At 45.9% G+C, this 576,716-nt stretch overlaps 1 long non-coding RNA gene across 1 annotated transcript; it reads right to left on the bottom strand.

Annotated features, from left to right (window-relative positions):
- Window positions 1-198,322: 198,322 nt before the first annotated feature.
- LOC138266579 (uncharacterized) lies at window positions 198,323-472,011 on the bottom strand. Its single transcript, XR_011199554.1, has 3 exons — window positions 471,477-472,011; window positions 470,757-470,858; window positions 198,323-198,444 (listed from the first exon to the last, which is right to left on the bottom strand). It is a non-coding gene; the product is annotated as an uncharacterized lncRNA (long non-coding RNA).
- Window positions 472,012-576,716: the final 104,705 nt, after the last annotated feature.

Genomic DNA, 576,716 nt, shown 5'->3' with positions numbered 1-576,716 from the left:
ATAATAGAACCTAGTGGTGGTCGCAGCAAGGTAGTAATAGTTGGGATTTTTTTTATATAGACCAAGCATTTTTAGTTTTGGCAATAACTTTGGCGCTGCTTGATGTGTCTTCATGTAATTTTCAAAACATATACATTGGTAAGTTCATCTGCTGTCTTGAAAGTTTCAGAGTGATCTGACAAGCAGGTGACTGACAAAAAGAGGGTACCAAAACACTTTTTCCCCATTTAACTTCAATGGGATTTTTCAAATTTGTGAACATGACTACAACCCGACCTGCTGAACAGAATTACACCAAATTTGGCAGAAAGCTAGATCTTGGTCCAGAAAGTGCATATTTTGAGGTTTGATGTAAATCCGTTTGTAGTTCAGGAGAAATTAGAGTTTAAAAAATGTAGATATTTAGGGATACGGTTCCTTCATGGATCCAACTGTCCCCGTGCTCATATCTGATTGGCTGCCAGCACTTCAACCAGGAAGTATTGGCAGCCATCTTGGGACTCGGCTTTAGCCAAGTCCCAGATAAAAAAGTAAAAAAATAGGAAAAGGGGCCAGTGTCACGCCCTCGCCATGCACTGCTAATTACCCCACAAATTACAGCAGTCATGACATCTTTAATAACATCATTGATAATATCAATGTTATATTTGCAGTAACGTTTTTGACTAAAAAAATGTGCATGGCAAGGGCGTGAGTGATTGTTACCTTAGGACATGACTTATAATTACAATGGAAAACTCTAACTATCACAGGTGAATTTCTATGGATTTGTACGTTTAAAATGTAAGCCTAATAATACCAACCTGTAACCTTTGTTTTTTTGTAAGTGAATACATATCCATCCCTATATATATATATATATATATATATATATATATATATATATATATATATATATGTGTGTATGGCCTCGTGCAGAGATCTGATTGGCTGTCAACACCTCAACTAAGTTTATCATAAGCCCCTAGTCTTGGTCCATGGGTCTCCCAGGGAACCCTCGGGGCTTAAAAGCATTTTGTTTTCACATTCACAGTGGAATTCTCGAATATTCACAAATGTTGCTGTGCAATTGAAAAAAAAGCAAGCACGTTCTCCAGCACTTGCTTTTAATTGTACCTCTAGGTGTCCCAGTTCCCCGGGCCACTGCCGGCAACATAGGCACTAGCACCTCCCAGCTTCCCCCTTGGTGCTCTTGTCTGAGGAACAGGCACAAATAGGCCTGCACACTCATCTGTGAGATTAGCCCACTGGGCACTGTCTGTTTGTCCTACAGGCAAGTCCAGAATCCAAAATTTACTCACACAAAACCATAGAAATTCGGCAGTTAGAGTTATTTCAAGTAACTATAACTCGTGCCCCAAGGTAACTATAACTTGCGCCTCTGCCATGCACTGCTAATTATCCTATATATTACAGTGCTCATAACATCATTTATGATATCATCAATAACATCCGTGCAATACTTGCAGTAAAATTATTGATGAGAAAACTGTGAATGGCGAGGGCGCAAGTTATAGTTAACTTAGGGCACAATTTATAGTTACTTGAATAACTGTAACTATAACTGTTGAATTTCCATTGGATTGTGCGTTTGAAATGTAAGTCTAACAATAATGTCCCTGTAACATCTGTCTTTTTAAGTGAAAATATAGTTTGTGCATGGAAAATGTTAGGGTGATCTGTCAAGCGGAGGCTGAGGTAAAAGGGGGGGGGTCTCAAAAATTAAAATCCTCATGCATTGTACATATACTTCTTTAGACAGGGCTACAGCAAAAACTGACTGACAAATTTTGGCAAGAAGCATAGATCAAAATATTGCTCCCGCCCAGAGGGAGCAGCAAGTGTAGCTGCTCCATGGAGGCAGGAGCAATGCTGACTCCTGCTGTATGCAGGGAGCCTCTTAGACCCTGGGGGCCTTTGGGCTCCTTCCATGGCACCTGAAAATAATTTTAACAGCATTTAAAACTATGGGCCCTGGGGATGGGGGTCCACAGGGATGATAATAACTTGAGGGGGTAGCCTCCTCCCCTTTATTTTACCTTGTGGCCCTGAAAATTAAGTCTCCAGTGCCTAATAAAGCTTAGGGATGGGGGCCACGGTGCCCCCCTCCCCTTTAATTAAAAAACAACCCTTGGGGATAGGGTCACCTGGCCTAATGTGGCTCAAGGAGGGGGGCCACAATGCTCCCTGAAAAAAGAGGCTGGAGGATGGGGCCTCAAGACCTAATTAGGATCAGGGAGGTGGGGTTAAATGGTCCCCTACCCTCTAATAAAAGAAGGCCATTCGGATGTGGGTCCCAGAGCCTAAAGAGACTCAAGGAGGAGTGCCATGGATGTGGCTTCCCTGGGCATATAATAGCCTCAGAGGGAGTGCCCAGTGACCCTATTTCTATCACATAAAAAAGTCTTGGGGGATGGGGTCCCCAGTGACTATTAATGCTAGTGGATGGAGACCGCTTCCCCTTCAAAATACATAGCGCCCTGTGGTATGGGGTACCTGGACCTAATGAGGCTTGGTGGGTAGCCATGCAGTCCCCTCCCCTTTAAAAGAGATATATCCTTGGGTGAAGGGGGTTAACAGGGCCCTTCAAAGGCTTGGGGAAAGGCTCTTGTGGCCCCATTTCACTTTACAAAAACACAAGCCAGAGGGACCCCATCACCCATGGATTTTAAAACTTTCATAGAGGGGGACTCAAGTCCCCCCTTAATAAAAGCCCTTTGGATTGGCTCCCCAGTCCTAATAAGGCTTGCGGAGGGGGGGGGGGGGGCACACAGTCTCCCTACTCTTTTATAAAAAAGGCCCTGGAAGGTGGGGTCCCCAGGACCTAGTAAGGCTCAGGGAGGGGGCTGTGTGGCCCCCTCACCTGTAATAATAAAGGTTATCATTCATGGATTCCCCAGGGCCTATAGAGACTCCAGGAGGGGGCAGTGCACCCCCCCCTTTTTTTAAGTTTTGGCCCCAGCAGTGGGCACCTGGGGGCCTATTATGGCTGCAGAGGGGGCCCTGTGGCACCCATCCCTGTAATAATAAAAAGGCCATTGAGATGGGGCCCCAGGGCCTAATAATGCTGTGGCTGCAGGGCCTCTTTCCTGCCCTTCTTTTAAAAATACATTAGGCCCTGAGGAATAGGATCCCCAGAACATAATGAGGCTCAGGGAAGGGGGTCACAGGCCCCCTCACTTTTGAAAGACATATGACCCTGGGGAAACGGCCCAGGCCGACCCTGGGGAAATGGCCCAAGACCCTTTAAAGGCTTAGGAAGAGGTTCAAGCAGTCCCCTTCTAGTTAAACAACACTGCCATGGGGGATTGGGGCCTCTGAGCCTTTTGAAAGCTCAGGGAGGGGACCTGCACAGCCTCCCTCCCCTTAAAAACACAGTCCATGTGTATGAGGTTCCTGGGGTTTAATGTGTGGGCCCTTTCACCATTAAAAAACATAAGGCTCTATCCCTAACCCCACATGTGCAAAGCAGCTTAGAATAATATGAACCATTGTCACTGCTATCATAAGACAACCACCCCATGGGACGGAAGGGCGTAAATGTGGCTTTTGAGACTTGGTTGATCTGCATATTTTGCCCTTTTATTGAATACTTGGAGGATATTGAAAGTCCATAGGAATCAGAAATTATACACTGTCCCAAGGGAGGGGAGGAAGAAGGTGTGGTTCACACTCGTCTTGACAGGCATAGACCTGCCTTCTTTTCTTTTTTTCTTTCTTTTCTTCCTTAACAAAAAAAACTAACGATATTATGGTGAGTATAGTGGATCGCTCTCTTAGTAATCCTTCCCATCACAAGATCACCTGAGGTGTGTAAAAAACTCTATATGTGTTCTTTTCATTGTAGGGTTGTCACTACTAAGTAGAGGAATTGCCCATAAAAATGATATAGTGAGGGTTGAGGTAAGTAAAGAAAAAGGAATATGATTTAAACCACAAGGAAACTGAAAATCAAGGTGGTATGTACTATCTGCTCCAACACTAGAAGGCAGAGAGTGTTCCCTGGGTGCCACTCGTAATGACACATTATTTACCACCACAAGGACCTCTAGTGCTTCTTCTTGTGTTTATAGGTATTTCCCTTAGTGACTTCTTAGTTCCTCAAGATATGCAACTTTAACATTTCCCTGTTTATTGCAGATACTCCTCCTTTTGTAGGAGACTACCCAACATGCCCCATTCACTCATTGCACTAGCCACAGCTCTCCTGAGCTGTGGGGGGCTGCAGCAGCATCTCTGGAGATGTTCACCCTTCAGAGTCAAACCACTCCTCAACTGCCTCCTCCTGCTCTGTGGTGTTGGCTTGTCCCTCTACTTCCTCCTTCCTACGCTGCAATGCCAGTGTCGGCATTCCTCTCCTCTTCCTTCTGCTCTGCAATGTTGGCATTGAGGTTCCTGTCCTCTTCTTTTTTCTCCTGCACAGAAATGTCAGCATTGGCATTCCTCTCCTCTGCTTCCTGCTCTGCAATGTGGGTGTTGGTGTTGATTTCACCTCCTTCTTCCTGCTCCATTTCACCTCCTGCTACTCTCTCTGTCCCATTGTCTGGCTTTTTAGGCCTGTTGGTCCCACCCCTTCTTTCCTGCTGAGAAAAGGCTGTTATTAGTATTTTCTCTTGACTGTTCACTTTCTTTTTTAAGTTCCTTTGCCTTTCCTGCTGAATGTATAGAGAAGATGGACGTTGCACGTCTGAACAAAGTTAGGAGATGGGTTTGGAGGGAGTCTTCTCACATATCTCCTCCCCTATGTTCTTCCTTGGAACAAATGAATCTACTGAGTATCAAGACAAAAGTTCAGCATTACCCTGTCCCTTATGGTGTTGTGTTTTGAAACAGAAAAAACTGAAGGGCTAGGAACCCTTTTAATGGGGGGGGTTTCTACCCTTGTTAATAGCCATCCATTCAAGAGGAGCGTGATCTGTGTAAAGAGTAAACTCCCGTCCTTCAAAATATTATCAAAGGGCCTCTATAGCCCATTTGATAGCTAAGGCTTCTGTTTCCACGATCCCAAAGTTTTTTTTGTGGGGAAATACTTTATGACTCATGTACAAGATGGGTTTCTCTTCTCCTCTCTCATCTTTTTGAGACAGAACTGCACCCAAACCAATTCCTGAGACATCTGTTTGAATAATGAAAGGTTTGGAAAAATCTGGGCTGTGAAGGATGGGCTCTGAAGTAAGAATGGTTTGTAATGTATGAAAAGCCTCAGGGATGGCATAGTCCTAATTCAGCTTCCTTACCCTTCTTTAAGAGATCTGTTAAGGGGGTAGCTAAATGAAAGAATCTGGATATGAATCTCCTGTAGTAACCCACCAGACCAAAGAAAGCCCTGAGGTCTTTTTTTGTTTTGGGAATGGGATTATTGAGAACGGCTGCACCTTTCTATTTCTGAGGTTGAATGTGACCTTCTCCTAACAAGTACCCTAGGTATTCCACTTTGCTGGCAGCTAAGCTTTTTAAATTATATATATACTTCTATTGCAATTTCTGATGGGACTTGCACTCTAGCATTTTTAAATTTCCGCCAGCTTTAAGGTAGAAATTTTTCCACGGTTATTGAATTTTCAACCTTTGGACCTCGGATAAGCATTTCTCTTAGACATATTTATGAGAGCCTTGTGTTACATTTGCACCAAGTAAAGTTGTACTTGCATGACAAAAGGCTCTAAGTCGAATTTATGAAGCCATACAAAGCCACTTTGCATGGTTTTGTATGGCCTCATAAACCTGGAGTAGCAAAACGCAGCACAATTCACTGCGTTGCACTACTCTGCCCGGGATAGGCATTTCATGTGCATTGTGGTGGGTGTGTACACACAAACTTCAATGTATATTGATGCATCGCCAGATTTACAAGACCTTGTAAACCTGGGGATGCGGCAACACTATACGTCTTTCCAGGTGAGGCACAACAAGGAGAAATATCATTATTTTTACTCTTTTTTCCTCTTTCAATGTGTGCTACACCTTCCTGCACACAAAGAATCCTGCATGCAAACCAGGCACCCTTTGATCATGGTGCAAAGGTGCCTGAATTGGCGCTAGGCAGCCCATTGTGCACCAGCACAGGGAGAAAGGACAGGACTGAGCCGTATGCCTTAAATGTAGTACAATCCTGCCCTTTCCCAGTGATGCAGGGCAGTGCAGCAAGCTGACTTGCTGCACTGCGCCTTTGTTCCATAAATATGGGCCATAGTTTCTAAGGGGCAAATTTACAGGGATTTGGCGTAGAGCAGTGAAGCATGTCACTGTGCTGCACTGCCCCACACTAAAGTCAAAAGGCAGAAATCCACCATATTTATGCAATACAGTGGATTCCTGGCTTTTCCCCCTGCACTACCGCTGTTTCAACAGCCTAGCACCAACGCAGGCACCCTTGCACCATGGTGCAAGGTTGACTTTGTTGTAAGCAGGATTGTTTTTGTGCAGGAAGAAGCACCTTCCTGCACAGAAACAATCCATGGAGGTGTTTTTCATTTTCTTTGCGTGATGCAGAATGCAGCACAGGTGGAAAGAGGAAAAAACAAGGAAAAATACAAATATTTCTCCTCATTGTGCCTGCACTGGGGAGGTGTAAGGTTTTGACACATCCCTAGGTCTGCAGACTTTCTTAAATCTGAGGGTGTGTAAAACAAAGCCATGAGTGATGCGTGAAAAAACCCAACGCCCATGGAACGCCTCCCTGGCACAGAGAAAGGCACCACAGTGACTTGCACTGCCTTGTCCTGCTCCTATCTATGAGGCCATTCAAAGCCATGCAAAGTGGATTTGAGTGGCCTCATAGATATGATTTTGCAGTCTGCCCCGCCGGAGCATCAGAAACAGAGATGCTCTGGTGGTGCACGAGTGTCATAAATATGCCCCTGAGGGCCTCATTTGTGAGGCCTGTGGCCCAGGGTCATGCAGCAAGTGCCTCTCTCTCCCTGAGCTGATGCACAAATTGCTGCCAAGCACCAACGCAGGCACCCTTGCTCCATGGTGTAAGGGTGTCTGCAGGGATGATTGCTTTTATGTGGGAACGGACACCTTTCTGCACAAGAGCAATCACAAGAGGTTTTTTCCTCTTTCTATGTGTATAGAAAGAGGAAAAAATAGATATTCTCCCCGTTGCGTCACTCTTACGCCACCCCTGAGATGACTTGTAAATCTGGGAATGTTTCTTCAGATTCAAAGGGCGTTGCCTGGAAACTCCCCAAGCAACACCCATAGAACGCCCCTTTCATGCAGTGTAATCCGAGAAAGGGGTCCATATTTACAAGGCCATGAGAAGCCACGCAAGGTGGCGTTGCATGGCCTTGTAAATATCGCCTGGCACACCACGCAGTGCGCCACTAGGACCTCGTACATATTGCCCATAGGCCCATATTTATAACAAAATGAAGCACAACTGCGCTAGCGCAGTTGTGCGTCATTTTTTTTGTGTAACGCAAGCTAACGCCATTCCCTTACGCCGTCTGTGCAGCATATTTAAAAAACGACGCACGCTGGTGCTAGAGAATGGTTAGCAACTCAAAAAAGGAAGCTAGCCAGTGATGGATGGTGTTAGGGGAAATGGCACTAGTGGGTAAAAAAAAATGACAGTAGGCTGATAAGCGTCAAAATATCTGCCACTAGTAAGCCTAGCATCATTTTTTGACGCACAATCAGCCAAAGAATTACTCCTGTCTAAGTATAGACAGGAGTCATTACCACAACCCCAATGCCCACCACAGGGGACCAGTGTCCCTAGGACATCCCCATCAGACCAATGTCAGCCAGGGGGCCCCATGTAAGGGGTCTCCAGTGGCACACAACACACATACATGTACACTTACCTGGGATGGGCTCCCTCCTCCAGTAGTGCCCCTGTGGTGAGGGTGGTGGTGATAGGGGTTGGGATGGGCATCTAGGTGCCCATTCTATAGTGTTTCCTCATGGAAATGAGCCTACCAACCCTTTAACGCCTGGTCTGACCAGGCATCGAATTTCGACCCAAATCGGCCTTAGGATTGCTGTGTAGGTCCCCCTCCTAGGTGTGTGTTGTTTTTGTGTCTGAAGGTAAATATGGCGCAAGAGGGCTAATGAAATGTTTAGGAAGTGAATGCCTCCCATGCATATCATTGTCGCAATGAGACGCAAGTTGTGTTGGAGCTTCTAAAAATGGCTCTAACTCATATATTTTGATGCTAGACAATTTTAGCATCAACATATAAACAGTGAGTTAAGTTAGCACCGCTTTAGCGTCAAATAAAATAACGCCAAGGAAGCGCAAATATTCCATAAATATGGGCCTTAGTTTGTTTGTTTCCAATCTGCATTTTCGTCATGAAACTGGAAAAGAGTATTTTACTCAGACACATCATATGCTTCTGCAGCAGAAACAGTGAAATAAGATGGGTATGTGTACAAAAGCAATCTGAATTCTGCAAGAGAATTAACTCAGACACCGACTTTGAAAACGATGCACCACCGGACGATTTTCGCTAACAGTTTGTATGCAGGAGATTTTATATACACTTGGCTATTTTAATGTATGCAATAAATTAGTTATATTGTAAACATTGAAAATGTTCCTGCTGTAGAGTACACCTGCATAAAACGCTGTCAGTGAGCTGTACACCATTTCACAGTATTTTTGGAATCCTACGCTCTAGGACAATTGAGTCAGAGGCAGAGTGGTTATTGCAGTTTCAGGCCCCAGGGGGAACTTATTCATTTCACTGATTCAGCTACTACTGTCAGCTGATATACACAGAACTGAAGTTAGCTCTTCGGGGACTAGTTTAGTCAGTCCCAGGTGATATAATATTAGTGTCTGCACTGCTATGGAGATGAAAATGAGAAATTCACAAAGGAAAAAACCCTGCTCTAAATTGTTTGTCTCATGTGAATATCGGTGAAGAAAAAAAAGCTGCATTGTGCACAACTTGCTAAATATGTGCTTCCCAATTAGTGATATGTAAACAATGACCAAGGAATGAATCATAAAATAGGCGTTTAGTGATGCATAAAACAAGTATTATCTAACCGGTTTAAAGAGCAGACCAGAATTTATCATTCATGCAAATTAACGAGTTACGTTGGAGCGTTTCAATGCCTGCGAAAAAATCTTGAATATTGATGAAAATAATAACAATTTATCAGTTTAGCATTAACAAATCATAACAGTCAAATTATAATTTACATTCTTATGATCAGATTATGTCCTCTCGTCTAATTTTAAACTGAGCCCCTGCTGTACATTCTGTGTACAAACCCCGAACTTGATTGTAAGTCTTTGCGCCTTGGGGTAATATCGCGTTTATACTACTTGCAATTAAAGAGATCTTTCTAAAAATGTATCTCAATAGACACTGCTAAACTTTTCGCCTTAAAATTCTATTCAATTTCTACAAGCGTACTCTCCTGCCTTTTGGCCTTAATCGAAGTACTCTTCTCTTCTGACGTATTATTTACCTCAGTTATACTTATAGGGTTTGGTTTTCCAAGAGCGGCACCTCAATTGCTCGTTTTTGGTAATCCTCCATTTTCGAACGGGTAGATGGGTCCTCAGTCGAATCAGATATGTTAACACAGCTACCTCAGCTTCTATTTCTAGGAAGCATAGGACAATTTCCCATTATGTTGCTTGAATTAATGATGACTGAAGTATGCACTAGAAAAGCTGCATCGGGTCTCGTGCAGCTCTGCTGATGTTTTCAGAACAGCAAGTGAGTAAATTCATCAGATACAAATATTTACAAAATATCAATTGTGTGTTTGCCATTTTCAAGTAGATATATGTTTTGTTTTCTTCTTCATATATCCTGCATTGTCTTACCTTGCCCCAGCTAGCTGGTTTGCATCAATGCATGGTGTAAAGGCATTAACACGCAATTTAACACCTTTTTAATTATAACAATTTTATGGGCCAGATTATGAGCTGGAAGGTTAATTACGTCCCGTGTAGAAACCTATGTTCACACATGGGTTGGAATTACTAGTTGTTAAGTATTTAACACATCTGATAATTATTGGTAGCTTACCCTAGAGAACAGACACAGTCAGGAGCAACACACAGAAAGACCTTAGGGCACCCCAAAGTCTACAAACAACTCCTTCCTCTGTGGGAATGTGCACACATTCATTTTGTGTGAAAAAAGCATATTGAAACATGGTAAACGGAATCCACTGACATCCTCTGATATCACTCAATCATTACAATAAGCCTGCCAAACTCTTCCATCATGGACCAAGTCAGAGAAAGGAAGTACAAGTTTACAGATCCTAAACTTGAGATTATGGCCTAAAATGTATTAGAACATTGAAATGTTGGCAGCTCCATTGAAAACAATGGAGTGCTCCGGGCTTTTACTGGCCGGTAAAAGCCCGGAGCGCCAACATTCCAATGTTCTCTTTGTCCACAGCAGCAGCTGTGAACAAAGCCTCACGGAGCCCGAGGGGATTTTAATCCCCTAGGCCTTCGTGAGGAATTTGTTTTAGTTAATAGAACATTCTGCCCCCAAGTGGCAGAATGTTCTAATAGCCTTAGAACCCACCGTAGCAGGCTCTACCGGCCATTAAAGGCATCTCCCTTGTTAAAGGCCCTCGCCTTCGGCTCGGGCCTTTAACGTGGGAGCGGGCCTTTAATGGCCGGTAGAGCCCGCTACGGCGGGTTCTAAGGCTGTAGTATGACACCATAGCTTCTCCTCCAGTGACAATAATACATTCCATATTTTCATTGCTTGGAATAGAAGTTGCCATTTTCCTTCAGGAGAGCCTTGTTACCTATTGCCTTAATTTTAGCACTCTTGGGTCCAGACCGCAATTTTACTCTATTCTGTTTCTCATCTGTTAAGTCTATAGTGCCTTTTACATCTACAAAATTGAGAGTATCTCTCGAAAATCATTTCTAATGTACAACAGTATTGGTTTCTGTTTCCTTATATGGTCCTTTTTGATTGTTTTTAGTTCACTCAGGCTCATTGAGCTGTGGGAGTCCTCATAATGATCCTTACATTGAGAGGGAATTGAAACGTTGTTAACTTTGTCACAGACCAGCAATATGTTTATAAATTGAATTGAATTGTTCTTGGTAATTTGTTATTCAAAATGATCTTGTTTATCACATGCGTGAATCACACATAAGAGAGAAGTGAGAAAATAGTTTTCCGCTGGTACACACTGTGTTGTTATTCTTATTGTTTGACTGAATACAATTGTTGTTTGGCTTTTCAACACTATTGAATTTTCAGAAATTTCTTCTCTAGGGACCATTGTTCCTTGCTCAATTGATTACCCCAGGTCACTAGTGACTCTCGGGTTCCCCATGTGCTAAACACCTACCGACAAAATCCAGAGTAGAACAGTTGCAGGTGCTGAAGCAGATATGTTAATTAGAATTATTAATGTGTGTTTATGAATTTTGAATAATATTAATACATTTGTAGAGAAAATTAATGTAGAAAAATAATGTGTATGTTAGAAAATGTGCCCACGGAGAGTGGCTACCAAAATTCCTTTTTTTATACTGTGTAATATGTGAAAATTTTGAAAATGTGTTATAATAATGCAGTAATATGTCATATTGAGAGATATAACGTATGTTTTGCATTATATTGTAGAGCTAACTTAGCCGAGCTTGTGGCATAGTTTGCCAGGCCTCATGCAGAAGCTGAACAATCATGCAATGTAGAGAAGCTGATGTCTTGAACTGACCTAGAACTACTTGTGTTAATAAAATCTGCTTTAGCTAGAATTTCCTGCAATTAAATGACATATACGGTGACAAATGATTGATGGACTGATTTTCTGAACTCTGCTACTCATGTTAACATGTTCATCATTATTAGTTTATGCTAAGGCATTAGAACGTATGATTTCTCAAGCTCTGATTAAATTAAGGCCCTCATTACAACCCTGGCGGTCGGTGTTAAAGCGGCGGTAATACCGCCAACAGGCCGGCGAAAAAAAAATGGGATTATGACGGTGACGGAAACCGCCAACATAGACAGCCACTTTAACACTCATACCGCCATGGCGGTAGAAACAAACAGCGCGGCGGACACCGCCAACAAACAGGCGGGAGACAAAGTACCTCCCACTGTATTACAAGAGGCCTATCTGCCACCTTTTCCGGGGCGGAACCAACGCTATCAAAAGCACAGCGGAAACAGTTCACAGAAGGGAAAACACTCACCTCTCGACACCCAACGAGGACCCAGGACGCCATGGAGCCCGAACTTCATGTGTTACCCATTTTGGTTTACCTCCTTTTCTACCAGGAGTACGAATGGTGGCGGCGGCGACCACGGTGAGTACTGCACCTACAACACAGAGGAGGAGGGGAGGAAAGAGAGTGACACACACACGCAACACGCAACACTCCCACCCTCACCCTCACACACAACAACATACACAGAAATACATGCAGCAACATTACATATACACCCCCCACCCCCTGGAAGAATGCAAGGACAAAAGGAAATGATTGTAACAAATGTAATCAAGAAATATCCATTAGCCAAAAGTCAAAATTCAGTATATACAAATATGTACACCAACTACACAAGTCCGGATAGTGTACTAATCATTGTCCGTGGACCACTGGGCCCAAAATGCATGGGCGAGGCCCACACATGATTCCTGACTGGAAAAGGAGAAGCTGCTGGGGCATCAAATCGAAAATAAACAGGGACCTCAGGAGGAGGTGGGGGGGCACCTCAGCCTCTCAAGTCTCTCCAGTGGGTGGGTTGCCGACTGCTTTATCCTGGGGAGTGCAAAGCCACAGTCTCTCAAGTCTCTCCAGTGGGTGGGTTGCCCACTGCTTTATCCTGGGGAGTGCAAAGCTACAGTCTCTCAAGTGGATAACAGTTTCCACTGGTTCGGAGGGAGCCTGGTGCCCAGAGTGCTTCATCCTGCCAAGGACTGAGGTAGTGGATGCCTTTCTCCACTGGTTCTGGAGGGGGCTTGGGGCCCAGAGTGCTTTGTCCTGCCCAGGGTGCTTCATCCTGCCAAGGACTGAGATAGTGGATGTGATACTCCACTGGTTCTGGAGGGGGCTCGGTGCCCAGAGTGCTCCACGTGCAGTGTGTCCGGTACAATTCCCTCACCTGGGTGTGCATGCCACGCGATTTGCGAGGTTCAGGTAGTATGATACGCCATGGAGGCAGCGACATACCCCACACTACTGCGTCTGCACCTTCCACCTGCAGGTGCAAACAGTGATGGATGAAATGCCTCATGGGAGCTGCCCAGGGTCCATGAACTCTCCTCCAATCTCAGACGACTGACCACTGGGGATGGTAGCCATGTCAGCGGTGGTGCCTGTGTCTGAGGATGCCGCGGGGCCGGTGGCGGTGCTTGCCACCGTGTCTGTTGCGGCGGTGCTGGCAGCGGCTGGCGGCGTTGCTGGCGGCAGTGGCTGAGGATGTAGTGCATGCAGGTGTGAGTGGAGAAGAGACAAGGAGGGAGGAGGAGGGCGTGGAGGAGGGGGACACAGTGGAGGCAGTGGATGTTGCTGTGTCTGCATGGGGATGGTGCTTGTGTGAGTGCCTGTGGAATGTGTGGTGCTTATGTTTGCCTGAGCCACTCTTGTGTGTTGATGAGTGTGCATGCTGGTCTGATGGTGTGCTTGGGATAGGCTGAGGTACAGGGGATTGGGTCTGGGTGGAGGAAGTTGGAGGGGGAGGCTGGACACAGGGACAATGGCTGCCATCGGTACTGAGGCAAGAGCCTGAAATGCTCTCCATTAGGCTGCCTGCCCAGAATGAATGCCCTCCAGGTGTGCATTTGTTTGTTGCAAATGCCTCTCAACACCCTGGATGGCATTCACAATGGTAGATTGCCCAACAGTGAGTGATCTCAGTAGGTCAATAGCCTCCTCACTGAGGGCAGGTGGGCTGACTGGGGCAGGGCCTGAGGTGCCTGGGGCAAAGGAGATGGCCACCCTCCTGGGTGAGCTGGCACGGGACACACGCTGAGGGACTGCTGGGAGGGCAGTGCTGGTAGGGGGGGTGGGGGCTGTACCTGTTGATGCGGTGGGCACAGAGGTGCCCGTCACCGCAAGGGAGCTCCCATCAGAGGAGGAGTCGCTGTCACTGCTGTCTGCTCCTGTCCCCGCCGTGGAGCTCCCTTCTCCCTCCGTCCCACTGGTGGCTTCAGACTCTGTTGTTTCGCCCTCCATGGCCAAGTGGGTTGTAGCTCCTTCCTGCTCCGGTGCCAATGCTCCTCCGCATGATGATGCTAATGCACACAAGAACAGGGAGACAACAAAAAGGGGGGACACAGAACAAAAACATGTTCAGTGCATGCAACACCACTACCATCGGTGGACACAACACACAGGGAGCAGCCCTCTGCACTACGCCATGCACTGACAGTTCCTTGAAATTTCAGCTGACCATGTGGTACGAGGCCTAAGACCAATTGCTGCACACCTGGAAGTCACAGGAGCCTGACTAGGTGTTGATGGCTATTACCACTGATGGGTTTCGGGTGCCACATGGCCTGCCTCACAAGGGACCTTGCCTACCAAGTTTGCCCTGGCCTAGGGGAACCCACTGCCCACCTCCCCCACCCAGACACCTTGTAATGCGCACAGAGTCAGCTGAATGAGAGTGTACTCACCCCCTTGTGGCTGCTGTGATGCCCTCAAGCGCCCATCCAACTCTGGATATGCCACTGCCAGGATCCGGAACATCAGGGGGGTCATGGTGCGACGGGCACCCCTCCCATGTTGGGCGGCCATCCCCAGCGGGGCCTCCGCCATCTTCTTGCTCCAGCGGCGCAGGTATTCCCATCTTTTCCGGTATTGGGTGCTCCGTCAGTGGTAGACCCCCAGCGTCCGAACGTCCTTGGTGATGGCACGCCAAATACCCTTCTTCTGGTGGGCGCTGACCTAGAGGAATAGTACAGGGGGAAAGGAACTTACTCACCCCTCTGGACCGTCATAGTCATTGCCCCCCATTTCCCACCCTTGCCCTGATGCACATACACCCCCATACGCACATGCAGGCCTCAGCCCCCCCATGTATCTTCCATCCACACCACTCCAAACAGGCATTGCCCATGCAGCATGCTCACAGTGTACTCACCTGTTTTTCTGGAGGACCGTACATTTGCGTGTACTGGGGGAGAACCCCATCCACCAGTTTCTCCAACTCCTCAGAAGTGAAGGCAGGGGCCCTTTCCCCAGACACATGAGCCATCGTCGCTTCCAGACACAGGTCACAGCAGCACTTGTAGTGTAGGTCCTCTCCTGTTGAAGGTCAGGTATCAAGTGAGTGAACAGACAGAAAATGGCGGTCACATCCGCAGCGGTGCGTACCGTCACCACAGGCGTACATCATCATTAGCTCCTGGGACCCATAGGGCACAATATTAACCAATGCAGAATTGCCCAGTTGGAGCCGGACCTGATGGCAGCTATCCGCCATCCCACAGGAATACCCCCTATAGTGCAGGTCCTGTCTGTACTCCATTTCCTGGCCAGTGGCTCTTTTCAAACAACAGTGGCCATGGCATCAGGGATGCCCCAGCCAATGTTCTCTAACATGTCCAGAGTGTTGTCTGCCCTGCTGAAACACATGCGCAGCTACATCCTGTTCCCTCAGGTGGAGGATTTGCCCACAGTGAAAGGTGACTTTTATGCCCTGGGACATATCTCCAACATCATTGATGGTACACATGTGGCATTTGTCCCCCCCCCCACCGCAGGAATGAAGAGGTGTACAGAAACCGGAAGAGCCACCATTATATAAATGTGCAGATGGTGTGTTTGGCAGACCAGTACATCTCCCATGTCAATGCCAAGTATCCTGGCTCAGTTAATGATGCTTTCATTTTGAGGAATAGCAGCATTACTTATGTGATGGGGCAACTCCAGAAGCACTGTGTGTGGCTAATAGGTGAGCCTAAAGTCTTCACACAGTTTCATTTGCTGTCTGGGTATGCGGCTGTCCATAAGGGTTAGTGTGTGTCTAACAGTTGTCCCTCGACATTTGCATCTGACTCTGGTTACCCCAACCTGTCATGGCTACTGACCCCAGTGAGGAATCCCAGGACAAGGGCAGAGGAACGCTACAATTAGGGACATGGGCGAACTAGGAGGGTGATCGAACGCACCTTCGGCCTCAGGAAGGTCAGATTCCGGTGCCTCCATCTGACAGGTGGCTCCCTATACTACTCACCGAAGAAGGTGTGCCAATAATCGTGGCCTGCTGTATGCTGCACAACCTGGCTTCGCGACGCCAGGTGCCTTTTCTGCATGAGGATGGGCCAGATGGTGGTCTTGTGGCAGCTGTGGAGCCTGTGGACAGTGAAGAAGAGGAGGCAGAAGAAGAGGATATCGACAACCGAAACAACATCATCATGCAATACTTCCAGTGAGACACAGGTAAGAAGATGCCACTGCTTCCCACATCTCATTCTATTGTTGGCACTAGCATAAGTCTGTCATTTTAATTTAGTGTATGGACCCTGACTTGTCACTTTGACTTTCCATTTCACATATCTAGCTCCCACTTTGTTCCCTGTGCTATGTTTACTGCTGGCCTACAGCTGTGTTACATTGGTATGTGAACAAGTAAATTGACATTGCTATATTCCATAGTTATTGCAATTACACATTTGTGAAAGCACAGACTGACTCCGGATTGTTTTGTGATTGAAGTGTGTTTATTCCTGTGCTAATAAGTGGAGGGGGTTGTAAAATGGGCTGGGGGGATGGTGGAGGTATGTCCATGGCAGAGCCCAGTCTATTTGTTTCACAGGTGCATTGTCCAAAGGGGCATATGAAGAGGAGCAATGGCAGTTTAAGGATGGATAGGGTGACATAGTGGGACAGAAGGGTGACATTCAGGGGGGTCTCATTTCCTGGCAGGGGTCTTGGCAATGTTCTCTGTCTTGTTCCTGGATCTCAGGGACCGTTTGCGGGGTGGTTCTCCATCTGCAGGGGATGGGGTGCTGGTGTCCTATTGTTCCTGTGGAGGTGCCTCCTGTCCACTAGCCCCGGCGGAGGCGGAGGGCTGTTCATCGTCCAGGCTATTGTCAGGGGCCCCTTGTTGTACCACTGTGTCCCTCCTGGTGTTGACAAGGTCTGTCAGCATCACTGCAATGGTGACCAGGGTGGTGTTAATGGACTTCAAGTCCTCCCTGATTCCAAGGTAGTGTTCCTCCTGCAGCCGCTGGGTCTCCTGAAACTTATCCAGTACCGTTGCCATCGTCTCCTGGGAATTATGGTAAGCTCCCATGATGTTGGAGAGTGCCTCCTGAACAATGGGTTCCCTGGGCCTGTCCTCCCCCTGTCGCACAGCAGTCCTCCCAGTTTCCCTGTTATCATGTGCCTCTGTCCCCTGAACCATGTGCCCACTGCCCCCAGGTCCCTGATTTTCTTTTGTTGGTGGGTTTGCCTGGGTTCCCTGTAGTGGTGCACACACTGCTGATTGACGTGTCCTGGGGACAGAGGGATGGGCCCTCTGGGTGTGTGCTGTGCTGGTGTTTGCTGAGGAGGGAGGCTCTGTGGTGGCTTGTGACAGTGTCAGGGGAACTAACTGTCCCAAGGTCCCTGGTGGGCCGGGCTGGTCATCTTGATCCACTTGTGCAGAGCTGCTGTCATCACTGTGGTCCTCTTCTGTGGGGGGACTGGATATGTGTGGCACCTCCTGTCCGGTGATGGTGGGTAGGGGTCCTGTTGGGGTGTAAATGCATATTTATTGTATCTGTGTGTGCCATCTTGTGCAATGGGTGGTTGACCCTCTACTCCAGTGCTTGCATTATTGGCTTGGTCCTTGTGTGATTGGTGATTTTGGGGCATGAGTGAGTCTCTGTTGTGGACATGCTTGGGTGATGGGTGTCCATGCATTGGTGTTACATGCAGGGCTTGGTTTTGGGATGTGTGGGTTGCGTTGGTGGGATATCTGTGGGTTGTTGAGGTGATGGGTGTGAGGGTAAGGGTAGGAGTATGTGATGGCATGCTGGTGGGGTGGGGGGATAAGGTAGTAAAGATTTGACTTACCAGAGTCCATTCCTCCTGCTACTCCTGCGAGGCCCTCAGGATGCAGTATTGCCAAGACTTGCTCCTCCCATGTTGTTAGTTGTGGGGGAGGTGGTGGGGGCCCACCGCCAGTCCTCTGTACAGCAATCTGGTGTCTGGAGATCACGGAACGTACCTTCCCCGTAGGTCGTTCCACCTCTTTCTGATGTCGGCCCGGGTTCTTGGATGCTGTCCCACTGCGTTGACCCTGACGATTCTGCGCCATAACTCCATCGTCCTAGCAATGGATGTCTGCTGCACCTGTGATCCGAATAGCTGTGGCTCTACCCGGACGATTTCCTCCACCATGACCCTGAGCTCCTCCTCAGAGAACTGTCGTTGAGGTGCCATGATAAGATGTGGGTGATGTGTGAGGAGGTGTCTGTTGTGATTTGTGAGGGTGTGTGTTGTTTGAGGTGCGTGGATGTTGTGTAAGTGATGGTGTTGTGTGTCTGTGGATGCTGGTGTTGTTTTAGGTACTATCTCTCTCTGGCCTGCTTTCAAATTTCTGGTAGTGAGGGTTTGTGGGTAATGTGGGTGTGTGCTTTATATTGGATTGGGTGTGTGGGTGTGGTGTATGTATGTGTATCCGGTGTGTGCATTTCGAATTGTCCAATGTATTTGTGTTTTGTAAGTTTGTGTGTATTTTGAGCACGGCGGTGTGTACCGCCAATGGATTAGAGCGGGTAAAAACCTGCTGCGTTGATTCATGGGTTGTGTTAGTGTGGGCGTATTCTTGTTGGCGTGACGGTGTCGGTTTTGTTATCACCAGTTTATCACTAACCTTTGGTGTGGCGGACTTCTGTGGGTGTCTGTATTGTGGCGGATTCCGGGATGTGGGTCGTAATACCTGTAGCGAAATTCCGCGGCTGCAGCAGTATATTGGTGGCCTTCTGCACGGCGGTAAGCGGGATTTATCGCCAGGCTAGTAATGAGTGCCTATGTTATTGGTGGACACTAATGAATTAATCTTGAGTGGATTGAATAAAGTTTAAATTAACTTTATGACTTAGAATTGTAACAAATAAGGAAATAAAATTGATAAAACGTATAATTGAGTTATGGTTATTCATGAATTGTCAACTAATCGTTTGCTTATGGTCTATTGGTTTGTATAATAATTATTGATTGCACATTGGTTACACCGCAGCTAGGATACTCCATGCAAATCAAGACGTTCATCGACCTATATGCGTCCCCTTGTAAGTTTACTTACTAAGGACCAGGCACGGTAGCAGTTTTTAGTAGCAGCTTGATGGTTAGTTTTCTTGGAGAACTAGTTATGTGGTAACCAGTGGTTATGGTGGTAGTTTAAATTAGGGTTAGTTATTCATTTTATGAGGTTTGAATTTTTCGGAAATGGCAATTGTAGCAAAGATGATGTCCCCTTAAGACCAGAAATTACTTTCCCAGATCATGGATCCCACTAGAAAAGTTGGGTATGTTCTCGGTGTCCTTGTGATAGTGTGAAAGTGGTAGGTTGCGCTTGCAAAGGCTTATGCAGACCGCAGGTGAATTGTGATGTATTTGAGGGAAGTAGGGAGTCTGCGTACTCCAGCTGAAGTTTAGTAGGAGTGTGCATACTCCGCAGTATGAGAGTAGGGAAGTCATCGAACTTCATATGTGTGTGGCGCTTTGTGCTAAAAAATTGTCTATGTGGTTGTTGGTGATGTACGGATGCTGCGTGGTCTAAGACTCAGGAGGATATTGACAAGTGTAAGAGACACTTGGGTTTATGTTGTAATCTGTCTGGTTTAGTAGGTTGATTGGGCATGGTCAACAAGTCGGTGTGTAAGTTAAGTGAGTAAGAGAAAATTTCGACTGAGATCCTATGTGCACCAGGACAGGCCCATTGATCAGTTGAGAGTGAAATTTGCAGGTTGAATTTTACTTGCGAAAGTGGGAGACTGAGAAAGAGGAATAGCTGCATGAGCGAAAAGGCCATCAGTGAAAATCTGTAAGGTCTCTGAAGCGATTGTGTACCTTCCTGTAGTAAACAAGCAGGTTTCTTTTTGGTTATTGGTTTTTGGTTAAGTGCTCGCAATATTTTTGCATTATTTCCATGTGAGTTGAAGATTAGGAGAGCAAGCCGCAAGAAATTGGTTAGTAAGAAAAGTCGCAAGCTGATTGTCAGCTGTCCGTGGGTGACAATTGGTTGAGAAAGCGGGTGAAGAATCCTGGGAGTAAAAAGTCATTTCCTTATTGAATCGAATAAATACAACAGAGAAGATGAAATATTTCAAAGCGTTCAAGAGTGCCATGAAGGGCGATACATAGATTAAGGCGACAGTGGGGGATGCGACCCCACAGGAAAATTCTCCGGCATTTATTGTGATGGAGGAGCGAGTTGTCGCGCCATGTCTTTGGTTAAAGCAGTGATGCAAATTGACAGAGAAACAGGGAGCTTTAGCATTTCCAGAGCATGGAACATTTAATTTGAGAATTTTGGATCAATTGCAAATGACATTATATGAGACAAAGCCACTTCCGAGACCAGCACAGTTTGAGGCATTAGCGGTTTGGGAGCTCATATCAAGACAGCAGCAAGAAATGAAATTTCAGAGGAAAATAAGGAAGGTAGAGAAGTCTTTAGCAGAAGCAAGATGAGACTGGGAACAGAAGAAGTGGAGAATGATGACATTGCAAGGTGTTAAGTTGTTTCCTGCTATTACAGAGGAAGATGAGTCAGAAGAGAAAGAGGATACTAGCAAGAGTGATAAGAGTTCGTCAGGGGGTAAGAAGAAGAAAAAAACGTATGTGTAAGAAGAAGATTCAGATGTTGAGGATCTCATTACTCAGGTGTTGAGGGACCGACCTCCACCATATGCGATACATGAAGGGGGTCCAGGTACTAGTTCTGCTCCAACTTCCCCAGCTCAAGTGTCGGGGACAATGGGACCAGCACAGACAGATAATGGACAGGTACAAGGGGTAGTGCAGAGTACTCCTAATGCAGTGACTACTTCGGTAGTCCAAGCGCAGATCCACCCACCACCGGTACAGAGAATTTATCCAGACGTACCAATTCTCAAGACAACCTCGAACTTATTGGTTCCTACGGAGCAAGTGGTTCCGAGGCCGATGCTAGTTCAGACTGAACCAACTCCAATGTTGTTATCTCAGGCACAGCAACAGGGTTTGCTGACGTTCACACAAATGAACAGACATGGAATTCCGATACATGTTTAATCCTACACCAAGTGCCCCTTGTATTTACATTGTATTTACATTCTACCTAAAATACACAAAGCAGGTTCTTTTCCACCTGGCAGAACCATCATTTCAGGTATAGGATCACCCACTGAGAGAATTTCGGAATACATAGACATTATTTTACAACCGTTTGTGACCAACCTTCCCTCATACATCAGGAATACCAAGGACCTACTCAGTTAAATCAGTGACTTTGGACTTTGAATGAACTGAGGGACATTATCTAGTTACTCTAGATGTCCCCTCTCTTTACACGAGCATACCGGGAGTGACCGGTCTGACTGCCATTCAACATTTTTGGGATACTCGTGAGGCCACCCTATTGGAACACTGGAATATGCTTATTGACTTAATCAAAATGGTTTTGGACAACAACATATTTGTCCACAATGGTACATGGTACAGACAAATCCAAGGGGTTGCCATGGGGGCCAAATTTTCCCCGTCCTTTACCAACCTGTACATGATTTTTTTTTAAATTGTTACACATACAGTATGGAAGAAACGCTCACCAGATCTGATACAATACATCCTGTACTGGGGCAGATATATAGATGATGTACTTTTATTTTGGTCATGTAGACTGGACTTACTTGGTCTCTTTCTGCATCATCTCAACACTAACACCTTCAACATTACTCTCTCTGGGGAACACAGCATGACTCAAGTTATCTTTCTAGAACTCACTCTCTATATCAAGGGGGACAAAATCTGCTTGAAACTTTATAGAAAACCAACTGCCTGCAACTCTGTCTTACATGCCCAGATCTTACCCGTATCAGAAGGAATTGCAGCAAAGATACTGTTTTCCTAGAAGAACTGAAACAAATGAACACCCGTTTTACCTTAAGGGGCTACCCCGCAACATTTTGATCCAAGCTAACAACAGGATTAGCCATGCCAAAAGGTCAGACCTACTGGTTCCACCCAAAAAGAAGAGGACACATAGGCCACTTTCTTTTATTACTCCCTTTAATGCACTGAGCTCCTAGATCTATAAAATCTTACAGAGACATTGGCCATTTCTGTTAGCGGATAGCTGCCTAAACAAGAATCTTACATCAAAACCCAACAACACCTACAGTAGGGGTCCCACTCTACGTAAGTACCTCTGTCATAGTTTTTTGCCACCAGACCCTAAGGATACCTGGCTACCCAAACCCCTGCTGGGATCAAATAAATGTGGACATTGTAACATCTGCTGCTATATTAGAGACAAATTGGTGAATTTCCAATACAACACTCCAATCACATACAAAATTAACAAGTTTATCAAGTGTAATATGAAACTTGTTGTATACTGTCTGATCTGCATCTGTAACCGCATCTACGTTGGTAGCACTATTCGACCACTGAAGGAGAGATTACAGGAACACGTTAGGGCTATTCGCAACAACAATGCCAACTACCCCTTTGCGGTACATTACAACACACATCACGGGCAACGTGAAATTCTAGGCATAACCGCACATGGGATAGATGTGGCCAACCCTTCACCCCGGGGTGGCAACAGGACTCTCATTCTAAGATTCTTGGAAAGTAGTTGGATCATTAGACTTAGAGCAGTGGAGGAGGGCATTAGCATTGAAAAAGACCTACATATTTTCCTGTAAGAATCTTTCTCATTGCCTATCATTTTGATTCACACTGTGTTACACTCAAGATATCTTCTTATGTTATTTTCCCAAATTTGGTATGAAATATATTGTGTTTACATTCCATAATGACTACATATTTATTACACTCTGTATATATTTCAGTTTTTGAATTTCCAACAAGCATTACTTTTGAGTTTATTGGGGGGCATTCATGCCCATGTGAATTTTGAGTATGTTACCGTACTGCGGACAATGTGTCTCCTTCATACCAATTGGGTTTTTCCTTCATTCCAACCTTATGGTTGTCCTTCAATCCATGCATTTATTTTCCACCATGCTAATCATAGGGTGGCTCACACTTCATAATGCATCCCACTTTGGTTTATGTGTTTCAATACACTGGTCACTCACATGCAACCTTCTTCAAAATGGCACCCACTCTTGCCTCTAAAACACCCTTTCCATACAATGTAGTCGTCTTTCTATCTCCGTGCCCACATGGGTTTTAAGGAGCAACTTTCACACTGCCTGTGGATAACTCCACTTACCGACGCCTATCAGCACGGCATAACTTCATGATAACTGGTAAGAACCAAGCTTATTTCTGTCATTTTGCTCCTCTTCATGACTTCATTCCGGGCTGCAAACTTTATTGTTTATTGTTCCACTCCCACACGCGTTACCGTCCCTTCGTGCATGACGTGTGCATAATGTTTGACACCCGCACACGTTGCCCCTTCGGCAGTGTTTTATTTATTTAAATGTTCCAAATCATGGTTAGAGGCACTACGCTGTAATTTCCAAATTTCATTCCCAATACCGCCCTCACATGATTCAGCACGCTTTATCACTTTGATTTCACTTTCTCAAGGGTCCCCATAACGGCACGCTTGGATACGGTTCCCCGCAATTTGTTATATATATTTTTTTAGCCCCAGCTACCTACGCTTATGATGGGACCGCTCTTCTCGCATTACCCGTCCTTTTCCCTATAGCACTGTATAGGTCACATGTATGCTCGCCTCGCATTATGACCGTACCAGCACTACTTGTGCTCCATACAGTTATTTTTATATCTGTATCATTTCACTCACCACCGTTTAGTCGATTAGCCTTAGACCTTGGACCTCCTTCAATCCTGTTTTTTCCTCAGGCTTATCAGGGCCAACCTTACTTTTACCATTTGGACGTCGTTGGCCTTTTCTGAGGCTGAAACTTCACTTGCTCTGGAAGGCACACCTTTCCCTTAGTGCCCACTTACATATTCATCGATACTTGCCCAAGGTATTTTATCTACCGTGTGGTTACATTATATGCACACCTTTTATAATTTATGACTCTCTTGGATATCTTATTTTATTACATGGGGACTATTTACTACACTCTCTGCACGAATCAGGTTACATGAGTGCTCGCACAATATACAGCACTGACTTTTTTTCACTCTTTGGTATGATTTCATTTATTCATAGATTTACACCATGCACGGGATACTTGTGTCCTTTTTTCACGCTCTATGCGCATTCCGTTTTTTACACACTTTTACATACTCTTTATATGTTTGTTATGCAATCTCACATGGGTCTCTATATGTATACTTTTTTCAGCATCCCCTTAAGTTTTTAGCTTCATTATGGATTTTGTTGTTACATTCCGTATAGGTCATTGTACTGTTATACCAAAATGTATACATTGTCTAACTACTGCCTTGATAAAGTCTAGGAGACAAAACATGTGTCGGCTGTTTGCTGTACATTGGGCTGATTGTGGTACATAGGGTCATTGGCCAGGAATTGGCAATACCCGTTCATGTTGTGAATAAATTCCTACATTCATCCACGTTTTGGGCTTCGACTCTGATTGAACTACCACTTGGATCAACTACACAGGACTGCTTGCGGTGTGCCTCTGCATATATACGTTCACACAAATGACAGGGAAACAGTCAGATGTGACACCAGTGATGAACGAAAGTATGGGAGTAGCCCTTCAACAAAATGCAGGTGTCAGAGCAGCACCAGATGCAATATTGCTACCGATTACTGTTGGTCCAGCGGTACCATTGTTTGCGCAGAAGAAGTAGATTGCAGGAGAACAGGGTGAAATGTCACGGAGCCTCGTGAGGAGGGGGGTGAGAGATCACATGCAGGTAATATCATCTATGGGTTAGACCTTTGATGGATCCAAGCCATTAAAGGACCTTAGCCCACTTGTTGCGCTTCCAGATGCCGTAAATTTCCCAAGTGTAAGTCAGAGCTTGAAGCTTTTGATAACGCAAACTCCAGGTGCAGTGGTACAACAGGTGGCAAGTAATGTTTCATTACAGGGATTAACAGCACAGCAGTTGAATGAGTGGTTAGATAGTCTGAATATCCCTCGAAACATATCCAAGGGTGAAGAGCAGATTAATCATGTAAGGGTGACTACCGAAATAACCAAACTAGTTGAAGGGTAAATGGGAGTGAATAGGTTAGGATCCTATACCGAAGAAGGGCTGAGATACTTGTGTCCGAGAATTATGAGAGAAGTGGGCAAGATACATCAGAAATGGGCAGATCTGGCAGATAAACATGACATAGAAATTGAGAAAACAGCACTTGAAGCGAAGCTAAAGGTTAGATTTTGAGACAAAGGATTTTGAGCGCATGAGGTCAGCAGGGATGAAAGTGTATCTTAAAGAATTATTGCAGAGTGCTCAGATTTGGGGACTATTAGAGAAGTGGGAAGGCAGATGGTCGAAGAAGAAGGATAAATGGAAATGAGATTCACAGGAAGAGTCTGAAAGTGTTCAGAAAGAAAAAGACCCAGTAAAAATATTACCAATGAGGGAAATTCTAGGAGGGCAATTCGTTCATGTTCCTTGACACAGGAGTGATATCCCGTCATTCACAAATGGTTATCCAAAACCGAGAGAGAGACCTGTTGAGTGGTACCAGCAGACAGACAGATTTGTGAAGCTTTTGAAGTGTCTGTGGGAAGACTTGAATACTCTGTTGGATATAATAGTGCCAGCTGATTTGTGGGTTGAGTGCAAGAGAGCAGTGGATTGGCCGACGAGTGAACCAGAAAGGGACAGAGTTACAGGTGCACCATCACCTGAAGTGATGAAACATTATTATAAGGTGGTTGAGTTCCTGAAGACGAGAATCTCACCTAAAAATATCAATTGGCAGATAATTGACAGGACAGTGCAGGAGGTAAGAGAGTTGATCCACACTTATTATGAGAGGTTGTTGAATACGTTCAAGGAGTACAGTGGTAAGGAAGCAACAGATGCGAAAGACAAGTTGCACTTTGTGTTCAGGTTCGTAGAAGGATTGAGACCTGAAATAGGACTTATGAGTAAGAGTCATTTGATTTGTTAGCAAGCGCAACCAATTGATGAGGTATTGCAATATGCGAAATACAGTAGTGATGAGATTGAGTTGAAGCAAAAGAAGCTGAAGGAGAAAGCAATGGTGATGCAAATTAAGGCACCTCAGGCAGGAGTGCAGGGAGCTTTAGTGCAGCAGATGCTGCAGCAGCAGGGAACTGTTATGTTCAAACCTCAGGTGAGAGGTAGGAGTCGTGGAATCAATATGAAAAGTGGACCGGATTTGAATACAGTAATGGTTCAGTTGATGCGCAAGGGATGAAAAATAAGTTACAGTGTCATCTTTGCGGAAACAATGAACACTGGAAGCGGGAATGTCCGATGATGGCGCAGGATGGTGTTGTTCAGCAAAGTGGTGTTAACAATACATTTCAAACAGTGAAAGTCCCTTGAATGAGAGTACTTAATCCGAATCTTCAGAATAATATGAATCAAGTGCAGAATTTTCAACCCATGCAGCAGGTGCAAATGCCACGTGCACAAATGACACAGTTGCAACGCAGGTTCCTATGGTACCTAGACAGCAAATGCAGATACCTCAAGCCCAGATGGAACAGCAACAGATGATGCTTACTCAGCAGGTCACAGGTCAGAGTCAAGACAGAATTAGTGACACAGTGCACCAATTCCCATTACATAGTTAGAATGAAATAAACAACGAATGGATGTGTGGAAGTTTGGATGAGGAGCCATGCATGCTTGCAGCATCCCCAGAGGTAGATCAGAGAGGACCTTCTGTGAAAGGAAAGGTGATGGGTCATAGAGTCTCATTTTTAGTGGATACAGTAGCTAAACGCTCTATAGTGAGAAGTGCAGAAGTGCCGAACTTACCTCTTTTAGGCAGAACAGTACAGGTTGTAGGGGTAGTGAATAGACAGTTGATAAATCCGATCAGAGATCCAGTACAGGTGGAGATTGGCAATTTCCAGGGACTGCATAAGTTTGTAGTTTGCGACTCAAGTCCAGTATCTTTACTGGGAAGGGACTTGTTGTGCAAGACCAGATGTTTGATTAGTTGTTCAACTACTGGAATAGAGGTTCAGACAAATAGTAATGACGAGGAAGAAGAAGCTCCTGAAACTGAGAATGAAACCATTAATAAAGAGTACCCGTTGATTGAGATTTTCCCGATGTTTACTGTGGAAGAATTGCATGCAGACTGGCAGGGACCAGTACAGGAAAATGTGTGGAACCTGACAGGTAAAGAAGTGGGTTTGATCAAGGGAGCGGAGCCGATTAAAATCACATTGAAGCCAAATGTAGTGTTTCCGCAGATTCCACAGTATAACATGGCACAAGATGTTCTGATGAAAGTGGCACAGATAATTGGAGATTTTCTGAAACAAGGGGTTTTGAAGGATGTGTTGAGCAGTCTATGTAATTCACCGATAATGGTCCTAAAGAAGCCTTGTGGGAAAGTACGAGTTGTGCAATACTTGCGAAAAGTGAATAACCTGGTGGTCAAGTGTTGTCCTGTAGTGCCGAACCCAGCAGTAATATTGTTTTAAATTCCATGCGATGCAGAGTGGTTCACAGTGGGTGATTTGTCACAAGCTTTCTTTTCTGTGCCCCTTCATGAGGAGAGTCAGTTTCTTTTTAGTTTCAAATTCCTAGAAAGAGTCTACAGCTGGTGCAGGCTTCCTCAAGGGTACACGGAGTCACCGTCTCTGTTCAACCAGATTTTGAAAAAGAATCTGGAGTCATTGGAACTACTGTGCCAATCAACTCTGGTGCAGTACATTGATGACTTACTGATTGCATCCAAAACAAGGGACGAGTGTAAGTACGACTCGATTGCCCTGTTGAATCATTTGGGAAAGTTCGTACATACAGTGTCACCATTGAAACTGCAGTACTGTCAAAAGTCAGCAAAATATCTGGGACACCAAATTGAGAAAGGTTCAAGGAGGATTTCCAGAGAAAGAATTACAATGATACTGCAGAGAAGTCACCCGACTTCACAGGGAGATGTTAGAATGTTTCTGGGGATTGTAGGTTATTGTCGTCAGAGGATTCCGAATTTTGCTGAAATTACCAAACCGTTGCAGCAGCTGACACATAAGGAGGTTACAGATCCCATTACTTTAGACCAGGATCAGATGAAAGCATTCACTAAGTTGAGAGAGAGTTTGTGCAGAGCTCCCGCATTGGGAATGCCTGATTACATGAAGCCATTCATATTGTTTTGTCATGAACGTGATGCTTGTTCTTTGTCTGTCTTGACACAGGTCCATAGAGGTGCTTATCGCCCAGTAGCCTATTTTTCAGCTACCTTGGACTCAGTCGCAGCAGCCTTACTAGGTTGTTTGCATGCAGTTGCCACAGTTGGTCAAAGCCTATCACAGTGTGAGGGAGTGGTGATGGGATACCCTTTGACGGTAACGGTACCTCACTCTGTTGAGATGTTACTGACAAGGACAGAAACACAGTATTTGACTGGTGCCAGACTGACAAGGTATGAGACGAATATTCTAGGTGCTCCAAATGTAACACTAAAAAAAGATGTACAGTGCTGAACCCGGCAACATTGCTTCCAAGTGATATTGTTGAAATTGAAAAAGAAGAAGACATTGAGCATGATTGTCTTGAGGTAACTGAATTATGTACAAAACCCCGACCAGATATCAGAGATACCGGATTGTAAGAAAACTACTAAATTGTCTTTGTCGATGGCTCATGTCTCAGAGATGGTGGTACAGGAACACTGAGAGCAGGATATGCTGTGTGCACGATTACAGGTACTTTAGAAGCTTCTTGGCTTCGAGGTGTATACTCTGCACAAGTAGCAGAATTGGTAGCTCTCACTAGAGCATGCCACGTATCTGCAAGACTGAGAGTTACCATATACACAGATAGCCAATATGGATTTGGAATTGCTCATGATTCTGGTCAAGTGTGGTTGCAAAGAGGTTTCCTGACTTCTACTGGTTCACCAGTAAGAAATGGCGACAGAATAAAGGAATTGCTGTATGCAATACAGTTACCTGGAGAAATTGCCGTGGTAAAATGCAGTGCAATGCAGTGCCCCGCGGCACCCCCTACTGCCATCCTGTTCCTGGCGGGAGACCCGCCAGGAACAGGATGGCGGTAGGGGGTGTCAGAATCCCCATGGCGGCGGAGCGCGCTCCGCCGCCATGGAGGATTCTCCCGAGCAGCGGAAAGTCGGCGGGAGACCGCCGACTTTCCGTTTCTGACCGCGGCTGAACCGCCGCGGTCAGAATGCTCGACGGAGCACCGCCAGCCTGTTGGCAGTGCTCCCGTGGTCGGTGACACCAGGGTCAGAATGACCCCCTATATCTTACTAGGAAATGGATATGCAGGTCAAGTCGCAAGGTTTTGCCCATTGAGCTGTATATCGTTCAAAGATAAGTGGGAACTGATGTCAGAAGAAGACAATACATGTACAAGTTTTGTATTGAAAGTGATCAATACTTTGGAAGAGTTAAAAACAGTGTAAAATAATGTTGACAAGGAAGAGAAATGACTTTGGTCTAAACTAAAATATGTCCAAAGACCAGATGAAATTTGGGTTTCTGAGGAGGGTCAAATGGTTCTGCCAAATAGTTTATTGTCACAAATGGCCAGATGTTATCACGGACAGGCGCACATTGGGAGGGATGCCATGGTTTGATTGTTCAAGATCGACTAGTTCAATCCTAATTTTAGGCAGGCAGCAGAGGCAGTATGCCATTGTTGTATAATTTGTCAGCAGATAAACGTGGGAAAAGGGAGAGTGGTTAATTTGAGCCACATTAGAAGAGCAGAAGGTCCTTTCAGCAGAATGTAATTGGATTTCATTGAGATGCCTGCGTGTGGAGGTTCGAAGTACGTGTTAGAGATTGTGTGAATTTTTAGTCACTGGATTGAAGCATACCCCAGAAGAAGGAATGACAGTCTCACAGTGGCAAAGTTGTTGGTCAGGGAGTTGATACCACAATTTGGGATTTTCGATCTCTTTAGAATCAGATAGGGGAACTCACTTCAACAACAAGGTGATTAAACTCTTATGTGCAGCACTAAACATTTAGCAAAAGTTGCATTGTAGCTACTGCCCTAAAGCATCAGGACTAGTGGAGCAAATGAATGGCACCTTGGAATTAAGAATTGCCAAGATGTGTGCAGCTACGAATCTGAAATGGCCAGATGCATTACCTTTGGTGTTGATGTCGATGAGAAATACACCTGACAGGAAGACAGAGCTGTCGTCTCATGAGATTCTCATGGGCAGAGCAATGAGATTACCAACAGTTCCAGCCAATGCACTTGTAAATATTACAGATGATATGGTGTTGGACTACTGCAACGGTCTGGCTGATGTGGTTTGCTCTTTCTCTCAGCAGGTGCAGGCCACCAACCTGCCACCCATCCACGATCCAGGGCACAATCTGAGAGTCGGTGACTGGGTCGGTGTTCGAAAACATGTTTGCAAGACGTGTTTAGAGCCAAGCTGGAGAGGACCTTACCAGGTGGTCCTAGCGACGACAGCTGTGAAGTGTGCAGGACTTCCGAACTGGATACACGCGAGTCATACGAAGAAGGTGGCATCTCCACAGGATCATGAAGAAGTGTTGTTGAGAGCACCAACAACAGCGAAACAGGTTGCTGCACCTGAACTAGAAAAAGAACCAAGAGAACCTGAAATTGAACAAGAGCTTGTGGAAGATGGTTCTATTACCCCTGTAAGAGACGAAGGTGAAGTATTACAGGAGGGTGCTGAAGAATCAACCTCAACGGATACAGCAGGAGAGGCTAGCGCAGCAGGGGTTCTCCCAGAAGCAGACGGTGTTGAAAAGCAACCAGAGCAAGTGCCACACCAAGTGGGGGAAAGAATTGAGATGGATCAAAGTCAAGGTGTTCTGAATCCTCCTGAGCCCACTGCAGGTCCATTAAGAGAAAACACCATAAAGAAAGAGAAGAGTCCAATCCTGAGAAGAATACTGACAGAAGGATCGAGAAAAGGAGACAATTGGCCTAAGTCGCAAGTGAGAAAAAGAAAGGAATTGGTCATAAATGAAACAATAGAGGAAGAGGTAGATACTACGAGAAAAGAAGAATTGAGTGAAGGAGAAGTGGGAAGCTCAGGTCCTGGAATGCAGCTGGCATCAACAGCTAACTAGTTGACTCCGAATGGGGGGTTTATGTGGAAGATTTTAGCATTTGTATGTTCCAGGAAACATGGGCCACGCATAGTGTGCATAGGCAGGGGTACTGTTCTTTTATTAAAAAAGCTTTGCAGTCTCATGTGGGCAGGGCAATAGGGGGATTATGTACCTGGGTTAAGACGACAGAGGTGGGCGAAGTAAAGGAGATACATGTAGATTCCCCTGATATTTTAGTTATAGCAATTTTGCCAAATTCAGGCATTCCTGTCCTATGTATAAACATCTATAATAGACCAGGCCCTCCCAATCAACGATCTGCCACCATAGATCTTCTGAATACCATAATCCAAGACCTCCGCCCCAAATATCGTATTATTATTGCGGGTGATCTGAATGCGCCAATTGAACTCAATTCCGCTTTTATTGAGGCCGCGCAGATCGAAGACGAAGCATGGAATATCCCTTCCCTTTTAACCCAGCCAGTTGTAACTACGGCTTGCAGCAGGGTGCTGCAGATAACAGATCTTACAATACTTCATGGCCTTCGTCTTGGTAATGGCCGTTTTCCAGCTGATACCCCTGCCAGACCAACTTTTTTTAGGGGATCATATATTAGCACCCTGGATTATATTCTTTTGTATCTAAGGCAATGGCATCATATAATAGATGTGAAAGTGGGCCAACCGTATACCAGCTACCATGCGCCTCTCTAAATTGCATATGACAGAATCCTTTTTTCAGAAGCTGTGTCTTTTCCCGTTCCCAAATTTCCTGGCGTCTTGAAGCTATCTAGCAATAGGCGCACAGTGAGATAGGATTCCTTTCAGAGATCCAACAAGTTACGGGACAAACTATGGGGGTCATTCTAACTCTGGCGGGCGGCGGAGGCCGCCCGCCAGAGTTCCCCCGCCAGAACACCGCTCCGCGGTCTGAAGACCGCTGCGGTGATTCTGTGTTTCCCGCTGGGCTGGCGGGCGACCGCCAGAAGGCCGCCCTCCAGCCCAGCGGGAAACCCCTTCCCACGAGGAAGCCGGCTCCGAATGGAGCCGGCGGAGTGGGAAGGTGCGACGGGTGCAGTTGTACCCGTCGCGAATTTCAGTGTCTGCTAAGCAGACACTGAAATTCTTTGTGGGGCCCTCTTACGGGGGCCCCTGCAGTGCCCATGCCATTGGCATGGGCACTGCAGGGGCCCCCAGGGGCCCCACGACACCCCATACCGCCATCCTGTTCCTGGCGGGCGAACCGCCAGGAACAGGATGGCGGTATGGGGTGTCGGAATCCCCATGGCGGCGCAGCAAGCTGCGCCGCCATGGAGGATTCCTGAGGGCAGCGGAAAACCGGCGGGAGACCGCCGGTTTTCCCTTTCTGACCGCGGCCAAACCGCCACGGTCAGAATGCCCTTGAGAGCACCGCCAGCCTGTTGGCGGTGCTCTCGTGGTCGTTGACCCTGGCGGTCAATGACCGCCAGGGTCAGAATGACCCCCTATGTTTACTTGTTTCTAGACATCATCTTTTTGATGACCATCTCTCACTAACTTCGCTGGAAGTTATGTCCTCTCATTCGGATCTCTTTGCTGCTCTTAAGGAGCTGTTTTCCAAATCTGTTAGTAATACAAGCAATTCCTCTTCTCAATTCAGTAGCAAGTGGTTTGACAAGAGGTGCCGAGAGGCTAAAAGTACCCTGATTAAAGTGTTAAGATCTAAAGATAGGGAAGACGTCGTGAGGGCAAGAAGAAACAATGCCTCCATATGTAGGATGTGCAAACTTAAGTATGAGGAGAGACTATGGGGTGAATTGGTCAAGGCTGCCAGGGCCCATGATTCCAAACACTTTTGGTTTTTGGTCGCACGCAGAGACCAAAACCAAACATCTAACCGAGAGTGCTATATTGCCCCTGATACTTGTCTCTCTCACTTTAAGGAGCTGTATGGTGTTACATTTGACCTCAATGCCATCAGCTCTGGAGAGATGCCGTCTTCACATTCATCTGCAATCTCCATGCCTCCTTTCACATTAAAAGAAACTGAGGTGGCAATTATTGCTAAAAAATCAGGGAAGGCTCCTGGTCCGGATAGAATCCCTTCAGATATGTACAAAGCTGATCTGAACAATTGGACCCCGTATGTAAACAGGATTTCGAATATTGCCTTGACTAATAGGTCCTATCCTGATTCTTGGAAGGAGGCAAATATTGTGCCAGTACATAAGAAAGGTGAGAAAGGCTTACCGGGGAACTACAGACCTATCAGCCTATTAGATAAGTTACAAAAAATATTTTGTTATCAGCTATTAAGTAGGTTGAAGAAATGGATAGCGTATAATCAGATATTAGGCCACCTCCTGGCAGGATTCAGAGATAGGGTCAGCACTATCAACCAGGTTTTCCGCTTCATTACTGTAAAGTGGAAAACTGTAGATGTGGACTCAGGCCATCATTTTGTGGCATTTGTAGACCTGAAATCCGCTTTTGACTTTGTCCCGCGTCACAAACTGTGGGAAGTTATGAGTAAAGCTGGACTTCCCCATCCTGTGCTTAACATAATTAGATACCTTTACACTGGAAACTAAGCCAGAATATGATGGGGACTGGCAGGTGAACTGACTGCAGAGTGCCCCACAGATCGTGGCATGAGACAGGGCTGTGTACTTGCACCCACATTGTTACTTTTATTTATTAATGCATGTATTCCCTATCTTTTGGATTGTTCTAGCGATGCCCCAAATATGGGAGGGCAGAAGATTCCTTGTCTTCTATTTGCTGACAATACTTTGCTAATATCCTGAATGGCCATGGGCCTTTCAAACTTGCTTGCGAGGTTTATGGAATTTTGCGAAGACCACGGTCTGGAAATTAACTCACTAAAAACGAAATACAGGGTGTTTGGAGATAAAAAGCACAAGATGAAAAGACCTGTTCGCCTAGAGGGCGCCATATTGGAAAGAGTGGGCACTTTTGATTACCTAGGTATTAAACTAGAAGACTCACATAAATGGCATGCCCCCCTCCAGAAATCAATAACGTGTTTGAAACAAAGGGCGGGTGGTATTGTGAGATTTGCTTTGACTCCTGCTCTTGAAATATATAAATCTCAAGCCAGGGGGGGCTTTGTATGGAGCTGAGTTATGGGGCCATTGCAATCTGGAGGACTTGGTAAGGGCAGAAAACCTGTTCTTAAAGATGTTGTTAAGAGTCCCTTCAAGTACCCCTTCTTTGCCTATCCAAATGGACCTAAACCTTTTTCCAATTAACCAAATTGCTGCCTTAAGGCCACTGTTGTTCTGGATTCGTTTATGGTCACCAGACGCTCTTATTCCATTTAGATGTGGGTTGACCAATCTGGTGGGACCCAATTTTAAAACCAGAATCAAGTGGTGTACTTATGTTGAACGGTCCTTATCTTATCTTGGTCTGGGGGCCTATTGGCGGGATCCTTCCTCTATTCCTAAAAATGCCGCCCAGATTTTGAAGGACACATTTTGGCTTAATGTCCAAACTGTGCAACTGGTTGAAGTTTCGCCCTCTTCTATGACTGATAGCTTTCTCCAATTAAAATGTCATTACGAGTTTGAGCTCCTCATGGATACAGTACTCTCTCCATTCATGCGCGCCCTTTATATTAGATTTAGAATAGGGTCTCTTCCTCTGCGTTCCCTAACCTATAAATGGCCTAATTCAATTAATAGGTCTGAGTTATGTCCGATAGGCTGTGAGAATGATGAGACTGTTTCCCATGTTCTTTTTCAATGTCCTGCATATCGTAAACAGAGGGCACTTTGGATCATCCCTCTATGCAAACAAATGGGTTTTAGAAACTGTTTACCTGCTCTGAGAGTACTCAAGTCAGATTCATCTCTACAAATTGTGTGCCTTGTGGCAAAATTTCTTGAATCAATTTGGCATTTTAGGAATGGAATTTTAAAGAAATAGATTCAGTAGGAGACATTAGCAGTAGGCACCATAGAGTACAGCTGTTATATACAAGTATATGGATATTAGCTTAATGTATTTTTTATCTAGCTGAGCTTGTATGCCCCTTTTAACTTTTATACTTGTGGAAATTATTTTAACTATTGTTTTATTTTGTTCTAAATTCCTTTGATTTTAGAGTTTGTATTCTAATTTTATCTGTTTTTTTTCTCATATTTTAACTTTTGGATCGATTTGTGTTGTACTTTTATGGTATGTTTTTACCGAAATAAAGTGTTGATGATGATGATGATGAGTGAAGGAGAAATAAGTGGTGAACAAAAGTTGAAAAGAAAGAGAATAGCAAGTCGGCGTTAGACAGGTCCTGAATGGGTGTACGCAACTACAAATGAATGACAACACAAGTTTATGTCCTTTTGTTTTGATAGAGAGGTTCCGAGTCAGTACTTTGATGTAACCTGAAGGTGAACAAGAAGCTGAATTGTAGAACCAATCTTAAAACCTTAAATAGACTGTTGAAAATAAACTGAAAGAGACATTGATTTCCTGATTGACATAAACTAGGATGTGACAAGCTGCTAATTGATTTTGACAAAGGAAAAGGTTTCCTGGATGTGAAACTGAACTGTGAGAGAAGAATCTTTTCCTTATTTTTGATTTTTACCGCACCTTATATGAGAATTACTTTTGCTTTCTGATTCTTTTGAGATCATGACTGAGTTAAATAATGAAGTTAGCAATGCTAGGCGCTGTAAATATATGAGCATTAGATTGGCGATTATGTGTAGAATTTTGTTTATAGTGGTGATTGTGGGAATGTCTGTTCTTGACGTGAAAGGAGCAAATCGTGCTTCTGCTCCTGAAACTACTATAGTAACAGCTTTAGAGAGGTTTAAGTTAGATGAGAAATATTTGCATGAAGATACTAATGCTCAAGAAGAGCTTTCTTCTAACATTTTCTATTGCTTGTTGAGTGAGTATGTTGAGATGATGGACGCAAGGGATTGTCCTTGCGTCCATCAAAATCCTTTGTCAGTAGAAGAAGGGGTTACGTACCATAGCTTACCGCTGGAATAAGCTGTAGTTTGCTACTAACAAGGTTCTATAATCAAGAGTGTGTATACAGTATTTTTACTCCAATTATGACATGGTGTTTTCGTTTGTTCCTATTATTAGGTATCTGAGTAGGGTAGCTAAGGATCATGATATAGTATTAGTTAGAGGATTCTTTGAGCCTACACTAACATTTGGAACCACATACGTGCACAGAAATAATCTTACATGCTTGCTTACACCTTTAGAAAAGAGCTTCATAGGGCATACTGATGGCAGGCGAAAGGCACGAAAAGAAAAAATTGAAAAAGGCTTAGAGAAAAGGTCTTATAAGAATGATTATGCTTACACTGCAATTAATATAATTGTATATATAGGCCAAAATCATGCACTGACACTTTATTTGTGGGAACGAGTGAATGTAGGAATGTGTTTTTGTTTCAGAGTAAATGGACTTTTATGTTGAATGGTCTGGACCCTGTGAATCCTGGTATCTATTATATTTGTGGACTTAATGCTTATTATCGTCTTCCAAGAGGGCGGTATGGGACATGTTATTTGGGGATAGTTTTCCCCAAGATCTATCAGATAGATGACTTAAAGAAGTTTCCGAAATTGACTGAATTATGTCATAAGCGACAGAGGAGGGACTATTTTTTCTGCTATTGTGGGAGATATATTTGGTGCAGTGATTCCTTCATTGGGAGTCATCCTGAACTCAATCAAGATAGTAAAGTTGTCTACTATCATGGACAACATGCTGACACATTTTACAGGGGCAACACTCCTGGTAGATAAAGGATTAGCTGTGGATAGAGCTATGACGCTTCAGAATTGCCTTGCTTCAGACATTCTTCTAGCGAAGGATGGCGGAGTCTGTAAAATGAATAACTCTAGGCATTGTTACGCATACATCCCTAACATTAGTAAAGAGATAAGAGACTTACTTACCAACCTGACTAACTCAAGTAAGGATTTGACAGAATTGAAGGAACCAGGTGCTTGGGAAAAGGTTGGAAAAGGATTTGCTTCAATGGGAAATTGGCTTAGTAACATTTGGAATGAGGTATTATTAAAAATCATACAGGGAATATTAATTGTGATTGCTTGCATATTAGGCTTATGGGGTTTATGTAAATTGTGTCGAAAGATTAAATTGAGAAAGTCTAAAAATATTCAGAGGAGGGAAGAACGAAACAGGGAAAGAATTTATAGGGAAGATTTGAGAAGGAGGCAAAACACTGAGGAGAGTGAATTATGAAAATAATGATGGTGAAAGTAATGTGATGACATATTTAGTCATCAGAGGAGGGATTGCTGAAGCAGATATGTCAATTAGAATTATCAATGAGTGTTTATGCATTTTGAATAATAATAATACATTTGTAGAAAAAAGTAATGTAGAAAAATAATGTGCACGTTTTAAAATGTGCCCACGAAGAGTGGCTACCAAAATTTATTTCTTATACTAAAAAGGACAAAAAATATGTGAAAATTTAAAAAAATGCACAATAATAATGTAGGAATATGTCATATTGAGAGATATAACATATGTTTGCATTATATTGTAGAGCTAACTTAGCCGAAGTTGTGGCCTAGTTTGCGAGGCCTCATGCAGAAGTTGAATAATCATGCAATGTGTTGAACTGACCCTGAACTATTTGTGTTAATAAAATCTGCTTAGCTAGAATTTTCTGCAATGAACTGATGGACAGGAGATGAGAGAATCAAAATTGTATCAAGGTCTGTGTAAAGCAGACAAGATGTCCTTTCCCAGGACTCAAACAATAGAGACACTGACTGGAGAAGAGGATGCAACATTTTCTATACCTGATGAGCCGGATGATGAGGATATCGTACAGTGAACCAATCGACACCCTGAGAATGGCGTAATATTAGAATTCAAAGATTTGTGAAATAAAAGTTATTGGGCAGCGTCATATATGGTGACTAATTGACCAATTAGGATTTGGGGGATAGGCTGGGTGACTTTAATATAATGTTGTGACAGAGGGAAAAATCTTCAAAACTTATTCCAAAATTGATGCAATATTGGGGGAGAAGAGATTTGAGATTCTGTCATTGGGTTCACGCTCTTGAGAGCCTGATGCGCTGCTGATCGATTGATGACCTGAAGATGAAGAGTGACTTTGTTGCTGATCCATACATTGGAGAGGTAGCTATGACAATGTGACAGATTGACTTTTGTGCCTTTCCTTTCTAGATACCAACTGCGCAATCTTATAGTTTTCTCCTAGTAAGATGTTTTCCAAATTCATGTTCCAAATTGTTTTTACATTAAGTCCCACATGCTAATCTGTGTTAGGTAGAGTTCTGAATCTGAGACGTTGACATATACGGTGACAAATGATTGATGGACTGATTTGCTGAACTCTGCTACTCATGTTAACACGTTCATCGTTATTAGTTTATGCTAAGGCATTAGAATGCATGATTTCTTAAATTCCGATTAGATTATGTTATTGATGGACACTAATGAATTAATCTTGAGTCAATTGAATAAAGTTTAAATTAACCTTATGACTTAGTATTGTAACAAATAGGAAAGTAAAATTGATATAACGTATAATTGAGTTGTGGTTATTCATGAATTGTTGACTAATGTTTTGCTTATTGGTTAATGGTTTGTATAATAATTATTGATTGCAGATTGGTTACACTGTAGCTAGGATACTCCATGCGAATCAAAAGGTTCATTGACCTATACGCGTCTCCTTGTAAGTTTACTTACTAAGGATCAGGAGCGCCAGCACAGGTTCATCATAGAAAACCTCACAGTGTATCTGAAGTCAATGATGTGCTACATAAACATTAGAACCTCTTCAGAGGTGATGTCTATCTGAAAGAAACTGTAGGAAAATATCTATGAATAACACATAAAAAACTGCATCATTAAGGGAGCAAATAACTAAGAGTGATTTTGAGCCCGAATGGGTCATAGCTGTTGTGATATGTGAGGTTGTGATAAGGTTATGGTGTGCGCAATTTAGTTAGCTCAGTAAACTATAACTGTTTAATTTTATAGGTTTTTTACTTTTAAAACTTATGACCAACATTTTCACATACCTATAACTTCACTTTAACCTTTGTTGTTTTGCCAGTGAATTACTAGGCTTTTAAAGTAAAGTTATATATAAATGTCATACCTAAATATTACATCATTTTATCCTTTGCTTTTTCAGTGAATCTCTTTATTTTTTAAAAAATATTAAGCAACATATTACCGTTTCTCACTATACCAGTGATTGGGCCTGTGTTTTTTTCACTGAATTTCTGGGATTTTTTTCGCATAAAGTAATATTTTATTACCACATCCAACCTCAACAGGAGCAAAACCCCGACTACGTTTAGATATTTTTTCTGTTTTGCTGATCAAAAATCTCTATGGAAATTGCATGGGAATATTGCATTTTGGGACCCTCACTTTTTCTCAGCCCATGTTAGACACACAAACACACACACACACACACACCCACACACACACATACATATTATTATATGGATAAACCCACTTAGTTAATGTTTGCTAGTAGTTTCAAAGCTTGTATTTCACAGAAAAGTGGACTAACTATGAATCCTTTCCCATAATTCCCCATGCAGAGTGTATTTATTTAGCTTCCCTAAACAAATAGAAAAGTTAAACACAGCGTTTCCTCTGTCTTTCACTGCTGTTTTTTCAGTGCTGCCTTCAGTCTCCCTGTTTATAATTGTCACCACCAGAGCACCTTGATGGCAATATAGGTCCAGACTACTACATTATCCATTATGCATTCTATTAGACTCTTTAGAGGCACATACTCCACAGGAAGAGCATTTCTTGTTTTACTAAAGACTTTAACGTCATTTGATGAATCTGCACTAAACTTTCTAATAAGTGTTCACCCATCTTGGTTTCTTAATGGAAAGTTTGGCGAGACTGCTGAGAATAATAATTCTTCACATGGATTCTAAGGGACTTCAAGTTTCAGCAGAAGGTGAAGGTGAACAAGCCAGCATGGCAGAATCTGTGTATCTGTACCCAGAAAGCATTTAGCAAGCTCTAAGGGCCACATTTATACTTTTTGATGCAAAACTGCGCTGACGCAGTTTTGCGTCAACATTTTTAACGCCTTCTAATGCAATTTCATTGCACCACCCGGGCGTCGAATTTATACTTTGACGCACAGCAGTGCAAACCACTGGTGAGAGTCTTTTTTTTTTTACTCAAACCAATGCGACGCGACACACCTCTAAATTGCCAATTGGGAGGAGATAGGCAATTTGGCAACAAATTGTCGATAAGATCAACAGTGTGGCAGAAGTACGGAGAACAGTCACCAAGTGCAAGCAACGCTGGCATGACTGCAAGCGCAGGACCAAGGAAAAGATGGCCAGGAACAGGAGGGCAGCACTGCAGACTGGAGGTGGGAGTCCAGCACCTCAGGAGGCCCTGGACCACATGGAGGAGATGGTGGCAGCCGTCATCCCTGAGGAAATCGTCACAGGGATTCAAGGACAGGACAGCGCAGACTACCAGGAAACCACACAGATGCAGGGTGAGTGGCATGGGGAACATAAATGCATAATTGTTAACTGCAAGCAGGGTGGGAGACATACCTACTACACAATGCATGTCAGCCATGATAATCGGGTAGTGGAAAGGGCAAAGGGGCACAGCCCGGGCCATGGGCTGTGCAAGGGAAACCTGGGGCACAGCACAACACTACACCAACAATCTTTGCATGGGGGTACTCTGCCATGCCAAGGCTGTTTGAAGAGCAAAGCCAGTTCAGGAGGGTAGGGTACAACATAAAACTGGCCTGTTGTCACACAACAGCTGGTATTGTCACAACATGAACTAGGGCTCAATTTCCTGTCTCAGGCCATATCGGCAAGTGTCATGTACCATTGACAAAGGTTGCCACCTGTGCTGTGTGTGCAGGTCAAGTAGCAAATGGCAGTTAGGTTCCCATGGATCAAACACACCCAAAATAGAGGGTTCAGCATGACGATGTTATCAATCTCCTGTAATTAATAAAAAATGTGCAAATCCTGTCAACTGCTCATGTCTATAGGCGCAAGAAACATCAAGTATTGTTATTAACATAATGAGGTACACAGCAGTAATGTCATACCCATGCTGCACATGTCAGGGTCTACCCTATGCCTGGGTCACAATATCTGCAATGCCACCATGCAACATCTCAAGTGTCATAGTGCTAAGACAACAGCATTGAGGGGGAGGACATAAGTGTGTAGGAAGGCGAACACACTTGCACAGTCATAAGAGGAAATGGAACACTGCTAGTACCATCAGTGCAATCCAATGTAGCACACATTTTCCAACATCAGCAGTACACACTACCAATGCTGACACCTGTACTGTGCCATGCCAATGCAATGCATAGTATATGCTAGGTCTCAGCAACATATAGGTGGGAAGTGCCATCAGAACACCCACAGCCAGTGCAAGACCACACCATGATAATGGAAGTAGACGGAGGGTTGAGTAGGACAATGAGGTGGCAACATACAATATGGGCAGAACCTACACCTAGAGGATGTGACGTTGACAATTCCCCAAACTGCACACACTACATGTGACATGCACGTGGGGCAAAGGCCTGGGAGAATGCTAATATTAATGACAGTAACAATGAACAGGAAATAAGATCACAATGTGCAACTAATAGGAAGTCAGGCACGTCACATTACAAATGCCACAACACAGACACACTAATTGTACAATATCTCATTGTAGAGGACGATGGCTCTCCTGGGGATATGCCTGTCCTGGATTTCCCTGATGACACAGATGATGAGCTGAGAAACATCAGCCAGCAGACCCTCCAAGATGTCCTTGGAACCCTCCAGACCCCACCTTCAGTCATAAGGAGGAGCACAGAAGTAGCAGCCATCACAGAGGAACCACCCATCAACCCGATTGTACGACCTGTCAGCTCCAACCCAGCTGAGGACTCTGACGACCCTGGCACCAGCTTTGAGAGGACTGTAGTTGGGGTACAGCGGGAGCTGGCCAAGGAGGTGCAGGTGGGGATGCAAAATATGGCAGCCAGCCTTGAGGGGTTGCGTTTGTGCATGATGTCATCTGCAGAACAGGCAGAAGCCATGTAAGGGCGAACATCTATCTTGCAAGAACTTCAACAAAGTGTGAAGGAAATCATCACAGCCGTAACGGAGTTGCCACAACACCTCGCACACCAAACCTTTCATTGAGTGCACAAATGCAATATTGACCCCCTCAGGGCCGACCTAGCTGCCTACCACAGTGATTTAGCTGCTATACTTAAGAACCAGCAGCTCCTCCTTGCTGCATTACTGCCCTTAATAGCCGCACAGTTGGCAGCTACCGGGATTTCTGACTTCACATCCTCAAACACTGAAGTGTGTGTTGCGCTTTCAAACCCACCACCACCAAGGGCAGAGGAGACAAAACACACATCAGATGATGAAGACGTGGAACAGATCACCTTCACCCGTAAGAGTACCCGGTAGCACAAGTCCATGCCACATGGCCACTTATATCCAAGGCCCTGTGCTTCATAACATGCCAGCCTTGCAACAGCTGCTCACATGCACTGTTCTCCAGCCCACTGTTTACCTTGACACTATGCTCTGTGATTGTCTCTCACTAACTTCTTGGCGATTCATGTTCCACTGCACTGTATGACACTTCACCCCAGCATGTCCAATGACATGTCCCTTTGCACTTGTGTAGAATCACAATAGAATGCGTCTACACTAATTGACTCACAATCCTGGACTATGTAAATATAGCACCACAGCATTGTAAAATAAATAGCACTTACACAACCACTTTGTCTCTGTGTAATGTGACACATCAACCGTGTAGGAGATTAATGATGTATGTCTCATGTCAATGGCCATAGAATGTCAATACAAATGCCTTGAAAGATTGAGGGCTGATAACTATGCACTAGGGTCTGGATTGTACCATCATTTGACCTTACTGAGGGTTATTTCTGATGTACATAGAAAAATTACAGTATAATGCTTTGTTGGACAGAATACGTCTGCTTCAAGGGATGCCTAAGCAGAAAATCAATGAGTTCAAATTTCTCTTCTAGACAATCTTTAGGTATGTGACATCTGACTCTAAAAGTTCATCACACAAACACCATACAGCCGGAATGGATGTGTACGAGTGTATGGACAAATATGTAACCTGGCAGTACAATGTAAGAAATGATAGGTGTGAGTTATGTATATTATACTACATAAGATTTTACCATCACTCACCTTATCAGGGTTCACATGAACATCAGGCTGCAGGCAGACGTACCACAGTGCCCAAGATTCCAAATCTGGTCTCACAGTATGACAGATTGAAAATATACATACAAACTCAACAACACATTGGTAACCATAGTAACCTTGAGTGGTGGGTGCAATGGATGGCAGATGCATAGAGAAGTAGCTTTGGTGTAGCTGCCAATGTGACAGCTCAATTGGGATTTGGATGCAGGATAGAACACAAATGCAAATACTAAACTGACACTGTTCACCCATGCCAAGGCCCTGATCCCAAGCATTTGACACATACTATAAGGGAGTACCTAAATATTTATTTAACAGTAAAAAAGGATACTAAAACTAGGGGAAACACCTTAACTAACCTAACCTATCCTAACTACTCATTACCCACAACTGGCCCTAACTACCCTAAATTAAACTTACTTATCACATTTAACTAAACACTCTAAACAACAACCCTCCACCCCCTCATATGACGGGACACCTGGAGTACAATATATACTAACCTAAACACATAGGGGTCATTACAATGCTGGCGGTCCAAGACCGCCAGGGCTGTTTTGACGGAAGCACCGTCAACAGGCTGGCGGTGCCTCCCAGGTTATTACGACCGTTTTTTATCCGCCAGGGCAGCGCTGCTTGCAGAGCTGCCCAGGGGATTACGAGCCCCCTACCGCCAGCCTTTTCCTGGCGGTTAGCCGGGGTCCCCCTGCCCATGCCAGTGGCATGGGCAGTGCAGGGACCCCTTGAAAGGGCCAGTGCAGCTTTTCACTGTCTGCATAGCAGACAGTGAAAAGCGCGACGGGTGCAACTGCACCCGTCGCACGTCCGCAACACCGCCGGCTCCATTTGGAGCTGGCTCCTGTGTTGCGGCCGAGATCCCCGCTGGGCTGGCGGGCGGAAACCAGGTTTCAGCCCGCCGGCCTAGCGGGGATCTCATAATGGCCGCGGCGGGAGTGCGGCTGCATTGGCAGCCGCCCGGCGAGGTCGTAATGAGGTCCATACTATCTTATCCTAAATAATTATATATTTATTGTATTTTTTAAATATTTTTTTGTATTTTTTTACACACAAAAACACCAACATCTTCCCCCACCCACCCACAAAAAAAACACATGTAAAAATATCATACATTCCACCCCCAACCCACTTATACTAACTAGACTAACAGCCTATTCTAACCTAACACTATGCCCCCTAAACCCACTAAATATAAGAACTAGGAAAGAAGAGGGAGGGGAAGGAATAATGGCTGAGTGTCCAACATTTACAAGTTTGCCCTCCGCAGGATCTTTTTTATCCCACACACTTTTCTGCTAATGTGGGACACCTCCTGCTGCAGCCTGTCCATTCTGCGCAGCATCCGTTGCATATCACGTTGCATGTTTCTAAATTCACCATTGTCAATGACTGCAGCAGGGGTGGTCTGCATGCCACTTCTGGAGGGTTGTGCTGGTGTTTGTGCCATGCTTGGAGGGGGAGATGCAGGGGCTGCTGTCAGTGGTCCAGGAGCAGATGATGTTGAGGGACCTGCAGTGGTGGCTGTCATCCTTGGTGCCACTTGGGTCGGAGTGGTGTGCTGGTGGTGGCGGCTGTTGTGGACAAGGATGGGCCCCCTTGGGCAAATTCCCTCCAGACCCCTGTGGCTATCTCATGGCGAGAACGCCGTGCCATGTGGCGGAACCCAGACTCAACATCCACAATGTGGCGCTAAAGCATCGCCCTCCTCTGGAAATTCTCAGATCTGATTGGCATCCATATTGGCTGCTGTAAAAAAATATAAAGCCAAACATTAGTTACATCATTGTTTGATACAGCTACAGATGATATTCCAAAAAATCCTAATAAATAGCTTAAATAGGCCAAATCACAGTACAGATCACAGATTGTCCCTGAGGAAGTACATGCCAATGCAGCCTACACATGTCCTATCTAACATCACAGCAATTCTCAAACAGATGTGTACCTACTTAAATGATCTATGCATCATTATTCTGCCATTAGTCACATAACAAATGCTGCAAGTACTCCACATGTGACAGGCCAACTAATGACTATCTTCTGAATGACCATCAAGAGCAACAAGATTTGTGATTTGTAAATGGAATTGGCAGGATGGTATTCAGTTGCTAATCATGAGGGGGTATCCTAGGTTGGAACAAATTATTTTTTTAATCACAAGTGTGTGTTCTACACTGGGATCCTCACACTTAGGTACACATATTTCATAACCCTAAGCCTGTGCCTCGGGGGGGATGGACATGCAACACATACTTTCAAACATCAAGGACAGCCAGGAAGCTTTGGACAGCTGTCCATGGGTTTAGTCAGTCCACCACAGATAAGGAGGGCTGCCAACTAGGATAGATACAAACATTGTACAATCACATCCACATTTATGTTCCTAATTGTGGACAATTGTCCACATCCTTTGATATCACTAATACCTTTCCTAAAACAAGCATATAGATGCAAGCACCCGTCTGTGCTGGAGCTGCATGCACACCTATGACATTGTACTCAAGTGCCACATAAACGTAGCAAAACATGTGGAGCTAGATGCTGCTAGGAAGTCAAACATACAGTCCTACATGTTCATTAGTTGACAGGAAGATTCAAGTATGTGAGTGATACTTTGGCATCCATACTCTGTGTGATTCAGGGTATGACTTGCTGAAAATGGCTACCTCCAAAATTTTCATTACAAAAAATGTAACAACAAATGTCACCCTGTTCACCTGCCCATGCCTACAGCGCTGCACTACAATTCCAAATTATGACTCTACGCAACTGATTGTCCAAATCAAATATGGAAAAACAAGTCAAACTCCAGTCAAGTCACATATCAGATCATGTTCCAGCACATCATACCTTGCTATGTGTCCGCCACACAGGAGTCAATCACACAACAGCTGCAAACACAACACAGAACTAACATATCAACACTTACTGGATATGTCTGGGCCCGCAAATCAATTGTGTAGGGGGCAGGTCCACCTGTAAGACGTGGAAAGGTGAAATGTGCTCAATGTCTGTGCACTGTACAACACTTAGAAGAACATTTTACTGTGTGTGACATTATATCTGATAGTCCAGCCCCTCAGGCATGATGACACTCCAACAGACATACCACTGCAAACATGTATTGACTCTGTCAGTCCAGTGAGTGGTACACAAACATATGCACACATGCAGTGGCCCTAACATTCATGTGGTGACAAACATGATTACTCAATTGTTTGCAGATTCATTTATAGAGTGTACTCTATTTATTCATTTGTTGTTATGAGAGACATGCAAAGCCACGTTCCTGGTGCACTGCAATACCATTCACTCAGGTATTGTGGCTTGTGCATCAAGGGACAACCAATTACTGTGTGATGCTCATGTGGGTTGAGTTTAGCTCATGAATTATTATGCTTTCTACGGTCCATTAAATGTGTGCCTGTGTTGTCTGTAGGTTACATATGCCACATTGCCAGTGAACCCAGAGCCAGATATGCCCCCTATGACACCATAATGGCAGGGATCCTGTGTCTTACTTGATGGCAATCCTACAATAAACATGGATTGGCCATTTATCTAAATTAATACAACAAAGACATTTATGCTGACAGTGTCTATTTTGGTCATCCGTGACAGAATGCATGGGCAGAGGTGGAGTCATTGCACCTGAAATGTGTCACTCATTGCCCTGTGTACCTATATCGGGTATTGGAATTCACAGTTAGCCACATTCATCATCTTACAATAGCCAAGTTGGGTGATCTGCGGGTATACAACTAACTGCAATGTCCCATAATTGAAACATGGTTTAGCAAATGTCCTGCTGTGGCAATCTTGATGAGGTAGGTCTCAATTTGTATGCACCTTGAGAATGTCAGAAGTCACAGGAATGCTGGTCTGCTGATATTAGCATACACCCATGTCTGTGATAGCCTTCATACTGGGAAGTTAGCTATTGTACATTTGCTGCACTAGATCAGCAGGGGTGTACCAAACATAAACTAGCAAAGTATTCTGGCACTTTATATGTATGATGGAATCTGTCAGGGGTCCCTTGCACAACTTCATGCAAGTAATAAATTGTGACCAGGCATTCACCAACTTCAGGTATCCCATGATGAACCAATAACTTATGAGAATTGCATGGCTATAAAGTGATACAAATGGCAAATGCATCAGCTCTGTTCCAGCTATTGTGCCCAAGGCAAATTAAAACACACAGGAACAATGAACAGAGGGGCAGATATATGTTTTTATCCTCAATTTGTAGCATTTGTTTCATATTTAACACTACAACTATGGGAAGAAGCCCCAAACATTTAGATATGAACCCATGTGCATTACTTTGGCATCTATTTCTAATTTAAATGCTGCACAAACCAAGTCAAAGTATCAGCCTAAGATATTACCAGAGGTTAGGAAGAACTTTGTACGTATAGCCAGGAATACAGTTCAGACATGTATTCCAAATAATTGGGGACTACATTAATTCCTTGCTTTAACTTGTGAAATACATCTCTTTCCTGGTACACTCACTGACCCTGAATGAAACATAAGTTAGAGCAGCATTACTATCATCTATTGAGGTCGAAGCAGCCATAATTGACACGATCAATTTGTGTTTTGTAAGTTTGTGCACCTGTTGCGTCAACAAATGACGATAGTGTGTAGCAAATATTGTATAAATCAGGGCCACTGTATATTTAACTTGCATTCCGCCGCCATCAACCTCCAACAGTGGATCCTCAACTGCGCATTCCGCCGCCATCAACCTCCAACAGTGGATCCTCAACTGCGCCAACACCCTTGCACCACTCAAGAGGCCCACCGTCAACCAAGAAAAGAAAAAAGCAGCCTGGTTCACAGACGAACTGATCACCTCCAAACGCACCTGCCAGAAACTCAAGAAAAAATGGCTTCTCGAGCGCACACCCGACAGCCTAGCAACCCACAAGGAAGCCACCCGCAAGCACCACCAACTTATCTGACTCACCAAACGCTCCCACTTCACAGAACGCCTAAACAACAACGCACACGACAGCAAGGAGCTCTTCTGCATCGTGAAAGAGCTCTCCAACCCCAGCGCCAACGTCAATGACGTCCCACCATCCCAGAAACTCTGCTACGCACTCTGCACCTTTTTCTACAGGAAAATCGCCGCCATCCATGACAGCCTCAACACCACACCTCCGCCAGACCCCACCCCCGACAACTCCTCCTACGCCGACCGCCTCACCACCTGGACCCACGTAGATGACTCAGAAACCCGAAAGACCATGAACTCCATCCACTCAGGATACCCCTCAGACCCCTGCCTACACCACGTCTACAACAAAGCCGACTCCACCATCGCCCCCCAACTTCGCAAGATCATCAACCTATCCTTCGACACCGCAACCTTTCCGGACAGCTGGAAGCACGCCGATTTCTAAGCCCTCCTCAAGAAACCCAAGGCTGACCTCAACGACCTCAAAAACTTCTGCCCGATCTCCCTCCTCCCCTTCCCAGCGAAGGTCATCGAGAAGATCGTCAACGCCCAGCTCACCCACTACCTCGAAGACAACTCCATCCTGGACCCCTCCCAATCCGGATTCAGACTCAATCACAGCACCGAGACTGTGCTCCTCGCCGCCACAGACGACATCAGACAGCAAATGGACAACGGCGATACTTCAGCCCTCATCCTCCTAGACCTATCCGCTGCCTTCGATACGGTCTGCCACCGCACCCTACTAACTCGCCTCCACAAAACCAGAATACAAGACAAAGCCCTCATCTGGATCTCCTCTTTTCTCTCCAGCAGAACCCAGAGAGTCCGTCTCTCACCCTTCCGCTCCGAAGCCACCAACCTCATCTGCGGCGTCCCCCAAGGCTCCTCGCTAAGCCCAACGCTGTTCAACGTCTACATGGTACCCCTCGCACAACTGGCCCTTCAGCACAACCTCAGCATCCTCACCTACGCCGACGACACTCAGCTCATCCTCTCCCTTACTAAAGATCCACACACCGCCAAAGCCAACCTCCACGAGGGACTGAAATCCATCGCCGAATGGATGAGAAACAGCCGCCTGAAATTAAACTCCGATAAGACGGAAGTCCTCATCCTCAGACGCTCCCCATCGGCCTGGGACAACTCCTGGTGGCCCACCGCGCTGGCACCCCCACCTACTCCAGCCAACCACGCACGCATCCTCGGCTTCATCCTCGACTCCGCTCTCACCATGTCCAAACAGTTCAACTCAGTCTCATCCTCCTGCTTCAACACCCTCCGCATGCTCCGTAGAATCTACAAGTGGGTCCCGACGGAAACCAGAAAAACAGTGACCCAGGCTCTCGTCAGTAGACTACGGCAACGCACTCTACACAGGCATCCCAGCAAAAGACATCCAACGACTCCAACGCATCCGCCCGTTTGATCCTCGACATACCCCGCCGATGCCACATCTCCCACCACCTGAAGGACCTCCACTGGCTCCCCGTGGACAAGAGGATCACCTTTAAACTTCTCACCCACGCACACAAAGCACTACACAAGGCCGGACCCGCCTACCTGAACAACAGACTCAACTTCTACGTCCCCTCCCGCCAATTCCGCTCTGCCAACCTCGCCATCGTTCCCCAAATTCAACGCAAGACCGCCGGCGGCAGATCCTTCTCTTACCTCGCCGCCAAGACCTGGAACTCACTCCCGACCTCCCTGCGCCAGACCCAGGACCTCCCCACCTTCAGGAGACTCCTCAAGACATGGCTCTTCGATCGATAGCAGCTGCCCCCCTCTCCCCCTCAACGCCTCGAAACCCTAACGGGTACATAGCGCGCTTTATAAATTTAATGATTGAAATTTAATGATTGATTCCACATGTCCACAAACAGTGCATGCAGTATGTCAAAAAATCTGCTACTGTCACTACAGAGCATTTAAATGTGCACATTAGTCTGAATTGTACTCACCAACAGGGCCACCAATCACCACACCCAAGTGGTCCAGCAGGTCTTGCTCTCTGGCAACAAGGTCAGCCCAGCGATGCTGGAGTTGGTGGTCGTTACACGCTGTGTTGAAAATTCTCCTCAGATGGTACAGCACCTTGGACCACCTGAGCCTCCTCGTCTCCGTGTGATACCCCTGTATCATCCTGCCACCAGCCTCTAACATCAGGGGGAGGAAGTGGCACACCAGCCAAAGAATGCCCCCAGCTCCTCCTCACCCATTCTCCCCAGACGTGGCCTACCCAACATAACAGAAATAATAGGTATAAGAAAGGGTACAGAGGGAAATACAGGGAAAGGAAGGTGGAAAATGAAAGTTAAGTAACCCACAAACAGCCCAACAATCCCAAACTAACAATACCCAATACACACTCCCAACAGTACAAAGAGAAAATTTGAGACAAAAACACACGTACACTGAATAACTGAGACAATTACATAAACAACAGATGACAAATAGGATGGCACACAGAAGACAAAAGTCTAGAAGAATCACAGACTGCAAAGTGAAAGTACACCCACTGTACCATTTATGTAAACAGGATATCCTATTACATAACCTCCTGGCTCAAATGCGGTGCATTTTTATTATGATGCTTGAAAAATTATGACGCTTATGGGCTGTGCGTCACATTTTTTTTACGCAAATGCTTCAAAATTGCCCCGCATTCATGGTTCCATATATTTTTAATTGATAACCAATTTCATGGGGTACAGTGTAGGAATTACCACTAGGCCCCAATGGATGTATAATGGCTGTGAGCGTCATTTTTCAACGCATATGCAGCAAAATTTGATGCATATGCGTCTTTTTTTACGTGTTTGCGTCAAAATATCTGTCTTTAACTGTGCTTGTGTCATTTCTCTCATTTTTACGTACATGAAACCTGTAACTGTACAGAGATAGGCTGTTTGCGCCTACATTGTGTGTTCCAGTGTTTGGGCACAGGTGGCAGACCAGACTACTGCGGACAATAACATTCATGTTGTTGTACCGGATGAGCACTCTTAACTGATGCAACAGCAACCCAAACATTTGGAATATAAATTGGTATTCCCAAATTTGAGCAGGTGGTGCGTCAATAGAGGGTAGCAAGGCTACGCAACTTAATATGTTCACTCATGGCCTTTGTGTTTATGTCTGCGGATTGGCTATTTCAATTGTTGTTGTGCCTCTGTGTGAACGTCACAAGATGTGCTTTCATTAATGTGCTTGTTGGCACGTGTTGTAAATGTGGATAACCATAAGATGCCATTCAATGTGGTACATCAGTCAGGATATGTGTTTGTCATACCCATAGCATCTAATGCTGTGTGAACTTCCCTGACTTTTGGGACCAAACATCTCCCATGACAAACTATGCACAGGATAGATAGAGGACGGTTAATAATGTCAATGTTACAAGGGTAAGCCATCACATGTACTGGAAAGTTGGATACCAGTTCTTGGTCACTTGTTTGTATACTACCCATGAGTCAGGCATTTGAACATGCTAGATAGGTATAGTGTTTGAGACACAGAGCCCCAAAACCAATCCACAAATGTAATGTTACACCACAGTTTCAGTCATATAAATTACCAATGTTTTTCCTGTGGCAGTGCAGGACCAGCAGACCATGCTGCATATGTTCACATATTTACAGTGGTTCATTGCACAAAGGTGGCCAGGTCAAGTGTGTGGCCATGTGTACCTAGTGTCACTATTGGCCTCCATGTTGTCACAGTTACATGCAGGTCTAGTCATGAGTCTGTCTAGCTCTTCCCTGAATCAACAGAGTATCCTTCAAAGCAGATTTTACCGAAAGCCAAAGAGAATTTGACGACACACACAGGCACTGCTGAACTTTTATGAGGCTGACAACAGGGCAACCTTGGTGTGCTCACAAACCTTATGGATCAGTAATGTGAAACAGGAAGGTTTAATCCCAACATTTGCACACAGGGTGGCCTCTAAAATTCCCACTGCAACAGGGAACATCAGTGCCTCTGTGCTGATTAATCTCACAGCCAGTCACCACGCAAGCACCATCACTAGGTTGCAGCCAATATGAATCTGCGTGTGGACCATCAGGGCACAAACATGTTTTGGCCTTTCATACACATTAGTAACCCTTGTTTGTTGTGCTGGAGGCACCCTACAAAACCCATGCATACAGTCATAGTACACTGTCACTGTTAGTCACTCATGAATACATGACACCCAGACAAGGGATGGGGACTGGATTAGGCTATTTGAATACATGTCCCAGACCATGATACAATAAGTAAACTGATTACACTATGCAATCTATTTGCGGATTCATCGTAGAACTACCAGACACAATACCCCATGAGGAAAGAGATGGCATAGAAAGCTACTATGAGACAAATGTAGTCACAGAGAACCTCTATGGTAATGCAAAGACATGAACCAGTCAGGCTAGCAGGATGCAGGCTTTGTCAGGAACAAACATGAACAAGGCAAATACACAGTGAGCAGACTCTGACTGGGAAAATCTGGGACAACACTGTGTAAACTAAAAACTGTATTTGTGCTGTGGGCTGCAGCGTTACACAATCCCCCAATGCCTCTGTTACACAAGTGATTTATACGGTAACGCACAACAAGGATATTCATAAAATAGCAGCTTCTAAGCAGTTCCAGGCAGCAGCAATGGCAGTGCAGGTTCAAATGGCTGGTCTGCATGGTAGTGCTCACGGGTGTGTGCAACTTCAGTCTCTCACAACTCCTGTAGGTGTGAATCAAGTTCAAAGGGCCAATAGTACTTTTCACATGGGAAGCAATGGACAGGTGATTACAGGTCCTACCGACTACCAGGCAGTGCATTATCGGACCTGAAGTCAATGCAGACAGATGAACTATGACTATGGCATGCCATTCTAAAGAGGGAAGCACACAGAAGTCAGAATGGAAGTCTGGGTGTGGGTAGATGAAGGTTATCTGGGTACAAATAGTCCATTTACAGGGTCCCTTAGAGAAGGGTGGGGAGAGACTGAAAACTTGGCAGTGGCAGGACTCGTTACCTGGGGTGGCATGCGCAGGCCATGTCTTGTAAGCAGTGCTTGTCATACCTGGGGCACTTGTGCTAACCATTTTCAGCTTGGATGGACTTCTTGTCACACATGCTCCTTGCAGAGATAGCTGATGTTACCCTTACTGCTGTCAAGGGTGTGGTCATACATTCCTGTTACCTATGCAATAGCACATCCACTGCCTCATGTTGGAAATACTATTTAACCTTATGATTGATGGTGTCTTAGTTGTGTGTCATGTGCTGCAATGGCCCATGGTGGCAACATGGATGTGCTTCAGAGATGTAGTCCTCTGAGTTTGACCTTCACATGTGAAATATACTGGACATATGTCATTTCCACTGTGTGTGATGTTGGTTGTACATTCATACCCATCAAATGTGATGTGGCTTTTTCAGTATCCTAATCTGTATTTCTGCAATGCTCTATGAGGCTAAACTCTGATTATGATTCCTAGGGATCATGTGATGCATAATTAATTACCCAGAGCATGATTGAGTGATGAAGTGAGGTGTTTAATGACATATGGTAAGAAAGTGGTGATGGTGACTATAGTTAAAAGAAGTTTTGTACAATGTGTTGTCTCTGACGCATTCCTGCTCCAGTGTTTGGATGGTCCCCCTCATGTTGATGAACAGCATCCTCCTCTTCAGGCATTTGTGGGTCTGGTTCATAGAGGGGAATGTCCCTCCTTACACAAATGTTGTGCAGGATGGCACAGGTCAAAATGATCTTGCACACCATTTCAGGGGACTATAGGAGGCTGCCTGAATCTTGACTTCAGGATGTCAAAAGTCCTCTTTACTATGGTGCGTGTCCTCTGATGTGCCTTATTATAGGCACGCTCTGCTGCAGTGCTTGTGCTTGCAAATGGGGTCATGATCCATGGCTGGATCCCATACCCCTGATCAGCTGAAAGAGAAAATGGGTGTAAATATTTGGATGTTGCTTGCACCTTAATTATCACTTTGCACGGCAGTTGTTATCTTGTGTTGTCTGTGACTCAACTGTGTTTGTTTTATTGTGTGGGATCCTCGGCTTCTAGGATGTTCTGTCATCATTGGGTCGTTGCTTTATCTAAACTGGTGTTTGGCTGATTGACCAGATATCAGTGGTATATTTGTAAACTTGCAGTACATTGCGTATCTCCCATGCACCATGTCATGTGAAAGAAGTGTCCATGTGTATTTGACATGATACTTCCACACAAAGAATCGATTCCACTGTGGTGGTAACACGGTTGCACTATGTGGCCTGAATATCCCATCCAATTCAACATATGTAATAGCATATGAAAAACAACAGTGAAGCCCTTTGATTTGGATAGGTGACAATGTACAACACATGTACATAAGTTTGCAGCACTGAAGTGTGGACAATTGACAATGCACAAATATCCCCTGCGTGACAAATTCTATGCAGACCTATTTTTGTGCCCTCACCGAGTTGGCTCATGTGCAAACGTGTACCTACCCTTCTGAACCTGGTCCAGGTGAGCTGGCTAACTTGGTTGTGGGGGTGAAGGTTTAAGTGTCAGAAGGTCCATATGGCTGTACATCTTTTTTGTATATGAGTAATTGTCTCAATCTGTATGTGCTACAATGTGCACTTTGAAATAATGTCACATCAATATGTGTTCATAGCACAGCCCACTTTCCTAATGGTAGCGGGCAATGTCACCACAGGAGTGATGTGAGATGATGGTACTGCCTCAATGATTCCATGTCACCTTCATTAGAGTCATCATCATCATCATGCTATGTGTCTTATGGTGGTTTCCATGCAGCAAACCACATCACACACCCCTTACACAGTACATATTGGTTGGAAGAGTGTGTGATTGAGTGTTATTGATGTGGTATAGTAAGATTCATCTTCCAAGTTGTACTGCCAGTTAAGGCCATGTCATTGTCACTGTGTGGTTTTCAATTGGTCCCTTGTGTCTCTGGAATGGCACCTGTTGTTATTTGCATCTGTCATTTGCCCATAGATGGGTATCCCATTGGGCAGGATATCAAACATGACTAGCAGTGTCACAACCTCAGTGTCTTTCTGACCACGAGTCCATGTAGTGGTGTATGTGTTGTATGTCCGACAGGGTTGCTATGCTGTGTGTAAATTACTGGGTTTCTGTACTTACCAACACGTAGGCCATTTCCATATTGTCCATCCTGGAAGTGTTGATTGATGGTGCAGTGGCGAAAGATGAATGAATCGTGTACACTCCCAGGATACTTTGCCAGAATGTTGGTGATCAATCCCCAGTGATCCACAATGGCCTGCACATTGATGGTGTGTGTGTGCTTCCTGATGCGGTATAGATGCTCGGTTGCAGCAGGTGGCACAATCCGTACATGTATGCAGTCAATGGCACCAAGCACGTGTGGGCAGCCGTTGATTTGGTAGAAACCCTGTTTGGTTGAATGCTGCTTCAGCTGTGTGTTGGGGAAGCTGATGTGGTGGGGTGTGAGGGAGATGATGGCGTCCAGTACCCTGGGTAGGAAGGCAGAGAATGAGGACTGTGAGATCCCGACAACCAGGGCACCTATGGTTTGAAAAGATCCACTTGCCAACATGTGGAGGACAGCTAGCAGCTTGGTCTCTGGTGGAATGATGTGGGGTGTCTGCAAGCTGGGTGCCAACTGTGGCTTAATATTGCGCAGCAGCTCCTGTATGGCTTGCCAGTTTAGTTTGTACCTCTGGATGATGTCATGTTCCCTGAGGCCCTGAAGGGTTGTCCTGGTCCTGAATATCCTCTACTGTCTTCTGCGTTGCTTTTGGGGTCCCTGTTGGTGTTGTGGAAGCTGCTGGTGTTGGTCCTGTGCTCTGCGTCTTCGTGCATGCTGGATGAATAGCACTTCCATGTCTTCCTTTTGGAGCTCTGATGCTACTTCTGTGTGTTTTCCTTTGTATTGGTGTGTTTGCCCCATTTGAATGCTTGCCCTGACCCAGACGTTAATTTTTCATGCAAATTGGGCTGTGTGACATTATCCGACTCCGGCTCCCAGCCGTGCTTCATTTTTGCGCGGTTGGATAAATATGGGGCACAGGTGTTTAAGTCATTTTTTGGACGGGAACGCCTACCTTGCATGTCATTAATGCAAGGCGGTTTCACGCATCCAGAAAATGACGCACACAGCGAAATTTTGACGTTCGCAGGGTCTGGCATCAAAGTATAGATATGGTGCAAGGTTTGCGCCGAATTTGCGTAAAAAAAATGACACAAATACGGCGCAAGCAGAGTATAAATATGCCCCTAAGTGTCTGCATGCAGCTTGAACCAGAGGCTAGAGTTTTTTCCAGATGAAAAGGCAGTCAAAAAGACTGGTGTGCATTGTAGTGTATGAGCACTGCGATAATACCCGTTGGAATATTTGTCACATGGAAACAACAGCACAGAAGTACTAGTATGTTATTCATGTATTGTGTTTATCTAGTACTCTGCATGCAGGGAAATGAACACTCACATATCCAGATACAATAATCCCAGTTCTTGTAGTCCTTATTCTGTATATTTGGGTGAAGCGATAATCATTTAGGATTTGAAAAACTACATGGTTATTCAAGAAAGCCATTTCTTGATGTAAAGTTTGAAAAAGCCCTTGCTCTGACATTGATTGATTCTTTGCCTAAATGTAGACCATTGGATCTCTAATATAGGTACCATGAAAATTTTAATTTATGTTTGATTTCCTATATATTTAATTACTGAATAAAAACTTGGTTTCTACGCCCAAATGCATCTTGCTCGTGAGAGTAGACAGTCAGATATGTTAAAGAACTAGGCTTGTGGAACGAATTTATGCTAGACCAAATATCCACCTATGAAATGTTGAGAATGTTTGTGCAGAACATTGGTAAAAATAGTGTATTTTAATTTAGTGTGTGTCATGTACCTGTGTAGTTTCTTTACTGTCTACCTGTAGGACAGAGAGAAAATCAGTTAATACCCAAAGGTACCATAATACATCAATAGGAATTCATGGCTCAGTAACACATTCATTAACCCAGTCATTAATTTGGTAATTCACTAAGGGGCAGATTTATGAAAAGTGGCGCTGCACCTAGTGCAGAGCCACTTTTCTTGCGCCTCTTAGCACCCCCCTAACACCACCATGTGTGCGCTGTATTTAAAATATGGTGCACCATAGTGGTAGTCAGGGGTACTAGCATAATCATTTTTGATGCTAGTCCAGCGCTTTGCAGGATTAGCATAAAAAATGTTGATGCTAATCCTGCAAAGCACCCAGAATCCCATCGAAAATAATGGGAGCCTCCCATTAAAGCCTGTTTTTAGCAGCCGTTAAATATGCTGAAAAAAATGAAGCAAAGAAATCTCTTAGATTTCTTTGCACCATTTTTGCAGCCCCCTCCTAGCGCCGGAATGTCCACCCCTTGCATACATTATGCCTGGGGCAGGCATAATGTGGCGCAAGGGGTGACAAAGTGGCGCAATGCAAGCATTGTGCCACTTTGTAAATATGATGCAGGATTTTTGGCTTTTAACGCCACATCAAAGTAAAAAAAATGATGCTAATGTGGCATTGGAATAGCACCAGACCCTCTTAAATCTGGCCCTAAAAACTTTAAGATGTGCTTGCTCATGAGGTGGCAAGTTTTCTGTCATTTCACTGAGCCTTATAATTGTTGCTCTTTTTAGATTCAGGCAGTATATTTCCATGTGCTTCATAATTTTCCTCCCTGTTTTCTATTTAATGATTTGGGTATTTCTGTAAAGATGTTGATCTCTTAAAGTTGGGAAGGTAATTCTCTAGTTTTCCCAGATTCGGACTAACCTCTAATTCTCTTTGCTCCTTCATACAAGGGCAGCAACCTGCTGATTCACTGGCTTGATTTCATTAATCCTCGGAGCTTGCCCAAGGCAACTGCTGTGCTTCCATCTGCTTGCTTCACAGGGGTGCCAACTGAAAATGCCTTATGGAGCAGTGGGGAGCCATTCTCAACAACATGCAGTTTGATATTTTGATGATGTCTCTTGTCTTCTGCAACTTGTCACTGATGATTTTCCCTGCATGATTTTAGAGCAAGGTGTATCTTAGGTCGAAAAAGGCATGTTTATATGCTGTGTGCAGTGTTTTTCTAGAATCTATTTATTTCTATTAATATCTGTTCTTTTATGAATTCATCTAATCACACTGTTATTCTTTTGTAATGTTTGATAGTATTGTTTTGTGTCACCTGTGGCTCTAAGGTGCAAATATATTCAAATGTTTCTAAAGTTCTCAAAATCTTGAAAACCTCCCAGTTAGTTTCTGTTCAACCAAAAGATTTAAATAAGGACCGAATCATGAATAGAGGTGGGCAAAACATGAGGAATTCCCTATAGTGAATCATTCCTCGAGATTCGGAGGAATTACGCAAAAAGAGTAATTCGGAATTTAGCTCTATTTTCTTAGCACAACCATCCATCCTGGTGACTAAATGGATGAGGGGGGTGCATTTCGCACTAAGAAAATAATGCTTAATGCAACAGATCATGAATTGCAGCACAAGCAGCAACACACACTCTCTAAACGTGCCCTTGTGGTAGGAATTTCCCCCAAAATGACTCTTAATTTAGCATTCAGGTTTAATCTAGTTTTTATCAGTAATTCTGCATCAAGGAATAATGCAGAATTATCAAAATTACTTCAATTACTCCAGTGTAATTGAAAATCTGCCAGGTCTAATCATGAACAATTACTTTGGCTCAGTGCCGAGCCGAGTTCCCTTTAGGATGTGTTTGCACTGTCTAAACTGCATTAAATTGACTGTATTTCGCAGATTTAACGCATTATTTTCAGACAGCATAGCTTGGAAAGAGAAAGGCAAACGCTGTCCCCCAACCTGTGGTGTCTGAAGATCATGCTCTAACACGCAGAAATATTGGGGTAAGTGAATGCATTTTAGGCACTGCAAGCGCATAAACGGCGGTGCTCAGTGTTCTACTGATTCAGCGCAGCTCTTCATGATAGCAGAAGCCAAAATATGGAAACTGCCCTTTGTTGATTCTTTGCATTAAAGTGATATTTAGCACCATATTTAATTTCTCGTGTATCTCTTTGTGTGAAGAAGATCAGTGCTATATGCTGCAGCATAAACCTGTTTTTTGTTTTGCATAGGTATATGTTGTAAAAAAGCACTGGCACTGAAGCACCTTTAATGCAGGCCCACGAATATGGAGGGGTGGTTATTTTATTTTAATGCTATATATTTCTCATTTAGATTATTTGCCCTGTATAATGCTCCTATATACGTTGTGTCATCGAAAACAGCTCTTAAATACACTGTTCATATAGACTTACTTAGTAGTACTTACATTTTGGTCACGACTCTGAATCCTATCCGCCCGAGAGCGTTAAAACGCTGCCTTGAATTAACTAAATATTTATATTTCCTTTGTTATATAAAATATGGAATGACATTCACAGTTTTATTAGTACCTTCGTGTAAAGTGAATCTTTGATAAAGCTCACTTGGGGGTTCATGGCGCTAAATGCTATAGGATTCTTATTAAATAAATCTCAGTTATTGTACCTGAGCCCTAGTCAAACGACCTAAATCCTGAGGACTGTCCTGCAGGACAAAATCCCTTTTACCGAAAAGTTTTCCATGCGTTGAATGCCATTGACTGCATTTGTGTCAGTTCACTACTCAGTAATTCATCTCTTTTTGCGTAAATTTAATGTATGTAAGGTCAAGAGCAGATACCTGTGTTCTAAAGGTTATTTTATGCCTACGGATGAATAGTATTGTAACAATAAAGTAAGGTAGTGGCAACCCATTTTTCATACGCACAATTTCTAAGGTCTATGACACATCTCGCACTTTTCCACAGTAAAGTTGTTTGATTGGCCATTTAGAAATGATGGATGCATGCACATTCCTTTTGTATTTTATGCTTAGAATACAATGTACCCAAAGGAGCTGTTTCATGTAATAGAGAACAAACCTTGCAGAAAACAGGCACGGAAAGAAAGTTTTAGTAGCAAGAGTTTGTATGCCTTTATCAATCACTCTGCAGGGAGGCACAAGGAAGCTAGTAGTTTTAAATGACCCCGAGGAATGATCTTTAAGACTGGAAAGGGCACCGGTGGCATTCCTTGCAGGAGCACATGCATTAATCACAATAGCCACCACAAAGTGCAAATCGTCTCTTTCGGTCATCCATACAACCTATCAAACCAAGCAAACCTGGAAAATTACATACAAATCAAAGACTTTTTACGGGCTCATGATGAAGCAATACAATTTGGGCAGCAGAATATCCAGGATGTTGGAGCGCAACACTGGAATGGATGTAATTAGTCAACTCTTTCACCCACGTTATATGAAAGTGAAAGTAAGGAAGCCCAATCAGAGGGGAAAGAGGCATCTAGAGTTACTCTAGATATTATAGGTAATTATTGCTTAGAAAAGCATATGGAGGGAAATTAATAAGTCGCCAATGCACCTTTTAAGTGCATGGCTGATGTATTCGTGTTTATATAGAGAAGTCTACATGCCCTTTTCTAAATATTTTTTGGGGGAAAAAATACACGCACATTCAAATCTTCCTGTTGATAGTAGGTAGCTGTATGACATTTGAAAAATATTAGTTTTTTCAATGAAAATCGCACGATTATAGTTATGTTGATTAAATGTAGTTGCTAAATTACAGTTTTGATGAGGGCGGGGTGCTGGGGGTAGTGCCTACAGACTAGGCATGGACTTTCAACTGAGATCCACCAACAAACCTAATGAGGAAGCTCTAACAGGAATATAACAAACAAATCAATTCCTCTAGCTCACCATTTGCAAGCATGGCCCAGCGCAAGCACAAATTGTTAGAAATGTGGCTTGGTGTGTGACTGTTACAAATGGGGTCTTTGGTTGGCAGTCAGTTTGCACTCTGTGGAAGCTGGGACCCTCACTCTATTCAGGACAACGGAGATATACACTTAAGATAATCCTGCTCTCCTCCTTGGTAGCTTGGCACAAACAGTCAGGCTTATCTCAAAGGCAATGTGTAAAGTATTTGTACCAACACACACAGTAATACAGTGAAATCACCACAAAATGGACACAACAAAGATTTAGAAAAATAGCCAATATTTATCTAAATCAAACAAGACCAAAACAACAAAAATCCAACATTCACAAGTAAAGTTATGAATTGTTAAATAAAAGCCAATGGATGCGTGTGTTGTTGTGGTTTGTGCCAAAAATAAAGCCGCACGGGCGAGTGTGCGTCAGAATAGTCAGCGATGCATCAATTCCTGACTTGCAAGTGAGGCCGTGGGTCACTTCTTCTCTGGTCTGATAGGCAATGCGTCATTTTTCTCTCCTGCAAGAGAACGATGCATTAATTTCCGGACAAGCACCTCGGATATGGGCACACACAGACACTGTAATGGTAGGTCTGAGCCATGTTTACAGAACTACTCATGTGGGTGGCACAATCAGTGCTGCAGGCCCACTAGTAGCATTTGATTCACAGGCCCTGGGAACCTCTAGTGCACTTTACTATGGTCTTACTAGTAAATCAAATATGCCAATCATGGGAAAGCCAATTACACATGCAGTTTACACAGAGAGCACTTGCTCTTGAGCACTTGCACTTGAGCACTGGTCAGCAGTGGTAAAGTGCCCAGTGTACCACAAACCAGAAAAAACAAAGTCCAGCACACAGTCAAGAGACAGGAAGCAGAGGCAAAAAGAAACTACGCCAAGGATGTCAGGTCTAACAGAAATCATCAGCAACAAATTAGGGGTACTTCTATTATTTTTGCAGTGCATCAGATCCTGAAATGTGAGAATCTCCAGCTTCTTCACTTTTGGACTTCTCGTTTTCGGATCTCTGGTGGTAGTAAGTCCCCCTAATGACAACTCACTCTGTAAGTTTCTCTTTAAAATGATCGTGAGTGGTCACCACCCATGCTCATTTTTTAAAATAATCCCTCATATTGCAGAACCTTAGAATGAGGCCCTACATAGGTTACACATCAACATGGGTGCAAACTAAGTGAGCAACTTTGTTGACTGATAAGGCCCGGCCACAGTGCGCAGGTAGTGCTGTGGCAGCTGGAGCAGACTGTAAATTGACTATAGCCCGCTACGGCCTTGTAATCCATTTGGTAGTCAAAAAAGATGTTTCCTTTTGTTTTTGAAGAAGATTGTAATATGTACATTTTCACCTACATTAATTGGCATGAGTATGTACAGTTAGTGAAGTGTCTTTCCACACCGAAATATGAGCACTGAGTAAATTTTACTCTATATGCATCTATTATGACTTTTTTAAATTTGACATATTTCTCAGACCCAGCCTTAATAAGATGCTGGCTTTGAAGTACCCTGCTGAGCCATGGTAATTACTCTACTGGCCTGCTAACCCCAAAAGGAGCCTCATTCTGACAGATTAAGCTTCTTTTATAAAAGGAAAAAGGTCTTATTAAGATAGTTAGCTGCTTCTTTCTGACAAGCATCGTTATGATGCGTGGGCAGGAGAAAAAGGCATATCAGACAACCACTCACTCCTGTTACTTGCAATGTTCTTCACATTTTGACACTTCCACAATTGCTGTGTGGGGGAGTGGGATTGGGCAGCCAATTGGCTTCTCCCAGAAAATGCCCATTGGCTTGATTGAAAGTGTTGTTGGATTCCTGGACTGAGCAGGGACACACTCCCTGGAACTCTCCACTTCCATTTTTAATTGATTACACAGGTTAGAACCTTTGGAAAGCAGAGGAGAAATGAAAGAAGAATGATGAACCCATACCTTAGATGAATCCTTCTTTGGAGTGGACTGCTACTGCATGAATTCTGCATGGATACTTCAGGTCAGGAGACTACCAAGGGATGGACAGGTTGCTGGGTCAACATTCAGTCAGTCCACAGCTTTTAGGAGGAGGAAGCAGTAGTGCACATGGGCTGTAGAAAGCATGAAAAAGCGGACCCTGAAATCCTAGAGTCGAGGAGACCCCTTCATAGCACTCCTGGTAACTAAACTCTGCCTCCTGGATTGAAAACAACACAAATCCCATCAGAATAGGGTATGCAATAGCTGCTGCCCGGTGGAGGTGCTGCATGGGGATCACAATACTTGCAAAATCCACCTTGGCCCTGAAATTCCATCTGAGGTTAACTTTCAACCCCTGGGGAGCCTGTTAAGTTGAAAGTCTCATTGGGCCCCAGTAGAATCTGAAGAGCTGTTGTCCAATCCTTACCTGTTTCCTCATTAGGGGATTGGGAAAAGACTGAATTCCAGTAAGGCTGGCTCCGGACAATATGTTGAGTTTTAAAAATGCATTGCCAATCCACACAGTAAAAAGCTAACTTTGGATATGGGCTCAGCAGAGAAAAGCTGATGACTCCTTTTTGCAGATCACACTCCCCTAGGTAGTATCAGAAATGGTATTCACCCATAGAACCTTGACTTACATGCCTTTTATGAGAACAGGGTGCATACCACTCACCAAGGGACTGTCTGACCCATTTTGATAAACTGGGAGTGCCTCCAGGCGTTTTGCGGGCCTCACCTGACACCACAACCTATGTCAACTATCCTGTTCCCAATCCCAAGTTGTCCCTACAGTACCCTCTATAAAACGTGACAGGGCACACCTTCTACCTGACTCAATTCAAAGACTAACCTCATCAGCTGGCCCTGTGTGCACCAAACAAGGAATTCTGATGGGACATCAAGGCTCTCCACCGAAAAGACTGGCACACCCAAAATGTACCAGAAAAAAGTCTCTCAACGTAGAGTCCTGTGCAGCTTGTCCTTCTGATACCAGCACTAGCTCAATGGAGCAGGGACTACCTGACCATTTTGCTATCTGACCATGGACTCCACACATTTCCGACAGCTCATCCTTCTCATGGACGTCACCCCTTTTCCTTATTATCTCTTCCTTAGCACCTACCTAATTGATCAGCTACCTGGGCATCACCAACTCAGGTTGTAGGAAATCAGGGCTTGGGGTAATATCCTTTGCTTCCCCAGAGCAGTCACCTACCCCACACCTAAGTCTCACTGTTCACCACCAACCAATACCATGTATCTAGGGTGGCCACCAACCCCTCTCTGATCTCTATAGGTTTGTCACAAAACCACTCAGTGAAGCTCTGGAGCTTACTCTCCTTTGTAGTGTCTCTTTGTGGCTCCATCTACCTCCTCAAATGTCTCAGTGGCCATTCCCTCACTGGGCCTCACACTGACATTGGACGATAACACCTGATTCCAGCAGCTATCTTTTAGAGCCCTCAATCAGGGAAACTTGCAAAGCACCTATGCCACGCTTCTGGTGAGAACCCCTAGGGCTATCTCTGGACCTCCTGGCACTACTTATCAATACTTCAAACAACACAGAAGGTAAGACATAAAACGTGTAGATCTCAAAAAACTTTTTATTAAAAATAGCAAACGTAGTAAGTAGGACTAACTATGCACCTATCATCGGTATTGGGCCCACTTAATTTCTTTCACTAGAAATGACAATCAGTGATTAGATCACCCAAGAAGGGAGAGGAATTGAGATATTAAAGACACGCAAGTCTCTGGGAGAAGGACATGACTGTGACAATGCCTGTGATTGAGCAGAATTTCCTACTAATGTCTAGTGTTATGTATTTCTGCCATTGCAGGCCATCTACCTGCCCCTCTCAATTACAATATCTGCAATTGTATCACTAAGAAACTGTGAAAGTCACAGACAGTGAAGAAAAGAAACCCACTGATGGAGAGAAGCTCAGAATTTCAGGAAATGTCCTTCACTGGGCGAAGGGACACGGTATGCCAGTGCCTGAGTGGTGAATACATTGGTCCTAATTTAAGAAAAGTGGTGCTGCATCCAATGCAGTGTCACTTTTCTTGCACCCCTTAGTGTCAACATGGCACAGGGTAGGGGCAATAGCATCAACATTTTTGACACTATTGATGTACTGTGCCAGATTAGCAAAATGTTGGCGCTAATCCTACATAGTACAAAGGACCCCATTGAGAACAAAGTTATTCCTCATTTTATCATCTGCTCTGTGCAAGAATTAAAAGTAGCTGTCAAAAATTGCACAGTGGAATCTCTTAGAATCCACTGCACCATTTTTGCAGTCCACCCAATGGGGGAATGTCCCCCTTGCATACATTATACCTGGTGAAGGCTTAATGTGGCGCAAGGGGTTACAAAGTGGCCCAATGCATGCATTACGCCACTTTGTAAATATGGCAGGACGAATTTGGCCTTGTTGGGCCATATTAGCATCATTTTAAAAAAATCGGCTAATGTGGTACAAGGAGGCGCTAGGCCCCCCTAAATCTGGGCCATTGTGTTATTCCCCCTACAGTAATGGACACCTGCCTGCCACTCTAATACAAAAACATTTCTCAATTACACAGCCTACTAGTGACACATCAGCAATGAATCACCATGCAAACATGCTCAGCATATCATTAACGTGCTAACCTGGTGACTGAATTGTAAACAGCAACCAGAAATTCTGCACAGAAAGCCCTAAAGTCGGTACTGGCTCTGAGAAGAAAAAACAGCTCTCAATATATGTTAGGACAAGTCTTAAAATACACAAGGCTGTAACTTTCAGTTACATGGAATCCCCACAAAAAGTTTTTGGAAACTCTAATTTCAGGGTATTCTTACAGAAAGTCAACAGTTTTGTCTGTAGGACCTCCATATTCATGAGTGTAGTTCAAAGGGGCCGGGAGAGGGTAGCAGATGTGACTGGCAGGTCTATGGTGCTCTTTAAACTATTTTTCAGCACATTTGCAACTCCGTTCCTGGAAGACGAGAACACAAGATGAATGTCTTCAGTCATCAGTGGCAGAGACAAGACATATCCACTGCAAAGGCTAGAAAAGCCGTCTCTTCGAATTCAGGCAGTTTATATAGGCCCTCCTTATGACATTGGCGTTAAAGCCTGCTTACCGCTGCGGTGATGGCCGCCAACACATGGCCGCTGTGGCGCATATCCGTTCGTCATATTCTGAAACACACACCAATCCTACACAATACTGCCACATACACAAATACGCCAGCCCAAAGGTCAATGGTAAAGTGTCTAGCAACATCCAAACCATTACGCCAACAAAACAACACCCACCACATTATGACCCATGAATCACCACGGTGGACATTCAATGGCACTAAACCATTGGTGGTACACAGTGGCGCGCACAGAGTGGAAACCCAAATACAAAACAACACAACATTAGACAAAACAAAAATCACACAACTGACACTGATACACACACCACACACACCCACAGCACTATAAAACATACACCCACATTACCCACAACCCATTGCGAACACCAGTTTTGCCACTAGACTGAAACCAAGACCACTGAGACAACTACACACACACACCACAAACACCCAACCATTCGTCACACACCCCACATCCCACACCCCACCACATTACTCAACACCCTCTCACCAACACGCACCACACAACACCCATGTCCCTACTGAGGCACCCCCGTTTCACTGATGAGGAGTTCCGGGTCATGGTGGAGGAAATAGTCAGGGTTGAGCCATAGCTATTGGAGCACAGGTTTAGTAAATATCCATTGCCAGGAAGATGGAGGTAGGGTGGAGAATCGTGGACAGGGTGAATGCAGTGGGACAGCGTCTAAGAACAAGGGACGACATGAGGAAGAGATCGAACGACCTATGGGGAAGCTACGTTCCGTTGGCAGCAAGGCACCAGCTCACCATAAAGAGGACTTGTGGTGGACCCTCACCTCCTCCCCCACAGCTCACAGCATGGGAGGAGTAAGTCTTGGCAATACTGCAACCTGAGGAACTCACTGGAGTTGCTGGAGGACTGGACACTGGTGAGCCAATATCTACTACTTATCACTCCACATACCTGTATGCCATCACATCCCCTCACTTTCACTCCAATCACTCCACTCCATCCCACACACTGCACCTACACATATGACTAACCCCAATGCCTAGCCCTGCATGCTATACCAATGCATGGACAGCCCTCCTAGCCCTGCTTGGACACACATCACAAAAGCATGCACAGCACGGAGAAATAACAATACCACAATGCATCACCATACACAAACAAAGGTGGCAGGGCAACAGCAACGATAGATTGGAAGCCAGGGATGTACAATTTGTCACGGACATGAGGCATAATACATCACTTACATCCCCACAGGTGCCCCAGCGAATCTCAGTGGAGAGGAGGTGCCACGTCTAACCAGTCCCCCAACCGAAGATGTCCCCAGTGATGACAGTAACTCTGGACTTCAGAATCTGGATGAACTACCTGGCCCATTGGGGGCCACTGGTCAGTCTGACATCCCAGCACACTCAAAGTCCACCACAGAACCTCCCCAATTTGGGGTCAGTGCCAGTGGGCACACGGCTCAGGGGACAGAGGCACAGGGTTACAGGGACACTGGAAGGACTGCTGCTTGCCAGGGGAGGACAGGCCCAGGGAGCCGACTCTCCAGGAGGCATTCACTAATGTCCTGGGGGCTTACCAACAATCCCAGGACAAGATGGGCCAGATCCTTACTAACATGCAGGAGAACAAGCGGCTGCAGGAAGAACACCATCAGGAGATCAGGGAGGATTTGCAGGCCCTCAACACCACCATGATCTCCATAGCAGGGATGTTTTCAGACATGGCCAACATCATGAGGGAATGGACTGCACACCAGCGAGCTCCTACCACTAGCCAGCCAACTGACCAGCCCTCCACTTCCACTGAAGATAGTGGGCAGGAGGCCCTGCCACAAGACCAACAGGCCACCAGCACCCCTCCCCCTGCAGAAGGTGAACTAGCCCGCAACCGTTCCCTGCGACCAGACAGATGCCAGAGACACTTGCCAAGACCAAGACCACTGCCAGGAAATAAGACCCTCCTTAATGTCCCCCTTGTGTCCCACCCTGTCACCTTGTCCACTTTGAACTGCCTTTGCTCCCCTTCCCATGGCCCCTTGGACACTGGACCTGTGCTACATACAGAATGGAACCATACCCTGGACTTTGCTCTGCCATCACCCCATTCCATTGCACTTTCCCATCAATTATTTGCACTACAATAAACACACTTGAACACAACTTGACTGATAGTGTTTTATGTGATGAAAAGGTGCACTTATGGAAACAGTCACATCATGTGGAAAAGATCTGAAAACTGTGATAGCATACCATTAATGACCTGTAGCTGTCTGTAGTCAACACATCAGTACACTGTTGTAATATCACAAACATCTGCAAAATGAGAAGCCATAGGGGACAGAAAGTTGAGATGCAAACGAAGTGAATGCCATCCTGCTACAGCCACACAGAAAAAACAATGGACAGAGGAGTGGGCAGTGTCACTGCCTCACCTGTGTGTCATTGGAAGTATTGACGTATAACTGATGTTCTGTTGTCCACATCCTCATCCTCTGCCTCCTCATCTTCACTGTCCTCAGGGCCCACTGCTGCCAAAGGGGCATTTTCTAGTCTCCACTTCTTGCAGAAAAAGTACATGCCGTCTGAGGGCCAGGTTGTGCAACATGGGACATGCTGCTATTATCTGGTAGACCTTCATGGGTGAGTAGCACAGGGATCCACCTGTCAGATGCAGGCATCTGAAACTGGCCTTCAGGAGATTAAAGGTCCTTTCGATAATTCTCCAGGTTCACCCATGTGCATCATTGTAATGATTCTCAGCCTCTTTTCTGCATTCCTCACAGGGGTCAGGAGCCAGGATAGGTTTGGATAGCCTTAGTCACCTGCAAGTATTGAGGGACAAACAATAGCCTTACACAATGGTATGGGGTTAACACCACAAGGCATGCACTAAAACATTGGGTTAACACTCAGGATCACCTATTAGCCATACTCTGTGCATCTGTAGTTGTGCGATCAGCTGTGGGATGCTGCTATTCATTAGAACAAAGGCGTCATGCAATGACCCAGGATACTTGGCAGTGACGTGGGAGATGTACTGATCCACCAGGCACACCATTTGCACATTGAGTGAGTGGAAACTCCTCCGATTCCTCAACACCTGTTCATTCTGGCACGGGGGGACAAACACAATACGTGTCCCATCAATCGCCTCAATAATTTTAGGTATATGTCCCATTTCATAGAATCCTGCCTTCACAGTGGCCAAATCATCCAAATGGGGGAAGCAATCTAGTTGCACATGTGTTTGACCAAGGCAGACAGAACTCTTGCCAGCACGATTGAGAACATTGGCTGTGACATTCCTGCTGTCCAACCCACTGTCACTTGGAAAGAACCGGTTGCCAGGAAATGGAGCACTGATAGGACTTGCACAAGCGGGGGGATCCCAGTGGGATGATATCAGATCAGGCTCCAATTGGGTACACCTCTCTGTGATTGTGTCCCTGTCCAGTCTATACGTGAATATTATGTGCCAAGTCCACAAGGGGTCTGTACACGGGGGCTTGTCTCCTCCTCCTATTCGTTTGCAGTGGTAGATATCTAAGGGACACAAAACTGAGTAGGCTGTCACAATTTGAACAATGGAACCACCACCTAAGGTTACATTGAGCATTAATGTAATGGGACAGTGGGAATGGCAATCTACGTGCAATAATGAGCAATGACACATTTAATGGATTATCTGAATGGTGTTCACCATCATTAAATGGCGACCGCCTGTTCTACATCTAGAGACAGATGGAAGTGAGGTAACTCAGCTGGCGTTGGGCGTCGTGGCGGAAGGCGGTCTCGCACCGCCGTGCAATACCTCTTTGGCTAATATGGGGCTCTATGGAGGACAGTGGCCAATGGGCATCAGCTGTGGCGTCCACACTCTACACCACTGTGGGCGTGACCGCCATTTTCTATCTAAATCCTCACTTGAATCTTGACTTTCCACAGGACAACACCTATGGCCTATGTGGCCGAGTAAAGGGCCCCTGCCCTCACTTCAGAGGAGATGGAGCATTTGGTGGAAGGGGTCCTATCCCAGTATGGACTGCTGTATGGGCCTCCAGACCAACAGGTCAGTACGCCTTGGGCACGATGCATGTGGCAAGGTTGCTTGGAGATGTGTGTGCAAGCATCGTGTCAGTTGGGGGGGTGGTGTATCTGTTTGTAGTGTACATCGTGAGCATCGGGTGATGTGTGTGCCAAGGGAGATGGAAATGAGATTTGTGGGCCATATGTGTGACAGGCTTGATTGTATGTGTAATGGTGTCCTCCTCTCTGTATTACCTCTGCAGGTCAGCGCCCATCAGAAGTGGGGATTGTGATGTGCCATTGCCAAGGACGTGAAGACCCTCAGGGCCTACAGCAGGTGGAGCACCCACTGTAGGAAAAGGTGGGAGGACCTGAGATGCTGGGTATGGAAGACCGCGGAGCCCAGCTGGGGATGGCCTCCCAACGAGGAAGGGGTACCTGTCAGAACCTGACCCCCCTGATGACCCACATACTGGTGGTGGCCTACCTAGAACTGGATGTGTGCTTGAGGGCATCGCAGCAGTCACAAGGGGTTGAGTACAGTGGGCGTAACTACAATAATTGGTAGGTGGTATGGGATCCGGATGGTGGTTGTGAGTCAGTGGGTTCCCCTTAATGCCAGTTCAGGCATTGCAGCATGACCCAGCTTAGGGGGAATGGGTGTATAGCTAAATTCAGGAAACCTAGATAGGTTGTATTCCATGTGAGACAGGGCTTAGTGGGTCACAGGAGGGCTGCAGCTGACGTTGTTTGGCCTTCATCTTGCTGTGGCACCGAGCAATTGATTGCCAGTGTGGTGCATAGTGCTCAATCCTGAATCCTGTGTGTGATGGTAATGTGTATGCCTACTGTGGTGTTGGTGCTGGAAGTGACCCAGTGTTCCCTTTCTCTCTCTTTCTCCCTTTTTCTTCTGTCATCCTGTCCATGTGTACATTAGGATCATCTGGCAGAGGAGCAGGGGCACTGGTGACTGAGGGATCTCCATCCCACAGGACCCAGGAGGCACAGTCCACTGATGCCAAGGGAACCAGTGGGACGGAGGGTGAGGGGAGTACCACGGCGGAGACAAGAGGTGACAACACTGACTCTGATTCCTCCTCTGATGGGAGCCCCCTGGTGGTGGAGGACACCTCTGGGACCACCCCAGCTCCAGGTGCAGCCACCACCACGTACCAGCATCACCCTCCCAGTAGTCCCTGCCAGTGCCCGCTCACCCAGGAGGGTGGGCATCTCCTTCACCCCAGGCACCTCAGGCCCGGCCCAGTCAGCCCTGCTGCCCTGAGTGAGGAGGCTATTGACCTCCTGAGAACCATCTCTGCAGGGCAGTCAACCATAGTGAATGCCATCCAGAGGCTGGCATCCCAGATGCAGCAATGCATTCCTGGAAGGCATCCACGGTGGACTGGCGCACCCACAGAGATCATTCCAGGCTCTGGGCTCCTCTCTGATGGCAGCCATTGTCCCTGTTCCTACTGTCCCCACTCTAACTACCACTTCCAAGTCTAAATCTCTTCAACCCCAACCCATCTCATGCACACATACAGACAAGCATGCATAGAAAACATCAGAAAAGAGTAGCATAGACAAACAAAGGCAGCATTCTTCAGGCCACAAGCACTGACACAAACAACAGACAGTTGCACACACAACAACATTCACTGCCTCCACTGTCTCCCCCTCCTCCCTCACAGTCACAGCCGCACTCACACCTGCATGCACTGCTTCAACACCCAGCACCGCCATAACCAAACCAAGCAGCACAGACACCTCACTAGCAAACACCTCCACAACATCCATACACGCATCCCCTGTGTCCTCTCCCAGTCTGTCTGTTCCCCCTCCTAAGGGACACAAACACAGGCACTCAGACACCCAACAGCCATCCACCTCACATCAGCACATGGCCCATGCACCTGCTCCCAAAGTCAGAAGACGTACTACTCCAACAACTACTCCCTCAACCTCCATTTTTCATCCCTCCTCTACCCCAACGTCCCTAAGAAGCTTTTCCTTGCCCAACCTGACCTCTTCTCTTCCCCTCCACCCCGTCCTGTCAGTAAGAGCAGGGTCCCAACGACCCATCCCAGCACCTCAGCCAAACAGTCCACAAGGACAGTCAAGGCACCTCCTAGTTGTGGAGGCAAGAAAATGAAGGATCCAACTCCACCGGCCAGGAAAGTGAAGAATCACACTCCACCAGTCAGGAAAGTGAAGGATTTTACTTGACCATCCAGGAAAGTGAAGGATCCCACTCCACCAGCCAGGAAAGGAAAGGATCCCACTCCACCAGCCAGGAAAGGGAAGGATCCCACTCCACCAGCCAGGAAAGTGAAAGATCCCACTCCACCAGCCAAGAAATGGAAGGATCCCACTCCACCAGGAAGGGAAATGTTCCCACTCAACCAACAATGACAGCAGTGGTTCACACTCAACCACCAATGACAGCAGCAGTTCACACTCACTCAACCACCAATGACAGGAGAGGTTCCCACTCACCCAACAATGACAGGAATGGTTCCCACTCAATGACCAATGAAAGGGAAGGAGTCCTCACCTCCAGCTGAGACACACCAGTCCTCACCTCCAGCTGAGACACAGCAGCCCTCACCTCCAGCAGAGGCTGCCCAGGAGACACATCCCTCAGCAGAGACAATACAGCCCTCACCTCCAGCAGAGGCTGCCCAGGAGACACCTTCCCCAGCAGAGACAATGCAGCCCTCACCTCCAACAGAGCACATGTAGGCCACCCTCCAGGGACAGTTGTACAAGGAGCCCTTCCATCAGCAGTGGGCAAGTTCCCCCCCACAGAGACTGCGACCTTGCACTCCTCAGCATTGGCAAATGGGCTTGGAGCGCCCTCCAGAACCAGTGGACAAGTTCCCCACTCCAGCTGAGTTGCCCCCCAGCCCCCTTCACCCTGAGGTGCATGCTCTCTTCCAACATGTTGCCCCTCCACAGTTTGGTGTAGAGAATGTCAGGAGTTGGGCTGTGGACTGTGCCCTTTGACCATTTGGGCCTTTTGTACTTTGGACTGGGTATTGGCTCTTTCTGGACAATAGTTCATGTATGATATTTGTCACTTCAGTACTAAATGAAAAACCTTTTCAATTCTGCCTTACTGTTGTCCTTACATTATGATGAGTTGTGTCCTATGACATTATTTTTTGTCTGCAGCTGGTTGTGTGTGTGGTGTGTGTGTGAATGGTGTGTGTTGTGCGTGTGTGTGTAACTTTCCTTTTCCTCTCTCCCTCCCTTGTTTGTTAGGCGGTTGTACTCACCATTGTTGTCTTATTCGGCATTGGTGTCCTAGGTGGAGCATGGCGTATAAAAGCATTCTGAAGACCTGCAGTTCCGGTTCCATGGCAGCGTTGATCTTCTCTGTGTCACTGATGGCGAGTCTTTGGTCCCCTGTGTTGTGTTTCCATCAGGCTTTTGATGCCATTGGTACCGCCCCGGAAATCGTGGCGGTGTGCTGTGTCATAATTTGGTGGGCGGTACCTTGTCTTCTGCCTGGCTGTTGATGGCTACCGCCGTGGTGAGTGGATTTAACACCCTAGCAGATGGTGTGGTACATTGTCTGTCTATGGGAGGTATTACCGCCATGGTCATAATTTGGCAGTAATTACCGCCAGCCTGTCAGCAGTATTACCACCACTTTAACAGTCACTGCCAATGTCATATTGACTACCATAGTTTTGACTGATGACACATGGTATTTTACAGGGTATATTAGTCAATCATTGGGTGATCATCAATAGTCATGTATTTTCCATGCTTCATTCTTCCAGTTATGCAGCAAAGTGATGGTTTTAATGTCCTGGGTGAATGGGTTGTGCTATCAAAATTATCCCAGATTTCTATGAACAAGAATTTACAAAACAAAAATCATTGTCTTTGGATTGTGTTACCCTGCTTTCCAAAATCTATCCTGCCACTTCTAGTTCAGCCAGGTTCAGCACCTGCACTTTAAGAAAGCCTTATCCACTAAACCACTAGAAAATGAAGTCCAGAAGAGCACACCTACACGGGTTCTTTTTGTCCTTCGTTATGATTAGGAAAAGGTTCTACAGGTTCTACTCAAGCACCAGTGCCCCATCTTTGCAAGCCTGGGTGTTCCTTTCTCCCATTCTGTCAGTGAATAGCCTCTCATTTAGAATGTGGCTGGGGATTAGGGCCATCAGAAATCTGGAATTGGCGCAATCCCAGCAAACAGGAATACCTTTAAATTGGATTTAAGAGGAGCAGAAGACGATTGTGTTTCAACTCTTAGAAATAGAAAGCTTAAAGAGCCCTTTGTATTCATTTTATAAATTGATAAAACTGAAAAGAGTAATTTCGCTGGTAGGGAAAAGGGAAGTTGATGGATATACTCTGATAAAGCACAATATGACGAGTTCTGGTTAATAAATACTGCCACTAAATAGAGCTGACGTTTTTCACCTTAGTCTATTATTATGAATAGTCTAATACAGGCTTCACTATGTGATATAAAACTTAGGCCTGGGTGGAGTTCACAGAGTTCCACTCCTTGGAAATCTGCTGAGTTGTTCAAAAACTCAGTGGAATTCTACAGTGGTGGAGTGCTGTGAACCACGGAGTCCCGAATGTGCCCCATCTCAGAAGCACTAAGCAGGTCGACCCAGCTTAGCACTTCTGACATCAGGCACATTTAGGAGCGGGCCCTAAGCATTGAAAGCTGCTGTTTCAGTGTACACGAGCAGGTCAGTGCACAAGAGGCCTGAAAGGACAGCTTTCACTGCCTATGGCCCTGGCCTGGACTGTCTGCACTTGCCCTGTGTAGCCCATAACTGGGCTGCAGTGCGCACCAGGGGAGCTCTGTTCGGCTGACGAGGCTAGCAGAGATTTTGGCAAACTCCGCGCTCCAAGTGGAGTGCAGAGTGCCAAAAACTCATTTAGCTCCACCAGCGGTGCAGAGCACCCTGCCCGCCCTAATAAAAATATGAATACAGAGAACTAATACATTGTTCAAATATTTATACAATTAACATACTTTAAAACATAGCTGCACATCATGTCCACTATATCAAATTTTTGTTTTATCAGTTCCTTCCCTCATATTATATTTCAATAAAACTCTGTATTTGCACTTGCAGTTTGTCACATGTGAAAATAACAGCCTCTGTCGTTTGAATACTACATGGCCTACAAATATTCTCCTCAAAGCGTAGACCATTCTACCTGCCAAATTTCCCTCTTTGCTGGAGTTGTCCTAATTCAAAATTTGATTACTCACTTGATTTCCTCATAACCATTTCTGTTACATACAACTGGCTTTAAGCACATTACACAGCCCTGCACAGTCCTTCAAGACTAGGATTATTTTTAAGAATACTGGTTGTAAAGATAGCTCATTAATTTTTGCCTTTCTTTTAGCAGATTTCTCAGAGCATGTTTCAATGCGACATCTTCCATATCTTGCCTAGTAGGCTTTAACATTTGCAATGCAGCCTCAAGGTTCTTTTAATAACTGGAGCATTACACTTACATCCATCATAACATCATAGACAAGGCAAGTATGAGATAATTATATTATTCAGTGGTTAATCACACCAACCACTGATTAATTCACCTCCAGCCCTGAAATTCACAAGCTCCAGTCTTTTCAATTGTAAGAAAAGCTGCATGATTAGACTTATTTGATATTTCCAGATTTCATCTTCAAGCTTTTCATAGTTTATACATGTTCATGCTGAATTAGTTTCATGCATCATTTGTAAGGACTTTTCCATCGCATTACTCTCTAAAATTGAAATGTCTAGATCTAAAAACTACACAAACTGCTGTAAATCCTGTAGTAACAAAGCAAACCTCCGTCTGTTTGGAGTTTTAAAATGATGACAACACTTAGGTGGTCATTACAAACCTGGCGGTCGGTGTTAAAGCGGCAGTAAGACCTCGAACAGGCCGGCGGTAACATTTTTGCAATTACGACCGTGGCGGAAACCACCAACAAAGACAGCCACTTTAACACTCCGACCGCCACGGCGGTACAAACAAACAGCTTGGCGTTCACCGCCAACAGACAGGCGGAAGACAAAGTACCGCCCACAGTATCACAACAGGCCAATCCGCCACCTTTTCCGGGGTGGATTCACCACGGATACAAACACGGCGGAAACAGGACTCCGAAGGGAAAACGCTCACCTCTACACACCCCACGAGTAACTAGGACACCATGGAGCTGGAACTCCAAATTCTCCCTGCAATAGTCTTCCTGCTCCTCTACCAGGAGCATGAACGCCGGCGGCGAAGACCACGGTGAGTACTGCACCTACGACACAGGGGAGGGGGGGAGGGACACACACACGCAACACCCCCACCCCCACCCTCACCCACTACAACACACACACTAATACATATTAATACATGATAGTCACCCCCCCCAACCCCCCCGGAAGAATGCAAAGACAAAAGGAAGTTAGTGTAACCATTGTAATATATTAAAATCAAGTAGGCAAAAAAATATATATACACCATAAACAAAATATACACCAAGCATAGTAGTCCAGGTAGTGCTCCAATTAAGTCTGTGGAACACTGGGCCCACACGGTATGGGCGAGGCCCACACAAGATCCCCGACCATGACGGAGAGAACACTGCAGGGGCATCAGAGAGCAAGAAAACAGGCACCACATGGGGAGGTAAAGGGGGGGCACCTCAGCCGGTTGAGTGCACAACGCCAAATCCACGAGAGGGCCACATGCCCACTGTTCCATCCTGGGGAGTGCAAAGCCACAGTCTCTCAAGTCTCTACAGTGGGTGGCTTGCCTACTGTTCAATTCTGGAGAGTGCAAAGCCACAGTCTCTCAAGTCTATACAGTGGGTGGGTTGCCCACTGTTCCATCCTGGGGAGTGCAAAGCCACAGTCTCTCAAGTCTCTACAGTGGGTGGGTTGCCCACTGTTCAATCCTGGAGAGTGCAAAGCCACAGTCTCTCAAGTCTCTACAGTGGGTGGCTTGCCTACTGTTCAATTCTGGAGAGTGCAAAGCCACAGTCTCTCAAGTCTATACAGTGGGTGGGTTGCCCACTGTTCAATCCTGGGGAGTGCAAAGCCAAAGTCTCTCAAGTGTATAACAGTCTCCACTGGTTCTGGAGGAGGCATTGTGCCCACAGTGCTTCATACTGCTAAGGACAGAGGTAGTGGATGTATCTCTCCACTGGTTCTGGAGGGGGCTTTGTGCCCAGAGTTCTTCATCCTGCTAAGGACAGAGGTAGTGGATGTATCTCTCCACTGGTTCTGGAGGGGGCTTTTTGCCCAGAGTACTTCATCCTGCCCGTGACGGACTCAGTAGCGTCAGTACCCTTGGCGCTCATGGGCCAGGGGTGCTTGGAGCGGCGGTACCCTGTTCAGCACTGCTTGAGGCGGCGGTGCCCTGTTCAGCGGTGCTTGGAGCGGCGGTGCCCTGTTCAGCGGTGCTTGAGGTGGCGGTGCCCTGCTCAGCGGTGCTTGAGGCGGCTGTGCCCTGTTCAGCAGTGCTTGGAGCGGCGGTGCCTTGTTCAGTGGTGCTTGAGGTGGCGGTGCCCTGTTCAGCGGTGTTTGGAGCGGCGGTGCACTGTTCAGTGGTGCTTGGAGCGGCGGTGCCCTGTTCAGCGGTGCTTGGAGCGGCGGTGCCCTGTTCAGCGGTGCTTGAGGCGGCGGTGCCCTGTTCAGCGGTGCTTGGAGCGGCGATGCCCTGTTCAGCGGTGCTTGGAGCGGCTGGCTCCTTTGCAGTGACTCAGCTGCTGGCGGTCTTCTCTGTCCCAGCGGGGCTTGTGCTGGCGGTCCTCTCTAGCCCAGCGGGGCTTGTGCTGGTGGTCCTCTCTGTCCCAGCGGGGCTTGTGCTGGCGGTCCTCTCTGGCCCAGCGGGGATGATGACTGTGGCCTCCTGGGCAGCGGGGATGATGGTGGTGGCCTCCTGGGCAACGGGGATGATGGCTGTGGGCTCCTGGGCAGCGGGGATGATGGCTGTGTCCTCCTGGCCAGCGGGGATGACGGCTGTGGCCTCCTGGGCAAGGGGGATGATGGCGGTCTCCTCCGCCGTGCTGCTCTTCCCAGACTTTCCTGGTTTCTTGGGTTCCTTCCCCACCTTGGAAGGTGTCGCAGCTGACTCCACACTCCCACTGGGCCCCCATGGGAGCGGCTTTGGTGGCTGGAGTCTTCCCCCTCTCCCGCTGGTCACTGGCCAACCTTTGATGCTTCACAGGTGGGGGACTGTATGTGCTGTGGCTCCGTGCCACACTGGCTGCCTTGGTGGCCGGTGCACTCCAGATTCCGGTGACTACAGGCACCACTGGTCCCGGAGATGTTGTGGCTGAGGTACTAGTTTGGGACCTAGGAGACGAACGGGGTGGGGGAGGTGTGGGAAAGAGGTCAAGGTTGGACAGGAAAAGTTTTTTGGAGACACTGGGACTGGTAGCTGGAGGGGGTTTGGGAGTGGAGGAAGAGGTTGTGGTTGTAGGAGGTGTTCGTTTGGTGACTTTGGGTGAAGGTGCATGCGCTGGAGGCTGTCGTGAGGTGGATGGCTGTTGGCTGGGTGTGTGCCTGCGTTTGTGTATCTTGGGGGGGGCGTCACAGACACACTGGGAGAGGACACAGGGGGCGTGTGAATGGTAGTGGGGGTGGTGACTGCATGTGAGCGGGGTGTGGTGGTGTGTGTGCTGGTGATGGCAGTAGTGGCTGTTGATGTAGTGCATGCAGGTGTGAGTGGAGACGAGACTGGGAGGGAGGAGGGAGACGAGGAGGAGGGGGACACAGTGGAGGCAGTGGATTTTGGTGTGTCTGCATGTGTGTGATGCTTGCATGAGTGCCTGTGGGATGTGTGGTGCTTATGTCTGCCTGAGCTTCCCTTGTGTGTTGACGTGTGTGCATGCTGGTCTGAAGGTGTGCTTGGGATACGCTGGGGTACAGGAGAGTGGGTCTGGGTGGAGGAAGTTGGAGGGGGGAGGCTAGACATAGGGACAATGGCTGCCATCAGTGCTGAGGCCAGGGTCTGAAAAGCTCACTGAAGGGCCGCCTGACCAGAATGAATACCCTCCAGGAATGCATTTGTTTGTTGCAACTGCCTTTCTACACCCTGGATGGCATTCAAAATGGTAGACTGCCCAACAGTGAGGGACATGAGGAGGTCAATGGCCTCCTCACTGAGGGCAGCAGGGGTGACTGGGGCAGGGGCTGAGGTGCCTGGGTCGAAGGTGATGCCCACCCTCCTGGGTGAGCAGGCACGGGGCAAAGGCTGAGGGGCTGCTGGGAGGGCGGTGCTGGTAGGGGGGGTGGTGGCTGTATCTGTAGATGCGGGGGCACAGATGTTGCCGCCACCACAAGGGAGCTCCCATCAGTAGACGAGTCTGTGTCGCTGGTGTCAGCTCCTGTCCCTGCCGTGGAGCTCCCCTCGCCCTCCGTCCCACTGGTGAACTCCGAGTCTGTAGTTCCGCCCTCCAGGGCCATGTGGGATGCAGCTCCCTCGTGCTCCGATGCCACTGCACCTCCGCCTGATGATGCTAATGCACACAAGAACAGGGAGACCACAAAAAGGGGGGGACGACAGAAGAAAGACATGCTGAGTGCATGCATTACCGCTACCGTTGGCGGACACGACAGACACAGAAGCCCCCTGCACTACGCCGTGCTCTTGGGCTCCACTGTTCAATTCCAGGGAAATGGCCTACTAGGCTATGGACGACATCTGCACACATGGATGACACAGGGGCATGGCTAGGTGTACTTGGCACTCTACAGAGGTGGGGTTGGGTACCACATGGCCTGCCTTACGGAGGGACCTTGCCTACTAAACTCGCCCTGGCCTAGGGAAACCCACAGCCCACCTCCCCCACCCAGACACCTCCACTGCACGCAAAATCAGCAGGATGAGGGTGTACTCACCCCCTTGTGGCTGCTGTGATGCCCTCAAGCGCCCATCCAACTCCGGGTACGCCACCGCCAGGATCCTGAACATCAGGGGGGTCATGGTGCGACGGGCACCCCTCCCACGTTGAGAGGCCATCCCCAGCTGAGCCGCCGCCATCTTCTTGCTCCAGCGGTGAAGGTCCTCCCATCTTTTCCGGCAGTGGGTGCTCCATCTGTGGTAGACCCCCAGGGTCTGGACGTCCTTGGTGAGGGCATGGCAAATATCTTTTTTCTGGTGGGCGCTGACCTACATATTTTGTACAATGGTAAGAGAAACTTATTACCAACTGCACGTCACAGTTATTGGCCCCCATCCCCACCATTGGCATGTGGCACATGCACTCACTGTCGTTTCATGCATGACGCACTCTACCCCCTTCCTTTTTACATCCACCGCTCTGCACACAGGCATAGCCCATACAGCATGCTCCCAGAGTACTTACCTGTTTGTCTGGAGGACCGTAGAGTAGTGTGTACTGGGGGAGGACCCCATATAGGAGTTTCTCCAACTCCTCTGATGTGAAGGCTGGGGCCCTTTCCTCAGACACTCGAGCCATTGTCTCTTCCAGACCGAGGTCACAGCAGCACTTGCAGTGTAGGTCCTCTCCTGTCGAAGATCAGGTATCGAGTGATTGAACAGATAGAAAATGGCGGTCACGTCCGCGGTGGTGCGTACTGTCACCGCCGGGGTTGATCGTCATTGGCTCCTGGGACCCATAGGGTCCAATGTTAACCAATGCAGAATTGTGCCGCGGTCTTCGACCGCCTACCGCGACGGTGTACAACGCCAACGCAATTACCTCACATACCATTGTCCCACTTTAGAGGTCAGGCGTCCGTCATTTCAGGGGCCCACATGGCTTCATTTTTAACTGCGTCACACATACTTAGGCCTAGACTCAACACACATACAGGCCACTTTTTGGATTATGACTGGTGTTCTGTGTAAGCTGTGGGTACGTACCTCTGAGTTGTTTGACTCTGTGCTCGCTGTTGTCCTTCATAGACACCGTCCGCTGGGACATGTGAGGAGATGGCGGCATCCTCCGGTGTACCGACCGTTGGTGGACCTGTCGACAATGGAGGAAAGACATGTGATCATCTACAGGCTTGACCGTGCCACAATCCAGGAACTGTGTACCCAGCTGGAGCCAGACCTGATGTCAGCTATCCGCCATCCCACAGGAATCCCCCCTCAAGTGCAGGTGCTGTCAGTGCTCCATTTCCTTGCAAGTGGGTCATTTCAAACAACAGTGGCCATAGCATCAGGGATGTCCCAGCCTATGTTTTCCAACGTGTTGTCCAGAGTGTTGTCTGCCCGGCTGAAACACATGCAGAGCTACATCGTTTTCCCTCAGGTGGAGGATTTGCCTACAGTGAAAGGTGATTTCTATGCCCTGGGACATATCCCCAACATCATAGGTGCCATTGATGGGACCCATGTGGCTTTGGTCCCCCCCCACAGGAGTGAACAGGTGTACAGAAACCGGAAGAGTTATCATTCGATGAATGTACAGATGGTATGTTTGGCCGAGCAGTACATCTCCCATGTGAATGCCAAGTTCCCTGGCTCAGTGCATGATGCCTACATCCTGCGGAATAACAACATCTCTTATGTGATGGGTCAACTCCAGAGGCACCGTGTGTGGCTAATGGGTGAGCACCTGGAAGCAAGACAGTGGGAATGGTTGTCTGGGTCTGGGGATATCCCTACAGGTTAGTGTGTGTCTAACAGTTGTCCCTCGCCATTTGCAGGTGACTCTGGTTACCCCAACCTGTCATGGCTACTGACCCCAGTGAGGAATCCCAGGACAAGGGCAGAGGAACGCCACAATGAGGCCCATGGGCGAACTAGGAGGGTGATCGAGTGGACCTTTGGCCTCCTGAAGGCCAGGTTCAGGTGCCTCCATATGGCAGGTGGATCCCTATTCTACTCACCAAAGAAGGTGTGCCAGATCATCGTGGCCTGCTGTATGCTTCACAACTTGGCTTTGCGATGACAGGTGCCTTTTCTGCAGGAGGATGGTCCAGATGGCGGTGTTGTTGCAGCTGTGGAGCCTGTGGACAGTGAAGACGAGGCAGCAGAAGAAGAAGACATCCACAACAGGGACTCAGTGATCCAGCAATATTTCCAGTGAAACACAGGTAAGAATACAAACCTGCCTACTATATGTACTTTAACACTACTACCTCTCTACTGTCTGTCATTTTCACCCAGTGTATGGTCACTGAGTTGTCACTTTCCCTTACGATTTCACAGATGTGGGTCCGACAGTGTGACTTCTGCTATGATTCATCATGGACTATAGCTGTGTGACATAGGTATGTTGACATTACAAATGAAAGAGCTTATTGCCACAGTAATTGCTAATACACTATTTCGAAATCACAGATTATCTCCAGATTGTTTTGTGCTTTAAGGATGTTTATTTTAGTGCTCAATATTGGAGGGGGTAGCAAAATGGTGAGGGGTGATGGCGGAGGAATGTCCATGGCAAAGTCCAGTCTATTAGTCTCACAGGTGCATTGCCCAAATGGGCATAGGAAGTGGAGCTGGGGCAATTTAAGGATGGACAGGGTGACTAAGTGGGACAGAAGGATGACATTCAGGGTGGTCTCATTTCTTGGCGGGGGTCTTGGCATCGTTCTCGGTCTTTGCCCTTGATCTCAGGGACTGTTTGTGAGGTGGTTCTCCCTCTGCCAGGTTGGTGGGGTGCTGGTACAGTGGTCCTGTGGCAGTGCCTCCTGTCCACTAGCGCCGGCGGAGGTGGTGGGCAGTTCAACGTCCAGGCTAGTGTCAGGGGCCCCTTGTAGTGCCACAGTGTCCCTCCTGGTGTTGAGTACTTCCTTCAGCACCCCTACGATGGTGCCCAGGGTGGAATTGATGGCTCTGAGTTCCTCCCTGAACCCCAAATACTGTTCCTCCTGCAGGCGCTGGGTCTCCTGAAACTTGTCCAGTACTGTTGCCATCGTCTCCTGGGAGTGGTGGTAGGCTCCCATGATGTTGGAGAGGGCCTCTTGGAGAGTGGGTTCCCTTGGCCTGTCCTCCCCCTGTCGCACAGCAGCCCTCCCTGTTCCCCTCTGTTCCTGGGCCTCCGTCCCCTGGACTGTGTGCCCACTACCACTGCCCCCAGGTCCCTGTTGTTGTTGGGGTGGTGGGTTAGCCTGGGTTCCCTGTAGAGGTGGACACACTGCTGATTGACGTGTCCTGGGGACGGAGGTCTGGGACCGCTGGGTGAGTGCTGTACAGCTGTACAGGTGTTTCCAGAGGGAGGAAGCTCTGTGGTGGCCTGTGCCAGTGTGAGGGGAACCGACTGTCCCGAGGTCTCCGATGGGCCGGGCTGGTCATCTAGATCCAGTTGGACAGAGGTGCTGTCATCATTGTCATCTGTGTGTGCTATGGTGTGCAATGGGTGGGTGACCGTGTACCCCAGTGCTTGCATTCCTGTGTGGGACCTTATGTGATGATGGTTTGGGGGGTGTATGGGTATGTGCAGTGGCCATGCTTTAGTGATGGATGTCCATGCTTTGTTGTTGCATGCAGGGCTTGGTGTTAGGATGTGTGGTTTGTGATGTTGGGACATTTGTGAGGAGTTAGAGTGATGGGGGTGAGGGTGAGGGTGGGGGTATGGCTGGCATGCAGGTAGGGTGGGGGATGTAATAGTTAAGATTTGACTTACCAGAGTCCATTCCTCCACCTACTCCTGCGAGGCCCTCAGGATGCAGAATCCCCAAGACTTGCTCCTCCCATGTTGTTAGTTGTGGGGGAGGAGGTGGGGGTCCGCCGCCAGTCCGCTGAACCGCAAGGTGGTGTCTTGAGACCACGGAATGCACCTTCCCCCATAGGACGTTCCACCTCTTCCTGATGTCATCCCTATTTCTTGGATGCTGTCCCACTGCCTTGACCCTGTCCACTATTCTTCCCCATAGCTCCATCTTCCTTGCAATGGAGGTGTGCTGCACCAGTGCTCCGAATAGCTGTGGCTCTACCCGGACGATTTCCTCCACCATGACCCTGAGTTCTTCCTCCGAGAACCTGGGGTGTCTTTGCAGTGCCATGGGGTGGTGTAGGTGATGTGTGTGGTGGTGTGTGGGGTGATAAGTGTGCTGGTATGTAGTGGTGTGTAGTGTGAGATGCGTAGAAGTTATGTGGGTGACGGTGTTGTGTGCCTGTGGATGCTAGTATTGTTGATGGTGGTGTCTCTCTCTGGCCTTCTCTCAGTAATTGTGGTAGTATGGGTTTGTGGGTGATGTGGGTGTGTGTTTTATATTGTATTGGGTGTGTGGGAGTGGTGTGTGTATGTGTATCAGGTGTGTGTATTTGTAATTGTCCAATGTGGTAATGTTTTGTATGTGTGTGTGTGTATTTTGAGCTCTGCGGTGTGTACCGCCAATGGAATACCGTAGTTGAAAGACCAACGCGTGGATTCGTGGGTTGTGATAGTGTGGGCGTATTTCTGTTGGCGTGACGGTGGAGGTTTTGTTTTCGCCAGTTTATCACTGACCTTTGGTATGGCGGACTTGTGTGGGTGTTTGAATATTGGCGGATTCTGTGTTGTGGGTCATAATAGCTGTGGCGGATTTCCGCAGCCGCGGCAGTGTGTTGGCGCTCTTCTGCACGGCGGTAAGAGGCTTTTACCGCCAATGTTGCAATGACCGCCTTAATGTATACACCAAGCAAAGGTCTAAGTATTAAAATGCCTGCTTAAGTGTTAACTAACTGTCAATATAGGAAAACACTCATTTTGGAATATTACTGTCTCATCTCTAGAATAGATAGCTATTGGTTTTGGGAACTAGTCATGAAAAATGTAGTAAATGTGCACCTCTATGTGTCTGTGCAGATGTTGGAATTCAGAAATTCCTATGGAAATCAGCATGGAAAGCTGTGCCTTTGTAGGATTCCATTATTACTCAATTGGGAGTCAAGTGATTCAAAAGATGTACTTCAATATCCCCTGTACAGATTTCTCCACAGTGGAGAAACCCCTTTCCCTACATCACCATCAATTGTTTTGGTGATCCATTCTTTTTCTCACCATCATGGAAGATGAGCTACAGCAGCCTTGTGATGGAGTAAATCTCCTACCATTTCCAGGGATTGAATAGGGTGGAATATTGTTTGGCAAAAGCAATCCACTTCCATGTTTGTGGGCATTTATCAAGATTTCAAAGGCAAGCCACAGTTTGAAACACCAATTTTTCCATGTGCACGGGCAGTGCAAGGCCCCCACGTGTGGTCCCTTGTACTGCCTTTCTGCTAGCCTTTCCAAGGTGGGGACCCCACCATGGTATGGCTAGCGGAAAGAGAACTTGTGCTCAGCACGACAGTGCTGAACTCAGCGCCTCCATGGCTGAGCACGACTATGACTGCCGTTAGCCCATCTTTATGTGGCAGTCGGACCACCTGGAGCGCGGCGGTCCGACCACCACTGGGAGGCAGGCAGTCTCAAGACCGTCAGCCTCATAATGAGGCCCTTATCATAATTAAAATAATATAATATACCATAAACTGATAATAGGCCTCACTGAAATTTTAAGATCCCTGAAGATATATTGTAAGAAAGCATTACAACAAAATGTATGCTTCCTGTTAGGGACAGTGGACACAAATATGTAAGGAAACACAATCTAATTCAACAGAGGCCTTCTAAGTTTTGGAGGACTTGTTAAATATGAATTAACACATTACTGGATTCAATAGTGAGAGAACATACCTGGTCAGTCTATAGCTCAGATCTATACTTCACAAAATGAGCATTATAAATATAATGCAGAGAAAACTAAAATGTTGAATGACTGTTCCTAATGAGGTTTTATGGAGCAGGCGGGGAATAGTTGGAAATGTGTCTTGTAATACCAATGGTCTGTTTGATATTGAGATCACAATTACATGATAATATACAAGTTTCTTGCTCGAAGCTAAACTGAAACCTGGATATTAATGTTGAGTTCAACTAGAGAAAAAGGCTATTGCAAAATTCTCTAACACTTGGAAGGAGGGAAGTATAGCTCCAGTATGTAGAAAGTGAAATCAAGATGACCCGCTATTGAAAAGATGGGGCTCGGGCAGAAAAACAAATGATTTTTTTTCCTAAGGAATTTTGTGCAATGGATAAATATACAATTTTGGTGAAATTGCAGAAATGGGAGTTACCTTGGTGATTGGTATGTATTATGATTAACTTATAAGATATGGCATCGGACAGGGTACAACAAATCTCTTAAACAGAATTAACAATGGTTTGAAGCAAGCCTGCATGTTAGCACTTCTGCTTTTTGCCATATGCATCCCTGACCTACTGGCGGTCCTTCAGAAAGCAAAGTCCTAAAAGCTAATCATGTCCAAAGGAAATATTACACCATCTTGGTGATGGCACAAGCATGGATTTTAATGCACTCCAAGTGTCTGCGATTAATTCAAGCATTCCATTTACTAGTAAATATCTAAGAAACTTTACATTTTATAGAGACAGTAATGGATAGATGCTAAACAAATACATCAAGGTCCTTGGATTAGTTGGAATAATAGATTCAATCCTCATAATCATTCCCATGTGGTAAGATTAAAAAAAAAAGAGAATGCAATTGGAAGATTTTATTTATCTTATTTTATGTTTGTAATGTGAATGTCTTGGTCCAGTCATTGAAGGTATTATCCTATTTCCAGCCTTCAGTTGAATAGAATGGGATGCATAAAAATAATTAAATGGCATAGTCATGATTGAAAGGTAATGTGGGAAACAATTAAAACTGACAATAGTAACATCTATCAAGTCTTTGTGATCAGAAGTAGGCCTTAAACCATTGGTATTTTAATGTTATAGAATGATACTGAGATCATAGCATGCTCATAAGCGAGACAACAAGCATGTTGTTTTTTCTTCCTAATGTATAGGGGTTGTAAATGGGGACACAATAGTGACATATCAGAGCCTTTAATTCTGGTACATGATGCTGCTAATAAGCTACAATAAAAGAGCTGCAACTAGAATCACCGACTTCAGAAATAATTTCAAAATAATTTACCAGAAAAGGTACATTTAGTAAGAACTTCTATTTTGTTTTTACAATTTCAAATCAGGATTGCAAGCCACCTTTAAAGGGGAAAAACCCTCATGTGATATTGAGATATCTAAACAATTAGTGGCCATTTATACATTGTATTCCGGGGGCACACCAGGTGCGTTCAACCACTTTGTGTACTCCCAGGGTACAATGGTATTACAGAAGGAGCTGCAGACATTTGTGAAGCAATTCTGTAATACTGGCAGTGTTGATGCCCGTGTAGCACCAGCTCTATCAGGAAAAGGCATTCCCTCAGTTGAATGGGGGGTCCCACTAAAAAGAGAGAATCTCTACCTCTCGACCTTTGCCATATTATAGACGTGGGCATACCAAACTGTGTGCCACAAAATGGTAGTGCACTGTCAGAGCTTCTGCTGAGGGCAGACCTTTACAATGGAAAAGGTGGATGTCAAGGAAGTTTTCATGCTGTGATTGGGTCTGAGGTTTTGAGAAGTTGGTGGTCATTAAGGTATTCAGTGAGACAGACCTTAGCAAGGAGATGGATCTGCAGATGTGAGCGTTGAAGGGTGTGGGGAGGGTTGCAGTGTTGTTTCATCAGTCTGAGTCTCTCCGTGTACAAAATGGCCTGGGGTTTAGATCTTTAATAGTTAAGGATTCATGTTATACATTCCTATCACACATGATGACAGTTTTATTATGTTATCTGGTTAGTCGTTGTGCTGTCTACCATGTACGCTTCGAATCTATTCTCGCATTCAGTTCATGCTTGTATACTCATTATCCCCATTTACCTGTGACCACCTCATCGGTAAAATATCTGAACGTTAACTACTAAGAAACAAAAGATACAAAACCATGCGCAGGTGGGATAAATGATGGCATTTGAGATCCTTTTTTTCCAGTGCATTTAGATCGCTCTACCATTAGGGTCCACTGGGGTGTACTCCTGTCCTTTCTTCCTAGTTTAGTTTCCTCTCATTCTAGTAGGGATCCTTCCTGCCTCAATTAGTAGAACACTATCTATCCCGAGGGGTTTCTGGAGTCTTCCTTCCCTCATCCAAGTTTACCGCACACAACAAATTAGTGCCCCATCTCTCCTACCACCCTCACTCATGTCTGACCCCCCGCAGCCTCCTCTCTCCCTTCATCTCTCAACTCGGCCTCTTCTATTAGCATGCTGTCATGTCCGCCCTCCCGAGGTCTCTCACACCCTCGACTTTGATCCTCCCAGGCCTCCATTATTTCCTTCCAGAGCAGGGCTATGTGCTTAGTCCTAATCCCCTGTGCCTCCTCTCTCTGAAGTGCCTGAAACTCAGCTTGGGCCCATATCGAGACATCTGCTCTCCAGTCCTCAAATTTCAGCCCCATCTGGGACTTCCAGGTCAACTCTATCCGGCACCTGAACAAGACCATTGCAAGATCTATAAACCTGCTACCCACTCTCATGGATGCTGGTCTCCCATGCAACCCCAGCAGGCACAGGCGGGGACTCATGTGCAGTCGGGTGCTGAGGGTCTCCCCAGGTCCTCCAGTACTTTAGTCCATCCCTCCTGAATGCTGGTGCAGTCCCACACCATGTGGTGAAAGTCCAGGTCCGTCGCCTGACATCTGGGGCAGTCCCTGGGCTCTCCCCATATATCACTCTGAGCCTGTGTGGGGTGAGGTATGTTCTGTGGATATAATTGTATTGGATATATTGAAACCGTGTGTTTCTAGATACTTTCCAAGGATATCCTAACACACTCTGCCACTCCGTATCCATTAGTTTTCTACCCACTGTCTCCTCCCATTTCGCCCTCAGGGTCTGTAAGGGTTTAAGAGTAGCATCAATGGAAGCTTTGTAGACTTTAGTGAACAGATGGCTGTCTGCTCCCCCCATCAGTAGTAAGTGTAATAGGGTATGAGTCTCCGGTTCCGGGTTCACTGTAGGCCATAATCGTCGCACCGCTAGGACCAGCATTTGGTATGTCAAGCATTGGCCCGCTGGGATCCCCTCCTCTACCGCTAGTCTCACAAAGGGTCTCAGCACCCCATCCTTAAAGAGATCCCCTATCGTCAACCCCCCTGCCTGGGTCCAAGCCTTGACCTGGCCCCCATTTAGGGTCAAGCCAGATGCACTTAACGGTATCCTAGTCAGTGGTAGCCTGAGGAAGTAGGCCACCTTCACCCCTGTCTGCCTCAGGCACTTCTTCCAGCAGGAATGTGCCGCTGCCAGCAGGACCGACCTCCCAGACTTAAGGTTTCCAGTGCCTAGCAGGTCCGCCAGTAGATCCTCTGCTGCTATCTCACCACTGGCCACTCTCAGTCCCGTCCGATGCCCCCCGAGACCCATCTAGCCACCCATTGAAGCTGGCATGCCTGGTAGTACAGCTCAAAATCTAGGACCCCCTCCAGTGCAGGCTGGCGAAGAATAGAAAACTACGTTCGTTGGTGTCCCCCGTCCCATAAAAGTCCCCTAAGGAGCGCATTTAGGTGGTCATTACAACCTCAGTGGTAAAAGGTGCTTACCGCCGTACAGAAGACCGCCCTAACACCGCCGCGGCCGCGGTAAACCGCCACGGTCATTCTGACCCACAACAGGCAAACCGTCAAAATCCAGACATCCACAAAAGTCCGCCACACCAAAGGGCAGCGAGAAACTGGCGATGACCAAACCTCCACCGTCACGCCAACAGAAATACCCCCACACTATCACGACACACGAATCCAAGCGGCGGTCTTTCAACCGCGGTATTCCATTGGCGGTACACACCGCCGCGGTCAAAATACACACACTTCTACAAAATACAACCACATTGGACAATTCAAAATACACACACCTGAGACACATACACACACCACTCCCACACACCCAATTAAATATAAAATACACACCCACATCACCCACAAACCTCCACTCCTAGAGATTCGTGAACACGCACCGAGAAAAGACATCCGAGCACCCAGACGCCCAATTCACTGTCACCCAGCAATATTTGCACGCACTTCACACAACACAACAATACACATCACCACACTTAGCACCACACAATCCACCCTACACATCACCCACACCACCCCATGGCACCGCAAAGACACCCCAGGTTCTCTGATGATGAACTCAGGGTCATGGTGGAGGAAATTGTACGAGTAGAGCCACAGCTGTTCGGGGCACAGGTGCAGCACACCACCATTGCGAGGAAGATGGAGCTATGGAGCAGAATAGTGGACAGGGTCAACGCTGTGGGACAGCACCCAAGAAATCGGGACGACATCAGGAAGAGGTGGAACGACCTACGGGGGAAGGTGCGTTCCATGGTGTCCAGGCACAACATCGCGGTGCAGCGGACTGGCGGCGGACACCCACCTCCTCCCCCAGAATTTACAACATGGGAGGAGCAATTCTTGAACATCCTGCATCCTGAGGGCCTCGCAGGAGTAGGCGGAGGAATGGACTCTGGTAAGGCAAATCTTAACTACTTCTTCCCCCCACCCCACCTGCATGCCAACTCATACCCCCACCCTTACCCTCACCCCCATCACATCCTACTCCTTGCAACTGTCTCACCATCACAACCCACCCATCCCAACACCTAGCCCTGCATGCGTCCACAAAGCATGGACACCCATCACCTAAGCATGCCCACTGCACATACACATACAACCCCCCCCCAACCACTGTCACAACAGCCCCCACAAAGGAATGCCAGCACTGGGGTACACGTGCACCCACCCATTGCACGCTATGACACACACAGAAGCAATAACCATACTTTTATACCCCTGCAGGACCCGAACGCCACGTCACCGCGCAGGAGGGTCCACAAATGTACACTCCACCCCCAGAAGAGGCCCACAGTGAGGACAGCAGCTCTGTCTCCCTGGATCTAGATGACCAGCCCGGTCCATCGGAGACCTCGGGACAGTCGGTTCCCCTCACACAGGCACAGGCCACCACAGACCTTCCCCCCTCTGGGAACACCAGCACAGCACCCACCCAGCGGGCCCATCCCTCTGTCCCCAGGACACGTCAATCAGCGGTGTGTCCACCACTACAGGGAACCCAGGCTAACCCACCACCCCAACAACAACAGGGACCTGGGGGCAGTGGTAGTGGGCACACAGTCCAGGGGACATAGGCCCAGGGAAACAGGGGATCTGGGAGGGCTGCTGTGCGACAGGGGGGGGGACAGGCCCAGGGAACCCACTCTCCACGAGGCCCTCTCCTCCATCATGGGAGCATACCACCGCTCCCAGGAGACGATGGCGACGGTCCTGGCCAGGTTTCAGGAGATCCAGCTTCTGCAGGAGCAACAGTATATGGGGTTCAGGGAGGAACTAAGAAACATCAGTTCCGCCATGGGTACCATCGTAGTGGCCCTGAATGAGGTAGTCACGACATTGCGGGACACTCTGGCACCTCAAAGGGCCCCTGACACTAGCATGCACCAAGAACTGCCTACCACCACCGCCGGCGCTAGTGGACAGGAGATCCCGACACAAGACCAACAGGCCACCAGAACCCCACCCCCTGCAGAAGGAGAACCACCCCGCAAGCGGGCCCTGAGATCCAGGAAGAAGACAGAGTAAGATGTCAAGACCCCCGCCAGCAAGGGATACCGCCCTGATTGTCATGCCACTGTCCCACATTGTCACCCTGTCCAACCTTAAACTGCCCCTGCTCCACTTCCCACAGGCATTTGGACAATGCACCTGTGAAACTGATAGTCTGGACTCTGCCATGGACAATCCTCCACCATCACCCCTCACCGATTTGCAACCACCCATCCAATTTAGAGCACTTGAATAAAAACACTTATTGCACAAAACAATCTGGAGTCTGGCTGTGATTTAGAACAAATGTATTTGACATGACCATGCCAAAATGTTCATTCACATTGTGATGCTAACAAACCGCCGTCACACAGCTGTAGTCCATGGGGAAACAAAGCAGATGTCACGCAGTGGGGCCCACATCTCTGAAAACGGAAGGGAAAGTCACAACACAGTTACCATACACTGGGGGAAAAAGTCAGACAGTAGAGAGGTAGGAGTCATTAAGTAAATGTAATATGCCGGTGTCTACTCTTACCTGTGTGTCACTGAAAATACAGCTGTATTACTGTGTTCCTGTTCTCTATGTCGTCCTCTTCGGCTTCCTCCTCTTCACTCTCCACAGGCTCCACAGCTGCTACAACACCACCATCTGGACCATCCTCCTGCAGAAAAGGCACCTGGCGGCGCAAAGCCAGGTTGTAAAGCATACAGCAGGCCATGATGATCTGGCACACCTTCTTTGGTGAGTACATTAGGGATCCACCTGTCATATGGAGGCACCTGAACCTGGCCTTCAGGAGGCCAAAGGTTCGCTCGATCACCCTCCTAGTCCGCCCATGGGCCTCATTGTACCGTTCCTCTGCCCTTGTCCTGGGATTCCTCACTGGGGTCAGTAGCCAGGACAGGTTGGGGTAACCAGAGTCCCCTAATAGCCACACCCGGTGCCTCTGGAGTTGACCCATCACATACGGGATGCTGCTATTCCGCAGGATGTAGGCGTCATGCACTGACCCAGGGAATTTGGCATTAACATGGGAGATGTACTGGTCAGCCAAACACACCATCTGTACATTCATGGAATGATAACTCTTCCGGTTCCTGTACACCTGTTCACACCTGCTGGGGGGGACCAAAGCAACATGTGTCCCATAAATGGCACCTATGATGTTGGGGATATGTCCAAGGGCATAGAAATCACCCTTCACTGTAGGCAAATCCCCCACCTCAGGGAAAACGATGTAGGTCCGCATGTGTTTCAGCAGGGCAGACAACACTCTGGACAACACCTTGGAAAACATAGGCTGGGACATCCCTGATGATATGGCCACTGTTGTTTGAAATGACCCACTTGCTAAGAAATGGAGTACTGACAGCACCTGCACTAGAGGGGGGATCCCTGTGGGTTGGCGGATGGGTGACATCAGGTCTGGCTCCAGCTGGGCACACAGTTCCTGTATAGTGGCTCGGTCAAGCCTGTATGTCAGTATGACATGTCGTTCCTCCATTGTCGACAGGTCCACCAGCGGTCTGTACACGGGAAGATTCCTCCATCTCCTCGTATGTCCCAGCGGACGGTGCCTATGAAGGACAACAGTGAGCAGAGAGACAAGCAACCCACAGGTACATTCCCACAGCTTGCACATAACACGATTCCCAATGCATTGAATGGCTTGTATGAGTGTTGGTGCATGGCCTAGGTATGTGTGACGCAGTTGGTAATTAGGCCATGTGGGCCCTTGAAATGGCGGCTGCCTGACCTGTGAAGTGCGACAGTGGGATGTGAGGTCAATGCGCTGGCGTGGCACACCGCGGCGGTAGGCGGTCGAAGACAGCGGCGATAAGCCGCATTGGTTAACATTGAACCCTATGGGTGTCAGGAGCCAATGACGATGTGCGCCGGCGGTCGCGGTACGCACCGCCGCGGTACGCACGCGGCGGGCGTGACCGCCATTTTCTATCTGCTTAATCACTCAATACCTGATCTTCGACAGGAGAGGACCTACACTGCAAGTGCTGCTGTGACCTCGGTCTGGAAGAGACAATGGCTCATGCGACTGGGGAAAGGGCCCCTGCCTTCACTGTGGAGGAGTTGGAGAAACTTGTGGATGGGGTCCTCCCCCAGTATGCGCTACTCTACGGTCCTCCAGACCAACAGGTAAGTACACTGGGACCATGCTTAGTGGGCAATGCCTGGGTTGAGTGGGGTGGATGAAAGATGGTGGGGAGGGGAGCGATTGAGGCATGCATCAAACGACAGATGAGAGCATGTGCCACATGGCAAGGGTGGGGATGGGGGGCCACTCACATCGAGCATGCAGAAGGTGATGACAATTTTTCTCTCCCTGTACATGTCACATAGGTCAGCGCCCACCAGAAAGTCGCGATTTAGCGTGCCATCACCAAGGACGTCCGGACCCTGGGGGTCCACAACAGACGGGGCACCCACTGCCGGAAGAGGTGGGAGGACATCCGATGCTGGAGCAGGAAGACGGCGGAGGCTCAGCTGGGGATGGCCTCCCAACGTAGGAGGGGTGCCAGTCATCATTTGACCCCCCTCATGTCCCGGATCCTGGCGGTGGCCTACCCCGATTTGGATGGGTGCGTGAGGACATCACAGCAGACACAAGGGGGTGAGTACAAATACATTCTGCTGACTTTGCGCGCAGTGGAGGTGTCTGGGTGGGGGAGGAGGGCTGTGGGTATCCCTAGGCCAGGGCGATTTCTGTAGGCTAGGCCCCTCCGTAAGGCAAGGCCCTGTGCCCCCGCCCCCCAACCCTGGAGGGTGCCAAGCACAGGTATCCAAGGCCCTGTGTCATCAATGTGTGCAGTTATCGTCCATAGGCTTGTAGGCCGTGTCACACGGATTGCGTAGTGGACCACAAGTGCGAGGCGTAGTGCAGGGGGCTTCTGTGTCTGTCTTGTCCGCCAACGGTAGCGGTAATCCATGCACTCAACATTTCTTTATTTCTCCTCCCCCCCCTTTTTTGTGGTCTTCCTGTTCATGTGTGCATTAGCATCATCAGGTGGAGGAGAAGTGGCATTGGAGCACGAGGGAGCTGCATCTCACATGGCCATGGCGGGCCATGCAACAGAATCGGATTTCACCAGTGAGACGGAGGGCGAGGGGAGCTCCACAGCGGGGACTCGTGCTGATGTCAGTGACAGCGACTCGTCCTCTGAAGGTAGCTCCCTTGTGGTGGCGGCAACATCCGTGCCCCCCGCAACAACAGGTACTGCCGCCACCCAGCGCACCAGCACCGCCCTCCCAGCAGCCCCTCAGCGTTTGCCCACTGCCCGCTCACCCAGGAAGGTGGGCATTTCCTTCGCCCCAGGCACCTCAGGCCCTCCCCCTGTCACCCCTGCTGCCCTCAGTGAGGAGGTCATTGACCTCCTAAGGACCATCATTGTTGGGCAGTCTACCCTTTTGAATGCCATCCAGGGTGTACAAAGAGAGGTGCACCAGAGTAATGCATTCATACGGGTCAGGCTGCCCATCAGCGATCGTTCAACGCTCTGGCCTCAGCAGTGACGGCAGCAATTGTCCCTGTCTCTAGCCTCCCCCCTCCAACTTCCTCCACCCAGACCCAATCCCCTGTACCTCTGCCTATCCCAGACACACCTACAGACCAGCCTGCACACACCTCAACACCCAAGGGTAGCTCATCCAGACATAAGCACCACACATCACACAAGCATTCACTCAAGCAACATCCACATGCAGACATACCAACAGCCACTGCCTCCACTGTGTCCCCCTCCTCCTCGTCTCCCTCCTCCCTCCCTGTGACGTCTCCACTCACACTTGCATGCACAACATCTTCTGCCACTACGTCCATCACCAGCACACCCACCAGAACACTCCACACACGTGCAGTCACCAACACCACTACCATTTACACGTCCCCTGTGTCCTCTCCAAGTGTGTCTGTCACCCCCTCCTCCAAACTACACAAACGCAGGCAGCCACCCACCCAACAGCCATCTACCTCACGACAGCCTCCAGCCCAAGCACCTGCACCCAAAGACACCAGACTTCACACTCCTACAACCACATCCTCTACCTCCACTCCCATACCCACTACACCTACCCGTCCCTCTCTTTCCAAATTGCTTTTCCTTTCCAAACTTAACCTCTTTCCTACAACTCCCCCACCCCGTCCATCTCATAAGACTCCAATCAGCACCTCAGCCACCACAAAACCGGGACCAGTGAAGACTGTTGTCCATGGACTGTGGAGTGCCCCACCCTCAAGGGCATCCAGTTCAGCTGGGAGCCAAGGCACGGCCAGCCCACCACCGGAAGAGCATCCTAAGATTGCCAGTGCCCGGCGCGAGCGACCAAAGACCCCAGGGAAAAAAATCCCTACATTGGCTCCGGCAGGAAGTCAGGTGCCACCTGGCACACCGCCAAAGGTGGGAAAGGGCCACAAGCGTGCAGGGAAGGGTGGGAAGGGCAGCACGCCCGACAAGTCCGGCAGCAGGCCAGCTGGCCAGGAGGGCCCTACCAGCCCCATCCCAGGTGTGCAGGAGGACACACACAGGCCCGGTACTGCAGCCCAGGAGGGCCCCACAAGCCACCTAACAGATGGGCAGGAAGGCCCCGCCAGCCACATGTCAGTTGGCGAGTGACATCCATGCCTGGGCCGGATCCGCTGACCAGGACACTCATCTCAAGCACCGCTGAACAGGGCACCACCGTCTCAAGCACCGCTGAACAGGGCACCGCCGTCTCAAGCACCGCTCCGCTGGGCCCTTCATCTCAAGCACCGCTCCGTTGGGCACCACCGTCTCAAGTACCGCTGAACTGGGCCCTTCATCTCAAGCACCGCTGAACTGGGCCCTTCATCTCAAGCACCGCTCCGCTGGGCACCGCCGTCTCAAGCACCGCTGAACTGGGCCCTTCATCTCAAGCACTGCACCGCTGGGCACCGCCGTCTCAAGCACCGCTGAACTGGGCCCTTCATCTCAAGCACCGCTGAACTGGGCCCTTCATCTCAAGCACCGCTCCGCTGGGCACCGCCGTCTCAAGCACCGCTGAACTGGGCCCTTCATCTCAAGCACCGCTCCGCTGGGCCCTTCATCTCAAGCACCGCTCCGCTGGGCACCGCCGTCTCAGGAACCGCTGAACTGGGCCCTTCATCTCAAGCACCGCTGAACTGGGCCCTTAATCTCAAGCACCGCTCTGCTGGGCACCGCCGTCTCAGGAACCGCTGAACTGGGCCCTTCATCTCAAGCACCGCACCGCTGGGCACCGCCGTCTCAAGCACCGCTGAACTGGGCCCTTCATCTCAAGCACCGCTGAACTGGGCCCTTCATCTCAAGCACCGCTCCGCTGGGCACCGCCGTCTCAAGCACCGCTGAACTGGGCCCTTCATCTCAAGCACCGCTCCGCTGGGCACCGCCGTCTCAAGAACCGCTGAACTGGGCCCTTCATCTCAAGCACCGCACCGCTGGGCACCGCCGTCTCAAGCACCGCTGAACTGGGCCCTTCATCTCAAGCACCGCTGAACTGGGCCCTTCATCTCAAGCACCGCTCCGCTGGGCACCGCCGTCTCAGGAACCGCTGAACTGGGCCCTTCATCTCAAGCACCGCTGAACTGGGCCCTTCATCTCAAGCACCGCTCCGCTGGGCACCGCCGTCTCAGGAACCGCTGAACTGGGCCCTTCATCTCAAGCACCGCACCGCTGGGCACCGCCGTCTCAAGCACCGCTGAACTGGGCCCTTCATCTCAAGCACCACTGGCCCATTGGCGGAAGGGGCAGGCCCGCATCTGTGTCGGGCAGGGCTGCACGAAGCACTCTGGGCACTAGTACCCCTCCACTACCAGTGGAGACTGTTATCCACTTGAGAGACTGTGGCTTTGCACTCCCCAGGATGGCACAGTGGGCACCCCACCCACTGTAGAGACTTGAGAGACTGTGGCTTTGCACTCCCCAGGATGGCACAGTGGCCATGGAGGACCCTCGTGGATCTGGCGGCGTGGACTCATCTGGCTGAGGTGCCCCCCCTTCCCTTCCCCCTGAGGTGACTGTAGTTTTCCTATCTGATGCCCCTGCAGTGTTCTCTCCGTTGGAGGCAGGTATCCTGTGTGGGCTTTGTCCATGTCTTTTGGCCCAGTGGCCCACGAACAATGGCTGATGGACATATAGGACTGGACAATTTATGTATATTAAGTTATAGATGTGTGATATATTTTATACTCAGTCTTACAATATAATTCTATATTTATAATCATTTCCTTTTGCCTTTGCATTCTTCCGGGGGGTTTGGGGGTGTAACTGTGATGTGTTGCTATGCATTGATGTGTGTGTTGTAGTGGGTGAGGGTGAGGGTGGCTGTGTCGCATATGTGTGTCCCCGTAATTTTTTGCCTCCCCCCTCCCCTGTGTTGTAGGTGCAGTACTCACCGTTGTCTTCTGCGCCGGCGTTCGTGTGTAGTTCGGGTTCCATGCTGTCCAGATTCCTCGTGGGGTGTATGGAGGTGAGCGTTTTCTGTTAGAAATGTCTGTTTCTGCCGTGTTTTTATCGGCGGGGCTACCGCCCAGGAAAAGGTGGCGATTGGTGGGTTGTGATAGGGTGGGCGGTACATTGTCTCCCACCTGTCTGTTGGCGGTGACCGCCGCGCTGTTTGTTTGTCCCGCCGTGGCGGGCAGTGTGTTAAAGTGGCGGTCTCTGTTGGGCGGTTTCCACCAGGGTCGGAATTGCATTTTTTTTTACCGCCAGCCTGTTGGCGGTTTGGCCGCCGCTTTAACACCGACCGCCAGGGTTGGAATGACCCCCTTAGTTCCCTGAACCAGCTCCCCGGAACAGTCACAGGCAAGGTAATAAAATAATAGTGGAGGCATGGTAACATTATCATTTTGGTTAAGGCCACTCGGGCCAATATTGGGAGTCTCAGAGAGCACCAAAACTGAACAGCGGATCGTAAAGAATGGAGTGCTGCCCCCAGATTCCCATCCTGCAGATCACTCATATCATGTAAAATCTAGATGCCTAAACACTTAAAAGAGTGTGGTGACCAGGGGAGATCTGCAGGGCATACGGACGGGCATCTGGCACCCTCAGACAGTGGAAAAACGTGTGTCTTCTCCCTGTTGACCCTGAGGCCCGAACGCACACTGAATCCCTCCAGCTGCATCAATGGCCATGGGATCCCGGACTGGCCGTCTCACAGATATATCAAACGGTCATCTGCATAGAGCGAGATAATATGTTCCTCCCGACCCAGCGTCAGCCCCCTACCCCGCCCCTCCGCTCAAAACTGCACCGCTAAGGGCTCAATGGCAATCACAAACAGCAAGGGTGAAAGGGGACAGCCCTGTCTCGTGCCACGGCCTATGGGATAGGACTTGGACACCGTTCTCCCGACTCGCACCCTGGCCACTGGTTGGTGGTACAATAACTTCACCCAGCATATCCAGTCCTCCCCCATCCTCAATCTCATCATCTCTGCCCGCAGATAGTCCCACCTCTCTGAATCAAATGCTTTTTCTAAGTCTACTGATAGGAGCATGGCCTCAGGTCTTCACTCTGATAGGGGCCGGTGCAGGATCGTAAACAACCGTCTGAGGTTCAGAGATGTGCTACGTGTGGGCACAAAACGATTCTGATCCTCGTGTACAAGAGTGGGAATGTATTGTAACAACCTATTAGCCAGCGCCTTGCTGAGGATCTTGAAATCGCAATTCAGCATGGACAAGGGGCGAAAGTCGGTCACCGATCTCTCAGTAGATTTTGTCTTGGGTAGCGGTATCACCAGTGCCTCCATCAGGGTCCCCGGGAGAATACCACTCTCAAAGGCTTCCGCGTAGAGATCACCCATTACTGGGGCCAGGATATCTATATATGTCTTATAGAACCCCATCGGTAACCCATCCGTGCCTGGAGTTCTGCCCGCAGCCAGCTGTGTAATGGCCGTCTTCACCTACTCCAGAGAGATCGGCTCTCCCAGTCTACCCCTGTCATCTGACCCGAGGCCAACCAAGGGAAGAGACTCCAGCTGCTCCCCCACCATCCGCGGTAAGTCATCCCCTGGGTGTTTATACAGGGTCGTATAGTAGGATTTGAAAGCATCATTAATCTCAGGCGGCAAGTAAACCTGGACCCCGGACACCCCTCGCACACTTGTTATCGGGTCATTTCCTCCCACGGGTCATACCAACCAATCAAGTAGTCTGCCTGCTCTGCCCTCCGTGGCCTGTACGGACAACATATGCTTCCGAAGATCATGGCATCTCAATCTATCAAGTGTCTGATGAAATGTCTCTCTGGCCTTGGACAGTCTGCGGTTGGTTTCCAAATCTTTTCCCTGCTCAACCTCCCTATCATGCAGATCCTTTTCTAGCTGAATCAATTCGCTAACTAGAGCACGTCTGACCCCCACCGACTGTCCCAGGCAATGGCCGCTGGTCACTATCTTGAGTGTCTCCCATTCTGTACTGCGGGATCCCGTGGAACCTTAATTGATCCTAATATGTTCCCTGAGGTGTGTCCGTAGCTCCTCTCTGTACACAGGGTCTTCCAGCACCCGCGGCTGGAGTCTCCACATCGGTATTGGAGCCCTCGTCTCTGCTCTTTGCCAGGTGACCAGTAATGGGCTATGGTCTGATATCGTACGGCCCAAATACTCAGAAGAAACTATTTCGTGGGTATTGGAGCCCGAGCACACCACCCGATCTATTCTAGTATGAAGGTGATGTAATCCCGAGTAAAATTAGTAGTCTCTGGTCTCTGGGTGCTGTATTCTCCATACATCCTCCACTCCCCAATGCCTAATCCATTCTCTAAGGATCTCCACCATTTTGTGCGCCACCGCTCCAGGCATGGGAGGGAAGGAGTGGTCAATCCCCAGATCCAACGTGCAATTGAAATCCCCCCCAATTAAAAAGCGGTCTCCAGAGCACCTAGCCATTCGCCCTGATAATGTGTGCCAAAAGGAGTTCTGATCCTGATTAGGTGCATATATACAGCTCAGCACCACTAGTCTGCCTTGCAGTCTACCCTCCACTATTACATATCTACCTTCTGTGTCCAAGTCTATTGAAAGGGCTTCGAACGTAACTCCAGCCCTGATCCAAATCAGTACCCCTCTGGCATACGCCGAGTGTGCAGTGGCGAAAAGCTGTCCCCTCCATCTACCCCTCAGTTTACCCACCTCCTGTGTGGTAAGGTGTGTTTCCTGGAGCATCTCTATGTGCACACCCCTTCTCTTGAGGTAGGAGAGGATTTTATGATGCTTAACCGGTGACCCCATCCCCCGAATATTCAGCATGTAGGCCATAGATATGTGGGAACTAAGTCTAAAGGGATCATCACTCCCCTGTGGAGTCCACTGTTCCTCACCACACTGCCATGTTTCAATCGTGCCATATACCATGATTCTAAGATAGCTAATCCCCTGCGCATGTAGATGAACAAGAACATCAAGCCCCAACTCCCTCTTCCCAGGGCAATACCGCAACAGGCGGTTGTCCAGTTTACACTCATTGAGCCAAACAGTAACATTAAGTCATATAGAGTTCTCGCCATTTGATGATATTGGACGAGAATCTGAGTGGGGGGAGACCTTCATCGCACATAGGTCTTCAACCAAATTGCGTCCCCGGAGGACAACCCATCATTTTACCCATTGCACTCTCTACAGGTCATCTGCAGATCACGTGGTCACTATTGGGCCCCCCTCAGAATGGTGAGAGTCTGTGGATTAAGTTTGACGATCCGAGTCCCAAACTCGATCCAATTCCCCTACATGTGTCAAGAAATGTTCTGATGTATCTAGTCTGTCCTGGACGTAGACTCCTAGTTTGCAGGTCTATCTACAGGAATCACAGAACTCACAAACATAATGGGGGTCATTCTGATTGAGGCGGGCGGCGGTAGCCGCCCGCCTCGCGGGAACCGCCATATGGCCGCTCCGCGGTCGAAAGACCGCGGAGGCCATTCAGGTTTTCCCGCTGGGCTGGCGGGCGACCGCCAGAAGGCCGCCCGCCAGCCCAGCGGGAAACCCCTCCCCACGAGGAAGCCGGCTCCGAATGGAGCCGGCGGAGTGGGTATGTGCGACGGGTGCAGTGGCACCCGTCGCGTATTTCAGTGTCTGCATAGCAGACACTGAAATACAAAGTGGGGCCCTCTTACGGGGGCCCCTGCAGTGCCCATGCCATTGGCATGGGCACTGCAGGGGCCCCCAGGGGCCCCACGGCACCCCCTACCGCCATCCTGTTCCTGGCGCGAGACCCGACAGGAACAAGATGGCGGTAGGGGGTGTCAGAATCCCCATGGCGGTGGAGCACGCTCCGCCGCCATGGAGGATTCACAAGTGCAGCGGAAAACCACAGGAGACCGCCGGATTTCTGGATCTAACCGCGGCCGAACCGCCGCGGTCAGAATGCCCTGCGGGGCACCGCCGGCCTGTTGGCGGTGCTCCCGCCGACCCTGGCCCCGGCGGTCTCTGACCGCCGGGGTCAGAATGACCCCCAATGTTTCTACATGCTGGTAGTCCAACTGTCACTATCTTTTTCCAGAAATAGCTCCCACCATGGAGACAAGAGCCTTTTGGAGGAAACTCCCCATACAGCAGTGGTCAATTACAAATGTTGGCCAAGGTCATTTGCACAAGTCCAAGGGGCACTGGTCCCTAACTTGATATAAAAATGGGCACCCATGGCTTACTTTCACATTCACAGCAAGCAGGGCAGCAGGTAGTAGATTGGTACAGTGGTAGTGCAGCAGAGGATCACTCCTTCTGGCAGCAAAGCAGCACAGCAGTCCTTCTTCTGTAGTCTTCACAGGCCAAGGAGTATACTGAACAGTTGGTGCCTGAGGTCCAATATTTGCACCTGGTGTGTCCTTTGAAGTGGGAGACGTTCTAGAAGTTCCCTTCGAGGTATACGGATTTCTTGCATCCCCTGTCCTGGTTCCAGACTAACTATAATGGGTAAGCAAAATTATAGTAGGCATGTGATTCTATGTGTGAAGGCAAGACACAGCCAGTTCAGGTGTAAGGGGGCTGTCCTTAACCCCACCCTCCTATCCTGCCAGTGATGACCCATCCAGACACACCTAAGTTCTCTATTGTGTGGCTGTCTAGGAGGATTACACAAAGTCCGAATGGCATCTACACCTAGACATGTGACCCAGAAACAAGCTGCAAGCACCAAATGGTTAAGGGAGGAAAATGTCAACTTTCTAGAAGTGGCATTTCCAAATTGTAACACGAAAATCCAACTTCACCATAAAGAGGATTTTTCCTTACAATTCCAAAAACACAACACATTAAGGGGGTCATTCCGACCCCGGGGGGCGGCGGGCGCCGCCCGCCGGGTGGAAACTGCCCAAACACCGCCCCGCGGTCAAATGACCGCAGGGACCATTCTAACTTTCCCGCTGGGACGGCGGGCAATCTTCAAAAGATCGCCCGCCGGCCCAGCGGGAAAGCCCCAGCAAAGATGAAGCTGGCTCCGAATGGAGCCGGCGGATTTGCTGGGGTGCGACGGGTGCAGTTGCACCCGTCGCGATTTTCAGTGTCTGCCAAGCAGACACTGAAAATCTTAATGGAGCCCTGTTAGGGGGCCCCTGCACTGCCCATGCCAGTGGCATGGGCAGTGCAGGGGGCCCCAGGGGCCCCACGACACCCGTTCCCGCCAGCCTCTTCCTGGCGGTGTAAACCGCCAGGAACAGGCTGGCGGGAAGGGGGTCGGAATCCCCATGGCGGCGCTGCATTCAGCGCCGCCATGGAGGATTCCCCCAGCCGGGGGAAATCTGGCGGGAAACCGCCGGACCCGGCTGGGCGACCGCGGCTTCACAGCCGCGGTCGGAATACCTGATGTAGCACCGCCAGCCTGTTGGCGGTGCTACCTCCGGCCTCCACCCTGGCGGTCTATGACCGCCAGGGTTGTAATGAGGCCCTAAGTGTTTACATGTTCCCATTTGGATGTTACAGTTGATTATATGTAATCAGGTAACTCCAATGTTATCGTATGGTAGAAGTAGGACTTGAAGTAGTTAAAGGCTAATTTAGGAGCTTTGTACTACGAGGACATGTAAAACTTAAAATGACATGCCCTACCTTTTAAATACAATGCACCCTGCCCTGTGGGCTGTTTAGGTCCCACCCTAAGGATGACCTATTTTTTACTAAAAAGGCAGGTTTGAGCCTGGAAAAAGGTTTATTTTCCCAGCTCACCTGTCACTGAGGCACCTGATTTCCTGGAATCCAGTGGATGGGAATCTGGGGAGTAACTATGATCCACCTCTGGGTCACCTCCACACCCTACCACAGGGATAACAGGGCCATAGAGAAGGAAAAGTCCTGCCTGTGGGCCTGTATTACCCTGCACACCTGGATGGTGCACAGCTATGGAGAATAAATCCTTTCCACTATCATCGTCTGGCTAGCCCTGGTGTTCCTCATAGCTGTGACAAGGATTCCATTTACTTTCATCTAGCAGAAGTGATGACTCTCACCCTCAGGGATCACCTTCTTTGTCTATCTCCTAGCTGAGGGAGATCATGGCATCATCTAGTATCTGCCACAGGAGGCTACTTCCCACAAGGCTACATTTACCACCTCTGTAGAGGTCCCACTAGTCGGTGGATTCTTAAGACAGAGTTCCCCTACTTGTGTCCTAGCTGTGATCACTTAAACCAGCTGGGTTGGAAATAGGGCACCATTGGACACTGGCCCCCTGAACCACCCCCCTGATTCTTAAGCGGGGCTTGGTATCCTTTCCTCCACCTTACTCTGGGACTTGTCTGAGTCATCTTTAACCTCCTCCTCACTCTATTAGGCAGAACCTGAACCAGACATCCTAGGGTCACTCCCAGGTACCTTTCTAGGCACTCTGGTACTGGTCCAGACACCCACCTCTTCAGCAAGCTTCCTAGGATCATCCACCTTGCGGTCTACTAGGTGCCAGTGCAGCTCTGCAAAAAACATTGAGCATGTGCTCCTTGAGAATCAAGTTGTGCAGCCCATTGTAATTATTACCCTTGCGGCCCCCATGCATCCATTCAGTGCCTTGCTGAATCCACCCAAGACTGATTTTGGAGTTTGTGGCTGTACCTGAATCTCTGGCAGAACTTCTCAGGGGTCAGTCCAAGTTTAACGAAAAGTATGGCTTTCATAGGGGTCTACGTAATTTGTTGCTATACTTCAAGTATATGGCTCCCTACTGGGATATATTTTTCTACAAGCCCCCCCCCCCCATGCTCCCCTGGGATTTTGTGCACCCTCAGGCTATCCCCATTGGCAGAAATCCATTTATCAATGTTGTCCTACACCACAAAATTAGACACCTGGTGTAAACTCCTTCTCTCCTTCAGGCAGTGTGCACATGCTCCCACCAGTGATGCTGGACGCTGTTTATCTAGCTCTAAAGTTCAGATCTCCAAGGCTCCTCTTCTGAGCCAATCTTTCTCCTCCAGGGACAACGTTTCCTCCTTTTTAGGTTTGGCCATCTATAATCTGAACTTCCTCTCTGCCTTCTTGTTTGCTAGCTCCTCTGGGGACAGACTATGCAAGGAGACACTGCTTCCTTCTCTGGCAGGGAGTTCCAACTCAGGAGATGGGTCATGCTCCTTTCCTGAAGGCTGTGTTTCAGACTGATATCCCTGATCCTGCTCCCTCTTATCATTCTCCACATTTCCATCTACTGTTGCTATCATCAAATAGTTCACCTCTGTCCAAGCCCTTCTATGTGTGCAAATTTGGCAAAAGTAAAATGGAGAATAAAAGAAAACCCTCAAAATAGTCTCAAATCATTTATACACAATGGCTTTGTAACCCAGAATTGATGTAGAGGTTCCCTTTCAAGTGAACAGGTTTCCTGCCAGGGCGTCAGACTAAATACAGGGGGTATGCACTCCTTTTTATGAAGGCAGGACACAGCCTATTCAGTTGTAAGTGGGATTTGCCTTACTCCGCCCTCCCATCCCGCCAGTGATAGCCCATCCAAACACACTAATCTCTTGACTTTGTGGCTGACTAGGAGGAATACACAAGGCTCAACTGCCATCTACGCCCACTCATGTGACCCAGAGAAAGGCTGCTAGCACTAAATGGCATTTCAAAATTGTAATAGAAAAATCTGACTTCACCATAAAAGAGGACATTTTATTACAATTCCAAAGACACCAAACACAAACTATTTACCTGTTTCCTATTGGGAGTTAAAGCTTGTTAAATGTAGCAAGGTAGCTCCAATGTTATCCTATGGGAGAAGCAGGCCTTTCAAAAGTGAAAAACAACGTTAAGAATTTTTCACTACAAAAACATGTAAAACTTACAATTACACGTCCTACTTTTTAAATACATTGCTCACTGCCCTAGGGGTGATTTACATGTTTTAAAAGGGAGCTTTGAGACTGGCAAAAGGTTTATTTTGCCATATCAAAATTACATTTAAAACTGCACTCACAGGCTGCAATGGCAGACCTGAGACATATTTACAGTGCTAATAAGGTGGGTGGTTCAATAAGTACAGCAGGCCCACTGGTATCATCTAATTTACAGACCCTTGGTACATGTATTACCACTTTACTAGGGACTTACAATTAAAGTAAATATGTCAATTGTGTGTAAGCCAATTCCACTAAGTTTAGAGAAGTGGTAAAGTGGACAGAGTCCTAAAGGCCAACAACAACAATGAGTTCAGAAAACAAGTTCATGGCAAAAAGTTTGTTGATGGCCCTGCAGAAAAGGCCAAGTCCAACATTTTTTATATTCAGATTTGTTTGACCATATCATGTTCACCAACTGCCTCCCTGCTATTCTAGGTGGAAAAATATCACCTTTCAAATATGCAGACAATAATGTATTATTGTCTTTACATAAATTGGATTACATTATTGTATGTCAACTTCAAATACATGCAATGAGTTAATGTCTTTAATAAATAATTTTGAGAAAACCTCAATTATGGTCTTGGTATCAAGAGTGTTTGAATATATATTTTTGTTTTGCTCATGGTTGCAAATTGCATAAATGTAAACCATGTGACTATTTAGGGGTACCCATAAATTACACTGTAGGATAGGGGATCCATATTGATAAAGTAAATTGAGAGGAGTAGGGATGTGGGGGATTGACATTTTTATCCTGTTTTTCAATCAGGATGCAACATTATGTTACTGCTCTCACCCTTATGGAGGTGGGTGGGCCTCTATTTCACCAAGCATTATATACTTGGGATTGTGGTATGACATAGTGAGATTACGGCGGTCATTATAAGCATGGCGGGAACGACCACCAACCGCCGTGTTGGCGGTGAACAGAATCCTACTGTTGGCGGCGAATGGAAACCCGCCATATAATGAACAAAAAAACCAACCCCGCCAAAAATTCCCAGACCACCACTCCCTGCCATGGCTCTGTCGGCGGGAATCCCGGCCCACCCCACCCCTCCACCGCCAAGCACACCCACATCCCGCCCTCCAAATAATGATGCACAGATGACCTCGGTGGACAGTGGAGGTCGGACGACCTTTGGCAGCTGCGACCGCCACGGGTGGCAAGTGGACTCAACAGCAAGAAGTGCACACATTGGACAGGCGTATCACCCACACACCTGACACACATCCAGAACCCCATAAAACACCCCCAGAAACACCCCAGAATCCCTTGCAACGAAAGCAGGACAAGAAGACGGAGAGCATCAGAGCCAGACAGTGAACGCCAGCATACAGGACATGCACATCGACCCACAGAAGAGCACCCTTACCTCATCCCAGTCCCGACACCATCCACCACACTGACCATGTCGCCCCCAAAAATCCACGCTTCACCGAAAGGGAGTTAAGTACCATGGTGGATGAGATCCTGAAGGTGGAGCTACAAATCTTCGGGTCCGAGGTGCAGCACACACCCATCGCCCGGAAATTGGAGCTGTGGCTGACCATTGTGAACAGGTTGAATGCAGTGGGACACCATCCATGCACCAAGGACGACATCCGGAAGAGATGGAATGACCTGCAGGGGAAGGTCCATGGCATGGCATCCAGGCACCATATCGCAATGCAGAAGACTGGGGGAGGGCCGCCACCAACACCACCCGACCACACCGACTGGTAGAAAAAGCTACTTGCCATCCTGCACCCAGAGGGTCTCACAGTACTCACTGGAGGAATGGACTCGGGTAAGTCATCTACAATTGACCCATATACACCGCAGCTGCAATGCATGCACCACCCTACCCACACCCACCTGGACCTACACCCCACCCAGCCATTACCCACCACATCCACCCCCCTGCATGACCTCAAACCCACTAACAGGGCCACAGCACTCCCGCTGTGCACAGCCACCCACCCCTGCACGTACCCACAATGGAACAATAACCCCCACCACAATGCAACCCCACACTGGCACAAAATGCAATGGCAACCTCACAAAGGTACCCTGGAAGGCCACTGAAAGTAACACCAGCACAAAATAGCCCAGTCCCGTACACCACAAACCTACATGCATATGTAAGAGACATGTCTATGTCCCCCAACAGGCACCACCACCCAGGCAACCCTAACGGAGTAGACAAGGAGTGCAACTGCCCCCCTTGGAGACAGAGGCACCCCACAAGACACTGGCGAAGGATCCCTGGACACTGATGAGTAGTCAGGCCTCTCACACAGTTCTGGATTCTCACCATGCAGCAGCCCCACCCAGGAAACCACTGACACCCCTACCACCCAGTCAAGGCCAGCAGGCCAGGGCAGACGTACCCACACCAGTGTACCCAGGGCACAGACTGGTGGAACACAGCTACAGAGGCCACAGTCTCCTTCTCCCAACATGCATGAAGGCGAGGGCCCCTGTACAAGTGGCACTGCCAGACCTGTGCAGGGGACACAGGCACAGGGGGCTAGGGCAAGTTCAATGGTCTCAGTGGGCCAGGGGGAGGCCACAGGATGGATGCAGCAGCCCAGGACATTATTTAAGAGGTATTGGGGGCCTACCAACATACCTAAGACAGGTTGGCACAGATTGTGTCTACCCTGGAGCTAAGTCAGAGGATGCAGCAGGAACAACACCAACAGGCAATGGAGCAGTGGAAAGAGCACAATGCCACAATGGCCACCATAGCTGAAGCACTGCTGCAGTTGGTCAAAAACCAGTCTGACACCCAAACCGGACAAGAGACCCCCACTACAGCCCTGGACAACCAGCATCCGATGACCCAAGCAGCAGAAACATCCCAGGAAATACCCTCCCAGGAAACCTAAGAGACAACCATGTTACCCCAAGAAGCTCCACAGCAGGCGCCCAAAAGTACTCTTAGGCCAAGATATGGCACTGGAAACCCAGCTAAGAACAAGGCCCCCTCCAACAATTGACTCTGCTACTAATGCAAAGCAACCATCCCACCCATTCCCCAACAACACTTAGCTGATGGCAATTTGAAGTACTGTTCGACAAAATGGACCCATCAGTACCATCCAACAAGGCTGCCACCAAGTTGGTTTTGAGGACCCCAACCCTTATGACTCCCATCACTGTATATAGCACACTTCACTCACTTCTACCAATAAAACACATTTCACACCTGTAACACTGTCCCCTGTCTTAAATTGTGAACAAAGTGGAGTATGGATGCAACTGGCAGAGAACAACTTTACTGTCAATTTTGTGCATGATGGTAGTCCTGTGTGCCCAAACGGTGGCAAGGAGGGAATGCATATATTTTCAGTCAGTACCATGCAGAAGTGGGCCATGTATTGCCTATCATGACCAACCACCCCCTCCCCCATATGACAGAGCACACTGGCAGTATTAGTCACTAACCCCAATGACAGGGTTAAGTCCCACACAGTTATTGGAAGTAGAGTTGTATCAGCTGGTTCCTGGAATTGACATCTTCCCCTTCCTCATCCTCACCATCACTCTCCTCACCTCTCTGAGGTAGCTGATCAGGACCTATAGCACCCTCCACCTCCAAGAGGGGGATCGAATGTCTCACTGCCACATTGTGAAGCAGGCAGCAGGCCACCACTATTCTACACAGCATATCAGGCCCATAGGCCAGGGAACCCCCAGAGATATGTAGACACCAGAATCTAGCCTTCGGGAGACCTATAGTTCGCTCTAATACCCTCCTAGTACGTACGTGGGCCTCATTGTAATTCCTCTCTGCATCCGTCCTGGGATTCCTCACTGGTGTCAGGAGCCAACGCAAGTTTGGATAGCCAGAATCATCTACAAAATAATGCAATACAGACTCGTCATTCTTATGTCCCTTAGTCAGACAGGCTGGTTTTCTGCAATGTGTCAGTTAGTGACAGGCAAGCTTACCTATGATCAACCCTCTGTCCTCTTGTAGTTGTTCCATCTTCTGTGGCACACTACTGTTCCTCAACACAAAGGAATCATGGACTGAACCTGGAAACATGGCATTCACATGGGAAATGTACTGGTCTGCAGTACATACCAATTGGATGTTCGTGGAGTGGAAGTTCTTCCTGTTTCTGTACCCTTGTTCACTCACTCTTGGGGAGATTATGGCTATGTGTGTGCCATCAATGGCACCTATGACATGGGGAATATTGGCAAAGGCATAGAAGTCAGACTTGATGGCATGGAGGTTAGTACTTTGGAGAAACTTCACATAGGATTGCAGGTGTTGTACAAAGGCATTCAGAAATCTTGTCAGTACCTGGCTGAACATTGGCTGTGAGAAACCAGCACCCATGCCCACTGTCGCCTGAAATGAGCCCGTGGCCAGGAAATGGAGTGTGGAGAGCACCTGCACCTCAGTTGGAATGGCATGCTGATTTCGATTTCCCGGAGTTAGTGCAGGATCCAGTAATGCACAAGTGTCCTGAATAGTTGCATGTGTAAGTCTGTAAGTGATTATGATCTGACGCTCCACTATGGTCCCCATATCCACAAGTGGTCTGTACACCGATGGTGCCCTCCCTCGCCAAAAGGGTCGATACCAACGAGGGGATACAAAAAGGAGTGATGAAGACACATACATAGGCACACTTGTCATCATATGTGCACAGCATTGTTCATTGCGGTGTCTCTACAATCACTGCTATCTGACAGATATACATGTACATCACAAGAAGGGAACATAGTATTTCATGTGTGCTACGATATTGAATAGACAGAGGCCTAGGTGCATCATGTGGCTGGGAGGACCTGCATTGTGAGTATTAGTTAATTGTAGATGCATAGGTAAAGGCAAAATGTCTGCCCACTGTAAATCTGCCCTTTCGTTGTGGAAGTGACCTCATACCGCTAGCGGTTGATGTCACAGAGTAAGGCGGTTTTTACCGCTGTTCGCGCCCTCATTGGTTAACATGGGTGCCAATGGGGAATCCTGGCATATTATGATTGCCGCCGGCGGTGACTGTGCACACTGCAGCGCAACGTACGGGCGTTCGTCATCGTTTGTTTACTTGACTCCCTGATCTCGTGCGGACAGGTACTCCACTCTGTGTACTGCTGTGGACTGCCTCTGGCTATGGATGTGCCACGTGTTGCAGGGGAAAGAGCCCCGGCATTCACCCAGGAAGAACTGGAGAAGCTAGTGGACGGGGTCCTGCCCCTGTGCGCGAAACTGTTCGGACGGGCAGAGGTACAGGTGAGTCTGGGTTTGGAGGGCACTGTGTGTGTGTAATGGATGGTGTTGATTGCACATATGTGTGCACCTCTGAGCCTGCATAGACCATGGTGCATAGCATGCTGCGTGCGACTGTCCTGTATGTCTGAGAGTACTGTCCGTCCCATAGTGGACGATTAGCCAGCTGTTTCTATTGTGCAAGTGACTGACCTCTGTGTTCCATTTCCGTGTCGCCCTTCTAGGTCAGCCCCCAGCAGAAGAGGGCACATTGGCATGCCATCGCCAAGGAGGTGCGGACCCTGGGGATCTACAACCGGTGGAGCACCCACTGTCGAAAGAGGTGGGAGCTAGGCGCGAAAGATCACTGAAGCCCAGCTGGGGAAGTCCTTCCAACGTGGAAGGGCTGCCCTTCAGGCACTGACCCCCCTCTTGCGACGGATCCTGGCGGTGGCATACCCAGACCTGGATCGGCGCTTGAAGGCTGCACAGCAGTCACAAGGGGGTGAATACTCATTGACCATACTTCAGTCTGGAAGGATGTCTGGGTGTGCAATAGGGCTCATGCTGCTTAGAGGGAGGGAATTTGACTGGTGCCCATCTACTGTATGTTCCCCAAAGGGTGTAGGGGTGCCCCTGTCAGGTTTCACCTTCTTCTGCTCCTAAGGTATTTCAGGGGATGGGTGTAGAGCAGTATTCTGGTCAGTAGTCAGGGGCATGGCCATGGGCATAGTGAATGGTGCTGCCTGTTGGGTGTGTTTTCTGGTTGGGTGTATGTCCGACCATTATGTACCTGCATTTAGCTATTTACAAGTGTATCTCCTCGTTTTTCTCCCCATCCCTGTTCTCCTGTGTTGGTTTGGTACAGCATCAACATCAGGAGAGGGAGCTGAGGCACCAGCACGTGGGGAGGCAGCGGCCCACAAATCCTCAGAGTCAGAGACAACAGATGTCCAGGGGACCAGTGGGTGGGAGGGCGAGGGGACTTCCACGGGGCAGGCTACTACCACAGGAGGTAGTGACTCTGAGACCTCCTCCGATGGGTGTCCCCCGGCGGTGGCGGACCCTAGTGCACACACCACTACCGTTACGTCTTCCGCCACCCCCATTCCATCACCACCCTCCCTTCTGCTCCCCACCGAGTTGCCCGTGCCCGCCCAACCAGAAAGGTGGACGTCTCCTTCGCCCCAGGCACCTCCTCCACTGTCCCAGTCAGCACTGCTGCCCTCACAGAGGAGCCTATTGACCTCCTGAGAACCATTTCTGTAGGGCAGGCAACCATCGTCAATGCCATCCAGGGGCTAGCATCAGAGGTGCAACAGACAAATGCCTTTCAGGATGGCATTCACTGTGCCGTGTCTGCCCTACAGAGATCTGTTCAGTCACTGGCCTTCTCTTGGATGGCAGCCAGTTTCCCTGGCCATTCCGTCCCCCCTCCAACCTCCTCTACCCCTTCCAGCACCCCACTCCCTTCACCTGTCCAAAGCACACATTCAGACACGCTGACAGGCACATCAACACACAAGAAGCACACTTCAAAACACATGCACCACACCTCTCACCACAAGCATTCACACAGCCTACAGACACCTGCACACACAACAACGTCCACTTCCCTCAGTGTGCCCACCTCTTCCGCCTCCCTGTCTGTCCATTCTACATCCACACCCTCATGCACTGCACCTTCACTCACTGTTACTGCTCCTCTTCCTGCACTCACCACAATAGCAGACAGCCATACATGCACCCCATACACCACACCTGCACTCACCACCTCTACTGTAGTTGGCACATGCAGCACACTCACCAGACTTGCAGACACCCACACAACATACATCCACACTAGCTGTCTGTCTTCTCCCACTGTATCCATCCCCCCACCTCCCAAGACACACAAATGCACCAAGACACCCACCCATCAGACATCCACCACACCACTGCATACTGAACAGTCATCTGCACCCGCTACACGCACCCCTACACAACATGCATCCACTCCCTCTGCCTCCACTCCCACGCCCTCATCCACACCCACCCCAATTGTTCCCAAAAAGATTTTCCTCTCCTGTGCTGACCTCTTCCAACCCACTGGCCCACCCCATCTTGTCCCCAAATGTGCCCACCTCCTTGCCCTTTCCCCTCCTTCCACATCACAGCCCACCCAGGTCCGCCCTTCACATTTCCGTGCCCCTTCCCCAGATAAGAAGAAGGCCCGGACAGAGCCTAGGCCATCCAGCTCCACCGAAGCCAAACAGCCCCCACCCCCTTCAAAGGAGAAGCCAACCCCCCTCCACTTCCACAAGAAAGACAAAGGCCTACCCCATCGATAATACCCACCCCACCATCCCCTGCCCCTCTTTCCGTGAGGTGCCTAGATGCCCATATGTTGCCCCATTATGTGGAGTACCCAGCACTTGTGGGAGTCAGGTGGGGCCTGTTGTGGCTTTGACAATTGTGAATCTATGGACTGGCCATTTGGCCCTGTTTGCACTGTTTGGATCAGTGAGCTTCATATTAAAGTTTATGTGTGACCTGTGTTTGGGCTGCACGCCGTTAACCCTGGTCATTTGGTTCACTTTTTTATGGGTGTGGGGCTTTTGTATGTACTATGGTCAAGTTGCATTAGCCTTGTGTCGAGTAAGTATCTCTTGCTGTGGGGTGTATGACTTGTGCTGCTGGGAAGGGTTGGGGGGCGTTGCCGGATGGGTGGGATTAGTTGGTATGTAACTGTGCCCTTTCCTCCCTTGTTTCGTAGGTTGCGGTACTTACCGTCGTCATCTTCGTTGGCGGTCTCGGTTGTGTAGGTATATGGCAAGGAGCAGGGCTGGCATGATCTGCAGCTCTCTATCCATGGCTGCCGCATCGCGATCTGTGGGACTCCGGTGCATGGTTCCTTATATTTGGTTCATTTCCGCCTGGCTTTGTGTGGCGGTGGTTCCCCCCCCCGTAACTGGCGGCGGAATTGTGGTTCATAATTTGATGGGCGGGTTGGGTCTTTCCGACAGCCTATGGGCGGATTCTGCAGTCGGTGGTGGTACACCTCTCCTGGCAGTGGGTGGTTTGTGGGATGCCTGTGTTTCATTTGGATCATTATTTGGCAGTCTAGACCGCTCCTTTGTTGGCGGTTTCTACCGCCACCGCCAGAGGAACGGAATGGACCGCCATGTTCATAATGAGGGCCCACATCTTGTTTGTTCTTTAGAAGGAAATATAATTGAATAAACTTGGCAGATACAGGAATTACTTCTATAATTGTTTAAATATTTATAAGAGAGAAGCAACTTGTGAAAAGCTCTGTATGAATCTGTGTTGCTCATAAACTTTAACAAGAACAGAAGAGACCATCTGTTTCACACATGCAAAGACTGTACGTTCTACTCTGAGGAGGGCTCTACCAGACTCATCAATGCTACGGAATCTTGTCTTCAGGGGCCCAAAAGTCTGCCTTGTCTTTCCTTGGGCCTCATTAAAGCGGACTTTCCCTGGCGTGGTTGGTTACCTCACTGGTGTCATCAACCAGGAACAGTTTGGGTATCCTGAGTCCCCTGTAAAGAAGAGTTTAGAAAGGCAAACATAAGTAACCAACATCCACACATTTGTTAGCAGATAAAAGTTGCAGACACATATGACATATGTGATGTATCAACCAGCCAGGCCCTCTCTGTGTATTGTCTTGTCATCAGCAGTGGGATATTGCTGTTCCACATGAGGAAGGAATCATGGACTGACCCTGGGTACCTTACACAGACTTGTAAAATGTAGATGTCAGCCAATCAGACCACTTGGACATTAATGGAGTGGAAGTTGTTCCTGTTCCTATAAAGCTGTGTATTGGCATTTGGGGGAACCGAAGCTACATTGGAACCATCTGTGGGCCAATTCTTCACATTGTGGAAATGTGATGTAGCTGTCCAGGTGTTTCAACAATGCAGACAGTACAGCCTTCAAGACCTCCCTGCAGGCTGAGACATCCCTGCTGTATTTTGAAAGGAGCCTGTGGCCAGGAAGTGCAGCACTGACATGACTTGTACTATTGGTGGTATGCTATGGGATTACGAACAGCAGGCATCAGATCTTGCTTCAACTGATGGCATGCCTATCTGGGTGGTAGAATTGGATGATATGCCAATTCTACATGGTCTGCAGTTTTACCTCATGTGCATAAATAATGCACATCTCTACATGTTCTCTGAAAGCCAGCAGTGAACACAATGCCGTAGATGTGTTTCACTGCCTGTGACACACTGTTTAATTATTTGTTTCCATTCATATCAGAGCCTTAAAAGCAGCTGCCTGACGTACTGTACAGGACATTAGGAAGTGACCTAAGTCTGCTGGCAGAAGGAGGTCCTACCCCTGTATGAATGGCCCTAGGGTGCACCAGAGGAACAGGTAATTGCTACTTCAATGTTTTAATGCCTAAGTGTATGATGATGTCCAGGAAATGTGGTGAAAGGATGGATTGTGGTAATATGTGTGGGTAGATCGGCATGTGCATATGTGTACAGATAGATTTTGAGTCCTGAGACATAGTAGAGAGTGTGTGATATATGTACTCTGACCCAACTGCAGACTGTAATACATGATCATTGAAGGTCGTGTGAAATATATTGGGACAGATAAACCATGTGTAAAGATATGCTTCTAGTCTGGTCAAATGTTTCAAGTTGACACCTGGTGATGGATATGCATGCTGTATTCCTGTCTCAATCTCACACATGACCTGACTTCAAATGGTTATCCCTCATTGAAGGGGATGTTGTAGGCAGTCTGTGTATGGCTAGTTACACTAACCTGTAATTTCACCCTGCTTGTTATGGTATTGTGTATGTGGACATGACATTCTCTTCCTGCCTGTGTCATCCATGCAGACCAATGGTGTGCCATCACCAAGAAAGTACGGACCCTGGGGGTCCACAGCTTTTGGAGCCCCCACTGTTGAGAGTGGTGGGAGGACCTGAGATGCTGGGCCCGGAAGACCGCAGAGGCCCAGCTGGTGATGTCCTCCCAAAGAGGACGGGGTGCCCATTGGATCTTGAGCCCCCTAATGGCCCTCATATTGGTGTTGGCCTACCCAGAGTTGGATGACCATTTGAGGGCAGCACAGCGGCCACAAGGGGGTATGTACAGACTTGACACTTTTTCCTCCCTTTGGCAGGTCAGTGTATGATGTAAATTTCCTGAACATTGACAATGTGGTAAGTGCAAAGGGTCAAAGATCTCCAAGGAACACATTGATGTACAGTTCCCAACATTGGTACACAGGTGTGCACATTCTAATTTGTAAAGGTACATATAATTCTCCTGTGTAGTCCACTCTTTCCAGAAGCATATGATGATGCACATGTGACCTTTCATATGTGTGCCGCTATAGAGCTTTTCATACCCCGTTGGTTGGTCCTTCCCACCAACAGGTCAATACTCCCAATGTCATTATGGTAAGCTGTCCAGTCCTTTGCCATCTGCCCATTTCAAAGTCCCTTGACCCATGTATATGTGCAACAAAGAGACTGACAATTTGAAGTAATTCCTATTTTTCAAAAGGATACTGATGAGTGGCAGCATCATGTGAGGCTGTTATGTCCATCTGACATTTCACATTCAGAACTTGCAAAATATACTCAGACCTGCTACAAGGTGATTCCCCTTGGTAAGTGAGGAATGTACATAGGCCTCTGTAATGTGTCATCTCGGTGAATATTCTACATGTTGGTAACCATGGATGTATTGCTAGACTCCTATTGGATCACATACATTGGTGTCAGGGCTATGAATGTTAGTACCATGTTCATGTTCTGTTGGTGAGAAGTGGCTACACAGCTATTCTCTTAGCCATAGTGTTGTAGACGTGATAAATAGGCCAAGACATACTATTCAAAGTTACTATCCTAACTGTTTTGTGCCAACATCATGTTTACATTGAAAGGTTATGTAATTAATCCACATTGTAATGAGTTACATACTTTCTGTTGCTATTCTGGATTTGCTTAGAGTTCTTGTTGTATGGAAATCCATTGTTTGCACTGCCACCAATGTGGTTCAGATGTGGTAGTTCACATACACATGTGAGTGGTATGGTACGTGTATTCAGGCATTTGGCTTGCATCATGGTGGGTGTACTTGTCATGGTAGCCTCAGATGTGGTCTGTGTCTCATTGTTTCCATACAGATGACATCCTAGTCATGTCTGATGTGTGGATAGTGGTGTTTCCACTCAGTCATTGGGCTATTGATGGAATAATTGCATGATACATTGAACTGTATGTCATCTTCATGCACATAACCAGTGCCCATTGACTTGAAAGAGTAGTTATACTATTTATGGTTGTGTGTGAGTAAATGTTCTGAGCTTTTTAGGCCCCTATATGGATGCTACACTTTGTTGTCAGGAGGACAATAACTTAGAAGACTTGGTCCACAAATTATCTATAATTATTTTCTACATCACTATTGGTACATATGTAGGTGACGTGTTCTCACTCTTTTTTCATCTTTTAACATTTGGTTATGCAATTAGAACAGCTGAATGTTTGTAAATTTCCATTGTGAAGGTTGTTAACTCAGTGACATGAAGTTGATATGGCTTGTGTGCAACATGCTGTCTTGTGTTTACTATTCAATATGTTTCCTTGCCTGGTACATGGCATCACACCAATTTGTTAGTATGTGTTTAGTTTGTGCATGTGATCTGTTGAAATCTATTGTACATTGATTTCCCATAGCTTGGCTGTTCGTTGACTATGTTGCTGTGGATGTGGGCCCAATATCACGTGGCCAAGTCACCTTGTCATGGAATGGTTTGTGTGATAGCTGTACCAATATTATGGTATTGTAGGTGTGAGATAGGTAGCTTAGCTGGTGTGTGACTATGTTATGATGGAAGGATGTACATAGTAACTTGTTGTGACATGATGTTGGCACTAAACTGGTACTACCTGGGGGTGTTGTACAACTAGATGTGATGTTACTGATGTGTACAATGTGATATAAGTTTTATGTAAAGAATGTGGTCACCCTACCTCACTTTCTGTTTCCCAGCATCAGCATCTGCAGGCAAAGGAGACGGGCACATCTGAGTGGGAAACCTCTGGCCACGGGACCTCCAGTCATGAGAACACCGACCCAGAGGGATCCAGTGGCCCAGAGGGCAAGGGGAGTGCCACGTGGGAGACTAGATCCAGTTCATTATCTTCGGAATCCTCCTCCAGTGGACACTGCCATGTGGGGGCAGACCCATCTGGAAACACCCCAGCACCATCTCTGTCCACCACCCCTTTCTATCACTGCCCTCCCTGTAGCTCCCCATCCAGTCGGCCATGCCCACTCACCAAAGAGTTGGGTGTCTCCTTTGCCAGAGGCACCATTGCCCCAGCCCCTGTTAGCCCTGCAGCCCTCAGTGAGGAGGCTGTTGACCTACAGAGGACCTACACCACCCACAAGCAAGCCTCCCACAAACATGCACCCAAGATATCCACAACAACACCTCATACAACCACTCCCTCTCCCTCCACACCCAAACCCTTTTGTTATCACCGTGCTGTGTGTGCAAAAAGTATTTCCTCTCAAAATGTGACCTTTTCCCTACTCCTTCCCCCATGACACCCCAAAATGATCTGTTTCTCTCCCCAAGGCCACCCCTTCCACATCCAAGCCCTCCCCCACCCCCCTGCGGTACGCATGCCTCTCCACGTACCAAGAAGTCAATCTTCACGAGAAGAGCCAACCCTCCCCCACACCTAAACCAAAATCCCCCTTCCAAATCAAAGCCCAAAGCCCCCCCTCCCAAGCCTAACCCTACCCTCTCCCCCGGTCATCCCTGAGGTGCCTGCCTGCCCCCTTGATGCCTCTACCTGTGGAGGTTACATGGCAGTCAGGAGTCAAGTTGGGGTACCATACAGTGCCTATGGCACATCCAATTGTTTTTATATTGGACTGGCCAATGGCCTCGAACTATTCTATTTGCTTTGTAAGAAATATATCCAAACCAACCATTTGGTTGTTGGTTTTCTTGATTCATCTTTGCCCTGCTTTTCCTTTTCTAGGTTTGAGTTGTTCCTGCCCGACATTGGTTGTGGCAGAGTATTTGTGTGTGTGGTGCTTGTGCTTCCTGTATTGTTTGGGCAGTATGTGAGGGTGTGCGCAGTGCTTTTGTCCCCCATGGATACGGTATGTGTTGTTTGATGGGCATGTATATGTTGTAGACATGTTGTTGTGATGATGTTGTGTGCTGTTTGTGTTGACATGTGTTTGTTGTTGTGTGAGTGTGCGTGTATTGTGCATGGTATAATAGGTATGATGTGCTGTGTGTGTGTCGATTGCTAAGTTATATGATTGTGTAATTGTGTGTGTTAGTTCTCTGTTGGTTGTATACTGTGTTGTATGTGTGATGTGTCCCTGGCCAGTGTCGGTTGTGTTTGCTTGAAAATGTGGTGCGGTTGTGGTGTTGCTGTGAGGTGTCGGTATGTTGCATGGGATTGTGTGAGACTGGGCTTATGGTGTATTGCCATAGGTAAATGTGTTTTCTTGACATGTGGTGTGTGTGTGTGCTAGCTGCAGTGTGTGCGCTGTGTATGTGTGGGTGTCTTTGTTGTATGTGAGTGTGCATGTCAGTGTACTGTTGCGTGTGAGTGTTGCCCTTGCAGCCCCCTCCTTATGGTTTGTTATGTAACTGTACAAAATGTCACAATATACAATTGTGACAGGTGAGTGTGTGTACTTATGGTTGCTGTTGTCATCAGCGGTGAAGGTTCTTTCGTCTTTCGGCGAGCAGGAGCTGTGGTTTGACGCCTAGTTGTGGTTCGATGGCCGCTCCCGACGAGTAGGGCTTCGCGGAGTTGAGTGTCTCCTTCTATACAATTAATTTCCGCCTGGGTTTCTGTGGGGGTTCGACCGTGGTGAAAAGTTGGAGGTGTGCAACCTCGTAATAAATCCTAGCTGTTGCATGACATGCTTGGGAGACTCAGAATTTACTTGCCAGTCCACATTACTATCAGTCATCTTGATCATGTTTTAGTCATTGTGTGTGGCTTGGTGTGTGAATCTTACAAATGGGGTCTCTGGTTGGTTGTCAGTCTGCACTCTGTCCAAGCAGGGACCCTCACTCTAGTCAGGGTAAGGGAGATACACACCTTGGATAACCCATGCTTATCCCCTTGGTTTGGAACAAGCAGTCAGGCTTATCTAAGAGGTAATGTGTAAAGTATTTGTACCAAAACAGACAACCGTACAGTGAAAACACTACAAAATGGACACCACAGCAATTTAGAACAATAGCCAATATTAATTCAAATCAAATAAGACGAAAATTACAAAAATCCAACATAAACAAGTAAAGTTATGAATTTTTAAAGTAAAAAGAGTCTCACTCCATACAAAACAATGGATGCGTTGATGTACCAGGTTTGCATAAAAAATAAAGCTGCACGGACGAGTGAGCATCGGAAAAGTCAGTGATGTGTCAATTGCTTACTCGCAAGAGAAGCCATGTGTCGTGTCCAGAAGTAATCTAAAAATCTGGGTTTTTGGGTCCACTACTTATACGCTTTTCTGCCTTGGAAGATGGTAAACATCAAATAAAAGTCTCTGTTGTTCACAAGATCCTGCTTTGCTCAGGCCTGGCCCCAGACACACATCAGGGGGGTTGGAGACTGCATTGTGTGAGGGCAGGCACAGGCCATTCAGATGTAAGTGTCAGCTCGTCCCTCCACTCTAGCCCACATGACCCATCAGGTAATGCAGGCTACCAGCCAGCTCCCTTTGTGTGATTCAAAAACAGCCCAACTGGCAGGTTGACCCGGGCTGACCCAGACATGGAATGCACAAGCAGTCAGAGGCGCAGAATGGTTCAGCAAGAAAATGCCCACTTTCTAAAAGTGGCATTTACAAACTGACAATCTAAAAAGCAACTTTACCAAATGTATTTTTCAGAGACCCCAAACTCCACACCTCTATCTGCTCCCAATGGGAAAAAGGTCTTAAAAGATATTTAAAGGCAGCCTTCATGTTAACCTATGAGAGAGATCATCCTTGCAACAATCACCCTTGCTACGCAGGTCTCCTTGCAGCATTGGTGCAAGCATGCCTTCCTTTCAGGGCTGATTGTTGTTGTGCAGGGAGGGAGACCATCGTGTTTGAACAATACACAAGAGGTGGTTGATCCTTACAATGGGTGGTGTAGGATGCACAACACATGACTCAAGGTGAGGAAGAAGATGTATGTGGACAGCTCACCCCCTTCCATCACTCTTACAACACACGTAAGGGTGGCATGGGGACCTAATACATTTTCAGACTTGTTGAGTAACCGATGCATCAGCTTGCGACACCACCTCAGGGGTGTCATTGCAGTAGTTCTGCAAAGGATTCACATTGTTTTTGGCTGAGTTTTTGCAACTTCCAATGTGTTGCCACCATCAACAGTCATTGAAAGTGGCAGGCAGCATTCCTGTAATTTGATGATGGAGTGTGTTTCCCATCCTGCACAGGTGAACTTGAACCTGCAACAGGGCCACCCCTCCACCATGCTGATTGTGTGTCTGTGTTGGTGTTAGCCATGATATATTTAGCCCATCACCGAGGGTAGTTCAGGGATGCATTTCATGTCAGGGACTACTACACATTCCTACTCATTTGAAATGTTACCTTCTGCTCGAGTGGTCCTGTGTAGTAGCTCAAGTTAACTATGGCAGGGAAAGGCACCTTGCATGCCTTATCATGGCCTGGTAATTATGTGTCCCTCTCACACCTGACACTGCATGTAGTTGGCATTTCATGTACATTTCTGGAGGTATTCCCATGCAACGCTTGTGTCACCCATCCATCTCTGGAAGCTTCCAGAATTGTCAAATTTGTATTTGCTCCAGTTTTGTACAATCATTTAAGGGTGGTGTAGGAGTGACAAGGGGATGTCTGAAATCTTTGAATGTCCCATGAACTTTGTTGTTCAATATATGTTGGGGTACAATTTGCACAACAGTGGTGGTTTGCTCCCAATGCAACACTTTTCTTGCATCTCCCTTGCCCTAACTGATGACACCATGGTAGCACCATATTTCCAATACAGGGCACCATGGTGCACATATCCACAGTGGCCTCATGTGCTATGGCAATACTGTTGTGCTTTACTGCATTCATCCCATAATTTGTGGCACTAATAAGCAAAGCACAGGGAGAACCATAGATTCCCTTGGATGCGTCTCTTGAATGTCTGCCTTTGGCAGGCCTTATATATGAGCTAAAATATTGCACAGGTAAATACTTTAGATTTAATTGTGCCATTTATTTCATCCACCCTGCTTAGGTACATCCCCCTTGCATACCTCATATGTGGCACAGGCATACTGTGGGTCAAATATTTAAAAAGTGAGGGTATACATGCATGGTGCAACTTTGTTGATATGTCAAAAGGGGAATAAGGACCTTAAGGCCACATTAGTATCATTCAAACTAATGATAGGGTTGCGCTGAGGCCTTTGCAATATGGCCCCTAGTGAGGTGGTAAGATCACTTGTAGCTGGTGTTCTGTAGGAAGGTGTCCGTAAGTGCAGAACACCAACCATCCCCAGTAAGCAGGCACCCTTGCAGCAAGGTGGCATGGTAGCTACTTGTACAGCTGCGCAGATGATAATCACAGACATGGCCCATATGTGTCCATACTGACATTTGTGGGCATTCCCAGTGGTGCTGGGTGGCATATGCGAGTTGTTGCTGGACCACCCAGCGCAACAAACCTTGTACATGTTGGGCCATAAGGATTACACATGGGCCAATGTTACATTTGCCAAAGTTGGCCAAGTGATGTGAGCGTTTGAAAAAAGGTCTGTGCATATGGGTGGGATGTGTGTGCCCATTACAAGTGTTTGGGCATTACTGTGGACCCATGCAGACCTTTCGTATGCACACAGTGGGTCCTATGTGCCTCCCCCTTCTGCCATTTGTTGGTCACCAGATTGCCCCCACTGCAACTTACCCTGCAGTTGTGGCAGGTCTTGAAATGATGCACTGTCCTTTCCCTGGACTCCAGTGACCAGCTCCTCCGGGAAGACTACTGCCACTATCTCCTGTGTCTCATCCAGCTGTTCCTGGGGTGACAGACTACCATCCACAGTCTGCAGTGCTGCCTTTCAGTTGCTGGTCAGTTTCTCCCTAGTTCCGCGCTTGCAGTCATGCCAGAGATTCTTACAATCGATGACAGTCCTCTTCACCTCTTCGACGCTGTTGACTTTAATGACTACTGACTGCCATATGGCCTTCTTCCTACCTATTGGTGATTTACAGATGACAAAGAGCTGGTGTTGATGCTCTGTCACCTCTCTGGCCAAGATGTTATTCTCCTACTGAATGAAGAAACGTTTCCTCTTCCTTTTCCCCTTCTCCTGTGCACCTGTCTGTCCATCCAGACTTGTACTGGGCTGATTGGTGTCTCTCTGGGGTCTGGTCTCTCCTAAATTCTGCATCTTGGATCCATGTTGTTTGCGTTTAGCACTTTCATGTTTTTTTTTTTAATGCTTATGATACAAAAATGATGCTAGCAGGATTAGCGTCAAAAACTGTGCTGCAAATCATGCTAACGCCACCTTTGCAGCATTAGCGCCATTTTTCTTTATGACTTGTTGCAAAGGTTAAAGTAATTTTTTATGCTAGCCTTTTCTTAACGCCATTGTGCACCATTCTACAGATATGGCGCATGCATGGCACTAAGGAAAATCATTATGCAGCGTTAAAAAATATGACACACAACTGCATTAGCACAGTTGTGCATCATTTTTCATAAATATGCCCCTATGTATGGAATGAAAGCCAGTGCCTGACCTGCACGTGTGTATGGATGATACATACTGTACTCCCATAGGCCCTCATTACAACCCTGGCGGTCGGTGTTAAAGCGGCGGTAATACCGGCAACAGGCTGGTGAAAAAAAAATGGAATCACAACCATGGCAGAAACCGCCAACGCAGACAGCCACTTTAACACACCGACCGCCACAGCGGTAGAAACAAACACCGCGGCTGTAACCGCCAACAGATAGACGGAAGACAATGTACTGCCCACTGTATTGCAAGGCACCAATCCGCCAGCTTTTCCAGGGCGGAACCAACACCATCAGAAGCACGGCGGAAACAGTGTTTGGAACCGAAACCACTCACCTCTCGACACCAAGCGAGGAACCAGGACGCCATGGAGCCCGAACTTCAGGTGTTACCAATGTTGGTTTACCTCCTCTTCTACCAGGAACAACAAAGACGGTGGCGACGACCTTTGTGAGTACTGCACCTAGCTCACAGGGGGGGAGGAAAAAGAGAGTGACACACACACGCAACACCCCCACCCTCACCCTCACCCACAACACCATACACACAAATACATGCAACAACATTACATATACATCCCGTAACCCTCTGGAAGAACGCAAGGACCAAATGAAATGATTGTAACGAGTGTAATCATCGAAAAACCAGATAGGGCAACATATCTGTAAGAGATCAATATATACAAATATGTACAGCAACTACACAAGTCCGGAAAGTGTTCCATTCCATTCAGTGGTCCCTAAATGCATGGGCGTAGCCCACACATGACACCTGCCTCAAAACTGAGAGAAAACTGCTGGGGCATCAGGTAAAAAAAAAACAGGCACCTCAGGGGGGACGGGGGGGCTCCTCAGCTGGATGATGTGATGACGCCACTGCTCCACGAGGGGGCTCCATGCCCACTGCTTGGTCCTGGGAAGTGCAATGCCACAGTCTCTCAAGTGGGTGGTTTGCCCACTGCTTGGTCCTGGGGAGTGCAAAACCACAGTCTCTCAAGTCTCTCAAGTGGGTGGTTTGCCCACTGCTTGGTCCTGGGGAGTACAAAGCCACAGTCTCTTAAGTGGGTGGTTTGCCCACTGCTTGGTCCTGGGTAGTGCAAAGCCACAGTCTCTCAAGTGGGTGGTTTGCCCACTGCCTGGTCCTGGGGAGTACAAACCCACAGTCTCTCAAATGGGTGGTTTGCCCACTGCTTGCTCCTGGGGAGTGCAAGGACATAGTCTCTCAAGTGGGTGGTTTGCCGACTGCTTAGTCCTGGGGAGTGCAAAGCCACAGTCTCTCAAGTGGGTGGTTTGCCCACTGCTTGCTCCTGGGGAGTGCAAGGCCACAGTCCCTCAAGAGGGTGACATGTTCCACTGGTTCTGGAGGGGGCTTAGTGCCCAGAATGCTTCATCCTGCCAAGGACTGGGATAGTGGATGTCTGTCTCCACTGGTTCTGGAGGGGGCTTAATGCCCAGAGTGCTTCATCCTGCCAAGGACTGGGATAGTGGATGCTTCTCTCCACAGGTTCTGGAGGGGGCTTAGTGCCCAGAGTGCTTCATCCTGCCAAGAACTGGGGTACTGGATGTTTCTCTCCACTGGTTCTAGAGGGGGTTTAGTGCCCAGAGTGCTTCATCCTGCCAAGGACTGGGGTAGTGGATGCATCTCTCCACTGGTTGTGGAGGGGCCATGGTGGCCAGAGTGCTGCACATGGTGTGTGGCAGTTCCCATTCCCTCACCTGGGTGTCAGAGCCACGAGATTTACTGGGAACAGGTAGCATGATACTCCATGGGGGCAGAGAAACACTCCACCCTGCGCCAACTTTGCCTGACAACTGCTGGTACTGCCAGTGCTGGTTGTGGTGCCTCATGTAGTGTGTGCAGGGTCCAGGATGTCTCCAGGATGATGTTGATCTCAGCTGTGGTGGCACTGTCTGAGCACGTCGCGGGGCAGGTGGCAGTGGGTGCGGCGGTGTCTGCGGCAGATATGCTGCCGGTGGTGCATGTGTCAGCACCTGTGGAGGGAGACAGCAGGACGTCTCCTGCAGCCTCGGACAGCTGCCCACTGGGGATTTTGCTGGGGACTGTGGCAGAGGCAGCAGACGTGCAAATGCGATGCAGGTGGCGGTGCAGGTGGCAGTGCAGGTGGTGGTGGTTGCGGCAGTGTCCACTGCCGTACAGGTTGCTGTTCTGTCTTGCAGAAGGGGTGACACCAGTCCCTCACCCGGAGGCTCCGTGCCCTGAGCTGACTTCCCTTTAGCCTTGTGTCCCTTCCCCACCCGGGAAGTCGCTGCTGGGACCTTGCCACTGTCCTCTTTTGTCTTGGAGGAGGACTTGCTGGGTGGTTGGTGCGGCTTTTCCCAATGGCATGTGGGCCTCTTCTTCACCTTGGCAGGTGGCGGAATAGGGTGATTCTTGGCCTCACTAGGTGGCACACTGGCAGCCCTGATGTGTGCTGCCCACAATGTTACTGTACTTGCAGGGACCGCAGTGCTCGATGATTTTGTGGCTGAGGTGCTGGGCTGGGATCCAGACATCCTGGCCCTAGGGCAAGGATAGATGGGGGAGGTGTAGGGAAGAGGTCAATGTTAGCGAGGAATAGTTTTTTAGACACACTGGGACGGGAAGATAGAGGGGGTTTGGAAGTGGAGGAAGAGGTAGTGGTTGTAGGAGGTGTACATCTGCTGAATTTGGGTGAAGGTGCATGGGCTGGAGGCTGTTGTGAGGTAGATGGCCGTTGAATGGGTGTGTGCCTGTGTTTGTGTAATTTGGGAGGAGGGCTCACAGACACACTGGGAGAGGACACAGGGGACGTGTGCATGGTAGTGGGGGTGGTGATTGCACGTGAGCGGTGTGTAGTGATGGGCGTGCTGGTGATGGAGGTAGTGGCCGGGGATGTAGTGCATGGAAGTGTGAGTGGAGACAGGACTGGGAGAGAGGAGGATGATGTGGAGGAGGAGGACACAGTGGAGGCAGTGGATGTTGGTGTGTCTGCATGGGTATGGTGCTTGTGTAAGTGCCTGTGGGATGTGTGGTGCTTATGTTTCCCATGTCCACTCTTGTGTGTTGATGAGTGTGCATGCTGGTCTGATGGTGTGCTTGGGTAGGCTGAGGTAGAGGGGATTGGGTCTGGGTAATGGAAGTTGGAGGGGGGAGGCTAGACACAGGGACAATGGCTGCCATCAGTGCTGAGGCCAGAGCCTGAAATGCTCCCTGTTGGGCTGCCACGCCAGAATTCTCTAGGTATGCATTTGTTTGCTGCAAATGCCTCTCGACATCCTGGATGGCATTCAAAATGGTTGATTGCCCAACAGTGAGGGATCTCAGGAGGTCAATAGCATCCTCACTGAGGGCAGCAGGGCGGACTGGGGCAGGGCCTGAGGTGCTTGGTGCAAAGGAGATGCCCACCCTCCTGGGTGAGCGGGCACGGGAAACACGCTGAGGGGCTGTTGGGAGGGTGGTGCTGGTAGGGGGGGTGGCGGCTGTACCTGTCAGTGGAGAAGTGTGGCTCAATGGTTAGAGCGGCAGACCCTGATGCAGAAATCTGGCCCGGCAGGTCTTGGGCTCAATTTCCTCGGACCTGATAATTCTTGCATCGGTGCCTAATCTAATTCATTGGTCCCACTCTGTAACTCTGGGCAATAGCTTGCTTAATCTCCGCAACGGCCCCAACAGCGCTGGGATGCCTGGCTTCACCTTGGAGGTTGCCCAGGAGTGGGCACCTCACAGGGAAAAGCCAGGAGGGGTTCCACAGCGGTATGCGTACAGCGCCTTGAGACCCTAACAGGTGAGTAGTGCGCTATACAAGTAAGAAGTTTACAGTTTGTTATTGGGGTGGGCACAGAGGTGCCCGCCAAAGCAAGGGAGCTCCCATCAGAGTCGGTGTCGCTGTCGCTGGTGTCTCCTCCTGTCCCCGTCCTGGAGCTCCCCTCACCCTCCGTCCCACTGGTGCCTTCAGACTCCATAAATTCATCCTCCTGGGCTATGTGGGTTGCAGCTCCCTCCTGCTCCGGTGTCAATGCTCCTCTGCCAGATGATGCTAATGCACACAAGGACATGGCGACAAAACGAAAAGGGGAGGAAAGCCAGAAGAGACACATGGTCAATACCTGCAACAACACCACTGTTGGCAGACACAACACACAGGGAGCAGCCCTATACACTAGGCCATGCACTAACAGTTCAGGGGAAGATCACATGCCCATGGGGGACTGTGCATAGACCCATTTGATGCATGCCTGGAACCCACAGGAGCCTGATTAGGTGTAGATGGCCACTATCACTTTTGGGGTTGGAGTGCCACAGAGCCTGCCTAACAATGGACCTACCCTGGCATGTTTGCCCTGGCCTAGGGGAACCCACAGCCCACTTCCCCCACCCAGACACCCCATTAAGCGTGCAGAGTCAACTGAATGAGACTGTACTCACCCCCTTGTGGCTGCTGTGATGCCCTCAAGCGCCCATCCAACTCAGGATATGCCACTGCCAGGATCCGGTACATAAGGGGTGTCATGGTGCGACGGGCACCCCTTCCACGTTGGGAGGCCATCCCCAGCTGGGCCTCTGCCGTCTTCTTGGTCCAGTGGCGCAGGTCCTCCCATCTTTTGCGGCAGTGGGTGCTCCGTCTATGGTTGATCCCCAGGGTCCGCACTTCCTTGGTGATGGTACGCCAAATACCCTTCTTCTGGTGGGCGCTGACCTAGAGGAAAAGTGAAGTAAGGATGGATTTTACTCCCCCGTCCAGTTCTTCTTAATCATTGGCCACACCTTCCCACCCTGGTCCAGAAACACATACACTGACCATCCGCACATGCTGGCCTCTACCCACCCCCCTGTATCTTCCATCCATGCCACTCCATACATTCATGTCCCATCCATCATGCTCACAGTGTACTCACCTGTTTGTCTGGAGGACCGTAGAGTAGTGTGTACTGGGGGAGGACCTCAGCCACCAGGTTATCCAACTCCTCCGCGGTGAAGGCAGAGACCCTTTCCCCAGACACTGTAGCCATTGTTGGTTCCAGACTCAGGCCACAGCAGCACTTGCAATGTAGGTCCTCTCCTGTTGAAGGTCAGGTATCGAGTGAGTGAACAGATAGGAAATGGCGGTCACGTCTGCAGTGGTGCGTACCGTCACTACCGGCGTACATCGTCATTGGCTTCTGGAACCCATAGGGGCCAGTGATAACTAATGCTGAATTGCACCGCAGTCTTCGTCCGCCTACCACGACGCTGCACTACGCCAGCGCAGTTACCTTATTTATCCTTGTCCCTCCTTACAGGTCAGGCAGCCGCCATTTCAGGGGCCACATGGCAGGCCAACTAACTGCGTCACATTTTTTTTGTGCAGAAATACGGACCGACTGTGCTGCACACCGATTACATCACAATTGTTCTAAACACCCTTGTGAAACCTATGTGGTGTATGACCCTCTGCTCACCCTTCTCCTCCATAGGGCACGTCTGCTGGGGCAGCTGATGATTTTACGTCATCCTCCAGTGTAAAGACCCCTAGTGGACCTATTGACAATTGAAGACAGACACATCATTATCACCTACAGACTTGATCGTGCCACAATCCATGAACTGTGTGCCCAGTTGGAGTCAGACCTGATGTCAGCTATCCGCCGTCCCACAGGAATCCCCCCTCTAGTGCAGGTCCTGTCAGTACTCCATTTCCTGGCCAGTGGGCCCTTTCAAAAAACAATGGCCATGGCATCAGGGATCTCACAGCCAATGTTCTCTAACGTGTTGTCCAGAGTGTTGTCTGCCCTGCTTAAACACATGCGCAGCTACATCATTTTCCCCCAGGTGGAGGATTTGCCCACAGTGAAAAGTGACTTCTATGCCCTGGGACATATCCCCAACATCATTGGTGCCATTGATGGTACATATGTGGCATTTGTCCCACCCCGCAGGATTGAACAGGTGTACAGAAACCGCTAAAGCTACCATTCCATGAATGTGCAGATGGTGTGTTTGGCAGACCAGTACATCTCCCATGTGAATGCCAAGTATCCTGGCTCAGTGCATGACGCTTACATTTTGAGGAATAGCATCATCCCTTATGTGATGGGGCAACTCCAGAGGCACCGTGTGTGGCTAATAGGTGAGCCTAAAGTCCCCACACAGTTTCATTTGCTGTCTGGGTATGGGAGATTCCCTAATGTTTGGAGGATGTCTATCAGTTGTCCCTCAATATTTGCAGGGGACTCTGGTTACCCAAACCTGTCATGGCTACTGACCCAGTAAGGAATCCCAGGACAAGGGCAGAGGAACGCTACAATGAGGCACATGGGTGAACTAGGAGGATAATAGAGTGCACTTTCGGCCTCCTGAAGGCCAGGTTCCGGTACCTCCATCTGACAGGTGGTTCTATATACTACTCACCGGGAAGGTGTGCCAGATTATCATGGCATGCTGTATGTTGCACAACCTGGCTTTGCGACGCCAGGTGCCTTTTCTGCAGAAGGATGGGCCTGGTGTTGGTCTTGTGGCAGCTGTGGAACCTGTGGACAGTGAGGAAGAGGAGGCAGAAGAAGAAGACGATATAGACAACTGAAACAACATCATCATGCAATACTTCCAGTGAGACACAGGTAAGAGACTGGCACTGCTCCTCTCATATCAGACTACAGTAGGACATTGCATGATTATCCCTTTTTACCTCTGTGTAGGGACCCTGACAGTTCACTTTGGCTTTCCATTTTACAGATCTGGGTACCACTTTCTGCCTTCTGCTTTGTTTACTGCTGCCCAACAACTGTCGAACATTGGTATGTCAAAATGATCATTGACATTGCAATTTTTCAGAGAGGTTGCAATAACACATTTGTGAAAGTACAGACTGACTCCAGATTTATTTGTGATTCAATGGTGTTTATTTCAGTGCTAATAAGTGGAGGGGGCTGTGCAATGGGCTGGGGTGATGGTGGAAGTATGTCCATGGTGGAGTCCAGTCTATTGGTATGACAGGTGCATTGTCCAAGGGGGCATAGGAAGTGGAGTAATGGCAGTTCAAGGTTGTCAGGGTGACATAGTGGGACAGAAGGGTGGCAATCAGGAGAGTCTTATTTCATGGCGGGGGTCTTGGCAATATTCTCTGTCTTGTGCCTGGATCGCAGTGACCGTTTGCGGGGTGGTTCTCCTTCTGCAGGGGGTGGGGTGTTGGTGGCCTGTTGGTCCTGGGGCGGGACTTCCTGTCCACTAGCGCTGGCGGACGTGGAGGGCTGTTCATCGTTCAGGCTACTGTGCCACTGTGTCCCTCATGGTGTTGGCCATGTCTGCCAGCACCCCTGCAATGGTGACCAGGGTGGAGTTAATGGACTTCAAGTCCTCCCTGATCCCCAGGTACTGTTCCTCCTGTAGCCGCTGGGTCTCCTGAAACTTGGCCAGTACCGTGCCCATGGTCTTCTGGGAATGGTGGTATGCTCCCATGATGTTGGAAAGTGCCTCGTGTAGAGTGGGTTCCCTGGGCCTGTCCTCTCCCTGTTGCACAGCAGTCCTCCCAGCTTCCCTGGTATCCTGTGCCTCTGTCCCCTGAACTGTGTGCCCACTGCCACTGACCCCAGGTCCCTGATTGTCTTGGGTTAGTGGGTTTGCCTGGGGTCCCTGCAGTGGTGGACACACTGCTGATTGACTTGTCCTGGGGACAGTGGCATGGGCCCGCTGGGTGGGTGCTGTGGTGGTGTTTCCTGAGGAGGGAGGTTCAGTGATGGTTTGTGACTGTGGCTGGGGAACCAACTGTCCAGAAGTCCCTGATGGGACGGGCTGGTTATCTTGATCCAGGCGTGCAGAGCTGCTGTCATCACTGTGGGCCTCGTCTGTGAGGGAACTGGATATGTCTGGAACCTCCTGTCTGGTGACGTTGGGTAGGGGTCCTTTTGGGGTGTAAATTAATTGTTATTTTATCTGTGTGTGCTATCTTGTGCAATGGGTGAGTTACCCGCTACTCCTGTGCTTGCATTATTGTCTTTGACCTTAAGTGATTGGTGATTTTGTGGCCTGGGTGATTCTCTCTACTGGACATGCTTTGGTGATGAGTGTCCATGCAGGTCTGTAATGGGTGTCCATGCATTGGTGTTACATGCAGGTCTTGGTATTGGGAGGTTTGGGTTGTGATAGTTGGTCATCTGTGAGGTGTTGGAGTGATGGGTGTGAGGGTAGGGGTAGGAGTTTGTGATGGCATACAGGTAGGGTGGGGGGGATATAATAGTAAAGATATGACTTACCAGAGTCCAGTCCTCCTGCTACTCCAGCAAGGCCCTCAGGATGCATGATCGCCAAGACTTGCTCCTCCCATGTTGTTAGTTGTGGGGGAGGGGGTGGGGGTCCACCGCCAGTCCACTGTACGGCTACCTGGTGTCTTGATACCACGGAACGTACCTTCCCCCGTAGGTCGTTCCACCTCTTCCTGATGTCATCCCGTGTTCTTGGATGCTGTCCCACTCCATTGACCCTGTCGACAATTCTCCACCATAGCTCCATCTTCCTAGCAATGGATGTCTGCTGCACCTGTGATCCGAATAGCTGTGGCTCTACCCGGATGATTTCCTCCACCATGACTCTGAGCTCTTCCTCAGGAAACCTGGGGTGTCTTTGAGGTGCCATAATGTGGTGTGGGTAATGTGTGAGGTGATGTTTGTTGTGCTGTGTGATGTGTTGTGTTGGTGTGTGTTCTTTGAGGAGCGTGGAGGTTGTAAAAGTGATGGTGTTGTGTGCCTGTGGATTCTGGTGTTCTGTTTGCTATTCTCTCTCTCTCTCTGCTTCTTCCAAAAACATTTGTTGTAAGGGGTTGTGGGTAATGTGGGTGTGTGTTTTTTAGTGCTGTGAGTGTGTCACTGTGGTGTCTGTATGTGTATCAGGTGTGTGTATTTCGAATTGGCCAATGTGGTTGTGTTTTGTGAATGTGTGTGTATTTTGAGCGCGGCGGTGTGTACTGCCAATGGATTACTGTGGTTGAATGACCCCTGCGTTGATTCGTGGGTCATGATAGTGTGGGCGTATTCCTGTTGGCATGACGGTGTAGGTTTTTCTATCGCCAGTTTATCACTGACCTTTGGTGTGGCAGACTTGTGTGGGTGTCTGTATTATGGTGGATTAGGAGATGTGGGTTGTAATACCTGTAGCTGATTTTTGCCACGGCCATGGTATCTTGACGGCCGTCAGCACGGCAGTAAGTGGGATTTACTGCCTAGGTTGTAATGTGGGCCATAATGTTTTTATTTGTCTCTTGTATATTTGTGTATATCATTATATAGTATTATGTATATATGTGTCTTGCTATGTGTGAAACAGATGATCTCTTCTGTTCTTGTTATGTCAAGGTAGATAATGATGATATATGTTCAGTTGTGGATTGGGATATTAGATGTGTTATATTTTATGTGTTTGTACTGCAGCTGTGATGAAGTTCATGGGAAGTGAACAAAGCACGTTGGCTGTGTTTTAGGTACTCTTGGAAAAAAGAATAAGAATAAATAAAGGATTTATGAATATACACTTTTGGACTTGGGGTTGAAATTAAAATAGTTACACTACATTGATGCACCATCAATCACAAGGATTTCACGTTGATTGATTTTTTATGAAATTGTATGCAGTATGCTTGACATGTTCATTGTGAAAAGAATAGCGTGCAGCCAACCAACCTTTTAGGGTAGATTAGTATTAGACTGTGCAAAAGCCTGTAAGCAGATATTTTGTCACATGGAAGTGCTTAGATTACTGTTTTGTGGAGCATTCTAGTGCTGGTCACCTCCTCTAACAAAACACTCCATGGGGCAGTCTATTTACACCGTGAGACTTCTGGTTAGGTCCTCCTGTGAGGGATTGTATATTGCTTTACCAATAAATCTGTAGTTTTAAGCCTGCATTCCTTAAGGCTACCTTGTGGAAAAGCTTATGCTCCTTACAGTAGGCCTTAGTAGGTGACGGTGAAAAGCCAATGATAAATACTATATGCCTGACTGATTCTTTGGGAAGATTTATTTCAAATGACAAATGTATGATCTGTTTATAATGGAAAAATACAACAAAGACACCAATGTTCGTATTTTTATTGTGAAAAAGCATCTGTTAAATGCATTTAACAGTATAATATTATTACTGTCAATGTACAGAAAGCACCATGTACAGAAAGCACAATATCAGTCTAAGTTGGCTATCTGCTATTATGCTTATTTCTTTTACGTATTTTGTATTGCAAGTATATGCCTGCATTATTTCGATATTTAGGCAGCAGCATTTTCCCTCTTTTTTCTATTGTTATTGTTTTAATGTGTCTTGCTTAAACTTGCTGGTTTTTGTCTGTCTTTTTGTGGATAGATGAGTGCATGATTGCAAAATTGCAAAAGTGGATTGATGGAAGGATGGGTGGATGGATGGATGAGTGAAAAGCTGAGTGTATTTATGATGAATAATTGACTCAAGATAAGTCAGATCGATTGGCATTGGAATGCTTATTTTATATTGTTATAATAATGGTATTTTTTACGAATTTCAAAGAACATATTAGTCTTATTTTAATTCTAATTCGGATTCCTATTATATTTACTTAACATACACTAATTATCTGTGTTTCCTAAATTACTTTTCATTCAAATGTATTATTACAAGTAAACCTTGAGAGGCTGATACACAAAGTACATTTTGTATTATGTTAGCAGTACTAGAAATGAACTACTAACATACTTCATAATGATATTCACAAGCTTATGTGCAGAGGCTCTGGCTCCGCTTCTACTATCTTTTTTTGCAAGGCGGTTTCCACCCTGCTCCGATTTTTTAGGTAAATGTGGAGGGACAGAGGGAAGTGTTTGTAAATGTAGAATACTTGCTTTTAAAGAGGAATGTATTAGGCAGAAACAAGGAAGGGTTTAGTGAGAGTAAAGGAAGGATTTAGGGCTGGACATACAGCCTCCCACAAAAGAGTAAGGCCTTTGCTATTCATGTACTGCCCTTCTAATGTTACTGTAGCCAAAAATGACTGAAAATAGTAGTAACTGTACTCCATTTTAGACCAGGTGTAAATTCTGAATCACACATGGACAAACCCTTATACTGCACCACCGGCCCAAACAAATCAATAGAGCCAATTAATAACGATAGATATATTAGCAATCGAAGCCTGATTTATTTTTATGATTAATATCCAAATTTGTGAAGAAAAAAAATACTGTGTAAAGTTTTGTTTGTTTTCTTATCCAAGAGCTTTTGTTGTACATTTCCTGAATGCTTTTACATTAAAAAGAAATATTTTTGAAATTTCTTACATAACATAAAACGTTTAATGTTTGAACCAGACTAAACATTTGTTGCTTTTTTTTTTTTTAAATGTTCAATTAGAAAACCAAGTGCTGGAGATTTACTTAACAAGGATTGCAAAATTTGCAACACTTCTGGTAATGAAAGGTGTTATTGTGTTCGGTACTACAACCACCTCCAGTTAAAACACATTTCAGCACTAAACAATCACATTCAGATGGACCACCTAAGAAAGCTCACACTCCAAACAACTTAAGCTGCATTCACAATGCTGATGACCATCGTTGTAGGTTTGCCCCTTATTTTGAGTACGAATTATTGGATGAGAAGGAGAGAGAGAGATTACAAGCAAAGAATCAACATCTTTTAGATGTCCGGGAAAGCTGTTTTGGCCAAACATCGCTTCTGACTTGATATGATCCTGGACATGGGTGATGACTGGGAGCAGGAGGGTGATTCACTTGAAGCTTACTCCCAGGCTGTATCTCCATGTCTGGACTCCATTTCAGGGCACTGGATCTTTCTATGCAGTCAGCTCTGATAACATTAGCATCTCACAGGAAAGCCAGTCTCAGTGCTTGCATCATGCTCTGACATTTATCAACAGAAGAGTGTACCAGTTTAGCGTCATGACACATTCCCTGGGAAAAAAACAAAGGTTGGGGACTTCCTAGAAGAGCTAAGTGACCATGACTGTACCTACATTGGCCTTCGGCTAGCTCGCTACACAGCATAGCTTTCCCAAAACAGACACCTCTGGCACTCCATCAATTTGAAGGCTATTTGTGATGCCAACGGCTGCTTAACTGATGTATAGGCTGCCTTTCCTGGAAGCACACACAACTGTTATATTTTTCACCAGTCACCCCTTGCATTGTGCCAAGGTTCTAGTGATTTTGGAGACACCTGACTTGTTAGTAAGTAACAACACCTCTCACTGGTGCTACATGTGCATTGGGGATGGCATCTCAAACATAACCAATAATCCCTACAACACAGTACACACATATCCTCACCTCCTGTAGCCATGATGTATTACTGTTAAAATAAAAGTCCATGGGTAAACAATGGCATTTCTTTAACAGCATGTCATGCAGGTATTCTCTCTCTCCCTGTTAGACTTGACCCTTTGCAGGATTATCCCCAATTTTTTTGCCGTCTTCCTTCCATTTTTTCTGACCTCCTGTTTGTGACTGTGTGCTGCATTTTGTTTGTGCTGGCTTTAGTCTCTGGACGCTTTACCACTGCTGTCCAGAGCTAAAGTGCACGTGCTCCCTGTCTAAATTGTATGGGTGATTGCTCTATCCGTGACTGGCATATCTGATTTACTAGTAGGTCTCTAGTACAATGCACCAGGTGTGACCAGGGCCTGTAAGCCAAATGCTACTAGTGGACGGGCAGCACTCATTGTGCCACCCATATGAGTAACCCTGGAAAGGTGTCTCAGGCATGCCATTCCCGTGTCTGTGTACAGCTTTAAACTGCCATTTCGACTTGGCAAGTGCACCTACTTGCCAGGTCCAAATCTTTCCTTTTACTACATTTAAGTCACCCTTAATTAGGCCCAAGGCAGCCCCGTGGATAGGGGTCAGTGTATTTAAAAGGTAGGACATGTAAGGTGTGCTTTACGTGTCCTTATAGTGAAATACTTCTAAGTTTGTTTTTCACGATTGCACTATTGCAAGGCCTATCTCTCCCATAGGGTGACATGGAGATTGCCTTGAAATATCTTTTAAGTGTAATTTCCCATTGTGAGCAGATTGAGATGTGAAGTTTGGGGTCTCTAAATTCACAATTTAAAATTACATCTTTTGTGACATTTTCTTGCTTAACCATTCTGTGCTTCTGCCTGCCAGCTGAATACACATTAGGGTCAGGATGACAGTTGGGCTGTTTTTGATTCGCTCTAGACAGTCACACAAAGGGACCTGGAGTGTGCCCTGCATATCTTGATGGCCCATTACCAGGCAGATGGGTCTTCCTGAGCTAGAGTGGAGGGAGAAGCTAACATGTGCACCTGAACAGGGCTGTGCCTGTCCTCACACAAAGCAGTCTCCAACCCCCTGTAGTGTGTCTAAGCCCAGGGCAGAGAAAGGCAGGGTCTTGTGCACTAAAAAGACTTCTTGAAGTTTGCCCACTTCAAAGATATAAATGGGTATAAGTACTGGACCTCTGACATCACATAGCTAGCATCTTTCTGGACTGAGGAAAGTCTGTCAGGAAGAAGAGCTGGATACTGTAAGAAGCCTGTTACTTTTTGACCTGGCCTGCTGCTAGCAGTTTCCGTCCTGGGAGAGAAAGGACTGGACTTGGTTTTTCACATCCTGCTTCTAAAGTTTCTCCAAAGGCTTGGGCTGTACTTGCATCCTGCTAAGAAGTCTCAGGAACATCAAAGACTTCACCAGCTAGTGCCTGGGCTCTCTTGCTGAAAGCCCTGACTTGCTAAGTGGTTTCAAATCCAGTTCCTGGGTACTTGAGAGTGAATTCTGGTGCAAATAAGAAGAAACTAGTGCATCGACTTCCAGAATGACTTTGGAACTGGCGTTGCTCTCTGACCCTACACCACTGCGTTCACTGCAGCCGTGGTCCCCACTGAGCGCAATCACTATGACCTACAGCACAGGCCCAATGCCACTGCAGTGCCTTTGAAGTCCTGTCACAGCCTGAGTCCAGAGTGCCGTGTCACTGATGTCTGTGGCCCCGACTCCGCAACAGCACCAGTGGCCCTGTGGTTTGATTGTGATACCACAAAGTAGACGCCTCACATCTTGACCTGCGGGAATTCATTGAGCCCGCCTTGTTGTAAGGGACCGACGGCTCGCCCCTAACACCACATCACCTCCTCTGCAACCATAAGAAACCAACACCTCACCTCTCCTACCTAGTAGTAAGGAACTGATGCCTCACCTCCCTGGTGGCAGTAGAGAACCAATGCTGCACCAGCGTCAGCGACACCTCACCTCCCCGACTCCATGCACTGTATTTGTTTCTTCACCATTTTACATGGTACTGTAATCTGGGTCTTTACGATTCTATGGCTGAACATGCTCCCTCCCAGGTTGTGCCTGACTGTTGGAAGCAAATCCGTCAAGCCATTGGGATAGCCCCAGTAGGAGCTATTGTTTTTCTAAGCACTATACTACAATTAATATTCGAAAATGTGTATCTTTACTTGTGTATGTTGGATTTTTGTTGTTTTAGTCTTGTTTTACTCAGATAAGTATTAGCTATTTTTCTAAACTGGTGTGGGGTACTTTTGTGGTGTTTTCACTGTGTTACTGTGTGTATGCACCAATACTTAACACATTGCCTCTGAGATAAGCTCACCTGCCTGAGCCAAGCTACCAAGGGGGTGAGAGGGGTAACTCCCTTACCCTGACTAGAATGAGGGTCTGTACTTGGACTGGGTGGAAGCTACTGTCAACTAGAGACCCCATTTCTAGCAGTCCTCAACTCCTCACACCATACAGACAATCAAACACGCTATCACAAAAGAGATTAAAAAAGGGCACACATGTATTCATAAGTATTATTGAACTCTCTTTTAGATCCTCGAGTATTAATTGAGATGTCTAGTTGTAAACTGTACAGGGGGTGTTGGTGTACTCCTCAAAAACAATGTGCAAGATAGTTGTAGACTGTTGAGTATTGCAAAATATCTCCATGTGACAAGGCTTGTGAGACCGATGTTGTTGTGTATGTTGTGTTGCTGTGTCACATTCAGGTGAGTGTTGTGTGGTGGACGTTGTTGTGATGTGTGTAGTTGTGCTTGTGTGTGAGTGTGTTTGTTTAGCTGAGTGTGTAGTTGTGTTGTTTGCTTTGGTTATATCATGTGTGGGTGCAGTGTCAATGGTGTGTGTATTTTATGTCATGGATATGTCAATGTGTGTTTTTGGCATGTACGGGTTGTGTTGTGTTGGAATCGCAATGTTTTTTTTTGTGAATGTGGTGTGTTGTGTAGTGTGAAGTGTAGGCATACTCATGTGGCTAAGGGACAATATGTGTGTGTCACTTACTTCTTTTCCATAGCCCCTGCCATTGTGCGAAGTTCTTTGGGTTCCACCGCCATCTCCTTCCATCAGCAATCCGTACAAATATAATCAGCATTAGGGATCCAGACAACAGTGCAGGTGGGTAAACAAAAAATGGTAATAGTGGTGTGAATATCGCACCTCCTAATCTCAAGGAACAATATTAATGGGTACAGTAAAGCACAGTAAATCGTATTTGAAAATGGTGCGCATTGGTGTTGCTGCCCTACTACCAAAGGCAAGGGGGTTTGGGGTGCCAATAGGTTCCACTGAGACTTCTCAGCACTCTAGCTTTCAGTCCACCTAGGAGTTTTATAATCCGTAATAGTAGGGATGCGTAGAGGCTGAATGAAGTCCAATTCTTTTATTGGTGTGTAGTCCAATCAATTCTTGAAATATACATGTTCTTTCCACAACAGCCGACACATGTTTCGTCACCTCTATGACTTTTTAAAGGCTATAAAGGTTTCTAAAACACAAGTCCAATCTTAAATTCTGCAGCGGCCTGTAAGTTTAATGCATGAAGTAAGTGGACATAATGGCTCAGAATGATATGGATAAAGTGAAAAGAATGTAAGTATCAGAAGCAGGCTTCGTTCAGTGTAGATTATGAAGTATGGGCAAATAATTTGTCATCTGGATGAACAGTATACTGTGGGAAATATAAAAGCTTCTGGATGAGGCTAGGCATGAAAATGTGCCCTCAAATTGAGCAGCGTTTTCAGAAAGCTAGTATCATGTACCCAATAGTAGGAGTACTTAATAGCTCCTTAAAGAACTGTCCGTAGTGATGAAGATATACTGGTAATGACAAGATTTAATACAGCCTGTTGACCCCGACAAGTCACATCTGAGGCGCTGTATCCAAGTCTGACGTGAGGTGTCTACAAAACGAGCTTGTTTTGTATCACTTCAAAATCTGAAGACATATGACTAAATCAACCATACCTGTTATAAACTCTATTGGCTGCCCTGCCAACCCACACCATCTTCATAACCAGCTGCAAAATTTACAACGGCTTCACCGCCAGTAACCTTGACTGTCTGGCTGATAATCTCACCCTTTCCTTTCACTCTAGAGACACGTATTGCCAGGACACATCAGCCTGGAGTTCAAGAAGGGAAAACAAGGCAAATCAAGTCAACAGAAAATCCATTAACAACTCTACTAGTCACTTCTGCAACTCAACAAGTAACGGTTTGCTGAGAATGAGGAGTGGAGCAAGGGAAGCACATTTGTTAGACCTGGCATTCTTGGCGTGGTCTCCCCTAACTTTTTGCCTCTGCTTCCCAGGTTGTTGCTGTGTCCTGGACTCTCTTTTTCACTGTTTTTGTTACTCTGGGCACTTTACCACTGCTGACCAGTGCTAAAGTGCAAGTGCTCCCTATGTGAAATATAGGTGTAATTGGTTTTTCCATTATTGTCATATTTGATTTACTAGTAAGTCCCTAGCAAAGTGTACTAGAGGTACCCAGGGCCTATAAATGAAATTCTACTAGTGAGCCTGCAGCACTGATTGTGCCACCCACATGAGTAGCCCTGTAAACATGGCTCATACCTGCCACTGCAGTATCTCTGTGTGCAGTTTTAAACTGCCATTTCAACTTGGTAAGTGTACCCACTTGCCATGCCCAAATCTTCCCTTTTTATACATGTAAGGCAGCCGTAAGGTAGGCCCAGGTAGCCCCATGGGCATGGTGCAGTGTATGTTAAAAATAGGACGTGTAGTTATGTGTTTTTATGTGTCAAGGCCCTTATCTCTCATAGGTTAACATGGGGGCTACCTTTAAATATCCTTAAAGTACAGTTTCCCTTTGAAAACAGATAGAAATTTGGAGTTTAGGGTCTCTGAACTCACAATTTAAAGTTACATCTTTTAATGAAGTTGGTTTTTAGATTGTTAGTTTGAAAATGCCACTTTTTAGAAAGTAGGCATTTTCTTGCTCAAACGATTCTGTGACTCTCCCTGTTTGTGGATTCCCTGTATAGGTCAGACTGACAGTTGGGCTGTTTTTGAATCTCCTCTAGACAGAGGCACAAAGGGAGCTGGGGTGTAGCCTGCATAGCCTGATGAGAAATCTGGGATAGAGTGGAGGGAGGAGTGGTCACTTACACTTGAATGAGCTGTGCCTGCCCTCACACAATGCAGTCTCCAACCCCCTGGTGTGTGGCTGGGCCCTGGCCTGGGCAAGGCAGGATCCTGTAAACAACAGAGACTTCCTTTTGAGGTTGGGGAACTTCAAAGGCAGAAAGGAGTATAAGTAGTGGACCCAAAACCCCAGACTTTAGATTACTTCAAGATTCTCTTCTGGAACCAAGATGAACCTCTGCCAAGGAGAAGGGCTGAAGAACTAAAGAGCTGAGGAGAAGTGCTGCCCCTGACTGTAACTGTGCTTTGTTGGGCTATCCTGCAGTTGCTGCTTCTGTCTGTGAAGGGGGATAAAGACTGGACTTTGTGATATATTCCTGCTTAAGAAGAATCTCCAAGGACTTGGAGTGAGCTTACCCCTCTTCTGAAGTCTCAGGTCCATCAAAGACTTCCTTTGCCAGCACCTGGACTCTCTGCTGAGACTCCTGCCGTGCCAAGTGATGCCTAATCCAGTCCCTGGGCCCTTAAAAGGAGAAGCTGGTGGAAAACCAAGAAAATCCAAGAAAACCAACTTCGGCGGACGGCGGACTCCGGACTGATGCTGCTGCTGGACCCCGTGACACCACCTGCAACCGAAGCTGTGGTCCTCACTGGAGTGCGAGAACCCAGCAGGCACAATGCCGCTGCGGCCTGGCTGAAGTCCGCATCTCTGTGGAAGTTGCCCCACCACGACGTGACCGTCGGACACAGACTCCATCGTAAGTGTGCGTATCCAGTGCTTTGCACTAACGCCGCCTCACCTCCACTGCTCCGTAGCAAGGGCCCAAAGCCTCTTTGTGATGCCTCCGCTTCTTCACTCTGCAGCAGCGGAACCGACAGCACCTCAGATCCAGTGAGGCTCCAATCCCTGAGTTCGTGCACTGGCTTGTTTCCTCATTTTCACAAGGTACTGTACCTGGGGGTGCGTGTAACTCCGTGACTGGCAGCATTGGCTTCGGATTGTTGGGAACGACTCTGTCACTACGCCAAGAAATTACCAATTCGGCACATTTGTGTTTCTAAGCTTTATATTGAAGTTTAATCTTTAAAAATTCATAACTTTGCTTGGGTATGTTGGATGTTTGTCATTTTTGGTATTGTTTTGTTTAGATAAATAATGGCTATTTTTCTAACATGGTGTTGAGTTGTTTTGTAGTGTTTTCACTGTATCAGTATACACATTGTCTCTGGGTATAGCCTTTCTGCTTGTACCAAGCTACCAAGGGGGTGAGCGGGGGATAACGAGGTGTGTTTCTCCTTTGCCCTGACTAGAGTGAGGGTCCTTGCTTGGACAGGGGGGAAACCTGACCGGCAACTAAATGCCCCATTTCTAACAACATTTATTTAACTTCTTGTACTTCTGGGAAGAGTGCTTTTTGCAAAAACAAACTTACTTTGTGAGTTTGATCCAGAGGTAGACATGCCTTGCTGTTGATTTGTATTCTAATGGCATCATTCACACTCAAAAATATTGGATTGTGAATGGGTTGAACTGGAGCTGGGGTAATTTTTCGACCTTTACTTGGAAATCTTATGATTTTAGGTGCTTGAAACTTGCAGATACCTATGGTTGGATTTTGTCTCCTTTCTGCAAAAATATCTACCCCTGTATATTGATTACCATCATTATTATTATCCTTCCAGAACCTTAAGCTCTGCTGATGCATTGCTGGCCGTGGTGCCTATGACAAAGAGCAAGAGCTGGGGAGGAACTTATTTCTGTGCCCTAGCTGACACATTTTGGAATTCTCTGCTCCTGCACCTTTGAGCCATTAAAGATACTGGGTCCTTTAACCAAAATCTGTTATTTTCAATGGAGTTTTTTAGTGTCTGTGAGACAAGCGGTCAATGAACCTGTTAGCGGCAGGTCACTCTACAGCATAGCCATGCGCTTTACAAGGCTACGTGTTATGATATTGATTCAATTTGAAATCATCCAAGTTGTATACATATATACATACAAATATATATATATATATATATATATATACAGAAACCGGTGAAAAGTAGTTCACCGAATGGCTGCACAATGTCACTCAATGATCCAATGTCAGGCTGAGAAATTAGCAATACAAAATAATCATTCATCTGCTATTTTATTGTAATTAATCTCAAATAGTGATGACAATCACGCTGTTCCAACCAAATGTCTACGCGTTTCGGCTAATGCTTTCAACTGGACATAGGCTGACATCTTTTCACACATCTATTTATGAAAAAAACAACCCTTCTTTTGTTTCAATGACACCATGTATGTGATGAAAGCGGCGGCCATCTTTAAACATGATAAATACGTATAAATAACTTTTGAGAAAAACGTCATCTTAATAGTTGCATTACTATTGTTGATTATCAAAAATTGTTGTTAAATAAATAAATAAACATTGATTAATAAGGAGTCAGCTAGCCAAATAAGTTATATAAATATAAATACAATATTATCAATAATTTATAATTTTGAAAAAAAAAGTACCCCTATAATAAATTCAATTGGAAATCGATTAAATATCAAACACATATGGGCGAAGACATATTGATGTACCAAATCAAGATTGTAACCATAAATTGTAGAAATACAGAAATTCCAACACTACTTTGTATATAAAATGTACAAACAATCAAAATGTTGGACTCAGCAGTGTGTCTATTGTTAAATAAACAATCCCCTGATGGTTCATATCAATTAGATGATAAATATAATTAACCTCAAATACAAAAAATATATATATCAATATAATAAAAAAGTTGAAATAAAACCGCCAATATTAATAAAGTGCTTAGTGCCAAAGTGCAACCATACCTAAGATATAATATAATAAACAATGTGTGCAAGATAAAAAAATTCAAATATGAATCTGGCAATACTAATTCCAGCACAGATTTATAACAGATCTCAAATGTCAAAACACCATCAACATGGTGCTATGACTCTGAAGACTCCTAAGGACCGGTTCTGAAAAGGGGAGGATATCAGAGATGGACATATAATTCAGCATCTAAATTATGCCCCCATGGGCTCTCAGAACCAACTAATAAAATCATTTTAGATTCCATTTGTCTTAACTCTGCCTCCTCGCAGATTTGTTTTGATAGTTTTAATTCCATAAAATATCAACAAACTACAGAAGTGTTTGGCTAGTGTATATGATCTGCCAGGAGTTTTTATCCCTCTAAGATGTTGTAAAAATCTAACTTTGAGTTTATAGATGGTGCTGCCGATGTATTTTTTGTGGCAGCAACATTCAATAATATAAACAACATACTCTGTGTCACATGTTATACAATCAATGATTTCAAAATTCTTGCCCTCAAATGTAGTGTAATTATGTGTATTACAAGCAAACTTACATGATTTACATCGACGACATTTCCAAAAGCCCAAGCTTTTCTTGGATAGCCATGTTTTATTTTCCTTGGATGAAAAAAAGCTCCCAGTTAAATGATCTCCTAAGGAGTGTGTTTTTCAATAAGTGATTTGTGGATGTTGTCCAATACTATCTTTAATGTGAGGATCTTGGTGTTAAACATGGCAATTTTTTTGTATGATATTTCTGAGTTCTGTATGTTGTTGATTGAATTTAAAAAAATAAGCTTGGTGGGGATCTGTGTTCTTTTGAATTCTCTTCTCTGACTGCAGATTTAAAGAGCAATTCTTCTTCTGGATGTGTTGATCACTCTCTTCTGAGCATCAATCAAAATCTTCAAAGAATATCCTCTATTTACAAATCTTTGAGTCATGGTAGTGATTTCAGTTTTAAAGCCTGCATCATCTGAGTGTATCCTGTGAGCCCGCAGGAATTGGCTGTATGGTATGCTCCATTTCAAAGCTTTCGGATGACCACTATTACCATCTAATATAGAATTACATGCAGTTGGTTTACGATAAATGGTGGACTCCAATGTGTCATTTTTGACAGATAACAAAACATCCAAAAATGCAATGGTCTGTCTACGATACTTCAAATCTAGATGGATATTGAACTTATTATTGCTGAGTGCACTAATGTATTCCAAAAGGGACTGTTCATGACCATCCCAAATAAGGAAAAGGTCATCAATATATTGCACCCATAATATCACTTTGTCCATGTAATTCGTATAGGTATCAGACCATGCAACTTCTTTTTCCCACCAACCCATATAAAGATTGGCATAAGTGGGAGCCAAAGACGTTCCTATAGCTGGCCCTTATTTTTGAAGATAATAATCATTATCAAAAAGAGAGACATTATGCGTAAGGCAGAATTGTAACATGGACAAAAGCATACTGGTGTGCTGCAAAAATTCAGTCTTGCGTGTCCCTAAAAATTATCTGCAGGCCTGCATCCCATAATCATGCATAATGGATGTATATAAAGAAGCTACATCCACGGTAACCAATAGATAAATGTCCTGCCAAGGAATGTTATGTATCTTAGATAGGAAATCATTAGTGTACCAGAAGTAAGAGGGCAATTCCTTAACATAGGGGCATAGAAAACGATCTAAATATCTCACAGTATTTTCTTGGATAGCCATGATTTATTTTCCTTGGATGAAAAAAAGATCCTAGTTAAATGATCTCCTAAGGAGTGTGTTTTTCGATAAGTGATTTGTGGATGTTGTCCAATACTATCGTTAATGTGAGGATCTTGTTGTCAAACATGGCAATTTTTTTAATGATATTTCTGAGTTCTGTATGTTGTTGATTGAATTAAAAAAAATAAGCTTGGTGGGGATCTGTGTTCTTTTGAATTCTCTTCTTTGACTGCAGATTTAAAGAGCAATTCTTCTTCTGGATGTGTTTATCACTCTATTCTGAGCATCAATCAAAATCTTCAAAGGATATCCTATATTTACAAATCTTTGAGTCATGGTAGTGATTTCAGTTTTAAAGCCTGCATCATCTGAGCGTGTCCTGTGAGCCCGCAGGAATTGGCTGTATGGTATGCTCCATTTCAAAGCTTTCGGATGACCACTATTACCATCTAATATAGAATTACATGCAGTTGGTTTACGATAAATGGTTGACTCCAATGTGTCATTTTTGACAGATAACAAAACATCCAAAAATGCCATGGTCTGTCTACTATACTTCAAATCTAGATGGATATTGAACTTATTATTGTTGAGTGCACTAATGTATTCCAAAAGGGACTGTTCATGACCATCCCAAATAAGGAAAAGGTCATCAATATATTGCACCCATAATATCACTTTGTCCATGTAATTCGTATAGGTATTAGACCATGCAACTTCTTTTTCCCACCAACCCATATAAAGATTGGCATAAGTGGGAGCCAAAGACGTTCCTATAGCTGGCCCTTATTTTTGAAGATAATAATCATTATCAAAAAGAAAGACATTATGCGTAAGGCAGAATTGTAACATGGAGAAAAGCATACTGGTGTGCTGCAAAAATTCAGTCTTGCGTGTCCCTAAAAAGTATCTGCAGGCCTGCATCCCATAATCATGCATAATGGATTTATATAAAGAAGCTACATCCATGGTAACCAATAGATAAATGTCCTGCCAAGGAATGTTATGTATCTTAGATAGGAAATCATTAGTGTACCAGAAGTAAGAGGGCAATTCCTTAACATAGGGGCATAGAAAACGATCTAAATATCTCACAGTATTTTCTTGGATAGCCATGATTTATTTTCCTTGGATGAAAAAAAGATCCTAGTTAAATGATCTCCTAAGGAGTGTGTTTTTCGATAAGTGATTTGTGGATGTTGTCCAATACTATCGTTAATGTGAGGATCTTGTTGTCAAACATGGCAATTTTTTGTATGATATTTCTGAGTTCTGTATTTTGTTGATTGAATTAAAAAAATAAGCTTGGTGGGGATCTGTGTTCTTTTGAATTCTCTTGTCTGACTGCAGATTTAAAGAGCAATTCTTCTTCTGGATGTGTTTATCACTCTATTCTGAGCATCAATCAAAATCTTCAAAGGATATCCTATATTTACAAATCTTTGAGTCATGGTAGTGATTTAAGTTTCAAAGCCTGCATCATCTGAGCGTGTCCTGCGAGCCTGTAGGAATTGGCTGTATGGTATGCTCCATTTCAAAGCTTTCGGATGACCACTATTACCATGTAATATAGAATTACATGCAGTTGGTTTACGATAAATGGTGGACTCCAATGTGTCATTTTTGACAGATAACAAAACATCCAAAAATGCAATGGTCTGTCTACTATACTTCAAATCTAGATGGATATTGAACTTATTATTGTTGAGTGCACTAATGTATTCCAAAAGGGACTGTTCATGACCATCCCAAATAAGGAAAAGGTAATCAATATATTGCACCCATAATATCACTTTGTCCATGTATTTCTTATAGGTATCGGACCATGCAACTTAATTTTCCCACCAATCCATATAAAGATTGGCATAAGTGGGAGCCAAAGACGCTCCTATAGCTGGCCCTTGTTTTTGAAGATAATAATCATTATCAAAAAGAAAGACATTATGCGTAAGGCAGAATTGTAACATGGACAAAAGCATATTGGTGTGCTGCAAAAATTCAATCTTGTGTGTCCCTAAAACGTATCTGCAGGCCTGCATCCCAAAATCATGCATAATGGATGTATATAAAGAAGCTACATCCATGGTAACCAATAGATAACTGTCCAGCCAAGGAATGTTATGTATCTTAGATAGGAAATCATTAGTATCCCAGAAGTAAGAGGGCAATTCCGTAACATAGGGGCATAGAAAAAGATCTAAATATCTCAAAGTATTTTCTAATAGCGATTGATTAATGCTCACAATGGGTCAGACAGGGGGGTTATGTCTGTTTTTATGAATTTTAGGTAAGAAATAGATGAATGGGATTTTTGGAAACTCATATATCTTACCTACTGGCAATCACCAGTAGGTTGCTGTAGTTAGGACCTTGTTATCATAGAAAAAGTGTTTTTTACTTGCCTAGATCTTTGGCACAGTTTGACGAATCTTCCTGAAATTCCAAAAAAGTGGCCTGGTGATCCTTGTTGTGCATGGAAAGTTTCGGCGTGATCCGTCAAGCGGGGACTAAGAAAAAGGGGGGGGGGCAAAAAAAGTTGTATTTGCCATGTTAAATTCCATAAGACCTTAGACATTTCTACAGCCCAAACCACTGGACATAATTACACTAAATATGACAGAAAGCTAGCTTTCTGTATGCAGATTGTGCTTTCACTTGTTTAGTGTAAATCTGTAGTTTCGGAGATATTAAAGCAGAAAAAGATGTATATCTCTGGCCGCGACGACATCACGAAAAAAACGAGTTAATGCAGGGAAATCCTCAGCTTTGCTTGGCTGCCAACACTTCAAACCAGAAAGTGTTGTCAGCCATATTGGAGCTCGGTTTCAGCCGAGTCCCACAAAAAAGAAAAAAAAAAACAAGGACACAGGGTACAGCACCCTGGGACCTTAGCTCTGGTGGTGGGGTTCTAGAGGGACTCCTTCAGAGCTAAAAAGCATTATTTTTCTTTTATTTTTAGTGCGATTCCTGGTGGATCTGCAAATCTGTTGACATTTTTTAAAAATAACACGTACAGGCTGCCAAGTTTCTTTTCTAAACAGCCCCCTGGTGGGCAATGTCCAGAGGGCATTGATTTATATATGGGGGGTGCCCACGTGCCCCCCCACAGCCCCGGAGACCACCACCTCCAAGTAAAAACAAATAGGGTGCCTATTTTGGGCCCCCAACAGCACCAGGGACCACCACCTACCCAGGACAGATTTTAATAAAAAGATATTGGGGCTCTGCTTTGGTCCACCTGCAGCCCTGGGGACCACCACCTCCCTGGGGCTATGTTGTTGGAGGGGGGAGTGTGGTCCCCCTCAAGGAGCCAGTGGTGGCCCTGGGGATTGCCACCACACAAGGCTGGCTCTTGCTATGCCCTGGGTGCCCACCTCTGGGACATAGCTGTTTGCTGTGGCTTGGTAGCACCTTTGAAGCTGCTGCCAAGTCATAGCAAACAATCCGGTCCAATGAAGGGAGAGCTGTCAAACAGCTCTACTTTCATCAGAGCAGAGTTTCCTCTGTCAGCCTGCCTGTGGTGATACAGGCAGGCAGGGAGACAGAGGAAACTCCTCTCATGGAGCCAGCTGGGACCATGGGAGCCTTCTGGTTCCCACCATGGTCCTCAATTTTGTAACTGGGTGCCCTGGGATGGGGCCATGCAGCCCTTCTACCCCAAACAAATAATAATCAGGCCACACCCTTGGATGAGGTCACCGACGCCGAGATCAGCATGGAAGGGGCACACAGGCCCCGCTTCCCAAACAAAAAATTATAGGCTGGGCCCCAAGGAAAGGGGTCCCTAGAGCCAAGATTAATCTGGGAAGGGGGGCTGTGTGGCCCTCAACCCCCCAGAAAAAAATAAATATGAAGGCTGCACCCGGGAGCTGTTCAGGTTTGTGTTGTTTTAGGGGTTGGCCGCAGGGTCTGGCTGCAGATTGCTAACATTCTATATTTAATGCAAAAAGTGTGGCACACCTGATGTCATCTTGATGTAATTAAAACTGTAATACCTAAAGAATTTCCTTCGAATGAGAAGGTCTTATTCCCATAGAAAGTATGGTTAATGTTCTAAAAAACTAAAATGAGGATGTATTTTCTCAGCTCTCAAATAGAGACATAACACTTTTAAATTATCTGCTGTCTTTACCTTTATATTTTTGTCCCATTGATCACTTGATTTTATGTTAAACTTAGGGGAGAGTGGTGGTGTTACGGGCAGAGCTGCAGTCTTTGCAACTGGGAAACCAGGTTCGAGTTTCAGCATCAAGACGACATCCTGTGATTTTAGGCAAATTACTTAATTTGCCCATGCCTAAAACCAAAATGAATGTGTCCTGTGTAATGTAATTGCAGCTCATGTAAAGCACTCCAATACCTTCAGCTCAATCATGTGATATATAAAACTTCAAATGAACAAAAAAATGAAGGGCCCACCTTGGGGGAGGGGACAAATCTGAAGGATATTGCGCCCTCCATATTACAAGTTCCATTATATTTTATGAACTTGTAAAACGGCAGACAGGATATCTGTCACAAGTGGGACGGAGTAAACACTTCCACAAAGGTCGTAATCAGGCCCTAAGTGTCTTGCACACGTCATTGGGCTATGCTTGGGTTACATGTGGGTGATATTTTTGCAATATTTGGGCTCTTTCTTCTTCGGTAGTCATCCTGAGATACTTTTTTGTTATGAAGCTCCCTAATTTCTTCATTTACTGCAGTGACCTCAGTGGAAAATGCTTTCAGTTTTCCACTTTGATTCTATCAAGATGGTGCTCAGACGTGCCACACCTTTGGTATAAATTCAGAATTTTAGCACTCTAGGTGCTGCTTATTGAAACACTGTTGTAAAGCTGCTGATCACCAGGCAGTTAACTGGTGCCATATTGCCACATATGGGCAGTTCACACGTATCCACCAATCATGTGCACACAATGGTTAATTATTATCCAAGGCCGCCAATTACATTTTCAAATGTAATTTCATGGCAATATGGGAGCACAATAATAGAATCTAAAAAAATTGAAAATGAAAGAGTATTAAAAGAAAATTACAAAGGAAAACATTATGCCCGATGGGTTCTCTTCCATATATAATATGTGCATAAACGCACAGTGATATCTATGTATTATATTCAAAACACTACCACAAAATGATCATGCCTAAGTGGGCTAATTATGCAAAAATGTTTTTCATCATTGAATCTTACTGTACAACATTCCAATGGCAATTCACATATTAATTAAACAAAAATGTTCAAAAGAAGTTGAACACCATCTCTGCAGTGATTCCCAGAACCACCTGTGCGAAAAGATTAAAATCCAAACTAACATTAAAGGATGGGTGCAAGCAGAGAAACTATTTTTACAATAATCATACCCTTAGTATCAGTATACAATTAGTATTAGCCCAAATGTGAACCATCACTTCATCCACATTCAATCCCAAAGGATGAAAATTGAAACTGATAATTTACATGGACACCAGCCTCCATAATTACAGCATTTTCCAAATAAATAAACCCACATGGAGGGAATGCACACAGTAGCCCCAAAATGTATTATTTATATAGCCATAGGTTATCATTCATTTTGTGTTCCTTTCAAGATCCATTACGAGACAGGAGGCATAGTGTAATGTCCAAAATCCTTTATTTGAAATCTTCATACAAAGCAACTCAGCCCAGCCAATGCATTTCTTCCCAGACAGACTTCGTCAGGGCTGAAAATGAACAAATAAAAATACACTTAAAACATGCATAAGAACATCTTAATGGCATGTAGACATACCTACCAACTATTGCACTGATCATTATTACATTTAGCACAACAGCACCACGGCTCCTGCTACCCTGTCCCTTTTTTTAAACATGAGGAATTCCCTAAATGGTATTAATTTTGCTCATTGCTCATAAAATATCACCATGTTAATAAACTCATAATATAGGTATCAAAAGATTGCACTCACTTTCTATTAATCCACTGTATTCCTCTGTTGCTTTTCATACAAGCTCATGAAAATATGCTCAGGCAGTGAGTCTAATGCCCATAGGTAAGTGTCTTTCCCAAGTGGGTCCTAAAAAGGATAAAGCAACACAATCACTAATCCACCCACATTAGGTAATTCTTAGTCAAAGTACAGATGAAACATCCCCATCACATGAAATAGTCTGTCCATATATTCATAGTCATGCCATTGTCCCCAGAACCAATAATAACAACAAACCAAACATCACAACCTCATTAGCCAAATGTCACCACAGTCCTAATCCCACAAGCATATTCAATTTTACAAAATAAAACAACAAAACTAATTTTCCCCAAACAAAGACTCAATCTTTGACACATTTATGTAAGCCCTTATTATCAGGTGCCTTACAATTCATTATTCTGTGTTATGCAACATGACTGGTGTTGAACTGTTTCTACCTCAACCGGTGACCCCACAATGTGGCTGTAAGAATATTTAGTTTCACTTACGCTCTTATCATTGTGCCCACCCTGGCTAGATCAGTTTTATCTTTAGTGGTGCAGTGCTCAAGTAATGTTGTGCCCATTAGGGCTTCTTCAGTTTACTAAACACGTCAATCATTAACAGTTAACTGCACTGTTCACTTTGGATGGCCAGTATATTGGGGGAACATCACTATGTGCTAATCTCTGAGAGTATGCTGTCACTCATAATGCATTAATTGGCGCAGCTTTACAATTAGCACTAAATGTGTAGTGATAACGTGCCTTTCCAAGATGGCGATTACAGGTATGTGTTTACTTTGGTCCCTCTACAGTCCATTGATTATGTTGTGCAATATGATGTCACCATTTAACCCCTAGGGTGCCCAGGATGAGGTGATCTCGTCCTCGGCGCCGGTTCCCCGGTGCCGAGGACGAGACCACCTCGTCCTGCTATGGGCCCCTGGGGGGAGCGCTAGCGCTCCCCGGATGGCCAGGCACCCCCTTCCCTGGGCAGGGATGGAAGGAGAATCGCTTCCCCTTCCACCCCGCCCCCCCTTGACCCCCCTGTGGCATCTGATGACATCAGCACGCTTTTGTGTGCTGACTTCATCAGAGGCCTTCCCTCCGGTGCTGGAAGCTCGGCTTCCAGCGCCCGATCAAAGGAGAAATGCCAAGCATTTCTCCTCTGATCACGTGGAGATGTCAGAGAAGCCTGAAAGGAGAGGAAAGGCCTTTCTTTTCAGGCTTCTCTGAGCATTTCTGCTGCGATCGGGTAGCAGAAATGCCACTAGACACCAGGGAATTCTTTTTTTTTTTAGTTATTTCAAATAAGGGGAGTGGCCCCTTGGGCAAGGGCCGCTCCTCGGGGGGCAATTTATTTCTTGGCATCGGCCTAAAATTATTAGGCCGATCTGCCCCCGGGGGGCAGAAAACCACTAGACACCAGGGAATATGTTATTTATTGTTTTTTTTTGTTTTTGTTTATGTTTGGGGGGTGACCCCTTGGGCAAGGGTCACTCTGGGGGGGGCAAATTATTATTAGGCCATTTCTGCCCTCCCTGGGGGCAGATCGGCCTTGCGATCTGCCCCCAGGGGAGGCAGAAACCACTAGACACCAGGGAACATATTTTTTGTGGGCTATTTGAAGTAAGGGGAGCAGCCCCTTGGGCAAGGGCTGCTCCTCGTGGGGCAAATTATTTCTAAGCCACTTCCGCCCCCCCGGGGGCAGAAATCCACTAGACACCAGGGAATTTTTTTTTAATAGTTTTTTTTATTTTTTATGTTCGGGGAGCGACCCCTTGGGCAAGGGTCGCTCCGGGGGGAGGGGCAAATTATTATTAGGCCATTTCTGATTGGTCTAATATTATTAGGCCGATTTACCCTTGGGGGGACAGAAAACCACTAGACACCAGGGCTAAATTTTTTTTGTTTACTTTTATTATTATTTTCAAGTTTGGGGAGCGACCCCTTAGGCAAGGGTCGCTCCCAGGGGGGCAAATTATTATTAGGTGACTTCTGTCCCCCCGGGGGCAGAAACCACAAGACACTAGGGAATTCTTTTTTTAATTTTTTTATTCTAACGCATAAGGGGAGCGGCCCCTTTGGCAAGGGCCACTCCCCGTGGGGGGGAGAAATATTTTTAGACCTTTTTTGACCCCCCGGAGGCAGATCGGCCTAATATAATGAGCCAGATCTGCCCCGGGGGCAGAAACCTCTAGACACTAGGGATATATATATTTTTTTATTTACTTTATGTTTTAATGTATGGGGAGCGACCACTTAGACAAGGGTCGCTCCCCTGGGGGGGCAAATTGTATTTAGGCCATTTCTGCCCCCCTTGGGGGCAGATCAGCCTATTTTTATTAGGCCAATCTGCCCCCACAGGGGGCAGAAGCCTCTAGACACCATGGATTGGTGTGTGTGTATGTGTGTGTTTTGTTTGGAGGGGGAAGCCCCTTGGGCAAGTGTCTCTCCCTTTGGGGGCACATTACTGTTGGCCATATCTGCCCCCCTTGGGGGCAGATTGGCCTATTTTGGAAGACCAGAGACAAGGGAAGATTTTTTTTTCTCAAAATAAGAGGTTGGGGGTATGGCCATACCCCCACCCCAAGTAAATGGGGCCAAAGTTGTTCTGCCCACCAGTGGGCAGATTGGGCAATTACCCCTGATCCACACCCCGGGGGAACAGAAAGTCTACTAGATGCCAGGGAATAAAAAAATAAAAGAAAATAGTGGGGTGGTGGCTACCAAACAGTATGGGCCTTGTTAGGACCCCACCGAACTGAAGGGGCTAACAGTCTTTCAGCTCTCCCCAGCACACTAAAACATCTTATCCCATGGCAAGCAAGAGGACGTTTGATTATTTTTGTTTTTTGTTTTACATTTGGGCTATGAGAGCTTGGTAACTCTCAAAATCGTCCCACTTGGAATGGAGAGGGCTGCACTTTTTTTTTTACTTTTGGACGCTGCCATGTAGAAAAATCCACAAGACCTAGGCCCATCTGAAAACTAAACATCTAGTTGATTCAAGGGTGGTGTGCTTCACATGCACCCCACATCATTTCCTTACCCACAATGCCCTGCAAACCTGCAACTTTGCTGGAAAGCACACATTTTTCCCACATTTTTGTGATGGAACCTTCCGGAATCTGCAGTAATCCACAAAATCCCTACCACCCAGCATTGTCTCATCTATACCGATAAAATTTCCGCTGCACTTGTCAGCCTAAAAATGTTTTGTTTCAAACTGCCCTTTTAGACCCACTTTGGTTCCCTCTCAATTTCAACGTGTTTTTGGCTCTTCCCTGTCACAAACACTTGGCCCACCTACACAAGTGAGGTATCATTTTTACCTGGAGACTGAGGGGAACGTTGGTAGGAAATTTGTCCCGGTGCAGTGATCCCACACAGAAATGTGGGAAAAATGTGCTTTTATAGCTAAATTTGCAGTTTGCTGAGGATTTTGGGTAAGAAAATATTGGGGGATTCATGCAAGTCACACCTCCCTTGACTCTTTCGGGTGTCTAGTTTTCAGAAATGTCTGGGTTTGGTAGGCTTCCCCCCGCAAAAACAGGTAGTTTTCTATTTGATAATTTTGATGTGTCCAGATAGTGTTTTGGGGCACTTCCTGTTGCAAGCACAAGGCCTACCCACACAAGTGAGGTACCATTTTTATCGGGAGACTTGGGGGAACGCTGGGTGGAAGGACATTTGTGGCTCCTCTCAGATTCCAGAACTTTCTGTCACCGAAATATGAGGAAAAATTATTTTTGTAGCCACATTTTGAGGTTTGCAGAGGATTCTGGGTAACTGATCCTGGTGAGAGCCCGACAAGTCACCCCATCTTGGATTCCCCTAGGTCTCTAGTTTTAAAAAATGCACAGGTTTGGTAGGTTTCCCTGGGTGGCGGCTGAGCTAGAGGCCAAAATCCACAGGTAGGCACTTTGCAAAAAACACCTCTGTTTTCTTTGAGAAAATGTGATGTGTCCACTTTGTGTTTTGGGGCATTTCCTGTCGCGGGCACTAGGCCTACCCACACAAGTGAGGTACCATTTTTATCAGGAGACTTGGGGGAACGCTGGGTGGAAGGAAATTTGTGGCTCCTCTCAGAGTCCAGAACTTTCTGTCACCAAAATGTGAGGAAAAAGTATTTTTGTAGCCACATTTTGAGGTTTGCAAAGGATTCTGGGTAACAGAACCTGGTGAGAGCACGACAAGTCACCGCATCTTGGATTCCCCTAGGTCTCTAGTTTAAAAAATGCATAGGTTTAGTAGGTTTCCACAGGTAACACTGCAAACCCTTTGTTGATGCCCATTTCAGGGAAAAAACCACAAGCCTTCTTCTGCACCCCTTTTTTCCATTTTTGTTTTAAAAAAACGAAATTTTCACTGTATTTTGGCTAATTTCTTGGTCTCCTTGAGGGGAACCCACAAATTCTGGGTATCTCTAGGATCCCTAGGATGTTGGGAAAAAAAGGACGCAAATTTGGCGTGGGTAGCTTATGCGGAAAAAAAGTTAGGAGGGCCTAAGCGGGAACTATTCCAAATAGGAAAAAAAAGGCCTGGCACAGGAGGGGGAAAATGCCTGGCAGTGAAGGGGTTAAAGTATGACACATGCAGGACGATTATAAAAAATAATGCTATATTTAAACAAAGGGTGAGAATGCAAAGGGAAAGCTTGAAGGATGAGAACTCAATTAGTAAATAGTACTCTGTCAAGTTATTGCACTATGGTAAACATGCGCTTTGGATGACTGATGAGTCTGCACAAATAGAATGCATGTCTTGACTGCATTGTAGGCAAAACTACACATATTGTAACTTTTTTTTCTCCAAAGTGGATTTAAAGTGCAATAAAGACTATCCTGACAGGAGTTACTAATAGATTGGGGGACTGCTCAAATGAGATTACTTTAATTTTAAACAAATGCAATTTATATTATATGCATGTATACAATAGGGACAATAGCCACACATTTAATCTTGTGGCTCCTCTAACTAGTCAGGTTTAATTTACAGTACATTACACGCTTGTCTGGAATATCCTAGCTGTTTTTCAAATAAATGCTCCCTTTATTATAAAGAGATGTTCATTAGCACTCTGCAACATCCTACTCAAATGGCTTTAATTCTGAATTCCAATCAGATTATCACAGCCAATATAATTACAAAGTATAAATCTAAATTGTTTGGGGGATATGAGCATGTAGCCACTGCTTTGTGCTACTGATGAGTTATATATGTGAGAAGCTAACAATTAAGATTTCAGCTGCAGCTGCACGAGGATAATGGGCACATTGGCGGGTGAACTGAAGAACAGGCTGGCCTTCAGTCTGAGTAGCTGAGTTCGGAAAGGGCGCTTTCACCAGGGGGCAATCTTTCTTCGATCTGTTCCAGCGCTTCACAGAGGTATAATTTAATTTTTAGATATTGGTTAATCGCAGTGGACTTCTACTGATACAACTGTAGCAATAATCCCTTCTTGATAAATGAATTTCGCTGACTGCTGAATGGCACTGCATGGAAAAATACTCCGAAATATGACACAATTCCTCATCCTGTATAATTACCTATCCTTTATTGCTGCCATGTTGACACAGATTGGGGGTCGAACTGAACTGCATACAGCAACTAAATTACATGATATAATTGAGCGATAAAAAGGATCTGTCATGGATGCTACCTAGGAGATGTCATATTTTTTGTTTAATATTGATCTATTTTCTTCTTTTGGTTAAATGTCTGATAAAGGATTGAACTTACATTATGTTCACAAATCATTTTTGTTTGGGCCATTGCACTCCACAGTTCAATTGTGACTCTGATTTTTTTAACACTGACATTTCAGACTTTCTGTAGCCCGTTGTTTACACGTCATGTCTTTTTGGGACCATAAAATGTCTTGATTTTAGGTATGTACAATGCGAAGTACAACTGTCAAGTTGCCTATTCACATATGAGCGAAAGCCAAATAGAGCTGTCAGGTAAGAAAATATCAATTTAGAAAATGTAGAAAATTGCAAATCGTGCAGTAGTCGGCTAAACTAATCAATAGATAAGGTGTGTTACCTACATGCTGAATGGAAGCATGAACACAATGATAGCAAAGATCTTCCCTTCTTCTAAAAAAAGTACCATAGTCGTTTGTTCTCGAAGAGCTGAAAGGCCTACCTTGTCTATCAATGATATATGTCACAAAATGTCAGTTCATGTTATCATACTGTAATATTGAAAAAATCACTTTCAAGTTTCTGCAGCCACTCAAACACAGAAAATCAGGGTGAAAGAAACCAGATATAAAATAACTGACCTTTTGATGCTTTAGTACATAGGGCAATGTGACAAATTATCCACTGGATGCAGGATACTAAAGAGTAAAGTAGGTTTACTTTCACCCTCCACATTCACTTGTTATTGTGCTCTACCACAGCAAAACACCTTTTAACATTAAAAAATGGTTGTTAAACTGAAGACCCCCATGAGATAGGTAATGTCACCTTTTGAGAGTAACTGTTAGTAAAGGTCTATCACGATCTCTCTCCCTAAAGGCCTACCTTTGAATAAGTCAAGCGCCACAAAGACTAGGTTCATACATTGAAGAAAAAGAGGGACCTCAGATGTGCTCTGGTCTAATTGCTGGCATAGACCTTGTGGCACTCTTTCCAAAACGTTTGCCCCACCAGATATTTGTAATGACTGAGTGCTGGGTAAATTAGGATTCTTTTGTTTTCACTGGAAGCTATCACTTTCAAAGAAGGTGTGCCTATCAGAGACATGTTTGATGAAGGATTTCCATTGTTGAAACCTATATTACTGAAAGGGTTGATGAAAGTCCCTGACTCTGTATGCAATACTTCCAGCCAGTCATTTTTTTCCTTTTTCCTGAGATTGCCATTTATTTCTTTTTTCGCACAGTTTGAGACGTTTCTCATCCCAAACGATCCACCCAACTATCTTGATGTTTCATAACACTTTGAAAAATGTTCCTTTTGCCTTCCCACCCAAAGTGTGTACCCTTGACTCATCTGTCCATCCTTGGATGGTGACAACATAATATAGTTTTTGTGGTGCAAAAACCATAACATTGGGTTATTTCATTACATTTACTAAGCAATAACTTTCACATAGGAGCAGGTAAAAACATAATGTTTGGTGCCTAGGGAATTATAATTTACAATACTCTCTATTGATAGAGTAGGATGTTATGTCACAGTTTCGAAACTTCCACTTTAGAAAGTTGCCATTTTTTGTTCTAATCATTTGGCACCTGTAACCTGTTTCCTGGGTCACAGGACTAGGTGTAGTTGTCAGTTGACCTTTGTGCATTTCTCTGAGACAGCCACACAGTAGAGATCCTGTTTACAGCAGGGGCCATCTAAGGAAGGATGGGGATGAAGTTGGGTACAACCCTCTTGCTCTTCAAAAGACCCTGCTGCAGCTCACTCAGAAAGACCTTCACACTAGCCTAATGTGCCTGCAGACAGACTCGGACCAGAGCAGGGAGAAAGTACATTTGAGACACTTCAGTAGGGGGAAAATTCCAGAAGTTTCCTTCAAAGGGGGCATGGAGATAAAAAAGGACCCTGTGAGCTACTCCTCAGTTAACTTCTGGACTTGTGGAAGGAATCTCCGAGGACTGCCATGCTGCCTGTAGCCTGATATTCACTTCAGAGGACTGCCCTGCTACACTTGCATCAAGAAGATCTCCTGGTGCCTGAAGCCTGCCCTGTGCCCTCAGAGGACTGCCCTGCTGCTGAGGCCTGATTTCCTGCCTGATCCCCAAACTTCCAGACTGAATCCAAGGGTGAGTCAGGTGGCCTCCTGATCAGAGTCTCTGGGAGAGAAAAGGCTCCAACCATTTGAACCTGCACCTGGACCCAGCTCGAGTGAGTCCTGACCTTCCAAGTGGTTCCCCTCCTGTCCTGGACTCTGGAAGTGGTGTGAAACCTGAAAAGATAGCTCAAATCCTAAACCTGGGGCTTAACAAATGTTCCACCAAAAATGTTTTCTGAGAATCAAGAGGAGACCATGGACTAACTGCTCATCAATCCACACAAGGTGCATCTCTGATACATCAGACTTTGCAGCAGCTCCCTCTGCATTCTTCTCCACAACAGCAAAACCTCTTTGGCAGATCCTCGCAGAAGGATTCTCCTGAGTTGTGGAGCCCTTGTTAGCTACAGCCTCTGCTTCTTCCTGCTGGGGATTTACAAGTTCCAAAAATAAACAAAGTCCAAACGTAGAAATCTTCACAGTAACATCATTCAGGAGTTCCCCAGCAACAATGCTTCCTCCTCTAACACCGTTTGCTGCATTGTCCCACTGAACTTTACCTTCTCAGGCATTTTTCCTCCAACATTTTTATAAGACATCAGGCCCAATCTACTGAGTTTTTCTGACCCTCACTCCATTGCAGTCAGCCTTAATTTCCCACGTTGCCCCGACCTTGTGCATCTAGAGGTCCACTATTGGAGCTTTGATCTTACTTCTTTAACTTAAAAAAAATCTGGTTCTACAGATTAAATTTATATTGTTTTAGTGTCAAGTAATTTATTAAAATCTACTCTATTTTTCAAGATTGGTGGGGGATTTTGTTGAGTTGCATTTATGCTTTATTACATTTTAAGTACTGCATAAATGATTTACAAATTGCCTCTTGGTTAAGCTTAAATGGGACAGGACAGTGTAGGGTGGGATGCAGGGTGGAGCTTGGCATGGTGAGTGTTCGGAGCAGGTACATTTGAATGCAATCTGTGGCTTCCAACCAACAATTATGAACCCACTGCTCCTCACAACCACTCACAACAGTAAAAATGAAATAAGGCTGCTGCCAGGCCATTGTAAAGATAACCATTTGTCAAAACAGAATTCAGGAAAAATAATCACAGAATTGCACATCACACTGCTTCACAATCTCAAACACTCTATTCTGTACCTGGTCCACACAAACGAAATCTAGGTAACTCGATTAGGACCTAAGAGGTAATACTGTGTGCCCTAATGCCTGTGTGTTTGGATACCCATTACTCTTGTGGCACAGACAGTTCCTAGCCTTTTCTGAATCTAGAGCTGCCTCACCTGATTGAGGAAAGATTTTTCCATTAATGACTACGTCTCCCAAGTCTTGAGATGTTAGCATTTTAAGTGACTGAAGGATCTTAACACTAAACTAGGAGAAAAACATTTCAATTCAGTTCTGTAACTCAATACTTGGAACAGCACCTTTGGTTCTGCTAACATAGCAAGCTTCCCTGCATATGTGTTTTGTGTTTTCAGAGTTTACCACGAATTGTCTGTAATCATTAATAAAGTTTAAAGAGTCACTGATATTTGGTGATGGGATTATCATCTTATGTATACTCTATTAGTTTCAAACAACAGTGTGTTATCAATTTGCAAGTTGTTAACTCTACATAATGTGTGCCAGTTAGGTACACAATGCTACAACTGTTTTTTTTTGTGGTATTTTATTGCTTATTTGAATTGTTTTTTTGTTTATTCTTTAGTTACTGCATGTGTTGGTTATTGTGTTGTTCTGAACAATGACAAACTTTAAATCTGTTTCCTTTGATCTATGTATTGACTGTTTCTCCAAGCTTCCCGGAAAGTAATTGAGGTATAGTAAGCTAATTTTCCATTGCAGAATGGGTACTGTTTGTCGTGATTAGACACCTGCAATCTCACCTTTGAATTTGCTAGATAATCCCAGCAACTGCAAGGACTGGGGAAAGGTCTGATGCTGCTTGTTGTCATAAATGAGGTTGTGCTCGAAGGTTGTGGTTGGGCATTATTTTGGGAACAATAAATGACTTTTTTGGCCCATAATTTGGGCTGTTGACAAGGCTGTTTTGTTTTCTGTCTCATCCCCTTATCTCTCTAAACCTAACTCTATACGAAAGAACTATAAACTAGCAGTTCTTACCTTAGTGTCTGGGAACACCTGTGTGCTCACAGTGGTTACTCAGGGTGGTTCTTAACTGATTATAAAATATAAATTGTAGCAGAAAAATAAAGTAAACAAATGCGAAAAATCAAAATTGAAACTTTTAAAACACTCTGTAAAAGTAAAGGAATTTGAAATAAAATATTAAAAGTTAAGATGCCATTATGTGGTTGTTTTGTGGGAGTTTATTAACTACACCAAATAGAATCTACTATCGATGATTGGTGGCATCAATTGAATACTTGCATGCTCTGACAAAATGGAATGCAGGCAATAACTGCAAAAAGGCAAAGTGTAATTCTACATGCTATTCTAGCATATTGATTCATCTTTTAGAACCAAAGTTATAAGCACAAAACTTTATATACAAATTCCAATTTTGACTTTTGTATATTTCTTTGGTTGTTTGAGTGTCAGTTTAATTGGTGGTGTTTAGACAGAATATCGTAAACAGAGATATTAGGTGACAAATATTATGCAAACAATATTGAGGACAAAAATATCATGAAGGTAAGTTTCCATAGGTAAGTAAAAGTTTATTTTAAATGACTCCACAAATATGTACCTTGATGATATATATATCTTCAAGGTATGTAAATGTTAATTTAAAAATTATAAATCTATACTTCCTATTTACACTTACCGTCTCAATGTTTTGCTCCTCAATCTTTTTGACACAATAATCTGTCCACGCAATAATTCAAATAAAACATTTCTTTGCTTTTGAGTAGTGGATTCTAATCAACACATAAGGTTAGAATTTAGGGACTGATTTAGATCTGGACGGTTTTCCCTCCAAACAGCCTCAGCGGTGGGCACAAAACACTGTCAAGTCAATGCTGTTCTGACCACCTTATTTAGATGTATTGCGGTTTAGCCACAGACAGACAAAATGGAGAACCCCTCCTAGCCTTCAGTCAGGCGGGTTTCGGCCTACTGTATTTAGATGTTTCAGCTGTGCAGGCGACTTACTACTAGCGGATTGCTGAGGGAGGAAACCCATTGCTGGACCCAATGGACAACGGATAATGGCAGTGGCGATGGAATAGAGGTAAGTCACACTCAGAAACTCTACCTTAGCCATATGTGTACCCCTGCACAACACAAGACACAACACACCATATGCACACAGTCATCCTTTGCCATTTCAACACCACACATCTCATACATACCGAGCACACCCACATCCATACATCTATGGCACAACATACACACACTATTGACACTGCACCCACACTTGACACAATAACAACTACACATTCAGCTATACAAACACACGTAAACAAGGCCCAACTACACACATCACAACAACATTTCCACACAACAACGACCATCACCTGAATGTTGCACACAGCAACACAATATACACAACATCCATCCCACATGCAAGTGACACACATACAAACACAACCACATTAACCACTCACACTCCCTCCACCTCAACCAGCCAATCCAGTCTCACACGCACATACACGTACTGACTGACATACACAACTGGCAACAGAACCTTACCAGTACATGTCCCTTTGCAATGCGCACACATCGCCAAGGTTGACAAGTGTGATCGTACCAGCATTGTGGTGCCACCATTTATTTGTCTGTGAATAATGACACCACAATGACATATGTATATGTGTGCGATATGCAAGTTGTGCCAGTGTGTGCCAATCCATGTCTGACCCATTTGTGTTCCAAACATATGCCTGTGACACTCATTTTGAAAAACTACTATATGTATGTGCCTGCAGTGGTCCTTACCTTACATGCGGTGCCCACCCAACATACCCTGGCAATATGGTGTCCCCACCTTCAAGTCCGGCGATGGGGAGGTCGTGTTTTCTCCGTGGGCCTGTGGCAGCAGTGACAGCAGGTCTTGTCCAGTCAAAAACAGAAGTGGAATTGGGGAAAAGGTAGTTTTTTACTGCAATTCCCCCCTCAATCCACCAACTCAAGTATGGAGGTAAGACCAACAGTTTTAGCTTAGTGGTAAGGCACATCCAAATCTGCATGGCAGGTAAGGTGGCTGGAGTCCCGCCGTCAGCCTGTGTTCCTTATGGTGCCATCGCTGCGAGCGGTGTTTATTGGTGGAGATGGTGGGATTAACGCGGGCACTCACCTATGGGACCAGCAACATCTAAATCCAGATTGCAGACTGTCATGGCGGCGGATGAGTTGTCAGTCAAAAAATTGATGGTGGGACCGTTACAAAAAACATCTAAATCAGGCCCCTAGTCTGTAAATTTTACTTGTGGTGACGGTGGAAATGGTGAGACTGCCAATTTGTTTGTCATGAGTAATTAAAATAGGTGATTCCATGGGTGTGTAATTACTAAGGTGTTTAAGGTATTGAGCAGTGCTTGGCCGATAGATAAAGCTAAAATGGATGTGTGTTTGACCCTTTGTTTGTTGCAGTAATATAACTTTCTGGATGAAGCTCGCCATAAGGAGATAATGGAGGGTGAGCTTTGTTAGAGCATGAGATTGGGTCATGGAGAGACATAGAGGGGTTATTACAACTGTAATAACCCCCATATTCTTTAGCTAGACATTTTTGACCTCGTGTTGATTATAGCATAATAAATCACATGTAGCTTTTGATGCAGTAAAGTAAACTTGTGTTCAGAGATAGTCGTGATTGGGGATAGATTGGAAGAGTTTGCATCATATTGGTGGAGTCAGGGGCTTAGAGGAAAGCAAGGCTGTGTTTGATTGGTGTAAAGAGGAATGAGTGCTTCCTCAACATGGACAGTCATAAGAGTTGCAGCAGAGGTTTCATGCGTAGCGAGAGATTCAGGGCCCGGAGGGGGACATTGGGATAGTTGTCACTTTCAGGTGTATCTGCGAGAGTTGAATACGCTGATTTAGTTGTATCATGATTTCTAGAGGTTGAAATCTGACTGGGAATGGTGTTCTTGATGATGTTGGTCATTTGTTTGGTTTCAGCATGGTCATAGGTCATGTTGTTAGTAGAAGTAGTTTATATGAGACTTAGTGACACTAGAGATAAACTTTCTGACAGAAAGGCAGTGGTAGAAATGTGGAGATTTCTGCCTGCAGACTAGAGCATAATCCTGCCACTGCTAAAAATATTCTTGTGAAGGTCTGAAAACTGGTAACAAAAAGCCGTAGTTTTTCCATTCTGTAAAATTCGAGTTTTCTAATTTCTTGTGCCATGAAAATTGCAAAAGGTATCTGTCCATGCTTATAGATCAGGAGTTAAAAAGAGAAAGTATCTTTATATACAACCATGCTGTCAGCTATTAGGCATTTGGGTCTGTGATCAAGCCATTATGTGTGATGGTTTTTCTACCATTCTTGGGCTATGCAACCTCTACAGCATTGTTAATTTCATCCTGAAGAAGTATTGTATGGTGGAAACCTTTGTTTAGCACTGCTTGCCATCATGAGGGGGTGATGGGTAAGGTAATGGTTTTAGAGAAACATATCAAAACTAATGAACAAGAGAAAATCGAAATATCCTGGGTTTGTTTAAAGACTCAAAATATGGTTGACCTAAACATAGAATGAATATATTAATATTTGAGTCTAATAGCGCACGTTGTTCAGAGACACTTAGCAAACTATGACAAGGATCATGAATTGCCAGGAAAGAACAGCATCACGTAGTAGATCAGAGACATGACTCAAAGGAGTGAATGGCATAAGTGCTATGAGACTACCACAATACTGTAGCACTTCAGAAGAAAGCAACAATAAAATAAATAAGAATAAAGATATGTATGTGAGGTTCCAGTAGAAGGTCATGCTAAGAGTTGATGTATAACAGTTTGGGTCGAGGTAATCGTTGGGGATTCCAAAGTGCAGTTTTTTCCTAGTCAAAGGAAAAAACAAAACAGGTCTTTTTTGTAACCTAACCATGCGAGAACTAAAAAAATATGGAGCTATTTGTAATAATAGTTGTTAATTATTAATAATATCACTACTGTTTGTGGCCATCTGTTAGCCTATGCCTTTCAGGATCGAAACTTCAACAATCTAGGTGCCTCATTTGGACATAGACGGTACTGGGAAAAACTGGGGAAAATGGCAGCTATTCCATCCAGGCTGGCTGATGAAGGGTGATACCCTGAAACCGGTCCCAGGATGCTTGTTTACTGTTCAGGGAGGACCTTGTCTGGCAGTTCTGGTTGGACTATTCCCATGGGCCAAGACTGATTTGCATATGGCTGGGTCCAAACTGGGGTGGCATGGGGAGCAGAAGAACGATGGATTAAACCCAGATCTGTGAGTGGGGTGAGTGGTTGAAAAGTTTCAGCAGTCCATTCATTATCCTTTTGTGTAGCTATTCCATCCAGCCACTGCTTGCATAGTTCGCCTTATTAAGGGAATAGGTTGTGGCAGTTTTTCAGATGGCTTATGTTTGATGGCTTCACCTAGGGAACTTCCTCACAGTGGAACTAGTGAGAATGTCATTGGAGTGACAATCCTATCTAGACCAATCCCTCTGACGATATTCACACAAGCATTCAGATGATATTCACAACCACCATTCATGTTTATCTTCCAGACAAACTCACCACCTCTGGTGGTCCTAGGCACATCCACAGCCAGTATGTAGTGAATGACTCCCGTGTGTCAGAGAGACTTCTGGGTTAGGTGTGGCAACCCTTCTGCTTGTAGGTGACTAAGTCACTCTGATGCCAGTTCCAGGCTGTTGGCCCAAACCTCCCAGCTCTTTACAGTACCTCACCCAAACCCTAAATATTAAAGGTGATTTATGGCAGCCTAGAGCATGGACTCTGGAGACCTCTCAGGGAAAGTCATGGCAAAGAAGAAAATGCAGGATGGTTTTCAATAGATTTATTGAAAAGACTGAATCAACAATAAAATGCATGTGCTGCAATGATTATGATAATGAGGAATAACAGACACAAAATGGTGAGGATAAAAGTGGTAACTATGAAGACATATTGCAAAAAACATGAAATATGCAATTACTTGTAATAAGGCATAAACACTACTCTAAAGCGAGAGCTGGGCATGATAAACCTAATCTGCCAGTACAGTGTCCATGAGAACCGCCCCCAACGCCATTACCTTGGTATGAGATCGGCCCCCAGATCAGGAATCATAGAGACATAAGGCTGTGATTTGCTGCAGACCAACGTGGATACTAGATGGTGAATCCTGGTGGAACCCCCTTTAACAACCTTGGTTTTGTGAGGTGTTTTTATAGAGCACTATAAAATTCCTGACATGAGGATGTACCTAAACATCAGATTATGTGTGCAAACTTGTGTCAGCAATTACATAACAAATATTTGACTGCATTTTTTTTTTTGCCAAGGTAAAACAAAGGAGCATGGTGACATTACCCACATACATCACTGATGATGATGCTTTCTCAGAATGACACTGATTAGGAATATGAAAACATTTCTCTAGAATGCACGCCTCTGCAAGAAGTACTAAACGGAAAAAAATAAATAAATAGAATAAAACAAAGCATGAAAATAGGTCAAGGGGGGCTAGGTAAAAGGGGCAAGAGGCCGGCAAGTTAAAAGCTAAGCTAGCTCATATGCCCAGGTAGCAAACCCACAACACCCTCCCCATTGACAAAAAAAGTGAGTTAAGCAATCACGCCAAGCGAGGGTGCAAGAGACCAGGACCAACATGCTGTAAACTAACATCTAAAAGCATAGTTAAAAACTTAATTGAAAGCAATTAAAAAAATATAAGAGAGATATAGGGCCTCATTATGACCCTGGCAGTCTTCAGATGGCTATGTTCACGGTGGTGGTCTGACCGCCGCCAGAGTCGTGGTTCGACCGCTTTGGCGGCAGTCCGACCACCACATTATGACCGTGGTGTTTGCGCCACTGTCTGACCGCCAACACCACCAGTTTACCTCCACAGGAGGGACTGGCGGTGCTGGCGCTCCTAATCCTCCAGGGCAGAGCTGCAAGCAGCACCGCCCTGGGGATTATGACCCCCCTCTCTGCCACTTTTTATATGGAGGTAGCCCTGCCATGCAAAGGCTGGTGGAGACAGGGTGCAGGGGGACCAAAGGGGGGGCCCTGCACAGCCCATGCACTTGGCACGGGCTGTGCAGAGACCTACATGGCCAACCCAGGTGCGCTGTACACTGTCTGCATTGCAGTGAACAGCACGACAGGTGCTGTTGCACCCTACACACTGCAACATTGTCGCCGGCTCAATTATGAACCACCATCAATGTTGTAGGCTGTCCCTCACTGGGCCAGCAGGAGGAAACACTGTTTTTGCCCACTGACCCAGCGGGGACCTTCGAATGGGGCCCACAGAAGGCGGACGCACTGGCATCAACCTAACCGCAGGAGTTTGGTGGACAGCTTTTTTCATCTGCCAAACTCATAATGACCTCCATAATGTTGAAAGTGACAAGCAAAGCAGGCCAAGAGATAGGCCAAATTAAATGGCAATTAAGAGTCACATTTTAGACTTTGAAAACAGCCAACGGTCAAATTTCAACAATAAGTGTGATCATGCAGGAGGTCTTCGATGTCATCAAAAGAGACAGAGACCAAAAAGGACTTCACTTCAGCAGGCCTCAGGGTGACCAGTCGGTTGGCAGACAGATCCACGAAGTAGAAGTGTGCAGAAGCCTCAAATGGAGAGGAACCTGCATAGGTGGCACCATCTATTGTGCCAAATGGTGTTGGAGCTATAAGGTTCACAAGTGATGGCTCATAAGTTGTCTCGCAAATCAACCTCAATGGGCAGGATCATGAATGAATCCTCATCTAGAACATTAACAGTTCCTTGTTGACAGGAGGCACAGGCTGTATGGAAAGATAAAGTAAGTGCACATTCGAAGAAGTACCAAATGCAATAGAATACCGGTTGCACACACCATAAGACTCGGTCTGAATGACAATGGGCAATCACTCATCTTCTCCTCCAGCAAGTGATTAACAAAGTACCACACCATGGGTTCACAACACATATGGGCTATTGGTAGCCCCATCACTCTGCTCTGTGTATCAAAAATAGCAGCAACAGAGTTCTGCAAATTAACACAAAAGTCAAGTGAATCTGCCAAAAACACTAAAAAAGAACGAATGCATGGGTGAAGGAATCTCTCTAAACATGGTCTGGAAGGTGCTGACAAATCCAGAACCAACAGCCTAAAAAAGTGAACAATCCCCATAGTGTCAGATGCATTGAATATTCTGACCACCAATTCTCCAATTGATAGGGACAGTATCTCAGCCGATGATCTTGCTATCTGGAGATTATACTTCTCCCCGGTTGATGTCACAGTTACTTGTTTTTGGAGCAATAGCGCCTTTTGTCTGCTCAGAATGTCACAACGTACATTAGAGGTATCAATGTGAGGCCACATTTCTGCTTCTCTTATATCCTGTGTGGGGGAATATGACCACAACAAGTTACCATTTGAGAAAACAAAATTGTGTAGGCAATACCAGGCTTCATGCTACAGCAACTTTGATTATTCAGAACCACATAACTTCCATTCAAACGTGTCGTAGTTAGACTCTCACTCCTAGGTGAGACTACTGGTTTAAGGATGATAGCACTTTTGTTTGTAGGTGACTATGCCACTCCTACAACATGTCACAACTGTTGGCCTAACCCCCATGGCTACAAGCAGTACCTCACCAAAACCCAAACAGTAAAAAGTGAATTCTGGCAGCCTTTAGCATGGACTCTAGATTGCGACATCTCAGGGGAGTCGGGGTGGAACACAAGTTACCATTTTCTCCCATTATCTATAAGTATCAGTCACACACAGGCAATGAAGTAGATGCAGGAGAGTTTTCAATAAGTTTATTGAAAAGACTGCAATCTACAGTAAAATGCATGAGCTGCAATGATTAGGCTAACAAACAATCAATTAAGCATAATTGTAAAGATGATTGATCCTGATTACAAGGACCCCCCACCATCTTGCAATAAACATAAAATATAAAATACGTAGCAAGGAGAACCTCATCTTTAACCTAATGAGAGCTAGGTATGATAAACCTAATCTGCAAGAATCGTGTCCATGAGAAGGGCCACCCTACTCTTGTTACCTTGGAATGAGGTTTCTAGGTCAGACTCTGTGGTGACACAAAGGCTGAGTTGTGCAGCGAGGTGACATGCAGCATAGGTGGCAGGAATGGCATCTGGAAGGTCTCTCTCTGATAACCTTGTCTGTAGGACCTCTGACCCAGGTATGTTCTCACACAATTGAGAAGGAGGCAGACTTGTGGCATTAAATATGTAAACAATCCCCAACAAGTGTACATTATGTTCCTGTCACACGTAAGTGCAAAAGGGACATGATGTGAATACTTACGCATCACTTGATTATGGCACTATTAGTGACGCCTTCACATAGTAGCACTTATAATGCAAATCAAAACATTTCGCTAACCATAAACAATAACTGCCAACCATAAAATAATTAATATAATAAATGTGCTAAAACAGAGCAGGCTAAGTATGTTAAAAGTCACTAGATGATGGGATACAAGGCCTGAAAGCACAAAAGGCCAAGCTATCCTCCTGAGGCCTAATACAATCTAAATTGGATTCACTAGAAAAATATATGAAATACCGGATGAATCAGAGGGACGGGAGTGCCCTTAAGAAAACATGCCAAGTTGGCAAACTTGGCATTGCAAAGGCCATGCTAAAACACTTGTTTGCAGATCATTGAATGACTAACAATAGTTTTGCATACATTTTTCACTAAGAAAGACCTCTGTTTCGCCATTCTGACACCTGAAATTGAAAGGCAAATCCCACTCTTCGTATATGTAGTTGTCTCCTAACCGCACATATCTGCCTACAGCAAGATGTTTAAAACATTTCCTAAAATGAAAAATTGATATAGACAAATTTAAAGCTCCATGTACTAACCATACCACTGATGGTGTTTCTGCCACAGTAAAAGACAGCTTTTTGAGCTTTTTGATAATAAGCATTGTGTATATAGTTTCCTTGTTAGCCATTATCTGTTGTTCTCTGAACAAATTAAAAGCAGCAAACAGATTGCTACTGTTTATGTGTTTCTATGGTATGTATCCATTTTTCAGAACCTGCAGTGTCCAACCTAGCTGCATAATCGAATGCAGCTGACGTTGCCCATATTGTAAAAAGGACGTAATTCTGAATGATATCAATCACAGAAGACACAATGTTATTTAGGGCATAAGCTCTGTTGGAGAGAGTGTTCAAGCCATTATCAACTACAGTTAAAGCCTTTTCCATGTTTCCTTTATCTATCTGCCTTAAGCGTGCAGCAGCTTCCATTTGGAAAAGCTTCCAAATTTCATTATAAATGGCATACAGGAATTGTTTTGAGTGTGGCTTTCTGGGACCTAACATGAAATATTTTAAGCCTACTTCTTCTTATAGGAGACTAAGATGTTCCTGAACAGCTGCTAAGGTGGAAGAGTGTAATAATTGGTGGCATAGTTCACTCACGTAGTGACGGTACCCAAGTGTTGCTGTGAGACAAAAAGAGGGTCAGGCTGGCTAGTCCTGAAATCCAATGAGGAACTAAAAAAATGTGGCTGGCAACCGTTCGTGTCCTTTGGCCACAATAACCATCCCTAGGACTGGAAAGTGAGGAATTAAAAGTACCTTTTTGAACTCAAGCAGTCAATACTTCTTCAGTGACATTTAGGATTATTTGCCAATTATCAGATTTACAGGTGTGGAGATGCTGGGTGCATTAATTTCTTTTATTTTTGCTAACCCCAAGCAGGATGTTTGCAGGATAGTTTCATTCAAAAATATATTTTGTAAGGGAATAAGGAATGCTCCATATAAAGCTACTGTTACACTTAACAGCCTTAGGGTGGTCCTCCCTCAGCTTTTTGCCTACCTCCCTCTACTTTTCTGACACTGTTTTTAGGGCTATGCACTTTACCACTGCTAACCAGTGCTAAAGTGCATATTCTCTCTCCCTTAAACTTGGTAACATTGGCTCATTCCCAATTGGCACATTTGATGTATTTGTAAGTCCCTAGAAAAGTGCACTACATGTGCCAAGGGCCTTTAAATGGAATGCTACCAGTGGGCCTGCAGCACTGATTGTGCCACCCAAATAAGTAGCCCCATAACCATGTCTTCGGCCTGCCATTGCAAGGCCTGTGTGTGCAGTTTCACTGACACTTTGACTTGGCATTTAAAAGTACATGCCAAGCCTTAAACACCACTTTTTCTACATATATGTCATCCCTAAGGTAGGCCCTGGGTGACCCAGAGGGCAGGGTGCTATGTAGGTAAAAAGCAGGACATATACATGTGTGTTTTATATGTCCTGGTAGGGGAAAACTCCTAAATTCGTTTTCCACTACTGCGAGGCCTGCTCCTTTCATAGGCTAGCTTTAGGGCTACCCTCATATACTTTTTGAGTGGTAGATTCTGAGCAGAAAGGGGTAACCAGGTCATATGTAATATGGCCAGAATGGTACTAGAAAATCCTGCTTACCGGTGTGGTTGGATTTTATATTACTATTTTAGAAAGAACACTTTTAGAAAGTGAGCATTTCTCTGCACTTAAAATCCATCTGTGCCTTACAGCCTGTCTCCAATCAACATCTGGGCTGGTTGAAAGCTTCCTTGTGCATTTTACACAGACAACCACAATACAGGATACTCAGTCACTCATCTGCATACTTAATGGGTCTTCCTGGGCTGGAAGTGTGGAGGGCCTGACACTTACATTTCAAAGGCTAGTGTCCTGCCCTCACACAGTGGACTGCCAAACCCTCTACTGGGACCCTGGCAGACAGACCTGTACTCAAAACCACTCTTTGAAGTCTTTCCCACTTCAAAGACTTTTTGAACAAAGACTGTGCGCTGAAAAACAACGCAAAGCCCATTGCAGCGTGGAAAGAAATGACACATTGTCTCTGTCGCGTCAGAAAATTTGATGCACACCCTATTTTTCCATGCTTTTCCTCCTCTGCGGGTCTCCGTGCGTGGTATTTTTGATGCACACCAGGTACTTTGTGTAATCAACAGACAACTGTTGATTTTTAAGATTTAAGACTCTTTTTAAACTTGCAAAAGTGATATCTCAACTTGTGCTTATTGAATCTTTGTCGTTTTGACCTTAATTTAACCAGATAAATATCATATATTTTTCTAAACCTGAATGGTGTATTTTTGTGGCATTTTCACTGTGTTACTGTATGATCTTTTTGCACAAATGCTTTACACATTGCTTTCTACGTTAAACCTGACTGTTCAGTGCCAAGCTACCATTGGGTGAGCACACAATAATTTGGATTGTGTGTTACTTACCCTGACTAGGATTATGGTCCCTACTTGGACAAGGGTGTATACCTCTTCCAACTAGAGACCCCATTTCTAACAGCTACCCTACCCTGTTATTCCGAAACTCATAGCCTTCAACAGCAAGCCGGGAAACAAAGGAATCTGAAAAGATTAATTTGGTGTTGGTTAGCCATATTTTCCACATGTTGTATGGTGGCAATTTGAAATAATATAATTTAGCCTTACTAGTGTTAAGCCCAGTGAAATATGTAAACTTATCTACATGTTTTGGAACTTTGACTGGTGGAGTTGAACAATGTTCCCATTGTGTCATTGTAAATTAATCTGTGTTTAGTAGCTCAGTGCAGAAAGTAATGTGCCCAATGATGATAATAGTACATTTCCTCATAATTTGTGGTGTTCATATACACATCTTCACTTGCATAAACAGTGCAGTAATCTAGCTCAGCAAGCATAGAATCAGCTGTCTTAACATCCCAGTCATTGGAAACAACACCAGGTGTAATTTCATCAGTCAGTGATATTTTTAGCACATATGGAATTTGAATTACCTCAATAGGACTGTAAATATTGAAGATAATTTTATCCCAAACTATTGCATCTATACTAGGAATTTCTGAAATGTTCACAAAGGGCAAGTCTCTTCTAATTTTACCTGAGAAAGAAATTAATGACAAATCTGAACCATAATAGAAAGGCAAACAGTGTCAGTAATATCCACAGATAATACCATGGATAAATGAAATAGTTATTTTAAGCCATATATACAGCTTATGTGTCATTGAAACAGTTTCTGGTTCAGAATTACATGAAGTTGAAGAAAAGTCATCAATATCGATGAAATAACCAAGAGCACTCTGTGTCAAACACAGGGGCCGATATAGCGCTGGTAAATGGGCCCTCTTCTTGTGGAAGTTCATAGCAGATGATTCAGTCTGTCTGTGCTGAATTGGAGTAGTATCGTTCCATATCATGGACAGTTCTTGTTGAAGAAGTTGTAACAGAAATCAGCAAAAGCTCATTCCCTGCCTCCCCATGCTTGAGGAGGCTATTGTAGCATTGCCTGTACATGTAGTTGCTGAAACATTGTTAAATGCTTGCACAGGTATGTCCTGTTGTGTAGTAAGAGGGGGCAGGTACTACCCGAAAGACCTCTGGGTCTACTGTGAAGAATCGGCCACATGATGCCATTTGATGTTATCTATGGAGATTAGTCTGTTCCCTTTGGAACCAGGCAGTGGTGGTAGGATGACAGTTCTGGCACTGCATATTCCCAGGACTAGAGAAGGTGCTCTGTAACACGGGCCGAATTCTTTCTTCAGAGCAATCTTTTCACAAACCAGATCCCCAGCTTTGGGAATACAGCCTATAGATGTTGCTGGTGAATCGTTCATTCCCAACGTGGCAGCACTTGCAGATAAATTGCCATCTCAAAACTATTGTAGTTCCTGCAAAACAGTGAAATGTACATTTATGTTGAATTGTGTGTCTGCTGCCACCATACCAGGACCATCAAGATTTGGGACTCGCATAGGTATCCCAAACAGGTTCTCATATGGAGAATGCCCTCCCAAGGTCTGTATTGGCAGATTGTTCAGTGCTCTCTGGAGCACATGTAGGTGATGATGCTAACAACGGCCTGAACCTAACCCTTGTGTTCGAAATGGCCTCTCTGCAGGATCATCCCCAGACTTTTTGTCTTCCTCCTTCTCTTTTTCTGACCTCATTTTTGCTGGCTTTAGGACTTTGCACACTTTCCCACTGCTAATCAGTGCTAAAGTGCATATGCTCTCTCCTTAAAACATGGTAACATTGGATCTGTTGCAGGATTGTCGCTAGCAATCACACAGGACTCGTCGGTTATACAGGTAAGTGGTATTTATTGTTTGGATATAACAGTTTATGGTGATGAATGGCTCTTGTGTTCTGTTTCTGCTCTCTGAGTTTCTCCTCCAGGCAGGGTTTAAAGGTCTCTTCCTCATCTCTCTGTACTCTTCGTAGGTCTCTCGGGAAGCATATGTGAAAAAGTCGGTAAGTGATTGTGTGGTTTCCCTTTTCCTTATTTTCTCTTTCTGTCTCTGTCTCTGTCTTTCCCTTTTTCCTCTTCTGGTTCTTTTCCTAGTCTTTTAATGGGGGGGGAGTTCTATATAATTTTTCCTCTCTCTCTCTCACTTCTGATTTTTATTTTCTCCTTTCTGTTCTGGGGTGGTTGCTTCTGGGCTTTTTTCTATTCCTTTTTTCCTGTGTTCTCTTGTCTTTTCCTGTGTCTACTGTCCCTGTAGTTTCAGTACCTTGTTATCACTCTCTTCTCTCTCACCGGATTCTAGTTCTACTGTTTTTCTATTATTTTATTACTTTTCCTGCACTCACACGGCCCTTTTCTCGTCTTGGTCCTCCCCAATTCGTGCCATCCAACCCTTTGGGGCTTAATTTTGTATCTCGTGTCTCTTACAGCCCTTCAGTTGTCAAACCCACATTTTTGTCCCCCTCTCATCCTCCCTAACCCTGCCCAGGCCACGTACCTGACTCTGCCACGCTTCTCCTGAAGCGTGGCGGGTAGTAGTGTTCTGCTCCCCGGAGCCGACTCTCTTCCTCCCCGATTGGGACCGCCGCAGTCCTGGTCTTCTCTCCTATTCCGCACTCGAGTGGAGCGGATGGCCCCGTGAGCTCCCTGGGTCCTTCGCTCCCGTCGGGTTTTCCAATCCCGTCCTCGTCCTCCTCTCTCCTCGCAATCGCCGTCTCTGAGGTCCCGTTCTCTCTCCTCACAACCGCCATCTCTGAGGTCCCGTTCTCTCTCCTCACAACCGCCGCCATCCCCCTCCGACGCTCTGCCTGGCCCTTTAACAGCCCAGGTTCCCACTGAGGCGGGCTCTGGCCCACGCGATTGGTTGTACCCGGAGACACATCCGGGTCAGCCGAAGAAGCGTCAGCACAAGCAGGGGCATTGTGCGGGTCGGCCCAGTTCGACCCGTCACAGGATCATACCCAATTGGATTATTTAATTTACTTATAAGTCCCTGGTAGAGTGCACTATATGTACCCAGGGCCTGCAGATTAAATGCCACTAGTGGGCCTGAAGCACTGATTGTGTTCCCCACTTAAGTAGCTCCTTAACCTTGTCTCAAGCCTGCCATTGCAAGGCCTGTGTGTGCAGTTTCACTGCCAATTCGACTTGGCATTTAAAAGTACTTGCCAAGCCTAAAACTCCCCTTTTTCTACACATAAATCGCCACTACGGTATGCCTTAGGTAACCCACAGGGCAGGGTGCTGTGTAGGCAAAAGGCAGGACATGTACCTCTGTAGTCTACAAGTTAGGGTAGTGGAAAACTCCTAAATTCACTTTTACACTGCTGTGAGGCCTGCTCCTTTCATAGGCTAACATTGGGGCTGCCCTCATATACTCTTTGAGTGGTAGCTGCTGCTCTGAAAGGAGCAGGAAGGTCATATATAGTATGGCCGGAATGGTGATACAAAATCCTGCTGACTGGGGAAGTTGGATTTAATATTACTATTTTAGAAATGCCACTTTTAGAAAGTGAGCATTTCTCTGCACTTAAATCCTTCTGTTCCTTCCAATAGACGTCTGGCTAGGTTTAGTTGACAGCTCCCTTGTGCATTCACTTAGACACACTCCAAACACACTCCAAACTCACTTGCATACATCTGAATTTTGAATGGGTCTTCGTAGGCTGGGAGGGTGGAGGGCTTGACACTTACATGTCAAAGGACAGTAGCCTGCCCTCACACAAAGGACTTCCACACCCCCTACTGGGACCCTGGCAGACAGGATGGAACTGAAAGGGGACCACTCTTTGAAGTCTCCCCAACTTCAAAGGCACATTTGGGTATTTAAGCAGGGTCTCTGACCCTACTAATTAAGAAACTTCTTGGGGTAGACACTCTACATCACAGACACCTCTGGACAAGAAACCTGCTGGTGAAGAATCCCTGAACCAGACCTGCCAAGAGGAACTGCCTGGCTGCCCAAAGGATTCACTGGGACTGCTTTTCTGAGAAGGACTGCTGCCTTGCTGTTTCCCTGCTGCCTTGCTGCTCTCTGGCTGTGCTGAGAAGTGCTCTCCAAGGGCTTGGCTAGAGCTTGCCTCCTGTTCCCTGAAGTCTCAGGACCAAAAAGACTTCACGCCAGCAACTGGACTCCTTGTGCAGCGAACATTCGACACATAGCCTGCTAAAAGCGACATACAGCCTGCCCTGCGGTGAGAAATTCACAGTATGCCAAACTGGAACAACGCAGCCCGACTTCACAAGGAGAAGATCGATGCAGAAACTGCGTTGCGACCGGAACTTGGACACACGGCCCACCGGATTGATGCACATCCGACCTGGGACGACGCAGTCCAACTTCTAGAGAGGAATGACGCAGCACCTGCCGAGCAGGAGAAATTTCCACGCAACGCCCACTGGATCGATGCAGCGCTTGTGACTTCACTCCACAAACCCAGGATTCCATGCACCGTCCCCGGGGCGCCACTCACAGGTGAAAAGGGCAACAGGCCTGCAAGCTAAAACCTAAGCTATCTCCTGTGCCCAGGAAGGGTACTAAAATGGACACCACTAGACTGCAAAAAAAAAAGTGTATAAAGGAAAAATAAACAAACTAGCAGACCTTTACCAATTATGGACCCAGGTCCTGGACCTGGAACAACATCCCAATATCCACCAGGATGGCACTAACGCTACTTTACTTTAGGAAAGAGGTGTTAACACACCTACTTAAAGAGCACTACATCACCGTTCATTAACCATCCACAAAACAAATACTTTTTTATCGCTAAATGACTTTATGCTTGTACTTAACCCAGTATAGTACTCCACTGCCTTTGTATTAGGTTTGCATTATAGAAATGCCACATACTTTCATACATTCTTCCTATTCAGGTCCACCATTTAAACCAAGACAATTCCATAGTGGAAAAGCTGATATATGTCCCCATACACTGGAAGAAAATTCTCAGTTCCAACTGTCATATTTTTTCTCTCCCTCTTTGGGGATCGATAGTGGGAAACAAAACAATGATAGGTCAACCATGCCAACATGGCATGTCAGACTTGTCATCACTGGAGAAAAAAGCAGCCAAACAGTGCTGCAAATTCCTTATGCATTTTCCCAGCTGCCTCTCGGGTGGTAGAGTTTGTGCTTTCACAGCATCACCCTGAACATAACCAGCTCACTGAGAACTACATAGGCACTCCATAGCAAGGATTGGGCTACAACCAAGCTAAAGCTTGTGCTAAGTAACAACTCTTTAACAATTCATGAGCTCACACACACTCACCTCAATGGCAGGGAACCATGAATGTTGCAGATGACTCGAAAAAGCAAACATCTGAGCACAGCAGATAAGCTCTTTCTAATCCTTCAGCACCTGGCCCCTTTGCAAAGTTGCAATATCCACGGTCATCTGCTGCCATTCCTGTGTGACTACTCAAACTATTTCTGTGTTTTTGGTCTACATTAGCAAGAATAAATCACAACTATCCCGCAAAATTCAGAGGCACCATGAAGTTAGAACTCACCTAACTCGCATTAGCACTCTACTTTTCATAAAACAATTCACATCTCTAAGAGAACATATGACCAACACCCGACCAGCACAATATAACTAGGCTGAATAAATCTATACTCTGAATACACAAGCTGGCCAATGAAGTTTACAGTCTCTCAAAATGCATGTGCTTGAAATAGGCAAAATATTTGGCTACGCAAAGCAATCGACACCAATAATCATAGCACATTTCCAACCAAAAGATGCACAACATATTAACTACACTCGCGCTACTGATATTCTAGACCCACAAAATCAAAGAATCAAGCGTCTGACGAAATCATCGAGACCGTGCTGTAAAGCAATCCTGACTGACAGCGCTACGAGGCTGTACTGATGGCAATGTAATGCTATACTGATCTGATTTAAATTATTAACGTACTATAACTATATCCATCATTTAACTGACTCTGCGCACCAATTCTGAAGCAGCGTGGACTTTGTTCGTTACAGGAGGTGATGGTAAAACCTACCATGCACTTTCAGTTTGTGCCAATCTGACTTACATGCTTTTTAACTATATTGTTCTGCATTGCTTCATCATTTATTCACACATTTCAAAAGACAAATATCTGGCTGTAGCAGACAACACAACTTGTAATAGCCCAAATTATTTCTCTGCGTTTGATTGGTCAGCACATCATTTGGTTTTGGAGTTTCAAACAATAGGAGGCACAGGGCTTTCAGGCTTCAGTAACTGAAAGGATGGGGACACTCAGGCCCATATTTATACTTTTTGACGCATGACTGCGCCAACGCAGTTGTGCGTCAAAAAATTTAACGCCGGCTAACGCCATTCCAAAGCGCCATGCAGGCACCTTATTTATTGGATGACGTTAGCTGGCGCTGCGGACTGGTGTGCGTAAAAAAAAATGACTCACACCAGGCAGCGCCGGTGTAGGGGAAAATGGAGCTTGGGCATCAAAAAAGGGGGCAAGTCAGGTCTGAGGCAAAATTTTGGCCTCAACCCGATTTGCGCCATTTTTTTTTACACCCAACCCCCATTGAAATGACTCCTGTCTTAGCAAAGACAGGAGTCATGCCCCCTTGCCCAATGGCCATGCCCAGGGGACGCATGTCCCCTGGGCATGGTCATTGAGCATAGTGGCATGTAGGGGGGCACAAATCAGGCCCCCCTATGCCACAAAAAAAATATGAAAAAAAATACTTACCTGAACTTACCTTAACTTCCCTGGGATGGGTCCCTCCATCCTTGGGTGTCCTGTTGGGGTGGGCAAGGGTGGCAGGGGGTGTCCCTGGGGGAATGGGAGGGCATCTCTGGGCTCCTTCTGTGCCCACAAGTCCCTTAACGCCTGCCCTGACCCAGGCGTTAAAAAACGGCACCCATCAGGCTGGGCGCCGTTTTTTAAGGCCTGCCCCTCCTGTGTGTCAAAATGACGTCACAGTATAAATATGGGGCACAGGTCTTAAAGTCATTTTTTAGAAGGGAACGCCTACCTTGCATATAATTAACGCAAGGCTGGTTCCCCCTTCTAAAAAATGATGCACATGGTGGAACTTTGACGCCCGCGGGGTCAGACGTCAAAGTATAAATATGGGGCATTGTTTGCGCCGAATGTGCATCAAAAATTTTGACGCACATTCGGCGCAAACAGAGTATAAATATGCCCCTGTGTGCTTAATTTGTAAATAAAAATGTGCGGTGCCCAAAGCTCTCCTCTTAAACACGCGGCTGCAGCAATTAAATGTGCGATCACAGAATACTGAGGGAGCCTAATCCTGAAGCCATCTCGGGCCTCTTCAATCCATTTTAGGCCACTCCCTGCCCCTTCAGCTCACTCTTGCAGATTTTCGCTTTCTCCTTTTGAGACAATTTTTCTTTTTTCTCTTCCTCGGTCTTTCCCACATGTGTCTTTTGCTCACAGTAAATGCTTGAGACAGAAAAATAAGCGCCAGCCCTCGAAATTAAGTGCTGGTGCTCCGCACTGGAAACAACAAGCACAAATTAAGCACTGGGGACAGTCACATAACACATACGTGTCATTACAGCGAGAGCCAACTTAAACAACTGCTGCGCCCTGTGGCTTCAGATCCATAGCTGCCACAACGAGAAATACAGAGCCAGACCAATAATTTCAAGCTCACTGGTTCTGTCAGAGCAGGGTAAATCTATTTAGGGCCCTCACTTAGACCTGACATCTACGTTTACCTTTGTGAACTGGGCCCTTAGACGTCAGGTCCAAACTTTCAAGTGTAAATTGAGAGTTCAGTTCTAATATTACCTTTGTGAATGGTGCCCGTAGGCTGCAGTAGTTACATATTTCTTTTAGTACATTTTGTACTTTTTGGTCAGCATAAAAATGCTGTCAACACTCTAAAAATGTACAGAAAAAGATGATAGAAAGTGATTTTAATATAACTGAATAAACCATGAGGAGATTGTATTCTGTCGGCATACACTTGTGGCATCAGTATACCAGACCATGCTTCAAAACGACAGAAATGCAGATATCTAAAAAGATGGTTCTCTGAAATAAGCAGAACATCTCCAACTAATAACCTAATGGGGTCCTGACTTAACTTTGCGTTCACATTGCAAGTTGTAACAAAGCTTACACAGAGTTTAATTTATTTTTAACATATAAGGACTTTGAGAGGAATGTTCAGTAATTCGTTTGTGGAAGTTCTAGTACTGAATTGATTTCCTCCTCTTATGTTGCCCTCCTGGGGACATTTCTGATCATAACATTCAAAAGCTGACCTTGGTGCCAATTTTATATGAAATATTACACAGTGTTTGACCTTCAAATCCAGATTGAAACAACGATGAGAGGATTAAAACAAGCACCCTGCTTGGACTCCAAGACCAAAATGCTAAATATACATTACTAGTGAAACAACATGAAAAACTGTAAATGTCATCACCTCAGAGGTAAGCCCCAGCCTAATGTACCCTGTGAAGAAGTGTTAATGTTTTTCAGGGCTTATACTCAGTCTGTTTTTTCGAAACATTTATAGTTACAAGCTGGGAAAAGTGCCTAGTGAAACAAAATCGAATTGTATTGATATGTATGATATGAAAAACAGACGTTACCAAGCACTCCTTTACAAATGTTGCAACAAAGTTTTTAAACTGTGATGTACAACGTGGTGTACTTTTAAATCACATTAATTTACCACTTTATACTTTAATACTTTATCACTCAATAGTGTTAGAAAATACTGTGGCCCATATTTACAAGCACACTGTGCTGTCTGAGCAGGCTGCTGACCCATATCTACAAAGCCAAGCAAAACCACTTTGCATGGCTTTTCATGGACTTGTAGATATGGAGTAAGGCAATGTAGTACAAGTCACTGCGTTGCCTTGCTTTGTGCCAGGGAGGCATTTCCATGGGTGTTGCGGGGGTGTTCCAATGCAACATCAATGGATTTTGACTCATTCCCAGATTTACAAGGTTTTGCAAATCTAGGAATGGGTCAAAACCTACTCCACCCCATGGGTGGCATAGGATTGATCCAACGGAGAGAAATATCTTCATCTCTCCCCGTTTTTCCCTCTCTCTATGTGTGCTACATGCTACAGCACACATAGAAGAAGGAAATCACCTGCATTGATTGTTTTTGTGCAGGAAGGTGCTCCTTCCTGCACAAAATCAATCACCCATACAAAGCAGGGACCCTTGCACCATGGTGCAAGCGTGTCTGTGCTAACGCGCCTGGTCCTTAGTAAGTAAACTTACAAGGGGATGCTTATAGGTCGATGATGGAGTATCCTAGCTACGGTGTAACCAATGTTCATCAATAATCAATACACAACCCAATAACCATCAAACAAAACATTAACCATTGGTTATTAACGTCAACATTCATGAATAACCACAACTCAATATACGTTTTAGCAATTTTTATTTCCCTATTGGTTACAATACTAAATCATGAGGTTAATTAAAACTTTTTTCAAATCCACTGAAGATTTATTCATTAGTGACCACCAATAACATAATCTAATCCGAACTTGAGAAAACATGCATTCTAATGCCTCCACATAAGCCAATAACGATGAATATGTTAACATGAGTAGCAGAGTTCAGCAAATCAGTCTGTCAATCATCTGTCAATGTTTCTGTCAACTTCTCAGAATAGGAACCCTACCTAAACCAGATTATTATTAGCATGTGGGACTTCATGCAAAAACAGTATAGAACATGAATTTGGAAAAGCATCTAGCTTAGGAAAAACTATTTAGACAGTGCAGTTGGTACCTAGAAAGAAAAGGCACAAAAAGTCAATCCGTCACATTGTCAAAGCTACCTATCCTCGATAGGGATCAGCAACAAAGTCAGTCTTCGTCTTCAGGTCATCAAGTGATAAGCATCTCATCAGGCTCTCAAGAGCATGAGCCCAATGACAGAATCTCGAATCTCTTTGATCTCGTAGTCTCTCTCTCCCTGGACATTCACCTAACATCTGAACTTTTCCTTTCTGTCACGTCATTATATCAAAGTCACCCAGACTATCCCCCAATCCCTAATTGGTCAGTTAATCACCAGTTATGACTCTATCCAATGATCTTAGTTTTTCAAATCCATGAATTCTAATGATACACAGTCCTTAAGGTGTCTATTGGTTCACTGTACGATGTCCTCATCATACGGCTCATCAGGTATCAAAAATTATGTATCTTCTTCTCCAGTCAGTGTCTCCATTGTTCAAGTCCTGCGAAAGTACATATTTTCTGCTTTACACACGGTTGAATACAAACTTTAATTCTGTCTTCTCCTGTTCGTTGGTTCATCCCAGAGAATTTTAGCTAAGCAGTTTTAATAAACATGGAGCAGTTCATGGTCAATTCAGCACATTAGCTTCTCTACCTTGCGTTAGTAATTCAGCTTCTGCATGAGTCCTGGCAAAACTAGGCCACAACTTCGGCTAAGTTAACTCTACAATATAATGCAAAACACATGCTCTATATCTCAATATGACATACTACTACATTATTCAATGAGTTTTTCTATATTTCATACAAGTTATTCATTCTATTAGTACATTTGTGAATCTTCTTGGTCGCTCTCTAAGGGCACATTTTCAAACGTGCACATTAATTCTCTACATTATTTTTTTCTACATTTTATTATTATTATTCAAAATGCAGAAACACTCATGAATATCTCTAATTAACATATCTGCTTTAGCACCTGCATTGGCACATGGCAGTAATTTATGCACAAGCACAGGGGGATAGGATAGGAATGTGCTGTACCTTGTAGGTACGGCACATTTCTGCCCTTTCCGATGGCATAGGGTGGCGCAGCAAGACTCATGCTGTACTGCCCTGCACCAAGGGCCTTGTAAATATCGCTGTGTGTGTGTGTGTGTGTGTGTGTGTGAGTTGCACACATACTTTACACATTGTCTCTTTGGATAAACCTGACGGCTCTGTGCCAAGCTACCGGAGGGTGAGCACAGGTTATCCTTAAGTGTGTATCTAGCTTACCCTTACTAGAGTGGTAGTTTCTGCTCATACAGGGGGCATACTCTGACTACAAGAAACCCCAGTTCTAACAGTAATAAAGTATTACTTTATGTTAAAAAAAATTGACATTCACTGAAAAAACTGAAGGCTAAAATGACTTTATTAATAGGTATAGTGATAGACTCTATACATATTATATTTAAACTAACAAAATCACTGAAATTCACCACTTATCCCTATTACTCATGCCCTAAAGTAATTATAACTTGCACTGCTTATGATCTTGCATATTACATCACTCATCACATGTTCTACAACATCACTGATTACATTACCGATGGCAAAAGAACTAACATCATTGATGGCAACACTGTGGAGGTGGGGGAGTTGATACCGTATGAACAGTAATAGCCTTTTTCTCTACATCAGTGGTCCTTAACCTGTTGTCCGGGAACCCTTGTGGGTGCGCAAATCCTACTCAGGGAGTCCGCAGCTGCTTAGAAAATTAAATATTATTAACAGATGAATAAAGTTTTTATGACTAGAGAAGCAAAATAAATAAAAGGAACATTTTAAAATGTTCTGTAAATGTGAAGGAATTTGAAATTGTAGGCAAAAGAAATTCAGTATCCGCAGGCTGATTGGTGAGAGCGGTGCCAGTGCATCTAATAAAATATTGTATGGTTAATAAGTGGCTTCAATTGAACTTTGAAAAGCTTCAACCTTCCCATTAAAATTACATTTTTTATACATTTGTTTGTGAATATTTCATACGTTTTCATGTTTGTTTGATAATTGTTCATTTGTTTCTGCATTGATACTGCATTGTTTTGTGGTTTTATTAATCAAAAATGCTTAGGTCTGGGTCTCCAGCTTCCAATAATGACTCATTGGGTGTCCCCACGATCCAGTAACCATTAACGGTCCCAAGATGCCAGTAATCATTCAGTTGGGGTCCCCCGTTTCCAGTAACAATTGCGTATATTGAAATGGGTTATAGCAGTAAATAAAAGTGCCCGAACAGTCCCAACTACAAATTCCACTATAAATGAATTGTGCACAATAGCCGGTGCCGGGAGACCAAGAATACACTCTATCCTGGTATATCTAGATAACATTTTATTTACAGGATGCTGTAGGAAAGTACCATCTTGCCTGGCATGTTACCCCCATTTTCACTGTATGCATGTATGTTTTAGCCCCTGTGTCACTGGGATCCTGCTAGGCAGCACCCCAGTGCTCATAGTATGTACCCTGTATGTGTTCCCTGTGCGGTGCCTAACTGTATCACTGAGGCTCTGCTAACCAGAACCTCAGTGTTTATGCTCTCTCTGCTTTCTAAATTTGTCACTGCAGGCTAGTAACTAAATTTACCAATTCTCATTGGCACACTGGTACACCCATATAATTCCCTTGTATATGCTACTCAGGTACCCAGGGTGTTGGGGTTCCAGGAGATCCCTATGGGCTACAGCATTTCTTTTGCCACCCAATGGGAGCTCTGACAATTCTTACACAGGCCTGCCTCTGCAGCCTGAGTGAAATAGCGTCCACGTTATTTCACAGCCATTTTTCACTGCACATAAGTAACTCATAAGTCACCTATATGTCTAACCTTCACCTGGTGAAGGTTGGGTGCAAAGTTACTTAGTGTGTGGGCACCCTGGCACTAGCCAAGGTGCCCCCACATCGTTTAGGGCAAATTCCCCAGACTTTGTGAGTGTGGGGACACCATTACACGTGTGCACTATACATAGGTCACTACCTATGTATAGCGTCACAATGGAAACTCCGAACATGGCCATGTAACATGTCTAAGATCATGGAATTATCACCCCAATACCATTCTGGTATTGGGGGGACAATTCCATGATCCCCCGGGTCTCTAGCACAGAACCTGGGTGCTGCCAAACTGCCTCTCTGGGGTTTCTACTGCAGCTGCTGCTGCTGCCAACCCCTCACACAGGATTCTGCCCTCCTGGGGTCCAGGCAGCCCTGGCCCAGGAAGGCAGAACAAAGGATTTCCTCTGAGAGAGGGTGTTACACCCTCTCCCTTTGGAAATAGGTGTGAAGGGCTGGGGAGGAGTAGCCTCCCCCAGAATCTGGAAATGCTTTGATGGGCACAGATGGTGCCCATCTCTGCATAAGCCAGTCTACACCGGTTCAGGGATCCCCCAGCCCTGCTTTGGCACGAAATTGGACAAAGGAAAGGGGAGTGACCACTCCCCTGACCAGTACCTCCCAGGGGAGGTGCCCAGAGCTCCTCCAGTGTGTCCCAGACCTCTGCCATCTTGGAAACAGAGGTGTGGGGGGCACACTGGACTGCTCTGAGTGGCCAGTGCCAACAGGTGACGTCAGAGGCCCCCTCTGATAGGCTCTTACCTTTCTTGGTAGCCAATCCTCCTTTCTTGCTAGCCAAACCTCCTTTTCTGGCTATTTAGGGTCTCTCCTCTGTGGAATTCTTCAGATAACGAATGCAAGAGCTCACAAGAGTTCCTCTACATCTCCCTCTTTGACTTCTACCAAGGATCAACCGCTGACTTCTCCAGGACACCTGCAAAACTGTAACAAAGTAGCAAGACGACTACCAGCAACATTGTAGCGCCTCATCCTGCCGGCTTTCTTGACTGTTTCCTGGTGGTGTATGCTCTGGGGGGTCACCTTCCTTCACCCTGCTCTGGAAGCCAAGAAGAAATCTCCTGTGGGTCAACGGAATCTTCCCCCTGCTAACGCAGGCACCAAAAGACTGCATCACAGGTCCTCTGGGTCCCCTCTCATCCTGACGAGCATGGTCCCTGGAACACAGGAACTCTATGCAAGTGACTCCCACAGTCCAGTGATCCTTCAGTCCAAGTTTGGTGGAGGTAAGACCGTGCCTCCCCACGCTAGACTGCAAACCTGTGAACTGTGTGATTTGCAGCTGCTCCGGCTCCTGTGCACTCTTCCAGGATTTCCTTCATGCACAACCTAGCCTGGGTCCCCAGCACTCCGTCCTGCAGTGCCCAACCCTCTGAGTTGGCCTCTGGCGTCGTGGGACCCTCCTTTGTGACTCTGAGCCAGCTCCGGTTGACAAATCTTCCAAGTGCCTATTCGGGTACTCCTGCGGGTGCTGCCTGCTTCTGTGGGGGCTATCTGAGTTACTGAGCGCCCCCTCTGTCTCCTCCTCCAAGGAGCGACATCCTGGTTCTTCCTGTTCCCCAGCAGCTCCCAAAAACCTCTACTGCAACCCTTGCAGCTAGCAAGGCTTGTTTGCGGTATTTCTGCATGGGAACACTTCTGCTACCTTCATCGCGACGTGGGACATCTTCCCTCCAAAGGAGATGTTCCTAGTCCTCTTCTTTGTTGCAGAACTCCAAGCTTCTTCCACCCAGAGGCAGCTTCCTTGCATCTTCATCCGGGGTTTTCTGGGCTCCTGCCCCCCCGGACACTATTGTGACTCTTGGACTTGGTCCCCTTGCCTTGCAGGTCCAGGAATCCACCTTCAGTGCCTTGCTGGTGTTTGTTGTGCTTGCAGAATCCCCCTACCACGTCTATTGTGCTCTTTTGGGGTAGTAGGTGTACTTTACTCCTACTTTTCAGGGTCTTGGGATGGGGTATCTTCGACACCCTGACTGTTTTTTTACAGTCCCAGGGACCCTCTACAAGCTCTCCTAGGTCTGGGGTCCATTCGTTATTTGCATTCCACTTTTGGAGTATATGGTTTGTGTTACCCCTAGACCTATGTTCACCTTTTGCAACCTATTGTAATTCTACACTGTTTGCATTACTTTTCTGACTCTTACTACCTGTTTTGGGTTACTGTACATATAACTTGTGTACATTACTTACCTTCTTACTGAGGGTACTCACTGAGATACTTGTGGCATATTGTCATAAAAATAAAGTGACTTTATTTTTAGTAACTCTGTGTATTGTGTTTTCTTATGATATTGTGCCTATGATATAAGTGGTATAGTAGAGCTGTGCATGTCTCCTAGTTCAGCCTAAGCTGCTTTGCCATAGCTACCTTCTATCAGCTTAAGCTGCTGGAAACACCTCTATTCTACTTATAAGGGATAACTGGACCTGTCACAGCATGTAAGTACCACAGGGTACCCACTATAAGCCAGGCCAGCCTCCTACATTGGTGGTGCAGCGGTGGGATAAGTACTTGCAACTGCTTTACCACTTTGTCATTTTGTACTTTTCATAAGAGAATCATATACCAAACAGTTCAGTGTATGTACACTTAACCCAAAAAGTTTGCTTTTCTATCCTAAAACTTTTTACAAAGTTCTGAAAAGTTTCTTAAAACTTCTAAAACTTTTCTAAAAGTTAGAAAAAGTTTTTTTCTCTGTGCTTTCAAAAGTTCTGAAACTTGTTCTCTTTTCTCACTATCCTTGAACCTTTTTACTATCATGTCTGTTGTAGATTCCACTGTCAAAACTGTTAATGCAACCTATGAGAGTTTGAACTACAAGAGTTTAAGGGGTCTATGCCTAGATAGAGGTTTAAGTATAGGAAAGAACCCTACAAAAGAGTTTCTTTTTAACCCCTTCGCTGCCAGGCCTTTTTCCCCCTCCTGTGCCAAACCTTTTTTTGGCTATTTGGGGCAGTTTGCGCTTAGGCCCTCATAACTTTTTGTTCACATAAGCTACCCACGCCAAATTTGCGTCCTTTTTTTCCAACATCCTAGGGATTCTAGAGGTACCCAGACGTTGGTTCCCCTGAAGGAGACCAAGAAATTAGCCAAAATACAGTGAACATTTTTTCTTTTTTTTTAAAAATGGGAAAACAGGGCTGCAGAAGGAAGCTCGTGGTGTTTTCCCTGAAAATGGCATCAACAAAGGGTTTGTGATGGCAAGATCACCTTTCAGGAACAGGCAGATTTGAATTGGAAAACCCCATTTTCAATACAATTTCGACATTTTACTGGGACATACCCCATTTTTACTATTTTTTGTGCTTTCAGCCTCCTTCCAGTTAGTGACCAAAATGGGTAAGGAACCAATGCTGAATCCATGAAAGCTAAACATTTCTAAAAAGTAGACAACATTCTGAATTCAGCAAGGGGTCATTTGTGTAGATCCTACAAGTGTTTCCTACAGAAAATAACAGCTGAAATAAAAAAATAAATTGAAATTGAGGTGAAAAACTCAGCCATTTTTCTCCATGTTTTACTCTGTAACTTTTTCCTGCAATGTCAGATTTTTTAAATCAATATACTGTTACGTCAGCTGGACTTTTCTGGTTGGAAGATATATAGGGCTTGTAGATTCATCAAGAACTCTCGGTACCCAGAGCCAATAAATGAGCTGTACCTTGCAATGGGTTTTTATTCTATACCGAGTATACAGCAATTCTTTTGCTGAAATATAAAAAAAAAAAAATCGGTATCAAGAAAACCTTTGTATTTCCAAAATGGCCACAAGATTAGGTGTTGAGAAGCAGTGGTTATTTGCACATCTCTTAATTCCGGGGTGCCCATACTAGCATGTGAATTACAGGGCATTTCTCAAATAGACGTCTTTTTTACACACTGCCTTACATTTGGAAGGAAAAAATGTAGAGAAAGACAAGGGGCAATAACACTTGTTTTGCTATTCTGTGTTCCCCCAAGTCTCCCGATAAAAATGGTACCTCACTTGTGTGGGTAGGCCTAACGCCCGCGAAAGGAAATGGCCCAAAACACAATGTGGACACATCACATTTTTTCACAGAAAACAGAGGTGTTTTTTACAAAGTGCCTACCTGTGGATTTTGGCCTCTAGCTCAGCCGGCACCTGGGGAAACCAAGCAAACCAGCACATTTTTGAAAACTAGACACCTAGGAGAATCCAAGTTGGGGTGACTTGTGGGGCTCTGACCAGGTTCTGTTACCCAGAATCCTTTGCAAACCTCAAAATTGGTCCAAAAAAACACTTTTTCCTCACATTTCGGTGACAGAAAGTTCTGGAATCTGAGAGGAGCCACAAATTTCCTTCCACCCAGCGTTCCCCCAAGTCTCCCGATAAAAATGGTACCTCACTTGTGTGGATAGGCCTAGCACCCACGAAAGGAAATGGCCCAAAACACAACGTGGACACATCACATTTTTTCACAGAAAACAGAGGTGTTTTTTACAAAGTGCCTACCTGTGGATTTTGGCCTCTAGCTCAGCCGGCACCTGGGGAACCCTAGCAAACCAGCCCATTTTTGAAAACTAGACACCTAGGGGAATCCAAGATGGGGTGACTTGTGGGGCTCTGATCAGGTTCTGTTACCCAGAATCCTTTGCAAACCTCAAAATCTGACCAAAAAACAATTTTTCCTCTCATTTCGGTGACAGAAAGTTTTGGAATCTGAGTGGAGCCACAAATTGTCTTCCACCCAGCGTTTCCCCAAGTCTCCCGATAAAAATGGTACCTCACTTGTGTGGGTAGGCCTAGCGCCCAAGAAAGGAAATGCCCCAAAACACTATCTGGACACATCAAAATTATCACATATAAAACTACCTGTTTTTGCAGGGGGGCACCTGCGTTTTTGGTCCTGGGCTCAGCAGCCTTCTAGGGAAACCTACCAAACCCAGACATTTCTGAAAACTAGACACCCGAGGGAGTCCAGTGAGATGTGACTTGTGTAGATCCTCCAATGTTTTCTTACCTCGAATCCTCAGCAAACCTCAAATTTAGCTAAAAAATCAAATTTTTCCCACATTTCTGTATGGGATCCCCACACTGGGACACATTTCATACCACCCAATGGTTCCATCAGTCTCCCAGTAAAAATGATACCTCATTTGTGTAGGTGGGCCAAGTGCTAGTGAAAGGGAATAGCCAAAAACATGTTGATATTGAGGGGGAACGAAGGGGGTCCAAAAGGGCAGTTTGCAAAAAAACATTTTTAGGCTGACAAGTGCAGCAGAATTGTTATCGGTATAGATGAGACAATGCTGGGTGGTAAGAATTTTGTGGATTCCTGCAGATTCCGGAAGGTTCCATCACAAAAACGTGGGAAAAATGTGTGATTTCCAGCAAAGTTGGAGGTTTGCAGGGGATTATGGGTACAAAAATTGTGCGGGGTGCATGTGAAACCCACCACCTTGGAATCACCCAGATGTTTAGTTTTCAGATGTGTCTAGGTCTTGTGGATTTTTCTACATGGCAGCGTCCCAAAGTCCATAAAGTGCAGCCCTCACCATTCCAAGTGGGACGATTTTGAGAGTAAGCCAAGTTCTCATGGCCCAAATGTAAAACTAAAACCCAAAATAATCAAATGTCTTCTTGCTTGCTGTGGGATAAGATGTTTTAGAGTTCGGGGGAGAGCTGAAAGACTGTTACCCCCTTCAGTTGAGGTGGGGGCAGAACAACTTTGGCCCCATTTATTTGGGGTGGGGGTATGGCCATACCCTCACCCTCTTATTTTTGAAAAAAAAAATTCCCTGGCCTCTGGTGGGCTTTCCAAAAATAGGCCCATCTGCCCCCAACGGGGGGCAGATATGGCCAACAGTAATATGCCCCCATGGGGAGCGACCCTTACCCAAGGGGCTGCCCCCTAAAGAAAACACATGCATACACACACACCAATCCCCGGTGCCTAAGTGGTTTCTGCCCCCCTGGGGGCAGATTGGCCTGACAAAAATCGGGGAGTGACCCTTGCCTAATGGGTCGCTCCCCATCTCTAAAAAAACAAACAAACAAAAAAAAACACACAAAAAAAATTAGCCCTGGCGTCTAGAGGTTTCTGCCCCCCTGGCCTAAAAACAATAGGCCGATCTGCCTCCAGGGGGGGCACAAATGGCCTAAAGTAAATTTGCCCCCCACCTCCCCAACCCCCCCAGGGAGCGACCCTTGCCTACAGGGTCGCTCCCCTTTGTGACATTGGTGCAAAAAAAAATCCCCAGTGCCTAGTTGTTTCTGCACCCCTTGGGGCCAGATTGACCTAAAATCGGTCGATCTGCCCCCAAGGGGGGCAGAAATGGTCTAAATACAATTTGCCCCCCAGGGGAGCGACCCTTGCCTAATGGGTCGGTCTCCAGCTCTAAAAAAACAAACAAAAACAAAAAAACACAAAAAGAAAATTAGCCCTGGCGCCTAGAGGTTTCTGTCTCCCCATCTGTAAAACCCTGCCACCCTTGGGGGAAGATCGGCCTAATTAAAAGAGGCTGATCTGCCCCCCAGGGGGGCAGAAATGGCCCAAAAATAAATTTGCCCCCCCAGGGGAGCAACCCTTGCCTAAGGGGTCGCTCCCCTTGCGTGAAATTCCCGGGAAAAAAAAAAAAACTCCCTGGTGTCTAGTGGTTTCTGTCCCCCTTGGGGGCAGATTGGCCTCATAAAAATAGGCCAATCTGCCACCCAGGGGGGCATAAATGGCCTAAATATGATTTGCCTCCTAGGGGAGCCACTGTTGCCTAAGGGGTCACTCCCAACCTCTAAAATAACAACAAAGACTGCAAGGGTGGGCAGAAAAGGCTTTAAAAAAATGCCCCCCCTGGGAGAGACCCTTGCCCAAGTGGTCGCTCCCTCATGCCAATTTCCTTTTGTAAAAGAAATCCCTGGTGTCTAGTGGGCATTTCAAAAGCCGGATTGCTTTACAATCTAGCTTTTGAAATGCTCAGAGAGACTTCAAAGGGAAGGAAATTCCTTTCCTTCCCTTTGAAGCCTCTCCGGCCTCCTCCACGTGATCGGAAGAGAAATGCTTTGCATTTCTCTTCCGATCGCTCTGGAAGCTCTGTGAAAGTCAGCGCGTGATTGCACGCTGACGTCACGGGTGGGGGGTTTGGGGGTTGAAGGGGAAGGGCTTCCCCTTCCATCCCTGCCTTGGGGGGATGGGGGGGAACCCCACAGAGGGAGCACCAGCGCTCCCTCTGGGCTCTGCGCCCAGGACATAGAGGTTACGTCCTGGGCACACGAGCACTGTGCCTCAGGACGTAACCATTACTTCCTGGGCACAGAAGGGGCTATCATGCTTGTTGTAGATGACCAGAACCAGTCTGGCCCATCAAATGAGAGGTTAGAAAAGGGAGAAGCTTCCCAGTCTGATTCAGAGGAGTTCGCTGGAGAAGCTGGGGAGGGTTCTGACAAGGGTCTGCCCCCTAGCAGGGCACCTAGTGATGCTGGTAGTGATAAGGGTTCCCATAACAGTAGGGCATCCTTTATCCCTAGAGGCCAGGTTACCAGGGTCCAGACAGTTAGCGAGAGGTCCCCCTTTGAAATTTCCAATATGTCATCGGTGTCAAAGCATTCCCAACCCACCCACCCTGAGGATAACTTGTTAGAAAGGGAACTAAAAAAGTTGAGGGTTGAAGAGACCAGACTGAAGCTTAAACAGCAACAGCTGGCCTTAGATAGAGAATCCCTAGACATAGAGAAGGAAAGACAGAGGTTAGGGTTAGTTCCCCATGGTGGCAGCAGCAGTATTCCTGATAGCAATCCTGTTGGAGAGCAAGATTCCAGGAATCTGCACAAGATAGTCCCCCCTTACAAGGAGGGGGATGACATTAACAAGTGGTTTGCTGCACTTGAGAGGGCCTGTATGGTACAGTTGGTCCCTCAAAGGCAGTGGGCTGCTATTTTGTGGCTATCTTTCACTGGAAAGGGTAGAGATAGGCTCCTTACTGTTAGAGAAAGTGAAGCCAACAACTACAAAGTTTTGAAAGATGCACTCTTGAATGGATTTGGCTTAACCACTGAACAATACAGGATGAAGTTGAGAGACACCAGAAAAGAGTCTTCTCAAGACTGGACAGATTTTGTGGACTGTTCAGTGAAGGCCTTGGAAGGGTGGTTACATGGCAGTAAGGTATCTGACTACGAAAGCCTGTACAATCTTATTCTGAGAGAGCATAATCTGAACAACTGTGTTTCTGACTTGTTGCACCAATACCTAGTGGACTCGGATCTGACCTTTCCTCAACAATTGGGAAAAAAGGCAGACAAGTGGGTCAGAACAAGGGTGAACAGAAAAGTTCATACAGGGGGTGACAAGGATGGCAAGAAGAAGGATGGTAAGTCTTCTGAGAAGGGTGGGGACAAAAGTAAACATTCTGAGTCTTCATCAGGCCCACAAAAACCCTCTGGGGCTGGTGGGTCCAAATCGTCTTCTAATAATCAACCTAAAAAGCCGTGGTGGTATTTGTGTAAGGTCAAAGGTCATTGGGCAACTGATTCCAGTTGTCCAAAGAAAAACACCAAACCTCCCACCACCACAACCCCTGCTGCAAATTCTAGTGCCCCTAGTAATAGCAGTGGTGGTGGGAAATCTACTACTAATAGCCAATCCAAGGGTGTAGCTGGACTCACTATTGGCAATGTAGTTGGGATTGGTCTTGTTGGGGAGACCACAGAGGCTGTTTTAGTCTCTGATGGTGGCATTGATTTTGCCACCTTGGTTGTTTGTCCCCTTAATATGGATAAGTACAAGCAACTTCCCCTAATAAATGGTGTTGAGGTTCAGGCCTACAGGGACACAGGAGCCAGTGTAACTATGGTGATAGAAAAACTGGCCCACCCTGAACAACACCTACTTGGTCAGCAGTACCATGTGACAGACGCTCATAACAATACTCTTAGCCACCCCATGGCTGTTGTGAATCTCAACTGGGGGGTGGGGGTTACTGGTCCAAAGAAAGTTGCGGTTGCCTCAGATTTACCTGTAGACTGTCTACTAGGGAATGATTTAGAGACATCAGAGTGGGCAGAAGTGGAGTTGGAAGCCCATGCAGCAATGCTGGGCATTCCTGGGAATATTTTTGCTTTAACCAGGGCTCAGGCCAAAAAGCAAAAAGGACAGGGTGACTTGGATCCTGGAACAATGGACCAAGTGCTCCCTAAAGCTAGGAGTAAAAAGGGTAAATCCCTACCCATTATCCCTCCCTCCACAGATGATTCCCCTTCTGAGGAAGATGAATTTCCTCCTTGTGCAGAATCTACACCAGAGGAGCTGGCAGCAGACACTGCTGAGCTTTTGGGTGGAGGGGGGCTGCCAGGGAAGAGCTGAGTGTGGCACACCAAACCTGTCCCACATTAGAGGGTCTCAAACAGCAAGCTGTCAAGCAGCAAAATGGGGATGTCAGTGACATTCATAGAGTATATTGGGAAGATAACCTCTTGTACACAGAGTCAAGGGACCTAAAACCTGGAGCAGCCGGGAGATTGGTCATTCCCCTGCAGTACAGAGGGTTTCTTCTCACTCTAGCACATGACATTCATTTGGCTGGGCATTTGGGCCAGACGAAAACTTGGGAAAGACTTGTCCCCTTGTTTCACTGGCCTCATATGTCAGAGGACACCAAAGATTTTTGCAAATCTTGTGTGACCTGCCAAGCCAGTGGCAAGACTGGTGGCACTCCAAAGGCCCCTCTAATTCCACTTCCAGTGGTTGGGGTGCCCTTTGAAAGGGTAGTGTTGAAGTAAGCCTCAGCAATGCCTACTAGTGCAAGGGGTTCACCTTTCTCTGCACAAAGTCCTTAGACCATGTAGGAAGACGTTGGCACAGAAACTGGAATAAAAGACAAAAGTTTATTAACCTCATGAGGTGGTACTACAGTTCAAACAGCACCCTAGGGTAATGTCTGAAGTAGCATACTGAACTGAGAGAGCATGGTCCTTTTATACCCACACAGGGGCTAAAAGGAGATGGTACAATTATGGAAACAAGACTTGTATACATGTAAGGTCCTGTGGAAAATGCACAGTCGACAGGTAGGAGGAGCTAACAGTTTCCAAGGACTAACAGCTGCAGACCTTACTGAGCATGTGCGAAAGTAAGAGATGCTAAATATAACTTGTCACTAGGCAGATTTCAAGAGCAGTTAACAGAAAGGTAGGACAGAGCACATGGTGAGCACATGGCAGCATGTAGCAGAGAAAATGGCTGCCATGAATACAAAATGGATTCCGCAAAATGTTCACAATAGTTACTAAATACAAGATGTCTTCTGCTAATGCTTAATCTAATCACTGCTAAATTACAACAGACGACCCTTTCAGCATTTGCTGAAGACATTCATCTTTCTGGGATAATCTAAATATTCATCCTGTATATTTATGCTCATCATTTCAGCTATTTCCTTATCTAACATATGTTGTGCCTTCATTTCTGTAATATTTCTTTTGGTAGGCATACAAGCAGTAATACACATGGAGCAGAACATTGGACCACACTGAATACAGATACAGCATGTAAAAAATATTGCAATTATTACACACAGGATAGTCAGTAGTTTCCAGCCCCAGGCGGAAACAAGAGCCCAAAACCATCCAGAAAAAGTCCAAGTACCAGTCTCTGTATGGATTTCTGCAGCAATTTTATGCAATTTAGATATTGCATCATATACTGAAGGTGAGTGATCTGGGATAAAAACACAACAACTACTACCGATGATTCGACATGCACCACCTCGATCAGCTAATATCACATCTAGTACCATACGATTTTGGAGCGCTACAATCCTCGCAACTTGGAGCTCCTCAGTAATATTCCCAAGTGCCAGAGCTGCCTGATTGGTAACTGCTTCCATAACCCTAGTCAATTGTCTCAATTTCCTACTGTTTAACGCAACACCTACAAAGGGGAACAATCCTAAATTAAAATCAACATATTGTTGCAGGCTAGTATCCGTTTGGTCTACCTCATTTGTACTTATTTCCCTTTTATATCTATTGTTAATGATGTCATTGAACAGTTTTAAATCTCAGTGATATGATGCAGGAGCCAAAAACACAGGGGGTAATAGAAAAGATACATAACACACACCTGACCACCCAACAGGTAGTTGGTAATATCCATAGTTACCACAAACAAAATATGTATTATGTGAAGCTGTAAAACTACTATTATTTACACCCTCAATAGTTAAAATCAAGGTACAATCGCTTATCCCTACTGGAATTCGTCCAATGCTTCGTATACATAAATCTGCTTTAGTTTTTGTAATAGAAATCACAAATTGTTCTTTCTTGTCAGAGTCTCGTATATTTGTGAAGACATATGGTATTGAAATATTGTCCGGTTGATACTCTTCCGATTCCCATTTAGTTCCTTTAGCTTGGGGATTCCCATCTTTGTCTTGGTAGCATACTTTATTAAGGCGAAAAAGAAGTCCGCCCTCTGTACGTTTTCCAGATGCAAACAAAAGCATGTACCAAGCTTGACAAGAACCATAGTGTGAAAAAGGAAGAGGAATGAAAGGTGTTCCTCCTTTCTTTTGATGCGCAGGTATCATTACACATACCCAACAGTTAGTAGTATTTGTAGCATTATGAGTATGATGCAACATCTGAATGCAAGTATTATTGAAGTACGATTGACGGTGCTTCTGCTCCTGATAGGGAAGCGTAAAGTAATAGTGATCCTCTGGTACTGGAGTAGTGGCAACAAAAAAACTCACGAGCAGGAGACTTCTTTTCAATAAACCAGGTGATTTTTGCTGTAACCACCAAAACAACAACAAACCCCATAATACTAATGATCAATTTGTTATTCATTTTAGCAACAGTGATAATCGACCCTTTCAGAAACGAATTAAAAACAATCGTTGGAGCTCTTATCCCTGGGCAGCCGCTGATTTCTTCACCACGGGCCTAGACGGGTGTCACTACTCTAATGCACGGCTGATCCCTCCCCCTTGCCACATTGGCTCTCCGTTTCACTAACCCAGGGCGGTAGCTCAACCAGTCTTTTCAAAACAATTTTCAGAGTCTTTCCTTGGTCTCAAATTATATCGCGACACTCCAGAAGTCGTATGGTCCGGGAAGACCTCTGCAGATTCGTCAGGTGATATAGCACGGCCTTTCTCCGTAGTCAAAATCTCTCGATGATCGGTCAGCTCAGCAGGTTCCACCAAGGTAGGTAGCACTCTCTTGCAGTGAGTACTATGGACCCAATTCTTTCGGTTCGTCACTCGAACTGCTGTCCTTGTCGCAAGGAGCACCTGTTCTGGGCCTCGCCACCTTGGTTCCAAGCTGCTTGATCTTTCAAAAGACTTAATCATCACCTGGTCACCCGGTCGGAGTTCATGGCCTTCACCTGTAGATCTGTCAGGAAGTGCTTCTCGAACCTGTTGATGAATAGAAACCAAATTGTCGGTTAACTGTGCCAAATAATCATTCATCAGGACACAAGGTACATCATATACAGATTTTGGTTTGGGAACTCCCCAAATATTCATTGGTCTCCCAAATACTACTTCATAGGGGCTAAGGCCAAGTCGGGAGTGTGGCACTGACCTAATAGACAATAATGCTAATGGTAATGCATCCGGCCAAGTTAAGGATGTGGAAGCCTGTATCTTCGCTAATTTCAGCTTCAATGTAGCATTATACCTTTCCACCAACCGTGCTGATTGTGGGTGGAAAACCGCATGGAACTTCTGTGTGATACCTAATCCTTTCAGGACATACTTAATAACTTCCCCAACAAAATGAGGTCCGTTATCACTCCATAAAAGTCTGCAAACACCAAACCTAGAGAAAAATTATTTCAAATGCACCTTTGCTGTGGTAATGGCAGTATTATCCTTTGTGGGGTACTCCTCTATCCATTTACTGAAGGCACAAACCACCACCAAGACATACTTTAAATTGTTGCAGCGTTCAAGCTGAATATAATCCATTTGTAGAACTTCAAAAGGTGCAGTTGGTGTAGCAAACCCTCCTGCAGGAGTACGTGTCCCTTTTCCAGGATTGTATTGTAAGCAGATCAAACAAGACAGTACTACTCTCTTAGCTGTGCTGGAAATTTCTGGATGCTCCCAAACTTGCGTAAGCAACTTCGTTATTGTTGAAGCTCCAACATGTGCCAGCCCATGTGCCATCTGAACCATAGGTTGTACAAAAGCTATAGGCAATTTCCATTTATCCATCTGCTTATTCCGCCAACAGCCCTCATCTTCCAATTCTCCATCTTTAGACCATTGCTCACGTTCTTTCACAGAAGCAGATTTCTGTATATCTAATACGTCTTGTCTAGCATTATGCCAACATTCAGCTTGTGACTTCACTACATACATAGAAGTAGTACTTCGCTGCATCGCAGTCTCACGTGCTACACGGTCTGCAAGAGCATTACCTTGCCCTATCTTATCGGTCACTTTCTTATGTGCACTACATTTCACAATAGCTAGTTTATTTGGATATGTCAATGCAGTCAGGAGGTTATGCACTAATTATCCGTGCATTATCTGCATCCCGTGGGATGTGAGAAAACCTCTCTCCTTCCAAAGCAAACCAAAATCATGAACCACTCCAAAAGCATAGCGGCTGTCTGTGTAAATGTTCACACTTAAATCAGTACTAAGCTCACATGCTCGTGTCAAAGCTATTAGTTCAGCTGCTTGAGCTGACTTCTGTGGTATACGAGCTGTCTCCACTACCGTGTGTATTGTGGTGATTGCATATGCAGCTGAGGTCGTACCATCTGGCAACTTCAAACAAGACCCATCAACCCACAGTTCCCCGTCTACATCTAAAAGGGGCGTATCTTGTAAATCAACACGACCCTTTGTCTGTTCTTCGGTAAGGAATATACAATCATGTGTTTCTTGTGACTGAGGCTGAGTCACCAGATATGGCAACAAAGTAGCTGGATTTAGTGTTGCACATCTCTTCAGTGTAATGTGAGGAGCCAACAATGTCAACTCATAACCTGTCATACGGGCGCTAGTTAAATGTTGTGTCTTTGTTTGATTTAAAAGAGCATCAACCGCATGGGGTACTAGCACCAACAGCTTATGTGACAAAACTATCCCTTCACTCTGACATATTGAGACAGCTGTTGCGGCAACTGAACGAAAACACCCAGGCAACGCTCGAGCGACAGGATCAAGTACTGCTGAAAAATATGCACAGGAACGCTGCTTATTGCCATGTGTCTGTACTAAAACTGACAATGCACATCCATCTTTCTCGTGTACGTAAAGTGCAAAAGGCTTCATGTAATCTGGAGTACCTAACACTGGTGCAGAACAAAGGGCTTGTCGCAGCTGCCGGAAAGCAGTCTCACATTCATCTGTCCATTGGAGGGGTATTGGAGTATCTTTAGTCAAAAGTGCTAGCAAAGGTTTGGCAATGTGTGAAAACCCTAATATCCATTGCCTACAAAAAGAAGTAAGACCAAGGAATGCACGAACATCTTTCTGGGTAGAGGGTACTGGTGTGTCTAAAATTGCTTGAATACGAACTGATGTAAGTGCACGGCCCTCCTTAGACAAAAGGTGACCTAAATAGGTTACCTTTGGTCTACAATATTGCAATTTCTTTCGTGACACTTTATGATGGTGTGAAGCAAGAAAAGAAAGTAAGGACAAAGTGCACTTTTCACATTGCTCCGGGGTATCAGCTGCCAACAAAATATCATCAACATATTGTATGAGAGCCACACCTTCAGGCAAAACAAAAGAATCAAGTTGTCGTTTTAACGCCTGACTATAAATACTTGGACTCTCTGTATCGCCTTGAGGAACTCTGCAAAATCTATATGATCGTTTATTCAAAGTAAAACCAAACAAATATCGGCTGTCAGGATGAATAGGGATCGAAAAGAAAGCATTCTTCAAGTCTATCACAGAGAACGTAGTTGCTGTCGGGGGAACCAAAGTAAGGAGTGTCGTGATGTCAGATACCAAAGGAAATTGTGGTATCACAATCTTATTGACTTCTCGTAAATCAATAATGAATCAGTAAATCCTAGTATCAGTATCCTTTTTCAGAATAGGAAGAATTGGACTGTTACAAACATTAAACAGAACTTCCTCGACAACTCCAACTGCAATAAGATCATGCACAATTCGTGTGAGTGCTTCTTCGCCCTCCTGTGAAATTTTGTATTGAGGCAAACGTGGCAATACAGCTCCCTCCTTGATACTAATATGTACCGGTGGAATAATCATTTGTCCCACATCATTATCTGAAGTAGCCCACAAAGTACTAGGGAGTGAAGCTAATGCAACATCCTCTTTAACAAGACAAACTCTTTCCATCACAGGATGATTATCATTTAAAATAACACGCACCCCTTCAGGAGAGCATCGTATTGTAGCTCTGAAATACTTGAGCATATCAAGACCCACAATATTGTCTGGTGTATTTGGAGAAAGCAAAAATGGACATGGAGCAGTAAATTTATCAACATGGAATGCAAGTGGTTGTGACAATGGGCTAGTGGAAGGTGTTTCATCGAAACCTATCGATGTAATGGTTAAGCCAGACAGGGGAGCCCTTGGAATCAATTGTTTAGACAAGGCGCTACGAGTAGCTCCTGTATCAACCAGAAACTGATCAGTAAGACCCAAAACATGTGCTGTAACATAGGGACCCCTCTGATCTACTGGAACTTCAACTGATTCCTTACCCCATCCTAGGCAATCCTATGCATAAGCAGAATCTTGGAAATCAGGCTGCACATGATCAGACATCTGGTATTGGTTCCGTCTATCAAAAGTGTTAAACCCATCCTGCCCTCGTGTATTAGCATCAACCCTAGCATGATCATTTGTGCTTCTTCTAGGTCCTGAATATCCTGAGCGATTTCTCATTTGTCCCCGACCACGTGAACACTGCTGAACACGTAGTGCTGGACAATCGGCAGCCCAGTGCCCAAATTTCTTACAATACGCACCCTGATCATCAGACAAATTCGAACGAGTGTAAGAAGAACCATAAGATCCACGTCCACCTCTATCACTACCTCTAAAAGGCGGACCATAAGCTTGAGCCAACATAACCTTCGTCTTTAATTCTTTAATCTTTTTCTCCTCGCTACCTTTTGCTTCTAATTCCTGTCGTTCATAATACTGAGCCATAGTCAAAAGAGAAACCGGAGTAGAGGTAGTCCATGAACTTTCACTAGCTTTTAGACGACTAGCTATTCCTGGTAACAGATTTGCAACATATTTATCGACGAACAAATGTCTGCCCGTATCATCTGACAATGACTGACCGCTAAAATCATGAAATGCTTCTTCAAAGCATGGAAAGAAATCAGAGACCGATTCATCTGCCTTTTGTTTACAGGACGCTAAAACAGTCCAATCTCTCTTTTTAGGGGGAATAATCGTTTTCAACTTAACTAATATGGCTGCAGGAAGATCTAGAATCAACTGATATGGCTTTTCCGCAGGTTCCCTATCCCCGTCCATCTGTTCTATTTCTTTCCATGATGCCCCAAAAACTGTACGATCATCAATTTTACGAACAGTTCTCCACATATCTGGCGGTAATATCAATCCGAAAAATAAATCAATGTCAGCCAAAGTCATAGTACAAGAACTAATTGCTCCCTCAACTTCCTCATAAAAGGCAGCTGGATTTTTCCGCGGGTCAGGTAATGCTGTTTTAAGTGCCAGTACATCTGCCATATTCCAAGGAGTATACACCCAATTATAAATAAAATAACCCTTAGCATCAACAGAAGTTTTATCATCATTTGTACCCAATCCTTTAGGAGGAACATACAAAGGCGCGGCCTCCCGCATTGGTTTCGCGTGAACTATCATAGTCTTATCTGTTTCAAAGATGGAAGCTTGCACCCCTTCGGTCTGAGATGCTCGTGCAACTGCGTCCGCAGCCCTTTTCTCTTCTTGCAAACGGACTGCCACAACATAACACAACACAACATAATTTCATTAAAAGCCTGATTGCATCAGCCACCTGAGAGAAAACAAAAAGACCATCACGCATTTGCTTATGATCAGCTGCTACATCATCGGGCTCTAACTCATCAGAATATTTCCGATATAGTTCAATAACTTCTGAGCCAAATGCCTCAGTAAAATATAGCTGCTCCTTTTCCGTCCACCCTTTCATGTTGTCTAAAAGTTCAGAAGCAGAAACAACGCTACAAATTGTTTTACGAGCAATAGATCTAAGCTCAGACGCACGGTCAGCTGGCAGCATAGAGCGACTCTCCCGCATCTTCTGTTGCTCCGAACTGGAGACTTTAGGTAACTCATGAGGGGCAGAAGGGACGACATACGGAGGTGGAGGGCGATCTAGTAACAATAAATCATCATGTGGTTTATTAAGGATAGGATAGAGAGGTTGCCTAACAGTGTATTGGCCAGTTACCTGTAGCTTACGTTCTTTCTCTTCTAGCTCCTTTAAGTCACTTATTTCTTTCTTTCTCATTTCCAATGCTTTCATATATACATTCTTCCGCTGCTCTTTCACAAGCAAGGCTTGCTCACGCTTCACTCGTCCACGCGCTTCTTTCTCCCACATTCGTACACAGTCAAACATATCTTGCCTAGACTTTCGCTGACACATACATTGTTCCAAATACTCAATCTTTCGCAAATCAAATGACCCATGCATAGGCCAACGTAACTCAGGATCCGCGCGGGTGTATTTATTCCATAATGTGCTGTACATTATAGAAGAAAGACCATGTTCAACATACATATCTCTATTTGGCGTCCCCTCTGGGGGTGCCGGTTGCAATTCTTCCAATCTCAAATTGGTACCATTACAAAAGCAACACATCCTACGAAGTGCGCTAAAAACAGGCATGCCAAAAATAGTGCAGAATATGCAATATTATAATCAAAGTAGCACTTAAGGTGCCGTTCAAATCAAAATTAAATTGGAGAAAATTCTCCTCATTACCTGCCTATATAAATTACAATTTATATATCAAATCCAAAGAATACAAATTGACTAGTCACCCAAATCACGAAAGCCACAGTAAGTAGTGCTAAACTACATTACCAAACACAGGCATCAAAACCCACAGCAAGTGCCGTAAAACGGCTCGTACCAATCACAGAGTGTCCAGGTTCCAACTGCCAAGTTCTAAAATTGACCAAATGGTCACTGCATGACGAATGAACAAAAAGGATCTCAGTCGAGGACCGGCGCCACCTGGATGGTCAAATCAGAAAGAAGGGAAAAACGCTGTGGTTGCCAAGACTCGGGTCTCCTCAGGCATTGATCGTCCGCAGCGAGATTCCAATCCTTCGTCGCGACCAATCCTTTGGGCATCCGAGTCGCCGATGAGTCCCTGTTCGGGTGCCAATTTGTTGAAGTAAGCCTCAGCAAGGCCTACTAGTGCAAGGGGTTCACCTTTCTCTGCACAAAGTCCTCAGACCATGTAGGAAGAAGTTGGCATAGAAACTGGAATAAAAGACAAAAGTTTATTAACCTCGAGAGGTGGTACTACAGTTCAAACAGCACCCTAGGGTAATGTCTGAAGTAGCACACTGAACTGAGAGAGCATGGTCCTTTTATACCCACACAGGGGCTAAAAGGAGATGGTACAATTATGGAAACAAGACTTGTATACATGTAAGGTCATGTGTAAAATGCACAGTCGACAGGTAGGAGGAGCTAACAGTTTCCAGGGACTAACAGCTGCAGACCTTACTGAGCATGTGCAAAAGTAAGAGATGCTAAATATAACTTGTCACTAGGCAGATTTCAAGAGCAGTTAACAGAAAGGTAGGACAGAGCACATGGTGAGCACATGGCAGCATGTAGCAGAGAAAATGGCTGCCATGAATACAAAATGGATTCCGCAAAATGTTCACAATAGTTACTAAATACAAGATGTCTTCTGCTAATGCTTAATCTAATCACTGCTAAATTACAACAGTAGGGGTTGACATAGTTGGGCCCCTTGAGCCTCCTACTGCTTCAGGCAATAGATTTATCTTAGTGGTAGTGGACCATGCCACAAGATATCCTGAAGCCATACCTTTAAGGATCACTACAGCTCCTGCAGTGGCAAAGGCCCTCCTGGGAATTTTTTCCAGGTTGGATTTTCCTAAAGAGGTAGTATCAGACAGAGGCAGCAACTTCATGTCTGCATACTTAAAAGCAATGTGGAAGGAGTGTGGTGTTACCTACAAGTTCACCACCCCTTACCATCCACAGACAAATGGTCTGATTGAGAGGTTTAATAAAACTCTCAAAGGAATGATAATGGTACTCCCTGAAAAACTCAGGAGGAGATGGGATGTCCTGTTACTTTGCCTCCTTTTTGCTTACAGGGAAGTACCCCAAAAAGGAGTGGGCTTCAGCCCCTTTGAACTCCTCTTTGGGCACCCTGTAAGAGGTCCACTTACTCTTGAGAAGGAGGGTTGGGAACAACCTTTAAAAGCTCCTAAACAGGACATAGTGGATTATGTACTTGGCCTAAGATCCAGAATGGCTGAGTTCATGAAAAAGGCCAGTAAGAACCTTCAGGCCAGCCAGGAGCTGCAAAAGCAATGGCATGATCCACTACCAACCAGGACAGAAGGTGTGGGTATTGGAGCCTGTGGCCCATGAGCACTCCCAGACAAATGGAGTGGACCCCATCTAATTGTTGAGAAAAAGGGTGAGGTTACCTATTTGGTAGACCTGGGTACTGCCAGGAGTCCCCTTAGGGGCATGTCTACTGCCTGAAACCCTACTATGACAGGGCTGATCTCACCCTGCTCATGGCAACAGATGGGGGACAGGAAGAAGAGAGTGACCATCTCCCTGATCTCTTCTCCATCACTGAAGCAGATGCCTTAGTGGAGGGAGTAGTTTTAGCAGATTGTCTGACTGCAGAACAGAAAGACAACTGCATCAATCTCCTAAACACATTTTCAGACCTCTTTTCACTTGTACCAGGTACAACAGCCTGGTGTGAACACACAATTGACACTGGAGACAGCCTGCCTGTCGAAAGTAAAATTTATAGGCAGCCTGACCATGTCAGAGACTGCATTAAACAAGAGGTGCATAAAATGTTGGATTTGGGGGTGATTGAACCTTATGAAAGCCCATGGGCTAGCCCAGTGGTGCTTGTACCAAAACCTCATACCAAAGATGGAAAGGGGGAGATGAGGTTTTGTGTAGATTACAGAGGGCTCAATCAGGTAACAAAAACTGATGCTCACCCTATACACAGGGCAGATGAGCTCATTCATACACTGGCTTCTGCCAAGTATCTTAGCACTTTTGATCTGACTGCAGGGTATTGGCAGATCAGATTGGCAGAAGATGCTAAACCAAAGACTGCATTTTCTACCATAGGAGGGCACTACCAATTCACAGTAATGCCTTTTGGGTTGAAAAATGCACCTGCCACTTTTCAGAGGTTGGAGAACACAGTCCTGCAAGGGTTGGAAGCTTTCAGTGCAGCATATCTTGATGATATTGCTGTCTTTAGCTCAACCTTGGATGAGCACCTGGTCCACCTTTGGAAAGTTTTGGAGGCCCTGCAAAAGGCAGGCCTCACTATCAAGGCCTCAAAGTGCCAGATAGGGCAGGGGAAAGTGGTTTATCTGGGCCACCTGGTAGGTGGAGAACAGATTGCACCACTACATTGTAATATCCAGACTATCATCGATTGGGTTCCCCCTACAACTCAGACCCAGGTGAGAGCCGTTTTAGGCCTCACAGGGTACTACAGGAGATTCATTAAGAATTATGGCTCCATAGCAGCCCCTCTTAATGATCTCACAAGCAAGAAAATGCCTAAGGAGGTGTTATGGACAGCTAGCTGTCAGAAAGCTTTTGAGGTGCTCAAACAGGCCATGTGCTATGCACCTGTCCTAAAAAGCCCATGTTACTCCAAGAAATTCATTGTTCAAACTGATGCATCTGAATTAGGGGTAGGGGAAGTCTTATCACAACAGAATTCTGAGGGCCAGGATCAACCAGTTGTTTTTATCAGCAGAAGGTTGACCCCTAGAGAAAAGCGTTGGTCTGCCATAGAGAGGGAGGCCTTTGCTGTGGTCTGGGCACTGAAAAGTTGAGGCCATACCTGTTTGGCACTCACTTTATTCTTCAGATAGACCACAAACCTCTACTTTGGCTAAAACAAATGAAAGGTGAAAATCCTAAATTGTTGAGGTGGTCCATATCTCTACAGGGAATGGCCTATACAGTGGAACATAGACCTGGGAGTACCCACTCCAATGCAGATGGACTCTCCAGCTATTTCCACTTAGATAATGAAGACTCATCAGGACATGACTTGTCTTATTGTCCTTCGTTTGGGGGGGCGGTTGTGTAGGAAAGTATCATCTTGCCTGGCATGTTACCCCCATTTTCACTGTATATATGTAGGTTTCAGCCCCTGTGTCACTGGGATCCTGCTAGGCTATACCCCAGTGCTCATAGTATGTGCCCTGTATGTGTTCCCTGTGTGGTGCCTAACTGTGTCACTGAGGCTCTGCTAACCAGAACCTCAGTGTTTTTGCTCTCTCTGCTTTCTAAATTTGTCACTGCAGGCTAGTGACTAAATTTACCAATTCTCATTGGCACACTGGTACACCCATATAATTCCCTTGTATAATGTACTCAGGTACCCAGGGTATTGGGGTTCCAGGAGATCCCTATTCGCTGCAGCATTTCTTTTGCCACCCATAGGGAGCTCTGACAATTCTTACACAGGCCTGCCGCTGCTGCCTGAGTGAAATAACGTTCACGGTATTTCACAGCCATTTTTCACTGCACATAAGTAACTTATAAGTCCCCTATATGTCTAACCTTCACCTGGTGAAGGTTGGGTGCCAAGTTACTTAGTGTGTGGGCACCCTGGCACTAGCCAAGGTGCCCCCACATCGTTCAGGGCGAATTCCCTGGACTTGTGAGTGCAGGGACACCATTACACGCGTGCACTATACATAGGTCACTACCTATGTATAGCATCACAATGGAAACTCCGAACATGGCCATGTAACATGTCTAGGATCATGGAATTGTCACCCCAATACCATTCTGGTATTGGGGGGACAATTCCATGATCCCGCGGTTCTCTAGCACAGAAACCGGGTGCTGCCAAACTGCCTTTCCGGGGTTTCCACTGCAGCTGCTGCCAACCCCTCAGACAGGATTCTACCCTCCTGGGGTCCAGACAGCCCTGTCCCAGGAAGGCAGAACAAAGGATTTCCTATGAGTGAGGGTGTTACACCCTCTCCCTTTGGAAATAGGTGTGAAGGGCTGGGGAGGAGTAGCCTCCCCCAGCCTCTGGAAATGCTTTGATGGGCACAGATGGTGCCCATCTCTGCATAAGCCAGTCTACACCGGTTCAGGGATCCCCCAGCCCTGCTCTGGCAAGAAACTGGACAAAGGAAAGGGGAGTGACCACTCCTCTGACTAGTACCTCCCAGGGGAGGTGCCCAGAGCTCCTCCAGTGTGTCCCAGACCTCTGCCATCTTGGAAACAGAGGTGTTGGGGGCACGCTGGACTGCTCTGAGTGGCCAGTGCCAGCAGGTGATGTCAGAGACCCCCTCTGATAGGCTCTTACCTTTCTTGGTAGCCAATCCTCCTTTTCTGGCTATTTAGGGTCTCTCCTCTGGGGAATTCTTCAGATAACGAATGCAAGAGCTCACCAGAGCTCCTCTGCATCTCCCTCTTCGACTTCTACCAAGGATCGACCGCTGACTGCTCCAGGACGTCTGCAAAATTGCAACAAAGTAGCAAGACGACTACCAGCAACATTGTAGCTCCTCATCCTGCCGGCTATCTCGACTGTTTCCTGATGGTGCATGCTCTGGGGGTCACCTACCTTCACCCTACACTGGAAGCCAAGAAGAAATCTCCAGTGGGTCGACGGAATCTTCCCCCTGCTGACGCAGGCACCAAAAGACTGCATCACCGGTCCTCTGGGTCCCCTCTCATCCTGACGAGTGTGGTCCCTGGAACACAGGAACTCTATCCAAGTGACTCCCACAGTCCAGTGATCCTTCAGTCCAAGTTTGGTGGAGGTAAGTCTGTGCCTCCCCACGCTAGACTGCAAACCTGTGTACTGCGTGATTTGCACCTGCTCTGGCTCCTGTGCACTCTTCCAGGATTTCCTTTGTGCACAGCCTAGCCTGGGTCCCCAGCACTCTGTCCTGCAGTGCTCAACCCTCTGAGTTGGCCTCCGGCGTCGTGGGACCCTCCTTTGTGACTCTGAGCCAGCTCGGGTTCACAAATCTTCCAAGTGCCTGTTTGGGTACTTCTGCGGGTGCTACCTGCTTCTGTGGGGGCTCTCTGAATTGCTAATCACCCGCTCTGTCTCCTCCTCCAAGGGGCGACATCCTGGTCCTTCCTGTTCCCCAGCAGCTCCCAAAAACCTCCATCACAACCCTTGGAGCTAGCAAGGCTTGTTTGTGGTACTTCTGCGTGGGAACATTTTTACAGTCTTCATCGCGACGTGGGACATCTTCCATCCAAAGGAGAAGTTCCTAGTCCTCTTTGATGCAGAACTCCAAGCTTCTTCCACCCGGAGGCAGCTTCCTTGCACCTTCATCCGGGGTTTTCTGGGCTCCTGCCCGCCCTGGAAACTATCGCGACTCTTGGGCTTGGTCCCCTTGCCTTGCAGGTCCTCAGGTCCAGGAATCCACCTTCACTGCCTTGCTGGTGTTTGTTGTTCTTGCAGAATCCCCCTATCACGTCTATTGTGCTCTTTTGGGGTAGTAGGTGTACTTTACTCCTACTTTTCAGGGTCTTGGGGTGGGGTATCTTGGACACCCTGACTGTTTTCTTACAGTCCCTGCGACCCTCTACAAGCTCCCATAGGTCTGGGGTCCATTTGTGATTCGCATTCCACTTTTGGAGCATATGGTTTGTGTTGCCCCTAGACCTATGTTCACCTATTGCAACCTCTTGTAATCCTACACTGTTTGCATTACTTTTCTGACTCTTACTTACCTGTTTTGGGTTTGTGTACATATAACTTGTGTATATTACTTACCTTATTACTGAGGGCACTCACTGAGATACTTGTGGCATATTGTCATACAAATTAAAGTAGCTTTATTTTTAGTAACTCTGTGTATTGTGTTTTCCCCCACAACATCCATTTGAGAATATTGTTCAACTGCTCATTTATTTCAAAGGGGTTTGGATGAAATGACAAACATTTTTAGCAAAAGATTATCACATTTATACAAAACATAGATACATTTAGGAGTATTATAATCATTTTACATTTTCAAATTCCTACTGAACTGCACCAGCAATGTAAGGCCACTTCCGAAAGTATTGAAAAAATACACTTCTTTTCCCGCAGTGACACACAGAATGACCCTTCAACATTTGCCACACAATGCGGGTCCATTTACAGGTGAGATAAGGATGAGGCAAGAAGTTGCTGAGTTCAGTGGAATTAGGCTACCCACATGAAGATGTGTCACAAGGGCTTCTATTTAAAGAGTGGGTGTCAAGTAGGTTATGCACCGACACATAAGAAACGCAGCCGGTACACAATTCATACTACACGTCCTTACCTAAAAAACTTTCAGTAAATAAGTTGGTGAAAAGTGCGGAAGTAACTGTACCATAAATTGATTATCTGCCAGACAAGTTGTTGGAAGTGAAATGGCTAGTTATGCCTGCACAGAAGTTATGAGGTTCGGAAGTCATCTTGGATTTACTCACAAGCTCCCACTCCCCCCATAACATATCATTTTTCAAGCATTTCAGCAACACATCAAGCGAATATCTCTCTCTTCAGCGAACATTGGCAGGTAATACAAATGCATTTTTTTGTGAAATGGTGGCTTCGCCTCAGCCACTTCAGCTAGTTTTAGTTCTCATTCCATTTTATTGGTACAATATTGAAAATACCCTCTTTTTTGACCTTCTGTTTATTTCAAATTTAATATTGTACTCTTTTAAAGTTGCCTTACCATGACCCATGTGATTGTCCTTCTGCAGATTCCTAGAAGTCGACTGCAATAAACAGTCTACAAAGACATCAGTGCATTATTCATTCAGGAAGCCCAAAAGGATTTATGCATTTTTATGGAAAACAGTTGCAATCTGAAGCTTCAATTTAGTCACAGTGGGTTTTGTTTTCAGGTAGCAGCTTGTGTTTTTTTTCCTTCCTTTTTTATCATTAGACAACAATGAGTATATTTGCAAACCGTATTTCCATTTCAATATGTCTACGGAAGAGGGTTCTGGAAATAAACTCATCTTTAGGAGGAAGGATTTGTTTTGTGAAATGTCCTGTCAGGCTTTGAAAGAAACCATCACCATTGATCACATTTACATTTCAATGCCAAGTTACATGGAAAATTGGCAATTTTATATTCTGTCAGGCTTAATAACTTAGTTTATATAAAATGCATATTGTGCTTAGAATGCGTGTTATAACCTAGGGCAGCCAAAGTTAAACCAGTATTTTAGAGCACTATAGGGCAGCTCATGCATGTTAAACGTTTAGTACATATCACATTGTAATTTATAATGCCTAAACTGCACCATTAACAGGTTTACCTTTAATGTTTTCATTAAACATCACTATTTGCAAAGTAGAGGATCCTAAAGAAAAATATAAGATGTGGGGCAGGAAAAAGCCAAGGGGCCGTACTATTTTCTTAGTTACTACAACAACTGAAACTTGCTTTGGACCTAATTAAAAGCTAGGGGTTACAATCCGATGACTGGGCATAAAGGAATTGTCAGGTATAGGAAGTCTGAGCCCTGGAATAATTATTTCACACCAGCCGTTTACCTCTGCCAGATATCGGCAGGTGAAGCCTGTTGAAGTATATTAAAGAAAAGGCCCGGAAAAAGAAAAGAAAGTGCATAATTTAGAGCTTTAAACGGTGAATACAGATGAAGTGACTCATTTGCTGTCGTAAAACGAACAGTTAACCACACCTGTTATAATGGTAAGTAAATGAGTATGGTAAATATTTAACCCTTTGCACATTCAGCTTCCTCAAAACAAAATGGTATTGTATAGTATTTGGTGGAGTGGTAGCAACTAGAATAATCCAGTGGTCCTCCCACCTGACCAACTCTGAAGACCCCCCAACTAATTCAGAGGTGAGGTGAACGGTGGGTGCCATTGCTGAGCCTCTGCTTTTTTCGCTAATCTTAACCTTTCACGTTGGTCCTTCTATCTCAAGACTTTTGAGTCATAGAGTGGTTGATCCGCGATATTTAAGGGATCATTGATTTTCCCCGTACATCTGCCATGGTAGGAAAAATGCAGAATGGCTCCACTCCCAGGGAGAAAACTCTGTGAATGCCAAGCTATTTGTTTTTTTAGAAAAAGCATCTCCCACATTGAAAATTTCTTTTTTCTAATTTGATGAGTGGGTACTTTAAAAAATGGTTTGCTTGCCAAAACGTAAATGCTGTGAATAGCACGACTGCTACCACAGCTCCCTTCACAGTAGAGAGATAGTAGACAGGTCGACAGAAATCCCTAAATGAGGCAAACTGTCACATGCAGGGTGCAGTGGACATTGCTACCCAGCGGACTGACAGACTGACCTCCAGGGTATAACTAACCCCTTCCAAAGTACTTATTTTTTTTTTATTTGGTTTTATGGAGATAGTTTCACAATGTGCAGACATGACCCATGAGTCTCAGAGCCAGAGGCAGTTCCTACATTAGGATGATGGAGCATCGCCCGCCACTGTCAGGTGCAGCCAGCATGAAACATAAAATAATAATGATGAGATTTCTTTACCATTTTATTTTTCAGTACAGCAGTGTTGAGTTGCAGCGCTGGGCGGGGCCATTGCTGCTGATTGGCAGCAGGGAGTACTGTTGGTTGCTGCTCTACTTTGAACTGCACATCTCACTTTGGCCGGTTGTCTTGCGATGGCCAGCCTAACATATACATTTTAAACCTCTCACACTCGAGCTGTCTTAGACAGCTGAATGGAGAGCAGGCACAGACCCCCAGTGCCTGAGGGATCATTGAGGCAGCCTGCTAAAGCCAATCCTGGTGCTACTCTCAAGCTGGGTATTAATAGCAACATGAGAGCAGCTTCAGGGTTAGCTAGGGCAGTGGCAAAGTGACTCTTTGCTACCTTGGAACCTCGGACTGCAGATGGACCTAAGAGGAACACGAGGACAAGGCAGTGGATCAGTTGTTTTACTTTTTACTAAAACCTGCTTTTAAACCCACTTGCAGGCAGTGAGGAACTGTGGCCATTGGAAACACTGTTTATATAGGGCCACAACTAAGAGCTGTGCTGGTTTCTCACAGTGCCTCTAAGCTGGTCAAAAACTTTACCCCACCATTTTAGAATGGAAGCGACCGCTACTTATCAGAGCACTGTATATAAACACCAAATCTTGTGGCATGACAAGCAATATCAGTGAATCCATTCTAGAATATTTAAAATTACACTACACAACAAACCAGAGATGAGAAGATATTCAAACTCCCATTATCCCTTGTGGTGGCATGTAGACATGCAGCAGCTGGAGTAGCATATTTTTTTTTTGGGGTGGTGCCCTGTGGGAGGAAACTATCAGGTCTGAAACATTGAGTTTGGATTCTGTTGAGTGGCATTCTTTTGCCTTCGTTCTTCTCTTTCATCCTCAAAGATGTGGGTTAAAGTGTTGAAACTAATCTCTGAATGAAGTGTGTTCCATATTCTTGTTGCAGATCCAGACAAGGTGTATGCATAGGTCCTCATTTTCTTCAATCTGGGAGGTTCCAGCAGGAGGTATTCTGGGCTCTGTAGGGTGTCTTAAGGTGCAGGGCTTTGTGCATCATGCACACTATCTTCCAACTGACTTCTAGTGGGAGCCACTGGAGAGACTTCACAAAATGTGTGATATGATTGAAATGCCTTGTTCCTGTTATTAACCTTGATGCAGTATTTAGGGTTGCCCTTTGTGGTGCTGTGCTTCCTTTTGGCAAGTCTGTTAGGATTGCACTCATGTAGCCTAATCAGGATACAAACAAGGATTGAATCGCAAGTCTTGTGATGGCATGAAAGATTTTAGATTCTTAAGCAGGTAGAGCTGGTGAAATGCACTGAGAGTGGCTGCGCTAATGTGTGATTAGATGTTAGGATTTTTATCTAGTGTGATACCGAGAGATTTTGTTGATTTAACTGTAGTGGGTTTTTAATTGAGGGTATCTAGGTGTCTCAGCCATTCATATAGTAGATAGGTTTGGAGTGAGGAAAAGAGCAGGAATGCTGTTTTTATGGAGCTCAAGTTCAGTTGGATCAGTGAAAGTCAAGTTTGGCTTTTACCAGAATGTTGTTGAGCCAGGAGTTATCTTCTTGGCAGGAAATGTTTATTTAGAGGTGTGTGTTGATTAAGCACATGTAGTACGTGTTGTTCGTCATTTGAAGGATCTCTGTCAGAGATTCCATTTATAGGATGAAGAGTGTAGGAGACATAGTAGATGCTTGAGGCACACCCATTGTCAACAGATACACATTTAATAGTGAACATCACAGTTTAATTCGCTGCGCACAATTATGAAGAAAAGAGGCAAAACATTTGATAACATTATCTGAGAACCCCATTTTGTCTATAAGCAGCTCTGGAAGGCAATTGTGATTAACCATGTTAAGTGCAGAGGAAAGGTCTAGAAGTATGAGCAGAGGGGAGTCATTCTGGCCTAGTATTTTGAGTGTGTCAGCCATGATGTGCCGGATGGCTGATACGATGTTCTGTCTTGGTCTAAGCTCTGATTGGGTCTTGTTAAGTAGGTTGAATTGCTTGATATCATGATATAGCTGAATTTGCACACATTTTTCTAATAGTTTTGCTAAGAAGGAGATGTTAGACATCAGTTGGAAGTTATTTAGATCTGACAGAGCCGCTTCATGTTTTTTCAAGAGGGAAGTTATCTGTGTGATCTTAACTAACCAGGGATAATGCCTTATTCAAGAGAGGTGATTATAATTTTTGTCCAAATCGGGGAGACAAGTTGGCTGAGGTCTTCTATGACTGGTGAGGGGATTGGGTCACTGAAGTGTGACGTTGGTTTCAAAGACTTGATAATCTTGTTGATTTTCTCTTCATTTAGGGATTTGTATTTGATCCATGTTGCCTCAGTTTTGGGTTTGATGGGATGTAGAAAAAAACCTGAGAGTTGCTAGATTTTTCTCTATGAGCGAGTTGTGCGTTGCTGTTTGACACCCTCAATTTTTGCCTGTTGGTGTTGATTGTTCTTCAATTTTCGTTATTTTCTTTTTGAAATTGTATGCAAAGACGTTGCAGTTCTCCCTGGAAGTGTTTATGATGATGTTGGGATTGTTGGGGCTGATCTGTTCCTTGAAGATTTTGAAAAGTTAATATGTTCTATTTTTGGTAGTATCAAGTGGAGTTCACATGAAGGATGCCTTACCATTCCATTTACTATTTTTGTAGATGTTTCTTTTATCCAGTAGTTGTATAAGGTGTAATGTAGAGTGTTCATGTCTCCAGAGCCTCTCTGCTAGTCTAAGACATCACTCTTCATTTAGGTTTTTGTTGAAACAGGGGAGGGCTCCTTTGTTTTTAAGTCTATTGAGGCAAAGTGGGGCTACTGCCTCTATTTTATCTGTTATGTCATGGTTGTAGTGAGGTATTACTTCAAACTCACAACACCTAATCCTATTTGCTATGCCAGTGGCATGTTGGTGTTCAACTTGCAATTGTGTAACATACGCTTATGTTTCCTCACTGTAACCTGAGGGTTAATTAAATTGTTGAGGATGAGAGGAATTGTGATTAAATTCAATGGGTTAACATGTTGTTCTTTGATGTTTTATACATTGGTTGGTGTGTATTACAGTTAATAAGTCAGAATATGGTGCCATAGGGGCCTGTGAGGTTTCTTAGTATGTCTGCAGCAGGACCTCAATCTTCTTACTGGATAATTAATTGCATGTTTTCCTTGGACGATTCATAACATTAGACAGAGGTCTTGTTGGCCAGGGCTGTGTGTTCAATCATGTGTGTATGAAGTATTATGTATCAGGATTAGGATATAATGCCTGTGTTGTATAATCTTGTATGGCTACCGTAACTGTCTGTAGGTTGGTTGTGATCATTTTTATATCCCGCCTCAGGTTGTCCGTTATATGTTCCAGCCAAATTAAATGATTGTGACACTGTGATTTGTGTTCCCATTTAATGTTCAGGTCAGACCCCTGGAAAGCACCTCGGGGTTTTTTAAGCTCCTGATCTCTGTTGTGTACTGCTCTATTTGTGCAAGTAGGGTTTTTTTCCAGTAATAATTGAGGTTGGTGTAATCTGTCTTGCAGGTGTGTGCTTGACGGGTGTGTGTGCCTGTTAAAATGTTCTGTTCTTTCTAGGTGTGTGCCAGTCTTGTTGCTTAATTTGGTTGTTTTGTGTTGATCATAAAAGGTAGGTGGGCATGTACAAACATGTTTTTTTGGTGTGGAGTATAGAGGAAAGAGGCTTTGTCCTGCCCTGATCGCTTGCTTGACGGATGTGGTCCGTGACCTTCATAATGACTGTCTGGCGAAGTCTGGAGGGCTTCCATCCTAGTGTGACTTGGATGTGAGTTGTGCAGGATCTAATTCTTATTCCAGCTTTATGAGCATCATAATGATTATCTCTCCTGAATTCCCTTGGGGTTTGAGAATCATTGCATGTGTGAGTCTATGATTTGTGTCCTTTCAACAGGGGTGTGCATCTCTTAGGGAAGTAGGACTAAAGGAGAAATGAATAGTGGACTATGTGTGCTATAAATATTGGATAGGACGTCTGCCATTAAAATGGAATTACAAAAATGTATTGAAACAAAAATGTAATCAATAATAACATTTGTGCCATGACCTACAAATGTTAGAGCTGCAATAGTACTGGGGTTTGCAAATTATAAGACATTACAAATGTAATGCATCTTCAGGTAGTTATGGGAAAGTTCTATTTTGCATCTTTAACTCTTAATAACACTTACTGATCATCACAAGCAAATGGATTTACAGATGGATGCTAGGAACAACCCCTCAACTTAGTATTAAAGTCACCTCTCACTAACAAGTTTTAGCCCCCTACTAGGTTAACAGCAGAGTTTGGGAAATTATCTATGATGTTGAATAAGACAAACATGTTACAGGGGACTTTATTCGAGAAGTCACCATTGTGAAAATAATCAAAACTAAGTATAACCCTCAAGACATCTTTAAATAAAAGACCTGTGGGAACAAAAAAACGCACAAGCCTTGAGGTTATAAGGCAGGGTAAGGTGGCATGGGTTACGGGTGGGACATTCCCCAATATGATGATATAACGGCAAGCTTCTGAGGGTATATCAAAGGGCTAAGGTACGGGGCCGACATGCTCTGCATTTGCTGTTGTCTGTTGTGATTTGAGCTTAGTGGTCCTGCTCTAATAGGGCAGTTATGCTGTTAAAAGATAATCACCCCTCCTTCAGAAGATTCGGGTAGGATTTCCCCTCTGGCTTATTCCCTTCTAAAATGTGAATAGGATTGGCAGAGATAGGCCCCACCCCCGCCCCTTCCTCTATTTTCACTACAATACAGTCAATTGTCCCAAGGCACAGTGCCAGTGGACACAGGCCCCTTCGTCCAATAGATGTTTACATTTCTGATTAAGTGCCTCTAATGGCTGTCAGATCAATTTGTGGACAATTGAAAGTTGTGGGGGGTCCTCACTTTCTTGATTTGCGTTTTTCTCTTCCTCTTTGGTGAAGGTTCAGAGGCAGATGGTGAGATTAAAGAGACTGTATCTGCAGATGCTAAGCTATGCTATGCTAAGGTGGGGATGAAGATAATTAACTTTCAAGATAGCCATTAATAATTGAGTTAGTGGCCCCATGCAGGGTTCTTCCTCTGGTTTTGCATTACCCATTTTCAGATGCAATAAAAAGAGGGTGTTCAGTCCAGCCCGTTTCATGCTCTGAGGAGTACACACGGGACAATATTGGCCCAGTCTTTCCCTGGACACTGCCTGGTCACCTCCCTTGCTGCAGAAGGGAGTAGTGAGATTTATAATGCCTTCCTCAATCTCCTCGCCTTTGTAGTCCCTTCGAGGAAATGTCAGCAACAGCAGTGCCTTCCACAATGTGGGGGGAGAGATGAGATTTATCAGGCCTCCCTCTACCACCTGGTGCAAAGTACTCAAGGCAAAGGCCCCAACCCGCAGGGGGCTGGAGGGTAAACCCCTCTAAGGGCCAGGAGAATATGCATCAAAATGAGAAAGCGCCTGCAAAAAAGGTACCAACAGGAAGTGGCACCCCGCCCTCGTTGCCGGGAGAAAGGCAAGAGGGGGAGGCCAGGAGCGCTAAATGGACAGAAAACAGCTTAAACACAATTGGCCAGTACTAGGCCATGATTGGGTTTGAATTACCCCTTCACACCATGAGGGATCACGGGGGGCATAAAAAGGCCTGCCAAGGCCTGGTATCCTTCTTTCAGCGAGGTGGCAGGGCAGCAGTTCACAAGAATCAAGGACTACCTACAGGTAGACAAAGAGAAGAGTGGAAGGTACCCTGCAGCCAGCCCAGTGGCCTACACACAGTCACCACCACAGACCAAGAAGCGGAAGCAAGACCCTGCTCTCACCGCCGCAGCCTCAGGAATTGCACCCAAGGCAGAGGAGCCTCACGGTTTGTGTCCAACTGCTTCCCTGAGACACAGGAGAACCCATTTTCTACCCCGCCACCCAAGGGGTGACAAAGAGTGCCCAGCCATCACACAGCACAGAAGAAGCAGCCAGCAGCCATAGAAGGAGCAAAGACACCATCCATGCAGAAAGCACCACCACAACCCAGGAATGAGTGAAGGAGGGCAGGGGGGCAATGCCAGGACACTGGAAGGCACCATACATGCAGGAGGCACCACAGCAGCCGAGGACTGAGTGAAGGAAGGTAGAGCGGCAATCACAGGACATGGGAAGCACTATCATAGTTCAGGAGAGGGCGGGCAGCCCCCACTGAAGCAATAGAATCCAGGTCAGCCAGCAAGGAAGCCAGAGGAATCAGCACCTGGAAGACGGAGTCACCTAGACCATGCCCCTCACCTTGCTAACCCCAATCAGCCAGAAGGAGCGCAGGGGAATGAACAGAGGATGCACAGAGGGCATGTAACATGGATTGAGAGCCTGCTCACGAGTGCACCAGTATAGGAGTCGACCAACAGCAGCAAGGACAAGTAAATGCTGCATGTTAATGGGGTCCACTCGTGTGTGCACCAACGTGGGAGCACACCAGCACCCTGACTACGTCAGCTGGAGCAGCCAGCTCAAGTCCCACCCCAAGCACAGTAAAACACAAAAAGGGTAATTGCCAAAGGCTGCAAAATAGTAGCAAGGGGCAATTAACAGTAATTGAACAGTAATCAAACAGAGCCCCAGCAATGTATGGGTGGAAATTAGTTCTGGCCTTACAACTGTTAAAAGGGTCAGGCAAATTCTTTAAAGAAACCGCATTCCCGAAATATGGAGGTAACTACAATGCAGATAAGGGCCAAGCAAGCAAAGGGGCAACCAGGGACAGCCTCAAGATGACGCGACCTGGCTGTAGAGGCAACAATTGAAACAACTGGAGACAGCCCATGAGGGTGACGTGACCCAAGTTGAGGGACAAAACAGCCTGAAAGTAAGGGGACCAAAAAGCAGTTGTGAACAGCCCGCAGGGGGACACGACCAGTTTATAGAACACTGAGCAGAGTGCAGCTGGAGACAGCCTACTGAGGTGACATGACCCAGTTGCCAGTGAATCCAGAAAGCTTTGACACCACAGCCTGAACATAAAGGGCCAGGACACCAACCAACAGTCCAACCTAGATGAGATACTGAAGGCAGCAAGGGAGATGGCAGCAAAGCATAGCAAAGAGTGGCTTCTAAGAAACATCAGGGAAGAAGGATTGAGTGAGCGACCAGCATTCGAAGCACCCAACAACAATGGTAATAAGAAGATAACCAGGGAAGAGACATATGAGGCAGAATAACACAGGAAGTAGCAGCACAACTCGAGCAGAAGTGGCAAGAGAGGAAAAAAGAACGATGGAGAACTGGTGATAGTGATGGTGACACCAGCATCCAGCAAAGGTGAATAATAATGAGCAAATCAGCACAATACTTCAAGATTGCTTAAAGTCATTCACACCATTACTGTTCACAAGGAAAGGGGGTGTGGGCATGTAGGGAGGGGTGGAAACACCCAAAGAGTCCAGGATCAACACTGGTTCCCCAAGCAACAGGGTTCCATTGCCAAGGTGCCAAGTGGGGGGAGCCCATCACTAGAGATGTTTGCGGGTGAATCAGCAACAACAAACACGGATGCACTGCCACACAGGTATGGGGTGCAGAACAGAGGGTTAAGGGGCAGAGGCAGGTCGGGTCAGCCACAGGAGGGATGACACCAGAGTCATACAAAAGAGGCAGCCCAGGGAAGCCTTATAGGTTCATCAGGGCCTCTGGTTTAGCCAGCATGATACCACTGGTGGTCAAAGAGCTCATTTGGACCAGAGAATTCATCAATTTATTCTTTCTCCTAGAAATACAAGTAGAGTGCCTAGACCTGACCACATTGGATAAGAAAGAAGAAGATAAAAAGAGAGAAACAGAATATGAAATGATAGGAGCTTTGACAACTGGTTAGATGCATTCAGGATCATGGCCTTTATCATTGTAACTGTGCAAAAGACCTTTGGCTACACGAGTCAAAGATACAAGATGCACAGAGGCAGTTTGTTGGGGGTGCATGGCTGGATTATGATAAAGGTTTCAAGTTAAAGCTGCAAGCTCACCCAGAGATGGAATGGGATGAGGAAGACGTGGCAGGGTACATGCATAAGATGATGATAGCAAGGGAGACCAAGAGCTGGTCTGGGAAAAGCGAGCAGCCTTTTCATTTGAACTATTAGAAAGGGAAGCATGAGAAGAAGAAGCCCTATTACAAGCAGCCACAGTCCCCAAACTGGAAGGGAACACAGTCAGGGAAGAGTGCATTGTCCATATGTTTTAAATTTGATAAGCATGAGTGTACCTGGGAGCAGCATGCAAATCAGGCATCTGTGCTCCATATGTGGGCGGGGGGTCACCGAGCAGCTGAATGCAAGAAAAGCAGGGGTGCGCGCCACAAGAGGGACAAAAAGAAAAGTCATGCTAACAAGTGCAAAGCCAGGATGGGGGAGAGGTGGAGTTGGTCAGTTCCCCCATAAATACATACAGGCTAAGACAACTAGCCAACGAATACAGTAACAAAGAGGATGATAAATTAGGGTGTGAAGACTTTGAGCAAGAATTTAGAATCTCATCCAAAGGGAGAGTCCCTAGCAAAGAACCAAGGAACCTCCACTTGGCAAGCAAGCACCCAGGGGTAGTCAGAGAAAAATCAACAAAGAAAAAGAGCTGGGGAGTCTGGAAGGCCCCTTAAGTGGTCCCCTGGTCCTGGTCATCTCACCCTCAGTTTAGTGCCCAAGAAAGAGCAGGGCCAGTTCAGGCTCATCCACCACCTTTTGTTCCACAAAGGGGAATCAGTGAATGATAGAATAGCCCCCGAAGACTGTGAATTGAGGTATGCTTCAGCAGAGGATGCAGTAGAGATAGTGCCCTCAAGGGGGCAAGAAGCTTTGATGTTGAAGGCAGACATTGAATCAGTTTTCAGACTACTCCTAATTCATCCAGAAAGCTATTACCTCCTGTGTTTCAAATTTGAAGGGAGCACATATTTTGACAAATCACTGACCATTGGATGTCCCATTTCATGCCCCTACTTCAAGCGATTCAGCAACTTTCTGGAGAGGACCTTACATAAGTGACACCTAGGTGTTAGAAAGCTGCACTACCTGGATGATTTTCTGTTTGTAAACGCCATATGGGCCACAGTGTGGAAAATTATTAAGGCCATTCCAAATCTTAGCAGCAGACCTAGGCATGCCCCTAGTAGAGGATAAGACAGTGGGACCAACTACAAAGTAGTTGGTATTCTTAGGCATAGAACTAGACCCTAAAGCAGGCACATCCAGCATGCCTCAGGATAAAGGGCAGGACATGAGAAAGTACATCAACATGCTATTAAATAAACAGAAGGCCACACTAGGGAAACTACAGTAACTCATCAGGACATTGAATTTCGCATCAAGAGTCATCCCAGCATGGAGGGTATTTGCAAAGCGACTCATACATTTGACGAGGAGGCTTCAGAAAAAGTATCACCACACAAGGCTAGGCTCAGGGGTAAAACAGGACCTACAAGCATAGCCAACATTTTTGGAAGAATTTAATTGGACTCTCACCTGGGTAGAGGGTTGAATGTCAGCAATATAGATAGAACTAATCAAAGACGCATCCGGCAGCCTACGTTTCAGGGCGATACTTAAGAACAAATGGTGTGCCACAGCATGGCCTCAGGAATGGGCTAGTTCAGGTCTCACCAAAAACATTGAGCTTCCTGAGCTATTCCACATAGTGGTGGCTCTGACAATATGGCAAGAACAGTTTAAGAACATAAAGGTCATGCTGTGGTCAAATAATCAGGCAGTGGTCCATGCAATTAACAAAGAGGTAAACCAATGCCCGCGAGTATTAGAATTGCTTTGGTACTTTGTAAAAATGCAGCTAGCATGCAACCTAGACATCAGAGTGAGGCATGTCCCCGGCGTAAATAATGCTAAAGCAGATACATTCTCTTGCTTCCAGATGGGAAATTCAGGAGATTAGCGCTAGAAGTAGAGCATTGGATGACACCTTTCCCGAGCTGCTTCTGGGAACTGGTAGAGGTGAGCTATCTCACTTAATAGATCACAGTTTAGCCACAGAGACAGCCAAATGCTATTCAACATATGCACAAACGGTCCAGGGGGTGTCAGGGCTAATTTATTTTGACAATCACAAGGCAACAGGCTGTGCAATGGAGAGGTTCATACAGTGGGCTTTCAACCAAAAGAAATCAAATTCTTGAGCACAGGGACACATAACAGGGGTGGCACACTTTAGCAGAATCACAACAGGTGGGGGCCCCACCAGCCAACATTACATAAGGGAGGCCATGAAAGGGTGGCGGAGGCTAGAGGGGCCTTCACAGGATTCAAGGCTCCTGATCGAATTCCATGCACTGAAACATGCTGGTGGAGGTACTAATTGTGGTGTGCACAGAGAGCTTTGAGACCACACTATTAAAAGCAGAGTCCTCACTACCTTTCTTTAGGGCTTTTAGAGTGACTGAACTAATGGTCCCCTCATAGCAGGTGGAATCTGAGGCATGCCTACAGAGGCAGGATGTACACATAGGCACAGGACAGATGCAAGTACTACTGAGGAGATCCAAGACAGACTAGCTGAATTAAGGAGTCAGGGTGGAACTGAGGTGTCTCGATGACCGTAATCTATGCCCAGAATGCAGTGTCAGGAGATAGTTAGGGCCTTATTTACAAGGCCTTTGCACGACCGTTGTGTCATTTTTATTTGGACACAGCAGTGGCACTGGCAGTGCTCTGCACTGCTCCAGATTTAAAAACTGACGCATTGGGCCCAATGCGTCAGTTTGTAAAGCCTTGCATCACATTATACCTGCCCCAAGTATAATGGTTGCACGGTAGGCAGTCCCATGAGAAAAGCCACGCAGAACTGACTCAGTGAAATTTGCAACATTTCACTGTGTCATTCAGTGACGTCAGAGCAGGTGTAATATTGATGCTGGGCTTTTCTATATAGGAGCCTCCTTGTATTGCTGGAGTACCGTCCAGCAATGCGTGAGTTTAGCACCACAGATGCATCAGAATATCTTGTGAAAAAGTGCTCTGTGGAGCTCTGTATTGTAAATACATCGCATCCATGGCGTCATTACGGCGATCATAGAACAGGACAAGGAATCTGACACATTGGGCCTATGCATCAGATTCTTGTAAATGAGGCCCTGAATGCTAAGACCAACAGGGGATGGGGTGCAGCAACAGAGAATGCCTGCACGCTTTCCAGTTAAAAACAGTGCCAAAGTTGGCACTGACCAAAGCAGGGTTGGCAGCCCATTACGGCTTGCCAGCTGAAGGCCTCAAGACAGTATGTAGATGGTGCTGCAGCATGTATAGGAGCTACATCAGGGGCCAGCACCAAGTACAGTAATAGAGTAGTTGGAAGGTGCACCCCCACACATAAAAAAACCCAGCAACAAACCCACCGTCTACAAAGGAGACAAGGAGGGGGGACCATTTGGATGTGAGGGCCTGACATTCCTGCACTTACATCACAAATAGGTACTGAGCACAAGACAGCATGGGTGGTCGTCCACTCATTTGTGCAGAGAACCTAGGCCTGGTGGAAATACAGTGGGCCCAGTAGGGACCTATACCTGCAGCAGACTGACATTGAGTGGTTTGGGCTACCATGACTGAGATGGGAGCAACTAAGGCTTACATTTGAAAAGCTGCAGGCGATCCAGCCATGAAAGCCAGACATTTGATTATCCTTCTGGGGGAAAATGGCCTGGCACAGATGGGCACAACAGAGCTTGTGACGTGCATTAGGTTAGACTTAATGGAGGCTATTCAGTAACACAATGTTGATTTGGTCGGAGATCGTTCCAAGGCAGAAATGGAAGAGAGCTGGGTCGGCGGTAGCACTGGATAAGTACAAACAAATGAAGCTTAAGGTGGCAGTAAAAATGTTTTACATTGCTAACGGCTGGGAAAGCAACAGGCACAGCCTCACCATCTTGCAGAGGCTGGAGTACTTCCATGATGATGGGGTATACTTGTCCACAAAAGGGACAGAGCTTTTCTCAGCCAACTTCGGGACTACCATGAAGCTAGCGGGCTGCTAATAAATGGACCGAATGTTGTGGGGAGCCGATGTTGTGGGGTAGGCCAAAGGCAGCAAGGTGGAAAAATTTATAAGGAGGATCAGAAGGCCAGAGTGGGAGGACTACTTACCTTGGGGTGCCTTATGGCAGGGTAAGACAGTCATGGAGGGGGTACATTAAACATGGCACTCACAGCCCAGGTCCCCCGGAGGGCAGGACTGCATGCAGTGGTTTAGGGCAAAGGCCCACACCCAAAGTGGGCTACAGAGGCAGGAGCTGAAACCCTGCTAAGGCCCAGGTAAAAGCACGCAAAAATGAGAAAGGGCTTGCAAAATGGTGCCAACTGGAAGTGGCACCCCCGCCCCCTGTTGCCGGGAGGAAGGCAATGAAGGGAGGCCTAGAGTGCCAAACGAACAGGAAAGGGCACAAACACAGATGGCCATTAGTAGGCCATGTTTGGGTTTGAATTTACCCCTTCACACCCTGAAGGTCGTGAGGGGACAGAAAAAGGGCTGCCATGGCCAGAACCCCTTTTTTCACCACAGTGGCCGGGCTTCGATTCACAACAAACCTACCAACCCACACCCGAAAGGAGACCCAGGAAGTTGCATGCTTGGGGAGATGGAGGTGAAAGAAGCATTAAAGGAGCTTAAGGAGGATGGGGAGGCTACACCCAACACAGCGGGTGGCAAGAATACTTACATTGGGATGCCATACGGTAGGGTGAGACAGTCGGTGGAGGGAATACACAAAACACAATGCTCTCAGCCAAGGTCCCCCGGAGGGCAGGATGCAACGAACGATCTAAGGTAGTGAGTTAAGCCTAAAAAGGTTGAGAAGAGTACCTTCCCCAACAGGGAAGGGCAGACGCCAGCGCCAATACTCAATGTACTCAAAACCAAACCATTTGATTGATTTATGGCTGGGTGATTTATGGTCATACTACATACATGAAGGTCTGAATGACTGATGTTAGGCCTGTCAATAATGATTTATGGCCCTGTACGGCTCCAAAATGTCAAAGTGATTTATGACAGCCCAAATGATTTATGGCTCTAATAAATATTAACAATGGGACTCTTGCTATAAATCAATTTTAATAAACTGCGGCCAATGTTTTCCAAACTACATTAAGACTATGGCGGTCATTCTGACCCTGGCGGTCAAAGACCGCCAGGGCGGAGGACCGCGGGAGCACCGCCGACAGGCCGGCGGTGCTCCAATGGGGATTCCGACCGCGGCGGTAAAGCCGCGGTCGGACCGGCACCACTGGCGGTCTCCCGCCAGTGTACCGCCGCCCCATTGAATCCTCCAAGGCGGCGCAGCTTGCTGCGCCGCCGAGGGGATTCCGACCCCCCCTACTGCCGGACCGCCGGGAACCGGATGGCGGTAGGGGGGGTCGCGGGGCCCCTGGGGGCCCCTGCAGTGCCCATGCCACTGGCATGGGCATTGCAGGGGCCCCCGTAAGAGAGCCCCTAAATGTATTTCACTGTCTGCTGCGCAGACAGTGAAATACACGACGGGTGCAACTGCACCCGTCGCACAGCTTCCACTCCGCCGGCTCGATTCCGAGCCGGCTTCATCGTGGAAGCCTCTTTCCCGCTGGGCTGGCGGGCGGCCTGAAGGCGACCGCCCGCCAGCCCAGCGGGAAAGTCGGAATTACCGCCGCGGTCTTTCGACCGCGGAACGGTAACCTGACGGCGGGACTTTGGCGGGCGGCCTCCGCCGCCCGCCAAGGTCAGAATGAGGGCCTATGTGTATTATTGTTCGGGAGTAGGCAGCATGTAGGGGCTTTGAGCTTTGTAAAGCCTTCCAGCAAAGCTCAGAAACAGCAGCGTGTCCTGCGGGGAGAGTGGTGAAACTGATACCACATCCCTCCACCTCCTGGGAATAACCACTCGATCCTTCCAACAGAATTGCATTTGCAATTATTTACAGGGAAATGTCTAGCCCCACGATTCCTCAAGAACCTCAAAGGTCTCCTCTAGTGTGTTTGAGAACCACCACCCCCTTGGATCATCAGTTTGCTAACTCGCCTGCCTGTAATTGTGGTCCATTGTCAGATTATAAGCAGTGGTGACCAGGTTCGACTCAACTCCGCCTGCTCACACAGCACCCTCTCCAAGAAGGTTCGCTCGTTCTGCCGGTACCCGTGCGGCAGAGCACGAGGACCATCCACAAAAATATACTTCTCGGTCATCTTTTGCATATTGTATCGCGTTGGTCGAAAAACGATATCCTCAAGTCTCTTAAAACATTAGCCACTCTGCGAGTTACTACTAAACGCGAATTTCCCATTTGTGAGTTACAAGTAGGAGAATTGTCACGTTTTATGTCTCAAAGGGTCTAACCTAACAATGGACTAAAGATAGGGACATTGATTGGCCACTTTCTTACGGCAAATGAGCTGTATTCATTTCTCTCCTTATTTCTTGCCTCCTTATTAAGTTGAGATGCATGATAGAAATTTAATTGGAATGATTGTGTCGATCAGTGTGTTTGGTACTTCATTGATCTAGCATGCAGAAACTGGCTTTTTTTACTTCTTTTCTTTTTAGAATATTTGTATTTTTCTTTTAACACCTGTGGAGTTATTAACAAAAAACATGATTGTGTAGGGAAACGTGGCAGATAAGATGGTATTCAGAACACAGAAGCCACCAATTATTGTAGCATAACTTTTTTTTCTAGAATGATTATATGCCTTTAACATTTGCTCCTGTTAGTCATTCAAGCTCTGAGAAATAAAGATGCACTTTGCATGAATAATAGTTGATGACAATTTCACTGGAAAACATTAACATCTACACAACTATGTTTATTGAACACATCACAGTCAATAGAGTTTGGCATATTTTGCTAAAATTAATTATTTCATTTTCAGAATTGCTTTACATATCGGGCAGATGTCGAAGCAATGCTATGCCTCACTGACTGCATGCATCACGTTACCATTTGTTGATTGAAGTTTGGGCTAATTTCAAATCCATTCAAAAAAATTTCATAAAAGCGCATTGTAGAAGCTGCCCTCTGAAGGAATCACAATGTGGCTTTAGTGTTCTGTTGAAGGAATCAGCGTGTCATTCAAATGACTGCTTCATTAAATGAGGTTAGTATTTCACACATTAATATTTATGGCTCTGTAAATGTTTAAGTTTCTTTTTTCGGTTTTATAATGGCAGATTCTTATTTGTGGTGGCCAAACCAAGTTCTAGTGTTTGTTTCACGGTATTACCATGATTCTAAATCTAAAATCATCAGAGCTTTGCCTTTGACTTATCCTCTATAAACGGGAAGTGGTTGTCAATGACAATTGGAATCTAATATGGTAGGTGAGGCATTGTTGTCCAAATGAGCAGCTACTAACTGTGGCCTCCTACTGCTCACATCAACACGCCACATCTTTGACTCACGACAATGGAAAAAATAAATAATACTCCGCTGTGGTTTGGTGCCACAATAAAGATGCATTATGCATGTCAAAAAATTTCCCATGAATCAAAATATAGTTCTTTGTTGGTATTAGGCAGCTAAATTCAAGAGGGCTATGACGACTCCAGTCATGTGACTACAGTTAATCAAAGGACATTTGATATGAATATTTTATTATTTGGTGGATGGTACTCCTCCTACATACACATGAACAGCATTCAGAACCCCAAGATCCTGACAAAAGGTAACAAAAGAGCTGAGATTGGTGCTTATTACATAATAAGTTACATGGCTATATGTGGAGTGGAACTAGGTAATTTTTCGTATACGTCCAGTAATGTAGATCGTGTTCAGGCTGGCTCACTGCACCCCTGGACAGCAGCTCCCGAAGTCATTCCTATACCTGCACAGGAGATGTAAAGCATAGGTGTTACATGTAGGCATATCAGATGACATACTGTTTGACTCCTTGTTTGCACTTGTTTTTGCAAATTCAGATTATCCTTTAGCACATCTGACTTTGTGCCAAAACCTATGGTTTTGCACTATCCTACCCCAGATACACTCTTAGATGTATTTACAAGCCCCGTGCACCTCCGGTGAGTCACGTTTTGCGATGCCCTTGCAGCGCATAGTGCCAACCCATATCTTCAAGGCCACTCAAAGCCACTTTTCATGACCTTGTAAATATGGTGTAAGGCAACACAGTACAAATCGCTACACTACCTTACAATGCATCAGGGAGGTGTACCATTTGTGTTGCAGTGGGTGTTCCCACGCAACGCTGACAGGGTTGGGAGCATTCCTGGATTTACAAGAATCTGTAAACCTGGGAATGTGTCAAAACTGCACACCCCCCAGATGTAATGGGGAGAAGTATCTTTATTTCTCCTTGTTGTTTCCGAATTCCATGTGCAGGCAGCACAGAAAACAGGAGAAAAATGCCTCTCTGGATTGGTTTTGTGCAGGAAGGTGCCCCTTTCTGCACAAAAAGAATCCTGCTGGCAATGCAGACACGTTTGCATCATGGTACAAGGGTGCCTATGTTGGCTCTAGGCAGCAATTTGTGTACCATGTGGTGCATTTCTGCTCTTTTCCAGTGGTGCAGGGCAGCACAGCAAGGTCACTTGCTGTGGTGCCCTCCACCACAGGGCTTCTAAATATGGATCTCCCTTTTCATAAAATAACAGTTTTCATAACCCAGAGTGACCTCACAAAAAAGAGAATTTCTTACACATATCACATATGTGGCCACCTTCCTGGTCTCAGCAGTTCTTGCCACCGAAAGACACCAAACCCAAACTTGCAAAAAGAATACATCAGACTGGGCTCATAACAAATCCCACACAGCACAGGTAGATTATTCAGCTACTCCTAGGGTCATAGCCGGGGGGGCAAGCAGCGCCTGGCCAGTCAAAATTGTTATCTGCCCTCTCCCCCCACAAATGACCTGCTGAATTTTATTTTTGTTTCTTTTTAATGATGAGTTTATGGTGTCCTGCGCAGGCAGGTGCCACTCATTGGTTTTAGCCTTATGCATTAGCATGCTCATGCAAACCAAAAAACTGAAATACTTTGTTTAAAAAAAATTCCATTCTGTGCATAAGACTGTGCTCCGAGTGCCTTCTTCGACTGAGAGCCAATTAGGAAGGTGCTTACAGCCATTGCGAGTGATGGCTCAGCCCATGTGTGTGAATAATATTCTGAATTGTTGAATCCTTATTAGGCCCTCCCCTTGGCACTCAGCTCTGTTTACTGGGTCTGGTATGAGACTGCCTCATGTGAACCCAGCAGCCGCGTCAGAGGTTAATTTTGAACCACTGGATATTCTTGTAAATCATGCTTGGGTTCATTATTGAGAGAGGATTTGCTGACTAGGGTCGATTGGAGGTTAGTGGGGTATATGTGTGCACCTGGGTCTAAGGGCACTGTGTCGGGCATGCTGCCCTGTTTTGACTGCATCCGACTGTCCGGCACCTTTAATGGTGGAGCTTGAAGCTTTTAAGGTTACGCCCTGCACCGTGATGGCTGCTCCCTATCTGAGAATCCTTCCCCCGTTCTCACCTGTTGCTATTGGTGTCCGTCCTGACATCTTGCTGCAGTTTCTGCTGGTGTCCATACTGGCATCTTCCTGCTTTCCCGTTGGAGTCCTCCTTCCTCCTCTTCCCACTTTCCGGATGCTCAGATTCTTTTTCTCATTTTTTTTGGGCATTTGGATTGTCGGGTTTTCTTCTTTCTTCTTGGCGACCTGAAAGACAAAAAGGTCAACATTTAAAGCAGCAATCTCCTCACTCTGGTAAAACTATTTAAGAATCTGTAAACCTGGGAATACTTATCTGATGAATACTTATCTGATGAATTCTTGTGGATGGAACTGGTGAATTCAACCATTTTCACCTGCTAAAAAAGAGAAAGATATATATAAAAAGTGGGCAAGTTTTTTGATGATAAATAAATAATGACTTTATGAGGAGTATATCATGCTATGGACATTTATTATACCAAGGGCTGAACATTGATCTGAATTCATGAACTGTATAATGAGCTTATGATATTCAGCCATTTAGTATTTCGGAGTACAGACACCTTAGGTAGGTGATAGGAGATTAATGAACCTACTCATTGGTATTTATTGTACATGTATCTTTATTGAGAGTTTCTATGAGCTAATAATTTTCAGTTCTGTTTGTTAGATATAGCGTGTAGTGGATTCCTGCCCACTAGAAACCATCTACTTAACTAGAAAGAAGGGATATTAGGTAGTGCAGTGTGGGTTACATTTATTCTAGTTACTTACTATATTGTAAATATTCTAAGCTCTAAAGTCTGTTCCTATGTTTTAGAAACTGGAACTACAAATGCAACGTCATCAGGGGAGAATCTGGTGTTTACCTCGATCAAACTTCGTCCTTTCATATGGGTCTGTCAGGTCTGACCTATCCTTTTGAGTCTGCTTGATTAACAGGGAAGTAGGGAATTACATTGTGTCCATTTCACTCCAGTGAAAAGGTAGGAGCCTGTTAGGCCTGACACACTGTATGCATCCGTTGATCTTGCACCCACCACCAATCGTGCCTGAAAAGGAAGTGACCTGCCAGAATCTGGTTTTGGGGGACAGCAAACCGCAGGGAGGTCTGTCCCCCGTGGGCATTGGGGAACGAGGCATAGTCTAGAGGACTATGATTCTTGGGCTATATCTGTTAAAGGATGTAGTCCAAAGGATATATATGCAGCCATTTTAGTGCTGCCATCCACCATTTTATGGTAGATGCAACAGTCACAGCCCTTAGTGTTAACATTTTTTTTAGTTTTGGGACATCATTAGTGAGGTTTTAGTATTTAATCATCAACCAGATTTTCACATGTTTAGCGGATACATGTAAACACCCTTACCTTCACAGTGTAATTGTGGCATGTTATTTCCCAGCATGCAATGGTGGATCAGAGGGTTCAGTAGGCGCTCCAACTCTTGAAAGAAGCTGGGTTCCTGGACCTGCTTATTGAAGGTGGCACGCCCGCACCGTAGCTCTGCTAGCAAGGCTTGCATCAAGTGGAGTGGCAGCAGCTATCCTGGAATGCTGTCCTTCACAAGCTCAGGCGCTAGGCCAAGAGGAGGCCCAGGTGAGTGTAAGGGGCCCCCTGCGAGCATGCGAAGCGACCACTGCAGTGAAACCAGTGAAAGCAAGTCGGGGTGGGGCGAGGAAGTGGCTGCAGGCCATGAGCTGCACACAAGTCAGTAGAGTGGGATGGGAAACTCAACAGACACGGTTGGCCGGTCGTCCGGGCTACAAACTGAGTACAGGATGGCAGAGCCGGGAGGACGGTGCGACGGACAGTTTCCAATGGTCTCTCTGAGAGGGAAAGTGTTTTTTCAGTCCAGTGGAGGTTGTTGAAGCAGGGTAACCAGCTAGATAGGCGGTGTCAGAGCGCGCGCAAAGCCCTGAATTAGAAGGGAGATAATATTTACAGAGCATGAAGGCTTTGTTACATGCCCCTGATTGTGGGGCTGGAAGTCAAACAGTTAGATTGGGCCCTAAGTGGGTTGGGTGAGGAGTGTTTGGAGCCATGGAAAGCAGTAGATGTCAGCCTGGATGCCATGACCTGCAATGAGGTTATTGCAGTCAAGCCATGAAAGGTAAATTCCAAGAGTACTGGGAGGGGACAAGGTATGGGTCAAGCTTGGGGCGACAGGGATCTCATGGCACTACACACTAGTCTCACCTTCTTCTTTGCAGGTATTCAGAAAGAAATGAAGGTATGGACCTGGGACCCTGGTGTAGTGGGACCCTGCCCGATATGGCACGAGACAGCCCAGGGAAACCTCACCATGGAGATCACAGCAGTGGTACTGAGCTTTGTTGGAAGAGAGACTGCATGGGTCCCGACAGCCCGCTTCATCCGAACTACTGAGAGGGATTTGTATAGCCCCTCAGGGTAAGGATGGGGGTTGCCCTATGGTAGGGAATAAGATGCCACAGGGAGTGGCTGGTGTGCCATGTGGTAAGGATGTTGCAGCATGGTATGAGGAAGTTGAATTGGATCATGGCAAGACAGTCTTGAGGATGGCAAGATTGTGGGCTGCGAAATGCCTTGTCCCTGGGACCAAGGATGGTGGCATGCAGATGGGACAAGCATGTGGCACGGGGCAACCTAACTCCATTTCTAGTACTGTGTTGCAGGTTTACTAATGGCATTGGCATGGCTCATTGACATATAAGGGAAAAATAGGCAACTTCCAATGGCAAGGTGGCAGGTTTTGGAGCGGGCACCAACCTTAACACCAGGTAGGAGCACAAAGAAGTCCACAGGGGTGGGTCCACTAAGGACGCTGGGTGTGGGTGGGAACAGGAAAAAGCATGCTTACAGAAGGATCGGTACATCAGGGGCAAAGGGGTAGGCACGGATGATGCAGTTGACAGATGTCTGCAGCGAACAGAAGACAGAAGTTGACTGTGCGGTAGGAGGTAAAGGGACAGGAACGAACCCTAGGGATAAGCGGGTGTCCAGAGCATGACAAAAGGCACTGGAGAGGAAGACAAAACTGAAGAAAAGAGAAAGGCAAATGAGGTGGAGGGTAAAGAAAGTAAGGAACTAGAGCTACATAAACTCCCATATATGGGGGTAGCTAAACCACTGGGGGCAAATTTAAAAAGGGGAGTATAAAGAAAGGCTTCAAAGAGGAAGAGTATGAGTTGGCAAAATGCACAAGGGTGCCTGTGACCATTGAAAATTGGACAGCTGCAGTTCCCATTTATGCAAGTGTATAGTGTGATACATACTCTGTGAGGAGCGCAGCCTTATTTAAGTATATGGATGTTATAGGCAAGGCACAAATCTTGTTTGGTGGTATGCTTGGGCCCAGTACGATGATGAATTCAGTGCATGAATGACGTTAGATCCTGAGGCAAAATGGGGGGAAATAGATTCTGACCTATAGCATCAGTCGATGGGTCTGGTGAAATTTGGGAAGACCATTTTTACAGTGAGCAGATTGCCCATAGTTGGCCAGCTCTTTCAGGCCTGGAACACCCAGGGAGGGGTGGGGAATGCAGCTAAGAGCCAGGCGGGATCCCAGAGGGCTTGTGGGAACTTCAACATGGGGATGTCCAAGAGAGAGTAATGTAGATTTAGCCATTAGTGCTGAAAGTGCTCAGGGAAGTCCACCCTAGTTCATTGCTATAGGAATGCGTGTAACACGTCAGGGGGCAGCAGGCTAGTGGTAATTCCACCCACTGGCAATAGAATGCAGGGGAGCAGGGCCACACCCCACGGAGAATTCTGTTGCTGGTAAGTTTTCAGGAGACCATGGAGGACATTGGGGTCACGCTGGAAAGGGAGACGACAGTGGGCCCGGTGACAACCATTTTCTTTTTAGAAATTGAGCTGGATTCGGAGGCGATGGTGGTTCACCTTACGTTGGAGGAAAAAATAGGGATGCAAGTGCTGTTGGACACAAAACTGGCTAAACAGAAGGTCACAGTTTGAGATGTGCAAGTGCTTTTGGGTCATCTGAATTTTGCATGAGGGGTGATGAAGGTGGGTAGGACTTTTTGTAGAAGACTTGGTTTGGCACTGTCAGACATTTCTCTGCAACACTATCATGTGCTTTTATCTGCAGAGGAGAAGGTTGGTTTTAGGATGTGTATTTCTTTCTGGAGTCTTTTAATGCCATTCCAAATATGACATAGCAGGAGGTTTTTTAGTCTGGCATCATTGGTATAGTCTCCCCTGACTTTTTGCCTCTGTTTCCCAGGTTACGTCTGGGTGCTGGACTCTGTTTTTGTTGTTTTGTTTGCTCTGGACACTTTACCACTGCTGACTAGTGCTAAAGTGTAAGGTTTCCCCATGTAAATTATATGTGTAATTGGCTTTCCATGATTGCCATATTTGATTTACATGTTAGTCCCTAATGAAGTACACTAGAGGTGCCTATTGCCTGTAAACCAAATGCTACTAGTGGGCCTGCAGCACTGGTTGTGCCACCCACATGAGTGGCCCTGTAAACATGGCTCAGACGCACCACTGCAGAGTCTCTGTGTGCAGTTTTAAACTGCCATTTCAACCTGGCAAGTTTACTCACTTTGCAGGCCTAAACCTTTCCTTTTTCTACATGTAAGGTACCCCTAAGGTAGGCACTAGGCAGGCCTAATGGGCAGGGTGCAGTGTATTTTAAAGGTGGGACATGTACTGATGTGTTTTATATGTCCTAACAGTGAAATACTGTTACATTCAGTTTTCACTGATAAAAGACCTATCTCTCTCAATGGTTAACATGGGGGCTGCCTTTAAATAGTATTAAAGTGCAGATTCCCTTTGGGAGCAGATAGAAATTTGCAGTTTGGGGTCTCTGAACACACAACTTAAAAATACATCTTTATAAAGTTGTTTTTTAGAATGTGTGTTTGAAAATGTTTGAGAATTTTGCATTTTCTACTACAAAACAATTGATGCCTGCAGCCGATATCCTGGGTCACATGACTAGGTATAGCTGGTATTGCTTCCAGACAGTGAGAAAAAGGGGAATAGGTTTTGACAGGTTGAGCCAACCCTGACTTGATGAGTGAGAGGAGCTGTCCCATGCCACACTTGCACATCACAAATTCTCTGCATGAGCACTGTTATGAAGGGTTCCACACTTGCCTTTTATGGTTCAAATATGTTTTTATTGTTGCATAACAGAAAATAACAAACAAAACAAGCCAACAACAGAGAGTGTCACAGCACTCCTGAGGGTAATCAAGAAATACATTGCAGTATAATTACTACTATGTAACCCCCCTCCCCAGAGTACCCTATACAGTTGGTCCTGATGAGACAAGGCACTAAGGGCTTCATTTATGAGGGCCCTCCTGCCACTGGAGCGTCACTTTTAGTACCTGTACCCTTTTCCATATTTACAGAGCAGCGTTAAGCCACTTTGTGTGGCTTAACGATTCTATGTAAATACGGGCACCCCTGACGCAGTTTTCTGTGGCAGAGGGGAATGCAATGGATGTTGCTGTGGGCACTTCCATGCAACACCCATTGCTTTTGACACTGCCCCAGATTTACGAGAAATTGTAAACCTGAGGCAGCGCCAGTGGTTGCGTTACAGTGGCACAATGAGGAAAAATATTTTTATTTCTCCATGTTTTTTTCTTTTTTTATGTTTGCTGCATTCTGCAGCACACAAAGGACGAGGAAAATGCCATTAATAATTGTTTATGTGCAGGAAGGTGTCGCTTCCGCACATAAACAATCTTTAAATAATGATGATTAGTTACTTCCGTATGTGCTGCATTATGCCGTAATACATCGCCATTACTGACTGCTTATGTGCAGGAAGGGCACCTCTCTGAGCATAAAACATTTATATAGCAACGCAGGCACCCTTGCACTATTGTGCAAGGGTGCCTGCTTTGGTGCTAGGCTGCTAATTTCAGCACTAGCGCTAGGTAAAACACAGGGGTGCACCGTGTTGTAGTAAATATGGTGCTTCCCTGCATTTCTGAAATGACGCAGCATAGTGCTGCAAAATTTGCCTCAGCGCTGCTCCACTTCTTCGTAAATGAGGCCCTAATTATCATTTGCGAGGTCATTCTCCCAGCCTATATAGGGTTACATGTGTCACTCAATTGTAGCAAATGTAAATATTTGGGGTATATCAGTTCCTGAAATTCTGACAGGAGAGCTATGTATGACCCCCAGAGTTCCCTACAGAAGTTGCATTGGCCCTTGAAGACCAGGGTTAACTTAATTTCCAGCACATGTTAGAGGTGGTAGAGCCATCCTGGGTGTGCCGGGTGCTTGTCTGTATCCCAGTGTGTAAGAATGTTGTGGTGGGCTGCTCCTGATGAAAGACCAATCTGATGCCTTGTACAAGATTTAAGTGGGAGGATGAGCATGTTTGGGAATCCTAAAAAAGTATAGGGGAAACTGAGGTAAGTGCGTATCTAGGTGATCATCTATGCCATTCAGGATCATGTCCCACTACTGTTCAAGTTTAGGACATTCCCATAGAAGATGGGGTAACGACCTGGCAGACCCACAATGTTTCCAGCCCTCTGCACTACGTGCAGGATTGCCCTTATTCAGATGTGCTGGGGTTATATATCAATATGTGATGATTTTGATGGCAGTCTTGTGCTTTGTGTTGAGCTCCATAGTGCCACTCCTCCCATTCGTTGGGAGTCACTCATCTACCAGTAGCGGTCCATCGAGGGCCACATTTATCTTGTTGTGGCATCGACTTGGCATCAGAAGTGTAGCAGCACCTGCTGCATCCCCCCTGCATGAAATGTCCCAGCACTTAAGGCAGTGCTGGGAGAGTTAGGATCTAAGTTTCCTCCGGCAAGGACTCAGCCTCAGTTTGCACAGTTAGGTGGGGGTACCCTGAAAGCCTGGGTGCTGTAGTCGCAGTGCTCCTAGGAAAGCCTCCGCTCAGATGAGCAATTGTGCGCTAACATGCCCCAAGGGTCAGAACATGGTGGGTTGCAGGCAGCCCTTTGCTGTCTAGGTTGTGACCATCTCTGCTCCAGCGGTGAGATTGAGGAAAATAAGACCCGTCACCTCTGTACCCCAAGTTTTTTTCAGATGGACGTTCCAGCAGGGTGCTGTTTGGCTCCAGGCAGAGACAAGGGTGTGGCTTGCTGGGCGCAAGCACAACAGTCCCTTGGTAGACCTTAAGTGCAGGGTGCTCTGCATCTATACTGTGTGCTTTCTCACATGGGAGTCGCTGTCAGGGTTGTGGTCTGGGATTGTGCATCTAGGTTTAATCGATTACACACATGCAGCATGGGGCCCCATTATCAACTTCCTACCTCTCAGGCCAGTACACGAGGCTGCCCAGTCACCATCCAATAGACCATGGGTGCTGCAGGCCTATCCCTGCCTATGGCTCATCCAACACTGCTGCAGAGATTGTGGAGGGTTGCACACCAGAGGTGCTCTCCATGGACCCAGGATGAGAGAGGCACAGCAGCTTCAGCCACTCACCCCAGAGGTCACCTGTTGAGGTGCTGGTCACTGTGCTGTTCATTGTCCAGGTTCAAAGGCTAGAAGGCTCTACTGTGGTGCGGATTATCTCCATAACCACGGGTGCTCCACAATCTTGGTGCCTGACAGGCAGCTTCGCCTCAGTCGCCTCTCTGCCGCAGCTCCTCTTGGGGGCAGATGTCTCTATTTCTGGCTGTCCCCCAGGTGTCCGACTGCCTCTCCGCAGCAGCTCCTCCTGAGGGAAAATGTCTATTTCTGGAAGCCCCCCAAGGTGCCTGACAGCTCACACAACAGGGGGGCACCATGGGGCTCCTCTGGGCAATAAACAGGGACAAATTACAGGGCCTGCTGATGGTAGGGATCAAGGGATGAGGAGACACATCCCACCTATCTGCCATCTTGTCCATGTCCCACTGACTCTGGTCTTTTATGACCCCAGATGAGTGGGAACCAGGCCAAGGGGGCAGGAAATTCCAAAAACTTCTAAGGTGCGGAAACTTCCTGAACCTTCTCCTCCTTCAAAGCTGGCACCAGGTATAAATAATGGACCCTCAGACTCAACTCTTTAGTACACCTTTGGACCTGTGGAAGACTCAGAAGGACTGCTGTGCAGCTTTGCAAGAAGAACTGCTACTCTGCTGACCTCTTGCAAGAGTGAGAAGGACTGGACCGGCATCTTGAACCCAGGACCACAAGAATGGCTCCAAGGCCTATTTACTGTCTCCTGATTAGAACCTTAGGGCCAGAAGAGGCTCCCACCGCCATGAACCCAGCGTTTGACGCTCTGTCTGCTGTGAGTCCTTCCCCCCAAGTGGTGCCACCCCAGTCCTGGACCCTTGGAAGTGAACCCGAAGGAACTCTGTCAACCTGAGTACAGCGCATTCCTGATGCCAAACCTCACATGAAAGACTGTAGCCTCCTCAAAACCGGCGCTGCGAGATGCATCTTCAACACATGCATCCCCACCATTAGATCCTTGTTGATGACATCTTTGGTGACAATGCAGGACTTCGTATCACAGCATCTGTGCTTCCTCAGAACTTCTGCTGTGCCCCACATCCTTGAAACAGGATCTCACAATGCCCTGCAAATGAGAATTTAAGGTATGGTGTTCAGTGGGTCCCTGTATAATTTTTTTTATTAGTCATGGTATCTATGAATGGAAGCGATATTAATGTAATCTGTGTTTGATGAAGTACTCTCCAGAACAGGGTAGTATGATTTGTCAACATGACTGCAGCTGGAATAAAGCTTGTTGATATTGTATACACTCCTTCTTTTACATTATATTGTCAGTGTCTCTTGCTTTCCATGACTGTTTTCCACACTCCAGCATTTTCCTGGCTCTCCCTGCAATCAACAGCACACATTAGAGCAGATTATGGGTCCCAAAATGGGGAGGAGATATTTATATGTCCAAGGTACATACAATTTTCTGAAGAACTCATATCATCTATAGAATTGATACTGAAACCAGCCACATTTACAATGCTATTGTGTTGTCAAAATGTTTAATATGCACCACTTGTCATGTACTTTGCCCATATATTTATTGGAAAAGAGCCCAAACCGACACAACTATCTTTTAATATAGTCCTATTTTTTCCCATTTACTCTCAATTTAGGAGTAATTTCTCTAAACACTCTCATGGGAGAATCTCCAAAAACACTCTTTAGTTGCATTTAAGCTCTGCCAGTTTTTGACCAATGTCACAGACCCAGGATGCTTTGAGATTAATGATTAGCCACAGCTTTTGACACAACTCCGTGGAGGAAACACTTTTAGCCCCATCAGAGTTATTATTAATTAACTTTTGGTTTTACTCAAATACTTTAACGAACATTATTTGTCGCATGTGTTGCCCTAAAAGCCCATGAATAGCATAATAACATAATAATCAAGCATTGGCCAAAATCAATAGATCTGCATTAGCCACCTCTGGTTTTGTCATGGTTTATGAAAAAGCTGTAGTGTTTGGAAAGATTTCAACTGTCAACAATCTAAACAAAAACATTGGATTAAAGCAAAAAAGGTTTTTTTGGGTCCATAAAAACTCACATACATTGCCGTAGTACTTCTTGACACTTTGAGGTCACTATGACTTTCGCTGATGGAAAAATCCATTTGCCGAAGTCCCGACGGGCAGGTTGCTGCCAATGCGGCTGCCTCCTCACGGGCCCCCTTACGAGTTTCCTGCTGGGTCAGTGGGCGGAAACAGAATTTCAGCCCACTGGCCCAGTGGGAAATGGCCCACAGCATTGACGTGGCTCACAATAGAGCAGAAGGCAATGCTGTAGTGCATAGGATGTACCAGCACCCATCGCAATATCTACTGACTGCAAAGCTTGCAGTGAACATCGTGACGGGGCTGGCCAGGGGGGCCAGTGCACTGCCCTCTGTTTGTTGATGTGCTCCTTGTGAAAGGGCAGCAGGCCATAACTCAGAATGAAGTAAGGAAAGGACAGAAGGAAAGAAAGAATGGAAAAATTAAGGAAATCAAGAAGGAAAGAAGGAAAGGAGGAAAAGGAAGGAAGGAAAGAAGAAAAGAAAAATACCAGACAAACGGGGCTGCGAAGATAAAGCCTCTTATGAGCTTATATTTAGAGTTCATGTACACTGCTGATATGGTGTGAAAAAGCAGCAGTCATTTACACAAAGACCACCCTAAAAGGAGTTAACAACAGCATTGGCACGCAACGGGAACTGATAAAGCTGAAATGTGCCTAATGCACTCATCTAGTAGAAAGTGCCCTGCTATCACATCGGGCTCTGCAAATAAAAGCAACACTAAAGTAATAATAAAGTAAAAACAAAAAACACTGGCACTGAATGGAACTTGCTAAATGCAGTCACTCAAAGTGAAGTTAGCCAGTGGCTGAAGTGTGCTGACAAGAAAGGATTAATGGACAAAGAGAGTTGGCCGAAATCCACTTTATGGAAGTATATTATGCATATAATTTTAGTTAAATGAAAATGCCTTGGCTAATGCCTGATGTAACCTAATCAATGTGACTAATATCACTGAGCAGTTTAAAAATCTCACTAATATAGCAGCACATTTTCAAAAATGTCTGAAGATGGAAACCACCTCCAGCACCCTTCCCTTCATGTTTCCATTAGTGGGGGCCATGCCCCCCAAATAATATACTTCTGGCTAAGGACTTGCTTGTGGTCAACAAAAAAATGGTTGCCGCAATTTCTTGGTGATGTATTACAGCCCATGACCTTGCTGCTTCCTCTTCTACAGCATCATATTCATTTAAGCTCAAGGTGTAGGAAGCTGGAGTTTATATAGTGGACCAAAAAGAGGTACACTGCGCAGAGTCCAGGAATACACCAAAGGTATCAAACAGGCACAAATGACATCCCAAGTGCTATATTTTGTAGTAATGTGGGCGAGCAGTTATTCACATCAGTGGGTAGTGCTAAATATGTAAGGTACACACATAGGCAGTAAGTGAGACACACACTCAATAAAGAAGTCAGACTCCAATTTATAAAAATAACATTTGCTTTTATATAAATTTAAATACCAATTCACCAGAATCTGGTGAGTTCTTTTTAGGGATAGAATTTTTAGAGTTTTCAAAAGTCGACACAGTGCATTTTTCTGTAGCTGCATTGTTACTCTATGGGAGAAAATACATACATGTCAAACAGGTACTTCACAGCAACTTACAAGACCAATCTCATGGACTTAGGATGAGTAAGGGGTGGCACTGGGGCATCTTGTTTCAGTAGTGCAATTCAGTGTTGGGTGCCCCGTGTAAGTCAGTACAGGCAGAAAGATGCAGCAAGGCTGGACTGAGAGTCCAGTCCAGGTGAACTACCCAGGGGATTCAATTCTTGTGATGCTTGGGGACAAAGGGACACCAGTGTTCTTGTTTTCCTCAGTCGGGGAGTCCGGATGCAAAGGTGGTTCGGAACATCAGGTTTACCATCACAGACGAAATTGTGGTAGAGGGGGCCCACAGAAACAGGCTGCAGGCGTGGACTGTGGGTCCAGTCTAATCAAACCAACAAGTGGACTCAGGTCTCACGGGCCTGGGGGATGTAGGGACACAAGTGGTATTCTTCTCATCATTCCAGGTCATCCGGGTACAGAGGTGTAGTGGACTGTCAGATCTCCATCACCAGAGGTGGTTGCAGTGAAGGTGGGTCTGCAGAAAGAGGCTGTAGGCATCATCGGGAAGTCTACATTGGGTGAACTCAAGGTGGGCTTTGGCTCTGGAGGGCCTGGTAACCACATTGACATGTTTGGCCTACTTCAGCTTGGGTTAGATGGTTCAGGTGGAGTGGTGATGTCCAGCGTTGGGTTTTTGGCAGTCCCAGTCCTCACAGTTCTTTGTTGGGTTGCTGCAGATGCAGGGAAGCAGCTCCTCTGCTCCAAGAGTTTTGCTCAATTTAGTCGGCATTAAGGGGAGTGAAGGGTAATAGCCAATGGGCTCTTACCCTTGGGGTCACTATGCATTCTAGATGACCACTTCCTGTAGGAGCGCGCATCACCCTTTCCTAAAATTCCTAATTCCACCACACACAAGATAGAAAAATTCCCAATGCTGTGGTCTCTTCAGGCTGGTCATCCTAGAGATGTGCCCAGTGTGGAAATACAACTCGCCTCTGGCATAGCTAATTTTCCCACCTATCCAGGTGCCAAATGGGCTCTGGGAAGGAGGGCTGGCATCAGAGAGTGAGTTCTGCATATCAAAAGTGGTGAGCTCCTTTGAAGCTTCTTTCTTTGGAATTCAGATTTACAGGTCATCCTGTTGGGAGGGGTGTGTAACACCCCTGCCAGAACTGGTTTTGTTTCTGACTCCCAGAGAGCTAAGGCTTTCACCCTTGGGGGTTTGAATCTCATCTGTTGGTGGCAGGCAGGCTAGTACTAGTAGGGTAGCCCACCAGCACCTTGTAGGTTTTCAGGGAACACCTCTAAGGAGCCCTCTGGATGCTTTTATTAAGAAATCCATCACTAGAATCAGTGTAATATGAGATGCTTGATACCAAACATCACTAATTTCAGTTAAGCCATGATGCAGCTGGGGTAATTGTATTGACCAGTGTCCAGCACATGTATGTAAGATGTCTTCCGTATACACTTACTATGTCTAAGAGTAGACAAAGACACAGCAGGGGAATATCTGCTCTTGAAGATATGTCCACACATGTAATATAAAGAAACCTGTCATAGGGCTGTAAGGCCTGCTGTAGGGGTGACTTAAGAATATGCAGTGTTTCGGGAACATGGCATACAGGCTGTGTGTCATGTTGAGTTTTCACTTTTGGGAGCACCTTGTCATGCAGCCTGCAGTGGCAGTTTGCAAGAGTTTGGTGATGGGTGCTTAAGGTTGGTACAAACTGTGCTGCAGCTCTTGGGGACCCTCTGCAGTACATAGGCCATACTACTTACTAGGGACTTACAAACAGTGCTACGGGGCCTGGCCACTTGGGGATTAAGTGACCAGGGGCCACATATACGAACTATAGGTTTTGCGACTCGCAAAACCTTATGTTCAACAGTGTCAATGACACTGTTTGCGACTCGCAAGGGGGTCGCAAAGGACCTACCTCATGAATATTCATGAGGTAGGTCGCAATTTGCAAACCCCTTGGGAATGGCCGCCCTCACAGGGATGGTGGCCTGCTGGAGACAGCAGACCCCCATGTCTGTGACTGCTTTTAAATAAAGCAGTTTTGTTTTTGTTTTTATTTAAATGCAGCCCGTTTTCCTTAAAGGAAAACGAGATGCATTTCAAAAATGAAAAATGAAGTTTTCTTTTCATTTTTTCAGAGCAGGCAGTGGTCTGTAGGACCACTGCCTGCTCTGAAAAAATGTTTTCGCTGCCATTCACAAAGGGCAAGGGGTCCCATGGGGACCCCTTTCGTGTTTGCAAATGTGTTAGCACTAGTTTGAAACTAGTGCTAACTGCGATTGTTTTGCGACCACATTCGAAGTCACAAAACAATCATACATGGGACTGCGACTCACAATTAGGGAGGGAACACCCCTTCCTAATTGCGACTCGCAACCCCTTTTTGCGATTCAGTAAATAGTTTAGCGAATCGCAAAAATGGGCCTTTACATCCCAAAGTGCATTTTGCACATCGCAAACGTACCGATTCGCCATTTGCGACATGCAAAATGCTACATACATGTGGCCCCAGGTGTCTTGTTTTAGGGAAAAATTCAGGCACTGGGGATCTGGTTAGAAAGATCCTAGGGCACTTCCCTCAAGGTTGCATCAAGAACCAGGTAGAAAGTTGGGTGGGGGTACTGCAAACAGAACCCAGCTTTCTTCATGTGGTGCAGCCTGCATTTCCACCTTGCTAATTTAACGACTCTGGGTTGTTTGTAGCAAAAGCACAACATGGTACTCGAGATAGATCGTTCATTCTCTGTGCACACAGGCCATCACCGATTTGCAGGATGCCAGTGTGTTTATCAGGTGTCTGTAGACCACCCTCCTTGAGTTACCACCAACAAGACCTGTCGACAGTAGTCCAAGAGGACCCCCTTTCCTGCATGGTCTCTAGCAAACCTACACTTTACTGGCCTCAAGATGGAGTCAATGAGCTATAGCCACTAGCTCTGAGAGTAGAAATGAACAAAAGTCCATGAAGACCAGAATGGGTCCTTCACACATCAGAGAAGGGTTCATATTTCTTGAGAGTCCCTCCTTCTCCTTCCTGTGCACATCTACTTCTCATCTATTTTTTAGATACAGAATTTTAAAGTGCCCAAGTCCAGATATGCAACTTTATTCCCCCACTGAAAGTCCGGGGGATCTGCCCACGGCTCTGTAGCTCCCTTGAACAATATTCTGAGAAGAATCAAGATAGAAACATGCAGGAACTAGGATGTTCTTCACTCTGCCTCTTTTTTGGCTATGTGCACACCAGACAAATGCCACATACATATATTTTATTTTCTAAGCTGAGTTTGACCCACTATTCAACCCACCAAACAGTGATTCTAGATTGACTATTGTAACCTCAGGAACATTTTTAATCCATTTGCCAGAGCCTGTTATTTTGGGAGGAGTTTGAAACAAGACCTATCTTCGACGACTCTGTGGGTTTGGCAATACCTGCACATGTCTAGCTTCTAAATTTTTCCCTATAGGCTAGTGACTTCATTTACCAATTCAATTGGCACACTGGACCCCCTTTGTAAGACCTAATTATATGGTACCTAGGTACCCAGGGCATTGGGGTACCAGGAGATCCTTATGGACTGCAGCATTTATTTTGCCACCCATAAGTAGCTCAGACAAACCCTTTAACAGGGCTGCCACTGCAGCCTGCGTCAAATAGTGCACACACTATTTCACAGCCATTTTCACTGCACTTAAGTAACTTATAAGTCACCTATATGTCCAACCTTCATTTACTGAAGGCTAGGTGCAAAGTTACTAAGTATGAGGGCACCCTTTCACTAGCAAAGGTGCCCCCACGCTCTCCAGGGCCAAATCCCTGGGGATGCCATTACACGTGTGCACTACATATAGGTCAAACCCTATATGTAGCTTCACAATGGTAACTTAGAATATGGCCATGTAAGGTGTCTAAGATCATGAAATTGGATGTGATCTGGAATTGGGGAGGCAAATTCCATGCATCCTGGGGCTCCACCATGGACCCCCAGTACTGACAAACCACCTCTCTGAGGCTTGCACTGCAGCTACAGCTGCTACCTCCTCACAAACAGGGTTCTGCCCTCCTTGAGTCTGAGCAGCTCAGTCCCAAGAAGGCAGTACAAATCATTTCCTTTGGGAGGAGGATGTTACTCTCTCTCCCTTTAGAAATAGGTGTTACAGGCTTGGGAGGGGTAGCCTCCCAGAGCCTCTGGATATGCTTTGAAGGGCACAGATGGTGCCCTCCTTGCATAAGCCAGTCTACACCAGTTCAGGGACCCCCAGTCCCTGCTCTGACACAAAACTGGACAAAGGAAAGGGGAGTGACCACTCCCCTGGCCATCACCTCCCCAGGGGTGGTGCCCAGATCTCCTTCAGTGTGTCGCAGACTTTAGCCATCTTGTTTTCCAAGATGTGGGACACTCTGGAGGCCTCTGAGTTGCCAGTGCCAGCAGGTGACGTCAGAGACCCCACCTGATAGGGGCATACCTGGTTAGTTAGCCAATCCCCTTCTCTTTAGATTCTACTTGCAAGTTTCCATCAGGAATCCTCTGCAACTACTACTTCATCCTCTGACCTCGGATCGACCACAGATTGCTCTAGGAACAGCTTTAACTGCAACAAAGTACCCAGAAGGGCTGCTTCGACTCTGCAACTTCAGCCCCAGCCACCAACCACAACAGTTTCCATGGTGTGCATGCTCTGAGGACTCCCTGTCTTCACCCTGCGCCAGAAGGACGGACAAATTCTCCTGTGGAGTGGCAGAGTCACTTCCCTGCATCAGCAGACGATGACTGGTTCTCTTGGACTCCTCTCCTGGTGATGAGCATGCTTCTTGGAACATAGGTGGTGGACCCATTCTAAACAGACTGTCCTAAGGTCCTGCTGTCCAAATTTGGAGGAGGTAAGAGCTTGCCTTCCCCGTTTGCGACAGTACCCCATCGTACTGCATCATCTTCACCTCCTGATGCCTCTGTGCACTATTTGCAAGACTCCTTTGTGCACAGCCTGGTCCCCATCACTCTATCCTGTGTTGCTCAACTCGATGAGTTGTGCTCCGGTGGCGTGGGACCTTCTTTTATGGTGCTGCAGCAACCGCAATTTGCACCTTCTTTGTCCCAGTGTTCTGGGACCTCCGTGGGTGCTGCCTGATCATCTGTGGGTTCGCTCCAGTGCTGGGAACCCCCTCTGCCTTCTCAGTCTGAGTTGAGGCCCCCAGGTCCCAAATGGGTCCAGGCAACGCCATTTTGACACAATCTGTGACATTGCTTGAACCAAAGCTTGTTGGACGAATCCAGCGCTGCAACTTGCCTTCATCCAACATCTCCACGTGGGACATCCTTTGCATCACACAGGAACCTGCAGCCATCTTCTTTGGTGCTCTTCTGCAGACTTCTTCTAACCGGAGAATCCTCTTTGGCACCATCTTCTAGGTTGGCAGGGGCTCCTGTCCTTCCTGGAATCTTCTGCAACTTCTGGACATGGTCTCTTCTCTTTGCAGGTCTTCAGTTCTAGGAATCCACCATTTGTTGTTGCAGTCTTGCTTGGTTCTTGCAATTACTCAAATCACGACTTGTAGTGTGTCCTAAGGAAACTTGCATTACTTTACTCCTACCTTCCTGGGCTCTGGGGTGGGGTATTTTATTCACCTTTATGGCTTTCCTACTCTCCTAGCAATCTCTACACACTACACTTGTCTAGGGGGGAATTTGTGGTTCGCATTCCACTTTCTTAGTATGTGGTTTGTGTGGCCCCTAGACCTATTTCTTCCTATTGCATTCTATGGTATTTTCTATTGGTTGCACCATCCTATGACTAATTATTTACCTTATTTTGGTGTCTAGTGTATAAACTGTGTATAATACTTACCACCAGAAGGAGCATTGCCTCTAAGATATTTTTGGCCTTGTGTCACTTTTAGACTTTTCATCCTTGGCGTAGTTTCCCCTAACTTTTTCCCTCCGTTTTCAAGGTTTTTGATGTGTGCTGGACTGTGTTTTTTCTGTTTTTATTACTACTCTGGGCCCTTTACCACTGCTAACCAATGCAGTCTCCAAACCCCCGGTGTGTGTCTGGGCCCGGTGTGTGTCTGGGCCCTGGCCTGGGCAAGGCAGGATTTCACAATCAAGAGAGACTTTCCTTTGAAGTAAGCCTACTTCAAAGGGCAAAATGAGTATAAGAAGGGCACCCAAAAGCACAGACTTTAGATCACTTCTGGACCTCAAGAAGAACCTCTGTCTGGAGAAGAGCTGAAGAGCTGAGGAGGAGTGCTGCCCTGCCTGAGACTGTGCCTTGTTGAGCCATCCTGCAGTTGCTGCTTCTGCCAGTGCAAGAGGGCAAAGACTGGACTTTGTGTTGCCTTCCTTCCGGTGAAGATCTCCAAGGGCTTGATTTAGAGCTTGCCTCCTGTTGTTTGAAGTCTCAGGGACAACACAGACTTCTCCCTTCCAGCACCTGGAGTCTCTGGAGAGACTCCTACTCTGCCAAGTGGTGCCCATCCAGTTCCTGAGACCGTGAAAGACGAAGCTGGCAAACCAAGACTGAAAATCCACGCACAGACAGCTGTGCGGGGAAGAATTCAACGCACCTTCCGAGACACAGCTGAAAAACGACATGCCGCTGTCTTCGCGGCAGAAATTGATGCTCCACTGGCATCGCTGCTGGAAAATCGATGCACGAGCTGGAAGAACGACGCTCACACCCGCTGACGGAGGCTGTTAACGTCGCAACCCACATTGCGAGGTTTTCCTGAGACCGTGCAGCAGGATTTTCGATGCAAACCTTGCTGGGCGCGGAAAAACATCACAACTCCTGCCTGTACCTGAGTGCTGCCCAGATCGACGCATCGCTCTCCTGCGGGAAGGAAAAACGACACACACCGGTCCGACTGTAGAAGGAGAAACGACACACAAGCTCAGTGGCGGGTGAGAAATTGACGCACCGTTTATCTTTTTTGACAGACCCTTGCGTGGTATTTTGATGCTACCTAGGTACTTTTGAATGCTAACAGTGTTTTACCAGTTCTCTCACGGATTTAAGACTCTTTTTGCTTTTTAATCGATAACTTGACTTGTGTATGTTGGATTTTTGTTTTGGTCTTGTTTTGTTTAGATATATATTTTCTATTTTTCCAAACCTGTGTTGTGTCATTTTTTATAGTGTTTTCATTAAATTATTGTGTGTGTTGGTACATATACTTTACACCTAGCACTCTGAGGTTAAGACTGCCTGCTCGTGCCAAGCTACCAAGGGGTTGAGCGGGGGTTAGCTGAGGGTGATTCTGATTTACCCTGACTAGATTGAGGGTCCTTGCTTGGACAGGGGGTAACCTGACTACCAACCATAGACCCCATTTCTAACATTGGTGATCAGCGGTTGGTATTGTACTTGTATTTGTACTTGACATACAGTGATTAAGTGTACACTGCTGTTTTGAGTGCAGACTACTACGTGACCTACTTGTCTTGTGATTTAGTTTTTTCTCTTTTTTGGATTTTTCCCTACTTCAATTTTTGTGGTAATCCTTGATTGACTTTTGAACTTTATTGGGAACTTGTTTTCTGACTTTGGAATGTTGCCCTTTAACTCTCCATCATGTCTCAGTCTGGAGGTGCATCAGGTGGAGCTGCTTTTGATTTAGGAAAACTGGAGAGTTACACAGTTGCCAAATTGAAACAGTTCTGTAAGGATCTTGCCTGCCCCATTAAGAGCTCTGCCAGGAAGGAGGAGCTGCAAAAGGCACTAAGGGCCTGGGTGGCCGCCAAGAAGGCTGAGGGGCACACAGAGGATGAGTGTGAGGAGGAGGAGGATGAGGTGCAGAGTGTTCACAATGGTATGGGGGGGGGGCTATTCTGTCTTGGGGGAGGATCTCCAGGGCAGGTAGCATTGTCTCATCCAAGGGTCATGTGATGGGGGACCCCAAATGCCACAAGAGTACACCGGCACCTACTGGTGTGCAGTCCCAGAGTTTGGCTAGTGTAGCGCTTGGGGAGGAGTTGGTTCTAGGTGAGTGGGAGCCAGATGAGATGACCCTTGTCTCACTAGGGGACAGTAAGATGGCCCAGAGAACCCTTGTGCCTGAGAACACTAAGAAATACAGGCAGGAGTGACCATCAATGGACAGAGGGTGGAGGCTCTGAGAGACACAGGAGCCAGTGTGACTACAGTGAGGAGTCACCTGGTGTCTGAAGAGCAGATAGATCCCCAGATACTTCACCAAATAGTTGCAGTAGACAACTCAGAGTGCCTGTGCAGAGTGGTGCAGGTTCCCTTTGAATGAGTGAGTCTCAAGTTCCTTGAAGGTAGCTGTGAGTCCAACCATGCCTGTGGGTTGTTTGCTTGGCAATGACCTGGAGGATTCCCGTGGAAGGAGGTGGAACACAAGTAACACTTGGGGATGTTGGGTCTGCCTGGGTGGGTATGCATATCCACCAGATCTATGGCAGCCCGTCGGGGTGATCAGGGGACCCTGGAGCCTGAAGGAGTGGCTCAGGTGTCTGCCAGAAGGAGGAAGGGCAAGGGGCGCGGGAAACAGGCCCCAGAGGTTCCCACGGTCCAGGAGGAGGCTGATCCTGAGTGGTACGCCCTGGAACCTACAGGGGAACAGGTGGCTGAACTGGGTGAGGTCCCTGAGTTGTCCAAGTGGCAGCAGGAAAGGGGGCCACCAGGGAAGCATTCTGTGAGGCACAGAAGTTATGCCCTACTCTGGAGGGTTTGAAGCAGCAGGCTGCAGACCAGGCGTCTGACAAGGAGCCTGTACCACACTTGATTTACTGGGAGGATGGCCTCCTATATAGCAAGCCTAAGGTTCCTAAGCGTGGGTCAGCCCGTGTGCTGGTGGTACCCCAGTGCTTCAGAGCCTTCCTACTGGGCCTGGCTCCTGATGTGCCTTTAGCTGGTTGCTCCATGAGCAGGACAAGACCTTTAAGCGGCTTGTCACCCACTTCTATTGGCCCCAAATGTGAAGGCACTCTGATGCTCACTGCAGGTCTTGCCAAACTTGTCAGGCAAGTGGCACGAGTGGGGGGAAATGTAAGGCTCCCCTCCAACCTTTTCCTGTTGTCAGTACCCCCTGTAAAAAGGCTGGCATTGACATTGTCGGGCCTCTAGATCCCAAGAGAGCCATGGGCAACAGGTTTATCCTGGTCTTGGAGTAACATGCCACCCGGTACCCAGAAGCCATTCCTTTAAGATCAATCACTGCCTTTGTGATGGGCTGTGCCTTTATGGGAGTTTTTACCCGCATGGGGTTCCCCAAGGAAGTGATATCTGATAGGGGTACCAACTTCATATCAACTTATACGAAGTCTCTGTGGAAGGTGTGTGGGGTAACGTATGAGTTCACCACACCTTACCACCCCCACAGTAATGGTCTGGTTGAGAGATTCAACTGCACCTTGAAAGGCATGATTATGGGCCTGTCAGAGCCCTTGAGACAGAAGTGGGAAGTCCTCTTGCCATGCCTTCTGTTCGCTTACAGGAAGGTGCCTCAAAACGGACTTGGCTTTAGTCATTTTTAACTGATTTATGGTCACCCTGTGAGGGGACCTCCAAGTCTGGTTATGGTAGTTTTAGAAAAAGCTCCTAGGAAACCCCCCAGGAGGTATTCAGTTACATGCTGGCTCTGAGAAACCAGACTGCCCACTTCTAGAGTCTCGCACAGGAGAACCTGGAAGCAAGCCAGGAGGACATGAAACGCTGGTATGATCAGAATGCCACTCTGGTCGAGTTTCAGCCTGCACAAAAAGTGTGGGTGATGGCACCAGTGGAATCCAGGGTGCTCCAGGACAAGTGGACTGGACCATTTCAGGTGGTTGAGCGCAAGAGTGAAGTCACATATCTGGTGAACTTGCAGAATCCCAAGAACCCTTTAAGGGTCCTGCATGTTAACCGGCTCAAGTCACACTTTGAGTGGACAGAGTTGTCCATGCTCCTAGTGACAGATAATGGGGTAGAGGAGGAAAGTGAACCTCTTCCTGACCTCCTGTCTGCAGGTGAAAATGATGGGTCTGTGGAGGGAGTAAACCTCTCCCCCTCCCTGACTGCAGAGCAGCAGAGGGACTTTTACCAGGTGTTGGGATAGTTTGCCTCACTGTTTTCCTTGATCCCAGGGGTCACACACTTGTGCACACATGATGTAGACACTGAGGACAGTACACCCATTAAACAAAAGGTTTATAGGGTGACTGACAAGGTCAGGACTAGCATCAAGGATGAGGTATTCAAGATGTTAATCCTAGAGGTTATTGAGCATTCTAGCAGTTCTTGGGCCAGCCCTTTGGTTTTGGCCCCAAAGACTGCTGCTCCTGGTACCACCCCAGATCTCCAGTTCTGTGTGGACTACTGGGGTCTCAATGTGGTCACTAAGACTGACGCGCACCCCATCCCCTGAGCTGATAAGCTCATAGATCGCCTGGGAGCTGCCAAATACCTCAGCACGTTTGACTTAAAATCTGGGTACTGGCAGATTGTCTTAACTGAACGGGCCAAGGAGAGCTCCACATTTTCTACCCCAGATGGGCACTTTCAGTTCAAGGTGATGCCATTTGGGATTAAAGATGACCCTGCCACCTTTCAGAGATTGGTCAACCAGGTGTTGGCTGGGGTAGATGAGTTCAGTGCCGCCTACCTGGATGACATTGCTGTCTTCAGTTCCACCTGGGAGGAACACTTGCAACACCTCTGTAAAGTGTTAGAGGCCCTGCAAAAGGCAAGACTCACTATTAAGGCAAGCAAGTGCCAAATACGGCAGGGTTCTGTGGTGTACTTGGGACAACAGCTAGGGATTGTCCAGGTGGCACCCATACAGCCCAAGATTGATACCATTCTGGCTTGGGAGCCTCCCAAGACCCAGACTGAAGTGAGAGCCTTTGTAGGTCTCACAGGATACTATAGGAGGTTTTTCAAGGGGTATGGCACAATTGTTACTCCCTTGACTGAACTGACATCCAAAAAACAGCCCAGAAAGGTGGTCTGGACTGAATCTTGCCAGACCGCTTTTGATGCCCTGAAGGCTGCCATGTGCACAGCACCTGTGCTGAAGGCACCTGACTACTCCAAGGAGTTTGTTGTGCAAACAGACACCTCAGAGCATGGTATGGGTATTGGAATAGTATTCTCACAGCTTAATGAAGAGTGCCTAGATCAACCTGTAGCTTTCATTAGCAGGAGGTTACTTCCCAGGGAACATAGGTGGAGTGGAATAGAACATGAAGCTTTTGCTGTGGTCTGGGCACTGAAGAATCTAAGACTTTACTTCTTTGGGACTCACTTCTGGGTTCAGACCAACCACAGGCCCCTCACTTGGTTAATGCAGATGAGGGGTGAGAATCCAAAATGGTTGAGGTGGTCCATTTTCCTACAGGGGATGGATTTTATGGTGGAACACCGCCCTGGCACAGAACACGCCAATGCTGATGTTCTGTCCAGGTTCTTCTTCCTTAATGATGAGAACTCCCATGAGGTTGGGTAGTTGCTCCCCACTTTTATAGGGGAAAAGGGGTTAGATCCTTGGCATAGTTTCCCCTAACTTTTTCCCTCTGTTTCCAAGGTTGTTGATGTGTGCTGGACTTTGTTTTTGCTGTTTTTATTACTCTGGGCACTTTACCACTGCTAATCAGTGCTAAAGTGTAAGTGCTCCTTTACAAAATGTGTATGTAATTGGCTTATCCATGATTAGTATATTTGATTTACTAGTAAGCCCCTGGTAAAGTGCACCAGAGGTGCCCAGGGCCTGTAAATCAAATGCTACTATTGGGCCTGCAGCACTGGTTGTGCCACCCACCTAATTAGCTCTGTAATCATGTCTCAGACCTGCCACTGCAGTGTCTGTGTGTGCAGTTTTAAACTGTAAATTCGACTTGGCAAGTGTACACACTTGCCAGGCCTAAACCTTCCCTTTTCTTACATATAAGACACCCCTAAGGTAGGCCCTAGAAAGCCCTAAGGGCAGTGTGCAGTGTATGGTTAAGGTAGGACGCATCGTAAGTGTTTTAGATGTCCTGACAGTGAAATATTGCTAAATTCATTTTTCACTGTTGCAAGGCCTGTCCCTCTCATAGGTTAACATGGGGGCTACCATTAAATATGATTAAAGTGTAGATTCCCTTTGGGAGCGGATAGACATGTGGAGTTTGGGGTCTCTGAGCTCACAATTTAAAAATACATCTTTTAGTAAAGTTGATTTTAAGATTGTGTGTTTGAAAATGCCACTTTTAGAAAGTGAGCATTTTCTTGCTTATACCATTTCTGTGACTCTGCCTGTTTGTGGATTCCCTGTCTGGGACAGTTTGACAGTTGGGCTGTTTGCACCTCTCTCTAGACAGTGACACAAAGGGAGCTGGGGTGTAGTCTGCATTTTCTGATGAGCCATCTGTGCTAGGAGGGAGGGGAGGAGTGGTTACTTACACCTGAAAGGCCCTCACACAATGCAGTCTCTAACCCCCTGGTGTGTATCTGGGGCCTGGCCTGGGCAGGGCAGGATTTCACAATCAAGAGAGACTTTCCTTTGAAGTAATCCTACTTTAAATGGCAAAATAGGTATAAGAAGAGCACCCAAAACCACAGACTTTAGATCACTTCTGGACTTCAAGAAGAACCTCTGCCTAGAGAAGAGATGAAGAGCTGAGGAGGAGTGCTGCCCTGCCTGAGACTGTGCTTTGTGGAGCCATCCTGCAGTTGCTGCTTCTGCCTATGCAAGAGGACAAAGACTGGACTTTTTGTTGCCTTCTGTCTTGTAAAGATCTCCAAGGGCTTGATTTCTAGCTTGCTTCCTATTGTTTGAAGTCTCAGGGACAGCAAAGAATTCTCTCTGCCAGTACTTGGAGTCTCTGGAGAGACTCCTGCTCTGCCAAGTGGTGCCCATCCAGTTCCTGGGACCCTGAAAGGAGAAGCTGGTGGAACAAGACTGAAAATCCACGCACAGACCGCAGTGAGGGGAAAAATGTGACGCACCTTCCAAAACGCTGCTGAAAAATGAGGCACCGCCAGCTTCGCGGCAGGAATCCATGCTCCACCGGCATTGCGGCTGGTAATTTGATGCACAGAGCTGAAAGAACGACGCTCACACCCACTGATGGAGGCTGTTAACGTCGCAACCCACAATGCGCGGCTTTGCTGAGACCGTGCTGCAGGATTTTCGACTTTGCTGAGTGCCGAAAAACGACACAATGCCTGCCCGGACCCGAGTGCTGCACGGATCAACACATCGCAGGGAGGAAAAACGACGCACGCCTGTCCGACCGGAGAAGGAGAAATGACACACAAGCTCGCTTGCGGGTTAGAAATCGATGCACTGCTTGCGTTTTCGACGCACCCTCGCCCGTGCGTGTTATTTTGACGCTACCCAGGTACTCTTCAACGCTAACAGTGGTTTACCTGTTCTCTCAAGGATTTAAGACTCTTTTTACTTTTTAATCGATAACTTGACTTGTGTATGTCGGAATTTTTTCATTTTGATCTTGTTTTGTTTAGATAAATATTTTCTATTTTTCTAAACCTGTGTCATTTTGTAGTGTTTTCATTAAATTACTGTGTGTGATGGTACAAATACTTTACACCTAGTGCTCTGAAGCTAAGCCTGCCTGCTCGTACCAAGCTACCAAGGGGGTGAGCGGGGGTTAGCTGAGGGTGATTCTCCTTTACCCTGACTAGAGTGAGGGTCCTTGCTTGGACAGGGGGTAACCTGACTTCTAACCAAAGACCCCATTTCTAACAGTCACTAAAACAAACTGCCTTTATTTTTTGTACAACTGAGTATTGTCTTTCATTGTGCATAAGTACTGTGTAATTATAGTGGTATTGCAGGAGCTTTGCATGTCTCCTAGTTCAGCCTAAGCTGCTCTGCTACAGCTTCCTCTATCAGCCTAAGCTGCTAGAACACTACTACATTTCACTAATAAGGGATAACTGGACCTGGTATGAGGTGTAAGTACCCAAGGTACCCACTACAAACCAAGCCAGCCTCCTACAACCTGTACAAATTACAAACCTACTCCAATGCTTTCCTCGTGTCTGCTCCTAGTTACTTTAGGGGAGCCTGAACCCACGAAAGCCACCTGTTTCCTAATAAAATCAACAGCCTATGGCAGCAATCAGCAGCCCAGCCCCCAGCTATGCTAATTTGCATATGGGCTGGTGGAGGAGCAGGTGCTCTATGGTTAGGAGTTGAGACAGGAGTAGAACATATATTTCTCTGGCTATGCTACATAGACAATGTTTTTATTATTTTGCCATGCAGTAAGGAGGAAGCTGAAAGGTTTGCAAAGACAATTTATGAGTATTAATTGAATTTTCATATCACCAGCAACATAAGTGAAGATACTATTGAACCTCTAGAAATTAAACTCTTTGTCGATAAGGCAAACTCACTACTACACTATATCGCAAGCCTAATGCTGGCTACAGTGTATTACATACTTGCTGTTGCTATCCAGCTCCCCTAAAAGCTAGTATCCCTTAAGGAGGACTCCTGAGAATAAAAAGATCCTGCAGTACTGAAGAAGAACATAAGCATAATGAAACTGAGCTTATTACCATATTTAAGATGAGAGGCTATTCAGAGGTAATTCTATCAGAGGCAGTCAGCAAAGTGTAGGAGGCTGGCTTGGCTTATAGTGGGTACCTGATGATACTTACACCTTGTGCCAGGTCGAGTTATCCCTTATTAGTAGATTAGTAGTGTTCTAGCAGCTTGGGCTGATAGAGGTAGCTATAACAGAGCAGCTTAGGCTGAACTAGGAGGCATGCAAAGTTCCTATTATACCACTCATATCATATAGCACTATATCATAAGAATCAAAATACGCATAGTTACTAAAAATAAAGGTACTTTATTTTAGTGACAATGTGCCAAAAATATCTCAGAGGATATACTCCCTTAGGAGGTAAGTAAAATACACAAAATATACACACAAACCAAAAACAGGTAAGTAAACAGTTAGAAAAGTAGTGCAAACATTGTAGAATGCAATAGGATGCAATAGGCCTAGAGGCACCACAAACCATATATTGAGAAAGTTGAATGCGAACCACTTAGGGTCCCCAGGCCTAGTGTAGTGTGTAGAGGGTCACTGGGAGTGTATGAAAACACTAAGGGCGTCCAAGATACCCCACCCCAAGACCCTGAAAAGTGACCCTACTTCCCCAGAAACACACTAAAGTCGTGATAGGAGATTCTGCAAAGACCACAACTGACTGCAAAGCACTGAAGACGGATTCCTGGACCTGAGGACCTGTAAATGAAGAGTCACAAAAGTGTCCAGGGGGGGCAGGAGCCCACTAAGCCCTGGATGAAGGTGCAAAATGGCTGCCTCTGGGTGGAAGAAGCTGAAGATTCTGCAACAGCGGAAGATGCCATGAACTTCTCCTTTGCACAGAAGATGTCCCACGGCATGCTGGAGGATGCAGAGTTGTTCCCACACAGAAAGACCACAAACAAGTCTTGCTAGCTACAAAGGTCGCTGTTGAAGAAAAAGGGTGCTGCCCGGGCCCAGGAAGGACCAGGAGGTTACCACATGGAAGAGGAGAGAGAAGGGGCGCTCAGCAACACAGAGAGCCCACACAGAAGCACACAGCACCCACAGAAGTACTTGAACATGGGTTAAAGAAAATTTAGGACAGCGATCATCTCAACACTACAAAGGAGGGTCCCACGAGGCCGGTGGTCAACTCAGTGAGTCGAGCAATGCAGGACGGAGTGCAGGGGACCTGGGCTGTGCTGTGCATAAAGGATTCCTTGCAAAAGTGCACAGAAGCCCTAGCAGCTGCAGTTCATGCAGTACACAGGATTATTGTCTGGTGTGGGGAGGCAATGTCTTACCTCCACCAAATTTGGATAGATGGACCACTGGACTGTTGGGTGACTTAGATCCAGCTCCTGTGTTCCGGGGACCACGCTTGTCACAATGAGAGGGGACCCAGAGGACTGGTGAACCAAGAGTTTGGTGCCTGCGTTAGAAGAGGGAAGATTCCGTCGACCCACAGGAGATTTCTTCTTGGCTTCCAGTGCAGGGTGAAGGCAGACAGCCCCAAGAGCATGCACTACCAGGAAACAGAAAGCCGGAAGGATTAGGCGCTACAATGTCACTGGTAGTCTTCTTGTTACTTTGTTGCAGTTTTGCAGGCGTCCTGGAGCAGTCAGCGGTTGATCCTTGGCAGAAGTCAAAGAGAGAGATGCAGAGGAACACTGGTGAATTCTTGCAAGTCTTTATCTGAAGAGAAGCCCACAGGAGAGACCCTAAATAGCCCTCAGAGGAGGATTGGCCACCTAGGCAGGTAAGCACCTATCAGGAGGGGTCTCTGACATCACCTGCTAGCACTGGCCACTCAGAGGCCTCCATTGTGCCCTCACTCCTCTGCATTCAAGATGGCAGAGGTCTGGGACACACTGGAGGAGCTCCGGGCACCACCCCTGGGGTGGTGATGGACAGGGAAGTGGTAACTTCCCTTTCCTTCGTCCAGTTACGCACCAGAGCAGGGGCTGGTGGATCCCTGAACCGGTGTAGACTGGCTTATGCAAGGAGGGCACCATCTGTGCCCTTCAAAGCATTTCCAGAGGGTGGGGGAGGGTACTCCTCCTCAGCCATTAACACCTATTTACAAAGGGAGAGGGTGTAACACCCTCTCTCAGAGGAAATCCTTTGTTTTGCCTTCCTGGGACTGGGCTTCCCAGACCCCAGGAGGGTAGAAGCCTGTCTGTGGGTTGGCAGCAGCGGTAGCTGCAGTGAAAACCCCAGAGAGCTAGTTTGGCAGTACCCGGAGTCCATGCTGGAGTACCGGGGATGCACCTCAATTCCAGATTTGGCATGGGGGGACAATTCCATGATCTTAGAAATGTTACATGGCCATATTCGGTGTTACCATTGTGAAGCTACATATAGGTATTGAGCTATATGTAGTGCACATGTGTAATGGTGTCCCACACTCACAAAGTCCAGAGAAATTGCCCTGAACTATGTGGGGGCACTTTGTCTAGTGCCAAGGTGCCCTCACACTTAGTAACTTTGCACCTAACCCTCACTAAGCGAGGGTTAGACATATAGGTGACATATAAGTTTCTTAAGTGTAGTGTAAAATGGCTGTGAAATCGCGTGGACATTATTTCACTCAGGCTGCAGTGGCAGTCCTGTGAAAGAATTGTTTGAGCTCCCTATGGGTGGCAAAATAAATGCTGCAGCCCCTAGGGATCTCCTGGAACCCCAATACTCTGGGTACCTAGGTACTATATTCTAGGGAATTATAAGGGTGTTCCAATGTGCCAATTAGAATTAGTAAAAACGGTCACTAGCCTGCAGTGACAATTTTAAAGGCAGAGAGAGCATAAGCACTGTGGTTCTGATTAGCAGAGCCTCAGTGACACAGTTAGGCACCACACAGGGAACACATTCAGGCCACAATTATGAGCACTGGGGTCCTGGCTAGCAGGATCCCAGTGAGACAGGCAAGAAAAACCGACACACAAGTACAAATGGGGGTAACATGTCAGGCAAGATGGTACTTTCCTACACAGAGTAGCTAAAAAGAAGAGTGATAATACTCTTTTTAATACTAGCAAAAAGAAGAATAGAAAGAAGATAAAGGTTGCACATGCAGAATTATTCCTGAATTTTACAAACAACATGCCAATGTAAAATTAATTTTGAGTAAGCATTGGCATCTACTGAGGAGTGATCCTGTGACAGGTAACTCTATCTCTAAGAAACCTATGATAACATTTAGAAGAGCACGCTCCATGAGAGACATCCTAGTAAAGAGCAACATAATGAAAAATAGAAAAAGATTCAATTGGCTTATACAAAAAGTAGGGTTCCAGCAATGCAGTAAATCCAAGGCTTGCAGATATGGCCAGGATGTATAAGAGATTGCCACCCTATTCAATCACACGTTTAAAATTAACAGACATCTTACTCTCAGAAGTGAATATGTGGTGTACATGCTAAAATACCCATGTTAGATTTACATCGAAAGTACCATTTTACCAGCTCACAAAAGAGTCTTCCAATATATGAGGTCCATTAATATCAAGGCCTCCAGTTACCTGCTATCCAGGCAGTTCCATGAATTCCATGAGGAAGCAACTGCGTCACTCCAATACTCTGTTATTGATAGTATTCTTAAGAGTATATAAGGGGTTGAGACAGAGAAACAATTATACAGATTGGAAACACAGTACATTCTTCTGTGGGGTTGCAGGAACCGAAAGGTTTGAATGGTGTTGAAGAACTTTGCACACAAATATAATGTTGTTTTCTCATGATTTCTATTTGAGCCAGTAGATTATATATTTTTTTAATTTGTTTTGTAGTTTGTTGTGGTTTTAAGTTTTTATCTGATTTTTCAGGCTTTGAGTATCTTTTATGCATATATCCTTCAAGGTTTGGGGTAATGAAACTGGACATTGACAGTGTAACTAATGATAAATCTTCAAGATGGGACTGGTTTAGAATGAACTTGTACTGAAAATTTAGCCCACTAGGACTAGATATTTTGTAAAGTGCCATGCATATTAGTATGATATAATTTGCATTGAATGAATTTACCTTTATGGAGACAAAATGTATAGAATGATTTTGCTTGATGGGACATAGATTACCCACAAGAGCTGTAATTTTGGGGGACTGTGCTTTTGGTATTTAATGTGTAACTAATTAGTACAGGCGTTAGAATCATTTGTTTGAATTAATAATTTGAATCCCTTTTATTATTTCTCATTTTTCGTTGTTCTGCATTACGAGAAGAAAAAAGTCCAGAATTTGAATGAGTGATTGAAATCATTCTAAAATAAAGTTTATTCTGACAAGTGTAAGCTCAATGGTCTGTTGTTTATATCAATGTAAGTTTGTTGTATACATATGTATTTAAAAATTAGCACATCATCGTGATCAAGATTCATATCAGAGCTGAAACGCGCTGACTTTTTTCCATTGTGGACTTCCTATGAAATAAATGAAAAAATGAACTGAAAATGCTCCAGCAGTGCTGTTCTTTCTTCATGATTTTGCTCAGTTCAGCTCAGCTGCTGACTTAGAAGTTTCAAGGTAATCTGTCAAGCGGGGGCAGAAAAAAAGGTTGGTCCAAAAATGTATTTTCCCCATTCATTATTCCACAGGGTCATTAGACATGCCTACAGCCCAAATTGCTGAACTGATTTACAGCAAGCGGCAGATTTAAGAGCCCCTAGCACTTCCTTGTGTCACATTAGTGTCATTTTCTTTATGCTATTGTGTGTCCAACGAGGCCAGAATCTCTGTGCCATATTTACAAAGTAGCTCAATGCATGCATTGCTCCACTTTGTAACCCTTTTCACTACATTATGCCTGCACCAGGCACAATGTATGCAAATGGGAAATTCCCCCATTGGGGGGCCAAACAAATGGCACAAAGAAATGTAAGAGATTTATGCGCGTCATTTTTTTTTGGCACTTTTAAAGCCTGCTCACAGCAGGCGTTAACAGTAAAAGAGGCACTCCATTGTTTACAATTGGCTTTGCATGATTGGTGTAAACATTTTACATGCTTATCCTGCAACGCTCCGAACTAGCATAAAAAATTCTGACGCTAGTTCCTTAACCACCGCCAAGGTCTGTCGTATCTTAGATAAGGCGCACACATGGTGGGGTTAGGTGGGGGCACTGAGGGGCACAAGAAAAGTGGCAACGCACTGGGTGCAGCACCACTTTTCCTAAATCTGGCCCAAAATGTGGCAGGAAGATAGATCTTGTTGCGCGGATTGTGCGTTTTGTAATTTGGTGTAAATCCATTCAGTAGTTTTGGAGATGTTAAAGGTAAAAAATATAGATATCTAGGGACGCGGATCCTCCACTGAGCCAACTGTCCCCGTGGAGATATTTGATTGTCTGCCAACACTTCAACAGGGAAGTGTTGGCAGCCATCTTGGGACTCTGCTTCAATAAAAAAGATTAAAAAAAAGAAAAGGGGCCAGGATGGGGACACCCTGAGCCATGAGACTTGGTGCAGGGGTCCCCAAGCATTTAAAAAAAAAAAAAAATCTCAGACGAATTTGCGATTGGAACCACAGATTTCTCTGAGTTTTTTTTTTTTTTAAATGTGCAGTCTCCCATGCTTTTTCATTTTCTTTGCCCTGGGGTGAGCCAGTTCCTGCGGGCATTGGGGGGTGAGAAAAAGGAGGGGATGCATGGGGCCTCCCTCCTATTGCCTATGGTAACCACAGAGATCCCCAGCTCCAGGGGGCACTTCAAGATATGTATGACCGCATTCCCAGGGAAGCCACATCCCAGGGGCATATCACTGTAAATAAATGAGGGGGGTGTGGCCTCCCGCAGCCCTGGGGACTGCCTCCTCCCCAGGGTAATTCATTTATATTACTGGGGGCAGTGTGGCCCCCCTTCAGCTCCAGGGACCACCACCTCCCTGTGGCTGAAATAAAATAATGAAGAAGGTCCATTGCAGACCCTCTGCCCTGGGGCACCACCAGCTCCCCAGGGCTATATTAAACATTGGAGGGGGGCCATGCTGCAACCCTTGGGGAGACATACATGACCCTGGGGACCTCGACACCCCATAGCTGGACCCTGCTATGTCCCAAGGTTCCCACCCTTGGGCCATAGCTGTTTGCTTTCGCTTGGTGGGAGCTGACAGCTCCCACCAAGCGAAAGCAAACACTCCTTTACCAGCGAGCAAGAGCTGTTCTAGTGTTCCTGACCACTGGAAGTGTTTTGATGGCAATTCTGAAATCCTTTGTGGAGGTAAATGCATCACAGATCAATTGCAGTGCAATCTATATGTGACAGTGATGAGTGGGTTCTTTCTTTTTGTCCTCTCCTGGTGAGAGCGGAATCAATAGTTCTTCCTTTAAATTGCTGCAAGTATGCAAATGTGCAAATCACCTGGAAGCTCCTCCCGCTTGGCCTGCACCATCTACCTTAATAGTATGCATCAGTCTTCCTGCTTTTTGCCAGAATAATGGATAGCTCACCAAATAATCCCCCTGTGCATTTCCCGCCAGTTTTAGTGGTGTGTTTTTAAATCTGAGGCATATGAGGACATTTCTGCAAAACAAAGAACCACCTACATCATATAGCGAACAGGAAGGACCCTGATTTAATGGAGATTTACTTTTTGGTAGTCTTGTTTGCATCTCTATAGAAGGATTCATGTTAGCACAGAATTCTGGAGAAAGACGCACTAGGAACAATCATGTTGCCAAAACGCAACCAAGGTCACGTTTCCTTGAGCTCCATTACACAGCTGCAATGTAGAATGCTGTTGAAAAATTACCCTCTCTGAATGGTCACCCCAAACTTTTTGCCTTCCTCCTCTTCTTTTTCTGACCTCATGATTGTTGGCTTTAGGACTCTGGACACTTTACCTCTGGTAACCAGTAGTAAAGTGTATGCGCTCTCTCCCTAAAAACATGATACCATTGTCTCACACCCAATTGGCATATTTAATTTACTTGTAGGTCCCGAGTAAAGTGCACTACTGGTGGGCCTGCAGCAGTGATGGTGCCACCCACATGGGTAGCCCCTAACCATGTCTCAGATCTGCCTTTGCAAGGCCTGTGAGTGCAGTTTCTCTACCACCACGACTTGGCATTTAAAAGTACATGCCAAACCTTAAACTCTCCCTTTCTGCATATAGGTCAACCCTAAGGTAGGCTCTAGGTACCCCATAGGGCAGGGTGCTATGTAAGTAAAAGGCAGCACATGTACGTATGTATTTTACATGTCCTGGTTCTGAGAAACTCACAACTTTGTTTCTCACTACTGTGAGGCCTGCTCGTCTCATAGGCCAGCATTAGAACTGTCCTTATATACTTTTAAGTAGTAGATTCTGACCTGAAAGGAGTGGCTATATTACTATTTTATAATTGCCACTTTTAGAAAGTGGGCCTTTCTCTCCACTTACTTCCTTCTGTGCCTTATAGCCTGTCTCCAATCCATGTCTGGGCTGTGCTGGTTGACAGCTCTCCTTGTGCATTCCACCCATACAGCCATAAACACAGGATGCTCTGCCACATCTGCGTTAATCTGCATACTGAATGAGTCTCCTTTTGGAGGAAGAGTGGAGGGGCTCTCACTTACACTTCAAAGGCCAGTAGCCTGATCCCACACAAAGGACTAATAACCCCCCTAGGGATCCTGGGTAGCAAGGGGACCTTGTGCACTTCAAAACCACTCGTTTGAAGTTTCCCCCACTTCAAAAGCATTTTTGGATGTGTATATACTGGGCCTCTGACCCCACCAAACCAGACTCTTCTGGGTCTACACCTTGACTCTGTCAGAGGAACTGCCTGGCTGCCCAAAGGATCAATCTGGACTGCTTTGCTGAAAAAGGACTGCTGACCTTCTTGTTGCCCTGCTGTCAGATGATCCCTGACTCTGTTGCAAGAACTCTGCCTACCCCACAAGTGCTCTCCAAGGGCTTGGATTGAGCTTGAATCCTGTTCTGAAGTCTCAGGGCCTGAAAGACTTCATCAAAGAGAAGAAAATCCCTGTGAGTTAGGAAATTGGTGCAACACTTGCAAAAATCAATGCAACACCTGCCTCATGGCTGAAAAATCACTGTATCACCTACCAGAGCGATGCAGTGCCTGCTCCGTACAATCAGCGCATCAAAGATTTTCAGCGGATCATCCCTGCATCGCAGTGAGCAACCAAGGCTGCGCTACTGGAAATCAACATATCACCTTGCAGAATGGAAAGAAAGTACGCATTGTCTGTGCCACTCCAGAAAATCTGACCCAGCTCCTTATTTTACAATGCATCTCCTCCTTTGTGGCCCTCGTGCATTGTTATTTTTGATGCATCCCAGGTACTGTGTGCTAAAAGGATACAACCACTAATTCACAAGGATTGAGACTCATCTAATCCTTTAAAAAGTAATATCTTGACTTGTGCATTTTGGATTTTTGTCATTTGGCTCTTATTTTATTCAGATAAATATTATTTATTTTCCTAAACTGGGGTTGAGTACTTTTTCTGGTGTTTTCCCTGTGTTAGCATATGAGTTATTGTACAAATACTTTACACATTGCCTTCTCAGTTAAGCCTGCCTGTTTTGTGCCAAGCTACAAGAGGGTGAGCACAGGATAATTTGGATTGTGTTGTGACTTACCCTGACTAGGATTATGGTCCCTACTTGTACAAGGGTGCATACCTATTGCAACTAGAGACCCAATTTGAAACATATACTGGACATTTACCCAAGGAGGCAGAAAGAACTCCAATTGGGTAGATATTTTTTGCAAAACTGTGGACTCTTGTTGCATAAAAGGGCAGGTGAGGTTCCTCTGTGGCAGAGTCACTTATACAGCTACTGACACGTCCACACAGACACTCATACTCCCACTCAGAGACGCACTCAGACACTCATGCACCCCATCACAGACCCACTCAGAGACTCATGTAATCACTCCCAGACCCCTTCATGCACTCACAGTCCCACTTAGATACTCATGCACCCACTCACAGATCCACTCAGACATTCATGCACCCACTCACAGACCCTTTCAGACATGCATGCACCCACTCACAGACCTTCTGAGGGTCGTGCACCTACTCACAGACCCACTCAGAGACTCATGAATTCACTTACAGACCCAGTCAGAAACTCATGCACTCAGTCACAGACACACTCAGAGACTGATGTATCCACTCACAGACCTATTCAGACACTCATGTGTCCACTCACAAACCCACTAAGATGCTCACGCATCCACTCACAGACCCACTCAGACCCTCATGCACCCACTCACAGACCCACTCAGACATTTACACTCCTACTCACAAACCAACTCAGGCCCTCACACACTGATTCACAGACTCACTCAGACACTCATGCATGCAATCACAGATTCACTCAATCATGTATCTACACCCAGACCCACTCAGACAGTCATGCATCCACTTACAGACCTACTCAAAGAGTCATGCATCCACTCACATATCGACTCAGAGACTCATGCACCCACTCACAGACCAATGCACCCACTGACCCACTTAGGTGCTCATGCACACACTCACAGACCTACTCAGAGACCTAGGCATGTGGGGTGGCCACAGGGCTTGCAGCCAACCTCCGCTGCACATGATTGAAGGTCACCCATGATGCGGAGTTGGAGGTTGGGTGGTTATAGAGGGTTGGCCGCAAGGTCTGAGCAACCTCTGCCGCACACAGCCAAAGGCCATGCATGGCACTGGGGTGGGTGGTTATAGTGGGTTGGCTGCAAGGCTATGTATGTGTGTGTGTATAAATATATATATATATATATATATATATATATATATATATATATATATATATATATATTTATATATATATGGATATTCACTGAAAAAAACAAAGGTTACTGGGACGTTGTGGTTAGGCTCACATTTTAAACGTACAAAACTATAGAAATTCACCAGTTGTGGTTACCTCAAGTACTCAAGTAACTAAAAGTCGTGCCCTAAGGTAACTGTAACTCATGCCTTGCCATGCACAGTTTTTTCATCAACAATTTTACTGCAAACATGACATTGATATTATCAATGATGTTATCAAAGATGTCATGAGCGCTGTAATTTGTGGGTTAATTAGCAGTGCATGGAGAGGGCGTGATTTATAGTCAGCTTATGGCATGAATTATAGTTACTTGGGGTAACTCTAACAATAACTGGTGAATTTCAATCTGAGTCCCAAGATGGCTGCCAACACTTCCTGGTTTCCGTAGCCTTGTTCACGATGGGGGACTCATAAAATTAACACAATAAATACCAAAATTCACCAACATTAAAAACTGACTAACAATGCAATACAAACAAATAAAATAATCTACAAGGTGGCCGCCATATTGGAATATCATCTAATATCTGTTTTTTAATTGCAATTCTCCATAATTCTAGGCAAAACTTGTAGAAGCCCCTAGATCAATAGGAATGGAAACATGGGAAAACAGGAAAGAATTAAAAATAACGTAATATATATCAATGCTTAACCTAGTGGTACTAAATTATTATAACATACTCTTGCAACCACATTATGTACACTTATCCCATATCCAATTAACCATCACACTGCAAATCAATAGGCCTAATTTGCATGTTATGCAATTGTATTGCTCCCCCACAAGCTAACCTGCCTTATTTTCAATTATTCTCCCCTACAAGTTATACATGATCATATGAAATTCAAACATTTCATAACAATAGAATTACAGCCCTACCACCCTGAAGTCTATGTTTGAACTTATTTGCATATCGCCTGACACCCCTGTACAAATATCATTATTCTATATACATCTAATCCAAGAGAAGCTTGACTGTCATAGTTATGTTATCTTCTCCTATACCCATCGCTAACTACCCAAGTGGACACCCATTTCTTCACTTAAATTCAGACTGAGAGGGGCAAGGGTCATAAACCTAATGATGTATTTCGATTTTAATGTACGTAATAGTTTCTGTTTAGCCCCCGTATGAGTTAGGCCTAACCTGGTCACATACCACATGGCTAAGCAGTTTCTCATCCCCCTGATGTACTTCATGAAAGTGTCTAGCTACCGGATAGTTACGATCAAGATTACGAATAGCTCTTATGAGTTCAAGCACTCTTTTTTCGCTTTGTGAATGGTACTTCCCAAATACATCTTGTCGCATGGGCACCTTAAACAATATACACATAAATCTGTGTTACAATTAAAATATCCCTTAATCCGATAGTCCTTTTGTCCATTACCTAATTTAACATCCATGCAGTTAATACTATATTTACCTGCCTTACACTGCCTACAACAATAGAATTCTACGGGACTCAATATATTAATATCACCATTGCTGGAACTTGTCCCCACATTGTGGCTCAAGCTATCCCTTAATGACCTTCCCTTTCGGAAGGTAACCAATGCAAGTTGGAAATATAAGTCACCAAATAGGGGTTTGTCTGTAAGATGTGCCAGCTTCTTGTAAGTACTCGTCTCATATTGGAAGCTTGGTTGGAATAGGTTGGAATAAATCTTATTTCCTCCTCGGTTTTGCATGGTTCTTGTACCTTACGTATATAGTAGATCTGCTCTAAAACAATTGTCTACTTTTCTTTTGGCCTGTACGATGACATAATTACTATATCCTCTCTCTCTAAATCTCTTGCACATTAATGTACATTTCTGTTGTTAATATTCCCATGTGCTACATATACGCCTGGCTCTCAATAGTTCCCCCTATGGGATTCTCCTGATCAGATTTGGTGGGTGTGCACTGCTGGCATTTAATAAGCTGTTACCTGCCGTTGCCTTTCTATACAATCTAGTGCTTACGAGATCATTGTCAACTCGTATTTCTACATCCAAAAATTGGATTTGTGTCTTACTGTGTTGTTCACTCATCATCATAAAAACTTTATTTCGGTATCCAGTGCCATAAAAGTTGCATAGTGCCACAATAAATAATGGGTTAGAATTCATAATATAGGTTGGGTTGAAATAAATAAGAAAAACAAAAGTGCACGAAATGCAGTACAACAAAAAGACTATGGCATAACACAGTTCCAAGATACAGTATTGGGACAAAGATAGACATGAATAACTACAAAGACCTGGGGTTAGACTGTCTTAGTCGATTTCCATCTGGTGTGCCACATTCCCCTGAGAAATTTGGCAACTGCAATGGGAATGGGCGGACTGGAGTCTGATTCTCATGGCCACAGCATGATCTCGGGTCCTAAGCCGTTTGCAAGTTGGCGTGAGCCATTTCCTTAGTTGGTGAGCGTAGGATGGACGAACAGAGAAAACATGGGCAGTTGACTCCTGGTACAGGGTACAGCAGGGGCATAGGTTGTTACTTGGGTCCTTGTTTTGTCATCTGCTGGTAAAGGTATTAAGAGGGAGAGAACCAAATCTGAACTGCATATAGAGCTTCCTATCGGTCGGATCTAAAATGCAGTCCAGGTAAGGTTCTAGCGACCAGGTAGATTTGAAGTCCAGAAACTCGCTAGATAGACGCCCTAGTGAGAGCGAGCAAGATACGGACCGGGATACCCACTCCCAATAGCAGGACTTCACTGGTGGGTAGTGGCACTATGTGTAGAAAATTCCACGAGTTTCCCATCCCAATGGCAATCAATGCTGACTTAATTGAGTGGATCCACGTGATCTTGTTGGAGGTATCCAAAGAGCAAACCTCCCTAAACACTGTGGCTTAGGGAGAAAGTTTGGGAGTTGCCATGATTCTCCTCCAGAACAACAGCGGCCTATGACCAGCTATAGCGCCTAGGGGTTTGCAGGCCAGATCCATGTGCAGAGGAATGAAGCGGGGTGCTTGGGGCAGAGAGGTGAGTTTTCTCATAAACTTATTCTCTATACGGGTGAGTTCCCTTACATCCTCGAAGCCCCAGAGTTCAGCCCCGTATAGAGCTGCGGTAACGGACTTCATGTTATAGATGTGGAGAGCATCAGCTATTGGTTGTGATGATGAGGCATGGTGCGCCCTTAAAATGACACCCACTAACTGGCCGAATTTTATTGATGTGGACTTGATATGGGCTTTCCAGGACATTGAGTCTGATAGTATGATACCCAGGTAATCAAAGGTGTTGACTAGTTCTAGTTTGGACCCACCTAGGAAAAGGTTCCCCCTTCGGGACCTGTGGGGGTTCATGACCATGAACTTGGTTTTAGAGGTGTTTATATCTAGGCCTCTCGTGGAGCAGAAGTCATTAAATCGATTCAACGAGGATTGGAGGCCCATCAGGGTTTTGAATACTATCAGGGTGTCATCTGCGAACAGAAGTGTTGTGATCTTTTTGTTGCCTAGGCTTGGTGCATCAGAGGGCTGAGAGGTGAGATGATCGATGACCTGATTCAAATAAAGGGAAAAAAGAGTGGGAGCTAGTACGCAGCCCTGCCGAACGCCCCTGACTGCTCGGATCGGATCGGTGAGATCACCCTGGTTCCCCTAGTGTATTTTTGCATAGTTGGCCTTGTGGAGTCGGATTGTTGTAGTCAGAAACCCTGGGGGCATACCCATCTCCTTGAGGACCTCCCAAAGTTTACCTCTAGGGACCAGATCAAATGCTGATTTAAGGCCTATGAAGGCTACATAGCGACTCCCCTTTCCTATCACTACGACCCTCCAATACAGGAGCAGAAACCTGAACACCTGATCTATGGTGCTTGTTTTGGACCTAAAGCTAGCCTGGAGTGGTGATAAAAGGCCGTTCTTATTGATCCAGTCTTGGATTTTCGATAGTAGTGCACAACAGAATACCTATTGTACTATATATATAAGGCTAATGGGCCCATAGTTGGCGGGTAGGGACCTGTCGCCTTTCTTGTAAATGGGTATTACCTCGACACCCCCCTCAGGACTCAGGAATGGGAGCTCCCCTGACTATTGCATTAGATAGAAGGAGAATGTACTCGGCCCATTTGTCGATGTTGTAAAGGAAGAGGTCTCCAGGGATGCCGTCAGGGCCAGCAGCTTTCAATCGAACTATGTTGTCAATTGCTTCTCGGATATCTCCCAAGTTGAACAGACAATCCCCATTGATGGTACTCGGCTGGGGTTGGGCTGAGATGGTTACGAGTTGGGTTTCACATTATAGAGGGAGTTGAAATGGAGGAACCAATCTGAGGGCAGGATGTTATTGCCAATTGCAGGGGCTCCCTTTAGGTTTCTTTTGCTTATTATGGCCCAAAAAGATCTGGAGTCCCTGCGTTCACATGCAGCCCTCAGGAGGCTCCATCTTTCCTCCTCCCAGTCCTTCCTGGCCTTGTTCTGTGTCTGTGTGTACTGGTTCCTCAGAGACCTAACTCGGGCGGCATCCTTATGTTTGATTGCGCTAGTTAGCCTTGTTCGTGCCAGCCGGCAGTCCCGATTGTACCAATTAACCCCCTCGCGGGGAGAAGCACAGCTGGCAGGGATAGGAGCTGTTCCAATCTTTGGAAAACTCAGTGTGAACATCGATTTGGGAGGAACAGCTTCCCACATCCTTTCCCATTGTAGATATCAATGATACACAAAGTGTCAGGTCCAAATCGATGGAAGAGAGAATGTCGTCTCGCAGGATCACCTTGTTCCAACTAAGTCGCCGTCTGTTGTTCTCAGCCTGAACCACTTTGGCTACTTTGGTAGTGGCTGTTGCTGGGGGCGCCCTGCCCCACGGTGACTCTAAACTGAGACAGAGTGGATTGTGGTCACTGCCCGTTCGGGTCCGGACTACCATGTCATCAACCAAGTGCCAATATCTAAGGTCCATCAATATATAGTTGATGCGGCTCTTCCCCTGTGAACCAGTGAACGTGTGGGTGGCATGCTTATCTGAATTGGTTCTTCCATTTACAGCCCTCAGAGCTTGGCCGAAGGTCAGGGCGTTAAGTGGAAGGGCGGTCGAGTGCCACTTCTTAATGGGGGGAGCTCCAACCTGGGTATGTGACAAATGTTATCTTCTTCCCTGAGATCACCCATATGGTCCAGAACAAGGGGTTCAAAGGTGGTATTAAAGTCCCCCGCTACAATAGGGGCATGTTTTGAGGGTCTTTCACCCAGTTGGGTCTCTAGGGACTGCAGGGTCACAGAGCGGTTGGTCCCCCTTGTTCCCCTGGCATAGATGTTAAAAATTTCAGTGGCAGTGGGCCCTGTTCCATTGAGGCTAATACCAAGGATGTCAGGGGTGTCAGTGGGTATCAGTTTCACTACACACTGTAGTGCGATCTTTACCCAAATTAGGAGACCCCCCGATGGGCGGCCCGCCTTGCTGGGAGCGGCGGATATATGGTAGGTTGCATAGCCGAGTTTATGGGCATGTTCAATTAGCCAGGTCTCCTAGAAGATACATATATCGTATTGTTTGATGAAAATGTTCCAGTGCGGCAACGGAAGCTTGGATTTTATGCCTGCCACATTCCATGAGACAATCTTTACTTTCTGACCGGTGGTCGGGGAGTTGGATAGTGGGAGCAGGTTTACCTGGAGATCTGAGGTGACTAGTGGGGTGACATTGGGGGAAGCAGTAGAGACCGTCCTGTGTGTCTGGTCAGCGATGACCGATGGGTGACTATCGGTGCGGGCTCAATTGTTAGAGCTTACGGTACTATCAGGTCTAATGTGGGGAGCCTGCACCTCAATCTCGGATGGTCAATCAATCATGGAACAGACAGTGTCTTGGTCTAGAGCCACTAGGGAGAGTGGCACACAAAGTGAAGTGGGTAGCTCGAGTTTAAACTGTATGGTGGACCCGCCCGGGGGGGTTAGTTCTTTGATCTAAGGCTACTAAGTCATAGGTTAGCTGCCCATTTACTAGGAGGAGCTCGATACAATCGAACAGTGAGCTCTGGGACCGGTGTCTTCTGGCCCTAAGAATATCTTTCCTAATTACTGAAAGACATCCTCTGCTATGACGAATCCAATGAGTGACTTTGTTAATCAGGGAATTCTCCCCTTCCATCCCCCTGAGAGTTAGATCTAGGTACGTTGGTCATAAAGATTTTCCAGGGAGGGAGAGTGGTAGTCTTAGGAGAATATGTACTACCAGAGCAACGGCCCTCCCCTAAAGTGAGGGGTGTGGAGTTTGAACTTGTGTTCTCGGAGTTAGTGGGAGGATAGTCAGTTTGCATGCCTGCTGGTGTGCGGGAACCCAATATATGGGCTCCAACCAAAGTCTTAGGGACTGGGTCCACAAGTAGAGAACCTTGGGAGCCTCGAAGGTGTTTGGCGTGATGGAGCATGGTGGGAACAGGTAGAGTCAGAGTGGTAGTGATTGTCTGGGCTGGGGTGGCAGCACTTTCCCTAGCTGTTCTCCCTCTCTCTTCCATGAGACGCCCCACTGTGACCGTGAGGTCGCCTATTATGCACTTAAGGGCTGCTATATCAGACCTGAGTGTTTGTATGCAACCTGCCAAGTCGTCGTTTGGGGGAGGGAGGGAAGACTGGATATTAGCGAAGATTAATGTGCTGGCCTTGGCAGGTGAAACAAAATGATCCTGAATTGTAGGTGGATCGGAGGGACACAATAACAGATGAAAACGATTGGTACAAGAGACAGGTGACGGAGGGGTCTCTATAGCTGGGTCGTGAAGGGAACAGGGGCTGGGGACTGAATCTTTGGGGTTGGGGGCACTGCGTTAGTTAGTCCTCACCCGTACCCTGGCTTTGTTAAACATATTGAGTATGTTTCCCTGCTTACTAGTCAATGATTGGGTTGCAGGGCACGGTTTGGGACTCAATTGCTGGTCGGTGCCAGGTGATGGAGTTAATATTTTCCCGCAATCAGCTAGGAGGTTATCAATGCGATCAAGTACTTCGTTACAGCCTGACTTTTTGAAGGTTTTCTCGTGTTTTTTCCTCCAGCCCCAACCCCACCCTCGATTGCTTTTCTTTTGCCAATATCTATGGCAGTGTAATGGGACAAGACAGGGGCCTAGGATGATAGTTGAGGGGGACTAAGGGGGACTGAACAGTTTGAGATGGCTAAGGCAAAAAGCCAAACTCAGGGGGGTGGCCCAGCCTAGTCTCGGTCGGTCGCGGATGGGCACGGACGGCTCCGCCCTTGGCCCGGGCTTTGCCTGGGCGAGGCCAGCGCACGTCCTGCGCGCTTCTCGCACTGCGGTATTCCCCCTCGCGCTTTATAGCGCTCGTTGGATCTGGCAAGTGGGAGCAGGTGATGCACAGGATGGCCACCTCCTGGGGCCACAAAACAGTCTGGGATATGTAGTCCCTCTGGTCCTGTTAGCACGTCCAGCGCTGCGGTATGGCCCCTTGTGCTTTATAGCGCTCGTTGGATCTGGCAGGAGGGAGCAGGTGATGCACAAGATGGCCACCTCCTGGGGCCCCAAAGCAGTCTGGGATATGTAGTCCCTCTGGTCTTGTTAGCGCGTGTTGTTCACTCAATTTCAGATTATATTCATTATCGTTTAGGGCTGCCACAAAATTCAGTGCTGAGTTCTCGTGTCCTCTTCAAATTACAAAAATATAATTTATAGAGCGGCACCACACCACAATATTTGTGTCAGGTTGCAGCAAGCCAGTCAGGGCCTTGCTTTTCCAGAGGGTCCAAGGAGGATCCCTATCGAACCCTGCCATGTGTCCTCTGGGTCAGGAAACCTGTATCCTGACCTCTTACATGTTTTTACACTGTTTTTCCCACCATCCCAGGCAATGCGAGAAACAATATGAGCCTTGCTTTTCCTCTGAATCCGTGGAAGATCTGAGGAGGATACAGGGAAGATCTGCATCCCTATATAAGTGAATTTGGTTTTCATTTAATAACTAGAAAACTACTGTACAGATTTACACCAAATAACAAAAAGGCTTCTTTCCGACCAAGACCTACCTGTTTGCCAAATTTGGTGTAATTCCATCCAGTGGTTTCGACACTCAACACTATCGCTGTTTAAAACCCCAGGGAAAAATGAATGGGGAAAGCATATTTTGGTGCCCCTCCTTTTTCTCAGCCTCTGCTTGATGGATAACCCTGAACCTTTCCTGACAAAAGCTGAGATGAGAGTGAAATTGTATTGGAAAATTTTGTGAAGATTCATCAAATGACACCAAAGTTATCAGCAAAACAAAAAACGCTTTTTCTATAAAAACTAGGTCATAACTATACCTACCTAGTGCCTTCGAGCACTAGGTAATGTATATATATGTATATTATGGGAAAGTGGATTATTGGTAAGGGCAGGAAAGTACCCACAATTAGCAATAGGCCACTAACCTCCACTAGGTCCAGTGAGATCTCAATAAAATAATCCCAGCTCAACCCTTGATAGATTGGCAACGAGCAGTTAGGCTTAATTTAGGAGACAGGTGTAGAAAGCATTGAAATATCACAAAACAGCAAACAAGCAAAACACAATAAAACTCCAGCACCAATTTATAAAAAGAGATTATATTTTTATCTCCAAAATGACACTAAAATGACAAATATCCAACAAACAAAACTGGAGATATTAATTTTTAAAGAATAATTGTTTTTCAGCGCAAAGAATCTAAAAGCGCCAGTCTGGATATCTGGTAGCTCTTGACTGGGGCAAAGCCAAAATTTTAGGCCAACCGCTATGGAGCCCTGCATTGCTACAGTGAGTGGGATGCCTCGGTCCAAGTTTTACCTTCAGACTTAGGGGGTCATTTCAAGTTTTGCGGACCAAAATTATCAGCAAAACAAAAAACTATTTTGGCAGTAGCAGTCATACTGCGAAAAGGCTGGCTGAGAAGCCTGTCAAATTGTGACCATTGTGATATTCACATCAGAATACAGCCAAACCACTGCCACCACCGCCACTGCGGTCAGGCTGCCATGGACAACGGTAGCCACCTGCAGCCCGAAGGAGACCATGTTTCCACCAGACACATTACAATGCTGCACACCGCGAAGGTTTCTACCATGGTCGCACCGCCACACAAACCCTGGCAGAAACCAACTGTATAAAAGGAGACACTCACCTTCAGGAAGCCACACTCATCTGGAGCCGCCATTGGAACCTGAACTACACATCTTCCGGGTGCTCCTACCCACACAATGACTTTGGAAACTGCGATGATGACGACTGCAACCATGAGTACACACACGTACCTGTCACTGTTGTCAAATGTCAAAGTACCTACTTACGCACAACATACCAATCGGGAACAAGTGGAGAAGGTGACACCCACAGGGAAGCTCAAACTGACACACACACCCACAGACAACCATATACACACCCGCACATAGACAGTACACCCACTACGGTCATCACACACATACACATGTCAAAAACACACACCTACCCCCAGAAACACAGCACCGACTGGGGGATAAATGCACCTCAGACAACCTTACATGTCAGCCAGGAACAAATCTGTCCTAAGGAAAGATATGGAGGACAAAGACGTGACTTCGAAACCAACAACTGGTTGGCCCAAAGTTTGTATTAAGTGAATAAATATTCAAAAAATGTCCAAGGCCAAAGGCCCGTCCACATTACCAATGTGCAACATGCACACAATGCACATGTGTGTACCCCCAATTTGACTCCTGACTGCCATGTAATCTCCACAGGTAGGGGCATCAAGCGTTTGGGTCATCTGGAGGGGAGTTTGGGGTTTGGATTGGAAGGGGGACCTTTGGGATTTGGCTTGGGATGGGTGGTTTAGGTTAAGGCTTAGAGGAGGGTTTGGTACTCTTGAGAGGGATAGACCTCTTGGCGGGGTGCCTGGGTACTTGCTGGGGGGATGGGGAGGTGGAAGAGCCAGACTTCCACCTCCCCAGGGAGGGAGAGAGAACTTTTAGGGGTATCACGGGGTGGGAGAGGAGTAGGGAAAAGGGCAAATTCTGAAAGAAAAGCTTTTTTAGAAACACAGAGGCAGGCATGGCAAAAGGGTTTCGGTGTGGAGGGAGAGGGAGGGGTTGTCTGTGGTGTTGGTGTGTATGTCTTAGGTGCCTATTTGTGCGAGGTATGCTTGTGGGTGTTGGGTGTCTGTTGGGTGGCTGAGTGTGGGCATTTATGGCTCTTGAGAGGAAGGGGATGGAGGTGGTGAGAGATGCCGTGGTGGGTGGGTGAGTGTCTGTTGGGATGGTAACTGCAGGTATAGTGGATATGTTGCATGTAAGTGTGTCTGTGATTGTGGTGTCTGCAGATGTGGTGACTGGGGTGGGTGTCTGAGAGTCTGCTATTGTGCTGTCTGTGGATAAGATAGGTGTAGTGGCTGGGTCGGTGAATGTTGGTGTGGTGTCTGCAGGTGTGTTTGGTGTGCTGTCTGTGATGCTGGGGATGGTGGGGATGTCAGGGCAGGTTGTCACTGTTGCTGTGTCTGCAGGTGGATGTTGCTTGTGTGCATGCCAGTGGTGTGTCTTGTGGTGCTTGTGTTTGAGCTACTCTTGAATGTTGAGGTGTATGCATGCTTGTCTACCAGTGTGCTTTGGCTGTGTTGGGTAGGAGGGGTTTGGGATTGGGAAGAGGAAGGTGAAGGGGGGACGAAAGACAAAGGATGCCTGGCTGTCATCAGTGGGAGGCCAGAGCCTGAAAGAATCTCGGTAGGCCAGCCACAGCACCCTGAATGCCCTCCAGGAACGCATTACTCTGTTGTTCTTGAGTTGCCAGTCCCTGAATGGCATTCACAATGGTTGACTGACCCACAGAGATGGACCTCATGAGGTTAATAGGCTCCTCATTGAGGGCAGCAGGGCTGACAGGGGCAGAAGTGCCTGCGGTTAAGGAGACGCCAACCCTCTTCCTTGAGCGGCACGGCCAACTCGGTGGGGAGCTACAGAGAGGGTGGTGTTAGAAAGGGAGGTGGCAGACAAAGATGGTGCTGGGGTTGTCCCAGATGGTACCGCCACTACCAGGAGTATCCACTGGAGGAGGATTCCAAGGATGGTCGCACTCCCCTCACCCTCTGGGTCCCTCATTGGTGGTAGTCTCAGCACCCTGGGTCAAGTGGCTGGCAGTTTCTCCAATCTACTGCGCCCCATCTCTTTCACCTGCCGATGCTTATGCACACAAACAGAGAGAGAGAGGAAGAGAGAGAGAGAGAGAGCGAGAGGGTTATCGCATTCTTCACACACACACAAACATTACAACATCTACAACAGTAGCTATGCATCTCCTGGTATGACATTCCCAGTTAAAACCCCTCAAAGCCTACATCATGTCACAAGAAGATGCTTCCAACTTTCCCATTTGTCAACAGTCTCACCCACAACCTAAGCCAACCATCTGATGACTACTTGACCATTCCATTTAATTATCTGTTATTCAAAAGCATCATGCACATGATGAATTGGCTAAACCAAAACATGTATCCTCATACAGCTAATCACTGTCTAAAGAAATGCAGGTGACTGATAACACAGTATCATGCCTACTCTGACTCCACACCTGCCCAGTCCATCACCAAAAGTCAGGTTCCATGAAAGGTAAGTCATCTCAGTTCACATACAATATAGCATCTTGCCTTTCAATCCCATGCCTAACTGATCATTCTGCACATAACTTACACAATGGCAAAATTCTCTGTTGAAAACACTACACGTGGCATTCCCTTACTGTAGACATCACAAATATAGATTACATGTCTATGAAACATCCATCTAAACACTAGTAAAAGATTCATCAGGGCTTTCAGCACCCATTAACCAGGTACATTATCACATAGACAGCTAATCTATGTACAGCAACTGGGGGCTACCTAGCACACAGTATACACCCACAGACATCCACCACGAGCATAGTTACACCAACAAAGCTATGGACACCATACAAAATGCTTGAAGGGCTCATTCCAGTCCACCTTGCATGCATAATAGAAGCCTCTACATGACAACATAAGAATACCTACATCACTAACAACTGTTCTGACGTGATTCACACTACTTAAATCAAATCAAATCATTAACATTTATAGAGCGCACTACTCACCCATGCGGGTCTCAAGGCGCTAGGGTAAGGGGGGGTTACTGCTGCTCGAAAAGCCAGGTCTTGAGGAGTCTCCGGAATGCGGAGTGGTCCTGGGTTGTCCTGAGGCTGGTGGGGAGGGTGTTGCAGGTCTTGGCTGCCAGGTAGGAGAAAGACCTCCCACCCGCCGTGGAGCGGCGGATGCGAGGGACGGCAGCGAGCGCGAGGCCGGTGGAACGGAGGAGACGGGTGGGGGCGTAGAAGCTGAGGCGTCGGTTGAGGTATTCAAGTCCCTTGTCGTGGAGGGCTTTGTGTGCGTGAGTGGGAAGTCGGAAGGTGATCCTTTTGCTGACTGGGAGCCAATGCAGGTGTCTCAGATGTGCAGAGATGTGGCTGTTGCGCGGTACGTCGAGGATGAGGCGGGCGGAGGCGTTTTGAATACGTTGCAGACGTTTTTGGAGTTTTGCGGTGGTCCCAGCATAAAGGGTGTTGCATTAGTCCAGGCGGCTGGTGACGAGGGCGTGGGTCACGGTTTTCCTGGTGTCGGTGGGGATCCAGCGGAAGATCTTGCGGAGCATGCGGAGGGTGAGGAAGCAGGAGGAGGACACGGCGTTGACTTGTTTGGTCATGGTGAGAAGAGGGTCCAAGATGAAGCCGAGGTTGCGGGCGTGGTCTGAGGGGGTCGGTGCGGTGCCAAGGGCCGTGGGCCACCAGGAGTCGTCCCATGCGGTCGGGGTGTTGCCGAGGATGAGGACTTCCGTTTTGTCAGAGTTCAGTTTTAGACGGCTGAGCCTCATCCAATCTGCGACGTCCTTCATGCCATCTTGTAGGTTGGTCTTAGCGCTGGCGGGGTCCTTGGTGAGGGAAAGTATAAGTTGAGTGTTGTCGGCGTAGGAGGTGATGATGATGTTGTGCTTGCATACGATGTCGGCGAGGGGGCTCATGTAGACATTGAAGAGTGTCGGGCTGAGCGAGGAGCCTTGAGGGACACCGCAGATGATCTCGGTGGGGTCTGAGCGAAAAGGTGGGAGGTAGACTCTTTGAGAGCGGTTGGAGAGGAAGGAGGCGATCCAGTCCAGGGCCTGGCCTTGGATCCCAGTGGAGCGGAGGCTGGTTATTAGGGTGCGGTGACAGACGGTGTCGAAGGCAGCCGAGAGGTCGAGGAGGATGAGGGCGACTGTTTCACCTTTGTCCATCATGGTTCTGATGTCGTCTGTGACTGAGATGAGGGCGGTTTCAGTGCTGTGGCTGGTTCAGAATCCGGATTGTGAAGGGTCGAGAAGGTTGTTGTTTTCCAGGAAGTTGGTAAGCTGTTTGTTGACGGTCTTCTCTATTACCTTGGCAGGGAAGGGGAGGAGCGAGATGGGGCTGAAGTTCTTCAGGTCGCTTGGGTCAGCCGTAGGTTCCTTTAGTAGGGCGTTGACTTCAGCTTGTTTCCAGCTTTCGGAGAAGGTAGCAGAAGAAAATGAGGAGTTGATGATGGTCTGGAGGTGCGGGGCGATGATGTCGGCTTTATTGAAGATGAAGTGAGGGCAGGGGTCCGAGGGGGCGCCGGAGTGGATAGAGTTCATGGTGGTTTTGGTCTCTTCAGTGTTGACGTGAGTCCAGGCGTTGAGGGTGATGGCATGAGGTGTGGGTTCGGTGTTGCTTGGCTGGGTCTGGTGTCCGAAGCTGTTGTGGAGGTCGGTGATCTTGCGATGCAAGAAGGTGGCGAGGGAGTTGCACAGGTCTTGTGAGGGTGTGATGGAGTTGGCGTTGGGGTTGGAGAACTCTTTAACGATGCTGAAGAGTTCTCTGCTGTTGTGGCTGTTTTTGTCCAGTCTGTTGGTGAAGAAATTCCTTTTGGCTGCGTGTATCAGGCGGTGGTGTTCGCGGGTCGCGTTCTTGAGGGTGGTCATGTTGTCAGTGGTGTGGTCCTTGCGCCAGGTTCTCTCGAGAGCGCGACAGGTTTTCTTCGATTCCTTAAGGGTGTCAGAGAACCAGAGAGGTTTTTTGGTGTTGGCCTGTCGATGCGTGCGTCTGAGGGGAGCAAGGTTGTCTGCGCAGTTGGTGATCCAGTTCGTGAGGCTGAGGGCTGCGTCGTTGGGGTCGGTGGTGAGGGTGGGTTGGTTGACGGTGAGCGCGGAGAAGAGCTGTTCTTCGGGGATTTTGTTCCACTGTCGACGAGGGATGGGTTGAGTGCGGAGGTGGCGGGTCTCGCGTCGGAATGTGAAGTGGACACAGCTGTGGTCGGTCCAGTGTAGAGCGGAGGCGTGGCTGAAGGAGACGTGTTTGCTGGCGGAGAAGATGGGGTCAAGCGTGTGTCCGGCGATGTGGGTGGGGGTGTTCACCAGTTGCTTGAGGCCGAGGTTGGCGAGGCTGTCGAGCAGGGGGGTGGTGTTGGGGTCGTTGTTCTGTTCCAGATGGAAGTTGAGGTCGCCTAGGAGGATGTAGTCCGGCGAGGCGAGGGCGTGCGGGGAGACGAAGTCGGTGATGGAGTCGCTGAAAGGGGCGCGCGGTCCGGGGGGACAGTAGATGAGGGATCCTCTGAGGGTGGTCCTGGGGTCGGTGCGAATCTGGAAATGCAGGTGTTCTGCGGCGAGGGGGGTGTCTTCGGTGGAGGTGGTGACGCTGATGGAGTCTTTGAAGACGATGGCGATTCCTCCTCCTACTTGGTTGGTGCGGTCTTTCCTGGAAATCTTGTAGCCTTCGGGGATGGCTATGGCGATGTCTGGGGTAGAGGAGGCGTTCATCCAGGTCTCCGTGATGAAGGCGATGTCCGGTGCTGTGGAGTTCAGGAGGTCCCAGAGTTCAACGGCGTGCTTGTGGACGGAACGAGCGTTGACCAGGATGCATTTGAGGTGGTTGATGGCGCGTGGGCTGGTGGTCATGGTAGTTGCTTGGTGGAAGATACGTTTGCAGGAGTGGCAGGCGAAAGGTCCATGGGTACGTTTTGGGTTGGCTTGGAAGCAGGTGTTGGAGCGTCCTGGGTTGAGGGCGTGGAGGGTGGTGGGGGCGTAGCGGAGCAGTGGGGTTTGGGAGTGCTGAGGACCAGGGGTCGTGGCGCTGGGCGCGGGCCAGGGGTAGACGGGCGCAGACGGGCTTGCCTCCGGTGCGCCTGAGGCGCGCTAGCGGCGCGGTCGCACAGCGGCAGCCATAAGAGGGAGGGGGGGGAGGGGTCAGCTGGGGGCGAATGGGAGCTAGGGGGCGGGGGCGTGCAGGAGGTGGCGGCGGGAAAGTGGAGGGAGGGGGGGACAGGTAGTGGGGAGAAGAGCTGGGGGAGGGGGGTTTAAGGGTGGTGGGGGGTGAGTTTTAGGAAGTTTAAGAGTTTAGGGAGAGAGATAGGAGTGAGGTTGGGAAGATAGGGGAGGGGGGGTTGTAGAGGTGGGTGAGGGTGAGAGGTAGAGTGAAAGGATAGGAAGATAGGGGTGGTAACAGAGGGGGTGGCGAGTGGGGGGGAAAGACAGAGAGATAGGTAGATAGGAGGAGGTGGTGGGTGAGGGAGATAGATAGAGAGATAGGTAGATAGGTAGATAGGAGGAGTGAGGGAGGGAGGCAGATAGCGATAGGGGTAGATAGGGGTGATACAGAGGGGAGGCGAGTGAGGGAGACAGACGAGACAGGAGCAGGAGGACAGGCGCGGGAAGAACAGAAGACAGAAGACGAAGAACAGAAGACAGAAGACGAAGAGCAGAAGACACAGGACCACAGAAGAAGGTACAGAAGACAGAAGACGAAGAACAGAAGACAGAAGACCACAGAAGAAGGTACAGAAGAAGAGGAGCTGAAGAACAGAAGACAAAAGACCACAGAAGAAGATAAAGAAGAAGAGGGGCGCAGAAGACAGAAAAATACAGAAGAAGGTGAAGAAGAGGAGCGCAGAAGACAGAAGAATACAGAAGAAGGTGAAGAAGAAGAGGGGCGACGAGCAGCAGAGGAGAGAGCCAAGAAGAGGGACAGAGAAGAAGAGGCACACGCAGGTCGCGGTGCGAAGGAGAGAGAGAGAAGCACACAGATGAAGAGAGAAGACGGGGAGCAGGAGGGACAGAAGAGTACAGAAGAAGACTACAGAGGAAGAGCACAGAGGAAGAACAGAGAAGAGGAAAAGAAGCAGGAGAGAGGGTGAGTAGCGCGGGGCAGGGCGAGGGGCTGGGAGGTGGGGGGGGGTACTTACTGCGAGGTAGCTGGGCTTGCTAGGAGGTCTCAGGAACCTGGGCTGGAGGAGCTGGAGGAGCAGCAGCGGCAGGGGGAGCGACCTACCCTTGGGTCAAGGGTTGCTACCACTGCTGCGCAGCGGCCGCCATAAGAGGGAGGAGGGTGGGGAGGGGTCAGCTGGGGGCGAATGGGAGCTGGGGGGTGGGGGTGTGCAGGAGGTGGCGGCGGGAAAGCGTAGGGAGGGGGGGACAGGTAGAGGGGAGAAGAGCTGGGGGAGGGGTGTTTAAGGGTGGTGGGGGGTGAGTTTTAGGAAGTTTAGGAGTTTAGGGAGAGAGATAAGAGTGAGGTTGGGAAGATAGGGGAGGGGGGTTGTAGAGGTGGGTGAGGGTGAGAGGTAGAGTGAAAGGATAGGAAGATAGGGGTGGTAACAGAGGGGGTGGCGAGTGGGGGGAAAGATAGAGAGATAGGTAGATAGGAGGAGGTGGTGAGTGAGGGAGATAGATAGAGAGATAGGTAGATAGGTAGATAGGAGGAGTGAGGGAGGCAGATAGCGATAGGGGTGATACAGAGGGGGAGGGGAGTGCAGGAGAGAGACGAGACAGGAGCAGGAGGACAGGCGCGGGAAGAACAGAAGACAGAAGACGAAGAGCAGAAGACACAGGACCACAGAAGAAGGTACAGAAGACAGAAGACGAAGAACAGAAGACAGAAGACCACAGAAGAAGGTACAGAAGAAGAGGAGCAGAAGAACAGAAGACAAAAGACCACAGAAGAAGATAAAGAAGAAGAGGGGCGCAGAAGACAGAAAAATACAGAAGAAGGTGAAGAAGAGGAGCGCAGAAGACAGAAGAATACAGAAGAAGGTGAAGAAGAAGAGGGGCGACGAGCAGCAGAGGAGAGAGCCAAGAAGAGGGACAGAGAAGAAGAGGCACACGCAGGTCGCGGTGCGAAGGAGAGAGAGAGAAGCACACAGATGAAGAGAGAAGACGGGGAGCTGGAGGGACAGAAGAGTATAGAAAAGGACCACAAAGGAAGAGCGCAGAGGAAGAACAGAGAAGAGGAAAAGAAGCAGGAGAGAGGGTGAGTAGCGCGGGGCAGAGCGAGGGGCTGGGAGGTGGGGTGGTACTTACTGCGAGGTAGCTGGGCTTGCTAGGAGGTCTCAGGAACCTGGGCTGGAGGAGCTGGAGGAGCTGTAGCGGCAGGGGGAGCGACCTACCCTTTGGTCAAGGGTCGCTACCACTGTCGCGTAGCGGCCGCCATAAGAGGGAGGGGGGGGAGGGGTCAGCTGGGGGCGAATGGGAGCTGGGGGGTGGGGGCGTGCAGGAGGTGGCGGCGGGAAAGCGGAGGGGGGGACAGGTAGAGGGGAGAAGAGCTGGGGGAGGGGGGTTTAAGGGTGGTGGGGGGTGAGTTTTAGGAAGTTTAGGAGTTTAGGGAGAGAGATAGGAGTGAGGTTGGGAAGATAGGGGAGGGGGGGTTGTAGAGGTGGGTGAGGGTGAGAGGTAGAGTGAAAGGATGGGAAGATAGGGGTGGTAACAGAGGGGGTGGCGAGTGGGGGGGAAAGATAGAGAGATACGTAGATAGGAGGAGGTGGTGAGTGAGGGAGATAGATAGAGAGATAGAGAGATAGGTAGATAGGTAGATGGGAGGAGAGAGGGAGGCAGATAGCGATAGGGGTAGATAGGGGTGATACAGAGGGGGAGGCGAGTGAGGGAGAGAGACGACACAGGAGCAGGAGGACAGGCGCGGGAAGAACAGAAGACAGAAGACGAAGGACAGAAGACAGAAGACAGAAGACGAAGAGCAGAAGACACAGGACCACAGAAGAAGGTACAGAAGACAGAAGACGAAGAACAGAAGACAGAAGACCACAGAAGAAGGTACAGAAGAAGAGGAGCCGAAGAACAGAAGACAAAAGACCACAGAAGAAGATAAAGAAGAAGAGGGGCGCAGAAGACAGAAAAATACAGAAGAAGGTGAAGAAGAGGAGCGCAGAAGACAGAAGAATACAGAAGAAGGTGAAGAAGAAGACGGGCGACGAGCAGCAGAGGAGAGAGCCAAGAAGAGGGACATAGAAGAAGAGGCACACGCAGGTCGCGGTGCGAAGGAGAGAGAGAGAAGCACACAGATGAAGAGAGAAGACGGGGAGCAGGAGGGACAGAAGAGTACAGAAGAAGGCTACAGAGGAAGAGTGCAGAGGAAGAACAGAGAAGAGGAAAAGAAGCAGGAGAGAGGGTGAGTAGCGCGGGGCAGGGCGAGGGGCTGGGAGGTGGGGGGGGTACTTACTTCGAGGTAGCTGGGCTTGCTGGGAGGTCTCAGGAACCTGGGCTAGAGAAGCTGGAGGAGCTGCAGCGGCAGGGGGAGCGACCTACCCTTGGGTCAAGGGTCGCTACCACTGTCGCGCAGCGGCCGCCATAAGAGGGAGGAGGGGGGGGAGGGGTCAGCTGGGGGGAATGGGAGCTGGGGGGCGGGGGCGTGCAGGAGGTGGTGGCGGGAAAGCGGAGGGAGGGGGGGACAGGTAGAGGGGAGAAGAGCTGGGGGAGGGGGGTTTAAGGGTGGTGGGGGTGAGTTTTAGGAAGTTTAGGAGTTTAGGGAGAGAGATAGGAGTGAGGTTGGGAAGATAGGGGAGGGGGGGTTGTAGAGGTGGGTAAGGGTGAGGGTGAGAGGTAGAGTGAAAGGATAGGAAGATAGGGGTGGTAACAGAGGGGGTGGCGAGTGCGGGGGAAAGATAGATAGATAGATAGGTAGATAGGAGGAGGTGGTGAGTGAGGGAGATAGAGAGATAGAGAGATAGGTAGATAGGTAGATAGGAGGAGTGAGGGAGGCAGATAGCGATAGGGGTAGATAGGGGTGATACAGAGGGGGAGGCGAGTAAGGGAGAGAGACGACACAGGAGCAGGAGGACAGGCGCGGGAAGAACAGAAGACAGAAGACGAAGAACAGAAGACAGAAGACAGAAGACGAAGAGCAGAAGACACAGGACCACAGAAGAAGGTACAGAAGACAGAAGACGAAGAACAGAAGACAGAAGACCACAGAAGAAGGTACAGAAGAAGAGGAGCCGAAGAACAGAAGACAAAAGACCACAGAAGAAGATAAAGAAGAAGAGGGGCGCAGAAGACAGAAAAATACAGAAGAAGGTGAAGAAGAGGAGCGCAGAAGACAGAAGAATACAGAAGAAGGTGAAGAAGAAGAGGGGCGACGAGCAGCAGAGGAGAGAGCCAAGAAGAGGGAAAGAGAAGAAGAGGCACACGCAGGTCGTGGTGCGAAGGAGAGAGAGAGAAGCACACAGATGAAGAGAGAAGACGGGGAGCAGGAGGGACAGAAGAGTACAGAAGAATCCTAAAGAGGAAGAGCGCAGAGGAAGAACAGAGAAGAGGAAAAGAGGCAGGAGAGAGGGTGAGTAGCGCGGGGCAGGGCGAGGGGCTGGGAGGTGGGGGGGGGGGGTACTTACTGCGAGGTAGCTGGGCTTGCTAGGAGGTCTCAGGAACCTGGGCTGGAGGAGCTGGAGGATGGGGGCTTGCAGGAGGTGGCGGCGGGAAAGCGTAGGGAGGGGGGGACAGGTAGAGGGGAGAAGAGCTGGGGGAGGGGTGTTTAAGGGTGGTGGGGGTGAGTTTTAGGAAGTTTAGGAGTTTAGGGAGAGAGATAAGAGTGAGGTTGGGAAGATAGGGGAGGGGGGTTGTAGAGGTGGGTGAGGGTGAGAGGTAGAGTGAAAGGATAGGAAGATAGGGGTGGTAACAGAGAGGGTGGCGAGTGGGGGGGAAAGATAGAGAGATAGGTAGATAGAAGGAGGTGGTGAGTGAGGGAGATAGATCGAGAGATAGAGAGATAGGTAGATAGGTAGATAGGAGAAGTGAGAGAGGCAGATAGCGATAGGGGTGATACAGAGGGGGAGGCGAGTGCAGGAGAGGGACGAGACAGGAGCAGGAGGACAGGCGCGGGAAGAACAGAAGACAGAAGACGAAGAACAGAAGACAGAAGACGAAGAGCAGAAGACACAGGACCACAGAAGAAGGTACAGAAGACAGAAGACGAAGAACAGAAGACAGAAGACCACAGAAGAAGGAACAGAAGAAGAGGAGCCGAAGAACAGAAGACAAAAGACCACAGAAGAAGATAAAGAAGAAGAGGGGCGCAGAAGACAGAAAAATACAGAAGAAGGTGAAGAAGAGGAGCGCAGAAGACAGAAGAATACAGAAGAAGGTGAAGAAGAAGAGGGGCGACGAGCAGCAGAGGAGAGAGCCAAGAAGAGGGACAGAGAAGAAGAGGCACACGCAGGTCGCGGTGCGAAGGAGAGAGAGAGAAGCACACAGATGAAGAGAGAAGACGGGGAGCAGGAGGGACAGAAGAGTATAGAAGAAGACTACAGAGGAAGAGCGCAGAGGAAGAACAGAGAAGAGGAAAAGAAGCAGGAGAGAGGGTGAGTAGCACGGGGCAGGGCGAGGGGCTGGGAGGTGGGGGTTACTTACTGCGAGGTAGCTGGGCTTGCTAGGAGGTCTCAGGAACCTGGGCTGGAGGAGCTGTAGTGGCAGGGGGAGCGACCTACCCTTGGGTCAAGGGTCGCTACCACTGTCGCGCAGCGGGCGCCATAAGAGGGAGGGGGGAGCGGTCAGCTGGGGTCGAATGGGAGCTAGGGGGTGGGGGTGTGCAGGAGGTGGCGGCGGGAAAGCGGAGGGAGGGGGACAGGTAGAGGGGAGAAGAGCTGGGGGAGGGGGGTTTAAGGGTGGTGAGTTTTAGGAAGTTTAGGAGTTTAGGGAGAGAGATAGGAGTGAGGTTGGGAAGATAGGGGAGGGGGGTTGTAGAGGTGGGTGAGGGTGAGAGGTAGAGTAAAAGGATAGGAAGATAGGGGTGGTAATAGAGGGGGTGGCGAGTGGGGGGGAAAGATAGAGAGATACGTAGATAGGAGGAGGTGGTGAGTGAGTGAGATAGATAGAGAGATAGAGAGATAGAGAGATAGAGAGATAGAGAGATAGGTAGATGGGAGGAGTGAGGGAGGCAGATAGCGATAGGGGTAGATAGGGGTGATACAGAGTGGGAGGCGAGTGAGGGAGAGAGACGAGACAGGAGCAGGAGGACAGGCACGGGAAGAACAGAAGACATAAGACGAAGAACAGAAGACAGAAGACAGAAGACGAAGAGCAGAAGACACAGGACCACAGAAGAAGGTACAGAAGACAGAAGACAAAGAACAGAAGACAGAAGACCACAGAAGAAGGTACAGAAGAAGAGGAGCCGAAGAACAGAAGACAAAAGACCACAGAAGAAGATAAAGAAGAAGAGGGGCGCAGAAGACAGAAAAATACAGAAGAAGGTGAAGAAGAGGAGCGCAGAAGACAGAAGAATACAGAAGAAGGTGAAGAAGAAGACGGGCGACGAGCAGCAGAGGAGAGAGCCAAGAAGAGGGACAGAGAAGAAGAGGCACACGCAGGTCGCGGTGCGAAGGAGAGGTTAGAGAAGCACACAGATGAAGAGAGAAGACGGGGAGCAGGAGGGACAGAAGAGTACAGAAGAAGACTACAGAGGAAGAGCGCAGAGGAAGAACAGAGAAGAGGAAAAGAGGCAGGAGAGAGGGTGAGTAGCGCGGGGCAGGGCGAGGGGCTGGAAGGTGGGGGGGGTACTTACTTCGAGGTAGCTGGGCTTGCTAGGAGGTCTCGGGAACCTGGGCTGGAGAAGCTGGAGGAGCTGCAGCGGCAGGGGGAGCGACCTACCCTTGGGTAAAAGGTCGCTACCACTGTCGCGCAGCGGCCACCATAAGAGGGAGGAGGGGGGGAGGGGTCAGCTGGGCGCGAATGGGAGCTGGGGGCGGGGGCGTGCAGGAGGTGGCGCCGGGAAAGTGGAGGGAGGGGGGACAGGTAGAGGAGAGAAGAGCTGGGGCAGGGGGGTTTAAGGGTGGTGGGGGGTGAGTTTTAGGAAGTTTAGGAGTTTAGGGAGAGAGATAGGAGTGAGGTTGGGAAGATAGGGGAGGGGGGGTTGTAGAGGTGGGTGAGGGTGAGAGGTAGAGTGAAAGGATAGGAAGATAGGGGTGGTAACAGAGGGGGTGGCGAGTGGGGGGGAAAGATAGATAGATAGGTAGATAGGAGGAGGTGGTGAGTGAAGGAGATAGAGAGATAGAGAGATAGGTAGATAGGTAGATAGGAAGAGTGAGGGAGGGAGGCAGATAGCGATAGGGGTAGATAGGGGTGATACAGAGGGGGAGGCGAGTGAGGGAGAGAGACGAGACAGGATCAGGAGGACAGGCGCGGGAAGAACAGAAGACAGAAGACGAAGAACAGAAGACAGAAGACGAAGAGCAGAAGACACAGGACCACAGAAGAAGGTACAGAAGACAGAAGACGAAGAACAGAAGACAGAAGACCACAGAAGAAGGTACAGAAGAAGAGGAGCCGAAGAACAGAAGACAAAAGACCACAGAAGAAGATAAAGAAGAAGAGGGGCGCAGAAGACAGAAAAATACGGAAAAAGGTGAAGAAGAGGAGCGCAGAAGACAGAAGAATACAGAAGAAGGTGAAGAAGAAGAGGGGCGACGAGCAGCAGAGGAGAGAGCCAAGAAGAGGGACAGAGAAGAAGAGGCACACGCAGGTCGCAGTGCGAAGGAGAGAGAGAGAAGCACACAGATGAAGAGAGAATACGGGGAGCAGGAGGGACAGAAGAGTACAGAAGAAGACTACAGAGGAAGAGCGCAGAGGAAGAACAGAGAAGAGGAAAAGAAGCAGGAGAGAGGGTGAGTAGCGTGGGGCAGGGCGAGGGGCTGGGAGGTGGGGGGTACTTACTGCGAGGTAGCTGGGCTTGCTAGGAGGTCTCAGGAACCTGGGCTGGAGGAGCTGGAGGAGCTGCAGCGGCAGGGGGAGCGACCTACCCTTGGGTCAAGGGTCGCTACCACTGTCGCGCAGCGGCCGCTATAAGAGGGAGGGGGGGGAGGGGGCAGCTGGGGGCGAATGGGAGCTGGGGGGCGGGGGCGTGCAGGAGTTGGCGGCTGGAAAGCGGAGGGAGGGGGGACAGGTAGAGGGGAGAAGAGCTGGGGGAGAGGGGTTTAAGGGTGGTGGGGGGTGAGTTTTAGGAAGTTTAGGAGTTTAGGGAGAGAGATAGGAGTGAGGTTGGGAAGATAGGGGAGGGGGGTTGTGGAGGTGGGTGAGGGTGAGAGGTAGAGTGAAAGGATAGGAAGATAGGGGTGGTAACAGAGGGGGTGGCGAGTGGGGGGGAAAGATAGAGAGATAGGTAGATAGGAGGAGGTGGTGAGTGAGGGAGATAGATCGAGAGATAGAGAGATAGGTAGATAGGAGGAGTGAGGGAGGCAGATAGCGATAGGGGTAGATAGGGGTGATACAGAGGGGGAGGCGAGTGTGGGAGAGAGATGAGACAGGAGCAGGAGGACAGGCGCAGGAAGAACAGAAGACAGAAGACGAAGAACAGAAGACAGAAGACAGAAGATGAAGAGCAGAAGACACAGGACCACAGAAGAAGGTACAGAAGACAGAAGACGAAGAACAGAAGACAGAAGACCACAGAAGAAGGTACAGAAGAAGAGGAGCCGAAGAACAGAAGACAAAAGACCACAGAAGAAGATAAAGAAGAAGAGGGGCGCAGAAGACAGAAAAATACAGAAGAAGGTGAAGAAGAGGAGCGCAGAAGACAGAAGAATACAGAAGAAGGTGAAGAAGAAGAGGGGCGACGAGCAGCAGAGGAGAGAGCCAAGAAGAGGGACAGAGAAGAAGAGGCACACGCAGGTCACGGTGCGAAGGAGAGAGAGAGAAGCACACAGATGAAGAGAGAAGACGGGGAGCAGGAGGGACAGAAGAGTACAGAAGAAGACTACAGAGGAAGAGCGCAGAGGAAGAACAGAGAAGAGGAAAAGAAGCAGGAGAGAGGGTGAGTAGCGCGGGCAGGGCGAGGGGCTGGGAGGTGGGGGGGTACTTACTGCGAGGTAGCTGGGCTTGCTAGGAGGTCTCAGTAACCTGGGCTGGAGGAGCTGGAGAAGCTGCAGAGGCAGGGGGAGCGACCTACCCTTGGGTAAAGGGTCGCTACCACTGTCGCGCAGCGGCCGCCATAAGAGGGAGGAGGGGGGAGGGGTCAGCTGGGGGCGAATGGGAGCTTGCAGGAGGTGGCGGCCGGAAAGCGGAGGGAGGGGGGACAGGTAGAGGGGAGAAGAGCTGGGGGAGGGGGGTTTAAGGGTGGTGGGGGTGAGTTTTAAGAAGTTTAGGAGTTTAGGGAGAGAGATAGGAGTGAGGTTGGGAAGATAGGGGAGGGGGGGTTGTAGAGGTGGGTGAGGGTGAGAGGTAGAGTGAAAGGATAGGAAGATAGGGGTGGTAACAGAGGGGGTGGCGAGTGGGGGGGAAAGATAGAGAGATAGGTAGATAGAAGGAGGTGGTGAGTGAGGGAGATAGATAGAGAGATAGAGTGATAGGTAGATAGGTAGATAGGAGGAGTGAGGGAGGCAGATAGCGATAGGGATAGATAGGGGTGATACAGAGGGGGAGGCGAGTGAGGGAGAGAGACGAGACAGGAGCAGGAGGACAGGCGCGGGAAGAACAGAAGACAGAAGACGAAGAACAGAAGACAGAAGTCAGAAGACGAAGAGCAGAAGACACAGGACCACAGAAGAAGGTACAGAAGACAGAAGACGAAGAACAGAAGACAGAAGACCACAGAAGAAGGTACAGAAGAAGAGGTGCCGAAGAACAGAAGACAAAAGACCACAGAAGAAGCTAAAGAAGAAGAGGGGTGCAGAAGACAGAAAAATACAGAAGAAGGTGAAGAAGAGGAGCGCAGAAGACAGAAGAATACAGAAGAAGGTGAAGAAGAAGAGGGGCGACGAGCAGCAGAGGAGAGAGCCAAGAAGAGGGACAGAGAAGAAGAGGCACACGCAGGCCGCAGTGCGAAGGAGAGAGACAGAAGCACACAGATGAAGAGAGAAGACGGGGAGCAGGAGGGACAGAAGAGTACAGAAGAAGACTACAGAGGAAGAGCGCAGAGGAAGAACAGAGAAGAGGAAAAGAAGCAGGAGAGAGGGTGAGTAGCGCGGGGCAGGGCCAGGGGCTGGGAGGTGGGGGGGTACTTACTGCGAGGTAGCTGGGCTTGCTAGGAGGTCTCAGGAACCTGGGCTGGAGGAGCTGGAGGAGCTGCAGCGGCAGGGGGAGCGACCTACCCTTGGGTCAAGGGTCGATACCACTGTTGCGCAGCGGCTGCCATAAGAGGGAGGAGGGGGGGAGGGGTCAGCTGGGGGCGAATGGGAGCTGGGGGCGGGGGCGTGCAGGAGGTGGCGGCGGGAAAGCGGAGGGAGGGGGGACAGGTATAGGGGAGAAGAGCTGGGGGAGGGGGGTTTAAGGGTGGGGGGGGTGAGTTTTAGGAAGTTTAGGAGTTTAGGGAGAGAGATAGGAGTGAGGTTGGGAAGATAGGGGAGGGGGGGTTGTAGAGGTGGGTGAGGGTGAGAGGTAGAGTGAAAGGATAGGAAGATAGGGGTGGTAACAGAGGGGGTGGCGAGTGGGGGGAAGATAGAGAGATAGGTAGATAGGAGGAGGTGGTGAGTGAGGGAGATAGATAGAGAGATAGCTAGATAGGTAGATAGGAGGAGTGAGGGAGGCAGATAGCGATAGGGGTAGATAGGGGTTATACAGAAGGGGATGCGAGTGAGGGAGAGAGACGAGGCAGGAGCAGGAGGACAGGCGCGGGAAGAACAGAAGACAGAAGACGAAGAACAGAAGACAGAAGACGAAGAGCAGAAGACACAGGACCACAGAACAAGGTACAGAAGACAGAAGACGAAGAACAGAAGACAGAAGACCACAGAAGAAGGTACAGAAGAAGAGGAGCCGAAGAACAGAAGACAAAAGACCACAGAAGAAGATAAAGAAGAAGAGGGGCGCAGAAGACAGAACAATACAGAAGAAGGTGAAGAAGAGGAGCGCAGAAGACAGAAGAATACAGAAGAAGGTGAAGAAGAAGAGGGGCGACGAGCAGCAGAGGAGAGAGCCAAGAAGAGGGTCAGAGAAGAAGAGGCACACCCAGGTCGCGGTGCGAAGGAGAGAGAGAGAAGCACACAGATGAAGAGAGAAGACGGGGAGCAGGAGGGACAGAAGAGTACTGAAGAAGACTTCAGAGGAAGAGCGCAGAGGAAGAACAGAGAAGAGGAAAAGAAGCAGGAGAGAGGGTGAGTAGGGCGGGGCAGGGCGAGGGGCTGGGAGGTGGGGGGGTACTTACTGCGAGGTAGCTGGGCTTGCTAGGAGGTCTCAGGAACCTGGGCTGGAGGAGCTGCAGCGGCAGGAGGAGCGACCTACCCTTGGGTCAAGGGTCGCTTCCACTGTCACGCAGCGGCCGCCATAAGAGGGAGGAGGGGGGGGGGTCAGCTGGGGGCGAATGGGAGCTGGGGGGGCGGGGCTGTGCATGAGGTGGCGGCGGGAAAGCGGAGGGAGGGGGGACAGGTAGAGGGGAGAAGAGCTGGGGAGGGGGGGTTTAAGGGTGGTGGGGGGTGAGTTTTAGGAAGTTTAGGAGTTTAGGGACAGAGATAGGAGTGAGGTTGGGAAGATAGGGGAGGGGGGGTTGTAGTGGTGGGTGAGAGGTAGAGTGAAAGGATAGGAAGATAGGGGTGGTAACAGAGGGGGTGGCGAGTGGGGGGGAAGATAGAGAGATAGGTAGATAGGAGGAGGTGGTGAGTGAGGGAGATAGATAGAGAGATAGAGAGATAGGTAGATAGGTAGATAGGAGGAGTGAGGGAGGCAGATAGGGGTAGATAGGGGTGATACAGAGGGGGATGCGAGTGAGGGAGAGAGACGAGGCAGGAGCAGGAGGACAGGCGCAGGAAGAACAGAAGACAGAAGACGAAGAACAGAAGACAGAAGACAGAAGACGAAGAGCAGAAGACACAGGACCACAGAAGAAGGTACAGAAGACAGAAGACGAAGAACAGAAGACAGAAGACCACAGAAGAAGGTACAGAAGAAGAGGAGCCAAAGAACAAAAGTCAAAAGACCACAGAAGAAGATAAAGAAGAAGAGGGGAGCAGAAAACAGAAAAATACAGAAGAAGGTGAAGAAGAGGAGTGCAGAAGACAGAAGAATACAGAAGAAGGTGAAGAAGAAGACGGGCGACGAGCAGCAGAGGAGAGAGCCAAGAAGAGGGACAGAGAAGAAGAGGCACACGCAGGTCGCGGTGCGAAGGAGAGAGAGAGAAGCACACAGATGAAGAGAGAAGACGGGGAGCAGGAGGGACAGAAGAGTACAGAAGAAGACTACAGAGGAAGAGCGCAGAGGAAGAACAGAGAAGAGGAAAAGAAGCAGGAGAGAGGGTGAGTAGCGAGGGGGACGGCCGAGTGGCTGGGAGGTGGGGGGGTACTTACTGCGAGGTAGCTGGGCTTGCTAGGAGGTCTCAGGAACCTGGGCTGGAGGAGCTGCAGCGGCAGGGGGAGCGACCTACCCTTTGGTCAAGGGTCGCTACCACTGTCGCGCAGCGGGTGCCAAAAGAGGGAGGAGGGGGGGAGGGGTCAGCTGGGGGCGAATGGGAGCTGGGGGGCGGGGGCGTGCAGGAGGTGGCGGCGGGAAAGCGGAGGGAGGGGGGGACAGGTAGAGGGGAGAAGAGCTGGGGAGGGGGGTTTAAGAGTGGTGGGGGTGAGTTTTAGGAAGTTTAGGAGTTTAGGGAGAGAGATAGGAGTGAGGTAAGTAAGTCACGATCAGTGAGTAACACATCACTGATTACCAATGTACACATCAATGACACAAAAGCCTAGAGGAAAACTTATTAACTGGCAATATATCCCACAATACCAACAGGTGCATGTGATATGGAACATCTGCTGCACCATTAAGTCAGGCACAAATGAACTGAGCCATAACCATTACTTTCCAAACAGCCTCAGATCAGCTAAGGTAAGTCTAGGAAAAAAGGGGCTTTAATATATAATCAGCCACAAAGTTTCAAGTGACACATGATGTAGGCAGCAAATAGCCTATGTAGCATTCATATAGGTATGGCATTGGCCTATCTGGCCTGAACAATACACATGGGCTAAGGGTTATGCAGCCTAGCTACTTGCCTTCTCCACAACAAACACATTGGGATACAAGTTATTTATACACGTCAGTGTAATATCATGACATTTGAAGGTCAAACAGACAACATGAGTTCCACATTGTAGGATGTCCACCCCTCAAACATTCACATTTCCTATTGTATGAATATAACATGATGATGGGGACACCTCCTCATACCTCATATGGACAGTACTACGTTGGTCATAACAAAAAGCCTGATTTGGATGACAGCTTCACATGAAGTGCCCAACTATTTCAGGACACAGAATTACTTGGCCCTGTAACTCATCTGTCAGACCCAATGTTGCGCATAGAGCAGACCCAGTGAAATAGGAGTGGTCAGACACCCTGGAGCTACATAACTCACCATTTGAAAGAATGGCTTTGGGGACACCAATTGGGAATAATGACACAGCAGGGAAGAAATATGTGGTTTATTAGAGTCACACATATGACTCAGTCACATATGCATCTCCACACGGAGTAAAATAATGTGCTAGACATCCATGATCAACATGTCCCCATGCGAAATTCAATTGCCACATCTGTGTCTGTTTATTGCCAACTGGAGTACCATGTATTCCGAGTAGTCAACATACCTGTAATACCTACAGTATCATCACATCTGCAATACGAGGACAGCATACACTAAACTATCAAAGGATTCCTTCATCATATAATGTCCCACTGCTACTGAAACGACTCTACACAGAGACGGCCTGCTGTTTGGTAAGTTACCATTGAAATGTATGTTTGCAATGTATTTCTCCTGCCATCATAATGTTGCATGTCCCACATACATATTTGTGTTGTTCTACCATTTGGTTCACAGGTGACTCTGGCTATCCAAACCATCCTTGGCTGTTGACACCAGTAAGGTACCCATCCACGCCAGGGTAAGTCCTCTACAATGAGGCCCGCGGGAGGACAAGGCATGTAGTTCAGCTGACTTCTGGGCTTCTGAAGGCAAAATTTGGGTGCTTAGACTGATCTGGATGAGACCTCCTCTACTCACCCACCAAGGTATGTCAAACAACAGTTGCCTGCTGCATGCTACACAATCTTGCTCTGAGGCATCAGATACCACTTATATCTGATGAGGGGGCGGCAGCAGAACCTGTGGGTGGAAATACAGAAATGCCAAGTGACAAAGAACCAGAGGAAGATGAAGCAGGAGAATCTAAGGCAGACCTCTTCAATCATTAATTCAACTAATAGATATTTGAAGTTGACCTATTGTTATGATGTAATTGTACAACCAGATTTTGATGGCTAGCATGCCACCTCCTTTCTTACATCATCTGTGGAGATGTAATGAGCTCCACTGCCTATGAGTAAGTTGTGAATGCAGACTGAAAGTTTGCATTGTGTACAGGACAGAGTGGTCTACAGCATCATCTATTGTAACAGCAGATGCAAACTTACACTTCTGGAAATGCTTTTTCTGATATGAGGATTGTATTCTGCTCTGTCCTATCCCTTTTCCCCTTCACTCACAGATTGCTCTAGATCCTGCTTGGCTCAGCAACCTTGGTTAATGTAGGACAGTGTCAGAAGCAGATGGGAATTGCTGACAGACATGAGAAGTGGACATGACTGAAACCAATTAATATTAATGTTGTTTAGGTGGGGTGTAACTGAGATTATTATACCGTCAGGACATTGGCGTAGAAAAGCGTTTTCCCGTATATTTCACCTGTTGGGTACAGGAGGTTGTGTTATGGGGTATTCTGTGTCTGGAGATGTGTATGGCTCATGTATACATTTTGGAACATAGGCTCTCACACCACAGTGGGTTTAGTTGTTTGTGAGCTACACTGGACCTAGCTGTCATTGTGTCCATACTTTGCAGTCTAAGGTGCATGTCACTGTAGACTGACATAAGTGAGTGATAATCCTACAGGTGTGGGACCAATGTAAGTGAAAGGTTTCAGGACTGGGTACTTCAGTAATCATCTCTGTATGTTCCATGGGATATGTGAATTTAAAGTTTTTGTAAGGGTATGTGATGAGGCAATACCAGGTGATACAGAGGACCTATCAGTGGACTGCCTAGTAGGAAGTTTACCATGACCCTGACTTATGTATCCTGTGTTTTTGCATTGTGTGACACCTCAGCATACATCTTGATTCTACTCTCAGTCATGCTCTATGTGCTATGTGCAATTGTACCTATAAATGTGTGTAGAACTAGATTTCAACTTATTGGAAATCTGTCCTGTTACATTTCTGTTGAAATGAGTCGCCTACTGATGGAGTCCCCGTTTCATGTCCATAACAATGGGAGTACAATACAGCGGGACATAATTTGACCAGAGTTGGCATGCATTACTATTGTACATGGATGATAAAATACACATACACAGGACCTTTGTTTAAGTGTGATTTGTTGTGCATATAAAAAGAATATCTGTGACTGTCAAAGAAAAGAATTAAACAAAAGTGGTGGGTGAAGTCATGGTGGATGAAATCATCAGGGTAGCTGCTACACCAGTTGGAAAGTCCAGTGTCCTTGTACCATGGGAAAATGGAGTTGGGTCTCAGAACAGTAAACAGGGCGTATCTGTGGGACACAAGGGGAACAAATGAGGAGAGGTTAACTTCCTGACAGTGGGTTTGGTCATGGCATCTGCTCCTGCTGAATGACTGGCTGGACATCCACATTTGCCGGGGGGTGTTAATCTATGGAGGGAGGGATGTCTGAAGCATGCCCATCCACTGGCAGGGCCTCCATTCCACTAGCAGCCTCAGATGTGGAAGGGGCTGATGTTTCATTGCTAGTGGAAGGGGCCGGATTTTAGGTACAAAATCTATTCAGGGTGGTATTCATGTCCCTCAGCACCCCTGCAATTAAAGCCAGATGCAAATCGTGTGCCTACCACTGCACCAAGACTTCCTAGTGGTGGTCCTGCTGCAGCATTTGGGTTTCCTCCAACATGGTGATTACTTGACCAATCATGCCTTGGGAACTTTGGTAGGCTCACAAAACCTGGCAGATGGTTTCCTCGTCAGTTGTGTCCCTTTGAAGCCCCATCCTCTGGCCCACAGCATCCCTCCCACATACTCTACCCCCCACATGCCTGTGCCCCTGGCACAGTGTGCCCACTCCTAGAGGTTTCAGCTCCATCATTGTCAGCGGTGACAATGTTACACTCAGGTACCTGTACTGTAGGGCACACAATAAACAATACTGTCTGTGGGACACAGGTGTGGGGTGAATGGTTGCTGTGATGTCGATGCAACTGGGCTGGGAGGAGTTGATATGGGCAGGGTGAGGCCGGGAGTTGTTCACTGACCAGGTGTCCTAGATGGGCCAGGTTGTTTGTCAGTGTCCAGACATCAAAGGATGTTATCCTCACTGGGGCCTTCATCCAGAGGAGGAGTAAAAGTCTCTGGTATCCTCCTAATGGTCGCAATGGCAAGGTTACCTGTGGAGAGAGTGAGGCACAGAGTTCAGGTTAAAATGGGTGTATTGTTGCTTTTGTATGAGAAGCACAGAGTGCCTTAACATGATTCCCAACAATGGCATTGCAGTTGCTGCACAGCATACCTTAGATGTGCATACAACTCTGTGACTTGATGTCCATACTCCATGTAAAGAGTTGTTAGACTAGGTTAGTAGTGATTGTACTGCTGATGGCCTATGGTACCTAGTGAACAGTCAGGTATGCTAGATGGCACAAATAAGAGTTGTACGATGCACAATGGTGTCCTTGTAGGAACACAGTTTGTGAGTAAGCAAGGGATATTGACCTGTTTCTGGATGTACTGTATGTTCATCAACTCAGCCATCTGACTTTCCAACCCAGGTGAGTTCATTTCTAGCGTATCTTTAATCTGTGACCATTATTAATGGGAACACAGCTATAACTATGTTTTGCATGGGATGCATGTGTGAGTGAGCCATAGCATTGCTGTCATTGCCATTTACTGTTCCACACTAGAACAATCAAGATGGTGTAGATAGCAATTTAGTTGAACATGCATGACACAATATTTTGTGCACATTCCAGGTTTTCACAATGAAGGGATAGTACACTCTGGGAGTTGTAGTGATATGATTAGCCAGTATTTAATGTGCCATTTCCAAGGGATGTGAGGCCAGATGATTTCAGTGGTGACGTGGCAAGCCAGAGAGGGGTATTAGGTGATTTGGACAGAGGTGTAGTGGGTGAATGTTTATTGGCATTGGGTTTAAGTGGTGAGGGAGCATGCAGGACTGGAGAATTGTGTGACATGAAGGTTGGGAATACTTACCAGACTCCACTCCCCCAGGTATTCCTGTCAGGCCCTCAGGATGCAGGATGTTCAAGATCTTCTCCTCCTATGATGCGAGAGCAGGGGGAGGAGGTGGGAGCCCACCGCCAGTCTTCAGTATGGTTAGCTGGTGCCTGGATGCCCCGCAATGCACCTTCCCCTGTAGGTCATTCCATCTCTTCCTGATGTTCTCCCTTGTGCGTGGGAGACTGTCTACAGAAATGACCCTGTTAACTATTCTTTGTCAAAACTTAATTTTCCTTGCAATAGAAGTTTGTTGGACCTGTGCTCGAACAGGTGTGGCTCTACCCATACAATTTCATCCACCATGACTCCCAACTCGTCATTAGTGAAATGTGGGAGGTTTTTGTGGGGACATGGTAGTAGTTGTTGAGATGGTGTGTGGGGGTGTTGTAAGTGAAAGGGTGCAGTGTTTGGTAAATGGTGAGGTGCAGGTGCTCTGATGTGAATGGGTGACTGTTGTAGCAGAATGTGTGTGTTAGCAATGTGTGCATTGTGAATGTTGTGTTGATGTGGGGTGAATGCTGACTGAAATATGTATGTGTGGCCATGGTGTAAAACAGCAAAATCTATCTTTTTTCACTTCTCTGTATATGTTAATGGTGGGGTATTCAAGCAATCCAATGTGGTGGTGTATTCTGACTGTAGTGAGTTGAGATCACTGAGGTTCACACTGCCAATAGTTTTCTGCCGTGGAAGAACTGCTGTCGTGATTTGTAAATCGTAACATGATGGGAGGATTTTTGATGGGTTGGCGGTGCTGGTGGTTGAACCATCTCTTTTCAGTCCTCCAGTTTCAGTCCTGATGGTTTCTGAAATGTGGCTGTTTCTTGCGGGGTTTATAATGTGACTCATTTTATGGCGGTTGTATGACCGCCAACTTGGCGATGTTTTGGTGCCGCCACCGCAGTGGTCTTACCGTCAGACCGCTAGACTCTTAATGAGGCCCTAAGTCTTTTTCTTGAAGATTTTCTTCACCGGGGCAAAGTCACAAGTCGGATCCGGCCTCCCTGGCGTGCACTTTGGATTTGTGTTGCAGGAGACCTCAGTGAAGCATTCACAATTTGGAGGTAGCCGACTTTTCATTACCAAAATCTTCGTCTGGGATGAACTTGAAATTGTAGCTGACCTCCCTGGAGCCCTCTTCAGATACGCTGCGTAGGAAGCCTCAGTCAACCTTTCATGTTTTTTGTAAATTTGTTTTTGCCGTGACTGTGTGAATTGCCTTGCTAGTTTGTGGCACATTTCTTCTTCTAAGTAAAAAGGCTACATACATCTTGCAAAGTGTGTTTTTAGGAGACTGTTTTAATCTGTTTCTGTGATTTAAATTGTGTTTAAAAACTGTCTGCCCCCCTGTTTTTTGCCTTTAAAAAAGCCCGATTTCAGAGTGCGCACCCATCAGTATTCCAGTGTTTGTTTTTTAAACAATCTCTCCCTTACCTGGACAGTAGACTCTGCTAGCCTGGAAGTGTGGATTCAGCCTGTCTGTATCCAAGGAGATTCTAAATAGAGCAGCAGATGCCTTTCCCCCTGCCCACACGGACTGGACTTAGCTGATTGGCTCTCTAAGTCCCTGTTGCACCTAAGCCCTCCCCCCCACACCTACTCTGGCCCCTTTAGTTTGTGGAGGGAAGCCCAAGACAGCCACCTCCATTTTGTGAGCCTCAGCATCTTTCCTGTGTCCTAATACAGCCCAGTGTTCAAGGATTGCAAAAAGACCTAGGTAAGGAGCCCTGAGATTTTTCTGGGTAAATAGTATTATTTGTTCAAAAGTGTTTAAAATAAACCTAGACCCGCAAGACCGCAACAACTACAGACCCATCACAAATGGACCTTTCCTGGGCAAATTGATAGAAAGAGCAGCATTCGCCCAGATGTCACAATTCATTGAAGACAATTCTATACTTTCAGACTTCCAAACTGGAATCCGCCCAGGAAGAGGGACAGAATCGGCACTCAAAGCAATCTGGGATGATCTTAAAAACACAGTCGACCGCAATGGAGTTGCTGCACTACTTCTCTTGGACCTCTCGGTTGCCTTTGACACGGTGACCATGACACACTAATTCAAAGACTCCACGAAGCCGGCATACAAGGGACTGCCCTCGACTGGATTACTTCCGATCTTCAAAAAAGATCTAATAATCATCTACTCACCCCCTTCTCCTCCAAACTCTGCCTCACAAAAGCAGGGGTCCCCCAAGGATCAATCATCTCACCTTTGATTTTCAACATCTACATGATATAATTACCAGAACTGATCAATGATTTCCATCTCACATGCTACAACTATGCAGATGACACACAAATACTACTTAAATTAGAATGCCCCAAAACATCGAAAACTCAGAAATCTTCAGTTGCCTCAGAGCCGTTGATTAGTGGATGACCTGGACCCATCTCAAACTAAATACCTCCAAAACAGAAATACTCATCTGTAGTGACTGGAAAAGTTATGACCCTCTGTGCGTCTGGCCCGACGATCTCAACCACCTCCTCAATTATCCAAGGAAGTTAAAAACCTTGGAATCACCATGGATTCCATGTTAACTATGAATGCCCAAGTGGACAAATAAGCACGAACAAGCTTCATCACCTTGAAGACTTTATGACGCATCTTCCCCCACCTCGGATTTCCACACAAGGTGCAAGCTACTATCTCGCTTGTACTATCCAAACTGGATCATGCCAGTGGCCTCTACCATGGATCATCTCTATCTATTATTAAAAAACTGCAACGTATCCAAAATTCCGCAGCCAGGCTACTATTACATGTAAAGCTGCAAGCCCATATCTCCCCTGCCTTGAGGGCACTATACTGGTTACCCGTTACCAGAAGATGCACTTTCAAGCTGCTTTGTATCACCCACAAAGCTATGCATGGACAGGACCACTTTTTATCAGAAACAAAATAACCAAATACATCCAACAAAGAAACCTCCGCTCAAGATTGCCATCCCGTCTTAGAACACCACTATACAAGAAAAAGACTATGGGTGGTACATCCTTCTCCGTTCAACAGCCAAATTATGGAATTCATTACCCCAACTATAAGAGCCACAGATAACTTTCTTGTCTTCAGAAAACTACTCAAGAGTTGGCTCTTTCCTTCATAACCACCATATTCAAACAACTGTGGACTGCATATGCCTATGTTGATAAATATTTTTTCTGATTATGTGTCTATTTCTAGTTATGTATAGTTCTTTAGAAAATATGTATTGCTACTATTTCATAACAATAAAATACACATACACTCTTTAAACCTGTTTGACTAAGTATATTTATCCATGGTTCTAATTATGTATTGTATGTGCATATGTGTGTTAATTCATGTGTGTTTGTATGTGTGTGTGTATGTGTGTATGTATATATATATATATATATATATATATATATATATATGTGTATATGTTGTTTCTGTGCTTGGCATGTTTGTGGGTCATTGCATGGCTCCTGGGTGGGTTGTTATACTAGATATCTATGAATTCCTGCTCTCATCTTATCACACTTATCTACCCATCATCATATGTCATGTCTCTATCAAACTATCCTCCATTCACACTCTGACTCATCCCAAATCCTTTCTACTACTCTCATCTCCTAAATAACTCTGCCTAAGCTCTTCCCTCCGCTTCCACATCTAACTCACCAAACCTCACTCTACTACCATGACCTCCCACACAACCCTACTAAATTCTCCCTCATTTATCTCACCCTGCTGCTATGCTCTCCCTAACCCATTCCCGGACTCCTCCGTCCTCCAACCCCCTTTACTCATTCCAAGCCTTTGGGTTGAGTAAATGAAGGATATACTCCCAATTAACACTTTTGGATTTCTTTCCTCCTCCACCCCTCCATTACTCCAGTCAATCTAACTAACAAACTCTCATATCCGCAGCTCAAATTAACTCATAATAATACTAAAACTGTACTCATATTTCCTGATACTAATCCATCACTAATTCTTGTTGGGTTCCAGAGTAGCATGCTACTCACCAAAAAGCGCTTCTACGCCTCATCAGGGGTAGTAAGCGCTATATTAATACTATTACAATACAATACAATACAATACAATTCCATGAAAAAGGTGCAGGAGGTCAGCAGAGCAGGAGTCCAGCACAGTAGCAGTCCAGCAGAGTAGTCTTTCTTCTTTTCAGAGTATCCACAGGTACAGAAGTGAACTGAATTGGTGTTGTCTAAGGTCCAATACTCATACCCAGCTGTGACTTTGAAGTGGGGGAGACTTCAAGAAGATGACTTTTAAGTGCATAGAATCCCTGCCTTTTTTGCCCTGGCTCTAGACTCACTAGAGGGGGCATGCAGTCCTTTGTGTGTGGGAGTACACAACCTATTCAGGTATGTCAGCTCCTTCCTCCAATCCTGGCCAGAGTAGCCCATTAGGCTTTGGGTGGCTCATCAGTCATACCTAAGGTCCCTCTGTGTGTGGCTGTCTAGAGGGAATACACACAGACCACCTGTCACCCTCCCCAGATGTGTGTTCAGAGACAGCCAGAAGGCACAAAGGGTTAAAGTAAGAAAATGCCAGTTTCCTAAAAGTGGCATTTTCACAATTAAAATTTAAAATCCGACCTTGCCATAAGTTGTGATTTTAATTTGTGATTCCAGACACACCAATCTTGGGGGTTCCATCGCTTTCCAATTGGAAATCACACTAATGAAAGGAAATAAGGTAATCCCAATGTTATCCATTGGGAGAGATAGGCCTTGCAGTAGTGAAAATGAATGTAATCGTTTTTCTCTACTAGGACATCTAAAATTTAACAGGATATGTCCTACATTTTAAATTAATTGCACTCTGTCCTTGGGCTGTCCAGGGTCTATCGTAAGGGTGACTTATATGTATTAAAAAGGAAGGTATTGGCCTGAGGGTTAACTTGCCAGGCCAACAGGGTAGTTTAAACCTGCCCACACAGGCCCTGCAATGGCAGGCCTGTAACATGTTTGAAGTGTTACTGGAGTGGGTAGCACAATCAGTGCTGCAGACCCGTTAGGACACTTTACTAGGGACTCAAATCATAAGTAAATTAAATATCAAATTGTGTGTAAGCCAATGTTAACAGGTTTTAAGCAGAAAACACATGCACTTTAGCACTGGTTAGTCCTAAAGTCAGCAAAAACGAGGTCAGCAAATCAGGAGGTTTGAAGGTAAAAGTTCAGGGCAAATCATGACAAGGATGCCAGGTCTAACAGTTAGAAATTGATAATTTTGGGGGGGAAGAGGGGACAACTTTCTACCATATAGGGTTTATAACAGTCCCTTTCCAGCTATCAGAGAAGTGTTCAATCGCTTTTGCATTTTGGAACACAAAACAAAACATTATTGTTCACCAACCAACATTGGGCTTAGTAATTATCAGGGGGAGATTATCTTGCCTGGCTGCCCTAGAAGAGGCAAGGGATACTATAACCTCTTTTATAGCTGTTTCTGAAAAGCTGGATTACAATTCTTCATCACATTCATCTTGGATTGATGAGGATTCCAACTATACTTTCTATAATTGTTTTCCAATTTTTTTTAGCCAACACTCTTCTGGAACCACACAGTTTACACCAATTTGCTGCTGGGCCATATTTATAAGGCTATGTAAAGCCACCCTGCCAGTTTTTTCATGCCAGTGTAAATATGGACTGAGGCAATGTTGTGCAACTCGCTGCGTTGCTTCATCCTGCAACAGAGAGGCATGTCATGGGTGTTACTGTGGGTGTTCCCACATAATAATCATGTCATTTGACAAATTCCCTGATTTACAAGGTTTTGTAAACCTGGGAATGCTTCAACAGCCTACACCTCCACAGGTGAGGCGTAAGGGAGATGCAACAAGGAGATATACCTTTATTTCTCCACATTCTGTCCTATTTCCTATTTCAAAATGGCTCTCCTGATTGTTTTTGTGCAGGAAGGTGTCCCTCCCTTCACAAAAACAATCAGTCCTGCAAGGTAGACACCATTGCACTATGGTGCAAGGGTGCTGGCATTGGCGCATGGCAACCCATTGTGCGTCAGTGCGGGGAAAAGGACAGGAATATGCTGTATCTTATAAATACAGCTCATTCCTGCTCTTTTCTTTTGATGCAGGGCAGTGCAGCACAAATCTTTGTGATGCTTCCCTGTGCCAAAACCTCATAAATGAGCCCATATGTTGATATTAAAGTCACCCATATGTACTAACAGGCTATTATGTACAAAATATATCTCTCAACACTTATAAAATTCAATTGCTTCTTATAATAAATTTAACACAAATTATCATGTATACATCTACTACTGTTAGAAACTCAATGCAAGATTAGTTATTGTACAAATTAATTTTACATGCCTGAAATCCATTCACAATTAGCAATTTACACATCTTATTGAACCATCAGCCGCCCACTCTACTTTTGGCTCTCGCTTGGGTTTTTATTTGTCTAAATCCATCAAACATTGACATTGTCCCACACAGCTAAGCTTCTTGTTAAAAATTTACAACTGCCGTAGGAATCTTACCGTGGGGGTAAGACTGCTGAGTTTAGGGTGGCAGCACCACCTCGTGTGAGTGACTGTGCCAGCTAGATAGCAGCACCTCACCCAAACCTGCGAAACAGGGGTGATTTGTGGCAGCCTAGAAATATGACACTCCACCTCCTCAGGGTAGCAGGTCAACTGATCAAGCCCCTTTCTCTCAGTTACACAAAGTCTCATATTTATTGTAGTGGCTGCATTATATGATAAAAAGCATTAGCTGTGATTATTAGGAGGATGAAGCATAATACAGGGATGATTGTGACCATTAGACTGAAACATATAAACAGTCCCAACATCCTGATATAATTATGAGATTTAGTAATTCCTACCCACAACCTAATGTCTAACATGAGAGCATAGCAGTGTTAGCCCTTCTGCACGTTCTGGTCTGTGGAAGGAGCCTTGACCCCATACCTGGAAAAAGGCAAGGGTCTGTCTGGCTGTTGTTCTTCTGGCAAGCCTCTCATTTAACTGGAAAGACAAGGTCAAGATCTGCAAAGTTGTTGACGAAGTGGCGCACAGCATAAGCGCTGGCTGGAATGCCCTCTACCCTTCTTCGGCCTATGGGGTGTTTATATAACAAAACTTACTGTGTTCTGAGAACAGGCCTGATGTGATGGTATGTCTGTGGTTAGAAGGGTTACTCTGTAACTCTTGGATTGGTAATACTGTGTAAACTATCATATACAAATATGATAACCTTAAGCAGGGCACAGAGTGAAATGTGTGCAAGAGACAGACAAATGTAGAACAGGAAGAAATATGTTTTCTAGGAAAGACAGCTGATAAAATATAAAACAACAAGCTGAAAGTGAGCTGTGCTAACATATAATAAAGTAAATACAAGCAAATTAAATATGTACATGTCTTAAAGGCACAGGCTATGGCCTAAGAGGTAAGCTATGGGCCCCCAATCCAGGTGCTATAAGGAACACCCACCCCATTGTTCGTACAAGAGTGCAAGGTGCAAGACCTAAAATGACTACACTAACTAACTACCTAAAAAGCAGGCTAAAATATACATAAAAGAAATAAAAAATGTCTGGGAGGACAATCAGACTAGTCTGAATTATGCAGATAAATCAAAACAGGTCAATTTAAGAATTTTAGAAAAAATATCCAAAACGCCAAATTAACAATAATCTGGATCCTGCAGGAGATCTCCAAGTGCGTCAACGGAAAGGGAATCGAAGATTAACCCCACATCGTCAGGCGATAAATCCACCAGCTCATCAAACAAAAGGTGAAAGGACATTCATGGTCCGTCACCTCAGTCTCAGTTCTGGCCAAGGGGGAAGTGTTCGGCACTGTGCCGGATGTTGAAGCACCAGGATCCACCAAATCCACAAAGGGTGGCTCAGAGAAGGCATCCTGCAACAAGCAAAATGTCAATGGACAAGTCTGGCAATAAGCTCTCATCCAGAACATTATCAGACGTACCTCTCAAGAAGGCACATGTTGTGATACAAGACACTCTTCCAGGGCATTTTAGAAAGGGTGCCATAAGCAACAGAAAATGGGCTACACACAATTGAGAACCGATCAAAATGACAGTGACAAATTATTATTATTATTTTTTGTCCTCATTCACCACAGCCCCTGAACCAACTCTTTTCAAAAGCACTTTTTCACCCTCTCAACAAGAGACTTGCCCAAGCCAGGGGAGTCCATTTATCTCTCATACAACCTTCCGCCTTGGAGGGAGAAACCGCTGCCGGGCAGGAGATCCTATAGAGAGGTGAATAATCATTGGACATCCAAAGATTTATCATTAAATACCTACTACCCGCCCACTCAAAGATCTCAAATTGATTCTCTCCATTCTATCAAAGGGTCCCAATGGTTCTCCTGTGTCCTCCTAGTACTTCGTAATTTCAAATCCAGTTTTGAAGTATGAAAGATGGTGTTGAGCCAATCCAAATATGTCAGGGAGGAGACGGACATCCATCTTCTGCAAAATTCCCTTCTAGCCAACAAAATAGCATAAACAAGAAATGAATCATATTGTTCCTTCCCTTTCTGCTCTCCACTTCCAGTTCCTGTGACTGCCCAAATATAATCAAAGGGAGAGATGCTGTAACTTCCCAGCGTGATGTACCCGAGATAATACTACAACCTTCCTCCCAAAATGAATAAATACCTGGGCATTCCCAAAACATATGAACGTCTGTTGCCCTTTTTAGTACCACATTTCGAGCATTTCACCACCTCTCCTTTTTTTATTTTGGATAATTTATCTGGCGAAATGTAAGCTCTATGTATAGTGTAGATATGGTTTTACCTTAATGAAGCTTGTTTTACAACGTCAAACAAAATAGACAAGGACTTCTTCCACCATCTATGGACCAACTCCCTAGATATAAGATCCCCCAAAGATCAGGCAGAATTTGTTAATCTCTCCTTTCAGTTGTAAAGGTTGGGTAAAAAAGGTAGCTTTATATGTGGATGATCTCCTTGTATATACTGATAAGCTATCAACAGCTCTTCCCGCAGTGATAGAACTGGCTGAGAAATTTGGCAGCATATCAGGATACCGGGTGAATGTTGAAAAAACAGATACAATGTCTTGGAATATGAAGGAAGGCTTGGTGTATGGAAAGAAGGAAGTGAGGTATTTAGGTATATTGGTGACACACGATCTCAAGCATTTGGCAGAAAGGAATCAACAAAAATTGTTGGTGGTATGCAAAGGCATAATGCAAAGATGGGCACACCTTCCACTGACTATACTTGGAAGAGTCAACCTGGTTAAAATGGCAATTTTGCCTAAGTGGAACTTTCTGTTCTCGGCTATTCATCTTATAATTCATACAGGATATTTAGATAAAATGCAGCAGGTCATAAACGCTTTCATATGGATGTCAAAGGCCCAAGAATATCTTGGAAAAAATTCAGTAGAAGGAGGGAAAAGGGAGGTTTGGCATTGCCGGACTTGAGGTACTACGCTTGGGCATTCTTGATTAAAAATTCAAGGATGTTATTTGTATGTGCAGATACCACAGCTATTGGCCTTATGAATAAGGCTATGGTGATGACTGTTAAAAGGGCATTAAGAAATTTTTTGCTCAAATTTGGAGACCCCAAGGGGCATATTTATACTCTGTTTGCATCGAATTTGCGTAAAACAAATTTGGCACAAACCTAACACCATATGTATACTTTGACGCCCAACCCCGCAAACGTCAAAAATCAGCAGTGTGCATCATTTTCTGGATGTGTGAAACCGTCTTGTGTTAATGACATGCAAGGTAGGCGTTCCCGTCCCAAAAATTACTTTAAGGCATATGCACCTTATTTATACTCCCACGTCATTTTGACGCACAGGAGGGGGCGGGCCTTAAAAAATGGCGCCCAGCCTAATTTTTGCCATTTTTTAACGCTTTGGTGAAAGCAGGCATTAAGGGACCTATGGGCTCATTTCTATGGTCTCTGACCATGGAAGCAGTCCACAGGTGCCCTTCCCTGCCCCCAGGGACACCCCTGCCACCTGTGCCCACCCCTGGAGGACACCCATGGATGGGGGGACTCATCCCAGGTAAGTACAGGTAAGTAGAGGTAAGTATTTTTTTTTTTTTTTTTAAGTGGCATAGGGGGACCTTACTTGAGCCCCCCTACATGCCACTGTGCCCAATGACCATGGCCCACAGTCCCCTGAAGTCCCCTGGGCATGGCCATTGGGCAGGGGGGCATGACTCCTGTCTTTCCTAGGACAGGAGTCATTTCAATGGGGGCTCTGTTACAAAAAATGGCGCAAGTCCAGTTAGAGCCATGATTTTTTATTCTAATCTGACTTGCACTATTTTTTGACGCACAACCCCCATTCTTCCCTACGCCTGCGCTGCCCAGTTAGAGTAATTTTTTTTTACTCTAACCAGGCCGCAGTGCGGGCTAACGTCAATCCATAAATAAGGCGCCGCCTGGCGCATTGGAATAGCGTTAGCTGGAGGTAAATTTGTTGACGCTAACCAGCGCTGGCGCTGGTTTGCATCAAAAAGTATAAATATGGGCCAAAGATTTTCAAAAAGGTTAAGCTGAAAACATTGCAAGATCTTGCGAAGTGTTGGTATCAGTTAAGACAAGCAGTAAAAGCAACTTACTACAGCTACAACACGCCCATTTGTGACTCTCCGGGTACACCAGATTGCTTCAAAGATGTTTTAGCCTTGCCAATCAAAAAGGCGGGGTTTGAAGTTTGGGGGGACCTCTTTCATGAGAAAACCTTGCTCTCATGTGAAGAGCTGATGGAGAAAACTGGAGGATCCCTGTCCAGACTGAAGTTCTTTCAGATATAGGAATGGGCACAGGGGGTTAAGGGGTGTTTGGGCTTAGTCAATGTTCTGGAAGATACCCTCCCTGTGTTCTCCTCGGTTCCAAGAAAGGTTGCTGTTTGGTACTGGGAAATTGTGGAAGGATTAGACGGAGACTTTAAACTGACAGTGACAAATTCTTGCCCAGTTCTTCCAAAAGTGATGCTCCAAAATACTGCCTCACATGTTCACAACACAGTCGGACTGGTGGGAGCTCCATTGTGTCTCTCAGTTGCGATGGGGCAGCCATTGCAAATTAAAATAGCAAAAGCAGGATACTGCTATTTAATGCCAACGTTTTTCAGAAATCCTTTAAAAACATTCGAAAATAGTGAGTGAGTGGCTTAAGGTATCACTCCCAACACAGTATGTAAGGTGGTGACAAATCTAGAACCAAAAGCCTTAAAAAACTGTGCACTCCCAACGGTGATAGATGCATTAAAGATGTGACTGACCAATTCACTGAAGTGTTTAGGGAAGTTGGTATGTAGAAGGGACTGTATTTCTGCAGAAGAGCTTGACACTTGCAGGTCATAGGTTTTACGGGCTGATGTGAGAGCTTCGTGTTTTTGAAACAAAAGAGCTTTTAGTCTGCTCAGCTTGTCAAAATTGACATTGTACGTAACAATGTGAGGTCACAGTTCTGCTACATTTAACTTGTGTGGGTGGAAATAATACATTACTGCAACAAGTTACAATTTGAGAAATCCGAAACCACTTCGGCTACACCTGATCTCAACCCACACCAACCTTGATCACTCAGCTTTAAGTAACTCCCATTCAAAAGAAACTGAAACACTGGATGAATCGAAGGCACGGGCATACCCTTCAGATAGCAAACCAAATTTGTGTGAGACACATTGCATGCACAATGCAAAGTCATCTGTTTACAAATCTCAGAATGGCGTGCAAAAGTCTCACATTTGCTCCCACTAAGAAAGACCTCTTTTTCGCCATTCAAACATTTGTAATCAAAAGGAAGCGCCCATACCTCATGAATATAACTGTTTCATAACTGCTCAAATCCGCCTAGGGTGAAAAAGTTTCAAACACATAGTGAATTGAAATGTTTGTATTGGCAGGCTAATCACTCAATGTATTAACCACAGTGACAATGGTATTTCAGCCACAATAAGTGGCAACTTTTCAAACTTTTCAGTATTAGGCATAATGTAACTAGCTTCCTTCTTAGCCATTATCTGCTGTTTTCGCATCAAATTAAATGCAGCAGATAACTCTTTAGACTTAACGTGCTTCCAAGGCACGCAGCAATTTTTAACAATTTGCAACATCTAACTCAAGTGCATAATCATTACATATTGCATATAAGCAATATTTTGAGTGTGGTTGTCGGAGACCTAACAAGAAATCTTGTAACTCTACATCTTCGAAAAGGAGACTAAGGTGTTCTTTTACAGCTGTTTAACCTCATAAGTGAAGGCATCGGACACTGGCCGACGCCCGCACTACCTCCCTGGTGTGGGTCATGACCAGTGGCTGACACCAGGGAGGGGGTTAAAAATCCTTTTTTGGGCTTTGGAGACAAAAAACAACTTCCACGTCTCCCTCCCGCCCCCCTCCCGCCGCCTTTGTGACTGACGTCACATTTTTTCCCCACCGGAGCAGAAGCGGAGCAGTTAAGCGTCCTCTTCTACTCCGGTGGGGGAAAAAAAGGCCAAAACGGCCTCCCCAGATGCCAGGGAGGCATCGATGGAAAGGGGAGACTCTCCCCTTTCCATCGATGCCTCCCTGGCACCGATTCCTGGCCATGGATTGTAGCGTGGCTGCAATCCATGGCAAGGAAACGCCCCTAGACACCAGGGATCTTCTTTGGGGGGGTCGGCCCCCTTGTAAAAGGACCGCCCCGCCCTGTAGGGGCATTATTTTATAAACATAACTGTTTTGAGGGCGATCGCGCCCCCCAGATAAAAAAAAAAGAAAAAAAAAATTTCAGTGGGGTTGGCCCTCCAAACACGGGCCGACCCCTGGGGGACAAAAAAAATAATCTAGTTTTCCCTGGGGGGGCCTGATCCAGGGAAAACTAGATTCTATTTTTTTTTTTTTATTGAAATTGGTGGTGGTCAGCCCTGAGGGTGACCCTCTATGGGGCCATTTTTTTTTTATACATGAGTGCTTTGCCAAGGGAAAGCACAAATGTATGAAAAAAAAGGTCATGTAGAGTTAGGTGGTCATTACGACCCTGGCGGTCTGAGACCGCCAGGGCTAAAGTGGCGTCCGTACCGCTAACAGGCTGGCGGTGCGTTTTAGTCCCGGCGGTTATAATAGCAGACAGACAGTGAAAAGCGCGACGGGTGCTACTGCACCCGTCGCACAGCCGCAACACCGCCGGCTCCATTAGGAGCCGGCTCCTATGTTGCGGCCGCATCCCAGCTGGGCCGGCGGGCGTAAACTAGGTTTGCGCCCGCCGGCACAGCGGGGATGTTGTAATGGGGACCGCGGGAGTGCGGCCGCATTGGCGGTCGCACGACGGTTACAGCGCCGCCCGCCAATGTTGTAATGACCCCCTTAGTGTCTTGCTTTCTCTCTCTCTCTATATATGTATATGTGTATATATATATATATATATATATATATATATATTTGTATATATATATATATTTATTTTCTTTTTTTTTCTTTTGTGTGTTGTTTTTCCAGAGCCACAATTGGCCTCCCAGGGAAACCATACATATACATAAAAGTCATATATATGTGTGTGTATATATATATATATATATATATATATATATATATAATGCCGAACAATTTCACGGCACTCCACGAGGACTGTGATCAAGACACTTTGGTGAGTCGAAACGCGTTGGTGGTTGTTGACTGCAATAAAATACACGTTTATTTGTACCTCGTGGAGTGTGGTGAAATTTTTCGGCATTACATAATTTCGAGATTGGTCTTCTCTGTCACTGGGCACCAGCAGTGGAGTGCGCCGCTAAGCAACCCTTCGACCACTTTGTTTCTAAATATATATATATACACATATATATATATATGCAAAACAAATTGGTTAAAAGATTGTTGCACGGCGCACTCCACTGCCGGTGCTCGGTGACGGAGGAGATCAACCTCGAAAATATTTTGTGAACAAGAATCTCACCGCACTCCACGAGGTTCAAATTGACATGTTTTACTGCAAGTATAAAAAATGAAAGAAAAGAGGGACTCATTTACCGTGATCATAACTCCTTGAGAGTCGAAACGCGTAGGTGGCTGTTGCTTGCAATAAAACATGTCAATTTGAACCTCGTGGGGTGCGGTGAGATTCTTGTTCACAAAATATATATATATATATGCATGCATGTATGTCTTTTCTCTAGTGGCAGTTGCCATAAAGTAGCGCAGATGGTTTATTGTCCTGCTGCACAGGATATACATTTATATGTATTTAGCTGAGTGGATTAGTAAAGGCAAGCGTTACCTGCGCTTTAAAACAAATGTTATGCCAGGGGGACTATGGAGATATGAGCGGCACTTTAGCTGGGTGGTACTGAGGGAATTAGAAGAGGAGGTAATGGGAGGCAGAGCACCAAAAATGACTGTCACACTGGGTGCCACCAGCGCTGAAGGCTGTGATGATGGGTATGTGGTAAGGTGAAGTAATACATTCTTTTTGGGGTTTTTTCAGTGTTTTCAGAGAATCTGCAGAATTGGAGAAGAAGCGAAGGTAAGGTGACTACATTTCCTATTGTACACGTCAAACATGCCCACGATCAATTTTGTGACTATCTGCCTTCTACGTAGGCTAGTAATTTAGAGGGACAGTTTAGCCAGTAGCAGAGATGGCATCTCGTTGGATGACTGCTGATCAAACCCTAACTCTGGTTATGGAGGACAGTTCTGATGTAGGCTCAGAGACTGAGACAGCAGATACTGAGACAGCATCTGAGGGAGAGGAGAATGGGGCAGAATCTGGGAGTGATTTTTCAGTCGGCGGAGTCCCATCCGGCGACACCTCTTCCAGTGAGTCTGAAGGAGACAATGAAAACAGCTGTGCTGTCCCTTCACAAGCACATTCTGAGCAGCGGGACAACATTGGGTTAGCCAAACCCAGAGAGTACGTGCTTGCGGCCGCAAGCACAGAGGGAGTGCTCTCTTGGCAGCCCCCCTGTTTAGTTCAGCCCCAAATTCCACCTTTTACTGGTGACGCTGGATGTAAAGTCGATACAGGTAACTTTTTGCCAGTCGACTACATCCATCTATTTTTGGATGTTGACTTCCTTCAGAAAATTGTGCAGCAAACAAATTTGAATGCAGACCAATTTCTGAGGGAGCGTGGAGGCACTCTAGGGCTCTGTTCAAGGGCACGCTAGTGGACTCCCACTTCGCTGGCAGAGTTGAAGATATTTTTGGGCCTTACGCTCAAAATGGGGTTAGTGCAGAAACTCACCTTGCAGTCCTACTGGACGAAACGCACGGTTTGGGTAACTCCCATCTTCGCACCATACATGATCAGAGATCGTTTTTTGCTACTGCAGGTCATGCTGCATTTCAATGACAATTCTGCTGCATTGCTCCGGGACCATCCAGACCATGACAGGTTCTTCAAAATTTGGCCTGTCGTGGGACATTTGTCTGCCAGGTTTCCAGAGATCTGTACTCCTGGAAAGAATATAGCAGTCGATGAGTCCTTGATCCTGTACAAATGACGGCTGCTTTTCAGACAGTACATTGTGAGCAAAAGAGCTCACTATGGCATAAAGCTATACATGCTGTGTGAGAGCTCTACTGGCTATGTGTACAGCTTGAGAGTGTATATAGGGAAGGATTCTACCCTAAACCCTGTAGGTTGCCCTCCCACGTTAGGGGTCATAGGTAAGATTGTATGGGAACTTGTTCAGCCACTTCTTTACAAAGGTTATAACCTTTATGTCGACAAATTCTATACAGGAGTGGAGCTGTTCAGTGAGCTCTACAAAGCTGGCACTGTGGCCTGCAGTACAGTTCGTTGTAACCACAAAGGATTCCCGCAGGAGCTTGTTTGCAAGAAGCTCCAGAAATCAGAGAGTTCTGCATTGCGTTCTAACGAACTGCTCACAGTCAAGTTCTTGGATAGGCGTGATGTATCCTTCTCACTACAATTCATGATGAGAGCACTTCTCCCATCACGGTTTGGGGTCAGATGGCCGAAGTCCACAAGCCCATCTGTATACTTGATTACAATAAGTACATGGGCGGAGTGGACAAGAACGACCAGGTTCTTCAACCATGCAATGCGTGTCATAAAACTCGCACTTGGTACAAGAAACTGTTTACCCACCTGATTCAGATGGCAATATATAATGCCTATGTTGTTTACCGTCAGACAACCACAGGAAGACTCATGACTTTCCTTGACTTCCAGTTGTCTGTAATTGAAAGCCTCACTACTGTTACAGAAGCAGCAGCAGCCTCCACCTCATATGTTCTGGAGGATGTGGCAAGGCTGCAGGAGCGACACTTTGCTGATCGCATTCCTAAAACAGCCAAAAAGGATCGTCCATGTCCTCGCTGTAAAGTGTGCTCGAAGCATGGAAAGCGGCAGGAGAGTCGGTATTACTGTCCCCATTGTCCATCACAACCAGGCCTCTGTATCCCTACTTGCTTTACGTTGTATCATACTAAAGCAAAGTTCTGGGAAATCGACTGAGGTTGAGCTGCCGTTGGGTAATCCTTTCAGTGGCAGTGCATGGATACTGAACGTCCATGGGCCCCTGCTTCGTTAGGCAAGGAGCCACAGAATTTTACTTCATCAACTTCATCATGGACTTCCTTTTGGACTGCTTGAGAGATAAATCCACCGTCAGAACGTAGTCAGTGTTCTGTTCAATTAACAAGCATTATATTCCCCCCTACTGCATATACTAGTGGACAGAACATATGCCACATTGTCACGGAGTACCCTTTCTTCACCAGCATGTCTACCTTACTTTCAACTGTAGATATGCTCTCTCGGTTCGAGGAATCACTTTATACGGCATACTTGGAAACCCCCAACTTGCATCCACAAACTAGTATAGGTTCACTTGGCAATTATACAGGATTAGCCAGGACTCTGATGAGGACAGAGACATGAATGGGTAAGGAAAGCTTATGGTAGGTGTGCCTTCACAGGATTATTGCACAGGTAGAAGGCAGATAGTAAAGGTAGTACAGATGTACATCATCTACACCTATGGATTCAAACCCATTGGTGCCATCCCAGCACTGAAGGAGAATGACTTGTATAGGTCAGTGTTTGACCTGCTTTTCATGTTAATCCTCCATCAGAACTTAGTAGATGTTCAGTTTGCTGTATAAGTGCATTACAGTCACATCACTGCACATAATGTTGGCTGGTACAGATGCTATGTTCTCATGGACTCCCCGTGTGCCAAACACTACCCTTTTTCATAGCCTATGACCTTCTCTTTAGGGAACATCATGATAAATCCCCAGCATATCTCCCTTAGTTTCAAAGGTAGATATGCTCACTCAGTTCGAGGAATCGCTTTGTACGGCATACTCGGACACCCCCAACTTGCATCCACAAACTGGAAGGAGTTGGATTTAGCACAGAGAGTGCGTTAAAGGCGCATGAAAAACATGTCTTCCTGAGCCTCAGGTGGCTGTCACAGGAGTCATTAGTAAAGGTTTGTTACACATGCATTTGGTAATGTTAAGGAAGAAGGAGGCAGTTAGTCTAGGACCTTCTCTTTAGGGAACATCATGAGAAATCCCCAGCATGTCTCCCTTAGTTCAAAGGTAGATATGCTCACTCAGTTCGAGGAATCGCTTTGTACAGCATACTCTGACACCCCCAGCTTGCATCCACAAACTGGAAGGAGTTGGATTTAGCACAGAGTGCGTTAAAGGCGTATGAAAAACATGTCTTCCTGAGCCTCAGGTGGCTGTCACAGGAGTCATTAGTAAAGGTTTGTTACGCATGCATTTGGTAATGTTAAGGAAGAAGGAGGCAGTTACTTGACAGGTGGTAAAATGTAGTCAAACTTATTCCGTTCTGTGGCGTGTGAATGTGATGGGCCCTTGTCTGGCAGTGGTAAGTTAATGTGAGTGCAGTGATTGGTTGGATTGGGCCCGTGGCCGGCGATATGAAAGGTTGTTTGTTGTGCGTGAATGGTGTGTGAATGGACCATAAAGAGGTTGGTGCCTGGACGCGGCTTTATGGCCCACCTTCAGAAGGCTTGGTTTCAATATTCAGATACTTTGATAAATATTCATGCTTTGAAACCATTATTTCTGGAGGTGCTAAAACCAACCAGTGTGAGTGGTGGGTTAACTTTAACAAACTAGTAACAAGGGAGTCCAAGGGTGCAGGACTTGCGTGGCTCTCACCGGTTTTCCTTCACCCAGAATCCCCTTGAAATCACAAAATGTGCTTAAAAAACACATTTGCCTTGCATTCCAATGAGCAGAAGTCCAGGGATCTGCAGGGAGCCACAAGTTCCACTAAGTCTCCAGCGAAAAACTGCCTCACTTTAGTAAGTGGGCAAGTGACCACAACAGGGAAGGACCCAAAACGGATTGTGGAGACATTAAAATTACCTACCACAAAACAGCCTTGTTTTTTAAGACAGTCACCTAAGTATTTGGTCCTGGGCTCGGCTGCCATATAGGGAAACCTACCAAACGCAGACATTTCTGAAAACTAGACACCCAAGGCAGCCCACGTAAATGTGGTGTGTTTGGATTTAACAACGTTTTCTTACCCAGAATACCCTGCAAAAGTGAAACGTTGATTAAAACCACTAGTTTTCCTTTCTTTTTTATCACAGAAACTACAGGAATGTGGAGGGATCCTCAAAATTCCTACCACCGAGTATTTCCCCACTTGTCCTGATAAAAACACAACCCCGCCTGTGCGCCTGCGCCTAGTGCCTGCTTCAGGAATGGATCACTCCAGGGTTAACAGTAGCCCTCATGCAAGGACTACCATTGACCCTTGTGTGATCCATTCCTGTCGCGGGCACTAGTGAGGCACCATTTTTATCTGAACACTTGGGGGAACACTGGGTGGAAGGAAATTTGTGGCTCCTCTCAGATTCCAGAACTTTCTGACACAGAAATGTGAGGAAAAACTGTTTTTTTAGCCAAACTTTGATGTTTGCAAAGGATTCTGGGTAACAGAACCTAGTGAGAGCCCCACAAGTCACCCCATCTTGGATTCCCCTAGGTCTCCAGTTTTCAAAAATGCACAGGTTTGGTAGGTTTCCCTAGGTGCTGGCTGAGCTAGAGGCCAAAATCCACAGGTAGGCACTTTGCAAAAAACACCTCTGTTTTCTGTGTAAAAATGTGATGTGTCCACGTTGTGTTTTGGGGCTTTTCCTGTCGCGGGCACAGGGCCTACCTACACAAGTGAGCTATCATTTCTATCTGGAGACTTGAGGAAACAATGGGTAGAAGGAAATTTGTGGCTCCTCTCGGATTCCAGATCTCTCAGTCACCGAAATGTGAGGAATGTTGGAAAATGGGTTATTGGTAGGGCAGGTAGGTACCTACACCTAGCAACAAGCCACTAACCTCCACATAGGTACAGTTAGGTCTCAGTAAATTAATCCCAGCTCTACCCTTGGTAGCTTGGCATCGAGCGTCAAGGCTTAACTTAGGAGACAAAGTGTAAAGCATTCAAATATCACAAAACAGTAATTAAATAAAACACAGGAAACAGTTTAAAAATCCAAAACCAATTTATAAAAATAGCTTATATTTTTATCTTTAAAATGACACAAAAACGATTAAAATCGGTTCAGGGGAACCGGAGATATGAATTTTTAAAGTATTATTATTTTCTAGCGCTTAGAAACAAAAAGCGCCAATCGGGTCATCTGGTTGCACCAGGACCGGGGCAAAGTCAAAGTTTCAGGCCGACCGCGATGGAGCCCTGCTCGGCTACAGGTCGCGGGAGGCCTCGGTTAAAAAGTTACCTTCTGACTTAGTCTTTATTTTGAAGTTTTTCTTCACCGGGACGAACCTGCCAGTTGAATCCGACCTCCTGGAGCCCTTGTCCGGATACGCGATGTGGGTTTCTCGGTGGAGACTTTTACCTTCGGACTTAGTCGTTTTTTTCAAGATGAAAATCCTTCGACCGGGGTAAACCTGGATCTTGATCCGACGTCCATGGAGCCCTTCTCGGATACGATGGCTGGGAGGTCCCGGTCAACTTTTTACGTTCGGACTTAGTCTCTTTTTTGGATGTTTTTCTTTACCTGGACGAACCACGAAGTCAGGCCGGGTCGCGGTTGAGGCAAGCCGGCTAGAATTTCCGCGGCGGGTCGGTCCCTCTCTGGAGCTTTTTTCCAAAAATTCTCAAATCTTTTCCAAACTTCTGGGGCTTCACCCAGATGTTCTTTTAAGGTTCTTTTGGGGTCCACAGCTCACCCCAAGGGTCCAGAAGTTCTGTGATGGTCCTTGGGGGGTGCGGACTTCAACTCCCAGAATGCACCTGGCGCAAACTCCTTTTTGGCCACTGGACAGTGGTCAGCTGGTCGCTTTCTTCAGGAGTTGGTGCAGGGGACTCTGGTTTAGCAATTTTTCACCTGTAGCAAACAGGGAGGCCCTCCTTGAACCAGTTGAAGCCAGGCAAAGTCCTTCTTGTGGTGAAGCCCAAGTGTGCAGCTGGTGCAGTCCTTCTGAGTGCAGGGTCCAGGTGCAGGCCAGGGGTCCAGCAGGGCAGTCCTTCTTCTTCTTTAGTTCCTTTCTTGTTGAATTCTGGAGGGGATCTGAGGCGTGGGTGCAGGTCTGCCTGTTTTATCCTTGCTCCTGGGTGAAAAGCAGGGGGGCCCTGGTTCTCCAATCAGGGACAGGGTCGTCCCCCTGTGATGACCACTTCCTGGGAAGTGTGGCAAAAATCCATCCCAGAAGGCAACAGTCTCTTAAAATCCAACATGGATGAATCTGATTTTTGGAGGTTACATCTGGCTGAGCCCACCCACTGGTGTGGCTAAAAATCATAAACACACCCCTCTCCTGCCCTCTCCTAATCTAATCAAGGGGGCACCTAATTGTCTGGGGTTGCAGGATGTGGGGGTGTTGCTGGGTGCTGCAAATGTCCTTCTCTGCCTTTGAAGACCAGTTTGGCAGCCCTCCCCCTTCCTGCCTCACCATCTGCTGAGGGGAGATTCTCTCCCCCAAGCACCTTCCTTTGTGTGAAGCCTGGCCACTTCACACCTCATCAAGGCAGCCTGGCAGAAGCTGCTGCAGGCTGGCCAATCAGAGCACAGCAGCAAAAACAATGCAGAGCTGAAATTGGCAACTTTTTAGGTAAAGTCTAAACTTTTTACCTGAACTAGTTATATTAAATCCAACAACTGGAAGTTGTGGGATTTATTACAACAATCAATTTGATACCAAATTCTTGGTATGTAACATTTAAGGAGACTTTAAAATTTAAAATAAAGTCTGCCCATTCTAGCCTATGAAGGCCATTTACTTCAATGAGGGAAAAACAAATTTAGCTGTTTTTACCTCACCAGGGCTTATAAATCTATTTTTATAAAGTCCCTGCTTATAGTTACATGGCACCCAGCCCTAGGGGCACATAGGGCACACCTTAGGGGTGACTTATATGTAAAAATAAGGTAGTTTAAGACTTTGGAAGTACCTTTAATTCCAAAGTCGAATTTGCATATAACTTTAATTTAAAAGCAGCCAGCAAGGCAGGCTTGCTTTTAAAATGACACTGGGCACCTCAGCAGTGCACCTAGGTGTGCACCACCTATGCTGTGGTCCCTAAACCTACATGCCCTACCATATACTAGGGACTTATAGGTAGGTTAACTTAGCCACTTATAATTAGCCTAATTTGCATATCCATTTTACACAGAGCACAGGCCCTGGGACTGGTTAGCAGTACCCAGGGCACCTTTAAAGTCAGGAAAACACCAGCAAAAAGTGGAAAATGGGGGCAAAAAGTTATGGGGCCTCTGCAATCAGCCCTGTTTTCTCACAAGGAAAAAGTGATTTGTTAGCCAAATTTTGAGGTTTGCAAAGGATTCTGGGTAGCAGAACCTGGTGAGAGCCCCACAAGTCACCCCATCTTAGATTCCCCTAGGTCTCTAGTTTTTAAAAGTGCACAGGTTTGGTAGGTTTCCCTAGGTGCCGGCTGAGCTAGAGGCCAAAATCCACAGGTAGGCACTTTGCAAAAAACACCTCTGTTTTCTTTGAGAAAATGTGATATGTCCACTTGGTGTTTTGGGGCATTTCCTGGCGCGGGCACTAGGCCTACCCACACAAGTGAGGTACCATTTTTATCGGGACACTTGGGGGAAAGCTTGGTGGAAGGAAATTTGTGGCTCCTCTCATATTCCAGAACTCTCTGTCACCGAAATGTGAGGAAAAAGTGTTTTTTAGCATAATTTTGAGGTTTGCAAAGGATTCTGGGTAGCAGAACCTGGTGATAGCCCCACAAGTCACCCCATCTTGGATTCCCCTAGGTCTCTAGGTTTGGTAGGTTTCCCTAGGTGCCGGCTGAGCTATAGGCCAAAATCCACAGGTAGGCACTTTGCAAAAAACACCTCTGTTTTCTTTGAGAAAATGTGATATGTCCACTTTGTGTTTTGGGGCATTTCCTGTCGCGGGCACTAGGCCTACCCACACAAGTGAGGTACCATTTTTATCGGGACACTTGAGGGAATGCTGGGTGGAAGGAAATTTGTGGCTCCTCTCAGATTCCAGAACTCTCTGTCACCGAAATGTGAGGAAAAAGTGTTTTTTAGCATAATTTTGAGGTTTGCAAAGGATTCTGGGTATTAGAACCTGGTGAGAGCCCCACAAGTCACCCCATCATGGATTCCCTTAGGTCTCTAGTTTTAAAAAATGCACAGGTTTGGTAGGTTTCCCTAGGTGCCGGCTGAGCTATAGGCCAAAATGCACAGGTAGGCACTTTGCAAAAAACACCCCTGTTTTCTTTGAGAAAATGTGATATGTCCACTTTGTGTTTTGGGGCATTTCCTGTCACGGGCACTAGGCCTAACCACACAAGTGAGGTATCATTTTTATCGGGACACTTGAGGGAATGCTGGGTGGAAGGAAATTTGTGGCTCCTCTCGGATTCCAGAACTCTCTGTCACCGAAATGTGAGGAAAAAGTGATTTGTTAGCCAAATTTTGAGGTTTGCAAAGGATTCTGGGTAGCAGAACCTGGTGAGAGCCCCACAAGTCACCCCATCTTAGATTCCCCTAGGTCTCTAGTTTTTAAAAGTGCACAGGTTTGGTAGGTTTCCCTAGGTGCCGGCTGAGCTAGAGTCCAAAATCCACAGGTAGGCACTTTGCAAAAAACACCTCTGTTTTCTTTGAGAAAATGTGATATGTCCACTTTGTGTTTTGGGGCATTTCCTGTCACGGGCACTAGGCCTACCCACACAAGTGAGGAACCATTTTTATCGGGACACTTGGGGAAAAGCTTGGTGGAAGGAAATTTGTGGCTCCTCTCAGATTCCAGAACTCTCTGTCACCGAAATGTGAGGAAAAAGTGTTTTTTAGCATAATTTTGAGGTTTGCAAAGGATTCTGGGTAGCAGAACCTGGTGATAGCCCCACAAGTCACCCCATCTTGGATTCCCCTAGGTCTCTAGGTTTGGTAGGTTTTCCTAGGTGCCAGCTGAGCTATAGGCCAAAATCTACAGGTAGGCACTTTGCAAAAAACACCTCTGTTTTCTTTGAGAAAATGTGATATGTCCACTTTGTGTTTTGGGGCATTTCCTGTCACGGGTACTAGGCCTACCCACACAAGTGAGGTACCATTTTTATCGGGACACTTGAGCGTATGCTGGGTGGAAGGAAATTTGTGGCTCCTCTCAGATTCCAGATCTCTCTGTCACCGAAATGTGAGGAAAAAGTGTTTTTTAGCATAATTTTGAGGTTTGCAAAGGATTCTGGGTATTAGAACCTGGTGAGAGCCCCACAAGTCACCCCATCATGGATTCCCTTAGGTCTCTAGTTTTCAAAAATGCACAGGTTTGGTTGGTTTCCCTAGGTGCCGGCTGAGCTATAGGCCAAAATCCACAGGTAGGCACTTTGCAAAAAGCACCCCTGTTTTCTTTGAGAAAATGTGATATGTCCACTTTGTGTTTTGGGGCATTTCCTGTCACGGGCACTAGGCCTACCCACACAAGTGAGGTATCATTTTTATCAGGATACTTGAGGGAATGCTGGGTGGAAGGAAATTTGTGGATCCTCTCAGATTCCAGAACTCTCTGTCACCGAAATATGATGAAAAAGTGTTTTTTAGCATAATTTTGAGGTTTGCATAGGATTCTGGGTATTAGAACCTGGTGAGAGCCCCACAAGTCACCCCATCTTTGATTCCCTTAGGTCTCTAGTTTTCAAAAATGCACAGGTTTGGTAGGTTTCCCTAGGTGCCGGCTGAACTAGTGGCCAAAATCCACAGGTAGGCACTTTGCAAAAAACACCTCGGTTTTCTTTGGGAAAATATGATGTGTCCACGTTGTGTTTTGGGGCATTTCCTGTCGCTGGCGCTAGGCCTACCCACACAAGTGAGGTACCATTTTTATCAGGAGACTTGAGGGAACATAGAATAGCAAAACAAATGTTATTGCCCCTTGTCTTTCTCTACATTTTTGTGTAAAAAAAGACATCTATTTGAGAAATGCCCTGCCATTCACATGCTAGTATGGGCACCCCGGAATTCAGAGATGAGCAAATAACCACTGCTCCTCAATACCTTATCTTGTGCCCATTTTGGGAATACAAAGGTTTTCTTGATACCTATTTTTCACTCTTTATATTTCAGCAAATGAATTGCTGTATACCCAGTATAGAATGAAAACCCACTGCAGGGTGCAGCTCATTTATTGGCTCTGGGTACTTAGGGCTCTTGATGAACCTACAAGCCCTATATATCCCCGCAACCAGAAGAGTCCAGCAGATATAACGGTATATTGATTTTAAAAATCTGACATCGCAGGAAAAAGTTACAGAGTAAAACATAAAGAAAAATGGCTGTTGTTTTCAATTCAATTTCAATATTTCTTTATTTCAGCTGTTATTTTCTGTAGGAAAACCTTGTAGGATCTACACAAATGAACCTTTGCTAAATTCAGAATTGTGTTTATTTTTCAAAAATAGTTAGCTTTCCGGGATCCAGCATTGGTTTCACACCCATTTCTGTCACTAACTGGAAGGAGGATGAAAGCACAAAAAATAGTAAAAATGGGGTATGTCTCAGAAAAATGCCAAAATTGTGTTGAAAAAAGTGTTTTTCTGATTCAAGTCTGCCTTTTCCTGAAAGCTGGGAAGCTGGTGATTTTAGCACCGCAAACCCTTTGTTGATGCCATTTTCAGGCGAAAGACCACAAGCCTTCTTCGGCAGCCCTTTTTTAAATTTTTTTTTTAAAACACAATTTTTGCTCTATTTTGGCTAATTTCTTGGTCTCCTCCAGGTGTGGTGTAGCCATTTTTAATGTAGCTTTCTGCGCGTTTGCTTAAAGTATTAGGCCTCTGTGCACTTTGCCCTAGATGCATTTTATTTAGCCTCGTACTGTTATTTTACAATAACCAGTTTCATGGTCTTGTTTTATTTTCTTCTATCACACTGTTTAGCTTACATCAGCACTGAAGTTCTCAAACAATACATTATTGCTCGCTCTGTGCTTCAGTCAAGGATACAGTCTGGTACATTGCCGATAGACGTGGTAGAAGTTTAGTCTTTGGGGTTCATAGAAAGTACACATTCTCACGTAGAGACGTTTCTTAGAACACCGGCATGTTAGTTATAAAAACACTTCCTAGTACTGGTACACGGAAGAGGGAGATTCCAACCAGGAACCCACAACTAGACGCTGACTGCCCTGTTGCAGATGCTGATCCCGATCACAGGCCTTTGCTCAGGTATGAGGGTTGATATCCTACCGGGGGAACCTGAAAAGCAGGCTTAGAGCTTAACATGCTGTGCTCAAAATAGAACTTAGAAGAGAGAACATAATCTAATTGCACTATGATAGCGTTATTCTTATGTTTCACTCACCTCGTTACTATTTCAATCCTACTGTGTTGTATGGTTCTGGTTATTGCGGCTCACGCCTTGTTATCTAAAATGCAGTCGTTTTATTAAACCAATCTTTAAAACTCAAACTGCCTTTGTCATTTATATATGAGACCACAATGTGTATGAGAGAACTGGTTGGGATCTGAGTGACCACGACTTCCCTGGGAAGCACTAAGATGTCATGCGCTCGGCTGCCCAATTGTCTCTTCCCTTTGGGAGAGATGAGGCACTGCTAGTTAGCCGTAGCTCAACCCGGATTTGGGGTGACAAGGGTCCTTCGCCGTGGGTTAGACTTAGTCCCCCACACTGTGAGCGATCTTGCCGCCCAAAAATCCAGTAGTTTCATTAGGATAATGAGAGCCTACGCGACACAGGGGAACCACAAACTCTGGGTACCTTTAGAATCCCTAGGACGTTAGAAAAAAAGGACACAAATTTGGCATGGATAGCTTACGTGGACAAAAAGTTATGAAGGCCTAAGCACGAACTACCCCAAATAGCCAAAAAAGGGCTCAGCACTGGGGGGGACGGCCCAGCAGCTAAGAGGTTAAGTGGAAGATCATAACCACTGTTGACAAAGTTTTCCCACGCTGTATGTTGTGATGATACCAGAGTGGTGTGTATTGACATAAAGAGGGTCAGGTCAGCTCACTCTAAAACACTTTGTAGAGATGAAAAAGTGTGCATGACAACCATTTGTGTCCACTAGCGACAATATCCACCCATTGCGACCTGAAAGTGATGAGTTAAGGGTACCATTCTGAATCCAACCATTGAGCTGTTTTTCAGTGACATTCAAAATCTTTTGCCAGTTATTAAATTTCACAAAAGAGGGAATACTGGGTGTATTCATTTCTTTAATTTTAGCTACCGCAGGCAAGTTGCTTGCTGCATGGTGTCATTTAAAAATATAATCTATGATGGAATAAGGAAAGCTCTAAATAAAGCTTATGTGAATTGCATTTGCCAATATTCTGTTCCCCACACACTCTTTAATCAATTGTTTTTTCCAATACACATAACCCTCTATGGCTAACTGGGAAACAAAGGAATCAGAATAAATCAATTTGGTGTTTGTTAGCAATATTTTTCTCCCTTTTGAATGAGGTAGTTTGAAATAATATGATTCAGCATTTTTGTCATCTTGCCAAGTAAATAAGCAAATATTTTTCTACATATGTTTGTGAATGCCCCACTGGTGTAGTTAGACAATGTTCCCATTGTGAGTAATTATTAACTATTCTTGGGGTACTACCTCAGTGTAGAAAATGGTCCCCATAAAGGTGATAACAGAACACTTGCCCACAATTTGCTATTTTCATATATACACCTTCGCTTTCAAATACAGTGTAATATTCAAGTTCAGAAAGCATAGAATCAACTGTTTTTACATCTCGGTCATCAGGAACAATCCATAGTGTAACATTTTCATTCATTGATACTTTAAAAACATATGTAATTTCAATCATTTCTATAGGCCCGAAGATATCAAAAGGTACTTTATCCCAAACAATCCCATCAGGAACTGGACCGGCTGAAATGTTCACAAGGGACAAGTCTGTTCGGAACTTATCTGAGGACAAATAAGGCTTTAAAACCTCATCTTCCAGTTCATCAGCAGAGCGTTCAGGAAGATAATGATCATGTATCAGCAGGAAGAAAACAATGGCAAAACATATCCTAGGCAGAAAGGCCAGCAATGTCAATAAAATTCACAGGTAGTACCATGTATGAACTAAGCAATTATGTTTAAGCCAGTTGAAAAGCTTAGGTGCTATGGAAGTGTGGAGCTGATGCTGAAGAGTTTGAAGAAAAGTCATTAATGTCAGCTAAGTAACCAGAAGCAGTCTCTGCAAAAACTGGAGCTGGTGCAGGTCCTAGGGAACTGGTACATGTATCCTTCGGTGGTTCATCATAAATGATTTCATCCTTTTGTGTGCATTGGAAAACTGAAAGTTTATGTTGTGGATATTTCGAGTCAATGACGTGGTGATAGGAATCAATCACAGTTCATTCTCTACCCTCCTCAAGTTCAGGTAAATGATTTCAGCATATTGATTGCTTGAATAAGTACATCCTGGATGGTAGTGAGAGGGGCACTAAAACTACCCAGGAATCCTCATGGTCTATTGTGCAGCATTGCCACATGGTGCAATTTGACGTTGTCAATTGAAGCAAATATGTTGTCTTTAGAACCATGCAGAGGTGGTAGAATTACAGTTCTGGTACCGTGTATTCCCAGGACTTGAACCAGTGCTCAGTATGATGGGCCAAGCTCCTTCTTCACAGGTATCTTTTTATGAACCAGATCCCCAACTTTAGGAATCCAGCCCGTGGATGGTGGCAAATCCCATATCCCAAGGTGGTGGCTCATGCTGATGAATTTTCATCACTGAACTGTTGCATTTCCTGCAAAACAGTAACACATTCATTTATGTTAAATGGTGCTTCTGCCACCACTGCACCAGGGCCATCAAGATCAGGGACGTACATGAATATCTCAAACAGGACTTCATAGGGGGTACGTCCCCCCCAAAGGCCTTATGGGCAGATTATTCAGTGCTCTCTAGCTCCATGAGGGAGCCAATAATGTCCTAAATCTAGTATCCTGACTGTTAAGGGTTGCTTAAATTATCGGTTCTTCTGCTCCACAATTACATTTTCCTTGGGATGATGTGGAGAAAAGTAATGCACTCCACCACCCATTGTTGCCATGGTGTCCCTGAATGCCCTGGAGGCAAAGACAGGGCCCTGGTCTGAGTGGAATTCTGCAACTGCATACGTCTGGATAAAGACTTGCAAATCTTTAATAACAGTTTGAGCGTCAGCCACTCGTTGTGGCCAAACTTATAGAAATCTGGAGCATGATAACAACAGAGACTAGAATATATTTGTATGTACCATCTGGTTGTAAAAGACAATAGGGGTCCAGGTACATACACTGTAATGGTTTGTTGGAAATTAAGAGGGATGCCTGCGGTGGGCGTTTTATGGTGGACTCTTTAATTTGTTGGCAAATGTCACAACTAAACTATACTGCTTGGTCTGTTTGTAGAGACCAGACCACCAATAGTGTTTCTTCAGATGTGAAATGGTAGCTGCCACACCAGCAAGTGCTGTAGCAGCCACTTCATATGCTGCATTAATGAGATCTAATCTCTGGTCTTGGTTAGGGATCACACACCCTATCACCACAGATATTGCTGAAAAGCCAATGTTTTGGGCACTTAAGTGTTAGGAATATTTTGCAGGATATGCTTGTGGTAAGGGTTTGCCATCAGAAGCTTTCACAGCAGCCAAGGTTTCATCATCCATTCTCATCTAGGAATGAGTAATTGTAGCAAAGTAAGCTGTAGCTACTGCAGATTCGCCAGCTTCATCAGCCAACAAGAAGTTAGGTTTTTGTTGTTTCCCTTGTAGTCTCTGAACCCATTAAGGCTCTAGTAGTTCAAGTACTCATTAAAGGACTAGACACTGTAAAACAAATCATACAGAATCAAGGTAGAAAGTTCAGGCTCCAGTGCCAAAACTAGAGTCTTGATCTATTGGTGCAAAATGACATTCAGTATTCGAGTACATGTCTGATTTATATGCTATGGGTACAGTGTTTCCGTCATTGAATGTGACATAGGTGAACCCAATGGCACCAGAAATTACCCTGAATACCAAATTTGTATTGTTGTCACATGTGTGCAAATGTTTTGCTTCAAGCATTTCAATCTGTAATGCTCTAAGAATGTGTGTAAGATGGGGTGTCCAATGTTTGCTTGAGAAGTCTGGACGTAATAAATCATCAATCAATCATCAATCAATCAAAAAATTTGTAGAACATGCTACTCACCCAGAAGGGTCTCAAGGCGCTGGGAGGGGGCGGTGGGCTGCCGTTTTACTGTTCGAAAAGCCATGTCTTGAGGTGTTTTCTGAAGGACAGGAAGTCCTGGGTCTTGCGAAGGTTGGTGGGGAGGGAGTTCCAGGTTTTGGGGGCGAGGTAGGAGAAGGATCTGCCTCTGGAGGTGGTGCGTTGGATGCGGGGGACTGTGGCGAGGGCGAGGTCGCAGAGCGGAGGTGGCGAGTGGGAATGTGGAAGTTCACTCTTTCGTTGAGGTAGGCTGGTCCAGTGATGTGGAGGGATTTGTGTGCGTGGATGAGGACTTTGAAGATGACCCTTTTTGTCAATAGGAAGCCAGTGAAGGGATTTGAGGTGGGCGGAGATGGGCTCATGGCATGGGAGGTTCAGGATGAGGCGTGCAGCTGCGTTCTAGATCCTCTGGAGTTTCTGCTGAAGCTTGACTGTAGTGCCAGCGTAGAGGGCATTTCCGTAGTCCAGGAGTCCAGCTTGGAGGTTGGTCTTGGCGGAGGTGGGGTTCCTGGTGAGGGAGATGACAAGTTGGGTGTCATCTGCGTAGGATATGATAGTGATTCCGTGTGGGCGGAGGATGTTGGCGAGCGGAGCCATGTAAATGTTGACAAGGGTGGGGCTGAAGGAGGACCCTTGGGGAACTCCGCAGATGATCTTGGTTGCTGGGGATTGGAATGGAGGTAGGCGGACAACGAAAAAGCTAAATGCAATGACATAGACACGGGCTGTAAATCAGGCACAGTAAAACGAATCGAGCAAAAACAAAGGCACAATGGCAATTCCAAACTGTACGGTGAACGAACTAACAGTTCTAAACAATGAAAAAGCTAAAGCCAATGACACAGACATGGGCTCTAAAAACAGGCACAGTAAAACGAATCGGGCAAAAACAACGGCACAATGGCATAAAGTGGTTTTATGCATTTGCATGTTCTAGAATGTAGGCTCTGCCAAAATTGAAGAAACCTAGCAACAATTGCAATTTATTGATGGTATCTGGTGGTTAAAATTGCATACATTTCTCCAGGAATTGAGGAATGAGGCTCTTTCCCTCATTTGATTATTTGTACCCTAAAAAGTAGGAGACTTAGAGAAGCAATTTTTGTTTTCTTGAAATTGAATGTATAGGCCAGTGTGGCAAAACCCAAAACAATGGGATCCTCACTGGCTAAAAGTGTGTTCAGTTCCTCATATGTCATCAACATAAGACACCTCAGGATCAATATCAAGTAATATTGATGTATTATGGACTGACAACAATTCTGGACTGTTTTTATACCATCAGGCTAACAGCAAAATCCTCTTTGCAATACTAACAGAGAGAAGGTGCTTAAGCCTCAGGTTTCAGGCTTTACATTTTGACAGGAAAAACATTGGAGATATCCAAAGCTGTTTTGTGTTTTTTGTGCACAATGTTGTTCAGTAGAGCTGTGCTATGTAAGTTTTGTTTAGCAAATGTGTGTCTGTTTAAGCACCTGTAATCTAAGACTATTCTTTATGAATCATCCGGCTTAGCTACGGGAAACTAAGGCTTATTCATAGCAAAGACACAGAGTCAATTATTCCATAGAACTCAAGTTGGGAATGAATTTCTCTCACTGGTGCTTTAGCCTCCTGATTAAGGGCATATTGAGGTTGTATTTGTGGAGTGGATCTTATCGGAATAATGTGGTATTATCCCACCCTACATGGTTGTGTTACAGCGCTGGTGCCTGCACCAAAGCCCAATCCATGGTGTTAGACTTTTCATCCTTGGCGTGGTCTCCCTTAACTTTTTGCCTCTGTTCCCCAGGTTATTGATGTGTGCTGGACTCTTATTTTGCTGTTTTTATTACTCTGGGCACTTTACCACTGCTAACCAGTGCTAAAGTGCAAGTGCTCCTGTTTAAAATGTGTATGTAATTGGTTCTCCATGATTGGCATATGTGTTTTACTGTTAAGTCCCTAGTAAAGTGCACTAGAGGTGCCCAGGGCCTGTAAATCAAATGTTACTAGTGGGCCTGCAGCACTGGTTGTGCAACCCATACAAGTAACCCTGCAATCATGTCTCAGACCTGCCACTGCAGTGTCTGTGTGTGTATTTTTACACTGTAAATTCGACTTGGCAAGTGTACCCACTTGCCAGGCCTAAACCTTCCCTTTTCGTACATGTAAGGCACCCCTAAGGTAGGCACTAGGTAGCCCCAAGGGCAGGGTGCAGTGTATGGATAAGGTAGGACATACAGTAATGTGGTTTATATGTCCTGACAGTGAAATACTGCCAATTTCGTTTTTCACTGTTGCAAGGCCTGTCTCTCTCATAGGATAATATGGGGTCTACCTTTAAATATGATTAAAGTGTAGATTCCCCTAGAGAGTAGATGGACATGTGGAGTTTGGGGTCCCTGAACTCACAATTTAAAAATACATATTTTAGTAAAGTTGGTTTTGAGATTGTGTGTTTGAAAATGACACTTTTAGAAAGTGAGCATTTTCTTGCTTAAACCATTCTGTGACTCTGCCTTGTTTGTAGATTCCCAGTCTGGGTCAGTTTGACAGTTGGGTTGTTTTTCACCTCACACTAGACAGTGACACAAAGGGAGCTGGGGTGTAGCCTGCATTTCCTAATTAGCCATCTCTGCTAGGAGGGAGGGGTGGAGTGGTCACTCTCATCTGAAATGACTGTGCCTGCCTCTGACAATGCAGAATCCAACCCCCTGGTGTGTGTCGGAGGCCTTGCCTCGGCAAGGAAGGATTTCACAACTAGGTGTGAGTCCCCTTTGAAGAAAGGTGACTTCAAAGACTAAAATGGGTATAAGAAGGGCACCCAAATCTACAGACTTTAGAAACACTTCTGGAACCAAGAGGAACCTCTGCCTGGAGAAGAGCTGAATAGCTGAGGAAGAAGAGCTGCCCTGCCTGTGACTGTGCTTTGTGGAGCTATCCTGCAGTTGCTGCTTCTGCCAGAGTAAGAGGGCAAAGACTGGACTTTGTGTGCCTTCCATCTTGAGAAGAAATCTCCAAGGGCTTGATCTAGAGCTTGCCTCCTGTTGTTTGAAGTCTCAGGGACAGCAAAGACTTCTCTCTGCCAGCACCTGGAGTCTCCGGAGAGACTCCTACTCTGCCCTGTGGTGCCCATCCAGTTCCTGGGACCCAGAAAGGAGAAGCTGGCAGCCTAAAGACAAGTAAATCCACACACAGAGCGCTGTGCGGGGAAAAGATTGACGCAAATCCGATCTGCGACTGTAAAAACGACGCGCCGCCGGCTCCGCAGCTGAGAAACGACACTCGCAGGAAACGCGACCAAAAAATCGACGCACGGAGCAGGAGAAACGACGCGCAGTATCGCTGACGGAGGCTGGGAGATCACAACCTGCGCTGCAGGATTTTCGGATAATCGTGCGGCTGGATTTTTGACTCAAGTACCGTCGTGCAGAGTTAATTTTGATGCACACCCACCCGTGCGGGGTTATTTTTGACACACACCAGGCACATTTTCACTCTAGCAGCGCTAGTGTGTTTTTAAAACTACTTTAAGACTCTTTTTGATTTTTTATTGATGACTTGTGTATGGTGGATTTTTGTCGTTTTGGTCTTGTTTTGTTTAGATAAATATTTCCTATTTTTCTAAACTGGTGTTGTGTCATTTTGTAGTGTTTTCATTAAGTTACTGTGTGTGTTGGTACAAATACTTTACACCAAGCACTCTGAAGTTAAGCCTACTGCTCTGCCAAGCTACCAAGGGGGTAAGAAGGGGTTAGCTGAGGGTGATTCTCTTTTACCCTGACTAGAGTGAGGGTCCTTGCTTGAACAGGGAGTAACCTGACTGTCAACCAAAGACCCCATTTCTAACACATGGCATATGCTTCCTTTACTGTGTCTGGTGCAAGCACTGAGAAAGAAGGCAAAATTCCATCTTCCCCTTGTGGGAGCATATGGAGAAAGACAGGTGGCCAAACGTTTTCTGCCAATAGTATGTCATGATTTAGTGTTAACCTTCCCCGGAAGATTACTTTATTGGTGCGCTATGGGCCCGAATTAAAAAAGTAAACTTAGATGTTTGGTCTACACTTAGACCATACATCTTCATTTATGACTTTGGGAATTCACAAAGGGAATTTACAAGTACTATCTTTAGGTCTGCACTTGGGGATCCTGTGGAGGAAATGCAGTGTCAGCTTAAAGAGTAATGCAAGGAAGTTACATTTATGTTGAAAGTGGATGGCATCAAGGGCAACGTATATTATAATAAAATCCATATTGTGGGCTTTCTGGAGAAGACAGAGGGTCCTACCTTGGAACTATTGCTCATGGAGTGGTTGCTAGAAGGTGGAGACTCAATCTTCTTCTCTGTTGAGTGAGCCTTTCAGGGGGCCCTCCCGGAGAGGTGGATGTAAAACTGTTTAGCTGCTGCAAGGGAGATAATATCCTTCAGATGTCAAGAAGCATGGGACCCTGAACGGTGGAAAACACCAAGGTTACTTTTTTCCCTGACAATTTAGCTGAGGTACAAAGGAAGAAGGAATATTCTTAGAATTTGAAAAGCAGCATTGGCAAATGGATCTGCAATGCTCACTTGTGTTCCCTGCTAAACGAATGGTAGATGTTGACAAGCATTGCTTGAATCAGAGAGCAATTTAATGGCAATAGATAGCTCACTGAAGTATGCTGGATGGCTACGTCATATCTGTGAATTATAAACTATCAATAGACTGTGGAGCAAGCCTACAAGGGAACAGGCTGCGATGGTCAGACTTAGCACAACTACTCAGCTGATGGAACGCTGCAGGCCAACCAAAAGGTGATGAGGCACTTAGAGTAGGGTGGCCCTACAGTTATTGTGACATTGATTGAAGTTGATCTAGCTACTTACAGCAGTATTGTCAGTAGTTATGGAAAATGAGCCATGATTCTTGCTGTGTGGGTGGGAGGTGACATGAGCTGTGACCAGATAGGGGTTGCAGCTATCCGATGGGGATGAGTTATTGATAAATGTGATTTAGGTGTGTGATACTGCTGACTGTTTCCCATCTTCAAAAGGATACTTTGCACACGTGAGTCCCTTGTGATGTTGTTGTAGCAGAGCAAATGTTGTTACCAGCAGGGAGTGGGAGTTGGAAGTTTGTTTGTACATGTTCCACAGTATTTCAGTGTTAACAGACTGCGGCAGACCTGTCCACATTAGGGCAAAATGTGAATGAGTATAATGCAATCAGTAGACCTCTCCTGCAGCTGGCACTGGTAGAAGGTGGTGTTATTTGAAATCTACAATAATTTCTGAAAGATATAACTTTTCAACTTTGAATGTTCAGTACATGGGGAATTCGATAAAGTGCTATAGAGTGCATGCATACCTTAAATATAGACATATCCATTTTGCTCATGTCTAGGAAATTTTAACTGCAACAGAATTAGACAAGGTAGCCAAAAGGTGGCTGTGTGTTGGTACAATACACTGTGCATACTCTATGGAAGTGCTTATATAGATTGCCCCAGGAGACCCTTTGATCTGCAGCATTGCAGAGTTAAAACAGAGGGAAGTTATGTGTTTGGTGGAAGGCCTGCTTGATAGAGAGTTGCTTTTGATGGCAGCGGTGTATCCTCCAAACAAGACTCTCATTCCTTTTCTGACTAATCTTACCTCTAGCTCTATTTTATTATATTCAGGTACCTTGATTTTATTATATCCAGGTGACTTCAATTATGTATCAGATATGGATCTAGACAGTGTGCCACCAGTATCCTGGACACAGTTGATTAGAGCTGCATAAAATCTTAGCCAGTGGCGTGGACACGTATGATTGACTGACGCATTGAGGTAATAGCATCCTGGCCTTATGAATTTTCTTTCTGTTGTAATCTTCATGCCTTACATACTAGGGAGCATATTTACAAGGAGCTTGCACTACCACTGCATCATGGTTTTGATGCAGCAACAGTACATTCACTGGTCCATATTTTCAAAGTTATGCATTCGGTCAAATGCAACACTTTTCTTTGTTCTGGCAAAAGATTAGAGGTGGGCGGTGAAGTCCGATCCGCTCACGGAGTTTGCAGAGTTTTTCCAAAAAACTCTGCGTAGTAAAATGGAGTTTCTTCCTCGCTTGCGCTCATCAATGGTGAATTGGTGCACATGCACAAGGAAAATCTTACTCAAGACCACCTCCCGGCAAGATTTCTCAATGCGGGCGGTTGCACAAGGTTGTGACTGCTTGCATTGAGAAACCTTCAGTTCACGTTGAGGTAGCTGCCGTTTGAGTAGAAAATCAACTCAAGCAGCAGAAAAGAAGCAGCACCCTCTTGCGCTGTGTAGGGAGACTTTTGCGCTGATTTTTCAATGTGGGACAAATACTTGGCACTAAAAATCAACACGAACGGCTCAAACAAATGCACTACGCCACTTGTGGTACTCCGCATAGCGTGGTATAGTTTTTTGGGCATTTTGCAGAGCGCAACTCCAAAAACTCCGCCCAGGCCTACAAAAGATGCACAGACTGCAAATTTGTGAGCATCAGCAACTCAGGCATAAAAATGACGCATTGGCACTGGTACATAAGCAGAACATACCCAAAACACTCTGGCAAACTCAACTATTGCATGGAGCTACTCCACCTGCCTCTAGGAGCACAGAGAAGTCGATGGCCACCCCACCACCACAGAGGCAGCACAGGATAAGGCAAAGGACTACACTCATTGTCCTCAGGGAGGATGAGGTCATCACCTACTATTGACTCGGGAGGGAGTTCATTGTCCAGCTCCTACAAAAGATTGCATCAAGGCTGCTTACAACATCACAAGGGTTCACAAACATCCCTCTGTAGGCCAAGCTAATGCAAGTATTACACAAGCTGGCACCGGGCTCATTCCAAATAGGGGAGGATGATGAATTCTGCTACGCCTGTGGAGTTTTGCTCAGTCCATGCTCCGTATGGCGCACAGAGTGCTGAAAAACACTGCGGCACAGAGTTTTCCTCTCTTGCGTCTCACCAATGTCAGGTTGGCGAGTGAGAAAAATCACACTATAGACCACCTCAAGGAAGATTCCTCAACGCGGGGACACAGCAGGTCGCTACCTCTTGCGTTGTGAAACCTGTTGCTCACATTTAGAAAATCTACTCGAGCAGTAGAAAGAATCAGTGTCCTCTTGCACTCTGCACTGATTTTACAGGACAGGACACACTGTTGGTGCTAAAAATCAGTACGAGCAGCACTACTTACCGCACTCTGCAGCTCACAGAACTCCACAGAGCATGGCTTAGATTATTCGGCACTTCACAGAGTTCTTCATAGCAGAAGTCCATAAACTTTGCCCCAGCCTAATTCCAAACCACTACATCCAGACTGGCAAGAATATCACAGCCATCATTTTTACACATTCCTCCCCTCATCCTGGATGTCATCATAAGCTACTAACCCAAGTAGCTCATGTTCCCTAAAACACAGCAGAAACAACTGGAAAACAAGCAGGACTTCCGTGCCATTGCTGGGTTTCCACTTGTGCTGGGGGTAATGGACTGCACTTCTGTGCTATTGGTGTCTCCTGCTGCTAGATTTCCCTGTATTGAAACCAGAAGCACACATATTCCATCAATGTGTAGGCCATAGTAAAGCATCCGTGGATGTTCATTAAAGTTCTGGTGTTAGAAATGGGGTCTTTGGTTGGCAGTCAGCTTACCCCCTGTCCAAGCAAGGACCCTCACTCTAGTCAGGGTAAAGGAGAATCCCCCTCAGCTAACCCCTGCTTACCCCCTTGGTAGCTTGGCACGAACAGTAGGCTTAACTTCAGAGTGCTAGGTGTAAAATATTTGTACCAACACACACAGTAACTTAATGAAAACACTACAACATGACACGACACAGGTTTAGAAAAATAGGAAATATTTATCTAAACAAAACAAGACCAAAATGACAAAAATACACAATACACAAGTAAAGTTATCACTAAGAATTCAAAAAGAGTCTTCATGTAATTTTAAACACAATGCTAAAGCTGTTAGCGTGAAAATGTACCTTGGGTGCGTCAAAAATAACCCCGCACAGACGAGTGTGCATTAAAAAGGGCCTGCGATGCGTTCACTCACGAGCGAGACCTTGCGTTGTTTCTCCTTTAGTTGGGTTGGCATATGTTTTTTCTTTTCTCCGCAGGAGAGTGATGCATAAATCTGGTCAGCACTCTCGGGTCCGGGCAGGCCTTGCATCGTTTTTACATGCCCAGAGGTGTATGCATCAGAAATCCAGCCGCACGACGATCCGAAAACCACGCGGCGTGGGCTGCAATCTCACCAGTCTCCATCAGCGATGCTGTTCGTCATTTCTCCAGCCCCGAGCGTCGACCTTCAAGTTGCATTGCAGACGAGCGTCGATTTTCAGCCTCGAAGCCAGCGACACACTGATTTTTCAGCCGCAGATCGGAGTTGCGGCGATCTTTTCCTCGCATTGCACTCTGTGCATGGATTTCTGACTCTTGGGCTGCCAGCTTCTCCCTTCAGGGTCCCAGGAACTGGATGGGCACCACTTGGCAGGGTAGGAGTCTCTCCAGAGTCTTTGCTGTCCCTGAGACTTCAAATAACAGGAGGCAAGCTCTAAATCAAGCCCTTGGAGATCTTCACAAGAAGGAAGGCAACACAAAGTCCAGTCTTTGTCCTCTAGCACAGGCAGAAGCAGCAACTGCAGGATGGTTCAATAAAGCAAATGGTTTAAGCAAGAAAATGCTCACTTTCTAAAAGTGGCATTTTCAAACATACAATCTTTAAAATCAACTTTACTAAAAGATGTATTTTTAAATTGTGAGCTCCGAGAACTACGAACTCCACATGTCTATCCGTTCCCAAAGGGAATCTACACTTTAATCATATTTAATGGTAGCCCCCATGATAACCTATGAGAGGGACAGGCCTTGCAATGGTGAAAAACGAATTTAGCAATATTTCACTGTCAGGACATATAAAACACATACACTGCATGGTAAGGGCCTACCTTAGGGGTGTCTTACATGTAAGAAAAGGGAAGGTTTAGACCTGGCAATTGGGTACACTTGCCAAGTCGAATTTACAGTTTAAAACTGTACACACAGACACTGCAGTGGTAGGTCTGAAATATGATTACAAATCTACTTCTGTGGGTGGCACAACCAGCATAAGTAGGAAGGCTCTGAAGCACTGGGGTACCACCAGCATATGAGCTGACCCAGGCTCAGGAATCTTAGGCTCACAATACAGGAGACCATCCTCCCACTAGGTCAGCTGAGTACCTGGCTCCTCGGCAGCTGCCTGGCCTGCAGCCTGCCGCTGCACTCCCTCTAGAGTAGGACAAGTTTTCTGTGCTTCACAGAATGCGTTCCTGCTGGGTCCCCCATCCTGCTGCCACTGCGACAGCTCAGGGACCTCCCCCAGTTCAGCCACCTGCTCTCCTGTAGGCTCCCAGCGTCATCCTCAGGCTCCGCCTCGTCCTGAACCGTGGGAACTTATCGGGCTTGTTTCCCACGCCCCCTGCCCTTCTTCTTCTTGGCGGTCCCCTGGGCCACTGTTTCAGGCTCTAGAAGCTCTTGACCACCCTGATGGGGGTGGATATGCATACCCACCCAGGCAGACCCAACATCTCCAAGTGAAACCTGTGTATCAACAGGCATGGTTGGACTACCAGCTACCTTCAAGGAACCTGAGACCCCCCCATTCAAAGGGAACCTGTGCCACTCTGCACAGGCACTCTGAGTTGTCCACTGCAACTACTTGGTGAAGTACCCGGGGATCAATCTGCTCTTCAGACACCAGTTGACTCCTCACTGTAATCACACTGGCTCCTGTGTCTCTCAGAGCCTCCACTCTCTGTCCATTGATGGTCACCCACTGCCTGTACTTCTTAGTGTTCTCTGACATGAAGGGTTCTCTGGGCCATCTCTCTGTCCCCTAGTGAGACAACGGTCATCTCAGCTCGCTACCACCCACCTGGAACCAACTCCTCCCCAAGCGCTACACTGGCCAAACCCTGCGAAGGTGCACCAGTGGGTGCCGGTGTACTTTTGGGGCATTTGAGGTCCCCCTCACATGACCCACCTGGTCACATGCATAGCACTGATGTGGGGGACCACCTGCAACTGGCTTCCCTTTGGAGAACCATGGCTTGTTCTCACTGGGGGGTTGGGAATCCTTACCCTGGGAATCAGTTTGGGGCCCTTTAGAGAACTCCCCCTGTTTACCCTTACCCCCCGTTCTTCTGAGAGGGACCCTGCCAACCCTTGGAGTGGTCTCCCCCATACCTCTTTTAGATCCTGATGCTCTCCCAGGGGTCCGCTTCCTGTGCAAGGTTCCTTGCTGTCAATCAGGTGCTGGCACAGCTCTGGAAAACATAAACGGTACAAGTGCTCCCAAGCTGTCAGATTGTAAAGCCTCACATACATATTTACCTTACTGCCCTTCACCCAACCATCCATTGACCTGCAATAAGAATCTACACATTCCAACCATGTTTGGGATTCTATCTTCTTATAGGACTTAAACTTATCCTTATACTGCTCAGGGGTGAGACCATATCTTGTAAGTAGGGCATCCTTCATGATTGTGTAGGTGAGCTTCTGAGCATCCCCTAAGGCTGTCAGTGTATCCCTCCCCTCTGCCTCAAAGTGCTTCCACAGAACCGCCCCCCAATGAGATTCAGGGACCAGATTCATGTGAAGAGCAGACTCATACCTTTTGAACCACAAGTATATGTCATCCTCCCTCTTGTAATCCTTCACTGAGGCCCTCATTACAACCCTGGTGGTCAGTGATAAAGCGGCAGTAATACCGCCAACAAGCCGGCCGTAACAAAAATTGAATTATGACCACCGCAGAAACCGCTAACACTGACAGCCACTTTAACACACCAACCGCCAACAGCCAGGCGGAAGACACTGTACCACCCACCCTATTACAGCAAGCCAATCCGCCACCGTTTCTGGGGTGGTACCAACGCCATCAAAAGCACAGCGGAAACAGTACACAGAAGGGAAACGACTCACCTCTGGACAATCAGGGAACAACCACAGCACCATGGAGCCTGAACTACAGATGTTACCCATGCTGGTCTACCTCCTCCTACAACAGGAATACCAACGCCAGCGAAGACAACCACAGTGAGTACCGCACCTAGCACACAGGGGAGGGGGAGGAAAAAGAGAGTGACACACACATGCAAAACGCAACACACCCACCCCCAACACCATTCACACAAACAGATACAATAACATTACATATCCATCCGGCATCCCTCAGGAATAATGCAAGGACAAAAAGAATTGATTAAAGTGAGTGTAATAAGATACAGTAATAGAAATTTGTGATTCAAAATCAAAACAGTATATACATACATACAAATGGAGGGACACTGCCCAGTCCATAATGTCCGAGGGCCACAGGGCCATATCACATAGGCCAAGGCCCCACTTGACTCCCGCCTCAATATGGAGAGAACACTGCAGGGGCATCAGGTCGAAAATACACAGGCGCCTCAGGGGGACGGGGAAGGGGGGCACCTCAGCCGCAAGATGGTACAATGCCACTGCTCCTGGAGGGGGCTACATACCCTCTGCTTGGTCCTGGAGAGCGCAAGGCCACAGTCTCTCAAGTGGGTGGGTTGCCCACTGCTTGGTCCTGGGAAGAGCAAGGTCATAGTCTCTCAAGTGAGTGGTTTGCCCACTGCTTGGTCATGGGGAGAGCAAGGCCACAGTCTCTCTAGGGGGTGGCTTCTGCACTTGTTCTGGAGGTGGCTTAGTGCCCAGTGTGCTTCATCCTGTGAAGGAGGGGGTGAGTGGATGCCTTCTTCCAATGGTTCTGGAGGGGGCTTAGTGCCCAGAGTGCTTCATCCTGGCAAGGAGGGGGTGAGTGGATGCCTTCTTCCACTGGTTCTGGAGGGGGCCTTTTTGCCCAGTGTTCTTCATCCTGGCAAGGATGCGGTGAGTAGATGCCTTCTTCCACTGGTTCTGGAGGGGGCTTAGTGCCCAGTGTGCTTCATCCTGGCAAGGAGGGGGTGAGTTGATGCCCTCTTCCACTGCTTCTGGAGGGGGCTTTGTGCCCAGTGATGCAGCACTTTGGGAGTGCCAGGTCACAGTCCTTCACCTGTGTGTCAGACCCACGAGATCTGCAGTGGGCAGGATGTATGACACTCCACTGAGGCAGTACTACAGTCCATCTGCCGGCGGTAACGGCTGCACAGTGGTGGGAGTGCCCGTGCTGGTGGCGGTGCTAGCAGTGGTGGAGAGAGGCTCCAGCCCTTCCCCTGCAGCCTTGCACGGCTTCCCACTCGGGCTGCTGCTGCTGGCAGTGGTGCAGGTGGAGCTGCAGGTGGCGGTACAGCTGGCGGTGCTGGTGGTGGGGCTGGTGGCAGTGCTGGTGGTGGTGCTGGCAGTGGTGGGGGAGGTTACAGCCCTTCCCCTGCAGCCTCAGACGGCTGAAGTGCCATGGTTGGTGTGTGTGCTCAGATCCAGCTCCAGCACCAGGCACCCTATCCATCGTGCCTGCTGTGGCCGGCCCTTTGTCTTTGCCCTTGGCAGCTGGTGGTCCCTTCTTACCCTTGCCAGCTGGTGGTGCATCCTTGCCCTTGGAAGCTGGTGGTGCCTCTTTGCCCCTGATAGCTGGTGGTCCCCTCTTGCCCTTGCCAGCTGGTGGTGCCTTCTTTCCCTTGCCAGCTGGTGGTGCCTCCTTGCCATGGTAACTGGTGGACCTCCTTGCCCTTGGTAGCTGGTGGTCCCTTTTTGCCCTTGCCAGCTGGTACAGGCACACTGCCAATGCTGACGGGTGTCTCCTTGGAGCCTCTCACACCTGCTGCAGCTGCCAAAACTACAGTGGCCGTGGAATGGGTGGCTGAGGTGCTGGCCTGGGTTCTGCCTTCCCTGGCCCGAAGTGAAGGACAGGGGAAGGGCAGGGAAGAGGTCAAGGGAGGAGAGGAAAAGCTTTTTGGGGACACTGCAACTTCTCCTGCAACAGAACAACGAAGCCAGCAACAAACAACACTAACCACCTGCACTGCATCCTCCTCAACACACGCTCTGCACGAAAACACGCCATCGAGCTCTGGGACTTGCTCGACACCACCGCCCCAGACGTGGCCTTCCTGACCGAAACCTGGTGGAACGACTCTTCGGCCCCTGACATCGCTATCGCCATACCGGACGGATACAAGATCACCAGAAGAGATCGAACCAACGGAATCGGCAGAGGAATAGCCATCGCCCACAAATCCACCCTCAAGATCCACACCCACACGGACGACACTCTCAAGACAGCCGAACACCTCCACTTCCAGATCCACACGGACCCCAACAAGACCCTCAGAGGAACCCTCATATACCGCCCTCCAGGACCAAGAGCCCCTTTCAGCGACACCATCTCCGACCTCGTAAGCACCCACGCCCTCGCCTCTCCAGACTACATCCTCCTGGGAGATCTAAACTTCCCCCTTGAAAACAACAACGACTCCAACACCGCTTCACTGACCACCAACCTCCACAACTTTGGACTCCACCAACTGGTCAACACTCCCACCCACATCGCCGGTCACACGCTTGACCCCCTCTTCACCTCAAGCAACCACATCTCTTTCAGCCACACCTCCGAACTCCACTGGACCAACCATCACTCCGTCCATTTTACCTTCAAGAAAAACACCGAACACCACCGCATCCCTCTACCACCTCACCACCGCTGGGGAAAAGTCACCAAAGACCAACTAACCAGCTCCCTCGTCAAACACCCACCACCCGACTCCAACGACCCGAGCGCCGCCGCCATCAACCTCCATCAATGGATCCTCGACTGCGCCAACACCTTAGCTCCACTCAAGAAACCCACCACCAACCAAGGAAAGAAAAAAACAGCCTGGTTCACAGAAGAACTGACCACCTCAAAACGCACCTGCCAGAAGCTCAAGAAGAAATGGATCCTCAAGCGCACTCCCGACAACCTTGCCACCCTCAAAGATGCCAACCGTGATCACCACCAACGGATCCGACTCGCCAAGCGCGCCCATTTCACTGAACACCTCAACAACAAGGCCCACGATTGCAAAGAACTCTTCGGCATTGTGAAGGAACTCTCCAACCCTAAAGCCAACATCAACGACGTCCCACCCTCCCAGAAACTCTGCGACGACCTCTCCACCTTCTTCCACCAGAAAATCGCAGCCATCCACGACAGTTTCAACACCGCTCCTCCGCCAGACCCCACCCCTGACGACGACGCCCACGCCTGCCGCCTCACCGCCTGGACCCAAGTGGACGACGCCGAAACCCTAACAACCATGAATTCCATCCACTCAGGCTCTCCCACGGACCATTGCCCACATCACGCATTCAACAAAGCCGACGCCACCATCGCCCCCATACTCCGCAAGATCATCAACCTCTCCTTCAACACCGCCACCTTCCCGGACAGCTGGAAGCATGCAGAAATCCAACCCCTCCTCAAGAAACCCAAGGCTGACCCCAACGATCTCAAAAACTTCCGACCGATCTCTCTCCTCCCTTTTCCAGCGAAAGTCATTGAGAAGATCGCCAACGCACAGCTCGCCCACTTCCTAGAAGCCAACTCCATCCTAGACCCCTCTCAATCTGGATTCAGACGAAACCACAGTACCGAGACCGCACTCCTCGCCGCCACTGATGACATCAGACAACAAATAGACAACGGCAAAACCTCAGCCCTCATCCTCCTTGACCTATCAGCCGCCTTCGACACAGTCTGCCACCGCACCCTACTGGCCCGTCTCCACGAAGCCGGCATCCAAGACAAAGCCCTCAACTGGATCTCATCCTTCCTCTCCGACAGAACCCAGAGAGTCCGGCTCTCCCCCTTCCGCTCCAAAGCCACCAACCTCATCTGCGGCGTCCCCCAAGGCTCCTCTCTCAGTCCAACGTTGTTCAACGTCTACATGGCCCCCCTTGCAAAAGTGGCCCGTCAACACAACCTCAGCATCATCTCCTACGCCGACGACACCCAGCTCGTCCTCTCCCTGACCAAAGACCCTCTCACCGCCAAAACCAACCTCCACGAGGGACTAAAATCCATCGCCGAGTGGATGAACAACAGCCGCCTGAAGCTCAACTCCGACAAGACGGAAGTCCTCATCCTCGGACGCTCCCCCTCGGCCTGGAACGACTCCTGGTGGCCCACTGCACTCGGACCCCCACCCACCCCAGCCAACCACGCAAGAAACCTCGGATTCATCCTCGACTCCGCTCTCACCATGTCCAAACAGGTCAACGCCGTCTCCTCTTCCTGTTACAACACCCTCCGAATGCTCCGCAGAATCTTTAAGTGGATTCCAATAGGAACCAGAAAGACGGTAACTCAAGCCCTCGTCAGTAGCAGACTTGACTACGGCAACGCACTCTACACAGGCATCCCAACAAAAGACATCAAACGACTCCAGCGCATCCAGAACGCATCCGCCCGCCTGATCCTCGACATACTCCGCCGATGCCACATCTCCCCCCACCTGAAAGACCTCCACTGGCTCCCCGTGGAAAAAAGGATCACCTTCAAACTCCTCATCCACGCTCACAAGGCTCCACACGACACCGGACCCACTTACCTCAACACCAGACTCAACTTTTACGTCCCCACACGTCAACTCCGCTCTGCCAACCTCGCCATCGTCCCCCGAATCCAGCGCAAGACCTCTGGCGGCAGATCCTTCTCCTTCCTCGCCGCCAAGACCTGGAACTCTCTCCCCACCTCGCTACGCCAGACCCAGGACCTCCTCACCTTCAGGAGACTCCTCAAGACTTGGCTCTTCGAACGCTAGCAGCTCCCTCCCCCGCCCCCCCCTCAGTGCCTCGAAACCCTGACGGGTACATAGTGCGCTTAATAAGTTCTCTGATTGATTGATTGATTGATTGATTGGGGCAGGAAGAGGGTGACGGGGGAGGAAGAGGGAGTGGTGGTTGGAGGTGTCAATCTGCTGTGTTTGGGTGCAGGTGCATGGGCTGGATGCTGTTGTGAGGTGGATGACTGTTGGGTGTCTGAGTGCTTCATTTGTGTACTTTGGTAGGAGAGGGCACAGACACAGAGGGAGAGGGCAATGGGGACGTGTGCATGGATATGGGGGCGATGTCTGCCAGTGAGGGGTGTGTAGTGATAGGTGTGATGGTGATGAGGGTAGTGTATGCGGATGTAGTGCATGCAGGTGTGAGTGGAGGTCAATAGACTCCTCACTCAGGGCAGCACAGCTGAGTGGGGCAGGGCCTGAGGTGCCTGGGGCGAATGAGATGTCCACCCTCCTGGGTGAGCGGGCACAGGAAACACGCTGAGAGGCTGCTGTGAGGGCGGTGCTGGTACAGGGGTGGCGGCTGTACCTGTAGTTAGGGTGAGCACAGAGGTGTCCGCCACCAGCAGGGAGCTACCATTGGAGGAGGTATCACTGTCAGAACTGTCCCCTCCAGATTCCGCCGTGGTGCTCCCCTCACCCTCCATCCCACTGGTGCCCTCATGGTCCGTGGATTCGGCCTCCAGGCCCATTTGGGATGCAGCTCCCTCTGTCGCCTGTGCCTCTGCTCCTCCACCAGATGATGCTAATGCACATAGGGACAGAGTGACAACACAAAAAGGGGGGGAACAGACAGAGGATACACTTGGGGGGTCATTATGACCCTGGCAGTCGGCGGAACACTGGCGGTAGTACCGTCAACAGGCTGGCGGTGTTCCGCCAGCATATTATGACAGTGGTGCATTCGCCACGTTCATACCGCTGGTCCCGCCAGTATACATCCAGGCTTCAGCCGGCCGGTCATAATCCGCCAGGGCAGCGCTGCCAGCAGTGCTGCCCTGGGGATTATGAGTCCCCAACTGCCAGCCTGTCCATGGCGGTAAACACCGCCATGGAAAGGCTGGCAGTAAGGGGGACTTGGGGTGCCCCTGGAGGCCCCTGCACTGCCCATGCATTTGGCATGGGCAGTGCAGGGGCCACCAGGCACAGCCCCATCGTGCATTTCACTGCCCGAATTACGGGCAGTGAAATGCGCGACGGGTGCTGCTGCACCCGCTGCACATCAACATTGCCATTGGCTCGATTATGAGCCGGCTTCAATGTTGATGTGACTATTCCGCTGGACCAGCAGACGGAAATGCTGTTTCTGTCCGCTGGCCCAGCAGAAAAGTCATAATAGGGGTTAAGCATACCACCAGCACTGGCGGTATGTTGGCTGCGACGGGTCCGGTGGTCTTTTGACAAGACCGCCGAAGTCGTAATGAGGGCCTTGGTCAATGCCAGCAACAACACCACCGTTGGCGTACACAACACACAGGGGACAGCCCCATGCACTAGGCGATGCACTACCAGTCACGATGCTAGTCACCAGGCCATGGAGAATAATGCCTAACGCCAATATCAGCATACCTGAGACCCACAGAACCCTGCCCAGTAATAGATGCCCACTAGCATATTTAGGGGTGGAGTGCAACAGACCCTGCCCAACATGGAACCTACCCTGCAATGTTTGACTTGGCCTAGGGGCACCCATGGGCCCACATCCCCTACCCAGATAACACCCCACCACGCACGATTTGCAGATTTGGAAACTGTACTCACCCCCTTGTGGCTGCTGTGATGCCCTCAAGCGCCCATCCAACTCCGGATAGGCCACTGCCAGTATGCGGAACATCAGGGGGGTCAGGGTTCGACGGGCCCCCCTTCCTCGTTGGGAGGGCATCCCCAGCTGGGCCTCCACCGTCTTCCTTGCCCAGCGTCTCAGGTCTTCCCACCATTTGCGACAGAGGGTGCTCATTCTGTCGTAGACCCCCAGGGTCTGCACATCCTTGGCAATGGCACGCCATATACCCTTTTTCTGATGGGCGCTGACCTGCAGGGAAATAAACATAGAATAATGCTATCAGTCATACCGTCTGACCTGTTACACTCATGCCCCACCATATCCCTCCCATTCCCTTACACACATACATTGCCCACCATACATGCAGCACTCTGCCCAGGACCCCTCAACAAGCCCCCCCTTACACCAGGCCTTCGCCCACAACACTCCATGCATTCATGCTCATGCATCATGCACACAGTGTACTCACCTGTTGGTCTGGAGGCCCATACAGCAATCGGTACTGGGGTGGGACCCCATCAACCAGTCTCTCCAACTCCTCCGAAGTGAAGGCTGGGGCCCTTTCCCCAGAGACTCGAGCCATGGTCACTACCAGACACAGGTCACAGCAGCACTTGTAGTGTAGGTCCTCTCCTGTTGAAGGTCAGGAAGCAAGTGAGTGAAGAGATAGAAAATGACAGTCACGTTCGCGGCGGTGCGTAACGTCACCACCGGCATACATCACCATTGGCTACTGGAACCCATAGGGCCCAATGATAACCAATGAGGAGTTGCATGGCGGTTCTCGACCGCCTCCTGCAACGGCACACAACGTCAGTGGACTTACCTCATTTCTACCTGTCCCTCCACACATGACAGGCATCTGCCATTTCAGAGGGGGGCATGCCATGGCACCTAACTGTGACACAACCGGCATAAGCACATTTTGCTATTAAATATAAACATACTGTTTCTATCACAACATGCATGCAATGAATTGTATAATGACTAAATGTTGAAAAGTGACCAGATGCTCATCGTTTTTACCCCTAGAGTACAACCGCTGAGGATAAACAGGAGATGGAGACATCCCCCGTGTACAGGCCCCCGGTGGATTTGGCAACAATGCAGGACAGGCACATTATCCTCACCTACAGACTTGATAGGGCCACAATCCAGGAGCTGTGTGCCCAATTGGAGACAGATCTGATCTCAGCTATCCGTCAGCCCACTGGGATCCCCCCTCTTCTGCAAGTCCTATTAGTGCTACATTTCTTGGCAAGTGGCTCCTTCCAAGCGAAAGTGGCTATGACAGCAGGGATGTCTCTGCCAATGTTCTCTAACATGGTGACCAGAGTGTTGTCTGCCCTGATGAAACACATGTGCAGCTACATCTTTTTCCCCCAGGTGGAGGATTTGGCCACAGGGAAGGCTGACTTCTATTCAATGGGACATATCCCCAGCATCATTTTGGCAGTTGATGGTACACATATTGCATTTGTCCCCACGCCCCGGAGAAATGAACAGGTGTTCAGAAATCAAAGAGCTTTCATTCTATGAATGTGCAGATAGTGTGCCTGGTGGACCAGTACATCTCCCATGTGAATGCTATGTATCCTGAGGAATAGCAGCATCCCATATGTGATGGCTCAACTCCAGAGGCACAGGGTGTGGCTAATAGGTGAGCCCTGGTCCCCACACAGTTGATGTAGGTATATGGGTGTGGGTTTGCCCCCTAAGGGTGAGTGTCTGGCTAACAGGTATCCCTTGATATTTGCAGGTGACTCTGGTTACCCCAACCTCTCATGGCTACTTACCCCAGTGAGGAATGCTAGGACAAGAGCAGAGGAAAGTTACAATGAGGCACATGTGCGTACAAGAAGAATTATAGAGAAATGAGAATTGAGAAGTATTGACCGCACCTTTGGCTGCCTGAAGGCCAGGTTCAGGTGCCTCCATCTGACAGGTGGATCCCTGTTCTACTCAACCAAGAAGGTATGCTAGATCATCGTGGCATGTTGCATGTTGCACAACCTAGCCTTGAGAAGCCAGGTGCCTTTTCTAAAGGAGGATGGGGCTGAAGATGGGTGTGTGGCAGCTGTGGAGTCTGTGGACAGTGACGAAGAGGAGGCAGAGGATGAGGATGTGGTCAACAGAACAACTATCATACGGCAGTACTTCCAGTGACAGACAGGTAAGACACTGTAACTTCACCTTCCATTTCACTGTTGTGTAGTTAATTTTCTGAAGGCAGGCTGCTATTCCCACTACTCTGGCCACTTGCTGTACCCTTTGACATGTCTCTTCACAGATCTTTTTGCCCTACTCTGGCTCCTGGTGTATTGACTGCAGCACATTACAGGTCATACCTATGTATACATAACAGTACAGTCTAATTGTAATGTCTACAGATTGTTAAACAAATACATCCTTAATTCATTTGACAGACTCCATACTTTTATTTTTTAAGAGGGTTTTTATTTCAGTGCTGAGAAGTAAATGGGGATGTGCAATGGGCTGGGGTGATGATGGAGGAAAGTCCAGGATAGAGTTCAGTCTGTTTGTATCACAGGTGCATTGTCCAAGGGGGCATAGGAAGTGGAGTAATGGCAGTTCAAGGTGGACAGGGTAACAGAGTGGGACACAAGGGTGACAATCAGGAGAATCTTATTTCCTGGCGGGGGTCTTGGCAATGTCCTCTGGCTTTTGCCTGGATCGCAGGGACCGTTTGCGTGGTGGTTCTCCATCTGCAGGAGGTGGGGTGGTGGTGGCCTGTTGTTCCTGTGGCAGGGCCTCCTGTCCACTAGCGTTGGCGGAGGTGGAGGGCTGTTCATCATTATGGCTAGTGTCAGGGGCCTGTTGGTGTGTCAATGCCTCCCTCATGGTGTTGGCCATGTCAGCCAGCACCCCTGCAATGGTGACCAGGGTGGTGTGGATATCTCTCAAGTCCTCCCTGATCCCCAGGTACTGTCCCTCCTGCAGACGCTGGGTCTCCTGCAATTTGGCCAGTATCTGGCCCATCATCTCCTAGGAATGGTGGTATGCTCCCAGGATGTTGGTGAGTGCCTCGTGGAGGGTCGGTTCCATGGGCCTGTCCTCCCCCTGTTGCACAGCAGTCCTCCCAGCTTCCCTGCCCACTGACCCCAGGTCCCTGATTGTCCTGTGTTTGTGGGGTGGCCTGGGGTCCCTGTAGTGGTGGACACACTGCTGATTGATGTTTCCTTTGGACAGGGGTATAGGCCTACTGGGTGGGTGCTGTGCTGGTGTTTCCTGAGGGGGGAGGCTCTGTGGTGTTATGGGACTGTGGCTGGGTAACCGACTGTCCGGGGGTCCCTGATGGGCTTAGTAGGTCATCCTGATCCAGGTGTGCAGAGGCTCTGTCATCACTGTGGAACTCTTCTGTGGGGGGACTAGATGTTGCTGGCACCTCCTCTCCGGTAACATTGTGTGGGGGACCTGTGGGGATGTAAATGCAGTGTTATAGTTTCATGTTATAGTTTCAGCGTGTGTCATCTTGTGCATGGGTATGTTGCCCTCTATGGTTGATTTTGCCATGGGAGATTGGCCTTAGTGAGAGTTGTTATTTGGTGGGCCAGGTGATTGTCTCTAGTGTGCATGCAGTGGTGATGGTTCTCCATGCAGGTCTGTGAGTGATGTTCATGCATTGGTATATCATGCAGGGCTTGACATTGGGATGAGTGGGTTGTGATGGTGGGGTGTGTGGGTAGTGGTGGAATAATTTGACTTACCAGAGTCCAGTCCTCCTGCTACACCTGTCAGGCCATCAGGATGCAGTATTGTCAAGACTTTCTTCTCCCATGTTATTAGTTGTGGGGGAGGAGGTGGGGGTCCATCGCCAGTCCTCTGTACAGCTATCTTGTGTCTTGCAACCACGGAATGCACCTTCCCCAGTAGATCATTCCACTTCTTTCGGATGTCATCCCTTGTTCTTGGGTGCTGTCCCATGGTGTTGACCCTGTCCACGATCCTCCGCCATAGCGCCATCTTCTTGCAATGGATGTCCGCTGCACCTGTGATACGAATAGCTGTGGCTCTACCGGATGATTTCCTCCACCATGACCCTTAGCTCCTCATCAGAGAACCTGGGGTGTCTTTGTGGTGCCATTGGCGTAGTGTGAGTTGTGTGTGTGAGGGTGTATGGGGTGATGTGTTGGGGTGTGTGCTGTGAGGTGCGTGGGTGGTGTATGGGTGATGGTGTTCTGTGGCTCTGGTTGTGTGGGTGCTCTTTGTGTCTCTTTCTCTCAGTTGTAAATTTTTGGGAGTTGTAAAGGGTTGTGGGTAATGTGTGTGTGTTTTATTGTTTTGTGGGTGTTTGGATGTGGTGTGTATGTGTAGTTTGAATTGTCCAATGTGGTGGTGTTTTGTTTGAGTGTGTGTATTTTGAGTACATCGGTATGTACCGCCAATAGTTTACCGCGGTTGAATGTCCGCCGCGGTGATTCAGGGGTCATAATGCTGTGGGCATAGTTCTGTTGGTGTTATGGTATGGGTTTGGATACCGCCAGTTTATCACTGACCTTTGGGACTTGTGTGTGTGTTTGTGTAGTGATGGATTTCTATGTGTGTGTGTCTTAATATGGGTGGTGGTATACCGTCACAATATGTTGGCAGCAGTCACCATGGCAGTCAGTGGGACTTAACGCCAATGTCATAATGAGGGCCTAAGTCTTTTGGGATGTGTACCTTTCTTTCAGGCTGCACTGTACTGCTTCTGCCACCATCTCTACTGGACTGGCTCATATGATCTAACTTCTTCAAGCTAAGCTCATGAGCCAGCAGTATCTTCCTTTCCTCAGTGGCCATCCTTCTCTCTTCCATCTCTACACTGAGCTTCTTCAGCTCCAATTGGTATTCTCTGTCTGCCTGTCTATCCTGCAACTCTTCAGCTGTTAGACCCTTGGAGGACACACTGCTACCTGCCTTAGCGACTCTCTCCCTAGACCGACCAAGCCCACCTACTACATCATTGTGAATGACTTGCACCTCTTCCTTCCCTTCCTGCTCAACATATCTGTGCCCCTCAGCTTGTTTGGCTGTCACCCAGACCCTGAGGGCCTTTTGCAGCTCATCCTTCTTGGATGAGCCCTTAATGGGACAGGCATTGCTTCAACTGAGCTCCTGGTTAGCTCTCCGCTTTCTCTATGTCAAAGGCAAATCCAGCTAATGTATCTCCAGATTGAGACATGATGAAGATTTAAAAAGTGCAACGTTCCAAAGGCAGAAAAACAAGTTCCCAAATGAAGTTTGAAAAAAAGGCAATCAAGGGATCAGCAAGAAGTAGAACAAAAAGAAGTCCCAAAGAGAAAAGCAAAAATCACAAGACAAGTAATATGTGGTCATGTAGTGGTCTGAACTCACACAGTAGTGTACACTTAAATACTGTATGTCAAGTACATATACAAGTCTAATCGCATCCGCTGATCACCAATGTTAGAAATGGGGTATTTGGTTGGCAGACAGGTTACCCCATGTCCAACCAAGGACCCTCACTCTAGTCAGGGTAAAAGAGAATCACCCTCAACTAACCCCTGCTTACCACCCTGGTAGCTTGGCATGAACAGTGGGCTTAACTTCAGGGTGCTAGGTGTAAAGTATTTGTACCAACACACACAGTAACTTAATGAAAACACTACAAAATGACACAACACAGGTTTAGAACAATAGAAAATATTTATCTAAACAAAGCAAAACCAAAACAACAAAAATCCACAATACACAAGTCATCACTAAGAATTCAAAAAGAGTCTTCATGTAATTTTAAAGACAACGCTAACGCTGTTAGCGTGAAAATGTACCTTGGGTGCGTCAAAAATAGCCCCGCACTGGCGAGTGTGTGTCAAAAAGGGCTTGCGATGCATTGATTTCCCTCACGAGTGAGACCTTGCGTTGTTTCTCCTTTAGTCGGGTTGCAGTGCGTCGGCGCCTCTCCCCGCTGGAGAGCGATGCGTCGAACCGGTCAGCACTCTCGGGTCGGGGCGGGCCGTGTGTCATTTTTACATGCCCAGTGGTGTTTGCATCAGAAATCAAGCCTCACAACAATCCTCAGCTCCTCAGCTCTTCTCCAGGCAGAGGTTCCTATTGGTTTCCAGAAGTGTTCTAAAGTCTGTGGTTTTAGGTGCCCTCCTTATACCCATTTTCTCCTTTGAAGTAGGCCTACTTCAAAGCAAAGTCTCTGTTGATTGTGAAATCCTGCCTTGCCCCGGCCAGGCCCCGACACTCACCAGGGGGTTGGAGACTGCATTGTGTGAGGGCAGTCACAGCCCTTTCAGGAGCCCCTCCTCCTCTCCCTCCTAGCACAGATGGCTCATCAGGAAATGCAGGCTACACCCCAGCTCCCTTTGTGTCACTGTCTAGTGTGAGGGCAACCAGCCCAACTGTCAAACAGACCCAGACAGGGAATCCACAAACAGGCAGAGTCACAGAAATGGTTTAAGCAAGAAAATGCTAACTTTCTAAAAGTGGCATTTTAAAACACACAATCTTAAAATCTACTTTACTAAAAAATGTATTTTTAAATTGTGAGCTCAGAGACTCCAAAACTCCACATGTCAATCCACTCCCAAAGGGAATCTACACTTTAATCAGATTTAAAGGTAGCCCCCATGTTAACCTTTGAGAGGGACAGGCCTTGCAACAGTGAAAAACGAATTTAGCAATATTTCTCTGTCGGGACACATAAAACACATTACTATGGGGGTCATTTTGACCTCGGCGGTCTTTTTTAAAGACTGCCGAGAGACCGCCGTGCGGAAGACCGCCAGTGGTGGCGGTTTGCCGCTCGGCCTATTATGACCGTTGGCAGCTCTCCGTCCTTTTATGGACGGAGAGCCGCCAACAGCCATACTGGCGGGAGGCGGGGAAGTGGAGGTTGCTCCACCTTCACCGCCACGCCAACAGACCACCGCCCAGCGAATCACGTCCTGTAATTCGCCGTGGCGGTGTTCTGTTGGCAGTGTGGTGTCGGCAGAGCTGCCCCCATGGCTCCTGTCCCCTCCCGGAGGATCGTCGGACCAGGTAAGTCGATCGTCCGTGTGGGGATGGGGGTGGGGGTTGTTGTGTGCGTGCATGGGGGTGTGCATGTGTGTATGTAGAGGGTGTGTGTGAGTGCGTATATGCTTGCGTGGGTGTTGTGTGTATGGGAATGAGTGCGTGTATGTCTGTGGGTATGTCTGTATGGATGTGTGCGTGTATGTTTGAATGTGGGTGTGTGTGTCTGACTGTGTGTGTGGATGTAGGCATGTATGTCGGCGTGTGTGCATGTAAGTGTGTTGGTGGTGCCTGCGTGCGTGTCATGTGAGTATGGGTGATGTGATGTTGGGGGTCGGGGTGGGGAGGGGGGCCCTGCCACCTTTGGGGGATGGCAGGGGTGGTGGGGGGGTAGGGGAGGGAGTCGGGGTGGGGGTGACACCTATCAGTGCCGATAGTGCTTACCGCCATGGATTTCATGGCGGTTCAAACCGCAGGAAATCCACGGCGGTAAGCCGGGTCAAAATACCGCCGACGGTATAGTAACGGCCGCCGGACTGGAGACCCAGGTCTCCAGCCCGGCGGTCGTATCTGCCCTGGCGGGCGGAACGGAGAACCAGCGGATGACCATGGCGGTAACCGCCATGGTCATAATTCCACAAAGTAAGACCGCCAGCCTGTTGGCGGTATTACCGCCGGTTCTCCACCTTCCGCCAGGGTCATAATGACCCCCTATATGTCCTACCTTAACCATACACTGCACCCTGTCCTTGGGACTACCTAGGGCCTACCTTAGAGGTGCCTTACATGTAAGAAAAGGGAAGGTTTAGGCCTGGCAAGTGGGTACACTTGCCAAGTCGAATTTACAAGCTAAAACTGCACACACAGACACTGCAGTGGCATGTGTGAGACATGATTACAGAGCTACTTATGTGGGTGGCACAACCAGTGCTGCAGGCCCAGTAGTAGCATTTGATTTACAGGCCCTGGGCACATCTAGTGCACTATACTAGGGAGTTACTAGAAAAACAAATATGCAAATCATGGGTAAGCCAATTACATACACATTTCGTATAGGAGCACTTGCACTTTAGAACTGGTGGAAAAGTGCAAAGTGTAACAAAAACAGCAACAACAGAGTCCAGCACACATCAACAACCTGGGAAACAGAGGCAAAAAGTTAAGGGAGACCATGCCAGGGAATATAACCGTGAGTAAATATACAGTTGTTAAACAGGTTTAAAGAATATGTGTATAATTTATAATTATAAAATAGTAACTAACATATTTCTTAAAGAACTATACATATCAAGGGAAGGAAAGCACCAACTCTTGAGTAGTCTTCTGCAGACAGATAGTCATTTGTGGATCATATATTTGGTGGTAATGAATTCCATAGTTTGGCTGCTTGAACAAAGAAGGATGTTCCACCTATTGTCTATTTTTTGTATGGTGTTGTATTAAGGTAGGGTGCTAGTCTTGAGCCGAGGTTTCTTTTTTTAATTTATTTGGTTATTTTGTTTCTGATGAAAAGTGGCCCAGTTCCATGTATAGCTTTCTGGGTGATATAACGCAGCTTGAAGGTGGATCTTCTGGCAACCGGAAACCAGTGTAGTGTTCTAAAGGCAGGGGAGATGTGGGCTTGCAGCTTTACATGTGATAGTAGCCTGGCAGCTGAGTTCTGAATTTGTTATAGTTTATTTCCTAATAGATAGAGATGATCCGTGGTAGAGCCATTGGCATAATCCAGTTTAGATAGTACAAGAGAGATAGTAGCCTGCACCTTGTGTGGAAATCTAAGGTGGGGAAAGATGCATTGCAGAGACTGTTAACTTGGAGTCCATGGTAATTCCAAGGTTTTTAAATTCCTTGAATACTAGAGAAGGTGGTCCAAGATCGTCAGGCCAAGCGCACAGTGGTTCATAATTTTTACAGTCGCCACATGTGAGTATTTATGTTTTGGAAGCATTCAGTTTGAGATGGCTCCATGTCATCCACTGATCAACGGCTGTGAGGTAACGGACGATATGAGAATTTTATATGTCTTTGGGGCATTCTAATTTAAGTAGTAATTGTGTGTCATCTGCATAGTTGTATCATGTGAGTTGAAAATCATCGATTCATTCTGGTAATTACATCATGCAGATATTGAAAAGCATTGGTGAGATGATTGATCCTTGGGGGACCCCTGCTTTTCTGAGGTAGGTTTTGGACGAAAAGGCCAAGAATAGATAATATTAGTTCTGTTTTGAAGGTAGGATGTAATCCAGTCGAGAGCAGTCACTTCTATGTTTTTGGAGTCTTTAAAATTAGGGTGTCATGGTCAACAGTATTAAAGGCAGCTGAGAGGTCAAAGAGAAGTAGTGCAGTAACTCCATTGCGATCAACTGTGTTTTTAAGATCACCCCAGATTGCTATGAGCGCTGATTCAGTGCCTCTTCTTGGGTGGAATCCAGTTTGGTAGTCTGAAAGTATGGAGTTGTCTTTAATGAATTTATGACAGTTGGGCGAATGCTGCTCTATCAGTGTGCCCAGTAAAGGTCCATTTGTAATTGGTCTGTAGTTGTTGGGGTCATGCGGGTCTATGTTTGATTTCTTTAATAAAGGACATATGTATACCCTTTTAAGGTCTTCAGGAAAAGTTCTTGTAGTTAAAGAGTTATTGATGATTGTTCTTACAGGTGTGGCAGCAGAAGTAGATAAAAGCATGTTCTTGAAGAAATGTGGTGGACAAGGGTCAGAAGGGCAGCTGGAAGGCCGGCTTGTTTTCACCAAATCCATAAATTCACCTTGTGACCTTTTTTTTAAAGCAGTGCAGAGGCTGGGTTGGTTTACTCTTAGAGGGGTTTTTAGGAAACAGGTTGGTGCTGATGGTTTTCTTCTGTATTAAATAGGAGTCCAAATTGCCTGCCGTGGTTGTGTAATGAATTGCCAGTTTGTTTGTGGAATCTTGAGGTGTGGGATGACATCCTTCTATGCATTTAGGTTTTCAAAAATCATTGAGAATTTTATGGAATTCTTTAGTTGCAGATTTAGCATTTTAAATTTTGTTTGAGTAGTACCTTTTTTTAGCTTTTTTGATTGATGATTTGTATATTCTGTTACATTTGTGTATCTGAAGTTTTTCTTCAATGTTGTTTATTTTGTGCCAGGTTTGATGCAACCTTCTGATTTGTTGATTTATCTTTTTAAGTTCTGTATTTCTCCAAGCTATTGGTTTTCTTTTGTCCAGTTTAGGTTTTCTGCGTGGTATTAGGATATTGAAAGCTTTCTGTAGGAACTCATAAAGTTTTGTAACATAATTTATTGTGTCTGTGTTGGCTGTTAGTTGTTCTTCCAGGTCTTCAAAATTGAGTTTGCTCCATGGCCGATATGTGTATGTATGTAAGATGCTATGGGGTGTGCTGATTTGTGGTATTTTATATCAGAACGTTACCAAATGTTGGTCTGACCGTGTGATTTGGTGTGATGCTTTGAATGGTAACTAGATCAGGGTTTACAAAAATTACATCTAGGGTGTGTCCAGCAATGTGTTGGGGATTGTGTACAATCTGATTTATGTTCAATGTGACTAGGCCAGTGGTGATAGCTTTTGGATGGGGCATATCTGGTTTGTAAATCCAAATGTTTAGGTCCCCAAGAATGTATAAATGTAATGTATGTAATGTATATCAAAGGTTTGAGACTGTGTCTTCAAAAGTGCCTGGGAATGTTGAATTGTTAGGTGGGGTTCTGCAAAGGAGGAGAAAGTTATAGTAGGAAGTTGCTGTAGGGTTGCATCTGATGAGGAGGGCCTCACTACCTTGTATGGCAATGTTGCCAATTGTTGAATATAATAGGTAGTTCATGTCAGAACATGGCTGGTGTGCGTTCTAGGGCCTGCCCCAGCTAAGTTACCTATGCGCTCATTGTTACCATTGTGTGCCAAACCATCTTGTGGGAAAGCTCACGAGGCCGCCTGCAAAGCTAACTGGTGGTCTTGTTGTTTGTTTTCTTATTGAACTGTCCTATTACCCCATGAGATATTTTATGGTATTATATGGCATGTCTTGAATGTTAAACACGTTTGTTCCTCCATATAGCTGTTTGCTAGTGTTGCGCTGCTTCATTGTAGTAGTCTGAAAGAGACTACACTTCTCAGCAGGCTGTACAGCCACCATCTTGGGTATGGCACCTAGTATAAAACTGGCCCGCACAGCAAACGATGCTCACTATTGCTCTGGGACTTCCTGGTGGCAGTCCGGTTTGCTCTCATCTTGGTGAAGACATTCCTAAGGGATTTTCCTCAATCCAGTCAGGCAGCTGTAATTGCAACTTTCGTGCAGAGTCTCTCCTGTTAACAGCTGCAGTCATCTCGCTCACTAATCTTCCTGTGAGCCTCTAGCAGAGTGTGTTTCCAGAGCAGTTTTGTGTCCTGAAATCTGTGTTGATTTATTACAGGGTCACTATGAGTTCACAATCTTCCGGCAGAATGTTTTCATACAATTAAAAGTGCACTGAATTCTTATTAAAATATTGTTTAGCCTGCAACTAACTCTGAAATCAAGAGTTTTATAAACATGATGAATAGGATTACAAGTTGAAGAGTTTTATTGCTGACTTATGATCTTCATGATGCAAGCATAGAGCAAGTGGGTGAATATTTCGGCATATATATATATATATATATATATATATATATATATATATATTACATCAAAGAAGGTATCATTAGACAACCAATTGCATGTTTATTAGGGAAAGGCTCAACAAAACCCACTGCTAAAAGTCCTGGTGGCTTTTCATTTTCTCAATCATCTTTCCATACTGTAACTCAAAATTCAAAGTAATCTGAAACCTTTACGCCAGACTGCAGTTCAAGTCTGTGCAGAATTGTTAATGTGATTTGTATTGTTTTCCTGTGACCTTTTTGTTTTCTCAGATCTCCTTCCATGCTTATCCCATCCCACAACCATCCCCTCATCAGATCACTCCAAAAATCTGCACTATAAGAACATTCAGATTTGGAGGTATCTGGAGGTGGGCCCTGTTGAGCTTCATACAGACCCGTGGAAATGTAGCCCTGACACAGACCACCTCCTCTTTTGCCTATACTGTTTTATATGATGGTTTGCAACACTGGGGACATGTCATCGCACAACCATGATTCTGTTACAAATAGTAAGTCAGGTTGTGTGTCAGTGAGCAGGTTGTAGATGTGGTGCTTGTTTTTTTAGAGTGATTGAACATTTATGAGCAGGCAGTTTAGAAAATGTGTGTTTGTGGCGTTGTCATTTTGTTTTGGAGAAGGCTGAGCAGCATATTTTGAGCTTGTATCAGGTGTGTTGGTAGTTGTGATAACTGCATGAGGGTCACATAAGTCCTGTTTTTCTATATGGTGTTCCTCATCCAGCAGACTTCAGAGGCATTCTGTTGGGCCTGTGTGTGTTGGTGGAGGACTTGGTGGCTGAGAGTGATATGGTGTGTGGAGTTTTTTTTGTAAGGCAGCCTTATTGTGCAATGGACAAGGGGATATGAAGTTGTTAAGAGTGGTGTGTTGTATATTTTGTTTACGTTTGTTTAATGTGGAAGAAGTATGGGTTGGGGTAGTGGAGGAGCATGTGGATCATATGAAAGGCTCTAAATTGTGCAATGGATGAGAGACGGGTGAATGAATGTTGCGTTGTTGGGGTGCTTGTGGTAGGTGTTTGTGAAGAGTGAGAATGTAGGAGTAAAGATTGGTCAGGAATTGTATTATTTGTATAGTCATGAGAGAGGTAGTGGGTGAGAAGGGAAGTGTGAAGGTGTATTATTTGATGTGCTGATTTGTGTGGTTTGTTTTGTGTAGTGAGAGAATATATTGATGTAGTGGTTTTCTGTGAAGGATTTGTATGCAAGTTAGTGCCGGTGAGTGGTATTAGAATATTACAGGGGATGTTAATGTGTTTTGGAGAAGACTGTATGTGGTGTGTAAGAAGGGATGGACGAGAGTTAGTGGTGTTTGCAATAGTTTTGATTACTGGAAAAGGTAATATGTGTGCTGGAGTGGAGTATCAGGGTTGTATGGTTGTGTGTAATTGGTGAAGAGAGGGGGAGGGTGTTTGCGGATGGTGTGATGGAAGGCCGGGTTTAGGTATTGTCCCGATAAAAGGGGATCTCGCAGGAGCAAATACAGTGTTGTTGGGTTGTATTAATAGGGAGTGTGTGTCTGGATGACTGAAAGTAATGTATAAAGTGGTTTTGTCTTATGTGGGTGATGGCAGGATGTGTTAGTGGGAGTGGACAGAGTTGTGTTTGGTGTGAGAAAGAAGGTGTCTTAATGTTGTAGTTGTGGTGGATGTATGTATAGGTGTGATATGTGGGGTGATCAGTATAGGGAAAGGTGCGGAAGACATTGTGACGCGAAGGGTTAATTAGCTTGAGCAGTGTAGATGGGTGTGATGCCTGTTGAAAACCCCTCTCCCAAACAACGTGGAAAAGTTCATGATATTATTTTCAAGCTTGTTTGTGTAGAAGACTCCGTCTCAACCTTGAGAACAAGAGTACAGGGAGAAGATGGAATGAAAACAAAGGCTGGAGAAGGGCAGAGCAGCCAAGTACTGATAACATAGCTAGAAAATGCCAGAATGAGATAGAATCCAAGCTTCGAGTTATTTAAGCACTGAAGTGTGGGTGAGGGATTGGAAGCTTGCAGATGGAATTGTGGAAGCTGCCATGGCACAGCGCTGCCTCCCTGTTTTGCTGACCGTGATGCTTGAGGGGGAGAGAGGTCCAAGCTGGCGGTAGAGGGCTCCCCAGCATTTCGTGGACTAAGTTAAGTTCCATACAGGGATGAAAGGCCATTATTTCTCTGCTCTATTATTATGACTGATTATTTATGCTTGCACTGTGTTTATAACCTGAAGTATTCAGCTCCTTTATATTTTGCTTACTAAACCTCGTAGTATGAACCTGCTACAGTAACTCAAACATGCATTTTGGTGTGCAGTAAATCAAAGCTTATCTGAAGTATTCAGTTTGTTTATATTTTGCCTCCTGAACATCGTAGTGAGAGCATGCTGCAGTAATTGAAACATGCATTTTGGTGTGCAGTAAATTAAAGCTTATCTGAAGTATTCAACTCATTTATATTCTTCTTCCTGAATATCGTAGTGTGATGCATTTTGGTATACAGTTAATCAAAACTTATATCTGTCAATGAACTCTCTGCTTATATATATATATATATCTGTAGTGTACCTATATATAAATAGATGCTTTTCATTGCTATTCTTATTCTACTATTGTTAATGTACTAAATGTCTACATTTACCTGCAATTCTAGTAAAGCTACATTGTATTTATAATTGGTGTGTGGTCCTTCATTGAGCGTCCTTATTGACTTATACCGAACAGGTGTCAACCAGTCACCTGGATAAGACATTTGGTACCAGAAGTGGGGCATATGTCAATAATACCTCTTTGGGGACGTAAAAAAAGTGAGGCAGAGAGCGGAAGGCAGCTTGGGGCAGAAGCCAGATCCATTCCCGGGTGGTTAGCAACTGACCCGTTCTCTGGTGTGGCAGGACTCTTGAACCGGTGGGCAGCACCGGTGTTAGATGAGAAAGTGACTCCTCTCTTAGTGGAAGATGCGGTTGAGAGGGTGAAGCTAAGAGGGGCAAAGCTGGAGCTGAAAGCAGCAGGGCAAGTGGGATGGCTTTTCCTGTCTGCCCTCCGTACGGTAGACAGGAAAACATTAACACAAGATGCAGAGATAAGAAAACTGCGGGATGAGGTTGTAGCCTTGCAGGAAAGGCAGTTACTTATGAAAGAGACCATAGAAAGTGCAGTGACTCGGGGTGATCAAATGGAGGCAAGGTGCACCGCTTTAGCAGTATGAGTAGTAAAACAGAAGTGTAGGCAGAAGCCTAAAATGCCCTTAGCTGTGCAAGTGAGGGCACTGGTACGCAAACATAACAGTAGGCAGAAGCCTAAAATACCCTCAACTGTGCAAGTGAGGGCATTGGTACGCTAAGAAAATTGGGATCCATATACTTGGGATGGAACAGTCTCAGATAATGATGACTGGAATTGGGAGGATGAGGTGGAAGCACGTGTAACAGAACTAGGTGGAGTTGAAAGTGGAGAAGGACGTGTAGGTGAAATTGAAGGTGAAAAGGGAGTGAATGGTGGGCAAATACAGAAATCTCGTTTGGTAAGAGATTATACGCAGAGTGAGTTGTTGGAAAGAACCCGTATGTTTAGGCAAATGCCTTTGTTTAAATGGTTGGTGAGATCGTGGGACACTGGAGCAAAAGATGCACTACAGAATCCTTTTACGTTAGGTCCCATCACAGAAGGAGACCCGTTTGAGCTGGACATGATAGTACAGGATGATGTAGATGATGTAGTGATGTGGAGCGTCTGGCAGAGGCAGGGGAAAAAGAGGGTGCCACAAGATTGGGCCTTAGAGGAAATAGAACGCATAACTGATGATCGGCCGGTCACTTTAAAAACATGGGTCCCCTTACTAGGTTGGACAAGAGACGGAGGGGTTGGCAATAAAGTAGGCAGAGCGCAGGAGTTTGCCATCGTGAAGTGGAAATGGTATCTGCAGCAGAGGGCAAAACCAGGACCAGCAGGAGTGTCGAAGTTACAAGAAGATAAACTAGGGGCAGTGGACTTGCAGGCAATGGCCCCTGCGCCAGAGCCCTCTGAAATGGAATCCTCACCATTTAAGACAGCCCCGCCTTTTGAACAACTCACCGAAGAAGAATGGCAAAATGCATGGTTCACAGATGGTACCGCCCGGTACTATCAAGGAAAAAGACAAAGGCAAAGAGTTGCATTCCAGCCTGCTACAGAAACGATGTTGCTGCGAGAAGGGGATAATGAATCAAGCCAGCTTGCAGAACTGCAGGGGGTAGCAGCAGTGATCGAACAAGCCCCCATCAGAGAGAAAACATTTGTGTACACTGACAGTCGGGCCACTTACCAAGGACTAGCAAGCTGGGCCCCCACTTGGCGCAAGGATGGATGGAAAATCAAAGGCACCCCCATTTGGGGAGGCAAGCAGCTATCGGAAGAGATGTGGGAGAAAGGGCAAAAATGTAAAATCTATGTGGGACATGTGGATGCCCATTGCGCATCGGACACCTCACTTGCATCTCTATTCGACAACACCGCAGATCAGATGGCCAAAACACGAACAGTGGTCCTCAATCAGGAGGCTGGAGCTGCTCTAGCAAACTGGGCCCATGCAACATCTGGACATCTAGGAGAGAATGGCACTTATGCATGGGCACAGCAACGACAGATTCCAGTTACTAAAGAACAGGTGCAACAAGCAGTAAAAAAGTACCCCACATGCAACCAGATAAGACAAATGCCGCTGCAAAAGAGGCCTAGCGGCCATATCAGAAGTGGAACCGTAGCTGCTACAGTGTCGCATTTGGACTATATCGGGCCGCTACCAAAGGAAGGAGGAAAAAGCTACGTATTGACCATGGTGGACACCTACTCTGGCCTTATGTTGGGTATGCCCTGTAAGTCTGCAGACCAAAGGTCCACTTTGCGAGGGCTAAACTACCTGATAAAACATTATGGGGCACCTGTTGAGATGCAAACAGATAGGGGCACATACTCTTCAGGGAAAACAGTGCCAGGCTGGGCGCAGGAAGAGGGAACTTGGTGGATTTTACACCCTAGTTATTATCCACAAGCTGCAGGCATGATTGAGAGATATAACAGATTGTTTAAATAACAGCTAAAAATGTTATCAGCACATCAGACTCTAAAAGGATGGAGTAGTAATTTAGACAAAGCCTTGTTCGAATTGAACGATAGACCAGTTGGGCAGCAGACTACTTTCATTCGGATGACAGGGCATGATAAAGAAATCACCCACACAATGATTGTCTGGAAAACAGACCCTCGAGCTCGATTACCTTTACAGGATACTTCTGGCAGTATAGGACTGGACCTGTTTGCTCCAGAGGATGGAGAAATACCCGTAGGGCAGGTGGAAACTGTTCCCTTAGGAATAGGAGTAAGAGTACCACCTGGAACATATGGTAGAATTCCCCCTCGATCCAGCTTAGCCATCAAGGGAGTGTCGGTGCTAGGTGGAGTCATAGACCCAGATTTTAGAGGAGAGGTTAAAGTAGTATTACTGAACCAAGGAGATGCTGCTGTATCATATCAAGCACATGACAGACTTGCAAAAGTGATTTGTGAACCAGCGTACACCCCCCACATTGAAGAAATGATCTGCCCCCCCGATAACACCCAGAGAGGTGAGGGAGGATTTGGAAACACAGAAAGAAAAGTATAAAGTATGGGTGAACCATCCAGGGAAAAAGCCAGAGACAGGAGAGCTATTGAGTCAAGGGGTGGGGAGTACGTATATTGTACTTTTAAAGAACTCTAATGTATCTGTATTTGTACCTGCAGTGAGACTTACCCTACGGTCATAAACTATGACATCTGCGTTGATGATAGCAGAGAATGCTGTTACAGACCTTCATGTCACTTGTGCACCTCAAGCCACTAACGTAACTGATGACCAGGGAAATGTTTCATTTTGCAACGTGGAGGTACCTGGAGGCAAGTGGATGGCTGCCAAAGCTGTAACCTGGAAGGTAACTGGACAGCAAATCCGACATGCCAACGGACTGAACGAGGTGCAGGGGACGCCTACAATTGTACAGGCTTTGAGTTATATGCTAAACATGATATGTAAATAATGTGATACCAGGACACCTGGTGGTCGTAACAATTAACTATGAAAACCAAAGGAGTTCGATACTCCAAACCACCAGCCTTCATGTTTTATGTAACCGAAAGACGCATGATTAGCAACTTAAGCAACGTTTCTATAGTTCATTATAGAATAGGATGTAAGCAAGATCTGCATGCAAGCATCATTAATTGTATTGTGTTACAGATGAATATTACTAAGGGGAATGTCTCAAAGTATGATACATTATGTGCACCATGGACACCACAGTTATGGCCCTTGCCAAAGTTATGCATTAGAAGATTTCTAGGGTCCTTGATAGCTGGGGTCACCGGAATCGGGGTAGGGGCCCTGTATTCTTTTGATGATGAATCTATTAGGAATAAGCTATCTTCTACAGGATATAGTACGGGAGAGGCCATAAAAGTAATTCCTCAATGGGGGCCCACACACTCACAAGAAGTATGGAAAGTCCTGCGTGGGTTGTTTCGCGATTGGCAATGGCATAATTTCACTTATGAACAATTCGAAGAAAAAAAAAAAGGGCTTTTAAAATCGACAAACAGTGTCCAAGGGCATCCAGTGCAAACTATGGCAAAGCATTGTTAATCTAAAGTATGCTGACTTTAACGCAGAAGGGGGACAGCCTCAGGGTGAATATTGGAGACAACAATTGCATTTGCCTGACGAAATATGGGTAAAGCCCATACAGTTTCACGGTGAGGAAGAAATGTGTTATGCTCTTTTTGATATAGTAAGAAGCGATTTTCCTCCTGACATATGGTGTCCCTTTATATTGCTCCCCGTAGTGATAAGTAAAAGAATGGTGGATACCTCACACTGACAAAAAGTAGATTGATTAAACAAATCACACTGTAGATCCCACTAGATGTGCAGATTGGTCTAAGGGGTGGGTATGTACCCACACTGGACGGGTGCTAGATTCATGTCTTCACACAATACCGGGAGAATGTGAATGATTACCTTATCCTATTAAATGGCACAGACTTATATCAGATAGGGATAGAGAGTACATGTTATGTCATTAATCATCCCTTACTTATTAACGGATTTATACAAACCACCGGAGAGCAAGTAATGTGTATGTGCAATATTACCAGCATCATTGACATAAACACTCACATCTTGTACCGATCGACTATGTTCACCATAACCACATTACAGACGCAAATGTGTGCACAGTTAGAGTGGAACATCTCGCTTATTGTTAAACTACCCAGATTAGAGGCAATCAGGCACTACACACAAGTTACCTTTGCTAAATTTGATATGGCAGCTAAATACACCAAGGATACAGCCATACTAATGACCATAAATGCTAAACAGCTTATGCACGCTGCTTCATGCATCCAGCAAATAACTGAGCATTATTGGTATGACATCTTCTTAGGCTGGGCACTAGGAGCTATGAAGACGCTAAAAATAGCGTTACAACAGCTAATCTGGTTATTGATTGTTTGTGTTACGCTAATGACTATACTATGTAGACTATATGTATGCACAAAACAGCTTCATACTAAAGATGCAGGCGCTTAGAATAACACTGACCAGTATTAGTAGCAATCTATCTAGCGGAATGTCAAAGTAAATGATATCCGTTTCAACATGCATCACGCCCATCTAAGGGGTGGAGTGATCAGTATAGGGAAAGGTGCGGAAGACATTGTGACGCGAAGGGTTAATTAGCTTGAGCAGTGTAGATGGGTGTGATGCCTGTTGAAAACCCCCTCCCAAACAACGTGGAAAAATTCATGATATTATTTTCAAGCTTGTTTGTTTAGAAGACTCCGTCTCAACCTTGAGAACAAGAGTACAGGGAGAAGTTGGAATGAAAACAAAGGCTGGAGACTGGCAGAGCAGCTAAGTACTGATAACTTAGCTAGAAAATGCCAGAAAGAGATAGAATCCAAGCTTCGAGTTATTTAAGCACTGATGTGTGGGTGAGGGATTGGAAGCTCGCAGATGGACTTGTGGAAGCTGCCATGGCTCAGCGCTGTCTCCCTGTTTTTCTGACCGTGATGCTTGAGGGGGAGAGATGTCCAAGCAGGCAGTAGAGGGCTCCCCAGCATTTCGTGGACTAAGTTAAGTTCCACACAGGGACGAATGGCCTTTATTTCTCTGCTCTATTATTATGACTGATTATTTATGCTTGCACTGTGTTTATAACCTGAAGTATTCAGCTCGTTTATATTTTGCTTTCTAAACCTCGTAGTATGAACCTGCCACAGTAACTGAAACATGGATTTTGGTGTGCAGTAAATCAAAGCTTATCTGAAGTATTCAGTTCGTTCATATTTTGCCTCCTGAACATCGTAGTGAGAGCCTGCTGCAGTAATTGAAAAATGCATTTTGGTGTGCAGTAAATTAAAGCTTATCTGAAGTATTCAACTCATTTATATTCTGCTTCCTGAATATTGTTGTGTGATGCATTTTGGCATACAGTTAATCAAAACTTATATCTGTCAATGAACTCTCTGCTTATATATATATATATGCATAGATGCTCTTTCTAGTGTACCTATATATAAATAGATGCTTTTCATTGCTATTCTTATTCTACTATCGTTAATGTACTAAATGTCTACATTTACCTGCAATTTTAGGAAAGCTACATTGTATTTATAATTGGCGTGTGGTCCTTCATTGAGCGTCCTTATTGACTTATACCGAACAGGTGTCAACCAGTCACCTGGATAAGACATGGGGTTTTGTGATTGTTGTTGAGACGCCGAGATCTGCATGAGGTTTGTTTGTGGTACATGAGTTGGATGCGTATGCAATTATTGTGTTTGGATTTTGGAGGATGTGGAGGAAATGAGGACCTTTCTTGCAAATGGAAAATTGTGCTGCATTTATGGTCCTAGGCCTGGTCAGTCCTGACTAGGCCCAAACAGGCAAATGCTCTCATCCTCTCAGCTCTTAGACTCGACGCCAGGGCTTAAACTCCCTTAGACCTAGGGTTAAATAACTCTGTCAGCCAATAGAAATCTAGTCCTAACCCTAACTAATCAGATTTGTAACCCTAAAAGCCAGAGCCAATGGGAGACCTAGCCCTATTAACCAATCACACCCCTATTCCTGACTACTAATCACAGCAGTAACCCTAAAACCTCAGTCCAATAGGAATCCCAACCCTAGTACCAATCAAAATAGAAGCCCTAAAATCGCAGACCAATGGGAATCCTAACCCTAGTACCAATCTAAATAGAAGCCCTAAAAACCATGGGCCAATAGGAATCCCAACCCTAGTTCCAATCAAATTAGAAGCCCTAAGAACCATAGAGCAATATGAATCATAGTCCTAGTAGCAATCAAAGTAGGATCCCTAAAACCACTGACCAATAGGAACCCCAGCCCTGGTACCACTCAGAATACAAACCATAATCCTTAAGCCAATACAAATACTAGTCTTAGCAACCAATCACAACAACATATGCACACTCTGGTTAGCCACTGAGGTGTACGTAGCCTTTTTTAAAAGAAGGGGGGTGGTGGTTTGACTTTATGCAGTCTTTTGTCACAAACTAGGAGGGAAATTTCAAACAGTCACAGCAATTTAAAAAAGACCAAACTGGCTGAAACACAGGGAGCCTATAGGAAACCGGCATGGGTAGCAGTACAAATATTTTTTAAACAATAATAAAAGTTCCAAGAAAGTCTTGGGCGCCTAGTGGTCTCCTAGGATTTCTTGATCACTGGGCTGTATTAGGGTGCAGGGAAAGCTTGGCTCACATAATGGAGGTGGCTGTCTTGGGGTTCCCTCCACAAACCTAATGCCCGGTGCAGGTGTTAAACATGGCTCAGGTTGGCTGGGAGCTAGAGAGCCAATCATCCAGGCCCAAGCCCCTGTGGAAGGGAGGAGAGAGGTGCTGCTCTATTCAGAATCTCCTTGGATACAGACAGGCAGAATCCACACTTCCAAGCTAGCAGAGTCTACTTTCTAGGTAAGGGACAGATTGAAAAGCACTGAAATACTGCTTGTCACACATTTAGATATTTGGCTTTTTCAAGGCAAAAACAAGTGGTGCAGTCACTTTGTAAACACAGTTTAACTCACAATCACATTAAGCATTCTCCTAAACATACTCTGGTTGGCCACTGATGTGTATGTAGCCTTTTTTCAAAGAAGGGGGGTGGCGGTTGCGGTTGGCTTTATGCAGTCTTTTGCCACAAAATAGGAGGGGAATTTCAAACAGTCACGGGTTGAAAACAACAGTTTAAAAAAGACCATGCTGACTAGAACACAGGGAGCCTACAGGAAACAGGCATGGGTAGCAGTACCAACACTTTTTAACAAATAACAAAAATGTCCAGAAAGTCTTGGGCTCTTACAGATCTGCTAAGATTTCTTGATCACTTGGCTGTATTAGGGCGCAAGGAAAGCTGGGCTCATAAAATGGAGGTGGCGGTCTTGGGGTTCCCCCCACAAACTGAAAGGCCCAGTGCAGGTGTTGGGGGGCTCAGGTTGCTGGGAGTTAGAGAGCCAAGCACCAAGACCCAAGCCCCTGTGGAAGGGAGGAGGGAGGTGCAGCTCTGTTCAGAATCCCCTTGGATACAGGCAGGCAGAATACACACTTGTAAGCTAGCAGAGTCTACTTTCCAGGTAAGGGACAGATTGAAAAGCACTGAAATACTGCTTGTCTCACACTCAGACATTTGGCCTTTTCAAGGCAAAAGCAAGTGGTGCAGTCACTTTCTAACCAAAGTTTAAATCACAGAAGCAGATTAAGCAGTCTCCTCAACACACTCTGGTTATCCACTGATGTGGCTGTAGCCTTTTTTAAAAGAAGGGTGGTGGTGGTGGTTGGCTTTATGCAGTCTTTTGTCACAAACTAGGAGCGAAATTTCAAATTTTGACAACATTGATACTATATCTGTGATAATATAGAACAACAAATGTTAAAACTGATTATTTGGGGCATATACCCAGATCACAAGGGTCATAATCAGCATGAAAAATCATTACAAAGGAAGGAGATAGTAGTAAGATATAGTTGTTTTTTAGCTGGTAAGGAAAATAAGTGTCAATATACCCAATCTGAAATTGCCCTAATGTTTAGTCACTGGTCTCCAATTCAAAGGGCTGCAAGTTTGACCACACTATAAAAGGGCAATTTCCTGCTTAACATTGAAAAATAATAGTACAAATATGGTATTGGTGATTGTTACTTCATATGCTATCTATAAGTCCACTTTACAATGTTTACTTTGCATCTATATAATGGTATAGTTTTTATTGTTCAGACGGTGTTTCCACTGAAAAGGCATTTTAAATTGCCTATCACTCGTTATCTAGTGGACTGATTTACACAAAACATGGAAATATACTTACTCTATCAGCTTTTTGGCATGCCTTATTTCATGAAGATCCATCTATGAGTAAAACAAGTTGTAGGGGGGCAGTGAAAAAAATCAGTGATTTGCCATTTTAGTTCCATAGGACATTTTGCTCATATCTACAGGCCCACCAGTTGAACAGATTTACAAAACACTTGGGGCAGATTTATGAAAAGTCGAGCTGCATCTAGTGCAGCACCACCCTTCAAGCATCCTTAGCACCCCCCATACACCACCATGTGTGATACAGGCATAATGTGGCGCAAGGGGTTACAAAGTGGTGCAACGCATGCATTTGTCCACTTTGTAAATATAGCGAAGCGAATTTGGCCTTTTTGGGCCACATTAGCATCATAAAAAAATCATGCTAAGGTGGTGCAAGGAGGCACTAGGCCCTCTTAACTGTAGGCCTTAGTTTTACAGGGAATTTCTGCAGCTTTGCTTCAAGAAATGGGAAGGCATCCTAAGAGTACCAGCTACCTCACTAACATTACAGGTGCTATTATCCCATGGTTATTATAAAAAAGGTATAAGGTGCCACTTGACTATGTCAAAATTGTAGAGACATTGAGAGCCTTGGGGTTTGATGGGAGGAACCCACAAAGCAGGCACTGGCCAATAATGAATAACTGAATATCTACTATAAGGCAAGAAGGTCTCACAAAACACTAGATATAAGTATGCTCAATTTAACTTTGTTCATCACACATACCTAACTCAAACGACATGGAGTGCATGTTCTGGGTATGAAAACAGATTGCCTGTGCTGTGTGGTGAGTAATGCAGATTTCTGCTTTCGCAATGGCTCTCATTAGTCTAATGAGACTACTGAATTTGAGCGGCAGAATCACCTGCGGTGTGAGGGTATGAGTCTTACCCACTACAGGTGACACCTGTCGGCCTAATCCGGGTTTTGCTCCAGCTAACTAGCAGTGCCTCATCTCTACCCAAGAGTAGGGATGATTGGGCAGCCGAGCGCATGACACAATTGATTCCTCAGGGAAATCATGGTCACTCAGATCACATCCGTTTCTCTCAGTGACAGTAGTCTCACATATACAAGAACAATCAGAGGCAATATATATTTCAATAAGATTTTAATGAAGCAAATCTCCATCTTAGATGCTAAAAGATGTACTGCAATAACCAGGACAATGAAGCATGACAAGATTACAATTGTAACAAGGAGAGTAGAGCATAAAAATAATGCTACCATGTTGTCACAAGAGTCATTAAAATAATTCCTACCTAGGCTATGTTACAGCACAGCATGTTAAGCTCTAGTTCTGCCCTTCAGGTTCCCCCTGGGAAGATATCATCCCTCATACCTGAGAAAAAGGCCTGTAGGCTACATAAGCAGCTGCAGCGAAGCGTTCAGCAATCAGTATACAGTTGTGGTCATCTGGCTGGAATCTCCCTCTAACTGTATGGAAAGAGAAGTGTTTTCAAAATAAAACAGCTGATGTTCTGAGAGAATGTCGCTGCGTAAGGATGTGTATGTCTCTATGAACACCAGAGACAAGGCGTTACCAGTTTTACTGGCAACCTATCTTGCAGCCTTGAGAAAAGCACAGAGTGAAAGAAATGTCTTTTTTAAGACCGTAGTGCTGACCTAGGCAAAGAACAGCTAGATAGAGAAAATAAAACAAGACCACAAATGTGGCTATTGTTAAAATAATAAGCGAAGCCGAATACATTATAGCTAGGCTAAAGTGCACAGCGGCAGGCCTGGTTTACTAAAATAGTGTTTATGAAGCTATAACTAAATAGCTACACAACACTGCCACGTGGCGTAATATTGTACTGTGATTTCTCAGTTTGGGACTGAGGTGTTGGAGTGTGAATTGGAACTGTTGGGAAGAATGATCCCAAGAGTCCACAGGAATGCCTGTTAGGGGTCATGAAAAGCACACAAAAACAAAGCATGTACGCAAGTTTACGGAATGGCCACTGATCCTGTCAAAAAGGTGAACTGCAATGTCATGGAAGGCTTCCTCTGTCTGCACTCTCTTGAGTTGAATAAGGGACTTAAAAAAGTGGATTCATGTTGAAAACTCTATTCTGACTGGGGTATAAAGGAAGTAGAGCAGCATAGGCAGATATTAAATTTGTGACAGCTTTTTGGGGGGACTTGGATGAGCATCATCCATGATATACCTCAAAGAGGGAATGTGATGACCCCAGTGGTTATGTCTGACTATTAGAATGTAGGCAACATGTGAAGGGTTTGTTTCACCAGTTGACAGGGGATCTCCATGGGTGTAGTGCTTAAAATAACTATCAGAAAAGAGATTGCTCTTTAAGTCAAGGGTCAGCAAGGTGAGCCAACTGCTAATAACGTTCCTATTAAAATTGGATGTGGAAGCTAGACTTCATTTGAGTGTTTATAATTTGTTTTCCCATTTAAAAGTTAAAACTCTGCATATCTCTCCCTTGAAGGGTAGATGAAGTTCTGTTTGCTACAGTTGATTTGCAACCTTCAACTATAGAACATTTTAATAAAGAGATACTTGGAAAAAAAGGATTCCAAAGTTGTGATACAACTTGCCTACCTGACTGCTTGAGGGCTCTGTGGTCACTCACAGTTTCTGTGAAACTGTAAGTTACAGCCCTGTAGTGACCACTCAGGGAATTCAACTTAGTCAATGGGTGCAATGTAGAGTAACAACCTCAGCTCCAATGATGGTGTCCTGAGAACCAGAGTGAGGCACAGGTGCATATGATCTATGGAGAGGAATTCTTCTCTCTCCTCTTCACACAGCACAGTGCAGCAACTTTGCTTGCACCCTGTGTTGCATGATGCTGCACCAAGTCTGTAACCATGGCAAGGATCACATCCAGAGAGAAGCTATAGCTTGCAGTGGCTGCTTTCTCTGGACATGTCAAAGATTCTGAATGTCTGCAGGTATTTGCCCTCTCCCCCTCTCAAGTAATTGTTCCTCAAAATGAGTGTCAACGCCGCAATGATATTGAATGACATGATAAAAAAATGTTCTTGTCTGTGCCTTGCTTTCTTATGCAGGATTCTGTGTGTGACTTGTTGATGTTGTAGTCAACATCAATAATCAATCAGGTTTTACAAAGCCCGAGCTACTCAAATGAGTGTCCTGGTGCTAAGGTTAAGTGGTCACCTATTCTAGAGGGATTACTGCTAAACCAGGCCAAACAACCAGGTTTTAAGACCACATTTTTTTTAAATACCACATCCTTCATAACTCATAGATAAAAGGGAAGAGAATTCTAGCCAGAGAGTATGAGAAATGAAAAGAAAGAACCTCCCTATTTTTCCTTTTGATATTGAGAATAGGCACAAGCAAAGCATCTGATGAACGCAGAGTTCTTGCTGGAAGATAGGGTGCAAGTCTATCGGCCAAATACAGAGGCCCTGACTGACGGAAGGTTCAGTGAGCTAGCAGGATCCACGTAACTTGAACCATCTCGTGGACAGGTAGTCAATGCAGCTCTTTAGGTTGATGACAGATGTGTTGACTTTTCTGATGATATGATAGGAGTCCAGCTGCGGCGTTGTGAACCAGCTGGAGTCTCCCAAGTTGGTAGGCTGGTAGATCCCAATTCAGAGCATAGGCATATTCTAGCCAAGAACCATCTTCTGGCACTGTACAGGCACTGATGTAATAAAACTTCACAGGCCCACCTGCAGAATACACAGCAGCCCCCCCCTCTGGACTCACTTAGGAGCTCTTAGTCCAGGGTACTGTGCTAAGGGGACCCCAGCGCGGCGGGGCTGCCATGGCCTTTGCTACACCACTGTGTACAGATAACTAAAACAAGGATGTCTTTAAGAATCTCAAAATGCCAAAACAAGCACACATCACACTGTTCACCTGGGAGCCAAAGGATAGTCTATTATTGAACTTTACCCCAAGTCTATATTTGACCCTGGCAGATATGTTGGAGGTGAAGCAAAACTGGGCCAGAATTCTCCATCCCAAGTTGGAGAAGAAGTGCCGAAAACGAATATTTCCATTTTGCTCATGTTGCATTGTAGGTTGCTCAGATGCATCCTCTGAAATACCACAGACAAGCAGGCCTTAAATTTACTCTGGTCATTTGGGATATTGCTATCCGATGTAAGGAGAATTTGTGTGTTATTGGCATAGGAAACCACCTGCACATCAAAGGATTCCAAAAAGACCACCAAGGAAGTCCTATGGACATTTAACAGCATTGGGCTCAGGGCAGAGCCCTGATTAACGCCGATTTTGAGAGATTCTGGCCCATATTTGTACTTTTTTAGTGCCGCATTTACGCCACTTTTTGATGCAAAAACGGCGCAAACACAAAATACTATTGTATTTTGCAAGTTTGTGCCACTTTTGCATCAAACAATAACACAAATGCGGCGCTAAAAAAGTATAAATATGAGCCTCAGAGTCTGGTGAGAATGGCAGCATCCAAACTGACTGGTTTTTGTCCGATAAGAAGGACCTGATTCAGGCCAAGGCAGCCCCACCTATCCCAATGTTTTCTAACCGTTATGGAAGGATAGAGTGAGATACTGTATAAACCCCTCCCGGATAAATCTGAAGGCAACAATGCAACTTGTTTCCCTTCGTCAACTGCAAGCTGGATGAATGATGTTGGAGACTCCCTCCAAGGTAGATTCTGTGCTATGCCCAAGGTCAGAAGCCAGATTGAGATGGTTGCAACAACTGATTAGATTCCAATACTTAGACATTTGGGCATTAATACGTTTCTCCAAATACATTCAGATAGCGGGTGTTGAAGCAGATATGCTAATTAAGAAAATTATTAATTATTTATATGTTATTACTAACGAGAAATTGTGTAGAGAAAATAATAATAGAAAATAATGTGCATGTTTGAAAAATGTGCCCTCGGGGTATGATCACCATGTGTACTAAAACGACTGAAATTGTGCAAAATAATGAAAATATATGAAAAAAATGTAGGAATATATCTTAATGAGATGCATAACCTCTGTTTTTGTATTATTAAGTTAGCTGAACTAAAGTCCTAGTTCCACAGGGCCTCGCTAGCTCTGAAACATGAAGAATTCGGACTCCTTGCAATGGACTGGAAACCATGGAGCATAACCTTAACCCGTTCGAAGTTCAAGTTACTTAGCTAGAATTTTCAACAATGTACTGACGGACAGGAGATGATGAAGTCAATTTGATACAATTATGTGTAGAGAAGGCAGAATATACTTTCCCAGGACTTGAACAATAGAGGCACTGACTGAAGAGCCATATGCAACAATTTTGACACCTGAAGAGCCGGATGATGAGGGCATTGCATGAAGAAGCAATGTGCTTCTGGTGAAAAAGGACATATGAAAATTATTAGATTGGGTAAACAAAAACTAAGGGTTAAAGTCATATCAGCTAACTGACTGACCAATTAGTGGGATGGACTGGAAGACCCTAATAAAAAGTCGTGACAAGGGGCAAGAAATCAGAATTGCGGGGGTAATTTGTGACATCAGGAGACGCTGTCCGAGGTGCTGATATTGGGTTCATACTCTGTGAGCCTGATCCGTATCTGACTGATTGATGACTTGAGGACGAAGACTGACCTGCTGCTGATCCATCCTGGATAGGTAGCTATGACAATGTGACTGACAATTTTTATGCCTTTTCTTCTAGGTACCAACTGCGCTGTTTATAGAAACTCTTACTTAGGTAGATTTTTCCAAATGAAAGTTTTCTCCAAATTGTTTTCGCATGAAGACCCCCATGCTAATGCTAATCTTGGTTAGGTAGGCTGTTACGGGGTGACGTTGACAGTGACGAGTGACTGACGGACTTAATTGCTGAATTGCATCGTTAATTCTGGTATTAATAGCTTTGGTAGTGCATTGTCGCACAAGTTTTTCTTTGAGAAGTGATGTCTTCTATTAATTAATCAATAAATCTGATTTTGAATAAAGATTGAACTAGCAGATTAATTAGAATTTTAATCAATAGGGAATAAACACTGTTAAACTTTCCTCGTGTAGTAGTTTTTTTTTTTTATATGGTTCATAGTTATTTTTCATAGAATGTTTCCTTGATTATTGATGTTAGCTGCCACTTCAGTAGTCACTGCATGACTAGGATACTTCATGTGATTCAAAAGGTTCATCGACCTAAACGTGTCCCCTTGTAAGTTTACTTACTAAGGACCAGGCACACTTGCCCGGGCAATAACGATATAGGCCAGAACAGTGTTATCGGCTGCTGTTTTTTTCAAAAGGGGGATTAGCTTATTTCATTTCCAAGAGTTAGGGACTATAGCCTGGAGTAAGTGATCAAGTCAGTTTCATCTGTTATTGGGAGTGGTGAATTCTTGAATGTTCATTCCTGTCTAATGCTGCAGATGTGTTGTGTGTGTTTGAAGCCCTTTTGGGGTGACTGTTTTCTATTGCGCTTTCCATTGTAAATAACATATTGTTATCAAAATATTAATAAAATATTGTAAAAATGTCTTTATATGTTTTAAATTATATTTTTAAAAAAGAGATAATTATATTATAGACATTCAACATTATTTTTTTTTTTTTTTTTTTCCAATTCCTTATGTGGTGTTAGCATTACTCATTTACCCAAATCATTTATATGAGAGTGTGTTGGTCATCTTGGGCTTAGCTTACTCCGAGGCTTGGCTGCAGTAGATGTGTGCCTAACTTAGTAGTAGGAATATTGTAGTAGATTTAGGTATAACGTTTGTGAATACAAATGTCTTACACATTTGTAGATGTGTTTTGTTATTTACAATTGCCTCCCTATCCCATCCTTAAATTACCTTTAACCACATCAATTAAATAGTATAAATTCCATATTGTCGACCACCCCACTAGTCTCTCCCACAGTTACCCCAAAAGTGTACCTACACGGTGATCTCTGAACGTACGAGATAGGAGTGGAATTGTCAAGATCTCTGCCTTCATATTCCTGAATACTATTTGTTAGTAGTAAAGGATAACTAGTTGAGTACTACTTTCATTCTAAGTAATGCTTTTGTAAACAGGTTCCACTTGTGTTTGTGTACAAAAATGCAAGTTTGATTTGCTTGTCACCATAGCAATAGCTCGAATAAAAATGTGTAATAAATGAATGTAATCAGCATCATAATGTACATGGGTTTCTTCTGTGATGTACAACTGGGGAGAGAGGAGGAACTTTTGGAGGATCCTCACAGATTTTATAATGCAAACAATGTGGGAAGTAAAATAGATATCGATAAAATCATTTAATGGTCTTTCATGTGTCTGGATTTCATGAGGAAAGAAGTCTTAAAATTCCTACACCAATTATGGAATAACTACGAACAAAATTAATAAATAAATAATAAATAATAAATAAAACAAATATGGTCTCATTGTGATTTGAAACGTAAAAAGAAAATAAAAGTCAAAAGGCACACAACAAGCTGCTCAATAGAAAGCCTTTTTCAAGTCCTGAACATACAAGACTCTTGTGAATACTTGACATCAATGAAGATGCCCTAACAAGAGAACCACGGTTCCCTTTTCGATACCTTAGACTACCTGGGGTTTGTCATAACACAGAGTTCAATAATCTCCTCGAGGGAGAACTGATGCACAATATTCGCCACTGCTAGTAGGCGGCAGGAAGAGAAAACTGGATATCCCGGAGACAGCAACCTTTGCTTCTAAATGCTGTGATAAGTGTCATGAGGGATGAGCCAAACAAATAAGGACAACGAAAAATTGAACTACAATTATCCTGGTTTATGGCAAGAACACTCTCCTACTTGCATGAAGCATGCAGCCAAGAAATCTATTTATATAATGCACCATTTTGACAACTGATCAGTATGGAGGACATGTAGGTATCCAAGCATAATATTCATAATGTAAGGGTATTCTTGTGTACATTGTACCGACAGAGATATACGCCCCCCTGGGGAAAGCATAGCTTCTTGAGGCATTCAGAGGTTTAATGCCTTTAGTAAATCTGAGAATGTGCCAGAATCCATGGGAAAATGTATGGGAATGCCCAAGCTCCTTCCAGAGATGCCCCCCTGCCGGCTTAAAATGTAACGCAACACAGTGTAAGCATATGTGTTGCGTTACATTTCTTTACACAGACACGCATGGAGGCACAAATCTTCCATTGTGTGGATTTTTAAATGATACTGAGGGCCTCATTTACAGGGCTCCGATGCACCAGTTTCCTTGTGTCACCCTGTGCCCCCCTAACAAAAACATGGTAGTGCTGTATTTATAATACAGTGCACCATGGCGCTAGTTAGCACAACTATATCAATATTTTTGATTCAGTTGAGGCGCTTTGCTGGACTAACATCACACATTTCAATGCTATTCCAGCAAAGCTCAGGGAGGTTCATTGAAAAGAGCCTAGCTTCAGTTTAACGTCTGCTCTGGGCAGGTGTAAAAAAGTGGCACTAGAATGGCACAGTGAAATCTTGTAGATTTTACTGCGCCATTTTTTGGGGTCTCCCTGCAGGAGAATGTTTCCCTTGCATACATTATACCTGGTGCGGGTATAATGTGGCAAAAGGGTTTACAAACTGGTGCAATGGTGGTATTGCACCAGTTTGTAAATACATCGCAGGGTGGGGGATTGTTTTTCTCTGCCGTAGTGTAAAAAAAATTATACTACAGCTATGCAAGGGGTTTGTAAATAAGCCCCTGAATCTTTTGTGTTGTCCTTGTGTCACCCTGTGCGATACAAGGACAACACAAAAGCTTGATAAATCTGGTCCTGGGTGGATTCACTGCATGGAAGGCACTTCCTAAGTGCACCACTCACACATGGATTATGAATAATGAGAACAATTTCAGAATACACCTCAACATATTTAGGTATCACCTTCATAGACACCTTTGATAAAATATGCTTTGGAATTACTATGCTGTTTCATGTTTATGTTGGATGACTGCAAAAGGAGGAGGTGGGTTAAAAGGACCTTCTAGTGCTTATTAAGTCCTGAATCGCTAACAATCACCAATGATGACATACTAGAATGTTGCTTTACTTGATGATGTCAGCTTGGGCCTTGAGATCGATAGTGATATCAGTTATCTGATGGCCCCTTTAAGAGAAGTGCAAATTTCACTTTGCTTGAATTTTCGTGTTGCTGAGTCCCATGCTTAAATTGTTGTCAGGTCCCAAATGACTGTATCATGGGAGTTCAAGGGAATTAAAATCTCAAATTGCTCTATCACTAAGGTGGAGCAAAGATGGTTGCACAGAAATAAAGCACAGCTAACAATACATGGAGAAATAATGCAGAGTACAATACATTAAGGCACCAGCAGCCAGGAATGTAGCCCTCGATTGTCAGCAATTTAATAAATCCACAACAGACCGAATTGTATTTGTTAAGACCAATGTCGTAATCGAGGGTGATCAAGCCATACCCAGGCAGTTATTACTAAACGTTCACCACTGGAATATGCTGAATCCGTCCCGGTATATGTAGACACCCGGACAGATTCATCAGCACCTGATCATTGTCTGCTTTCCATTCTGAGTAGCAACCTGAGTGAGGTTCCGACGTTCACTTCCAGCTGGGGCCTACACAAAGTTCCATTTACACGACTATCAGCTCTCGGTTTATTGGAGTTACATCCTCGCTGGAAGCTATCAGGAGCCTAGATTCCAATTCAATGGCGGGAAACAAATCCACCCCGATTGTTAGCTCCTGACAAGTGCTTGACTAAAACTTTTTTCTGCAAGATTTTTGACTTTGTTCATCCCATATGTAGGGAGTATGTATGCACCTTATGTAGGAGGTGTGTATGCACCTTGAAATGCCAGATGTGTCTGTCTGTATGGATAATCACAGTAATAACAATTAAAACTGCACTAATTTAGATTTTGTTTCATTTCGTTTTTTAGAACTACACATCCTAGTGTAGGATTTCTAAACGCTTTATATCACACACATCTCCAGAGACAAAGGCAATCAATGCACAGAGAATGTTACATAAGCCATTGAGTATCAAATATCATCCATACATGTAGGCATTGTATATTAAAAGTACTTGGTATGGAGGAACACAAAGTCAGGCTTGAAAACATAATGCATTGGTTGTGGTTGTCTGTACTAGTAGGACTTTATTACTACCCAATGCAACACCTTTTACTGACTTTAGATTAGCAAAAGATTGAGAAAAATAGCATTATTAGAAGGATTGTACTGCAGCTTATGAACTTCAAGTAACAAACAGATCTCTATTACCTTCTGTCTAGTATGAGGTTATATTGGTCTGATAAATACCAGGCTAGTTGATCGCTATCAGTTGTTGCCCAGTGCTGGGTAAACTCTTGCTACATAGATGGTGTTCCCTGATATTGGACCGTGCGCCAGTGTACGTAAGCAATATGTGCACGTGTTGCCTTTGTGTTGATATTCTTTTGCATATCCCAACTACTTGGCAGGGTTTGGATTAGTTTAGGATGAAGTACATTGGACACTGTGAGTTTTTATTGGTTCATTTGATGTTAGTGGTAGTGGTGCTGATACAAATTTCAGACTGCGGGTATTACCATTAATGGCACATCACTGATCTCTTAGAAATTCAGAAAAATCCAAGTATCACACAAATAACAAGTGTCATAAGTGAGCCATGCCCATTCGTGGGAGAGAGATAAATTGGCAGTATTTAGATGGCGGTGCATTTGGAGCACACTGTCAAAAATATATAACTAAGCATGGTGTGGTAGCACACTTTACAGATGGCACAAATTCCACTGACATGACAACTGCATTTGCACAATACAGTTTTACTGATAAAAATATATATCATACCAATGATAATGTTTTAAAATTGGGCTTCAGAAAATAGTGGTCAATTGTGCATCACCAAGTAAAGTGTCTTGATTTGTTTTCATCCTGTTAAAATCTTTGTTTCTAAAACACTCCAGAATTAGAAGGAACATGCTTCATTTGTGTGTGTCTAACTGTTTATTTAGAAATCTTACAGCCTTTCCTTTCATACCAACTAAATTGTCACATAGTTCATTTTACAATACCCTCTCACTTTGCAATAACACAAAGAAAAGTGAATACCACACTGCAAGTAAAAGAATAAGCAGCAATTAGTCGAAAGACTAGATTGACATTTGACCTCTGTCTTTGAAAGCACAGCAAATATGACAAGATATTAACAACATGTAAAGTCATCTCTGGAATTCGGCACTGGTTCACAACAGAGAGATGAAGGCATATTATTGATCTTCCATTGACTCTCCATTGGAAAACATACCCTTCACACTTCTATAACCATGTAGTACTATTAACTCGTAGTTTCTGAATTGCAAAAAATAGTAAACTTACACAAAAGTGCAAGTTTACCTATGTGAATCATGCCCTTTGCATACCATCCATATGTTTACGCTCATAGACTTACCCATATTGGGTCCTGTTTTTATGTCCAGTGTATTTCCCTTGTTAAGACTACTTATCCCCACCACATGGTTAGATAAAATACAGGGATTTCCTAAGTCATGGTAGAATGCAATTACAAAAGTGTACTGTTAAGGAACTGTTACTGAACACACTTCTTCCCTAACAGCTTTGTAGCTAAAATAGCAGAGCAAATGAACATTTAATAAATGCATTTGAAGGGGAAGTAGCCACTAATTGTTCATGAGCTAAAATATAGTAGGAGGCTAACTGTTCTTTTCCAATTACTCACACAACACAGATATGGGAGTTTGTCAGAATGCTAATTACTATCTATCATAAAAAGGAACCTACAATTTATGAGCTAGAAAAGGAACAAACTGTGTATTTTTTTAGAAGTGTTAACTTAAATCTGAACAGTGTAAGCGTTCTTTTAAATGTGTGAAAATGTAATTCTATGATGCTTGATGACTAACAGGAAAGCAAAGCACCAAAGAAAATGTACTAATTACTAATAACTGGAAACTTTTAATAGTAACTTTTTAGCTCTGCTATTTTTTCATGTGTGAATATCTCCCTGTAAAAATTGTATTTGCTCACCAACTAAGGGTCTGATTATGAGGCTGTCGGTCTGAAATCCGTTAGCCTTGCTGTGGCAGTCAGACCGCCTTGGCTGTGGCGATCCGACTGCCACATTACAAGGTTGGCAGGCAGACCCACCAACTTACTGACATCTCCATCAGGATCTCAGATCCCGATGGACTGACAGCAGTGCAGGTTGTAATCAGCCAGGGCGACACTGAACTCAGCGCCGTACTGCTGATTACAACCTTGTTCTCCTTCAGATTTTTCATGGCTGTACTACTGCCATGAAAAGCCTGACAGAGAACAGGTGCAGGGGCCACTCAGGGGCAGTGGAGGAGTCCCCTGGTCAGCACCCTCAAATTGCGCACTGTCTGCTGTGCAGACAGTGCACATTTTGAGAGTGCTGGTGCCCCCTGCGTGCAGCAGCATTGCCACTGGCTCTGTTATGAGCTGCCGACAATGCTGCCACACCTGTCCCACTGGGCTGACATCAGTCAGCCCAGTGGGAAAGTTGTGATGGGGCTGGTGGGGTGGTCGCCAGCACAGTGTTTCCGTCTGCTTAACTCCTAATTGGCCCCTCAGTCATAACAGTCAGAAGATGCCATGACACAAAGGACCTCATTATGAGTCTGGTGGTCCGACCACCAGGGGACTGCTGCCACATCCAGGAACAAGGTTCCCAACAGTGTGGCAGCGATCAGAGTTGTGGTTAGCCACGGCGTCACTGAGTTCAGTGCACACTGTGCAGATCATGAGTCCAGTTTCCACCAGCCTTTTCAGTGCAGGGATCCCGTCATGAAATGGTTGGAGGAAATCCAGTGATGTGGGCCGCAGAGAAGCCCCTGCACTACCCATGGCATTGACAGTTCAGGGCCCCCCTTGCCCCCCACCCTCGGAATGCACACTGTCTGCTATGGCAGACAGTGTGTCATCCCAGGGTTCTGGGAGCACTCTTTGTGCGACGGCAGTATCCTTGGCTCAATGGGGAGCCAAGGGAAATGCAGCTACACAGTTTTCACTGGGCTGACCAGCAGAAACCTCAGATTTATGGTTTCCGCCAGCCATCCCACTGGAAACATTGTAATTGGCCGGGAGGGGGAGGTAGATCGCCCGCTCCGCAGTGTTCTTCTCTCCATGGGGCTGGGGCTGAACACTCAACCTGCCAACCTTGTAATGAGGCCCAAAGTCTGTCATTCAGAATGATATAACTTGGAATGGGTGAACCATTACTCCCTCTCAACCACACAAGAAAGGTTTTGAAAATGTTTGTTGATTTTCTAAATAATGCTTTGAATTCCACCCATCCTAAGAAAGAAGAAGGTTTGACATAAATACTGGTTATCTTATTGTACGCAGCTTTAAATACTTTTAGATCAAGTCAGGGACCTGGTGCAGATTTTGATAAGAATATTAGAAATGTTAAAGAATATTGTGGGTCTGAAAGGCAATCTGGATAACAACTTTCTTTCCTTTTCAAAGTACATCAATTTGTAGGTGACTTGAACTTGTTACAGCTTGAGACTGTGTGCATAATGCAACTATAATAAAGAATCTTTAATAAAAGGAAATTCATCCAGAATAAACACTTCATCATGACATCATCATGACAAATCAGATAAATGTCATTGTGAGAGACATGAAAGAGAAAAATCAGTCATTGTGATCATTGACATCGTTGATCTTTGCCACTCCCAGTAAACCTATGTTACACTTGTACTCTTTCTTTGATTAAATATGCACAGATTGTTTCTATCAGAATCTCATCTCTTCCCTCCCCCTCCCCTCTGCACCAAACCACCCCACCTACCCTCCACTCTGCTGTAGAAGTGTGGCACAATGGTTAGAGCGGCAGATCCTGATGCAGAGATGTGGCCTGGGGCCAGGGTTCAATTCCCACCTCAGTGGATCTTGGGCTCAATTCACTTGGACCAGATAATTCTTGCCTCAGTGCCTAATCTAATTAATGGGTCCCACTGTGTAACTCTGGGCAGTAGCTTGCTTAATCTCCACAACAGCCCTCACAGCGCTTGGATGCCTATCTTCGCCCTGGGGCTGTCCAGGAGTGGGTGCCTCACAGGGAAAAAGCCAGGAGGGGTTCAACAGCGGTATGCGTACAGCACCTTGAGACCCTAAAGGGGGAGTAGTGCGCTATACAAGTGCAAAGTTTACAGTTTTGCCCTCACCCTCCACTCCCCTCCCCTCCTAACACCTCTACCCTCCTCTCCTCTTCTCTCCTCTCATCTCCTCCCTTCTCACCTCCACTCCCTTCTCCCCTCCACTCCCTTCTCCTCTCCCTTCTCCTCTCCTGTCCTCTCCTATCCTTTCCTCTCCATTTATACCCTTGAACAGGGAGGTCATTTGGTAGGTCAAGATCCATGGTGGTTAGGGCATAGTGCTTGAGGAGGTTGAGATTGAGGTGCACTCTGTGCCTGACACCCCCATCCTGTAGAAGTAGGTCTAAACCCTACACCTCTCATCCTGCCATATTCTCTTGAGATCCCCACATAGTAAATTCCTTCACATTGGAGGTAAATGGAGGCAGACCTTATTTTTCTTATAACATCAACAGCAAAGACAACTTTAAGATCTGTCTCCTACTCAGTTAGGCTCAACTTTCTTTGAGTGGCCGTGTTTGTCTCTTGAAGTTTGTAAGTGTTGTGGGATGGTCAATCTTAATGTCATATAAAACTTATTGTCACCCATTAATATCATTGCAGTAATATTGTGATGTCTTTTATATTGTGTATTGTATCGCATTCTACTGATTTTTTTATATTTTTGTATTAATTGCTGTGTTTTTAAATACTAAGTACTATTATTTATTGTACTATTTTTAAAGTATTTATTGTACATGTTGTTTTTAAAAATATAGGGCCTAATTACAAGTCTGGTGGTCACTAGACCGCCAGACTTGCGGTGGTGGTCCGGACCACCACGGCTTTGACTGTCCAACTGTCAAATTAGGAGTTTGGCAGTCAGACCACCAAAAGACCGCTGTCTCTGCCAGGATCAGTGATCTTGATGGAATGACGGCAATCGTGGTTGTAATCAGCCACAGCGGCGCTGAAGTCAGTGCCACAGTGCTGATAATAACCCTGTTGTACACCAGCCTTTTCATGGCGGTCTGACATGAAAAGGCTGGTGGAAAACAAATGCATGTGGCCATGGGGGTCCCCTGCACAGTCCATACCAATGCCATGGGCAGTGAAGGGTCCCCCTGACCAGCACACTTGAAATGCACACTGTCTGCTGTGTGGGCAGTGTGCATTTCAAGAGTGCTGGTTCACCATGTGTGCAGAAGCATTGCCGCCAGCTCAATTATGAGCCAGGAACCTTTCCCACTGGGCTGACTAGCAGAAACCTTTTTTATCCAGAGTTAAAGAACACATTTTGGATAGACAGCCTATCAAGTTTTACTCAACATATGAATTGGTATTGACTCCCTGAATGCTACATGTATGCAAACAGAAAACTGGGCCACTGCCCCCTTCATGAGGGAATCACTGATAGTGGTCCTACCCAGTAGGGCAGAGACCCTGCTAGTGTGAGCTTCTATCACCCTCTGACTTTATTAAACCCCAAAGATAAGGTTCTTGGAAAGTTCTGGCTAATTGCCTCATTCTTCTGGGTCAAATGATAATCCATCCAGACCAAAATGTAACAAAACATCAGGGGGACACCTGCAAAATACAGGGCAGGCCCCCCCTCTAGACTCACTCAGGAGCTCTCAGTCCAGGGTACTGTTCTGAGGGGACCCCTGTACCGCAGGTGCTGCCCAGGCCTTTGCTAAACCACTGTGTACAGGGAGCTAGAACAAGAACTTCTTTAAGGATCTCAAAACCTCAAAACGAGCACCCACCACGCTATCATCCTGGGAGGCAAAGAATAGTTTACTATCAAACTTTACCCCAAGGTTATATATGAACAAAGCAGGGGTAGTTGGAGGTGGAGCAAAGAAATTCTCAACCCCATGTTGGACAAGAAGTGCTGAAAGCTAATATTTCCTTTATTCTCATGTTGCATTGTAGGGTGCTCAGATGCATTTACTGAAATACCACGGAGAAGCAGGTCTTAAATCTACTCTGGTCATTTGGGGTATTACTATCCCAGGTAAGAAAGATTTGTGTGTCACTGGCATACAAAACCACCTGCACGCCAAAGGATTCCAAAAAGACCACCAAGTCAGTCATATGGACATTGAACAGCATTGGGCTCAGGGCAGATCTCTGAGGTACGCCAATTATTAAAGGTTCCGAGTCCGATGAGAATGGCGGCAACCAGACGGACTGGTTTCTGTCAGATAAGAAGGACCTGATTCAGGCCAAAGCAACCCTACCAATACCAATGTTTTCTAACCATTGATGAAGGATAGATTTGGATACTGTATCAAACGCCACCGATAAATCTAAAAGCAATAATGCAACTTGCTTCCCTTGGTCAACTGCAAGCTTGAGGATGTAGGAGAATCCCTCCAAGGTAGATTCTGTGCTAAGCCCAGGGCAGAAGCAAGACTGAGATGGATGCAACAACCAATTAGATTCCAAATACTTAGACATTTGGGCATTATTAATTTTCTTCGAATACATAGAGATAGCGGGCAATAATGATATTGGCTTCTAATTAGGCATAACAGATTTATCAGCTGATGGCCTTTTCAACAGAGGGATTATTGTACCTTGTTTCCAATAGCTAGGGACCATAGCCTGGAGTAAGCAATAAAGGGAGTTTCATCTGTTATTGGGAATAGTGGACGCCTGAATGTTCATTCCTGTCTAATGCTGCAGTAGCAGATGTGTTGTGTGTGCTTGAAACCTTTTTGAGACAAATGTTTTTTAATGCGCTTTCTAGTGAAAATATTATATTGTAATCAAAATATTAATAAAATATTGTAAAAATGTCTTTACATTTTTTAATTGTATTTATAAAGAAGATAATTATATTTTAGACATTCAACATTATTTTGTATGTATTTTCCAATTCCTTTTGTGGTGTTAGCATTACTCATTTCCCCAAATCATTTATTTGAGAATGTGTTGGTCATCTTGGGCTTAGCTTACTCCGAGGCTTGGCTGGAGTGGATGTGTGTCTATTTGGTTAGTAGTAGTAATATTGTGGTAAATTTAGGTATAACGTTTTTTAATACAAATGTCTTATACACTTATAGTTATGTTTTAGTATTTACATGTGCCTCCCTATCCCATCTTCAAATTACCCATACCCACATCAATTAAATAATATAAATTCCATATTGTCATCCACCCAATAGTTTCTCCCACAATTACCGCAGAAGTGTACCTCCAAGGTGATCTCTGCACGTACGAGATAGGAGAAGAATTGTCAAGATCTCTGCCTACTTATTTGTGAATAGTATTTGTTAGTAGTAAAGGAGAAATAGCTGAGCACTACGTTCATACTAAGTAATGCTTTTGTAAACAGGTTCCACCTGTGTCTGAAAAAAAATACAAGTTTGATTTGCTTGTCATCATAGCAACAGCTCGAATAAAAATATTTAATAAATTAATGTAATCAGCATCAGAATGCATATGGGTTGCTTCTGGAATGTACCGTTGGGGAGAGAGGAGGAACTTTTATGGGTTCCTCATTGATTTTATAATGGGAAGAATGTGGGAGTTAAAACAGATATCGATAAAACCATTAAATGGTCTTTCATGTGTCTGAATTTCTTGAGTTACGAAGTCTTGAAAATACTACACCAGTTATGGAATAATTGCAAACAAGATAAATAAAATAACTGTTTCGCTTCAAAAAACAAATGTGGTCTCATTGTCATTTGTAACGTAAAAAGAAAATAAAAGGCAAACAGCACACCGCAAGCTGCTCAATGGATAGCGTTTTTCAAGTCCTGAACATACAAGACTCTTGTGAATATTTGACATCGATGAAGATGCCCTAACAAGAGAACCACAGTTCCTTTTCCGATACCTAAGAATACCTGGGGTTTGTCATAATAAAGAGTTCAATAATCACCTCGAGGAAGAACTGATGCACAATATTCTCCAACGCTAGTAGGCGGCAGAAAGAGAAAACTGGATATCGCGGAGACAGCAACCTTTGCTTCTAAATGCTGAGATAAGTGATGAGAGATGATCCAAACAAACAAAGACAATGGGAAAAAAACACTAATTTTCCTGGTTTATGGCAAGAACATTCTCCTACTTGCCTGAAGCATGCACCAAAGAAATCTACTTATATAATACACCATTTTGAAAACTGATCAGTAAAGAGGACATGTAGGTTATCTGTTGGACCTGATCCTTTTTACAGGGTCATCCCCAAACATTTTGCCTTCCTCCATTTTTCCTGACCCTTTTTGCTAACTTTAAGACTTTGGGCACTTTACCACTGCTGGTCAGTGCTAAAGTGCACATGCTCTCCCTTGTAAACTTGGTATGATTTGCTAACACCTGATTGGCACATTTAATTTATGTAGGAGGCTGGCCTGGCTTATAGTGGGTACCTTGTGGTACTTACACCTTGTGCCAGGTCCAGTTATCCCTTATTTGTAGATTAGTAGTGTTCTAGAAGCTTAGGCTGATAGAGGTAGCTATAGCAGAGCAGCTTAGGCTGAACTAGGAGACATACAAAGCTCCTACTATACCACTTATATCATATAGCACTATATCATAAGAATCACAATACTCAGAGTTACTGAAAATAAAGGTACTTTATTTTAGTGACAATGTGTCAGAAATATCTCAGAGGATATACTCCCTTAGGAGGTAAGTAAAATATTCAAAATATACACACAAACCAAAATCAGGTAAGTAAACAGTTATGAAAATAGTGCAAACACCATAGAACACAATAGGATGCAATAGGCCTAGGGGCAACACAAACCATATACTCCAAAAGTGGAATGCGAACCACAAATGGACCCCAGGCCTAGTGTAGTGTGTAGAGGGTCGCGGGGAGTGTAATAAAACACTAATGGTGTCCTAGATACCCCATCCCAAGACCCTGAAAAGTAGGAGTAAAGTTACCCTACTACCCCAGAAAGACAGTAAAGTCGAGATAGGGGAATTCTGCAAAGGCAACAACTGACTGCAAAGCACTGAAGACGGATTCCTGGGCCTTAGGACCTGTAAAGGAAGGGAACCAAGTCCAAGAGTCACGTAAGTGTCCAGGGAGGGCAGGAGCCCACTAAACCCCGGATGAAGGTGCAAAAGGGCTGACTCCGGGTGGAAGAAGCCAAAGATCCTGCAACAACGGAAGGTGCCAGGAACTTTTCCTTTGGTCAGAAGATGTCCCACGGTGTGCTGGAGGATGCAGAGTTATCTCCATGCAGAAACACTGCAAACAAGCCTTGCTAGCTGCAAGAGTCACAGTTGAAGATAATGGGTGCTGCCAGGGCCCAGGAAGGACCAGGAGGTCGCCCCTTGGAAAAGGAGACAGAGGAGGCATGCAGCAACAGAGAGAGCCCATGCAGAAGCAGGCACACCCACAAAAGCACTTGAACAGGCATTCAAGAAATTTGAGCATGGCGGTCATCTCAGCACAATAAAAGAGGGTCCCACGAAGCCGGTGGTCAACTCAGCGAGTTGAGCAATGCAGGACGGAGTGCTGTGGACCTGGGCTGTGCTGTGCACAAAGGAATCCTTGCAAAAGTGTACAGAGCCCTAGCAGCGGCAGTTCACGCAGCACACAGGATTACTGTCTGGCACGGGGAGGCAAGGACTTACCTCCACCAAATTTGGACAGAAGGACCACTGGACTGTCGGGGTCACTAGGATCCAGCTCCTGTGTTCCAGGGACCACGCTCGTCAAGATGAGAGGTTACAAAGAGGACCGATGATGCAGAAGTTTGGTGCCCATTAGCAGGGGGAAGATTCCGTCGACCCACGGGAGATTTCATCTTGGCTTCCAGTGCAGGGTGAAGGCAGACAGCCCTCAGAGCATGCACCACCAGGAAACAGTTGAGAAAGCCAGCAGCATTAGTCCCTACAATGTTGCTGGTAGTCTTCTTGCTACTTTGGTGCGGTTTTACAGGCGTCTTGGAGCAGTCAGCAGTCGATCCATGGCAGAAATAAAAGAGGGAGATGCAGAGAAACTCTGGTGTGCTCTTGCATTTGTTATCTGAAGAAACCCACAGGAGAGACCCTAAATAGTCCTCAGAGGAGGATTGGCCACCTATCCAGGTAAGCACCTATCAGGAGGGGTCTCTGATGTCACCTGCTTGCACTGGCCACTCAGAGGCCTCCACTGTGCCCTCACACCTCTACATTCAAGATGGCAGAGGTCTGGGACACACTGGAGGAGATCTGGGCACCACCCCTGGGGTGGTGATGAACAGGGGAGTGGTCACTCCTTTTGTCCAGTTTCACGCCAGAGGAGGGGCTGGGGGATCCCTCAACCGGTGTAGACTGGCGTATGCAAGGAGGGCACCATCTGTGCCCTTCAAAGCATTTCCAGAGGCTGGGGGAGGCTACTCCTCCCCAGCCCTTAACACCTATTTCCAAAGGGAGAGGGTGTAACACCCTCTCTCTGTCAAAGCCCAGCTCACCTGAGTCCTTGTTCAGTTCTGATGGAGGTTGAAGACAATCCGACCCCACCCTGAAACTGCTTGTTCCAGCACACTAGTTTTTAAAACAGTGCACTAAGAACAGAAGCTCAAGGGAAGGGGGGAAGTGGATAAAATAAAATAAAGAGACAACAGCGTTCTTGCGTGTCCACTGTTGAAGTGCTGCACAAATCTGCGGCCCTCTCTGACTTCTGTAGAAACTGGTGCCTAATGAAACATAAACAAAGAACAGATAAGTACATCCTATTCCTAACTGGGTTCCTGACTATCCCTTTATTTATTAGAAATTTTCTTCTAAAAGTACCTCTTGGATCCTGGTCTCTAGTTTCCAGGTTTGGAATGTGTTACTGCTCTGGGATGTGCTTTCTATTACTCTAAAGCTTCTAAAACATTAAACAAATACCGTTATCAGAATTATCAATATCAAACATTCATCTTAATATAACTAAAGCCTAAATTGCCAATAGCAGACTCACTTTTCCCATTTTCCAGAATCTTGTATAAAACAAATACTGTACTTTTACGTCAAAATACAGCATGTAATTTGTGCAAGTCCTTGATTCACTGTTTGCCTTGCTGTTAATGGTTTCCACGGTTCGATTCTTAAAAGTTCCATAAAAAAAAAATGTTTGCTTCCCAAAGTTCTGCAAAGTATTCTTGTAACAAAGAGTTTGAATCACAATGTTCGTGGAAGGTATCTTGTTTCAAATTGTCTATACACGAATCCAGAAATTGTTGTCAAAGTTCTTTCAGGTAATAAAAGTTTTGCACTTACTTGTTGCTGGCAAGAGATACTGATCAGTCTAACCTTGTATTCTTTCTCTTTTGCAGGTTGCTTGTAGGAGAGAGGCTGAGGCAAGGAGGAACCGGAAACCGGAAGAAGGAAGAGCCAGCAGCTGCGCCCATTGAAGCCAATGAAAGTCTGTAGAGAGCAGGAGTGCCAGCGCTGAGGGATCTGTCCTCAGGTAAGCGGGAGGTAGACGAGCACAAGCACTGGGTGAGGCTCGGGGGCTGCCTTTTATAGACAGGGCTGGGTGTGGTCCTCACATGCTGCACATGTTCTTGAAAGGTGTGCAGAGCTGGGTGTGGTTTGAAGAGCTGGGTGTGGTCCTCACATGCTGCACATGTTCTTGAAAGGTGTGCAGAGTTTCAGTTATTATGCAAATGAGTTAAATTAACACATGGCCTAGAGAGGAGTGTTTTAAAGAAGCCTTGGTAAAAGCAAGGCCCAATGTGTAAACAAAACAGCACATTAAACAACATACACAGAAGCCTGGGGGGGGGGGGAAGGTGAGATAACAAGAAAGTCTTTCAATAGTAAGTTTAAAAGGGAGCTATTACAAAACCCACTAGTGCAGTGAGAGGGGACATGCTCTTTGCTGTGCACAAACCCTAACAGTTGCCCCCCTCAAAGGCCCTCCTACAGGACAGGGTTTTCCTGGATTTTTTAAATAAAACCGTCTAATCAGCTGTGGGGCATGTACATATGATGCTGGTTCCCATGAATTCTCAGATTCATCATATCCTTTCCATTCTACTAAACAAAACAGACGTCCACTAATTCTTTTTGAGTCTTTTATGCTTTTCACTTCATATTCTAGATTTCCCTTAATTGGTATGGGTGGAGGTGGTGGTTCAGGTCGGGTTTTTGGATTGTACGGCTTAAGCAAGGACACATGGAATGTAGTATGTACTGGATATTCTTTTGGTAAATCTAATTTTACTGTTACCGGGTTTACTATGGCAGTTATACTAAGGGGTCCAATGAAACGTGGTTGCAGCTTTCGGGATCCCTCTATGTTTAGGTTCTTTGTGGAGAGCCATACCTTGTCACCGATTTTATACATTGGGGCCTCAGATCTGTGTTTGTCTGCTTGTCTTTTCATGCTTTCCTTGTACTTTAATAAATGTTTCCTGGCTTTGTCTTGTATGTCACCTAACCTTGTTAGTCTATCCGTTACTGTAGGTAACAGAGAATTTTCTAACAAAATGGGTATAGCTCTTGGATGATACCTCTGCAAGAAATAGAATGGTGAGCAAAGTAGAGCTGAATGCTCAGTATTATTATAAACAAACTCCGCTACAGGGAGAGCTTCCAACCATTCACTAGAATAATCAGCCAATAAACAACGTAGCGTTTGAAGTAAGGTTTGGTTCAGTCGTTCAGTCTGTCCATCTGTCTCTGGGTGGAAAGCAGTGGATAATGCCACATCTATTTTCAGTTTTTTACATAATTTTTTCCAAAATTTAGAGTTGAACTGGCTCCCTCGGTCTGACACCACTTTGCTTGGCAAACCATGTAAACGCACAATTTCCCTTATAAAAATATCGGCAAATTCTGCCGCCGTGGTTAATTTCCGTAATGGTACAAAATGTGCCATTTTAGATAAAAAATCCACTATAACCAACACTGTTGTGAAAGATTTTACAGGTGGTAAACATACAATAAAGTCTACGCTCACAGTGTGCCAAGGTTGCTTTGGTGTTGGCATTGGTATTAACAAACCGTCAGGGGCCTTATGAGAAGATTTATGTCTTGCACATATTGAACAGGTAGTGACAAATTGCTTAATGTCCTTTCTTATAGTGTCCCACCAAAAGTGTTTTTGCACATTTTCCAGGGTTTTTACCCAACCAGGATGACCTGCCAACGGTGAGGCGTGATGCCAAATTATCACCTGTGTTTGTAATTCAGAGGTGGGCACTAACAGCATGTTGTCGTGATACAATAAACCTCGTTGTATTGTGTTATGGGAATCCTTTAACCAATCCTGAGGTGCTATTTGCATGTGTGCATTATATAGATCTGTGATGAAATCCTTCTGTTGTACTGGTGCCAAAAACTTTTGGGGAGGAATAATGGGTTCTCCTATTTTATCTTGTTTCATGTCTGAAGTATGTCCGTATCTAGATAATACATCAGATTGAATTTGTGGTGCACCTGGTCTATAGGTTATTACAAAGTCAAATGTGCTAAAAAAAATTAACCAGCGCATCTGACGTGGTGTTAGTGCTTTAAGTGATCCAAAAAACTGTAGGTTCCTATGGTCAGAAAAGATTGTAACTGGGTACTTGGCTCCCATTAAATGGTGCCTCCATTCTGAAAAGGCTACTTTGATAGCTAGTAGTTCCCTTTCAGCCACAGTGTAATTTTGTTCAGCTGGTAATAACTTTTTGGAATAGAAGGCTATAGGATGTAACTGGCCTTCTACTGCATCTCGTTGAGAGAGAACTCCTCCTAAAGCTACTTGTGAAGCATCCGCTTCAACAAAAAAAGGCAAGTCAGGATCAGGATGTTTCAGAATTGGGGCTGAAGTGAACTTTTGTTTTAGGAGTTGAAAGGCGTGTGCCGCCTCATCAGTCCAAAGAAATCGTTGCCCTTTCCGCAACAAGGTAGTTATTGGGGCCGCAATGTCTGCAAAATGTGCAATAAACCTCCTATAAAAATTGGCGAAACCCAGAAATTTCTGAATATCTTTTACAGAGGATGGTTCTGGCCAATCAGCAATAGCACTGATTTTCTTTACATCCATAGTTATTCCTTGAGGTGACAGGCAGTATCCTAAAAAGTCCACCTTGCTGACATTAAAAGTACACTTTTCTAACTTAGCAAAAAGATGATTTTCTTTTAACTTTGATAATACTGCACAAACATGTTGGGTATGTTCTTCTGAGTTCTTAGAGTAAATGAGGATGTTGTCTATGTATACTATGACATAAACGTCCAGGAATTCGTGTAGGACCTCATTTATAAAGAACTGAAAGGCCGCAGGGGCATTACATAACCCAAAGGGCATTACTGTGTACTCAAATAAACCAAACTTTGTCTTGAAAGCTGTCTTCCACTCATCCCCCTCTTTTACTCGGACCAGGTGGTAAGCTCTCCGCAGATCTAGTTTAGTGTATACAGTAGAATGTCTTAATTGATCCAACAACACAGGTATTAGAGGAAGAGGATATTTATTCTTTATTGTAGCCTTATTTAGTCCTCTATAATCGATACACGCGCGCAGGGATTTATCCGGCTTCGGGATAAAAAAGAGTGGAGATGACACCGGAGATGTGGAATGACGGATGAACCCAGACTGTAGTAGGTCATCTAGGTAGGTTCTTAAGTATTTGGTTTCTTCATCGGTCAAAGCATATACTCTGTTATTAGGTAAAGGGGCCCCTGGGATAAGATCTATACGACAGTCATAAGACCTATGTGGGGGCAGCACACTAGCCTTTACTGGATCAAAGACGTCTTTAAAGTCAGAATATTCAGGAGGGAGACTTGGTTCATCTTGTATAACACTAGCACAGTGTAATACTGTGCTCTGTTCTGTACCTGCTTCTTGATAGCAATTGGTTCTACAGAAAGAGGAATCCAAAGTAACATTTCTATTCACCCAATCAATTTTTGGTCTGAGTCCAGTAGGACAGGGAGAGAATGCCTCACTTGGGTAGTAACAATTAAAACGAACTGAATTATGAAATGTCTAGGTATACAGCATGTAATTTGTGCAAGTCCTTGATTTACTGTTTGCCTTGCTGTTAATGGTTTCCACGGTTCGATTCTTAAAAGTTCCATAAAAAAAAAATGTTTGCTTCACAAAGTTCCGCAAAGTATTCTTGTAACAAAGAGTTTGAATCACAATGTTTGTGGAAGGTATCTTGTTTCAAATTGTCTATACACGAATCCAGAAATTGTTGTCAAAGTTCTTTCAGGTAATAAAAGTTTTGCACTTACTTGTTGCTGGCAAGAGATACTGATCAGTCTAACCTTGTCTTCTTTCTCTTTTGCAGGTTGCTTGTAGGAGAGAGGCTGAGGCAAGGAGGAACCGGAAACCGGAAGAAGGAAGAGCCAGCAGCTGCGCCCATTGAAGCCAATGAAAGTCTGTAGAGAGCAGGAGTGCCAGCGCCGAGGGATCTGTCCTCAGATAAGCGGGAGGTAGACGAGTACAAGCACTGGGTGAGGCTCGGGGGCTGCCTTTTATAGACAGGGCTGGGTGTGGTCTTCACATGCTGCACATGTTCTTGAAAGGTGTGCAGAGTTTCAGTTATTATGCAAATGAGTTAAATTAACACATGGCCTAGAGAGGAGTGTTTTAAAGAAGCCTTGGTAAAAGCAAGGCCCAATGTGTAAACAAAACAGCACATTAACCCCTTCCCCGCCAGGGACGTAATGGTTACGTCCATGGCAGCGCCCGTGCTGCTAGCGCTTCCCCCGAGGGCCGCCCCCCAACACCCCCAGGCCAGGGCTGAAAGGGGAATCCCTTCCCCTTTCACACACCCCCCCACCCCCCCATGACGTCAGCGCGCGATTGCGCGCTGATTTCATGGAAAGGGGGAAAGATGCGCTGGAAGCCATTTGCTTCCAGCGCGTCTAAGGGAGAAGGTGAGTTTTTCACCTTCGTGCGGGGTGGGGGTGCTCTGAGAGAGGCATCGAGGGAAAGGAAAGGGTTTTCCTTTCCCTCAATGTCTCTTTGAGCATTCCTGCTGCCCGATCGCGATGCGATCGGGCAGCAGGAATGCCCACTAGACACCAGGGATTTCAGTATGTGTGTGTGTTATATTAGTGTGGGGGAGCGACCCCTTGGGCAAGGGTCGCTCCCCTTTGGGGGCACATGTATTTTACGTCGTTTCTGCCCCCCCTGGGGGCAGATTGGCCCTATTTTTAGGCCGATCTGCCCCCAAGGGGGGCAGAAAGCCACTAGACACCAGGGATTTTATTGTTGATTTGTATTTTTTGTGTTGGGGGGCGGCCCCTTGGGCAAGGGTCGCTCCCCTTTGGGGGCACATGTATTTTACGACGTTTCTACCCCCCCTGGGGGCAGATTGGCCCTATTTTTAGGCCGATCTGCCCCCAAAGGGGGCAGAAAGCCACTAGACACCAGGGATTTTATTGTTGATTTGTATTTTTTGTGTTGGGGGGCGGCCCCTTGGGCAAGGGTCGCTCCCCTTTGGGGGCAAATGTATTTTACGTCGTTTCTGCCCCCCCTGGGGGCAGATTGGCCCTATTTTTAGGCCGATCTGCCCCCAAGGGGGGCAGAAAACCACTAGACACCAGGGATTTTATTGTTGATTTTTATTTTTTGTGTTGGGGGGTGGCCCCTTGGGCAAGGGTCGCCCCCATGGGCCCAAATGTATTTTTGGGCAGTTCTGCCCCCCTTGGGGGCAGAGAGGCCTATTTTTTTTAGGCCTTTCTGCCCCCAAGGGGGGCAGAATCCCAATAGCGCCAGAAAGATATGTTTGTATGTGTGCTTTGTGTTGGGGGGTGGCCCCTTGGGCAAGGGTCGCTCCCCCCGGGGGCGCAATGTATTTATCGTCGTTTCTGCCCCCCTTGGGGGCAGATTGGCCCTATTTTTACGCCGATCTGCCCCCAAGGGGGGCAGAAAGCCACTAGACACCAGGGATTTTATTGTTGGTTTTAATTTTTTGTGTTGGGGGGCGGCCCCTTGGGCAAGGGTCGCCCCCAGGGGCCCACATGTATTTTTGGGCAGTTCTGCCCCCCTTGGGGCAGATATGCCTATTTTTTAGGCCTTTCTGTCCCCAAGGGGGGCAGAATCCCCATAGCGCCAGGGATACTATGTGTGTGTGTGTGCTTTGTGTGGGGGTGTGGCCCCTTGGGCAAGGGTCGCCCCCCCCAAAGGGTGCAATGTAATCTGGGAGATTTCTGCCCCCTCCCCTTGGAGGTAGATTGGCCTATTTTTTTTTAGGCCCATCTTCCCCCAAGCAGAGAAGACTAGACACAAGGGAAAATGAAAAAATGGTTAGTGGCGGAGTGTTTGTCAACTGGCGAAGTATTTGCTTTTATGATAATAACAGTTTTTCTCCTTTTTGTTTTAGTTCAAAGCTTTTGCTGACTTTGCTGTGGCTTGTTGCAGTTTTGGCAGTAGTTGTCCTGCGGTTTGCGTAGTTGCATGTTTTAGGTAAGTAAATAAATTTACTCCAAGTGAGTATTGTTGCAATGCATGAATGACATGTTTGTAGGTGGTGTACTGAATGCAGGATTGTGTGTGAAATTGTCCTTAAAGTTATGCACAATGATTATTGTGTTGTCTTATGTCTAATTTGCTTTTTTTTCTTCTCTTTTTAGTGGGATATCGTTGGTGATTGCTGTGGCTGTGCAGAGTAGTTGCTGGTGAGTCAAGCTTTTTCAGGCAAGTGAGCAGTATAGTTTTTGAGTTTATAATTCTTAGTGATAAACCTATACTTTGTTACTTATCTTACACAGTGCTGGTTGTTGGTGGTGTATTTGTCCAGTTAATTTTTGTAGGAAGGATCATGGCCAGCCGTAGGATGACCGCTCAGCAGGTTGTTAGTGTGCTTTTTGAGTCATCTTCTGACCATGAATATGAGACTGACTCTGCATCTGAGGCAGAGGAGGAAGTGCAGGATTCTGGAAGTGAATTTTCTGTCAGAGATGAATCATCTGATGATGAAGCCACTCTCAGTGCTGATGAAGGGCCTGTTTTAGAGGAGGACAGTGATGTGCCAATGGTGCAGGAGCCAGCGGCTGAAAGGCTTCCCATTGGAAGACCTGACACATGGGTTGCACCAAACATGGAGCAGCCACAGTTGCCTGCGTTTACTGGTTTTCCAGGGTGTCGAGTTAATACGGAAAACTTTTTGCCCGTCAACTTTTTTGAGTTGTTTATGGACGATATATTTTTGGAAGAGATTGTTGAGCAGACTAATTTGTATGCAGAGCAGTTTTTGAGGGACAACGCTGCCAGACTTAGGCCACTCTCTAGAGCTAGCCGGTGGATTCCCACAAATCTGGAAGAGTTGAAAAAGTTCTTGGGTTTAACTTTTTTGATGGGGCTGATAAGGAAGCCGTCGCTGTCTTCATATTGGTCTACTAGTCCCTTGATGGCAACTGCTATATTTCCTGCCATCATGAGTCGTAACCGGTATGAGCTTCTTCTTCGGATGTTGCATTTTGTAGATAATGCTTTAGCCTTGCCACGAGATCATCCTGATTCTGACCGTCTTTTTAAGATTAGACCTGTCCTTGATCATTTGGTAGATCGGTTTTCAGAGATCTATGTTCCAGGGAAAGAAATATCTGTAGATGAGTCTTTGGTCCTTTTCAAGGGTCGTTTGGTTTTTAGGCAGTACATTCCTAGCAAGAGGGCACGGTATGGAATTAAATTGTATATGCTGTCAGAAAGTAGTACAGGATATGTTTATAATTTCCGGGTCTACACTGGTAGGGATTCCAATATTGACCCCCCTGGTTGTCCTCCCACTTTTGGAGTTAGTGAGAAAATTGTGTGGGAACTTGGCAGACGACTGTTTAACAAAGGTCACCATTTATATGTAGATAACTTCTACACTGGAGTTCGGTTGTTCAAGGAGTTGTTCAGAGTGGACACTGTTGCTTGTGGCACAATCCGCTCTAATCGGAAAGGCTATCCAAAAGAGCTTGTCTGTAAAAAACTTGAGAAGGGACAGTGCAGTGCCTTGCGGAATGATGAGCTGCTAGCTCTGAAATTTGTAGACAAGAGGGATGTATACATGCTAAGCACCATCCATGATGAGAGTACTTCACCTGTGGCTGTTTGGGGTCAGGTTGCCGAAGTGTGCAAACCTGTGTGCATCTTAGACTATAATAAGCACATGAGTGGTGTTGATAGAGTAGATCAGAGGTTAGAACCTTACACTGCTGCTCGTAAGTCTTATGTGTGGTATAAGAAATTAGCGCTTCACTTGTTCCACTTGGCAACTTTTAATGCTTTTGTTGTGTTTAAGGATAGTTCTCCAGAGTCAAGGATGACATTTGTGAAATTTCAGGAGTCTATCATAGCTAGCCTTGTTGTGCTGGAACAGGCAAGAGTTCCTAGAGAAGCAGTGGTGGAGGATGTGGCTAGATTGAAAGATCGTCACTTTGCTGAGCACATTCCTCCCACGGCCAAAAAAAACTTTCCTGCTAAGAGATGTAGAGTCTGTGCTCGAAGAGGTATCAGGAAGGAGACTAGGATGTACTGCCCTGATTGTCCTTCAAAGCCTGGGCTGTGTGTGGGTGGCTGTTTCAGGAGCTACCACACACAGAAGAATTATTGGGAAATTCCGTGAGCGTAAACTGGTGTTTTATATTTTTATATGTTCGGTTTCACGGTTGGCATTAGTCATGTATTCAGTTAGAGCTTTTGTGTTTGTAGTTTTGTACTAATTTATGATTAGTGGTTTCTTTGTTGTTTAAAAACAAAAAAAAGGGGATGGCATGTGTAGAGTGGCGCTTGGCTGGCGGCGTGGGTGTGGTGGCGCTTGGCTGGCGGTGTGTGTGGGGTGGCGCTTGGCTGGCGGTGTGTGTGGGGTGGCGCTTGGCTGGCGGTGTGTGTGGGGTGGCGCTTGGCTGGCGGTGTGTGTGGGGTGGCGCTGGGCTGGCGGTGTGTGTGGGGTGGCGCTTGGCTGGGGGTGTGGGTGGGGTGGCGCTTGGCTGGTGGTGTGGCGCTTGGCTGGCAGTGCCGGCCAAACGCCAGTCCACACACTCATCAGCTGGTGTGATTGCTGTATCAGGCATGTGGGCGTATGAAAGTGATGGGCCCTTGACTGGCGCTGTCTGTGGATGCGAGTCTTGTAATGTGCTGGGCCCGTGGCTGGCGGCGTGAATGGTCTAGTGCATGTCATGTATGAAAGGTGTGTGAATGGACTGTAAAGCGGTTGGTGCCTTGTCGTGGCTTTACAGCTCACGAGCTGTGAGTCATTGGTTCAGTTTTTTGGCCTTTCAGTTATTACCAGTGCATTTCCCTTTTGTGAAATCTCTTGTTAATGAAATTTGATCTACTGAACCATCACTCACCCTCGTGCCAAATCCAACCAGTATGTGTGGTACAAATGACAAAACCTGCTCCGTTGTAATCAGGCGTCGCAGCACACTTGAGACACGCTAGGTGCCTCGGGTGGGACCCCGATGATGAAGCATGCCACCAACTTGGTTGGTGGGTGAGGGGTCTTCTTCACATAACCTAAGTGTGTTTCTTTTCACAATTTTAGTGTTTGGCACATCACAGACGTATGTGCACACATCAAAGTGATATATTCCAAAAATACCTGTGTTTGGGGGGGAGGGCCCACCTATGTTTTTGGTCCTGGGTGCGGCCGTCATGTAGGGGAACCTACAAAACCCAGAAACTTTTTAAAACTAGGCACCCCAAGGAGTCTAGGGAGGTGTGGCTTGTGTGGCTCCCCCAACATTTTCTTACCCAGACTCCTCTGTAAACCTCAAAATTTGCATAAAAAAGCATATTTTCCTGATTTTTCTTAGTAGGATCACCGCTCCAGCACAAAATTCCTACTCCCCAGTTTTCCCCTCAGTCTCCCAAGTAAAATGACACCTCACTTATGTGGGTCCCCAAAGCAGAGTCCGTCTAAAGATGTATAAAAGAATATGCCCTTATAAACTTGCTGTGCTATCACTTCTATCCCTTCAGGTTTTGGGCCTTATTCTGTTGCAGGCACCTGGCCCACCCACACAAGTGAGGTATCATTTTTATCGGGAGACTTGGGGGAACGCTGGGTGGAAGGAAATTTGTGGCTCCTATCAGATTCCAGAACTTTCTGCCACAGAAATGTGAGGAACATGTGTTTTTTTAGCCAAATTTTGAGGTTTGCAAAGGATTCTGGGTAACAGAACCTGGTCCGAGCCCCGCAAGTCACCCCTCCTTGGATTCCCCTACGTCTCTAGTTTTCAGAAATGCACAGGTTTGGTAGGTTTCCCTAGGCGCCGGGTGAGCTACAGGCCAAAATCCACAGGTAGGCACTGTTTTCTCCCAAAATTTTGGATGTGTCCACGTTGCGCTTTGGGGTGTTTCCTGTCGCAGGCGCTAGGCCTACCCACGCAAGTGAGGTATCATTTTTATCGGGAGACTTGGGGGAACGCTGGGTGGAAGGAAATTTGTAGCTCCTCTCAGATTCCAGAACTTTCTGCCACAGAAATGTGAGGAACATGTGTTTTTTTAGCCAAATTTTGAGGTTTGCAAAGGATTCTGAGTAACAGAACCTGGTCCGAGCCCCGCAAGTCACCCCTCCTTGGATTCCCCTAGGTCTCTAGTTTTCAGAAATGCACAGGTTTGGTAGGTTTCCCTAGGTGCCGGCTGAGCTAGAGGCCAAAATCTACAGGTAGGCACTTCGCAAAAAACACCTCTGTTTTTTTCCAAAATTTAGGATGTGTCCACGTTGCGCTTTGGGGTGTCTCCTGTCGCCGGCGCTAGGCCTACCCACGCAAGTGAGGTATCATTTTTATCGGGAGACTTGGGGGAACGCTGGGTGGAAGGAAATTTGTAGCTCCTCTCAGATTCCAGAACTTTCTGCCACAGAAATGTGAGGAACATGTGTTTTTTTAGCCAAATTTTGAGGTTTGCAAAGGATTCTGGGTAACAGAACCTGGTCCGAGCCCCGCAAGTCACCCCTCCTTGGATTCCCCTAGGTCTCTAGTTTTCAGAAATGCACAGGTTTGGTAGGTTTCCCTAGGTGCCGGCTGAGCTAGAGGCCAAAATCTACAGGTAGGCACTTCGCAAAAAACACCTCAGTTTTTTTCCAAAATTTAGGATGTGTCCACGTTGCGCTTTGGGGTGTTTCCTGTCGCCGGCGCTAGGCCTACCCACGCAAGTGAGGTATAATTTTTATCGGGAGACTTGGGGGAACGCTGGGTGGAAGGAAATTTGTAGCTCCTCTCAGATTCCAGAACTTTCTGCCACAGAAATGTGAGGAACGTGTTTTTTTAGCCAATTTTTGAGGTTTGCAAAGGATTCTGGGTAACAGAACCTGGTCCGAGCCCCGCAAGTCACCCCTCCTTGGATTCCCCTAGGTCTCTAGTTTTCAGAAATGCACAGGTTTGGTACGTTTCCCTAGGTGCCGGCTGAGCTAGAGGCCAAAATCTACAGGTAGGCACTTCGCAAAAAACACCTCTGTTTTTTTCCAAAATTTAGGATGTGTCCGCATTGCGCTTTGGGGTCTTTCCTGTCGCCGGCGCTAGGCCTACCCACGCAAGTGAGGTATCATTTTTATCGGGAGACTTGGGGGAACGCTGGGTGGAAGGAAATTTGTAGTTCCTCTCAGATTCCAGAACTTTCTGCCACAGAAATGTGAAGAACATGTGTTTTTTTAGCCAAATTTTGAGGTTTGCAAAGGATTCTGGGTAACAGAACCTGGTCCGAGCCCCGCAAGTCACCCCTCCTTGGAATCCCCTAGGTCTCTAGTTTTCAGAAATGCACAGGTTTGGTAGGTTTCCCTAGGTGCCGGCTGAGCTAGAGGCCAAAATCTACAGGTAGGCACTTCGCAAAAAACACCTCAGTTTTTTTCCAAAATTTAGGATGTGTCCACGTTGCGCTTTGGGGTGTTTCCTGTCGCCGGCGCTAGGCCTACCCACGCAAGTGAGGTATAATTTTTATCGGGAGACTTGGGGGAACGCTGGGTGGAAGGAAATTTGTAGCTCCTCTCAGATTCCAGAACTTTCTGCCACAGAAATGTGAGGAACATGTGTTTTTTTAGCCAATTTTTGAGGTTTGCAAAGGATTCTGGGTAACAGAACCTGGTCCGAGCCCCGCAAGTCACCCCTCCTTGGATTCCCCTAGGTCTCTAGTTTTCAGAAATGCACAGGTTTGGTACGTTTCCCTAGGTGCCGGCTGAGCTAGAGGCCAAAATCTACAGGTAGGCACTTCGCAAAAAACACCTCTGTTTTTTTCCAAAATTTAGGATGTGTCCGCATTGCGCTTTGGGGTCTTTCCTGTCGCCGGCGCTAGGCCTACCCACGCAAGTGAGGTATCATTTTTATCGGGAGACTTGGGGGAACGCTGGGTGGAAGGAAATTTGTAGTTCCTCTCAGATTCCAGAACTTTCTGCCACAGAAATGTGAGGAACATGTGTTTTTTTAGCCAAATTTTGAGGTTTGCAAAGGATTCTGGGTAACAGAACCTGGTCCGAGCCCCGCAAGTCACCCCTCCTTGGATTCCCCTAGGTCTCTAGTTTTCAGAAATGCACAGGTTTGGTAGGTTTCCCTAGGTGCCGGCTGAGCTAGAGGCCAAAATCTACAGGTAGGCACTTCGCAAAAAACACCTCTGTTTTTTCCAAAATGTAGGATGTGTCCACGTTGCGCTTTGGGGTGTTTCCTGTCGCCGGCGCTAGGCCTACCCACGCAAGTGAGGTATAATTTTTATCGGGAGACTTGGGGGAACGTTGGGTGGAAGGAAATTTGTAGCTCCTCTCAGATTCCAGAAAATTCTGCCACAGAAATGTGAGGAACATGTGTTTTTTTAGCCAAATTTTGAGGTTTGCAAAGGATTCTGGGTAACAGAACCTGGTCCGAGCCCCGCAAGTCACCCCTCCTTTGATTCCCCTAGGTCTCAAGTTTTCAGAAATGCACAGGTTTGGTAGGTTTCCCTAGGTGCCGGCTGAGCTAGAGGCCAAAATCTACAGGTAGGCACTTCGCAAAAAACACCTCTGTTTTTTTCCAAAATTTAGGATGTGTCCACGTTGCGCTTTGGGGTGTTTCCTGTCGCCGGCGCTAGGCCTACCCACGCAAGTGAGGTATCATTTTTATCGTGAGACTTGGGGAAACGCTGGGTGGAAGGAAATTCGTAGCTCCTCTCAGATTCCAGAACTTTCTGCCACAGAAATGTGAGGAACATGTGTTTTTTTAGCCAAATTTTGAGGTTTGCAAAGGATTCTGGGTAACAGAACCTGGTCCGAGCCCCGCAAGTCACCCCTCCTTGGATTCCCCTAGGTCTCTAGTTTTCAGAAATGCACAGGTTTGGTAGGTTTCCCTAGGTGCCGGCTGAGCTAGAGGCCAAAATCTACAGGTAGGCACTTCGCAAAAAACACCTCTGTTTTTTTCCAAAATGTAGGATGTGTCCACGTTGCGCTTTGGGGTGTTTCCTGTCGCCGGCGCTAGGCCTACCCACGCAAGTGAGGTATCATTTTTATCGGGAGACTTGGGGGAACGCTGGGTGGAAGGAAATTTGTAGCTCCTCTCAGATTCCAGAACTTTCTGCCACAGAAATGTGAGGAACGTGTTTTTTTAGCCAAATTTTGAGGTTTGCAAAGGATTCTGGGTAACAGAACCTGGTCCGAGCCCCGCAAGTCACCCCTCCTTGGATTCCCCTAGGTCTCTAGTTTTCAGAAATGCACAGGTTTGGTAGGTTTCCCTAGGTGCCGGCTGAGCTAGAGGCCAAAATCTACAGGTAGGCACTTCGCAAAAAACACCTCTGTTTTTTTCCAAAATGTAGGATGTGTCCACATTGCGCTTTGGGGTGTTTCCTGTCGCCGGCGCTAGGCCTACCCACGCAAGTGAGGTATCATTTTTATCGGGAGACTTGGGGGAACGCTGGGTGGAAGGAAATTTGTAGCTCCTCTCAGATTCCAGAACTTTCTGCCACAGAAATGTGAGGAACATGTGTTTTTTTAGCCAAATTTTGAGGTTTGCAAAGGATTCTGGGTAACAGAACCTGGTCCGAGCCCCGCAAGTCACCCCTCCTTGGATTCCCCTAGGTCTCTAGTTTTCAGAAATGCACAGGTTTGGTAGGTTTCCCTAGGTGCCGGCTGAGCTAGAGGCCAAAATCTACAGGTAGGCACTTCGCAAAAAACACCTCTGTTTTTTTCCAAAATTTAGGATGTGTCCACGTTGCGCTTTGGGGTGTTTCCTGTCGCCGGCGCTAGGCCTACCCACGCAAGTGAGGTATCATTTTTATCGGGAGACTTGGGGGAACGCTGGGTGGAAGGAAATTTGTAGCTCCTCTCAGATTCCAGAACTTTCTGCCACAGAAATGTGAGGAACATGTGTTTTTTTAGCCAAATTTTGAGGTTTGCAAAGGATTCTGGGTAACAGAACCTGGTCCGAGCCCCGCAAGTCACCCCTCCTTGGATTCCCCTAGGTCTCTAGTTTTCAGAAATGCACAGGTTTGTAGGTTTCCCTAGGTGCCGGCTGAGCTAGAGGCCAAAATCTACAGGTAGGCACTTCGCAAAAAACACCTCTGTTTTTTTCCAAAATGTAGGATGTGTCCACGTTGCGCTTTGGGGTGTTTCCTGTCGCCGGCGCTAGGCCTACCCACGCAAGTGAGGTATCATTTTTATCGGGAGACTTGGGGGAACGCTGGGTGGAAGGACATTTGTAGCTCCTCTCAGATTCCAGAACTTTCTGCCAAAGAAATGTGAGGAACATGTGTTTTTTTAGCCAAATTTTGAGGTTTGCAAAGGATTCTGGGTAACAGAACCTGGTCCGAGCCCCGCAAGTCACCCCTCCTTGGATTCCCCTAGGTCTCTAGTTTTCAGAAATGCACAGGTTTGGTAGGTTTCCCTAGGTGCCGGCTGAGCTAGAGGCCAAAATCTACAGGTAGGCACTTCGCAAAAAACACCTCTGTTTTTTTCCAAAATTTAGGATGTGTCCACGTTGTGCTTTGGGGTGTTTCCTGTCGCCGGCGCTAGGCCTACCCACGCAAGTGAGGTATCATTTTTATCGTGAGACTTGGGGGAACGCTGGGTGGAAGGAAATTTGTAGCTCCTCTCAGATTCCAGAACTTTCTGCCACAGAAATGTGAGGAACATGTGTTTTTTTAGCCAAATTTTGAGGTTTGCAAAGGATTCTGGGTAACAGAACCTGGTCCGAGCCCCGCAAGTCACCCCTCCTTGGATTCCCCTAGGTCTCTAGTTTTCAGAAATGCACAGGTTTGGTAGGTTTCCCTAGGTGCCGGCTGAGCTAGAGGCCAAAATCTACAGGTAGGCACTTCGCAAAAAACACCTCTGTTTTTTTCAAAATGTAGGATGTGTCCACGTTGCGCTTTGGGGTGTTTCCTGTCGCCGGCGCTAGGCCTACCCACGCAAGTGAGGTATCATTTTTATCGGGAGACTTGGGGGAACGCTGGGTGGAAGGAAATTTGTAGCTCCTCTCAGATTCCAGAACTTTCTGCCACAGAAATGTGAGGAACATGTGTTTTTTTAGCCAAATTTTGAGGTTTGCAAAGGATTCTGGGTAACAGAACCTGGTCCGAGCCCCGCAAGTCACCCCTCCTTGGATTCCCCTAGGTCTCTAGTTTTCAGAAATGCACAGGTTTGGTAGGTTTCCCTAGGTGCCGGCTGAGCTAGAGGCCAAAATCTACAGGTAGGCACTTCGCAAAAAACACCTCTGTTTTTTTCCAAAATTTAGGATGTGTCCACGTTGCGCTTTGGGGTGTTTCCTGTCGCCGGCGCTAGGCCTACCCACGCAAGTGAGGTATCACTTTTATTGGGAGACTTGGGGGAACGCTGGGTGGAAGGAAATTTGTAGCTCCTCTCAGATTCCAGAACTTTCTGCCACAGAAATGTGAGGAACGTGTTTTTTTAGCCAAATTTTGAGGTTTGCAAAGGATTCTGGGTAACAGAATCCTGGTCCGAGCCCCGCAAGTCACCCCTACTTGGATTCCCCTAGGTCTCTAGTTTTCAGAAATGCACAGGTTTGGTAGGTTTCCCTAGGTGCCGGCTGAGCTAGAGGCCAAAATCTACAGGTAGGCACTTCGCAAAAAACACCTCTGTTTTTTTCCAAAATGTAGGATGTGTCCACGTTGCGCTTTGGGGTGTTTCCTGTCGCCGGCGCTAGGCCTACCCACGCAAGTGAGGTATCATTTTTATCGGGAGACTTGGGGGAACGCTGGGTGGAAGGAAATTTGTAGCTCCTCTCAGATTCCAGAACTTTCGGCCACAGAAATGTGAGGAACATGTTTAGCCAAATTTTGAGGTTTGCAAAGGATTCTGGGTAACAGAACCTGGTCCGAGCCCCGCAAGTCACCCCTCCTTGGATTCCCCTAGGTCTCTAGTTTTCAGAAATGCACAGGTTTGGTAGGTTTCCCTAGGTGCCGGCTGAGCTAGAGGCCAAAATCTACAGGTAGGCACTTCGCAAAAAACACCTCTGTTTTTTTCCAAAATTTAGGAGGTGTCCGCGTTGCGCTTTGGGGTGTTTCCTGTCGCCGGCGCTAGGCCTACCCACGCAAGTGAGGTATCATTTTTATCGGGAGACTTGGGGGAACGCTGGGTGGAAGGAAATTTGTAGCTCCTCTCAGATTCCAGAACTTTCTGCCCCAGAAATGAGAGGAACATGTGTTCTTTCAAGCCAAATTTTGAGGTTTGCAATGGATTCTAGGTAACAGAACCTGATCCGAGCCCCGCAAGTCACCCCTCCTTGGATTCCCCTAGGTCTCTAGTTTTCAGAAATGCACAGGTTTGGTAGGTTTCCCTAGGTGCCGGCTGAGCTAGAGGCCAAAATCTACAGGTAGGCACTTCGCAAAAAACACCTCTGTTTTTTTCCAAAATTTAGGATGTGTCCACGTTGCGCTTTGGGGTGTTTCCTGTCGCCGGCGCTAGGCCTACCCACGCAAGTGAGGTATCATTTTTATCGGGAGACTTGGGGGAACGCTGGGTGGAAGGAAATTTGTAGCTCCTCTCAGATTCCAGAACTTTCTGCCACAGATGAGGAACATGTGTTTTTTTAGCCAAATTTTGAGGTTTGCAAAGGATTCTGGGTAACAGAACCTGGTCCGAGCCCCGCAAGTCACCCCTCCTTGGATTCCCCTAGGTCTCTAGTTTTCAGAAATGCACAGGTTTGGTACGTTTCCCTTGGTGCCGGCTGAGCTAGAGGCCAAAATCTACAGGTAGGCACTTCGCAAAAAACACCTCTGTTTTTTTCCAAAATTTAGGATGTGTCCACGTTGCGCTTTGGGGTGTTTCCTGTCGCCGGCACTAGGCCTACCCACGCAAGTGAGGTATCATTTTTATCGGGAGACTTGGGGGAACGCTGGGTGGAAGGAAATTTGTAGCTCCTCTCAGATTCCAGAACTTTCTGCCACAGAAATGTGAGGAACATGTGTTTTTTTAGCCAAATTTTGAGGTTTGCAAAGGATTCTGGGTAACAGAACCTGGTCCGAGCCCCGCAAGTCACCCCTCCTTGGATTCCCCTAGGTCTCTAGTTTTCAGAAATGCACAGGTTTGGTAGGTTTCCCTAGGTGCCGGCTGAGCTAGAGGCCAAAATCTACAGGTAGGCACTTCGCAAAAAACACCTCTGTTTTTTTCCAAAATTTAGGATGTGTCCACGTTGCGCTTTGGGGTGTTTCCTGTCGCCGGCGCTAGGCCTACCCACGCAAGTGAGGTATCATTTTTATCGTGAGACTTGGGGGAACGCTGGGTGGAAGGAAATTTGTAGCTCCTCTCAGATTCCAGAACTTTCTGCCACAGAAATGTGAGGAACATGTGTTTTTTTAGCCAAATTTTGAGGTTTGCAAAGGATTCTGGGTAACAGAACCTGGTCCGAGCCCCGCAAGTCACCCCTCCTTGGATTCCCCTAGGTCTCTAGTTTTCAGAAATGCACAGGTTTGGTAGGTTTCCCTAGGTGCCGGCTGAGCTAGAGGCCAAAATCTACAGGTAGGCACTTCGCAAAAAACACCTCTGTTTTTTTCCAAAATGTAGGATGTGTCCACGTTGCGCTTTGGGGTGTTTCCTGTCGCCGGCGCTAGGCCTACCCACGCAAGTGAGGTATCATTTTTATCGTGAGACTTGGGGGAACGCTGGGTGGAAGGAAATTTGTAGCTCCTCTCAGATTCCAGAACTTTCTGCCACAGAAATGTGAGGAACATGTGTTTTTTTAGCCAAATTTTGAGGTTTGCAAAGGATTCTGGGTAACAGAACCTGGTCCGAGCCCCGCAAGTCACCCCTCCTTGGATTCCCCTAGGTCTCTAGTTTTCAGAAATGCACAGGTTTGGTAGGTTTCCCTAGGTGCCGGCTGAGCTAGAGGCCAAAATCTACAGGTAGGCACTTCGCAAAAAACCCCTCTGTTTTTTTCCAAAATGTAGGATGTGTCCACGTTGCGCTTTGGGGTGTTTCCTGTCGCCGGCGCTAGGCCTACCCACGCAAGTGAGGTATCATTTTTATCGGGAGACTTGGGGGAACGCTGGGTGGAAGGAAATTTGTAGCTCCTCTCAGATTCCAGAACTTTCTGCCACAGAAATGTGAGGAACATGTGTTTTTTTAGCCAAATTTTGAGGTTTGCAAAGGATTCTGGGTAACAGAACCTGGTCCGAGCCCCGCAAGTCACCCCTCCTTGGATTCCCCTAGGTCTCTAGTTTTCAGAAATGCACAGGTTTGGTAGGTTTCCCTAGGTGCCGGCTGAGCTAGAGGCCAAAATCTACAGGTAGGCACTTCGCAAAAAACACCTCTGTTTTTTTCCAAAATTTAGGATGTGTCCACGTTGCGCTTTGGGGTGTTTCCTGTCGCCGGCGCTAGGCCTACCCACGCAAGTGAGGTATCATTTTTATTGGGAGACTTGGGGGAACGCTGGGTGGAAGGAAATTTGTAGCTCCTCTCAGATTCCAGAACTTTCTGCCACAGAAATGTGAGGAACGTGTTTTTTTAGCCAAATTTTGAGGTTTGCAAAGGATTCTGGGTAACAGAACCTGGTCCGAGCCCCGCAAGTCACCCCTCCTTGGATTCCCCTAGGTCTCTAGTTTTCAGAAATGCACAGGTTTGGTAGGTTTCCCTAGGTGCCGGCTGAGCTAGAGGCCAAAATCTACAGGTAGGCACTTCGCAAAAAACACCTCTGTTTTTTTCCAAAATGTAGGATGTGTCCACGTTGCGCTTTGGGGTGTTTCCTGTCGCCGGCGCTAGGCCTACCCACGCAAGTGAGGTATCATTTTTATCGGGAGACTTGGGGGAACGCTGGGTGGAAGGAAATTTGTAGCTCCTCTCAGATTCCAGAACCTTCTGCCACAGAAATGTGAGGAACATGTGTTTTTTTAGCCAAATTTTGAGGTTTGCAAAGGATTCTGGGTAACAGAACCTGGTCCGAGCCCCGCAAGTCACCCCTCCTTGGATTCCCCTAGGTCTCTAGTTTTCAGAAATGCACAGGTTTGGTAGGTTTCCCTAGGTGCCGGCTGAGCTAGAGGCCAAAATCTACAGGTAGGCACTTCGCAAAAAACACCTCTGTTTTTTTCCAAAATTTAGGATGTGTCCGCGTTGCGCTTTGGGGTGTTTCCTGTCGCCGGCGCTAGGCCTACCCACGCAAGTGAGGTATCATTTTTATCGGGAGACTTGGGGGAACGCTGGGTGGAAGGAAATTTGTAGCTCCTCTCAGATTCCAGAACTTTCTGCCACAGAAATGTGAGGAACATGTGTTTTTTTAGCCAAATTTTGAGGTTTGCAAAGGATTCTGGGTAACAGAACCTGGTCCGAGCCCCGCAAGTCACCCCTCCTTGGATTCCCCTAGGTCTCTAGTTTTCAGAAATGCACAGGTTTGGTAGGTTTCCCTAGGTGCCGGCTGAGCTAGAGGCCAAAATCTACAGGTAGGCACTTCGCAAAAAACACCTCTGTTTTTTTCCAAAATTTAGGATGTGTCCACGTTGCGCTTTGGGGTGTTTCCTGTCGCCGGCGCTAGGCCTACCCACGCAAGTGAGGTATCATTTTTATCGGGAGACTTGGGGGAACGCTGGGTGGAAGGAAATTTGTAGCTCCTCTCAGATTCCAGAACTTTCTGCCACAGATGAGGAACATGTGTTTTTTTAGCCAAATTTTGAGGTTTGCAAAGGATTCTGGGTAACAGAACCTGGTCCGAGCCCCGCAAGTCACCCCTCCTTGGATTCCCCTAGGTCTCTAGTTTTCAGAAATGCACAGGTTTGGTACGTTTCCCTTGGTGCCGGCTGAGCTAGAGGCCAAAATCTACAGGTAGGCACTTCGCAAAAAACACCTCTGTTTTTTTCCAAAATTTAGGATGTGTCCACGTTGCGCTTTGGGGTGTTTCCTGTCGCCGGCACTAGGCCTACCCACGCAAGTGAGGTATCATTTTTATCGGGAGACTTGGGGGAACGCTGGGTGGAAGGAAATTTGTAGCTCCTCTCAGATTCCAGAACTTTCTGCCACAGAAATGTGAGGAACATGTGTTTTTTTAGCCAAATTTTGAGGTTTGCAAAGGATTCTGGGTAACAGAACCTGGTCCGAGCCCCGCAAGTCACCCCTCCTTGGATTCCCCTAGGTCTCTAGTTTTCAGAAATGCACAGGTTTGGTAGGTTTCCCTAGGTGCCGGCTGAGCTAGAGGCCAAAATCTACAGGTAGGCACTTCGCAAAAAACACCTCTGTTTTTTTCCAAAATTTAGGCTGTGTCCACGTTGCGCTTTGGGGTGTTTCCTGTCGCCGGCGCTAGGCCTACCCACGCAAGTGAGGTATCATTTTTATCGTGAGACTTGGGGGAACGCTGGGTGGAAGGAAATTTGTAGCTCCTCTCAGATTCCAGAACTTTCTGCCACAGAAATGTGAGGAACATGTGTTTTTTTAGCCAAATTTTGAGGTTTGCAAAGGATTCTGGGTAACAGAACCTGGTCCAAGCCCCGCAAGTCACCCCTCCTTGGATTCCCCTAGGTCTCTAGTTTTCAGAAATGCACAGGTTTGGTAGGTTTCCCTAGGTGCCGGCTGAGCTAGAGGCAAAATCTACAGGTAGGCACTTCGCAAAAAACACCTCTGTTTTTTTCCAAAATGTAGGATGTGTCCACGTTGCGCTTTGGGGTGTTTCCTGTCGCCGGCGCTAGGCCTACCCACGCAAGTGAGGTATCATTTTTATCGGGAGACTTGGGGGAACGCTGGGTGGAAGGAAATTTGTAGCTCCTCTCAGATTCCAGAACTTTCTGCCACAGAAATGTGAGGAACATGTGTTTTTTTAGCCAAATTTTGAGGTTTGCAAAGGATTCTGGGTAACAGAACCTGGTCCGAGCCCCGCAAGTCACCCCTCCTTGGATTCCCCTAGGTCTCTAGTTTTCATAAATGCATAGGTTTGGTAGGTTTCCCTAGGTGCCGGCTGAGCTAGAGGCCAAAATCTACAGGTAGGCACTTCGCAAAAAACACCTCTGTTTTTTCCAAAATGTAGGATGTGTCCACGTTGCGCTTTGGGGTGTTTCCTGTCGCCGGCGCTAGGCCTACCCACGCAAGTGAGGTATAATTTTTATCGGGAGACTTGGGGGAACGTTGGGTGGAAGGAAATTTGTAGCTCCTCTCAGATTCCAGAAAATTCTGCCACAGAAATGTGAGGAACATGTGTTTTTTTAGCCAAATTTTGAGGTTTGCAAAGGATTCTGGGTAACAGAACCTGGTCCGAGCCCCGCAAGTCACCCCTCCTTTGATTCCCCTAGGTCTCAAGTTTTCAGAAATGCACAGGTTTGGTAGGTTTCCCTAGGTGCCGGCTGAGCTAGAGGCCAAAATCTACAGGTAGGCACTTCGCAAAAAACACCTCTGTTTTTTTCCAAAATTTAGGATGTGTCCACGTTGCGCTTTGGGGTGTTTCCTGTCGCCGGCGCTAGGCCTACCCACGCAAGTGAGGTATCATTTTTATCGTGAGACTTGGGGAAACGCTGGGTGGAAGGAAATTCGTAGCTCCTCTCAGATTCCAGAACTTTCTGCCACAGAAATGTGAGGAACATGTGTTTTTTTAGCCAAATTTTGAGGTTTGCAAAGGATTCTGGGTAACAGAACCTGGTCCGAGCCCCGCAAGTCACCCCTCCTTGGATTCCCCTAGGTCTCTAGTTTTCAGAAATGCACAGGTTTGGTAGGTTTCCCTAGGTGCCGGCTGAGCTAGAGGCCAAAATCTACAGGTAGGCACTTCGCAAAAAACACCTCTGTTTTTTTCCAAAATGTAGGATGTGTCCACGTTGCGCTTTGGGGTGTTTCCTGTCGCCGGCGCTAGGCCTACCCACGCAAGTGAGGTATCATTTTTATCGGGAGACTTGGGGGAACGCTGGGTGGAAGGAAATTTGTAGCTCCTCTCAGATTCCAGAACTTTCTGCCACAGAAATGTGAGGAACGTGTTTTTTTAGCCAAATTTTGAGGTTTGCAAAGGATTCTGGGTAACAGAACCTGGTCCGAGCCCCGCAAGTCACCCCTCCTTGGATTCCCCTAGGTCTCTAGTTTTCAGTAAATGCACAGGTTTGGTAGGTTTCCCTAGGTGCCGGCTGAGCTAGAGGCCAAAATCTACAGGTAGGCACTTCGCAAAAAACACCTCTGTTTTTTTCCAAAATGTAGGATGTGTCCACATTGCGCTTTGGGGTGTTTCCTGTCGCCGGCGCTAGGCCTACCCACGCAAGTGAGGTATCATTTTTATCGGGAGACTTGGGGGAACGCTGGGTGGAAGGAAATTTGTAGCTCCTCTCAGATTCCAGAACTTTCTGCCACAGAAATGTGAGGAACATGTGTTTTTTTAGCCAAATTTTGAGGTTTGCAAAGGATTCTGGGTAACAGAACCTGGTCCGAGCCCCGCAAGTCACCCCTCCTTGGATTCCCCTAGGTCTCTAGTTTTCAGAAATGCACAGGTTTGGTAGGTTTCCCTAGGTGCCGGCTGAGCTAGAGGCCAAAATCTACAGGTAGGCACTTCGCAAAAAACACCTCTGTTTTTTTCCAAAATTTAGGATGTGTCCACGTTGCGCTTTGGGGTGTTTCCTGTCGCCGGCGCTAGGCCTACCCACGCAAGTGAGGTATCATTTTTATCGGGAGACTTGGGGGAACGCTGGGTGGAAGGAAATTTGTAGCTCCTCTCAGATTCCAGAACTTTCTGCCACAGAAATGTGAGGAACATGTGTTTTTTTAGCCAAATTTTGAGGTTTGCAAAGGATTCTGGGTAACAGAACCTGGTCCGAGCCCCGCAAGTCACCCCTCCTTGGATTCCCCTAGGTCTCTAGTTTTCAGAAATGCACAGGTTTGTAGGTTTCCCTAGGTGCCGGCTGAGCTAGAGGCCAAAATCTACAGGTAGGCACTTCGCAAAAAACACCTCTGTTTTTTTCCAAAATGTAGGATGTGTCCACGTTGCGCTTTGGGGTGTTTCCTGTCGCCGGCGCTAGGCCTACCCACGCAAGTGAGGTATCATTTTTATCGGGAGACTTGGGGGAACGCTGGGTGGAAGGACATTTGTAGCTCCTCTCAGATTCCAGAACTTTCTGCCAAAGAAATGTGAGGAACATGTGTTTTTTTAGCCAAATTTTGAGGTTTGCAAAGGATTCTGGGTAACAGAACCTGGTCCGAGCCCCGCAAGTCACCCCTCCTTGGATTCCCCTAGGTCTCTAGTTTTCAGAAATGCACAGGTTTGGTAGGTTTCCCTAGGTGCCGGCTGAGCTAGAGGCCAAAATCTACAGGTAGGCACTTCGCAAAAAACACCTCTGTTTTTTTCCAAAATTTAGGATGTGTCCACGTTGTGCTTTGGGGTGTTTCCTGTCGCCGGCGCTAGGCCTACCCACGCAAGTGAGGTATCATTTTTATCGTGAGACTTGGGGGAACGCTGGGTGGAAGGAAATTTGTAGCTCCTCTCAGATTCCAGAACTTTCTGCCACAGAAATGTGAGGAACATGTGTTTTTTTAGCCAAATTTTGAGGTTTGCAAAGGATTCTGGGTAACAGAACCTGGTCCGAGCCCCGCAAGTCACCCCTCCTTGGATTCCCCTAGGTCTCTAGTTTTCAGAAATGCACAGGTTTGGTAGGTTTCCCTAGGTGCCGGCTGAGCTAGAGGCCAAAATCTACAGGTAGGCACTTCGCAAAAAACACCTCTGTTTTTTTCAAAATGTAGGATGTGTCCACGTTGCGCTTTGGGGTGTTTCCTGTCGCCGGCGCTAGGCCTACCCACGCAAGTGAGGTATCATTTTTATCGGGAGACTTGGGGGAACGCTGGGTGGAAGGAAATTTGTAGCTCCTCTCAGATTCCAGAACTTTCTGCCACAGAAATGTGAGGAACATGTGTTTTTTTAGCCAAATTTTGAGGTTTGCAAAGGATTCTGGGTAACAGAACCTGGTCCGAGCCCCGCAAGTCACCCCTCCTTGGATTCCCCTAGGTCTCTAGTTTTCAGAAATGCACAGGTTTGGTAGGTTTCCCTAGGTGCCGGCTGAGCTAGAGGCCAAAATCTACAGGTAGGCACTTCGCAAAAAACACCTCTGTTTTTTTCCAAAATTTAGGATGTGTCCACGTTGCGCTTTGGGGTGTTTCCTGTCGCCGGCGCTAGGCCTACCCACGCAAGTGAGGTATCACTTTTATTGGGAGACTTGGGGGAACGCTGGGTGGAAGGAAATTTGTAGCTCCTCTCAGATTCCAGAACTTTCTGCCACAGAAATGTGAGGAACGTGTTTTTTTAGCCAAATTTTGAGGTTTGCAAAGGATTCTGGGTAACAGAATCCTGGTCCGAGCCCCGCAAGTCACCCCTCCTTGGATTCCCCTAGGTCTCTAGTTTTCAGAAATGCACAGGTTTGGTAGGTTTCCCTAGGTGCCGGCTGAGCTAGAGGCCAAAATCTACAGGTAGGCACTTCGCAAAAAACACCTCTGTTTTTTTCCAAAATGTAGGATGTGTCCACGTTGCGCTTTGGGGTGTTTCCTGTCGCCGGCGCTAGGCCTACCCACGCAAGTGAGGTATCATTTTTATCGGGAGACTTGGGGGAACGCTGGGTGGAAGGAAATTTGTAGCTCCTCTCAGATTCCAGAACTTTCTGCCACAGAAATGTGAGGAACATGTTTAGCCAAATTTTGAGGTTTGCAAAGGATTCTGGGTAACAGAACCTGGTCCGAGCCCCGCAAGTCACCCCTCCTTGGATTCCCCTAGGTCTCTAGTTTTCAGAAATGCACAGGTTTGGTAGGTTTCCCTAGGTGCCGGCTGAGCTAGAGGCCAAAATCTACAGGTAGGCACTTCGCAAAAAACACCTCTGTTTTTTTCCAAAATTTAGGAGGTGTCCGCGTTGCGCTTTGGGGTGTTTCCTGTCGCCGGCGCTAGGCCTACCCACGCAAGTGAGGTATCATTTTTATCGGGAGACTTGGGGGAACGCTGGGTGGAAGGAAATTTGTAGCTCCTCTCAGATTCCAGAACTTTCTGCCCCAGAAATGAGAGGAACATGTGTTCTTTCAAGCCAAATTTTGAGGTTTGCAATGGATTCTAGGTAACAGAACCTGATCCGAGCCCCGCAAGTCACCCCTCCTTGGATTCCCCTAGGTCTCTAGTTTTCAGAAATGCACAGGTTTGGTAGGTTTCCCTAGGTGCCGGCTGAGCTAGAGGCCAAAATCTACAGGTAGGCACTTCGCAAAAAACACCTCTGTTTTTTTCCAAAATTTAGGATGTGTCCACGTTGCGCTTTGGGGTGTTTCCTGTCGCCGGCGCTAGGCCTACCCACGCAAGTGAGGTATCATTTTTATCGGGAGACTTGGGGGAACGCTGGGTGGAAGGAAATTTGTAGCTCCTCTCAGATTCCAGAACTTTCTGCCACAGATGAGGAACATGTGTTTTTTTAGCCAAATTTTGAGGTTTGCAAAGGATTCTGGGTAACAGAACCTGGTCCGAGCCCCGCAAGTCACCCCTCCTTGGATTCCCCTAGGTCTCTAGTTTTCAGAAATGCACAGGTTTGGTACGTTTCCCTTGGTGCCGGCTGAGCTAGAGGCCAAAATCTACAGGTAGGCACTTCGCAAAAAACACCTCTGTTTTTTTCCAAAATTTAGGATGTGTCCACGTTGCGCTTTGGGGTGTTTCCTGTCGCCGGCACTAGGCCTACCCACGCAAGTGAGGTATCATTTTTATCGGGAGACTTGGGGGAACGCTGGGTGGAAGGAAATTTGTAGCTCCTCTCAGATTCCAGAACTTTCTGCCACAGAAATGTGAGGAACATGTGTTTTTTTAGCCAAATTTTGAGGTTTGCAAAGGATTCTGGGTAACAGAACCTGGTCCGAGCCCCGCAAGTCACCCCTCCTTGGATTCCCCTAGGTCTCTAGTTTTCAGAAATGCACAGGTTTGGTAGGTTTCCCTAGGTGCCGGCTGAGCTAGAGGCCAAAATCTACAGGTAGGCACTTCGCAAAAAACACCTCTGTTTTTTTCCAAAATTTAGGATGTGTCCACGTTGCGCTTTGGGGTGTTTCCTGTCGCCGGCGCTAGGCCTACCCACGCAAGTGAGGTATCATTTTTATCGTGAGACTTGGGGGAACGCTGGGTGGAAGGAAATTTGTAGCTCCTCTCAGATTCCAGAACTTTCTGCCACAGAAATGTGAGGAACATGTGTTTTTTTAGCCAAATTTTGAGGTTTGCAAAGGATTCTGGGTAACAGAACCTGGTCCGAGCCCCGCAAGTCACCCCTCCTTGGATTCCCCTAGGTCTCTAGTTTTCAGAAATGCACAGGTTTGGTAGGTTTCCCTAGGTGCCGGCTGAGCTAGAGGCCAAAATCTACAGGTAGGCACTTCGCAAAAAACACCTCTGTTTTTTTCCAAAATGTAGGATGTGTCCACGTTGCGCTTTGGGGTGTTTCCTGTCGCCGGCGCTAGGCCTACCCACGCAAGTGAGGTATCATTTTTATCGTGAGACTTGGGGGAACGCTGGGTGGAAGGAAATTTGTAGCTCCTCTCAGATTCCAGAACTTTCTGCCACAGAAATGTGAGGAACATGTGTTTTTTTAGCCAAATTTTGAGGTTTGCAAAGGATTCTGGGTAACAGAACCTGGTCCGAGCCCCGCAAGTCACCCCTCCTTGGATTCCCCTAGGTCTCTAGTTTTCAGAAATGCACAGGTTTGGTAGGTTTCCCTAGGTGCCGGCTGAGCTAGAGGCCAAAATCTACAGGTAGGCACTTCGCAAAAAACCCCTCTGTTTTTTTCCAAAATGTAGGATGTGTCCACGTTGCGCTTTGGGGTGTTTCCTGTCGCCGGCGCTAGGCCTACCCACGCAAGTGAGGTATCATTTTTATCGGGAGACTTGGGGGAACGCTGGGTGGAAGGAAATTTGTAGCTCCTCTCAGATTCCAGAACTTTCTGCCACAGAAATGTGAGGAACATGTGTTTTTTTAGCCAAATTTTGAGGTTTGCAAAGGATTCTGGGTAACAGAACCTGGTCCGAGCCCCGCAAGTCACCCCTCCTTGGATTCCCCTAGGTCTCTAGTTTTCAGAAATGCACAGGTTTGGTAGGTTTCCCTAGGTGCCGGCTGAGCTAGAGGCCAAAATCTACAGGTAGGCACTTCGCAAAAAACACCTCTGTTTTTTTCCAAAATTTAGGATGTGTCCACGTTGCGCTTTGGGGTGTTTCCTGTCGCCGGCGCTAGGCCTACCCACGCAAGTGAGGTATCATTTTTATTGGGAGACTTGGGGGAACGCTGGGTGGAAGGAAATTTGTAGCTCCTCTCAGATTCCAGAACTTTCTGCCACAGAAATGTGAGGAACGTGTTTTTTTAGCCAAATTTTGAGGTTTGCAAAGGATTCTGGGTAACAGAACCTGGTCCGAGCCCCGCAAGTCACCCCTCCTTGGATTCCCCTAGGTCTCTAGTTTTCAGAAATGCACAGGTTTGGTAGGTTTCCCTAGGTGCCGGCTGAGCTAGAGGCCAAAATCTACAGGTAGGCACTTCGCAAAAAACACCTCTGTTTTTTTCCAAAATGTAGGATGTGTCCACGTTGCGCTTTGGGGTGTTTCCTGTCGCCGGCGCTAGGCCTACCCACGCAAGTGAGGTATCATTTTTATCGGGAGACTTGGGGGAACGCTGGGTGGAAGGAAATTTGTAGCTCCTCTCAGATTCCAGAACCTTCTGCCACAGAAATGTGAGGAACATGTGTTTTTTTAGCCAAATTTTGAGGTTTGCAAAGGATTCTGGGTAACAGAACCTGGTCCGAGCCCCGCAAGTCACCCCTCCTTGGATTCCCCTAGGTCTCTAGTTTTCAGAAATGCACAGGTTTGGTAGGTTTCCCTAGGTGCCGGCTGAGCTAGAGGCCAAAATCTACAGGTAGGCACTTCGCAAAAAACACCTCTGTTTTTTTCCAAAATTTAGGATGTGTCCGCGTTGCGCTTTGGGGTGTTTCCTGTCGCCGGCGCTAGGCCTACCCACGCAAGTGAGGTATCATTTTTATCGGGAGACTTGGGGGAACGCTGGGTGGAAGGAAATTTGTAGCTCCTCTCAGATTCCAGAACTTTCTGCCACAGAAATGTGAGGAACATGTGTTTTTTTAGCCAAATTTTGAGGTTTGCAAAGGATTCTGGGTAACAGAACCTGGTCCGAGCCCCGCAAGTCACCCCTCCTTGGATTCCCCTAGGTCTCTAGTTTTCAGAAATGCACAGGTTTGGTAGGTTTCCCTAGGTGCCGGCTGAGCTAGAGGCCAAAATCTACAGGTAGGCACTTCGCAAAAAACACCTCTGTTTTTTTCCAAAATTTAGGATGTGTCCACGTTGCGCTTTGGGGTGTTTCCTGTCGCCGGCGCTAGGCCTACCCACGCAAGTGAGGTATCATTTTTATCGGGAGACTTGGGGGAACGCTGGGTGGAAGGAAATTTGTAGCTCCTCTCAGATTCCAGAACTTTCTGCCACAGATGAGGAACATGTGTTTTTTTAGCCAAATTTTGAGGTTTGCAAAGGATTCTGGGTAACAGAACCTGGTCCGAGCCCCGCAAGTCACCCCTCCTTGGATTCCCCTAGGTCTCTAGTTTTCAGAAATGCACAGGTTTGGTACGTTTCCCTTGGTGCCGGCTGAGCTAGAGGCCAAAATCTACAGGTAGGCACTTCGCAAAAAACACCTCTGTTTTTTTCCAAAATTTAGGATGTGTCCACGTTGCGCTTTGGGGTGTTTCCTGTCGCCGGCACTAGGCCTACCCACGCAAGTGAGGTATCATTTTTATCGGGAGACTTGGGGGAACGCTGGGTGGAAGGAAATTTGTAGCTCCTCTCAGATTCCAGAACTTTCTGCCACAGAAATGTGAGGAACATGTGTTTTTTTAGCCAAATTTTGAGGTTTGCAAAGGATTCTGGGTAACAGAACCTGGTCCGAGCCCCGCAAGTCACCCCTCCTTGGATTCCCCTAGGTCTCTAGTTTTCAGAAATGCACAGGTTTGGTAGGTTTCCCTAGGTGCCGGCTGAGCTAGAGGCCAAAATCTACAGGTAGGCACTTCGCAAAAAACACCTCTGTTTTTTTCCAAAATTTAGGCTGTGTCCACGTTGCGCTTTGGGGTGTTTCCTGTCGCCGGCGCTAGGCCTACCCACGCAAGTGAGGTATCATTTTTATCGTGAGACTTGGGGGAACGCTGGGTGGAAGGAAATTTGTAGCTCCTCTCAGATTCCAGAACTTTCTGCCACAGAAATGTGAGGAACATGTGTTTTTTTAGCCAAATTTTGAGGTTTGCAAAGGATTCTGGGTAACAGAACCTGGTCCAAGCCCCGCAAGTCACCCCTCCTTGGATTCCCCTAGGTCTCTAGTTTTCAGAAATGCACAGGTTTGGTAGGTTTCCCTAGGTGCCGGCTGAGCTAGAGGCAAAATCTACAGGTAGGCACTTCGCAAAAAACACCTCTGTTTTTTTCCAAAATGTAGGATGTGTCCACGTTGTGCTTTGGGGTGTTTCCTGTCGCCGGCGCTAGGCCTACCCACGCAAGTGAGGTATCATTTTTATCGGGAGACTTGGGGGAACGCTGGGTGGAAGGAAATTTGTAGCTCCTCTCAGATTCCAGAACTTTCTGCCACAGAAATGTGAGGAACATGTGTTTTTTTAGCCAAATTTTGAGGTTTGCAAAGGATTCTGGGTAACAGAACCTGGTCCGAGCCCCGCAAGTCACCCCTCCTTGGATTCCCCTAGGTCTCTAGTTTTCATAAATGCATAGGTTTGGTAGGTTTCCCTAGGTGCCGGCTGAGCTAGAGGCCAAAATCTACAGGTAGGCACTTCGCAAAAAACACTTCTGTTTTTTTCCAAAATTTAGGATGTGTCCACGTTGCGCTTTGGGGTGTTTCCTGTCGCCGGCGCTAGGCCTACCCACGCAAGTGAGGTATCATTTTTATCGGGAGACTTGGGGGAACGCTGGGTGGAAGGAAATTTGTAGCTCCTCTCAGATTCCAGAACTTTCTGCCACAGAAATGTGAGGAACATGTGTTTTTTTAGCCAAATTTTGAGGTTTGCAAAGGATTCTGGGTAACAGAACCTGGTCCGAGCCCCGCAAGTCACCCCTCCTTAGATTCCCCTAGGTCTCTAGTTTTCAGAAATGCACAGGTTTGGTAGGTTTCCCTAGGTGCCGGCTGAGCTAGAGGCCAAAATCTACAGGTAGGCACTTCGCAAAAAACACCTCTGTTTTTTTCCAAAATTTAGGATGTGTCCACGTTGCGCTTTGGGGTGTTTCCTGTCGCCGGCGCTAGGCCTACCCAGGCAAGTGAGGTATCATTTTTATCGGGAGACTTGGGGGAACGCTTGGTGGAAGGAAATTTGTAGCTCCTCTCAGATTCCAGAACTTTCTGCCACTGAAATGTGAGGAACATGTGTTTTTTTAGCCAAATTTTGAGGTTTGCAAAGGATTCTGGGTAACAGAACCTGGTCCGAGCCCCGCAAGTCACCCCTCCTTGGATTCCCCTAGGTCTCTAGTTTTCAGAAATGCACAGGTTTGGTAGGTTTCCCTAGGTGCCGGCTGAGCTAGAGGCCAAAATCTACAGGTAGGCACTTCGCAAAAAACACCTCAGTTTTTTTCCAAAATTTAGGATGTGTCCAAGTTGCGCTTTGGGGTGTTTCCTGTCACCGGCGCTAGGCCTACCCACGCAAGTGAGGTATCATTTTTATCGGGAGACTTGGGGGAACGCTGGGTGGAAGGAAATTTGTATCTCCTCTCAGATTCCAGAACTTTCTGCCACAGAAATGTGAGGAACATGTGTTTTTTTAGCCAAATTTTGAGGTTTGCAAAGGATTCTGGGTAACAGAACCTGGTCCGAGCCCCGCAAGTCACCCCTCCTTGGATTCCCCTAGGTCTCTAGTTTTCAGAAATGCACAGGTTCGGTAGGTTTCCCTAGGTGCCGGCTGAGCTAGAGGCCAAAATCTACAGGTAGGCACTTCGCAAAAAACACCTCTGTTTTTTTCCAAAATTTAGGATGTGTCCACGTTGCGCTTTGGGGTGTTTCCTGTCGCCGGCGCTAGGCCTACCCACGCAAGTGAGGTATCATTTTTATCGGGAGACTTGGGGGAACGCTGGGTGGAAGGAAATTTGTAGCTCCTCTCAGATTCCAGAACTTTCTGCCACAGAAATGTGAGGAACATGTGTTTTTTTAGCCAAATTTTGAGGTTTGCAAAGGATTCTGGGTAACAGAACCTGGTCCGAGCCCCGCAAGTCACCCCTCCTTGGATTCCCCTAGGTCTCTAGTTTTCAGAAATGCACAGGTTTGGTAGGTTTCCCTAGGTGCCAGCTGAGCTAGAGGCCAAAATCTACAGGTAGGCACTTCGCAAAAAACACCTCTGTTTTTTTCCAAAATTTAGGATGTGTCCACGTTGCGCTTTGGGGTGTTTCCTGTCTCCGACGCTAGGCCTACCCACACAAGTGAGGTGTCATTTTTATCGGTAGACTTGGGGGAACATAGATTAGCAAAACAAGTGCTATTGCCCCTTGTCTTTGTCTACATTTTTTCCTTCCAAATATAGGAGAGTGTGTAAAAAAGACATCTATTTGAGAAATTCCCTATAATTCACATGCTTGTATGGTCACCCCGGAATTCAGAGATGTGCAAATAACCACTGCTCCTCAGCACCTTATCTTGTGCCCTTTTTGGAAATGCAAAGGTTTTCTTGATAGCAATTTTTTACTCTTTATATTTCAGCAAATGAATTGCTGTATACCCGGTATAGAATGAAAACGCACTGCAGGGTGCAGCTCATTTATTGGCTCTGGGTTCCTCGGGTTCTTGATGAACCTACAAGCCCTATATATCCCCGCAACCAGAGGAGTCCACCAGACGTAACGGTATATTGCTTTCCATAATCTGACACTGCAGGGAAAAGTTACAGAGTAAAAAGTAGAGAAAAATTGATGTTTTTTTCACCTCAATTTCAATATTTTTCTCTTTCAGCTGTTATTTTCTGTAGGAAACCCTTGTAGGATCTACACAAATGACCCCTTGCTGAATTCAGAATTTTCTCTACTTTTCAGAAATGGTTAGGTTTCTGGGTTCCAGCATTGGTTTCATGCCCATTCCTGTCACTGACTGGAAGGAGGCTGAAAGCACAAAAAATTGCAAAAATGGGGTATGCCCCAGTAAAATGCCAAAATTGTGTTGAAAAATTGGGTTTTCTGATTCAAGTCTGCCTGTTCCTGAAAGCTAGGAAGCTGCTGAGTTTAGCACTACAAACCCTTTGTTGATGCCACTTTCAGGGGGAAATCCACAAGCCTTCTTCTGCAGCCACTTTTTCAATTTTTTTTAAAAAAAACGAAATTTTCACTGTATTTTGGCCAATTTCTTGGCCTCCTTCAAGGGAACCCACAAAGTCTGGGTACCTCTAGAATCCCTAGGATGTTGGAAAAAAAGGACGCAAATTTGGCTTGGTTAGCTTATGTGGACAAAAAGTTATGAGGGCCTAAGCGCGAACTGCCCCAAATAGGCAAAAAAAGGCCTGGCACAGGAGGGGGAAAAGGCCTGGCAGCGAAGGGGTTAAACAACATACACAGAAGCCTGGGGGGGGGGGGAAGGTGATATAACAAGAAAGGCTTTCAATAGTAAGTTTAAAAGGGAGCTATTACAGAACCCACTAGTGCAGTGAGAGGGGACATGCTCTTTGCTGTGCACAAACCCTAACACTCTCAGAGGAAATCCTTTCTTCTGCCTTCCTGGGACTGACTACCTAGACCCCAGGAGGGCAGAAACCTGTCTGAGGGTTGGCAGCAGCGGTAGCTACAGAGAAAACCCCAGAGAGCTAGTTTGACAGTACCCGGGGGCCATGCTGGAGCCCCAGGGATGCATGGGATTGGCACCCCAATACCAGATTTGGCATGGGGGAACAATTCCATGATCTTAGACATGTTACATGGCCATATTCTGAGTCACCATTGTGAAACTACATTAAGGTATTGACCTATATGTAGTGCACGCGTGTAATGGTGTCCCCGCACTCACAAAGTCCGGGGAAATTGCCCTGAACAATGTGGAGGCACCTTGGCTAGTGCCAGGGTGCCCTCACACTTAGTAACTTTGCATTTAACCTTCACTAAGTGAGGGTTAGACATAGAGGTGACTTATAAGTTACTTAAGTGCAGTGTAAAATGGCTGTGAAATAACATGGGCGTTATTTTACTCAGGCTGCAGTGGCAGTCCTGTGTAAGAATTGTCTGAGCTTCCTATGGGTGGCAAAAGAAATGCTGCAGCCCATAGGGATCTCCTGGAACCCCAATACCCTGGGTACCTAGGTACCATATACTAGGTAATTATAAGGGTATTCCAGTGTGCCAATTAGAATTGGTGAAAAAGGTCACTAGCCTGCAGTGAAAATTTTAAAAGCAGAGAGAGCATAAACACAGAGGTTCTGGTTAGCAGAGCCTCAGTGATAAAGTTAGGCACCACACAGGGAACACTTATAGGCCACAAACTATGAGCACTCGGGTTCTGGCTAGCAGGATCCCAGTGACACAGGCAAAAACAAACTGACACACATTTAACCTGTACGTTTTTGTACAGTGGTATCCCTATACCCAGGGCCTATAAATTCTACTAGTGGGACGGCAGCACTGCTTGCGTAATCCACAGAAGTAACCTTTCAAACCACAGGCCTGCTAGCACGGCACCTGCGTGCACAGTTTACTGCCATAGATACCTGGCATCTAAATTTGCGTGCAAGACCTAGAATTCCCCTTTTACTACATTTAGGGTACCCCTAAGGTAGGCACTATCTAGCCCTATGGCCAAGGTGCTATGTATGTAAAAGGCAGGACATGTGCCTAGGTGTGTGGCCTGGTAGTGACAAACAGCCTATTTGGTTTCTCACTGCTTTTATCATAGGATTGCATTGGAAATGCCATACCTTATGTCTAGGTGGTATTGTCTGATCTATGAGGTGTAGCGTAGGCATGTTTGGTATGGTTGTAAAGGTAATGAGAAATGCTGTTTACTAGTGTAGGTGGATTTTTCATTACCATTATAGAAATGCCACTTTTAGAAAGTGAGCATCTCTCTGTGCTTATCACTCAGGTGTTTTGCAGCTTGACTCCAATCCATATCTGGGGCAGAGTGACAGATGAGCTCTGTGCATACTTTACGGACAGCCTATACACAGGGAGGGTGGAGGTGTCACAGAGAGACACCTACATATTGAATGGTCTTCCTGGGCTGAGAGGAGGAGAGGAGGGGCACACCTGCATTTGTAAAGGCTGTGCCCTGGCTTCACACAAAGGGCTTGTTTACCCCCTGAAATCTGGAGCCTGTGGTGAAGGAGAGAACGGACATTCCTAGAACCAATAAGGACTGGTTGGAACATCTTCTCCCCCTTTTGTAAAGCTTGTGCAAAACTGAGTATTAGAACAGGGGGTTTCCCCATGTTTGAGGGCACTATTGGGAACTGGGACTAAACCTCTGCCAGAGAGGCTACTGGACTGCACAAATGACTCATCTGGACCGTCCTTCTGGTTGTGGCCCTGCTGCCTGATGTCTGCTAGGTGGCACGAAGGGCTGATCAGGATCGCTTTTCGGCTTGTTGCCCTGCTGATCAGCTGCCTCTGAGGCTGGAACTGGACTGGCTTTGCTGGACTGGTTGTGGTGATAGCCCCTACTTACCTGTTGGGTGCGGGTCTCCCCCTCCACTGCCATCTGCCTTCCCATCCCCCTGAGTGCCTCTATGGAGTCCAGTGCAGGGAGAGGGCTGTGGGTAGCTCCTTGCTTTATTTCTCTTGTTTGTAAACATTTGAAGAGCACTTTACTTTTCTTTTCTACATTCCAAGCGCATGAAGAATGCTTTGCTTATGCCCTAATGGGCGCCAGGAAGCATCCCTGTATAATCCTGTGGACGGGCTTCCCCCCTCCCCACTCTATGAAGATGAGCGGGCGAGGAGTCCAGGGAGTGAGCATGACGAATGCGCTCTCCTAGGTGTCCCATGTGTCTCTGCAGGTTCGAACTGGAACGGACTCCAGGGTACGACCATTTCCCAGCCGCTTAAGGAGAGGAGAGCACAACCAGGAAGCAACTTAACCCCCCAAGAAACTACGACCCGGACGTCTGGACACCCATGAGCCCTGCTCCTCCTGTCTTGAGGGTTCCCATGACAATCAAGAGGCAGCCGCCTCACGTAGCCCGCTGGTGCCAATCCCCCTGGATTCCTCCACCTTTGTGGCAGCGCGCCGGTGAGGAAATCTGATCGTGACCACACATACTTTTTCTCAGCTGCTCCGGGAAAGAGAGCATGACCGACAGTCTACTGCATTGATGGGAAAAGGAGTGCAGGAGCTCCTCTGCCTGCGAGGAATATTTCACTCCCTGTATCTCCTACAAGAGAAGCGTAGGGTTGCAGGGAAAGACAGTTGCGCAGGGTGTGATTTTCTTCAGTTCTCCCCCCTTCGGACCGCTGTCATTATCGTAGCTGCCCGTCGCCCAGAACATACCGTAATCCTACCTAATAGGAGCACAGGAGCTCCTTTTGCTGGGACAGAGGGCGCTGCAATTCCCCTATATCACATGAAAGGAGCACTGAGGCGCTGCCCCCTTTGCATAGATGTTGTTGAAGATTTGTAGTGATGTCTTCCTGTTGTACAGGTGCCTGGCAGAGTGGAGTTATGGTATGTGCCAGATAAATATGTTTCATGTCTATTCATGAAGACTTCTTGGTGTTCTTGACAATGCATTTATTATGACATGTACCTGAGGGGATTGTTTCACCTTGTGTGCATTCACAATTATGGCTAGGCCTTCATGATGGTATGCTTATTGTGCCCTGTGCATTTATGGTAATGGCATCCTGACTACTGCTTTTGTTGCTGAATAACTGATAACCTATGTGTTTTGTGTGACTACTGCTTTTGCAGAGTATTAGTAACTGTGTAATGTTCTTACAACTGCTTGGGGATCAGGTATTACTGACATGTTGTGTTTGGTCTAATGATGTTTTATGCAATACTGTTTGTTTATATGTAACTGGTTGTTGTGTTTCATTTGTGGTGTATTTATTGTGTCACGTGTGTTGTGTGTGTTGTGCAAAACACTTTACACATTGCTTCCCGGTTAGGCTTGACTGCTCTTGCCAAGCTACCAATGAGGTGAGCAGGAATTATCCTGGGTGTATAACTCCATCACCCTGACTAGAGTGGGTGTGTTCTGCCTGGCTTAGGTGCATAACCTAGTCATCTAGAAGCCCCATTTCTAACAGTATCAAAGAATAATATTTGTAATGGAAGGGTGTGTAAACTGGGTCTCCTTAAAATTATAATTTCACATTTTAGCGACATGTATATACACCTCACTTTGGAAAGCATAGCTTATTGAGGCATTCAGAGGTATACTACCCTTAGTAAATTTGGGAATGTGCCAGAATCCATGGGTAAACGTATGGGAATGCCCATGCTCTGTCCAGAGAAGCACCCTCAGCTTGAAATGTAATGTAATTCAACACAGTGCAAGCATCTGTGTTGCTTTACATTTCTTTTCACTGACACACATGGAGGCACAATTCTTCTTTTGCATGGCTTCTTAAATGATACTGATGGCCTCATTTACAAAGAACTGGTGCATTGGCTCTGATGCATCAGTTTCCTTGTGTTGCTCTGTGCCCCCCTAACAACACCATGGTAGGCTTGTATTTATAATACAGTGCACCTTGGCGCTCATTAGCACAACTGCGTCAACATTTTGAATGCAATTGTGGCTCTTCGCTGGACTAGCATCAAAAATATTGATGCTAGTCCAGCAAAGCTCAGGGAGGTTTATTGAAAAGAGCCTAGGGTCAGTTTAACGGCTGCTCTGGGCAGGTGTTAAAAACTGGCACTAGATTGACATAGTGAAATCTTGTAGATTTCACTGCACCATTTTTTTGGGGCTCCCTGCAGGGGAATGCCTTCCATGCATGCATTATACCTGGCACCGTTATAAAGTTGCGGAAGGGTTTACAAACTGGTGCAATGGTGGCATTGCATTAGTTTGTAAATACAGCGCAGAGTGGGGGACTGTTTTTCACTGCTGTAGTGTAAAAAAATGACACTACAGCTGCGCAAATAGTTTGTAAGTGAGCCCCTGAATCTTTTGTGTTGTCCTTGTGTCGCCCTGTGCTACACAAGGACAACGCAAAAGCGTGATAAATCTGGGCCCTGGTGGATTCATTACATGTAAGGCGCCTCCTAAGTGCACAGCTCACACATGGATTATGAACAATGAGAACAATTTCAGAATACACCACAACATATGTTTTGTAATAGTATTTATATAGCACTTACTACCCCTCACGAGGCATCAAAGGGCTTTTCGGCGAGTAGCACATTACTCCGGAATGCAAAAGGAATTAGTGGTGGATTAGTATAGGGAAATATAAGTACTGCGTTATCATTAGTGTGAGTTAATTTGAGCAGAGATATGTGAGTTTGTTAGTTGGATTAACTAGAGTAATGGATGGCTAGAGGAGGGAAGAATCCAGAAGTGTTAATTGGGAGTTTATAGTAATAGGATGGGGCTTTGTTTGAGTAAAGGAGATATGTAGGAGGGAAGAGTCTGTGGAAAGAGTTAGGAAGATCATAGTAGCAGGAGTGGTTTTGGATGAGACAAAGGTGAGATAAATAAGGGAGAATTTAGGAGGGTTGTTTGAGAGATCTTGATAGTTAATTGAGGTTTGGGGTGAGCTAGATGTGGTAGAGGAGGGAAGAGCTTAGGCATGGTTATTTTGTAGAAGAAAGTAGTAGAATGGGTTTGGGATGAGTCAGAGTTGGGATGGAAGATGGATTGATAGAGACATAGGGTGATGGTGAGACAGAGCAAAGCTCACAAGAGAGTAGAGTTATATATTTTATTTATGTATTTATTTATGTATTATATATATATATATACATATATATATATATATATATATATAAATATATATATATATTATTTCTATATATTTTTAACTTAATTCAATTATTTATAATTTGAATTTTAATTGTAGATTTTATTTTATTTATTTTTATTTAATTTATCTCTAGTACAATAGGAATAGAGTAATATATAGGCATGTAAATACATACTAAGGGAATATATGTGCAAGGAAATAATATTAATAGGTATAATAATATAAGAAGAAAAGTAGTATTGTAGAAACACATACTTTCACGAATTGTAATATTTTAGGTTAATTAATAAGTGTACTTTTCTAACATTTAGCTATCACCTTCGTAGACACCTTTGATAAAATACGCTTTGGAATTACTGTGCTGTTTCATGCTTATGTTGGAGGACTGTAAAAGGAGGAGGCGGGTTAAAGGGTCCTTCCAGTGCTTATTAAGTCCTGCATCACTAACAATCACCTAGGAGGACATACTAGAATGTTGCTTTACTTGATGATGTCAGCTTGGGCCTTGAGATCGATAGTGATATAATTTATCTGATGGTCCCTTTAAGAGAAGAACAAATTTCACTTTGCTTGAATTTTCATGTTGCTGAGTACCCTGCTTAAATTGTTGCCAGTTCCTAAATGACTGCATCATGGGGCTTCAAGGGAATTAAAATCTCATATTGCTCTATCACTAAGGCAGGGCAAGGATGGTTGCACAAAAATAAATCACAGCTAACAATACTTGGAGAAATAATGACGAGAGAACAATGCTTTAAGGCACCAGCAGCCAGGAATTCAGCGCTCAGTTGTCAGCACTTCATTAACACCACATCAGACCTAATTGTATTTGTTAAGACCAATATCATAATCGAGGGCGATCCAGACAGATCCAGGCAGTTATTACTAAATTATCACCACTGTAATATGCTGAATCTGTCCTTGTATATGTAGAAACCCGGACACATTCATCAGCACCTAGTCATTGTCTGCTTTCCATTCTGAGTAGCAACCTGAGGGAGACAAGGGGTGTTTCTGATGTTCACTTCCAGCTGGGGCCTACACAAAGTTCCCATTTAACATCTAGCAGCTCACCATTTGTTAGAGTTGCATAGTGGCTGGAAGATATCTGGAGCCTAACACCTATATCCCAATTCAATGGCAGGAATCAAACCCACTCAGCTTGTTAGCTCTTGACAAGTGCTTGAGAGAAGTCAAGTTTTGCAGCAGATTTTTGACTTTCTTCATCCCATATGTAGAAGGTATGTATGCACCTTATGTAGGAGGTACGTATGCACCTTAAAATGCCAGATATGTTTGTCGTATGGATAATCACACTAATAACAATTAATAGAGCACAAGCTAATTTTTTAAATTTCTTTTTTAGCACTACCCACCCTAGTGTAGGATGTCAAAGTGCTTTATATCACGCACATACTATACAGATACATTGAATAATGTGTAACTAATTGCACAAGAATTGTTTACATAAGACAATGAGCATCAAATATCATCCATACTTGTAGGCATTGTATATGGAGGAACACAAAGTTAGGCTTGAAAACATAATGCAGTGGTTGTGGTGGTCTGTACTAGTGGGACTTTATTACTACCCAAAGCAACTCCTTTTAATAACATTAGAGTAACAAAATATTGAGAGAAAAATAAGGTTCTAAGCCTTGCAGTTAGAATGCAGCTTCTTGATGGCTGTTCATAGCACATTGTGCAATATTAGAAGGATTGTTGCTTGTGAACTTCAAGTAACAAACAGATCTCTATTACCTTCTTTCTAGTATGAAATTATATTGGTTTGATAAATACCAGGCTAGTTGATCGCTATCAGTTGTTTGCACAGTTATGGGTAAGCTCTTGATACATAGATGGTGTTCCCTGATATTTGACCTTGAGCTGGTGTACACAAGCAATATGTGCATGCGCTGCCTTTGTGTTGATGTATTTTCACAGATCCCAACTACTTGGGAGGGGTGGGTTAATTTAGCATGCACTAGATTGGTTCATATACTGTTAGTGGCAGTGGTGCTGTAACACATTTCAGACTGCGGGTATTGCCATCAATGTTACATCACTGATCTCATAGAAATTCAGAAAAATCCAAGCATCACAAAAATAACAAGTGTCATAAATGAGCCATGCCCATTCGCAGGAGAGTGATAAGTTGGTAATATGTAGATGGTGGTGCATTTTGGAGCACACTGTCAAAAATATATTACTAAGCATGGTGTGGTAGTACACTGTCCTTTACAGACAGCACAATTTCCATTGGCATGACAACTACATTTGGACAACCATACAGTTTTACTGATAAAAATATATATCACACCAATGACAATGTGTTGAAATGGGGCTTCAGTAAATAGTGGTCATTTGTGCATCACCAAGTAAAGTGTCTTGATTTGTTTTGATCCTGTTAAAATCTTTGTTTCTCAAACATTCCAAAATTGGAAAGAACATGCTTCATTTGTGTTCCCTAACTGTTTATTTAGAAATATTTCTACAGTACATTTATAGATATTTAAATTGTATTGTGTGTTAGAAGGAAACAACATCCTACAGCGTTTTCCTTTCAAACTAGCAAATTTGTCAAAGTTCATTTTACAATACCCTCTCATCTTTCAATAAGAAAAAGAAAAGTGAACACCACACTGCATGTTAAAATAAGCAGCAATTAGTCAGCAGACTAGATTGATATTTGATCTCTGTCTTTGAAATCACAGCAAATATGACGAGATATTAACAACATTTAAAGTCATTTTTAATGCTCATTCACCTTTGGAACTCCAGCATGGTTACATTGGGGAGTCTGTAGCATCCCCTACACCACTACTTACTTTGTCAATTGGTAATTGTCATACGACACATGTAATCAGCCTTAATTATGGTTTCAAGTTATGAAGCGATCATCTTATCTTACCTGCAGATGGCGGTCTATGGAAGTCAGCACTGGTGCAGAGCAGAGAGATGAAGGCATATTCTTGATCTTCCATTAATTCTGCGTTGGAAATAATACCCTCCACACTTCTATAATCATGTAGTACTATTAGCTCTGAGTTTCTGAATAGCAAAAAACTGTAAACTTACACAAAAGTGCAAATTTACCTATGTGAATCATGCGCTCTGCATACCATTCATATGTTTATGCTCATAGATTTACCCGTATTGGGTCCTCTTTAATGTCCATTGTATTTCTGTTGTCAAGACTACTTGTTAGAAATGGGGTCTTTGGTTGACAGTCAGGTTACCCCCTGTTCAAGCAAGGACCCTCACTCTAGTTAGGATAAAAGAGAATCACCCTCAGCTAACCCCTGCTTACCCCCTTGGTAGCTTGGCAGAGCAGTAGGCTTAACCTCAGAGTGCTGGGCGTAAAGTATTAGTACCAACACACACAGTAACTTAATGAAAACACTACAAAATGACACAACACCAGTTTAGAAAAATAGGAAATATTTATCTAGACAAAACAAGACCAAAACGACAAAAATCCAACATACACAAGTCAAGTTATGATTTTTAAAAGGTTTCAAATAAAAAGAGTCTTTAGGTAGTTGTAACAACACACTAGCGCTGCTAGCGTGAAAATGTACCTGGTTTGCGGCAAAAATAACCCCGCACGGGCGGTGTGCGTCGAAAATAACCCGGCACGGGTATATGCGTTGAAAACAGCTCGGCTCGGCGAGGCGCGTCGAAAAAGCCAGCCACGCGACGGTCCGAAGTCCCGCGGCGCTGATTGCGATCTCTCAGCCTTCGTCAGCGATGCTGCGCGTCGTTTCTCCTGCTCCGGGCGTCGATTCTCCGGTCGCGTTTCCAGCGGCGTCGTTTCTCAGCTGCGGAGCCGGCGTCGCGTCGTTTTCTCAGCCGCGATCGGATTCGCGTCGATCTTTTCTCCGCACGGTGCGCGGTGCGTGTATTTTTGTCCTTAGGCTGCCAGCCTCTCCTTTCAGGGTCCCAGGAACTGGAAGGGCACCACAGAGCAGAGTAGGGGTCTCTCCAGAGACTCCAGGTGCTGGCAGGAAGAAGTCTTTGCTATCCCTGAGACTTCAATAACAGGAGGCAAGCTCTACATCAAGCCCTTGGAGGTTTCTTCTTCAAGATGGAAGGCACACAAAGTCCAGTCTTTGCCCTCTTACTCTGGCAGAAGCAGCACTGCAGGAAAGCTCCACAAAGCACAGTCACAGGCAGGGCAGCACTTGTTCCTCAGCGATCAGCTCTTCTCCAGGCAGAGGTTCCCCTTGATTCCAGAAGTGTTTCTATAGTTTGTAAGTTTGGGTGCCCTTCTTATACCCATTTTAGTCTTTGAAGTCACCTTCCTTCAAAGGGGACTCACACCTTCTTGTGAAATCCTGCCTTGCCCAGGCAAGGCCTCAGACACACACCAGGGGGTTGGAGACAGCATTGTCAGAGGCAGGCACAGTCCTTTCAGATGAGAGTGACCACTCCACCCCTCCCTCCTAGCAGAGATGGCTAATCAGGAATGCAGATCACACCCCAGCTCCCTTTGTGTCACTGTCTGGTGTGAGGTGAAAAACAACCCAACTGTCAACTGACCCAGACAGGGAATCCACAAACAAGGCAGAGTCACAGAATGGTTTAAGCAAGAAAATGCTCACTTTCTAAAAGTGGCATTTTCAAACTCACAATCTTAAAATCAACTTTACTAAAAGATGTATTTTTAAATTGTGAGTTCAGGGATCCCAAACTCCACATGTCCATCTACTCTCTAGGGGAATCTACACTTTAATCATATTTAAAGGTAGCCCCCATATTATCCTATGAGAGAGAGACAGACCTTGCAACAGTGAAAACGAAATTGGCAGTATTTCACTGTCAGGACATATAAACCACATTACTATATGTCCTACCTTATCCATACACTGCACCCTGCCCTTGGGGCTACCTAGGGCCTACCTTAGGGGTGCCTTACATGTAAGAAAAGGGAAGGTTTAGGCCTGGCAAGTGGGTACACTTGCCAAGTCGAATTTACAGTGTAAAAATACACATACAGACACTGCAGGGGCAGGTCTGAGACATGATTACAGAGCTACTTATGTGGGTGGCACAACCAGTGCTGCAGGCCCACTAGTAGCATTTGATTTACAGGCCCTGGCACCTCTAGTGCACCTTACTAGGGACTTACTAGTAAATCAAATATGCCAATCATGGATAAACCACTTACATACAATTTAAACAGGAGAGCATATGCACTTTAGCACTGGTTAGCAGTGGTAAAGTGCTCAGAGTTGAAAAGCCAACAGCAACATGTCAGAAAAATATAGGAGGCAGGAGGCAAAAAAGTCTGGGGATGACCCTGCAAAAGCAAAAGTCCAACACGACCCCCTACCAGCCTAAAGCCAGGGGAGAACAATCAATACCTTGATGTACTTCCCTGATTGGGGCGATAGAACAGGGACCCAGGCCCACAACAGCAGGGGCATGCTCCAGTTCTACGCCTTCCTGACTCCAGTTGGATCCCTCTGTCCATACTCTCAGGGCCCACTAAGCTAACCCATGGGGAACCCTTCTCCACATCTACAGACACCATCTGTGCAACACCTAACTTTACTTTGCTCACAGATGTATTGCAATGGGCAGATAGTACCACCAGGGCCAACACAGTGGTGTTGCCCACTCCACCCCCGGGGTGTGACTCTCGTCCTCCCCCCCCCGGGGGCAACTCTGTCCACCAGGACAGCAAGCCACAGTGGCCCCAGACAACTGTCAGGGATGAGAGCCCGACCTCAGGCCTCTCTAACCACTGTGACTGTGGAGAGTGAGGGGTGGTAGCCCCAGGTGCCTGGCACCCTTTGACCACTCTCTCTTCCACCAGGTCAGGGATGACAACCTGACCCTGGTCCTCCCCTCTGGGGCTCTGTACCCTCCCTGCAGAAGCGGCACCCCCAGAGTCAAAAACTGTCAGGGTGCTTGTAGAAGCAGTCCTGCACAATTCTTCCATCAGTGCAGGGATGTTAACCTGCAACTGATCCTCCAACCTGGGGTCTGTACCTTCAGGTTGGACCAGGGCCAGGGGTGAGGCTTCCCTCCCCCTGCCCTCTCTTCTGGGGTCCTGAACCACCCAACTAGGAGCGGCCCCCCCAGAAGACAACATGGTAGGGGCCCTGTTAGCAGTAGCCCCTTCCTCCAGGTCAGGGGGGACACCCTTAACCTGGCCTCCCAATCCAGGGTCTGTACCCACAGACTGGATCACTGCCTGGCAACCCAGGACTTCCTGGGGGGCATACCTACCCCCTACCAGGTCAGAGTTTACCCTCTGAACCTGGTCATCCAACCCAGGGTCACCACCCTGCGGTTGAACCACTGCCTGGCACACCAGGACTTCCTTGGGAGCACACTTACCCCCCATCAGGTCAGAGTTTACCCCCTGAACCTGATCATTCAACCCAGAGTCACCACCCTGCGGTTGAACCATTGCCTGGCACACCAGGACTTCCTTGGGAGCACACGTACTCCCCATCAGGTCAGAGTTTACCCCCTGAACCTGATCATTCAACCCAGAGTCACCACCCTGCGGTTGAACCATTGCCTGGCACACCAGGACTTCCTGGGGGGCACACCTACCCCCCACAAGGGAAACACTTTCCCCAAGGGCCATACAAGAGTCTGGCTGGCGCAGGTCTCCTGACCTCTGCCCATCTGACAGAGTCTGGATTCCCCCCAGCCCAGAAATGGTCTCACCAAGGTCATTCCTGGGGGGCTCTGCACTCAGAGCTGACCCCTGACCCTCCAGGTTCTCCACTGGGGTCCGCAACCCCCTCTCAACCCTCTGTCTGGACTTCTGCAACCCCTCACTAGGAGTGGTACTGCCAGACACCAGAACTGGTGGGACGCTGGCTACAGCCGCCCCCCCAAGTTCTCCTGACACTGTGGGGTCTCCCTCAACAGATGGCCCTATGGTACAGGCTAGGCTCCCCTCCTGGGGTTCCCGCAGGGAACCCTCCAGGACCTGGGACCGGATCTCGGGCACCTTGGGCCTCAACCCATCCCCATTCCCTCTCCTCTGAGACTGGACATGGGGTCCCTCACCCATCCCACTACACTGGGACCTACCTGGGACACTACAATCCTTCCCTACCTCACCTGGTTGGGAACTACCTAGACCACTCCTCTCAGGAGCACCCCCAAATGCCTCTTCAGACTCTCTGGTACTCACCCAGAAGTCTGCCTCCATTGTAAGCTCCCTGGGGTCAGAGAACTCACACTCCACCTGGTGTTGGCATAGCTCTGGAAAATAAGGACTAGACATATGCTCTCCAGCAATTACATCACTCAGCCCCTCACATGAATTAACCAAAGTACCCTTCACCCAACCATCCAGTGACTCTGCTTTGAAAAAGCACCCCACATCACCCTCCTGAGACTGGTGAGACAGTACCTGACTGTCCCTGACACTCAACCCCCACTCTTCTGGGATGTTTTCACACTCCATAACCAGGACTTCTACCTGGGGGGAACCCCTCTCCCTGTCACTCTCAACTAGAGTCAGTAGAGTGTCCCTCCCACCAGTAGGAATATGACTCCCCATGCCAGTTCCCCAATCTACCTCAGAGACCCTGTGTATCACTGGAGCTACCTCATACCCCTGAACCTCCTGGCGTGTGTTAACTCCCTCCTTCAAGTAGGGCACCGCCTCTCTGGGCATGTGCACTTCTGCAGCATCACTGGATATACAATTGTTGCTGCCACCATTCCAGCTGGACTCAGCCCTCATGACTTCCAGCTCTTTCAATTTAAGCTCGTAAGCATAAATCATTTTTTTGATCTCTAAGTCCCTCCTCCTTTCTGCCAACTCCTTGAATCGGCGAGCCCTGTCTGCCCGTCTGTCCTGTAACTCTTCAGGAGTCAGACCCTTGGGTGACACCCTGCTATCCCTCCTGGGGACCCTCCCCCCAGGCGTAACAGGTACCTCCACTACACCACTGTGTATCCTCTGCACTTCCCCACCCACATTCTCCTCCTCTGTGTGCCCTCCAGCCTTCTTGATTGTCACCCCGGCCCTCTGTGCCTGTTGCAGCTCCCCCTCCCTGGTGGAGCTCTCAGTGGGACAGTCAAGATCTTTAAGGAACTGTTTCAATTGAGCAATTGAGTACTCCTTCAGTTTCTCCATTTCAAACACAGCTCCAGCTGTTGCATCTCCAGATTGAGACATGATGGTCACAAGTGCAAAGTTCCAAAGGCAGAAAAAAACTAATTTCCCAATGAAGTAAAAAGAATCAGTCAAGGGATCAGCAAAATCATGGAAGTAGAACAAAAAGAGTCCTTAAGAGAAAAATCAAAAGATCGCCAAACAAGTAGTATGTGGTCACGTAGTGGTCTGAGATCAAAACAGTAGTGTACACTTAATTACTGTATGTCAAGTACAAATACAAGTCCAAATCCCGACCGCTGGTCACCAATGTTAGAAATGGGGTCTTTGGTTGACAGTCAGGTTACCCCCTGTTCAAGCAAGGACCCTCACTCTAGTTAGGATAAAAGAGAATCACCCTCAGCTAACCCCTGCTTACCCCCTTGGTAGCTTGGCAGAGCAGTAGGCTTAACCTCAGAGTGCTGGGCGTAAAGTATTTGTACCAACACACACAGTAACTTAATGAAAACACTACAAAATGACACAACACCAGTTTAGAAAAATAGGAAATATTTATCTAGACAAAACAAGACCAAAACGACAAAAATCCAACATACACAAGTCAAGTTATGATTTTTAAAAGGTTTCAAATAAAAAGAGTCTTTAGGTAGTTGTAACAACACACTAGCGCTGCTAGCGTGAAAATGTACCTGGTTTGCGGCAAAAATAACCCCGCACGGGCGGTGTGCGTCGAAAATAACCCGGCACGGGTATATGCGTTGAAAACAGCTCGGCTCGGCGAGGCGCGTCGAAAAAGCCAGCCACGCGACGGTCCGAAGTCCCGCGGCGCTGATTGCGATCTCTCAGCCTTCGTCAGCGATGCTGCGCGTCGTTTCTCCTGCTCCGGGCGTCGATTCTCCGGTCGCGTTTCCAGCGGCGTCGTTTCTCAGCTGCGGAGCCGGCGTCGCGTCGTTTTCTCAGCCGCGATCGGATTCGCGTCGATCTTTTCTCCGCACGGTGCGCGGTGCGTGTATTTTTGTCCTTAGGCTGCCAGCCTCTCCTTTCAGGGTCCCAGGAACTGGAAGGGCACCACAGAGCAGAGTAGGGGTCTCTCCAGAGACTCCAGGTGCTGGCAGGAAGAAGTCTTTGCTATCCCTGAGACTTCAATAACAGGAGGCAAGCTCTACATCAAGCCCTTGGAGGTTTCTTCTTCAAGATGGAAGGCACACAAAGTCCAGTCTTTGCCCTCTTACTCTGGCAGAAGCAGCACTGCAGGAAAGCTCCACAAAGCACAGTCACAGGCAGGGCAGCACTTGTTCCTCAGCGATCAGCTCTTCTCCAGGCAGAGGTTCCCCTTGATTCCAGAAGTGTTTCTAAAGTTTGTAAGTTTGGGTGCCCTTCTTATACCCATTTTAGTCTTTGAAGTCACCTTCCTTCAAAGGGGACTCACACCTTCTTGTGAAATCCTGCCTTGCCCAGGCAAGGCCTCAGACACACACCAGGGGGTTGGAGACAGCATTGTCAGAGGCAGGCACAGTCCTTTCAGATGAGAGTGACCACTCCACCCCTCCCTCCTAGCAGAGATGGCTAATCAGGAATGCAGATCACACCCCAGCTCCCTTTGTGTCACTGTCTGGTGTGAGGTGAAAAACAACCCAACTGTCAACTGACCCAGACAGGGAATCCACAAACAAGGCAGAGTCACAGAATGGTTTAAGCAAGAAAATGCTCACTTTCTAAAAGTGGCATTTTCAAACTCACAATCTTAAAATCAACTTTACTAAAAGATGTATTTTTAAATTGTGAGTTCAGGGATCCCAAACTCCACATGTCCATCTACTCTCTAGGGGAATCTACACTTTAATCATATTTAAAGGTAGCCCCCATATTATCCTATGAGAGAGAGACAGACCTTGCAACAGTGAAAACGAAATTGGCAGTATTTCACTGTCAGGACATATAAACCACATTACTATATGTCCTACCTTATCCATACACTGCACCCTGCCCTTGGGGCTACCTAGGGCCTACCTTAGGGGTGCCTTACATGTAAGAAAAGGGAAGGTTTAGGCCTGGCAAGTGGGTACACTTGCCAAGTCGAATTTACAGTGTAAAAATAGACATACAGACACTGCAGGGGCAGGTCTGAGACATGATTACAGAGCTACTTATGTGGGTGGCACAACCAGTGCTGCAGGCCCACTAGTAGCATTTGATTTACAGGCCCTGGCACCTCTAGTGCACCTTACTAGGGACTTACTAGTAAATCAAATATGCCAATCATGGATAAACCACTTACATACAATTTAAACAGGAGAGCATATGCACTTTAGCACTGGTTAGCAGTGGTAAAGTGCTCAGAGTTGAAAAGCCAACAGCAACATGTCAGAAAAATATAGGAGGCAGGAGGCAAAAAAGTCTGGGGATGACCCTGCAAAAGCAAAAGTCCAACACTACTCATCCCCACCATATGGTTAGGTAAAATACAGGGATTTCCAAAATCATGGTAGAATGCAACTACAAAAGTGCACTGTTAAGGAAATGTTACTGAACACACTTTTTCCATAACAGCTTTGTAGCTAAAATAATAGAGAAAATGAACATTTAAAAAATGCATTTGAAGGGGAAGTAGCCACTAGTTGTTCATGAGCTAAAATATAGTAGGAGGCTAACTGTTCTTTTACAATGACTCACACAACACAGAGATGGGTGTTTGCCAGAATGCTAATTACTATCTATAATAAAAAGGAACATAAGTTTTATGAGCAAGAAAGTGAATAAACAGTGTAGTTTTTTTAGAAGTGTTAACTTAAATCTGAACAGTGTAAGTGTTCATTTAAATGTGTGAAGAAGTAAACTCATGATGCTTGATGACTAACAGGAAAGCAAAGTACCAAGAAAATGTACTAACTACTGTTCATTGGAAAGTTTTAATGGTAACTTTTTAGCTCTGCTATTTTTTCATGTGTGAATAGCTCTCTGTAAAAATGATCTTTGCTCACCAACTAAGGGTCTGATTAAGGACTACCAGCCCAGCAGTGGCAGTCAGACCAGCACCCTCAGAATGAGGCCAGGTAGTGCACATTTCAAGGGTGCTGGTGCCCCCTGTGTGCGGCAGCGTGCCGGCGGCTCTATAAGCAGTCGACAACAATGCTGCTACACCTTTCCCAATGGTCTGATCGGCAGAAACCTTGGTTTCTGCCTGTCAGCCCAGTGGGAAAGTTGTAATGGGGCCAGTGGGGAGGTCACCAGGATGGCGGTGACCATTCCATCTAGAGTTTGGAGGACAGGTGTTTCCGTCTGCCAAACTCCTAATTGGCCCCTCAGAGCATAACAGTTAGAAGATTCTAGGGCCTCATTACAATTCTGGAGGTGTTTAGACTGCCAGACTCGCTGTGGCGGTCGGACCACCGCATGCCAGGCAGTCTGACCGCCACATTACACCCAGGTTGTCCGACTGCCAGAAGACTATCACCACCTTCGGGAATAAGGTTTCCAACAGTGTGGCAGCAGTCAGAGTCAAGGTCAGCGTTGGCGGTGCAGAGTTCAGCGCACACCGTGCAGATCATGAGTCCAGTTTCCTCCAGCCTTTTCGTGGCAGGGACCCCGCCATGAAATGGTTGGAAGAAAGCCAGTGCTGGGTGCCACAGGAGAGCCCCTCATTACCCATGCCCATTGCATTGACAGTGCAGGGGCCCCCTTTTCCAGCCTTGGAATGCACACTGTCTGCTATGGCAGACAGTGTGTATTCCCAGGGTGCTAGGAGCACCCTCTGTGCGACAGCAGCAGCCTTGACTCCATGAGGATCCAAAGCCCATACCGCTGCACAGTTTCCACTGGGCTGACCAGCGGAAACCTCAGAATTATGAGGTTTTCACCAGTCAGCACACTGGAAATCCTTCAATCTGCCTGGGGTGGAGACCAGTAGCTCTGTGATGGTCTCCTCTCCACGGGGCTGGCAACCCGATGGTCAATCTGCCAACCACGTAATGAGGCCCAAAGTCTGCCAGTCAGAAAAATATAACTTGGAATGAGTGACCCATCACTCACTCTCAACCACACAAGAACGGTTTTGAAAATGTTTGTTGATTTTCTTTAATAATGGTTACATCCTATTACTAGCCCTGGGGCCGCGCCCACACACCCCAATGCCAGGCTGGAAGGGGAATCTCTTCCGCTTCTACTCCGGCCCCCCTACCCCCCAGAGACGTCTGATGACATCACCTTGCGATCATGCACTGACCTCATCAGAGACCACCCCACTGCACTGGATGCTCAACTCCCAACGAGGATCAGAAGAGAAATGCCAAAGCATTTCTCTTTCGATCATGTGATGGGGCCTAAGGGGCTTCAAAGGGAAGGAAAGGAATTTCCTTCCGTTTGAAGTGTCTCTGAGCATTTCAGCAGCCGGATCATGAAGCGATCTGGCTGCTGAAATGCCCACTAGACACCAGGGATAAGTTTAAGAAGGGAAATTGGCAAAAGGGGAGCAACCCTGGGGGCAGATCAGCTCATTGTTATTAGGCCAATCTGCCCCCACGGGAGGTAAAAGCCTCTGGCCTCCAGGAATATTTTTTGTTTCTGTTTTTTAGAGGTGGGGAGCGACCCCTTAGGCAAAGGTGGCTCCCCAAAGGGGCAAATTATATTTAGGCCATTTCTGCCCCCAATTAGGCCGCTATGCTCCCAAGGGGGGCAGAAACAACTAGTCACCAGGGATGGGTTTTTTGTGCCAATTTCATGTAAGGGGAGCAAATTTATTTTAGGCCATTTCTGTTCCCCTTAAGGGCAGGTCGGCCTAATTCTATTAGGCTGATCTGCCACACTGGGGCACCAGGGATTTGTGTGTGTGTATGTGTGTGTTTTGTTTGGGGGGCAGCCCCTTGGGCAAGGGTCGCTCCCCATGGGGGCACACTACTGTTGACCATATCTGCGCCCCTTTTGAAGGTCCATCTGCCCCAAAGGGGGCAGAAAGCCCACCAGAGACCAGGGAAGATTTTCTTTTCAAAATAGGAGGGTGGGAGTATGGCCATACGCCCACCCCAAATAAATGGTGCCAAAGTAATTATCCCCAATCCACACCCGGGGGAAAAGAAAGTCCCTACAACAAATTGCCCCCCAGGGGAGCAACCCTTGCCAATGGAGTCGCCCCCTTCATGTGAAACTGACAAAAACAAATCCCTGGTGTCTAGTGGTTTCTGCCCCCCTCAGGGGCAGGTTAGCCTAATAAAAATGGACAAAATACAATTTGCCCCCCAGGGGAGCGACCCTTGTCTAAAGGGGTCGCTCCTCATACATAAAAACATAAAGTAAACAAAAAAAATATCCCTGGTGTCTAGGGGTTTCTGCCCCCGGGGGACAGAAAAGGCATACAAATATTTTGCCCCCCTGGGGGGTGGCTCTTGCCCAAGGGGCTTCTCCCCTTATGCGCAAGTATATAAAAAAAAATCCCTGGTATCTAGTGGATAGTTCTGCTGCCCGATCGCATTGCGATCAGGCAGCAGAAATGCTTGCAGAGACATGAAAGGAAAGACCTTTCCTTTCCTTTCATGCCTCTGCCTGCCCCCTCCTCCTGAGCGGAAGAGAAATCCTAAGCATTTCTCTTCTGCATCGACCTCTGATGAGGTCAGCATGCAATCGTGTGCTGACATCATCAGACGTCACTGGGGGGGGTCAGGGTGGAAAGAGAAGCTATTCCCCTTCCATCCCTGACAGGGGGGTGTGGGTGGGAGGACAACGGGTGAGGGCTTCCTCGATGGGCCAGGTGCAGGACGACCTGGTCTCGTCCTCGGCACATGAGCGCCGTGGCCGAGGGTGAAACCAGATCGCCCAAGGCACCCAATGGGTTAAATCATAATGTGTGGAAATATCAATATTGATATTGATACCCTATTCACTAGTTTTTATTTTTTGCACTCAATAATATCTGTATTGGTAATATAGGAGATGGAGGTCTAAAGATTAATACTTATGGATTTCTCATGTTAATTTAATCTCACTTACAGTAAACTCATGGCTAATGGACTGCGCATCTCTACCGCCAGTGTCTGCCTTTTAAGATAAGCTTGCTGCGGAACATGGTAAGAGGCACATAGCATATCTGAGTTGGTATTACAGTAGATGGAGTTCTGAAGATTAGTACTTCTGCACATGGGAGACTCCTGTTGTGTACAGCCTAGGAACTGAGCCCAAAATTGATAATGCATGGATGGGAATTGACCTAGGATAGGCCTTATAATGGGGTGTACACATAAGGAAAGTAATGTGTGGTTTGCTGTCTTGTCTGCTTTGACCCCAGGTTATACTCTTATGGGGAAGGGTTCCTTGGGGTGTATCTCTGCTCCTCTTTGGTCTACAGACTCCAGAAGCATACTGATGTACTGTGTGAAAAGAACAATTCTGAAAAGTCCAAAGACTTAGCTGTACAGCATATGGGTCATGCAGTAGTGTCACATTTCTCTGGCTCAGCTCAGGATCGGAGCTATGGTCTTTTGTCACCTGTTGGGCTCAGTTAATTACTTTTCTCTCCAGGTGAAGGAACAAAGGCTTCCCCTCACAAAAGGGGCAATTAACACTGCTTCAGTTAGCTCCTGAGAAGGAAAGGGGTGAGGGGGAACTGCTCTACATCAATCAGCTTCCTGCAACCACATGTCAGGAAGAGGGCCTGTTCAAGCCCACTAAAAAAAGAGGAAGCCCAGACCTTTGGAGCCAATTCCATAGTGTGGCATCTTTGAGAATTAGGTGAGAAAGGCCCTGGCAGTAACGCCAGAGAGGGGTGGCGTTGAGACCCCCAGAGCACATGTGGCAAGTGACACCTGGGTGATGCCATTTTGAGCTATCCCATAAGACTGTCCAGGAAAGTTGGGATGGGGTGAAGTGGAGGTGTGGCACCTCAGAATAGGCCAGTGGGCCCCCCTGCTGAACACTCCCACCCTCACTTAAAAGGTGCTGCACATGGGAGAGAGCTCTCTCTGGCATGTGTTTTCTGCTGGACTCAGGAATTGGATACAGTTGTCATTGACAATTAGAAGGAGGAACCCTCTGACTGCCAGCTAACCTAAGGAACCTGACTTTAATTGACCACAGGACGGGGAAGCAGGTCCCCCTACACCCCATGAGGTAAATTTGAGGGAAAGAGTGGTGGGCATCTGCGAAATGAAGGAGAGATGCCCAGAGGAAAAGCTACATGAAATGCTGGCTTAGGGAGCTCATGAAACCAACTCCCTGCAAAGTTTATCGCTTTTTGAGGCCAGGAGGCCTACAGAAAGTGCTCTGGATGGCCAGGGCTTGCCACCAAGAGCAAAACAAGCCAAAGACCATCCAAATTGGCCTAACTGGACCCGGGATATGCCCTGGTAAGTCTGGGGACCTTTGACCTCCTTTTGATGACGAAGTGCGTTGGGGCTTTGCTACCATACTAAATTTCTGTCTCTGGGGTGGGCCTGGAGGTTTCCCCCAAGAAGAATGGCAGGGAAGAGCAATTGTACCTTCTCTGCAAGAAGCAGGAGGGGGCCCCATCCCTGTACCCCGAGAAGAACAGCAGGGCAGTGCTTTTACAATCCCTTGGAAAGGAAGAAAGTGGCCAGAACCCTGCTTCTAGGCCCTGTGAGGATTCCAAAGGCAAGAGAGTGCCCTTGCGCTCCCTTGCAAGTGTGGGAATGGGGAACAAGTCCCCATCCCTCCCCAAATTCTAGAAAGAAGGGGGGTTTGCTGCTGCACTCCCCAGTGTGGACCGTCTTACACTCACCCATGTCTGGAGGGAGCAGGAGGGCCAGCCACACAGTACACATCTGCCCGCAGGGTCAGGCAGACCAGAATGATGCTGCTAGTTCCTGCAGCAGCATGCCAGTGTGCTGACCACAAGGGAAGCTAGCAAGAACAGTCGGGTGTGGGTGTCCTAAGCTGTTCTCCAACCAGATGCTGCAATCAGAGTGCTGAGGTGAGACCATGCACTCCAAGAAGAAGGAGCATCTTGAGGCTGCAAATGAGAATACATAAAGCAAAAAGAAAGATATGGCGCCATCAGGTGTGGATGAGCTGCTCATAAACTATGCACTGGGGCTAGGGAGGAGTGTCCCATAATGCCATGTGGGCTTGCACACATTTGTTAAAAAATAATAATTTGTTTTTGGTTTGTGATGTATTAAGGACAATGCGGTCCCCACCAAAAGGTACCTAGTGTGCAGGGGAGCTTGTGGAGCAGCACAGCCTGCCCCCAGAAAGATTTTAGGAGTCACCACCCTAGGTTGGGTGGGACTCCAAAGCATAGCCCCTTTACTATTTCCTTGGAATTTTAAGCACTCCCCAGGCTGAGACATGTAGCTAGGAGTGCTACTTCATCCAGGGTTGAAGACTATGGTTGCAGCTGGTCAACAGGAGTTTTCATGTTTCGCAAGCACCTTCTTTCATTTTCATATAAGTGAATATTCAGACATGTAATTTCTTTATCTAGATCTTATCTTGGGAGGGGTAAGAGTGATTAACCATTTTCACCAAGAAGCACTTCCATCCGCACAAGTATGTAACTGTAAATTGCTGCATAGTATTAATAAATGTAAATTTTCATTTGTTTAAAACAAAGAGCACAGGCAGGGCAATCCTTTTTATTGAGTGTTATTACTGCATTTCTGTGAATGGAGATTGCTAGTCCACACCACCTCCTTTGAGAAGGCCTTGGACTGCTCCATTTTGCTACCCTGACATTGTCAAGTGCTACAATAAGATGTTTGGTTCCCAGAGGAGGACTGATGTGGACCCATTACTTGTGCAGGCCACACAACTAATTACCCATTTTCTTAAAATGGCAAATGTTTCTGGTCACAAATACCATTCACAAGCAGGCGTGCCCGTTCCCTGGCATATTTTGTGTACTCTATTAGTCCCTATTTACAAGACTTTTCTAAAAAAAAGTCTGGATGCAGGTAATAACTTGTTCTCTGAAGTCACTTTTCTCTAGCAGTTAGGCCTTTGAACTATCAGTATTGGTAGTTGTCCCTATTCATCTGCCTAGGTCAGTCTTTGTGGTTATGCTACTGCCAGGAGACTCTAGGATGATGATTTGACACTGATGCTCTGATGTCTTTGGGGACAGGGATGCCCTGGGGGTTGCTGATCTCATGGTCTGAAGATTTGTGGAACTTTTAAGAGTGATAGATACAGTGCAGTGTAGTACATCTTCATCAGTGGTATTGGGAAACTTTCCTTTTCTCCTAGGATAGTAAAAGAGAGTGTTAGGAAAATCCTTTCTTGGCAGATATGGTAAAGTGAGAGGCCTTGCTGAGGGTGTAGATTGGTAGTTATATTGCACAATCCATTAGTACCTCCTTAGCTTGTTTCTTTTTGCAAGCCCAAGATGGTGCATGCCCTCTTTCAAGATGGGGAGGGGAGTGCTTCATATTTTGTAGCTATATAAATGCTCTGCCTTGAACGATGATTGCATACCAATGTTCCTAGGTGTATTCTGTTGATCTTCCCCTTGATCTTTTGAAGTACATTTCTGCTTTCTGTTCCAGTATCTTCTGTTGATTTTCTGTTGCCAGTATTAAAAAACTTCCATCTCTACCCATTGGTTGTTGCTTAGTCATTGGGTGGTTGACTTCTCTGCATCTGCACTATTGTAATCTCCAACCCCTGTTTTAAGTTGGTTAAGCTTCAGGCTTTTTCCTACAAGTGGCAGCTTCTTATATGGGACACTTGTGTATTACCTCACTAACTGGTAACGTGGCAGGAGAAGCTGCATTCTCTTCAAAACCAGGAACTGAGGCTTCATGGAAAAAAATTAAGTCTGGCACTCAACAGCTACAGTGGTCTGAAAAATAGTGGGTTAGATTTCAAATCCATTTACCTTCATTTCCTCAGAAAATGGAAAAAATAAACCTTATTGAGGTTATTTATCTAACACTCCTATATATGCACTGGCATATTTTGAGGGTCATCTACCTCCAAATTTATATAAGGTCTTCAGTTTTTTAATTAAACTTCTAGACTGTGCAAAAAATCACTAATCAATGGGGACATAAAAATACTCGCAAAACTATTGGGAAATTGACTAAAACAGTTATAACAGATTTAGCACATCAGGACCAAAATGGATTCATGCCAGGTCGCTCAACCAGGCGGAATCTTCAGTGCCTACATAATAATCTGGGTATGGCCCAGGAGTCACTAGCAGGGAAAGTAATTGTCTCCCTGGATGCTGACAAAGTATTTGACTCAGTAGAATGGGTCTACCTCTTTGGAATATTGGAAGGGATGGAATTTGGCCCCAAATACATACAATGAGTTAGACTCCTCTATGACTGCCCTACAACATGGGTGAGTGTAGATGGAACGCCATCAACTAGGGGAGACAGCTGATAGGGCTGTAGCCCTTTAAACTTTTCTTCGCGCTCCCGCTGCGCGGGGAACGCCATCAACCAGGGGAGACAGCTGATAGGGCAGGAGCCCTTTAAACTTTTCTTCGCGCTCCCGCTGCGCGGGATGCGCCCGGGCGAAGCCCGGGCCAAGGGCGGGCCCGTCTTGCGCCCGTCATCGCCAGGAGGAGACTGGGCTGGGCCACCCCCCTAAAATGATGGTCTTTTTATATTTAGTTCTGGTATAGAGGCCTCTGTTGCTAGTGGTGTAATTTTCTATTACCTCTTATTTTATAGGGGCTTCCTTTCCTTATAACTTCATTTGTACTTGATAGTAGGCTTTTGGGGCTGGGCTATTTTCTTCCTATAATTGTGGTTGAAATTATTTACTTTACTAGGCCACCGGTCAGTCGACATGGGGAAGAGGAAGGCCGATGAGGTAGCAGTATCCCAATCTAGGGTTAAAAAAACCCAAGAAACGTTCTGTCGGGAAAACGGAGGGATCTTCAACCACTAAACTACAGCAATTCAAAGCAATTGATTCACTGTTTGAAGAGGTTGAGGCTATATTGAGGAGTCCTTCCGTTGTTGGTCCTTCTAGACCAGATACCACTCTTTCCAAAAAGATCCCAGATCTCTTCAAGAAAAAAACCCAGTCACATAGAATAGAGGTTAAAGCTGATTTACACCCTTTTCCTCAATCCCAGGGTGTAACCCCTTTACCTCCGGAAACCTCACCACCCTTGGTGGGGATAAATGGTCATCTAGCCGAAGAAGATGCACCCCATGTGAGGTGCGCGTCCCCTCCCCCTATTACCATTCCTTGTTCAAATAGGTTCTCGGTTTTGGCTTCAAATCCTGTAAGTCCTGGTTACTTACAGACCTTATGCGAAGTAGGTTCTGTTAAAAACTCTCTGGATGCAAAGATGGGCAACAATGAAGTTTCCCAGTTGGATATTATTTCTCTGAAATTAGATGATGTTAAAAGTCTATTGGTAACTTTGATGAACAAAATTGCTGGACTTCAGGGTCAAAAGTCTGGTTGTAACTGTAGTGTGCCCTATAAGTCTGTCCCCTCGTCTGATCTTCTGATGGATTCCACAAAACCCAGTCCCCTCAGTATAGGTGACAAAATGACATCTTCCTCTACACACAACACCGTTAGGTGTATTAATGATAATTCCCCAACATGTGGCAGGAATGGTAGGTTTGTTTCTCAATCCATGTCTTCCGCATATGAGCGAATGTCTCAATCAGGTGTTAATAAGGGTGGATTAATTTTTGGACGGGGAGATATAGATATTTCACGTCCAAAAACTTCTCAGTTAAATCCAGGAGGAACATCCTCAGTAGTAAGCTGCTGTGTTAGTCCCCGTCCAGCCACTAATCCTGATCATATGACATTATTGCAGACGCACGTCCCTAATCAAAGGTCCAGAAGGAGGAGGGAAGTCGCGACTATCTATTTAACTAGGGTACCAAAGCTACCTCAGGGTAACAGAGAGTCGAGTGATTCACTAATTAACAAAGTGATTCACTGGATTCGTTCACAGAGGAATTGCCTCTCTGTTATCCGGTCTGATATATGTGAGGCCCACAGACATAACCAGTTAAGGGTCAGAATTTGATTACATCTCGATTCTCTTCAATGATTATAGTCTAGCTAAAGATCTCCTGGCCTTTGATGCACGGACACGCACACTATGTATTGGTAGGGTATCGAATCTTAGACTTAGCAGTCAGCCGCCTGGGGCCCCGCTATCCAGTGAATGTTGTATATCCGGAATTATAGCAGCTGGGGCTATTCCCTCCCCAGTTAATTCTGTTACTTCTAAATATGAGAACCCTTCCCCCTCACTCTCTGAATTGGACTGACTGTCTGCCCCCTGTACAGTGCTTCCAAAAACAGTAAATGATGTGTGTCAATTTATAGGGATTTCGACTCCTGCCCTACCTATGAGAACAAAGTCAATATCTCCACCTCCTAAAATTAACATCATGTCCTGGAATGTAGCTGGAATCAAGCAAAAGCTGGATGACCCGGAATGGGTAAGCCTTGTAAACAAACAAGATATCTGTCTCTTCCAGGAGACATGGACTAAAGAACAGTTATCCTTACAAGGCTTTACAACCTATTTCTCTGCTGCCCAACCTGCCTCTGGTGGATTTGGAAGACAGATAGGAGGTTTAATGATTTTACTGAACAATAAGTTAGAATGTGATCACTCTGTGATAAAGTTTAACTCCTCTGATCTGCTGGGTGTGCAACTTACATTCCGTCCTGGCTTTAAAATGATAGTTCTGAATATTTATGCTAGATCTGTTCCCCGTGGGTCTGATTCAATTGTTCTTTCCCAGTTGACGGACTACATAGACGTTTTGGACCCTTCAGTTTTTCTGATTATAGCAGGTGATTTTAATTGTTCTTTTGTGTTGGACAACTCCATTAGCAATCTGACTACTGAGGAGGACGAACATTGGGGTATTCCCCAATCCAAAGAAATGGTACTTTCGCCTGTTTCCTGTGTTGCATTCCAGATGTCTTCCCTTTGCCTGAACTATGGCCTGAGAGAATGCAATGGCCGCACTAAATCTGACTCAGAGCGAGCCATTACTTTCAAGCGAGGGCTTTCCTTTAGTACCATTGATTACATTCTTTTGGACATTAGGCTATGGTCAAGCTCACTTGATATGGAAATTTTACCTCGCTTGGATAGTGATCATAATCCTTTGTGTCTTGTATTGACTAATCAGGCATTTTTAAGAGTCCAGCACTTAAGGATTACTAATGTTCCATTGCCTCATTTGAACCATAGACGCTCTAGGGTCTGCTGGCCAAAGGTTGAATGTAACCCGTACTTAATTGGGGAAATTTATTCATCTTTTTAAAAACTCTTTGTAGATTATGAAGATCAAGAATCCTTGGATATTCCTATTATGGCGATCCACACTAAGATGGTCGATTCCCTTCAGGGTATCTTCTATAAGGAAACTTCCTTTAAATTGAGACCCGCTGACACCCTTCGCAGGGACTGGTATAATCAGGATTGTGCACAAGCAAGATCCACCTTAAAAGAGGCTGTTAAAAATTCTACGCATGCGGCTATTAAAGAGGCTCGTTGTAGGTATGCTAATGCCCTGAAGCGAGCCAAAAGAGACTGGGAGAGTGAGACATGGCAGAAACTGCTTGCAGCAGTCCAAAGTAAAGATGATAGCTCTTTTTGGCGGTTGTTGACCTCCTGTTTGAAAAGGGGTAAGGACGATATTGGGTTGCATATACAGCCCGAAAGATGGGTGTCCTACTTTTCTGAAATCTATGCTTTGCCTGTACAGCAAGCTCTGGAGGACCAGGCACATGTCGAGTGTTGGGCTGCTAATAAGATCTCAACTGAGAGAATTGTTTTTACCTTAGCTGAAACCACAGCTGCTATTGATTCTCTGAGGCCAGCAAAAGCCCCTGGCCCGGATAAGATTCCAGGGGATTTGTTCAAATCAGAACCTAAGATATGGGCATGGTATATCAATTTGTTGTCTAATGCCATAGCAGCTGGCAGCCCTATTCCAGAGTCTTGGCATGGTGCTGAAATAATACCGATCTATAAAAAGGGTGATACAGGGTTGCCTGTAAATTATCGACCAATTAGCCTTATTGATATCCTTCAGAAGACGTTTGCCAAACAAGTCTTAGTGAGGCTTACTGACTGGATTCAAGACCAGCAAATTTTATCTCCCTTACAGGCTGGGTTTCGGCCCAAAACTAATACTATGGACCAAGTTTTTAGGCTGTCATTACTGTTCTGGAAGTATGTCACCTTATCTAAGCAAAAACTCTATGTGGCTTTCGTAGACTTAAGATCTGCATTTGATCTTGTCCCAAGAGAGAAACTGTGGGAAGTATTGTACAAAATTGGTATCCCAGGGAACTTAGTGCATTTAATCCAAAGATTACATGAAAAAACATTTGCACAAGTAAGATGGGGCAATCAGGGGGAACTCACAGACAAAATAGACATCAAGAGAGGAGTGCGCCAGGGTTGCGTTCTTGCCCCAACGCTATTTACACTGTTCATCAATGAGGTGGTGCAAGTCGTGTCCAATTGTCAAAATGATGCCCCATCTTTGAATCACCATAAAATTCCAATTTTGTTATTTGCCGATGATTCTCTCTTGATCTCCAGAACCCCTATGGGCCTCCAGGTACTCATGGACAAGTTCAGTTCGTTTTGCGGTGACTATGGTCTGGAACTTAACCATAGCAAAACTAAACTCATGACTTTGGGTTGTGGCCCCACTAAGAGATATTCAATATTTTACAATGGAACGCCCCTAGGTTTGGTAAGCTCTATAGATTACTTGGGGGTGAGAATTAGCAACAATCTGCATTGGGGGGCCCAAATCGACAAAAGTTTGGCTCGCCTGGTACAGTCATCTGGAGCCATTCTTCGTTTTCATAAGTCTACTTCTGAGAGAGTGATTACTCCAATTATTAAAATTTATAGAGCAAAGGCACAAAGTGCTGCGGTCTATGGGGCAGAAATTTGGGGGTCCTCAAACACTGGCAGGCTTGCAGTGGGGGAAAACAATTTTGTGAGGTCTACTTTGGCCTGCCCTCGCAGTACCCCACTGCTGCCATTGTTCTGGGACCTTGGCCTTTCACGCATCACAGATGTAGTTGCCCTACGACCTTTGCTTTTTTGGGTCCGTGTTTGGTCCACCCCTGAGTTATCTACATACAAGGAGTCTATCCAAGACATCTTGGATAGACCAAATGTACTCACCATTCCCTGGTTTAATCACATCTCTAAATGGTTTCACAAATTGGGTCTTAGTGAGCTATGGAGTCATCCAGAAAGTATAAGGAAGGAGCAGAAGAATCATTTGAAAACTGTATACTGGACTTACGTCAGAGAAAACTATCTGCTGTGCCCTACTCACGGCAGATTGACCTCACAATTTTTTTATTTTAAATGGTATCCGTCTTTTGAATCTTTTATGGATATAATTCTTGACCCATTAAGTAAGAGTTTATATATCCAGTTCAGATATGGTTGTCTGCCTCTCAAATCATATGGCAGTAAGTGGAGTGCAACTACAAGATCTGATTTATGTCCGAGCTGTACCCATAATCCAGAATCCATTGTACATTTTATGTTTTTATGTCCTGCCTATTTGATTGCGCGTCGAAAGTGGTTACGGCCAGTGTGTAGAAATATGGGGGTAAGACATTGTATTGTTGCCTTAAGAATTCTGATGAGGGATAGTTCCCCCCCCTTGCCCTGTGCGGTTAGTAAGTACATTACAGCTGCCTGGCATGTACGTATTAATCACTTGGGGAAAGTTGCTGATGCGGAACTTATTTCCAAATAAGGACAACATGAAAAACTGACAATGGAATGTTTTAGTCATCAAATTTTAACCACACACCTAGACTGGAACAATACCCCATGATTGATTTAAATGACAGTCAGTAGGAGATTAGGTGTTTGGTTTTTATGTGTTTTAAGGCCGTAAAGGATGTTCTTTTTTATTCCTCTTATTTCCTTTTTAACTTAATTTTTACTTATCTTTTATCTTTCTACCGGTGGTTGTTTTGCTTTTAGGGTTGAAAGTAACCAATAAAGCTATGTATGTACAAATATAACTGTGGGAGAAAACAATTTTGCGAGGGCTTTGATAGCGTGCCCCCGAAGTACACCACTGATCCCAATGTTTCTTGATTTGGGGCTAAACCAAGTAGCTGATTTAATTTCCCTATGACCTCTAATATATTGGATAAGGATTTGGACCACCCTGAATTGGATTTATACAAAGCATCATTGCTTGACCTGCTAAAGAGACCAAATGCAGCTATTATTCCTTGGATTAAATATGTGTCCAATTGGTTTTGTATCTTGGGGTTCGGAGATTATTGGGAGAATTCCCAAAAATTAGTGAAATCCCATAAAACTGCTTTGAAATCAGCTTACTGGTCCAATGTATGGAACAATTATATTTGTTGTAAATCTCATGGTCGATTAACTAATCTTTTTATTGATTTTAAGTGGTTTCCGCAGTATGAATCCTATTTAGATATTATACTAGATTTACAGGGCAAAGGTTTATGTGCTAGATTCCGTTTTGGGTCCTTACCAATGTTGTCTTTAACTTGCAACTGGGGCCAATCACTACTTCAGATATATGTCCGGCTTGTGGCGGTGCCCCGGAAACAGTTGAACATTTTATGTTTTTTTGCCCTACATATTTTTTTCCACAGTCAAAATGGATTCGAAAAACCTGTTGGGAAATGGGGCTGAAAAATTGCAGTATAGCAATAAGGGTTTTAAAAACGCCATAGATCAAATTAATTAATTTTAGCAGTCAGCAAGTTTTTAGTGGCAGCATGGCATATACGTGATCACCATTTTAATCAAGGACCCATGAAGCGTGCCCAGGCAGGATTTTAGATGAATACTTTGATATCACATGTATGTATTTATTTATGTGTTTTTTAAATAAAATTATTTAATTATTGTACAGATTATAAAATGAGTTGAAATTTTTCCTTTAATGTATGTGATGCTTTGATGGTTAATTGACCGAATAAAGCTTGATTTGATTTGAGTGTAGATGGCCATATTTCACGGAAGTTTAATATTTGGGAAGGCATTAGAGAAGCCTGCCCACTATCTCCAATGTTGTTTGCATTGGCTATTGAAGCACTGGCAGCATGGATAAGAGTGTACGCACAAGTATGGTGCTGGCCAGGTGGGGGGAAGGCGATTGTATCTCGTTAGAGGCCGATGATTTTTTGCTGTATTTAACCAACACTGCAAACACTGGACAGGCTCCAACAGATATTTTACATATTTGGAGCACATTCAGGTTTTGTGATTAATTGGGATAAAACATTAGTGTTTCCATTGGATGATGGTCAGCTAGGTACCCAACTCACCCTACCACTCAGGATAGATCGAAGTAAATTTAAATACTGACGTATATGGATAACCCACGCCTCAAATTAATATTATGAGACAAATCTGGCACCTCTTCTGCATCGTCTTGAACGAAACATGGAACACTGGCAATCGTTGCCACATCCCTTGCCAGGGAACGCAGCTGTGTTCAAAATGATAGCACTCCCACACTGCTATACAGACTACAGAACACACCATATATGATACCGGAAAGATTCTTCACTAAGGTAGATAGCCTACAGTGGGCAGGAGGACAGCCCAGAATATTCTTGAAAACTCTACAAAGGTCCAAATTTGATGGGGGCATCGCACTACCTAATGTGCAGAAATACTATGAAGCAGCACAAGTGACCATAGTAAATGACTGTGCATACACAGAGGGTGATAACCCCATGTTCTGGAGAGAGAGAACAAGGATGGGGACACATAGCTACCTTTATGCATTATGTGGAGGTGAAAACGTACTTGGCGACACGCAGGGTAGTAAAAAGTTGGAGGAGACTCACAAAAGAAATGTGCTGGAACAATAGACTGACTCCCAGAACACCACTATAGAAGGATACCAGGCTAAAAGAGATCTCGTCATTGCAGGGGTTCAAGGGTTAGGATGCCATAGGCCTATCCACATTGGCAGATGAGTAGGGCATTAACAGGGTGCTCTCATTCTCATACTTATAGAAAGAATACCAAATGACCAACGCACAATGGCTCAAATATGGACAGTTATCCCATGCCCTCAAAAATAGCATTCCACCAGACAAGGAGATGCAAGAAGGCTCCCCACTAGAAAACAGGTTACTGGATGGCAGAGTTGAGAAAAAACTGGTGCCACAGACATATGGCACTGTGATGAGGAAACACAAAGCCCATTGACAGGATAGCAAGATTACAAAACAGATGGACACTAGATATAGGGAACTTCGATCAAGAAGATTGGAGAGAAACACTAGAATTCCCAACACAAGTGGCTATAAAAGGAAGCTTTTGGCTGATCCAGTTCAAAATACTGCATATGGTTCACTATAAAAGGACCTTCCACTACAAATTATGTTGGATAAATGAGGCTGGATGTAAAAGAGGCTATGGATTAGAAGGCTCCTTTATACATATTTTGTGGATCTGCCTTCACATTCAAGGGTTCTGGGGAGGGGTAGAGAAATCATTAGTCAGAGCAACAGGCACAACCTTATGTCTGACACCACAACTGAAGCTAAAGGGCATAAGGGAGACCTTGTATCACATTTGCTATCAAAAAACACTTATCAACTTGTGTTTTATGGTGGTAAAATGAGACATTGCTCAGAGATGGGGATCAGGCTCGCTCCCTACACACCCGCATTGGGAAATAGGAATGGAATACTGTGAGATTATTTTAAAAGAATTGTACAAGGGCAGAGGATGTTTGAAAAAATGTGATGATGGGATATGGACTCATGTATGGAAGCAGACCTATAAAAGATTTAGAGTCTGATTACGATCTTGGCGGAGGGAATACTCTGTCACAAAAGTGACGGTTGTCCCGTCCGCCACATTACAAGCTCCATTGTATTCTATGGAACTTGTAAAATGGCGGGCGGGATATCCGTCACATTTGTGACGGAGTATCCCATCCACCTAGTTCGTCATTAGGCCCTTAATCAATCCTTAAATGTAACAAAATAAAAGCCCAATGATATAAAGAACAACAGGAAAGCCACAAGGAGGAAACATGTTCATACAAGTAACTGGACTCAACAACATCTGTGGGAGGGATCCGGGATGGACAGAAGGTGGGACTGGATGTTATCAATGATAACTGTTTGTTTGATACACTAAACATGCAAATAAGAATATAAACTGTGCAAACAATATGTTATGCTCAAAGAAGAGGAATATCAGTTGTTACTTCTAGATCTTCTTACTAGGGAGTCACTACAGAAGAAATGCACCTGCTTTGACATCCTGCAGCTCCTCAAGAAAGTGTTCGGTTGTTTCCTAATTGATATCAGAAGAAATGTCAAGCAAGCCCTAATCATTAGCAAACTGGACTACAGAAATGGCTTCTACATCAGCATCAACTCTATACTCCAAGTCATACAAAGCTTAGTAGCCAGATTCACTCTCAAACTTCTGCCCCACACAGACATATCCAGAACTTCAAGGACTTCCACTGGCTCCATATACACAAATGCAAGCTCTTTAGACCTTCATTTACACCTACAATCACCATACAATCAAGGCCCCACAAACCTCAACAGACACATCCAGTTTCACACACTGACAAGTGTCAAGGCTGAAGTCAACTTACCCGGACTCCGGGATTCAATGGAATCACTGATCCTCCACATTCTGATGCTTCTTCCGCACATCACTAGCAATCGATTAATTACTTTATTATGGTTGAAGAACCACAAAAGTATAATAAAACAATAAAATCATATACAAACATACCATAATAAGGACATAGTTCAATTCAGTGTATACCATGATCGATTCAAAACTGTCATTCATTCCTTAGAATACAAATACTGTATGGTATATCTCTGTGCTAACTCTACTACCAGACAACAAAAACATCAATGAGAATCCAAAAAAAGGGCTAAAAAATGGTTCAGCTAAGCTATCCTGGTAAGGATTTTAAAACTTCCAGAATTAAAAGAATAAAGCGCATAGGGCCAGATGTAGGTAAGTATGGTTTTGCGAGTTGCAATTTGCGAGTCATAGAGACTCGCAAATTGCAACTCGCAAAACCACATGCAGAAAGGTGTCTCAGACACCTTCTGCGAGTCGGTATGGGGTCGCAATGACCCACCTCATTAATATTAATGAGGTGGGTCGCAAATTGCGGCCCCATACCGACTATGGGCACTCGCAAACATGGAGGCCTGCTGTCGTCAGCAGACCTCCATGTTTGCGACTGCTTTTCAATAAAGCAGGTTTTTTTTTTCAAAGTGCAACCCGTTTTCCTTAAAGGAAAACGAGCTGCACTTTGAAAAATAAACCGAAACCTTTTGTTTCGGTATTTTTCAGGGCAGGTAGTGGTCAATTGGACCACTGTCTGCTCTGAAAAATTATTTTTGTGATCATTCACAAAGGGGAAGGGGTCCCATGGGGACCCCTTCCCGTTTGCGAATGAGTTACCATCCACTTCAAGTGGATGGTAACTGCGAGTTGATTTGTGACCGCTTTTGCGGTCACAAATCAACTTACATCGCGGTGCGAGTTGCAAATAGGAAGGGAACACCCCTTCCTATTTGCAAGTCGGAAACACATTTTGCGAGTCGGTTCCTACTCGCAAAATGTGTTTCTGCATCGCGCACAGGCATTAGCGCCTCGCAAACGGCGTTTTTCGCCGTTTGCGAGGCGCTAATGCCTTGCTACATCTGGCCCTTGGTGCATAAAATCCTTGAACACATACATATGATCTGTGGGAACGCTCTTATTGAAATGAGTTTTTACTAACATGCCTTGCCCTCTAGCCAGATTGAGAACAGGAACTTTGAGATTAAATACACAATGCTCTTTCTGTTGTCTGGCTTGCAGGCTCTGAACCCGAACAGCCAATAAAGAGGGATAATCCAGAAAGCCCAGTACCTGACTTAAGCGCTGCAGAAAAATAAGAAGGGCTTGTCATTCTCTTCAGCATTTCAGCCCGTAAGGCACAAATTGGCAGAGATGGCACCTTTGCACCAAGAACCAATAAAAGAGGATGTTGGCAAAATCCCTACTCTGAATTTCATCAAAAGAGCTCGTGAGAGCAGAGCATTGAGATAGTTTGTAAAATCCTTAAAATATGTAATGCATTTACAAGACAAATAGGAGTATGTTAGGCTACCCGGAGCAGCAGTTGAAACTTTGGAGCAATAGTGAGTGTTGACATTTTCTTGAGTGCAACTTGGAATTGTTGAAGGGGACAGCCAGAATTCTCTCAATCCCAAACTGGTCAGACAATCATTAATGTGACTTACCAGGGAATGGGCAAGCTATGTAGGGCTCTGATTCTTCTATCAACCATATCCTAATCTAGTATAAAATGGGTTTTAGGCAGCCAGTCGCTTATAGATACCTAAGGTTTAAATCATAGTTTTAAGGAAGTGATGGAGCATTCTTAGGGAGCCTCAGCAAAGTTTCAATGAAGGAGTTTTCATTTTTATCTAGTGCATTAAGGTTGCAATGGCCCCACAAGTCTGCCCTGTATAGTGCAGTCCCCCGAGCTTGGGCTTCATATATCTCCAGAGCTGGAGAAATCAGATATGTGGAGGACCTATTGGCAACTCTAATGATTGACGCAGCTCCACGTTTCAATGTCAGTGGGCTTTTTGAGATCTGGCCCATCTATTTATGAGATTCATTTAATTTTACCCCCAAATAATCAAACTTAAAGACTCTATCTAATGCTGCTCCTTCAAGGACCACATTGCCTCTCACTATTTTCTGGGACTGAACACCAGTGGGCAGACTTATGAAACGTGACGCTGCACCTAGTGGAGATCCAATTTTCTTGCGCCCCTTATAGCCCCCCTAAAGCCACCATGTGTGCGCCATATTTAAAATACAACACACCATGGCAGTAGTCAGAGAGACTAGCATCATAATTTTTTACGCTAGTCCAGTGCTTTGCAGGATTAGCATAAAAAATTACGACGCTGATCCTGCAAAGCACCCAAATGCCCATTGTAACCAATGGGAGCCTCTTTTTAACACCTGCTCTTACCAAGCGTTAAAAAATGCCAATAAAAATGGAGCAAAGGAATCACATAGATTCCTTTGCTCCATTTTTACGGCTCCCCCTAGCACTGGAATGCCCCCTTCAATATATTCTACCTGGCACAGGCATAACGTGGCAAAGGGGTTACAAAGTGGTGCAATGCAAGCATTGCAACACTTTGTAAATATGGTGTGATGTATTTGCCCTTCCAACTCCATATAACAGTAAAAAAATGAAGCTAATGTGGCATTGGAAAGACACTAGGCCACCATGAATCTGGGACCATGTAATTTGTTTTACTTCTGTTGCTTTCTAGCCCATGGTCTTTACAAAATAGGCTGAACCTCCCTGGCAGGGTGTTTAAGCCCTGTACGGTTCTGGACATGGAAAGCATGTCATCCACATATAATAGGCTGGGCACCCTCAGACCCGTGATCTTGGGGATGACAGTCTCATATTCCAATATATATGGAAGAAAGCCATTAATGTATAACAAGAAGAAAGTGGGAGCCAGGATTCAGCACTCGTGCACCCCTCTTCTTATAGGAATGTCGTCAGTTGTCTCCCCACCTAGGCCCCATCTAACCCTAGCTACATTTTCTGAATATAGTTAATGGAATAGCAAGAGCAGACCAGCAGGAACCCCAATTTTCCCTGATACTTCCCATAGTTTTGGTCTTGGGATAAGATGAAAGTCAGCATCTAAATCTGAAAATGTAATGAAAAGTAACACTCCTTTGAGGTCAGTAGTTTTCCATTTTATAGTCAAGAACTGCAGAACTTGATCAATCATGCTATATATTGTCCATAAAACCTGCCTGGAAGTGTGATAGCACTTTTGTGTCCTGTATCCATCCCCATAGTTTTATCTGGAGTTAGTTGCTTATTGTAGATTTTTTAAATATTATCAATAAAGCTTATGAGACGATAATTTCCTAGCACTTGTTGATCTCCCTTTTTATAAATAGGCACTATTTTTGCCCCTTTTCAGGAATAAGGAATTGGAGCACCTTCTGCTAGAGCAATGGAAAGAGTGTCTATATAATTGCCCCAAATCCAGGGTTCAGATTTATATGTCAGAGGGGATTCTATCAGGACCAGGTGCTTTCTCAGTTTTTTGTGCCTGGATTGTATTCAGGGTTTCTTCCAATGTGAATACCATTAGGGCACTGTCAATACTTTCAGAGTTGGGGGATGTCTTAGAACTATCATACCTCTGCATGCATGATGAGTCTGCAAAAAGAACAGAAAATGGTTTAACCCACACTGATGCAGGGATGTAGTTTTCCGGACGACCATAGTCCCTACAAACATCCTGCATGATCAAATGCGAAAACTGTCTAGAATCCTTCTCTTTTTCTGCATCCAATAGGTCACTCAGGAACCGAGCATCCCACTAGAATTTACTAGTCTTAATAACCTTTGTATCATCCGTCTCGAGGTAATAATATCGGTCCTTGTTTTACTCTTTAACACATTTATCAAAGCAGGTTTAGCCACCCTGCAATGATGAATGAACCACTCATGTGTCTTAGGAAGGTTATTGTAGACCTTAACCTCCTTGCTGAATAATTTCCCTAAGTTAACAAACCGATTTTCACGAACAATCAAAATTTGGGAAGTTGTACAGGCCTGAGTTTTGAGCGTATGCAGCGCTCCACTGATATGCTAATGGATTGTTTTAGGGTGCTTCCAGTTTTAGATAAGGCTGCCCATTTCACATTCTATCTATTATTTCTCAAGACTGTTGTAGTAGATGTTGCAATCTTAGGGCAGAATGTGTCTCTGATCCGGGATCCTTTTAGGTACTAGAGGAGAGGGAAGCGGTTGCTTTCGTGGCAATCTATAACTGCCATGTCAACCATTTCATGCCAGATCCTTACATCTAGCATTATTTATGCAAAAATAATTTGTTAATCACCCCTCTTGAAATTTGATTTAGCTTTGGAGGCATATAATGATGAGCCGTTGCATGCATTTAACCCATGGGACACAATTATGTTTGCTACCCGTGATCCTCTACCCTTGTCATCTCTAGCATGGGGAGATAGGGTTTGAAACAAGAATTAACATCACCTGTTACAATCACTTGTGATCCTCCCCATGATTGTCTAATAATAAATTCAGAGATTCCAGGATATTTGACGGTTTATTAAAGGGGGACGACCTATTTTACAAATTAACCAACAAGTAGAGGATCCCTAACTTCGGTGTTATTTTTAGAGCAAGAAGGCTTAGGTAGCTAGTCTTAACCACCTTCCAGTCCTATTTTAATACAAACAATGAGCTCTCCAGAGAGCCTTCCTGCAGGTGAGGGCATTGCCTCTATGATATATTACTAAAACCCTGTCTATGGAACGTGTTGATTGCACATGTCTCTTGGAAGATACAAAAATGGAATACATCAATAAAGCCTCCCCAGTTCTTATCTCTAAATTTCGCTGTAATACCAGCTACATTCCAATTTAGTAGTTAATAAAGGTTTGATGAATGTTAGAGGGAAGGGTTATGAGCTGATTCATGTATGGCATTGTTAGCCCTTGGGCTGGGGAGTTACAGAGTTTCTTCTCTGTGACATCTTTGTGACATCAGGGACAGTAACCATGATGTCCCTACTGAGAGGTAACCCATCCCAAACCTTGAGGATGAAATTCCTAAAGTCCCTTGTAGGAGGCAGCCCAGCCTTATTGATGGCAAGAGGTGGTCTAACTGTCAGTAGGGAAGCAGATGAGCTGGATAGTCAATCAACGGAAGATAATCCACTATTGCCAAGAGGAACTCCTAGCAATCAATATGAGATAAAAGTAGCATCAAAGGATAGGCGTTTGGGATGAGAGAAAAAGAGAGAGAGAGAGAGAGAGAGAGAGAGAGAGCGAGAGAAAGACTGTACCTGGATGTCTCTTAGTTGGCTTCTATTATGGATTTCTCTTGAGGGTTTTTTCTCTATTATCCTTGAGACCTTCAAGAAGTTTGCGACTACCGATTCTGACTTGACCCGTTATGAGAGTAGAAAACAAAAGTTAACAGCTAGTAAGAACTATTCTTCTGTAGGTGTATAAATTATTTCTTTTCTATACTTCTATTGCCTAAACTTGAACTTCCCCACATATTTGATAGTAAACTGCCTTATCTTTCCATTCAAACTTGTTTCTCTTATTTTCTAATGGAGGAAATGAACAGCAATCAACAATCATCAAAGGGCCACTATTTTGGACCTGGCATCTTTGGTGTGGTTCTCCCCTTACATTTTGCTTACAATCCTTCTGTTTTGCTGACTTTAGGACTCTACACAATTTACGATTGCTAACCAGTGCTAAAGTGCTTGTGCTCACTCTTAAAACATCATAGAATTGGTTTGCACCCAATCAACATATTTAATTTACCTAATAAAGTAAGTTATATCAAGAGCCTTTAAAATAAATGCTACTAGTGGGCCTGCAGCTGCTTTAATGATAAAGTAGGGTTTGTAATTCAAGTTATCAATTGCCACTTTCAGAAAAGTGTCATTTTATTGTTCTAACCAAATGGTGCCTGCAGCCTGATCTGGTTTCCAAGACTAGGTGTAGCTGCCAGTTGCTTTTGCGTATTGTAGGCTTGGGCAAAAAATTTCACTCCGCTCGCTGAGTTTTTGGAATTCATACTACTTCAAGTAGCACGGAGTTCCAGCATTCTGTCATCTGGTGTGGATTGGAGTTAATTTGCTTGCAAGAGTTTTATTTTTTGGCACTCGCTCACGAGTGTCACAATACTCTGGGGCCCTAGCCAGTGCGTGCAAGACTTTTCATTCATATGTGCTGCTTCCGGCTAAACACACAAGACTTTGCGTTCAATTACACTTCTTCCTGCTGTGCATGGGAGACTTAGGCCCCCATTATGAGTCTGGTGGTCTTAAGACTGCCAGACACGCAGTGGCAGTCGGACCGCCACAGTCGTGATGGTCTGACTGCCACATTACAACCGTGGGCCCGACTGCCGACACCACCAGTTTGCCATCAGTCGACAGCCTTGCGGTCTCAGCGGTTGTAATCTGCCAGGGTTGCGCTGCATGCAGCGCAGCCCTGGGAATTACGACTCCCAAATCCGCCAGCCTTTTCATGGCAGTTGGACTGCTATGGAAAGGCTGGAGGAATTGGGGTGTCATGGCATGGGCATGGGCAGTGGAGGGGCCGACATGGACAGTCCCATTGCGCTATCCACTGCCCGAATTACAGGCAGTGGAAAGCGCAGCGGGTGCTGCTGCACCCTACGCACTGCCACATTGCCGCTAGGTCAATTATGAGCCGATCTTGTAATACGGCCGGTGGTGTTCTGGCTGCACTGGTGGTCAGATGGCGGCATGAGTTTTGGCGGGTAGCCTCCGCCGCCCACCAATCTCGTAATGAGGTCCTTAGTGTTCAGTAGTGCTACTTCCGGCCACGACTGCAGCCAAAACAGTCCCGCTTACGAGTGCAAGCACACCAGAAGTAGATTTTCCACTTGAGATGCCTCTAAAACGAGTCAAAAAGATGTGTTTGGGTGGATTTTCTTCACCAATGGACCCTTCAAGTTGTTTTAAGTGTGAGAAGCCTTTTTTGGTTTTGCAAACAGAAAGGAAATGCCCCAGAGACTCCAACTTTCTGCTCCTGTCCAGCGGACTCCTCCCAGTTCTTTGTCCATCCCCTGGTCAATTTTCACTTGGGTTTCAAGATGGAAGGATCACTCTCTATGTCTCCTGTATGTACCTTTGGCTCTAGGGACTTTGATTTTGGGAAAACACACAAGTAAGTTCAACCATTACTGTATAAGTGTATTGTTTGTTTGCTTGGGCATGCACCAGTATTACTTTGTACTATAATTACATTTTTAGATTTTATAGTGGTGGGTGCATTTCAATGATTTTCCATTTTTTGTAAAGGAAACTTGTTGCACAGCTCAGTACATTTTCCCCATGTTTGTAACATTTGCAATATTATTTTACTATGTGGCCTAGATTTCCAGAGGGCCATCTAGCTAGTAGTCATCAGTGCTTGAGATACATATTTCTGTGGTATATGTTTTTAAAGCGTAATTTAGGTCAGGAATGGCATTGGATTAAATTAAAAATGTTGGCTACTGTTTGTATTTCATTTTTTTTGCAAAAAGTGTCTATTTTGTGGGGTGATTTTTGTCTTCAGTCTTCATCCCGGGTAGCAAGGGGGCATTTTGTGAAGTCTATGTCCATAGGCATGCATCTGTTTTTTGTCCCCTTTGCCTCCTTGGACCTTTTTGTTGTTTGACCATGTGGCTGGCAGCCATTTGCGCCTCCAGCTAGGGTGTCTTTGCCATAGACTTGCATGTGTTCTTTGTTCTCCTTGCTCCTTGGTATTTTTGTTGGTTGACCATGTGGCTGGCAGCCATTTTGTGCATGCAGTCAGCCAGTGTGCCTTTGCCGTAGATGTGCATACAAACATGAGCAATTATTGATCATTTGTTTTATATAAGTGTATATTTACATTTTGTATTTTCATTTTTTATTTTATTTTCAATTTTTATTTTTTATTTTTATTTTAATGTCCTGTTTTTATATTTTAATTTTAATTTTAATTGTTTTAATTTTGTTTTTGACATGGAGTGGGCCCGGGCAGAATCCAGGAGACAGAGGTATGTGAAAATAAATGTTCCAGAATCCCTTGGAATCATGGAGGATAATGATGACAATGAGCCAGTCATTGTGGAAGCTGGGACAGAGGAGTTCAACATTACTTTCCAACCTGCTCTGAGGGATGTGGTATAGGCAGCACTGCCAGCTCCCATATTTGTAAGGCCCCAGCAGAGGCCTGCACCAACCTCTCCCTCATAGACATATGCACTGCAGAGAGGCAATCAATACACCCACCTACCTCCAGTTCTCAAGGCATTGGCAGGAGCCCAGTAAGAAAGTCCTCTTCCCCAGTTTGGGACATTTTTATGATTAGCAAACAGGAGGAGTACATTCAGGCTTGGGTCACAGGAGAGAAAAGGGGCGGGGTGGCACAGCACATGGCAGGGAGGGTGGGGGGAGGGGGAAAGGACAAAAAAAAAATGCTGCTGGTGGGGGGCGATTCACCTCCGCCCTAGCAGAGGAGTCGCCCCTGAGAAAATTCAAAATGCACCATTTGCCACACAAGTGTTCACTGAGGTAAGCCTGATTCACATTATGGTACTGGAGGCCAGACAACCCATATAAAGAAACATCACGCAATCCGGGCGGAGGAGCACCTTAAAAAAATTGCTGAATGTGGGTGCTATGGTGGAAGTGAGAAGAGCTAGGAAACATCAGCTACAACTGGTCAAATCATGGTGGAAGTTGAGGAAGAATATGGTGACACCCCTGTCCCCAGCAGTGCACTAGAATCACCCACCTCAGCAAACTCACAATTGCACAGGAGGCCTCAGAGTCAGATGGAGACACTCCAGCATACGGTGACTGCACCAGGAAGCACATTGATACTACCACCACCTACTTTTCAAAAGTCACTTGCATCAGTGGCCCAAGAAAAGTAGAAACTCATGGCTACTATTACAGCCATGTTTGAAAGGAATGGCCCTACAACCATAGCCACCCGATTGCACATTTGTACAATGGGAAGCTGGCAAAAATGTTAGCTCCGGACATCGTCCTTTTTTCTTTTGTGGAAGGAGTGGGATTCTTAGAACTTGCAGCAGCCATCTGCCCAAGATGGAAGGTTTCAAGTCGGACCTCTTTTTTTTACTAGGGATGTTGTTCCAGTGCTGCATAATTATGTATTGAAGTTGGTTGGACAAGTTTTGCAGCAAAGTGTTGTTGACATTATTCACCTGAAGACAGGCATGTGAACCAGTTGTCAGGCAATGTACAGTAGATCTTTTTAAGGGGGGGTAAAGCAGGTTCTGGCTCTGAAGAACGTTTTAAGAGTGTTTGACGGCATGGAACAATAACCATGCTCACCATGGAGAAATCACATACAGCTGCAAACATCTTGGATGAATTCAATAGCAAGGTGTCTGAATGGCTGTGACCCAGAAGTCTCTAAACTGGATTTGTTACCATGGATAATGGCAGTAAAATAGCTAAGGCCATGGCAGACGGTGGCAATTTCAGAGTCCTTGGTTTGGTGCACTGCATCAACCTGGTTGTGCTAGACTTTCTCTAAAACACAGACATAGTCAGCAACTTACTAACCACCTACAGAGAAATCTGCACTAATTTCAGTCATTTTTTTTAAACCTGGAAGCTGCAGTGGATTATTCAGCTAACAGAGTACAAGTTAAAGCCCTGAGACAAGAGGTGCCAATACATTGCAACTCAAACTATTATATGTTGCAATGTCTGTTTGAGCTGTACAGACAGATCAATGACTATGTCATTCAAAGAGGAGGGGATCCAATTGGGAAAGCTATGACCATGTATGCGGACAAACTGGGCCCAGTCAAATGCTTGACACAGATGCTGCTCCCTTTTGAGGTTTTCGTGCAGGAAGATAGAAAGGTGGAAAGTATGATGGGCCAAGCTATCCCATTGTTGCATCTGCTACAGGAGCAGCTAAAGAATGTGTCCGAAAGGTTCGCTTGGATTTATGAATGAAAACCAAGAATGCTTACCTTAGTTGAGACCCTAAGCTATCGCTTGGCTTGTAATGTAAGGCAGCAAAATGACATTATCTCATCCAGAGAGTACATCTGTGCCACTCTACTTGATCCACACTACAAAAAACTATTCTTCACCCTTTCATTCCTTTTTTTGAAGGAGATGTTTCAAAATACAAGAAGTGGATTGTTCAGCAAGTTAGAAAACTGGAGAAGAAATGGCTGGAAATTAAAGTCCCACTCCTTAGTTCTGGAGTGTCGCCTTCAACTTCCAGAGAGGGCTGTTTTGTCTCACAGTAGCCAACACCAGCAACAAGAACTCCGGCAACAACAGCATCAATAGAATTAGACCCAACCTCTACATTAGCTTGGTTTCAATTGACGGGTCTTGAGTTCAGTGCAGAGGAGAAAGCAAATGAGGTAGAGCAAGTAGTAGCACCAATGATACTTCAGTGGAAGTTCCTGGAATCTATGAATGATCCAAAAGAGGTAAATGTGGACCAAACCCATCGGTGTATTGGTATGGGAAGATGCACCAATGGCCACAACTCAGCAGGCTGGAAAAGAATATCTGGCTTGTCCTGTAGCCAGCCTGTCTGCTGAACATATGCTCAGTGCAGCTGGTGCAGATTAACCATGACCAAATGAGCCAACATTTTATACCACCTGATTATACCTCTCCTTAATCACCACAGGAGAAGAAAGAGGCTGACTGGTCAGAATCAAGGGTGTTTGCTGAGCAACTTCTGGGTGAGCTACCTGAGTTTGAGAACAATACTCTACTCACTGAGAATGCTAGTGTCACAATCAAACTTTTTAATTATTTCTCATAGTACTTCTTTGTTACTTTGCAAGAAAATAGCTAGTGGAAGATTATATTTGTCTCAAATTTATGCTGCCCCACCATGTTTTAGTTATACAGATGCCTGAAGTGAAGAAGCCCTCACATTTCCCTTAAGGACACTGGAGACAGTGAATTCCCCCTTGCATGCCATTGCCTATCATTTTTGTTACATTACCTAGCAGGGCTGCCCCTGAAGATCACTGATGAAAATACTGCTAGTGCCAATTTCAATGTGTTGATAACATCAAAGAGGAGATAATATTTTGTATCAACCACCATGCTTGGATTGCAAGAGGTAACTACTAACTATTTCACCAATGAGTTGTGATATATTGAGTGATTGTGAGTGATGATTGATGATGTATGTGGTGGCTGACAATGAGGGAGGGAGGGAGTTCAACAAATTTGTAAACTTGAATTTGATGATTTGCAATGTTTGGGGGCTGATGGGTGATCATTTTTGCCTGAAGGTGATTGGCCTTTCAAACTGGGTGAAATGTACCTGCAGGATCCACCTGCTGGGTCCACTCTAGTTCACTTTCTGGTTCCTCAGAGACCAGGCCAGGTAATTTAGTTAGCAAACACAAATCTACACAAAATACTCCAATTCTATTTTTCTATTTGTTCTTTAACAGCAGGGCACTACACATGTCTACCTCGCTTGATTTGGGACTTGGACTGATTACTCAGAATCAGGAGGAGGGGGATGGAAAGAATCAAGGCGGGACTACCTCAACAGCTAGAAGGAGAACGTTTTTGACATCAAAACGAAACTATGATGATGGCGAAGACTCTGAGGTCTAGTACTCACTCAGCTCTGTGGACTGGAGAGAGGTGCATTGATTTGGCAAATGGTGCTGATTGTGTGTTTTCTTCATTGCTGGCTCAAATTTGAAACTCTTCTTTATGTTCTTGCTCTCCTCTGAGTCTTCTTGGTGCAGTCCTGACTCCTCACCAGGCTTACCTAGCTTTCTTTTGTCCTTTTCCTTTACTCTATAATACAGTTACTGTCTTTCAATATGCAGGCCTTCTCTTAGTCCTCTCCTGCACAAACAAATCTTGGTGACAGCTCAACACTCCAGCTTCCCTACTGGACAGAATCAGACAGGCACCCAGAAGTAACAAACATTCCAAGAAGAATGGAGATGCAAAGTCCAATTTGGTAATACAGTATCATTTTCCTATGAACAATCATAATTTTTAGAACTGGGTGGTTTAACTTCAATCCTCCATAATTGTTATTTTTCAAACCTAGAAGACATAACTGTTAGAGATTTACTATCTTGGGTCTCTCTGGGGCAGGAGACTGTTTGCAATGCATATATTTGAACTGTATCAAAATTATACCTTCATCGTTTCGTTCCACAACAGATTGATGGTGGCGTGCCTCTCAGCGTCCTGATGAATATTGTTGTGGTTTCTTTTGTGTAGTGTTTGTCTTTGTCACAACTTTCCCCAAATCCCCTTTTCCATCTACTCATCCATTCATCATACCCTCTTTCTCGAAGCTGTGTGATTTATTGATGTGTGATCTAATTTTATACCATAAATGGATCACACACTTGCCGGGGTGGGTGTGGTGAAAGTGACACCAACTCACTGCATGACCTTCTTTTTCCTGAGCAATATTCCACACCAGCCCCACCAACATCATCATTAAGGCCTTGTGTTGTATGTTGCATAAATGCTTTACCTTGTCCAACCACTCCTGACGTTAAGTCCACTTCTCCTGACATGAGGATTTCATTTCCTAAGTATAGTTTTCATTAAACACTAGCTCGCTATTGCTCAGAAGAAGTTGATGTTGCTAGTTGTTATTATTATATCAGGTCTTCTTTGTTGTGTGTCAAATACTGTCATTGTTGTAGTCTGGTCTCAGTCTTCCTAAACTTATGATATAATATATGACCCCCTCTCAGTTTTCTTTCAATCTAGTTGACAGTGATGGATACCCCTCTGATTAATCCTGCAGTTGGAGTCCGCATATGTAGAAGTGGCACCTTGTGACTTTGCTGTTAGTGTGCTTGCCTACTACTACCACCCCCTTAAGCTATGATGATACTTTGGAAAATCCTGCAGTAAGAAGACTGAGGTATCAGCCCTCGCTTCATCTACTCAGGTACAAGAAGAACTATGGGTTGGAGTGAACTTGTTTATTTAGCAATTAACTTCTACTGAAAAAGATGCTGTTTTTGTGTATCTTGGATTTTGTAGGCAAAATAGACAATGGCAATCATCCCGTGGTGATCAATATAGTTAAAGAGGGCATTAGGCCAAGGGTATAAGTAAAAGACATACCCCTTTTTTAGAAGATTAATAAAAGAGGCTACACTAAAAGATAGCACTAGAAACTAAAAACCCCAAATAAAGGCTTGAGGCATAAATTAAGTAAAATAAATGATCCCCTTTTATTTTTTTACAAATAGAAACCCCACTCTTTTCATCCACAACAGGCCCACACCTTTTCCCAAACAAAAGGCCTATCTATAAAGACCAAAAAAAAATACACCAGCCACCAGTATTCGGCCTGAATGATCTCCAGCCCGTGCCACCGCAGATGGGCTGATATCTCCTGCCTGGTGGGTGGTGCTGGTGAACCAGCAGGACTAGCTATATCGAGAAAAACAAAAATAAAAAAGACAATTTGTAAACAGTGATCTGTGCAAACGTGTTTAAAATTAAGTAGTGGGTGACGCAGTAACAGTGCACTGCTGGTCCCCTAGGGCCATTGGAGGTTGATATGATTATGATTAGGAGAGTTGCAGGGCCAATTTTATTTTTTTACCAGCACATGCCTCATATAAAAATCACTGACTGTCTGGCAGAAATGAATTAAGGCATAATAACACTAGATTAAAAAAAAATTGTTTTTTTTTCTTTTAAAGGCTTTTCTAGTAACTAAACAGACACTTTGAGAGGAAAAATAAAAATCAATTACCTCCCATTTATGAGTAAGGCATTATGTACTATGGAGTACAAGTTGGTGTGCTAAATTAATGGAGACATTATTTATTTTGGTCAACTGGGATGGAAGAACTTAGGAAAGAATAAAGGAGTACTAAGAGGTGATTGAGTGGACAAAGAAAAACCCACCTTGTGTATTCGGTTTGCAATGCTTTGAAAAATGTGTAAATGCCACATTAACTGAAGGAGACCCACATTGCACAGCCAACACTGCAGTCACAAATTGAACCATAATGCATTTCAGCATGTGCAGCAAAATTCCATGGGCGGGTGGTTGACAAATGATGATGGGTGGAATACTCATCTACCTCGGGTAACAAATACAGTGAGTCAAAGGATTAGAACAAAAATGTAAATACCCCCATTTTGAACCACAGCTTTGATAACCATAAAACAAAGTACGCAAAGTAGGTGAGCAGCATGCTACTCTCCAGACCAGCTCTCTTGTTTATTCTTCCAAGCAATGATTTAATCATCCTCTTATTCGTCCTACTATATTCACCCATAACCACCATGACTTAAGCTTTACTTTCTCTCATCATCTTTCACCAAAATATCCGATCCATTATCAACCCATTATCCATTCAGTATCCACCCTTTATTTCAACCATCCTTTCACCCATCCTTCCGTTTACCCAATACTCACTCATGCATCCTTTCACCCACACATGCATCCTTTCACACATTTTACTCATTTCACCCATCCTTTCTTTCAACTTTCGGTTCTTTCCAGTTTCCATCAAGCCTTTATTTTTAGGGTACATTATGAGAGATTTTGCTGAGTTGCAGATAGAAGAGGCTACAACTTAACCACTGGTCACGGCAATGCCCTGGTAGTTAGTGAGTATATTAGTAATTGTCAACGAGCAAGCAATGTGACTAACCACTGCCAGTCGTTGCTACCTCTTCTCCCCCAACAACTACTCTCCTTCTGCAGTGGTACTTGAGTCAATGGCACTGGTGGGAGGTTTGGCTAGAAAAAAACATTATACATTTTTTAGATGCCAGAAACACCTACCCTTATTTTTTTTTATCAAAAGAAATATAACCTGCAATATGCCACTACAGTTTGGTTAGCATTGCAGTATCTTCTTTCAAAAATATCACTCAGGGCATTTTGTTGGTTCACAATGTTAGAAATGTCAGGTAGTCAAGCCAATCAAAAACTTTTCACAATGGAGAGGCAGAGCTATAGCCTATGATGATGATGAATCTGAAATATTGAAGCACAATAAAGGTGTGGAATAATAATGGTCAATGAAAGACCTATGGTGTTGGTTGGCAAATGCAATGGCACCTCATACTTTCCAGCTATGGGAACTGTTGGTATACTACATAAATGAATTACACAGCACAACATTACGGGTTGGGGGGGTCCATAACCATGGCCACTCTCTTGTTAACTTGTTAAAAAAGAAAGCCTTCTTAATAAGCATACATGGTGACTAATATTTATAATATTAGTTTACTTGGGCCTGCAATCTTCACAGTAGTCAGTAGAGTAGCAAACACATGTTCTTAGTCATACAGATATATAGGGGAAAGGGAATGATTACCAATAAAGCAGAAGAAATCTACAGACTAGTACAGACCAGAAAAAGTCAGCTACCAAAAAAGAATAACATGAAATAAGTGGAAAAAAGATAATGCGGGGATATCAGGAATTAGACAGAAATTGAATAGGGGCTTTGGAAAAAAAGGAGACAACAAATAAACAAGTCAAAATTAAAAGTTGTATAATAGTGGTAAGATGTAGCTGTTAAAGAAATAATAATAACAAATAATGGGATTTACTGGGATGAGCAGAGCCTTCAGCAGTGGCGCTGGTGATCAGTTCCTCCTCTCCAACTTTTCCTGGACCAGACTCTGTGCTGCCCCTCTTGTTGTCCTTGGGTGCTGATGTAAGAAATAAAGAAAATGCAAAAAATAGATTAGTGGTACAGTTAATCTCTACAAAATTATTATAACAGGCAAATGCAGTAACATTGTACTTATCTAAATCAGATCACCAATGGTACTAGTATCGACTATTGTTGAGTTCAACATACTAATCCTAAAATCCCTACTCCAAATGTCCTTAACAAAAACTATATTTGGAACTAATGCACTGCAATGAAAGATCTTTAATTCTATTCTCATTTCTCAGCTCCCTTGATGGTCCAACTCAATCTCCCTTTTTTGCAATGCATAGATGGATTCTAATACCACACATCACTGTGAAATTGCTTGGGACTGTATGAGCTACACAAAGAAAGCCAGAGAGAATTGTAACTTACTGATATCACTAATTCTTTATGGTGACAGGTTGACAGGGGAATCTGCAATGGCTTCTTAAATAATCAGCCAAAGGGAGTACTGAGAAGTACAGTCAGGTAGCGCTGGGCATTTGCCTAGCTCAAAGTGGATCTCATAATAACATTCTTAACATAAAATAAATGTTACCTCTGAGTCTGAGCAGCATGCTATTCGGAAAAAAAGTTAGCAACACAAACAAAACAAATATGTAATACTCACCGGGCCCCGGAATCTCGACACCTAGGAGGTCGATCAGGTCCTGCCCCTGGTCTAGGATATCTGCCCAGAGATACGTCACCTGCCTCAGTGGTGCACTGGACCTGACTTGTGTGTCACACACACCTGCACACCCTCCTCCAATGCAGTTGATGCTGTTTCTTGGGGTATCTACTGCCAGGCCTGCCACCAGCTGTCAGCATGGAGGGGAGGTGGAACTGCATGAAAAAAAGCAGTGCTGCCACCCCCACCTTACACAAGATTGCCTGGGGCTGCACTCCTTGGCAGCGTCACCGTCTGAAAGGTAGGCAGCTGCTACTGCTGGCTTTACAGGGGGGACATGGTGCCATAGCTCTTCTGATCACCCAGCTCTGTCAAGGTTCTGGATGGGGTAAAGAAAAAAACAGAAATACAAAAAGTCACAAAAAAATGAAACAAAACATAAAATACACAGACATAAAAACACACAATAATACAATTATTAAAAATGAGGGGCAGATTAGTTAGGAGAGCAGAGGATTGAAAAGATTAAGAAGGGATTCAAAAACAGGCCCACCACCATGCACAGAGAAAGAAAAGATGGCTGTGCCCATGAAAACCATGTATTGCTGTTCATACGTGAGTTTGAAAGTCATACTCTGCCTTGCGTTTGATGTAAAACGCAGTTTGAAAAGGTGCACTGGGAAATTCTGCATGTCATGAGTTTTTTGGCCACTCCATGGAGTTCCGTGTAGCACAACTCCATGAACTCTGCTCAGGCTTAGTTGATTTCTCCCAGACAGTGAGATAAAGGAAGATAGGTGTTGGCAGGATGGCCCATTCAGAGTTAATGAGGCGGAGTAGCTATCGCCTACCACACTTGCACATCATAAAGGGTCTGCCTGAGCAATCTCTCAAAGGGTTTGTCACTAGTTTATTGTGACCCCAGACAATTTGGGGAAAGGGCAGGGAGGAAGGGGGCGTCTGACATCTCAAGTGGGTGGAAACCTTGAGAGCTGCCTCTACTTCAAAGCGGGCACCAGATGTAAATGTTGGACCTCAGACACCAATTCTTCAGTAAACTTCTGGACCTGTGGACTCTGCCAGGAGGAAGGACTGTTGTGCTGCTGAAGGGGCTGGCACTCTGCTGGACTGCTGCTCTGAAGGACTGCTGCCCTGCTGTGCTGACCCACTGCCCTCTTGCCTGGGTGAGAATGAATGGATCTACATCTGTGGAACCCATTACCCCACAGCAACTCCAAGGGCTAGTTAGCTGGCCTCCTGACTAAAGGTCTAGGGAGAGAAGACACCAGCAACCTTGAACCCAGCACCTGGACTCTTCCATCTGTGAATCCTGCCATGCCAAGTTGTGCAAACCTAACCTTAGACCTTTGGAAGTGGGCCTAAAGGTGCTCTGTCATCCCAGTTGTGGTTTCAGCAGAACCAACACATCTACTCAGTGATGCAGTGCAAGCCCATGTAGAACTGATGCATCACATAGGACATGCAATCTTTTCATGAGTAAGGTTCTCCTCCCCAACAGCTGAGGCTCTGCAGTCATAAACTTGCTATGAAAATGCAGTCTGTGAATATCAAAGAAGAGTATACTTACACAAATGTGTAAGTTTATGTTTATGAGTCAAGCCCTGAAAGATTATTAAGAACATGAATTTGGTTATTTGATCCTCCGCTGTAATGTAATACTGCTAAGAAACCTTGATTGATGCAAGGTGTATTGATTTTACACAAAAACATAAGGGCATAAGTAAGCATGGACTTAATTTAGGGGCTGCCAGGAGTTGGAGCTGAGACTGCTGGCTTGCCTTCAGCAACTCCTAAACACCAAGCTTGCATCCCCTGGCCTCAGACGATAGTAGCTAACTTGAAAAGGATCCACTTTGGTTCCAAGTAGTGCGGACCATCTCTATCTGGATGTGAAAGGAGAAAGAAAGGGAGGACAGGGAGGGTAAAAGTAAAAGGATTTGATGTGAAAGGAGGGTAGAATAACAAAAGGAAGAGCAAGAAGAGGACCCTACAGAGAGAAGGGTGAGAGATTGAAAGCCAAAGACAGGAGAATGTGAGCTTGAGGCAGACAAGGAGGGACAAAGAGATACCAATGATATTGGGACACTGACAGATGAGAAAGAGACAACTAAGGGAGTAGATGAGGTAGGAGAACTATGAAATAGAGTGGAAAAGAGACAGAACAAGTGAGAAAGTCAGGTGAGGCAGGGGAGGATGTGTATTATAAGGAGATTAAGGAGAAGACATAGTTAACATAGACACAAGGGGTGAGAAAGACACAGCAACAGGTAAGAAAGACAGATGACAAAGATAATGAAAAAAATATGGACAGTTCACAAACAGTTGCGGGGAGGTTGAAAGTGAGCCAGAGGTCATATGATGCCACTTCCTCTGATGTTATTGGGGTTAAAACACATGTGATGTCGCTTTCGCTACCCCAGGTATTTTGGTGAATGAAAGCCTAAGGGCATAAAACAACTCCCTACACCTTTAGAGAGTGGACAAAATGAGCTCAGTAAGACATGATTTTGCCAGTCCAGAACTATATTTTCAATAAATAAAGCATTTTATTTTAAATCTCATCTAAATAATAAAATAAACATGACAGGTCATCTATTATATAGCTGCATGGTTCAAAGCATTTATCAAATTTGGCTGAATCAATAAAACAGGTTTGAAAATTCTGTCTATTTACCAATGCCAGAAGTCTAGGGCCAGATGTTCAAAGCATTTTTAAGGTTGCAAATGGCCCGATTCACAGAAATGGGCTATTTCCGACAGCAAAAATGTTTTTTGTAATGTGCAAACACCAAACTGCAGTTATACAGAATTGCAATTTGGATCCGCAATTTGGTATTTGGAAGGGATCTGTTTAGGTCATCCCTTCCATATACCGAATAGCGGTGACATGTATTACTGTTCTGGGACCAAATTCAAGTTGCAAAACATTAATACTTTACCACCTCCTCAAAGGACGTGGTAAGCCACTTGCAAATGGGAAGGGGTCCATTGTGGAATCGAATTGAATGCTGATAAAAACATTTTTCAAGAGCAGGCAATGGCCATATGGACCACTGCTTACTCTTAAAAAATAAAACGTACACTTTTCATTTTTTAGTGCATCCCGTTTGATGACAATGTGTTTCAATTTTAAAAAAAGAAAAAAGATTGCTTAATTTAAAAGCAATCACACACACAGTGGTCTGCTGATCACAACAGGCTACCATTCTTGTGCTGGTTATCATTCCAAATGGGTCGTGAACTGCAACCTACCCAATTAATATTCATGAGGTAGGTTGATTTGAGACCCACTAAGAATCCCTAATTTAAATTTAAAACTTTCATACAATAGGAGTTGCAAATTACAAATTGTGATTTGGTAAAAATTGAAATTGCAATTCCCATTGTTAGCACTTCTGGCCCTAAAAACATTACATGATTTACAATTTCATTTAAAGGTACTGTTTGTGAACGTTCTGCTCAGTTATTTCCAACTCAGCCATTACAAACATAATTGTGCATGATTGATGACAAAGAACCGCCAGGCTGAGCATTCACTTTGACCATCAGTGTTTCAAGGTTTGGAATATGAGTGTTCTACAATAATCCTCTAAACAATCTTAGGTTAGGAAGAATTCAGACTGAGGTGATCAGAATGTGCTTAAAGTCATTCATAAGTGACGAGATTAAGCCAGCCCTGATGGCCGTCCAGTGACTTATGGTAACATACAAGAATACATAGTTAAATAAATAAATGTGTGCATCAGCTCAGTAATCTATGCATCCTGTAGTTGAAGTGATCTGTGCACACCATTTCACATTGTTCAGTCTGTCATGATTAGAGCCCCAATAATAGTAGTCCAGTCCTAGCTGTAGAGATTAAATGATAAATTAATGTCCATTCTACGTACAAAAGTATCAAGATTGAATAAGCAGAGCAAGCAATGTTCTATACTGTTAGAAATGGGGTGTTTGGTTGGCAGTCAGGTTACCTCCTGTCCAAGCAAGGACCCTCACTCTAGTCAGGGTAAGTCATATACAAATCAAATTATCCTGTGGCAACCCCCTGGTTGCTTGGCACTGAGCAGTCAGGCTTAACTTAGAAGGCAATGTGTAAAGGATTGTAAAGGATCTGTGCAATAAATCATGCAATCACATGGTGCAAACACCACAAGTAGATTAAGGTCAAAACGATCATGATTTGATAAATACAAGTTGAAATATCACTTTTGTTATGATAAAAAGAGTCTTTAGTTCTTAAAAAGCAATAAGTGTCTCTTGTAAGCACCAAGTACCTGGTTTGTGTATCAATTATCTGCACGGGACCGCAGAGGAGGAGATGCATAGAAAAAGGGGAGGTGTGCGTCGTTTTCTCTAGGCACACACAGACGATGCGTAGATGCTTTTCCATGCAGCATGGGCTTTGCCTCGATTTCCGGCACACAGGCTTGGATCCTCTTCGGATTGCTGGGTATTTGGATGCCATGGGGACAATGCAGAGAACTCCTGGGCATGCAAGATGAAGTAACAAGAGCTGCGTCGAACCGGTGGGTGATGCGGGGACATTTCTACCGCACGGCAGGTGCTTCATCGATTCTTCTCGCAGAAAGTCGGGCTGTGTCGTTCAGGCTCGGTGATGCGTCAATCTGGTGGGCTGTACGTCGAAGTTCCAGTTGCGATGCTGGTGCTGCGTCAATCTCCACTTGAGGAGCTGGGCTGCGTCATTCCGGTTCGGCGGTGCAGTGATTTTCTCACCGCAGGGCAGGCTGTGCGTCGATTCTGGCAGGCTGTCAGTCGATTTTCACCGCACAAGGAGTTCTTTGCAGAGATTAAATCTTTTTGGCCCTGAGACTTCAGGAAACAGGAGGCAAGCTCAATCCAAGCCCTTGCAGAGCAATTCTCAGCAGAGGGCAGCAAGGCAGGGGCAACAGCAAGGCAGCAGTCCTTCACAACAAAACAGTCAGGTGAGTCCCTTGGGCGTCTCTTAGCAGGTTGCAGGTTCTGGTTCAGAGTCCCTTTCCCAGTAGGTATCTTGTCAAGACGTGTCTGAGTTGGTAGGGTCAGGGAGGTCAGGGACCCAGTTCATATACCCAAATGTGCCTTTGAAGTGGGGGAGACTTCAAAGAGTGGCTTAGAAATGCACAAGGTCCCCTTTCAGTACAATCCTGTCTTCCAGGGTCCCAGTAGGGGGCTTGGCAGTCCATTGTATGAGGGCAGGCCACTATGACCTATTTACCCCTTTCTAATCAGAATCTACAACTCAAACAGTTTATGAGGGTAGCCTTAGTGTTAGCCTATGAAATGAGCATGCCTCACAGCAGTGTAAAATGAATTTAGGTGTTTTACACTACCAGGGCATATAGAACACATATGTTCATGTCCTGCCTTTTACTTGCATAGCACCCTGCCCTATGGGTTACCTAAGACCTACCTTATGGTTGACTTGTATGTAGAAAAAGGGGAGTTTAATGCTTGGCAAGTACTTTTAAATGGCAAGTCGAATTGGCAGTGAAACTGCATACATAGGCCTTGCAATGTCTAAGGGGCTACTTATGTGAGTGACACAATCATTGCTGCAGGCCCACTAGTAGCAATTAATCTACAGGCCCTGGGCACCTGTAGTGCACTTTACTGTGGAAGTAAATTAAAGAAGACAATTGGGTAAGAGACAATGTCACCATGTTTTAAGGGAGAAAGCAAATGCACTTTAGCACTGGTTAGCAGTGGTAAAGTGTGCAGAGTTCTAAAACCAGCAAAAACTGTGTAAAAAAGCAGAGAGAGGCAGGCAAAAAGGTGAGAGTGACCACCCTAAGGCTGTCAGATCTAACATATACTATATCTGAACAGTCAATATATAATAGAAGAGTTTGGAAATCTCTTTGGCCCTGCAAAGCAGGGGATTGGAGCAGTACTTGACCCATTACAGGCAGTCAGCCCCACTATGCATGCCCTATGGCCTATTCAATGGCATTTGGCTGTGAGGTCTGGCCTATGACCAGACACTTCTCATTTTTCAAAAATAGTTTATGATATTGCAGTACCAGTACCACAGTGCCTCACAGAGGGCCCTTCACCCCACCCCGTAGCTGCCCAACCTCTTATGGCCATGCACAGTGGGGTTAGGGCACTGGGAATTTCCGCAGACCAGACTATGCACCAATCCCCCATGGGTGCCCAACACCTCTGTTGCACATGGCCTTTAGGTCAAGAGCTGCGTCCAACTCCCCATGGGCACTCAAATCCTAGTGGGAGGTCAACCTCCACCACACTCAGCTTTTGGTCAGGCACTGCAGGTGTTGGCCTCAGGGTCAGTCAGATCTATCGGATTTGACACATGCTTTCACAATGCCAGTCAGACCTACTGGTTTTGTCTTAACTTTTCATATTAAACAGATCCAAACTATAGAATCTGACAAGTTTTCTGAAAGAATCAATAAGTTTGTCAGGCTTTATGATTGGCTTGTTAACAAACCAACACAAGCCTACTAAATTGTGCTTAGACTGTCACTCATCAAGCATTCAATTAAAATGCTATAAATGTGCACACCATTACGTTTGGCAAAATAGACAACCCCTGTCCAAAGGGCCTAAATAGGATTATCACACAAAATCTTGTAGCTCCAGGGTTTGTCAGAGGAGAAGATAAACACCAAAAGCCATGCATACTTACGGTAATCTTTGAGATTTCATCTAATAAAATAACTGTCAGCAGCATGTAGCACTGTGTATTTGAAAAACACCCTTAAATGATTATCAACTTTAACAAATTATTTTCATGATACATTTGCCAGGCCTCCTGCCTTTATAATAAATTCGATAATGAATAGATCTAACTCATGGCAATGGACATAACTTTGCCCTGTGAGCCAATCAGGACTGTATACTTTGTTATTGGCTTGCCACTATAACTAACCCAGGTATATTACAAGTATATAAAACTTTATAGTTGGCAAAATAAAGTGATCTCCTAAGTGGATCTCCAAGGAGTAACACAGTGTAAATGGTCTATCCCTACAGTTTGTATCAGAGGGGATAACCGTTACCTTTGCCTACCATGATTATAGATAGGATTTCATATGAGAAAAGACTTCTCTGCGGGTTTCTCATGTTGAGTATTAACAACCCGTGCCTCAATGAGTATTTAATAACTATTGATGTACCATATATTTTTCACGATATATTTCAGACCTATTGGTTTTGTCATACCTTTTTGTGACAAATAGATTGGGCCTACAGCCTTGTTAATTAGCTTCCCACCATAACCAACATAGTTCTGATGTACCAAGCATAATCCTTCCCACAAGGCAAAAGTGCCGTACAAGCATTCTTTTTCTTTGGAAACTCACAACGTCTGCTCAGTCAATTCAAAGTAGCCAACGTGTGGGTGAAACCTAAGCACCTCTCTTAGTAATAATTCTGCAACTTTTTCTGTTGTTCTCTAAAGTTAGCAACAGTTGCACTGCCAAGCCTGGCCTTGAAACACAGCAGAGTGGAAAGGAAGAGTTCCTCCTGACACTCTGTAAACTTATGGAGAGGGGGGGCGGGTCACCATCAGGTTATTTTGAGTCACACAACTAAGAAAGCTCTTGGTCTGTGGGTGGTTACTAACTGAGCAAAGCCTCTGGCAGAACTCTTAAGTTGGTCAGTTTTAACAATGAGTATCACAATCGGTCTTATTTTCTTGTGGGCATTGCCATTTACTCAGTTGTAGTTTTCATTTGTCCATGAAAACTGCACAGTATATGCACTAGAATGCAACTAAGTCTTCAGAAGTGGGTGAATTACTCACTGCTACAGTGATGTTGCACAAACGTTATGCCTACTGGGCATGCCATAGAAAGGGAAGCAGTAACCTTAAAAGATATGTTTCAGATCGAGGACAGATCGAGGACTGTGTAAGATACCATTGAAAAGATGTACATGGACAGTCGTATCAAGCAGCCTTGAGTCATGTATGACATTTTGCTCAACTTTAAAAAAAAAAAGAAACGGAGAAACATTTTTCTCCTGGAACTAATGTTTTTCTTCTGGAACTAATAGACTGCAATTTTATCTTTGTAGGTTGTATACACAATCTCTGAATGTAGGCTTCTGTTTTCTAAAATGATAAGATTTGCTAAATGCGTAAAGTGACAGGTAGCCTCCACCTCGGATTGTGATAGGAAGCCAAAATGTATATTAAGAAAAGCGATCGGTGGAATGTTTGAATAAATATCATTCACTGGTAATTACTGCAATTTACTAGACCTGGATGTGTATTCATCACACCGCTGTATTCTCACTTAAATGACATTTCTTTCCCAAGATGATGCCATTGCCATATCGCATAAACATATCCCATCGCAGGAACACCGGAACAATGCGATTGATCCGAATGCAACAGTATTTTATTTCTTTCCGAGCACTAATAAAATTAATTCAAACATTCATTTCACATTGATTTTCTACCCAAGTGTGCTTGTTGGATATTTTTTACATAGGAAGTTTATGGAGAGGTATGCTGAGATTCATACAGATCCTGCTTCTCTTTTTGTCCTAGAGACTCCCCCATTCTGTTTGTTCAGCCCTTTTTCATTTTGGATTTTGATTTTGGAAGAAAAGCATCCCTTATCTACAATCTCTGCTGCATTATTCACTTTCTTTTGAAATTGCTACTTTGTAGGGTAAATCAAGTAGGAACTGTGCAATGCAATACTAATGTGTATCATTGCCAGGCAATACTATTTCTATTTCTTTTTTTTCATTTTGTTTGATTGGAGGAGGACGAAGGAAAAAAGTCTAGGGATGACTCTGCAGAAACAGGTCATTTCCAACACTTCCCCACCTCTCCCTTTACGCTTAATATGCTTCCCTATGGAACAGCCAATCGTGCTACAAACAAACAGTTTAAGGGTATTTTCACTGTAAAACATGTTCAACAACAAACTATTACATTTTACACTTTTAAATACCATGCATCCTGCCTCACACCAGGAAGGCCTACTAAGGGTGACCTAATAATATTTAAAAAGAAGGTTCAAAAGGGGTTACATTGGCATGTCAAAATTGTAGTGTAAAACTGTACAAACCAGGCTACACATAGTAGGCTTGCAGTCATGTTTTCATAGTCACTGTAGATGATGGCACAATGGGTGCTGCAGTCCACTTGTGAGACTTAACTTACAGGCCCTGGGTACCCTCCTGCAGCATATACTAGGGACTTATGGGGAAGTAAATATACAAATCAAGAGTATGTCAATTTCACTATACAGATAGGGGGAGAAGAGGCACCTAATCACTTATTAGCTGGAGGAAAAGGCACAGCATTCAACGGTCAGCAAAAAAAGTCAAGTCAAAAATCTGAAGGTACACCACGCAAAATGTTTTCCCCAACAGAAACAAATTGAATAGGAAAGAAATCTGTAATGTTAATGTAATCTATAGTTTTGAAATCAATTAAGCCATACACACACACACACACACATATATATATATATATATATAAATATATATATATTTATATATATATATTCTTTGCAGTGGGTAAAGAAACATCTGTTGGTCTAAAAGAATTGTAAAAAGAAAGTGATGTTTAACTTTCATATGCAGATCTCTGTGTATAACTCTTAAATTACTTTAGTGGTATCTTACATATTATTAACAAAGAGTAGGATCAAAAAAACTGTATAATAGAAACATAGAAATATAAAACAAAAAAGAAGATAGCAAAGCAAAATTCTGTGTTACTTCAAATGATTTGTTAAGCAAAGCATGATTCATGCACTTGTCATGCAGTCCTCATGACCTCAAATATGGCATCACTGGTGACATTTTCTATAACAACTGTGATGGTATTACTGATCAGACCACAAATGACATTGGTAACGAAATTAATGATGTCAAATATATGGACACCTTTGATATTACAGCAAACACCACCACATTAAATTTGTCATTATTCAATTGTTAGAAGTTTCATTTTCAGAGGTTTTATTCGGTACCACTGTAGGAGGCTGGCTTGGTTTGTAGTGGGTACCTTGGGTACCTACACCTTATCAACACAAAAGGATGATGGACAGAGTGCTGAACAATGCAAACACTCACCCCCATTCACAGATCTGGGTTTGATTCATCATTCTTTTGCTTGCCATGCCATTCCAGTCTTGACCCTGTTCCCCATGGGAACAGTCTAGCCCAAACTGCCAGGCCAGGTTCTCCCTGGACCAGAAACAAGCATCCTGGGACCAGTTTCAGGATATCACTCTTCTTCAGCCAGGCTAGCTTGAATCTGGTGGCATAGCAAGCACAGGACCCACGTCTGGGCATACCCTTCCCACTTGGGGCAACTTTAGCAACACAAAAGGATGACGGACGGAGTGCACCTTATACCAGGTCCTGTTATCCCTTATCAGTGAAGTTGTAGTGTTCTAGCAGCTTATGCTGATGGAGGTAGCTATAGCAGAGCAGCTTAGACTGAACTAGGAGACATGCAAAGCTCATGCAATACCACATACCACAATACCACAGTACTTATACACAAGTAAAGACAATACTCAGTGTTACCAAAAATAAAGGTATTTATTTGGGTGACACAGTAGCAAAAATATCTTAGAGACAATACTCCTTCTGGAGGTAAGTATTATACACAATAAATACACTAGACACCAAAATTAGACAGGTAAATATTATTAGAACAATGCAAACAGTAGAAAATCCTATTGAATGCAATGGGAGAAAATAGTTCTAGGGGCAACACAAACCATATACTAAGAAAGTAGAATGCGAATCACGAATTCCCCCTAGACAAGTGTAGTGTGTGCAGAATCGCTGGGAGAGTAAGAATACAGTAAAGGTAAGTAAATTACCCCACCACAGAGCCCAGAAAAGCAGGAGGAAAGTACTGCAAGTTTCCTTAGGACACACTACACCTCCTTTTGGGGATTTTGCAGCAGTCAACCAAGTCTGCAAAGAACAACTGCAGGATTATTGGATCTGAAGACCTGCAAAGGAAGGGGACCAAGTCCAGAAGTCGAAAAAAGTTCCAGGGAGGACAGGAGCCCCTGCCAACCCAGAAGAGGGTGCAAGAGAAGAGTCTGGTGCTGGAATGCACCCTAGGAAGATGCCAGTGGGTTCCTGCATGATGCAAAAGATGTCCCATGGCATGAAGATCATTGCAGATGAGATTTCATGTTGGAAGGCAACAACAAGCCTTGGCTATGCCAAAAGTGCGTTTTGCATCGAAAAGATGCTGGATGGACCCAGGAGGGGCCTGGGAGCCTCAACTCTGTGTGAGGAGGAAGAGGAAGCTCTCAGCACTTTAGAGAGCCCTCAAGATGACAGCCCGCCTCCTCAGAAGCTGCAGGATCTGGGTGCAAATGAGGTGCATAACACAGTTGTTGCAGCACAACAAAAGAAGGCCCCATGCTGCCGGAGAACAACTCAGTGAGTTGAGCATCACAGGATGGAGTGCTGGGGACCAGGGCCAGGCTGTGCATGAACAAATTTTGCAAAGAGTGCACAGAGGCCTCAGGAGGTTAGGAATATGGAGTAGACAGGGGTACCATCGCTCTCCGGGAAGGCAAGGTCTTCCCTCCTCCAATTGTGTCAGGAGGAGCTCAGGACAGTCCATGTCGATGTTGTCCACCCTCTGTGTCCTGAGGAGCATGCTTGTTGCTGTGAGAGGAGTTCCAGCATCTGGTCATTGTCTTGGAAGGTGCCTAATTGGAGTAGGGGAGTGACTCCGTCACTCCACTGGAGATCTCTTCAGTCCTGGTGCAGGATGAAGACAGGGAGTCCCCAGAGCGTGCACACTGTAGAAACTGTTGCAGTTGCTGACTTGGAGCTCAGGTTGCTGAAGAAAAGGGTCCCTTGTAGACACTTTGTTGCAGTTACAGCGTTTCTTGGAGCAGGCTGCTGTTGATCCGAGGTCAGAAAAGTCTGAAGTTGTTGCAGAGGATTCCGGAAGGAAACTGGCAAGCAGAATCCGAAGAGAACCCACAGGAGAGACCCTAAATAGTCCAGAGAGGGGGATTGGCTACCTTATCAGCTAAGGACCAATCAGGAAGGGTCTCTGATGTCACCTGCTGGCACTGGCCACTCAGCGGCCTCCAAGGTTCCCCCACATCTTGCAAAGCTAAAGTCTGGGACACAATGGAGGAGTCCAGGCACCACCCCTGGGGTGGTGATGGACAGGGGAGTGGTCACTCCCTTTCCTTTGTCAGAGCAGGGGAAAAGGGGTCCCTGAACCGGTGTAGACTGGTTTATGTAAGGAGGGCACCATCTGTGACCTTCAAAGCATTTCCAGAGGCTAGGGGAGGCTACCCCTCCCCAGCCTGTAACACCTATTTCCAAAGAGAGAGGGTGTAACACCCTGCTTTCAGAGGAAATGCTTTGTTCTGCCTTCCTGAGACTGGGCTGCCCAAACCCCAGGAGGGCAGAATCCTGTCTGTGAGGTGGCAGCAGCTGTAGCTGTAGTGCAAGCCTCAGAGAGCTGGTTTGGCATTACTGGGGGTCCATGGTGGAGCCCCTAGGATGCATGGAATTGGCTCCCCAATATAGGATTTGGAATGGGGAAACAATTCCATAATCTTAGACATGCTACATGGCCATATTTGGAGTTACCATTGTGAAGCTACATATAGGTATTGACCTATGTGTAGTGCACATGTGTAATGGTGTCTCCGGTCTCATAAAGGCCAGGGAAATGGCCCTGTACTATGTGGGGGCACCTATGCTAATCCAAGGGAGCCCACACACTTAGTAACTTTGCACCTAACCTTCAGCAAGTGAAGGTTAGACATATAGGCCCTCATTCTGACCCTGGCGGTCGGCGGAGAGACGGCGGTCGGACCGCGAACAGACCGGCGGTATTAAAAATGGCATTCTGACCGCGGCGGTCCCCGCCGCGACCGACCGCTACTTCTCCACTCCGACCGCCACGGCGGTCATGACCGCGGGGCTGGAGTTTGCGCACTCCGGCCCGGCGGTCGTCCCAAGACCGCCAAGGGTATTATGACCCTGCCTACCGCCGCGGTTTCTTGCGGGCGGGAACCGCCGTGCGAACCATGGCGGTAAGCACTATCGGGGCCAGGGAATTCCTTCCCTGGCACTGATAGGGGTCTCCCCCACCCCCCACTACCCACCCGAGTCCTCCCCCCACACCCTCCACCCCCCTGCCACCCCCCAGAGGTGGTACGAACCCCCTCCCCACCCCCACCCCGACATGCACATACATGTACCCCGACATGCACACACCCCCAACATGCACATATACACACCCCCTACACACACATACACAACGGGGACACATACCCGCACACATACATGCCGACATGCGCACCTGCCGAACAGCACACATTACCCATAGACACAGCAGCACCCCCCGCCCGCATACACGCACTCACACACTCCCTCTACACACTCACACGCACACCCCCATGCACGCCCACATCACACAACACCCCCCCACCCCCTCCCCTCACGGACGATCAACTTACCTTGTGCGTTGGTCCTCCGGGAGGCGACGGGAGCCATAGGGACGTGACCGCCAACAGAAGACCGCCAACAGAAGACCGCCACACAGAAATGTGGGTCGTAATTCTGTGGGCGGTGTTCTGCTGGCGTGGCGGTGGAGGTTGACCAGTCTCCACTTTCCCGCCGACCGCCAGTGTGGCTGCTGGCGGTTTTCCGGCGGAACGCTCCCAGCGGTCAGAATGCGCACAGCGGCACACCGCCGCGGTCGGCGGTCTTCACCGCGGCGGTAACTCAGCGGTCTTGCGAAAAGACCGCCAAGGTCAGAATGAGGGCCATAGTTACTTACGTGCACTGAGAATGGCTGTGAAATAACGTGTGCGTTATTTCATGCAGGCTACAGTGGCAGTCCTGTTTAAGGGTTTATCTGGGCTCCCTATGGGTGGCAAAAGAAATGCTGCAGCCCATATAGATCTCCTGGAACCCCAATGTCCTGGGCACCTAGGTACCATATACTAGAGACTTATAAGGAGGGTCCAGTATGCCAATTGAAATTGGTAAATGAAGTCACTCGCCTACAGTGACAAATTGAAAGGCAGAGAGAGCATAAGCACTGAGGTTCTGGTTAGCAGAGCCTCAGTGACACAGTTAGGCACTACACAGGCATACACATTAGGCCACAAACTATGAGCACTGGGGTTCTGGCTAGCAGGATCTCAGTGAGACAGGCAAAACACACTGACATATAGGTTTTTATCTATGAGCACTGGGCTCCTGGCCAGCAGGATGCCAGTGACACAGTAAAAACACACTGACACACACACTCACAAACAAGTCCAAGACTCCAAGCGCAAATGCCGCCAAGCTGAGAAAATATGGAGACTAGAACCTTCCACAACCAACTTCTCCACCCTCAAAACCGCCATTCACACCCATCACCAACTCATACGCACCGCCAAAAGAGATCACTACAAGACACGCCTTGACAACAACTCTCAAAACAGCAAAGAACTCTTCACCATAATCAATGAACTTGCCAAACCCAAAGCCAGCAACATAGACCCCACACACACACAGCCCCTATGTGACGCCCTTTCCAACCACTTCCTCCACAAAATCCTGGACATCCACAACAGCTTCATACCACACACACCCCTCATTCACCCAACCCAACCCCCACTCAGGATCCCCCCACCACACTCTCCACGTGGACCCCCACCACACACGAAGAAACTGAAAAAAACATGAACTCCATCCACTCCGGTTCTCCCTCCGACCCCTGTCCACACCGCATCTACAACAAAGCTAGCCCTACCATCGCCCCCATACTCTACAGCATATTCAACTCCTCTTTCGACTCCGCCGCCTACCCAGACCCCTGGAAGCACGCAGAAATCACCGCTCTCCTAAAAAGCCGACCCAGAGATCCTCTTCAACTACCGCCCCATCTCCCTCCTCCCTTTCCCCGCCAAGGTTGCAGAGAAATTAGTCAACACCTGCCTATCCCACTTCCTCGAAGCAAACAACACTCTTGACCCCTTACAATCTGGGTTGCACAGAAACCGCCCTCATCGCATGCACTGACGATATCAGGACCAAAGTCGACAAAGGCGAGACAGTCGCACTCATCCTCCTAGACCTCTCCGCAGCCTTTGACACCGTCTGCCACCACACACTCCGGACACACCTCCACAACATAGGAATTCGCCACAAAGCCTTAGACTGTCTCACCTCCTTCCTCACCGACCGGACCCAGAGAGTCCGCCTTCCGCCCTTCTGCCCCTTCCACTCCAACACTATCAAGATCACCTGCGGAGTCCCCCAAGGGTCCTCCCTCAGCCCCACACTCTTCAACATCTACATGAGCCCCCTAGCCAACATCCTCCGAGCACACAGAATCACTATCCTCTCCTATGCAGATGACACCCAACTCATCCTCTCCCTCACCCGCAACCCCACCCCTGCCAAAACCAACCTACACGCCGCTCTCCTCGACACCGCCAACTGGATGACCACTAACCACCTCAAGCTCAACTCAAACAAAACTGAGATCATCATCTTCGGCCCCAACAAAACCACATGGGACGACTCCTGGTGGCCCACCGCCCTAGGCCACGCACCCACCCCCGCAACCCACGCACGCAACCTCGGCCTCATCCTCGACCCGTCCCTCACCATGACACAGCAAATCAATGCTCTAACCTCCTCCGGCTTTCACACACTCCGCACTCTAAAAAAATCCTTCAAATGGATTCCCCCAGAAACCAGAAAGACAGTCACCCACGCACTCATCAGCAGCAGACTGGACTACGGTAACGCCCTCTACACCGGCACCACACTCAAACTCAAACGCAAACTCCAGAGAATCCAGAACACAGCCGCACGCCTCGTCCTTGGCCTCACCCGCCACGAACAAATCTCACCACACCTCACATCCCTTCACTGGCTCCTCATAGACAAGAGAATCACATTCAAGATCCTCATCCACGCACACAAATCCCTCCACAAAACCGGCCCAACCTACCTCAATGAAAGAGTTAACTTCCCCACTCCCACACGCAACCTCCGATCAGCCGACCTCGCCCTAGCCACAGTCCCCTGCATCCAACGCACCACCACAGGAGGCAGGTCTTTCTCCTACCTCGCCCCCAAAACCTGGAACTCCCTCCCCACCGACCTCTGCAAAACCAAAGACCTACTGGTCTTTAGAAAGAACCTCAAGACATGGTTGTTCGATCAGTGACCCTCCCTGCCCCCCGTATCCCCTCCCCCAGCACCTTGAGACCCTCACGGGTGAGTAGCACGCTCTACAAATTTTTTGATTGAATGATTGATTGAAACAGGCCAAAAGTGGGGGTAACCGTGCTAGAAAGAGACTACTTTCCTACAACCACCATCCCGAAGTGGTAGCATGCACATGTGTAAGGAAAGATTTTTGGTATACATAAGAATATGGTGAACATCACTGGCATATATTGTTTCAGAATTTGTGCACACCTATTCTTCTGAATGTATGATTAGGTTTGTTATAAGCCTTCTCGATATCATGCACTATTTTGAAGATACTTAATACGAAGCAATCATAATTTCCATTGATGCAGCATATGTAGTTTAGCTCTTAAGAAGCTATCCACAATATTACAAAGTTGTATCTCAATATATCTGACTAGTCCCATACAATCCTTTGACTGCACCGTTAAACTAGGGGCCATATTTACAAACTGTCCGCGCTGCTGGTGCCTCCGTTTTTGTGATGCACCAGCGGTGCAGGCTGCGGGCCATATTTACAAGGCTATGCAAAGCCGCATTGCCTGTCTTTACATGGCCTTGTAGTTTTGGAGCTTTGCGTTGCTTTGCCTTGCTCTGCATTATAGAAGTGTTCCATGGGTGTTGTGGTATGGGTCGTATGACTGACCACGCTTGGCAGAATCATGCATGGCTTAACAATGCGGTCCGAACCACAACCGCACCTTTACACCAATGCCTTTACCACACATGCCTTAACAATGAATTTCACTGTAAAAGCACGCTTAGTAAAGGTATATGTGGTAATGCCATGCGTGGTTGTGTGATACAACTGCTCCGACCCCCTCACCCAGCACTAATCTGTAAAACCTACCCTTCTCTAAGAACTACCCCACCCTGTCCTAAAAACTAGTCCGACCTCCAACCCTAAACCCTAAGAGCTACTCTGCCCTAAAAACTACTTTGACCCCCATCCCTGCCATAAACCCTAAAAGCTACCCTGCCCTATCCTAAAACCTACCCCACCCTGTTCTAAAAATCTACCCCGACCCCCCTGCCCCCACCCTACCCTAAACCCTAAAACCTATCCTGTCCTCTAAAACTACCCCACCCTGTCCTAAAAACTACCCCAAACCCCCACCCCATCCTGAGCCCCCAAAACCTGCCCTGTCCTAAAACCTACCCTACCCTGTCCTTAAAACTATCCCGTACCCCCACCCTAAACCCTAAAATCTACCCCACCCTGTCCTAGAAGATACCCCGACACCGACACTGCGACCCCACCCTAAACCCAAGAACCTACCCTACCCTGTCCTGAAAACTACCCTGATACCCTGCCCTAAATCATAAAACCTATCCCACCCTGTCCTAAAAACTTCCCCGACCGCGCCCTGAACCCTAAAACCTATGTCACACGTCCTAAAAACTACCTTGACCCCCACTTCCTAAATCCTAAAACCTACCCTGTCCTAAAAACTATCCCATCCTGTCCTAAAAACTACCCCAACCCCTGCCTGAACCCTAAAAACTACCCAATCCTGTCCTAAAAACTACCCCAACCCCCTGCCCTAAATTCTAAAACTTAAACTGTCCTAAAAAACTACCCCTCCCTGTCCTAAACACTACCCCAACCAACCACCTCACCCTAAACCCTAAAAGCTCCCCTGCCATTTTCTGAAGCCTACCCCACCCTCTCCTAAAAATAACCCTGATCCCCCGCCCTGCCCTAAACCCTTAAACCTACCCTGTCCTCAAAAACTACCCCACCCTGACACAAAAACTACCACAACCCCCACGTCACCCTAAACCCTAAAAACTACCCTGCCCTGTCCTAAAAACTACCCTGACCCTACAACCCTACCCTGAACTTTAAAACTTACCCTGCTCTGTCCTTAAAAATACCCCCACCCGCACCAGACCCACTTACCCAGCCATTGCGTTCCTCTTGCAGCAGTTCCTGTTGTGTACCTGAACAATGCATATAGATGGTGCCTTATTCACGCATTTGCATGGGTCAGGCACATGCCTGGTTCAGGCAAGTGTGGTAACGCTTGCATGGCTATGCAAGGCATTGCTCTGGTAGTGTAGAAAAGGCAGTTTCCCTGCGGGCGGTGTTCACACACAACACCCATAGATTTTGATGCATCCCAGATTTACAAGATTTAGTAAACCTGGGAATGTGTCAAAAGCCTACACCTCCCAAGGGGAGGCATAAGGTAGGCACAACAGGGAAAAATAACATATTTTCTCCATGTTTGTTCCTCTTTTTATGTGTGCTGCTGCAATCTGCAGCACACAGAGAAGGAGGGAATCACCTCCAATGATTATTTTTGTGCAGGAAGATGCTCCTTCCTGCACAAAAGCAATCATCCCCACAACGCCAACACCTTGTCCTATGGTGCAAGGGTCTCTGCATTGGCACATGGAAGCCCATTGTGTGCCAGAGCAGGAGGAGGGGACATAAATGCACCATATCTTGTAGATATGTCACATTCCTGCCCCTTCCCAGTGGCGCAGGGCAGTGCAGCAAGGTCTCTAAAAGGTATGTAATCTATATTAATATCAAACACCCTGATTTTTTAGACTGTCTGGAGATTGTGTTCTTAAAACACACTTGTTCTCAGTGGATATTATGCCAGTTGTGCACAACACAAACACACTGTGAGGCTTCTCTCTTCTCTTCTGCTTGAAGTGTTCACAGATTGGCATTATGCTGACAATCCCCCATATCTTGTGAACACACATAGGGACTAATTACGAGACTGGTGGTCCAAAGCCTAGCCTGGCCACCACATTACGCCAATCAACTGCCATCCTCGCCAGGATTAGTGCACCCGATGGGCTGACGGTGGTCTCTTTGTAATCTGCCAGGACAGTGCTAAACTCAGCACAGCCCTGCTAATTGCAACCTTGTTCCCTGCCAGCCTTTTCATGGTGGTCTATTTCATGGCCTATGCCGTAGGCGATGCAAGGATCCACCTTCCTAGCACCCTCGAAATGCACACTGTCTGTTGTGCAGACAGTGTGCAATTCGAGGGTGCAGGGGCTCCCTGTGTACAGCAGCATTGCCGCTGACTATTATGAGCCGGTGACAATGGTGCTGTACCTTTCCCACTGGGCTGACTGGCAGAAACCTTGGTTTCCATTGTTTAGCCCAGTTGGAACATCGTAATGGGGCTGGGGGGGAGGTCACCAGCACTGTGGCTACCTTCCCTTTGGGATATTTGCAGACGGATGTTTCCATCTCCAAAACTCATAATCAGCCCCATAGTTCGTTAATAGCTAGCACGTGTTACACAAGCAGTATATCTTTCCTATAAATTAATTACAGTGTTGGCTTGTTTTGCCTTCTTAAGCGGTATATAGTGAGTGCTTCAATCATATCATGCTCTTACTAATTTGGTACATTATCTGTCTCTGACATTGTACTTATCCACACAGTTCTGACATTGAATATGTCATCAATGATGTGATATGTGATCCCATCAAAGATGGCATTAGAGATGGTACCTGTAAATTTTACAATTATTTCATTTGAGATGTCATTAGAGATGTAAATCCCCTCTAGATAATATCCTTTTAGCCAGAGAGAAATTGGTATAAAATGTCTCTTACATAAAGCGTTCTTCTAACAATTCCACCAAAATTAAGGTGAATTATGATTAATTTTAGTGTGGTTTTATCTTGACTAAACCCAGTGTGGAATCATAGTGAACATGTATTCAGACATTCTTATTTTTACAGCGTGAAGTTCTTCTAGCCAGGATGTGTTTCATCATCTCATAAAATGTAACAGATCTTTGCCATCTCTTTTAATTGCCTATCTATAAACGTGATGGTGAAATATGTGTTTTGCAGGCATTGAACATTTTACCAGTCGTTCAGAAGATATATCTAGGGACATTCCTTAGATGACAATGGAAACACAAAGACACACTTCACGTTTTATTCCTTTCAAAATATGTAATGAGGGAACCATACAATGAGCAAATATTTCTTTGATATGGCTATATTATTTAGACTCCCATACAGCATTTATTCAAAATAAAGTGCAGCCAAATTTATAATTATTGTTGAAAGCACCATATGTTTCATTGAATAAAATGTGTCAGCTTCTGGCGAAAAATATTTTTTTGCAAAAGAGAGTGTGAAGATGGTTTTAAGATGAGCAACTCTGATGGTAATTTTCTAAAACGAGTGTACATAATTATTTGATCTTGTGTAGAACAAATATATTTGGTTTTTCAGTTACAAGAGTAGCGTTTGAAATGCTTTGATATGACAATTAGGGGAATACTTATGAGAGGCTTGCGCTGCTGTTGTGTCATTTTCAGTGATGCAGCTGCGGAGCAAACCTCTAAACCATATCTGTGAGGCCTTTGCGTGACTTTGAATGGCATCATAGATATGGAGTGAGGCAAGCCAGCGCAACTCACTGTATTTCCCTACTCTGCACCTAGGAGGTTTTCCAGGGGCTTCTGTTGGGTTTTCTCACTCAACTCCTATTGGACTTGTAAACCTTGGAATGTGCAAAACCCTCACACCACCCCGGGACAGGCATAACAAGGAGAATTTATTTTTATATCTTCTCATATTTACCTCTTTCTAAGTGTGATACATTGTGCAGCACACACAGAAAGAGGAAAATGCCTCTTTGGATTGTTTCTTTGCAGGATTGTACCCCTTCCTGCACAAAAACAATACTGCTGACAACACAGGCACCCTTGTACCATGGTGCAAGGGTTCCTGTGTTGGCGCTAGGCTGCCAAAATGGCACCAGTGCAGGGGGAAAGGACAGGAATGCACTGTATTCCATAAATATAGTGCATTCCTGCCCTTTCATTTTGGTGTAGGGCAGCGAAGCAAGGTGACTTGCCTTGCTGCCCTATGCCATGTTCCCGTAAAAATGTCCCTTTGTTTTCATGGTTATAACCACACAGTATTTTATGTTTTTGTCTTTTATATCACAGTATGAAACTCAATAACAAACGTATTGCATCAGTTTAATATGAGTATGTGTTGACACCATGTAAGATACCACTAAAGTTATTTAAGAATTATACTCAGAGATCTGAGTGTGGAAGTTAAACTTCACTTTCTTTTTACAATCATTTTAGACCTACGGATGTTTCTTTGGTCCTGGATTAAGGCAATATTAAATCTTTTGGTAACTGTCCCACCTGGCTTAGGCTGGAGTGTCCTGTAGTGCTGTTGCGCGTCTCTTTATTTCTAATAAGTCAAAGTATCAGTTTAGCTAAGGTGTGCAGTATCTGCATGCAAAGCCCAATCACATTTTTCATTAATTAGACCACGTTGTATTAACAATATTGATGCCTAATATGGTTATCTTAAAGCGTAACCACATTCAACGTAATTTATGTTCAATGTGGGTATTGTTTTATTCCATAAGGAGTATTGTGACCTGAATATTTTATAATATGTCTTAAAATGTATTTATTTATGTATTTATTTAGTTATGTAGTTTTCTATAGCACAATTTTACCCAACAACACGTTTTATGTACAACTGTAATGACATGTGGGAGATAGTTTATGAAACAATACAATAAAGAAGTAATCCTTAAATTCGAGCAAGGTAAAGAAGGGAAAGGGACGGAAGAGAAGAGAGGAGAACAGGAAAGGTAGCATAGTTAAAAAGAAACCAGAAGCTCTTCTAGAACAACATTGCACACACTGAACTCAAATGTACAACTTTATCTGAAAGCCATTTCATAAAACTCAGCTTTCAAGATGTGGGCGTGAGAGGGAATTTGTCTCCAATATGATAATGCTACTTAAGGGTTCAGTATGGCTTCAGGGTCCCACCGCAGGATTGCCAAAACCACCCATCGTATTACAGTGTTCCAGATGGGCTGACCGGTGGGACCATTGTTTTATGACCTTCCTGCTAAGCTGAATGGCAGGAACAGTGCTACAGTATTGGTCTCTGCTCACTTAAGGAAACTGAGGTCAACACCATAGCATACCAGCACCCTTGGAATGTACACTGTCTGCACAGCAGACACTGCACATTCCGAGAGTGCTGGGCGGGGGGGCCCTTAATTGCCCATGCATTAAAATGTCATCAGAAAGTGGACTCATGATCAGCACAATGGCGTTGAACTCAGTGCCGCCATGGCTGACCATGACTCCGACCACGTGCAGCCTGTTGGGAGCCATGTTTCTGCCAAGGGCAGCAGTCTTCAGGTGGTCCCGTGCACCTGGGTTGTAATGTGGCAGTCAGACCTCCTGGAGTGAGGAGGTCCGACCGTCACAGTGAAGCTGGTGTACTCATGACCTCCAGCCCCATAATCAGGCCCTTAGTCTTTATTCGTCATAAATTTATTTTGCAGTTTGTTGAAATATGGTCAGCCCATTTCTCTAGTCTCTGCACAGCAATTCTATCCCCACACATGTTCAGTTGTTGTGCTAGCTACACTATTGCCTCTGACAGATACCAGGGTGTAATTGCTGTAGCAGGAATGGTGTCTCAAAGTGCGCTTTCACACTTCTTCCATGCCTTCCTTGATGCCATGCTGATCTACATTCAGCACCACTATGTACCTATCCAAAAATACCCAGGAAAAGCATAGTACCAAATTACAATTTTACATGATTGCAAATTTTCCCCAATGCCATAGTGTGTATAGATGGGACACGTGCCCACCACACCCCTATACCATCTGGAATATACATTCTGAAACCAGAAAAATACGCATTCCCTTAATATTTAGGTGGTATGCAATGCTCACAATATCATCACTGATATTGTGTCTCAATATCCCAGAAGCACCCATGGCTTTTTCATGTTTAGACATAGTGGACTATACAGATGGTTGAAAAGAGAGGAGCTTGAGTTTGGGATCTATTAGGTACAGAATAACAAATTACAAACAGATGTGTGTTTAGTGTCACCTAGTCAAACTGTCATGTAGCCTTATAACTATGTCTGTTTTGCATGTGACAGTGTGTACTCCCTACTTTCATGAATTCTTACACCATACCTTGCTCCCACCTCCCAAAATGAGTGCCAATATAACATTGCACATTGTTGCCTCTGGGGTGTGACTGAGTGTACATTTGGCCTACTGCCAAGTCATTTCCAGCGGCCACAGAAGAGTGGGTGAGCATTACAATATGCTCACAAAATTACTTGTAAAGAAGTAGCAACATGTGCCATTCTACACAAAATTACCACTAGTAGAGGCCAATACATTGAGGTGTCAGACTCAGATTCAGAGTATAAGGATCTTGAGCCACCAGCCGACAGATGGGGAGGGCAGAGAACTGGAGGGTAGAAGAAACAGGGACCACATTGCCACACATCACTTTGGGAGGTAAGGCAACAATAAAAATTCATTATGTATGTTAAATGAGCATAAGACCATGTTGATGCATTTAAACAAAATATCCTTCAATGTCAGGTATGTAGTTTGGAGTAAAACAAAACACACATTTGATTAAGAAAATACCATTCTGCTGGTTTTGTCACCATGTACAAATGAACTGAGAAATCAAAAGCAAATCATAAAAGTATGCTCAATTTTTCTTGCCGCTTTGGGCAGCAGACTACTGTCATTTTGTGCCACACCATGTGTGGCTGCTGAGTCTTAATGACCTCGGATCTGTAGTGGATACACTGCTCATGCTTGATCAATCCTCACTATAGAGACCTTATTTGCCTGTGACACCTACAATGTGGTCAGCCTTCATAGCCTTAAGTGCCCATGTGATTTGTTGCAAGGCCCTTAATACATCAAAACTAAAGTGACCCAATTCAACCTGTACATTAACAGTCTCCTTCTGCATAGGGTTGTTGTTCCATGTGCCAGTCGACCAGCTTAGGGTGTCCATCCTAACTGCTCTCTTTCTATCCCGCTGTGCTTGACCAGACTCAGACCCTCATTATGGGTCTGGCAGTCCTAGGACTGCCAGACTCCTGGTGGCGGTTGGACTGGTCCCCACATTACGACCGTGGCAAAAGTGCCATGGTCTGTCCACGAGCACCGCCACATTTGTGCCGGCCGAGGGCCTGGTGGTGCCAGCGGCCTGAATCTGCCAGGCAAGCGCTGTTAACAGCACTGCCCTGGGGATTATGACCCAGTGTCCGTCAGGTTTTGCATGGCAGGTCCACCGTGATGCAAAGGCTGGCAGAGACAGGGTGCCAGGGGCAGTTCAGGGGTCCCAATGGGCAGCCCTGTTGTGCTTTTCAACACCTGATTTACAGGTATTGAAAAGCGCGACAGGTGCTGTCGCACCCAATGCACCCCAACATTGCCATTGACTCTATTACGAGCGGGCATCAGTGTTGTGGGTAGTTTCCTGCTTAGCCAGCAGGAGGAAATGCTGTTTCCACCTGCTGGCCCACCAGGAAACACATAATAGGGCCAGCAGGCGGAAAAACGAACTGGCGGTCTTCTAGCCGCGTGAGATTGGTGGGCAGCCTCCAGCACCTTCCAAACTCGTAATGAGGCCCTCAGTGTCTGCAGGTTCGAGACACAGCTTCTCAAGTGCAGCTGTCATGCTGTCCATCTTGTGGTCCATTTGCCTTTTGTTGTTAGCCATCTGTCTAGTAACTTTTTCAAATCCCATTGACATGCTCTCATGCATGCTCTGCAACTTTGGATTCATAATCTTCCTTTGTTTATGTTGCAGGCGATGAATGTGTAACATGGACTTCTCCAGCCTTCCAAACATCTGAGTATCCTCTGCAGAATATGGGATTGACTGAAGTGTTTGTGTCACAGGCCTTGGCCTACATCTCTGTCAACCTCATCCTAACATATACAGCAGATGTGGTCTTACTGCAAGAGTTACTGTAGGACTCAGTTGTTGATGTTCCTCACCCTTCTCTTGTGATGGAGGCGTGGGTCAAAAAGTAGCACTTGTGGTGTGGCTGTGTGATGTGGTAACTCCACTGTAGGTGTCAATTGGCTCTGCTTCCTCATCCAGGTGAGTTTCCTCTGCTGCTTCTGATTCCCCCCCTTCTGTGTGCTGTATAGATATACCTGTGGTGCAGAAGAAATGTAAATTAAAATTTTGATCATGTTTGTGAGCCACCTAACATCCCTTTGCGGTTAAGTTACAAAGAGGTTTGATACAATTTACTGTTTGTCATTTACAACATGCCTCATAATGCATTGGTATGGCTACAATAAGTTTAAACTTAAGATGTCTCTGAGGATATAACATTTTGATTAAACAGTACAATATACATGCTGCACTTACTTGGGGTGGGTCCTGAATTCAAGTCTGTTTGGCCAAAGCCACAACTGCCTCTGGCTCAAGTGTGGTTTCCACTAGTGTTTCCATGGCTGTAGGTGGGAATACTGTGGAAAGATCACCCCACCACACCGCTCTCTGCCAGGCATGTGGCCACTTTTTTTTTGGTCCTCGACCTGAGGCTGTAACACCTTATTTGAATTTGAAACACATAGCGCTGTGTCACCCCAGCAGCATTGACCTTGGCCTACATGTCAGTCCATACCTTTCTCTTTGGGACCTCAGGAACATTCATGGAGGCCTTGCCAACAGCATATCATGGTGGGAGCAGCATTCATCAGTGAGTATGTCAATCTCCTTTTCACAGAATTTTCTTTTCCTGCCCCCTACATCCTTCTCTCTTTCTTGTTTGCCATGTTGGTTAGGGACGGGTGATTTCTGAAAGGCAACAGAGTATTCAAAATCAGAAGCAGTCTGCTACACCCTCTCTCTGTCTCTCTCCTTCACTGACAGCCACTGAAAAGCACTTCCTGTTTAAGCTATTTGGGCCTGAGTGTGTGGCATCTGTACCAGCAATTGTTTTTTCTTGTTTTTAATATGCATTAACAATTTGCGATTGCATTCGCAAACTAGGAAATCAAAAATTGTGGTTCCTTAATCTGTGACTTGCATGACAAATCTTTGGTTCTAGCCTATGTAAATCCCTAGTTGCAATTACCTTTTTGAGATTCACAAACATTTGCAAATAGGTCATTACAATTTTGCTCATACGTACATGTGGCCCATTGTCTGAAATTAGAAATGTTCACCATGACTTCATTCAGTGGCTCCCCAAAGATGATGCCTCCTTGGACACTGCCTGCAGCCTTGTCCTGCTGCACTTTGCCTTCTCTAAAGAGTTTTCTTCAAACTTCTTCTAAGTCCGAAGTTAGTGATGACTGGGCCCAATTCACTTCTTGTATCTGACTTACACTCTATTATGCTTGGCCATTTCTTTTACTTGGTCCCGGTCTCACTTGACTAGATGTTTGTGATTGGCGCTTTAATCTTTTAGGCCCTAGTGTTTACCCGAAACTTTCAAAATTCATAGCCCAGCAAATCTATTTTTAGCAAAATTGAAAAAACAAATAAAGTTTACAAAATGAAGTTGTCTTCTATAACTATTTAAAATATAAAAAATATAAAAAACACAAAATTGACTTCAATGAAAACATTTAGCTTACAGTAACTAAACATTTTTAAAACGGTACAGACATAAAAAAGTAACTATAATAATTTTGAACATTAAAATATAGCATTAAACATGTTTCCATAAAAACACAATCATATCTTGCACATTAAAAGTGAAAAACTAACAAGTGTCCATCAGAAAAAGTAATAACTGAAAAAAAATTCAAACTAAGTGGACACTTACAAAATTTATTGTGAAACAAATCAATAAAAATGATTACTTAACAAAACAATATAAATGAAAAAGAAAAAAACACTGCATCTCACACTAAAAATAATAAACCTACAAGAGCACAACAGATTCCCAACATAACACCAAGAAAATAAACTTGAAAGTCAATTATAAATGCCTTGGCAAGTCAGATTCAAAATTTAAATTCACACAATATAAAATTACAAAATTGAAAAGTTAAACTATAAGTAACTAAACAAAACCTCTAATTTGATGACTCTTCCAATATTTAGATACTAAACTAATGAAACGACCAGCAGAACCATCAAATAATTTCAACACGCTAAGGGCACAAGTTATAGTTACTTTAGGGCATGAGTTATAGTTACTTGAGATAACTATAACTATAACAGGTGCATTGATATGGTTTTGTATGTTTCAAATGTGATCCTAACTATACCATCCCTGTAGCCTTTGGTTTTTCAAAGTGAATTAAAAATATATATATATATATTTCCTAACAATAACGTCCTTGTAACCTTTATTTTTTTTGCTGAATTTCGATGTTTTTTTTAACGTATGGTAAGTTTCATTACTATATGTTAATCTAACCAATGCCGCACACAGACTTTGGCTGTGATAGGAGGGGAATGGCCACAGGGCCTGGCCGGAGGCCATTCACTTCAGCCAACCCTCTAACCACCCAACCCTGAGAGAGAAAGTGAGAGATTGAGAGAGAGAGAGCGATTTAGGCTTTGATGAATCATATACTTAGAATGAGATATCGCTGGACAATTGAAAGAAAAAAAATGACAATTAAAATGAGTGAGATCACCTTTCAGAATTAATCTTAAAATTTTGAAGTTAAAAAGAGATCAAAGTAGGAAAATGACCACGGACAAACCGTGACCTTAAAGTTTAGGCCATAGGTGACTCCTTACTGTGATGTTTCCAGACATACCTATGAAAATTAACCCACCCTGTGATAGGAAAGAAATATGAATGTTACATCACTAGGAAGGTTTAACAGTCAAAACATCAGTGAATAAACATACGCACTGCCAAGTGATACTAGGATTTGAACCTTTAGCCTACTGAGTGACAGCACAAGACCTTGACTATTATGGCAGAAATTATCCTGTTCTGCCCTGCATCCAAACATAACTAAAACATTTGTACCAAACATTTTGCTAGGCTCACACTTTTAAGTCATTGCATGAAGAGACCATTGGAATGACAGTCTCGCTCTCTCTCTCTTCCATCCTTTTATGGGATGGAAGAGAGAGAAAGTGACGGAACTGCGCCAGTTCTCCAATTCCTGTGGGAGCTGGCATTGCTCTCACAAGCAGGGAGCTGCTTTAAATAGCAGCTCCCTGCTTCTGGGAACAATGGCCCTCATTATGACATTTGCGGTAAATCCAGCTTACAGCCACGGTGACGGCTGTTTACATACCGCTGTGGTGGTGAATATCCGTTCCCCATATTATGACACACACACACCAGTCTGACAGAATACTGCCACATACACAAATCCACTAGCCCAAAGGTCAGTGCTAAAGTGGTGGTACCAACATCCATACTGTTACGCCAACAAAACAATGCCCACCACATCATTTCCCACAAATCACTACTGTGGACATTCAATGGCGGTAAACCATTGGCGGTACATACCGCCGCGCTCAGAATGGACACCCACATACAAAGCAATACTACATTGGCCAATGCTGAAAACACTCAGACACACACCACACCCACCCACAGCACCATAAAACACACATCTAAATTACCCAAAACCCTTTATAAACAACAAATACTGCCAGGAGATTTACACGAACAGCACAGAGAGAACTAGACACACACAACACATACACCCATAAATCCCTCACACACCCCACCACATTACCCAATACACTCTCACCAACACACACCACACAACACCCATGTCCCCACTAAGGCACCCCCGTTTCACTGATGAGGAGTTCATGGTCATGGTGGAGGAAATAGTCAGGGCAGAGCCACAGCTGTTTCGAGCATAGGTACAGCAAATATCCATTGGCAGGAAGATGGAGCTATGGCGGAGAATTGTGGACAGGGTGAACGTAGTGAGACAACATCCAAGAACAAGGGATGTCATCAGGAAGATGTGGAACAACCTACGGGGAAGGTATGTTCTGTGGCAGTAAGGCACCAGCTCACCATACAGAGGACTGGCGGTAGACCCCCACCTCCTCCCCCACAGCTCACAGCATGGGAGGAGCAAGTCTTGGCATTACTGCATCCCGAGGGACTTGCTGGAGTAGCCAGAGGATAGGACAATGGTGAAGCAATATTTACTACTTATCACACCCCCATACTTGCCTGCCATCACACCCCCTTACCCTCACTCCCATCACTCCACTCCATCCTACACACTGCACTTGCACATCTGACTAACCCCAATGCCAAATCTTGCATGCCATACAAATGCATGGACAGCCCTCCCAGCCCTGCATGGACACCAATCACTAAAGCATGCACAACATAGGGAAACTAACAATCCCACAATACATCACCGTACATAAACAAAGGTGGCAGGGCAACAGCAATGATAGAGGGGAAGCCAGGGATGTACAATATGTCACAGACATGAAGCATAATACATCACTTACATCCCCACAGGTGCCCCAGCCAATCCCAGCAGAGAGGAGGTGCCACAACTATCCAGTTCCCCAACAGAAGATGCCCCAAGTGATGACAGTGACTCTGGACTTCAGGATCTGTACCAACAACCTGGCCCATCAGGGATCACTGGACAGTTGGTCACCCCAGCCCACTCACAGTCCACCACAGAGCCTCCCCCATCAGTATCCAACATCACAGCACCCACCCAGCGTACCCACACCTCTGTTCCCAGGACACGTCAATCAGCAGTGTGCCCACCTGTACAGGGACCCCAGTCCACACTTACCCCCAAGACAATCAGGGACCTGGGGTCAGTGGCAATGGGCACAGCGTTCAGGGGACACAGGCACAGGGCAACAGGGACACTTGGAGGACCGCTGTGCACCAGGGGGAGGACAGGCCCAGGGAACTGACTCTCCAGGAGGCACTCACCGAGATCCTGGGAGCCTACCAACATTCCCAGGACACGATGAGATAGATCCTTGACAATGTGCAGGAGAACAGGTGGCTGTAGGAGGAACAGTATCAGGGGATCAGGGAGGACTTGCAGGCCATCAACACCACCTTGAGCTCCATAGCAGGGGTGCTGGCAGACATGGCCAACATCATGAGGGAAGCAACAGCACAGCAGCGGGCTCCTACCACTAACCAGTCCTTTGACCAGCCCTCCACTTCCGCTGCAGTTAGTGGGCAGGAGGCCACGCCACAGGACCCACAGGCCACCAGCATCCCTCCCCTGCAGAAGGTGAACCACCCCGCAAACTTTCCCTGTGAACCAGACAACAATCAGAGACACTTGCCAAGTCTACTGCCAGGAAATGAGACTCTCCTGATTGTTCCCCTTGTGCCCCACACTGTCACCTTGTTTACTTTGAACCGCCTTTGCTCCCCTTCCTATGGTCCCTTGGACACTGGACCTGTGCTACAAACAGACTGGAACAATACCCTGGACTGTCCCCATCATCAACCCATTCCATTGCACTTTTCCCACAATTTCATAGCACTACAATAAACACCCTTGAACACAACTTGACTACTAGTATTTTATGTGTTCAAAATGTGCATATATGAAAACAGTCACATCTAGTGCAAATGATCTGAACACTGTGAGAGCCTAGAAATAATGACCTGTAGCTGTCTATAGTCATCACATCAGTACACAGTTGTTATCTCACCAACATCTATAAAATGACAAGCCATAAGTGACAGTAAGTTGAGAAGCAAAGGAAGTGAATGCCATTATGCTACAGCCACACAGAAAACATAAATAGTCAGAGGAATGGTCAGTTGCACTGTCTCACCTGTGTGTCATAGGAAGTATTGATGTATAACTGATGTTCTATTGTCCTCATCCTTATCCTCTGCCTCTCATCCTCACTGTCCTCACAGTCTACTGCTGCCACAGGGGCATCTCCAGTCTCCTCCGCCTGCAGACAAGGTACATGCTGTCTGAGGGCCAGGTTGTGCAACATGCAGCATGCCACTACTATCTGAGTAGTAGTTTAAACTTGGAATCTGCCTAAAGTTCTCTCTTTGTTTTTTGCATAATTTATGTGTCACTGTAACCCTGAAGGGACTTTGTTTTGAATTATGTTTGGTGCACCCTTGTGTCTGGACAAAGCTAATCTCTTCTGAAGAGCTGTAAAGCAAACACATGTCAGGGGTTGCTTTTATTAATTCCAGGTTGGCTTGGATGGTATTTTACCAGTCCAAAACTGTAAAACTGTGCCTAGAGTGGTGAATGGCTTTTCTTATTTTACAGCTCAGCGAAGATGACACTGTGTCACAGTGCAACCAAAGAACATTTTAATTATTTCATGTTGGACTTCTTTCTTTGCAAAAAAAGGGAGCTAGTCGAACATTGTTTGTGTTGGATTTAACTTTATGCTGCCCCAGCATTTTTCAGTCACATATATGGCTGGATTGGCATTGGAGCAGTATGCAGTGAAGAAGTCTCCACAAGACCTTCATGACATTGGAGACAATGCCTGCTTCCCTTGTAGGCCTATCCTTTTTCTGCATCATTTAGCAGGGCTGCCCCAGAAGTTCATTTATTTACAGAGTGCCAGACCAGTCACTTTAGTTAATGAACACCAATCTATACAACATACTGCAATTCAGTTTCTCTACTTGTTCTTCTACAGCAGTGCACTACACATCTAACTTGCGCATCTCAGGACTGGAACGGAGTTACTTAGAGTTAGAAGGAGGACAGAAGGACTCAAGGTGGGTCTACCTCTTCAACAATAACTAGAAGAAGGGAGTTATCAACTTCAAATGAAAACCATGACTCTGAGGTCTATTACTCAGCTATGTAGAATGGAGAGATGTAGGTTGATTTGGTAAATACTGATGAGTAGGTGTGTTTCACTGGTGGCAAAAGGGAAACTCTTAGTCCTCTTGTTTTTGTTCTGAGTTTTCTTGGTACACTTTTCATGAAACTTACCTTCCTTCTGTCCTTCTCCTTGACTCTACAATACAGTTTTTGTATTACAATCCACAGGTCTTCTTCTCTCCTGCACAAACGAAAGATGAAAGATGAGGTCAACGCTCCTGCTTGCTATTGGACCGGTCATGTGACAGGCACCCAAGAGTAAGGGATATTCAGAGGAGAATGCAGATGCACCACCCTATTTTGCAATGTAGTATAATTTTTCTTTTAACAATCACAATTTTTGCATTTGGATGGGTCCAATCCACTCCTCCATTTTAAACCTAGATGACAGAACATTTACATATCTTTACCTTGGTCTTTATCACACCTTTCCGCAAATCCCCTTTCCTATCCATTCATCAAATACCTAACTCTCTTCCCCTGGGGTGTGTGATTTATTGAGGTGTGACTTAAGTTAACTTACGCTAAATAGATCCCACACTTGGCGGAGTGAATATGGTTAAATGCGACACCAACTCACAGTGAGCTCTTCTATCACCTGAGCAATAGCCCACACCAGCCAGCTTACCCAACCATGCATAAGTAAGAAAGAACGTGATTCTGCAAAGTCAGCATCATCACTCGGGCCTTTGTTATGTGTCAATAAACCACTTAATCTTGTTGACTACAGAGTACAGACTTTGAATACCGTTTTCAGGACTTAAGGATTTCATAACTTTAGTTTTAAAATTCCATGCTCACCATTGCTTAGAATAATTTAGTATTGTTAGTTTTTGTTACGAGGCATTCTTTGACGTTTCACGGTGGTAGTAGTCTGTCCTCAGACTTTCTAAAGCTGTAATATAAACATATCGATATAACCTACTAACTCTCAGTTTTTCTTTCAATTTAGTTTCCTGTGATCATTTTGATTAATCCTACAGTTGGAGATCACCTAAGTGGGAGTGGGACATCGCTGTGAGGACTTACCTGTTAGCACACTATCGTAAAGAAGGCACATTGGAAACCCTTCAGTAAGGTGTTGGAACTTGGAGGACTGACAGAGAGAGCAGCCACCAACTATCACTTCACCTTTTCAGGGAGAAAGAACTATGGGGTTAAGTGAACTACTTTACTTAGTATGTAACTAACTTATACTGCAGTTGAGATAAGTGCTTGTTTATATATGTTTCTGTAGACAATATAGTGAATGGCTGCATACCCTCCTAACTGGCATACACTTGGAGAAATAGATTAAAAAGATGTCCCAAAAGGCATCAGTGCAAAGTTAAAGTGAAACACAACAAAACAGAGGTAAAGTGGATTATAAAGATATCCCCTTTACTAACATATAAAATATAAACAATGAACTGTAAAAACCCACCCTTTTAACCCACAACAGACCGACGCCTCCCCCACATCTTTCCCCATCCCCAACCAATGTCCAAGTCCAAATTAACCCGTCCCAAATTCCTACCTTCTCTACCCACAACTCCTTCCCTACAAAAAAGGGGCTAAAAGAGGGCATTTTGTATGAAGTCTCCATATGTGCAAAGTGGCCCTCAAGATGTGCCAGTGGACGGCCCACTTGAGCAAGCTCACACATCATACAACGATAGTAGTCTGAAAGAGGGCCAGCAGGGAGATGGGCAGCTCTAGGCTGGAGAAAGCGCTGGTGTGGCCTGGAGGCAGGAGGTGCAGCCGATTAGCTGGTGGAACTGGTCCCAGGTCTAGGAGCAGGGGCATGTGCCAGGCCTTCCTCATCCACCAGCCACTGGTAATGGGCCCTGGTTGCCTCCAGCCTCTGCAGGAAGCTGGGTCAAGATCTCCTGCCAGGTCGGTGGTGGAGGTGGACCAGCAGGAGTAGCTATATCAAGAAAGAACAAAAAAATAAAAGACACATTGTAAAGAATGTTCCTTGAAAACACTTTTTATAAAAAATATACAGTGGCACAGTATAAGTACATTGTTGCTGGTCTGCTAGTGCCATTGGAATTTTTGATGTGATGATCATGAAAGTCAGTCAGAGGGACATGATGCCAAGTCATGTCTCAGAAAAACACTGACTGGCTGTAAGAATTTCCCCAAAAAATAAACCACACAGACACTTTGCGTGGAAAAAAACAAAAGAACTCTATTTAATGAGTGAGTATAGGTATTCTATTCTTGTTGTGCTAAATGACTGGAAGCATGCTAGCTAGAGCGTCGGGTACACTAGAAATGTGCTATCACTTGAAGCTCGGGCAGCTCCAATTGACAAAAAATTATCTTTGATTCCAAAGGCCCTGCTCTTCTACAAATGCTCTTCAATGCTACCCTGACTACAAGAGGCAGATGATGACTACTTGTGACACATGTCATCAATAACATACAGATAAAAGATATCATGTCTGGCTTAAGTAGACAATTGGAAAAACAATGCACTGCAGTACAGAAAGAGGAACAAGATATATAGATTTTTTTGGGCACGTTCCTCACTGAGTTTCCCATCTGCAAAAGATGAAATCACAGACAGTTAATCCCACTTTATCACCTAGCCTCACCCTCAAACACAAATTATGAAATCAAATACATTCACCCAGCAGTAAGGGAAACAAATGCAGAGGAAACTTGACTTAGGGACTGATTTCGAGGACTAGAGTTTGGCGGAGGGGTTACAATTTGTTATACGGTGGTCGAGATATCTGTCACATTTGTGAAAGAGTAACCCCGCCACCAAATTCTCAATCAGGCACTTCAAGGCATATGTATAATTTTTGGTGCAAAACTTCACTAATGCAGTTTTGCACCAAAAAAGTGTAGCACCGGCTTGCACCATTCCTGAGCACCAGCCAGGCGCCATATTTATGGAATGGCACAAACCGATACAAAGGGTGGGATAGCATTTAAACAAATGACGTTAGCCAGGTGGGACTGGTGGTATGGGAGAAGGGGGTTTTGCACCAACAAATGACATTAGGCTGGTTGAGTTAAAAAAGATGACTCTAACCAGCCTAGCGTCATTTTCTGATGCAAAACTATCCATACCACATGACTCCTGTCTTAGAAAAGACAGGAGTCATGCCCACCACCCCAATGGCCAGCACAGGGAACTAGTATCCTCTGTGCATGGTACCCTGTGCCATGGAAGGGGCCCCAAGTTGGGCCCCGATGGCACTTTAATAAAAAAAAACATTACTTACCTATACTCACCCTACTTACCTAGGATGGGGTCCCCCATCCTCCGGTGTCCCTCTGGTGTGGGTGGGGGTGTTCCTGGGGCTTGAGGAGGGCACTAGTGGACCCTTTTCATGGTGTTTAACCAAGGAAATGGGTCCACAGGCCCCTTAATGTCTGGTCTGACCTTAGCGTTAAACAATGGTGCAAAGCAAGCTTTGCATCATTATTTATCCCCTCTTCCCACACGTGCATCATTTTAGTGCAGGTGATAATTATGATGCTATGGGGTTAGCACAATTTTTTAGATGGGAATGCCTACCTTGCATCTCATTGATACAAGATAGGTTCACGCATCTAAAAAATAGTGCAAACTCCAAGATTTTGATGTTAGACGGGTCTAATGTCAAAATGTAAGTATGGAATTAGTTTTGTCCCAAATTTGCATTAAAACAAATGATGCAACTTCAATGCGAATGGGTTATAAATGTGTCTCTTAGTCTGCTGCAGAAGGGTAAGGTACTGGGAAAAGTCTGGGTAGGTATGGTAGAGGTTTTGCTCCAGAATACTGGGGGGAGTGGTTAACTGAAGATGTAGCTTAGGCTTAGTCAGTCACTGTAGTTGAAACTGAAAGTTGATGATTGTCAAATTTAAACAGGCGTAAATCCATTATAGAAGCCACATGGATTATGAACCACTTGTCCAGGCTGTAACAGTTGGCACATGTAAAAAAGAAAATGTTTTCAATGTGGACAGATGTTATGAACGAATATTGCTCTACTAGGTGCTGTTCTTTGGGAGGTTACTGAGCAGACACCGGGTGGGAAGAGAAAGACACCTTGTTTTGTTTTGGTTTGCAACCCATTGAAAGCTTTGTAAATGCTACATTAACAGAAGCAGACGCGCATTTCACAGCCAACACTGCAGTTGTATGGGGTCATTATCATCATGGCCCATGGGTCACGACTCATGAAGTGCCATGGGCAGGAAAGTCATGAATGATGATGGATAGTTGAGACCTGCCTGACCTAACAAATACAGTGGGTATACTAGTAATTGTCAATAACCAAGCAATGTGACTTACCATCACCCATCCCTGCCTCCGGAAAGACTCCCCCTGCAGGTGCTGCATCTGGCATACTGATGCTGGCCCCGGCACTGGTGGTCTGTGTAGCTTTAAAAAAAACAACATTACATCTGACTACAAATGAATTTGCAGTATCTCCTCTCCCATCTAAAATATCATTTTGGGCATTTTGCTGATTGACAATGTTAGCAAAGCTAATAGTCAAGCCAACCATAATGGAGAGGGAGAGATAGGATGATTACTGTGAGCCATTTAAAGCACAGTGAAGGGGTAGAATAAATTGGTCAGTGAAGGACATATAGGCCTTCATTAAGGTCCTGGCGGTGGGTGATAAAGTGCCGGTAATAACGCTAACAGGCTAGTGGTAATTACCGCCAAATTATGACCATGGCGGTGATATCTCCGATAGACAGCAAATGTACCACACCAACCACCAGGGTGTAAACAACAGCCGCCATGGTGGTAGCCGCCAACAGTCAGGCGGAAGTCAAAGTTCCGCCCACCATATTAATACCCTGCAAACCACCACATTTTCTGGGGCGGTACCAACACCAACAAAAGCCTGGTGGAAACAGAGCACAGAAGTGAAAGGACTCACCATTGGAGACACAGGGAAGAACCATGCCGCCATGAAACCCGTACCGCAAGTTTTCCTGATTATCTTCTTTGTTATGCTCCATCTGGAACACCAACGCCGACAAAGATGACAACGGTGAGTACAGCCACCTAGCACACAAGGAAGGATGGGAAGAAAACATACACGCATGACACACCCGACACACACACACTATACACACAACCAGATGCACAAGAAAAACAATTGTACCCCGAAAAGCGGCAGAATAATGAAAGGACAACGTGAATTGACGAAAGTGATTGTAATCAGTTCAACATCAAGATTAATAATCCGATTTGGCCATGAAACAGACATGTACACTTGTATAAAAAAGAGACACTGCCCAGTCCAAAGTTCAAAGGGTCGACATTGCCACAGGGCACAGTTGAAGGCCAACTCGAATCCTGACCACATCCGGATGGAACACTTCAGGGGAATCAGTTTGCAAATATGCAGGCACCTCAGGGGGAGGGCGGGCACCTCAGCCAGATGTGGGAACAAGCCCACTGGTTCTGGAGGGGGCAACATGCCCCTTGCTTTGTCCTGGGGAGTGCAAGGCCATGGGAACAAGCCCACTGATTCTGGAGGGTGCAACATGCCCATTGCTTTGTCCTGGGGAGTGCAAGGCCACAGTCTCTCAAGTGGGTGTCTCGCCCTCTGGTTCTGGATGGGGCAACATGCCCATTGCTCTTTTTCCTGGGGAGTGCAAAGCCACAGTCTCTCAAGTGGGTGTCTTGCCCACTGGTTCTGGAGGGGGCAACATGCCCATTGCTCTTTGTCCTGGGGAGTGCAAGGCCACAGTCTCTCAAGTGGGTGTCTTGCCCACTGGTTCTGGAGGGGCAAAAAAGCCCATTGCTTTGTCCTGGGGAGTGCAAGGCCACAGTCTCTCAAGTGGGTGTCTTGGCCACTGGTTCTGGAGGGGGCAAAAAAGCCCATTGCTTTGTCCTGGGGAGTGCAAGGCCACAGTCTCTCAAGTGGGTAAATATCCCGGTGGTTCTAAAGGGGGCAGCCCACACAGTAGCCCCTGGAGGGTGGACTACATGGCGTCCGCCAGCGGTGATGGGTGCATGCTGGTGGTGGTTGGGGGATGCTCCTGGCCAGCCCCTCACTCAGTGATGGCTGCATGCTGGTGGTATTTGGGGGAGGCTCCTGGGCAGCCCCTACACTCAGTGATGGCTGCATGCTAGTGGTGATTCGGGAGGCTCCTGGGCATCCGATGCACTCAGTGATGGCTGCATGCTGGTGGTGGTTGGGTTAGGCTCCTGGGCAGCCCCTGCAATCAGTGATGGCAGCACATCCACGGCTGGTGGTGGGGCCCGTGACAGCTGCTGGTGGTGGCGGTGTTTGCATGACAGTGTCCGCTGGCGTAGATTGCCTCTTGTCCTCATGGTCATGGGTTGAGGATCCCTTACCCTTCCTGGCAGGGGCGGATGGGATCTTCCCCTCTCTGTCTGGTGGTGCAGGCTCCTTCTCCTTCCTCACAGCTTATACAGGCTCCTTCCCCTTTTTCACAGCTGGTGCAGGCTCCTTCCGCACAGCTGGTGCCGGACTCTTCCCTTTCATCCCACGTTGTGCTGCCTCCTTCCCGTTTAGTGTTGTGGGTCTGGTATCCCTACCACCATCAGTAGGTGGTGCTACCACAGTCCCTGTGGTCTCTTTGGCTGAGGTGCTGTGCTCAGTCCTTGGTACCCTGCCCATACATTTAGGACAGGGGGTAGGGGTAGGGAAGAGGTCAATCTGGGAAAGGAAAAGCTTTTTTATGGACAGTAGGGTGGGAGGAGGGAGGAGTTATGGGAGTGGAGGATGAGGGAAAGGTCGTAGGAGGTGTATATCTGCTGGATTTGGGTGCAGGTGCATGGGCTGTATGCGGTTGTGAGGTGTATGGCTGTTGGGTATCTGAATGCTTGTGTTTGTGTCCTTTAGAAATGGGGACAGACACGGTGGGAGAGGACACAGGGGATATGTGCATGGATGTTGTGGAGGTGTCTGGCAGTGAGGTGTATGTTCTGCTTGGTGTGGTGATGATGCTGCTAGTGGATATTGATGTAGTGCATGCAGGTGTGAGTGTGGGCGTAACTGGGTGGGAGATGTAAGAGGAGGAGGAGGGGGAGACAGTGGAGGCAGTAGATGTTGTCCTTGCTGCAACTGAATGGTATTTGCGTGTGCTTGTGGGATGAAGTGTGGAGCCTGTGTTTGACTGTGCCAATCTTGTGTGTTGTCTTGTGTGCATGCTTGTCTGTATGTGTGCATGGGATGGGCTGGGGTTGAGAAGACTGGGACTGGGAAGTGGTTGTTTGAGGGGGGAAGGTAGGAACAGGGACAATAGCTGAAATCAGAGAGAAGGCCAGAGCCTGAATCGATCTCTGTTGGTCCACCAGTCCACCGTGAATGCCCTTCAGGAATGCATTGCATTGCTGCATCTGGGATGCCAGCCCCTGGATGGCATTCACAATGGTTGATTGCGCTACAGAGATGGATCTCAGAAGGTCAATAGCCTCCTCACTCAGGAAGCAGGGCTCACTGGGGCAGGGCCTGAGGTGCCTGGGGTGAAGGAGATGCCCACCCTCCTGGGTGAGTGGGCACGGGTGACTCGCTGAGGGGCTACTGGGAGGGCGGTGCTGGTACAGGGGTGGAGACTGTACCTGCAGCTGTAGTGGTCACAGAGGTGTCCGCCACCACCAGAGGTATAACTCAGCTTAGATTTATTTGCAACCATATGTAAGTATTTTCCTACCATCAAATCTTTGTTTTCCTGCACTAACTTAGCTGTAACCTGTAGGTCCATGCTTCATGATTCCACTTTCATGATTAAAATTATAAACTATGGATTATTGATTTACCATATAGTCATCACTGCCTAGCATGTTTTTCACACTATTTTGTCTGCAGTGTCTTATGTGTAAGCATCACATGGAATTTATCATGGGCATCTTTTCCATAGAGAGGCAAACTAATGAAATATTTCTTTCTTAATGGTTCTTTTTCTTTTTGGGTTAACTTTAAAAGTTTTGTAATAATTATGCTTGTGGAGATGGTCTCAGTTACTGCCGACATTGGAGACCTTAACCCCCCGGGTGCCTGGGATGAGCTGGTCTCGTCGTCGGCCACGGTTCCTGTGTGCCAGGGATGAGACCAGCTCATCCTGCACCTGGCCCAAAGGGGGGCTCCAGCGCTCCCCCATGGGCCTCCCACCCACACCCTTGTCAGGGATGGAAGGGGAATCTCTTTCCTTTCCATCCCTGGCCCCTCACGCTGGACGCGCTGGAACCCATTTGCTTCCAGTGCGTGGCGAGAGAAGACCCAAAACAGGTGAGCCTTTTCCAGAGGGGTGGTAGGGGTGGGAAACAGACACAGGGGGAAAGGAAAGAGTTTTTTGTTTCTCCCTGTACCTGTTTTTAATGGATTCCTGCTACACGATCATGATCCTGGGGGCAAGATTTTTATTAAGATTTCAGCCCCCTCGGGTGAGATCGGCCAAGTTTTCAGCTGATCTCGCCCCCGGGGGATTTGAAACACACTAGGCCCCAGTATTGTGTTGTGTGTATGTTTGTGTGTTTCTTGTGTCTTGGGGGCACACCTTGGGGAAGGGTCGCCCCTCCAAAAGGGGCACATTAGTGATGGCCATTTCTTCCCCCCTTGGGGGCAGATTGGCCTATTCTTTTAGGCCCATCTGCCCACAAGGGGAGGCAGAACCCACCAGGTCGGCAGTTTTTTTTTCCTTTGTTTCTTTGTGTTAGGGTACCCCCTTTGGCATGGGTCGCCCCCGAAGGGGGCACAGAACTGTTGTCCATTTCTGCTCCCCTTGGGGGTAGAACAGCCTAGATTTTGTGGCCCATCTGCCCCGAAGGGGGAAGAATCCACTTAGGCACCAGGGATCGTTTGAGTGTGTGTTTTGTGTGGGGGGTGTGGCCCCTTTGGCAAGGGTTGCCCCTCCCTTCAAAGGGGGCACATAACTGTTGGCCATTTTTGCCTCCCTTGGGGGCAGATCAGACAATTTTTCTGTAGGCTCACCTGCCCCCAAAGGGGTCAGAATCCACTTAGGCACCATGGAAAATTTCTAAATGCTGGTGGTGGGATGTTTGTCAACTGGCGAAGTATTTGCATTTGTGATTATAACAGTTTGTTTCTTCTTTTTGATCTAGTTCAAAGCTTTTGTTTCCTTTGCTGTGGCTCCTTGCGGTTTTGGCAGTGGTTAGCCTGCGGTTTGTGTAGTTGCATGTTTTAGGTAAGTAAAAGCAATTTACTCCAAAAGAGTATTGTTGCCATGCATGAATAACATGTTTGTAGGTGGTGTACTTAATGTTGGATTGTGTGTGAAATTGTCCTTAGATTTGTGCATAATGATATTTGTGTTGTCTTATGTCTAATTTGCTTTTCTTTTTTCTTTTTAGTGGGATATAATTGGTGATTGCTGTGTGTGTGCAGAGTTGTTGCTGGTGAGTCTAGCTTTTTCAGGCAAGTGAGTGGTTTAGATTTTGAGTACATAACTCTTTGTGACAAATCCACACTTTGTTCATTACTTATTTTAGACAGTGCTGGTTGTTGTTGACGCACTTGTCAAGTTACAGTTCTTAGAAAGAATCATGGCTAGCCGCAGAGTGACAGCTCAAAACAGGGAAGAATGACAGGTAGGGACAAATTCAATCCTAAGTTGTAAGAACAGTCTTTAATTCTGTTACTTCTGGGTTTATTTCTTTCTCATATTTATTTCAAAGATTTTTTAATGTAGCAAAAAGGATCTATGGTAAACAAATATAAGATTTAGTAGAAATCACATAAATAAGTATAAACAAGTATAAACAAAAATGTAACTCACAATACATACACAATCGACCACATATAAGATTTAACAATAAAAAACCATCCTAAAATGGTGCCCTGCGCATTTAAATAGTGGTCACTATAGTGTCACTCCACATGTGATCCACTGCTCTTTGCTCAGGTACTGGGCTTTTCGTACACTTGACTATCAGCGTGTTGTGTATTTCTTTCACACAAGCGTGATATCGTGCATCCCAAATCTTTACAATCTAGTCCATTATTTGACAAGCCCAATACACCTGCAATACAATGAAGTCAACGCGTTTCGGCCTACTGACTTAGGGCCTCATCAGGACTGGAAAAGGGCAAAAGTGGTTCTAGAAAAACAATCAGAAAGAAGACGCTTTCAGGAGTGCATTCATACATGTGAAAAATATTTAAAAAGTGTATGTTGCATGTCAACAGAATATTCTATCTTACAAAAAGCTTTTTTAAGCCTTTTTCGCTTAATTTAAGAATGTTTTCAACTATACAAACAACCATAGAGTGATTTGGTATCTAATTTAATGTCAACCTGTGCTGAAATGCTTTACTACTCTTAAAGTTGTGATAGTTGACTTTCGCTATGTATACTTAATTTTTGTTCCAAAAAGCCAATGTCTTTACCTTAGTTGTAGGAAAAAACCGGAGGAAACACATCCTGTATATCCTCGTCGAGAAATTAAAGCGGTGAACCAAGTTGCTTGTATCTGTTAATTTTAAGAGCTGTTAAACAGCTCTGGGCTGGTAAAGCAGCAGGCCAGATGTGTTACCTTCACGATTTTATAACATCTTCTACTGTATACTTCTTAACTGCTTTCTGCAGTTGGTGAAGTAAATCAATGATATAGGGGATGTACCTCAGTATTAATGTTAGACCTGTGTAACTGTTTTAAAAAAAAATAGGGAAGGATCCACAGAATAGTTTTCTTAGTGGCCGATGTCTCTGATTAATTGCGATGCAAAAATCCATGCCAAAATACTGGCAAATTGTATTGCCTTTAGAATTGCAGGCTCAGTAAATAGCATGCAGCACAGGTTTATTCCTCATCAAAACAGTACAGCACATACTAATCTTGCTGTTTCAATATTTAATGTGGCAGGGGGTTCTAGGTATACCAGCAGGGATGATTATGCTGGACACTTGAAAGGTGTTCGATCTGTTGTCCTGGCCTTTTAATGGACGACGCTTGCTGCAATTGGTGTTGACTTTCCAATGTTGGGTAGAATGTAGGCACTTTACTCCAACCTGTCAACGCAGGTGGTCTGTTGTGGTTTCATCTCTGAAATTGTGGCCATAAAAAGAGGAACACGTCATGGATGCCCAGTCCCCATTAATATTTGCGCTTTACCTTGAGACACATCTGTGTTGTTTAAGAAATTCAGGGCAGCTGTCTCCCCTATGGATTAATGCCTCAACATATAATATTGCAGCATATGCAGATGACATGCAAGTATTTACATTCAATCAGTCTGCATCTATTGGTGGCAATCAAGAATTGCGTTTTTACATTGGAGGCCCTGTTTGATTGTAAGCCTAATATGTTCAAGACACAAAGGCCCTTCTTCAGACTTTTCAGAAAACAGACAAGGTAAGTCAATCGTCCACAGAGGAGGGGGTGTGAGGGTGGGGCTGTTGTGTGTGTGTGTGTGAGTGGGTGTTGCCTGCATGTGTGCAAGTAAGTGTGTACGTGTGTATGTGTGTTTGAATGTTTGTGTATGCATGTGTTTTTGTGTTTGAATGCGTGTGTGCATGCCTGTGTGTATGGTGTGTGTATGCGTGTGTGGTGTATGCTTGTGTGTATGCATGGTTAAATGCATGTATGAATGTTCAAGTGAGTGTGTGTATGGATGCATGCGAGTGAATGCGTGTTTGAATGTTGAAGTAAATCCGTGTATGTATGTTGAAGTGAGCGCGTGTATGAATGTTGAAGTGAGTACATGTATGAATGTTGGGTGAGTGCGTTTATGAATGTTGAAGTGAGTGCGCATGTGGATGCATGTGAGTGAATGCGTGTATGTCAGTGTTGGTGCATGAGTGTATGCAGGGTGCGTGAATGAGTGTATGCAGGTTGTGTGTGGGTGTCTGTGTGCATGTGCGTGTATGTATGTAAATTTCCTGTCACCGGTAGCCTTTCTGCCAGGGTTTTCATGGCAGTGCTACCGCTGCGGAAACCCTGGTGGAAAGCTGACTACTAATAGCACTGGCGGTCTTCATTGGACCACAGGGTCAGAGATGCTAATCTCCGGCCCAGCGGGTCCAACTGTGCTGGTGGTACAGCCAGAGATGTGGTGCGTTGGCAGAGGCCAACCCGCTACACTCATAATATGGCATATTCACCCCCAGTCCGTCAGAGTTGAAACTGTCACTGTGACCCTGGTGGTCAGAAGACCGCCAGGGTCAAAATGAGGGCCAAATTATTTTTAATCAATCTAGTTCAGAGGGCAACAGGTGATTTGTAGAGTCTGCACAATATTTGGAAGTTGGGCTCTAACTAGTGGTTAAGGGCACTGTGCCACTTTTATATGAACCTGTTGTAGAGAAATAGACATGTTTTTTAACATTGGAATAGGCTACCTTAGGTCTCATTGGTCACTGCAATCTAATCAAAATGGTGATCCTCCCAATATTTACATATCTATTAATGCTATTCCTCTAAATAGAAAAGTTGTTTTCTTTTCTCAGGTAGAAAGGTCATTGGCTCAGTTATCTTGCAATATAAGCACTCTCATTGGGCAATTCGGTTCTCACAACTTTCAAATGATAAAGGTGGATGCTCGCTCCCAAACCTAGGGGCATTTCTGCAAGTAGTTTGCACCACAGTTGCTTCATTTTTTAAGCTCCAGCAGTGTTATGTTAGATCCATATTAAAAAGGCAATGCATTTGGCCCTTTTTTAAGACCTGCATCAGAAGAAACTTGTGCGGGATCTGACTGCATCAGGCAGCTTATAATGGATGCAGAGTGGGTGTACCATCGGAAAAAAATGACTTACAACTGATGGAGTGATGTTTACAAGGTTTTCATTGTGTGACGCTTCTTACATCTGTGGCTCACACAGCCTGAAATGGGTCAGAATTCCTACATCTCCATAATCCAGGCGTAGGAACTGACACAGTGGATTTCACATCCACCTTATTAGTGGTGGATCTACACATGTGACAGTCATGTTGTAGGACCCTTTGACCAACCTGGTCCATGGCACTTTTGATATCATTATTCACAGCAGCAAGGAAATGTGACGTTGTGTACTCCCTGTAAGGGACAGGCCAGGAGTGTCACTTCTCCATTGAGGTATGGGTCCCCAAGTCCAGCCCAGGGTACTCCAAAGCACAATAGGTAAGTATACATATAAGGGAGGTAATACATGCATAGCCACTTAACATTACAACATACACTTGTATTCACTTACATTATAGTCACTCACCATGTCACACATACCTAGGTCTCTACATACACAAAGGTAGACTATGCCCACTGTAATGTGACACATAGTCATACTGCATACATTAAATCCAGGACCAATGTAAGAGCATAGAGGCTGCTATTCCACTATTTTACAACATTGGATTCCACACAATAGACTCCTTGCGTCAACCTGAACTGACGCATTGCCTCTGAGTTTCGACGTATTGCTGAAGTTGTGCCGGTTGTAAGGACAACTTCAGCAATGAGCCACTTTTGAGGCTAATGCTTTTTCTGACACATTCTTGAGTCCTTGCGCCTCGCATTGTAAACATGACACATCCATGGCATTGTAACCTACATTGATGCAGCACAAGTATTATTAATGCATCACTGCCTCAATGCATCAAACCTTGTAAGTATGCCCCACAAAGTATTATTTCTGGCCTGCTTATTCTGAGCACATGCCTCAAGTGATGATTTTTCATTCATAAGTCATAGTATTTACGGTCTTTAGATTTCGAATTTGTTCTGAGGGTACAGTTTCACGCTCATATTTCAAGAGTATGTGCTTCAATACCCTCCTGGTATTATATTTGGTTTGTCAAAGTCTTAATGATAAACTATAAGTTGCCCCCTTACATGCTATTTGTCTCTAGTTTAACCTGGGTTTTCCCTCCTTGTGTTTTGATTTGCACTCTGTAGACTGGTATAGATCATGCCTGTAATCAGTAGGACATTTGTTTGGGGGTTCCCAGGTTCTTCCCTTCTCAGATCTAGTGACTTAATTTGTGGTTCCAAGTACAGGCTTTTTAAAATATTTACAAATGAAACAATTTTTTCACAATCAAGTTAAGGACTCAGGTATGCTGAATTTTACACCTTGTGTGGAACATAGCTGCAGCGCTCACTGCAGAGTAAGGCTCAGCCAATTGTATACATTATTAATTTTGGACCAGCCGGATAATATATCAGTTATAAAAGTTGGTGTTGACACAATCAGGGAAGCGAAGTAGCGTTGCCCCACTGGCTGTGCCAGAAGCAGAAAAATAAAACAATAGTTTACCACTGTTTTATTTTTCTGCTTCTGGTACAGACAGCAGTGCAGGAAGGGGTGGGGCTGGGCCACAGGAGGTGGGAGGGAGGGGAGAGTGCACCTAAGTATGCAGTAAGCATCAAAATCTACACGATTTCCTGATTAAAGGGAAAATACTCAGAAAAGGTGCTTCTTGGTTCACTTGAATTCCGAACCCCAGAGTGCACTAAAAACGCCTATCCCTACAAGGTACTTTTAATCAGACCCCCGATAGGAAGATGCCTTATGTCACACAAGGACCCCAGGCTGCAGCGATACAACAATAGCTTTATTGCCAGGGGATACTGGCCACTCAAATGGCAATTTTTAATTTCGTCAATTTCAGGCAGGAGTGCACCTTTTGCCCTTCTCTTCACGTGTTGCCAGTGTACAAGAAGAAGATAGTAGAACAGAGGCTTGGGAGTCATTTAGGGACATCCATATATATGTTTGAAAACAGGTCGAAAATACAAGTAACTTGAAATAAACCATTTTAATTAAACGCTTTGCAACTTCACAAAAATCATTCTGGGTAACTTTTTCCTTGATTTGTTGCACATACCTAAAGTATGGCTCCATAAATATTAACATTTCACACAGCTACCTACCAATGAATCACAATATAGATTTTCATCTACGTGTTTCAGAAAGTGGTGAGTTTTGATAATAGTGGTGAACATAATTTCCCTCATAGAACTATTTATAACTGTGCTATTCAATTCATGAAAGCAGTTTGCATTGTTTTGAGCCTTCAGAAATTAACAAGCATTCAGTCAACATGGCCAATTCGATTAGACATACAACAAATAAACAAACTGTAATGTCAGCATGATTAGATGTGATTGCACATAATTATGCAATGTGTTAATTACAATGGTCTTTGTTTTATTAGAAAAGCAGCAACAGCTGTTGCTACTGCATGACTGTTAGTAAACTATCTCTAATTGAAGCTTCATCTTTCTTAAACTTAAAGGTTGTGGTTTTAGGAGGGGAATTTTACAAATGGAATTTGGGTGTATTTTTCCACTATGCAACATCAAAACATAATTACACTTCAAACATTTAACCACATACGTGCTAAGGCTTTCCCCCACACATCAAGGCTGAACCATTTTTTGATGTTAAGAGCAGCTAGCACTCAAGGCTTCATAAACGTTTTCCACAAAAGATATCCAGGCCGAATGTGAGTCCCCCCCCATATTTTAGGGATGTTAAAGGTACCCACAGAACCAAGAAAATAGCCAAAACATACCAAATTGTGGGCTTTTATCAGGAAGGGGGGGGAATGCTGTGCAAGAAAGTGTATTTCTTTTCTCAAAATGGTATTAAGAAATAGTCTGCTATTCAAAGATAACCATCTTCCCCACTTTCAGGAACAGGTAGTGTTGAAATAAATGCATTTGTTGCAATTTTCTAAGTGGTAGTTAAATATTCCTGTGTTTTGTTGTTTCTGCCTTTTTGCAGTTTGTGACGGGAACAGATGTGAAATCAGATGAATCTGTAAAAGCTATCCATATCTGAATTCCCCACAGATCATTTCTGTAGCTCGCAAGTGGTTTTCTTTAAAAAAAATGAATCACTGAAATCAAGAATCAAAAAACTATGAACAAGTAGAAATAGATGTTCTTTTCAAATGTACAGTTTTTCCTCAGAATACAAGGTAGTATAGTTTTACTTTGACTCTTCTTTCACAGGGATACTTTCGAGCAGATTTACAAGGTTTTGCATCGGGGTTGCGTCACTTTTGTGGTATTATCTTGTATTGGGAAGGTGCTCCATGAGTGAAGCAAGGCATTCCCATCCATCCATCCAGGGATGTTGGCGCATTCCCAGATTTACGAATGCTAGGAAATATGGGAATGCATCAAAATGCTACACCTTTCTTCAGTGAGACTTAGCAAGGAGAAATGCTTATTTCTCCTTGATAGAAATGGGGTCTTTAATTGGCAAACAAGTTACCCCTGTCCAAGCAAGGACCCTCACTCTAGTCAGGGTAAAGGAGTATCACTCTCAGTTAACCCCTGCTCACCTCTTTGGTAGCTTGGCACGAGCAGGCAGGCTTAACTCAGAGACAATGTGTTAAGTATTTGTACAAACACACACAGTAATACAGTGAACCACTAGAAAAAGACACAATACAAGTTTAGAAAAACAGTAAATATTTTATCTGAATAAACAAGCCCAAATACGATAAAAATCCAAAAGATACAGTTAAAAATACGAATTTCGGACATAAAGGCAAGAAAACAGTGCCTTGAGGCACAAATAATGCATGTTTGTATTGTGCGGCGTCGTAACAGAGTTGTGTCCCACAATGCAACGCCAATAGCGCCGTTTACAGAGTCATTTGACCCCCAGGTACAGTACCTTAAGAAACAAGTAGAAAACAGGCAGGTGCACAGAGAGAGAGGCTTTGCTGGGTCTGATGCGGCATCGGTTCCATTACCCTGGGGTAGAAGGACAGCAGCGTCACGTAGTAGAGGAGGGTCCTCACTACAGGGTGGTGGGGGTGAAGCAGCATCAGATGTGAAGTCGGTCCCTCGGTTCCAGCAGATGAAAAGTCCAGCAGAGTCAAAATGCTGCAGGTTTACCTCAATGGGTCATGATAATGTCACAGGGCTACAGGCGTGTGATGGCGTCGGGTTGTCATGCACGTTGGACTTATGACACTCCGGTGTCAGCGAAGTCGGGCAGGATCAGTGGCTACAGCAATGCGAGGCCTACAGGGTCATCAGACTTCTACGAGGTCCACAGCTCGGGGCAGGCTGAGTCGCAGTTCCGGGGTAGTGGCGTCAGCTCCTAAGGTCGTCAGATTCATCACACTCAGCGAGGTCCACAGCCTGGGGGCAAGCAGCGTCGTGGTTGCGGGCAGCAGAATCCTTTGCGAAGTAACATGGTGTCATCTGGCGTCATTAGACTGGTTTTTCTCCAGGACTTCAATTCCAGGGGTCCAGGAACTGGAATGGCACCCTCTGGAGTTCACAGCAAGTAGACTCAGGTTTGGTTAGTGAAGCATTTCTAGGAGGCAAGCTCTCCAAGCCCTTGGAGCTACCTCTCAAGAAGGAATGCAACAAAGTCCATTCACTGTCCCCTTTCACATACAGAAGCAGCAACTGCAGGATAGCCCAAAACAGCACAGTCACAGGCCAGGCCAGCATTTCTCCTCAGCTCTTCAGCTCTTCTCCAGGCAGAGGTTCCTCTTGAATCCATAAAGTAATCGAAAGTCTGTGGTCTTGGGTCCAATACTTATACCCCTTTCTGCCTTTGAAGTTGGCAAACTTCAAAGTAAAGTCTGAAGTGTTTGTAAGGTCCTTTCGGGTCCAGGCCGGCCCAGCCACACACCAGGAGGTTGGAGACTGCAATGTGTGAGAGCAGGCACAGGCCATTCAGGTGAGACTGACCACCCCCCCTCCCTTCCAGCAAAGATGATTCATCAGGATATGCAGGATACACCCCAGCCCCCTTTGTGTCACTGTCTAGAGAGAGGTGCAAACAGCTCAACTGTCAAACTGACCCAGACAGGGATTCCACAAACAGGCAGAGTCACAGAATGGTTTAAGCAACAAAATTCTTGCATTTTCAAACACACAATCGAAAAACAGACTTTACAAAAAGATGTATTTTTAAATTGTGAGCTCAGAGACCTTAAACTCCATATTTCCATCTGCTCCCAAAGAGAATCTGCTCTTTAATCACAATCAAAGGCAGCCCCCATGTTACCCTATGAGAGAGATAGGCCTTACAACAGTGAAAAACACATTCAGCAGTATTTCACTGTCAGGACATGTAAAACACATAAGTACATGTCCCACCTTTAACATACACTGCACCCTGCCCCTCGGGCTACCTAGGGCTTACTTTAGGGGTGCCTTACATGTATAAAAAGGGAAGGTTTACGCTTGGCAAGTAGGTACTCTTGCCAAGTCGAATTGGCAGGTTACAACTGCACACACAGACACTGCAGTGGCAGGTCTGAGACATGTTTACAGGGCTACTTATGTGGGTGGCACAATCAGTGCTGCAGGCCCACTAGTAGCATTTCATTTACAGGCCCTGGGCACCCCTAGTGCACAGTACTAGGGACTTACTAGCAAATAAAATATGCCAATCATGGAAAGCCAATTACATGCACATTTTACATAGGGGCACTTGCACTTTAGCACTTGATAGCAGTGGTAAAGTGTCCAGAGAATCAAAAACAACAGCACACATCAACAATCTGGGGAACAGAGGCAAAAAGTTAGGGGAGACCGCACCAAGGATGCCAAGTCTAACACTCCTTGTTCATTCCTTTTTCTATGCGTTTTGCATTCTGCAGCACGCATATAAAGAGGATATGCCTCTAAAGATATTTTTATGCAGGAAGGTATCTTATCCTACACAAACACAACCTTGCCTTTAATGCAGGCACCCTTGAATCAAAGTGCAAGTGGGCCTATTTAGAGCTAGGCATCCTCAAGTGTAGTCTTAGTAGATATTGTACTTTTCAGCTCTCTCCTGTTCAAGCGATGCAGCACAACAACTTGCTATGATGCACTGTGTAAATTCTAAGTAAATCTGTCCTACAGCGTTTATTATTTGTTTGAACCAATGCAATACCAAGGGCCATAACTGAGCTGCAGCTTCTAATAATATGCTATTGTTTAATGAACATGAATCAATTCAAATTGCAAAATCTAATGAATGAAAACCTGGATTATGGAAACTTTTAAGTGTATGAATTGTGGTCCTTTTTACAACTCTAAATTTCTGTGATACGTAATATTAAATAATTCAGGAGACATTTTGCCATGTGAGTTCTTTCTTGCACAATGGCTTAATTTTCGAAACCAAAAAGGAGAGCAATTTATTGATAATAAGAAATGTTCTGCAGTTCTACATTCCCACACTTCTCAAGAAAAAAGTAACCCGCACATATGGCTGGGCATGTCACCCACTCCATTGCATTAGCTTTTTTACACAGAATGCCTTGCAAATGTGAAACTCTGACTATACTTTTTGGATACTCCCCATCCCCGTACACCTTACTTTTACTGCCTTCCTAAGATCCACAAGGGTAGACTGCCCCCACCGGGACACCCTATTGTCTCTGGAATAGGATTTGTCCTCGAGCCCCTCTCCACCTTCTGTGATCGCTTTCTCTAACATATTGTGAGGGAGACCTCTACAATTTTTGAAAGACACTAAGGATGTCAACTTCATTAACTCTATCAACTTCACTGAACAAGTGAATGCCCTGATAAGCCTTGACGTGGAAGCTTTGTACACTGACATACCCCAAGAAGCAACATTACTGGTGGTGGAAGATGCTCTGGCTAATACCACGTGGACTTCGCCAACACTGATCCACTTTATTATGCAGTTTGCATCTCTAGACTTGACTGAAAATGTATTTCAGTTTGAAGACCAGCTCTATCACCAGATACGTTGGACATCTATGGGGAGCACCTTTGCGGCCAGCCTGGCCTGTCTTTATATCTATTCAGGTGACATTTGACAACTCCCACCAGTATAAGGTCATTATCCGTGTGGTAGCTGCAATGGGTGTTCTCTGACCAAATGGGTTGAAGCCCTTGATTTGGAACCCAGAGGCAGATGGTGTCTTTTGAAACACACTAATTGCTATACCCGTAATTGCATTCACATGATTACATGCCCCTACCATATATGTTACATTGGAGTGACCACTCGACCAGTGAAAGTTTGGATGAATGAACACCGTAGTAATATTAGATGTGGACGATCGACAAACTACCAAACTAAGGGCCTCATTATAACATTGGCGGTATATACCGCCTACCCCCGCGGCGATGGCTGCCAAAAGACCATCACGTGGCTACCAGCCGTCAGCACGATTATGACAAACAGCTAGATTTCCGCCAGAAGGATGGTGGAAATCTGGCTGTGACCATGCCGGCAAAAGGGCGGTAATGTGGTGCTGCTAGCAGCAGCGCCACACCAGTAGACTGTCGCAGACCATATCATGACAGATTATACAGCCTGACGGTGTTCTGCTGGTGGACGCTGCTGCTGGCAGCAGTGCCCCGACCCGTCTCCTGCTGGAGGATCTCCTCACAAAAAGTAAGTTGGGTGCTCCAACAGGGGAGGGTGGTGGGGGGTGGGGGGTGTGTGTGTGTTGGGGTGTGTGTATGTCTGTACATGCATGAATGCGGGTGTGTGTTGTGTATGGTTGTGCATGTATGGATGTGTGAGTGCGTGTATGTAGTGTTGTGTTTATGCGTGTGTGTCTGAAGGTATGTAAGTTTGTAGATGTGTGTGTGAATGTCTGCATGTATGCTTGAATGTGAGAATGAGTGTGTGAATGTATGTGTGTGTGTGTGTGTGAATGATGGTGCATGAATGAAGGGGGGTCTGGAGAGGGAGGAGGTAGGGGTATGGGGAGGGGGAGGGGGTTGGGTAACACCCCTATCAGTGACAGGGAAGGAATTCCTTGTCACTGATAGTGCCTACTGCCAAGGTTTTCGTGGCAGTAAGGAAGCCATGAAAACCATTGAGGTAGGCGGGGTCATAACCCCGAACATGGGCTAGTGAAGGCCGCTGCACTGGAGACTGAAGTCCGTGGCGGACAATGTGGTGCATTGTCAGTTTGCCTTGAGCCAAACTGCCAATGTCTTAATATGGGGAAAAGTACAGGCAGCCTGTTGGCAGTACTTTTCTCCAATTGACCACCGTCCGCCAAGGTCATAATGACCTCCTGAGTGTTCACTATCTTGACAAAAACCATGCTTCTAATGATATGTGGTGGGTAGGTCTTGATACACCCAATCACTTATTGAATGGTTCCAAACGTCTACTGGAAAGGAAACAACGCTGGGTGTTCAAACTTGGGAACCACATCTATGGATTAAATGATGATATTCCTTTGCTGAGTTTTTTTCTATCACCTGATGGGTTCCCTGCCAACTTCAGTACTAAGGCTTTGGTACTGTTTCGGAATACATCGAATGATCATCACTGCAAGGCTCCTGGACAATACATTATTGTCCTAACATTTTCAACCGGTCAGCAATGGTGATTCTTAAGATACTTGAGTGATCTGAGCATGTGACACCAATTCATATCTATGGTGACACCTACGACATTCTATTGTTGTCCCTATTACGCATTTTGGGTGCCTTTTACATTTATTTTTTTAATCTGCCATTATGACTCTGGTTGTGATTACACTTTTTCTTATCAAGCTCATTTACGTTTGAGCATAATATTTGTCTCATACAAATATGTATTTCTCCCCCCCTTTCTCTAATTTGATCACTTGACAGGGCCGGTGTACACATGCTATGTAAACTTTGACTTTTATTTACATATACTACCTCGAACCTGAACCTGTCGACATTATAATAGGAGTTTGAATAGTAAAGTTGTTTCTCGTCTGAAGGTACCCATTGCTTCCATCCCGAGATGGGTTACTAGCCTTTTCTCTTTTTTTGACCCGAAGGCAAGGCTTGACTGTTATGATGCATGCTCACATGACGCAAGGTCCATTTTGATTGGAGCCCTGTTTTGTGACCTAACTATTTTACCCGTCAGCCACACTCACTTTTACACTTCCGGGAATGTGGTCGCTGGGTAGGTCACCGGGCTTAGACCTTCACCTATAATAGTGAGTACCGATGATCACTGAGAGTTTCTCTTTACTCCCGGTGATCACTACACCACAACCCTTGTTTTTTTTACACAACTACGTTGATGTGCCCATATTTTTATGTATGCATGAGTTAAAGTTAGCAGCGAAATTACGTTATTTGTATCCACAGTGATGTTACACTAACAATGTTTCCCTAGAATAGAGGAAGTGACATCATTTTGTATTATGCCATTGCCATTTCTTGGTTCTCTATTTCATTACATAAGTCCTTTACAATCACAATTGAGATTTTGTAGAGATAAGGCACTGTGTCACCTTTGAGGTTAACCTGTAGGCGACACATACATTGCCCGTTCAGGTTATGTAGTTCCTCTTGGATTCTGACATGTTCCCTAGAAGGTTTGCACATTTTCCTAATGGTGGTGTTTAATTAGCATCACATCTATATCTGGAGGTATTCCTCCTTCTGTTTTTTTACCCGTAATGCTATTACATAAATGTCACTCTTGATGCACGTAGAAGCAACAATAGTCCTTTGGTGCACATTTCCCTATGGAGCCCAGTCTTTAATAGAGGAGGGTAAGCAGTTTTTACCTTGAGTTTGCTTTATACACCAAGCATGACAGCAAGTCATCAACGAGTGCCACAAAACATTTTGTGTGTTTGATTGATTTTATATTTGCATTACATCTTAACATACATTTGTTGGCCTGTTTTTTTTTCTTCACAGTTCCTCATCTATCTAGATTGTTAGATGCGTAGCTCCTTAAGTAAGTTAACTCAGAATATTTCTTACTAATTCCTTTGCTTAATTTGGTATTTAGTGTAGGTTAGGAGACATTCCTTTTTTTGGTCCTGATTAAACGCCATATGATCTGTAGGGACTTCTTAGGCGTAAAACATGTTGATCTTTACTAGGTGTTGAAGGAAGTCTTTTATTTCTTCTCTCTGTGCGTTGGTAGAGTGGCTGAACATTATCTCCATTCCACTTCCTATTGTTTTTAACCTTGACCGAGACCCTTCATGATCAATAAAACATAGGTTTTTGAGGTTCTCCAGCCAATTTTAGTTCTTTTTTTCTCCAGCTCCTTTCTGACTGTAGGTTTAAATGTAGCCCTACGTTCCTAACCACAGCACGCCTTATAAATTAAGATCTCTGGCAAAGAGCCCCCTTGTAGGGCCCATCAGATATTGCAGCACCACAATGACGAGGAGCTAGACCTATGATGAAGCATGACATCCAATGGATATGTGAGGGTTCTTGCTTTTATTTTTAGAAGTGCCTTGTGGATCTGTGATTTTTCCTGTGGAACAGTGTACCTTTTTGATTTACATTACAAGTAGGGAGGCCGTACACTGGACCACTTTAATCTCCTTGTCCTTCTCATGGTTTGATATAATCAAACATCTCATTACATTTCTGTGAGGAAAAGATCTGCATTCAGTGAAGACTTATAACATTTCTATCACACAGCATTCCCACACTTCTGCTCATAAAAGGGGTACTCTACTTGTGTGACTAGGCATATTGTCAGCAAAAGGAAAGGCCCCAAATAACAACAAGCAACCATCAAGATTTTGCTTTTCAAATTGACCTATTCTTGTGAGAGGGTTAGTTACAGCACTTTGGAGTTGACTCTGCTGGTATCCTGAGACCAAGCAAGCTCAGACATTGTAAAAATGAGACATCAAGGTGTGCCCAAAGTGGTGTGATTTGAGTTGATCCCACTATGTTTTCTCACATTAGGAGTAATACAGTTTGTTTTAAAGTATGGTATAGAGTTGTTTTTCTTGTTTTCACTTAGGGACATATTTACAATCCCTGTGCACCGCAGGTGCATCACTTTTTGAGACACACCGGCAGCGCATAGTGCAGACATGCAACTACAAGGCAACGCAAAGCAACTTTGGATGGCTTTTAGTGGTCTTGTACAGTGGTTCCCAACCTTTTGACCTCTTTTGATCCCCCACTTTACCACTGCTGGACCAGCGGACCCCCACTGAATCATTATTGGAATCCAAAGACGCCCCACTGAGTCATTACTGGACAATGGGGAACAAGGCACAAATATTGGAGATGATGGGAACCGCAAAACAATACATACATGATGTCATAGAATATGTCATGAGTGAAGTAATATGTATGAAGTAATATGTGAGGTCATAAGCAGTGCATAGCGCGTGCGCAAGTTATACTTAGCTCTTGAGAGGATCTGGATGTACTATGTGATAGGACTAGGTAACCTTATTGTGGAGTACACTAGATAAGAGACCACTTTGGGAAAGAACAGTCTTTTTTACTTAACCTCTAGCTCAACCTTGGTAACTGTGACTGCGAGCAGTAAGGCTCAGTAAAGGACCTTAGGGACTCATTTACGAGGCTCTAGAGGCACACAGCACTACCAGGGCATCATTTCTTTTGGTGCTCCGGTGGCGCAGTTTGTCAGCCCATATTTACAAGGCCTTGCAAAGCCACCTTGCATGGCTTTTCATGGCCTTGTAAATATGGCCTTTCATGCATAGCACTGCATGAAAGGAGCATTCCATGGATCTTGCTTTGGGTGTTCCCATGCAGCACCCATGGAACCTGAAGAAATATGACGCATTCCCAGATTTACAAGTCTGGGAATGTATCAGATTCCTACGGCACCTCAGTGGTGGCGTAAGAGTGACATAACACTCCCCCTTTTATCCCTTTTCTATGAGTGCTACATTCTGTAGCACACATAAGAAGAGGAAAACAACTTTTGTGATTGCTTTAGTGCTGGAAGGGGTCCCTTCCTGCACAAAAACAATCGTCCTCACAATGCAGGTACCCTTGCACCTTGGTGCAAAGGTGCCTGCATTGGTGTTAGGCAGCAATTTGTTTGCCAGGGTAGGGGAGCATAGATAAATGCACCATCTCTTGTAGATATGGTGCATTTCTGCCCTTTACCGTTGGCATAGGGTGGCGCATTAATGCACTTGCTGCACCACCCTGTGCTGCAAGCCTCGTAAACGAGGCCCTTAATTTAAAGCATTAAACAGCATCATACAGCAGAATAAGGAAATCACTCACCAATAAAAAGACGACACCAATTTATAAAAACAAAGCTTACTTTTATGAATGTTTAGAGTCCTTCAAGATCAAAATTGGACAGGGGGTTCTGTGGTTACAGATTTTTTAACTTTAAGATAATTTTAACTGCAACCACAAACAAGCATTGGTAAATGTAAAGTTTGAAAACTTTTAGAAAGTTTGAAAAACGTATTTGAAATATTTCGGCCCATCTTCGGTGTCCAAATGTAACAGGGATGAGGTCTATGGGGCCAACAAGGATACCTTGCACAGTTTCCTGATCACCAGAATGATTTACAAACAAGTTTCCAACTCTAGCATATGACTTCCATAGGAAATAATTAAGTGGTCCTCATGCTGAGGGATACAGACAAAGATGCTCACAAAGGTGCTGCGGGAGTGGTGCAGTTGAGATGGGTGTCTCTGTGGTGGTTTCTAGGTCCATGGGTGATGTGAGGCAAATCTGGTGTCATGGATCGACGTTCCTCTAAATCCTCTTTTTTGCAGTGGTTGCACAGCTGTGGCTGTGCCACTGGCAATGATACAGCACGTTGGAGGCAAACCCTGGTGGAGGCTTGTATCCTTGTAGTCCAATGAACCCGGTCTCTGACAACTCCCCTGTTTCTGGCTGACTCATGTGCAGACTTTGGCTATCTTGGATTCCTTTGTTGGTGTGCCCGGTGGCAGGTAACAGAGAAACTTGCAGGAGGGCTACTACTTTGTCTAGTTGGGCTCTTTCTGCTCTGGTCTCCCTGTAGTGGGTTCCAAGGGATCAGACACTGATCCTTTGAGTTACTGGAGTTGGTGAAAAGGGGAAATTTAGTTTTTCTGTGGTCACAAGCTGCAGACAGGGACCCAGTTCACTAGCCTGTTGTAGGTGCAGTCCTCTCAGCAGTGCAATCTCTCTTTTTGCAGTCCAAGGTCAGCAGGACAAGCCTTCTTTGGTTCTTTCTTCTTTGCCAAACTTGAAAGGAGAGTAAGAGTGCCAGAGGTGCCCCTTTTATACCTGAAACATGCCCCGAGGGGACCACATGGTCACAAGCCAATGGGCTACTGGGTCCTCTCCTACCTAGTGATAAAGGCCCTGGATTGTGTGGCACCTGGCTATCCGAGAGTGCCAGGTTCCTGCTCTTTCCAAGATGTCATGATTCTTCCTTGATCCTGAGAAGCAAGGTGGCCAACCCTCGGGGTGTAGCTACCAGTATGCTCCAGACCCATGGGAAAACTGGTTTTAACACTGGTTTCCCCCTCTTGGCCCTGTCTCCTAGATGTCTGCATGAACAAAAGACATCCTGCTCAGGTGTTGTGGTCAGCGGAGCTTCAAAGGCGACTTCACCTTTGAAACTCACCTTTTGGGCTAAAACCCTTTGCAGCCTTCCTGTGGTGGGAGATCACACCTCATCCCTATGGCTAATGCTTTAGTTCACAGGCCTGGGAGTCATTCATAGGTCTCCCTTGGTGGTCAAAAACTTGTTTAAGTGTGAAAAGCCTTTGTGAGTCCACTGTACTAGCTGGATTGCAGGGTAGCAACTTTCTAAAAGTAGCTTAAAAGTAATCGAGGCATCAAATCCGATCTGACCATCATATTGGGTTTAATTTTCCCATTAAGTTGATACCTTATTTGACCTTCTTAGGTGGTACCATTCAGAAGTTAGATATGCTTCTAACTTTCCTCGGCAAGACGACAATTTGGAAGTGTTGCTGGAGAGACATATTAAAACAATATGTCTAACCTAAGAGTATATGGCTCCCTGCCATAGGACATGGTAGGCCTGCCCTAGTGAAGTCTGATATATATACACTTAAGGGAACACTTAAGAGAAATGGTCCCTTTGCCATTAGGGATAATGGCAAAGTCGAGTTATCTGTGTTGCACACAGTTCTTTCAGTCTGCAGTGGCAAGCTGAGGTGTCTTTCATGTTTTGTACCCACAATGCTGCAATCCTGTGTAGACACTCTGGCGGTCATTCTGACCGTGGCGGGCGGCGGTCGCCGCCCGCCATGCGGTCACCGCGAATGACCGCCCCGTGGTCAAAAGACCGCGGCGGCCATTCCAACTTTCCCGCTGGGCCGGCGGGCGCCCTCTAAAAGAGCGCCCGCCGGCCCAGCGGGAAAGTCCCTGCAACAATGAAGCCGGCTCCGAATGGAGCCGGCGGAGTTGCAGGGGTGCAACGGGTGCAGTGGCACCCGTCGCGATTTTCACTGTCTGCTAAGCAGACAGTGAAAATCTTTGTGGGGCCCTGTTAGGGGGCCCCACAACACCTGTTCCCGCCATCCTGGTTCTGGCTGTGAAAACCGCCAGAAACAGGCTGGCGGGAAGGGGGTCGGAATCCCCATGGCGAGGATTCCCTGGGCCAGGGGAAAACCGGCGGGAAACCGCTGGTTCCCCTTTTCTGACCGCGGCTTTACCGCCGCGGTCAGAATAGCCCAGAAAGCACCGCCAGCCTGTTGGCGGTGCTTCCGCTGCCCTCCGCCCTGGCGGTCAGAGACCGCCAGGGTTGGAATGAGGCCCTCTGTCTTACATGCCCTAGGTACCTTGGTACCATATACTAGGGCAGTGGTTCCCATTCTGTGGTTCAGGGACCCCTGGGGTCCACAAAGCCTCCTCAGGGGGTCAGTGACTGCTTAGAAAATTAACTAATGTTAACAGATTAATACATTAGCATTTTGCTTGCAAATTAAGTAAAATATGTTATCATTTATGTATGTGTTTGTTGGAATGCTTATTTCTGTATTGTTTGTGCATTGCTTTGTGGTTCACATCATCAGCAATGTTTATGCCTGAGTCCCCGTAGTCCAGTAATGACTCAGTGGGAGGTCCCCGGATTCCAAAGATGATTCAGTTGGAATTCCCAAGGTCCAGCAATGATAACGTGGGGTTCCACAGAGGTTAACAGTTTGGGAACCACTGTACTAGGGACTTACAAATATGGGAGTGCTTGCCAATTGGGGTTAACTAAGTAAACATACCTTTGTATCAGGTTACAACACTGGCACTGAGATCTGGTTAGCAGGCCTCAGTGCACTCTCAAAGCTGAAAAAACAGAGGCATCAGCCCGAAAAAGTGGGGGTGGACAAGCAAAAAGATGCATTTCCTTAAAGCTCTGATAACTATTTGCTAGTGAATTTGTGTGTTTTTAGTTCAAAAGAATAATCTTGTCACTGACACAGTCACCTAACTATAGTGTTACTTTGAAACAGTGTTTTTCAGTGAATATCTATCTATCTATCTATCTATCTATCTATCTATCTATCTATCTATCTATCTATCTATCTATCTATCTAAACCAGTTTAGCACTCAGTGGGTTGCAATAGCACCTGGTTTATTTGCCGTCTGAAGGTTATGGGCGGCAGTGGTTGAACTAACATATGGTATTCATATATTACTTTACTTCAAACAAATAGGAATTCACTGAAAAAAACAAAGGTTACAGTGACGTTATAGTTAGGTTCATGTTTTACCTACACAAAGCCATACAAATTCAGCCATTGTAGTTATACTTATAGGAAGAAAATATAACTTGTTCAGTTAATTAACTTTAGGACAGGAGCTATAATTTCTTAACAGTAAGGACCAGATTTATGAAGAGTGGTGCTACATTGCCCCTTGTGCCCCCCTACCACCACCATGTGTGCACCATATTTAAAATACGCAACACCATGGTGCAAGGTAGGGGGCAATAGCGTCAGAATTTCTCGCTATTGAAGTACTGTTCAGGGTTAGCGTCAACATTTTGGTTACTCTCAACAGCACATAGGGGCCCATTGAAAACAATGGTGTGCCCCTTTTTAACACCTTCTCTGAGCAGGCATTAAAAGTGCCGATAAAATGACACAAAGGAATCTTTCAGATTTCTTTGCAACATTTTTTCAACTACCCTCATGGGGGAACGCCTCCTTGCATACATTATGCCTGGTGTGGGCATAATGTAGCGCAAAGGGTTACAAAGTGGCTCAATGCATGCAATGCACCACTTTATAAATATGGTGTGGGGAAAAGGCCACATTAGCGCTGCCTTACCATTAAGAAAATGTCACTAAGGAGGTGCTAAAATGGCACTAGGCCCTCTCAAATCAGGGCCTAAGACTTTTGCAGCCCCCTTGCAAACACAGGTGTCAATCAACTTTCCAACACAAGAAGAAAAAAGACAGGCAGGTTGTGACACATGCACCTCCCGTGACTCACTTGGAGATTATTCATATTGGATTATGATCATAGCAGAACTACATATATTAGTGACTTCCAGAGTCCGTTTCCTCAAAAAATAGTTATGCAAAGGAAATTCACACAACATATTGTAAAAGTCTTTAATAAATGTAAAGCTTTGCTAGTGCAAATTATATCGATGAGTGTTATTGCAAAAATTATAACACTGGTGACAAGCAACGCAATACAGGTAAACTTGCAACATATTAAATGGTGATCAATCAAATCATTGATGGAGTCAATCGTAATCAGAATCCCTACCTTACTAGTCCTTGTCCTATTCTATTCTAATCATATTGCCTATTCTATTGTATAGCACAAAATGTGATATGCAACTTTTCTTGCACCCTTTACCACCCCCTAGCGCCACCATGTGTGCACCCTAGTTAAAACATGATGCACCATGGCGTAGGGTAGAGGGCAATAGTGTAATTTTTCATGACACTATTGATGTACTCTGCAGGAGTAGTACTAAAATATTGGACATAGGGACCCATTATAAATAATGCAAGCCTCCTCTTAATGCCTGCTCTGAGCAGGCGTTAAAAGTGCAGTAAAATATGATGCAAGGAAATCTGTTAGATTTCTTTCTGCCAATTTCTCGGCCCCCCACTTATGGGGGAACACCACATTGGCATACATTATGCCCAATGCAGGTAAAATGTAGCTCAAAGGGTTACAAAGTGACGTAATGCATTCATTACAACACTTTTTAAAGGTGGCACAAGTATTTTGGCTTTGTTCGGCCACATTAGCTTAAAATAAAGATGCAATTGTGGCGCAAGGTGGCGCTAGGGGCTCATAAATGTGCCTCATACTTTCCACTCATAGCTTTTCAATGCTTCTCATCCTGTACCAAGCGAGGTCAGTTTCTGCCTTTGTTTTGTTGTGCTTTGTTTAAGGAAATCACTGATAGCATCACATTGTGCCCGTACACCAACTTCAAGCAAACGTTTTGCATTTTCAGTGCTCCCTGGAAACCTCTGGGGGCCTCCTTTCTTGAGTTGCCTGTGTATCTTTGTCATCTAAGATTTCCCAATATTATTATGAGACAAACAATCCTCTTTATTTGTGATTTTATGTGTGAAAAAGAAATGAGTAGATTTTGCCTGCACATTTGCATAAGTCTACTGTACTTTATAAATAATGCTAATGAATACATAATATGATGCACTATCAACCCTTATTAATGCATCACACTGTACAACACATATGCGCAATGAAATAAAGAACTCACAATTCATTTAAAATTAATTAATAAAAACATGAATGCTATAAGGGATTTAAAAGCAGGTAAATACAAATCACATGACAATTACAGGCCACATACAAACTTGTAAACTGGTGAGGGTGGAGACGGTGGGAAAGAATGCTTACATCAGGAAAGACAACCAGCAGGCTACAAGGTTATGCAGGACTCTAAAAAGAAAAAAGGGAGGAAAATGCTAAAAATAGACGTTGCAGATGGACTCATAAGAGAGAATGAAAAAAGAGGAAAGATTCTGCAGGAGGAGGAGCAAGTTGCAGCAAAGCAGGGTATTCTGGAAACCTGACAATCAACCATGGTAAAGAAAAGAAAACAAATCTAAGAGACAGCCATAGAGGACAAAAGCCAAGAAGCAGAAGAGTTGATGGGACTACTGACATTGAAGGAACCCTAAGGACCGGCTCTTCAGCGATAGCTGGCACTCCAGTCACAACCCCTTGGTTGACCAGGTGCTTTGCTAAAGAGGGGAAGCGTGAGTCACAGTGGCTAGAAGCACTGAAAAGTCAAAATTAGATGAAAGGAGTGGGAACAGGGTGATTGTGGCATGGTATATTAAAAGTAAATTAAAGTAAGTACTGGTAAAGCAGTGCAAGCTACTTGTAGTACCATGATAGTAGTAAATGAAGAGCCTCAGCAGTCACATTGTAAGCTTGAAGGTTTAACCCCTTCCCCGCCATGGACGTAATGGTTACGTCCATGGCAGCGCCCGTGTGGTGCCATGGACGTTAGCATTACGTCCTGCATACTGCCCTCGGGAGAAGCGCTAGTGCTCACCCCGAGGGCCGCCCTCCCACCCCCCCAGGTCAGGGCTGAAAGGGGAATCCCTTCCCCTTCAACCCCGACCCCCCCACCCCCCCTGTGACGTCAGCGCGCGAGCGCTCGCTGACAATCACAGAGCCAGCGCGATCGAAAGAGAAATGCTCAGCATTTCTCTTTCGATCACGTGGGGGAGGCAAGGAGAGGCTTCAAAGGGAAGGAAATGTATTTCCTTCCCTTTGAAGTCTCTCCCAGGGTTACAAAAGCCGGATTGCTTGCAATCCGGCTTTTGAAACCCCACTAGACACCAGGGATGTTTTTTTTTTTTTGATTGAAAGTGACATAAGGGAGTGACCCCTTGGGCAAGGGTCGCTCCCAGGGGGGCATTTTTTTTAAGGCCTTTTCTGCCCCCCCTGGGGGCAGATCCGCCTATGGGGCAGAAACCTCTAGACACCAGGGATTTTTTTTGTTTTTTTTTGTTTTCTTTTGTGTTTTAGGTGTGGGGAGCGACCCCTTAGGCAAGGGTCGCTCCCAAAGGGGGCAAATTATATTTAAGCCATTTCTGCCCCCCTTGGGGGCAGATTGGCCTATTTTTATGAGGCCAATCTGCCCCCAAGGGGGGTAGAAACCACTAGACACCAGGGAGTTTTTTGGGGGGTTTTTTCACGCAAGGGGAGCGACCCCTTAGGCAAGTGTCGTTCCCCTGGGGGGCAAATTTATTTTAGGCCATTTCTGCCCCCCCTGGGGGAAGATCGGCCTATTGTTATTAGGCCGATCTGCCTCCAGGGGGGGGGCAGAAACCTCTAGGTGCCAGGGCAATTTTTTTTTTCTTTTTTTTTTGTTTGTTTGTTTTTTTAGAGATGGGGAGCGACCCATTAGGCAAGGGTCGCTCCCCTCGGGGGCAAATTGTATTTAGACTATTCCTGCCCCCCTTTGGGGGCAGATTGGCCGATTTTAGGTCAATCTTCCCCCAAGGGTGCAGAAACCACTAGGCACCGTTTTTTTTTTTTTTGGCGCCAATGTCACGCAGGGGGAGCAACCCCGTAGGCAAGGGTCGCTCCCGGGGGGGAGTTGGGGGCTTTGGGTGGGGGAAAATTTATTTTAGGCCATTTCTGCCCCCCCTGGGGGCAGATCGGCCTATTGTTATTAGGCCGATCTGCCCCCAGGGGGGGGCAGAAACCTCTAGGCGCCGGGGCAATATTTTTTTGTGTTTTTTTTTTGTTTGTTTGATTTTTTAGAGATGGGGAGCGACCCATTAGGCAAGGGTCACTCCCCAGGGGGGCAAATTGTATTTAGACCATTTCTGCCTCCCTTGGGGCAGATTGGCCAATTTTAGGTCAATCTGCCTCCAAGGGGGCAGAAACCACTAGGCACCGGGGATTTTTTTTTGGGCGCCAATGTCTTGCAGGGGGAGCGACCCCGTAGGCAAGGGTCGCTCCCGGGCGGGGGTTGGGGGGGTAAATTTATTTTAGGCCATTTCTGCCCCCTCCCGGGGGCAGAAACCTCTAGGCGCCAGGGCAAATTTTATTTTGTGTTTATTTTTTTGTTTGTTTGTTTTTTTAGAGATGGGGAGCAACCCATTAGGCAAGGGTCGCTCCCCTGGGGGGCAAATTGTATTTAGACCATTTCTGCCCCCCTTGGTGGCAGATTGGCCGATTTTAGGTCAATCTGCCCCCAAGGGGGCAGAAACCACTTGGCAATGGGGATTTTTTTGGGGGGCGCCAATGTCACGCAGGGGGAGCGACCCCGTAGGCAAGGGTCGCTCCTGGGCGGGGTTTGGGGGGGTGGGGGGCAAATTTATTTTAGGCCATTTCTGCCCCCTCTGGGGCAGATCGCCCTATTGTTATTAGGCCGATCTGCCCCCGGGGGGGGCAGAAACCGCTAGGCACAAGGGCAAATTTTATTTTGTGTTTGTTTGTTTTTTTAGAGATGGGGAGCAACCCATTAGGCAAGGGTCGCTCCCCTGGGGGGCAAATTGTATTTAGACCATTTCGATTTTACGTCAATCTGCCCCCAAGGGGGCAGAAACCACTTGGCACAGGGGATTTTTTTTTTGGCGCCAATGTCACGCAGGGGGAGCGACCCCGTAGGCAAGGGTCGCTCCCGGGGAGGGTTTGGGGGGTGGGGGACAAATTTATTTTAGGCCATTTCTGCCCCCCCTGGGGCCGGCTGAGCTAAAGGCCAAAATCCACAGGTAGGCACGGTTTTCTATGAGAAAAGTTGATGTGTCCATGTTGCGTTTTGGGCCATTTCCTGTCGCGGGCGCTAAGCCTACCCACACAAGTGAGGTATCATTTTTATCTGGAGACTTGGGGGAGCGCTGGGTGGAAGGAAATTTGTGGCTCCTCTCAGATTCCAGAACTTTCTGTCACCAAAATGTGAGGAAAACGTGTTTTTTTAGCCAAATTGTGAGGTTTGCAAAGGATTCTGGGTAACAGAACCTGGTCAGAGCCCCACAAGTCACCCCATCTTGGATTCCCCTGGGTTTCTAGTTTTCAAAAATGTGCTGGTTTGCTGGGTTTCCCCAGGTGCCGGCTGAGCTAGAGGCCAAAATCCACAGGTAGGCACTGTTTTCTATGAAAAAATTTGATATATCCACGCTGTGTTTTGGGCCATTTCCTGTTGTTGGCGCTAGGCCTACCCACACAAGTGAGGTATCATTTTTATCGGGAGACTTGGGGGAACGCTGGGTGGAAGGAATTTGTGGCTCCTCTCAGATTCCAGAACTTTCTGTCACCGAAATGTGAGGAAAATGTGTTTTTTTAGCCACATTTTGAGGTTTGCAAAGGATTCTGGGTAACAGAACTTGGTCAGAGCCCCACAAGTCACCCCATCTTAGATTCCCCTAGGTCTCTAGTTTTCAAAAATGCACAGGTTTGGTAGGTTTCCCTAGGTGCTGGCTGACCTAGAGGCCAAAATCTACAGGTAGGCACTTTGCAAAAAACACCTCTGTTTTCTTTCAAAAAAATGTGATGTGTCCACGTTGTGTTTTGGGGCGTTTCCTGTCGCGGTCGCTAGGCCTACCCACATAAGTGAGGTATCATTTGTATCGGGAGACTTGGGGGAACGCTGGGTGGAAGGAAATTTGTGGCTCCTCTCAGATTCAAGAACTTTCTGTCACCAAAATGTGAGGAAAACGTGTTTTTTTAGCCAATTTGTGAGGTTTGCAAAGGATTCTGGGTAACAGAACCTGGTCAGAGCCCCACAAGTCACCCCATCTTAGATTCCCCTAGGTCTCTAGTTTTCAAAAATGCACAGGTTTGGTAGGTTTCCCTAGGTGCCGGCTGAGCTAGAGGCCAAAATCTACAGGTAGGCACTTTGCAAAAAACACCTCTGTTTTCTTTCAAAAAATGTGATGTGTCCACGTTGCGTTTTGGGGCATTTCCTGTCGCGGACGCTAGGCCTACCCACACAAGTGAGGTATCATTTTTATCGGGAGACTTGGGGGAGCGCTGGGTGGAAGGAAATTTGTGGCTCCTCTCTGATTCCAGAACTTTCTGTCACCAAAATATGAGGAAAATGTGTTTTTTTAGCCAAATTTTGAGGTTTGCAAAGGATTCTGGGTAACAGAACCTGGTCAGAGCCCCACAAGTCACCCCATCTTGGATTCCCCTAGGTCTCTAGTTTTCAAAAATACACAGGTTTGGTAGGTTTCCCTAGGTGCCGGCTGAGCTAGAGGCCAAAATCTACAGGTAGTCACTTTGCAAAAAACACCTCTCTTTTCATTCAAAAAATGTGATGTGTCCACGTTGCGTTTTGGGGCATTTCCTGTCGTGGGCGCTAGGCCTACCCACACAAGTGAGGTATCATTTTTATCAGGAGACTTGGGGGAACGCTGAGTGGAAGGAAATTTGTGGCTCCTCTCTGATTCCAGAACTTTCTGTCACCAAAATGTGAGGAAAACGTGTTTTTTTAGCCATATTGTGAGGTTTGCAAAGGGTTCTGGGTAACAGAACCTGGTCAGAGCCCCACAAGTCACCCCATCTTTGATTCCCCTAGGTCTCTAGTGTTTCAAAATGCACAGGTTTGGTAGGTTTCCCTAGGTGCCGGCTGAGCTAGAGGCCAAAATCTACAGGTAGTCACTTTGCAAAAAAACACCTCTGTTTTCTTTCAAAAATTGTGATGTGTCCAAGTTGCGTTTTGGGGCATTTCCTGTCGCGGGCGCTAGGCCTACCCACACAAGTGAGGTATCATTTTTATTGGGAGACTTGGGGGAACGCTGGGTGGAAGGAAATTTGTGGCTCCTCTCTGATTCCAGAACTTTCTGTCACCAAAATGTGAGGAAAACATGTTTTTTTAGCCAAAGTTTGAGGTCTGCAAAGGATTCTGGGTAACAGAACCTGGTCAGAGCCCCACAAGTCACCCCATCTTTGATTCCCCTAGGTCTCTAGTTTTTCAAAATGCACAGGTTTGGTAGGTTTCCCTAGGTGCCGGCTGAGCTAGAGGCCAATAACTACAGGTAGTCAGTTTGCAAAAAACACCTCTGTTTTCTTTCAAAAATTGTGATGTATCCACGTTGTGTTTTGGGGCGTTTCCTGTCGCGGTCGCTAGGCCTACCCACACAAGTGAGGTATCATTTTTATCAGGAGACTTGGGGGAGCGCTGGGTGGAAGGAAATTTGTGGCTCGTCTCTGATTCCAGAACTTTCTGTCACCAAAATGTGAGGAAAACGTGTTTTTTTAGCCAAATTTTGAGGTTTGCAAAGGATTCTGGGTAACAGAACCTGGTCAGAGCCACACAAGTCACCCCATCTTTGATTCCCCTAGGTCTCTAGTTTTTCAAAATGCACAGGTTTGGTAGGTTTCCCTAGGTGCCGGCTGAGCTAGAGGCCAATAACTACAGGTAGTCACTTTGCAAAAAACACCTCTGTTTTCTTTCAAAAAATGTGATGTGGCCACGTTGCGTTTTGGGGCATTTCCTGTCGCGGGCGCTAGGCCTACCCACACAAGTGAGGTATCATTTTTATCGGGAGACTTGGGGGAGCGCTGGATGGAAGGAAATTTGTGGCTCCTCTCTGATTCCAGAACTTTCTGTCACCAAAATGTGAGGAAAACGTGTTTTTTTAGCCATATTGTGAGGTTTGCAAAGGATTCTGGGTAAGAGAACCTGGTCAGAGCCCCACAAGTCACCCCATCTTTGATTCCCCTAGGTCTCTAGTTTTCAAAAATACACAGGTTTGGTAGGTTTCCCTAGGTGCCGGCTGAGCTGGAGGCCAAAATCTACAGGTAGTCACTTTGCAAAAAACACCTCTCTTTTCATTCAAAAAATGTGATGTGTCCACGTTGCGTTTTGGGGCATTTCCTGTCGTGGGCGCTAGGCCTACCCACACAAGTGAGGTATCATTTTTATCAGGAGACTTGGGGGAACGCTGAGTGGAAGGAAATTTGTGGCTCCTCTCTGATTCCAGAACTTTCTGTCACCAAAATGTGAGGAAAACGTGTTTTTTTAGCCAAATTTTGAGGTTTGCAAAGGATTCTGGGTAACAGAACCTGGTCAGAGCCACACAAGTCACCCCATCTTTGATTCCCCTAGGTCTCTAGTTTTTCAAAATGCACAGGTTTGGTAGGTTTCCCTAGGTGCCGGCTGAGCTAGAGGCCAATAACTACAGGTAGTCACTTTGCAAAAAACACCTCTGTTTTCTTTCAAAAATTGTGATGTGTCCACGTTGTGTTTTGGGGCGTTTCCTGTCACGGTCGCTAGGCCTACCCACACAAGTGAGGTATCATTTTTATCAGGAGACTTGGGGGAGCGCTGGGTGGAAGGAAATTTGTGGCTCGTCTTTGATTCCAGAACTTTCTGTCACCAAAATGTGAGGAAAACGTGTTTTTTTAGCCAAATTTTGAGGTTTGCAAAGGATTCTGGGTAACAGAACCTGGTCAGAGCCACACAAGTCACCCCATCTTTGATTCCCCTAGGTCTCTAGTTTTTCAAAATGCACAGGTTTGGTAGGTTTCCCTAGGTGCCGGCTGAGCTAGAGGCCAATAACTACAGGTAGTCACTTTGCAAAAAACACCTCTGTTTTCTTTCAAAAAATGTGATGTGGCCACGTTGCGTTTTGGGGCATTTCCTGTCGCGGGCGCTAGGCCTACCCACACAAGTGAGGTATCATTTTTATCGGGAGACTTGGGGGAGCGCTGGATGGAAGGAAATTTGTGGCTCCTCTCTGATTCCAGAACTTTCTGTCACCAAAATGTGAGGAAAACGTGTTTTTTTAGCGATATTGTGAGGTTTGCAAAGGATTCTGGGTAAGAGAACCTGGTCAGAGCCCCACAAGTCACCCCATCTTTGATTCCCCTAGGTCTCTAGTTTTCAAAAATACACAGGTTTGGTAGGTTTCCCTAGGTGCCGGCTGAGCTAGAGGCCAAAATCTACAGGTAGTCACTTTGCAAAAAACACCTCTCTTTTCATTCAAAAAATGTGATGTGTCCACGTTGCGTTTTGGGGCATTTCCTGTCGTGGGCGCTAGGCCTACCCACACAAGTGAGGTATCATTTTTATCAGGAGACTTGGGGGAACGCTGAGTGGAAGGAAATTTGTGGCTCCTCTCTGATTCCAGAACTTTCTGTCACCAAAATGTGAGGAAAACGTGTTTTTTTAGCCAAATTTTGAGGTTTGCAAAGGATTCTGGGTAACAGAACCTGGTCAGAGCCACACAAGTCACCCCATCTTTGATTCCCCTAGGTCTCTAGTTTTTCAAAATGCACAGGTTTGGTAGGTTTCCCTAGGTGCCGGCTGAGCTAGAGGCCAATAACTACAGGTAGTCACTTTGCAAAAAACACCTCTGTTTTCTTTCAAAAATTGTGATGTGTCCACGTTGCGTTTTGGGGCATTTCCTGTCGCGGGCGCTAGGCCTACCCACACAAGTGAGGTATCATTTTTATTGGGAGACTTGGGGGAACGCTGGGTGGAAGGAAATTTGTGGCTCCTCTCTGATTCCAGAACTTTCTGTAACCAAAATGTGAGGAAAACATGTTTTTTTAGCCAAAGTTTGAGGTCTGCAAAGGATTCTGGGTAACAGAACCTGGTCAGAGCCCCACAAGTCACCCCATCTTTGATTCCCCTAGGTCTCCAGTTTTTCAAAATGCACAGGTTTGGTAGGTTTCCCTAGGTGCCGGCTGAGCTAGAGGCCAATAACTACAGGTAGTCAGTTTGCAAAAAACACCTCTGTTTTCTTTCAAAAATTGTGATGTGTCCACGTTGTGTTTTGGGGCGTTTCCTGTCACGGTCGCTAGGCCTACCCACACAAGTGAGGTATCATTTTTATCAGGAGACTTGGGGGAGCGCTGGGTGGAAGGAAATTTGTGGCTCGTCTTTGATTCCAGAACTTTCTGTCACCAAAATGTGAGGAAAACGTGTTTTTTTAGCCAAATTTTGAGGTTTGCAAAGGATTCTGGGTAACAGAACCTGGTCAGAGCCACACAAGTCACCCCATCTTTGATTCCCCTAGGTCTCTAGTTTTTCAAAATGCACAGGTTTGGTAGGTTTCCCTAGGTGCCGGCTGAGCTAGAGGCCAATAACTACAGGTAGTCACTTTGCAAAAAACACCTCTGTTTTCTTTCAAAAAATGTGATGTGGCCACGTTGCGTTTTGGGGCATTTCCTGTCGCGGGCGCTAGGCCTACCCACACAAGTGAGGTATCATTTTTATCGGGAGACTTGGGGGAGCGCTGGATGGAAGGAAATTTGTGGCTCCTCTCTGATTCCAGAACTTTCTGTCACCAAAATGTGAGGAAAACATGTTTTTTTAGCCATATTGTGAGGTTTGCAAAGGATTCTGGGTAAGAGAACCTGGTCAGAGCCCCACAAGTCACCCCATCTTTGATTCCCCTAGGTCTCTAGTTTTCAAAAATACACAGGTTTGGTAGGTTTCCCTAGGTGCCGGCTGAGCTAGAGGCCAAAATCTACAGGTAGTCACTTTGCAAAAAACACCTCTCTTTTCATTCAAAAAATGTGATGTGTCCACGTTGCGTTTTGGGGCATTTCCTGTCGTGGGCGCTAGGCCTACCCACACAAGTGAGGTATCATTTTTATTGGGAGACTTGGGGGAACGCTGGGTGGAAGGAAATTTGTGGCTCCTCTCTGATTCCAGAACTTTCTGTCACCAAAATGTGAGGAAAAAGTGTTTTTTTAGCCATATTGTGAGGTTTGCAAAGGATTCTGGGTAACAGAACCTGGTCAGAGCCCCACAAGTCACCCCATCTTTGATTCGCCTAGCTCTCTAGTTTTTCAAAATGCACAGGTTTGGTAGGTTTCCCTAGGTGCCGGCTGAGCTAGAGGCCAATAACTACAGGTAGTCAGTTTGCAAAAAACACCTCTGTTTTCTTTCAAAAATTGTGATGTATCCACGTTGTGTTTTGGGGCGTTTCCTGTCGCGGTCGCTAGGCCTACCCACACAAGTGAGGTATCATTTTTATCAGGAGACTTGGGGGAGCGCTGGGTGGAAGGAAATTTGCGGCTCGTCTCTGATTCCAGAACTTTCTGTCACCAAAATGTGAGGAAAACGTGTTTTTTTAGCCAAATTTTGAGGTTTGCAAAGGATTCTGGGTAACAGAACCTGGTCAGAGCCACACAAGTCACCCCATCTTTGATTCCCCTAGGTCTCTAGTTTTTCAAAATGCACAGGTTTGGTAGGTTTCCCTAGGTGCCGGCTGAGCTAGAGGCCAATAACTACAGGTAGTCACTTTGCAAAAAACACCTCTGTTTTCTTTCAAAAATTGTGATGTGTCCACGTTGCGTTTTGGGGCATTTCCTGTCGCGGGCGCTAGGCCTACCCACACAAGTGAGGTATCATTTTTATTGGGAGACTTGGGGGAACGCTGGGTGGAAGGAAATTTGTGGCTCCTCTCTGATTCCAGAACTTTCTGTCACCAAAATGTGAGGAAAACATGTTTTTTTAGCCAAAGTTTGAGGTCTGCAAAGGATTCTGGGTAACAGAACCTGGTCAGAGCCTCACAAGTCACCCCATCTTTGATTCCCCTAGGTCTCTAGTTTTTCAAAAAGGCACAGGTTTGGTAGGTTTCCATAGGTGCCGGCTGAGCTAGAGGCCAATAACTACAGCTAGTCAGTTTGCAAAAAACACCTCTGTTTTCTTTCAAAAATTGTGATGTGTCCACGTTGTGTTTTGGGGCGTTTCCTGTCGCGGTCGCTAGGCCTACCCACACAAGTGAGGTATCATTTTTATCAGGAGACTTGGGGGAGCGCTGGGTGGAAGGAAATTTGTGGCTCGTCTCTGATTCCAGAACTTTCTGTCACCAAAATGTGAGGAAAACGTGTTTTTTTAGCCAAATTTTGAGGTTTGCAAAGGATTCTGGGTAACAGAACCTGGTCAGAGCCACACAAGTCACCCCATCTTTGATTCCCCTAGGTCTCTAGTTTTTCAAAATGCACAGGTTTGGTAGGTTTCCCTAGGTGACGGCTGAGCTAGAGGCCAATAACTACAGGTAGTCACTTTGCAAAAAACACCTCTGTTTTCTTTCAAAAATTGTGATGTGGCCACGTTGCGTTTTGGGGCATTTCCTGTCGCGGGCGCTAGGCCTACCCACACAAGTGAGGTATCATTTTTATTGGGAGACTTGGGGGAACGCTGGGTGGAAGGAAATTTGTGGCTCCTCTCTGATTCCAGAACTTTCTGTCACCAAAATGTGAGGAAAACATGTTTTTTTAGCCAAAGTTTGAGGTCTGCAAAGGATTCTGGGTAACAGAACCTGGTCAGAGCCTCACAAGTCACCCCATCTTTGATTCCCCTAGGTCTCTAGTTTTTCAAAAAGGCACAGGTTTGGTAGGTTTCCCTAGGTGCCGGCTGAGCTACAGGCCAATAACTACAGGTAGTCACTTTGCAAAAAACACCTCTGTTTTCTTTAAAAAAATGTGATGTGGCCACGTTGCGTTTTGGGGCATTTCCTGTCGCGGGCGCTAGGCCTACCCACACAAGTGAGGTATCATTTTTATCGGGAGACTTGGGGGAGCGCTGGGTGGAAGGAAATTTGTGGCTCCCCTCTGATTCCAGAACTTTCTGTAACCAAAATGTGAGGAAAACATGTTTTTTTAGCCAAAGTTTGAGGTCTGCAAAGGATTCTGGGTAACAGAACCTGGTCAGAGCCCCACAAGTCACCCCATCTTTGATTCCCCTAGGTCTCCAGTTTTTCAAAATGCACAGGTTTGGTAGGTTTCCCTAGGTGCCGGCTGAGCTAGAGGCCAATAACTACAGGTAGTCAGTTTGCAAAAAACACCTCTGTTTTCTTTCAAAAATTGTGATGTGTCCACGTTGTGTTTTGGGGCGTTTCCTGTCACGGTCGCTAGGCCTACCCACACAAGTGAGGTATCATTTTTATCAGGAGACTTGGGGGAGCGCTGGGTGGAAGGAAATTTGTGGCTCGTCTTTGATTCCAGAACTTTCTGTCACCAAAATGTGAGGAAAACTTGTTTTTTTAGCCAAATTTTGAGGTTTGCAAAGGATTCTGGGTAACAGAACCTGGTCAGAGCCACACAAGTCACCCCATCTTTGATTCCCCTAGGTCTCTAGTTTTTCAAAATGCACAGGTTTGGTAGGTTTCCCTAGGTGCCGGCTGAGCTAGAGGCCAATAACTACAGGTAGTCACTTTGCAAAAAACACCTCTGTTTTCTTTCAAAAAATGTGATGTGGCCACGTTGCGTTTTGGGGCATTTCCTGTCGCGGGCGCTAGGCCTACCCACACAAGTGAGGTATCATTTTTATCGGGAGACTTGGGGGAGCGCTGGATGGAAGGAAATTTGTGGCTCCTCTCTGATTCCAGAACTTTCTGTCACCAAAATGTGAGGAAAACGTGTTTTTTTAGCCATATTGTGAGGTTTGCAAAGGATTCTGGGTAAGAGAACCTGGTCAGAGCCCCACAAGTCACCCCATCTTTGATTCCCCTAGGTCTCTAGTTTTCAAAAATACACAGGTTTGGTAGGTTTCCCTAGGTGCCGGCTGAGCTAGAGGCCAAAATCTACAGGTAGTCACTTTGCAAAAAACACCTCTCTTTTCATTCAAAAAATGTGATGTGTCCACGTTGCGTTTTGGGGCATTTCCTGTCGTAGGCGCTAGGCCTACCCACACAAGTGAGGTATCATTTTTATTGGGAGACTTGGGGGAACGCTGGGTGGAAGGAAATTTGTGGCTCCTCTCTGATTCCAGAACTTTCTGTCACCAAAATGTGAGGAAAAAGTGTTTTTTTAGCCATATTGTGAGGTTTGCAAAGGATTCTGGGTAACAGAACCTGGTCAGAGCCCCACAAGTCACCCCATCTTTGATTCCCCTAGCTCTCTAGTTTTTCAAAATGCACAGGTTTGGTAGGTTTCCCTAGGTGCCGGCTGAGCTAGAGGCCAATAACTACAGGTAGTCAGTTTGCAAAAAACACCTCTGTTTTCTTTCAAAAATTGTGATGTATCCACGTTGTGTTTTGGGGCGTTTCCTGTCGCGGTCGCTAGGCCTACCCACACAAGTGAGGTATCATTTTTATCAGGAGACTTGGGGGAGCGCTGGGTGGAAGGAAATTTGCGGCTCGTCTCTGATTCCAGAACTTTCTGTCACCAAAATGTGAGGAAAACGTGTTTTTTTAGCCAAATTTTGAGGTTTGCAAAGGATTCTGGGTAACAGAACCTGGTCAGAGCCACACAAGTCACCCCATCTTTGATTCCCCTAGGTCTCTAGTTTTTCAAAATGCACAGGTTTGGTAGGTTTCCCTAGGTGCCGGCTGAGCTAGAGGCCAATAACTACAGGTAGTCACTTTGCAAAAAACACCTCTGTTTTCTTTCAAAAATTGTGATGTGTCCACGTTGCGTTTTGGGGCATTTCCTGTCGCGGGCGCTAGGCCTACCCACACAAGTGAGGTATCATTTTTATTGGGAGACTTGGGGGAACGCTGGGTGGAAGGAAATTTGTGGCTCCTCTCTGATTCCAGAACTTTCTGTCACCAAAATGTGAGGAAAACATGTTTTTTTAGCCAAAGTTTGAGGTCTGCAAAGGATTCTGGGTAACAGAACCTGGTCAGAGCCTCACAAGTCACCCCATCTTTGATTCCCCTAGGTCTCTAGTTTTTCAAAAAGGCACAGGTTTGGTAGGTTTCCCTAGGTGCCGGCTGAGCTAGAGGCCAATAACTACAGCTAGTCAGTTTGCAAAAAACACCTCTGTTTTCTTTCAAAAATTGTGATGTGTCCACGTTGTGTTTTGGGGCGTTTCCTGTCGCGGTCGCTAGGCCTACCCACACAAGTGAGGTATCATTTTTATCAGGAGACTTGGGGGAGCGCTGGGTGGAAGGAAATTTGTGGCTCGTCTCTGATTCCAGAACTTTCTGTCACCAAAATGTGAGGAAAACGTGTTTTTTTAGCCAAATTTTGAGGTTTGCAAAGGATTCTGGGTAACAGAACCTGGTCAGAGCCACACAAGTCACCCCATCTTTGATTCCCCTAGGTCTCTAGTTTTTCAAAATGCACAGGTTTGGTAGGTTTCCCTAGGTGACGGCTGAGCTAGAGGCCAATAACTACAGGTAGTCACTTTGCAAAAAACACCTCTGTTTTCTTTCAAAAAATGTGATGTGGCCACGTTGCGTTTTGGGGCATTTCCTGTCGCGGGCGCTAGGCCTACCCACACAAGTGAGGTATCATTTTTATCGGGAGACTTGGGGGAGCGCTGGGTGGAAGGAAATTTGTGGCTCCTCTCTGATTCCAGAACTTTCTGTCACCAAAATATGAGGAAAATGTGTTTTTTTAGCCAAATTTTGAGGTTTGCAAAGGATTCTGGGTAACAGAACCTGGTCAGAGCCCCACAAGTCACCCCATCTTGGATTCCCCTAGGTCTCTAGTTTTCAAAAATACACAGGTTTGGTAGGTTTCCCTAGGTGCCGGCTGAGCTAGAGGCCAAAATCTACAGGTAGTCACTTTGCAAAAAACACCTCTCTTTTCATTCAAAAAATGTGATGTGTCCACGTTGCGTTTTGGGGCATTTCCTGTCGTGGGCGCTAGGCCTACCCACACAAGTGAGGTATCATTTTTATCAGGAGACTTGGGGGAACGCTAAGTGGAAGGAAATTTGTGGCTCATCTCTGATTCCAGAACTTTCTGTCACCAAAATGTGAGGAAAACGTGTTTTTTTAGCCATATTGTGAGGTTTGCAAAGGATTCTGGGTAACAGAACCTGGTCAGAGCCCCACAAGTCACCCCATCTTTGATTCCCCTAGGTCTCTAGTGTTTCAAAATGCACAGGTTTGGTAGGTTTCCCTAGGTGCCGGCTGAGCTAGAGGCCAAAATCTACAGGTAGTCACTTTGCAAAAAAACACCTCTGTTTTCTTTCAAAAATTGTGATGTGTCCACGTTGCGTTTTGGGGCATTTCCTGTCGCGGGCGCTAGGCCTACCCACACAAGTGAGGTATCATTTTTATTGGGAGACTTGGGGGAACGCTGGGTGGAAGGAAATTTGTGGCTCCTCTCTGATTCCAGAACTTTCTGTCACCAAAATGTGAGGAAAACATGTTTTTTTAGCCAAAGTTTGAGGTCTGCAAAGGATTCTGGGTAACAGAACCTGGTCAGAGCCCCACAAGTCACCCCATCTTTGATTCCCCTAGGTCTCTAGTTTTTCAAAATGCACAGGTTTGGTAGGTTTCCCTAGGTGCCGGCTGAGCTAGAGGCCAATAACTACAGGTAGTCAGTTTGCAAAAAACACCTCTGTTTTCTTTCAAAAATTGTGATGTGTCCACGTTGTGTTTTGGGGCGTTTCCTGTCGCGGTCGCTAGGCCTACCCACACAAGTGAGGTATCATTTTTATCAGGAGACTTGGGGGAGCGCTGGGTGGAAGGAAATTTGTGGCTCGTCTCTGATTCCAGAACTTTCTGTCACCAAAATGTGAGGAAAACGTGTTTTTTTAGCCAAATTTTGAGGTTTGCAAAGGATTCTGGGTAACAGAACCTGGTCAGAGCCACACAAGTCACCCCATCTTTGATTCCCCTAGGTCTCTAGTTTTTCAAAATGCACAGGTTTGGTAGGTTTCCCTAGGTGCCGGCTGAGCTAGAGGCCAATAACTACAGGTAGTCACTTTGCAAAAAACACCTCTGTTTTCTTTCAAAAATTGTGATGTGTCCACGTTGCGTTTTGGGGCATTTCCTGTCGCGGGCGCTAGGCCTACCCACACAAGTGAGGTATCATTTTTATTGGGAGACTTGGGGGAACTCTGGGTGGAAGGAAATTTGTGGCTCCTCTCTGATTCCAGAACTTTCTGTCACCAAAATGTGAGGAAAACATGTTTTTTTAGCCAAAGTTTGAGGTCTGCAAAGGATTCTGGGTAACAGAACCTGGTCAGAGCCTCACAAGTCACCCCATCTTTGATTCCCCTAGGTCTCTAGTTTTTCAAAAAGGCACAGGTTTGGTAGGTTTCCCTAGGTGCCGGCTGAGCTACAGGCCAATAACTACAGGTAGTCACTTTGCAAAAAATACCTCTGTTTTCTTTCAAAAAATGTGATGTGGCCACGTTGCGTTTTGGGGCATTTCCTGTCGCGGGCGCTAGGCCTACCCACACAAGTGAGGTATCATTTTTATCGGGAGACTTGGGGGAGCGCTGGGTGGAAGGAAATTTGTGGCTCCTCTCTGATTCCAGAACTTTCTGTCACCAAAATGTGAGGAAAACATGTTTTTTTAGCCAAAGTTTGAGGTCTACAAAGGATTCTGGGTAACAGAACCTGGTCAGAGCCCCACAAGTCACCCCATCTTTGATTCCTCTAGGTCTCTAGTTTTTCAAAATGCACAGGTTTGGTAGGTTTCCCTAGGTGCCGGCTGAGCTAGATGCCAATAACTACAGGTAGTCAGTTTGCAAAAAACACCTCTGTTTTCTTTCAAAAATTGTGATGTGTCCACGTTGTGTTTTGGGGTGTTTCCTGTCGCGGTCGCTAGGCCTACCCACACAAGTGAGGTATCATTTTTATCAGGAGACTTGGGGGAGCGCTGGGTGGAAGGAAATTTGTGGCTCGTCTCTGATTCCAGAACTTTCTGTCACCAAAATGTGAGGAAAACGTGTTTTTTTAGCCAAATTTTGAGGTTTGCAAAGGATTCTGGGTAACAGAACCTGGTCAGAGCCACACAAGTCACCCCATCTTTGATTCCCCTAGGTCTCTAGTTTTTCAAAATGCACAGGTTTGGTAGGTTTCCCTAGGTGCCGGCTGAGCTAGAGGCCAATAACTACAGGTAGTCACTTTGCAAAAAACACCTCTGTTTTCTTTCAAAAAATGTGATGTGGCCACGTTGCGTTTTGGGGCATTTCCTGTCGCGGGCGCTAGGCCTACCCACACAAGTGAGGTATCATTTTTATCGGGAGACTTGGGGGAGCGCTGGGTGGAAGGAAATTTGTGGCTCCTCTCTGATTCCAGAACTTTCTGTCACCAAAATATGAGGAAAATTTGTTTTTTTAGCCAAATTTTGAGGTTTGCAAAGGATTCTGGGTAACAGAACCTGGTCAGAGCCCCACAAGTCACCCCATCTTGGATTCCCCTAGGTCTCTAGTTTTCAAAAATACACAGGTTTGGTAGGTTTCCCCAGGTGCCGGCTGAGCTAGAGGCCAAAATCTACAGGTAGTCACTTTGCAAAAAACACCTCTCTTTTCATTCAAAAAATGTGATGTGTCCACGTTGCGTTTTGGGGCATTTCCTGTCGTGGGCGCTAGGCCTACCCACACAAGTGAGGTATCATTTTTATCAGGAGACTTGGGGGAACGCTGGGTGGAAGGAAATTTGTGGCTCCTCTCTGATTCCAGAACTTTCTGTCACCAAAATGTGAGGAAAACGTGTTTTTTTAGCCATATTTTGAGGTTTGCAAAGGATTCTGGGTAACAGAACCTGGTCAGAGCCCCACAAGTCACCCCATCTTTGATTCCCCTAGGTCTCTAGTTTTTCAAAATGCACAGGTTTGGTAGGTTTCCCTAGGTGCCGGCTGAGCTAGAGGCCAAAATCTACAGGTAGTCACTTTGCAAAAAAACACCTCTGTTTTCTTTCAAAAATTGTGATGTGTCCAAGTTGCGTTTTGGGGCATTTCCTGTTGCGGGCGCTAGGCCTACCCACACAAGTGAGGTATCATTTTTATTGGGAGACTTGGGGGAACGCTGGGTGGAAGGAAATTTGTGGCTCCTCTCTGATTCCAGAACTTTCTGTCACCAAAATGTGAGGAAAACATGTTTTTTTAGCCAAAGTTTGAGGTCTGAAAAGGATTCTGGGTAACAGAACCTGGTCAGAGCCCCACAAGACACCCCATCTTTGATTCCCCTAGGTCTCTAGTTTTTCAAAATGCACAGGTTTGGTAGGTTTCCCTAGGTGCCGGCTGAGCTAGAGGCCCAAATCTACAGGTAGTCATTTTGCAAAAAACACCTCTGTTTTCTTTAAAAAAATGTGATGTGTCCACGTTGTGTTTTGGGGCGTTTCCTGTCGCGGTCGCTAGGCCTACCCACACAAGTGAGGTATCATTTTTATTGGGAGACTTGGGGGAACGCTGGGTGGAAGGAAATTTGTGGCTCCTCTCTGATTCCAGAACTTTCTGTCACCAAAATGTGAGGAAAACATGTTTTTTTAGCCAAAGTTTGAGGTCTGCAAAGGATTCTGGGTAACAGAACCTGGTCAGAGCCTCACAAGTCACCCCATCTTTGATTCCCCTAGGTCTCTAGTTTTCAAAAATACACAGGTTTGGTAGGTTTCCCTAGGTGCCGGCTGAGCTAGAGGCCAAAATCTACAGGTAGTCACTTTGCAAAAAACACCTCTCTTTTCTTTAAAAAAATGTGATGTGTCCACGTTGTGTTTTGGGGCGTTTCCTGTCGCGGTCGCTAGGCCTACCCACACAAGTGAGGTATCATTTTTATCAGGAGACTTGGGGGAGCGCTGGGTGGAAGGAAATTTGTGGCTCGTCTCTGATTCCAGAACTTTCTGTCACCAAAATGTGAGGAAAACGTGTTTTTTTAGCCAAATTTTGAGGTTTGCAAAGGATTCTGGGTAACAGAACCTGGTCAGAGCCACACAAGTCACCCCATCTTTGATTCCCCTAGGTCTCTAGTTTTTCAAAATGCACAGGTTTGGTAGGTTTCCCTAGGTGCCGGCTGAGCTAGAGGCCAATAACTACAGGTAGTCACTTTGCAAAAAACACCTCTGTTTTCTTTCAAAACTTCTGATGTGTCCATGTTGCGTTTTGGGGCATTTCCTGTCACGGGCGCTAGGCCTACCCACACAAGTGAGGTATCATTTTTATTGGGAGACTTGGGGGAACGCTGGGTGGAAGGAAATTTGTGGCTCCTCTCTGATTCCAGAACTTTCTGTCACCAAAATGTGAGGAAAACATGTTTTTTTAGCCAAAGTTTGAGGTCTGCAAAGGATTCTGGGTAACAGAACCTGGTCAGAGCCCCACAAGTCACCCCATCTTGGATTCCCCTAGGTCTCTAGTTTTAAAAAATGCACATGTTTGGGAGGTTTCCCTAGGTGCCGGCTGAGCTAGAGGCCAAAATCTACAGGTAGTCACTTTGCAAAAAACACCTCTGTTTTCTTTAAAAAAATGTGATGTGTCCACGTTGTGTTTTGGGGCGTTTCCTGTCGCGGTCGCTAGGCCTACCCACACAAGTGAGGTATCATTTTTATCAGGAGACTTGCGGGAACGCTGGGTGGAAGGAAATGTGTGGCTCCTCTCAGATTCCAGAACTTTCTGTCACCGAAATGTGAGGAAAACATGTTTTTTTAGCCATATTGTGAGGTTTGAAAGGATTCTGGGTAACAGAACCTGGTCAGAGCCCCACAAGTCACCCCATCTTGGATTCCCCCAGGTCTCTAGTTTTCAAAAATGCACAGGTTTGGTAGGTTTCCCTAGGTGCCGGCTGAGCTAGAGGCCAAAATCTACAAGTAGGCACTTTGCAAAAAACACCTTTGTTTTCTTTCAAAAAATGTGATGTGTCCACGTTGTGTTTTGGGGCATTTCCTGTTGCGGGCGCTAGGTCTACCCACACAAGTGAGGTATCATTTTTATCGGGAGACTTGGGGGAGCGCTGGGTGGAAGGAAATTTGTGGCTCCTCTCAGATTCCAGAACTTTCTGTCACCGAAATGTGAGGAAAATGTGTTTTTTTTAGCCAAATTTTGAGGTTTGCAAAGGATTCTGGGTAAAAGAACCTGGTCAGAGCCCCACAAGTCACTCCATCTTGGATTCCCCTAGGTCTCTAATTTTCAAAAATGCACAGGTTTGGTAGGTTTCCCTAGGTGCCGGCTGAGCTAGAGGCCAAAATCTACAGGTAGTCACTTTGCAAAAAACACCTCTGTTTTCTTTAAAAAATTGTGATGTGTCCACGTTGCGTTTTGGGGCATTTCCTGTCACGGGCGCTAGGCCTACCCACACAAGTGAGGTATCATTTTTATCAGGAAACTTGGGGGAGCGCTGGGTGGAAGGAAATTTGTGGCTCCTCTCTGATTCAAGAACTTTCTGTCACCAAAATGTGAGGAAAACGTGTTTTTTTAGCCAAATTTTGAGGTTTGCAAAGGATTCTGGGTAACAGAACCTGGTCAGAGCCCCACAAGTCACCCCATCTTGGATTCCCCTAGGTCTCTAGTTTTCACAAATGCACAGGTTTGGTAGGTTTCCCTAGGTGCCGGCTGATCTAGAGGCCAAAATCTACAAGTAGTCACTTTGCAAAAAACACCTCTGTTTTCTTTGAAAAAATGTGATTTGTCCGCGTTGCGTTTTGGGGCATTTCCTGTCGCGGGTGCTAGGCCTACCCACACAAGTGAGGTATCATTTTTATTGGGAGACTTGGGGGAACGCTGGGTGGAAGGAAATTTGTGGCTCCTCTCTGATTCCAGAACTTTCTGTCACCAAAATGTGAGAAAAACATGTTTTTTTAGCCAAAGTTTGAGGTCTGCAATGGATTCTGGGTAACAGAACCTGGTCAGAGCCCCACAAGTCACCCCATCTTTGATTCCCCTAGGTCTCTAGTTTTTCAAAATGCACAGGTTTGAGGTTTCCCGAGGTGCCGGCTGAGCTAGAGGCCAATAACTACAGGTAGTCACTTTGCAAAAAACACCTCTGTTTTCTTTCAAAAATTGTGATGTGTCCACGTTGCGTTTTGGGGCATTTCCTGTCACGTGCGCTAGGCCTACCCACACAAGTGAGGTATCATTTTTATCAGGAGACTTGGGGGAGCGCTGGGTGGAAGGAAATTTGTGGCTCCTCTCTGATTCCAGAACTTTCTGTCACCAAAATGTGAGGAAAACGTGTTTTTTTAGCCAAATTTTGAGGTTTGCAAAGGATTCTGGGTAACAGAACCTGGTCAGAGCCACACAAGTCACCCCATCTTTGATTCCCCTAGGTCTCTAGTTTTTCAAAATGCACAAGTTTGGTAGGTTTCCCTAGGTGCCGGCTGAGCTAGAGGCCAATAACTACAGGTAGTCACTTTGCAAAAAACACCTCTGTTTTCTTTCAAAAATTGTGATGTGTCCACGTTGCGTTTTGGGGCATTTCCTGTCGCGTGCGCTAGGCCTACCCACACAAGTGAGGTATCATTTTTATCAGGAGACTTGGGGGAGCGCTGGGTGGAAGGAAATTTGTGGCTCCTCTCTGATTCTAGAACTTTCTGTCACCAAAATGTGAGGAAAACATGTTTTTTTAGCCAAATTTTGAGGTTTGCAAAGGATTCTGGGTAACAGAACCTGGTCAGAGCCCCACAAGTCACCCTATCTTGGATTCCCCTAGGTCTCTAGTTTTCAAAAAGGCACAGGTTTGGTAGGTTTCCCTAGGTGCCGGCTGAGCTAGAGGCCAAAATCTACAGGTAGGCACTTTGCAAAAAACACCTTTGTTTTCTTTCAAAAAATGTGATGTGTCCACGTTGTGTTTTGGGGCATTTCCTGTTGCGGGCGCTAGGTCTATCCACACAAGTGAGGTATCATTTTTATCGGGAGACTTGGGGGAGCGCTGGGTGGTAGGAAATTTGTGGCTCCTCTCTGATTCAAGAACTTTCTGTCACCGAAATTTGAGGAAATTTTTTTATTTTTAGCCAAATTTTGAGGTTTGCAAAGGATTCTGGGTAACAGAACTTGGTCAGAGCCCCACAAGTCACCCCATCTTGGATTCCCCTAGGTCTCTAATTTTCAAAAATGCACAGGTTTGGTAGGTTTCCCTGGGTGCCGGCTGAGCTAGAGGCCAAAATCTACAGGTAGTCACTTTGCAAAAAAACACCTCTGTTTTCTTTCAAAAATTGTGATGTGTCCACGTTGCGTTTTGGGGCATTTCCTGTCGCGTGCGCTAGGCCTACCCACACAAGTGAGGTATCATTTTTATCAGGAGACTTGGGGGAGCGCTGGGTGGAAGGAAATTTGTGGCTCCTCTCTGAATCCAGAACTTTCTGTCACCAAAATGTGAGGAAAACATGTTTTTTTAGCCAAATTTTGAGGTTTGCAAAGGATTCTGGGTAACAGAACCTGGTCAGAGCCCCACAAGTCACCCTATCTTGGATTCCCCTAGGTCTCTAGTTTTAAAAAATGCACAGGTTTGGTAGGTTTCCCTAGGTGCCGGCTGAGCTAGAGGCCAAAATCTACAGGTAGGCACTTTGCAAAAAACACCTTTGTTTTCTTTAAAAAAATGTGATGTGTCCACGTTGTGTTTTGGGGCATTTCCTGTTGCGGGCGCTAGGTCTATCCACACAAGTGAGGTATCATTTTTATCGGGAGACTTGGGGGAGCGCTGGGTGGTAGGAAATTTGTGGCTCCTCTCTGATTCAAGAACTTTCTGTCACCGAAATTTGAGGAAAATGTTTTATTTTTAGCCAAATTTTGAGGTTTGCAAAGGATTCTGGGTAACAGAACTTGGTCAGAGCCCCACAAGTCACCCCATCTTGGATTCCCCTAGGTCTCTAATTTTCAAAAATGCACAGGTTTGGTAGGTTTCCCTGGGTGCCGGCTGAGCTAGAGGCCAAAATCTACAGGTAGTCACTTTGCAAAAAAACACCTCTGTTTTCTTTCAAAAATTGTGATGTGTCCACGTTGCGTTTTGGGGCATTTCCTGTCGCGGGCGCTAGGCCTACCCACACAAGTGAGGTATCATTTTTATCAGGAGACTTGGGGGAGCGCTGGGTGGAAGGAAATTTGTGGCTCCTCTCTGATTCAAGAACTTTCTGTCACCAAAATGTGAGGAAAACATGTTTTTTTAGCCAAATTTTGAGGTTTGCAAAGGATTCTGGGTAACAGAACCTGGTCAGAGCCCCACAAGTCACCCCATCTTGGATTCCCCTAGGTCTCTAGTTTTCAAAAATGCACAGGTTTGGTAGGTTTCCCTAGGTGCCGGCTGATCTAGAGGCCAAAATCTACAAGTAGTCACTTTGCAAAAAACACCTCTGTTTTCTTTTAAAAAATGTGATGTGTCAACGTTGCGTTTTGGGGCATTTCCTGTCGCGGGCACTAGGCCTACCCACACAAGTGAGGTATCATTTTTATCAGGAGACTTGGGGGAACACTGGGTGGAAGGAAATATGTGGCTCCTCTCAGATTCAAGAACTTTCTGTCACCAAAATGTGAGGAAAACATGCTTTGTTAGCCAAATTGTGAGGTTTACAAAGGATTCTGGGTAAGAGAACCTGGTTAGAGCCCCACAAGTCACCCCATGTTGGATTCCCCTAGGTCTCTAGTTTTTTAAAATGCACAGGTTTGGTAGGTTTCCCTAGGTGCCGGCTGAGCTAGAGGCCAAAATCTATTGGTAGTCACTTTGCAAAAAACACCTCTGTTTTCTTTCAAAAAATGTGATGTGTCAGTGTTGCGTTTTGGGGCATTTCCTGTCGCGGGCACTAGGCCTACCCACACAAGTGAGGTATCATTTTTATCAGGAGACTTGGGGGAACGCTGGGTGGAAGGAAATATGTGGCTCCTCTCAGATTCAAGAACTTTCTGTCACCGAAATGTGAGGAAAACATGCTTTGTTAGCCAAATTGTGAGGTTTGCAAAGGATTCTCGGTAAAAGAACCTGGTCAGAGCCCCACAAGTCATCCCATCTTGGATTCCCCTAGGTCTCTAGTTTTCAAAAATTCACAGGTTTGGTAGGTTTCCCTAGGTGCCGGCTGAGCTAGAGGCCAAAATCTACAGGTAGTCACTTTGCAAAAAACACCTCTGTTTTCTTTCAATAAATGTGATGTGTCCACGTTGCATTTTGGGGCTTTTCCTGTCAGGGCGCTAGGCCTACCCACACAAGTGAGGTATCATTTTTATCGGGAGACTTGGGGGAGCGCTGGGTGGAAGGAAATTTGTGGCTCCTCTCTGATTCCAGAACTTTCTGTCACCAAAATGTGAGGAAAACATGCACAGGTTTGGTAGGTTTCCCTAGGTGCCGGCTGAGCTCTAGTTTTTCAAAATGCACAGGTTTGGTAGGTTTCCCTAGGTGCCGGCTGAGCTAGAGGCCAATAACTACAGGTAGTCACTTTGCAAAAAACACCTCTGTTTTCTTTCAAAAATTGTGATGTGTCCACGTTGCGTTTTGGGGCATTTCCTGTCGCGTGCGCTAGGCCTACCCACACAAGTGAGGTATCATTTTTATCAGGAGACTTGGGGAGCGCTGGGTGGAAGGAAATTTGTGGCTCCTCTCTGATTCCAGAACTTTCTGTCACCAAAATGTGAGGAAAACATGTTTTTTTAGCCAAATTTTGAGGTTTGCAAAGGATTCTGGGTAACAGAACCTGGTCAGAGCCCCACAAGTCACCCTATCTTGGATTCCCCTAGGTCTCTAGTTTTCAAAAATGCACAGGTTTGGTAGGTTTCCCTAGGTGCCGGCTGAGCTAGAGGCCAAAATCTACAGGTAGGCACTTTGCAAAAAACACCTTTGTTTTCTTTCAAAAAATGTGATGTGTCCACGTTGCATTTTGGGGCATTTCCTGTCACGGGCGCTAGGCCTACCCACACAAGTGAGGTATCATTCTTATCGGGAGACTTGGGGGAACGCTGGGTGGAAGGAAATTTGTGGCTCCTCTCTGATTCCAGAACTTTCTGTTACCAAAATGTGAGGAAAATGTGTTTTTTTAGCCAAATTTTGAGGTTTGCAAAGGATTCTGGGTAACAGAACCTGGCCAGAGCCCCACAAGCCTCCCCATCTTAGATTCCCCTAGGTCTCTAGTTTTAAAAAATGCACAGGTTTGGTAGGTTTCCCTAGGTGCCGGCTGAGCTAGAGCTCAAAATCTACAGGTAGGCACTTTGCAAAAAACACCTCTGTTTTCTTTCTAAAAATGTGATGTGTCCACGTTGCGTTTTGGGGCATTTCCTGTCACGGGCGCTAGGCCTACCCACACAAGTGAGGTATCATTTTTATCGGGAGACTTGGGGGAACACTGGGTGGAAGGAAATTTGTGGCTCCTCTCAGCTTCCAGAACTTTCTGTCACCGAAATGTGAGGAAAACATGTTTTTTTAGCCAAATTGTGAGGTTTGCAAAGGATTCTGGGTAACAGAACCTGGTCAGAGCCCCACAAGTCACCCCATCTTGGATTTCCCTAGGTCTCTAGTTTTCAAAAATGCACAGGTTTGGTAGGTTTCCAAAGGTGCCGGCTGAGCTAGAGGCCAAAATCTGCAGGTAGTCACTTTGCAAAAAACACCTCTGTTTTCATTCAAAAATTGTGATGTGTCCACGTTGCAGTTTGGGGCATTTCCTGTTGCGGGCGCTAGGCCGACCCACACAAGTGAGGTATCATTTTTATCAGGAGACTTGGAGAAACGCTGGGTGGAAGGAAATTTGTGGCTCCTCTCTGATTCCAGAACTTTCTGTCACCAAAATGTGAGGAAAACGTGTTTTTTTAGCCAAATTTTGAGGTTTGCAAAGGATTCTGGGTAACAGAACCTGGTCAGAGCCCCAAAAGTCACCTTATCTTGGATTCCCCTAGGTCTCTAGTTTTCAAAAATGCACAGGTTTGGTAGGTTTCCCTAGGTGCCGGCTGAGCTAGAGGCCAAAATCTACAGGTAGGCACTTTGCAACAAACACCTCTGTTTTCTCTAAAAAAAAATGGGATGGGTCCACGTTGCGTTTTGGGGCAATTCCTGTTGCGGGCGCTAGGCCTACCCACACAAGTGAGGTATCATTTTTATCGGGAGACTTGGGGGAAAGCTGGGTGTTTGGAAATTTGTGGCTCCTCTCTGATTTCAGAACTTTCTGTCACCAAAATTTGAGGAAAACGTTTTTTTTTAGCCAAATTTTGAGGTTTGCAAAGGATTCTGGGTAACAGAACCTGGTCAGAGCCCCACAAGTCACCCCATCTTGGATTCCCCTAGGTCTCTAGTTTTCAAAAATGCACAGGTTTGGTAGGTTTCCAAAGGTGCCGGCTGAGCTAGAGGCCAAAATCTACAGGTAGGCACTTTGCAAAAAACACCTCTGTTTTCTTTGAAAAAATGTGATGTGTCCGCGTTGCGTTTTGGGGCATTTCCTGTCGCGGGCGCTAGGCCTACCCACACAAGTGAGGTATCATTTTTATTGGGAGACTTGGGGGAACGCTGGGTGGAAGGTAATTTGTGGCTCCTCTCTGATTCCAGAACTTTCTTTCACCAAAATGTGAGGAAAACATGTTTTTTTAGCCAAAGTTTGAGGTCTGCAAAGGATTCTGGGTAACAGAACCTGGTCAGAGCCCCTCAAGTTACCCCATCTTTGATTCCCCTAGGTCTCTAGTTTTTCAAAATGCACAGATTTGGTAGGTTTCCCTAGGTGCCGGCTGAGCTAGAGTTCAATAACTACAGGTAGTCACTTTGCAAAAAACACCTCTGTTTTCTTTCAAAAATTGTGATGTGTACACGTTGCGTTTTGGGGCATTTCCTGTCGCGGGCGCTAGGCCTACCCACACAAGTGAGGTATCAATTTTATCAGGAGACTTGGGGGAGCGCTTGGTGGAAGGAAATTTGTGGCTCCTCTCTGATTCCAGAACTTTCTGTCACCAAAATGTGAGGAAAACGTGTTTTTGTAGCCAAATTTTGAGGTTTGCAAAGGATTCTGGGTAACAGAACCTGGTCAGAGCCCCACAAGTCACCCCATCTTGGATTCCCCTAGGTCTCTAGTTTTAAAAAATGCACATGTTTGGGAGGTTTCCCTAGGTGCCGGCTGAGCTAGAGGCCAAAATCTACAGGTAGTCACTTTGCAAAAAACACCTCTGTTTTCTTTAAAAAAATGTGATGTGCCCACGTTGTGTTTTGGGGCGTTTCCTGTCACGGTCGCTAGGCCTACCCACACAAGTGAGGTATCATTTTTATCAGGAGACTTGGGGGAACGCTGGGTGGAAGGAAATGTGTGGCTCCTCTCAGATTCCAGAACTTTCTGTCACCGAAATTTGATGAAAATGTATTTTTTTTTAGCCAAATTTTGAGGTTTGCAAAGGATTCTGGGTAACAGAACCTGGTCAGAGCCCCACAAGTCACCCCATCTTGGATTCCCCTAGGTCTCTAATTTTCAAAAATGCACAGGTTTGGTAGGTTTCCCTAGGTGCCGGCTGAGGTAGAGGCCAAAATCTACAGGTAGTCACTTTGCCAAAAACACCTCTGTTTTGTTTAAAAAATTGTGATATGTCAATGTTGCTTTTTGGGACATTTCCTGTCGCGGGCGCTAGGCCTACCCACACAAGTGAGGTATCATTTTTATCAGGAGACTTGGGGGAGCGCCGGGTGGAAGGAAATTCGTGGCTCCTCTCAGATTCAAGAACTTTCTGTCACCAAAATGTGAGGAAAACTTGTTTTTTTAGCCAAATTTTGAGGTTTGCAAAGGATTCTGGGTAACAGAACCTGGTCAAAGCCCCACAAGTCATCCCATCTTGGATTCCCCTAAGTCTCTAGTTTTCAAAAATACACAGGTTTGGTAGGTTTCCCTAGGTGCCGGCTGAGCTAGAGGCCAAAATCTATTGGTAGTCACTTTGCAAAAAACACCTCTGTTTTCTTTAAAAAAATGTGATGTGTCCACGTTGTGTTTTGGGGCGTTTCCTGTCGCGGTCGCTAGGCCTACCCACACAAGTGAGGTATCATTTGTATCGGGAGACTTGGGGGAACGCTGGGTGGAAGGGAATTTGTGGCTCCTGTCAGATTCCAGAACTTTCTGTCACCGAAATGTGAGGAAAACATGTTTTTTTAGCCAAATTTTGAGGTTTGCAAAGGATTCTGGGTAACAGAACCTGGTCAGAGCCCCACAAGTCACCCCATCTTGGATTCCCCTAGGTCTCTAGTTTTCAAAAATGCACAGGTTTGGTAGGTTTCCCTAGGTGCCGGCTGAGCTAGAGGCCAAAATCTACAGGTAGTCACTTTGCAAAATACACCTCTGTTTTCATTCAAAAATTGTGATTTGTCCACGTTGCGTTTTGGGGCACTTCCTGTCGCGGGCGCTAGGCCTACCCACACAAGTGAGGAATCATTTTTATCAGGAGACTTGGAGAAACGCTGGGTGGAAGGAAATTTGTGGCTCCTCTCTGATTCCAGAACTTTCTGTCACCAAAATGTGAGGAAAACGTGTTGTTTTAGCCAAATATTGAGGTTTGCAAAGGATTCTGGGTAACAGAACCTGGTCAGCGCCCCACAAGTCACCCCATCTTGGATTCCCCTAGGTCTCTAGTTTTCAAAAATGCACAGGTTTGGTAGGTTTCCCTAGGTGCCGGCTGAGCTAGAGGCCAAAATCTACAGGTAGGCACTTTGCAAAAAACACCTCTGTTTTCTTTCTATAAATGTGATGTGTCCACGTTGCGTTTTGGGGCATTTCCTGTCACGGGCGCTAGGCCTACCCACACAAGTGAGGTATCATTTTTATCGGGAGACTTGGGGGAACGCTGGGTGGAAGGAAATTTGTGGCTCCTCTCTGATTCCAGAACTTTCTTTCACCAAAATGTGAGGAAAACGTGTTTTTTTAGCCAAATTTTGAGGTCTGCAAAGGATTCTGGGTAACAGAACCTGGTCAGAGCCCCTCAAGTCACCCCATCTTTGATTCCCCTAGGTCTCTAGTTTTTCAAAATGCACAGATTTGGTAGGTTTCCCTAGGTGCCGGCTGAGCTAGAGTTCAATAACTACAGGTAGTCACTTTGCAAAAAACACCTCTGTTTTCTTTAAAAAATTGTGATGTGTACACGTTGCGTTTTGGGGCATTTCCTGTCGCGGGCGCTAGGCCTACCCACACAAGTGAGGTATCATTTTTATCAGGAGACTTGGGGGAGCGCTGGGTGGAAGGAAATTCGTGGCTCCTCTCAGATTCAAGAACTTTCTGTCACCAAAATGTGAGGAAAACGTGTTTTTTTAGCCAAATTTTGAGGTTTGCAAAGGATTCTGGGTAACAGAACCTGGTCAGAGCCCCACAAGTCACCCCATCTTGGATTCCCCTAGGTCTCTAGTTTTAAAAAATGCACATGTTTGGGAGGTTTCCCTAGGTGCCGGCTGAGCTAGAGGCCAAAATCTACAGGTAGTCACTTTGCAAAAAACACCTCTGTTTTCTTTAAAAAAATGTGATGTGTCCACGTTGTGTTTTGGGGCGTTTCCTGTCACGGTCGCTAGGCCTACCCACACAAGTGAGGTATCATTTTTATCAGGAGACTTGGGGGAACGCTGCGTGGAAGGAAATGTGTGGCTCCTCTCAGATTCCAGAACTTTCGGTCACCGAAATTTGATGAAAATGTGTTTTTTTTTAGCCAAATTTTGAGGTTTACAAAGGATTCTGGGTAACAGAACCTGGTCAGAGCCCCACAAGTCACACCATCTTGGATTCCCCTAGGTCTCTAATTTTCAAAAATGCACAGGTTTGATAGGTTTCCCTAGGTGCCGGCTGAGGTAGAGGCCAAAATCTACAGGTAGTCACTTTGCAAAAAACACCTCTGTTTTGTTTAAAAAATTGTGATATGTCAATGTTGCTTTTTGGGACATTTCCTGTCGCGGGCGCTAGGCCTACCCACACAAGTGAGGTATCATTTTTATCAGGAGACTTGGGGGAGCGCTGGGTGGAAGAAAATTCGTGGCTCCTCTCAGATTCAAGAACTTTCTGTCACCAAAATGTGAGTAAAACGTGTTTTTTTAGCCAAATTTTGAGGTTTGCAAAGGATTCTGGGTAACAGAACCTGGTCAAAGCCCCACAAGTCACCCCATCTTGGATTCCCCTAAGTCTCTAGTTTTCAGAAATACACAGGTTTGGTAGGTTTCCCTAGGTGCCGGCTGAGCTAGAGGCCAAAATCTATTGGTAGTCTCTTTGCAAAAAACACCTCTGTTTTCTTTCAAAAAATGTGATGTGTCCACGTTGTGTTTTGGTGCGTTTCCTGTCGCGGTCGCTAGGCCTACCCACACAAGTGAGGTATCATTTGTATCGGGAGACTTGGGGGAACGCTGGGTGGAAGGGAATTTGTGGCTCCTGTCAGATTCCAGAACTTTCTGTCACCGAAATGTGAGGAAAACATGTTTTTTTAGCCAAATTTTGAGGTTTGCAAAGGATTCTGGGTAACAGAACCTGGTCAGAGCCCCACAAGTCACCCCATCTTGGATTCCCCTAGGTCTCTAGTTTTCAAAAATGCACAGGTTTGGTAGGTTTCCCTAGGTGCCGGCTGAGCTAGAGGCCAAAATCTACAGGTAGTCACTTTGCAAAAAACACCTCTGTTTTCATTCAAAAATTGTGATTTGTCCACGTTGCGTTTTGGGGCACTTCCTGTCGCGGGCGCTAGGCCTACCCACACAAGTGAGGAATCATTTTTATCAGGAGACTTGGAGAAACGCTGGGTGGAAGGAAATTTGTGGCTCCTCTCTGATTCCAGAACTTTCTGTCACCAAAATGTGAGGAAAACGTGTTGTTTTAGCCAAATATTGAGGTTTGCAAAGGATTCTGGGTAACAGAACCTGGTCAGAGCCCCACAAGTCACCGCATCTTGGATTCCCCTAGGTCTCTAGTTTTCAGAAATGCACAGGTTTGGTAGGTTTCCCTAGGTGCCGGCTGAGCTAGAGGCCAAAATCTACAGGTAGGCACTTTGCAAAAAACACCTCTGTTTTCTTTCTATAAATGTGATGTGTCCACGTTGCGTTTTGGGGCATTTCCTGTCACGGGCGCTAGGCCTACCCACACAAGTGAGGTATCATTTTTATCGGGAGACTTGGGGGAACGCTGGGTGGAAGGAAATTTGTGGCTCCTCTCAGATTCAATAACTTTCTGTCACCGAAATGTGAGGAAAACATGTTTTTTAAGCCAAATGTTGAGGTTTGCAAAGGATTCTGGGTAACAGAACCTGGTCAGAGCCCCACAAGTCACCCCATCTTGGATTCCCCTAGGTCTCTAGTTTTCAAAATTGCACAGGTTTGGTAGGTTTCCCTAGGTGCCGGCTGAGCTAGAAGCCAAAATCTACAGGTAGTCACTTTGCAAAAAACACCTCTGTTTTCATTCAAAAATTGTGATGTGTCCACGTTGCGTTTTGGGGCACTTCCTGTCGCAGGCCTACCCACACAAGTGAGGTATCATTTTTATCAGGAGACTTGGAGAAACGCTGGGTGGAAGGAAATTTGTGGCTCCTCTCTGATTCCAGAACTTTCTGTCACCAAAATGTGAGGAAAACGTGTTTGTTGGACTTTTGCTTATGCAGGGTCATCCCCAGTCTTTTTCGCCTCCTGCCTCCTATTTTTTTCTGACATGTTGCTGTTGGCTTTTCAACTCTGAGCACTTTACCACTGCTAACCAGTGCTAAAGTGCATATGCTCTCCTGTTTAAATTGTATGTAAGTGGTTTATCCATGATTGGCATATTTGATTTACTAGTAAGTCCCTAGTAAGGTGCACTAGAGGTGCCAGGGCCTGTAAATCAAATGCTACTAGTGGGCCTGCAGCACTGGTTGTGCCACCCACATAAGTAGCTCTGTAATCATGTCTCAGACCTGCCACTGCAGTGTCTGTGTGTGTATTCTTACACTGTAAATTCGACTTGGCAAGTGTACCCACTTGCCAGGCCTAAACCTTCCCTTTCCTTACATGTAAGGCACCCCTAAGGTAGGCCCTAGGTAGCCCCAAGGGCAGGGTGCAGTGTATGGATAAGGTAGGACATATAGTAATGTGGTTTATATGTCCTGACAGTGAAATACTGCCAATTTCGTTTTCACTGTTGCAAGGTCTGTCTCTCTCTCATAGGATAATATGGGGGCTACCTTTAAATATGATTAAAGTGTAGATTCCCCTAGAGAGTAGATGGACATGTGGAGTTTGGGATCCCTGAACTCACAATTTAAAAATACATCTTTTAGTAAAGTTGATTTTAAGATTGTGCGTTTGGAAATGCCACTTTTAGAAAGTGAGCATTTTCTTGCTTAAACCATTCTGTGACTCTGCCTGGTTTGTGGATTCCCTGTCTGGGTCAGTTTGACAGTTGGGTTGTTTTTCACCTCACACCAGACAGTGACACAAAGGGAGCTGGGGTGTGATCTGCATTTCCTGATTAGCCATCTCTGCTAGGAGGGAGGGGTGGAGTGGTCACTCTCATCTGAAAGGACTGTGCCTGCCTCTGACAATGCTGTCTCCAGCCCCCTGGTGTGTGTCTGAGGCCTTGCCTGGGCAAGGCAGGATTTCACAAGAAGGTGTGAGTCCCCTTTGAAGAAAGGTGACTTCAAAGACTAAAATGGGTATAAGAAGGGCACCCAAACTTACAAACTTTAGAAACACTTCTGGAACCAAGAGGAACCTCTGCCTGGAGAAGAGCTGATAGCTGAGGAAAAAGTGCTGCCCTGCCTGTGACTGTGCTTTGTGGAGCTTTCCTGCAGTGCTGCTTCTGCCAGAGTAAGAGGGCAAAGACTGGACTTTGTGTGCCTTCCATCTTGAAGAAGAAATCTCCAAGGGCTTGATGTAGAGCTTGCCTCCTGTTGTTGAAGTCTCAGGGATAGCAAAGACTTCTTCCTGCCAGCACCTGGAGTCTCTGGAGAGGCCCCTACTCTGCTCTGTGGTGCCCTTCCAGTTCCTGGGACCCTGAAAGGAGAGGCTGGCAGCCTAAGGACAAAAATACACGCACCGAGCGCCGTGCGGAGAAAAGATCGACGCGAATCCGATCGCGGCTGAGAAAACGACGCGACGCCGGTTCCGCAGCTGAGAAACGACGCCGCAGGAAACGCGACCGAAAAACCGACGCCCGGAGCAGGAGAAACGACGCGCAGCATCGCTGACGGAGGCTGAGAGATCGCACCCTGCGCCGCGGGACTTTCGGATCGTCGTGTGGCTGGCTTTTTCAACACGCACCGCCGTGCCGAGTTGTTTTCGACGCACACAGCCGTGCAGGGTTACTTTCGACGCACACCGCCCGTGCGGGGTTATTTTTGACGCAAACCAGGTACATTTTCACGCTAGCAGCGCTAGTGTGGTGTTACAACTACCTAAAGACTCTTTTTATTTTAAACCTTTAAAAAATCATAACTTGACTTGTGTATGTTGGATTTTTGTCGATTTGGTCTTGTTTTGTCTAGATAAATATTTCCTATTTTTCTAGACTGGTGTTGTGTCATTTTGTAGTGTTTTCATTGAGTTGCTGTGTGTGTTGGTACAAATACTTTACACCTAGCACTCTGAGGTTAAGCCTACTGCTCTGCCAAGCTACCAAGGGGGTAAGCAGGGGTTAGCTGAGGGTGATTCTCTTTTATCCTAACTAGAGTGAGGGTCCTTGCTTGAACAGGGGGTAACCAGACTGTCAACCAAAGACCCCATTTCTAACAGTGTTGTTTTAGCCAAATATTGAGGTTTGCAAAGGAATCTGGGTAACAGAACCTGGTCAGAGCCCCACAAGTCACCCCATCATGGATTCCCCAAGGTCTCTAGTTTTCAAAAATGCACAGGTTTGGTAGGTTTCCCTAGGTGACGGCTGAGCTAGAGGCCAAAATCTACAGGTAGTCACTTTGCAAAAAACACCTCTGTTTTCTTTCAATAAATGTGATGTGTCCACGTTGCGTTTTTTGGGCATTTCCTGTCACGGGCGCTAGGCCTACCCACACAAGTGAGGTATCATTTTTATCGGGAGACTTGGGGGAACGCTGGGTGGAAGGAAATTTGTGGCTCCTCTCTGATTGCAGAACTTTCTGTCACCAAAATGTGAGGAAAACGTGTTTTTTTAGCCTAATTTTGAGGTTTGCAAAGGATTCTGGGTAACAGAACCTGGTCAGAGCCCCACAAGCCACCCCATCTTAGATTCCCCTAGGTCTCTAGTTTTCAAAAATGCACAGGTTTGGTAGGTTTCCCTAGGTGCCGGCTGAGCTAGAGGCCAAAATCTACAGGTAGGCACTTTGCAAAAAACACCTCTGTTTTCTTTCAATAAATGTGATGTGTCCACGTTGCGTTTTGGGGCATTTCCTGTCACGGGCGCTAGGCCTACCCACACAAGTGAGGTATCATTTTTATCGGGAGACTTTGGGGAACGCTGGGTGGAAGGAAATTTGTGGCTCCTCTCTGATTCCAGAACTTTCTTTCACCAAAATGTGAGGAAAACGTGTTTTTTTAGCCAAATTTTGAGGTCTGCAAAGGATTCTGGGTAACAGAACCTGGTCAGAGTCCCTCAAGTCACCCCATCTTTGATTCCCCTAGGTCTCTAGTTTTTCAAAATGCACAGATTTGGTAGGTTTCCCTAGGTGCCGGCTGAGCTAGAGTTCAATAACTACAGGTAGTCACTTTGCAAAAAACACCTCTGTTTTCTTTCAAAAATTGTGATGTGTACACTTTGCGTTTTGGGGCATTTCCTGTCGCGGGCGCTAGGCCTACCCACACAAGTGAGGTATCATTTTTATCAGGAGACTTGGGGGAGCGCTGGGTGGAAGGAAATTTGTGGCTCCTCTCTGATTCCAGAACTTTCTGTCACCAAAATGTGAGGAAAACGTGTTTTTTTAGCCAAATTTTGAGGTTTGCAAAGGATTCTGGGTAACAGAACCTGGTCAGAGCCCCACAAGTCACCCCATCTTGGATTCCCCTAGGTCTCTAGTTTTAAAAAATGCACATGTTTGGGAGGTTTCCCTAGGTGCCGGCTGAGCTAGAGGCCAAAATCTACAGGTAGTCACTTTGCAAAAAACACCTCTGTTTTCTTTAAAAAAATGTGATGTGTCCACGTTGTGTTTTGGGGCGTTTCCTGTCACGGTCGCTAGGCCTACCCACACAAGTGAGGTATCATTTTTATCAGGAGACTTGGGGGAACGCTGGGTGGAAGGAAATGTGTGGCTCCTCTCAGATTCCAGAACTTTCTGTCACCGAAATTTGATGAAAATGTGTTTTTTTTTAGCCAAATTTTGAGGTTTACAAAGGATTCTGGGTAACAGAATCTGGTCAGAGCCCCACAAGTCACACCATCTTGGATTCCCCTAGGTCTCTAATTTTCAAAAATGCACAGGTTTGGTAGGTTTCCCTAGGTGCCGGCTGAGCTAGAGGCTAAAATCTACAGGTAGTCACTTTGCAAAAAACACCTCTGTTTTCATTCAAAAATTGTGATTTGTCCACGTTGCGTTTTGGGGCACTTCCTGTCGCGGGTGCTAGGCCTACCCACACAAGTGAGGTATCATTTTTATCAGGAGACTTGGGGGAGCGCTGGGTGGAAGGAAATTCGTGGCTCCTCTCAGATTCAAGAACTTTCTGTCACCAAAATGTGAGGAAAACGTGTTTTTTTAGCCAAATTTTGAGGTTTGCAAAGGATTCTGGGTAACAGAACCTGGTCAAAGCCCCACAAGTCACCCCATCTTGGATTCCCCTAAGTCTCTAGTTTTCAGAAATACACAGGTTTGGTAGGTTTCCCTAGGTGCCGGCTGAGCTAGAGGCCAAAATCTATTGGTAGTCACTTTGCAAAAAACACCTCTGTTTTCTTTCAAAAAATGTGATGTGTCCACGTTGTGTTTTGGGGCGTTTCCTGTCGCGGTCGCTAGGCCTACCCACACAAGTGAGGTATCATTTGTATCGGGAGACTTGGGGGAACGCTGGGTGGAAGGGAATTTGTGGCTCCTGTCAGATTCCAGAACTTTCTGTCACCGAAATGTGAGGAAAACATGTTTTTTTAGCCAAATTTTGAGGTTTGCAAAGGATTCTGGGTAACAGAACCTGGTCAGAGCCCCACAAGTCACCCCATCTTGGATTCCCCTAGGTCTCTAGTTTTCGAAAATGCACAGGTTTGGTAGGTTTCCCTAGGTGCCGGCTGAGCTAGAGGCCAAAATCTACAGGTAGTCACTTTGCAAAAAACACCTCTGTTTTCATTCAAAAATTGTGATTTGTCCACGTTGCGTTTTGGGGCACTTCCTGTCGCGGGCGCTAGGCCTACCCACACAAGTGAGGAATCATTTTTATCAGGAGACTTGGAGAAACGCTGGGTGGAAGGAAATTTGTGGCTCCTCTCTGATTCCAGAACTTTCTGTCACCAAAATGTGAGGAAAACGTGTTGTTTTAGCCAAATATTGAGGTTTGCAAAGGATTCTGGGTAACAGAACCTGGTCAGAGCCCCACAAGTCACCCCATCTTGGATTCCCCTAGGTCTCTAGTTTTCAAAAATGCACAGGTTTGGTAGGTTTCCCTAGGTGCCGGCTGAGCTAGAGGCCAAAATCTACAGGTAGGCACTTTGCAAAAAACACCTCTGTTTTCTTTCTATAAATGTGATGTGTCCACGTTGCGTTTTGGGGCATTTCCTGTCACGGGCGCTAGGCCTACCCACACAAGTGAGGTATCATTTTTATCGGGAGACTTGGGGGAACGCTGGGTGGAAGGAAATTTGTGGCTCCTCTCAGATTCAATAACTTTCTTTCACCGAAATGTGAGGCAAACATGTTTTTTAAGACAAATGTTGAGGTTTGCAAAGGATTCTGGGTAACAGAACCTGGTCAGAGCCCCACAAGTCACCCCATCTTGGATTCCCCTAGGTCTCTAGTTTTCAAAAATGCACAGGTTTGGGAGGTTTCCCTAGGTGTCGGCTGAGCTAGAAGCCAAAATCTACAGGTAGTCACTTTGCAAAAAACACCTCTGTTTTCATTCAAAAATTGTGATGTGTCCACGTTGCGTTTTGGGGCACTTCCTGTCGCAGGCCTACCCACACAAGTGAGGTATCATTTTTATCAGGAGACTTGGAGAAACGCTGGGTGGAAGGAAATTTGTGGCTCCTCTCTGATTCCAGAACTTTCTGTCACCAAAATGTGAGGAAAACGTGTTGTTTTAGCCAAATATTGAGGTTTGCAAAGGATTCTGGGTAACAGAACCTGGTCAGAGCCCCAAAAGTCACCCCATCTTGGATTCCCCTAGGTCTCTAGTTTTCAAAAATGCACAGGTTTGGTAGGTTTCCCTAGGTGCCGGCTGAGCTAGAGGCCAAAATCTACAGGTAGTCACTTTGCAAAAAACACCTCTGTTTTCTTTCAATAAATGTGATGTGTCCACGTTGCGTTTTTTGGGCATTTGCTGTCACGGGCGCTAGGCCTACCCACACAAGTGAGGTATCATTTTTATCGGGAGACTTGGGGGAACGCTGGGTGGAAGGAAATTTGTGGCTCCTCTCTGATTCCAGAACTTTCTGTCACCAAAATGTGAGGAAAACATGTTTTTTTAGCCAAAGTTTGAGGTCTGCAAAGGATTCTGGGTAACAGAACCTGGTCAGAGCCCCTCAAGTCACCCCATCTTTGATTCCCCTAGGTCTCTAGTTTTTCAAAATGCACTGATTTGGTTGGTTTCCCTAGGTGCCGGCTGAGCTAGAGTTCAATAACTACAGGTAGTCACTTTGCAAAAAACACCTCTGTTTTCTTTCAAAAATTGTGATGTGTACACGTTGCGTTTTGGGGCATATCCTGTCGCGGGTGCTAGGCCTACCCACACAAGTGAGGTATCATTTTTATCAGGAGACTTGGGGGAACGCTGGGTGGAAGGAAATGTGTGGCTCCTCTCAGATTCCAGAACTTTCTGTCACCGAAATTTGATGAAAATGTGGTTTTTTTTAGCCAAATTTTGAGGTTTGCAAAGGATTCTGGGTAACAGAACCTGGTCAGAGCCCCACAAGTCACCCCATCTTGGATTCCCCTAGGTCTCTAGTTTTAAAAAATGCACATGTTTGGGAGGTTTCCCTAGGTGCCGGCTGAGCTAGAGGCCAAAATCTACAGGTAGTCACTTTGCAAAAAACACCTCTGTTTTCTTTAAAAAAATGTGATGTGTCCACGTTGTGTTTTGGGGCGTTTCCTGTCACGGTCGCTAGGCCTACCCACACAAGTGAGGTATCATTTTTATCAGGAGACTTGGGGGAACGCTGGGTGGAAGGAAATGTGTGGCTCCTCTCAGATTCCAGAACTTTCTGTCACCGAAATTTGATGAAAATGTGTTTTTTTTTAGCCAAATTTTGAGGTTTGCAAAGGATTCTGGGTAACAGAACCTGGTCAGAGCCCCACAAGTCACCCCATCTTGGATTCCCCTAGGTCTCTAATTTTCAAAAATGCACAGGTTTGGTAGGTTTCCCTAGGTGCCGGCTGAGGTAGAGGCCAAAATCTACAGGTAGTCACTTTGCAGAAAACACCTCTGTTTTCTTTCAAAAATTGTGATATGTCAATGTTGCTTTTTGGGGCATTTCCTGTCGCGGGCGCTAGGCCTACCCACACAAGTGAGGTATCATTTTTATCAGGAGACTTGGGGGAGCGCTGGGTGGAAGGAAATTCGTGGCTCCTCTCAGATTAAAGAACTTTCTGTCACCAAAATGTGAGGAAAACGTGTTTTTTTAGCCAAATTTTGAGGTTTGCAAAGGATTCTGGGTAACAGAACCTGGTCAAAGCCCCACAAGTCACCCCATCTTGGATTCCCCTAAGTCTCTAGTTTTCAGAAATACACAGGTTTGGTAGGTTTCCCTAGGTGCCGGCTGAGTTAGAGGCCAAAATCTATTGGTAGTCACTTTGCAAAAAACACCTCTGTTTTCTTTCAAAAAATGTGATGTGTCCACGTTGTGTTTTGGGGCGTTTCCTGTCGCGGTCGCTAGGCCTACCCACACAAGTGAGGTATCATTTGTATCGGGAGACTTGGGGGAACGCTGGGTGGAAGGGAATTTGTGGCTCCTGTCAGATTCCAGAACTTTCTGTCACCGAAATGTGAGGAAAACATGTTTTTTTAGCCAAATTTTGAGGTTTGCAAAGGATTCTGGGTAACAGAACCTGGTCAGAGCCCCACAAGTCACCCCATCTTGGATTCCCCTAGGTCTCTAGTTTTTGAAAATGCACAGGTTTGGTAGGTTTCCCTAGGTGCCGGCTGAGCTAGAGGCCAAAATCTACAGGTAGTCACTTTGCAAAAAACACCTCTGTTTCCATTCAAAAATTGTGATTTGTCCACGTTGCGTTTTGGGGCACTTCCTGTCGCGGGCGCTAGGCCTACCCACACAAGTGAGGAATCATTTTTATCAGGAGACTTGGAGAAACGCTGGGTGGAAGGAAATTTGTGGCTCCTCTCTGATTCCAGAACTTTCTGTCACCAAAATGTGAGGAAAACGTGTTGTTTTAGCCAAATATTGAGGTTTGCAAAGGATTCTGGGTAACAGAACCTGGTCAGAGCCCCACAAGTCACCCCATCTTGGATTCCCCTAGGTCTCTAGTTTTCAAAAATGCACAGGTTTGGTAGGTTTCCCTAGGTGCCGGCTGAGCTAGAGGCCAAAATCTACAGGTAGGCACTTTGCAAAAAACACCTCTGTTTTCTTTCTATAAATGTGATGTGTCCACGTTGCGTTTTGGGGCATTTCCTGTCACGGGCGCTAGGCCTACCCACACAAGTGAGGTATCATTTTTATCGGGAGACTTGGGGGAACGCTGGGTGGAAGGAAATTTGTGGCTCCTCTCAGATTCAATAACTTTCTTTCACCGAAATGTGAGGCAAACATGTTTTTTAAGCCAAATGTTGAGGTTTGCAAAGGATTCTGGGTAACAGAACCTGGTCAGAGCCCCACAAGTCACACCATCTTGGATTCCCCTAGGTCTCTAGTTTTCAAAAATGCACAGGTTTGGGAGGTTTCCCTAGGTGCCGGCTGAGCTAGAAGCCAAAATCTACAGGTAGTCACTTTGCAAAAAACACCTCTGTTTTCATTCAAAAATTGTGATGTGTCCACGTTGCGTTTTGTGGCACTTCCTGTCGCAGGCCTACCCACACAAGTGAGGTATCATTTTTATCAGGAGACTTGGAGAAACGCTGGGTGGAAGGAAATTTGTGGCTCCTCTCTGATTCCAGAACTTTCTGTCACCAAAATGTGAGGAAAACATGTTGTTTTAGCCAAATATTGAGGTTTGCAAAGGATTCTGGGTAACAGAACCTGGTCAGAGCCCCACAAGTCACCCCATCTTGGATTCCCCTAGGTCTCTAGTTTTCAAAAATGCACAGGTTTGGTAGGTTTCCCTAGGTGCCGGCTGAGCTACAGGCCAAAATCTACAGGTAGTCACTTTGCAAAAAACACCTCTGTTTTCTTTCAATAAATGTGATGTGTCCACGTTGCGTTTTTTGGGCATTTCCTGTCACGGGCGCTAGGCCTACCCACACAAGTGAGGTATCATTTTTATCGGGAGACTTGGGGGAACGCTGGGTGGAAGGAAATTTGTGGCTCCTCTCTGATTCCAGAACTTTCTGTCACCAAAATGTGAGGAAAACATGTTTTTTTAGCCAAAGTTTGAGGTCTGCAAAGGATTCTGGGTAACAGAACCTGGTCAGAGCCCCTCAAGTCACCCCATCTTTGATTCCCCTAGGTCTCTAGTTTTTCAAAATGCACTGATTTGGTTGGTTTCCCTAGGTGCCGGCTGAGCTAGAGTTCAATAACTACAGGTAGTCACTTTGCAAAAAACACCTCTGTTTTCTTTCAAAAATTGTGATGTACACGTTGCGTTTTGGGGCATATCCTGTCGCGGGCGCTAGGCCTACCCACACAAGTGAGGTATCATTTTTATCAGGAGACTTGGGGGAACGCTGGGTGGAAGGAAATGTGTGGCTCCTCTCAGATTCCAGAACTTTCTGTCACCGAAATTTGATGAAAATGTGGTTTTTTTTAGCCAAATTTTGAGGTTTGCAAAGGATTCTGGGTAACAGAACCTGGTCAGAGCCCCACAAGTCACCCCATCTTGGATTCCCCTAGGTCTCTAGTTTTAAAAAATGCACATGTTTGGGAGGTTTCCCTAGGTGCCGGCTGAGCTAGAGGCCAAAATCTACAGGTAGTACCTTTGCAAAAAACACCTCTGTTTTCTTTAAAAAAATGTGATGTGTCCACGTTGTGTTTTGGGGCGTTTCCTGTCACGGTCGCTAGGCCTACCCACACAAGTGAGGTATCATTTTTATCAGGAGACTTGGGGGAACGCTGGGTGGAAGGAAATGTGTGGCTCCTCTCAGATTCCAGAACTTTCTGTCACCGAAATTTGATGAAAATGTGTTTTTTTTTAGCCAAATTTTGAGGTTTGCAAAGGATTCTGGGTAACAGAACCTGGTCAGAGCCCCACAAGTCACCCCATCTTGGATTCCCCTAGGTCTCTAATTTTCAAAAAAGCACAGGTTTGGTAGGTTAACCTAGGTGCCGGCTGAGGTAGAGGCCAAAATCTACAGGTAGTCACTTTGCAGAAAACACCTCTGTTTTCTTTCAAAAATTGTGATATGTCAATGTTGCTTTTTGGGGCATTTCCTGTCGCGGGCGCTAGGCCTACCCACACAAGTGAGGTATCATTTTTATCAGGAGACTTGGGGGAGCGCTGGGTGGAAGGAAATTCGTGGCTCCTCTCAGATTCAAGAACTTTCTGTCACCAAAATGTGAGGAAAACGTGTTTTTTTAGCCAAATTTTGAGGTTTGCAAAGGATTCTGGGTAACAGAACCTGGTCAAAGCCCCACAAGTCACCCCATCTTGGATTCCCCTAGGTCTCTAGTTTTAAAAAATGCACAGGTTTGGTAGGTTTCCCTAGGTGCCGGCTGAGCTAGAAGCCAAAATCTACAGGTAGTCACTTTGCAAAAAACACCTCTGTTTTCATTCAAAAATTGTGATGTGTCCACGTTGCGTTTTGGGGCACTTCCTGTCGCGGGCGCTAGGCCTACCCACACAAGTGAGGAATCATTTTTATCAGGAGACTTGGAGAAACGCTGGGTGGAAGGAAATTTGAGCCTCCTCTCTGATTCCAGAACTTTCTGTCACCAAAATGTGAGGAAAACGTGTTGTTTTAGCCAAATGTTGAGGTTTGCAAAGGATTCTGGGTAACAGAATCTGGTCAGAGCCCCACAAGTCACCCCATCTTGGATTCCCCTAGGTCTCTAGTTTTCAAAAATGCACAGGTTTGGTAGGTTTCCCTAGGTGCCGGCTGAGCTAGAAGCCAAAATCTACAGGTAGTCACTTTGCAAAAAACACCTCTGTTTTCATTAAAAAATTGTGATGTGTCCACGTTGCGTTTTGGGGCACTTCCTGTCGCAGGCCTACCCACACAAGTGAGGTATCATTTTTATCAGGAGACTTGGAGAAACGCTGGGTGGAAGGAAATTTGTGGCTCCTCTCTGATTCCAGAACTTTCTGTCACCAAAATGTGAGGAAAACGTGTTGTTTTAGCCAAATATTGAGGTTTGCAAAGGATTCTGGGTAACAGAACCTGGTCAGAGCCCCACAAGTCACCCCATCTTGGATTCCCCTAGGTCTCTAGTTTTCAAAAATGCACAGGTTTGGTAGGTTTCCCTAGGTGCCGGCTGAGCTAGAGGCCAAAATCTACAGGTAGTCACTTTTCAAAAAACACCTCTGTTTTCTTTCAATAAATGTGATGTGTCCACGTTGCGTTTTTTGGGCATTTCCTGTCACGGGCGCTAGGCCTACCCACACAAGTGAGGTATCATTTTTATCGGGAGACTTGGGGGAACGCTGGGTGGAAGGAAATTTGTGGCTCCTCTCTGATTCCAGAACTTTCTGTCACCAAAATGTGAGGAAAACGTGTTTTTTTAGCCAAATTTTGAGGTTTGCAAAGGATTCTGGGTAACAGAACCTGGTCAGAGCCCCACAAGCCACCCCATCTTAGATTCCCCTAGGTCTCTAGTTTTAAAAAATGCACAGGTTTGGTAGGTTTCCCTAGGTGCCGGCTGACCTAGAGGCCAAAATCTACAGGTAGGCACTTTGAAAAAAACACCTCTGTTTTCTTTCAAAAAATGTGATGTGTCCACGTTGTGTTTTGCGGCGTTTCCTGTCGCGGTCGCTAGGCCTACCCACACAAGTGAGGTATAATTTTTATCGGGAGACTTGGGGGAACACTGGGTGGAAGGAAATTTGTGGCTCCTCTCAGATTCCAGAACTTTCTGTCACTGAAATGTGAGGAAAACTTGTTTTTTTAGCCAAATTGTGAGGTTTGCAAAGGATTCTGGGTAACAGAACCTGGTCAGAGCCCCACAAGTCACCCCATCTTGGATTCCCCTAGGTCTCTAGTTTTCAAAAATGCACAGATTTGGTAGGTTTCCCTAGGTGCCGGCTGAGCTAGAGGCCAAAATCTACAGGTAGGCACTTTGCAAAAAACACCTCTGTTTTCTTTCAATAAATGTGATGTGTTCACGTTGTGTTGTGGGGCATTTCCTGTCACGGGCGCTAGGCCGACCCACCCAAGTGAGGTATCATTTTTATCGGGAGACTTGGGGGAACGCTGGGTGGAAGGAAATTTGTGGCTCCTCTCAGATTCAAGAACTTTCTGTCACCGAAATGTGAGGAAAACATGTTTTTTTAGCCAAATTTTGAGGTTTGCAAAGGATTCTGGGTAACAGAACCTGGTCAGAGCCCCACAAGTCACCCCATCTTGGATTCCCCTAGGTCTCTAGTTTTCAAAAATGCACAGGTTTGGTAGGTTTCCCTAGGTGCCGGCTGAGCTAGAGGCCAAAATCTACAGGTAGTCACTTTGCAAAAAACACCTCTGTTTTCATTCAAAAATTGTGATGTGTCCACGTTGGGTTTTGGGGCACTTCCTGTCGCGGGCGCTAGGCCTACCCACACAAGTGAGGTATCATTTTTATCAGGAGATTTGGAGAAACGCTGGGTGGAAGGAAATTTGTGGCTCCTCTCTGATTCCAGAACTTTCTGTCCCCAAAATGTGAGGAAAACGTGTTGTTTTAGCCAAATATTGAGGTTTGCAAAGGATTCTGGGTAACAGAACCTGGTCAGAGCCCCACAAGTCACCCCATCTTGGATTCCCCTAGGTCTCTAGTTTTCAAAAATGCACAGGTTTGGTAGGTTTCCCTAGGTGCCGGCTGAGCTAGAGGCCAAAATCTACAGGTAGGCACTTTGCAAAAAACACCTCTGTTTTCTTTCAATAAATGTGATGTGTCCACGTTGTGTTTTGGGGCATTTCCTGTCACGGGCGCTAGGCGTACCCACACAAGTGAGGTATCATTTTTATCGGGAGACTTGGGGGAACGCTGGATGGAAGGAAATTTGTGGCTCCTCTCAGATTCAAGAACTTTCTGTCACCGAAATGTGA

Source organism: Pleurodeles waltl, chromosome 11, assembly GCF_031143425.1.
Source record: "Pleurodeles waltl isolate 20211129_DDA chromosome 11, aPleWal1.hap1.20221129, whole genome shotgun sequence".
NCBI lineage: Eukaryota > Metazoa > Chordata > Amphibia > Caudata > Salamandridae > Pleurodeles > Pleurodeles waltl.
The sequence above is the reverse complement of the archived record's forward strand: the minus strand, read 5'-3'. Positions and strand labels throughout refer to the sequence as shown.